This window comes from Phytophthora ramorum (assembly GCF_020800215.1).
Source record: "Phytophthora ramorum isolate Pr-102 chromosome Unknown Phyram_PR-102_s0001, whole genome shotgun sequence".
Taxonomy (NCBI): domain Eukaryota; phylum Oomycota; class Peronosporomycetes; order Peronosporales; family Peronosporaceae; genus Phytophthora; species Phytophthora ramorum.
This window is the reverse complement of record NW_027150647.1, coordinates 4,229,193-4,770,297: the sequence shown is the minus strand read 5'-3', so window position 1 is coordinate 4,770,297 and position 541,105 is coordinate 4,229,193. Positions and strand designations below refer to the sequence as shown.

The window sequence follows — 541,105 nt, the reverse complement described above, 5'->3', positions numbered from 1 at the left end:
GTGCCTCACGGCGTTCTCGTAGAACGGCATGTGTCCTGTCGAGACGCATGTGTCCTGTCGAGACATGCACCGAGTTGTTGATGGCGAACTCCGCCATCGGCAAGCAGTCGATCCATTGATGGAACAAGTGCGCGTAGCTCTTCATGGTGTCAACCAACACGCGGTTGACACGCTCTGTTTGTCCGTCGGGCTGCGGGTGATCCGCAGTCGACATGGATAATTGCGTCCCAAGAAGTGTAAAACTTCTTGTCTGAATCGCGCTGTAAAGCGCGGATCCCGATCCGACACGATGTCGAGTGGCATACCATGGTGTCTAAACACCAGGTCAACAAACAGACATGCCGTCTGTTTGGCTGTCACCTCGGCTGGTACTGCAGCAAGATGCACCATCTTGCTGAAGCGGTCAACAAAGACATCTATACCAGTCCTCCGCTTGTTGTCCTGCGGAAGACCAAAACCAAAGTCCATTGAAATGGACTGGCAGCACTTGTAGCGGGGCTACGCAGTCGGTTCACCTCCTACCTTAGTACAACATGCACTAAGGAATACATTCAGGTGACCACTCCACAGGGTGGTCCACATTCATAGTAAAAGGCATATGACTGGTAGAAAGCAACATCTTTCTACCAATGAGAGTAATTAATTAGATAAGGATTCTGCCAGCCATCCAAGGGCAGAACCTCTCATTAGAAATATCAGTTTTAGGAGGAAACCCCATTTACAATCAATACAGTTCTCATTTGGCACCAAAGCTATCGTTCGGTTCCTTTGTCTTAGTTTAAGTATACTTGTGGATACAAGTATACTGAACTTAAGTAAATTACTCCTACGCTTCCTCATACACGTGCGCACACGTGTAAGCTTAAGTAGTGGGTCTAAGCAGACCCCCGACGGAGTCGGTAGTGATTGAAGCGGAGCCTGCGAGTTGGGCGCAGGCTTTACGCGCTGGCATACCTCGCAAGCACGAACGTACTTGCGTACCCATTTGTACTGGTGACTCCAATAGAAGTCACGCGTGAGAAGCAAGTATGTCTTCTCACGGCCAGGATGTCCCGATGTCGGGGCATCGTGGTACTCGTACGTGATCTCGAGCTTCAACTCATGATCATCTGGCACGACAATGCGATCTGCGTTGTCGTCAACTGCGCTGTAAAGCAGCAGACCATTGTGTACACGGTAACGGTGTACACGAGCACGAAGGTGTTTGACCAGCTTCTGACGAGACTTGTCAGAAGGTGTGGAGAAGTACTCCAACAACTGCTTCGCATTCGCATCATGCGCGTATGCGGCCTTCACGTCATCCAACATGGACGACGAGGGTGTAGTCGTCCTGACGACGCCAACTGCGTTGACGTCGGCCTCTTGCACCGCATAATCTGGTCGACGCGAAAGCGCGTCGGCCACGACATTCAACCTTCCAGGTTTGTACTCAACCTGGAAGTTGTATTCAGCAAAGAATGACAGCCACCGTGCCATTCTTTGGGATATGTGCGGCGACTTGATCGCCGTACGCAACGATGCGTGGTCGGTGTAGACCACGAGTGGTCTACTCCCAAGTAGATACACTCGAAACTTTGCGAGTGCATACTTCATGGCAAGGAGTTCCTTGTCATGTACCGGGTAATTGCGCTCAGCTGGCTTCAGCTGACGCGATTGGTAGTAAACCACATGATCACGACCTTCGTGATCGAGTTGCATCAGTGCGCATCCGATCGCGAAATCGGATGCATCGCACACAACGTGGAATGAGCGATCTTGGTCGGCCACCGCCAAGATCGGCGCCTCAGTCAAGCCCTGCTTGACTGCTTCAAAGGCCTGCTGACAATCAGCAGTCCATTCCCATGCAGCCTCTTTCTTTAAGAGCTGCGACAGCGGGCGAATCTTGCCCGCGTAGTTGCTCACGTACTTGCACAAGTACGTGGCGAGTCCAAGGAACTGCCGCAGTTCCTTTACGTTTGAAGGCGTAGGCCATTCATTGATCACTCTGACCTTTCCTGGGTCAGGGCGTACGCCGTTCTTCCCCACGAGACACCCAAGTACGGGTATCTCGGTGTCCCCGAAGATACACTTCTTCAGGTTTGTATAGAGCTTGTGCTTTCGCATGAGCTCAAGCAACTTGCGGAGATGCTCTGTATGCATCTCCACATCCAACTTCCCATTCACAACCCGGCTGTGAATGAACACATCATCGAAATAGCTCGGTGCGAAGTCGCGCACCGAGCGCAACAACTGCGTGACGCACCTGTTGAACGTCGCTGGGGCGTTCTTCAGCCCCTGCGGCATTACGAGCCGCTCGGAGTGCTTACCGCTGTGAGAGGGATATCGCTCTCACACATGAGGATCTGATAGAACCCGTCTCTCAGATCAAGAGTACTGAAGATAGTACTCGAGGTCATCGAATCGATGATCACATCTTTTCGAGGTATCGGCGTCTGCGCCGGTACCGTCGCATCGTTCAGATTGTTGTACGCATGAACGATGCACCACCCGCCCTGTGGTTTCTTCACACAGAACGTAGGCGCGCTGTGCGGGGACTTCGATTCCCGCACTTGTCCTGCATTGCGACGACTTTCAAAGAAGTCGTCGATGGCTTTGACTTGCTCACGCGGCAGTGGCCACTGCCGCGTGAGGCAGTACTTCGCTCCCGGCACGAAATCAATCTCGTGCTGAACACCCTTGTCCTGCGGTAACTCCGCAGGAATGTCGTCCGGGAGTACATCCTTGTACTCACGCAAGACCTTGTAAAAGGGGCTCGCCTTGAGCGAGTCCCATCCTTGCTCGTCGAAGCGTTCCTTCTTCGACTTCGCGCTGAGGGCGTCCGCGCCCTCAGAGATGAGCTGATTCAGCTCTTCTGCTTCACACGTCATCCTCTCGACGTCCGAGAGGATGCAGATCTGCTCGATGCGTCCATCGTGCAGTTCGCGAGCGAAATGCTTCCAGCTTATGACTGGGAGCGACATCAACTCCGACGCTAACGTCGGAGGATTATCCAGCATCATCTTCTTGTATTGGAGACCAATACTCGTACGCGTCAAGGCACTCAGTGTCTCGGTGGTTGTCTCCAACTCCTGTGTCTGCCCGGCAGACACTGCCTGTAGCATCTCGGTCCTTGACCGAGACTTGTGCAGCTTTGCTCGCTTGCGCCGTTCACTTATCGTGCGGAGCCCGGCTCCGCGAGTTTCTTCTTGTCCAGGCCCGGCCGTGGACAGTTATTCCTTGTATTCACCGACGGGTTCTACCCGCGGGCGCACGCGTTCAAGCCCGGCTTGATCGCGTACCGCTTCGTCGTGCAGCCTGGCTGCACGCGAGCTCGCAAGCATGTCCGGTGCGGGACGTTTGCAACCGTCCGCACTGCTTGCAGCGTCGGCTCCCAGAGCCGACGCGCCTTCTTTACCTGAACGCCTAACGGCGGAGTGTCTCTCGACAAATTGTGTGTCGACATTACCTGTCGACACGACCGCGTCGCCCCGGACGCTTCGAGACCCTCTCGAATCCGATCGAATCAGGCCCTGCTGATTCGTTTCACATCTTCTTCCAACGACTCTCGCAGTCGTTCGCGTTCGCTTGGGGTGACCGGAGACAGCCTCATTTCGCGCTGTCTCTGGTGGAGGGCCGCATGCACCATGTGGTGCATGTGCTGCGCCGACAGGGCCAGCGCTCTCTGTCGCGCTGCTGCTGCTCCCGAAGCGCACGATCGTGCGCTTCGTCCAGTCGATCACCGGATCATGCCGTGTAAGCCACGGCATGCCCAACACCATATCGAACTTATCGTCCAGTTCGAGGACGATAAGCTCGTCGACGAACTCCTTCTCTTGATACGAGAAGCGTACGCGTACGATACGCTTCTCGGTTCTAACAACGACACCCGTTGCTAGCCTCACTTCCAACAGACTTCGAGGTGTTTCCACCTCCTCAAAGTCAAGCCTTGGAAGGCTCTGCAGTCGAACAAAATTGTTCGACGCACCATAGTCCACTAGAGCACGAAGAGACCTCTCTCTCTTCGAGCTTACCTTCAGGATGACAAGATTCGGCTTGTCATCTTGCTTCTTGTAGTGAGATTGACTCTCACTGGGGGCAGTGATCTTCATTGCAGCGTGTCCGATGTCGACACGCTCGACCGCATCACCAGCAGGCGCGGGGCGCTCTGCTGGTCCCTCTGGGTTTTTTATTGCCCGTGACGATACACAGTATCGCCACGACGGCTACTCGCCGCATGCACAGGTGCTGTGCACTCACGAGCGTAGTGACCGATGTTTCCGCAGCGGAAACAACGCACATTCGTTGATCCATGACGCTGCTGGTTCCCAGCAGCGGTCGCACTCGAGAGGTCCATTGGTTCGGGACCTCCCGACGGCCTTATCACCGGTCGTGGCATCAGCCGCGGGATGCTCACATGCAGCTTAGCCTGCCGCAGGCTAAACTCTTCTTGCATTGCGAGCGCAATGGCAGCTTCAAGAGTATTGGGATACTCTCGGAAGAGATAGATCTTCACAGGCCCATCTCTAAGGCTTTTCATGAACGTGACGACCTTTGTCGCCTCGTCGATCGGGTTGGTTACGATGTTCGAGACCAAGTACCGTGCTCTTTGGACGTAAGCATGCACGTCATGCTTGCCCTGTTGCAGATCGAGGAACTCCGCCCTCGATCGGAACTCGTTCTGCGGGGGCTCAAACGCTAGTTTGAGCTCCTCCTTGAAATCCTCGTACGTGCTAAAGCACGTAGGGTCTGTGAGTCGGCGTCCGTACGCCCAACTCCTCGCTCGTCCGCCAAGACATGACATGGCGAACGCAACTTTCGACAACGGGTCGACGATACGTCGTGCCGCAATGGCAGTGTCGACCTCGACAAGCCAACGGAGGAGAGGCTCCCCCTCTCTTCCAACGTAGCTGCTTACGTGGAGTTTCAATGACTCCACGCGCGGTGTGGCCGATGGCGACACCGAAGTTCGAGCAGCGGTTTCACGCTGTTCCTTCACGATGAAACCCAAATCAATACCGTTTTGCTCCGTCGGCGATAGCGTACGCAACATCGTTGCTACCGCTGCTTCCCCAATGACTGTTGACAGTCGTTGGAGGACCTCCCACTCTGGTTCCGACAGGTGGGGGCAGTCTGCACGCGCAACAAGCGTTGCAGACGTGTTTGGGCTACCCACGGACATCTTACTGTCCGAGGGCAGGTTCTCAGCCCCGCGTTCGTATTCCATACGAACGTGTTAGTCGGTCGTTGGACGGACTACAAAGTGCTACCAGGTGTAATGGGTCTGCTTAGACCCACTACTTAAGCTTACACGTGTGCGCACGTGTATGAGGAAGCGTAGGAGTAATTTACTTAAGTTCAGTATACTTGTATCCACAAGTATACTTAAACCTAGATAAAGGAACCGAACGATAGCTTTGGTGCCAAATGAGAACTGTATTGATTGTAAATGGGGTTTCCTCCTAAAACTGATATTTCTAATGAGAGGTTCTGCCCTTGGATGGCTGGCAGAATCCTTATCTAATTAATTACTCTCATTGGTAGAAAGATGTTGCTTTCTACCAGTCATATGCCTTTTACTATGAATGTGGACCACTCTGTGGAGTGGTCAACCTGAATGTATTCCTTGGTGCATGTTGTACTAAGGTAGGAGGTGAACCGACTGCGTAGCCCCGCTACAAGTGCTGCCAGTCCATTTCAATGGACTTTGGTTTTGGTCTTCCGCAAGACAACAAGCGGAGGACTGGTATAGATGTCTTTGTTGACCGCTTCAGCAAGATGGTGCATCTTGCTGCAGTACCAGCCGAGGTGACAGCCAAACAGACGGCATGTCTGTTTGTTGACCTGGTGTTTAGACACCATGGTATGCCACTCGACATCGTGTCGGATCGGGATCCGCGCTTTACAGCGCGATTCAGGCAAGAAGTTTTACACTTCTTGGGACGCAATTATCCATGTCGACTGCGGATCACCCGCAGCCCGACGGACAAACAGAGCGTATTTCCAAATTTGACTTCTCCAGCAAATATTGGAGGGCCTTAAATGGCGTTGCTAATGTGTCGTGTAAAGGGTTTTGGCCTTCATTTTCATTCAGGCTCAGATATAGATGATTTCATTGAAATGCTGCCGGTCAACGTAATGTGCGAAACGTACTCCAAATATTGTTTGAATACAATCAGAGGCAAGGAGTATGAATACTTATGGATGCTGTGGTGGTTTGATACCTGCATGGAGTTGTCAGGGGTAAGTGAAATTGTGTAAATTGATAACGTATAGATTGTAAATGTAATGTGAGACATGGTGTACTGAGATGTATATGTTCCAGATAACAAACGAAATGATCCATGACCAGCGATGGTTCTTGCAGGCTTTTATTTCCCATAGTCAAAAGGAGCACCGCCGTAGGAAGTCAAAGATGAATTATCCCGATCTCAAACGTATTCCGGACGATGTTCACGACGAAGACAAGCTCGGAAGCACGGATCGGCTGTTGTCAAAGATGATTGAGGCCGAAAAGATTGCTGACCTACTGCAATACACCGATCTGTTTGAGGTGTATAAATGTGCTAGGTGTACTTATTATTGTTTATCTGCTTGGTCGCTTGCTTGAAGATCTTGCACCAGCTCATCTGTACCGAAAATACATTTTCACTTGAGCACTATTTTATTATCACAACCGTAACCTAATGAACAACTCGCTACACCGGCCATAATGTGAGCGCGCAACATGACGGACGAGCTCCAGAGCAAGGAGTTGCATCTGTGCGACCCACCCCATCACACAGGTCACGAACACTTACGCGATCATCACACATTTTGGCCTGGACATGGCCTGCCCAATATGGAAGTTCAGCAGGATAAGCCTAAGATCTCCAAGCACGTCATGCGCTTCGTAGCCCTGGCTTCCAGGATCAAAGGGCACCAAGAGCGTAGCGTGGCGCTGGCCAATAATACCGACGATATGACGAACCGCGTTCCAAACTTATCTGGGGATTCGACTCCGTACTTGAGACTTCCGACGACGCGCCATTCATTTGCAACGCACCTTCTCCACCAGCCGTGTGTACTGGTGCGTACGGTGGAGCCCTGATCAGCGCTGTGTCGACCGCCCAAATCTTCACGGGACCCGCCACGTGCGCTCTCTCCACGCCTGCGCGCAACCCTGCGCTCGGAACAGAAGATGCAAACGTGAACCGTGCAAATTAGATGTGTCAGCGAGGACAACGCCCTAAAACCACACAAAATATGCGAATTACACACAATTCACATGATTGGCACAAATATTTGTTGATTATCACTTTCTAATCAGCTCACAACAGATTAACCCCTCCATCAGTCATTCTACTAGCTCCCTTATCGGTGCCAGCTTCCCCCTACCTATTTTTGGCCAATGAAGAAGCGTAAACACGTATTTTCATGCTCGCATATCGCGTATCAAATGTCGTTAGCGCTAGCTCTGGCAGCACTTCATTTTTCCTACCTACCACCAACTTCTAGCTTCATCCGCTACCTCGTCACCGCCATGCCTCGCGCTGAAATCAACTGGACTCTTCTAGCTAGAGACGTTTCTTCCTACGACAGCGATAGGATCCTAGAATTACTCCAGGCCTACAAAGTGGGCAAGAGCGGACTCTCGCCGTGCTCGCTGTGCACTGAACCCACGCCGTATAACATGTGGACCAAGCTGCCGGTGTGCAAGTTCGAGGCTGTCACTCCGTATGCGCGTTGTTCGTGGAGAGGCAAGGTGGAGGTCTGTATTATGGTGGAAGTGGTCAACATATCGGAGGTGGGCCAACACAGGTCCCTCGCTGTACCCAGCGCGTCGAGAGTGGCTGACAGAGGAAATAAAGCATTTATACGCGACATGTGTACCTACAACCACAAGCCCATGAACACTTTCTCTGGACTCGTCAGGCGCTTTCAAGTGGGCGTGGCTGCGATACCTTCCCTTGCAAAGATGCAGCGCTTTGTGCAGCACTACCATCGTGCTCACCTTGGCGGAAGTGATTTCCAGGACGACGTGACGGCGAAGGTACGCAAACACGCGTTTCGAGCCGAGGAGGAGCAGTCGCACCCTTCACCTTCATGTGGCGGTCGAACGCCTAATATGAACCCATTGTAGGTCGTGAGTCGGACACTGACGTGTTCGCGGTGGGTGTGTCATTACTACAGCTCCTTCTGAAACTGGATCACGATCCATCCACGTACGTCCTGCACCTCGATGCGACGTACAAGTTGTGCCAGATGGACAGGGTTCCTCAATATGGCATTGTTCATTATCCATCAGCATATCAACGCAATAATCATAACGTCGTTATTCTTGCAGCTCCCGGCCTGTTCTGTTTAATTGATTGTACACTAGTTGCGTCCCACCAGTCCTTGTTGAAGGAAAGAATCATCAGAAGTTCGAGCGTGTCAGGGTTCATGGTATTCGGCAAGTCTAAGTAAACGAGCTTGGACTGCGAAAAGAAAGCGATCGCACTCATTTGACGTTGGGGGTACTCACACCAGAGCCATGTACACCGCAGCACGAGACTTGCTCGTCTACTAGAACCCGACATCAAAACGATCGGCTTTTCTCCGCTGAGGTGACATCGCCTCCCGAACACTTGAAAGGAGCGCATACCGGCTGCTCACGTGCGCTCAATCTCGAACCCAGAATAATCTTCACGATTCCAGTTTCTAGCTCAGGGTAGTTGACAACAGGTGCGTCGCTTGCCAGTCGCGCTTTCATCCGAGGGTACTTGCGGGCAACGAGGTCAAATCCACGACGGGTGCCACCTAAAGTGAGCGTGGAGTCTTGGAGTGCCTTCGTCACTTCATTCAGTTCCCCCAGCTTCTTCAACAGCTCATGAGCGTGCGTTGCTTCTTCGTTCGTCAGCAAAACATTGCTTGGCCACCATCACATCAAGAGCGAGGAGTACTGGATGCAGCTTGACATAGCACTCTACACTTCCAGATTTATCGGCTAGGGCGCGCGACTCTTCGGACTCGGGGCTAACCGGACAAGAAACACAGACCGGGGGGGGGGGGGTACGTGGAAGGCCTGGCACCCCCGGCCATACAATTTTCAAGTAATTTGAAGAGGCGGCACCAAGAAACGACCATGAAAGGTGCGCAAGGTGCGCAGGCAGCTGAAGCAGGACGAGTGGCGGCGGCTGTTCCTGCGGATGCAGACGCAGCACACAGCGGAGCGAGGGCTGCGAGTGAGCAGACAGAGGGCTGGACTACAGTGTCCAACAAGAAAGCACAAGTGCAAGGTGACCGGAATCACAGCAAACCAGGGAGGGAGGAGCTGCGAATGGGAGTGGGGACAAGCAAGGAGGTGCTAGCAAGACATCACCACGGAAGACGCAAGGGAAGTCGAAGACCAATGGAAGTCCTTCGAACGCGAAGCCGGTGCAAAGAGACGGAGACGACCCCAAAAACGACGGAGCAGCCGCGTTCCAGCAGCTGAGACATTATTTGGTTCAAGGTGCAAAACAAGACTACGTGCTACACACGGTCCTAAGGGTAGGTGAGCTAGCGGCAAACCGGCGCTTCCAAAGCTGGGTGAGCAAGCAAACAAGGGACGACCGAAACGAGCAGCGGCTCCGGGCGGAGTGGGCTGACCAGCCGACAGAGGCGCAAATCGAGAAATACAAGAACCTCCAGAGCTACTGGGACTTAAGTAACTTGGAACACGGCAGAGGGATGTGTAAAGTCATGCACGGATGGGTGATCGAAGAGAATTTGGGTCAAGCAGAGGTGGAGACCCGCTTACTCTTTTGTCATCTTGAAGGAGTGCCAGAAAAGCCCGTGGCTCCCACCGGCGCGGCGATGCCTGGCGGAACGTATCTAGGTGCTGTCAGCAAGGGCCTGTCACCCAGCGGAGGCAATAAAGAGACGGAAGAGCAAAGGCGTATGAAGGAACTGTGTATGCGACCGGCGGAGAGGGTGCTAGAGCTACGACAGAGAACGGAAGACGAGGACAGAGCTCTGGTCATGATCATGACCCACGAGCTGGAGCTCGCCAGACCGCCCGCTTTCCTCATCCAGTCAATGGACGCGGAGGAGCTAGCGGTGGTCACGGACTTCTTCCACGTCATAGAGTACACACCTGGCGCCGGGTCAGCGATTTGGAAACGACATGCAGAGGGAGGCGATATTGCGGGTTGTGTCGGCGGGCAGAGAGGCAGTACCACAGCACAAGCAAGATATAGTCGATTTCAAGGAAAGCATGTCACGGATCACGCTCGACGCAGAGAAGCGACTCATAACGGTCACGTTCAAAGGGAAGCAGTCCGCGTCGAATTGGGCCGGATGGAAGCTGCCATTTGCAAACAAACTCCTCACTCTGGTAGACTATGAGCAGCAGCGTGAGAAAGCGAAGGTAACGCACGCGCTCGTGCAATTGGATTTTTTACGAATTTACAGTGGCAGTCAGGAAAGGGACGATGACATCGCGAGACATGCGCTGGATGCTCACGCACGGCTTGGGCTTACACGTGCAGCATACGAAACATCCGGACGAGCAGGCTAATGGAGTAAACGACAAGGAATAATGTGTGACGGTTGAGGGAACTGCGTGCCCGACAAAGCTGAGGACACCAACTTTCATCTCAGTCGATGATGTAAATGTGGTGGTTCATCATCACAATGTCAACGCAAATTGGCCGTGTCGCACTTGTCACTCACCCGACCATCCGACCAAGACGTGCAGGGTGGAGAAGGAAGCCATCGCAGCACAGCATAGGAAGCACGGGCTGAGCCTGCGCGGGAAGTTGCCTACGAAGGAGATGCCGAGCAGTATGATGGGTGGGGAATTGGAGATGCCGACGACCATAGCGCAGCTACAGATGCTGCTGCAAAAAGGCATCCGCACAGCAGCAAACAAGCAGGAATGGAAGAACAATGCAGGTGCGCCCAACTCCGCCAACCCAAGAGCCACGTCACCAAGTAAACGCAGCCAATTGGACGAGATCGAAAGACCAGCTCTGCCACGTGAATGAGAGATGCATCGTCAACCAATGATACAGCAGACCAACCGGATCCGCGACCCAAGTCAAGCCACGAATGGAGAGGATCAGCTGATACCAGAGGATGAGGAGAAAACTGAGGAGAGCACACCGCCCTACGTTGGTGCTACGACGGCGGGGGATCATGCGCAAGCAGATTCACACAGGGCTACGATGAGACCTGAGACACAAGAGCAGACAGTTCATATCGACTTAGACGGAGATGAAGAAATGGGGGGCGCCGGACAGTGCACAAGAAGGGAAAGATGAACGGCTCACCGAGGTATCAGTGGCAAGTGACTATCCGGAACAACGCGGGCGGTCACCCACGAGAAAGACCTTGAAACGTGGCCAACCAGGGCAAGCAAAAGCCGGTCATGGCCGGGGCGCAATTCCGCGAAGCTCCACCAGTGAAGAAATACAGAAGCATCGAGCGTCAGTGTCGCCTAAACGCACGGTACCGGAAGAGTGGAGCACCGGCGAAGGGGCCCAGAGAGCCCATGGGCTGACGAAGGCGTGGAAAGAGACTACTTGGGAAGGCCACGCGCGGTCAAGGTCTCCGACCAAGCGCGTACCTGCATCTACACGGAAAGGAGACAAATTAACGCAACAGAGGTTCCTGCACCAATATATGGAGACGAAACCCAAGATAGCCGGCCCCTACAACATGAGACTGTAGAGGAGCAGAGCGCACAAGACACGGGCGTTTACAGACAAGAGCAAGTGGGGACGGCGGCAAGGACCACCAGACCCGATCCTGCCAAGACGGACCCAGCAACGGAGGAAGCAGATGTACCAATGAAGGAAGACCCGGATTGCATATTTACTGGCACCAAGGCAGGGGATGACGATGGAGCGCCGCTAGAAACGTGGCTGGACATACTGGGCGGAACGATTATGGATGTGGCGGGAAATGGGCAGTGTGGGTGGCTAGCCGGCTATGCGGCGCTGTACAATGCGTCAACTGGCCTATTGCAACCCGCGGAGGAAGTCGTGGAAGCGGCGAACATGCTCAAGAAGGATGTGCTCAATGGTATGGTGGCAACCTTGGTCGAGGAAGTTCGTCTGCACCCAGAAAATTTAGATGCGGAGCTTAAACAAAGCGGCATCAGGTCACTCCAAGACGTCCCACAAGAGGTGCGGATATGCGCACTAGCAAACCACTACGCTGCGCAGAGGGCCAAATCGGTGAAGTTAGCGGCCTCGACGCATTTCTGGGTCCGCCTGTCGCACATCAAGGGCATGGCCATCCATACGCGGAAGACCATATATGCGCTGGATGTGGATGCGGTTGGAAACGCACGAATGCAGGCTTATGCATACAGCTCAGTGGCGTTACCAGAGGACGATTGCTTCGACACGGGTACAATATGCGCCCTAGAAACCGAGCGGGCCGTGCTCCTGTTGCAGGAGCTGATTGGAGAAGGAATACTACCTCCAGTGCTGGTCTTGAGATGGCAAGCCACGGGCAATCACTTCCAAGCTGTCGTCTACGACGACGAGAGATACGAAGGCTACCTGCGGAACCTAACAGAGCTGGCTAAGAGACGGAACGACATCCTTGCCAAACACGGGTGGGCAAAGATGGACTTTATACAGTACAACTCAGTTAAAACAGCCAAAGCGGCCACCAAGCAGCTTCGGTTACTGCGTAAAGCGAGCAAGGCGAGTGAACGGTTCAACGAACCAAACTCTTTGGATGGGACGCCGTTTGCAATCACCACAGACGCGGAGCCGGAGATGAAACGGGTCGCACAGGTGTCGGAGACACATTACGAGTCGCAATGTCAAGGTAGAGAAGGGGATCGCCAAGAAGGAACTGACAACACGGAGCCGACCAGTGAGGTAGCGACGAAAAATAAACTCGCCAAGGACACAAGGGTGGTAGACAAAAAGACCACAGAGGCAAAGAAGGTAGCAAATGGCATCACCAGGTCAAGAGCGGAGCCGACGCGAGACGGCAGCGACGTCGCCATGGATGATGTGGAGAACCGCGGGACAGCCAGCAGTTCAGTGACCCACCACGAAGTTCGACAGAAGCAGAGAAGCGAACCAGCGCAACCGGGCCTAGTGCGAACTGACGGGGCGAGAGGGTCGTTGATTTATAGCGACGGGACTGACAACAGAGAGGAGACAAACGAGCATTCATCTCGCAGCGAGAAGATGGATGAGAAGCCGGACGAGTCTGATGGGACGCCTCAGTAAGAGGGTAGGAAAGCAGGACGCGGTTGTGGAGAGCAAAACAGCGCAACCCAAGCTAACCAACTTTTACGAGAAGGTCACAGAGGAGGCTTATGCCCGAAATACAGGCAGAGCTTTCAGACGGCAAGGACAATTACTGAAAAAGAAGCAAAGAAGGCAGGTGTGGCGAGATGAACATCGCCAGCAATTGCAGAAGCATGAAAACGACAGAACGATAGGTCTCACAACGGTGACCGTGAGAGGCCTTGCAACACACATGGAAAATCTAGCGGCAAAACTACAGGGGCTCAAGGAGCACCACAAAAGAGGGCAACGCGATATCACCTTTATGCAAGAGACCCATCTAAACGAAGATGAACATGAAGAAGCAGGAGCACAATTCGCTGCTATGTGGGGATTCAAGAGGGCCACGGCTCACAAGTACACATACTGGGCGTCGGGCGTGGACAGGCGAGCGGGAGTCGCAATCCTGCTCAACCCGTATGGAGCAGCGACGAACCCAGAACCGTGGGGATGTGAACACTGGACTGAACACCTAGTGATGATAAAAGCGTTGGTGGGCGGCAAGAAGTTTATATTTGTCAACATATACGCGCCATCGCACCCGGCGGTGCGTGTGCAGTATTACGCGAAGATACGAAACATCAACTTTCCGGAAGATGCGATTGTAGTGTGCGGAGGTGACTTCAACTGTGTAGTGGACAGGCAGCGCGATCGAATTGGCGGGAACAGCAAGAAAGATGTAGGCGCCGGCGAACTGAACAAGTTCGCTGAGCAAAATGGGTTGATGGACACGGGCTACTCGAACTTGCCGAAGCGTGTCAACAGAGAGGAAATACGCAGCTACGCTCACAAACATCACACCCATCGGCACAAGACAGCAGACGGCTCCGTCGGCACCTCAAGGCTGGATCGGTGGTACATAACGGCGTCGGCACAGCAACTCGTGCGTGGACAATTAGCGGAAGAATCTCCGTGTGCAGCAGATCCCAGGGCGGTTCTACTAGAACTTCACTCCCCCCACGGAGCAATCCGAGTAGCAAAGAGACCGAGAATATATCCGGCCCCGGCATACGTGCAGACAGCGACGACGAGCATGGTCAAGGCAAGGCTGGATGAGTTGACTGGAGAGATTGGAAAGCTGGATAACGAGAGCACAGCTGTTGCATGGGATCAGTTTAAGACAAGAATCAAGCAGGAAATGATTACGCTCAAAAAGGAAGCACGCAAAAGGACGAACAGCGGGTGCAGACAGAGAATCAAACGGCTGAACCAACAGCTCGAACGATGTGGGTATGCGGATGTGGACAGCGACACACAAAGAGGGGTTATTTTGAAGAAGATCCTAGATATTCAAGACTCTCGGCGGGCGCTACGCCGACGAGTGACGGTCGCTAGAAATGCGTGGAGTTCAAGAGCGTCAACCAAGCATTTTTCCCGCAGAATCTGTACCAAATATGGAGATAACACGATACCCACGTTAGTGAGCACGGCCCTCCATGTCCAGAGGGGAGCACATGATAAAGCGAACATACTAGCCGATAGGTGGGAGCATATTTTTAACGGGGCAGCAAAACAGCAGGAATCCATACCGGACTACGTGGATCGACTAGCGAGCAACTGGCAGCTAGTAGATCTCAGCGATCTAGGCGACAAGATAACTGAAAAGGAGGTCGCAGATGAAATCAGTAAGTGCAAGAGCGGCAAAGCGTGCGGGCTCGACGAGCTTGGCAACGAATGGTACAAAGACCACAATGAGGAGTTGGTGCCACTGTTGACACGGATTTTCAACGACTGTATGGACCACGGTAGTACGCCGGCGTCATTCTTGGAAGCTTTTATATTCAGCATCAGCAGGGGGGGGGGGGGGGGACGGAGTCACCCGCTCAACTACCGCCCCATTGCCCTGCTCAATACGGACTATAAGATTTTTACGCGAATACTGGCATGGCGAGTCCGGAAATACATAACCAAGTTGGTGCATGAGAAGCAATGCGGCTTTATCCCAGAACGTACCATACATGAAGCGATAGACCTCTTCGAAGCGGCCAAGGAACTATGTCGAACGGGAGGGGACATGAATCACCTCAGTGAAGCACAGGTATTAATACTGGACTTCGCGAAAGCGTACGATTCGCTCGATTGCACCTTCCTCCTTGAAGTACTCAGACGGAAAGGTTTCCCACCGCGGTTTTGTGCGATAGTGGAAGCCATTCACAGAGGAACAACAGTTCGCTTCATGGCCAACGGAGACCTCTCCAGGCCGGTAATGGTAACCAGCGGGATACGGCAAGGGTGCCCGCTGGCACCGTTGCTGTTTATAATTGCTGTGGACCTATTGTATACGGAGATCGAACAAGCACCAGAGCTACAAGGAATACCCATGGGTCAGGACGAGCGAGCGAGCAACCTGATCGTGGCAGGATACGCTGACTATACAGCGGTATACTTACAGCACCGTAAAATGCAAAAGGCCGCCATCCAAGCGGTTGGCAGGTTTTCAGCAGTGTCCGGACTAAAGCTCAACGTTGCAAAGCCATCAGGGATAGCTTTAGGGCCCGGCGGCGAACAACAGCAGGACATCCACACGGAGGCCAACGAGGCGACGGAAGACAAAGAAGAAGAGCTCGGGAGCAAGAAGTGGCAGTAACGGAGGAAGTCAGGTACCTAGGGCACATCGCGGGGCCGAGAGACACCACGGAAGCGGCTTGGAAGAAGGCATACGGAACGTTAACCGTGCGGCTAGCGTTAGCGGAGCTTAAGACCAACACGGTGGCTCAACGGGCACTGATCGCCGCTGCGGTCATCGTGCCAAAGCTACTCTACGTGGCACGACATGCGTGGCCCACGGACGACATCATCAAGGTGGCGGACTTAAGAATACGAAACTTCGTGTGGCACGCATCTTTTGCAGCTCCGGAGAGTGCACCCATAGGGTGGGTCAAGCGAGAGCTAGCCGAACAGCCCACGAGCAATGGAGGAGTGGGTATACCCAGCATTCAGACAGAGTTGTTAGCGATGAGCGTGACGATGGTCGGGAACTGGGGCTTATCGCAGAACCAGCAGATTCAACGAGTGGGGGAGATCTTGCAATCACGAGCAGCAGTAGAGGCAAAGCATCTGGAGGCGTCCACCAACAGACCCACAGTCGAGCTGGGTAACAGGACGGAAATGGGCAGAACTATGGATGGCGCAACAAGCACCGGCAGTGGAGGAGATCAGGCCCGAGGCCAAAAAGATCAGACCGATGATGCGGGCCCGACACGGTTTAACGACAAAGTGGACCAAAACGAGGCTGGAGGTACGCTGCGTAGGCCAGCTGCGGGCCAAGATGTCAGCCATAGCCGCGGAGCGAGCAAAAACACACGGCGACTTCATTCGCGAGGCGGCCGACACGATCCAACTGGCTAAGTTGGGGTTATGGAGTGATGCGGGCGGCCAGACAAAGTGGAGCGACTACAAGGCAGTGGCGAAGGTCACGCAGTGCACAAGGTTACGGGATATAGCACAAGTGCTGAGAACACCAACCGGGGCGACGATAGTTGTCCCGAAGGTGCCGGTCTTGGTGGGGACGGGGAAGGAGGCGGCTTTGTTTCGAGAAGTCGTGCTTAACGTCTTAGCGAGCTATCCTGAAATAGTGACTGGAAGAGACGAAACCGCGAGAGTGAGGGTACATCATTCCCTCGAGGACCCACATCACACTTTTGAGTTGGATTCAGAGCAAGAAAGGCGATTGAGGCATTCATGGGCCTTCACGTCTACGTGTGTGGATCTGAAGGATGGACGCGTGGCAGTGGAGAGAGGGGCAGCGGACATTTTGGCGATCAAGCGCAACGAGGTGTGGGTAGTACCGCACCCATGGATCACGAAGTTTAGGCCACTTTAGGCGGGCAAGAGGCGCTGGACGCAGAAAAGGAAGCATTACAAGCAATTAATCAACGAAGCCAGATATATGAAGGCCGAGACAGCAAAGCAGGCTATATAAGACAAGTGGCGTCGTGGACATCCAAATTTGGCGGCGGCTATACAGGGATTGGAGTGGAAACGAATCGGAAGAATGGAGGGTGTAACTCCATATCAAGCCCAAAACATCAGGCGGCTCAAGGCACACAGGCTGCGCCTATGGACGGGGAACGAGAATGGGTACAAGTGTATGGGGGCCCAGTGTACACGGAGCACGGCGGAAGGTTCAGGGCACCTGGCATGGGAATGTGGAGATGCGCAGGATCACTGGAGACCATGGCTAGATAAGTGGGGCCGAAGTGGGCTGCCAGCAGCGTCCGAGCAGGACATCAGTGAAGAGGAGCGGGGAGACATCTTCGCTTTCCATATACGAAATGTACCGCAATGGCTACGGGATTGGGGGCAGCAAACCAAAGAGGACACATGGGAGTTGCTACATCACGTGGCAGGAGAATTATGGACAATCGGATGTGCAGTGATACTCACTGCCATATGGAGATGGAACGTCGACAGGCTATACGGCTCCGTGAAGCAGACCAAAAAGATAGAAGAGCAGGTGCCACGGGCGCTGAGCATGGTCGCGGACGCTTTCGAGAGGTACAGATTGGGCTTATACCCGGTCCCACAAAGATCGCAACCAAAAATTGAGGTTGCGGCCGCAATTATACAGCGGTGGAAGCGCGTTTTTGACAAACGTATGCCCTGGAGGCAGGATCAGGTGGTGCGGATTGGCTTTTTCGACGGGGGGGCTCACGGCAATCCCGGAGCAGGCGGCAGCGGCAGTGTCATTGTGCAGCTGGGAGAGAATAACGCAAGCCACCTGATCATCTTGGCGGCAGCCACAGCACTCGGAAGACCAGATACAACCAACAACATTGCCGAATTTATCGGACTGCACAGACTCCTGGCCCATGCAGTGGAGAAAGAATGGATGGGTTTGCATGTGGTGGGCGATAGTGCTCTCATCTTGGGAATGATGATGAGACGACAGCCGCCAAAATCGCACAAACTGCAGCACTGGTACAGAGTTACGAGACGGCTGGCAGATTTGTGCGGGGTCCGCAGCTGGAGCCATCACTATCGGAAGCACAACCAGATGTCAGACTGGCTCGCAAATTTTGCTATGGACGGCAAAAGGAGTGCATTGTGGACGGAGCAAGTTAATGGAGAAAGAGAGGTCATGTACGGCGGAGTACGGCAATTCCTGGCGACCGACCTCCAAAGATGGACGGAGGGAGGGGACAGAGATGCCAGCAGCGGGGAGGTAGACATGAGCCTCGAGAAAATGACGAAGGTGGAAACGAAGGTAGAGAACGAGTGAAGACAGCAGGGCAACAGGAGGCTGCCGGCGAAACTTGGTTGGATATGTAAGCCAACCAGGAATGGATATTAGATTTCGGGCCGCCAGATACCAGTAACACAATATACCTTACCATTTATTATTATTGACATAGCACTCGAGCATAGCAAACGTGCCCGACCAACGAGTAGCGTTCCGTATGACCGGCGCCAGCTGTGTCACCTTGCGAAGTGGAGCACAACACTTGATAGTTCTCAGATGTTTCATCAACGCGTGGATTTTAGCAAATAGGGCTTCTTTATCGCCCAATAAGTCGGTGACTAGCGCAGCCAATGAATGGCAGAGCACCCGCGTTTCAGCCAATGGATTGGTTGAGCAATCGTGAGCAGCACAGAACTCCGAGGCTTGTTGGAAGTCGCCAAAGTGTCGGCGATCAGGTCGTACAAGCTCTGTGCTCCCACGTCTTCTTCGTCGGCAAACTGACAGAATGCTAGAAGCACGAAACGGCGCGAGAGGCACTATATACTATCGTCATAGCTGGGGTTCCGTTGGCCGTCGTTGTCGGTGCTAGTAGCGTTGTAGACGGCCATGATCGCGACGAAGTGATGCCCACCACTCGACTATCCGTCAGGGACAATATCGAACAGATCAGGAAGCTTGACAGCGACTACGTCACGGACGTGTCCATAGAGCAGGTTCATGTTATGCTTCAGCGTAGCTGCAGCAATCGAATCCATCTTGGCGTTCTTGCGAACCAGAGGGCGCTCAAAGAAACTCACCGGCATCCATTCTACGATGAATCACTCGATCCAGCGAAATACTTCGCTGGTGCGCTGGTCGGGTAACGAAAGCCCAAGACGGTTTCCCTTAAGAAACGTAGCCTCTACCAACTGCGGGTAGTCAAGTTGATTCTTCAGGTGGTGGTGCATCTGGTTTGTGTAGCCTCGACCTTTCTTATAGACCTTCTTGCACGACCTGCACTTCCACTTGCCGGGAGAGAGCTCACTCAAGAGCAGACAGCACAGATCCGTGTTGAAGAAACTTCATGAGGAGACTTGGGTCAGGGAAGAGGGGGCGACACTTGCTTGCGAAGGTGCGAGTTTTCGAATGAGTGTCTTAGCGCTGTAAAATAGTACAAACGAGCCGCAGTGGTCTCCGTGAACGACAACCAGTCCTTCACCGGAGGTTGGCCGTTTACTCATCATAATCCATAGTATGACAAAAATATGAAAGAACGTAGTTTGAGCCTATAATACATAATGTCATACATAGAATGAGCATATATGATTAATCATAATTTAAAGTGTGGAGCCCTGTAGGTGGAGTACTCGGTCATGGTAGTAGGAATCTCAGAGAGTACGAGTTCTTTCCACCTTGCGATGTTTTGTATTATGTCTAAACAAACGGAATACAAATTTTCCGAGGCGCTCGCGATGCTAAGGCGCACCTACACACTGGTAACGAGCAAGCAGCTCATCGCCCACTACGCCATCGGTGACGCAGACAAAGCCCAACGAAACGCGGTGAACGCAGTGCTCAGCGTCGACAACGAGCTTTTCAATCTCATGTGTTATTTCCACGAGGCTGCCAAAATCTACAAGAAACCTCGCGGTATTCCGATCGAACTAGCTTCTCAAGTCTCTCGGGATGTCGCCAACATACTCTATGCCACTTCTACTTGTGAGTTTGATTGCATTCAAACGCGCTGCTTGGAGGAGGGGCAGAAGCTGCCACAGCTCTGCGCGTATGCCAACTACTTCTCCTCTGTGTGAATGGGCTCTCAATTTCATAACTGGCAAGCGTACCACATGCCACGTGGATTCACCGCAACTAACAGCCCCGTTAGGCAATTCAATCGATCTATCAAGTGCGATTATACTCTTCGTGCACGCCTGAAAATGGGAACCCTGATCGACCAGCTCATTCTGTGCGTACGTACAAAAGGCATCTGAACCATGCCGTTTGCTACAAGCATTGACCACGCGTTGATTTGCTTCGTCGTGTGCGGGAGATGAGCAAAGCGGATTCCATCCGCGAGGTCACCCCAGTGAAGCACTCGATAGACTTCCTGACCAACGCAACCTCGGAATCAACAGCTGGCGATATCGTCAACTTCGTTTCTGACCCACTGTAGCGCATGAATGAGGTGGACGAACGAGGCCCTTCCTGTGATAGCATGCATTTCCGCGCAGAAGGCGATGGTGGAGATTCCTGGCATGCCAGGGTGCGATTGGGATGTCGACGTTCAAGCCAAGACATGCGGCTGCCGTATATTTGTCAAGGCCGGCTGCTACATCCACCTTGTTCATGGCCTTGCAGTGCGGGACAGGCTTGACCTTTCTGGCAGGGAGCGACTTGTATACCGAGGTCACAACAGAACACGCCGTCAGCAGAGCGATGACCAGGGGGCTGGGAGACCTGCAAGCAAAGGCAGCGCACAGTAGTTAGACAAGAGGATAATGAATTAATTTGAGCACTTTGACATCGAAATTATCTTTGTGGTTGGTGCGATCCGCACCCTCCGTCCGCCATCAAGCTTCGGTAGTTGCACGACGCATATGCCGCCAGACCATTCCGCAATATCGTCCCACCACCGCTCCACGGCTTGCCCCGCGTGAAACTCAACGCATGGCAGCGCGTACCACTCACAGCTCATCTATACACCCGACCCCCTGATCACTTCTGTACCTTGACATTCCCTAGATGTAATGCATAGTCGTATGCTAGATGGGTGAATCCCACCTTTATATACACAGCGATCATCCTGTTCGCCCTTTCGGGTTCATCCATACTTCAATTGTCAGAGTTGGTCTGCATAGCGGGCATGTTTTACGCTTTATTGCTTAACGCGAGGCGAGAGAGCGAATGAGGCCCTCGGCGGATCCGAGCGACCCATCTAGCGCTCAGAAGAGCCCTGAGTTCGCCGTCGATGCGTGGTGCTTATGAGGGCAGGATTTCCAAACTGTGCGAAAGTATGGTGCATGTATATGGTGTGGTACACATACACTACAGTGGACACTTCGTTGGTTTGGAGCGGCCATACGACTAGTGTGACGACTCGTGCCACGAGCGCCTGCACATATACCACCAAACATTAGTGGAATTGGACGAATGACGATGCCAAACGGCAAAATCAAAGGTGTTTCTCTTATTTTGTCGTCAGTGAGGGCGGCAACGTACTGCATGAAACACAATAGCAGAGACAAGTGTAAGCTTCATGACAAGTTCGTTCTATTGTAACTATTGACCAAAATTATTATTCGTAGACTAAGACGGTCCGGAGAGGTGGAGTTTGATGTTTTGAAAGACGATGAGTCCTCTTGATTCCAGTATTGTCTGATCTCGCCTTCTACCTTCTTATATAAAAAGCTACTTTATGTATCTTTTTGGCCACGAAAGGCTTAATATTTTAAAATATATGTCCTCTGTCCGGAAATATAAGGCCACTTTTTTCAAAATTCATTATTAAAATGAAAATATCACTTTCAACCGTGTTGATTGGTTTAAGAAATCGACGAATGCAAGCAGAACACCGTGGCCAATTGATTCATCGCAATCGGCTCAGTATTGCCCAAGATATGGCTATCTGAAGCTGTCATTTTGCCTTTAGAACCTCACCAATGGCTTCCAGGTCATTGCCTGACGCCCTCCCCCCCCTCGCCCGTCCACGATATAATGGCTTACGTCACAGTGAGTGGATCGACAATGGTGGTCATCACGAAGTCTGATTGTTATTCACGAGTTATGAGTAATAATTCATGTCAGCCAGACGACATCCGATCGCGATTTGGAGCCCTTATGATGTTATAGCCCTGATATAGGATGCATGTACTTCGACAGAAGCGAGCGCTCTCAGTGTTCTTCTGTCTTCGTCAAAACCCAGCATTCCTCTGACTGCTGTACATCGTGAGCCCAATGTTCCGGACTTCCAAGGAGAAAACAAGATTAAGTCAACTCAAACCACCAACGCGCTACGCTGGCCGCAAGGAACACAAGCGATTGTTGGTGGAGCAAGTCGAGAAGATGCAAAACGAGTTGGATAGACTCAAATTTGTGGTGCTCGTAAATCAAGGTGAAATTCGCAAAGCTACTCAACGCACCCAAGCGGAAAACGCGGTGCTGCTGGAGTTCATCCAGAAACAACATTTGACACTGGCTACGACTCAAGCAGCTCTCGCTGGACACGTGGTACGCTTTTTGTTAGTTCAGCACAATTGCTGTAGAATTTAACGTGAAGTTGTGGTGCATTTGTCGGCAGCAACGAAGCTTGGGAACGCTGCAACCACTTCAAAGCGTGGTCCGGCTGGGTTCGGACCGAACGGAACGCCGTGCAGTCTTGCTGGCTCTCAGAGACAGCATGCTTGACAATGCAACGCGGTATCTAGCTGTCCGATGTCACGGACTTGCTCCTCGGTCGTCGTACAGTCAAGAAGAACGCTTGGACAGTCCTGACGGCGACTACTGTCTGGTGCGATTCGACGTACTGCCGTTATATGGAGAAAGTAGCAAGGCTGTGTTTGATGCTACCGTCGGGGTTGTCCTCAACGCTGAGATGTACCTCTCCGAGCTGTTTGGCAACATCGCGATTCGTGAAGACAACGATTTCGAAAGTACAGAGCTTGCTCAGCTACGGCAGGCTTCGTTTACTTCATCCGGTGCAACTGTGGAGTCCAACACGGTCCTGTTTTCCAAGTTTGTGGATGAATGTGGCAGTCAGCACGGTAATTATGGGGTCATGGCTACAGACTTTGTTGACTACGATGAGCTTTATCCGTACCGAAATGACGAACGTGTACGAAGGGATAGCACCACAGTCGTCATGGTACAAGATGTGTCTAGGACAAATGATCAACCACCTATGGTTGTGCTGACGCGGTGGACGTGGTTGAAGCTTCACAGCAGCAATACGGCCATTTCGAAGAACCCAGAGACCGAGATGAAGGAAAGTTCTATTTGTTGGGGTGACACTGCAGCGAAGGTCATTTCACAACAACTCGCTCATTCCAGTACAGTCGATTCACCGTAGCTTGTCAGCGAAAAGCATACAACCCTCGTTAGTTTACGTGGGTATTTGTGGATCACGTCATGATGTACTGCTCGGCCGAGTCGCCCACCTTAATGTGCTTGAACGAGAGCAGCAGCGTCGTGGCCGTCGTGGCCGTGGCAATCGCCAACACGATCACATACGTCAGAGTCCAGTCGTAGTGGGTCGAGTCATCCATCCACGACCAGAGACGTTATGCAGGACGCGTTCGCCAAAGGCAGCAGGTCGTGTGTCCACTGCAAGGAATGCACACGGACGGCTGGCCAAGCTGTTTAGCGCTGGTTGCCAATCAAGGAATAACGGAGACTTCCCTAAAGTTACACCATCGCCAATTGAGCTCTAGACTGCGTTTGCGCAGCAGGTGGCAAGGACAGAGTCTATCCAGCGTCGAAGTTTCGCCCAGAACAATCCACAGCAACAATCGCTAGCACCTGTCGCCTCCGTATCGTTACTCCGCGGCACCGGATTGCGGCAATCATTGCCCGTCATCCAGCCACGAAACAGAAACAGGCAAATCCTCGTCGCGTTGCAGGCCAAGTCTCTGCGCGGCGTGCAACGAAGGAAGAGTGCAGAGTTGTGCTGTGTCTTCGTCGGCCCTGGGTCAGTCAGGGTCAGTCTTGAGCACGACCCGGCACAGCAACGACGGATCGATTAATGCGTCATTTGCGTGTCGATTCTTGGTGTCCTGATGTCAACACGTGACCCGCTTACGATCTGTCCACACTTCCAACACCAAGGCACCGCTTCAACATGGACGCATTGCGGCGGTCTGACATGAGCCACGCAAAGTCAAAAGCGGGTCCAGTACTTCGAGTCTTCTTCTCCTGCTGCTTGAACTCCTTCTGCTCGGATTGTATGGCGTCCAACAGTTTCTGCCAATCCACCCAGTTGCACTGCTGCTTGCGCTGAGCGTTGGACGTCTTGGCTTGATCTCGCTTGGCTTGGATCATGAGCTGGAAAGCACGGAGACCAATTGTCCAAACCTGCACCAGCGGCACAAACAGACATGTCAGTGGCAAGATGTAGGTGGACAAATTGCTGCACTTCCGCACCTGGTGTTTCTGTGCGTGGTACGACGATAGTGACAGGCCAGACGATGGCTGAGCTGCAAGTTCCAGGCTGCGGTGGATGCCCTTGGTCATCTTCTTCAGGATTCGGTGGATGCATTCGTGAAAGAAGTGCATGTCTCGATTCACGAACGGCAGCATCTCGATGAGAATCGTGAGTCGGTGCGCTGCCACGATCTGCATCTGGAAGAGATTGACGCGGATCGTGTCCTCCGACAACAGCTCGGGGTCAAAGTACAGCGCATGCCAGCGCTGACGAATCGCAGAAACCACCTTGGTAACGAAAAAATCTTGTACCGCTTTCGTTTCGTTGAAAGGGATCGAAGCTTGCAGCAACGAGCTACTCAGTCTACAGATCATAGAGTAAGTTAGCTATTCCATTGGTGTACACCCCAACATGACAGCACTTACTTTTCATAGTTGACGTAGAGCTGAAGATCGGTAGCATCGATCAGCATACCGCACCATGAGATGCACTCAGAACCTGGTGCATTGGTTGGAAGCCCCTGAGTAGCTGCAAAATTCGCTTGGCTCTTGGCAACATTGACAAAACACCCAAATTCCTCGTTGCCCTCGTGCATCACGGCGACGAACCTTCGCGCCCTCTTCAGGTCCGTCGTAATGAACATGAAGTCATCGGTGTACCGAAACAGCCCTTCGTGTTGACAGCAGGATACTGGTACGATGGCTGGGTCGCATACCTCAGGCAATCGTTTGCCGAGTACTCGCCGCTCGAAATGGGCATAGTACATGTTGCACAACGTGGTGGAGAGCACGGAGCCCTGCGGGATGCCGCATCGCTGAACGTAGTCACGGCCATCGACTTGGACGACGTTCGTAGACAAATGCTCCTTCAGCAGCTCGAGCGCTTTAGCTTTGGTCAGGTAGTCGTACAGGACACCGTCCACAAACATTGCGTTCTCTTTCTTGGACTGCGCTGCAAGTTCTTCAAACCCCAACAATTCTCCAGACGGATATGCCGGACGCTCCAGCTTGAAGAAAAACGAAGACGAAGGCAGCAATTCATCGCTATCTGAGATCGGAGCGACTTGGTGGCCAACCCAATGCTTGCGAATGAGATATTCATCCTCTTGTATCGCCTTCTTGAGAACCTGATACAGTTTCCGAGGCCGTATGGTATCAAAACAACGCTCCACATCGACAGTCACGCAGTAAGCCTTTGGGGTGCCCTTTGATGCACGTCGACGCTCTTCGCATCGAGAACATGAAGAGATTTCACGGAATAGAGGCTTGATGCGCTTGTAGATTTCATCCACGTTTCGGACGGAGGCCCCAACAAATCGCTTTGGCTGGCGCTCCATCTCGAACGTCAACACTCGGTGTATGGTTTCCATGGATCTGTTCACTGAGACTTTGCCTTGGTCCACAGCCCTAGATAAATTCATCAGCGGTCGAATTCCACTCGGTTTCGGGAGCAAGCGCAAACGAGAGGTTGCTAGCTGCCGTCTACGGTTGGCTTGCAGGGTTTTGTCGCTTGATGGTTGAAGAATGCCTCCCTGTAGATCGTCTAGAGCAAGTGTGCTGCAACATAACAATTCAGCGCTTAGCACTTGGCAAGTCGCACCCACAGTAGCTAGCTACCCCACCTGATCACATTCCAGACTGGACGCTGATAGAACTCGATCTCATTCGCCACTCCTTCTGCTTCTGTAATGTAAAACAGGTTTCTCAACAATGGGAAGATCAGCGACGATATCACCCACCGCAGCACGTCTTCAAAAAGCTGTTGACGCTTGACTCGTTCATTTGGAGGGCTGAACATACCACAAATGAATTAGTTGTACCATTTTCAGGAATAACGAAAACCCAACACAGTACCAGAACTCCGCATTCGAGTTGGTATTCATCCATTCCACTCTCGTAACTTGAAACTCTTCAGCACACTGCACAACATAGTCAATACAGCTTCTGTCTTGCATGGCTGAATTGCAGTCACGTACCTTCTTCAGCGAAAATATGTCGAACTTTCGGGAAAAAATGAGCTTGCGCAGCATCGACTTGACATACTTCCAGTTCTTCTTTGTGTCGCTGCTGCCCCACAACTCCTTAGGCACAACTCCAGCTAGCAGCTTCCGAACCAGCCGATAAATCTTCTTCTTCGGAGTCACAAATGTCAGCATCGTCTTGATATCCTCTTTGTGCTGTTGCAGCTTTGCCACGTCTGACGTTGAGTGCGTACTGACCCGATCTCCTGGGTTGGCCACTGTCTTCTTAGTCTTCTTCCCCACCGGCGCTGGCATGCCGTTACCAGCTTTCGATGTCCCCACAGAAGCGTGTGACAGCATTTCAATAGCTTCCTCCCTCCGCTTACGTTTCCGATCGCAGCTCGGAGCCACAACCTCGCTTTGGCTCGAATATCCGTCGTCAAGCGCTTTACGAACGATTGGAAGCAGGATAGGTCTCGATGTCGCCTCTGCATCACCATCAGCAGTTTTCTCCGCAAGCATTCGCTTGATGTTTGGATGACCCGCCATGAACTTACGAAACCCAGCGTGCACTGGGATTAACTTCCTTGCGAGCTCTTCAACTTTGAACGCCTTGAACCGTGCCACCATCTCCTGGATCGTTGGAATGAGGTTAATCAGCCGCTTGGGCAAGCGCTTTCCACCTGCAGTGTCTGGGAATATGGATCCGAGGACCCGTGAAGCTTCCGTCCGACTAATCGGCTCGCCTGTCTTGGACGCTTTCACTAGAGCGTGGGAGCTCGCGAACACTCGATCCTTTCGAAAATCCCTCGCATACATCACGTGGTTGATCGACACTTCTCGCTTTAAAGTGGCAGTCGCGTCGCCCAGTCGCTTCTGTTGTCGAAGACTCTTTCCAGTGAGCTAACACACCACAAAGCACCACATTAGCCACCACATCCAACCCCCTTCTCAACCAGACAGCACTCTACCTGCATATACGACAGCGAGGCTTCCTTCAGTTGCACAACAATCGTGTAGTTCAATAGCAAGTGCGTCAGGAGGTCGTCCCCCATGAGCCGATGCAGAGATTCCCACAGCGGCTTCTTCAGAGCAGCCACGAGAGTGTTCGGGTAGTAGCACATGATCCCATTGGACTGCGCCACTCGGTGGCCAGTAGCCCCGGGCGTCACTTCCCGATACCCGAGGGTTAAAACGTTGGCGTCCTCCCAATTGTCCGCCCGTTTCCGAGCCAGAAGCCGCTCGATGACATGATGTACCAATTCTCCCTGTCACCACCACCAACATCAGCAACCTCCACGAATTCTACGTCACTCTACCTTGTTATTCTAGTTCCTACATGTGCAATGGACGTCTCGCAGCTCCACGGACGCCGTGGGAATGGTTCTACCCCTGCCCGGATCACGAACGTGTGGTCCAGAGCGAAGCCCACGTCCTGGCTGGTTGGGAGTGAGAGGTTCCGGTAGAGTGAATCGTCTCCGAGCTCCTGCGCCGCACTACCCATGGACCAATGCACCACCATGTTATTAGCCATTACGATACGCTACGCAGCTACTGTATCCCCCGCTCACCTCTGCAGGAGCGAGCGCAGCGACTGCGCCGTCGCGAGCAGCGCGTCCATGGGACACACTTTTGAAAGAGTGACAGGTACCACTTCAACTTGCACTCGGATAAAGATCAACACGATGCCGAATTTGCCAGACGCCTTCGTGGTTGAGCTTGGATACGGGTTCAACGCCGTCCTTCACTGTGATGTGGTCGATAGCGATGTTGTTGTATTGAATAGCCTGCCGTGGGATTTACACAGCAATCCTGCTCTTCACGCTGTTGCAGGTTTGCCACCCCCTTGCCAAATATCGAGACCGCTGGGTGTGCAGATCAACTCCACGTTCACCCCCTTCATGGCTTCAACCCGAGCTTCCCGCAGACAAGCTCCCGTCCTGTCGAAGGAATGCGCTGGCTGCCCATTTGTTTGCATATCTGTACAAGGACGAGTTGCTACTTGTGGTAAGTATGTTTTTTTTAAATAATGGGTAACGCATATTGTGCTAGGTGTGGTAGGTATGTTGCTGCATACACTTCAAAATGAGGGATGTCCTTGTGTACGACGTTCTTCTAAGCGTACGATGCAAACTATTGAGTGGAGTTTACAATGTTTCGCTGGAAGTAAGTGACAGAGGACGCAACATCGAACTGATTGTTGGCCTTCCACGACTCGTAGGCCCCACATCTCCCCTTGAAGACATGTGAATAAGCCCAAATGTGGTTTACCACGTCAAAAGGACAGTGAATAGGTATGCATGTTTACTGAGTTCGTATTATACATTTAAAATGTGCCTATCAATTTCGTCGCTCTGAGAAACGTTATGGCGTCGCTGCTGCAACCAACAACCAACATTTCGTCGCTCTAAGCCATCACAACTTAATCGTCTCCATCCTTACCAACAGCAGCGACACCAACAAGTTCTCCGGGAAATGGTGGAAACGATCACTCTGGTGTTTGCCCACGGCGGAGGCTTCTGCAAAGAAGTCTGGGAACCCATTATGTGTCGCCTTCGAGAGTCTCCGTTATTGCAGGGTGCAGCCGTGAACACTGAATTCGTGAACTTTGACTTCAAGTATCACGGTAGCAACCGAGACGAGTCCGAGACACCGCGACTGGACCTGAGCGACCCCAAGTCTCCGAGAGTGTACCATTCGTCTGGAGATTTAACCACCTGGACTTCTGCAGTCGCGCTAGAGCGAGTGCATGAACTCCAGAGCAAGAACCCCGACAGACGGATCATTGGAGTTGGTCACTCGATGGGAGCTTGTGCGCTCTGGAACACGGAAGTGAACTATCCAGGCACCTTCGCTGGTCTCATTCTGTTTGAGCCGGTGTATGGCGACATCAAAGTTGATGCAGTCACGGACTTCCTGGTGTCTATCACGCTGCAACGTGAGTCGTCGTGGTAAGAGCGTAGGTAGATTCTGTGAGCTCTGGAGGTGAGTACTGATAGATTGTTCGTTCTGTTCAAACAGGCCATCGCGTGAAGCAGCAGAGGAACATCTTCGCAATTTCAAGAACTTCTCCGCGTGGGACCGCGAGTCGCTGGAGGCGTACATGAAAGGCGGACTCGTAGAAGACAAGTCGACAGGATGGACGAAGCTGGCCTGCAGTCCGTCCATGGAAGCGGCGTTGTACTGCCACAAGCTCATGTTCTGCAGCGATGAGCAGCTCGCACGCGTGAAGGGTAAGGTTTTCTTCCACAGCGGAGGTCGCTCCAAGATGTTCCTGCCGTGGATTTTCCAAGAGATGAACGAGAAGTGGCCCCATATTTACTCGTTGGAGAAGCCCATTCCTCGCTGCTCTCACGTCATGATCATGGAGAATCCTGAAGCAGTGGCTCAAGATATTTTGATGAGCTTGGCCGAACTCGAGCCGTTCCGCGCGTCTCCGAGCCACTCACGCCTGTAAATAGCCATTAGAGACGCAGCTCAAGCCTTAACGTCCCACGGGGCGTTACCGTCGCCCTGAACAATCACAAATTATGTTTATTCTGCTTCGTCGACACTTCCGAAGCTTCGTAAACCTGTCGTGGCTCTCGAAAATGTCAAATACCACAATTAAAGCACCAGCCTCCAGCGCACTTCAACTGATAACCACCTAAAATGTCCACGGCGGCGACGTTATTGTTTGCCCACGGCGGAGGCTTCTGCAAGGAAGTCTGGGAGCCCATTATTCGTCGTTTGAAAGACTCCTCATTGCTGCACGGAGCAGTGAACACTCAGTTCGTGAGCTTCGACTTCAAATATCACGGCAGCAACCGTGACGAATCTGTTGCTCCTCAGCTCGACCTCAGCAACCCTGCAGCGCCGAGAGTTCACCACCCAGCTGCTGACATGACGGCCTGGACGTCCGCGGAAGTGCTGCACCAAGCTCGTGCGCTTAAGAGCAAGAGCCTCAACACGCCATTGATTGGAATCGGTCACTCGATGGGCGCTTCCGCCATGTGGAACACGGAGGTGCAGTACCCAGGCACCTTCGACGGCCTCATCCTGCTCGAACCGGTGTACGGTAACCTGAACTCGGACGTCGTCACCAACTTCTTGGTGTCACTCACCCTCCAGCGTGAATCCTCATGGTAAACTACCATTTCGTCTACATCAAACGTCACAAACTTGACACTTTCCTTCTTGTAGGCCGTCAAGAGCAGCAGCAGAGGACCATCTCCGCAAGTTAAAGAACTTTGCAGCCTGGGACCGTGAGGCCTTGGACGCGTACATGAAGGGGGCACTCGTGGAGGACAAGTCAACGGGTGACACGGTTCTGGCCTGCAGTCCGTCCATCGAGGCGTCACTGTACTGCCACAAGCTGCTGTTCTTCAACGACCAGCAGCTCGCACAACCACAGTGCAAAGTCTTCTTCCACAGCGGAGGTCGCACCAAGATGTTCCTCCCGAAGGTCTTCCAGGAGATCAGCGCCAAGTGGCCGAACATTTACTCGCTGTGGGAGCCCGTTCCCGACACTTCGCACGCGTTCGTAATGGAGAAACCTGATCAAGTGGCGCAGAATGTCATCGACAGCCTCCAGGAGCTCCAACCTTTTCAAACGGCGAGACTCTAGGGGGCCAACAGGTTCTACAGGACAGGTGATGTCCTTGTTGATGTATAGCTAGATATTGATTCTTTATAGTTTCGCCGTGGAAATCTCTTGGCAGACCGTCTTTCGAAATGTCTAGCTCTGTGTGGGCCGTGTCCCGACCACGACCTCTTTGGCTGAAGATATAGGTTTATCAATGCAATAGAGAATACGGAGCTCGTATCAAGGTCTTGGCCCAAACTGTGACGAGCCGTTGCTCTGCGGTTTTTCATCGCCACCAGAGTGTCACGGTGCTCAGCGCGGTCGGTTCCCAGCCTAACGGTTTGTGTCGTCTGAGATGTCGAGTGGCTTTGCTGCTGAAAAGGTGACAAAACGTCAGCTCTATTGCATGAACCACACAGCGCAAGTATTTACCATGCGAGTGACGAGCATGGCTTGCATACCAGCAATCGTCACGTGCTGGTCCTGTACGCATTCTCGCAACACAGAATTGGCAACTTTCGTGCGCTGAATTGTCATGTAGGCTTCGCCCTGTTCGATGAGCACTCGGTGCTTGAGCAAGTTCACTTCTCTCTGCAGCCTCGCCACCTTCGCCACGAGGTCGCTCTTCTGCTGCTTGCGGATATCGTACGTCGTTCGATACTTCTTGGATGGCCCCTGCTGCTTCTTCCTCGTCTCAACCGCCTTCTTCACCCGCTTGAAAGGAGCCTGTTCACTGCTTTGATTGAGTAGCCCTACGCTCGACGTCGCATGTAGAGGCTCACTCGACCGTGTACTTTGAGATGCCGTTGGGTTGGCCATGCTTCTTTGTCAAACCAGATAAAAGTCTAGGATGTCACCCGCGATAACGTGAGGTGACTCGCCTCACCTCAGGTGAGGAAGTCCTTCACGTGGTTACGATACCCTGACGTAGTCAACAGAGACCGTGATTGTTCACCTCGTCCAAAGAAGACCTTTGGTGCAACGATACCCTCAATGCAGCGTGCATTTTATCGGGCTTGCAATCGTGAAGCAATATGAGTCCATTGCCAACTCGGCATCTAAAGTGTTGATCAAATGTCACGATACAAGACCATGTTCATGCCCTGAACTGGCGGAGGTGCCAATCCTGAACGGCAATCCCTATTCTTGCGCCGTCTGCATCTGTTAATTAATTTTAACGTCTCATCGATAGGCCACTGAACACCATGGCCTCCCCTCCTGGTCCTTCGGCGTGGGAGACCAGCGTCCACCGCTTGGAACTGTCCGCAGACACCAATGGAGGTCGACAGGACCAGTCCGAGCCTCAAGAGGCGAGTCGGAAGCGCAACGCTCAGGCGAAACCAACTGCAGAGAAGAAGCGCAAGACCACGTACGATATTCGCAGAGAGCAGAAGGTGGAACTCAAGACTCAAGTGGAGAGACTGCAGAAACAACTCGACGGACTCAAGTACCAGGTGCTGGTGGAGAAGGGGGAAGCGGCCAAGTCCAATGAACGCGCAGCAGCGGGCAACTCGGTGCTGCAAGAGTTTATCCAGGAACAGCACGTAGAGTTCGCCAAGATGCAGGCCATGCTTGCTACCCACTTGGTAAGAAGAGTTTGTTGCTGCTTTTATGATGTGTTAGACTGTTCTAACGCTGGAGTTGTCGCCTTTTGCAGCAACAAAACATTGATACACTGCACCCAGCGCAGACTATCATTCGACTTGGGACCGATCGAGCAGAGCGTCATAACACACTGGTAGCACTGAAAGACCGGGAGTTGCAGGAGGCCAAGCGCTTCATCACTGCTCGGGGCCGAGGACTGGACCCGAGATCTTCCTACTCTCAGGAAGAGCGGAACAACGGTCCAGGAGAAGATTACTGTATCGTACTCTTCGAGAACAGGGCGGTGCATGGCGCCAGAGCTCGAGATGTGTTTGATGCGTTCATTGACATCGCGCAGAACGCTGAGATCATCATTTCAGAGCTCTTTGGCAGCATTACCATCCGCGAAAACAACGATTCCGACCAGAGAGATCTCTCTCAGATGCGTCTGGTGACGTCGACCTCGCTGGGGACGGTGGTGGAGTCGAACACGGTCATGTTCGCCGAGTTCCTCGAGGGTACCGATGATGATGAGGGAAACTGCGGACTAATCGTGTCGGACTTTGTCGATTCGGACGAACTTTATCCCTACAAGCCGGAGGAACGCGTACGGAGAGACACGACGACCGTGTTCATGATCCGCTCGTTCATGCAGCCGATTCCGTCGTCCCAAAGCTCGGGCAGTAACAGTCCTAACAAGTCGAAGGATAGTTCAAACGAGAAAGAGCTCGTGGTCGTGGCCACGCGCTGGACGTGCTCTAAAATTCGACGCAACAAGATGGACCTTTCGGCTGATGCACTGCGCGAGCTACAGGAAAGCACAGTTTCTTTTGGCGATACCATGAAGACGTGCATCCAGCAACGATTGGGCAAGACTGGCATGTACGACCCAAAGCATCCAACGTCGTCGCGAGCTGCAGCAGTAGACAAATAATCTGATGACGATATTCCTCTTGCATAACCATTGATTTTGATTACGACGATTAGCGAAAGGTTTACGTTTGGGGCCCTCACTTTTCATTTCATCTCGTACTGCCCACACGACTGGAATGGCGCAACGCAACAAGACCCGATCGAAGAAAACACAGACGAAGCGGGCAACAACTGCGTACGCGGTTCGCAAAGAGCGCAAGCGAAACTTGGAAGAGCAGGCGGAACAACTGCAAAGCGAACTGGACTCACTCAAGCTCCTAGTGCTAGTGAATGAAGGTGAGATCGACAAAGCCACTCGACGCAGTCAGCTAGAAAGCGTGGTACTGCACGAGTTCGTTCAAGAACAGCATCTGCCTTTCGCCCAAACGCAAGCAGCATTTGCGAGTCACGTGGTAAGATTCATATGTTGGCGTGTATCGATAGCGGGCACTAACTTAACCAGTTTGTTGTTGTTGTTGTAGCAACGAAGTTTAGGCTTTATCCAACCCGGACAAAGTGTGATTCGCCTTGGAATTGACCAAGCAGAGCGCTACAAAACCTTGATAGCACTCAAAGACCGCAAGCTGGACTATGGAGAACGCTATCTCGCAGCAAGAAGTCACGGGCTTGATCTTGCGTCGACATATTGCCAGGAAGAACGCTTCGACGCCCCTGATGGAGACTACTCTGTTGTGAGGTTTGAGATTCTACCCATCCACGGAGTTCGGGTCGTCGAAGTGTTCGACGCTATCCTGAACTCCATCCTGAATGCCGAGATCGTTCTCTCTGAGGTTTTCGGTAGTCTTTCCGTTCGCGAAGACAGCGACTTCGAGAGCTCCGAGTTTGCTCAGATTCGACTTGCTTCGGCTGTCTCCTCTGGATCAATCGTGGAGTCAAATACTGTTCTGTTCCCGAGATTCCACGACGGAGCAGGCAGTGAGCACGATGCCTACGGAATTATAGCTGCTAATTATGTAGACTTTGATGAGTTGCATCCGTACCAAACTGGCAAACGTGTGCGGGGAGACACAACTTCGATTATCACGGCTCGATCTCTTTCCGGTGAGACGAAAGAAGCTGATCGTGATTCCACGAGACGATCTGACGTAGTGGTTACGCGTTGGACGTGCTTGCAAATCCACCGCAGCGACACGAACATACTCCAGAATCCTGAGGTAGAAATGAAAGAGAGCTCTGTGTGCTGGGGCGATACCACAAGGCGGTGCGTGGAGCAGCAACTTGTTCAAGCATCCACAACCAAGGTAGAATGAGCGTACACGTCAACAAAGAAACAGGCGATTTGATAGTTAAACTTATCAACATATCTTTTGCTTCCGTTTTGTAAAAGCCTACTGCTTTCCCAACGTGATTGCTGCTTAGGAGCGATCCCAGGGAGACGTTTGCGTTATTTCCTTGCACTTAGAATTAAAGATAGCGATGGCACGAGCGGAAAAAATCCGATCTGTCTTGCCACGCTCGGAGTTTATATGCCAACCTAGAGCAGCCACCAGGAAGGAAAATAAGTGGATTGACCAGTTAGCGGATTTCTCGTTTCATTATCCACACATTTCCAAAGATAAGTGTGTTTTCTGGTGGGGCAGGTTCAATGCTACAAGCTTGTCAAAACCCAGTCGTTAAAGAACATCAGCCAGCGCTCTGCCGTTAATGCTTGGCTTTGCTACGAACCAGTTGTCAGCTCACACGTAAGGCCGCTATGCCATTTTGTACACTCATTCCGTCGCGACAACAAACCAAAGTTCTGCGTAATCGAAGTTTTGATTATTTCGTAAATAGCACCTGAGTGGATTACTCAGATGTATTTCGAAATAATCAAAACTAGATTACTCCTCCCAAAACTGCAGTACAAACGCGTCATTGGCCACCTTCAGCTGTAACAATCCCGTCATTCGTTTACGCAAATCCTCCAGCGAAACCTGTACAGGCAACACCACGCAAGAAAGGAACCCTCAATGGCATTCAACAATTTTCTTCGTGAGCTCAACATCAACATTCACAAAACAAGTTCTGCATTAGGCTTCCAACATCATGCCGCTGACCGATAAAAAGCCTGGCCTCGAGTCGCCGGATGCTCTCATGGCCCACGGTCCTCAAGCACTCCACGACCACGTCGCAACGAGTTTTGAGGCTGCAATGGGGCGTTCGCTGCCGCAGATGGAAGTGCGCTTCAGCAATTTGTCTGTTTCGGCAGATATCGTCGTGGCGGATGAGGACGAAGACAAACACGAGCTTCCAACGCTGTGGAATTCGGTCAAGAAGATAGTCACGAAATGCTCGTCCAAGGAGAACGTCGTGCGCAAGGAGATTCTCAAGAGTACCAGCGGCGTCTTCAAGCCAGGTACCATCACGCTGGTTCTCGGACAGCCTGGATCGGGCAAGTCATCGTTGATGCAGATCCTTAGCGGCCGCTTCCCCATGGACAAGAACGTCACGGTGGAAGGTGCCGTGACCTACAACGGCGAGGAGCTTGGAGCCGTTTCCAAACGACTGCCCCAATTGGCGTCGTACGTGCCGCAACGCGACAAGCATTTTCCGTTGCTGACGGTCAAGGAGACGCTCGGATTCGCGCACGAGTTTTCGGGCAGGAAGCTGATCCACGAAGGCGAGCAGCGGTTCTCAAAGGGAACCATCGAGCAAAACAAAGCTGCTCTGGACGTGGCAAACGCTTTGTCTGATCACTATCCAGACGTTGTGGTCCGTCAACTCGGTCTCGAAAACTGCCACGACACCATCGTCGGAGATGTGATGCATCGCGGTGTCTCGGGAGGAGAGCGCAAACGAGTCACGACCGGCGAGATGGAGTTCGGTATGAAAACCGTGGCGTTCATGGACGAGATCAGTACTGGCTTGGACAGTGCGGCAACCTTCGACATCATCAGCACCCAGCGCAGTGTGGCCACGAAGATGAAGAAGACCGTCGTGATTGCACTGCTCCAACCGGCCCCGGAAGTGTTCAACCTGTTTGACGATGTCATGATTCTGAACGAGGGCGAGGTGATGTATCACGGCCCGCGTCAGGAGGTGGAAAACTACTTCTCGTCCATGGGATTCGTTCGTCCGCCTGGAAGAGACTTGGCTGACTTCCTGTTGGATCTCGGCACGAAGCAGCAGCGCCAGTACGAGCGTGCGTTGCCCATTGGGATGAACACGTTTCCACGTCTAGCGACTGAGTTCGGAACGATTTTCCGGCAGTCGAGGATCTACCAGAACATGATCCGTACGCTGGAGGAACCTCATGACCAGGAGCTGGTGACCAACAAAGCGGAGGACATAGACACGATGCCGGAATTCCAGCAGTCGTTTTGGGACAGCACTGCGACGCTGATGCGCAGGCAGGCGATGCTAACGATCCGAGAGAAGGAGTTTTTGATCTCTCGCGCTGTCATGATTACCGTAATGGGTCTTCTCAATTCCTCCATGTTCTGGGACATTGATCCAGCCAACGTGCAAGTGATGCTGGGAGTCCTCTTCCAGTGCATTCTCTTCTTGGCGGTCGGACAGACGTCTTTGATCCCCACGTTCATGGCCGCTCGCGATATTTTCTACAAGCAACGCGGTGCCAGCTTCTATCGCACGTCGGCGTACGTGCTGTCGTGTTCTGTCGCCCAGCTCCCGCTAGCAGTCGGCGAGAGTGTGGTGTTTGGCACGTTGATCTATTGGCTCTGCGGCTTCGTGAGCTCTGCCGAAAACTTCCTCATCTTCATGGCTCTGCTGATCCTGACGAACATGGCGTTTGCGGCCTGGTTCTTCTTCATCACAGCGATTGCACCCGACATCCACATCTCCAAGCCGATTGCCATGGTGTCGATCGTCTTCTTCATCCTGTTTGCCGGCTTTGTCGTCTCGAAGGCTCAAATCCCAGACTACTTCATTTGGCTGTACTGGGCCGACCCGATCTCGTGGGCCCTGCGCGCACTCGCAGTGAACCAGTATCGCTCGTCTTCGTTCGACGTGTGCGTGCATGAAGGTGTCGACTACTGCGCGCAGTTTGACATGAACATGGGCGAGTACTCTCTTTCGCTCTATGACGTTCCATCGGAGAAGTACTGGATCGCGACCGGCGCCATCTTCATGGTCGCTGCGTACTTGGTCTTCATGGGTCTCAGCTTCATTGCACTCGAGTACAAGCGGTACGAAAGCCCAGAGCACATCATACGCTCGAGGAAGGGCGCCTTGGATGAAGAAGGCAGCTATGCGCTGCTCGCGACGCCGAAGACTCAACCAGCCGGAGTCGACTTTGTCAACGACACTACCATCCTCAATGTCAAGACGAAAGACAAGAGCTTCGCCCCAGTGACAATCGCCTTCCAGGACTTGTGGTACTCTGTTCGTTCGCCATCCAACCCCAACGAATCGCTCGACTTGCTCAAAGGCATCAGCGGCTTTGCGTTACCAGGGTCGATCACTGCGCTCATGGGTTCCTCTGGTGCTGGAAAGACGACGCTGATGGACGTGATCGCCGGCAGGAAGACGGAAGGCGCCATCAAGGGTAAGATTCTGCTCAACGGATATGAAGCAACAGACCTTGCGATTCGTCGGTGTACGGGGTACTGCGAGCAAATGGACATCCACTCGGAGGCGGCCACGTTCCGAGAAGCTCTGACTTTCAGCTCGTTCCTTCGCCAAGACAGCAGCCTGTCTGCAAGCAAGAAATACGACTCGGTGAGCGAGTGTCTGGACTTGCTGGACATGCACGACATCGCGGACCAGATCATCCGCGGCAGCTCAGTTGAGCAAATGAAGCGCTTGACGATTGGCGTTGAGCTTGCAGCGCAACCGAGCGTGCTGTTCCTGGATGAACCAACGAGTGGGCTGGATGCTCGATCAGCGAAGATGATCATGGATGGCGTTCGCAAAGTGGCTGACAGCGGGCGGACTATTGTGTGTACGATTCACCAACCGTCGACGGAGGTGTTTCTGCTGTTCGACAGTTTGTTGTTGCTGAAGCGTGGCGGCGAGACGGTTTTCTTTGGCGAATTGGGCAACAAGTGTCAGCACTTGATCGACTACTTTGCAGCTATCCCTGGCACGCCGGAGCTTCTGGAGGGCTACAACCCGGCCACTTGGATGCTCGAGTGCATCGGTGCCGGTGTTGGCAATGCCCCAGGCAACAATGTTGACTTCGTGGAGTATTTTATCGAGAGTGAGGAGAAGCGCATGCTGGATACAAACTTGATGAAGGAAGGAGTGTCATTCCCGTCGCCTGATGTCCCCGAGATGAAGTTTGGTCGGAAACGTGCTTCTTCATCGTGGACTCAGGCTCAGTTCCTGGTAATGCGGTTTTTGCGCATGTACTGGCGCACGCCCTCGTACAACATCACTCGGTTTGTGATCGCATCGATCCTGAGTCTCCTGTTCGGACTGGTGTTTGTCGACTCGGAGTACACAAGCTACCAGGGTCTCAACAGCGGCGTGGGTATGGTCTTCACAACGTCCCTCTTTAACGGTCTTGTCTCCTTCAGCAGTGTACTGCCCATTGCTTCAGGCGATAGGGCCTCCTTCTACCGTGAGCGCGCCTCGCAGAGCTACAACGCCTTGTGGTACTTCCTCGGCTCCACTGTCGCTGAAATTCCGTACAGCTTCGTGGGCGGTTTGATCTTCACGGTGGTGTTCTACCCGATGGTGGGCTTCACGGGGTTCGGCACCGCCGTCCTGTACTGGATCAACTTGTCGCTCTTCATGCTCATGCAGACGTACATGGGGCAGCTCTTCGTCTACGCGATGCCGAACCTCGAGGTGGCGGATGTTATCGGTTTGCTCGTCAGTTCCATGTGCATCCTGTTCATGGGCTTCAATCCACCGGCGACCGAGATCCCCAGCGGCTACAAATGGTTGTACAACATCACTCCGCACCGGTACACGATCGGAATCATGGGTGCCTTGGTGTTCGCCGACTGCGACAATATGCCCGTGTGGGACGACGACACGCAGCAGTACACGGGCGTTGGGTCGCAACTTGGCTGTCAGCCTGTGACGAACACGCCAGTGACCATCGACCACATCACCGTGAAGGAGTACGTCGAGACCGTGTTCAACCTGAAGCACGACGATATCTGGCGCAACTTTGGGATCGTTCTGGTCTTCATCGTGGTCTTCCGCGTTTTGGGGCTACTAGCTCTGCGGTTTGTCAACCACCAGAAGCGCTAAATAGCTTGCGTTGATGCACCTTTGCTATACATTTTGCCTTTACTTGGAATACACACACGAATTTCGATTTCGCTAAAACTGACTTGCATTTTTAACATTAGTATTTTAAAATATATTTAAAAAAATATATATATTAGAAACGGACAAAGAGAGGAAGAAATTGTCAGCGAACCGAAAGGAAACGCCGCAGGGGCCCTGCCGGACACGGCTCGGCTATTATTAAGAATACTTAGTGGAGACAGGAGAACAAGTCTTTGGATGGCGTGGATCAACCTGGAAGACTGATCCCCACAGCAACCTCAGCGTGCTGTAAAGCGCATATCGACCCCGCTTTCGACGAAGAGCGTGGGAAACCGGCGTACGTACGTAGCGAGAGCGTTTACCCATTCAAATACAGTACGGCGGCAAGAAACGTTCACTGAAGTGGGTATTATAGCTTATGGTCTCAGTACCGACGTTTCGGCGCCCTTGCGCCATAGTATCGGCCCCATACGTTACAGTACCCCCTAGCCATTTCCTCGTCATCGCGAGGGTGTTTTCCTAGCGCGGACGGCAATTCGCTAACGCGGACAAGTACGTGGACACTTGTTGGTTGGCCCAGGGAAGCGAAATAGCCACCCACTTCGGCGTTGGGAGACAGAGCTGTCAAGCATATGGCGTCGGGTTTTCTGCCGAGCATCAGCGCTTTTACCGCGTCGCCGTCATCATCAAGCCATTCTCCGTTCTGGTGCGCAAGAAATAGCTGCACACGGTCCTGTGGAATCGTCCTCAATGCGCTTGAAGTGTGCTGGATAACCATAACGAGGTAGCGGGTGGATCCACAGACACACGCAACACGAGCTCCTGAGCACCCACGACGATTTGATGAATGCTACTCGATGGTCGATTGAAAGTTATAGACCTGGTGGTATATGCATCGAGAAAGTTTTCTCATTGCGAAATTGTGCTGGTGAGAAGAAAGTGTCATCGTCCACGCGTAGTATGAACGACAAGCGACAGCGACAGCGACGTGAGCATGTCCGCCTCAGACGAGGGAGAGGAGCTGAGTCCTATCAGAGGCAACTGGCCATTTGGTGGAAAAGGCAAGGTGGAAGACGTCCCAACTCCATTAGGGGCTGCGTGTATGCAGATCAACAAGATTCTTGGCAAAGCCGAAGAGGATGCAGGCGAGCTCACCTTTGGAGGGCTGGCAAGCGCCTTGCCTGCCGTGCCAGGTCTAGCTGCCAACACCTTGGGGGAGATTCCAGTCCCATTAACTGAAGAATACGCGATGAAGTAGATCGCAAAGTGCGAGAAATCTCCCTTCGGACACAATCTCGACACCAAGATGGACGAGAAGGTACGCAAGAGTTGGCAACTAAATCCTGATCAAGTGAAGCTCGAGAACCCGACGTGGCACAGCGGCATGAAGTCCCTGACGGATACTATGGCTCATCGACTGGGCTACGAGGGCGTGTCGATGCGATGTGTGTTGTACAAGCTTCTGGTCTACGAAGAAGGAGATCACTTCCTGAAGCGCCAAGACACGGAGAAAGAAGATGGAATGGTGGCAACGTTGGTGGTTCAGTTGCCGAGTCTGCACAAAGGAGGAGATCTGGTTGTGTGAGGTGCAGTACCGCCACGGCTTTGGTAAAGCTGATGGCATGGATGAATATACGCGTCTTTCCGACAGCTAACAAGGCAGGATTGTTACGCATCCTTATTTTGACCAATTACATAACGTTATTCCACTATTTTGTCCAATTAAAAGTATTAGGGTTAGGGTTTCCATTCCGACACTTTCCGACAAATATTTGTCGGAAGTACAGCCAAAATATGAATATCTACATGCGAATACCAAGGTAAAATATATTTTGCAAATATTCTAGCCATTCATACGAATAGGCTTGACCACGTCCAGTTGGCCGTTCTCGGCGGCCAAGTCCATCGCATCAATCGCCCAGTACTTCGAGCAGTTGTTGGCATACAGCCATTTGACCACGTCTAAATGGCCATTATAGGCAGCCTCCTCCAACGCAAGAGTCGTGTGCATGCGGATATTGGCGCGCCGGAAGCACTTCATCATCTCAATGCTCGCACCCACCCAGCATCGGAACGAATAAATGACAGAGCAATTCCGTATCAAGAACCGCGAAGCGATCAACTCAAGCTTGTTCTTGGAGATCTTGTCCAGGTTCAAGTAAGACGGGGTCAGGAACTGGCTCACGAGCATGGCAATCTCGTAGTTGAGCCCCCGTGCATTGGCGACCGTCAGCGCCCAGAGCGTGACAGGGTGGTCCGGGTCGATAACGAGGGGCTCGGGGCGCTTGGTGAGCTTGATGCGCTTGGCGGAGGTAGCCATGGAGATTGACGGAAAGAGAAGCGACTTGCCAACTGTCTGCAAACGAGAAAAAAACACTGCTGGCGACTGAGTCTTTTTTTGCGTATTGTGCATTTCATAAAGCACCTCCCCAAAGAAATCAATCTGGGACGCGGATATCACTTTTCTTGTCCTCCATACCAGGTACGCTTCTCTCCGAGGCTTCATTTTCCTCTCCAACTCTCACGTGCTGACTCATTCTCATGCATGTGGAGATGGCGTGTCGAGCTCCGCCAGCTCACAGCTGACCACCTTGAGGTTGAAGTTGCTTGTGTCCAGTCTTTATAGGCGGTTGACTATTTGTATGCGACAGATAGTTCTCTGCATGTATAACTATCAGAGGAGGTTGTCACCTGCGAGGTTTCCTCCTCAATCCCAATTCTTCTCTGTGGGAACCAAGTGTCTTCCTTTTCGGTCTTCTCCACTCAAAGGTCGCTCGCTCCTATCTGCCTGCATCTTCTCAGGTTCTGAGCCCAAAATTACGTTTGGAGCCTATCGCGACTGCAATGAGTGGAAGACAGCCGCCACCGCCAGGAACGTCGCCGCCGCCGACACCTGCAGCGGGTGGAGCACCGAGAGCGCAACAAGTGACGACTACTGGGACTACGATTCGCGTGCCTTCAGCGACGACGCCTGTTATGGCTACACTAGCTGGTCAAGATGGATCTACCGGAGGTCTTATTGCTGGTGCTGGTGGTCATGTCGCGGGTGTTGGAGATTACGTTGCCGATGATGGTTTGCCTAGAGGTGGACTACCTTTCACTGGGTTTGTACCTGGAAATGGAATGCAGCCTGCTGGTGGAGTGAGCTTGTCTCGTGGTGAGGTAGTGCCGAGCAGTGGTCTCGGTGTGGCTACTGGAGCTCGTCCTATTGGGATGCGAACACCTGGTGGAGCTGCTACTCATGGTGCTGGCGTACTTCCAGTCGAGGCTGGAGTGGCTCAAACTGGTGCTGGAGTGCCTCGAGTTGGTTTGACTTCTGTGAAGCTGGATATTTCGCACAAACCACCAGTGATGAAAGGAAGTTTTGATCTTTATTCAGTACAGCTTCGTGCTTTCTTAACTCGCCTAGGTTGTTGGTGTGTGGTGGATGGATCTTACCGTAGTGATCAGCAGAACTTTACTGACTTAGCAGCACGAGATAATGCAGCTCGTGAGGCCATTTTATATGGCGTGCCAGCAGCTGATGCTGAGATGATCTGCCAAGAGGAGTCTGCGGAGGCTATGTGGAGTCGCTTTGTTGACAGACAAACGAAGCGCGAATACTCCAATTACATCTTCACTAGAGATGAGTTTGTCTCGAATCGGTACACACCTGACAAAACTATGGACCAGTGGCTTCGGGAAATGGAGACACTGCGCCGCCAGCTTTTCCATTACGGCAAGCAGATCACTGACGAAGATTATGCTGAGACTTTGCTGGGTCATGTGTCGAGGACACATCGTGATGTCGTACGTCAGTTCTCGAAACACTACGTGGTTCGTGATGGTGGAGCTGTACGACCTGTACCTACTGCAACGCAGGTGATGAATGCCCTACGTGCTGAGTCTGCTCTTGATGAACGTGTTGCTTGCGAAGCGGACGCGAAGCCTGTGCATGTTTGCTCATGTGGAAAGCAAGCGAAGGATGACTCGGCTACGACAAAGCCGAACGGGAATTCAAGTAGAGGCAAGCAGAACAGAAGGAAAGGTCGTTATAAAGCAAATCAAAGGAACGAGGAAAGGAAGCAGAATTGCAAAAAGAAAGAGACCCGAACCTGCCATGAGTGTGGTGAAGTTGGACATCTTCGAGCCAACTGTCCAAGTCGGAAGTCGGATGAGTCTGACCGTCCTGCCATCTCGGAGTTCAAGCGGTGGGAGAACAAGAGCGGTGGTAACAATACCAAGCGCACTAGCAAGAATTCAAGTGGTCTTTGTTGTCGTGTGCGTGGTGCTTCTGTTATTGCAGCTACGTCGGTCAAGACCTCTGCTGGTACTGAAATGGAGTGGGTCCTTGATTCGGCGAGTGACGTGCACGTATGCAACAACCGCTCAGTTCTGTACAATATCCGGAAGGATCAATTGCACTTCTTCCTGGGGTACGACGGAAATACAAGGGAAGATGAGGACGTTGGTGACGTGACTCTGCGGGTGACGAGCAATAAGTCACCATATAATGAACTGATGTTGCCCTTCACGAATGTGTTGCTCTCACCAGAAGCACCAGACAACTTGCTGAGCCAGGACATGCTGGAGAACGATGGATGGACTGTGAAGTATGGGTTTATCAACTCACAACGTGTGTGTTGGCTACGTAAAGAGCATGTTGAGCTGCTATTGACAAAGACTAACCGTCGATACCGCTTGAAGGCGATGGCAGCAGCTGTGTATAAGGTGCAGAGTGAAGTTCGACAGCAGACAAATGAAAGTGACTCAAGAGTGATTTTGAAGCGTAAGAAGGACAGTGATTCTTTGCTTGAACGCTGGCATTTACGTCTGGGTCATCTCAACCCGCCTGCCCTGCGGCGGATGGTGCGAGACGAGGTCGCTACCGGCATGAAGGTTGATCTGTCTGAGGACATGAGATCGCCGTGTTGGTCGTGTAGAGCGGCAAAAATGATCCGCATGTCGTACAAGAAGACACTGACTCGTCGAGCAACTCGGCCATTCCAGAAGCTGATGAGTGACATGTGCTACGTTAAAGAGGTCACTTACGATGACTATGAGCACTTTCAATTGATACAGGATGAGGCTAGTCGCTATCTCTGGGGCTTTATGTTATATCGAAAGGAGAATTCCTCTGATGTGGTGCTGGCTCACCTGAAATGGGTCATAGCGCAAGGAAATAAGGTGGAGGTGTTCAACTCGGACCAAGGCAAGGAGCTCTTCAACAACAAGTTGAAGACGTTCCTCCAAGGCAACGGGATCGAGTACACCACAACGAACTCATACAGTCCTGAAGAGAACGGGTTGGTGGAGAGAATGAACGGAGTGGTGCTCTCTCGTGTTCGATGCTTGCTGACTGCGGCCAATATGCCGTGGCTACTTTGGGGTGAAGCATTCGGGTTTGCTATCGAAGTGATGAACATCAGCGGAAACAATGCACTTGAAGGTGATACTCCATACTTTCGCCGCTTCGGTGAGCGCCCGGATATGACCTCGTTGCGGACGTGGGGCTGCATAGCTTTCATCTTCACGCCCAAGGTGTTGCGCAAGAGCAAGCTAGAAAACCCTGGGAAGCCGGGATTGTTTGTAGGGTACGCGAAGCATTCAGAGAGCTATCGCATCCTGAACTTGATTACGGGTAACATTGTGGAAGTTCGCTCAGTCGAGTTTGAAGAAGACTGGACTGTGGAGGCTTCGTATGTGATCAAGCTACTCTCAAACCGCTATGGTCGAGGACGGCATGCGTTGCCTCAGATCATACCCTACGTGCGACTACCTGTTATGCATCGAGAGACTGTTGACGTGACGCGCCGCTCTCATGATGATTGCACGGGCCCTTCAAAGCGTCAACGTTGTGAAGTTCACGTTAGCTGTGGTTGTCCTGCTGATGAAAGAAACGAATCTGCTGTTTTGACAACGTCAGGTGCGCCTGGTCGTTGGCTGATAACGGGGCAAGAGGTTCCAACGGAGACTGCTGCGGCAGTTGCTCTGCCGACATCCGAGGGTGTCCTTCAGCGGGGAGCTAACGCTTTTCATCGTGAGGTGTCTGAACATGAAAGTGGTGTTGATAGCGTTGTAGACTTGCTTAATAGCAGTCAGGAGGCAACAGCCAGATCTCTGCCGGATCGACAGACTTCGCCTTCAGTGGGAGACCACGATAGCGGTTATTTCGCAGGAAATGATGTTGATACTGGTAATGGCGATCAATATGAGGGGGATGTTAGTATTGGAAACCCGGCCGATCTATTGGATCGTATCACGTCGTACGAGGGCTTTGTGGATATGAACAGTGAAGACGACGACGAAGCCGATGGGTGGAGAGATGAAGCCTTGCGCGCGGCAACATCGTTTCGCCGTTCTTCACGTGTTCGTCGTCCCAATGTCCGACTGCAGGACTATGAAGTTGAGATTCCCGCGAGTTTAGTGGTACAAGCTGTAAACTTGCTCATGGAGCCACAGAGTATCCAGGAGGCTCTTCAAGCACCTGATGCTGAGAAGTGGAAAGAAGCTTTGGAGAAGGAGTATTCTGACTTGATGCGCAACAACACTTGGGACCTGGTGGAGCGCCCAAAGGGAAAGAAGGTTCTGACTAACAAGTGGATCTTCGTGAGGAAGCGGAACCCAATGGGACAGGTGATCCGCCACCGCACGCGCATTACGATCAAAGGTTGCCAGCAGCAGTACGGGGTAAATTTTTGGGAGACGTACGCTCCGGTGGTCTCGTACGAAGCAGTCAAGTTGGTTTTGTTGTTTGCGTTGCATTACGGTCTGTTGTGCGAGCACATTGACTTTGTCACGGCATTCTTGAACGGCCCGATCGGGGACGACGTAGAGATTTACATGGAAATGCCGGAGTATTTTGACGACGGAAGCGGTCGTGTGTGTAGGCTATTAAGAAGTCTATATGGATTAAAGCAAGCGCCGTTGATCTGGTACAAAATGCTCGACGAGCACCTACGTTCATGCCGCTTTAAGCGATCGAAGATGGACAATGGGGTGTACTGGCGAGTAGTGGGAGGAAGTCCGATATTTCTGACTGTCTACGTGGACGATGTTGTCATCGCTGCCAATGCAAAGAACATCAAGCTTGTCGTGGGCGAGTTGGAACGCAAGTTCAAGATCAAGGATTTAGGGTCTGTGAGCTTGTTGTTGGGCATGGAGATTAACTACATTCTAGGCCAGGCAATGTGGATCTCGCAGCGCGGCTACATCGAGAAGATTCTTAGCCGATTTAACATGGACAAGTGCCGAGCAGTTGCCACGCCGCAACCCGTTGGTGCTCTTCCTTTACCTGCAGCTTCGGATGCAGAGGAAGTAAATGATGAGAATCTACCATATCGTGCTATTGTGGGATGTCTTCAGTACTTGGTACAGTGCTCTCGTCCAGAGCTGGCTAACGCCGTGAGAACGTTGGGCAAGTACTTGAACAAGTACACACACGTGAACTACAGCATGGCCAAGCGGATCCTACGGTACTTGCGAGGTACCTCGGACTACGGTCTTGTGTGGGAGAAGAAGGAGACGCCCGACTTGCACTTTGTGGCGTACGCGGACGCCGATCTTGGAAACGAGAAGGATGACCGCCACTCGATCACGGGGTACGTGTTGCAGCTTAACGGCTGTACGTATGCCTACAAGTCACGCAAACAGCGGATCGTCACAGACGACACGTGCTGCGCCGAGTTCGTCGCCGCGAGCGAGTGCTCAACCATGATCGTATGGACGCACAACTTGTGCAAAGAGCTCAAGCTCAAGCGTCATAAACCTACAGTACTCTACCAAGACAACCAGGCAACGATCACTGTGCTAACGGAGATCAAGGGAAACTACAAGACGAAGAGCGTGGACCTGAAGTACCATAAGGTGCGGGACTTTCATGAGCGTGGCGAGTTCGAAGTGCGCTACTGCCCATCGGCAGAAAACCTCGCCGACATCTTTACGAAGGCGCTCGGTCCTACGTTGTTTCGAAAGTTTCGAGAGCGGTTGAACGTAGTGCCGTTGCCGCTGGCCATTGCGGATGGCAATGCAGAAAGCCGTGACTAGCTTGCGAGCTAGGCGAACGACTGCGAGCAAGGCTGACTCGAAGTGGGAGTGTGGAGATGGCGTGTCGAGCTCCGCCAGCTCACAGCTGACCACCTTGAGGTTGAAGTTGCTTGTGTCCAGTCTTTATAGGCGGTTGACTATTTGTATGCGACAGATAGTTCTCTGCATGTATAACTATCAGAGGAGGTTGTCACCTGCGAGGTTTCCTCCTCAATCCCAATTCTTCTCTGTGGGAACCAAGTGTCTTCCTTTTCGGTCTTCTCCACTCAAAGGTCGCTCGCTCCTATCTGCCTGCATCTTCTCAATGCATCCAGAAGTACATGGTCCGTGTGGCTCCGGAATGGCGTGTACATGTGATAACCTCGCTGTGAGGATGCTGACGCGGACAGCTCCACGGGAACGGTGACGCCCCCATGGGGAACTTAGCACTGTAGTGGGGAAGGCAATCACAGACACGACATCGCCTCATCAGGCTGTCTTGAAGCCATCAGCTTCACGTCGATTTTGTCGAGGCTAAGGCATCTGCGCCTGTGCTGCTGAGGACACGCCCGTCGGCAGCTCTCCGGTGCAGGAGAATGCAGGCTCACCAGACATATCTCCAAGAGCGCCAGTCTGCGGTCGATCCATATTCATAACCAAGGCACCACGTCGATAGCGATCAACCCCAGCGGCATGATGCACGCGGCAGTAAAGACCCGAGCATTAATACCAGGGGGCTGATAGCAGACGTTGATCCCAATAGGGAAGCCGCCTCCCGGTTGGCATGTAGTGTTCACCATATAGCTCCTACTAACTCGCAATTGAACATCAATTCGCACTTACCAACCGTCAGTGCTACATGCTTTCATCAACATCTACCTAGAATAATGGCTTCATGCCGATGTTTACTGTCAAGGAAGCGGGATGGTAGTTCCATCCATTCCCTTGCCGAGCAGAGGTGATGGCGCTGTAGAGTATGGCATGAGCAAGGCTACCCTCTCTAAAAGGAACAGTACTCAGCTGATCATCTTCTTCGCGTGTTAGGACAGTATGTTGGCAGCCAACAGTTCAGGCAGCTTGTCAGGCCCCGCACTTAGGTCCACACACGCAGGCAGTCCAGGCACTAAGATGTCAGGTACTGCCAGACACATAAGGTGACACGTCATGCTTCTTGCGGCGAGCGGTGTGGAGCTCGGCGTTGTGCTTCGCGAATCCTGTACACATCAACAACAGGCTGTCTTCCTCTTCCGCCATGCTCGGAGAGGCTTCGCGTCTGTTGACTGCAAATTTGATAATGAGGTTGAAGATCTCGACGAAGATGGTGTCCACCCTGAAATGTCTTTACAGTATTCATAACTATCACGTTTTGACACTTTGGACCGGACGAGGGTAAGATGACTGTGCTGTTTGTGGTGGAGACTTTTAGCGTTATAGCGGCATATATCTTTTTAAGGCACGGCATATCTGCTGCAGCTATGGCAGGTGCATAGACCATTTTTGGAAGGCGTCCAGTGTCGCAGTTGCCAACTCACGAAGTAAAAAAACAAAGGTCAATAATAAAGCAACACGTCGTTCCCGTTCTCGTGGGATCGAGGTATCCGGGCGAGTGGGCTGTCGCAATCAAGTTTAGCAGTGCTACTGCGGCTCGAGTTGCGATATAATTGTATACGCGATCGTCGGAAATGGACGTTAGGTAGGTCATTGAACACAAGTGCCTATAATTAAGATATTTCATGTGCTTACAGACGCATATAACCTGCTCTTGAGTAGTGCCCATATATAAGCGTCATAAGCTTTTCTTATGACGGTACGATCTCAGAGCTGTAGATAATCTAAACAAATGCCCGTGGATAAGGACTCTGGATGCACACCAATGGGGTGGTGTTGGAGGACGTGCCATCGTTTTCATTTGTTTACTACGTCGTTAGTCTTCATTTTCCTGAATCGACGACAAGCCCCATCACAAGCCCAGACACTCAAGTCGTGCAAATCGAGAAAATCTGTCGGTTCTCATTGTGCCCACCATCGCTTCAACTTCCAACTAACCGTTTATCAAGACTCGAGAGATCACGCCATGCTGTCTTCACCGCTCACCAGATTCTACTTGCTCGCTCTGAGTTTGACTAGCATGCCGCTCGGATCACGGGCTGGCTGGGAGTGGGCGATTCAAACAGTTTACGATTCTCCGACATGCACTGGTGCCGTTGTCCAGAACAACTACTTTATCTCTTATGAAGATTGTGTCGCCAACTCTACCTGCGGGGTGTATTCCGATGACGGGTATGCAGGCTACAGTGCCGTGCTTGGCTGCAGCAAAATGGAGGATGCCAGTACTGCAGCTTACACAGCAGCAACACTAGGGAGCAATGAGGATCATGTGGCGTGGATTCTCTATTACGACAAGGCTTGCGAGAAGATGATCCTTGCTAGTGATTCTCACATGGCAAAGTCTCTCTCTGAGGCACGCTGCAACCCAACGGGTGATGGGATCTCCAAAAAGTATACCTACGATTCGGCGAAGACCATCACAATTTCGCAGTATGCCAACGAAAATTGCTCTGGGACGCCGACCAACGGTGGAACATTGTATTCTAATCAGTTCGGCACGTGCCTTCCGCTTGGAGATATAAGTTTTAAGGCCTACGTGTTCATCGATGGCATATCGTACACCACTCCGTCATCGGCGTCGTCGCTCAATACTCTTGGAGTTGCAGCCCTCTCATGGATGGCTTTAGCTTGGGCGATGATGTGATCACGTAGCCACCCGTCCACTACAGCCTTACGAAATATGAGAGATTGAAACTCGACATCTACTCATTAATGCATACGTTTATAAGAAGAATAATGAATTGACCAGTAGATTTATCGCTCAGTTGGATCTGTACTTGCGCTTTCCGAATCCTGTGATACTAATTCTGCATGTATAGACTTGCGACAGCCACAAAGGATGACGTTCAACAACGGCTTCACTATGGTCAATCGTAGGTTAAATACACAAGTTGATGATGCATTCGCCTGCACGTTACGTGGTTAGGCAATCTGGACAATACGGTCATAAATCGTAGACACTGATAGCAGAATGTAACTAGCAAAACGAAGCTGCCCGTGATGACAAAAGCTCGCACAGAAGTATCTTTTTTTTGAGATCGCATTATTATCGCTTATCTTCGTCAGTAAACTCTCGTCTAACGATACTGATTACACATTGTAATAACGACTAGGATTTGACGCGAGAAAGAGAATTCAGGTGGTTAACTTGTTAGTTTTTACTAGCTAGTCCTACTTCCTAGTTGTTCTGGGCTGGGGCTTATCTGAACTATCTAGTGGATCTTGAATGTGGAAATTCCCCAAAGAGATCTCCTGAAGACCCTAACGAGGCAGTCATTGAACATCACCTCCTATGGTTACCGCAAGTGTAGGCAAAGCAGAATTTGCATGGACAGCGTAGTATAAAACAGATTTCACAAGTGCAGATGCCATGATGGTCTATTGAGCGAGAAATCCACTAACTAGTTAATCAAATCATTCTTACTATTATATTATGGTTATACGATCACGAAAAAACGAAGGTGAGATGCATTGAATTTAAAGTCAGAACGGAAGCAAGAATGTGCGCTGCAGGAAAGGAAGTCCAAAATCTTTTGTGGCAACATTTCTGTTACTCCCAGATGAAAGAGTGATAATTTACTACTACTACTCACCACCTTTCAAATGTGTATTAATGAAGTACACGGCTGCTTACGATGCCTGAACGAGCCCTTTAAGTCCTCCTTCTCCCACGTTCAATAGCACGCTTCCGTGCTGGTTCGCAACCATCATCTCGGCCAGCAAACTATTGGAACTGTTGCCTGTTACGACTGTCTTTGAGTTTTGCGCGAGGGACGACAGCAACTCCAGCCGTTGCATATCCAGCGCGTGCGCACGAGCTTTCTCCAGCTTTTTCGCTGCTGCACCTTCAGCACGAGCAATTATTTCCTTTGCTTTAGCTTCTCCACTACTACTAATTTCCTCGACCTCAGCTTTCAATTGCATCTTGTAAGCCTCCTCTTCGGCTAGTACCAGTCTAATGTCTGTGTCAGAACGGAACACAATTTCGCTCGAAATTCGCTTCGTGTCCGCGTGAATTTGCTCAATCGCCAATGTTGCTTCAGCAGCAATCTTGTTGCATTCCACTCGGGTCTCCTGGGCATTTGATCCTGAATCACTCGAGTGTCTGTGTCAACCATATCAATCTCTTTTTGAATTTCGGCGCACCTTGCTTGTCCTTGCTGCTCTTCCTCCATCAACTTCATTTTGCGAGCTAGCTTTGTCGTGTCAATTTCTTCCTTGTACGATAGCAGTTGCATGTCGTTCAGCTGCTTCATATTTTGTTCTTTGATGGCACTTAAATGCGTTGTGCGACTCTGCATCTGCTCCTGGAACGTTGCAGGGAGTCGAACATTTGTGATTGCAACGCTTGTGATCTGCACTCCATACGTGTTGAATTGTGCGTTGAGGTTCTTCTTGATGTCTTCAGTCACGTAGTAAGGAGTTTTTTGTCCAGGTGGGGGTGGTGGAGGTGCATCAGCATTTACGGCTTGATTAGCACTACCGTTTACATTGTTTAGTGCTGGTCCGGATTCGGAACCTTCGCGCCTCAGTTTTGCAAGTGCACCGGTGTTAAAACTATCTTGCATTGTGCCGTCACGAAGCCTGTACACTTCAGAATGTTGAACGCTTCGAGCTAAAGCACGAACAGCCTCATCTTGAGCCGCACGAAGCTGTACTTCCAGTCCATTGGGACCTAATTCGTAGACAAACCTTCCAACGAGTTCCGGGTCCTCACCTTTAGATGCGTCGCCCATGATCCTCAGAATGAGGCACATGTCGATGTTAACTGTGACGTTGTCGGCAGTCTTGCATCCCTTGATAGGTGTCTCGAATACAATGTATTGCTTTGTCACAAGGTGAGAAACTTGTGTCCATGGACCTGCCCAGTGGAAACCAGCGGGCCACACGAGACTTTTGACGCCATCCTTAGCGTATTTCAAGTCACGGCCTTGGAATTGAACGAGAGCGTACATCCCTTCCGGAATGCGAATGTATGGCCTGAACATGCTCGGTCGAGGATTGATTATAATCACCGTGTTGCCATTGTAGCATGCGCCAAACAAGCGATTAGCCTTGTCGATGCTGCTCGCCTCGGTGTACAGCAAACGCGTTTGATGACCGTCGCCGATCAGAATACTTTGCTCGTCGGCCATGGTGCTTGATCGAGAAGTACGAGGCGATGGATGATTTGAAAGTGCGTTAAGGGAGTAGCAAGCTAGGTGGACTCCCAACATGCTTCTGGGATCACGCTGCTGTTGCTTGATCGCACATGAGCATTCAGCTTGGTCGCATGTGAACTATCCCAAGGTTGACCTTGAATGGCAGTCAACACGTATGAAAAATCAATGCACGCTGTTTGACACGTCGATTGAACTGTAATGACCAGAAAGTATAATTGACTGCGAGCAATCGCATGGGACTGAATGTGGCCATTCTCGGATGCTTCTTGGGACTGGTCTTCAAAGCCGTTGTGAATTGCAAACACAAAACAATCGGAAGCTGAGGGATCTCATAGAGCTGTCAGCGATTATAGTTTGCTGGGATAACCACTCCAGTCGAGTCCGGCACTACATCCCACAACCGAATTCTTCGCAAACAAGGTGCATCCAACTAGAAATGGTGGAAGATAAACCCACTAGATACCATCGACTTGTGCAGGTCGACATTCGCCAGCCCATGGATGCTATGGGCCACTTTAACGCCAAAGTGACCGATGGGCGCATTCCTCTTGTACTAGTTCCATCCTATCCAATTTTCTTCACGTTCATGCAGCAAATTCCGTCAGGTGTTTGGGTACTGCAGCAGACGTGGAATGCACACTCTGGCGTCATGAACCCTGGGATGACATTGTTTTCGCCGGCATGGAATCGCGTCTCGCACATCGTGACCAAGCAAGCGGTGGCATATTCAGATCCAGTGCGAGGATGCCCCACCTCGGACAACGTGATGATTGATATCGATATCTCCATCAGCTTTCAGATAGGGCCAACGGAAGATGATGCGGTGAAGTTTGTCTATTCGCTCGGAGCTCATCGTTTGGATGAACTATTATACAGTCTGACTGAAGAAGCGATCCGTGGACTCGTGAATTCTGTGCGCTACGACCAGGTGCACGATCTCCGCGAAGACTTTGCTACGGGCATGAAGAGGGATTTAAACGAAAAGCTTGTGCACTTCGGAGTTTTCATTCACAACGTCAAAGTCACCGACGTGGAATTACCAGCGTCATTATCGTCCACCTTGGAGGGGACGACTGCTTTCAAGACGCGTATGGGCGAACAAGAGAAGAATCACGAGAACCAACTTCGCATCTTGTTAAATGAGGAGACTCAGAAGCTCACAGCAGTGCAAAAAGAGAATGAGAGAGAGGTACAAGACCTGTTAGCGGCTAAATCACGTGCAAATATCATCCGAAATGAAATGCGGACAACTGCCGAAGCCAAAGCCCAAGTGACAATTGCACAGCACAAAGCCGAATATGCTAATAAGATCAAAGAAGCCGAAGGAAACAAAATCGATGCCGTGGCCACAGCAACTGCTGCCGCAGTGCGTGCACAGACTCAGCCAGCAGTGAGTCTCGCGAATATGAAGCAAAACTATGCGCAATATATTGCGGCGGCCAAGATTAAAAGTGATGCAATTGTTAAGTCTGCTGAAAGAGAAGCTGCAAAGATTCAAGCTGACGCCGAAGCAGAAGGGGTTGCTGCCACGTTTCTGACGGAGAAACGATCGTTCGACTACCAGCGAAAGAAAATTCAACTCGAAACGGGTCTAGCACAAGTTGTGCCGATGGTCATCAGTGGCACGAACGGCGACGATTTGATTCGCCAGACCATGCTGCAGACACTTGACAACAGGAAGTAAGTGCAGGCCACATCCTTTTTATTCACTGATACAAACACGATAGACTGGGACTCGTAGTGGTCAGCTTGAAAATTGCGCCACATTAGACGTGTCATGATATGAATTATCAGCTTGCAGCACAATTGCTGCTGTCGTAAATCCTGGTGAGTGTCGTTTGATTTGAGCGGATACCCCACTGGTTTGAGATCTGCTGCACTACCAGGACGATTGCCAATATATAACCAGTGCATTGACAAACAATTCAGAAAAACAACAGTCAGCATTGTCACCGAGCTGCGGAATAAGGCAAAACAAGTCTAGGATTTGCAGGTGTCTCGGGTTTTCCGGGACTCCTAAAGTTTTGCTCTGTTTGCAATGCACCCACTCCAAGTTAATAACCATACATGTTGTCTTGCCCGCCAATGTATTATGGATAACGACTATTTTGCTAACCTTGGCGAAGGCAGAATAGTGCTTGATATTGTATCAGGCAAGTTTTTTATGATCAGAATTGCACAACAAAGTTGCCGCGCGGTAATCCTAAGGAAGGCTCTGGCAGAGTATAGACACAAAGCTAGTTTGTACTTGACTGACAAATGATTGATTGAATGAATTTGCGCGGTCGCGTATTGTATTATCCCTTTAATCCAAGCAAAGCGGTTAGTGCTGGTATGGTGGAAGCGCCGACGGTCCCCGGAAGGAGCAATCACCCGGACTGTAGCTTCGGGTATGGGAAGCCATCTGCGCAATGGCGCAGCAATTCCAAGTCGACGCCACATACCAATCCTCGCAGCAACTGCCTCCAATTTAAAGCGACCGCGAACTTGCATGCGGAGATACCAAACGAGTGGGGTGAGCATGGCATCCCCAAAGAGAAATGCCAGGACAAGGCCACCTCCAGCCTCCCCATTAGCGGCACAGATTACCACACAAACAATGACTACAACGATTGCTGTCCCCATGGCGACTCCGTACGAAATGATGCCCATGCGAGCGTAAATTTGAGCGACTGAGATGCACGGACAGAAGGTTGACATTAGGCAGTTTGGCACACACGAGCTGCAGCAGTCAGACAGGGAGTTGGACCACGTTCCAGTTTGAATATTATCCCGCGAAGCTTGACCATTTTGGTTCTGGGCTTGCACAGCGGGCTTATCAACTTCCACGACACCATCGTCCACAGGAATCACTCTGCTCATCGCCGTGATCCAAGTCGTCTACCTTGATAACAAATTGAAGAATGTGCTCGAATGCAGTTGACAACAACTTCTTCTAGCGTCTTCATCTGTGCACTCATAAGATCATGAAGCATCGCGTGCTCCATCCCATTTTCACTACATGGGGGATGTAATCCGTTTATCAATATGTGATCTAAAAGCAGTCGCATCGAAGTTAGTTGATTCGCACCACGTAAAAATGTCATTAAAAAATCGTACTGCTAAAATATTACTGCAATCGTCAATGTCAAAGGAAACATCCCCAAGTAGACTTGCGCTTGCCTACCCTGGATGCTTTATTCCAATTGGTATGAAGATTTGATTTCGCGTCCGAGCAGGCAGAGTAGTTGTCATCCTATATGCACAAGTTCTGATCACGTTGAAACTCACAATTAGACATTTATGCCATCAAGCATTGGTCGGATCAGAAACTGTCAAATCCTGAGCGGTCGTGATGAGCCAAACAGATGACCGTGAAGACACGTCATTCATCTCTTACAAAAAACTCGCGGAAACAGCCAAGCCATCCAACAGAAATACACTCCAACCCTTCATCGCGTATAGTATGAAGTACATTGACGTTGATTTTGAGTGTTATTTCTGCCGACCGTGCTCAACAGTCGATCACGAGACACCGCACGACATCAAAGTGACCTCCTCCAGCGGCTAACAACAGAGCTATCTGTCTATATTCGTCCTTCGTGTTAACATCAGCGCCACATTCAATCACCAGGAACCTCCTTCAGCGGCTAACAACCAAACCTGCATCTCCCCACAGGACAACGCCCTAGCAGCAAGCTTTTAACCACTGCTTTTTTTCTGCCGAGTAACATGGAAAACACACACACTGCACATGACGCAAAAACTCCCGACGCAAGCAATCCTGGTGCACGCACCGCCAAAGTCTTCCCGGTGACTGCATCCGGCCCATCTGGTGCTTCGAACTCACCCAACGGGGTCCATGTCGGGAACTGGTCAGTCGGTCTCCACGACTGCAGCGACTGCGTTCCAAACTGCTTGATGTCGACGCTCTGCCCGTGCATCGCGCTGGCGCAGATCTACGCACGCTTGGGGGTCCTGTCGTACCGGGTATCTGTAGTGCTCATCGTCGTTGGTTTCGTTGGAGGCACGATATATTGCACCAAGGACGAGGCATCCAAAGGGAAGGACACCATTCCAGCTCTTCTGGCAGGGTTTCGCGATACGGTCATTTTGGCAGAATTCTTGATTGTCTCCCCTTTGGTGGTGTTTATCCGAATGCACGTGCGTGATCGCTTTACGATTCCCGGGAGTTGCCGAGAAGACTGCAAGGTCGCGTCGTCGTGCATGTGGTGTGCGATTGCACAGATCGCCTCCCACACTCGTAGTTACAAGCCTGGGGATTGCTCCTTCAAAGGACCGGACGTTCTGCCTGCGTACAATGGATGAATCATGGGTGCCTGCATTGCGAGAATGATAGGATTCCTGTTGTCAATAGCAGAAGGCGTGCAGGATGGTAGTAACAATAACAATGAGGATTGATACGAATGAGGATGTATACGAAGAAAGATGCAATATCATACCGTAAACACCCACTTTCGATAGTTAGCTTTCTTCTAGCTAGAAATCGCAGGGCCGACGCAATGGTGAACGCACGAGGGAATGCTACCTGCTGGGATTGATTTTCGATCATTCCCGGCTAGCTTTGCTTAACTGATGCGAATGGAATAGAAAGCAATAGATATGTCAAATGGGCCTCAACTGCTAGCACCAACGTCAAACTCACGCTGCCACTCACCTGCAACCCAGCCAAGTCTCGACTGAGGGATCGCAGGGCTCTCCAACGCCACGCAGGATTTGCAGTTTCCGCATCTCAATGTATTTTGAATTAGTCGCACAGTTGATAATCATCATCCGCGTATTGTAGCAGATGCCTTGAACTCCATTGAGAGAGCATTCCTTGTATTTGACACCGCTGCAGAGTTGGTCGGTAGAATAATTGCTGGGTGCAGTAGCTTCGGGATCCACCGGCTGTGAGTCCGGGCAGATTGCATCTCCAAACGAAGTAAATACGGCTATGTCCTCGACAGAAGCTCGTTTGTCCGTACAACTGAGAGGATACTTTTCACCAGCAAGTGGCAGGCATTGGGTCTCGGTCAGGTCGCAGACACCTCTGACGTATCCACTGCAACATACGGCACTTCTGGGTTGAATAACTAACGACGTAAGGCTAGCCAACGGTGCCAAAGATGGCAACGCAGCTGGGCGTGGTGCATGGACAATGTTCAAACTTGTCAACTTTGAAAGTCCATCGAAACTTGGTATTTCTCCGAGAGAGCTAGCGATCGCCAATGTCAAATAGCGTAAATTGCTTAGGCCAGATAGTGACGGCAGCTCTTCCACATCAGAAATTACACCCATGTGAAGAAACATGAGGTTCGGCATGTTTTCAAAAGAACCGGCGGGCACCATTTGAAGTCTCCTAGTTGTAAAATCGCCTTCAATATGACTGGCATTGATTAATACATACAACCAAGTATTCATCATTGTTAGCATGACGTTGACCTCTGGAGAAGGGTTAAAGCATGATACGTACAAGTATTGCAGATCCGAGAACTCGGAAAGCCATTCCGGTAGCTTCTCAGGCTTCGTATACATCAAAATGAGTTGCTGCAAGTGGTGGCAACCTCGTAGTTGCTCCGGCAGCTCAGGAACAGCACGATTGATAATTTGCACGATACGCAGCTCCTCTGCAGTTGCAAGTTCTGCGAGATTTTCCGTTGTGTCCACCGGATTAATCCATTCGGCATACATTTTGGGAACAGTTTGTCGATCAATGAACGCGAGGCACGTGCAGCGATCGTGGCCAAAGTTCCACTGATAGCTCACAACAGCACATCTGTAGTACCTACTGCACAAGTTCGCGCTGGATCGCACTGATCCTATGGAGTACACGAATATGCCGATTCCAGCAGCTGCAAATATAATGGATATGAAGAATTTTGCAACAGCATGTCTCCCAACGTTTGGCTTCAACGTAACTTCAGCATCAGTCTTTCTTGAAATTATGTCCGTCATGCTGAATGACTGATGTGGTTTGTCCGTGTCAGGCATAATTGAATCTTTACCCTTGCGCTCGGGGCGATTTTGAATCAACGTCGGTGTGATTTGACACCAGTTATAGAGTACGAAAGCATGAAGAGCAGATTTGAAGAAGAGGGCTTCACCAGATGAGAACCTAACGTAGTGAATGGCGTTGCGGAAGCTTGAGGTCTCCACCGGATCACTGAATACTCGGGCCACCGTATCAAGCGTTCCAGGCCTGATCGTCTCTAATTTTGTCATAAATCCGGCATGGTCAAAGTGAAAATTGTCGGTGAAGTACAGAAGCACCACCAGCGGCTCAAAGACTGCAAAAAACATGTCAAAACTACAAGCAAGATGGAAATGCTCAGCAACATGACATAAAACAGCATATGACAATACCCTGTCCAACCCACATGCAGCAGAGTCGAGCAACGAGCAAGTCCGGGTCAGCAACACGACGTAGACAACGATAACAAGCAATGAGCCAGTTACAGAGTAGCAGCACAGCATAATAGTAAATGAGTGTTGGCGAAAATCCTTCTCGGAGGTACGTAAAGAGTGCGATCGACTGGGACGTCCAACATTGCAGTCTACAAAACATATCAGCGTTAGCAAAACAGCAGAAATAATCCCCACCTTCTACAAGATCGTGCGCGATGACCAGTTGCTTACGAAGTAGTATTGGCGAATAGCACTCGATACACCACACTTCTCCCGGATCCAGGCGCCAAAGGTTTGAAGTACGTTGAAGGGCGTCAATCCATGTTCTGCTGAGTTTGAAGCAGCGATTGTTGTTCTGGCACCGGCACGATAAAAGCACAGCATCCACACTGCTACTCCCGTGTAACCAATTCCAAAGATCGAAAGCAAGACCGCAGAAGAACCCACAAGCGCTTTATCTCTATGAGGAAGCAACCAGAAGTCTCCATTGTCAAGCTCAGTGGTTTTCATCATGCGGTTTGCCATCGCATCCGCGTGCACCTGAATAACAACTAGTGCGAAGGTCCAACCCGCGGACAGCACCAAGATGGCCACCGTTGGAATTCCAAGTAGACCAAAGACGTCGTGGAAAGTTGCCACTTCAGCAGCTAGGCTCGCCAGAGACCTAGACGACTTGGATGACTCTCCACTTCGCGCTTCAGTCAACCTCGGCAAATTGTGAGAAGCTCGCGGTACTACCTCGTTCGTAGTTTCGTTCGTAGTTTCTTGAACATTTTTATCTTGGTCAGGTTTAAGAGCATCTTCAGTCTGTAGTATCAGGTCGGACGTATGTGCAGCAGCAGTCTTCTCAGCAGAGCTCACATGGCGTTGCCTAGCACCTCCATCTTTGTCATCACTTGGTAGCATTTCTTCGCTTCTTGATTCTGGCGACCAACTGACGTTTTAATGAGAAGGTGATAAATCTCTTTGACGTTCAAACTCTGAGTGAGAACGACAACCTGGTGTCTTTCAAAGCACGAGCGGCCTTTGAGGGCTCCTAGAATCTTTCAGCGGTTAACATGGAAAGCGTATTATCGTTTGATTCCAAGCCGGCGCGATTCGGAGGGGCGTCTGAAGTTGCCAAATAAAGGACATCGAGGTCATGCGTGACAGAAGAACACCCTTGGATTATCGAGTTGCGATGCATTTATATTTTGAAAAGTGAAAAAAATGGAATCTATCTAAGAGTGCTCTTGGTGTTTACAGCATGCTACCAACTTGAATCACAGAGGCAGCATGAACTATCCCCGACGACATTTTGCCGATGGTTGATCCGAAACGCTTTCACTCCCACGCTTTTTTCTGTTTCGGTGAGTGAAAATACCTCCAGCACAAAGGCGACTACGAGATAAAGCAAGGCGTACGTCACGAGTAGTGTGAACGAGCAGAAAAAGATGTACGCAATCGAGTTTCCACAGCCATTCAGAGGCACACACCCTTCGACGTCACTGAAGCCGCACATGCGAGGATCGAATGGAGGATCAACAACACAATCTTGGCTCGATGCCAGATCGTGCATGCAGCGATTCCAAGCCTCGCCAGTAGCGGTTCGAAACAGCAGAAGGAACCCATTGCCGAAGCTCTGAAAGTTAGCGTGGCCATCGACATTGGCTGACAGCGCTACCTTGGCAAACAGTTGAACTCCCATGGCCGAGTAAGTGAACAGGAGCAGGAATAAGAGAGATGCAATGTTGACGACCCCCGGGAGGGCGAGATGCACCGCCAGCAACATCTGTCGAATACTTTTTGACGCTTTCACCAACCGAAAGACGCGCGTCACTCGTAAAACGCGAACCAGCATAGCAAGCGACGCCTGAAAAGTAATTGACTCGATGACAACGCCTGAAATCGAACAAGCCACGACGAAGAAGTCAAATTGATTCCACTGGTCACGAAAGTATCCCCATCCACAGGCTGCAAGCTTCAAGACTGCCTCCAGAATGATAACAAGGGTAACAAATGAGTTAACGGCATTGACGATGCTGTTCCACATCACCGATTCTCCGAAATGCTGCGTTGCCATCATTAGTGTGTTGATGACGATGAAAATGATGACGAACCGCTCAAACCACTTTCTGCTTACGATGAAGAACAGCATGCGCCGAAACGGGTGGCTCGGTGGGTTGACGACCAGCACTGGACCAATTCGTGCCGCTGCATTCCGTGCTTTCCACTTTTTCTGGCTCGGAGTAAGCATGAAGTCGCTGCCAAGTGCGGCGTTCATGCGGCTGAAGTTTTCGATGACAACGCCAACCAAGAGCCATACAACACCGAAACTGCCGATCACGATGAAAATCACGAAGAAAAGAGCCCAGCCCATATTGTTGTCTCGGATAGGCTGCATCCCGATACCGTTCGTGTCAATCGCAGCCATCATCACGTCGGCCCACCCCTCCGTGGTTGATATTTCGAAGAAGGTCAGCATAGCAGAACCAACATTGTCAAAGTTCTGAGGTAGCACCGCTCCCCAGTCTGCCCCCCAGCAATCGCAAATGTATTGTGACGTCAATTGGTCTGTTGGAAACCCTTCGCACGTCGAGTTGGCAAACCAAGACTGCTGGCGATCTGTCAGTGATCCCCAGATCATCGGCGATACAAGCAAATTCACTTGGTCGTTGGAGAGGCCATCAAAAACAATCCCGCCGCATGCATTGAAGCCCCCTTTCAGGTAATTCACTGCCACGATGCTGAAGACCAGGAACAAGAACATGCATACGAAGAACACGCTCACTAGCTCGGGGACAGCTTCAAACATGGCGTTCACGACTAGTTTCAGACCTGGGCAGCGGCTGATCAACCGCAAAGGACGAAAGGTTCGTACACCACGAAGTGCCCGTAGAGACGATAGGTTATTACTCAGTCCTGGTGCCAGCACGATGACAGACGAAATCACGACGACACCGTCGATAACGTTCCAAACGCTTCGCAAGTAGGATCCCTTGTTCAGAACAAGACCCATCGCAATGACTTTGATTCCAACTTCGATCATGAATGCCACGCCCAGAGCTGCATCCAGTCCTCCCAAGAAGTAGGAAAGTCCCGAGTTGGGATTTGCCAGCGGATTGTCTAGAGCGAGAGTGATGCAAGATACGATAATTAGCCCGAAGATTATTGGATTGAGCCATGGAAGGGTCGACACAACGGTGGTCCATCGCCGCATCGACGATGAACTCGAGAAGAGAAACAGCGATCGGGCTGCGAACCTCTCTCGAGATGGATCAGCAGCTGCCTGAGCACCTTCTGCATGCCCAGCAACAGCCGTCGTGGTGTGCTCGGTTTTGGCACAGCTCAACTTTGTTCCCCTCTCGGACAGCAATTCACGCAGATTTCTTCTTCGCTTTTTATCCATGCCACCAGAACTGATGTTTTGGCGCTCTCCTGCTTGGGTCTGTTCAGCATACACTGTCTTGGCGAGAGGTACGCTAGAACCAGATTTACTGACGACCCTCTCTTTATCGCCAATCCTGATATCCTCTCCAACTTCATCGCCCGCACTGCTCACAGCAAGTGCACTTGGCTTGGAAGAAGTCTGCTCAACGTTTGTCTCCGGAGCCACTTTCGAGCTCGTGGCAGACAACATCTTCTGAACCCACTGGAGCGTATTTTCTTGCCTTCGCAGAAGTTGTTCCTCATCGTCGGCTTCGAACGTAACCAGAAGTAGTGCCACGAACAGATTCATCAGTAAGAATTTGCCGATGATCACCTGTTCGAATGGAATGTTCAATCGGTTATTCGGGTCGACCTCCAAACGTATCCTATGGCAGAAGACTTACGAGAGAGATGAAGTAGATGCACGCCAGCATGTCATTGCCCCTGATGACGTCAAACATGATAGCATTCCAATTTTCGCCGGTGAGGACCTGAAAAACGGTGACAGCCGCCCAAAGTATCGTGTCGAAGTTGTTTCGGGGAACCTGCACAGACGAGCAGTGAGTAGCCCTGCACGCTTAGATATGGCATAAATGTGCATGATAAATCATTAAGCAACCAACAGTGCTTACCGATCCATTCCAGAACGCATTCAGTGTGAATGGGGTCGGATATCCTTCTGCATCGAAGCGCATCGTGTTGCCAAATAACTATAAGGATGAAGCAAAGCTAATTAGTAAGCTTTATAAATCTCAACAGAAAAAAAAACTTACCTGTACACCGACAAGCGCGTAAGCGTAAATGAAGAGGAGGAATAGCGCACCAAAGTTGCAGGTACGTGCCACAACATGTGCGATCGTTTTCAAAATCCGTCGGAGAGATCCCCACCCTCGAGCAAGTTTGAACACACGAAGGATGCGGAGTGCCCGTAACACTGATACGGCTCCTTGCTTGGGGGGATTCTCTGACATGAAAGACGGAGGCGAAGCAACACCTTCCAGGATCCCCACTATCACAATAAATGCATCCAACCGGTTGAGGTTATCTCGAGCATACAGCCGCAATCCTAAACCCGACAGCTTCATTCCCATCTCCACCACAAAGATGACAAGCAGAGCTAAGTTCGCCAGTTCGAGATTTGAATCCATCGTTCCAGGCATCGGGTAGTGATCGAGCGCCAGCACCATCGTATTGACGAGAGCAATGACCATGACGAATCCGGTAAATCGTCTGTGTGTCACAACCCCGTTGAGCCTTCGACGTCGGGCTCTCAACCCCTCTGCCTTTTGCTGCTTTGCGAGGAGCTCTTTATCCTGTTTTTCTGTCTCCGCCGTGGCAATTTGACTCTGGTCGAGCTTGAACTCCTCAGCAAGGATTGCTACTGTCAGGGTCATCACGACAAATGAGCAGAGGACGATGAGGACTACGAAGAAAATCGCGCCCGCAACGGGCTGTGATGAGTCCATCACCATGTACATGATGCCGGTCCACCCTTCTTGTGTGATCACCTGAAAAATGGTGAAGAATGCACCTCCGATATTGTCGAAAGTGGTCAATCCCCAATTGAAGCTCGGTCGATGCAGCGTATATCCCATTGCTTTGCCATTACGAAACCTAGGGTTCCCAAAAGCATCGTAGTCGGAGCCACAAGTCATTCCTCTGGAGCAGTGGTGCTCTCCCGATTGCTCGGGCTCGCTGCAGAGCATTTCGTCATTGTCATCAACCGGCCAGTAGCAATCTTGGGGGGTATTCCACGGGGATACCTCTTTTGTATATCCGCCCGCATCATTATTGGCGTCCAAACATTTAAATGATTCGGAGTCATTGAAGACCTGCTGGAGATAGGCATTGGGAACAGGCCAAATCGTTTGCGTACTGCTGTTGTCAAGCGGCAGTCGGACAGGGAACTCTGTTAATCTGCATCGATGATTCATGGAGCCCCCGAAGAGCTGGATACCCAGAATGCCGAAAACGAAAAACACGAAAACCTGAACGACCACCACATTTCCAAGTGCAGATAAAACTTTGATCAGAGCAGAGCAAAGAAGTCTCGTTCCTCGAATAGCTAGCAGCCATCGTAGTAGCCACAGAAGTCGAATAAGTCGGATGGCAGACACGTTCGGTGTCCCTGGAAGGTTCCCAAGTATACTAGAGGTGTTACACAAATGACATGGTTAGAACTTGTGCGCACAAACCTCACCGCATTTGTGGTATACCTTGCGGCCAGAATGAACAAGTCGGCGAGGTTCTTTCCATCCCGCGTGTAGGATCCTTTGCCCTGAAGCCCCATCGCCAGCATTGTCAGGATACAGTGCACAAATAAGAGCAGCGTAAAAGGTGCCCGCGAAAGCTCCACAACACGGTTCTGCCCCGAGGATGCTTGGACAAGGTGGCCGTCTTGGTACTTGTATCCCATACCGACTGGATTCAAACTGCCATCAACCACGGAGAAGTCTGACAGCCCGAGAATGAGCACGTAGGTCGTGATCACGCCGACAGCAAGTCGATCGAAGTATCTGTGGGTAACGATGCGAATACATCCCTGTCGTAGCCAGCAGTGCCTCGGCAGGACATGCAGCACGAAATAGTCTGCACCGAACCCCTGCAGTCACAGTATCACATCGGGTTGGTTAGTGCAAACTGCCAAATGTCAAAACGTTTTCCGCCTAGTTGTAGTGCTCGCCTGTGGTCCGTCAGACATGGTCGTGTCGTGTCTACTATGGCCGAGAGCTCTTCACACAAGACTGTGCGACAATGGACTGAAGAAGGTAGTCGCTGGGCCCGGCGGACGCACCGGAGTTGTCAAGAAACGAAAGTGTCGCTGATCCTGGGGATGACTCGCCCTTTTGAGAAGGTACGTTTCGTCCTCGCTATCTTTGCGGACTGGAAGAGCACCTTGAAACGCCGAGTGGTGTTTTCTTATCGCATGCGGCCGTGACACTATTTTCCAACTAATATGGTCGTGCAACCTCCTTTGCTTCTGGTGGAAACGGTAATTGATAGGACTGGCCAAAACCCTTTGGAGCATTTTGTGACCGACATACACTGTAGTTTTCTGTGAACACGGTGCTTTCAAATCAGGAACAGCTGCTCCAAATTGCTGAATTTCCTAAACAGACGAGCAGCTGTCAAAGTCGAGCTTAGCAATGGTAGGTAGGACGAAGTGGGTTGCATACATGGTGCATTCTACACGACGGCCGTGGCAAAATAATCCATTCCGAGTCGGCAAGGTACTCGCTGGTCGCCGACATCGCGTTCTCGCTCGCGTACTTTCTGCCCAGGTCGGGGCGAAGGCCACACGGTGCAGCGACATACTCGACGATACCGCCGCCGATAGACCCCGTGCGCGAGCAAATGGTTCTCCAGACGCGCGCGGATCTGGTGCTGGACGCGTTCTCGTCGCAGCGGATTCAGAAGATTCTGGGGTCGATTGGTGCGGTCGGAATCGAGCCCAGCTCCGAGAACCAACCCGCACTGTCCAGCACGACCAAGGTGTGCGGGGAGTTTGGCGACGTGGTCGACAAGGTGTTCGCCGAGCTCCCATTGCTGCTGAGCGTTCGCGGGCGCAACCCTTCCCAGGTCGGCCATCTCGAGCAACTGGACAGGTCCGATACTCCGACCATTCCGGCCGCGCGGACGACCACGTATTGGTGTCGGCGCTTGTGGTCGACATTCTGTCTCTGGTGTACGCTGAGCTGCGGTATCGACATCTACGGAGTGCACCGTTGGCGCTACTGCTGAGCAGGCGCAGCACGCTGGAGGTGTCTGTGCAGCAGCTTTTCCTGGCATTCGTGGCTCAGAAGCAGCGGGGTGCAACGCGTTGGGAATTAGGAGAGCCTTTGCCAGCCCCTGCAGCTCACGTTGCAGATCCTTTTCTAGTAAGATTCATGTGCAGAGCTCAAGAAACGTCTTCGCCGGATCATCTTGGCTTCATAACCTAACATTGCCAACACTGAAAATAGTTAAGACACCATCGCATCTTGCACTTCGGTCCAGCGGGGAAACAGCCCCCCCCCCCCCCCCCCCCCCCCCCCCCCCCCGCAAAAATGCGATGAAAGTATCCTTCATCGCATTTTTCAATGTTACTACTACCAGTTGTTTTTGCAACATTTTTGATCAGGTCAAAAGGATTTATGTGGTTGGGAAGCATGACAAAAATCGCTATTTCATTATAACTCATCCGCTTAGTGGAATGAGTGTGCACGAGCCTATTAGCTGGGGTATCTTCTCCTACCTACACCGGTCCCACTGGTACCACTAGGTGACGTTTGCCTATCATATAGCAAAAAAATTGGATGCAATCACCGCACTAAACAATGTTGGCAATATTGCAGTACTGCATTCTGAGTACACGTCCATGACGACCACAAACAACCAAGAGCGTGAATTGATGGCGATGCGCTCGTACTGCGCTCGTACCATAGCCTGGGACAACTTCCAACTTGCATTGATCTGCCTGCTCATCCCCGTGATCATTTTTACAAGATCGTAGTGATGTGGAGCTGCCTCGGGTTGCTGTACATAGTTTACGTGACCAATGTGAAGAGACCGCTGCAGCGCCTACGGATAGCGAGGGCCCAAATCCCGGCGGAAATCAGTTTTTTTGTCAACGCTGCGATAAACATGCTGGAACTGCTCAAGAGCGGGCTGAATGGAAAGAGGACCGAGAAGACTGAGAGCGTTCCGACGAGGACAGTAGCTGTCGTAGACTGAAAAAAAGGTGACGGGGAAGACTGCTTCGTACACGTTGCATGATACGTAGCCCGCCACACAAAAATATTCGTAGCATAGAGACCAGTACTAAAAAAACGGTGCTAAATCCCTCCGTCGATGGAGGGTCTACCCTATTAGCAAGCCTGCAGCTCAGTTTGAGCAGGTTTCTACTCTTCGTAGTCGGACGAGTCGTAGTAACCATCGTCGGATTCGGAGTTGGATTCGACAAAGGCCATGCGCACCCACGTTTCGCCCACCTCATCGTCTGACTCGTCATCATCATCGTCCGAGTCGTAGCCATATCGCGTGTCATGTGCATACTGTGCTTCAAACCGTTCCTCCAGTATCTCGGCGTACTCGTCCACATATTCGTCCTCGTTGTCGTCTGAATCCGAGTCCTCACCGCCGTCCGTGATGTAGTCTTGATTGCACTGGTATGCATCCCACACTTCCAGCACTGCCTGATCCCTCAGATACCATTCGTACTCTTCCTTGCAGCTGAAGCCCAGGGCTTCCCACTCGGGGGTGATTTCGGAGATGGTCGTCGACACTGAGGGTCACTGTAAAGCTGTGTTTTGTTCTCAAGGAAAAGCCAGATCAATTTTGTGCTCATGCCATGAAAAAAAAAAATTTCACTTGACATTCGTGGAGCCAAAGCCACCGCAGCCACGCCGAGTCGTGATGTGCTTTTTGTCCATGACGTAGGCCTCTGTCACCACGTACGGCTTGATAATGAGCTGCACCACACTCGCGGGCAGTGTGAGGTCAGGCATGCTCTCGTCCACCTTGATCAGAGCCACCTTCAGCGTGCCCGTGAAGCTCGGGTCGATGATGCCGACGTTGTTAGCCAGCATGTAGCCCGTCTTGCAGATGCTGCTACGTGAGACGATCTCTGCGTAGAAGCCCAGCGGTATTTCAACAGAGACGAAGGTCTCGAACATCGTGGTCAGCTTCGTGGGGCGCTTATAGACTCCCACCACCGTCAGGTCGTACCCGACATCAATGATGCGCTTGGAGGGCACCACGGCGCTCTCGTGTTCCAGATGGAACCCCTCCTGCGGCAGCGCGGTGTACTGGTACTGGCTGACGGCCTGCAGGAAGAGCGCGTTCATTTCCGGGTTATCATCACGGAGCTTGTAGAGCTCTTCCACGATGTTAATACCCTCGAGCGTCTCACCGTACCAGTTGAGGCTTTGGAATAAAGGTGATGGATCGCATGCTTGCTTTATATTTCAATTTGATGGTATTAATCAATTTGATCATTGGGACATGTTTGCGGTTTGCTTGCAGCGACAAAAAGGGTTACCCGTTACGTAAACGTTACGTAACCATCTCCTTCCCACCACTTTTCAATTTTCAAAAGTAAGTGATGGACGAGTTGAGGCGCCAAATCGCCCGCCTTGAAAGGCAGCTACAGGACTCGGAGCAGAGGGCCGCAAGTGCAACAGAGAGAGCTGTTAGGTTCGAGGAGCAGCTACGAAGCGCAGAGGTGAGGGAGGGCGTCGCGAGAGGCCAGCTGAGGGAAGTGAGAGATCAGCTGAGGGAAACGGAGGGCCGGCTAAGGGAGGCGGCACAGTTGTTGGAAACGCTTCCGGAGGCAAGAGGCCAGCTGAGGATGGCAAGAGATCAGCTGAGGGAAACGGAGGGCCGGCTAAGGGAGGCGACACAGTTGTTGGAAAAGAGGCTGCCACTGTAACAGTCTTGCGCCGAGGAAGGTCTTGCTTGGCGTGTCCGGCGTGCGGTCCTTGGGTAGGCAGGTGACGAGGTTGGTGGAGGGGTTGTTGCTATTGAAAGCAAATTGAGAAGTGATTGAGATTGAGCTGTTTGCTTTTACGGATGTCCTTGAGACCACTAGTGTACTACCCTAAAGCCTATCCTTCTCTAATCTCAGCTGCTATCTGTTCTACCAATGATCTTGTCTAAAATATCCACGTAGTTGTAGTTTCATCAAAAATCCAGTTCCCATACTGGATATTATCAAATCTTGATGATTTAGACCAATCAAATTAATGATTATCGGACGTATCAGATTCTTGTTCTTATCCTTGAATATCTTGCGCCATTCAGATATTGGTAGACATGCATACGAAAATTTATTGTTCAACCAGATTGGTTGTAGTTGCGGCAATACCTGCCGCTGACGGCAACTGCGTCACATGACCTCCCTTCAAGAAGACGCCTATTTTGAAAATGGCTTCGGTCGCTTCTTGGATTTCCAATAGAGGTCGATGAGCCCAGGAATCTGCTTTAGATTCTCAATGGGTTCCCAGGTTGCATCAGCTCTGAATTCACCTAGCCACCAAATCTTGTACTGCGGTTTTCCCTTGTACATGCGGTGATCAATCACCGCTTCAACGAGTTGTCCTTCGGTTCCATCGGCTAACACGACTTTGTTCACCTGCTGCCTTCGCTTTGGGTCCTTGCGATACGGTTTCAGCAATGATGTGTGGAACACAGGATGCAACTTTAATCCCTTCGATAATCCCAACTCATAGGAATCTTTTGAGATCTTCTTTATCACTGGAAAAGGTCCAATGTATCGTGGAGCGAGTTTCTTCGACTGGGCATACCCCTTGTGACGGATATCCAAATTCTTTCCGTCTAAAAGCACCATGTCGTTGACTTCGAAGTTCTGGACAAGTCTATTCTTGTCGTAATAATACTTCATACGCTCCTGCGCCTCGCTCATACGGTCTTGTGCGACCTTGAGTAGAGTCTCTTGCTGAAGTAAAAACTCTTGCGCTGTTTTCTCCAATTTCTTAAACTCCGGATCTGATGCCACATCGTCTGGCATGTAGGGGACATATCCTAGATCCGCTTCGAACGGCGACATTCGAATCGTGGAGTGTACACGTCGGTTGTAGGCAATTTCTGCCAAATGGAGATATTCATCCCAGTCATTTTGAGCTGGGTTGACGACACCTCGAAGATAATCTCCGATAAATCGATTTGTCCGTTCCGTTTGTCCATCTGTTTGGGGTCGGAAAGCCGATGACAAGTTGTGCTGCGTACCAAGCGCACTCACAATACTCTGCCAAAGTTTGGACGTAAACTTGGTGTCTCGATCGGATATAATGGTTTTGGGTAAACCGTGATCCTTTACATAATTCTTCATGAACACGTTAGCGATATCTGTGGTGTTGTCCGTTGTCTTCGTCGCAACGAACTTCGCTCGCTTTGTCAGCCGGTCAACGATTACCATAATCGCATCGCAACCTTTGGTGCTGACAGGCAGTGACACTACAAAATCCATTGAGATGTCTGTCCACCTACCCGAAGGTATGTCTAGTGGTTGAAGTAGTCCCGGCGGCTTGGTTTGTCTCGCCTTGTTGCGCTGACACATTTCACATGTGTTGACATAGCGCTGGATGTACTTCATCATCTTCGGCCAGTAGTATTTCTCGCGTACTGCCAAATAGGTCTTATAAAACCCTGGGTGTCCTGCTGCTACTGCATCGTGATTCTCGCAAATGACTCGATTCTTCAGATCTTCGTCATCAGGGATGTACAATCGTGGAGTCTGGTCTTCCGCAGTTTGATAGAAAAGAATGTCATCCTGTAAGGAGTATTTAGGCAATTCATCCCCTTGCTTCAGCTTCTTGATGATCCACTGTAGATCCTTGTTCCACGAATACATCGACTTCGCCGTTTGGGCCACTGTCACCTTGTTTGGTACAATCGTTGCCACAATTTCACGATTCTTGGCTGCTTCCAGTAGCTCTTGTAAGCTTACTTGAGCAGCTTTCAGTTCAAACTCTGGATTTCGTGACAATGCATCAGCCACGGTATTCGTTTCTCCGGGAATCCACTTGAACAAAGGCTGGAATTCAGCAAGCTCATTGAACCATCGTGCAACGCGTCGGTTTGTAGTCTTCTGAGTCAGAATCATCTCAATACTTTTGTGATCCGTTTCGACCGTAAACGGTCGGTCAAGAAGATACACACGCCATACTCGAAGAGCATGCATGATCGCGAGCAACTCCTGTTCTCGAACAGGGTAGTTTAGTTCTGCTGGCTTCATCTTCCGGCCAGTATACGCGATTGGATGCTCTAGCCCTCCCTCCTTTTGAAACAAGACTCCCCCGATTGCAAAATTCGAGGCGTCCATGCGAATACCAAAAGGTTTTGTGAAGTCAGGAAGGCCGAGAACTGGTGGTGAGGCTAACCGGCGTTTAAGCTCTTTGAAGCACTTGAGTTGATCGTCCGAGAGTTCAATAGTCTCTCGTGGACGCTTTCCCTTGATGCTGTCATGAAGTGGTCCTGCAAATTGTGCAAAGTCCTTACAGAATCTGGACACATAGACCGTAGTTCCTAAGAAGCTCTCCATTTGCTTCTTGGTCTTGGGAACAGGCCATTCTGCGATGATGCGAACCTTGTCTGGATCCATTCGGACTCCTTTTCGTCCGACGAAATCTCCTAGGCATGGAATCTCGTCCACACAGAACTGACACTTGGATAATTTGATGTAAAGTTGCTGTTCTTCACATCGCTTGAGCACACGATCTAAAGCTTCAAGGTGCTCTGCGACATCTTCGCTCGGGGTGAATACGTAGATGTCGTCAAAATAGATCCTCATCACGTCTCTTAAGTCCCTAAAGACTTTCTGTAAAAGACGGTTAAATGTTCCGGGACTACCACTGAGTCCCATTGGAGTAACGAGGTATTCAAATAGACCATCAGGGGTCGAAAAAGCTGTAAACGGTATGTCCGATTCACGTAGCTTAACTTGGTAGTAACCCCACAGTAGGTCCATGCACGAAAACCAATGACTGCCCGCCATGGCATCAAAGGTATCCTCCTTGCGCGGCATTGGTATAGCCGGCAAAATTGTCGCTAGATTTAGCTGACGATAGTCGTGCACAATGCGCCATCCAACAGGCTTCTTGACACAGAACGTCGGCGCGGAAAATGCAGACGTGCTTGGTCGAATAATGCCCGCTTGAACCATCTCTTTGGTCCAATCTTGAATTGTGATGCGCTGATCAGGGCTCTGGCGCCATTGTTTCACCGAAATAGGCGTGGTACCAGGCTGGAGAAGGATTTCGTGTTCGATCCCTTCTCGTACAGGAGGCGTCTCGTTTGGAAGTTCCGTGCGAAAAACAGTATCCGCATACTTGCGTAGTATATCATACGCTGGATTATCCTTAAGTGCCTCCCATCCTTGACTCTTAAAGCGTTCTGCCTTCTCAGAGTCATGCGGATTGATGACAAAGATTGCTTCAATGTCCTTGTCATGACGCAACATTCTTAGAAATTGTTGAGCTGAAATAAGTCGCGTCTTGCCATATTGGCCTTTGTGGCCATGCTGCCGATAGTGGTTGAAAATCTCGCGACTTTGGTCGATACGAGATCTGCGTTGTCCAGCGACTCTTCTAGCTGGGCGTTGCTTAGGCAGTCTTAGTTGAGCATCTTGCTCATCCTCCATCTTGATGCGTGGTGTGACCTGCCCTGTACTCCAGTCGATATCCGGGTTTTGCTCTCGCAGCCACATCATGCCCAGAATAACATCCTTGTTTTCTGGAACGGGCATGACTTGGAAGGTTCCCGACGTCAATGGGAAACCTGGTAGCTGCAGATTCATCTCCACGGTTCGACGCGGACGGTGTACCACTTGGTCATAACCAAGGTCGACCTGCATCAACTCGCCTTCGGTTACATCCAGCCCAAGCGTTTTCACCAATTCCTCAGATACGCCATTTAAGCTGCATCCATTATCAATGAAAATGGTGACGGATCTCTCTTGACCCGTTTCTTTGTACGCATGAGCCTCGGCTTCCAAGATAGCATACAGTGCGCCGCTGATGTACCTATTTGCTTCCTTACGTTTTGGAGCGGTACATTGCGGGGAAATGTGGCCAACTTTGCCACAGTTATTGCATGTAGCTGTTTTCGTCCAGTCATCATTCTTGTTCTTCTTCTTCTCGAATCGCTTTGGTTTCTGCGATGTCGGCTTGATTGAACGTTTACCGGATTCGGCCGGTGACTGCGATGACTTGGACGGAATGCGAGGTGGTTTACCCGAGTAATGTGCAAACTCGAAGTTAGAGGCAATCTCCATAGCGTCTTGAAGCGTACTCGGACTTTCTTCTTTGATTTTCTTCGCGGTTTCTTCCCGTAGTCCATTCTGGAAAAAGAAACGCTTCTCTAGTTCACTTATCTCTAATTCAGTTTGAGACAACAAGTCTTGGAACTTAGAGACATATTCGTGGATTGTTTCCTTTTGTTTTAAGTGAAACATCCGCTCGCGAAGATCATACTCGAAGTCCTTGGGTCGGAAACGTGTACGCAGTTGACGCTTGAACAGAGACCATGTTTGGTGAACGCTCATGCGCTCACAATCCGTGATAAAGGCACGGTACCAATTCAACACGGACTTGCCCAAGTTACTGGAGATTAGCGTCACAAAGTCTGACGAATCAGCTTCCATTATGTGACGCTTGTTGGCATAGTACTGTTCAGTAGCGAAGATCCATAGCTCAATGTCTTCGCCGTACTTTCCTTCATACACAGGAGGGTCCTTCTTCTTGTGTTCGCCTCTTGATGCAACGAGGAATTCAAAACGCTCGTTAGCCTGCTGCATTTGGGCTTGCATTTGGGCTTGCACCTGGGCTTGATATTGTTGTTGCTGCTGTGTAAGATACACTAGTAACTGCTGCATGGACATCGTATCGGGTCCATGACTTGATTGCGCAGCTGCTGCAGCGGGGGCGGCCGAATTTGCCTCATTATCGGCACTAGCCCCATTCGGTTGTGCTTGCGTGCGTGTTCTGGAACGTGTTGTCGGGCGTGTGGCTTCATTGTCACTCGGAGAGCTCATTCTGCTCTGTTGACGAGGTCTAGGGTTCGGGGACGGGCGCTCAGTTGCACGACCTCTTCTTTGGGTCATATCAACCGGACTTCTCAGCGCCGTCACTATATATACTACCGAAACCCTAAACTAAAGCCTTTGAAAATAAAACGGAACTGTCTAAATTCTTATTTACAGTCTACGTTTCTTGTAAAGTTGGACGGAGTGGTCGAATGTTCCTTCCAAAACCGTTTGGGTACGCTCGATAAGCTGTTTCAGCTGTTCCGAAAATTCGTGAACGACGTTCCTCGCACTTGAATTTTTACAATCCGGAATTTCGTTTCGGATGAGTTTGACAACCTTAAGTTGCTTTACCGTCGTTAACCACAGGTCCTTTCGAAGCTTATCAAGCTCCTTATGGCGATCGGTTAAGACCTTAGTGGTGTTGACGAACGGTTCTTCGGGCTCGCGAGTTTTTCGTTTACCCATGCAACAATGCACACTGAAACAGTTGCAGTAGCAATGGATGTAGATCAAGTAAGACCAAGTAGGTATACCGAAAGGAAGTTATTCTCCGTGTTTTCTGAGGCGGGACAGGGATTCACAAAGTGAAAGCACTAAACCGCGGACCCACAGAAGGAGTACCAATCGAGTAACCACACTGGTTCACAACCACACCGACTAGCCACTGAACGTAACGTTCGTGCTAAAAGACAACCCTTTCGCAACCTAGTGCTCCCCACGATGTGGCTCGCACTAATAGTCACAGGATACTCGCTTCCCACTATGTGGCCACAAGTACCCTAGCCTTGAACTCTTGAACTTGAACCGAAGCTTGAATCGAAGCTTGACACGGCAAGTGCTACTATGTAACAGTCTTGCGCCGAGGAAGGTCTTGCTTGGCGTGTCCGGCGTGCGGTCCTTGGGTAGGCAGGTGACGAGGTTGGTGGAGGGGTTGTTGCTATTGAAAGCAAATTGAGAAGTGATTGAGATTGAGCTGTTTGCTTTTACGGATGTCCTTGAGACCACTAGTGTACTACCCTAAAGCCTATCCTTCTCTAATCTCAGCTGCTATCTGTTCTACCAATGATCTTGTCTAAAATATCCACGTAGTTGTAGTTTCATCAAAAATCCAGTTCCCATACTGGATATTATCAAATCTTGATGATTTAGACCAATCAAATTAATGATTATCGGACGTATCAGATTCTTGTTCTTATCCTTGAATATCTTGCGCCATTCAGATATTGGTAGACATGCATACGAAAATTTATTGTTCAACCAGATTGGTTGTAGTTGCGGCAATACCTGCCGCTGACGGCAACTGCGTCACAGCCACCGCCCGCGAAGCTGCTGCCAACGCACGCGAAGCTGTTACGCACCAAGACGCCCGCTACTTTGCCCAGTATGGAATTCAAGCAAATGCGAAGTTGCTTGAGATGCATGAACGTTGGAACAGCAGTCACGGCCGGTCCATTGAGAACCCTCAATTCGCCAGCAAACGGCCGGTTGCTGCATTGCTCGACGCTTCGCGCTCAGGACTGGTGCGCAGACGCCACAAGCTCCCATCGACTGAGTACCCAAGGGTTTTTAAAATTGTCGAGGGTCAAGAGCACAACCACGTACGAAATGAATTGAAGAAGCTGCGCAAGGAGAACTGTGAAGTGCTGGTTCCTTCGACGTACTACCCGAACGGAATCACATTGCGCGACAGCGTCCGCAAACGGCTCGGCGACTGGACTCAACAACAACTGGATGTACGTATCAGCTATTGCTGTTTTGAGTCTGTCTCCGTTTGCTAATTGAATCACCGTCAGTGCAGCAAATTGAAATCGTTGAAGAAGAAGTCAGCGAGTATGTCCGCTACGGAGTCTTCGCATTTCGCGTCGAGCGGCGCGAGCTCCGCAACCGCAGCATCGTCGTCTTCTTGCGCGAGATTGTCGAAGACCTCCTCAAAACGCCCGACAACGACCTCCGGCCTCTCACAGAAGAAGCGTTCGTCCCGCGCGCGGAGCCCTATGCAGCCTCGCCTTGAAGCGCCCAAGAGGAAGAAGACGCGAGTGATCGATTTGACATCAACAATGTGAATTGCTGCCCAAGAATGATCAGTGGGCGGGTGCAGCCGCATAATAGCTGTCGAGTTTCGCGTCGAACAGCGGCGAATACGAAACCGTGATTCCGCAGTACGGCGTATGAACTTTGGAGTTATCTGTGACCTTATACGCGCCCAGTTCTACCGCTTCGTGCAGGAGGAAACCGAAGTTGTTCCAAAAGAGCGTGTCGTGGCCGAACGAGGTTGTGAAGATATGCGCCAGCTCATGGATCATCACGAACTTCAGTGTGTTGAAGTCTCGGTCAATCTGGTTATTCTGGGTCGGGTCACGTACGCATACGGCGAAGATGTCACCCTTGTCGATCACGTAGGAGGTGTCCCCGCCCGACCGCGAAGGGATGTTCTCCTCGAGGCTGGCCGTGCGGAAGTTCCTCTTCAGCGACATGATTCCGTTCCGCACCAGCTTGCGCTTGTCCGGGCGGATGCGCTCCAGGCCCTGAGGGTCTTCGATGTACTTCTGATGCAGCCGAGCGATCAGAGAGAGCGCAAGTGTATTTAGCTCGTCCAGCGTTTCCGCCGCAACCGTCGGCTGCTTCAGGTCCTCATGCACTTTGTACCAATTACTCCCTCCACGCATGCGCTCAAACGCCTCCTTCTCCTGCGGGGGCGTTACACACTTCCACGGCGGCGCCAGTAACAGAACCAATACGCCTAAGACCAGTAGCCAAAGCGGTTCGAGCGTAAGTCCGTACAGAGCGAGCGCGCCGCCCAGCGAAACTGCGCGATGCATGACTGGTGAGGTGAGCTGGTAGACTAATACAGCTAGGTGGGGGTATACTGGGATAAAGATTAGCTGACTGGTGTGCATTTGGTGTGGCACACTAAGTGATGTTACCCCAGCTGACTGGTGTGCACTTGGTGTGGCACACTAGGTGATGTTGCCCCTAGCTTATTTTTTTATCGATTCAAAATTGATCACCCGCTTCGAAAAGCCTCTCGTGAGCACGCCCTGCGACCACGAACTGTGTAGAGAGTGCCTCCTCAAGTTGGAGATCTGTCCGCTCTGCCGCGCGGACCTGTAAACGTGCCACGACCCTCCTGGCCTAGGAACAAAGAGGATATGGTGTAATGGTTAGCACTCTGGACTCTGAATCCAGCGATCCGGGTTCAAATCCCGGTAGGACCTCGTTTTGCACCGCTCCCGACGCCACAGCGTCTCTGCAGACACTCTGCTGCTGCGCACGCTTGTTGCCGTTCATGCAGCTTGTCGTGCGGGCGCGCTGCCGCTCCTCACGCCTCGTCAGGTCTCGCGCCGTCGGACACGCTGTCCGCAAGTGGTCGACGTCGTCGGACTCGAGGCAGCCGAAGCGGGTGACAGCCTGCTCACGCCAGCTGCTTGCAGCGCCGTCGATGGCGTCCACGCGCGGTATGCGTCCGCCAGGCGAGTAGCGAGCTCGCCGGCGTCGTTGTGGTCGCTGGAAACGACAAGGGCGAGCGCGACGATGGATATGCGGCGAGAGGTTCGTAGCGGAGATCGAGGCCGCCAGTGCAGCTGGGGGTATGGCTTGTGGCGGGACGGGATGGTGAGGGTGTGCGGTGGTGAGTGGGCGAGCGTTTGGCAGCGTGGAGGGCGTGTAGGAGCGGCAATTGTCGGTCCAAGGGGAGGGTCCGGGACGGTGTTTTGTGAGCTTTGTTGGACGCTCTTATGGTGTAATGGTTAGCACTCTGGACTTTGAATCCAGCGATCCGGGTTCAAATCCCGGTAGGAGCTTGTTTTTGTGCGCGTTGTGGTGCTTGCTGGCGTGGTTTTGCGTGCGTGCGGAGGTTGTGGGCGTTTTGCTGGTGCATGCGACGATGTGACGACGGAGCGGGTAAGAGTTGGAAGTGCTGGTCTTATAGCTGCATATTTCCCCCACAACGCTGTTCATTATGCTGATGCTGAACATTCGTTCGACAAAGATGCCGCCTACGCACTCAGGAATAATCCCAAAATGAACTCTGGGGGAGAGCATGGTATTGAGCGGCGGTAGTCTTGGAGGCTGAGAAAATTCTGAGCTCCCGAAACCATTATCTGCGCGAATCGTTGTGCACTTGAGTTCATCCACTTCCTATTGTTTTCCCCAATAGCGCTCATTTGTGCAATTTGCGAGTTTTGTACGCTGTTCTCTTAGGAATTATCTGTTATCCTTGTCATTCAAGCTGTGTCCCCATTATATCTTTCACTCGTACTTGTGCTTTCGTGTTTTGTGGGTGTAGCTAGTTGGGGCGGCAAGTGAAGTCAACGAGTGAAATGCGCCTGCCAAGCACCAGCTATTCAGTCATCGAACAAGTAAGCAGGGCTATAATGAAACAACTCCAAACTGAAAGGGAACACAACTAAGCCTGCACGTTGGTATCCGATGATGCCGTGTTTTGCCAGATTAGTGCCGTCTCATTTCGACTTTCGGCCAATCGTTTTCACCATTCGGTGTTCCAAGTCCACAATCATGGACGTGATCGTGCTGAGCGACAGCAGCGACGCGTCGTCGGAGAGCGAGACGTCTGCGTCGACGACCCCCGCGCAGTCCGTCGGCTACGCGGACGCAGTGGAGGCAGCGTTGGCGATGGCCGCCGCCTTAGGGTCCACAGAGAGCAGGAAAAAGAGCGAACCCAAGAAGAAGACGCCAGCGCCTCCGCTGCTGCCCAAATCCAAGATCAGGAGGCGGCCACGGCCAGCAGAGAAGACTCGAATGACGCCCAGTGCTCACAGGCGCCAGGACAGGGAGGTACATCGCTTTATCGAGACTCCTCGGTCATCCGGTAGGCCCAGCTCCAGTTCGAGCTCCGATTCCAGTTCAAGTTCGAGCTCAAGTTTGTCTCGAACGCAGGCGACTCGACGCCCTGCTAACGTCACTGCAGATAGGCTGGCTTGGCGCAATGGAGTGAACAGGCAGCGGGACTTGGAGACACAACGTACGAAGAGCCGACAACCGGTGGACGTGGTGGACTTGATGTCTTCCTCCTCCAGCTCGTCCGATTCTTCTGACAGCGGCTGCTCGCAATCGTCGTCCGAGTCTTCGGTGGCGTCGTCTGACGGTGGGTCGCGGACACTGACGCCCGCGAAGGACGGAAAGAAGCGGCTGGTGCTGAATGATCGTGCGTTGGGGAAGAGTGCGCCACGTCCACTTTCGTTTTCGGACCAACATGCTAAACGCACCGAGGCGTCAGGTCGTGTGCAGTGGGCATCGCACGCAGACAATCGAGCGAGCAAGGCGGGAGTGCCAGCGCATGGAGGCAAACGCAAACGGGTGGTGCCTCAAATGCGCCGAGAGTCTAATAGCGGGATCAAGCAAGCGCGAGCACCGGTGAAGGCAAAGAACACGAAATCTGCGTCGAACGGCAAACGGCCTCGAAACTCCGCGTCGACGGCTTCAGCTACGGCGACGAAGGATGCGCCATTATCGATTTCGTCGTCTTCAGCGTCGTCCTCACCTGCCTCATCACCGAGAACAGTGCCAGCACGAAAATCCGCGACGACACCGTCTGCTGCATCGCAGACAGCGAGTCGTGCCCGCGAAGGAGAGACCGACGCGTTTGGGCGTTATCGTTGCCGCAAAACAGTTTCCGCCAGCGCCAAGCCATCGGGCAAACGCAGGACCACCTCGCCGTCTCCGGCGTCTGCAGTTTCCCCGCCACCGTCGCCATCACCGAGAAAGAAGCGCCGAGTGTTGACTTATTTTAACACGGATAGTGTGGCGCTCAACGACATACAAGCTCAGGAGCGGGAGCTAGCTTGGATCCGATGGCAGCGCAAGCAGACGCAAACCCCATCTCGTCCCCCGAGAGTTGCTGATCAGAAACAGAAGACATGTCGTGATGTGATTGACGTAGACGACCACTCCGACGTGAACAGCGTTGGTCACTCCGAAGATGCAGAGGAGAATGGCGACCCCCATGATCAAATCATGACCAGAGTAAAATGTCCGGTCGCTGTCGAGGGGACCCGCAGCGCCGTGTCCAGTGATATGCTGTTTCACCCCACGTCGTATCGCGGCATTTATATCGATGAGGCTCCGTTGAACATTCTCTCGTTGCGCGGGTGCAGTGTGCCGTTTGAGTCAGATTGTAATCACCCGCTCACGTTCTATGGTATGGCAGAGCTGCCACTCGATGCAGTCACTTATTCAGTGGGGGTCTGTGCAGCCTTTTATACTGTCTTGGTGATTCACTAACTGGGTGTACTGTTGCGATTGTCGGTACAGATGATTCGGATACACTGGCACGTCAGTGCTCGATCCTGGAAAACTTCGGCAAGCCGACCAAGTGTATCTCGTCTATGTTTCCGAGCGAGGCTGCCAAGCCGCAGATTGAGGTTACTCGCGCAGTGAGCGTTCTAGTGACAGAGCAGCTCCCCATTATTCGTCGCTGCCATCGAAGAAAGGTGCGAGCGATATTGGCAGAGGCTCGCCAGAAGATCTCGAAATACCAAGCAGCGTTGAGAGACCAGAGGAGCTGCGGCCAGAAGGGTACGGATATGTGAAGACGCTGACTGCTTCTCCCTCAAGAGCTAGCTTGTTAACTTTGATATGTACTTGCTTCGATCCTGTTGTAGTGGTGTCACATCGACTGCCTCGCTCCGCCGTGGAGAAGCACGTCGTGCGGCAGCTCAAGACCGTACAGCACCTGAGTGCCGGAACCGTCTCATTTCAGATTGGTCGTGGCGACGGGTTTGTGCGAGAGAAATCTGTGTCGTCGCTGATACAGGTCAATCGCGTCGAGGAGATCCGGCCACTGCGAAAGTACACAACTAGCATCGGGTTGCGTGCCAACTATCGCGTCGAAGACGATCCGATCCTACGATACACGGCCACTACAAGGCCGAACGGGACGAGTGGTGTGGGCGAAGTGGCAAAGAAGTACGGGCTGCGGATGGGCGATGTGGCCGACGAAGAGGTGGTGGAGTGCGTGCTACGGCTGGTGGTTGGCTCACTTGGTGACTCGGAGCAGGTATTTCATGCGCTGAAGAGTGAACTCGAATTCTCTCAGGCGTACACGGCGTACAGTGAACTAAAGAAGTTGCATGACTCACGTCAACGTGCGGGGGACCGACTCGAGCGGGTGGAGGAGCTGAGCCTGGATGAAGAAAGCGAGGCTGGATCGGACGTGGCGACCATCATCAAGTTGATGGGGCAGTCGTCGTTGTCGAATGCCAGTCGCGCGAGATCCCTGCGCCAGCGTTTGCAACCGCCAATCCGCAACCTCGAGTCAAGCCTTGTGGACAACCTCGTGGACGGCGCGACGGCTGGAATGGCGGTGCTGGGTTTGCGCGCGACAAGCAGCTATGCTGAGCTGGCAGACGTGTACTGCGGCTCCTTCTGTCGGATGTGCTACAGATACGCTTGCCACGAGCACGGTGGTGACCATCCTTTGCCGACCAGGCGCGTGGATCCGGTGTACCCTCACAGCCAATTACCACTGCGTGTTGCTCCTGGTGACGTTTTCGCCGAAGATGCTGATATGTCGGATTCGTCGGACGACGACGTGTTTCACTTGCGCGGCGAAGAGAGTGGGGGCCTGGGACTTGCGCATGCTGCAGCAAGTGCGCGAAGCAGTGCGGGACGTGAAACAGGCGCATCGACACAAGCGGCAAGCGGCATAATGGGCGACGATGGCAGCGCGTCCCACCAGCAACGGCGGCAGCGGAAGCTGCTCGCTGATCCATCAGAATATATCGATGCATCGCACCTATCGCTGATGGCGGCGAAGATGCACTCGTTCCTATCGACGGATAGTGCGTGCAGCGAGCATTGCTGGAAGCGTGGCGAGGATGTTGGCAGCTCGAAGCAGCGCATGCCAGTATCAGCAGCCGAGTTGGGTGTGACCCGGAAGCTGCGGGAGACGATGGGCGACAACTCGTGCTTGCTGGCAGCCGTCGTCGGCTCGGTTTCCTGTATTGAGCTGCACGAACTGATTCGTGAGCAGACCAACGATGAGCATGGAGCGGCGGACGGTGCTGCAAGGTCGGGGCGCCGGATGCGCAACTGGAAGCACGGGCGGCGGTCTGGAGGGAGCAACCACGAGTTGCTGCAGAGGACTCGCAACCAGCGACTACAGGATCGAGGTACCGAGAACCACGAGTACAAGCCGTGCATGCATGAGGGCATGTGCGACTCGACGGGATGCTCCTGCATGAAGCGCGACCACATGTGCGAGAAGGCGTGCGCTTGCTCTCGAGACTGCCCGAATAGGTGCGTGCAGCAATCGGTGGCATCGTGGTCGTCTAGTTGGAAACCAATTACAGTGGGGATGCTCCCACCAAACCACTGGATGGTCCTGTCCTTGACGAATGGATTGGTTGGCTGACTTTGTGTATTCTGTGCTTTTCTATGACGATGCAGGTTTGAAGGATGTACGTGTCGCCGTGGCGAATGCCGGACCAATAATTGCCCGTGCTTCGCAGCGTTGCGCGAGTGTGACCCGGATGTGTGCTCATCGTGCGGGGCTAGCGAGGTGGCTGTAGTTGCGGCCGTTACCGACGGCAGGTGCGCGAAGTCGCCTTGTGGCAATGTGAATGTGATCCGTAGCAAACACGTTCGACTCGCCAGGAGCTTTTCGTCGATCCACGGCTACGGCATGTACGCACGCGAAGCGATTTCGGCGAATGAGTTTGTGTACGAGTACACAGGTGCCATGCTGTCTCAGGACGAGGCTGAGCGTCGTGGTCTGATTTATGACCATGCAGAAATGAGCTACTTGTTCGATTTGAACGAGGATGCGGTGCTGGACGCGCTGCGCAGCGGCAACAAGAGCAAGTTTATCAACCACGACAGCGAGTCTCCAAATTGCACGGCCAAGGTGGTTAGTGTATGTGGTGTACACCACATCACCATTTGGACACTCCGCGATATTGCGGTGGGCGAGGAGCTTGTCTTCAATTACGGGTACAAGAGAAGTGTTGGTCCTGACTGGAGTCAGCGTCGAGCGAATACGAAGGAGACGAGTTAAGGTACGTGTGATTGAATTCATGTCCAGATACATGACTCAGTCAAACTGTCTATAGATAGCTTATTCATTTGGTACGTGGTTACATGCTTACTATAGATATGTATGTCAACCTACTGTATCAGTGGTACTACTGACTGATGTTATGGTGTGATTATTATGGGGCAGGTAAATCTGGAAGGAATTTACACACAAACGCAAGCATTCAGTCCTTTCAGTTTGCGACTCCTTGAGCGGATTTGGTCGTATATACAGATCCACGTCCCGCAACTGGTCCACGCTAGATAACCAAGAGATTGTGTCTGACTGGGGCAGTACAATACAAACGCCCATGGTCTATACCGAGCGTGTCATCGGAGCGCGCTAGCAACCGTCCTAGTGACGAATGCAAGATTTATCAGCTGAAGGATGAGCGGATCTATGAAGATCAACATGACGATGATGAGGAACGTACCGTATCCCAGGCGCCATGAGCTGGATAGAACCAGGTTGATCGGCGACCTTAGCCATATGCGAGGAGTCGATCATGGCGATGAGCGTTCTGTGACAAGCGTACAAAAGTCGACGCAGAAGAAGTGCGTCGTGAGTGCATACGATCGTTAAACAACTAGTGTGCACATCGCAACTAATAGAAACGGCCAATACCTAGGATATAGGTACAAAACAGTATAGTATATAAGATAATAGAAAGTACGTGGAAACGTTTGCTTGAAACCATAGTTTAGCACCCAAACCCGCTCCCCACACAATTATTGGCTATATTTGGGTGACAGTGTCAAACCCTGGTTGGCTCTCCGCGAATAGTCACAACCGGGCAGATTTGGTTTTCTAAAAAACTGTAGAAGTCACCCAAGATGTATTTCCGGCTTCTAGACCCGAACGGATAGTCTTGGCCCTTGCTCCAGCTAGAGCGTGTGTTGTCAGCAAACAAACTGTAGTTTTGGTCGGTAAGATGAAGGTCCCGGGACGATGATCTCGAATCCCAGATACCCATTTTTTGTCACTGAATGATAATCGAAAAGAGTCACACTAAAGAGTCGTCTAATGAGGATATCTCAGCTGAAATGTGCTTAAAAATATTTGAATGCCTTATGCCGTGCATTTAATTGCGGATCCCATGTGATGTATCCGATCCGAATAGTTTTTATTAAAGCTCAAATTACTCCATTAATCACAACCGACAAGCGTGTATCTATATGATGGCACCGTTATTCCGTATTTCCCATTTTACACTCTCTTCAAGCATTGCTCCGAAACTGTTTTCGGTATGCGTTTATTACCCCACAACGGCATCAGTGTGGACACCAGTGCAAATCTTTTCCCATCGACCTTACTCGCCTCCTTTCACACGATGTAAATTTCTGGCCGGCAATCACACGGCTTGGATGCGGATAGATACCCGTCTTCGCTATAGTTGCCTGGTACAGCCACACCTAACCAATTCTGTCAGTGCGTGCATCAAGACTCGGCCGATTTGATTGATTGGGTACTGAGCAATGTTGTTTTAGGCCGCTCGTGGTGTTGCATTCCGCGATCAAGACACCACAGATAATAAAACTGGGCTCGACTCAAACGTTTGCGCACTCGAAGGATTTCGCAACTGTCAGTTGTTATGTCAACCACCTACAGATCCGGCCCAAACGGATTGATGACCTTATCGGCCAGTTGCGGACGCCTATCCTGCGGACTCATCAACAGGCAACCTAAATCCTGGCTCGCAAACGTTATTTAAATCGTATGCACCGAAATCGAAATAATAACCATGAAGACGTACAATACGCCTCTAGTAGTCTTTGGCATGGTCAAGAAGGCATGGACGAGCTGGCGAAAAGCTCTGACACAACATACGAACCGTTAACTAAACATAAAAGAATTATAGCATGTACGCTAACAAAGTGAACCATATCACTATTGAGATCCCGTATTGCATGGTTCAGCAACTGCTTTTCTATACCAAACTAGCATTTGAAAGACTAAACATAGGATCCTGCATTCGTCACTAGGACGGTTGCTAGCGCGCCCCGATGACACGCTCGGTATAGACCATGGGCGTTTGTATTGTACTGCCCCAGTCAGACACAATCTCTTGGTTATCTAGCGTGGACCAGTTGCGGGACGTGGATCTGTATATACGACCAAATCCGCTCAAGGAGTCGCAAACTGAAAGGACTGAATGCTTGCGTTTGTGTGTAAATTCCTTCCAGATTTACCTGCCCCATAATAATCACACCATAACATCAGTCAGTAGTACCACTGATACAGTAGGTTGACATACATATCTATAGTAAGCATGTAACCACGTACCAAATGAATAAGCTATCTATAGACAGTTTGACTGAGTCATGTATCTGGACATGAATTCAATCACACGTACCTTAACTCGTCTCCTTCGTATTCGCTCGACGCTGACTCCAGTCAGGACCAACACTTCTCTTGTACCCGTAATTGAAGACAAGCTCCTCGCCCACCGCAATATCGCGGAGTGTCCAAATGGTGATGTGGTGTACACCACATACACTAACCACCTTGGCCGTGCAATTTGGAGACTCGCTGTCGTGGTTGATAAACTTGCTCTTGTTGCCGCTGCGCAGCGCGTCCAGCACCGCATCCTCGTTCAAATCGAACAAGTAGCTCATTTCTGCATGGTCATAAATCAGACCACGACGCTCAGCCTCGTCCTGAGACAGCATGGCACCTGTGTACTCGTACACAAACTCATTCGCCGAAATCGCTTCGCGTGCGTACATGCCGTAGCCGTGGATCGACGAAAAGCTCCTGGCGAGTCGAACGTGTTTGCTACGGATCACATTCACATTGCCACAAGGCGACTTCGCGCACCTGCCGTCGGTAACGGCCGCAACTACAGCCACCTCGCTAGCCCCGCACGATGAGCACACATCCGGGTCACACTCGCGCAACGCCGCGAAGCACGGGCAATTATTGGTCCGGCATTCGCCACGGCGACACGTACATCCTTCAAACCTGCATCGTCATAGAAAAGCACAGAATACACAAAGTCAGCCAACCAATCCATTCGTCAAGGACAGGACCATCCAGTGGTTTGGTGGGAGCATCCCCACTGTAATTGGTTTCCAACTAGATGACCACGATGCCACCGATTGCTGCACGCACCTATTCGGGCAGTCTCGAGAGCAAGCGCACGCCTTCTCGCACATGTGGTCGCGCTTCATGCAGGAGCATCCCGTCGAGTCGCACATGCCCTCATGCATGCACGGCTTGTACTCGTGGTTCTCGGTACCTCGATCCTGTAGTCGCTGGTTGCGAGTCCTCTGCAGCAACTCGTGGTTGCTCCCTCCAGACCGCCGCCCGTGCTTCCAGTTGCGCATCCGGCGCCCCGACCTTGCAGCACCGTCCGCCGCTCCATGCTCATCGTTGGTCTGCTCACGAATCAGTTCGTGCAGCTCAATACAGGAAACCGAGCCGACGACGGCTGCCAGCAAGCACGAGTTGTCGCCCATCGTCTCCCGCAGCTTCCGGGTCACACCCAACTCGGCTGCTGATACTGGCATGCGCTGCTTCGAGCTGCCAACATCCTCGCCACGCTTCCAGCAATGCTCGCTGCACGCACTATCCGTCGATAGGAACGAGTGCATCTTCGCCGCCATCAGCGATAGGTGCGATGCATCGATATATTCTGATGGATCAGCGAGCAGCTTCCGCTGCCGCCGTTGCTGGTGGGACGCGCTGCCATCGTCGCCCATTATGCCGCTTGCCGCTTGTGTCGATGCGCCTGTTTCACGTCCCGCACTGCTTCGCGCACTTGCTGCAGCATGCGCAAGTCCCAGGCCCCCACTCTCTTCGCCGCGCAAGTGAAACACGTCGTCGTCCGACGAATCCGACATATCAGCATCTTCGGCGAAAACGTCACCAGGAGCAACACGCAGTGGTAATTGGCTGTGAGGGTACACCGGATCCACGCGCCTGGTCGGCAAAGGATGGTCACCACCGTGCTCGTGGCAAGCGTATCTGTAGCACATCCGACAGAAGGAGCCGCAGTACACGTCTGCCAGCTCAGCATAGCTGCTTGTCGCGCGCAAACCCAGCACCGCCATTCCAGCCGTCGCGCCGTCCACGAGGTTGTCCACAAGGCTTGACTCGAGGTTGCGGATTGGCGGTTGCAAACGCTGGCGCAGGGATCTCGCGCGACTGGCATTCGACAACGACGACTGCCCCATCAACTTGATGATGGTCGCCACGTCCGATCCAGCCTCGCTTTCTTCATCCAGGCTCAGCTCCTCCACCCGCTCGAGTCGGTCCCCCGCACGTTGACGTGAGTCATGCAACTTCTTTAGTTCACTGTACGCCGTGTACGCCTGAGAGAATTCGAGTTCACTCTTCAGCGCATGAAATACCTGCTCCGAGTCACCAAGTGAGCCAACCACCAGCCGTAGCACGCACTCCACCACCTCTTCGTCGGCCACATCGCCCATCCGCAGCCCGTACTTCTTTGCCACTTCGCCCACACCACTCGTCCCGTTCGGCCTTGTAGTGGCCGTGTATCGTAGGATCGGATCGTCTTCGACGCGATAGTTGGCACGCAACCCGATGCTAGTTGTGTACTTTCGCAGTGGCCGGATCTCCTCGACGCGATTGACCTGTATCAGCGACGACACAGATTTCTCTCGCACAAACCCGTCGCCACGACCAATCTGAAATGAGACGGTTCCGGCACTCAGGTGCTGTACGGTCTTGAGCTGCCGCACGACGTGCTTCTCCACGGCGGAGCGAGGCAGTCGATGTGACACCACTACAACAGGATCGGAGCAAGTACATATCAAAGTTAACAAGCTAGCTCTTGAGGGAGAAGCAGTCAGCGTCTTCACATATCCGTACCCTTCTGGCCGCAGCTCCTCTGGTCTCTCAACGCTGCTTGGTATTTCGAGATCTTCTGGCGAGCCTCTGCCAATATCGCTCGCACCTTTCTTCGATGGCAGCGACGAATAATGGGGAGTTGCTCTGTCACTAGAACGCTCACTGCGCGAGTAACCTCAATCTGCGGCTTGGCAGCCTCGCTCGGAAACATGGACGAGATACACGTGGTCGGCTTGCCGAAGTTTTCCAGGATCGAGCACTGACGTGCCAGTGTATCCGAATCATCTGTACCGACAATCGCAACAGTACACCCAGTTAGTGAATCACCAAGACAGTATAAAAGGCTGCACAGACCCCCACTGAATAAGTGACTGCATCGAGTGGCAGCTCTGCCATACCATAGAACGTGAGCGGGTGATTACAATCTGACTCAAACGGCACACTGCACCCGCGCAACGAGAGAATGTTCAACGGAGCCTCATCGATATAAATGCCGCGATACGACGTGGGGTGAAACAGCATATCACTGGACACGGCGCTGCGGGTCCCCTCGACAGCGACCGGACATTTTACTCTGGTCATGATTTGATCATGGGGGTCGCCATTCTCCTCTGCATCTTCGGAGTGACCAACGCTGTTCACGTCGGAGTGGTCGTCTACGTCAATCACATCACGACATGTCTTCTGTTTCTGATCAGCAACTCTCGGGGGACGAGATGGGGTTTGCGTCTGCTTGCGCTGCCATCGGATCCAAGCTAGCTCCCGCTCCTGAGCTTGTATGTCGTTGAGCGCCACACTATCCGTGTTAAAATAAGTCAACACTCGGCGCTTCTTTCTCGGTGATGGCGACGGTGGCGGGGAAACTGCAGACGCCGGAGACGGCGAGGTGGTCCTGCGTTTGCCCGATGGCTTGGCGCTGGCGGAAACTGTTTTGCGGCAACGATAACGCCCAAACGCGTCGGTCTCTCCTTCGCGGGCACGACTCGCTGTCTGCGATGCAGCAGACGGTGTCGTCGCGGATTTTCGTGCTGGCACTGTTCTCGGTGATGAGGCAGGTGAGGACGACGCTGAAGACGACGAAATCGATAATGGCGCATCCTTCGTCGCCGTAGCTGAAGCCGTCGACGCGGAGTTTCGAGGCCGTTTGCCGTTCGACGCAGATTTCGTGTTCTTTGCCTTCACCGGTGCTCGCGCTTGCTTGATCCCGCCATTAGACTCTCGGCGCATTTGAGGCACCACCCGTTTGCGTTTGCCTCCATGCGCTGGCACTCCCGCCTTGCTCGCTCGATTGTCTGCGTGCGATGCCCACTGCACACGACCTGACGCCTCGGTGCGTTTAGCATGTTGGTCCGAAAACGAAAGTGGACGTGGCGCACTCTTCCCCAACGCACGATCATTCAGCACCAGCCGCTTCTTTCCGTCCTTCGCGGGCGTCAGTGTCCGCGACCCACCGTCAGACGACGCCACCGAAGACTCGGACGACGATTGCGAGCAGCCGCTGTCAGAAGAATCGGACGAGCTGGAGGAGGAAGACATCAAGTCCACCACGTCCACCGGTTGTCGGCTCTTCGTACGTTGTGTCTCCAAGTCCCGCTGCCTGTTCACTCCATTGCGCCAAGCCAGCCTATCTGCAGTGACGTTAGCAGGGCGTCGAGTCGCCTGCGTTCGAGACAAACTTGAGCTCGAACTTGAACTGGAATCGGAGCTCGAACTGGAGCTGGGCCTACCGGATGACCGAGGAGTCTCGATAAAGCGATGTACCTCCCTGTCCTGGCGCCTGTGAGCACTGGGCGTCATTCGAGTCTTCTCTGCTGGCCGTGGCCGCCTCCTGATCTTGGATTTGGGCAGCAGCGGAGGCGCTGGCGTCTTCTTCTTGGGTTCGCTCTTTTTCCTGCTCTCTGTGGACCCTAAGGCGGCGGCCATCGCCAACGCTGCCTCCACTGCGTCCGCGTAGCCGACGGACTGCGCGGGGGTCGTCGACGCAGACGTCTCGCTCTCCGACGACGCGTCGCTGCTGTCGCTCAGCACGATCACGTCCATGATTGTGGACTTGGAACACCGAATGGTGAAAACGATTGGCCGAAAGTCAAGATGAGACGGCACTAATCTGGCAAAACACGGCATCATCTGATACCAACGTGCAGGCTTAGTTGTGTTCCCTTTCAGTTTGGAGTTGTTTCATTATAGCCCTGCTTACTTGTTCGATGACTGAATAGCTGGTGCTTGGCAGGCGCATTTCACTCGTTGACTTCACTTGCCGCCCCAACTAGCTACACCCACAAAACACGAAAGCACAAGTACGAGTGAAAGATATAATGGGGACACAGCTTGAATGACAAGGATAACAGATAATTCCTAAGAGAACAGCGTACAAAACTCGCAAATTGCACAAATGAGCGCTATTGGGGAAAACAATAGGAAGTGGATGAACTCAAGTGCACAACGATTCGCGCAGATAATGGTTTCGGGAGCTCAGAATTTTCTCAGCCTCCAAGACTACCGCCGCTCAATACCATGCTCTCCCCCAGAGTTCATTTTGGGATTATTCCTGAGTGCGTAGGCGGCATCTTTGTCGAACGAATGTTCAGCATCAGCATAATGAACAGCGTTGTGGGGGAAATATGCAGCCATGCCATCAGCTTTACCAAAGCCGTGGCGGTACTGCACCTCACCACCTCGGTACACAACCAGATCTCCTCCTTTGTGCAGACTCGGCAACTGAACCACCAACGTTGCCACCATTCCATCTTCTTTCTCCGTGTCTTGGTGCTTCAGGAAGTGACCTCCTTCTTCGTAGACCAGAAGCTTGTACAACACACATCGCATCGACACGCCCTCGTAGCCCAGTCGATGAGCCATAGTATCTGTCAGGGACTTCATGCCGCTGTGCCACGTCGGGTTCTCGAGCTTCACTTGATCAGGATTTAGTTGCCAACTCTTGCGTACCTTCTCGTCCATCTTGGTGTCGAGATTGTGTCCGAAGAGAGATTTCTCGCACTTTGCGATCTACTTCATCGCGTATTCTTCAGTTAATGGGACTGGAATCTCCCCCAAGGTGTTGGCAGCTAGACCTGGCACGGCAGGCAAGGCGCTTGCCAGCCCTCCAAAGGTGAGCTCGCCTGCATCATCTTCGGCTTTGCCAAGAATCTTGTTGATCTGCATACACGCAGCCCCTAATGGAGTTGGGACGTCTTCCACCTTGCCTTTTCCACCAAATGGCCAGTTGCCTCTGATAGGACTCAGCTCCTCTCCCTCGTCTGAGGCGGACATGCTCACGTCGCTGTCGCTGTCGCTTGTCGTTCATACTACGCGTGGACGATGACACTTTCTTCTCACCAGCACAATTTCGCAATGAGAAAACTTTCTCGATGCATATACCACCAGGTCTATAACTTTCAATCGACCATCGAGTAGCATTCATCAAGAGTGGACGTGTGTGTCTTCGTCGTGGGTGCTCAGGAGCTCGTGTTGCGTGTGTCTGTGGATCCACCCGCGCTTGTGGAGTACCTCGTTATGGTTATCCAGCACACTTCAAGCGCATTGAGGACGATTCCACAGGACCGTGTGCAGCTATTTCTTGCGCACCAGAACGGAGAATGGTTTGATGCCTACTCCGACGCGGTAAAAGCGCTGATGCTCGGCAGAAAACCCGACGCCATATGCTTGACAGCTCTGTCTCCCAACGCCGAAGTGGGTGGCTATTTCGCTTCCCTGGGCCAACCAACAAGTGTCCACGTACTTGTCCGCGTTAGCGAATTGCCGTCCGCGCTAGGAAAACACCCTCGCGATGACGAGGAAATGGCTAGGGGGTACTGTAACGTATGGGGCCGATACTATGGCGTAAGGGCGCCGAAACGTAGGTACTGAGACCATAAGCTATAATACCCACTTCAGTGAACGTTTCTTGCCGCCGTACTGTATTTGAATGGGTAAACGCTCTCGCTACGTACGTACGCCGGTTTCCCACGCTCTTCGTCGAAAGCGGGGTCGATATGCGCTTTACAGCACGCTGAGGTTGCTGTGGGGATCAGTCTTCCAGGTTGATCCACGCCATCCAAAGACTTGTTCTCCTGTCTCCACTAAGTATTCTTAATAATAGCCGAGCCGTGTCCGGCAGGGCCCCTGCGGCGTTTCCTTTCGGTTCGCTGACAATTTCTTCCTCTCTTTGTCCGTTTCTAATATATATATATTTTTAAATATATTAATATTTTAAAATACTAATGTTAAAAATGCAAGTCAGTTTTAGCGAAATCGAAATTCGTGTGTGTATTCCAAGTAAAGGCAACATGTATAGCAAAGGTGCATCAACGCAAGCTATTTAGCGCTTCTGGTGGTTGACAAACCGCAGAGCTAGAAGCCCCAAAACGCGGAAGACCACGATGAAGACCAGAACGATCCCAAAGTTGCGCCAGATATCGTCGTGCTTCAGGTTGAACACGGTCTCGACGTACTCCTTCACGGTGATGTGGTCGATGGTCACTGGCGTGTTCGTCACAGGCTGACAGCCAAGTTGCGACCCAACGCCCGTGTACTGCTGCGTGTCGTCGTCCCACACGGGCATATTGTCGCAGTCGGCGAACACCAAGGCACCCATGATTCCGATCGTGTACCGGTGCGGAGTGATGTTGTACAACCATTTGTAGCCGCTGGGGATCTCGGTCGCCGGTGGATTGAAGCCCATGAACAGGATGCACATGGAACTGACGAGCAAACCGATAACATCCGCCACCTCGAGGTTCGGCATCGCGTAGACGAAGAGCTGCCCCATGTACGTCTGCATGAGCATGAAGAGCGACAAGTTGATCCAGTACAGGACGGCGGTGCCGAACCCCGTGAAGCCCACCATCGGGTAGAACACCACCGTGAAGATCAAACCGCCCACGAAGCTGTACGGAATTTCAGCGACAGTGGAGCCGAGGAAGTACCACAAGGCGTTGTAGCTCTGCGAGGCGCGCTCACGGTAGAAGGAGGCCCTATCGCCCGAAGCAATGGGCAGTACACTGCTGAAGGAGACAAGACCGTTGAAGAGGGACGTTGTGAAGACCATACCCACGCCGCTGTTGAGACCCTGGTAGCTTGTGTACTCCGAGTCGACAAACACCAGTCCGAACAGGAGACTCAGGATCGATGCGATCACAAACCGAGTGATGTTGTACGAGGGCGTGCGCCAGTACATGCGCAAAAACCGCATTACCAGGAACTGAGCCTGAGTCCACGATGAAGAAGCACGTTTCCGACCAAACTTCATCTCGGGGACATCAGGCGACGGGAATGACACTCCTTCCTTCATCAAGTTTGTATCCAGCATGCGCTTCTCCTCACTCTCGATAAAATACTCCACGAAGTCAACATTGTTGCCCGAGGCATTGCCAACACCGGCACCGATGCACTCGAGCATCCAAGTGGCCGGGTTGTAGCCCTCCAGAAGCTCCGGCGTGCCAGGGATAGCTGCAAAGTAGTCGATCAAGTGCTGACACTTGTTGCCCAATTCGCCAAAGAAAACCGTCTCGCCGCCACGCTTCAGCAACAACAAACTGTCGAACAGCAGAAACACCTCCGTCGACGGCTGGTGAATCGTACACACAATAGTCCGCCCGCTGTCAGCCACTTTGCGAACGCCATCCATGATCATCTTCGCTGATCGAGCATCCAGCCCACTCGTTGGTTCATCCAGAAACAGCACGCTCGGTTGCGCTGCAAGCTCAACGCCAATCGTCAAGCGCTTCATTTGCTCTACTGAGCTGCCGCGGATGATCTGGTCCGCGATGTCGTGCATGTCCAGCAAGTCCAGACACTCGCTCACCGAGTCGTATTTCTTGCTTGCAGACAGGCTGCTGTCTTGGCGAAGGAACGAGCTGAAAGTCAGAGCTTCTCGGAACGTGGCCGCCTCCGAGTGGATGTCCATTTGCTCGCAGTACCCCGTACACCGACGAATTGCAAGGTCTGTTGCTTCATATCCGTTGAGCAGAATCTTGCCCTTGATGGCGCCTTCCGTCTTCCTGCCGGCGATCACGTCCATCAGCGTCGTCTTTCCAGCACCAGAGGAACCCATGAGCGCAGTGATCGACCCTGGTAACGCAAAGCCGCTGATGCCTTTGAGCAAGTCGAGCGATTCGTTGGGGTTGGATGGCGAACGAAAAGAGTACCACAAGTCCTGGAAGGCGATTGTCACTGGGGCGAAGCTCTTGTCTTTCGTCTTGACATTGAGGATGGTCGTGTCGTTGACAAAGTCGACTCCGGCTGGTTGAGTCTTCGGCGTCGCGAGCAGCGCATAGCTGCCTTCTTCATCCAAGGCGCCCTTCCTCGAGCGTATGATGTGCTCTGGACTTTCGTACCGCTTGTACTCGAGTGCAACGAAGCTGAGACCCATGAAGACCAAGTACGCAGCGACCATGAATATGGCGCCGGTCGCGATCCAGTACTTCTCCGATGGAACGTCATAGAGCGAAAGGGAGTACTCGCCCATGTTCATGCCAAACTGCGCGCAGTAGTCGACACCTTCATGGACGCACACGTCGAACGAAGACGAGCGATACTGGTTCACTGCGAGTGCGCGCAGGGCCCACGAGATCGGGTCGGCCCAGTACAGCCAAATGAAGTAGTCCGGGATTTGAGCCTTCGAGACGACAAAGCCGGCAAACAGGATGAAGAAGACGATCGACACCATGGCAGTCGGCTTGGAGATGTGGATGTCGGGTGCAATCGCTGTGATGAAGAAGAACCAGGCCGCAAACGCCATGTTCGTCAGGATCAGCAGAGCCATGAAGATGAGGAAGTTTTCGGCAGAGCTCACGAAGCCGCAGAGCCAATAGATCAACGTGCCAAACACCACACTCTCGCCGACTGCTAGCGGGAGCTGGGCGACCGAACACGACAGCACGTACGCCGACGTGCGATAGAAGCTGGCACCGCGTTGCTTGTAGAAAATATCGCGAGCGGCCATGAACGTGGGGATCAAAGACGTCTGTCCGACCGCCAAGAAGAGAATGCACTGGAAGAGGACTCCCAGCATCACTTGCGCGTTGGTTGGATCAATGTCCCAGAACATGGAGGAATTGAGAAGACCCATTACGGTAATCATGACAGCGCGAGAGATCAAAAACTCCTTCTCTCGGATCGTTAGCATCGCCTGCCTGCGCATCAGCGTCGCAGTGCTGTCCCAAAACGACTGCTGGAATTCCGGCATCGTGTCTATGTCCTCCGCTTTGTTGGTCACCAGCTCCTGGTCATGAGGTTCCTCCAGCGTACGGATCATGTTCTGGTAGATCCTCGACTGCCGGAAAATCGTTCCGAACTCAGTCGCTAGACGTGGAAACGTGTTCATCCCAATGGGCAACCCACGCTCGTACTGGCGCTGCTGCTTCGTGCCGAGGTCCAGCAGGAAGTCAGCCAAGTCTCTTCCAGGCGGACGAACGAATCCCATGGACGAGAAGTAGTTTTCCACCTCCTGACGCGGGCCGTGGTACATCACCTCGCCCTCGTTCAGAATCATGACATCGTCAAACAGGTTGAACACTTCCGGGGCCGGTTGGAGCAGTGCAATCACGACGGTCTTCTTCATCTTCGTGGCCACACTGCGCTGGGTGCTGATGATGTCGAAGGTTGCCGCACTGTCCAAGCCAGTACTGATCTCGTCCATGAACGCCACGGTTTTCATACCGAACTCCATCTCGCCGGTCGTGACTCGTTTGCGCTCTCCTCCCGAGACACCGCGATGCATCACATCTCCGACGATGGTGTCGTGGCAGTTTTCGAGACCGAGTTGACGGACCACAACGTCTGGATAGTGATCAGACAAAGCGTTTGCCACGTCCAGAGCAGCTTTGTTTTGCTCGATGGTTCCCTTTGAGAACCGCTGCTCGCCTTCGTGGATCAGCTTCCTGCCCGAAAACTCGTGCGCGAATCCGAGCGTCTCCTTGACCGTCAGCAACGGAAAATGCTTGTCGCGTTGCGGCACGTACGACGCCAATTGAGGCAGTCGTTTGGAAACGGCTCCAAGCTCCTCGCCGTTGTAGGTCACGGCACCTTCCACCGTGACGTTCTTGTCCATGGGGAAGCGGCCGCTAAGGATCTGCATCAACGATGACTTGCCCGATCCAGGCTGTCCGAGAACCAGCGTGATGGTACCTGGCTTGAAGACGCCGCTGGTACTCTTGAGAATCTCCTTGCGCACGACGTTCTCCTTGGACGAGCATTTCGTGACTATCTTCTTGACCGAATTCCACAGCGTTGGAAGCTCGTGTTTGTCTTCGTCCTCATCCGCCACGACGATATCTGCCGAAACAGACAAATTGCTGAAGCGCACTTCCATCTGCGGCAGCGAACGCCCCATTGCAGCCTCAAAACTCGTTGCGACGTGGTCGTGGAGTGCTTGAGGACCGTGGGCCATGAGAGCATCCGGCGACTCGAGGCCAGGCTTTTTATCGGTCAGCGGCATGATGTTGGGAGCCTAATGCAGAACTTGTTTTGTGAATGTTGATGTTGAGCTCACGAAGAAAATTGTTGAATGCCATAGAGGGTTCCTTTCTTGCGTGGTGTTGCCTGTACAGGTTTCGCTGGAGGATTTGCGTAAACGACTGATGGGATTGTTACAGCTGAAGGTGGCCAATGACGCGTTTGTACTGCAGTTTTGTGGTCGTTTTGATTACAGACAATCCTCTCGGTCGTGATATCCTGAGTAGTGATACCCTCCACGGAGAGATATGGGGAGGGCTCCCGATGACCGTCACCATACAAGCACGAGTCAAATATACCTCTACCCTCTAGTTACTGGTTTGTGATACAAAACACGTCATTATCACTATTCAAAGGTGCTTAACTATTGCTAAGGTCCATTTGGTGCAGGACGTCCGAAGAAGTCGAGCATCGACTTTTGCTGCTTGTGGCCTTGTCTACACGCAAGCTCCTCTCTAAATACTCGCTGCATCGTTCGAAGCCCGATAACGTCCCTTGAACGGACCCCCATCGCACCGGCGGTAACGAAAAGTTGTGCTATCCATTGAAGACGCTCCTTCAGCTCCTCTGTGGACAGGTTTTCGGGCGTTGGATAGGTTGAAGAAGTGCTTTCTTCTTCTTCGTCCTCGATACCGCCATCACCGACATCTTGACCGCACCCATTCTCGCGCTCTGAAGACTCGACCCGGCAGAAATCTTCGTCCGTTGGTTCATCCGCGAGGATGTTCTCGTCCGGTGGGTTCAGCAGCTCTTCAACCGACATCGGATTCGAGGGGTGGAGACGCGTCAGCATCTCTGCCAGCTCGTTCACGATGTCATCCTCCACGCCCGGCTCGGCGTACTCGCACGTGTAGTAGTCAAGCAAGCCAGTCTTCTTCCAGCAGTTACTGAAGACGCTGGGAAGCAGGGCGTTCCAGCTCTCGATGCTCCACAGTACTGCCTGCTGTACGTCGACGCTGTAGAGCTGTTAAGTTCAAATGTACCAATTTTACGGCACATTTCTGCCTTGTAATAACTCCAGCGAGTGATAATGTGGTGGTTCCCGACGCTATCACAAAGGAGAGGATTGTCTGTATTTCGAAATACATCTGAGTAATCCACTCAGGTGCTTGTTACGAAATAATCAAAACTACGATTACGCAAAACTTGGTTTGTTGTCGCGACGGAATGAGTGTACAAAATGGCACAGAGGCCTTTACGTGTGAGCTGACAACTGGTTCGTAGCAAAGCCAAGCATTAACGGCAGAGCGCTGGCTGATGTTCTTTAACGACTGGGTTTTGACAAGCTTGTAGCATTGAACCTGTCCCACCAGAAAACACACTTATCTTTGGAAATGTGTGGATAATGAAACGAGAAATCCGCTAACTGGTCAATCCACTTATTTTCCTTGCTGGTGGCTGCTCTAGGTTGGCATATAAACTCCGAGCGTGGCAAGACAGATCGGATTTTTTCCGCTCGTGCCATCGCTATCTTTAATTCTAAGTGCAAGGAAATAACGCAAACGTCTCCCTGGGATCGCTCGTGAGCAGCAATCACTTTGGGAAAGCAGTAGGCTTTTACTAAACGGAAGCAAAAGATATGTTGATAAGTTTAACTATCAAATCGCCTGTTTCTTTGTTGACGTGTACGCTCATTCTACCTCGGTCGTGGATGCTTGAACAAGTTGCTGCTCCACGCACCGCCTTGTGGTATCGCCCCAGCACACAGAGCTCTCTTTCATTTCTAGCTCAGGATTCTGGAGTATGTTCGTGTCGCTGCGGTGGATTTGCAAGCACGTCCAACGCGTAACCACTACGTCAGATCGTCTCGTGGAATCACGATCAGCTTCTTTCGTCTCACCGGAAAGAGATCGAGCCGTGATAATCGAAGTTGTGTCTCCCCGCACACGTTTGCCAGTTTGGTACGGATGCAACTCATCAAAGTCTACATAATTAGCAGCTATAATTCCGTAGGCATCGTGCTCACTGCCTGCTCCGTCGTGGAATCTCGGGAACACAACAGTATTTGACTCCACGATTGATCCAGAGGAGACAGCCGAAGCAAGTCGAATCTGAGCAAACTCGGAGCTCTCGAAGTCGCTGTCTTCGCGAACGGAAAGACTACCGAAAACCTCAGAGAGAACGATCTCGGCATTCAGGATGGAGTTCAGGATAGCGTCGAACACTTCGACGACCCGAACTCCGTGGATGGGTAGAATCTCAAACCTCACAACGGAGTAGTCTCCATCAGGGGCGTCGAAGCGTTCTTCCTGGCAATATGTCGACGCAAGATCAAGCCCGTGACTTCTTGCTGCGAGATAGCGTTCTCCATAGTCCAGCTTGCGGTCTTTGAGTGCTATCAAGGTTTTGTAGCGCTCTGCTTGGTCAATTCCAAGGCGAATCACACTTTGTCCGGGTTGGATAAAGCCTAAACTTCGTTGCTACAACAACAACAACAAACTGGTTAAGTTAGTGCCCGCTATCGATACACGCCAACATATGAATCTTACCACGTGACTCGCAAATGCTGCTTGCGTTTGGGCGAAAGGCAGATGCTGTTCTTGAACGAACTCGTGCAGTACCACGTTTTCTAGCTGACTGCGTCGAGTGGCTTTGTCGATCTCACCTTCATTCACTAGCACTAGGAGCTTGAGTGAGTCCAGTTCGCTTTGCAGTTGTTCCGCCTGCTCTTCCAAGTTTCGCTTGCGCTCTTTGCGAACCGCGTACGCAGTTGTTGCCCGCTTCGTCTGTGTTTTCTTCGATCGGGTCTTGTTGCGTTGCGCCATTCCAGTCGTGTGGGCAGTACGAGATGAAATGAAAAGTGAGGGCCCCAAACGTAAACCTTTCGCTAATCGTCGTAATCAAAATCAATGGTTATGCAAGAGGAATATCGTCATCAGATTATTTGTCTACTGCTGCAGCTCGCGACGACGTTGGATGCTTTGGGTCGTACATGCCAGTCTTGCCCAATCGTTGCTGGATGCACGTCTTCATGGTATCGCCGAAAGAAACTGTGCTTTCCTGTAGCTCGCGCAGTGCATCAGCCGAAAGGTCCATCTTGTTGCGTCGAATTTTAGAGCACGTCCAGCGCGTGGCCACGACCACGAGCTCTTTCTCGTTTGAATTATCCTTCGACTTGTTAGGACTGTTACTGCCCGAGCTTTGGGACGACGGAATCGGCTGCATGAACGAGCGGATCATGAACACGGTCGTCGTGTCTCTCCGTACGCGTTCTTCCGGCTTGTAGGGATAAAGTTCGTCCGAATCGACAAAGTCCGACACGATTAGTCCGCAGTTCCCCTCACCATCATCGGTACCCTCGAGGAACTCGGCGAACATGACCGTGTTCGACTCCACCACCGTCCCCAGCGAGGTCGACGTCACCAGACGCATCTGAGAGAGATCTCTCTGGTCGGAATCGTTGTTTTCGCGGATGGTAATGCTGCCAAAGAGCTCTGAAATGATGATCTCAGCGTTCTGCGCGATGTCAATGAACGCATCAAACACATCTCGAGCTCTGGCGCCATGCACTGCCCTGTTCTCGAAGAGTACGATACAGTAATCTTCTCCTGGACCGTTGTTCCGCTCTTCCTGAGAGTAGGAAGATCTCGGGTCCAGTCCTCGGCCCCGAGCAGTGATGAAGCGCTTGGCCTCCTGCAACTTCCGGTCTTTCAGTGCTACCAGTGTGTTATGACGCTCTGCTCGGTCGGTCCCAAGTCGAATGATAGTCTGCGCTGGGTGCAGTGTATCAATGTTTTGTTGCTGCAAAAGGCGACAACTCCAGCGTTAGAACAGTCTAAAACATCATAAAAGCAGCAACAAACTCTTCTTACCAAGTGGGTAGCAAGCATGGCCTGCATCTTGGCGAACTCTACGTGCTGTTCCTGGATAAACTCTTGCAGCACCGAGTTGCCCGCTGCTGCGCGTTCATTGGACTTGGCCGCTTCCCCCTTCTCCACCAGCACCTGGTACTTGAGTCCGTCGAGTTGTTTCTGCAGTCTCTCCACTTGAGTCTTGAGTTCCACCTTCTGTTCTCTGCGAATATCGTACGTGGTCTTGCGCTTCTTCTCTGCAGTTGGTTTCGCCTGAGCGTTGCGCTTCCGACTCGCCTCTTGAGGCTCGGACTGGTCCTGTCGACCTCCACTGGTGTCTGCGGACAGTTCCAAGCGGTGGACGCTGGTCTCCCACGCCGAAGGACCAGGAGGGGAGGCCATGATGTTCAGTGGCCTATCGATGAGACGTTAAAATTAATTAACAGATGCAGACGGCGCAAGAATAGGGATTGCGTTCAGGATTGGCACCTCCGCCAGTTCAGGGAATGAACATGGTCTGGTATCGTGACATTTGATGAGCACTTTAGATGCCGAGTTGGCAATGGACTCACATTGCTTCACGATTGCAAGCCCGAAAAAATACACACTGCATTGAGGGCATCGCTGCACCAAAGGTCTTCTTTGGACGAGGTGAACAATCAGATCTCTGTTGACCACGTCAGGGTATCGTAACCACGTGAAGGACTTCCTCACCTGAGGTGAGGCGAGTCACTTCACGTTATCGCGGATGACATCCTAGACTTTTATCTGGTTTGACAAAGAAGCATGGCCAACCCAACGGCATCTCAAAGTACACGGTCGAGTGAGCCTCTACATGCGACGTCGAGCGTAGAGCTACTCAATCAAAGCAGTGAACAGGCTCCTTTCAAGCGGGTGAAGAAGTCGGTTGAGACGAGGAAGAAGCAGCAGGGGCCATCCAAGAAGTATCGAACGACGTACGATATCCGCAAGCAGCAGAAGAGCGACCTCGTGGCGAAGGTGGCGAGGCTGCAGAGAGAAGTGAACTTGCTCAAGCACCGACTGCTCATCGAACAGGGCGAAGCCTACATGACAATTCAGCGCACGGAAGTTGCCAATTCTGTGTTGCGAGAATGCATACAGGACCAGCACGTGACGATTGCTGGTATGCAAGCCATGCTCGTCACTCACATGGTAAATACTTGCGCTGTGTGGTTCATGCAATAGAGCTGACGTTTTGTCACCTTTTCAGCAGCAAAGCCACTCGACATCTCAGACGACACAAACCGTTAGGCTGGGAACCGACCGCGCTGAGCACCGTGACACTCTGGTGGCGATGAAAAACCGCAGAGCAACGGCTCGTCACAGTTTGGGGCCAAGACTTTGATACGAGCTCCGTATTCTCTATTGCATTGATAAACCTATATCTTCAGCCAAAGAGGTCGTGGTCGGGACACGGCCCACAGAGAGCTCGACATTTCGAAAGACGGTCTGCGTGAACTCCAAGAGATTTCCACGGCGAAACTATAAAGAATCAATATCTAGTTATACATCAACAAGGACATCATCTGTCCTGTAGAACCTGTTGGCCCCCTAGAGTCTCGCCGTTTGAAAAGGTTGGAGCTCCTGGAGGCTGTCGATGACATTCTGCGCCACTTGATCAGGTTTCTCCATCACGAACGCATGCGAAGTGTCGGGAACGGGCTCCCACAGCGAGTAAATGTGCGGCCACTTGGCGCTGATCTCCTGGAAGACCTTCGGGAGGAACATCTTGGTACGACCTCCACTGTGGAAGAAGACTTTGCACTGTGGTTGTGCGAGCTGCTGGTCGTTGAAGAACAGCAGCTTGTGGCAGTACAGTGACGCCTCGATGGACGGACTGCAGGCCAGAACCGTGTCACCCGTTGACTTGTCCTCCACGAGTGCCCCCTTCATGTACGCGTCCAAGGCCTCACGGTCCCAGGCTGCAAAGTTCTTTAACTTGCGGAGATGGTCCTCTGCTGCTGCTCTTGACGGCCTACAAGAAGGAAAGTGTCAAGTTTGTGACGTTTGATGTAGACGAAATGGTAGTTTACCAGGAAGATTCACGCTGGAGGGTGAGTGACACCAAGAAGTTGGTGACGACGTCCGAGTTCAGGTTACCGTACACCGGTTCGAGCAGGATGAGGCCGTCGAAGGTGCCTGGGTACTGCACCTCCGTGTTCCACATAGCGGAAGCGCCCATCGAGTGACCGATTCCAATCAATGGCGTGTCGAGGCTCTTGATCTTAAGCGCACGAGCTTGGTGCAGCACTTCCGCGGACGTCCAGGCCGTCATGTCAGCAGCTGGGTGGTGAACTCTCGGCGCTGCAGGGTTGCTGAGGTCGAGCTGAGGAACAACAGATTCGTCACGGTTGCTGCCGTGGTACTTGAAGTCGAAGTTCACGAACTGAGTGTTCACTGCTCCGTGCAGCAATGAGGAGTCTTTCAAACGACGAATAATGGGCTCCCAGACTTCCTTGCAGAAGCCTCCGCCGTGGGCAAACAATAACGTCGCCGCCGTGGACATTTTAGGTGGTTATCAGTTGAAGTGCGCTGGAGGCTGGTGCTTTAATTGTGGTATTTGACATTTTCGAGAGCCACGACAGGTTTACGAAGCTTCGGGAGTGTCGACGAAGCAGAATAAACATAATTTGTGATTGTTCAGGGCGACGGTAACGCCCCGTGGGACGTTAAGGCTTGAGCTGCGTCTCTAATGGCTATTTACAGGCGTGAGTGGCTCGGAGACGCGCGGAACGGCTCGAGTTCGGCCAAGCTCATCAAAATATCTTGAGCCACTGCTTCAGGATTCTCCATGATCATGACGTGAGAGCAGCGAGGAATGGGCTTCTCCAACGAGTAAATATGGGGCCACTTCTCGTTCATCTCTTGGAAAATCCACGGCAGGAACATCTTGGAGCGACCTCCGCTGTGGAAGAAAACCTTACCCTTCACGCGTGCGAGCTGCTCATCGCTGCAGAACATGAGCTTGTGGCAGTACAACGCCGCTTCCATGGACGGACTGCAGGCCAGCTTCGTCCATCCTGTCGACTTGTCTTCTACGAGTCCGCCTTTCATGTACGCCTCCAGCGACTCGCGGTCCCACGCGGAGAAGTTCTTGAAATTGCGAAGATGTTCCTCTGCTGCTTCACGCGATGGCCTGTTTGAACAGAACGAACAATCTATCAGTACTCACCTCCAGAGCTCACAGAATCTACCTATGCTCTTACCACGACGACTCACGTTGCAGCGTGATAGACACCAGGAAGTCCGTGACTGCATCAACTTTGATGTCGCCATACACCGGCTCAAACAGAATGAGACCGGCGAAGGTGCCTGGATAGTTCACTTCCGTGTTCCAGAGCGCACAAGCTCCCATCGAGTGACCAACTCCAACGATCCGTCTGTCGGGGTTCTTGCTCTGGAGTTCACGCACTCGCTCTAGCGCGACTGCAGAAGTCCAGGTGGTTAAATCTCCAGACGAATGGTACACTCTCGGAGACTTGGGGTCGCTCAGGTCCAGTCGCGGTGTCTCGGACTCGTCTCGGTTGCTACCGTGATACTTGAAGTCAAAGTTCACGAATTCAGTGTTCACGGCTGCACCCTGCAATAACGGAGACTCTCGAAGGCGACGCATAATGGGTTCCCAGACTTCTTTGCAGAAGCCTCCGCCGTGGGCAAACACCAGAGTGATCGTTTCCACCATTTCCCGGAGAACTTGTTGGTGTCGCTGCTGTTGGTAAGGATGGAGACGATTAAGTTGTGATGGCTTAGAGCGACGAAATGTTGGTTGTTGGTTGCAGCAGCGACGCCATAACGTTTCTCAGAGCGGCGAAATTGATTGGCGTTTGTAGGCACATTTTAAATGTATAATACGAACTCAGTAAACATGCATACCTATTCACTGTCCTTTTGACGTGGTAAACCACATTTGGGCTTATTCACATGCCTTCAAGGGGAGATGTGGGGCCTATGAGTTGTGGAAGGCCAACAATCAGTTCGATGTTGCGTCCTCTGTCACTTACTTCCAGCGAAACATTGTAAACTCCACTCAATAGTTTGCATCGTACGCTTAGAAGAACGTCGTACACAAGGACATCCCTCATTTTGAAGTGTATGCAGCAACATACCTACCACACGTAGCACAATATGCGTTACCCATTATTTAAAAAAAACATACTTACCACAAGTAGCAACTCGTCCTTGTACAGATATGCAAACAAATGGGCAGCCAGCGCATTCCTTCGACAGGACGGGAGCTTGTATGCGGGAAGCTCGGGTTGAAGCCATGAAGGGGGTGAACGTGGAGTTGATCTGCACACCCAGCGGTCTCGATATTTGGCAAGGGGGTGGCAAACCTGCAACAGCGTGAAGAGCAGGATTGCTATGTAAATCCCACGGCAGGCTATTCAATACAACAACATCGCTATCGACCACATCACAGTGAAGGACGGCGTTGAGCCCGTATCCAAGCTCAACCACGAAGGCGTCTGGCAAATTCGGCATCGTGTTGATCTTTATCCGAGTGCAAGTTGAAGTGGTACCTGTCACTCTTTCAAAAGTGTGTCCCATGGACGCGCTGCTCGCGACGGCGCAGTCGCTGCGCTCGCTCCTGCAGAGGTGAGCGGGGGATACAGTAGCTGCGTAGCGTGTCGTAATGGCTAATAACATGGTGGTGCATTGGTCCATGGGCAGTGCGGCGCAGGAGCTCGGAGACGATTCACTCTACCGGAACCTCTCACTCCCAACCAGCCAGGACGTGGGCTTCGCTCTGGACCACACGTTCGTGATCCGGGCAGGGGTAGAGCCATTCCCACGGCGTCCGTGGAGCTGCGAGACGTCCATTGCACATGTAGGAACTAGAATAACGAGGTAGAGTGACGTAGAATTCGTGGAGGTTGCTGATGTTGTTGGTGGTGACAGGGAGAATTGGTACATCATGTCATCGAGCGGCTTCTGGCTCGGAAACGGGTGGAGAATTGGGAGGACGCCAACGTTTTAACCCTCGGGTATCGGGAAGTGACGCCCGGGGCTACTGGCCACCGAGTGGCGCAGTCCAATGGGGTCATGTGCTACTACCCGAACACTCTCGTGGCTGCTCTGAAGAAGCCGCTGTGGGAATCTCTGCATCGGCTCATGGGGGACGACCTCCTGACGCACTTGCTATTGAACTACACGATTGTTGTGCAACTGAAGGAAGCCTCGCTGTCGTATATGCAGGTAGAGTGCTGTCTGGTTGAGAAGGGGGTTGGATGTGGTGGCTAATGTGGTGCTTTGTGGTGTGCTAGCTCACTGGAAAGAGTCTTCGACAACAGAAGCGACTGGGCGACGCGACTGCCACTTTAAAGCGAGAAGTGTCGATCAACCACGTGATGTATGCGAGGCATTTCCGAAAGGATCGAGTGTTCGCGAGCTCCCACGCTCTAGTGAAAGCGTCCAAGACAGGCGAGCCGATTAGTCGGACGGAAGCTTCACGGGTCCTCGGATCCATATTCCCAGACACTGCAGGTGGAAAGCGCTTGCCCAAGCGGCTGATTAACCTCATTCCAACGATCCAGGAGATGGTGGCACGATTCAAGGCGTTCAAAGTTGAGGAACTCGCAAGGAAGTTAATCCCAGTGCACGCTGGGTTTCGTAAGTTCATGGCGGATCATCCAAACATCAAGCGAATGCTTGCGGAGAAAACTGCTGATGCTAATGCAGAGGCGACATCGAGACCTATCCTGCTTCCAATCGTTCGTAAAGCGCTTGACGACGGATATTCGAGCCAAAGCGAGGTTGTGGCTCCGAGCTGCGATCGGAAACGTAAGCGGAGGGAGGAAGCTATTGAAATGCTGTCACACGCTTCTGTGGGGACATCGAAAGCTGGTAACGGCATGTCAGCGCCGGTGGGGAAGAAGACTAAGAAGACAGTGGCCAACCCAGGAGATCGGGTCAGTAGGCACTCAACATCAGACTTGGCAAAGCTGCAACAGCACAAAGAGGATATCAAGACGATGCTGACATTTGTGACTCCGAAGAAGAAGATTTATCGGCTGGTTCGGAAGCTGCTAGCTGGAGTTGTGCCTAAGGAGTTGTGGGGCAGCAGCGACACAAAGAAGAACTGGAAGTATGTCAAGTCGATGCTGCGCAAGCTCATTTTTTCCCGAAAGTTCGACATATTTTCGCTGAAGAAGGTACGTGACTGCAATTCAGCCATGCAAGACAGAAGCTGTATTGACTATGTTGTGCAGTGTGCTGAAGAGTTTCAAGTTACGAGAGTGGAATGGATGAATACCAACTCGAATGCGAAGTTCTGGTACTGTGTTGGGTTTTCATTATTCCTGAAAATGGTACAACTAATTCATTTGTGGTATGTTCAGCCCTCCAAATGAACGAATCAAGCGTCAACAGCTTTTTGAAGACGTGCTGCGGTGGGTGATATCGTCGCTGATCTTCCCATTGTTGAGAAACCTGTTTTACATTACAGAAGCAGAAGGAGTGGCGAATGAGATCGAGTTCTATCAGCGTCCAGTCTGGAGTGTGATCAGGTGGGGTAGCTAGCTACTGTGGGTGCGACTTGCCAAGTGCTATTGCTGAATTGTTATGTTGCAGCACACTTGCTCTAGACGATCTACAGGGAGGCATTCTTCAACCATCAAGCGACAAAACCCTGCAAGCCAACCGTAAGCGGCAGCTAGCAACCTCTCGTTTGCGCTTGCTCCCGAAATCGAGTGGAATTCGACCGCTGATGAATTTATCTAGGGCTGTGGACCAAGGCAAAGTCTCAGTGAACAGATCCATGGAAACCATACACCGAGTGTTGACGTTCGAGATGGAGCGCCAGCCAAAGCGATTTGTTGGGGCCTCCGTCCGAAACGTGGATGAAATCTACAAGCGCATCAAGCCTCTATTCCGTGAAATCTCCTCGTGCTCTCGATGCGAAGAGCGTCGAAGTGCATCAGAGGACACCCCAAAGGCTTACTGCGTGACTGTCGATGTGGAGCGTTGTTTTGATACCATACGGCCTCGGAAACTGTATCAGGTTCTCAAGAAGGCGATACAAGAGGATGAATATCTCATTCGCAAGCATTGGGTTGGCCACCAAGTCGCTCCGATCTCAGATAGCGATGAATCGCTGCCTTCGTCTTCGTTTTTCTTCAAGCTGGAGCGTCCGGCATATCCGTCTGGAGAATTGTTGGGGTTTGAAGAACTTGCAGCGCAGTCCAAGAAAGAGAACGCAATGTTTGTGGACGGTGTCCTGTACGACTACCTGACCAAAGCTAAAGCGCTCGAGCTGCTGAAGGAGCATTTGTCTACGAACGTCGTCCAAGTCGATGGCCGTGACTACGTTCAGCGATGCGGCATCCCGCAGGGCTCCGTGCTCTCCACCACGTTGTGCAACATGTACTATGCCCATTTCGAGCGGCGAGTACTCGGCAAACGATTGCCTGAGGTATGCGACCCAGCCATCGTACCAGTATCTTGCTGTCAACACGAAGGGCTGTTTCGGTACACCGATGACTTCATGTTCATTACGACGGACCTGAAGAGGGCGCGAAGGTTCGTCGCCGTGATGCACGAGGGCAACGAGGAATTTGGGTGTTTTGTCAATGTTGCCAAGAGCCAAGCGAATTTTGCAGCTACTCAGGGGCTTCCAACCAATGCACCAGGTTCTGAGTGCATCTCATGGTGCGGTATGCTGATCGATGCTACCGATCTTCAGCTCTACGTCAACTATGAAAAGTAAGTGCTGTCATGTTGGGGTGTACACCAATGGAATAGCTAACTTACTCTATGATCTGTAGACTGAGTAGCTCGTTGCTGCAAGCTTCGATCCCTTTCAACGAAACGAAAGCGGTACAAGAGTTTTTCGTTACCAAGGTGGTTTCTGCGATTCGTCAGCGCTGGCATGCGCTGTACTTTGACCCCGAGCTGTTGTCGGAGGACACGATCCGCGTCAATCTCTTCCAGATGCAGATCGTGGCAGCGCACCGATTCACGATTCTCATCGAGATGCTGCCGTTCGTGAATCGAGACATGCACTTCTTTCACGAATGCATCCACCGAATCCTGAAGAAGATGACCAAGGGCATCCACCGCAGCCTGGAACTTGCAGCTCAGCCATCGTCTGGCCTGTCACTATCGTCGTATCACGCACAGAAACACCAGGTGCGGAAGTGCAGCAATTTGTCCACCTACATCTTGCCACTGACATGTCTGTTTGTGCCGCTGGTGCAGGTTTGGACAATTGGTCTCCGTGCTTTCCAGCTCATGATCCAAGCCAAGCGAGATCAAGCCAAGACGTCCAACGCTCAGCGCAAGCAGCAGTGCAACTGGGTGGATTGGCAGAAACTGTTGGACGCCATACAATCCGAGCAGAAGGAGTTCAAGCAGCAGGAGAAGAAGACTCGAAGTACTGGACCCGCTTTTGACTTTGCGTGGCTCATGTCAGACCGCCGCAATGCGTCCATGTTGAAGCGGTGCCTTGGTGTTGGAAGTGTGGACAGATCGTAAGCGGGTCACGTGTTGACACCAGGACACCAAGAATCGACACGCAAATGACGCATTAATCGATCCGTCGTTGCTGTGCCGGGTCGTGCTCAAGACTGACCCTGACTGACCCAGGGCCGACGAAGACACAGCACAACTCTGCACTCTTCCTTCGTTGCACGCCGCGCAGAGACTTGGCCTGCAACGCGACGAGGATTTGCCTGTTTCTGTTTCGTGGCTGGATGACGGGCAATGATTGCCGCAATCCGGTGCCGCGGAGTAACGATACGGAGGCGACAGGTGCTAGCGATTGTTGCTGTGGATTGTTCTGGGTGAAACTTCGACGCTGGATAGACTCTGTCCTTGCCACCTGCTGCGCAAACGCAGTCTAGAGCTCAATTGGCGATGGTGTAACTTTAGGGAAGTCTCCGTTATTCCTTGATTGGCAACGAGCGCTAAACAGCTTGGCCAGCCGTCCGTGTGCATTCCTTGCAGTGGACACACGACCTGCTGCCTTTGGCGAACGCGTCCTGCATAACGTCTCTGGTCGTGGATGGATGACTCGACCCACTACGACTGGACTCTGACGTATGTGATCGTGTTGGCGATTGCCACGGCCACGACGGCCACGACGCTGCTGCTCTCGTTCAAGCACATCAAGGTGGGCGACTCGACCGAGCAGTACATCATGACGTGATCCACAAATACCCACGTAAACTAACGAGGGTTGTATGCTTTTCGCTGACAAGGCTACGGTGAATCGACTGTACTGGAATGAGCGAGTTGTTGTGAAATGACCTTCGCTGCAGTGTCACCCCAACAAATAGAACTTTCCTTCATCTCGGTCTCTGGGTTCTTCGAAATGGCCGTATTGCTGCTGTGAAGCTTCAAGCACGTCCACCGCGTCAGCACAACCACAGGTGGTTGATCATTTGTCCTAGACACATCTTGTACCATGACGACTGTGGTGCTATCCCTTCGTACACGTTCGTCACTTCGGTACGGATAAAGCTCATCGTAGTCAACAAAGTCTGTAGCCATGACCCCATAACTACCGTGCTGACTGCCACATTCATCCACAAACTTGGAAAACAGGACCGTGTTGGACTCCACAGTTGCACCGGATGAAGTAAACGAAGCCTGCCGTAGCTGAGCAAGCTCTGTACTTTCGAAATCGTTGTCTTCACGAATCGCGATGTTGCCAAACAGCTCGGAGAGGTACATCTCAGCGTTGAGGACAACCCCGACGGTAGCATCAAACACAGCCTTGCTACTTTTTCCATATAACGGCAGTACGTCGAATCGCACCAGACAGTAGTCGCCGTCAGGACTGTCCAAGCGTTCTTCTTGACTGTACGACGACCGAGGAGCAAGTCCGTGACATCGGACAGCTAGATACCGCGTTGCATTGTCAAGCATGCTGTCTCTGAGAGCCAGCAAGACTGCACGGCGTTCCGTTCGGTCCGAACCCAGCCGGACCACACTTTGAAGTGGTTGCAGCGTTCCCAAGCTTCGTTGCTGCCGATAAATGCACCACAACTTCACGTTAAATTCTACAGCAATTGTGCTGAACTAACAAAAAAGCGTACCACGTGTCCAGCGAGAGCTGCTTGAGTCGTAGCCAGTGTCAAATGTTGTTTCTGGATGAACTCCAGCAGCACCGCGTTTTCCGCTTGGGTGCGTTGAGTAGCTTTGCGAATTTCACCTTGATTTACGAGCACCACAAATTTGAGTCTATCCAACTCGTTTTGCATCTTCTCGACTTGCTCCACCAACAATCGCTTGTGTTCCTTGCGGCCAGCGTAGCGCGTTGGTGGTTTGAGTTTGTTTGGTCTTGGCGTCTTGGAAGTTGGGCGCTTTGCCTTACTTCCTACCGGTAGCATTGGGCTCATCATGTCTTTGATGCTCGTTTCAGATCTTTCCCATATTCTCCGTACTTTACCGATAAACCACGGTACTCGCTCGACCGTGTACTTCATTTATATTCCAATGGAAACAATACTGTGAGATGATCTGACGTATTTCTTACCAGTATAATGTTGAGGCTGGGTTAAGAATGAGCTAGTTAGTGATCAAGACCACATGTCCTCACAGCTAAAAGTCATGCCAACATGTAACAAGGATGAGCTGCTACGCAATCATGAGGCAGTCCTCAACTCCTACTCGAATAGTGCACGCTTATCGGTCATTGCAGAGGTAGTCAAAGCAAAGCGATGCTCTATACGACTTAATGTGTCCTTGCACTTCTTCTGTTGCTTCGCAAACCACTCGTGTGCCTTCGTAATTGTGACAGTGAAGGTTCCTTCCCCTTTGGTCGAATTCACCTGGTAGGAAGCCTCAATCTGGCATCCCGCGCGGTTCTGCGCTGCCTGCAGCTCTCTAAAATGGTAGTCCCGTTTGTTGGTTCAAGCCATCTCGGGGCCTTTGCAGAAACGCTTCAACTTCTTCGTATCAGCAAATTGTGCCTTTGGCATGTACCAGGAAAACCGTTTGTCTGGCGCTTGGTTCTGTTCTTTCAGCCATTGAGCCCCAGCAGTAGCAACTGAAGCAAGAACAGCGAATCGCTCATCTCACGGATTGTCTTCTCCCCATATATCGACAAAGCATTATCGAAACAGCTCCCCTAGCCATTTTATACTTGTCTACAAAACTCTCCAGAATATTTTTGTTGCCCATTTCTAGGCCAAGTAGCACACCTCAGAGACCTTGAAATCGCTAGCAGAAGATTTCGCAGTATTGCTAATGCCACTTTCAACAGTTCTTACTGCGCAGACCCATGATCGAGTCCGCTAAATATCTCAAATGCGAACACCATCTCGTATGGAATATCAAATTCTTCCTCATCAACGTCCCCACGTAGTCAGCTCAAACACGACGAGCTGATTTCACTCCAGTCAAACCTGCGGAAAAGAGGGATTATAAATGTGATGAATGGTGCTGGGTCGTAGAGATTGCGTACAAACTTGTTCACGAACATGTTCACGAGGCCGGAGTCGCCAACATCCACCAATAGTTCGCAAACCTCTCGGCAAAGCCCACGAAGACCGAATTTGGGTCGATTTTTTATCGGACGTCTCCTCTCCAATTTCGTCATAGTTTCTCCTAGAAGTGCTCGTAGGGCTTGAGCACTGTCCGGTTTCTGGCTCTGTAAAGCCTTTGTCGCGGCCTCCACGCCAATATGTTCCAGTGCATTACCCACACCTCGCTCTTCGGACCACGCCACAATTGCATACCTAGCATCCACAGTGTCTTTTGTAGGTCCTGTATTTCCTGTGTAGCAACGAGTCGTACTGCTACCGTGTGGTAGCCACAGCTCTACGTAGGTCTCATACCCTGGATTCAAGAAGTCCAATTTGATAGTCGGCGATCCTTACATCTGGGCTCGGATGGATCACTCTCGTCGGTCTCCATTTTCTTGCCACTCATAGCAAACCAACAGATTGATTCATCACGCTGCCCTTCCTTTTGAAGGACACCAAATGGAGTGGTCAGACCGTAAATGGTTTTTTGGGAGAGTTTTGCGAAGTAAAATCAAAGTTTCTTCTCAGTAGGAGCAAAAATATTCCCTTCCACAAGAGCAAGCACTCAGCGGCAGTCAACACCTTTCAATGCCATTTTGCCAAAATGCTCGATACACTTTTCTGTATACTCGTGAGATAGATAAAGTGCGAAAGATCTGTCTTCGGGTGCCATGTCGGACATGACACCGGCAAGTTCTTCGCTTAAATCGTGACCATGGTCATCCTCAAGTAGAATCGAATGCACAATGAGTATACCGAGACCGAACGGTAGCTCTTGGTCACTGGCTCCACAGCATGCTCTGCGTCAGCATCATTAACAGCATATTAAGGGCAATACGCAGCAGAGCCATCACTTTTGCCGAAATCATGGCGGTACTTGGGCGTGTACACTAGGCAACTGGACCACTAGAGTTGCGACCACCCCTTCCTTCTTCTCTATCTCGCAGCCATCGCCCCAGCGTTCGGAAAATGTTTGAGCTCATTCTTATACACCACGTTCCTCGGTTGCTTCAAAAACCAGATGCGTGTGTTCGCTATCGCCACAAACGCGTCACCATCCTCTGTTGGAATGCATATCTGGGACCTGGCAAGTTGAAAAAGAAAGCTGAGAAGCTGAGAAGAGGCTTAGGAGCTGAGAGATCAGGTCACTGTACGACAACGGGCTTGAACCCGTTGCCCAGTGAATGTTGGTAGGAGCCGATGAGGCAGGACTCTAACGTTCAATGCATTTAGTCTTCATTTTGAATTGCCACGCGTACGAGCGCGCCTGGAACCGGTACAGGTTCCATCATCCTCTTCTGCGGCGTCCATCGCAAACGAAGCACCGATTTGATCCTCGTACATCCATTTTGTAGCATGGTTCGAGCATCTCTTAAATCCTCGAAACGTGGAATCTCCTTCGTGATCTCCTCGCTTTATGGAAAATCCTGGACGCCTTCTCCTCTCATCGAGCACTTCGTACTTATCAGCAACGGTCTCAAGAATTTTGTTGTTACCATCAGATTCCAAACCTGTTACATTGCCTTAGCAGCAGATTATCGTCAAATTCCGTAACCTTCGCCGCGGTAAAACACTCCGAGCAATGCTGAACATAACATCAAAATCGTGAGAACGAACTTATAAACGCTTCACCGATGTCATTCCAGTCTAAAGTTCGTAACATCGTAGCAATGGAAGAAACCAGCTCAGTCTTTTGCTGGAAGAGGTCCCCAAAAACAACTTTACCAGCGCCACGCCTCCAACGTCCACCAATAGGTTGCTTAGTAATTGGCAGAACGTGACAGATACCGACATGGATTCCGAATGCTCACACTTCTTCTCTTTCAGCTTCGTGTTGGCTGCCTCTATATAGGCACTGGGCTGCGTAGCCTCAATGGGGTTCTGGTTTTGCAGAGTCCAAGCCGCAGTCTTCACATTATAATAGCAAACTTTAGTGCTGTTTCAAGATGCTGGCTATGCAAGAATCGCACAGCGGAATACGTCGTACCTACTTTTTGACTGTGTAAGGCTCATCCATACTCTTTCTGTCTGGCGTCTACAGCTGAGAAAACGTCTGGAGTACAGGACTAAAAAAATTGAGTGTCGTCACTTTATCAACGTAGCATCCCGCTTGGTGAGTACCAATCGATATAAGAGTTGTGTGCTTTTTCGTAAAAGCCACCACACGTACCGTAACGAACATGATGGTTCAGCTCTGGAACGAGGAGTCGGGGCTTTTCCTATCCTTCGTGACGGCAGTGTTTGCTTCTTCGAGCGCTTGAAATCAGGTACGATCATTGCCTTTAAATGCGCCGGTGTTAGGCTTTTCTTGACGTACTTGCGCTCCAGTAGCAACCCAAACATGTGTCTTCAGCTTTCATGTCGGACATTGCCCCCGTAACTACCTCAGTGACGTTTGGATCAAAGATACGTCGGAGATGACGCATTGTTGGCGACAGACGCATTGAGAAAACTAGCACCAGACGATTCCCACTCGTCACTTTCTCTAAAGCCTGCTCAACATCAGCGTAGGGAAATCACCTCCTTCATGCAAACTTGGCAACTGAACTACCAGTGTGGCTATCATACCACCCTCCTTCTCCGTGTCCTGGTGTTACAAAGTGCCTTCCACTGCATTGAAATGACTTTGCTGAGCAACAGTGTGGCTCAACTTGTCCATGTCAGATTGCCACTGCGGATTCTTCAGCTGCACTTGGTCTGGCTGTAGCTGCCTGCTTTTCCGGACGTTCTCGTCCAATTTGTGTCCGAATGGAGATCCATTACACTGCGCAAGCAGCTTCTGCGCATACTCCTCCGTCCGAGGAACTGCGGTATTCCCACCGTTTTGACGAAGAGTCCCGACACCGGCAGCATGGCTGCTTGCCCACCGAAGTAGTATTCACTCGCATTTTCGCGCTTGATTAACGAGGAATTTACTGCTCTGCACACCCACAAACTGATCGAACTGGAAATAACTCTCGATTCGCGAGCTGCCATATTCGCTGTCGCTGGTGATTACACTGCGAGTGAGAAGAAAAATACTACTTCGAAGTATCAGGCACAGTGAGTCCATCAGTACTGAGAAGGACGGCGATAGCAAAAGTTTTGGATTGTAGATGTTGACTTCAGTCATGGTTTGACACTTTCTTACTCGTAGCGAGCTCGCTTTCTGGCACCGCTGTCTGTTGCAATAAAGCGCTCGGACAGACGCTTCACTTCAGCCTGGTAGTCCACCAAGTCCTTCTGGTGCTGAGAGAACCAATCGCTAGTCTTCGTGATCGTGACGTACGCATTCCGACCTCGACCACCCGCTGCCATTGTGAACGACGCATTCGTTCGCTTGCAGTTATAGGTGTAGCTTCGTGCGCGATCTAATCTCGAAAACTGGATTATGCCACTGGAGTTCATGGAAGCACGAGGCCCTCGTAGAAATGCTTGCACCTGGGCGTTGTCGGGAAAGGATGCGTCAGGCATTTCCCACGAGAATGGCTTGCCCAGTGCCATGAGTTGATCGTTTAACCATTGAATCCTCGTTTCCACGATCGATTTTAGCGCACTTAACTTCTCACTGGATTCATCGAGATCACCGATATGCTGCGAAAACGCCTCGATTGCTGAATGAAGAAAGTTTGGCTTCATCATCTGAAACCTAGTCGCCACAGTATCAAAAAGGGTCTTCTCACAGCATTTAATTGCCCACTTCCAAAGCAAACCAATGACCACAAACGCAGACAAGTATTTGTCCGGAAGGCTCGCAGTTTTTCTAACTGCTGCTTTCAGTAATGATTGCTGGGCTGGTCCTTCATCCAGAGTATCAGCGACTCGCAATGCGATCTCCATCCCACAAGAACTCACTGCTTCAATATTTGACCACTCTCCGCGATCGTTCTCGTCCATTTTGCTCAATACTTCCACTAGTGCTTGGCCGATATCGCCCCAGTCGAAATTGCGAGTAAGCGCAGCCAATGAATCAACAATACGACTTCTCTGACCTACCAAGCGGCCCAAAAACTTGTGGAAAAACAAATTCACTGGTGCAGGATCCCCGGCCTCTACCAGCAATTCACACAGGATCTTACAGAAACTGATAGAAATGGTGTTCGACTGAGACCGCGAGTAGGAATGCTGTGTTTCCTCCAGTTTTGAGTTCACATCATCCAGAAAATTACGGATATTTGCTGATCCAACAAGTTTCTGCGCTTGCAGGGCTCTGGCAGCGGCATTGACGTTGATGAACTCAAAGGCATTTTTTACACCGTGAACTACGGGCCAGGCAACGATCGCATACCGGGAATATGTCGTCTTCCTGGTTGCTCCCTCGTTCCCAAGGTTTCCCTCAAATGTGCTGGTACCATGGTTTGCCCAGAACGCAGAAAAGGTTTCCTTACCAGGATTCAGTAAATTGAGCTGGAAGTTCGATTCCGGGTAGTCACCAAGTTTCTCTCCACTTGGCGAATACCAAGTAATTGACTCGTCACGTCGGTTCTCTTCCCACGATCCTCCGTCATCCCAATAGTCAATATCGTGTTTCAGCTGTGCGATGAAGAGTTGCAGCTTCTTGTCGGGCGCTGCAAACCTGTTCGCTTCTTCCAGCGTCTGAAACCTCGTACGGTCAATACCTTTGAAAGAGCCTGAGCCAAATTCCTCGATACTCTTTTCTGTATACTCATGCGCCAGTAGCAGTGCAAACGAGTTTTCGTCAGCTTCCATACCACTGATGAAACTTCCCAACTCCTCACCCAACGAGTCATCAGAACTCTTCATCAGATGACGCATAGCAGGCGGCAAGCAGATCGAGTACACAAGCACCAACCGATAGCCCTTCGTCACCTTCTCCAGACCGTGTTCAGCATCAGCATAGTGCACTGCATACTGCGGCAGATATGCCGCCGTACCATCCTTCTTACCAAAATCATGGCGCTGCACCTCCTTCCCACCTCGATACACCACCAAATCTCCTCCTTCGTGTAAACTTGGCAGCTGAACCACCAGAGTCGCCACCATCCCGTCCTCCTTCTCCGTGTCCTGGTGCTTCACAAAGTGTCCTCCTTCCCCATACACCAGCAACTTGTACAGCTTACACTGCAGCGGAACTCCCTTATACCCCAATCTGCCAGCGATCACCTCACTCAACGTGTCCATCCCAGAGTGCCACAAAGGGTTCTTGATGTCCACTTGGTCCGGTGCAAGTTGCCAGCTCTTACGGACATTTTCGTCCATCAAAGTGTCCAGCTTCCGTCCGAACGGGGACTTATCACACTTGGCAATCAACTTGTCCGCTTGTTCTGGACACAACGGGACGGAAATGGGTCCAACATCCCTCACCTCCAGTCCTGGAACTGCAGGTAAAGTGTCCGCAAGCCCCCCAAAGGAATATTCCCCTGCGTTGTTATCAGCTCTTGCCAACACCTCACTGATCTGTTTGCAGACAGATCCTAACGGATTTGGAACGTCACTTGACTTGCCTTTACCTCCAAACGGCCACTTTCCCTTGAACGCCTCCTTCCTGCTCGGTCCCTCCATCGTCGCTCCCCATTGTGTACTCCCCACGGGTTGTGACAGATCTCTTGGCGCTGGTTGATCCTCCTCACCAGGAGACTCATTGTCACTGCTTAAGACGATCAATTCATTGCGTAAAGCCTTGCTGGCTAACTGCACGCGTGGCGCTGAGCTCGTGGACTTCCGCGCTGTCTGCTTGGTTCGAGCCATTATTAAAAAGCCAACTAATGGGAAATGGCTACATTTTGGTGGTGCACCTGATGTTGCAGTGAGATCATTTATTCATGTTACTCGCTCACTGTTTACCTCAGTGCAAATGCACCCACCTAGCTTATCGTTAACTGTGATCCTTAGCCAAGCCTCTCCCAGACTTCGAGTCGAGCACGCTTTGGAGCTGGGCCATCTTCATTTGTGACATTACCAAACCGATCCGTGAGAAGTTTTGTACTCGACCGATTCGCAATGCTGCTTGGTAAACCACTCCCGGGTCTTGGTGATGGTAACGTACGCACCTTTGCCTCTGCCCGCAGGCTCCATCTTGAACGAGGCATTGACTTGTGGCGTCCCAAAGTCTCGATCATACTCTTGTCAACTCGGTGGATCATCCATTTCCAGAGCGGTTCAAGCGCCTTGGATGCACATAATCGCTCGCCACGAATGTTCTCGGCAGTTTACACCGCTGCTTTGATCAGTGCTTGCTGCACAGGGCCTTTGTCGAGTCCTTGGACGACTTGCAGCGTGGTGGCGATGCCAGAGTCGCTAACCTCCGCCACCCGAGCAAACCCGTAGCTGTTGGTTTCGATCTTTTCGTCCAACGAACTCAAGAGCGCCTGACATGATGATAAGAATCAGGTTGTTTTGTTCCGCACACTGCTACAAATCTGGGAGAAGAACAAGTCCGCCAACGACGTATCTCCAGCTTCGACCAAGAGATCACGAAGCGTCTGCGAGAACTCCACCGAGACAGAAACCTTTTTCGGAGAGGACGAGTAAGATTTCGATAGGGACGCCTGAGTCTCCTGCACCTTGTTGCCAACGGCATTCATAAATTTGCGCAGCGTTTCACTGGTCTCTGAGTTTGCAGGGCCTCAATAACAGCACTCGCGTTGATGAAATTTAACGTGTTCTCCACGCCATTTGCCACGGGCCAAGCGACGATTGCATATCGAGAGTACGAGCTTCATTTCCAAGATACCCTTCAAAGGTGCTTTCACCACGTTCGTCCCAAAGCTCAGCCAGCGATTTTTGGTCCGGATTCAGGAAACTGAGGGGAAACGACACTTGGCAATCAACTTGGTCGCGTGTTCCTCTGTCAATGGCAACGGAATGAGCTCCACGTCCTTGACAAACAGTCGTGGGGCCACTGGTAGAGTCTCCGCTTGTCCTCCGAAGGCATATTCGCCTGCGTTGTTGTCTGCGTTTGACAACATCTCACTGATCTGCCCGTGCGCAGCTCCGGATGGCGTCGGGACATCGCTGGGCTGGCCTTCACCTCCAAACGGCCACTTGCCATCGGCAAAAGCTTCTTCGTCGGTAGGCTCTTCTTGGTCAACCTAACTGTCATATTGATTGTAGCGTGCTCCCCAAGCCATGGCAAGTTATCTAGTGTGAATGGTCATGGTAGGTGGAGAACGGAGGTATCCGATACATGGTGCAGGCAAACATATACTTCCGTGTTGCTATCGGTTTATCATTGTCACTACAGAGGTACTAGACTACCACGACTAGTTTAATAGCTGGCCGCGTTGAAGTGGTCGGCCGTCATGACCTTGGCCCAGGCCGAGGCGAAGACCTGCTTGAAGGCGTGGTCGCTCGAGGCGAACAACTCGACCGCCTTCTTGAGCTCGGGGACTTCCAGCAGGGCCAGATCCGTGTCGAGCATGAAGAGGTCCTTGCCCTCGGCCTTGTACTCCTTCGCAGACACGGGCGTCCACGTCTCGTTCAGCAGCACGTTGAAGTAGTCGTTGGTCAGCGCCTCCGAGCAGTTGCTGTACGAGCCGCTGTAGCCCTGAGCCTTCTGCTGCGCCACGCTGCGTGGGCGACCGGCAAGAGCCACAGCCTCCTGTCCGGACACACCCAAGATCTTGATGTTGTCCTGCACAGCGATAGCCGTCGTGTTGTAGTACTCGCGGGGCGCCAGAATGTCGTCGCCCTCGCCGTTCTCGGCGTCCGTGCGGCCACCAAGGAACTTGGTCTTCACGCCAGCCTCTTGCAGGGCCACCTGGCCAGCTAGCACAAGGAGATCCGCGGTCGACAGACTCGGGTACGACTTCTTGATCGGCTCTAGAGCGGTGATGATACTGTCGACGCCAGCGTTCACCGGCCAGTCCTTCTGCGGCGAGAAGCGGATCTTGGCACCGTTGCAGCCGCCGGCGTAGTCCGTGATACGGAACGTCGATGCACACTGGTAGGCAGCGTGCACGAACAGAGCGCCATTGTACGGCGTGCCATCGGCGCTTGAGTCACTGGTGAGACCCTCGACCGATTTCTTCAGGAGCTTGCGGATGTCCGAGCGCACAGAGTCGAAGTTCGGCAGCTTGCCGGGCGTCGGGGGCAGCGGGTTCTGGAATGGCTGGGCAGGAGGGATGTCGTTGCCACGGCAGCGGGCCACGGGCCCCACATCGCGAGACATCAACTTGTACCAGGCGTGCGAGAAGGCGTCGTCGAGAGCGGCCTGGTCCGCTGCGAACTCGAGCGAGATGCTGTGGTAGCTCGGGTCGTGCAGCAGAGCAATGTCGGCCGTCAGCATGCGAACGGGAGGGTTCGTGTCGGGCACGGGGCGCCACTGCACGTGGCCACCGGGACCGTCGAACTTCTCCCAGTCCAGCGTGGTGAGGCCCTTGAAGTAGCCGTTGCCCCACTTGGTGGGTGTGAACGTCCACGAGCCCTCGAAGCCACTCGTGAACGTGTTGTTGCCCTTGCCCTTCATTTCGCCCTCACCACAGGTACCCGGCCACGGGTTTTCAGGGTCCTCCAGCGGACTGGGGCCGGGACCGGTCGGACAAGCACCGTGCGTCTTGCCGAAGGCGTGGCCACCGCCGATCAGAGCAACCGTCTCGCGGTCGTTCATGCCCATGCGCTTGAACGTATCGCGCACGTCAAGCACCGACAGCGCGGGGTCAGGGACGCCCATGGGACCCTCGGGGTTCACGTAGATGAGACCCATGGTGGTGGGGCCCAACGGCTCCTTGCACTGGCCGTCCACGGCACACGGCGCCACAGCCTCCTGCTCGGGCGTCGGGCCAAGCTGCAGGCTGCTGGTACCGTCGGCATCGTCGCGACGTCCACCGCAGAAGCCGAGCACGGGGCCACCCATGCTCTTGATCGCGACGTCACCCGATAGCACAACGAGGTCACCCCACGACAGCGCGTCCCCGTACTTCTCCTTGATAGGGTTCAGCAGCTTCAGCGCCTTGTCCAGGTTGGTATTGTCGGCCCAGCTGTGCTCCGGGTTGAACCGGATGCGGCCACCGTCACAGCCACCGCGGCCATCGGCACGACGGTAGGAGCCGTTGCAGTGCCAAGCCAGACGGATGAAGAGGCCGCCGTAGTGGCCGAAGTCCGCGGGCCAGAAGTCCTGCGAGTTCGTCATGAGCGACTCCAGGTCCTTCTTGACGAGATCGTAGTCGATCACATCGCAGCTCTTGGGGTCGTACAGCTCGGTTGAAATCTGGCGGTCTTGGTTGGCCACGGACGCGACCTTGTCGTAGCCGAACGGGCAGCTGCCGGCGATAGCGCCGCTAGAAAGGCTCGCTAGCGCGGCGACGAATGTGGCGAGACGGACGTTCATCGTTGGGACTTGTTGCCTTCGAGATGAATCGAATTGTGACTGAGTTGATCAACCGGTAGTTGTGCTTTCTTTGGTGGTTAGTCCCGGATGCTAAACGTCTCACTGTTCGCATGGTCCCATAATCTACAGCGGTAGAGGAACAAGTGGATCGTCGTGGTTTGATGAGTCACTTTGGGGGCTTACGTACAACATGGTATCCTTGTTGTTAAACCATCAGCTCGGCAAGAACCATGCGTTGGGATCAAACCAAGATTTGACCTGGACCGACGGAACAAGCGAAGAAGTGTTTAGCTTTGCAAGTTGTAAATTGTGACCTACGGCCCGTAGGCTACGGGAAGAGCTTCAGCGACGGGCCTTTGGCGATTTGCCTCCGCCCATGGCAAGTTGGGAAGTAGAATTTCTGATGTGGTATACAATAAGCACGCAGCGCTTGCGTGAAAGAGAGCGAGTGATTATGTCCAAGCGCCGACTGTCAGATGTTACCGCGATCGGCACAGTTCACTGCTGTAAAGTAGCAAAAGATAAAATGTTTGCTCCCAGACTGTTTGGGCAGTTAAGCACGGATAGCCTACTAAAAAGTCTTCCTGTGCCAACCTTGGATTTGCCATTCTGTGGATTCTGGTCATCAATGCTTCTATTGTACATGTGCGCACTCTACATGTATTAGTAGCCGCGTAAATGACAAATATCCACGTGTGGATCGCTTCTTGTTGAGTTAGAAGCTACACACTGGATTCGTACGATATCAGCAACGATCTGGATTTGGGATCTCTGGTCTAGTATCCGATAAGTTTACCATGATAGAATATCTAATCTATTCGTCCATTTACTCCATTGAGCACTGGTCATACCGGGTCACTGCGATACTACAGGATGTTGAGCCGGAAATGGCATCTGAAGAACTACCGTTCATGTACGTCAATGATTCTACAATACTGCACACGGGACACTTCCTTGCAGTGCATCCCGCAGTGCACTTGCTTATGGTTCGCTATCGCGTAATCTTTGGTCGCAGCACTAATTGCAATGTGCCCGACATCTTGAATGGCAATCGAATCAAATAAAAACGGCTGTAATCCAAACGAGACAAGCGGTTTTTGACCCCATGTGTTCAATGATTGAGTGGTGTTGTAGTACTGGCCGCCGTACGTATTTTTTTACTAAACCATATGAAGTTTACAAAATGCTCTTAAAGCCAAACGCAGGCTTCTGATGTTTTGGAGGAAAAACGTTGGATCTGTTGATGGCCGAAATATTGGCAACAGAGCTGATAACGTTGCCAAGACCATATCAAGTAAAGCATGGTGCAATCGCGCAAACCAAACGAGGCTGGAACGTTGAAAGGGTGTTCTGTCCCAAATGCACATGCCATAGTTTCAAGCTGCAGCTGATGAAAGACGAAGTGCCACTGAAGGATTGCAGCGAATAATGGAGTGGCCGTAGCCCTCTAGAGGATTACCCCCCTCAACAATGCCCCCAAGTGAGCACCACGGGTGGTAGGCCCATCAGGAAGCTGGATCGGACGCTTCAGCTTGGGCGGCAGCTTGAAAACAGTGCCATCGCTCGAGCTCATGGTGAGAGTACAAGATTTATTGCTGCTACAGCGAGCATTCTGCTTCAAAGAACCATGGTCAAAGCCATTTTTGTTCCTGTGCGGCAGTATTTGCTTCTTGCGGTGCACGAAATGTTCGCCTTCGAACCGTAAGCACCTAAATCTTCAGTATTTCTCCTCGGCAAATAGCAGTAAGACACAAGAACAAGACGATATCCATTCGTCACCTGCGCGGAACAAAAGTTAGCACATTATACCATCCTGTAGCTCCCACACAATATTTTACCTCAATGAGCGTGCATATTGCGTTACAGTTGCTTTACCTATGCGCATACGCTTATTGGCGAGTGCCTCGGCGCACATTGAGATCAAGCTTTACTTCCTGAATTTGTGGACGAAACATATTCCACCCAATTTCATAGCGTTGCACGTACGATCAAAATTCCAAATTCGTGCAAACTCGGCAGCTGAACCACCATCCTCCTGCTTCGTATCCTAGTGCTCCACAAAATGGCATTCCTCGCCTATACCAGAATCTTGGACAGCAAGCACTGCGTGGGAACGCCTTATACCCCAATCTCCCAGAGATGATCTCAATCAACTCCTCGATAGCGTTCTGGTTTTTGAACTCCACTTGATCAGGTTGAACCTGCCAGCTCTTTCGGGCGTTTTTATCCATTACCGTGTCGAAGATCTGACCAAATAGAGATTCCTCACACTTGGCAACAAGTTCTTCCGCTTGCACATTACCCAAAGGGACTGAAATCGTCCTCATTCCATCAATAAACAGCTCCTCCGAAGGAGGCGTGTGCCTTTTCCCCTATCTTCTCGATCAACGCGCTCAGCACCGCTAGTTCCATGTCATTCCATTCAAACTTACCCAAAGTCGAAATAATGGATGGAATGGTATCCTCTTCCCTACACAAGCGCGCCCAAAAGTCCTTAAGAACAAATTCACCAATGTTGAATCTGCAACATCCACTAACATTTGGCACAATCTGACACTTTGGAGATTACGTGCGACCACGGATCCCCGGGGCCACACAAGCAGACGCTTGCAGCAGTGTCCATGAGCGTGCCGAGCACAGCAGAATCTACCAATTGCTCAGTTTGTAGTGCAACACGAGCAGCACTGGCGTTGATACACTTTAAAGATTTTTCCACGCACTGAACGACAGGGCACGCAATGGTCGCGTAGTCAACGTATTCGATTAATCTCGTGGCCTCTTCGTTTCCGAGATATCCTTCGAACGAGATATTCTTGTGCCCTTCCCACCATTCAGCAAGAGTGTCACGGCCAAGATTTAAAAAGTTCAGCTCGATTTCGTCCATGCCACTTCCCAAGCTTTCTCCACTCGTTGAGTACCAATTAATCGACTCGTCTCGCTCGCTCTCCTCCCAATCACCGCCAGTATCGTAAAAGTTCGCATCAAGCGTCAGCTCTGCAAGATAGAAATAAAGTTTCTTCTCGTCTGGAAGGATCGCGTTCGCTTCTTCCAATGCTTCAACTCGAGCGCGATCGATCCCCTTGAGCGCACGAGTGCCCAAATCCGTGATACTTTGCTCCGTGTACTCGTGGGAAAACATCAACGCAAACGAATCAGTGTCCGAGTTCAAGCGCCCCATGGCAGCAGCGAGCTCCTCACTCAGCGGTATGTCGTGGTTTCTAATGAGGTGGTGCATGTTCGGCGGTAGACAGATTGAGAACACCAACGCAAGGCGGTAACCCTTCGTCACCTTCTCCAACGCATGTTCAGCATCCGCATAGTGCACCGCGTAATGAGACAAGTACGCCGCGGTGCCATCCTTCTTCCCAAAATCATGACGTTGTACTGCCTTCCCACCACGATACACTACCAGATTCCCTCCTTTATGCTCACTCGGCGGCTGAACCACCAGCGTCGCCACCATGCCGTCCTCCTTCTCTGTATCTTGGTGCTTCACAAAGTGTCCTCCTTCGCCATACAGCAGCAGCTTGTACAGCTTACACTGCATCGAGACACCTTTGTACCCGAGTCGACCAGCGATAATCTCACTCAAGGTATCCATTCCAGCTTTCCACAGTGGATTCTTGATCTGGACTTGATCCGGTGCAAGTTCCCAGCTCTTGCGAACTTTCTCATCCATCTTGGTGCTTAACTTCTGCCCAAAAGGACTCTTCTTACACTTGGTAATTAATTCCTCGGCTTGTGCTTTACACAGAGGGAGAGCGATTGTCCCCACCCCTCTCACAAATAGACCAGGAACTGCTGGCAGAGTCTCTGCTTGCCCTCCAAACGAGAATTCCCCCGCCTGGTCTTCCGCCCGAGCCAAAACACTGCTCAACTGCGCACAAACCGCGTCTTTCGGGAGAGGGATGTCTTCCGCCTCACCCTTCACTCCAAACGGCCACCTTCCCTTCTTGAAAACCTCCTCCTCCGTTGGACTACTAGCTTTACACTCGTCTTCTATACGCTCTTGTTGTTGATGTCTTGTAAGACATTTGGGACCACCAGATTGATCAATGCGAACAAGTAAGTTCAACGTGGCCAAGTTGACCGTCACTCCGACTGCTCTGGTGATACAAATGCCCTCTCCTCTCCGTTCATAAAGATACATCACCTCATCGTGGTCCTCATCGTGGTCCTCATCGTGGTCGCTTTCGTCCCAGTAACCCGCGCCATCTTCGTTACTAATTCAGCTGCACGGACAGCTTTTTCTTGGGTGAGGCGGTGCTTCACTAAATGGCTGTCCACCACCACCAACATACAGTGTGCAGTCAATAACTATCGTTTCACCAACTCATCGATGCCACTGAAGGTTCTTGAACTGCACGTGGTCTGACTGCAACGGACAGCACTTGCGGTATAAGAAAAAGTCGAGATTTCTCATACTTGGCACTTTTGCACTACTCAGGCAAGACACTTGAGACGTTTCTAACGAGAACGTAGCAAGATCAAGTCTCTACCATGTACGCACCACATTGAGTTTCATTTCAATAGCAAAAGTAAAACAATGTACGCTGTGAGGCACATCACCTACGCAGATCACCAAGGCCGTTCTCCATTATTCAAGCCGGGCTCTCTTTTGAGCACCACCGCCGCCCCTCTCACCAAATCGCTTTTCCAAACGCTCGAGTTCATCCTTGTACACCAGCAAGCCATTTTCATACTCGGAAAACCAGTATCGGGTCTTGGTGACGGTCACAAATGAGTCCTTGCCTCTACCTCCGGGTTCCATCGTGAACGAAGCGTTGGCATGATTGCTACGCATGCACTTCGTCGCATACTTTCGAGCATCGGGAAGCCCAGTAAAACTGAGCACGCCATGGGTGGTCATAGACGGCTTAGGACCTCGTAGGAATGCCTGAATCTGGGCGTTCTCAGGGAACGTTGCACTTGGCATTTTCCAGCTGAAAGGCTTCTCCATGGCCAGCAGGTGCTTCTTCAGCCATTCGATACGAACTGCAGCGATAGAAACAAGCAAAATGAACTTCTCGTCCGACGGATCGATACCAGTCAAATGTTGAGAGAATATGTGGATTGAGTGATCTAGCAACGCCGGCTTCATTTGTCTGACTTTGTTTGCCAGAGGCTCGAGAATGCTTTTGGTGCCATGTCGAAGCACTAGTATCCACAGCAGGCCGATTACATGGGATGAGCACAAACGCTCATCGCGGATCATGACAGCTTTCTCGACAGCTACCTTGAGTAGCGTTTGTTGAGCAATCCCGGCATCCAATCTTTCGACCAACCGAAGCGCTATTTTCATGCCCGAGTCATCAGGTTCAGGTACATGCCCCATACCCATAAAGCCAAACCCTGCTCCCTCAATCCTTTCGTCCAACGAGCTCAGCAGTTCATGAGCAATGTCACTCCATTTGAATACTCGTACAATCTTGACAACTGATGGAATGACAGATTCCTTTTCTTCAAGGCGGTTGAAGAACGTACTGAAGAATACGTTCACGAGTTGTGGGTCACGAACACTTGCTAGCAGCTCACATAACGCTCGAGAAAACTCAACTGAGAGAGAATCAGACTTTGGTTTGCGCCAACCGAGAGAGAGAGAATCGTCAGCTCCCACCAAATTCGCATTCGCAGCAGCAGTCATGAACGACCGGAGCGTAGCAACATCAACTGATTTTTGAGCTTTCAAAGCCGCAAGAGCAGCACTGGCATTGATGTACTTCAAACCATTTTCAACGCTCTTCACAGCAGGCCACGCAATGATCACGTATCGAGAGTAAGTAGTGTTCCTCGTCGCCCCCTCATTACCAAGATACCCCTCAAAAGTACTATTCCCACGGTCTTTCCAGAGCTCAGCAAGCGATTCCCGCCCAGGATTTAAAAAGTTCAGCTCGATTTCGTCCATGCCACTTCCCAAGCTTTCTCCACTCGTTGAGTACCAATTAATCGACTCGTCTCGCTCGCTCTCCTCCCAATCACCGCCAGTATCGTAAAAGTTCGCATCAAGCGTCAGCTCTGCAAGATAGAAATAAAGTTTCTTCTCGTCTGGAAGGATCGCGTTCGCTTCCTCCAATGCTTCAACTCGAGCGCGATCGATTCCCTTGAGCGCACGAGTGCCCAAATCCGTGATACTTTGCTCCGTGTACTCGTGGGAAAACATCAACGCAAACGAATCAGTGTCCGAGTTCAAGCGCCCCATGGCAGCAGCGAGCTCCTCACTCAGCGGTATGTCGTGGTTTCTAATGAGGTGGTGCATGTTCGGCGGTAGGCAGATTGAGAACACCAACGCAAGGCGGTAACCCTTCGTCACCTTCTCCAACGCATGTTCAGCATCCGCATAGTGCACCGCGTAATGAGACAAGTACGCCGCGGTGCCATCCTTCTTCCCAAAATCATGACGTTGTACTGCCTTCCCACCACGATACACTACCAGATTCCCTCCTTTATGCTCACTCGGCGGCTGAACCACCAGCGTCGCCACCATGCCGTTCTCCTTCTCTGTATCTTGGTGCTTCACAAAGTGTCCTCCTTCGCCATACAGCAGCAGCTTGTACAGCTTACACTGCATCGAGACACCTTTGTACCCGAGTCGACCAGCGATAATCTCACTCAAGGTATCCATTCCAGCTTTCCACAGTGGATTCTTGATCTGGACTTGATCCGGTGCAAGTTCCCAGCTCTTGCGAACTTTCTCATCCATCTTGGTGCTTAACTTCTGCCCAAAAGGACTCTTCTTACACTTGGTAATTAATTCCCCGGCTTGTGCTTTACACAGAGGGAGAGCGATTGTCCCCACCCCTCTCACAAATAGACCAGGAACTGCTGGTAGAGTCTCTGCTTGCCCTCCAAACGAGAATTCCCCCGCCTGGTCTTCCGCCCGAGCCAAAACATTGCTCAACTGCGCACAAACCGCGTCTTTCGGGAGAGGGATGTCTTCCGCCTCACCCTTCACTCCAAACGGCCACCTTCCCTTCTTGAAAACCTCCTCCTCTGTCGGCTGCGTCGTGTCATACTGCTGCTCTTCCTCGTAGTAGCGGTCGCCCCAACTACCACCGCCCCAACGATTACCCCACGCCATGGTCACGAAGCTTCTCTTTAAGTGTGATCGGATTGGGTTAGATTGGTTTTCGTTATCATATTGGATTGGTAGATAACCTTGTCAACCAATCCGATCGTTTCCCGCCACAAATTGCTTAGTTCAAAGAAACCATTCGAATTATGTTGGAAGACGCGATAAGCGCCGCGGAGGAGCGCAAGGCCAAGGCCAAGATCAGGACCAGGTGGCCGTTCGGCTACAAGGGGGAACCAGACGACGTGCCCATCCCGGAGGGCAAGACTTCGGCTGTGATTAGTAGATTGCTGGAGAGGGCGGAGGTGGATGCGGGTGAGTTCTCGGTCGGAGGCCAAGCCGACGTGCTTCCATCCATTCCCGGACTTTTCATTGGAGGAATCGACGGGTGTGTTCCTGTGCCTTTGACCGAGGAGAGAAAATACCAGATTTTGTCAGTTTGTGAGGCAAATGTCACGAAGAAAACACAAGATGACATTGACATAGATGGAAATTCCAACAATACGTGGACACTATCGCCGGACCAAGTGAAGATGAAAAATCCGGAATGGGAATCTGGGATGCAGAAATTGACGCAGTTGGTGGGGGACCGACTCGGCTTCAAGAGGATGAAACTTACTTGTGAGATGAAGAGCCTGGTGGTTCATGGACCAGGAGCTAAAATGCGCAAGCAGCAGAAGACCAAAGAGGACGGGGTCGTGGCCACGTTAGTGGTGCAATTGCCGTCAGAGCATTCGGGAGGAGATTTGGTTGTCTATCGGGGACGCGATGTGGAGTTTCGACATGATTTCGGTGTGCAGAAGGGAGTTGCAGCTTATTTGCCACACTACGCGGCGTACTTTGCTGATGCCCCATGTGCCAGAGTAGAAGTGACAAGTGGGTTCCAGTTGATGTTGACGTACGCGCTTTCGCTGCCGGTGGAGATGAAATATTTGGAGGGTGTCAAGGGAGATATACCACTGAGTGATGAGCTGGCCGAGGTGCTGAAGGAAGTGGAGCCAGAGGACGAGTGTTTCGGGTTGTTGCTGGAGAGTGAATACTCGGAGATAACAATTTTAAGCAAAGGTGCTGGGGCACTTAGTGAAATGGACAACACCAGGTACAGAGCGCTGCTTGAAGCCAACAGTTTGGTCCCAGAAGACAAGGCGATGGTGTTTTACATCGCGCAGCTTGCCCGCAAAGTCCAGCATTACGACGGTCGCTTAGGTGCACACAGAGATCCCCGCTGGACTGCAGAAAATGCTTTCTGGCAGGAGTTCGACCGAACAGATTGTGTCACCTGGTACTCAATTGACGGAACGATGTATGGCGATAGGAGGAAAACAATGTATTGCAACTTCGTTGATGGGGGCGACACGGATACTATCTTTACGCCAACACTTTTGAACCCCGGTAGGCGAACACTATCCGAGTTGTGGAAGGCGCACGATACAAGCCTCTACGATGGTTCCTCGGGAGATAAAATGAGGGGGGCAACGGCTTATCGATATGCAGTGTTTGCCTGGCCTGCCACGAAAAACCTCGATTACACGTTTAATTTCGTTAACATCGATGCTGCGGCTGCTGCTCTCCAAACGCAAAAGTCTGTGGATGCAGGGACTTTGCGGAAATTCATGGAGAGAGCTAGTGAAAAACCATCCGAGAAAGAAGAAAGTCGAGCGTCTCGAGGTCGCCGCAGTTACAACGACGATTCACAGCCAGATACGCTACCCTTCTGCCAGACGATGATTGAGCTGATAGTGAAGGCTGGTGATGCTACTCTTGTCGACTTCTTGCTCGAAAACTTTTTCGGTGGTGTGAAAAACATGAACCAGTTTACCAATGGATTTTGCTTGATTCTGAATACGTTCAAGTGGGCTGACGTGAAAGATGCTGTCTTAAAAGCGTTAAATCTTACTACTTCAAGTTCATCAAACGACGACTATAGCAGGTACAGATGGGGGGCAGATGAAGAGATGAAGCTGACTCTACGAGTGATTGATATGGCGAGGCGCAAACGGCGCTGTTACGTAGGGTGGTTGAAAAAGCCTCAAGTATTGCCCCAGAAAAGCTCGTGGAGTGTGAATCCCGGAAGCTACTCTGGAAGTGCGCTGTTCGCAGTGAGGATGTCACCGTTCTTGAAATGGTGGTGGGCCATTTCAAGAAGATTAAACCTAATAATTTGGATCGTGTTATCAACGCGGCCTCGGAGTATACGGATGCGTTGGACACGCAAGACAAGAAGTTTACAATCATAGCGTCTCTCGCAGAGCTGCGGATGGAATGGCTGAACAAGAAACTTGATAAATTGGACAAACCCTTTACGTGGGAAATGCCAGATGCTTCGTTTATCGATAATGCTCGAGTTCAAGCCTTCCTCCGAGGTCCTGAAAGTACAATGACCACAAGGGGACTGGTTTACTTCAGGAATCAAAGGCATGCGCAACGGTGGACGCGCCACAAACAAACGAAGGCGTCGTTCGAGTTAACAGCTGAAGGGACTGGCCGAGAAGCGTTCGTTACCATCGCGAAGACACGTCGCCATTACGAAGCGCAGCAAAATCGCGTTGAGAAGTTTATAGGCGAGAAGGAAAAGCTGCTTGTGAAGCGCTTCAAGGACCCTGCAGGCAAGGACTCTGCAAGTTCGACAGGCAAGAAGCGTCCCCGTGAAGAAGAGGAAGATATTGCGATGGAGTAGGGGACGAGCAGTGCACCTGGTGCCATTTTCATTACACCAGTTGAATTCGAGACTGAGAGATGAATTGGTAGGTGTGATAAGCACCATTCTTGAAGAATCCCTTGCGTTCATCCGGTGAGTATCCGAAGGCCTTCGCCTCCTTAACTTCCTTGACTCTGATTATCTTGTCAAGTGACGCATCGTTTCTGACAAGTACGAGGCGATAACCTTTCGTCACTTTCTCCACAGCGTACTCAACATCCGCATAATGCGGGAAATACCCAGCCGTACCATCAGTTTTACCCAAATCAGGGCGGTGCCGCCTCGATAAATGACCAAATCACCTCTTTCGTGTGAACTTTAGCAGTTGAACGACCAATGTTGCGACCATCTTATTTTTCAGAGTCCTGGTGCTTCCTTTCCCAGAAACTAGTATCTTGTACGCACTCCAGTTTAATGCTCTTGTAAGGACTGACACATATTCAAGATGGTTACTCTGCGATTGAGCTTTCTCTGCGAATAGTTGAGGGTCTCGACTCCGGAGCTGCTCAGTAGGCACTGATTCAAATGGTTGTGAAAGAAGCTTTGGCACAAGAGTCGTTCACTTTTAAGTACATCGGATTGCTTTGGAAATGGGTTAATTGCTCTGGAGATGAGAGCAACTTTGACGAGTTGGTGAATGATCAGAAGGAAGCCGATCCGAGTCTACTTGGGCCATCTATCCAATATTTTATCGCAGTTTTTAGACAGTGACCCAAGCAAGGACAAATTGGTTGTGCTTCTCCTCCTTGCTACCAAACGAATCGAGTGGCTCAAGATGAACATTGAGCAGATGGACAAGAAATTCTCGTGGGAGATGCCGGACGCACTCTTCAAAGCCAATGAAGAGGTGCAGGCATTTCTACGAAGCTCTGCACTCTCCATGATAACAACTGGACTGGTTGACTGTAAGACACGCCGAGATGCACAGAGTTGCGTGACTAAATGGATGCATGAGAAGCAGCACAACTGTTCGTTTGAAGCGAACGCGGGCAAGGAGAATGGCGTCGCTTTCGTGTCGATCACGAAAACACGCGATCGGTTTGTGAAGCAGCAGAATGAGCTGGTGCAGTACAAGATGGCGCTTCACCGTTTGATGGATCGCTTTGAAAACACTGACGGTAGTGACAAGAAACGATATCGTCTGGGTAGCGAGGTACCGCAGAGCTGAAATGATCGAGTCTCGTGTTTGCTGGCGAGCCAAGTATTTTGTTGTTGCTCGCACTAGGTAAGTGCTAAAATTGCACTCCCCGGCTTTTAAGTTTGTATCGGCACTCTTACATCCGCTGTTCAGAAAGTCTTGTGATTGATACTAGAATTATTGGATAGTGTAACCAACAAAATTGGGTCTCCAGACCATGCACCGGTACAAATCACTTGGACAGTGCTTTGCCAAAATCGGACGGTTGAAACCCCCTCGTGGTGGATGATGATGATCTCCACAATGAGGCGCTGCACGCCCCGTGTCTTTTCGCTGTTGCTGCTGCTCTCGCTTGGTTTCATCGCCATGTACCTCGACTCGAGACTTGCGTGGGACGCTCTACCATCGCCCACGCACGGGTTCCGCAGTATCGCGCGGATGGTGAGCGGTGACCCCCAGCCAAACACCAAGAAGCTGCAACTGGTCCAGACCCTCCACGACGTCGCGCAGAACACGTCGTTGCCTCGGGGTATCGTGATTCCAGTGTACGAGCCAATTGTGAACCTTGCCGTGTCCTTGATTCTGGAACTACGGACTATGGGCGTCGACGCACCTGTCGAGTTGCCGCATTGCGGAGACGTCAAAATTGAATCACAGGAGCTCTTTTTGCAGAAAACTGCTCTTGGATCTATCAGATTCTACGACGTGTGTGAACTGGCTGCTGCGACGACAGTCCAGGGAAATTTGTCCACAAAAGTATTTTGTGAAGATATCGAGGCATGTCACTCCAAGTTCCGGTCTTTCGACATCAAGGTGATTGCTGTCGTCTTTTCCAAGTTCGAGGAGATCATGATGGTCGACGCTGATACCGCGTTCTTCGTGAGCCCAACTTTGCTCTGGGGGTCCGAGAAGTACAAGGAAACTGGCACGTTGCTTATGAACGACCGCATTGCGCACGAAATCTACTTCATGGCAGAGCGCGTTGGCGGCGATCCTAGCGTTTCTTACCAGCATCGGTACATGTCGAGGTTTGACCCTGCTCCTTTTCGATCTATCCCCACTCTCGAGCGTCCAAAGGCTACGCTGCCAAACCCTGCACCGGTGAAGCTCAAGTTCGAACCCAGTGATTTCTTGCTAAACAGCCATTCGTGGAATCTCCGTACAGGGCATCAGGTGGACTCCTCCCTCATGTTCTGGAACAAGAAGAAGCAGCAGCGAGCGACTGCAATCCTAGCCTCGTTTAAAGCACTCAGCGATGTTGGATCACCTCCGTCTTACGGAGACAAGGAATTGTATTTCTACGCGTCCGAGTTGGCGGAGACGCAATATGCCTTCTCGGATCATGCAATCGGGGCCGTGGGCACAGAGTACCGAGATTATGGTGACCATAACTCGACGCTTTGCGGCGACATGGCTCAGGTCTTCCCAATCAGACAGGCCAGCGAAGACGACGTGCCTCTGTTTTACCTGAACAGTGATCGCGTTTTGCATTTCAAGCCGGAGGTGGAGCCTGTGTACTACATGAAGGCCCGCATGGCAAACGTGTACCCGGGACCATTCGGTGAGCGCAGAATGGAGTGTCCGTTTGGTATTACCGGAGCGATTTTCTCTCCGGCAGAAGCAAACCACTTGGCAGGGCGTCAGCAACTACACAAACTTACTGTGGAGTGGGAACGGTTAACCCACGGGAGTGCGGGCGACCCCGACACTAGAAAAACTTTAGATCGTGCAGCTGATGGTTTGGTTGACGGGTTGATGCACGAAATGAGGGAACAATATCGACAAGTCGTCATTCCTAATGTCTAAAAGTTAAGACTGATCTACTCATTGAAGCTTCGAGACCGACTCGTACCTCACCGAAATTGAAGGCGATGAATCTATCGCCACCTCTGTGTCTCTGCTTTCAACGTCTTGTTTTGCTGACGCAACAGCAAGCTTGACAAAAATCACGAGATGGCGAAAACACCAAATAATAATCACAAGTGCGTTGACGGCAATGAATATGTTGGCGATACGGAAGAGACCAGCCACGGATAATGTCGAGGATGGTAGGAATGCGAAAGCCAACGCTAAGTTGGCGAGCTTGACTGTGGTGACCATGACAGTGGCGCGTTTAACATGCTCCGACTCAACTGAAAATGGCTTCGCCACAAAGATCGATACAAGAAACACGACGTGAAGAACAACAAGCAGTACAAGTATCATCATGCTGTCGTCCAAGATGCCTATGCACAGACCCATGCATATTTGTTGCGCAACCGTCAACAGAAAAAAGAGTCGGCCGCCGTAGGTGCAATTCGAGTAGAACGCCCCCCAAACCGCGCGCGCGCGAAGTTTTTGCAAGTCGTGCTCCGAGCTGTGCAGAATAGTTCGAGCTGCTACAACAATGACACCGAAAATGCCCAGCACGACCACTGCAAAAGCAATCGAAAGTCGCCACAGCTCTAGATCTTGCGCCTTAAATTCCATCGACACCTCGAACGACACCGTCATTGTCAGCGGGAGAAGACAGAAGAACCATACCAGAGCAACTAAGCCCAGACAGCGCCAGACTACACCGCTGTTTCCCGGGCCCCCCTCGCGCTGACGCCACTTGTTGAACAGTCTTGCCCCAAGTACAATTCCGAGGAAGAAGCCAAGCACACACACGAATCCAGTACATGTCTGGTACATTAAATCCATTTCGCTCGTACCGATTCGGTCACCATACCCCACAAGGCCCCCTAGGATAATTGTCGTCAGACGGCGTCCTGATCCTGACGAAGAAGCATCTTGTACACGATATACGAGGAAATTAGTCCACGCGAAAAGATCAGTGAAGTCCCACAGAAAGTAGGGCGTTTTGAGAAGTGTCAGCGCTGAAATGCCGGCAACTTGTTGAATGTACTGTGTGTACAGCACAAACTCCCAGGCATTCGGAGTCCAGAGTGATTCACGAGGAAAATACCGACTGAGGCCGTCATTGAGAACCTCAAAGTGGAATACCGTCATCAAAATCACTGAAACGAGGGCTGTTGCGCACACAGCAAAGCGCAAGGCGTTGTGAAAGCTCGAGCTCGCAGCGTATAATCCAGACTTGGCTTGTGTTTGCCACCCGCGCTTCCGACCCCCGATTACAAGTGGCGAGCTTCCACCACCACCTTCCTCAAAAATGCTGCTACCTCCTCCCTCAATATCACCGACCATCGGATCCCCACGGACGTATTGTCTTGCATCTTGCGTCGCTGCATCCATAGTCTGAATAGCAAAAGCTTCAGTTTTGGCTTTCTGAATTTGGTTTTCATTGCCACTAACGTCGTTGTTGGCCGAGTCGATGTCAGAAGTTTGCTTGGAAGAAGCTGAAGAAGCAACAGCCCGGTTACCCGGAGAAATATTGCTGGTATCCAAGTCAAGTATTTCACTTACAAACGGCTTCTTGCTGCTGGTGAAGCCATCTTCGTTTACGTCGCGCTGGGAGTCAGTTGGTACTGAATAGGGCACATGCGATGTCGATTTTGATCCAGCCTCGGGAAACCTTAACACTGGAGATAAATCGGCGGGAGTTGAAGTTTCGGTTGTCATAAAAGCACCTCGAAGCAGGTGCACATTTTTTTCAGAGCTGGCACTTGCAGCGCCGTTCGACTTGCCAGCACTCGTGTCGCCCTTGGCCTCGGAGTCGGTCGCGGCCTCACTCTTGGTCTTGTTGCCTGGCTCGCCGTCTGCGGCGTGGCCATTGCCCTGGCCATTGCCAGCGCCGTTCGACTTGCCAGCACTCGTGTCGCCCTTGGCCTCGGAGTCGGTCGCGGCCTCACTCTTGGTCTTGTTGCCTGGCTCGCCGTCTGCGGCGTGGCCATTGCCCTGGCCATTGCCAGCGCCGTTCGACTTGCCAGCACTCGTGTCGCCCTTGGCCTCGGAGTCGGTCGCGGCCTCACTCTTGGTCTTGTTGCCTGGCTCGCCGTCTGCGGCGTGGCCATTGCCCTGGCCATTGCCAGCGCCGTTCGACTTGCCAGCACTCGTGTCGCCCTTGGCCTCGGAGTCGGTCGCGGCCTCACTCTTGGTCTTGTTGCCTGGCTCGCCGTCTGCGGCGTGGCCATTGCCCTGGCCATTGCCAGCGCCGTTCGACTTGCCAGCACTCGTGTCGCCCTTGGCCTCGGAGTCGGTCGCGGCCTCACTCTTGGTCTTGTTGCCTGGCTCGCCGTCTGCGGCGTGGCCATTGCCCTGGCCATTGCCAGCGCCGTTCGACTTGCCAGCACTCGTGTCGCCCTTGGCCTCGGAGTCGGTCGCGGCCTCACTCTTGGTCTTGTTGCCTGGCTCGCCGTCTGCGGCGTGGCCATTGCCCTGGCCATTGCCAGCGCCGTTCGACTTGCCAGCACTCGTGTCGCCCTTGGCCTCGGAGTCGGTCGCGGCCTCACTCTTGGTCTTGTTGCCTGGCTCGCCGTCTGCGGCGTGGCCATTGCCCTGGCCATTGCCAGCGCCGTTCGACTTGCCAGCACTCGTGTCGCCCTTGGCCTCGGAGTCGGTCGCGGCCTCACTCTTGGTCTTGTTGCCTGGCTCGCCGTCTGCGGCGTGGCCATTGCCCTGGCCATTGCCAGCGCCGTTCGACTTGCCAGCACTCGTGTCGCCCTTGGCCTCGGAGTCGGTCGCGGCCTCACTCTTGGTCTTGTTGCCTGGCTCGCCGTCTGCGGCGTGGCCATTGCCCTGGCCATTGCCAGCGCCGTTCGACTTGCCAGCACTCGTGTCGCCCTTGGCCTCGGAGTCGGTCGCGGCCTCACTCTTGGTCTTGTTGCCTGGCTCGCCGTCTGCGGCGTGGCCATTGCCCTGGCCATTGCCAGCGCCGTTCGACTTGCCAGCACTCGTATCGCCCTTGGCCTCGGAGTCGGTCGCGGCCTCACTCTTGGTCTTGTTGCCTGGCTCGCCGTCTGCGGCGTGGCCATTGCCCTGGCCATTGCCAGCGCCGTTCGACTTGCCAGCACTCGTGTCGCCCTTGGCCTCGGAGTCGGTCGCGGCCTCACTCTTGGTCTTGTTGCCTGGCTCGCCGTCTGCGGCGTGGCCATTGCCCTGGCCATTGCCAGCGCCGTTCGACTTGCCAGCACTCGTGTCGCCCTTGGCCTCGGAGTCGGTCGCGGCCTCACTCTTGGTCTTGTTGCCTGGCTCGCCGTCTGCGGCGTGGCCATTGCCCTGGCCATTGCCAGCGCCGTTCGACTTGCCAGCACTCGTGTCGCCCTTGGCCTCGGAGTCGGTCGCGGCCTCACTCTTGGTCTTGTTGCCTGGCTCGCCGTCTGCGGCGTGGCCATTGCCCTGGCCATTGCCAGCGCCGTTCGACTTGCCAGCACTCGTGTCGCCCTTGGCCTCGGAGTCGGTCGCGGCCTCACTCTTGGTCTTGTTGCCTGGCTCGCCGTCTGCGGCGTGGCCATTGCCCTGGCCATTGCCAGCGCCGTTCGACTTGCCAGCACTCGTGTCGCCCTTGGCCTCGGAGTCGGTCGCGGCCTCACTCTTGGTCTTGTTGCCTGGCTCGCCGTCTGCGGCGTGGCCATTGCCCTGGCCATTGCCAGCGCCGTTCGACTTGCCAGCACTCGTGTCGCCCTTGGCCTCGGAGTCGGTCGCGGCCTCACTCTTGGTCTTGTTGCCTGGCTCGCCGTCTGCGGCGTGGCCATTGCCCTGGCCATTGCCAGCGCCGTTCGACTTGCCAGCACTCGTGTCGCCCTTGGCCTCGGAGTCGGTCGCGGCCTCACTCTTGGTCTTGTTGCCTGGCTCGCCGTCTGCGGCGTGGCCATTGCCCTGGCCATTGCCAGCGCCGTTCGACTTGCCAGCACTCGTGTCGCCCTTGGCCTCGGAGTCGGTCGCGGCCTCACTCTTGGTCTTGTTGCCTGGCTCGCCGTCTGCGGCGTGGCCATTGCCCTGGCCATTGCCAGCGCCGTTCGACTTGCCAGCACTCGTGTCGCCCTTGGCCTCGGAGTCGGTCGCGGCCTCACTCTTGGTCTTGTTGCCTGGCTCGCCGTCTGCGGCGTGGCCATTGCCCTGGCCATTGCCAGCGCCGTTCGACTTGCCAGCACTCGTGTCGCCCTTGGCCTCGGAGTCGGTCGCGGCCTCACTCTTGGTCTTGTTGCCTGGCTCGCCGTCTGCGGCGTGGCCATTGCCCTGGCCATTGCCAGCGCCGTTCGACTTGCCAGCACTCGTGTCGCCCTTGGCCTCGGAGTCGGTCGCGGCCTCACTCTTGGTCTTGTTGCCTGGCTCGCCGTCTGCGGCGTGGCCATTGCCCTGGCCATTGCCAGCGCCGTTCGACTTGCCAGCACTCGTGTCGCCCTTGGCCTCGGAGTCGGTCGCGGCCTCACTCTTGGTCTTGTTGCCTGGCTCGCCGTCTGCGGCGTGGCCATTGCCCTGGCCATTGCCAGCGCCGTTCGACTTGCCAGCACTCGTGTCGCCCTTGGCCTCGGAGTCGGTCGCGGCCTCACTCTTGGTCTTGTTGCCTGGCTCGCCGTCTGCGGCGTGGCCATTGCCCTGGCCATTGCCAGCGCCGTTCGACTTGCCAGCACTCGTGTCGCCCTTGGCCTCGGAGTCGGTCGCGGCCTCACTCTTGGTCTTGTTGCCTGGCTCGCCGTCTGCGGCGTGGCCATTGCCCTGGCCATTGCCAGCGCCGTTCGACTTGCCAGCACTCGTGTCGCCCTTGGCCTCGGAGTCGGTCGCGGCCTCACTCTTGGTCTTGTTGCCTGGCTCGCCGTCTGCGGCGTGGCCATTGCCCTGGCCATTGCCAGCGCCGTTCGACTTGCCAGCACTCGTGTCGCCCTTGGCCTCGGAGTCGGTCGCGGCCTCACTCTTGGTCTTGTTGCCTGGCTCGCCGTCTGCGGCGTGGCCATTGCCCTGGCCATTGCCAGCGCCGTTCGACTTGCCAGCACTCGTGTCGCCCTTGGCCTCGGAGTCGGTCGCGGCCTCACTCTTGGTCTTGTTGCCTGGCTCGCCGTCTGCGGCGTGGCCATTGCCCTGGCCATTGCCAGCGCCGTTCGACTTGCCAGCACTCGTGTCGCCCTTGGCCTCGGAGTCGGTCGCGGCCTCACTCTTGGTCTTGTTGCCTGGCTCGCCGTCTGCGGCGTGGCCATTGCCCTGGCCATTGCCAGCGCCGTTCGACTTGCCAGCACTCGTGTCGCCCTTGGCCTCGGAGTCGGTCGCGGCCTCACTCTTGGTCTTGTTGCCTGGCTCGCCGTCTGCGGCGTGGCCATTGCCCTGGCCATTGCCAGCGCCGTTCGACTTGCCAGCACTCGTATCGCCCTTGGCCTCGGAGTCGGTCGCGGCCTCACTCTTGGTCTTGTTGCCTGGCTCGCCGTCTGCGGCGTGGCCATTGCCCTGGCCATTGCCAGCGCCGTTCGACTTGCCAGCACTCGTGTCGCCCTTGGCCTCGGAGTCGGTCGCGGCCTCACTCTTGGTCTTGTTGCCTGGCTCGCCGTCTGCGGCGTGGCCATTGCCCTGGCCATTGCCAGCGCCGTTCGACTTGCCAGCACTCGTGTCGCCCTTGGCCTCGGAGTCGGTCGCGGCCTCACTCTTGGTCTTGTTGCCTGGCTCGCCGTCTGCGGCGTGGCCATTGCCCTGGCCATTGCCAGCGCCGTTCGACTTGCCAGCACTCGTGTCGCCCTTGGCCTCGGAGTCGGTCGCGGCCTCACTCTTGGTCTTGTTGCCTGGCTCGCCGTCTGCGGCGTGGCCATTGCCCTGGCCATTGCCAGCGCCGTTCGACTTGCCAGCACTCGTGTCGCCCTTGGCCTCGGAGTCGGTCGCGGCCTCACTCTTGGTCTTGTTGCCTGGCTCGCCGTCTGCGGCGTGGCCATTGCCCTGGCCATTGCCAGCGCCGTTCGACTTGCCAGCACTCGTGTCGCCCTTGGCCTCGGAGTCGGTCGCGGCCTCACTCTTGGTCTTGTTGCCTGGCTCGCCGTCTGCGGCGTGGCCATTGCCCTGGCCATTGCCAGCGCCGTTCGACTTGCCAGCACTCGTGTCGCCCTTGGCCTCGGAGTCGGTCGCGGCCTCACTCTTGGTCTTGTTGCCTGGCTCGCCGTCTGCGGCGTGGCCATTGCCCTGGCCATTGCCAGCGCCGTTCGACTTGCCAGCACTCGTGTCGCCCTTGGCCTCGGAGTCGGTCGCGGCCTCACTCTTGGTCTTGTTGCCTGGCTCGCCGTCTGCGGCGTGGCCATTGCCCTGGCCATTGCCAGCGCCGTTCGACTTGCCAGCACTCGTGTCGCCCTTGGCCTCGGAGTCGGTCGCGGCCTCACTCTTGGTCTTGTTGCCTGGCTCGCCGTCTGCGGCGTGGCCATTGCCCTGGCCATTGCCAGCGCCGTTCGACTTGCCAGCACTCGTGTCGCCCTTGGCCTCGGAGTCGGTCGCGGCCTCACTCTTGGTCTTGTTGCCTGGCTCGCCGTCTGCGGCGTGGCCATTGCCCTGGCCATTGCCAGCGCCGTTCGACTTGCCAGCACTCGTATCGCCCTTGGCCTCGGAGTCGGTCGCGGCCTCACTCTTGGTCTTGTTGCCTGGCTCGCCGTCTGCGGCGTGGCCATTGCCCTGGCCATTGCCAGCGCCGTTCGACTTGCCAGCACTCGTGTCGCCCTTGGCCTCGGAGTCGGTCGCGGCCTCACTCTTGGTCTTGTTGCCTGGCTCGCCGTCTGCGGCGTGGCCATTGCCCTCGCCATTGCTTGTGATATCCTGATTGCCCTGTTCGCGGTTGCTATCGTTGCTTTGGTCGGTTTGTGTGTTTGGAGGCGATGTTGTCTGCTTCTCAATGGTGGTGCTGTCAAGCTCCGTATTAGTTGATGTATTCTCGTGAGCTCGGTTATTGTTGTCCAATCTGGCGACGTTGGCCTTGCTGCTCTGCTCCACGTCATCATCGGACCGCGTTTTGGTTGTTTGCGCGTCGTGATCTTTAAACTCCGAATTACTGACAGTCTGTTGTGTGAGTTTCAGTGCGCCACTGCTTGGAGCCACGGACATTTCTTGGGTAGATGAATCGCCAAGTTTTGATTTGCTCTTCTTTGAACCAGCGCTGGAGCTCGCTTCTAACTCACTGGTCAACGCAGTTGCTGAGTTTGAAGCCTTGTCAGTAACTGCAACAGGTTCTGTGGTGTCAGATAACGCGCTAGATGTTGCTGCTGCTTGTCCAGTTGTGGTCGCAGGATCTTCCTTGATTGCCAAATTTTCTTTATCAAATACCTCATTTGACGCTGGAGTGCTTGTGGTTGCAAATGGGTCCGATGATTCTTGATCCAACTGCGTATTGGGCGGCGAGGTCGCAGCTGGTATACTCGTAGTCGGAGTTACTGTCTCTGAAGCTGCTACGGGTTCCTCGCTGTCACTGGTCGGTGGAGCCGCAAGCGATGACGAAGCCTCGCCAGTAGACTGCTGGTCCTTAGCTCCCGCATTTTTATTTGAGCCACTCGCTTCCTTGTTGGAAGAGGATGAACCTTTCACCTTGCGACTTGAACTTGATAATTCACGAGTTCCCGCCACCGTTCTTGTGGTTGATACGCTAGTCTCCGATCCCTCCACGACGTACTGCATCTCAGCTCTTGAGGTATCACTCGAGGTATACTCGCCGGTTTGCACCAACAAATCCTTCTTGTAGTTGGCTGTCGCCTGCATATTGATGCAAACGCTCGCTGTTATCAACAGCCATTTCAACCAAACGCGGCGTATCAACATCTCGGATGTCAACGTCTCGTCCTGCTCCACTGGTACAAGAACGGCAGAATCGAAAGTGAAGGCTTTTGCTGTCCGTGGTTGTCAGCAATGAACTCGGTGTGTGTCAGCAATTGTGCACCCGCGTTGCATCACCACGACTCCATTAGGCCACGGCCACAGGGCTATATAGAGACGCCATGGAACACCAAGCGAAGCAAGTTTCTTCTACCGATTCTTCCACGGTGTATGTTCTGGATGCAAATCAAGCTGTGGTGTCAGTTCGTAGTCGAGCACGTAACCCAAGAATTCAAGTCCAGACGCAGCGACAAAAGCGGCGGGATGGAGGGGTTCAACAAGCTCGATCGGTTGTTTATAGGAGAAAAAAATCTTTTCCGCTCACTCCCAAAATATGACATTAGTCATCTGTAAGGAAACCTTACTTGTTGGTATTAAGAGCAAGGTCAACATAACTAGCCATCGCCGACCGCGAAGCCTGGAAATTGTGGAGATGCTGCGACAGTTGGAGTATTTTGTGCGGATTGATAGATGGTGACATCGTCGCCGTCTTCTGGCGAAGCTGCCCGCCATTTTTGAATTTGCAGCAAGTAAACTGGGCTGGTATGGCTTCTGACTCGGACTTTGAGGAGCATGAGTGGCCTTTTGGTGACGAAGGCAGCTACAATGACGTGCCAATTCCGATAGGTGACAGCGGCGTCGAGATAAGTAAGCTACTTGCTTAGGCAGACAAACAAGCAGGAGAATTTTCGTTTGGAGGACCTGCCAGCATGTTATCTGTTGCACCCGGACTGTACATGGCTGATGTGGGGCCCATTCTCACCCCACTCTCAGCCGAGCAAGCTGCGAAATTGATCTCTTGTGTGCGAGAAGTCTCCCTTTGGCCATAACCATGACACCAAAATGGACGAGAACGTCCGAAAGAGCTGGCTAGTGCGACCGAGTTTGATCCAATTCCAGAATTCTCTGTGGCAACCTGGGATGGAGAAATTGAACAAGATTGTTGTGGAACGTTTGGGCTACGAGGGAGTTCCACTGCAGTGCATTCTGTACAAGCTGCTGGTGTACGGGGAAGGAGGCCATTTTGTGAAACATTAAGACACAGAGAAGGAGGACGGAATGATCGCGACGTTGGTGGTTCAACCGCCTAGCACGCACGAAGCCGGTGATCTGGTGGTTTATCGAGACGGAGAGGTGACGTATCGCCACGATTTTGGAAAAGCCGATGGTACGGCTGCCTATGTTCCACACTACGCAGTGCACTATGCAGATTCAGAGCATGCGCTGGAAAAAGTGACCAAGGGTTATCGTCTGGTGCTGGTTTATTCAATTTGTCTACCAGCAACGATGCGCCACTTGGAAAGACGCCTTGACAAGCCTCTGAGTGAATCTTTGGCGAAGGCGATTGGTACCATGGACGATGAGAACGATTCGTTCGCGTTGCTGTTTAACCATGAGTATACAGAGAAAAGTATCCGAGATCTGGGCTCTGGGGCGTTGAAAGGTGTCGACAGCGCAAGATTTCACGCCCTGGAGGGGGCGAATGCATTGATTCCAGTTGAGAAGAAGCTGCAGTTTTTTATTGCACAACTGGCGCATGATATTACGTAGAATGACGATGGTTCTGAGCGCCAGCTGGAAGGCCATAAGGAGTCGATCACGTGGTTCTCCACTACGGGAGAAGAGCTTGGACCAGTAAAGAAAATAACAACCAAGCTCAATTTCCTTAATCCTGAGCAAGCAACAGTTTCAGACCTCTGGATTCCTTTTGGAGCTTGCACTAAAGAAGGTGGATTCATGGGGAACGAAAGCTCCTCTGCGGTTACGACATACTCAAGATTCGCCATTGTTGCCTGGTTAGCAACAAAACATCCAGAAATTACGTTGACGTTTATGCCTCTTGAAGTCGCCGCTGAAGCACATCGTACTGGAAAACGGCATAACGCAGTAGCGCTTCTCAAGTTTTTGGATGCCGTGAGTGCCAGACTTGAAGCAGAAAACAGCACGAAATCAACCCGGGAACGCAAAGAGGTTGACTCGCTAACGTTTTGCCGTACGTTGTGTGAAGTGCTGCTGGACACTCGTGGTTCGAAATTGGTGGCCATGTTTCTCAAAACATTGAGTGATAAAGTTGATAGTACGATCGGTAATGGAGCACTTGTCCAACCTATCACAAATTTGGTACGCGTGTTCGACTGGAGCGATATCGGTGAGGCGGTTTTGTATACACTGGGCGGCCACGGTGGCAGAGAAACTGCTGATGAAGACGTAGATACAGGTGAAGATGTCGACTATTTTGCCGCGATTGAGATGACACTGCGCGCTGCTGATGGCGTTGATGCCGGAGCTGCACTGGATTCACTGGTCAAAATGGCTGTTGAACATGCTGAGAAGATAAAATATAAGGCGTTGCTCTCTTCTAATTACATTGGCTTGCTCTGGAAGACAACTATCCGTTGTCGTACCAGCCCCCCGTTCCTTGCTATGGTAAACAAACTGAAAACAGCTGAGCCAGGTCTGCTGGGTCCATCTATTCAATATATAACCCAGTACGTGGACAATTCTGACGAAAAGGACGAAAAGTTTGCTGTGGCGTCTATTGTCAGCAATCGGATTGACTGGCTAAAGACGCAAATTGAAAAACTGGATAAACCTTTTACTTGGGAATGCCTGACATGAAGCTTCCGAACGAGGAGAAGGTGCAAGCTTTTCTGCGAGGGCCCGAGGTTTCCATGCAGCTACAAGAAGAGAAAAAGTTCAATGGCCTTCAAGAAGCACGAAATTATGCGGCAAAATGGATGCGAGAGGGACAAGTTAACGGCTCGTTTGAGATGGAAGCCATCACATTTGGAGGCAGGGCTTCTATTACAATTACGAAAACTCGCGAGTGGTTCTTGAAGCAACAGAATGCGCTGATGCAGTTCAAGTCTGAGCTTCGTGATCTGAAGGCTCGCATACTGACGGTAGTGAAGCTAGACGATCTCGTCTCGACTAACGCACTATTGGGAACGTGTTGGCGACCCGAGTAGGTTCTCAATAAGTAATGCTTGTTTTGCTTTTAGCTGTATTTGTGCTATAATAATGAAGAGCTTTGCTTTGGTGACCAAACCTGTTGCATCACTAGCTAACGATGAGCCCAGGTGCACAGAAAATAGCACTATCTTGCCATAACCCTGGGTGTTGCCGAGCGCAATATTCCTCGTGCTTTTCTAGAAACGTATTGGCCATTCCAGCGCGTTGTGACAGACGCATCCTGACCTCCATTCGTTTCGTTTTCGTTTCCAGTATCCTGACCTCCATTGAATAGATTAATTGACATTCTCGGGGTAAAGTCAAATTGCTGCAAAATCCGGAGCTTTGAATATGGTGTGAACTTCACCAGCCTGGCAATAAGCTTTGTGTGCGAGTAAGCCTTGTAACTTGCAGAAGAAACCGCGGAGGCCAAGATGATTCAGTTAGATTCTTCGGATAGCCATTTCAATCAATCTTAAGGTGATTGATGGACACCGCCCGTCCCAGATACAACACTTACCCAGTTTTCTCGGCACAACTACTTTGGCAAGATGGCATCGGTGGAAGAGGATTTTGAAGAAGGCATTTGGCCTTTTGGTGGCGAAGGCGACTTCGACGAAGTGCTTCTCCCAAAAGGAGCAGCATGCCTCAAGATTAGCGAGATGTTAGCCTCAGCCGACCAAAAGGCAGGCGAATACTCGTTTGGTGGAGTGGTGGACACGTTGCCCGTCGCACCAGGACTATTCGTCGAGGAAGTGGGCGCAATTTCCGTACCACTAACTTCCGAACAAGCTGAAAAGGTGATTGTAAAGTGTGAAAAATCTCCCTTTGGACACAATCTCGACACCAAGATGGATGAAAACGTGCGCAAGAGCTGGCAGCTGGCTCCGGATCAAGTGAAGATCAATAATACGCAGTGGGAATCTGGTATGGACAAACTGGTGACGACTATCGCGCAGCGTCTAGGCTACGAGAACGTCCCATTACAGTGCTCGTTGTACAAGTTGCTAGTGTATGGAGAAGGCGGTCATTTCCTTAAGCACCAGGACACCGAGAAGGAGGACGGTATGATTGCGACGCTGGTGATCCAGCCGCCGAGCACCCATGAAGGAGGAGATTTGGTCGTGTACCGAGGTGGTAAGGCGCGATATCGTCACGATTTTGGCAAGGCGGATGGCTCAGCTCCATATCTACCGCACTACGCTGTGCATTATGCCGATGCAGAGCACTCGTTGGAGAAAGTGACAAAGGGATATCGCTTTGCTCTAGTGTACGCCATTTGTCTACCAGCTACGATGCGCCACCTGAAGCGCAACCCCAATTCTCCTATGGCCGACGACCTGGCTGATGAAATCAGTAACATGGCTGCTGGAGATGAGTCTTTCGCACTGCTGCTATTTCACGAATACACCAAAAAGAGCATCCAGGGCTTGGGCGCTGGAGCACTGAAAGGCGTCGATAGTGCGAGATTTCGCACGCTTGTGGAAGCAAATGCTGTTGTACCCGCTGAGAAGAAACTCAAGTTCTTTATTGCCAAGCTGTCCCACAAGATTATCTCGTGCCCTCCAAGCGCCATCTCATGCGATTGGCGAGAAGAAGACCGCAAGCAAGCTATTCACTGGTACTCCACGACTGGAAAAGACCTAGGGCGTAGCAGAGATGCCAAGCTGAGAGACAAACTCAACTTTTTGAATCCTGGCCAAGAAACCTTCACGCAACTCTGGGAACCGCACCAAAGCAGCCATGAAGAAGCATATACCGGCAACGAAGGACCGACAAAAACCACTACATATTCGACATACGCGATTGTTGCGTGGCCTGCCGCTCATCACGCACAAAAAGCGGCGGAAGTCATGTCAGTCGAGCATGCCGTAGAGGCCCTCCTGGAACAAAAACCAGTTAATGCTGCAGCGCTGCGCACATGTCTGGATATTGCAAGTACGAAGCTTGGCTCAGGAAAAAAATCTTGGAGAGGTGACGATAAAGCGTCTGTCAGATTTTGTCGGTCGTTTTGCGAGCTTCTGGTGGATGCTGGTGATTCTGCATTGGCAAAGTTGTTCTTCAGTAATTATTGCCCTCGGCTAGGCGAGCTGTACGAAAACACTACGCTCATTCCTGGTATCATCGAGATCACTCGCACGTTCGACTGGAATGACATCGGTGAAGAACTGCTGGACGTCCTGTGCAATGAAACCCACGAATACGATGACGAAGGCAATTGTGGAGAAACAGACGTGGAAATGACGCTACAAGTAGTCGATGGGTTGGACGATGGGGCTGCTCAGCAAGCTCTGCTGAAGAAGGCCGTTGAAAGGGCGATTGCATCCGACTCCAAGGAATTTGAGACTAATGCAGGGCACGAGGATTTGAGCTCCTCGAAGGTGTTTGGGATTCTCTGGAAGCATGCTATCCGCTCTGGTGACAAGCAACCTTTTGAGGCCGTGATGAATCACTTCAATCAGAAGGATCCGAGTGAATTAGGCCCAGCCATCGAAGCCTTTTCCCCATATTTTGACGACCTTGAAGAAACGGACGAGAAGGTGGCAGCGCTGGTGGTGCTTGCTGCCAAGCGTGTGAAGTGGTTGGAGGACGAGATTCACGAGCTCGACACGCCATTCTCGTGGAAAATGCCGAACGCAACGTTTCCTGATAATTCGCGGCTGGAGGGATTTTTGAGAGGAGGTAAGACCTCCATGAACACTAAAGGATTGTTGACTTTCAAGGGGCTGCCGGAAGCACGGAAATATGCCGCGACATGCGTGCGTGAGCACCAAGATGGGGCGTCGTTCAGAATGGCAGCGGCGGGCAGAGGCAAAGAGGCGTTCGTAACGATCACCAAGACGCGTAAATGGTTCGACGACAACCAAAAAGCGATCGTCCAGTACAAGGACGAATTGATGAGCTTGAAAACACGCTATGAAGGAGCAACCGGAGAGCGTTCTCCCAAGAAACCTCGTAGCACGTAAGATCTTCAGGAGCATCTTGTTGGCTAGAGATAACCAAGCATCGCTAAGCTGGCCCAAGCATATCACGTCGAGTTGCTAATCAAATTGAAGTCAAGTTACCTCTTCGAACCAACCGTGCTTCTACATTATAGTTCAGATCTGCTAGCGATGAGAGTTTTGTGAGTTGGGTTCATCATCTGAAGCCGAACGGTTCCATCGCACGAGTAAAATCTGGGAAGCCTTCGATGTTGTATGGAAAAGCTATCTTGCACTTGCCTATACAATCATGGTCCGGCGTCGAGTTCATGTTCGATGTTGCTTCCTCGAGCTCAAGTGGCCTAAGTTTCAACAGCCAAGCATGTCGGACGATGGCAACGGTGAATACCTGAGGGACCAAGAGCCAGACCTGGACGAAGACTTCAACGACAAGGAGTGGCCATTCAGCGACAAGGGCTACCCAGGAGAGGTCCCAGAGCCTGCCTGTATCAAGATCAGTGACGTATTGGGAGGGGCCAGTGAACACTCTGGGGGCTTTTCCTTTGGAGGACACGCAGATCAACTGCCTCCCATCCCAGGCCTTTTTGTCGATGAAGTGGGCCCCATTCCGGTTCTTCTATGGGAAGAGAGTGCTCAAAAGTTGATTGAGAAATGTGAAAAGTCCCCTTTTGGTCACAACTTCGACACTAAGCTGGACGAGAACGTCCGCAAGAGCTGGCAAGTCTCACCAGACCAGGTGCAGTTTAAGAACCCAATGTGGGAGGCTGGCATCAAAAAAATGGCAGTGACTATTGCTGACCGCCTGGGATCCCACTGCACTGCGTGCTGTACAAACTGCTGGTGTATGGAGAAGGAGGCCACTTTGTGAAGCACCAGGACACGGAGAAAGAGGACGGAATGATTGCGACGTTGGTGGTGCAGCCCCCAAGTTTGCATGAAGGAGGCGACTTGGTCGTGTACCGAGACGGGGAGGTGAAGCACCGCCACGACTTTGGCAAGGCAGAAGGGAGAGCGACGTACCTTCCGCACTATGCGGTGCGTTATGCCGATGCAGAGCATTCAGTGGAGAAGGTGACCAAGGGCTACCGTCTTGCTCTGGTGTATTCCGTATGTCTGCCAGCAACGATGCTCCATCGGGAACGAAACCCGAACAAACCCATGAGTGGAGAGCTGGCGGATGCTATCGCGAGCATGGGACCTGACGATGACACGTTTGCATTGCTACTCGACCATGAGTGCACTGAGAGAAGTATTAAACGATTGGATGTAGGGGCGCTGAAAGGGGTCGACCGTGCGAGATTCCAAGCGCTGCAGGAAGCGAACGGCATCGTTGCTGATGACAAGAGGCTTGATTTCTACATTGCGAAACTCGCCCACGAAGTTCACTTCCACGGCATCTACGGCGACATTGGCGATTGGGAGGAAGCACGTCGCGATGAGAGCATGACGGCGTACTCAACAGATGGAGGTAGCATTGACTCTGGAGGTTCAGCGAAGCTGAACTTTCTCAATCCAGGCCAAGAAACGCGCGCTCAGCTATGGACGAAGCCATTCGGAAGTAGTGATATGCACGGCTACTTGGGCAATGAGGGCCCGGCGAAAGACAGTGTTTACTCTCGATTCACGATCATTGCCACGACTGAGGTGGAGTATTAGGGAAACTTTCGTGCGAGGCTGGGGTATCACTGTTCGCAACCGACCACACAAAATGCATTTGCACTTTGAAGGGAGTCAATCACAGCACGCTGTTGAGTGGAGTCGTAAGAATCGACTAAATGCTTAACTAAGGGAAGGTCTGCCTGAAGTGATGGAGGTGATCTTTTCAACAATTTAACTTTCGTCACTTTCCATCAACTCGGTTTGCTATGATTAAAGTTTTACGACTCATGACTACATGTGGATTGAAAACCCTCGTCCACTTCATTTTGTTCTATCTCCACGGCACGAACGTAATGGACGGTGGTGACGAACTCGACTTTGAAGACGGCAAGTGGCCTTTTGGAGGCAATGGTACGGCAGATGATGTTCCAATCCCATCGGGGCTGGATGCATTCAAATCAGAAAGGTTTAGCTCGTGCCGATGAGAACGCGGGCGAATTATCTTTTGGAGGGATAGCTACAACGTTGTCACCAATGTCTGGGCTGTTTGTCGATGGAGTGCGATCTATTCCACTTCCTATGTGCCACGAGATAGCAGAGAAGCTGATCGCTCGATGTGCGGAATCTCCATTCGGGGATATTTGTGACACCAAGTTGGACGAGAATGCGCGGAAGAGCTGGCAGCTACAGCCAGACCAAGTACAATTCAAGAACCCCTTGTGGGGGAGCGGTATCAAGGAACTGACCACGAGGATCGCGAACCGTCTAGGCTACGAAGAAATTCCGTTGTAGTGTGTGCTTTATAAGCTGCTCATGTACAGCGACGGTGGTCATTTCTTGAAACACCAACACACAGAGAAGGAAGACTGTATGATTGCGACACTTACCAAGTTTACATGAAGGAGGTGATTTGGTAGTGTATCGAGGTGGCAAAAGAGCAGTATCGTCATGGTTTCGGTAAAGCAGACGGCACGGCGGCATTTTTACCTCATAATGCTGTTCTCTATGCAGATGCACAGCATGCTGTGGAGAAGGTGACAAAGGGATACCGACTAGTCCTGGTATATTCGATATGTCTGCCATCGACCTTGCGCCACCTAAACAATGATCGCAGCGATACCATCAGTGAAGATCTGGCGACTGCTATTGCAAGTATGGACCCTGAAGACGGTTCGTCGTTTGCATTGCTATTGGCACATCAATACACCGAGCAAAGTATTACGAATATGGGGTCTGGAGCACTCAAACGTATCGACCGCACAAGATTTGCTGTTCTTGAGATGTCCAACGCTACCGTTCCGGTTGACAAGAAGCTGGAGTCCTTTTTTACAAAGCTTTCTCATGATATTTCCTATAGCGATACCTACAGCAGTTGTCTGTCTGCAGCCACATGGATTCGATGATCTGGTACATTTCAGCTGGAGAACCCATTGAGCGTATAAGAAACCCGCCAACTACGCTCAACTTGCTGAACCCTGGCCAGCAAACTCTCTGGGACTTGTGGATGCCACGGTAACACCAAGACTGGAGGTTACACAGGGAATGAGGGGCCTACAAAAAGCACAATGTATGCCAGATACGCAATTATCGGATGGCCTGCTGTTTTACACACGGAATATGCTATGAAAATGATGCCTGAAGGTGTTGCGATTGACGTTTTGCACACTCAGAAACCGGTTAATGCTGGTGCTGTCCTCTTTATGGAAGATCTGAACGGCAGACTTGAAGGACAAAAGACATTTTTTCTGGTCAAGTAGGCGTGATGCTGTCTCGGTCAGGTTTTGCAGAACTATGTATGACGATGCAGGTGATCCAGAGCTGGTGACTTTTTCTTCACGAAACTATGTCCAAATTTGAACGGCCTGGAAGATAATGGCAGTCTGATCTCTGGTCTGATTGCGATCGCACGAATATTTAGCTGTGATGACGTTGGCAAAGCTCTTCTGAACAAGTTAGAGGATTATGATCACTATCCAGTTTGAGAAATGCTCGGCGCCTCAAACCTAGAGATAACGCTAGAAATGGTTTGCGGATTGGGTAATGGATCTGCTCGGCAAGAATTGCTGAAATTCGCTGTCAAAAAGATTGCGAGTGTCCCGAACATTGATCAATTGTGTGATTCCGTGGAGGGTGAACTGATCTTTGAACAGGTTATTCGCTTTGATGACAACGAAGGTTTCGGTACTGTGACGAGCATATATAAAGAAACAGACCCAAGTCTACTTGGGGGGCTCGTCAAGGTAATCGCGAAATCTCTAACTGAAATCAGCTCAACGGATGAAAGATATCCTGTGCTCGCAGCTATTGATTCCTAGCGGACCAATTGGCTCAAGAAAAAATTTGAAGCGTTCGATAAACCATTTTCTTGGCAAATGCTCGACGCAGAATTCCTAGACAATGTCAAGGTGCAAACATTTCTTCGAGGTTCAAAAGTCAATAGGAAGATGACGAAAAGCGTTCGCAAGTTTAAAGGGTTCAAAGATGCGAGGAACTACGCAGCCCAATCGATGCGTGAGAAGCAAATAAAGGCTTCGTTCGAGATGAAGGCGAGTTCAAGCAACGGCAACGCGATCGTTACAATTACGAAAACGCGCAAGTGGTTTGCAGAGAGTCAACAGAGGCTGCAGCGATACAAATCGGAGCTCAGTCGTTCGATGAGGCACAAAAATGGAAAACCTGGCGGTGATCACAGCGACAAGAAGCGCGCTCAAGTGGAGAAGGGCGGGGTAGACTGAATATGCATCGCTACTCCCCGCGCTTATCGAGTGCTAATGGAGCGAGATATACACCGACGTTTTGGCTGTCTTAGCCAGCAATGCATGCCCAAGCGGTCTCACTAAGGTTCAGGGTGAGTCAGTGATGGACCGCACAAGATGCAGTGCTCAACATGGCTATGGAAAAGGCAGCCGATCTCAGTGCTGCGTGTTTGTGTACGTCCACGGAACCTGGACTACTTCTCAAGTGGGTTATCAGTAGCAATAATAACAGCGATGAAATTTTTGACAAGTGGCGAAATTGTTCAATGGCGCTGATGCGAGTCTTCTAGGTCCAACAATCGAGAAGTTACTTCCGGTTTTCGGCAGGGTCGAGCATGTGTCCAACTCTCCTCTCCAGATCGCGTGGCTAAACACGATAATTGAGTCGCTGGATAAACCATTTTCGTGAGATATGCCCACGCAGACTTTCCTGACAATGCCGAAGAGCAAGCGTTTCTTCGAGGTCCTGAGGTTATCATGAAGACACCGAGAAGGGTCCGCAAGTTCAAGGGCTTTCACGATGCGAATAACTATACGGTCAAGTCGGTGCAGGAGAAGCAAGTGAATGCGTCTTTCAAAATGGAAGTTCAATTGATGTCGATGCAGTGGTAACGATTACCAAGACGCGTAAGTGGTTTGTAGAGTGTAAGCAGACACCGCAGCAATAGAAGGAGGAGCTGGATCGTTTGAAAAAGCACTGCAGCGAAGATGACGCCAGCAGCGACAAGAAATCTTCCCGTCTGGGGTACCTGAGATCATTTGGTGTGGCTATTCAACCACAGCAAGCAGCACAACAGCGAATTGGTTGTTCGTGCGTTGACCGCAACTTCCGATTTTCACTATGAAAGAAACGTAAACAGCAGCAAGAATCGTGCGATTTCAGCGTATTAACAGGAGTGGTGTTTCGTAAGGCACTCATCATTCGCTCTCTTCCAACTTAGAACTCCTCGTTCTGGAAAAACTTGTTGATCATATCAAACGAGACGGCGGGCTGGTCCATCGGTACCATGTGGCCAGAGTTGAAAACACGAATGAACGCCAAGTTCTCGAACGAACGCACGCGACCAGCATCAAGCTCCTCGGAAGTGACGAAGGGGCGATTCAATGCGCTGTTGAACTCCGTCTTACCACTCCAATCCAAAGCCATGACCCACGCCTGGTTTCCCAACCAATTGCACATTAGATCCGCATCACCTGCGTAAATCAACACGCGCACGCCCGCGCCCAGTAGAAGTTTGACATCGTCGGCGGAGGATAACATTTCATCGTAGACGAATCCAGCGCCCACCATGGCATCGCACTCTCGCCACGGCTTGGACTTGTGAACATCAACGCCCAGCTCAGCCAGTACAGTGGGTGAGTTCAAGTACTCGTCAATGTGCTCGAAGTGGAAGCACTTCATGACATTCTCCTCGGCACACGGCTCACGGATATCGTACGGGTTCCGTCCGGACTGGTAGTACGGTCCTTCCAGCGTTCCGAAGCAAAATTCCATGGCCTCAAAGCACGTTAATCTCTCCTTCTGGCACTGCAGGATCAGTTCATGGCACACCGGCTGAGCCTTGCGCATGTCTTCAATGGCCTGGTCGTCCAGCAACGACACGTTGTACGAGTTGAAGGCCATGTCCACACTGTGCTGGTACTGCACTGCCGGGTCTGTCAGACCATTTCCAACTGCGATACCTGCCAAATTGATATGAACCGCGTCCAGATTCAGCTGGCGGAGCATATTGGCTTTCAGAATGTGACTGGCTGCAGCAGGCACATAGTGTCCTCCATAGCTCTCCCCCGTCACAAAAAATTCCCTGTCCGCCAGATCCGGGTGTTTCTTCAGAAACTCCTGTAGGAACCAGTAGATGTTCTCACCCACATTGAGTTCACCTGAGTCGTAGTCCACCTGAGGACCATAGGAGTAGCCCACGCCCGTGGGTTGGTCCAACCAAATTACATTGGCCTGGCGGTTCCACGAGTACGGGTTGGTCTTGGTGGACAGATCCGGTTGGACGTGGCATGGACCATTTTCAGCCAAGAGCGCCATCATACTGGAACAGCCGGGGCCTCCCGTCAACCAGAGCACCAAAGGGTCCTTCTCCGGCTCACTGCGAGACTCGACGAACCAATAGAAATAGTGGTCGTCATCCTTGTTGGGTAATTTTATGTAGCCCGTCTCGTGGCCCGAAATCCCGCAGAAAAAGTCGTCTCTCTGAGTTGATACGGAGTCATCAAAGTTGTTACTGGCGCCTTTGAGGCGCTTCAAGCTTGATATTGTCGCATCTTGGTGCCACACAAAAGCGAACGTGAGTAGCAACGCGACGCCAACCGCGACCAACAGAACGGGGCGGGTGGAGGTGCGGCGGGGCCAGTGGACGGGGCCTGACGAGCGAGCGTCGCCCGCTACGAGCGGCGTCAGCTCCGATGTGCGCCGCATCTTAGAGATCAATAAGTGGATAGGATACACTCATATACATAGGATTCTCAGATCTGATTCGTGGAAGAGGTGCTGTGATTGGATGAAATGTGGTTAGTTGAAGTGGACGCTGGAGGACAAATACAGAATAAAATAAAAAAATAATGGTCTTCTCTTCACCACCAAACTGTCGAGCTTCCCGCTTTCCATGCCGAAGATTCTGGTACCCTCTTTTTGAAGCCAACTAATTAAGTTGGTTGCTGAGCTCACCGTTTCTGCTTTCAGCGCTTACTTACTCAACGCGAGCTTTCTTCATAGGGCTCCGGTAGAGTTTCGTAGAGCGCTCCAATTCGACTTTATATTCGGCCAACTTCTTAACGCGCGAATTGTCATACCACGCCCGAGTTTTCGTGATCTTCACGAGCGCCTTCCTCCCGTCATCGACCGGTTCCATCGTGTACGAAGACTCAGTTTGACTGCCACGCATATTCGTAGTAACAAACTTGCGTGCCTCGGTGAAGCTGCTCCTTCCGGTGGCCATTGAGCGTCCTGGTCCTGTTAAAAAGTCATCAATATCGTGGCAACCAACCTTGGGAAACTGCACATCCGGCATTTCCCACGAGAATGGTCCGTCCAATTGCTGAATCTTTTCCTTCAGCCACACAATCCTCTTTTCGGCGAGAGATGCAAGCAGGGAAGTTGTTTCGTCCTTTGCTTCCACCTCATGGAGCCGATCATAGAACACCATAAAAAACGGCCTCAGTGTCTCCAGGTTCTGTTGCGTGAGCTTACTTACTACGTTTTTGAAAGTTTCATTTCCGCCTGGACGGATAATACACTTCCAAAAAAGCTCCACCGCGCCTGGACTTGTGAAGTCCAAATCGTTTGCCTCCATCGCCATTTTGAGTAGATCTTGCTGGATGGCTTCATCTTCTAGCCCGTCCACAACTTGCAGCACCATTTCCATCACCGATTCACCATGTGCCTCCGGGAGATAATCTGCGTATATTTTGTTCCCCAAGACAGCCACAACGTCTTTGTTTATCTCGTTCCACTCGCACATGCGTATACATTTAATTATCGCGGGAAGTAGGGTCGCATTTTCAGTCAGACAACCGAGCTAAGGGCAAAACTTGGAGAAGAACATTTTTGCCAATTCAGGATCATCAGCATCAATAAGAAGCTCACATAGTGAACGACAAAACCGCACAGAGCCTTTGCCACTACCCCCCCCCCCCCCCCCCCACACACACACACACAACAATGTCCTCCCAGATCAAGCCTGGCACTTGCCGTACCGAGAAACGGGCGAAGAGTACAAGCATCGGTTGGTCTTTGACTCGATAAGAGCTCGACAGCGAACTCCAAAGACATGAACTTCGACGCGTACTCTGCATGCTTGGTGGTTGGCCACGCCACAATTGCGAATTTGGAATATGTGGTGCTTCACCGGCCCCTCATTGCCAGTGTAGATATCGTTGGCACTTCCGTGCCGCTCCCAGCGCTGCGAAAAGGTTTCTTTACCGGGATTCAGAAAATTGAGCCTCGTCTTCAACGCAGCATCTTTGTTGTGCCCTACGTCCTCTCTATTCAATGAGTGCCAGTGCGTACCTTGCTTACACTCCCAAGTACCCCAGCCTTCCTCGTCTAGTTGAAGATAAACCTTGTGAGACAGCTTCGACCACGAACTGAAGCTGTTTGTCACTCTGCACTGCCGCGTTTGTTAACTTGCTCAACTCGGTGATACCGTTCTCCCACTGCGGGTTCTTGAACTGCACTTGATCTGGATGTAACTGCCAACTCTTACGGATACTTTCGTCCGTCTTGGTCTCCACATTGTGTCCGAAAGGAGACATCTCACACTTTTCAATCAACTTCTCGGCTTGCTCTTGTACTAGTGGAAGCGCGATCACCCCCAGACCATCGATACAAAGCCCCGGATTGCTGGGCAGCATGTCACCTTGATCACCAAACGAGTATTCACCTGCGTGCTCGTCAGCCAAAGCCAGAATTTCACTGATCTTCGCACATGCAGCTCCTGTGGGGACAGGGACGTCGTTGGGATCGCCTTCACTGCCAAATGGCCACTTGCCGTCGGAAAAGTCCCTCTCGATAAACACCATCGTACAAGTGAGCTTCAATCCCGTTAAAAGTGAGTGAGTGCCTCGTAGACGAAAGATTGCTTCCATCGATGTCCATCTAGAACTTTTCAAGAAATTCGCGCATGGATCGTGGTTGCTACAGTGATTGTGAATTTACGAATAGGGTCACTTAAGCGTTTACATTCTTGCTTCCGGTCTTGCATTGTTGTTGCTGACCGCATTTGAATCAACGCACTCTGAAAAAATTAAATGAAGTTGACTGGCATTAACGGTGTTTGGGACTGTTCCCTGGTCTACAAGCTTTGCTTTTTGAGGAATCGGTTGATCATCTCGAGTGCAACGGCGGGTTGGTCTTTGGGTACCATATGTCCGGACTTGGAGACGCGTACGAAGATGAACTGATTCTCATACGAGCGGACGGAGCCTGCCTCGATGGTGTCGATGTCCCCGGCGACTAGGAAGTCGTGCTCTTTTGCGTCGTTGAACTCTTTCTGGTGCTTCCACTTGAGCTGCTTCGTCCACGCTTGACTACCGTACCAGTTGCACACCAAGTCGGCGTCGCCATTGTAGATCAACACACGGATAGAGCCGTCATTTAGCAGATCGGAGACATATCCGTTGACATTCTTCATCAGGTCGGCTGAGAAGCGCTTGCGTGTAGAAGGTGGGCACACTTGCCACGTCGGTGCTTGGTCCGAGATATTCAAGTACGCGCGTACAGATTTGGAGCTGAGGTACTCGGAGACTGCCGACATATTATAGCATCCGGCTGGATCGCTGGCGTCGCACTTCTTTCGGATGTCGTACATATTCCTGTGAGACTCGCTCATGACATCGAGCAGTGAGCTTGAGCAGTAGCGTGCAGAGCCTAGACAAGCACTGCTGTTGGTTTGGCAAACGTTAACAAGTTGCTCGCACGCTGGCACGGCTTCTTTCGCAGTGGCCAGGTCTTTGGGGCTTAGCAAGCTGATGTTGTACGGGTTCTCGATTGCCATTTCCAGCGCACGCGGCATTTGGACAATGGGGTTCACGAGTCCATTGCCAATAGCAATGCCCTGGAGGTTGATGCGAATTGTAGCGTTCGCTTTCTCCACGACGTGGTTCTCGCTCCAGATGTAGTGTGCTGCTGCAGGAATGTAGTGACCTTCGTACCCCTCACCCGCCAGGAACAGAGCTCTTCCTTCGAACTCCGGGTGCTTGTCCAAGAACCCCTGCAGAAACCAGTAGACACTCTCCTGCACGCTCTTCTCGTTGTAGTCCGCGTCAGGCTTGTTGCTACTATAGGAGAAGCCGACGTTCACAGGCTGGTCCAGCCAGATCACGTTCGCCTCGGCCGTCCACGAGTTCGGGTTCAATGCCGTCGTCGCGTCCGCGTTGATTCGGCAGGGTCCGTTCTCCGTCAGCAATGCAGCGAGACTGGAGCAGCCCGGGCCGCCTCCCGTCATCCACAGTATCAACGGATCCGTGTCGGGCGCCTTGCGGGACTCGAAGAACCAGTAGAAGAGGTGGTCGTCCACGTTGTTGGGCAAGGTGATGTAGCCGGACTCGCTGTCCTCGGTACCGCACCGGAACCAGTTCTCAGACAACGGAGCGGGCGTCGGATGGTGTTTCGTGGCATTCAACGGCGTCATGTCGGTGTGTGGTTGCGGTACAGTGATCGGGTGCTCCGGAATCGCCTGCGATTTCCTACCGACGCTCGTGGTGGTCAGGACGGCGATGGCCATCATGACGAACGCAAAGACCGCCAAACCAGCGAAGCGTTCCTTGTTGTCGGCGTGCGGAGTCGCTCGGCGCTCGCCATTGCGCAGTGGCGTCGACTCGGTCGCCATGTTCTCGTTGCCAACGAAAGCGAATCCACTCCGTGGATTCAATTCAGGAATGGCAGGTGCTAACGGTCCGTCAGCACCAGTTCGGCTGGCTTCCGATGCGATCGCGATGGGGTGCAAGCTATCGGATACCACCGAGTCGAGATTCCCCTTCCGCCCATTTCCGTGACGAGATCACCAATCTTCAGTTTGGTGCTTGGGTTGGCCACGCACGTGGCTTGTCGCATGCGATCTTGCACAGCACAGCGTCTAAAAGTCTCGCGGACAAGCAGGACGATGAAGGAAGGCCCGGTAGACGTGGCGATGGAGAAGAAGAGATCGAACGGCATAAGCAAAAATGGCATTATAGATGAGGACGGGGAAATGAAGATCACCGCAGCGCTACTCAGGATGCCTTGAAGGCGGCAACACCTTCGAGGCTCGGAGCTGCCAACGATCTAGTGACGTTTATTGGGACGGCTGCTCCTGAGGGGCAGCGTCCTGAGCAGGCTGCTCCTGAGGTGCGGCGTCCTGGGGATCAGCGTCCTGGGGGGCGGCGTCCTGGGGTTCATCGTCCTGGGGAGCGGTGTCCTGAGCCGGCTGAGGCTCAGCCGCGTCCGAGTCTTCAGCCTCCGGAGCAGGAGCTTTAGTCTTAGGAGCTTTAGTCTCCGGGGCTTCAGTCTCCGGGGCTTCAGTCTCCGGGGCTTCAGTCTCCGGGGCTTCCGTGGTTGGAGCCTCGGTGGGTGACTCGGTGGGCAGCTCAGTGGGGGCCTCCGTCCTGAGGACGGGCGTGGGCTCGGGCGTGGTCTGCGTCGTCACCTCGGTGGACTTATGGCTGTGGCCACTGAGCGTGAGCCACAGCACGACGACAATGGCCGCGAGCACCACGACGGCGCCCGTGATGCCGACGATGCGCTTGCGCTTCTGGGCGTCCGAAGCGTATTGCTCACCGCGCAGCGGAGTGGTTTCAGTGGCCATGACAACGACTGGGGCTGCAAACAAGAAGAAGTGCTCTGCGCGCTGGCAATCGGGGAATGAGAGAGAACGCAGAGAAGGCCTCGGGAGAGGATCCTTCGAGACAGCGCGGCGGTCCAGTAGAATATCGAAGCCTGCGGACATGGATGGCTTGGATACTATGCTATGCTCCGACGTCTGCGTGGCCTCTGCGCAGGCAAATTGCCATCGCGTGCGAAAGCCGAAGCCACTTGTGGCCATGGCCGCGGCGCTGCCATCGCCGTTGGCCGAGCAGCCGCTGACGCAGCGGCAGTGAATCAGCCTGGGGCCTGCAGCGCAGCCTGCGAGCCCAGCAACAGCGAGAGCACTGTGTGCTGTATCAAGTTGGTTTACAGCACGTTCTTGGAAGGTGAACGTGTCATCAGCATGCGATACGTCTGGCTGGCTGGCAGCCAGTGGTGCAGGCGCTAGATCTGCTCTGCCTCCGAGTTGCCACTGCGAGAGCGAACGAGGCGTCGCACCGGAACTTTGGCTTTGCCGCCGCGACAGAGCTGCTCCGCTGCAGCAGAACACGCGCGAATGAAGCCTCCACGCAGGGCAAGTCCTTGGCAAAATGGTCGTGGCTGCCATGCCCGACGCTCGCCATCCTGCTCGTCTTGCACCTGATTCGCCACGTCAGTGGTTCAGAAACGAGCCAAAGTATCCGTTTGTAATCAGGTCGCTCATTGGCAAGACCACTTCAACATCAGCAGCTTTTAGTGTGAGTCATATGCGAGTTTAGCCATCGCCTAGAGCGCCTCGTTGCGCAGGAACCGGTTGATCATCTCGAGCGCGACTTCTGGCTGGTCCATGGGCGCCAAATGGCCGGCGTTGAACACGCGGAGGAACGTGAGCAAGCCCGCGTACGTCCAGACACTCCCGGCGTCTCTCGCGTCCACCTCGAAGGCGTGCTCTTCGGCGCTCTGGAATTCGCGCTGGTGTGGCCATTGCAACGCCCTCGTCCAAGCCAGGCCCCCATACCAATTGCACACCAGGTCGGCGTCGCCGTGGTAGATCAGCACGCGGACAGAGCTCTCTTGTAGCAGCGCGGCCACGTCCTGCTCGAACGTCTTCATCATGTCGAACGCGAACGCCGCCTCCACATCCGCCTCCACTGACTGCCACGGCGCCGGGTGCACGTCCAAGACGTTCAGATACGAACGCACGTCGTCCGAGTTCAAGTAGCTCGTGATCCGCTGGATCAAGTCGCCGTAGCAATTGATCGGGTCCAGCTCCGTGCACTCTTGACGAATGTCCATCATGTTGCGGCCCGCGGGGACATAAGAGCCCATGACGTTGAACTGACAGAACTCTGCGGCGTCGATGCACGCGCTGGAGTTCGTCTGGCACGCAGTCACGAGTGCAGTGCACTGGGTGGCTGCAATCTTCGCCTTGGCCAGCGTCTCGTCGTCCATCAGCTTGATGTTGTACGAGTTGTTGACCATGTCGAGTCCGTGCTCGCTCTGAAAAGCATTCAAGTGAGATCCAGACGCTTACACTCAGCCAGCAATGTGTTCCTTACCTGCACGACCGTGTTCGTCAAACCGTTGCCAATGGCGATACCTTTAAGGTTAAGACGTCTCGATGTCTTCGCCTTGTTCTCGCGGTGGATCTTGTGCGCTGCTGCAGGGATGTAGTGGCCAGCATAGCTCTCGCCAGTCAAGAACAGCGGTCGGTCTTCGAACTCTGGATGCTTGTCCAAGAAACCCTGCAAGAACCAGAAGATATTCTCCTGGACGTCTTTCTCGTCATGGTCTGCATCGGCCACACTCCCATACGAGTAGCCGACGTTCGAGGGCTGGTCGAGCCAAATCACGTTGGCCTCGGAGTTCCACGAGTTCGGGTTGAGCTCCGTCGACAAGTCCTCGTTGACGAAGCAGGGACCGTTCTCGCTCAAGAGCGTCATGAGGCTGGACACCCCAGGGCCCCCACTCAACCAGAGCACAAGCGGGTCCGTCGTCGGGCGATTGCGTGACTCGAAGAACCAGTAGAACAAGTGGTCGTCCTGCTTGTTGGGTAGCTTGATGTAGCCGGCTTCGTTGGCTGCGCTCCCGCATGTCGTAGAGTCACTACCAGCATCGGGGATTGCACACAGTGTTGGCGAATTGTTCTCGATCGCCGCGCAGCCTAACACCACGACAACTACCAGTGTCAACGTTCCGAGCGCCACCATTGTGGCAATGCGCTTCTGGCGGTGGATCTCAGCCGCACGCACATTCCAGCGCAGCGGGGTCGTTTCACTAGCCATCGTGGCGATTGAGTTGTGCGATCTTTGGTGTATTTGAAAACGAATAGTGCTATGGTATGCCCTTAGAAAGCCTCGTTGGCGAAGAACCGATTGATGAGGTCAAGCGAGACCGCAGGCTGGTTCATCGGCACCATGTGACCAGCGTCGTACACGCGGACGAAGGCAAAGTTCTCAAACGAGCGAACTACCCCCGCCACAACAGCCTGGTCTTGGTCGGGTAGCAACGGATCGTGGGAGATGAAGGATCGATCTGCAGCCGCGTTGTAGTCCTCCTTGCCCTCCCACTCGAGATCCAACGTCCAGGCTCGGTTTCCGATCCAGTTGCACATGAGGTCGGCGTCCCCAGCGTAAATGAGGACGCGGAGGCCGTCGTCCAGCATGTCGGCGACATATTCGTGGAATGGCATGGACCAGTCCCCAGCCGTGAAGGTCTCCTCCACCTCAGCACTGTCTCGATGCCATGCTGGGGCCCGCTCATCGACGCTCAAATACTTACGCACCGCAGCGGAATTGAGGTACTCTGCGATGATAGGGTGGTCATCGCACGCTGAATTGGGGTCGCTGTTGTTGCAGGGTTGGCGGATGTCGTAGCCATCGCGGTTCGCGCTGCTGAAAGGAGCAACGAGCTTTTCAGACCAGCAAGCTTGCGCTACCTTGCAAATGGTTCCGTTGCGAGGCCCCAACTGACACTCGCGAGTCAACTGAATGCACTCCACGCTGTCCGTCTTCATCTGCTGCTCTGCGGCGTCTGTGAGTAGCGTGATGTTGTATCGATTGTGGTTCATGTCTTGGTAGTACGCGTACTGTGTCGTAAGAATGAAAAAGGTCAGCAACTACAAAGGAATGGCACTGCATAGCTACTTACGCACCTGAACCACTGGGTTTGTGAGGCCATTACCGATTGCGAAGCCTTGCAAATTGATCGTCGACACCTCGCTGTCCAACTTGCCAGCCTTGTTCACAGACCAAATGTAGTGCGCAGCAGCAGGAACGTAGTGACCGCCATAGCTCTCACCCGTCACGAAGAACTCGCGGCCTTGGAGCTGCGGGTGCTGCTCCAAAAACCCTTGCAGGAACCAGAAGATGTTCTCGCCCACGTTGGTTTCGTTGTAGTCCTTGTCTGCTGGCGAGCCGAAGGAAAAGCCCACTCCCGTAGGCTGGTCGAGCCAAATCACGTTGGCGTTGCTGTTCCACGCGTACGGATTGAGCTTGGTGCTCAAATCTGGCTGGATCGTGCACGGTCCATTCTCGGTCAGCAGTGCGAACATGCTGGACGAACCGGGTCCTCCTGTCAACCACAGCACCAGCGGATCCGTCTCGGGACTGCTGCGCGACTCGTAGAACCAGTAGAAATAATAGTCGTCCTTCTTGTTGGCCAGTTTGATGTGTCCTGCTGAGCTGTTGGCCACCCCACAGACGAACGAGCCTTCGGTCGTTGACGTCTCGGAGTGCCCATGGTCTTGCACCAACCACAACGCCAACGCCAGCAAAGCTCCACCAAGGACGACCTTTAGCACCAATGCCTTCTTGCTGCTGTCACGGATCCGCTCAGGATCGCGACCCACCAACGGCGACAGTTCACCACTCGCCATCTTGTACACTGACACTGCGAGCTGAGACGCAAGTCGACGAATGAGGCGGACATCTGTGCAAATCTGGTCGGAGGAAGTGTGATTGGCAATCAAGATGGACCAGCGCGAAGCACAATCCTTGTCGTTGCGTGTTATCTACGCTAGTGGCTCGTTCTTGAAGAACCTGCTGATGAGGTCCAACGAGGCTGCAGGTTGATGAGTGGGCACCATGTGACCGGCATTGAAAACGCGCACCAGCGCTAAGTTGTCGAAGGACCTCGCGATACCCGCGGTCGTCAGCGCAGCAGTCTTGTTGAGCAGGTCTTGGGCTAGGAAGGGCTTCTCTTTTGCAGCATTGAAAGCTTCTTTGCCATCCCACTCGAGTGCGTCGATCCACGCCTTGTTGCCCGCCCAGTTGCACATGGTGTCGGCATCGCCGACGTAGAGAAGCACACGAATGCCGCCGTTTAACAGATCCGCGACGTAGCCATCAAACGACTGCAAGTAGTCGACGACGAAGTTGTCACTTACTTCGTCGCTTCCACCAACCCAGTCGCGGTCAACGTTAAGATACTTGTGCACTTTGTCTTGAGCGAGGAACTCTTCGATTAGCGGGACGCCGTGGCAAAAGCCGAAGTCCACCCAGTCGCAGCTCTCCCTGATGTCGTACGGGTTGCGGCCGGTCGAATTGGCAGACAGAGGAGAAAGCACGTTCTCAATGCAGAACGAATACGGCTCTCTGCAAGACGTGGAAGTCCGAGTCTGTTGGCATTGAGCAGTTAACTCGGAGCATTTAGCAGCATCCATCCTCAGCTGCTGAGCAGCCGATTCATCCAGCAGCGTGACGTTGTACGAGTTGTCAAGCATGTCCGAGGTGTGCAGGTGCTGTCAAAGAAAAGAAAGCAAGCGGTTATGGTTATCCCAACCTACATCACAATAGGGACAAGTACATACCTGCACAACAGAGTCCGTCCACCCATTGCCGATCGCGATTCCTTGTAGGTTGATGCTCTTTACCTCTGACAGAGAGTCGTCCTTCTTGTTCTGCTCCCAGATGTAGTGCGCTGCGCCAGGAACGTAGTGTCCCGCGTAGCTCTCCCCCGTCAAGAAGAACTCTCGACCCTCAAACTCCGGGTGCTTCTCCATGAACCCTTGCAGGAACCAGTACAGGTTCTCGCCCACGTCTGCTTCATTGTAGTCGTGGTCACCTCCAGAACTGTACGAGAAGCCCACACTAGTCGGCTGATCCAGCCAAATCATGTTGGCCTCGTGCGTCCACGCGTATGGATGCACTTTCGTCGTCAGGTCCGGTTGGATCCGGCACGGTCCGTTCTCTTTGAAGAGCGCGAGCATACTCGACCCTCCAGGGCCGCCCGTCAACCAGATCACCAATGGAGCTGTGCTCGCATTGTGCTTCGCCTCGAAGAACCAGTAGAAGTAGTGGTCGTCCACCTTGTTGGACAGTTTGATGTATCCGGCCTCGTTCTTCGTGTCGCCACAGATGGAATCGGCCGCAGCCTCATGGGCATCGAAAAACAGCCACCAAACACTCAATCCAGACAGTATCACGGCCGCCACAACGCTCAAGATGATCAGGCAGCGTTTGATCTTGAGTTTGTTGCTGGTGGAGCCATAGATGGCTTGCACGGCTGGCAGCAGCAGCGTCTTCTCATTCAACCGTGCCATCGTGGAGCCGATTCGGAAATGTATCATGCTTACGAACCATTTGGAAATTTCGAGATAAATCGCCTTTAAAGCTGGCATTTTGAATTTCGTATCTAAACAAAATTCTAAAATACTCAAGTATCTTTTACGCGGTAGAAGATGAAATAACACTCTTATTTGCCTGCTTTTTACAAGAGCTATCCATAATATACGAATTGAAAAATTGAGGCAATATTGCCACCAAAATGTACCCCGATTTTGAGAGCTTGGAAATAGAGATCCTTTTTTTCAGCTGGCCATCATGCATCGAGCGAGTATTGCACGTTTCGAAGCAACCAGCACAAGCCACACGTCGTTCCGTAGGTGTGCTTCAATCGCGATTCGTATCTAGGTTCGTAAGCATCTTTTCGTTTGGCGCCGTCTCAAATGTCCACGCCAATATTTGGCTCGCTTAGAAAAACTTAGCTCTGGATTCATGTAAGACGGAGCGGCGTTGCTACGCCCCCGCTCCACTTGGTCGCTCAGGCAGGACCCAAAACTGGCAGATGATACCCAGTGTCCTCGGTGTTCTGCTGTCGATGTCGGGAGATGACTCGAAAATACTATCGTAGCCACAGTAAAACAACCGATGCGAGTCCGTTTCGATTGGAGAGTATGGTGCGTCGACGCTAACAAGCGGCGTCGATTCCTGCATGCTTTTCAGAAGTCAGTACAGGACCACTACATAGTGCTTCAAGCGAACTGATACGACATCCCATGTTACTCTCCACAACACACTCATACAACGGTCGGGAGGATCAAAGCCTGATCCTGGTAGAACTTATTGATCATCTCGAGCGCAACGGCGGGCTGGTCTTGCGGCACCATGTGTCCCGCGTTGAACACGCGAATGAATGTGAGCTGTCCTGATGAAATCACCGACCCCGCAGCCTCGCCGTCCACGACCATGTCATGCGCCTTTGCAGCGTTGAAGCTCGAGGTACCGCTCCATTCCAGAGCCTGGAGCCACGCCAGATTGCCAGACCAATTGCACTCGAGGTCGGCATCGCCTGCGTAGATCAACACACGTACTCCGTCGTCTAGGAGTTCGGCTACGAACGAACTGGTCGACATCATCACGTCGAACGAGTCAGCGAAGGCATAATTTACTTCGACGTTGCACATTTGCCAGTCGCCGACATGCTTGTCCACGTGAAGAAACCTCCGCAGGTTTGGCGAGTTGAGGTACGGCGCAATAAAGTCGTTGGCGATGCACTGGATGATGTCGGTGTCACTTGTTTCGCACGGCTGACGGATGTCGTACGGGTTGCGCTTGGCAGTCATGAAGACACTGTTGACATTTTCTTCGCAGAACAAGTCGGCATCAGGGCACAGCGACGGCTGTATCTGACACGCCTCCATCTTCTGACCGCAAAGTAGTGCGTTTTCTTTGAGAGCAGCTAGCTCGTCTGATCCAACCAGCGAGATGTTGTACGCGTTCGTGGCCATGTCGATAAAGTGTGGGTTCTGGATCACGGGGTTTGTACAGCCGTTTCCAATTGAAATGCCTTGGAGATTGATATGCATCACCTCCTGAAGTCTGCGGCGATTTTGCTGCGCGATAAACTGTGCAGCTGCAGGGACATAGTGTCCACCGTAGCTCTCGCCGGAGATGAAGAACTCGCGGCCTTGCAATTCTGGATGACGCTCAAGGAACCCTTGCAGAAACCAGTACAGATTTTCAGCGACGTTGTCTTCATTGTTGTCAGCATCCTTCGGATCGGGACCGTACGAGAAGCCTACATTCGTGGGCTGGTCTACCCACACGACGTTCGCCTCATTGGTCCACGAATACGGGTTGTTCTCGGTCGACAAATCTGGTCGAACGTGACAAGGTCCGTTCTCCGTCAGCAGTGCCAGCATACTCGATCCTCCAGGTCCACCAGTCAACCATAGCACCAATGGGGCTGTCTCTGGACTGCTGCGAGCCTCAAAGTACCAAAAGAAATAGTGGTCGTCCACCTTGTTGGGCAGCTTGATATATCCCGAGTCCTGTTTCGTGCTTCCGCAGAAATGGTCTTCTTGGACTCCGTTGAATGTGGTGACTCGAATAGGCTTTGCTTGCATCTTGCCAAGTGGTGCGTTAGGCACCGCTCCACGCCACAGACTCACGCCGAGCAGCAGACAAACGGCCCCGATCAGCGCGAACGGCGGAACTGGCAGCTTATGGACCCGAGCGTAGCTCCTGACGGACGAGTCCGACTCGAAACTATCTCGCTGTGGGCCAATCGGTTGGCCATTCAGTAGCGGCGTGATTTCCGACGTCATGGTAAAGTTGATGGTGCGTTCGAGGGCGCAAATGCAGGAATGAGGCTGCGATAGGACTGCGGTACGGACCGTCACGAACTCGGTGGTGCTTCAGATCGCGAACGTTGCCTTTTACCATCATTCTTGGCTCGCAATGTCATTCTTGGCTCGTCCTGGATAAAAGGTCCAGAACAGCTTCAACAACGACGCGATTAAAGCAGTCCCGCGTCGTCGGAATCCGACTTGGATTGGCAGCAGCGGTGAGGCATGTGCATTCATTCAGATGAGGCTGTCAGCTCCGTCCATTGAGTCTTCGTGGTGCTGTCCGGGCTGTAAACAATTGGGCCTTCCTGGGCCTCGTAGGCCTGTGTCATCACCAGTGCACAGAGCTTGAAGATAGAAAGGTGAGGTCGAGCAACTGAGTACAGGCGATCTTTCTGCAGCGAGCTCCATCACAGTCTCGACGCAGTGCTGCAAAAAGACCATGGCAGCTATTATACTAGCCGGTCATGGAATCCACCAAATCGCAGGTGCCTTCGTGCTGTGCGTTCGATCTTCGCGCGAGACGGAGAGATCTGCACTGCCGCTCGACAGCCAGTCGCTGCAGTTCAACGTGTTGAACCTGTCGACTCCGTATCCATGTCCTGGACTATGTATCCACCTGCTATCTCGTATATATGCAGTTTAAGTGCACACACCAAACCTCTTTCACTACCACAATTGACTTCTATAATTCGATAACCTATCCAACCGCCTTGAACCTCTGCATTGCGCAATCGGTTAAAACTGGCGTGGGTAATCCCATTCTGCATCCAATCAGGCATCGAGTGGAGGGGCAACGCCTCCTCAGTACAGTATCGGAGCTCCTCGCCGCACGTCGCCGCCTTCTGCCATGTCTTCCAACCTCGTGAACCTGGACGCGCCCCGCTGGGACCAGAGCACGTACGCGGGCCGCGCGAGGCACTTCCTGGCCACCACGAACCCGCTCAATGTGCTGGCCAGCGACGCCGAGCTGGATGCCGCCAAGCAGCTCGTGGAGGAGTACAAGGCCGGTCAACACCCGAGCATGGGCGAGGACGATATCTGGCGCGCCAAGCAGCTCGTGGACAGCGCCTTCCACCCGGACACGGGCGAGAAGAACTTCCTGGCCGGGCGCATGGCCTTCCAGGTGCCCGGCAATATGGTCATCACCGGCTGCATGATGACCTTCTACCGCTCCACGCCCGCCGTCGTCTTCTGGCAGTTCATGAACCAGACCTTCAACTCCATCGTCAACTACACCAACCGCAACGCCAGCACGGGCGTGAGCCAGGAGCAGCTGCTGCAGGCCTACGCGGCGGCCACCACGGCCTCCGTGGCCACGGCGCTGGGGCTCAACCGGTGGGTGTCCAAGCGCCCCAAGCTCAGCAACGGAATCGTGGGCCGCCTCGTGCCCCTCGTGGCTGTAGCCGCTGCCAACTGCGTCAACATCCCGCTCATGCGCCAGCGCGAGCTGCTCGGCGGCATTGAAGTGGAGACTGATGACGGACAGAAGGTCGGCAAGAGCAAGCGCGCCGCCGTGGAGGCCGTGGCGCAGGTGGTGCCCTCGCGCGTCCTCATGGCTGCGCCCGCCATGTTCATCCCGCCCGTCATCATGAACAGCCTCGAGAAGCGCCCGCTTTTCCGCAACAACAAGGCGGTGAACGCCCTCACCATGGTGGGCCTCACCGGTGTGTGCTTGAGCGTCTCGACGCCGCTGTGCTGCGCGCTCTTCCCGCAGCGCAGCTCCATGGCTGTGTCGTCGCTCGAACCTGAGCTGCAGGAGACTGTCCGTCAGCGCACGTTCAAGCAGCACTCGGCCAACGCGGACCCGATCACGCACGTCTTTTACAACAAGGGTCTCTAAAAGCAGGGCCAGAATTTTAAAAGCAGCGCAGGTGCTGGAGTCTATCTCACGGGCCACGTATCGTGCCCCTAGAGCGTATATTCGAGGACCAGCATCCGCCTACGCAGAATACAATACGTAGTATACCAATACAACCGCTCGATAGCATACTCTCCACCTCTTGGTCTCTTCTTGAATCGACATTCGGCTAAAACTGAGCGCGTAAAGTATTGAACGGGCCATATCAATCTCCTTGCGTCCTCCTCACAGGCAACTAAAAGCGTTCTGAGGCATTCAGCACGCGCTGCAGCCTCCAACGCGGTCTCGCGGGATCAGACGCAGCTCCGAGCCGTGCTTCAGGAACACGTTGCCAGCGCTCTGCGACGGGTTGATGCCGATGCCATCTGCACAAAATTCAGCAGCACACGAGGATTATCATCAAAGTGTCAGTCATTTCAAAGCAGCTTCTAAGCTCTCTGCAGTACTGTACCGTTGGTGATAATGGCGCTGGTGGCCGCCGGCACGTGGAACTGCAGCAAAGACGCCAAAATAGTCATAACTTCGTCAATATTGCGCCATTTCACGTCGCTTTTGAGCAATTTTGCAGTGCATTTACCTCCTCAGCGACATACTTGAGCACCGCCGTGAACGGGGCTTGCTCCGGGACGTTCACACTGATGAAAGCAATAGAAATAGAGTGAGAACTGAAGAGTGGGGACGAAAAGAGCAGGTTGGAGACGCTAAACGCACACGCGGTACGGCAGCTTGGGGTCCGACGTGAGCGTGACCTTGAACGTGACTTTAGCGGCCCTGTACTCGCGCAACAACCAGCATCAGACGAGAACGACAGCTGCAAAGAGCGACTCGATGCCACGTACATTATCAATTGAGTTTCTTCGCAGGAACGGAATGGTAGGGGGAACAGGCTATTCGAAAGGAACTATGACACAGCATAAAAAGCACCAAGTGCCTGGCACTTCAAGATGGACTAACTTTGGTTCCTGGATAATGGCCTGCCGCTCGTACTGCACAACATGTGTGACTTTAGCTACGTGTGATAGTGTGTTGTTCTTGATCACGATATCTGCAACATCATTCTCGTCGTCGAGACTCTATGTCTCCGCAACCCGAGCTCGACTGGACTTGAAGCCTTCGTAGTTCTACGCCGTGCATGGTAGAAATGGTGTCTCGAATTGCTTCCACTGCTCTTGTACAAGTAGTATCAATTTGAAGGTTGAGCACCCCGCAGTCGCCACACAGCTGGAGTTCGCATGACGTGGATGATAATCGCCAGCATCAGAGCTCCTCCCAGCCAGAGCATGAATCTGCGCGTCCACCGCCCTTCCGATTGCGTCTTGCGGTTGTGCCGGTGCAGGTGGCGGTCATGTGACCTCAGTGGTGTGCTTTCATTCACGGCTGCCATGCTTGCTTGGCGGCGTTTCCAGAAATGGCCCTCGCACAATCCCCACCCCCCCCACACACAAGCCTAAACAAAAAATTCGGCGGGGCCTTCAACCTGAGACTGTATCCGTTGAATGACCAGTTCCGCAGCGTTGTAGTTTCTGAACCGAGATGAATGAGGACATGCATCAGATACAGCGTGGTTGAGAGACAAAAAAGTTGACTTTGGCTCCTATTTGGTTGACGTTTGTCTCTACGGGGAGCAGTTCAGTGTCATCTTCAGAACGCTTGGTTGTTGAGGAACTTGTTGAGCATGTCGAGTGCCACGGCCGGCTGGTCCTGCGGCACCATGTGACCCGAGTTGAACACGCGAAGGAACGTGAACTGGTTGTTGAACGACCGCGCAACACCTCCATTCGTGCCGTCCGCTGTGACGAACGCATTTTCGGGCGCCGAATTGAATCCGTCCTTGCCCTTCCAGTCAAGAGCCAACGTCCACGCCTGGTTGCCGTACCAGTTGCACATGAGGTCGGCGTCACCCGCGTAAATCAGCACACGGATGTCGTCGTTCAGCAAGTCAGCCACGTACGTGTTGAACGGCTTGGCCATGTCAGCCGTCATATAGAAATCCACGTTCACCTGCATGTTGCACTCTTGCCAGGCACCCACACGCTTCGAGTCCACGCCGAGCGACTCACGGACGTTCGGGGCGTCAAGGTACTTCGAGACGTACGACATGTCGTAGCACTTGGTTGGGTCATCCATTCTGTCACACGGCATGCGGATGTCGTACGGGTTGCGATTGGCAGACAGGAGCGGCATGAACAGCTTCTCGGTGCAAAACTCGGTGCCGTCAAAGCACGCTGTAATGTTCTGCGGGCAGTGCTCGAGGATCTTGCCACATACGGGAGCCTCTGCTTTCATCTCTTCCAGCTGAGCTTCGTCCACGAGTCGGATATCGTACGCGTTCTTCTCCGCCATGTCGATGTAGTGAGGTAGCTGGATAGCAGCTTGGGTAATGCCATTGCCAATAGCAATGCCCTTCAAGTTGATGAAGGCCGACGTGCCAACATTCACTTTGTTCTTCCTCCACACATAGTGCGCCGCCACAGGCACGTAGTGTCCCCCGTAACTCTCACCCGTGATGTAGAAGTCACGGCCCGTCAGCTCCGGGTGCTTCTCGAAGAAACCTTGCAGGAAGTAATAGATGTTCTCGCCCACGTTGTCCTCACCGCTGTCCGCGTCCTGCTCGTCTCCATACGTGAAGCCCACCGTCGTGGGCTGGTCCAGCCACACGACGTTGCTCTCGTTCGTCCACGAGTACGGGTTGAGTTTCGTGGACAGGTCGGGCTGCACGTGGCACGGTCCGTTCTCGGTGAGCAGCGCCATCATACTGGAGCATCCTGGCCCTCCCGTGAGCCAAAGCACGAGTGGGTCGGTGCTGGGCTGGCTGCGGGACTCGAAGTACCAGTAGAAGTAGTGGTCGTCGACCTTGTTGGGCAGTTTGACGTACCCGGAGTCCTGCGTGGTGAGACCGCAGAAAACCTCGTCATCTCCAGTCCCCGCAGCGACCGGAATACCTTCCGCAACAGCATCCTGCTTCTTGAAGAAAAGCGGCTCCCCGACGTATACCACGAGGAGGCAGGCGCCAATAAGCGACAGCACAACAATCAGAGCACGACGGACGTTGCGATTGCGCGTCTCCTGTCGCTCATAGTACTGGAGACTGGGGTCCAGCGTCAACGGGGTCGTCTCGGATGCCATCGTGTGCTCTCGACGGCCGCAAACTCGAAGTGATGAGTGTGTCAAAGGCCACGACCAAAGGATACCGAAAAACCAGCCCGTAACGGTTTTCATATCATAGTAAACCCAAGTACGGCGTCTCGAATTGATTGCAGACTCAGCTGCGCGCTTGCCAATCAAAAGCACCAGCCGTTGCACAAATGCGTCCACCTGAAGAGGACGGTCTCCCCAGCAATGCCTCCCCATTTCTCTTGCACATTACTCCGGCGCTTGTGGCCTGTTCCCGACGATGGGACGAACTTTCCAACTCATTTTACGCACTGCACGCAGACTGTGAAGTCCCGAGGTCATGGCGTCCGAGACGACCCCGTTGCGACTGCGCTCCACGTCGCTGCAGTACAACCTGCGCATCTGGAGGCGTGAGGAAGCGCGCAAGAGAGACCTCAAACGTGGCGGCGTCTTCATCCTCGCGCTATGCACCATCAGTCTTATGGTCATGTACGTGGCTGGACCGCTGGTGGAGAGCGGGGAGAGCGACGGTGCTGAACCTCAAGTGCAGACGCATGCAGCGACCGAAGGCATTCCGGTCGCTGCGGGAACTGGAGATGGCGAGGTCTTCTGCGGTCTCACCGCGCAGGACTCCGGGTACGTCAAACTGCCCAACAAGGTCGACGACCACTACTTCTACTGGTACTTCGAGTCCCGCAGCCAGCCCAGCACCGACCCACTCGTGCTTTGGCTCACGGGAGGGCCAGGATGCTCCAGTATGATGGCGCTGCTCACCGAGAACGGACCGTGCCACGTGCAGCCCGACCTGTCCACGAAACTCAACCCGTACTCGTGGACGAACGAGAGCAACGTCGTGTGGCTGGACCAGCCCACGACGGTGGGCTTCACGTATGGAGACGAGCAGGACGCGGACAGCGGTGAGGACAACGTGGGCGAGAACATCTATTACTTCCTGCAAGGTTTCTTCGAGAAGCACCCGGAACTGGCGGGCCGTGACTTCTACATCACGGGTGAGAGCTACGGCGGACACTACGTGCCTGTGGCGGCGCACTATGTGTGGAAGAAAAACAAAGTGAATGTTGGCACGTCAGCCTTCATCAACCTGAAGGGCATCGCTATCGGAAACGGACTTACCCAGGCTGCTATTCAGATGCCTCACTACATCGACATGGCGATTGAGAACGCGTACAACATTTCGCTCGTCGGCATGAAGCAGCTGGACGACATGAAGACGGCAGTGCCAACGTGCATTTCTCTATTGGAGCAGTGCCCGCAGAACGTCACGGCATGCGTGGATGGTGAGAGCTTTTGCATGGAGAAACTTTTCGAGCCGCTGTTGTCGAGTGGCCGTAACCCGTACGACATTCGTCTGTCTTGCAAAGACCCGAACGACGACACGAGTTGCTATGACATGTCGTACGTTTCCAAGTACTTGGATGCTCCGAATGTGCGCGCAGTGCTGGGAGTGGACTCGAAGCGTGTGGGCGCCTGGCAGGAGTGCAACTCGCAGGTGTACGAAGCATTCGACAAGACTGCTGACCCGGCCAAACCATACAACTCGTATGTGGCTGAGCTGCTGAATAGCGGTGTGCGCGTGCTTATCTACGCGGGTGATGCCGATCTCGTGTGCAACTGGTACGGCAACGAGGCTTGGACCCGCGCACTGCAGTGGAAGGACCGGGACGGGTTTAACGCGGCGCCCGAGACAGCTTTCTTCACGACTAACGGCACCAACGCGGGTGTGGTGCGGTCGTTCAACAACCAGTTCACATTTCTGCGCGTGTTCAACTCGGGTCACATGGTTCCGCAAGACCAGCCAGCGGTGGCGCTCGAGATGCTCAACAAGTTCCTGAAGAACGAGGCCTTCTGATAACTTTGTAGAGCACATTAAAGAGAGCATCTGCTTGTGTAGATAGACGCCGCATTGTCAAATAGTGCTTCCACCTTGTAACTCTCGTGTTGGCTTCGCTTAAGCTTCAAGCAGTTCCAGCTCTCAGCAACTCGTCCTACACTCTTAGATCGCCAGCAACCTCTTGGCGTTATCACGTAGCATAGCGCTTTGCACTTCGGTGCTCATGTTGGCCATGATCTCGTAGTTGGACAGCGTAGACCGCCAGTCAAGAGCACTCAAGTCCTCAGGCTCCACTCCTTCGACCGTCTTGTCCTTCGCAGGCGGGAAGAACGGATGATCCGTGCCGAAGACGATTTTGTCCGACCCGACAAAGTCGATCAGGCACTGCAGCGCTGGCTCATGATATGCCACAGCATCGTAGTAGAACCTCTTGAGGTAGACACTCGGTGCATGCTGCAGATTCTGCGCGACGGCAGCATCGTGGTCCACGCAGCTATCCAATCTCCCCGCTAGAAACGGTAGCGCACCTCCGGAATGAGCAAGTAGAAGTCTCAGCGTGTCCGGCACTTGGTCCAAAAGCCCCGACAGCACCAGTTGCGACACCGCCACAGTCGTCTCGAACGTGAAGCCCAACGCCAAGAACAGCGCGTGGCCGTACTTGCCATAGTGTTCATTCCCCACTCCGTAGTGCGGATGCAGGAAGATGGTCAAGCCTGCCCGATCCATCTCCCTGTAAAACTCGAGCATGTCCGGGTCGTCCAGTCCCTTCCCATTGAGCCCCGCCGTGCTGAGAATCACTCCTCGGACATGGGGCAGCTCACTCGCCACGCGCTGTATTTCCTGCACTGCTGTCGTGGCATCTTGCGGCACGACGCCAAAGGCCAGGAACCGCCCGCCCGAGCCTTGACACAGCGTCTCCATGTCGTCGTTCAGTAGCGTGGCCTGTCGGGTCTGCTCTTCCAGTGGCAGGAAGTCCAGCCACGGATTGGCCAGACTCAGCACGGACGTGCGGATCCCGTGGCGATCCATGTACCGGATCTTGGCGGTCGCGTCCCAGTACTCGCCGCCAATGGGGCGACCGGCGCTGATGCCTGCAGCGTTGGAACCGGTTGACTGCTGCTGCTGTGCCTCCAATTGCAGTTGCTCCGCGGGGAGGATGATGAGTCGCTCACCGCCGATCCCGGGACGCACGAAAGGGACGTCCTTTCGACTGCGGAGGATTTCCATGTAGCGAGGCAGATACACATGCGTGTGCAGGTCCACGGCGTCCAGATCGCGGACGCTGGCTTTGCCCTGACTGGCGACGAGTTTGCTGAGAGCTCGGGACATGGTGTTGGACGTGGGACGGAAACAGGAATGAGGACGGAAGAGCTTTTGAGAGTGGTGTTCGGGCAAGTATCCGCTGGAATGCACCAATCACTGTCCATCACGACCGAAGTTGAAGTGGACCATGTGCACCGAGGGGTGTGAAGAAGGTCACGTGTTGGAGCACGCTGGGTGTGTCCGTGGAAGTGGTGGCATGGGTTTTGTATTAGTTGGGGATGTGGGTAAGACGATGACTCAAGACTCGGGTCTCAAGTGCATGGCCACACTGTCGTGCGTGGGAGTTCCCGAGTGGAATCACAACTGGGGTTTCCTTGTTGCAGCGCCGTGGATGGACTCGTACATTGTAGCGAAGATGAAGGATTCGTCTACTGTCGTTAAACGACTTACTTCGGCGGCATCGAAGTTGCCCACGCACTTCAACTTCGGGTCCTCGCATGGGCAAGATCATGACGAGGCTTTGGCGCAGATTGACGACTGTATGTGCTGTATTTGGGGTAGTGCACTCCAAGCTCCAGTAAACGCAAGCTGCCATAGACAAGCTCGCGTGCGCCAAAGTGGCCAAGATGCTCATTCGCTGAACGCGCGGCGTGCCTATTAACTTGACCGCCGCCAGATTGCCGAAGCTGACAGCGTCCCCCGCTGCGGAGGAGCTGCAGCTGCGAGTGACTTGAGCGTGTCATTTTTGCGTCTACGCCTTGGTACGCACGCCTCCCACTTCGAGTTGGTCCCCGGGGGCGAGTCTCGATCACTCTGCGATTTGCAGCGTCGCGCCGATCTCTCAACTTTCGCGCTTCACGACACCGACATGGCACCTCGGGCCTCCGCTGATATGTTCACTGCAACTCGAGAGCCTGCTATGGGACAGCACCACCTGCACGGAATGCTGCTCACATGGGACTCCAATCTGCTTGCAGCATTCATCGACGCAGCCAACACCGAAGTTCCAGTCGAGTTTCCCAATCTGGATCAACCAACCTGGCTGACTGAGCAACGGGGACGTCTCACCGCACAAGGCTTCGTCGAGGACACCATGACGTACCTCGCACAGTCAGCAGGGGGCTACCACGACACGACCTTGTCCCCGTTGACTCCAATGCAGTCGAGCCACCTGTCCAGAACCATGGGGCAGATTGAAATGCACCCGTTCATCCAAGCTTGCGCCAGAAAGCTGCCCGAAGGCAGGTGTCTTATCTCGGGGACGATCTTCTTCCAAGACCCCGTCACGGACGGCGTCCCAACGAACCTTCCCAGCCCACCGTCACCACACCGACAGATCTTCATCTAGCTGGCAAGAGATTCCGACCAAGACAAGCGATCAATTCACGTAGTCGAAGTAGTATAGTCAGCCAACTGCATGCCTTGAGAACTGAAAAACTGTCAGCAAAATAGCTGCATTTCTTGAGAACCGAAAAATACGCATAGGAACAACGGAGCTCTCTCGAATAAAAACGTAATGCTTACATGTATGTAGAACACGGTTCCCAATCGAGTGGCACTTTTACACTTCAGTGTGGACGTGTGCTGCCGTTGAGCTACTCCCCAGCAATGGTTCGGCAAGGAAGTTTTCGTCGTCCAGCGTTCCAGTAGCATACACCACATCCTTGTATCCATCACCGTCCTCCGTTTCATCGTCGTCGTCATCGGTCTCAAAGTACATGGAAGTCGGTGATTCGCCGTACGTGGGTGAAAGCAGCGGAGCCGGAGCAGCGACGCTTTTGGTCGGTGGGGAAGTCCTACCGACTGGTAGCGACAGCGCCACACCAATTCCAACGAAAAAAACGAGCGAAGCTACCACGTATGGAAACGCTTGCGACCAGACAGACTGCCGCCTCATGGAAGCATACAAGGAAGCGAAGATAAGAGGACCGATCGCTTCAAATACCGATCGAGCTCCATAAATCGCGCCTTGCAGACGCCCTTGCTCCTGTTGGAAACATCTCTAATGAGTGATCGCCTTCGTACAAATTCAGCACAGAAGTTTTACCTTGTCGGAGGCGTTGATAGACTTGAGCGCCGAGATGGCTGGGAAGGACAGATCGCTAATGCAGCCAGGTATGCTCATCGCGTAGATCAGCCATTTGTGCGGGTAATAAGCTGAGGCGGCGAACCCACCCATACCCATCATGCTGGCAGTCAAGGCGATAACAATCACGCCTTTCTCCTTAAAGCATCGCACCAGCGGCTTGAGCAGCAAAGCCTGTCCTAAGACAGCCAAGATACCTCCGAGCAGCATCAGGTTGCCGAAGTCTTTCACATTGAACCCCACAATAGTCTACACGGTAGCAAGGCACGAGTGTAAGTAGTTTGGCAAATGGCCACCAAACTGCTAGAGACTTACATTGAGGTAAAACGATTGGATCTGGAAAATGCCGTTCATGACGAAACTTGTCAGCGCGATCAAGCACGTAAGCCGCATAAATAACTGGTTACGGAAGAGAATCGCCATCGAGCTGATGGGGTTCTCCACTACCCATCTCGCCTTGCTCATGCGCGTTCGCGGGGGGAGCGTCTCGGGCAAAATGAAGCTTGCCCACAGCACGCGAGTAACGAACAGGCCCGCAGCAATTTGAAGAATGTGCTCCTGAACAGAAATCACGTGTGAGAAGCTGAGAAAACGCTTGTGCAACAACTTATGACGAACCCGCGAGAAGAATGGTGCAACGAAAGCACTTGTGCAATAGCCAACGGAGAGGCTAGCAAAGAGAAGGCCGAAGGCAGCAGCCCGATCCTCAGGAGCAACGACATCAGCCACCGCGGCACTCATAACGCCCGCCGTCCTAAACCAAAGCTAGCCTTCAGGAACACAACAATACTTCCTGAAGAGACTACATTTTCTACGTACCCAAAGCCTGAGTCAACCAGCCTCAGCGCAAAGTACGGAGTGATGGATCCTTGTGGTTGCATGAAGTACATGACCGAGAACGGGACACCGACCCTCATGACTTGGCTCATCACTAGAAAAGGCTACAATCATCGAGCAAGGACAGGATCAGATCATCTTGCGTCACTTTTCAGTCTCTCCTTCACGACGAACCTTGCGTCCATACACGTCAGAAGCTTGTCCAAGCATTGGCGACAAGACGAGGTTGCCCACACACCCTCCAGCCGAGAAAATGCTGCCAAGTATTGTCAGAAATTGAGGTCAAGTTGCACTTTGCATTGGCACTCCATACCTGGAGACCCATGCAGCCTGCCTCGATCCAGCAGTGCAGGCCTGGCGCGTAATATACCAACGTCAGTATATCCCACCCCGACCTGAATCTATTGCGATTGTTGCAGTACCTCGTCGTGCGGATTGGCCCCGCAGTCAATAGGCGAGCCATCTCGCTGTAATCTGGCAAAATACTGGCAAGTAGAACATTTCAAGTGGTTATTTTGCTGTACGAGGATAATTTACGGACTGCGAACTGCGGACCTCCGTCATGACGATGGACAGGATGGGGCTCATGATGCCGAACGCCCCGGCGGTTAGTAGCTGGAGCCCTACAATTGCACCCACTGAATACGAATCGCTTCGCTGTCGCTGCGACTTGCGGGGCGCTGGGGAGGTGTCGATCTCCATTTCGCTGGACGGATACTCAGCTGAGAAAATGAAATTCCGTCAAACATAATCTTTACGACCAGCGGAATACTTACAAAAAGCAAGTGAATTGAAAAGGGGTACATCAGCCAAGTGACAATCTATTTGGATGCAAATGCTGCACAATTACACGTCGGCGTGGACGTGAGTTGGTGATGAATTGCTTCCCAGCAAAGGTTCGGCTAGGAATTGATCATCGTCGAGCACTGAGCTGCTAGCGTAGATCATTCCATCGTCTGCTTCTATGTCTTCTTTGTCGTCGTCATCGGTCTCAAAGTACATGGAGGATGAGGATGGCGATTCACCACACTTCGGTGACGGCAATGGAGCTGGGACGGCAGCGATTTTACTTGGTGATGAAATTCCCATGACTGGTAGTGATAGACCCACTGCGACCCCAACAAAGTAGATGCAAGCAGCGACGATGAAGGGGAGAGCTTGAGACCAAACTGATTGTCGCGTCATGGAAGCATACAGCGAAGAGAAGACGACGGGGCCCAATGCGTCGAAAACGGATCGAGCACCATAAATGGCACCTTGCAGGCGCCCTTGTTCCTGCGATAATCAAGTTCAGCGTTACAATTGTTCACAGAGTTAGAGAGGAGAATACTGACGCACCTTTTCCGACACGTTGATAGACTTGAGAGCTGAAATTGCGGGGAAAGATAGATCACAAAAGGTTCCAGGTAGATTGGCAGCGTAGGCTACCCATTTGTGTGGGTAGAATGCAGTTCCAGCAAGGCCGCACATTTTCACGAAGCAGGCGAGCAATGCTATGATGATCACGCCCTTCTCCTTGAAGCAGCCCACCAGTGGTTTGAGCAGTAGTCCTTGTCCTAGCAACGATAGGACACCTCCAAGCAGCATCAGGTTGCCAAAATCTTTCACGTCGAAGCCCACAATAGTCTACAAGGCATTGCAACGTGCATACAAGCCGTTTACGTTAGTCCAGAACACGACTCGGCGTACCATGCATGGTACTTACATTCAAGTAAAACGCTTGGATTTGGAAAACTCCGGTCTTGGCGAAACTTGTCAGCGCAATTATGCACGTCAACCGCATGAACAACTTGTTGCGAAAGAGGATTGACATAGCACTAACAGGGGTCTCCACTACCCATCGAGTTTTGTTCGCATGCTCTCGAATAGGCAGTGTTTCAGGCAAGACAAACATTGCCCACAGAACTCGTGCCACGAAGAGAACTGCAGTGATTTGCAAGATATGCTCCTAACGCATGAATGCAGAGCAAATAGCGTTAGAGGATATTGTGGTGTTCTTGACGTGGCACCGACACAGCAGCAAATACTAACTCGAGAAAAGAATGGTGCGATGAATGCACTCATACAATACCCAACAGAGATGCTAGCAAAAAGAATCCCAAATGCTGCTGCTCGATTCCCTGGAGAGACAATATCAGCGACAGCAGCACTCATGACTCCAGCAGTCCTATAGCCAAACCAATGATCATTAGTTGCCAACAACAGTGTGTTTGCTTGGCCAGTGACAAGCTGCAAACGCAGCAACTTACCCAAACCCATAGTCAATCATTCTCAGCACTAAGTAAGGAATAATCGATCCTCCTGGTTGCATGAAGTACATTATGGAGAATGGCGTGCCAACCCTCGCCAGCTGGCTAAGCACAAGAAATGGCTAGAAATAACAGCGTAAGCCCTTCAGACCATGCCAGCTCCTTTTCGTCACCAACTAACCTTGCGTCCATAGACATCAGAAGCTTGGCCGAGCATCGGGGCCAGGATGAAGTTGAATACGGACCCCAACGACGCGAAAAGGCTGTCACAAGAAATTCGCAAGTTAGGGCAGTTTCTCATCTGTTTTCAAGGCAATAGTGTTCGGTACCTGTACAACCACGCAGCCTCCCTCGATCCTTGAGTGCATGCCTAGCAGCAACAAGCAAAAATGCATATAAATGCTTCATCCGACAACAATTGCAAAGTACGTAGAGACGTAGCAATACCTCGTCATGTGGATGCGCCCCACAGTCAATGGGCAAGCCATCTCGATGCAGCCTGGCAAAGTACTAATTCAATACGCTCAAGATAAGTTGATAATCTCACTAGGCAATTGACACATGAGTGTATCAGCACCTCTGTCATGACGATGGAGATGATGGGACTCATGAAGCCGAACGCCGCCTCCGTGAGGAACTGGAGCCCGACGATTGTGCCGAATCTGCATGAGAGGCCTCCCTTCCGCTGCGGCTTGCAGGGCGACGTGCTGGAGCTGTCCATTGCCTGCAGATATTGAGGGTCGCGGGAAATGAGACCAATCCCGTCGAATCTGATCCGAAAGTATACAAATCTCAAGTGACTTAGCATTTGATGGGGATGTCGAACACTACGGGCGCGTGGCGAGGTTTTGCCAGTAAAGTGTTGCTGGCGGCGTTGACGAAGACGGTTTTGCCCACGCGAGAGGTTCCATAGGCTTCGTGGATGTGGCCGAAGACGTGGAAACGGGGTCGGATGCGAGACATGGTCTCCTTCAGCAGCGCCTCGCTGCCCACGTGCAGTCCCGTGAACGTGGCGTCCAGGATACCGTGAGGAGGACCATGCGTCACCAAGACGTCCACGTCGGCTGGAACTTTACTCCAGTGCTGCAGATCGGCAAAGCCTCGAGCCACATTGAACGCCCCCGCTCGTCCCGGGATGGGGGGCGTCATGGGCGACCCGTAGATCTTGACGCCGTCAATCACGACCGAGCGGTTCTCCAAATACGTGCAGTTGGTGAGCAGCGCTCTGGAAGCGCTGGGGTCGTTGTACTCTGTGTGGCGGAACGCCTTGTCCCAGTGCTGGTCGTACTCCACCGCGTCCATACAGACGTCGTGGTTGCCTGCAATCACGACCTTGTGCTTGTGCGGCAGCGCGCCCAGCCAGTTGTTGAAGTCGCGGACCTCGTTGTGCGTCCCTCGGTTCGTAAAGTCTCCGCAGTGCAGCAGCACGTCGCCCTCGGGGACGTTCCGGAGGTTCCGGTGCTTGGCGTGCGTGTCGGAGATGCACACGACTCGCAGTGTCCCCTTCTGCTGCGGTTCAGTGGACAGAGAGGCCATTACACCGTCCGAATTGCGCAGGTAGACGCTGCTCCAGCCCAAGACACCCACGCCGTTCCGGTGCAGCCAACGGAGTCCCAAAACCAGCAGCAGAACACTCACGACACCGACGACGAATGCGCCATAGAGGTGATAGAGCAGCACCAGTCCTAGCACAAGCAACGCAACGAAAGCAGCGGCCACAACCACCACGATCTGCTCGGGTGACGCGTCGTGGGGAATGCGCTTGAGCACGTGGTTGGTGATGGACATCGCTGCAGGTTTGTAGCTTGGGATTCTAGGATGGAGAGACTTGATGTCACTCATTCCGAAACAGTGACTGCAACTTGCAGTCCGAAACGGACAGTTCTTGTTGTCTTTATGGCGTCGAGTGACTCGAGTTCGCTGCCGCCCATTGCGGCGCCTCCGCCGCGTCTGCCCTCGGCCTAAAAAGCATCGACCAACCAGCAAACAGATTCTGCGGGGTGCCAGCTCGACTTCAGGCAGTCCACCAGCTTCCACTGAGGACGACCAACTGCCAGAGAGCGATGCAATCCAGGCACAGGCAATAGCGGAGTCCTGCCAACAGCGGAGACGCGCTGTCGGTCTTGCAACAGGAGAAAATGGAGATTTTCGTCGCGTCTCCGGACCTTGAGCTGCTGTGCAGGGAAAACGGGCTCTCGGCAGCGCAATTTGCTCGAAATAGTGAGACCGTGACATCCCTGGACTTGTTTCTGGGGTTTTGGGCGTCCATGAAGAGCGTTATGCACTTTCCGGCGTTGAAAGAGCTCTCAATTATCAATCAGCCAACGATCTGTGAGCTTGAAGGACTTAACAAGTGCGTCAATCTGGAGAAGCTGTGTATTACGGAGTGTGGACTGACGCGGATTGCTAACTTGGGGGAGTGTACGAAGTTGAAGCAACTGAATCTGAGCTCAAACAAGATCCGACGGCTTGAAAACTTGGATGCGCTCGTGAATTTGGAGAAACTGTGGGTGAACCAGAACCAGTTGGAGAGACTCGACGGGCTTTGGAGGCTGACGAGCTTGACGCAGCTGTGGGCTTGCAGAAATCGAATCGAGCGCATTGACACAGCACTCAACTGCTGTGTAAATCTTGTCGAATTGAACCTCGCAGACAATCGACTGTCGAATTTCAAAGGGTTGCTATCACTTACGAATTTGGATCAACTTTCGATTCTTGTGCTGAGCGACCCCCATTTTGGTGACAATCCTGTGTGTAGGCTGTGTAATTACCAAACGTATTTGATGTGCCAGCTTCCTCGTTTGAGTTTTCTGGATGCTGTGGAGCTTTCGGCCCGTAACAAGCAAATAGCTGAGGCGACGATGATCAAGAAGAAAATGTACTATAACATGCGAATTAAGACAATTAAGCGTGACGTACATGGCCGAGTCCGGCACGCCGATACCATCCGCAACCATGCTGAGCATCATATGGAAATGAGCGTGTCCGCTTTGGTGCGTCATAAGAAAGAGATCGAGCGCTTTTTGATCGAGAGTAGTTCTGAAAAGAAAGAAATTGTGGAGTCGTCTTCAAAAGTATCGCAAGATATGCTGGACAGGACTAGAGAAGAAGCTGGAGTGCGTAAAAGCTTGTTTGCGAGATCGCTACTCTGCAGTATACCGTATGAACCAAGACTTTGACCGACTAAGAACAAGTTTGAGGTGCACGTCTGAAATGAATATTGCACGTCTGATGCTAGAACTGGAGACTGGTGGTAACATTCGGCTTGAGGACGGCAAGCCGACGGATGCATGGTTTGGTTCCTGTGTGGAGCTTGTGCGCTCACGATTATTTCTGCCTGAATTACAAAAGTTTGGCATCACTGACATTCGAATCAACCGCGTTACAAGAATAAACAACAGGTATTTGCGAAATCGTTTCCAGGCTCGGATGGAAGAAGTACTCATAGCTCCCGATAGAAAGGTGAAAGACAACGTGTCGAAGAAAGGAGTGACAGTCCCCAGCGATGATAATGATAGGAGACCGAGAAGTTGAAAAGGTACGCGAACGGAATTCTGGTGCTCAGCAAGAGAAGGATAATCAGCCTCGCCCTGGGTCAACTCTCGAGACTTCGATGGAGTATCTATTCTATACTCAATCAGCACTGCTCGAAGATCAACAGCTGCGTAGTCCTGCAGACACTGAGCAATTATTTATCGCGGAAAACGGCTTTCGTGGATTCTCGGGCCTTGGAACGACTGACTTTGGCGCTGCCATTAAACTCTCCAATTCTATCGCACTACTAGATGTTTCACGTGTCACCGCAACGCTTGCTGCTAAGGGTCAACAAGTTCAATGCAATGCAAAGGCCCAGCCACCTCAGAAGCAAACGACGCAGCAGGGGTTGACTCAAGACATGAAGAGAGCATTGGAACTTGCGTCATCTGGTGACTGGGATCTACCCTGTGGCTTGCTTCTTGTGGCAAAGGTGTTCCCAGGATACACAAAATGCATCAGCAACGCAGACGTTGCTCTTGCAAAAGCAACATCCAGCTCGGCTCTTGGGAAAGCTCAAGATTTCACGGGGGTTCAAAGTCTGCAAGTGATGCATGGAGGTGCTGCAGCTATAACTGCAGGTGGGGAAGCAGCAGCAAACAAGCAAAAACTCTATTATGTGTTTGATAGTGCTTTGGTTCTTCCTGAGTACTTTGTGGAGTATCAGTACACAATGGATAGTGCTGTCCTTAGTTCGTCGCGTGTGAGTAGTCCTTCGTCAGTCTCGATTCGCTCAGCAATATCACCTCGTTCGGTGCATTGTAACGACGAAGATGCAATCAATCTTGGTATCGCCGCTAAGCAAGTGGATGACTTCGAGCGCAAGTATCGTATTCGCCGCTCCCAAAGTCCACAGCCCCCTGAAAGCAGCATACATTCGAGTGATGAAGGCATCGTGCGCTTACTTCAAATGGAGCCTCTTTTGCCTGGATCTATCGCCTTAAGCGAGTCAGCTACCATGCCGCATGTACGTCTGCAGATGGCCGCTGCAAGTCGCATTAAATACTTAAGCTTGCTTGGGTGTGAGTTAGAGGCGATACCGGACGTGTCGCCCTTGAAAGATCATCTCGAAGTGCTAATTCTAAGCTACAACAAGATTCAAGGACTCTGCAGCAACCTGGATAGTCTTTCTAACCTGCATGCCCTGGACTTGTCCTATAACCATATTTCACGTTTGGGACACCTCGAGCATCTTTACAGCTTGGAGACACTGGAAATTACACACAACTTGATTCGGTCGTTTGATGATGTGGAGTTCATTGGACAAGCACTGGGGAAACGTGCATTAAAGCAGCTTGATCTTCGGAAAAACGGTATTTGCGATTCTAAGCGTTACAGATTCCATGTGCTTCAATATTTACCGGACCTTGCACAGCTCGATCAACAAACTGTATCGCAAGAAGAAATAATCGCGGCTCAACGGCTAATTACTCAGCTATCACCATCAAAAATATGGGCGGCTCATTGCCAAAAGACTCGATGCACTCTTTCACTATCTGCACGTGAAGCCGAAAAGTCTCAGTCGAACGACCACCATCCAGAGTCCGATGATGAGGGAGATAGTAGCTTATCCTCGCCTAAAGCTGAATGGGGTGCAGTTGAAGAACTCGTTCTGAATCATGAATTGCTTGGATCAATCGAGGGCTTGGGCAAGGCTGTGAACCTGCGTGTAGTTTCCTTTTCAGACAACGCCATCAAGAGGATTGATGGTTTGCAAGCATGCACAAGGCTTGAAGAGCTGTGTTTGGATGGTAACGAAATCACTCGTATCGAAAATTTGGAGCAGCTTTGTTTTTTAAAGAAGCTCCATCTTGGTCGCAATCGGCTGACTTCTATTCAACATCTTGACTCTCTTGAAAATCTCATTCAGCTGTCGTTAGAAGAGAATCAGATCTCAAGCTTAAGAGGTATCGGGTCCGCGCTCAAACTGATGGAGCTCTACTTGGGTAACAACCAGATCGAAAGCTTAAAAGAGATCCAGCACTTGAAATCGCTACCAAAGCTTACCATCCTCGATTTGTCAGGCAACGAAATCACACGACAGCCTGACTATCGCCTCTACAGTGTGTATTACCTGCGCCGTGTCAAAGTCCTAGACGGTGTAAGCGTTTCTACTCAAGATCAAAGCAACGCGAAGCAAAAGTACAGCGGAAAGTTAACGTATGAGCTCATTCTGGAAAAGTGTGGAGGTGGCGGAAGCGACACACTGAGCGGGTCTGGAGGGGAATCCCATCTCAGTCGCATTCTCGATATGGACATATCTTCGTGCCGAATTCGTGAAATCGGGCGAATTCCTGGTGATGTATTCTCAAATGTTCGAGAGATCAACCTCGAAAACAACCAGATCAGTGATATATCGGGCTTGGAAGCACTACCCAGACTGAAGATCCTAAACCTCAACCGCAATCGAATTGAGAGGCTTATGCCTTCGAACGCGTCAGCAGATTATACTCTGCCGGACTCCTGCGACGATGGAGGCAAGGGAATTCTGGCCTGCCTAAATCTCGAGCAATTGCATTTGGCATATAACCAAATCACGGACATGACGACACTGGGGCTACAGTTCTTAGATTCACTGAAGGTATTTGATTCAGACTGCGGCTTGTAGTTATTAGAACCTAACGTTGTGTTACTGGATGCGTGCCCAAGGTCCTTCATTTGCAAGGCAATGCGATTGTGTATCTCGCTGGATTAGAATGCAACACTGAGCTTGTGGACGTCCGTCTGGACAAGAATCGCATTCGACAGCTAGAGCCACACTCAACTGTGGCGTTGCGACAGCTCAAGCTCCTCAACCTTGAAGACAATGGACTCAAGTCTCTGTCCAATTTCAACAATATGCTTAGCCTAGAGGTCAACTTTCTCTGATGTATTGGCTCTAAGTTCTAGGTATAACTAACCACCAGTTTTTGCTGCTGTTTGTAGACTCTTGAGCTATCCAACAACCGTCTCACTGATGTAGAGGAGGTGGAGAAGCTGGCTGCACTACCATCGATGATAGACTTGCGGATGAACAACAACCCTCTGACGAAGAAGCATCTTTATCGACAGCATCTGTTGTACAAACTCAATTCACTGAAGGTTTTAGACGGCAAAGATGTTTACAGTGACGAAAAAGAACGCATCGACATTCTATTTCTTCATGAGCGTGTTGCCGCTGCTGCATCTGGAGGATCCCTGGTCGTTCCAGAGCGGGTAATGGAAAATCGTACAGTATACCCCACTCAACTCGTCTTGACACCTTCGAGTATTCCAACCAAAGGCGTATCGTCCGTGGCAATTCCTCAAGCTCTAGGACTCCCGTACACGGAGGTGCTGACTGGTTCACTGCTTCGAAAGACTCCCACCACTCCACTATCTCACGGACCAGTACCGACACCACCGTCTGCACCATCGTTTCCACTACCGGAGCATGAAGTGGATATTTCAATCGCGATCGCTCCGTCCAACACGACCACACGCTCCTTGTTGGCACCTGCACAAAACTCTTATCGAAACCTAACGTCTTTGGGAAGTCAGTCCAGTTGGCAAGTTGGAACGTCCAGCCCAAGCGGAAATGTTTCGGGTTTGCTCCCTTCATCTATGACCACCGTTGCGTCAGCTCTCGGTGCGAATCTAGCCAAAAATGCCAATGAACAGCATTACGTTGGAAGCAGTTTGCGAAGGCGAATATCAAGCGTGCACTATGACCAACAACAGCAAACTGGTGAGTGCACGCGTTCTTTGCTAAGTTTTACCGTGATTGACGAAACTCTTTAGCCTCTCCTTCGTTCCAGGTAAACGGTCATTTCGGCGGGACTCCCGATACTAAACTTCCAGTTGGCATCGTGTCATCTCAAGCAGTTGTTCGAGGTCCCGCTGCAGCGATAAGAAGAGGTACGTGCGAGAATTGCTTGTGCGTCGAGAACTGCGCCTCTTCTAACAAGTCGGCCGTGAATTCTCTAGCTGGCTTCAACATGCAGCCTACATCAACCGAAACACAGCCTAGGTCAACTCGACCAGTGTCAAACCACGGACTCCCGGCTAGCAGTATTCCTACCAGCGACGCTGGCAGGAGCTTTTCCGGGTATGTGGTAACGTTCGGCAATCAAAAACGATACACCAGCTACCCAGTTTCGCAGCAAGAGGCAACAATCCCCTACCTCTCGACAAAACTCCAACAAACACGGAGAAGCAGCGAAAGGCGATAACGCACACTGCAAACATAGCAAAAATGTATACTATCAACAGTGTATTATTGATTCACAGATCTACTCAGCATGTATTTACTCTTGTTTGTTTGCCTCAGAAGGATCAATTGGAATTATAAAAAGTTTTCATCAATCTTGATCAGGAGAGAACTGATCATCATCGGCAAACAAACAAGAAATACACAACATCCACTATACTCACAAAACTACCTGCAAGCTGGACTCGAGGCGCGGGTGCAGCTGGGAATGGATGGAGTGCCTCAGACTGACGTGCAAATTATCAGAAAGAATATTTATCCACCATTGAATCGTTGGACTTTGCGAGTTTGCTTCACTGGCAACTCCATCCCCCATGTGCGCCCGTCGTCTTCCGTCCAGCTTGGTCTACAAGGGCAGAAGACAAAGGTAAACTCACATCACCACCATCAGTTCTTCCAAGTTAGAAGAGTGTATTACAATGGCTCAACCCCAAAGGGAGCAGCAGCAAGACACCAAAAGAGGCGTCCTTCCGCATGCAGTGCGACTCGCTTCACACGCTCTACTTGAGCGGGATGAAACGGGCAGCGCTCGTGGCACCGATACCGGGGCGACCGTGGGTCACCGGCTTGTACGTGATGGCGAACTCACCAAGGTAGTGGCCAATCATCTCCGGCTGTCATAAACGAACACGATCATACGTTAGCCGTCACACCACCACCGCTTATTCTCATATCGGTCATAATAAAATATGAAAATCTCTCTGGGTCGCCCCATACACAGAACGTCGTCAAGGGGATGGCAGCCGGGTGTGCCAATGTCATACCAAGTATGACAAGTAGCACACCGCTCTTCGAGTTGTAAGCCGCAGTCATCCCCCGAGAGCCGCGATTGGTTCTGGAAACATACCTTGATTTCAATGCCGTTGAACTCCTTGCCGTTGTACACGCCGACCACCGAGCCGATCATCTCGGGCACGATGATCATGTTACGCAGGTGGGTCTTGATTCCCTCGGGGCGCTCCATGGGCTTGGCAGCAGCCTTGGCCTTACGCAGGCGCTTGATGAGGGCCATCGGCTTGCGCTTGAGGCCGCGCGAGAAGCGACGGCGGGCGCGGGCGTTCACCAGGTCCATGAGCTCCTCATGGTTCAGGTCCAGGAGCTTGTCCAGGTCCACGCCACGGTAGCTGAACTTGCGGAACGCACGCTTCTTGCGCAGGGCAGCGAGCTCCAGGTTCTTCTCTTCCACGGATAGGTCAGCCATTGTTTCCAGTAATACGACTCTAGAATGCCCAAGGCCCAAGAGCTCCCAGCCAAGAGTTCGCTACAGCCACTCGGGGCTATCGATTGGCCGCGGCGGGCCGGACCCTTTTTTACGAACTACGGATGAGTAATTACGGAGGTTTTTACAAATAGCGTATCGTGATATAATTGCAGATACATGTTGAATAGATTAAGCTGCGGTTTTTGGCTCGACAGAAGGTGATGGTTTACGTCGATTTGAATGTGCGCGCGACGGCGCGGGTGTCGGCGGGTGAGCTGCAACGACGTAAGCCGTGCTCTGGCGATGTGTGTATTGGATACTGCTAAACTGAAGACGGAATGTGCTATTTTATTGCTGTTGTCAGTGGGATACGCGATCGTGTGCGTGAATGTGGACTGTGAGGGCAACGAAAAGCCCAAACCGGCGACTGAGCTGCAGAATCTGCCGCAGTCGGCGCAGAAGGACAAGAGTAGCAAGGCCGTGAAGAAAGCCAAGCTGTACACTGCTGCTCTCGGCAACGGACTGCAGCTGAAGGAGGCGGCAGGTAAGAAGGATCTGCCGAGACAACGCAAGCGCATCACACTCAAGCTGGAGGAAGTGGCGGACGCACAGAAGCTGGTGAGTTATTTAGCAATGGTGAGACGGCTACGTGTCACTAGCTCACTCTGTATGTTTGTGTATCTTGAGCAGACGGCATTGGATGCAGTGAAGAGCTACGATATCGTGGCAGCCGAGGCTGCGACGACCAAGGTGTTCCAGTACCTGTGCGAGCAGGCCGACATTGATCTCATCACGTTCGATGTGACCAACCGACTACCATTCCAGCTCAAGCGGCCATGGGTACGACGCGTAAATTGTGCTGTGGAAGACTAAATTTGCACCCTAGCTGACGTTGATATCGTGCATGCTTGCTTTCGCTGTGTTATGGTGCAGATTACTGCTGCCATCAAGCGCGATGTCCACTTTGAAATCACCTATACGCCGTGTCTCGGAGATACAGCAGGGCGGCGGTACTTCTTCTCGAATGCGAGCAACTTGGTCCGCCTGACGGGCGGAAAAAACCTGGTCTTCTCGAGCGGTGCCACGCGCGACATCCTGCTGCGCTCGCCCTACGACGTCATCAACATCGGGCTCCTGTCCGGTCTCAAGTATGGTCAAGCCCTCGACGCCATCTCAACTTCGTGCTTGGCTGTCCTAGAGCACGCAGACAAGCGTAGAGGACTTATAGGGGGCGTGCAGGTGGAAGCCACCAAGGACGTAGCCATGGAATAAACTTATTTTGCTTGGCCTGGAGTGAAGTGCGTCGGCATCTATGATCTATGAGGCAGTCTCTTCCATTGCCTCGTCCGAGTCGTTATCCTCCGTCTTCTGTTCCCGGTTGTCAGGCTCCCGTTCCGTCTTGGCGTCATCCTGCATTTTAGCCTCAGCAAACTCCTTCTCTTCTGCATTCTCGTTCTCATCGCCTTCGTCCGACATGGCTTCGTCCTCCTCAGCGTCCTCCTCGTTCGTGTCAATAGCCACCTCGTCCAGCCGCTCTTCAACTTCCGTTGTCGTAGCGGTGCCCTCCTCCTCCTCAGCCGCCACTTTCTGACTCTTCTTGTGGCTCGCGCTAGCTTTAGCCTCTGCATCAACAGCAACCAGGTAATTTGTAAGTGCACAGCTCAGAGTTTCCGTGTAGGGCGTAGCTGACCCTGTAAGCAGGCCTCAATTGGCTCGATAAAGTGCTCGAAATCGGCGTCACGCAGCGTCTGCAGCACGTCCTTCAGCGTTATTGTGCTGCGCTTGTTGGCCACCGATGTCTCGTGCGCACTGCAGAATCAATTGGTGAACTCAACAGGTTGCGATGTCCTATTCCATCCAGAAAGCCCACGTACATGGACGCCAGATACAGCGTGAACACGCTGGTTGCAGAGTTCAGCGTCTGCCGTGCATCCTTCGTCAGAATCGCCCGCTCCGGCAGCGCCTTCTTCACGGCGCGCGCTGTCAAACTCGCTGCGTGCTCGTGCTCCATTTCGACACAAATGACTAAAAGACCAAATCCCAAAGGGCTACACCAAGTACTCAAAAGACTATTTTGTGTAGCCATTTCAATATTGCTGGCGAGAGATGAGCGACGTTGCGGACGTGACGGACGCGGAGCTAGCGGCATGCGTAGCGACGCTGCAGAAGCTGCACGGAGAGGAGGCGCACGAGCTGTTCCAGTCATCACCGCGCTTCAAGCCGCTCCGGACGGCGCTGCTACCGCTGATCTCGGACCTGCGCGCCAAGTTCTTCCACGGGAACTCGACGGCCAGCGACAACTCGCGCCAGGAGCGCAAAAGAGCGAGGAAAGTGGAGCGAGCAAGGCAGAAGGCTCTGGACCAGCAGTACGTGAACAACACCAAGCTGCGCGCCGAGCGACTCGCGCGATTGGCGGCGCTGCAGACGCAGAACCCGCTGCTGGCCAACGTCCCTGACGGAGTCGCGGCGGCGGATGAACCGATGCTGATCAAAGAGAACGGAGAGGCCGAGAAAAAGGAGAAAGAGGAAGAGAAGGAGACGGGGCAATTGCACTACCACCGGGCGTGCTACACGTGCAAGGTCAAGTTCCGGAAGCTACACCACTTCTACGACCGCATGTGTCTGTCGTGCGCCGAGCTCAACTACAAGAAGCGTCTGCAGAATGCAGATCTGCGCGGACATATTGCTGTTGTCACAGGGGCGAGAGTTAAGATTGGCTACGAGATCACGCTCAAGCTACTTCGCAGTGGAGCGATGGTGGTGGCTACCACGAGGTTCCCGAAGGATGCAGCGTTCCGCTACGCCAAGGAGAAGGACTTTGAGGTCTGGAAGGACAAATTGCAAATCTACGGCATGGACTTTCGTGATCTCGGTGTGATCGACAAGTTTATGGATCATATCGAGGAAACCTTCGGGAGCTTGGACATTTTGATTAATAACGCGACGCAGACGATTCGCCGCCCGGTGCACTACTACAAGCACCTGATCGAGTGCGAGGTGGCGCCGGTGCCAGACCACATGGCTCAAGTCAACCAAATTTTGCGGGGCAATGCCAACCTCCTGGGTAGCGCTGCTGCAGCGGCCAACGTAGGGAGTGAAAATGTCTCTGTCAATGGTGTCATCATTAGCACCGACGAGGGTACTTCAACAGCAATCGCCACCGCTGCTGCGTCCGCGCCTGCGTCGGTGCACCTTTCGCAGATGCCTCTTGTTGTGGAGGACCAGCATTCCAAGGAGACCGAGGCCTTGTTCCCTAAGGGCCAAATCGACAACAACAACCAGCAGGTGGATCTACGTACATCGAATTCGTGGGTACAGAAGATCGACCACATCGAGACCATGGGTACGTTTGCATGCACTACATCTTATCCTTGCTCTTGTGTGCTGACTATGCGCTTCTTCTTTATTGCAGAGCTGGTGGAGGTGTTTGCGATCAACACGATGGCACCGTTCATCCTCAACAAGCGTGCCATCCCTTTGCTTGAAAAGGTAGGAATGAAGACGCCTGAAGTGATGTGGAATTGATTCTCATAATCTCGCGTGTATGACTGCTTCTGTGGCAGAGCTCGAACGCTAGACGCTTCATCATCAACGTCAGCGCTATGGAGGGTAAATTCTACCGTACCAAAACGCCGAACCACCCGCACACCAACATGGCCAAGGCAGCCGCAAACATGATGACCCGGACGTGCGCCGAAGATCTCGCGCGCAAGGGTATCTACATGAACTCAGTTGATACGGTAAGAGTGCCTTCATTTATGAGACTCTAGGGTGATGAAGTTAGGTTCTCACGCTGCTCTGCGTATGACAGGGCTGGATTAACGACGAGAACCCTCGCGACGTGGCCGTTCGCATTGCTGATGCGCACAACTTCCAGACGCCGCTGGATGAAATCGACGCCGCTGCGCGTGTGCTGGACCCGATTTTTGCGCTCTTCCAAGAGGGCAACACGGACAAGCCCCTCTTCGGTCAGTTCCTCAAGGACTACACCGTCTCGGAGTGGTAAACTGTTTGTCCAACCTGCATCCTCATGTAGAGCGAGAGGAATAGAGTTGATACGAAAGTTATGTGCATTGTGGACAACTTATCTGCGTTCCTACGTTGTTATTATCACAGATGCAACAAGGCTCAATAGAAAACCTGTCGCCACGGTAGTGGCGGAGGGTTGAAGCACGCTGGCTGGATTGCAAACCCAGGACACTCGCAGCGCACGAGAACGGAAGCAAGGAAAGTATTAGGCTCGAGTTTCGCCATACAGGCCTGCACGAAAGCGTCGTTCTCGACGTAGGCCAGCTGCTTGATGATGTGCATCTTTTGCTGCATCGTGTTGGGCGCCAAGTCGTTCTCTCTGGCCAGTCCGCCTGCGACCAGCGCCAAATAGGCCATCACGTCTCTTTTGAGCGCTTGCACTGTGAGGTGGCCGCGTGGCTCGGACATCCACACAGGGATCGGTGCGGCGACGTCCTTCGAATTGGCCACTTGGACAAACTCGTGGACGCTGGTGGTGCTCCAGAGCAACGTCACTCCGAACACGATCGAGTCGATCGTCAGCCCCTGCAAACGATGGTCAGCTCCCGCGTGGATTAGGCAGCATTTCGACGCAACGTACCGAGAGCAGCCTGGAGTTCTTGATGGTGCCGCTTTCGTAGCCGGTGGGCGCGTCGCCGGGTCTTCTCATCGGCTCCATTGTGTCTGTCGTTCGAGGAGCAGCAAGCAAGTTTGAAAGTGAGAGAGCGCACACAACTCAGCGAGCGTTAGCCCAATACCTCCTCGTGGAACTACACCTTGAAGCCACGGTGTCGGAGGGATGAACACAAGCAGTCATCCCGTAAAGGCAGTCAGACACCGTGTGAGCTTCTTTGACGCAGATCGTGTACTAAGGCTCGGCTTGCTTACGTCGGTATGAATCGCTGCATTGAGCGCAAGAAAAGTTGAGTGAATTTATGATTTGAATCGAGACCACTGTGAGCGGCGCCACCCGACACGATAGGCTCCGTAGTTATATGTTAGCGCTAGCGACGGGTGGGCCGGGCTGTACAGGCGCCGAGCTTTCTCGCACTTCGTCGTCGGCCTTCCCAGACTTCTGTGGCGTGAGAGCTTCCTCCTCTACTACTGCATTTGCCACCGCTTTCTCCCCAGTTGTCGTGGGCGACCTACTTGTTTCTGCTGCCTCCGATTCCTGCGCTTCACGGGGAACGGTCGCGGCGGTGCGAGGGGATGCCGAACGTGCAGCTGGGTTCTCGACCACCTCGCCCGTGACAGCAGCCTCTTCCTCCATCACAATCTCTTCCTCCAACGTGGCATCTTCCTGGCCCCCTTCCACCTCCTGGATTCGTACGATTTTGTCCAGGACGACGGAGCGGCCGCTCCAGACCCACGATTCCCTCAGTTTCAGAGTCCCCCCGCCCTCCTCCAGCATAGCGCGAGAAAGCACCTGTCGGTCTCGGAGCCACCACTTGCCTCGTCTTGTCCCTACAGCGGCGTGCTGCACGTAGATGCGTGGCTCTTTCGGTGCTGCTGAAGTCTTCGCGTCGCCACCTCGTCGCTTCGGCTTGGGGCTCTCATCACGGGGAGGCCCCGCCAGCTGCTTTGGGCTGTCGGTGTCGCCCTGGACGGCGGCACTTGTCTTGCGCTCCTTCTCGAGCTGCAGCTTCAGTGCCTCGAGCTCGCGCTTGAGCGCCTCCACCTCGTCCGCCATTTGGGGAAGCGTAGGAATGTAGCCATGCGTGAAACGACGTAGAAGGACCATCACTCCGTAGTACTTCAACTTCAAGTGATTTGATCGAGCTGCTCGACATGCAGCTTGCGGCACATGACAAGTATCTTTCACTTCGGCACACCTTTCCCACGAACCCAATGGCGTCGCGGCGCAGCAGTATCGGGCCGTGGAATGCAGAGCTGGATTCCTCTAACATGTTGTGCGTAAGAAGGAATGACTTGGCCTTACCTTGCCATTTTCGCCTGAAACTGTAACACTATTCCCTCACGTCGGGATGCCTGACGTGAGGCCAACAGAGATGCTGATTGCAGGCTGTGACCGCCGCGTCGCACGCGTTCAATCGGCGAATTCGTGTCTTCAAGACAGCCAGTCAGCCAACCGTCAATCCACGATAGCCTGCAGCAAATAAGGCGTTTGTGATGTCCAAGCCTCGGTGGACAGAGAGCTGGCGAATCCACAAGATATGGAGCACACTACGAAGCACGAAAAGTGTTCGGCGTATGTCATCTGCAACACGAAAGCAGGTCCGATAGGAACGACCCTAATAACACTGCATCATCGAGATCTCAAATTATCAGTCAAGTTAAGTACTAAAACGGCTGTGGTGCAATTGAACAGAGTATCTACAGCTCCACTGCGACTTCATGGGGTTCTAGCGTGCCGGGGAGCGAGGTAAACGGGACGTAAAATGAAGCTCAAACGCATTGATGGAAATGTCATAGCATGGGTAACGAAGCATCTACGTCGTCGTACGCTGGCGGTCTCCTATAAGTGCCGAGCAGGAGTGCGAATGTCTTCTGAAGAGAGGAATTGTGTAGCATGTCGTGCGCAAATTCAGTACCGGTAGGCTTTTTGCTTGCCGTACATGTTCACCGTCCACCCTTATTAGTCGTGCCCCTATTAATGAAGTCACTCCTTTTAACGACTCCGGACCAGCGTTTCGAAAAAGGTTGCGCGAAGGTACCATCTCGCTTCAAGGGGATCCAGGCAGATCAGTCGCCGCCGGCATAACGGAATCTGCCAAAACGTGTTTCATTTGACGTGTGCTCGTTCGGAACAAGATTCGGAATGGGCGCGGCGCAGTCCTGGTGCTGCGGGGCGAAGGGCCGAGACGACAACCTGCTGCAGCCCGGCAAGCGACGGACCAACGGCTTCACGCACGACCGAGAGGTGCTTGTCGTGGGCTCGCGGCCCGTGACATCAGCGCCGCAGGTAACACGCGCCTTGCTGCATAATATCGTAACCGGCATCACTGACAAGACGCTTTGATGCTGGAATTCACCAGCCGATCAAGCTTCAGGGCCCGGCGTACAGCAGCGGCAAGATGGAGCCCAAGTACGAGATGCTTGACGAGATTGGTGCGTTGGCTGCTGCTGTTGAAAGAGAACGCAAGGCTTCTAATGTTGTTGTGGACTGCAGGACATGGAGGCACGTCGGTGGTGTACAAGTGCCGCGAACGACGCTCGGGAACTGTACGCGCTTGCAAGATTATTGATCGACGCGCCGTCGAGCGAGAGCACAACGTGGTGATGGAGCAATTTCAAGTGAGTTATGCGTGGAATGTGGTGTTAATGTTGGGTACTGCTGGTTGATCCTGGATCGTTGACAATGTTTTGTTGTTGATGGTGCAGGTTGAGATTCAAGTGCTGCAGTCGTTGAAGCACCCGAACATCATCCACATTGAAGACGTGTTCCTGTCTGAGTCGAAGATCTGCATGGTACGTAGCGAAAGCTAAGTGCGCGCATTTTCATCGTTTCGCACCTCTCTAATTGACATTGGACGCAGATCACGGAGTACATGGGTGGCGGCGAGCTGTTTGATTATGTAGTCAACAAGGGAACGTTGTCCGAGGTCGAAGCGAGCACGATCGTTCGTCAGATCACGTCGGCTGTTGCCTACTTGCACGCACGAGGAATCATTCACCGCGATCTTAAGCCAGGTGCGCCTACGGAATGCCCGTATTGTTCAAAACTGCTCGCATGCTAACGTTTCATGGCCTGGCGATGACAACAGAAAATCTCATGCTGACGAGCAAGTCGCGGGGAGCAAACGTAAAGATCATCGACTTTGGGCTAGCAAAGATGCTGGACGCGGATGATAAAACCGCCTCGTTCCTGGGAACAAGAGGTTATCTAGCGCCTGAAATGCTGCAGCGCCAGGGATACTCCATGTCCGTGGACATGTGGGCACTGGGTATCATTGTCTACGTCTTGCTTTGCGGTTGTCTGCCCTTCGACGACGATGGAGGCAAGATCGCCAACGAGAAGGCTGCTCGGGTACGTAACGTCACGACATCTATGCATATACAATTGGTGGCTAACTGTGTCGATGATTGTTTACCTACGTTGGTGTCTGTCTAGGCGAAGTTCGGTCTCCGCTTCCCGCGCTGGGCAAGTGGCTTGTCCGAGAGCGCGAAGGATCTACTCCGACATTTGCTAGGTGAGAGTGCCAACTCAATTGTCCTTAAATCTGTCATGACGCTCACATCTTCTGCTTGTGTTTCTGACAGAGGTGGACTCGTCCGACCGGTTCACTGCCGATCAGGCACTGGCCCACCCTTGGGTCACGGGCGCGCGTACGCCCAACAAGTTCCTCAAGTCGCCGAACTACCTTCGGTCCATCAAGCAGGAACAAGTAAGCCAGAAGATGAACGGACGCGTGAACAAGATTCAGCTCGCGAATGGCAACGGCGTCGAGGTCTACAGCGACAATGGACTCGCGATCAGTGTCCGGAGACAGTCGCGCTGAAGGCTCTGCAACTGCCAATGTAGAGCTTGTAATTGAAGTTTGCATCGATTTTGCTAATGTTACTCGAAAGTGTACCCAACATGAATGTGACGCGAAGCTTAGGAGATCAGGTCCGCCCGCACGCACGGGCGCCGCAACATTCATTTGCTCATTTGCGTCGTCGCGTCCAAGAAGAAGCAGCCCGCCTCCGTCCTCAGAGAGCACCGCGACGGGAAGAGGAGATCCGCGTGCTCCATATCGCGCTGGTTCGGTGTCCATCGGCGCTCTGTGGGACGCAGGAGAGTAAGAGGTTTCGACCGTAGACTGTCCCTAGCTTTATTCCGCACGCAACTCGGCGTCTGATGCGACGTTCGACACGTCTCGGAGCCGCCACGGGTGGCCGCGGTCGGATGTCCAAATTGATCGCACAACACGCGCAGCGTGTGCGTCAGGTTAGAGCACCTCGAGGGCCTGTTAAACTTGATAGGAAGCATAGATGGAGATCTCTGACCTTTTGGCCTGCTTCTTTTTATCTTTTTACTGCTGCCCGTAGGGCGCAGACTCTGAGGAGGAGTGGAAACCTGGCGGGGATGAGGAGGCAGCCTCTGCTAGTGAAGAGGAAGGAGAGTTCTCGGATTCGGCCTCCTCCGAGGAGGAGATGGCCAAGCGCCGAACCACAGGCAACAAGCGGAAGGTCATTGACAGTGACAGCTCCGACCAGGACAAGGCGCCTAGAGGACCTCGGGCCAAGATGAAGATGAAGAAGGTCAAGCGTACAACCAAAATGCTGCCGACGCCGCCCCCGATGAAGGCGACGCAGACGGCGGCAGCGGCTGCTAAACGTGTTGCAGCTGCAGTGAAGATGGAAGCGAAGCGAATTGGAGCCAATGGGGCACATGCGGTCAAGGACGAAGTAACAGATGCTCACCGACGACCTGTGAAGCAGCAGAAAAAGCGTGCCACTATACAGGATCGCAAGCCGGTGCAGACTTCAGTCTCGTACGGAGCACCGTCAACCCACACGTTGGACAACTTTTTTGATGACATTCTGGAGTGGAAGTTCTACGAGGCGTTGAGGCGAGAGACGCAGAGTAAGCACTCGTACGCTACTGCGAACGATGGGTCTGAGGAAGGTGAGGTCGAGCTTGAGATCGAAAAAGTGCCGAGCAAGTTTCGCTCGTATGAACATTACTTCTCAGTGTGGAAACCGCTGGCGGTGGAGGAAGTACAAGCGCAAACAATCAATGCGGTGACGACAGACCACCCCAACCCAATCCCAATCACTGCGAAAGGGTTCGGAGCAACGTTCATATCAAAAAGCTGTAAAATCCGCGTTGACCCAAAGAAGCAAAACAATTCTGGAATGAGGCGCAAGGGCGACTGGGGTCGCCTCTCCGATCTGTTCGTCAACGACTTAGTGCTTGTTACTTCCGATCAAGATTACTTCCGCAAGGGTCTGTCAGCCAAATCTACCCATGGTGTAAAAAACGAAGGAAGCGGGGAGTCATTGGACACAACCCCGGTCGGGTTTTTGGCTATCGTGGCCAGCCAGAAAGGATCAAAAGAGGGACTGACCATGTCCATATTGAGGTCTGGATGGGGTGCTTTAGAGAAGGAGGAAAGCGTTTACCTTTTCAAGCTGAACAATCTCGTGACAAGTGTCCGCGAGTTTCGTGCTCTGTGCGACTGCAGCCACTACAAATTGATGCCTCTGCTTCTGTCGGGTGAGCACAAGCAAGGGACCATGCAACTTGATTCACTGGGACTTAAGTACGTTCAGTGGCTTTCGAGAACTTTCAACGACTCACAACGTGAAGCAATCACAGCCGCGGCTACTTCAGAAGGTTTCACATTGATCAAGGGCCCCCCAGGCACAGGCAAGACCACCACCCTGAAGGGATTGCTCAACTCATTGCACTTGCGCGAGTACAACCGCTACTACAATGCTGTTTTGGATGTGGCGCGTCGGCCAGACAACGAGACAGCCAAAGCGTGGTCTCAGGTGGGAAATGAAAAACCCCACATCTTGGTCACAGCACCGTCAAATGCAGCTGTCGACAATATCGTGAGCAAGGTGATCGAAGAAGGATTCTGCGATGGAGAGGGGCGACGATACTTTCCCAAGATTGTTCGTGTTGGCCGAGGACTGGTACGTTTGTTTTGGAGGTTATGGGCACTTGTGGCTTTCAAACTAATAAGGACTAATGCTTTATTTCAGAGTGCAAACGTTCAAAGCGTTGGCCTGGAAAACCAAGTAGACCAAATCTGCAGCCAGCCGCTCGACATTCTTGAGGGACATATAGGACGTCTGCGGCACGAGCTGATGGTGGTACGTACACGTGGAATTCTGTTCATGCCTACGTTCTGTGCTTACCGAACGTGCCCTTATGTCTTGTCAATTGTACAGGTGGAGCGCGATTCACAAATTTTGCGAGATCAGTTGCGGAATATTGTGGCGTGGATTGAGCAAGATCCAGCTAAAGCATTGGAAGAGCTTGCCCGAGCGGAAGCACAACAGAATCAACCTGCAGTCCCAGGTCCTCCAGCGGTGAAATCACCATCGTCCTCTGCACCTCCGCCGCCGCTAGAATTGCCTCCGTCATCTTCGACTGGAATTTTACCACCCTCGCCCCCCCCACCAGCATATCCTGAATCTCCCCCACCTCCCCCTTCGCCTCCTACTCCTGGGTTTCCTGCTGATATCCCGTCACCAGGAAATGCTTCGTACACTTACAACAACGACGCATCTGAAGGTGGCGAAGAAGTTGCTGACATGCCTGAGGAGGACGAAGAAGACGAGGAGTTTCCAGCTTCGTTTGGGGCTCCGCCTCCAGCTTGGGATGAGCAGGAGGAATCGTTTAATGCCGAAGCAAGTGGGAAAGCTTTGGACGCATTTTTGGACGATGGGAGCAACTCTGAAGAAGACGAGCCTCTCCCTGTTGGAGTTATCTCTATCAAAAGTGAAGATTTGGAGGAACACGACGAGCCGTTTCCTGTTTCATCCCACCCGCAGACAACTTCTGGTGCGAAAGGTGAGGAAGAAATCAGTAACATCGGCGAGGCAAATCTTGCCGATAACGGTGACGATACACCTGAGCAGGACGAACCACTACCTGGCCAAGTATCAAACAGCACGGTTCATCAACAGGTTGAGAGCCTGTCGTTGGCACCGGTGCATTCGGGTCAGAATTTACCCTATGATGGTAGTGCGACTAGTTCGCCTCATGGCTCTTACCCGTCATCACCCCCGCCTCCGCCCCCTCCGCTATCACCTCCTCCTCCACCTCCATTATCGCCTCTGCCGAATGAAACTCCCGACGACCAGCATCGACCGTCATCTCCGACAATTATTATACCGCAATCTCCACGTTTGCCCCCACCGGTTGCACTTGATGCGACAAAAGAAACGAAAGACTGGGGGCCCATTGACTATTCACGGTATCATCCATATGTGACCATGGCCCAACGGATCAATGGCTGCTTGGAAAAACTTGCGGAGGTACGATATAGTGATCTCTGAACTACCGTATTTCGTGATCGTCTAACAGTTTGTGTTGTGCTTAGGTGAAACTGGAGCTACAACGATACGAATTCGCTCGAAAAGCTGTCAGTGAGATGGGTGGACAACGCTCCCAATCCACGCGACAATCTCTTGAAGTATCGTTCCTAGATACAGCACATATTGTGTTCACAACGTTAAGCAGTGCAGGTGTCGCGTCACTCGATGCCAGTGCTCGGTACGACGTGCTGGTAGTGGATGAAGCTGCTCAAGCCGTGGAACTATCCACCATTATCCCCATGAAGTACGTGGAGCAACGCAGGTACTTTAGTGCCTTACCTGTCTGGCTAACAGGTGTGCCATTGTGATACTAGGTTTGGGAGCAAACAGTGCGTACTCGTTGGCGACCCGCAGCAACTTTCAGCTACAGTCTTCTCCCGTAACAGCGGCCAGTCATTGTACGAACGAAGTTTATTCGAGCGATTGGAAAGCTGTGAGCATCCTGTGCATATGCTGCGAACGCAATACCGAAGGTACGATTTTGTTATTATGCGTACACTCCGAGTGTATATGATCTCCTAACATGTGTTTGATGCACACCTCATAGTCACCCGAAGATTTCAGATTTCCCAAGAAACTACTTTTATGATGGCAAGCTCCAAGATGGGGACAATGTGAAGGGCGATGACTACACAAAGCCGTACCACAGTTTAGGGCCCGCATTCATGCCGTTGGTGTTTTGGGACCTGCTCAGCAGTCGTGAAAAGGCAACCAAATCAGTGTCGCGCATGAACGTCGGCGAAGCGGAGCTAGCGGTGAATTTATACCTCACCCTGAAGAACTCATGCCCCCCTGACGCTATTGCTGGGAAGGTTGGTATGATTACGCCGTACAGTCAGCAAATGGAAGAGTTGAGAAATCGTTTCCGACGTGCCCTGGGTGAGCGCTACGAACAAGAAGTCGAGATCAACACTGTGGACGGCTTTCAGGGACGCGAGAAGGATATCATTATTCGTAAGTTGACGGTGTACTCGAGGCTTTACAAGGGTTTCTAACGATGTGGTCACGTGTTTGATTCAACAGTATCCACCGTCCGAGCTGACCCAAAAGCTGGTGTTGGTTTCTTGAACGATATCAGACGCATGAACGTGGCACTAACGCGAGCCAAGTTCGCGTGCTATGTCATCGGCAAGGAGAACACACTGCGCTCCTCGAAGCCTTGGTCCGCTCTTTTGGACCACTCGTATAACCGGCACTGTATAGTACATGTAGAGAACCCACAGTGCAACCTGCTGACGTTGAAGCCGATGGAGCGACCACCTGAAAGGAACCATCCAAGGAATTCTCACTATCAAAATCAAGGACCACCACAGCCCCAGTATCCTGTTGAGCCGACAATGATGTCTGGCCCTCAGTCATCATACCCGCCTCGACCAAGCCAAATGAATGGGAACGGTTGGAGGGGTAAAGGGCGAGGGAATGATGGCACCCGCGGCGGACGGCGCAATGGTGCTCAACGTGGAGGCCGCGGGGGTCGTGGAAGAGGACGGGGACGAGGAGCGCCTGTGCAGCAATATGCACCTCAGCAGCAATTTCCACCCGGGCCGGGACTGCAGTATCCTAGTGGATACGGACAGCCTCCCGGTATGCCAATGCAGCGTGGTGAAAGACCTGCTGTGCGGAATGTTCCACCCCAGTCTGCTCCAGGGTATTTTGCTCCCCGCGGACCAGCCGCGGCCTTCCGACCCCCTCCAATGCATCAAGCACCGCAAGCTGCTGGGCCGTACGCTGGAAACGCCCCTCCTGCATTTCCTCAGCCAATGAATGGTGCACCAGGACGTGGGAATCCTCGAGATCCTCGCCAACGTGGAAGAGGAGCTGGACCTTGAGGCTACGGCGGCTGCTTATGGTATCGTTATGATAGTGATAGTTCACCGTGGTTGCCACATTCGCTAATTGTGATCATGTGATGATCATTGTTCAGGGCCGCATGATCCTCGACTCTGGTCCGCCTGCTGTAAATAGATGCCGATTCCGTGGCTGCGCGCTCGATAGACTTGGATAAAATATTGTGCTGAGTGTCGTGACTGATTTCCGGATAGTTTGCCCAGGCTTCAGGTGCCGAACTAAGACATCGAAGTGCTATCATGCCGATCATGCAGAAGTTTGTGTTTCCCATGCGGGAGACCATGCCATTCTTCGTGAGCTCATTGCGTGCTGTGGACGACTGGAAGCGAATCCATGCTAAGCGTGCAGATGCCATTACTCAGGCGGAGCTCGAGGCAAACGTCAACTTTGTTAAAAGCCCTTTCGCTCGCTCTATGAATGTTGAGGACTTGCTGCGCTTTTTGGACGATACTGTACTGGATATCAACTTCATGGTTCAGCTACCTTCCATCGAGAAATGCCTTGAGAGATGGTGGAGGCTCTACGGCCGCGACAAACAAGTGATCGATCAAGATATCGTAAGCCTCCTGTACCTACGATCCCAGGAATTGAGTGTTACTTATTGCATTGCTCCGTGCGTGTACATGTAGCTGCGCAACGTGTACTACGACCTGGCCTTTGTGCTTGTGGAAGCAAAGACAGAAACGATTCACAAGAACTCGGTGTCCATGATTTTGCGATCCAGTTGGACAAAGTGGAGCGCAAAGGAGCCACCACTTGGCAAAAGCGAATTCTTCCGCTTACTCTTTATCCTCGCGCACTTGGTACGATAATGTGACGTGATGATCAACATTGCGGTAGTAACTTCTCAATTACTTTGTACCAGATGACAGCAACGGACCGGTTAGGTGACTACGTTGTCTTCTTTCACGAAACCATGGGCAAGATATCGCGTAACTACCGCCAGAAGCAGATACGAACAGAGCAGCATAGTCGTAGACCGAGGATGCGACGGAAGTCAACTTTGGAGGAAGTATTCCAGAATGGGAACTCGCCCTCATCAAAGTTGGTCTTCGAGAGGGACCGAACACACCTTGCTACCCTGTCGCATTCGAGTGCTTCTCCCAACCAAGTACTGAATGTTCAAATGGGTCGAGTGCCAATGCAAACTGAAGGTAAGTGACTTGCGGTAGAAATTCACAAATCGGCGCCTCACTGTTTTCTGTTGTGTGATACAGGAACTCTATCCGAGGATGAGGATCAAGCAGGAGATTGCTTTGTGGAGCTTCTGGAACGCAACTCGCGCTATCAGCGCGTTGTGGTTGATCCTTTACTGAATGACCGACGATTTCAAGAAAAGTTCCGACACCCTGGTGGAGGGGTGAATACTAACACGACCTCGATGAACAACATGATGGTGGCTTTGAACCCGATAAGCAACAAGTACTGCCCACCTTTAGTGACATCCCAATTGAGGACAAAGACATCTCCGAGCTCATCACACACAAGTCACCAGTCCCCGAATACCGCAGGCCCCCAAGGACTGAACATCGTTTCAACAGCATCTTCAAGTAACCAAGCATCAAGTTCTTCAACGAGCACAGGTGGCCAAAGGCACAGTCTGATCAAGAGTTCTGTGGTTACGAAGGAATTGCTCCATTCTTCGAAAAGCACTCCAGTTATTGTGGACAAACACGGAGCAAACACATTCGATGCAACTTGGAACACCTCGATGTCGAACGACGTATCACTTGCACCTCGTGAAGAAGAGCTCTTGCGACGAAGCTTATCGCGAGTTACGCTGAAAACTCGCGTCGATCGAAACAAATTCGCCGGAGAAGAAAGGCTCAAGAACAGAGGACATGAAGTTCTGGACTACTCTCCTAGGAGAAAACAAACAAAGAAGAAAGAAATTTACCTGGCCATATCAACGTGAAATATACCTGAGAGAAGCATTCATTATAGCTTGAAGAGCTGGGCGAGGTGGCGAATGACAGCTGCACGGCCTTGTTTGGTGGATCGGTAAACGATGCGAGCACCGGCAACGTCCACGATGCATTCGTTCATTGACGGGCGATTTTGCAGTCGATATGTCGTTGTGGGCAGCATCACGCTTACGTCTTCTCGGTTTTCTGGTGATTTGGATGCCTCAATGCTCTTCGGACCTTGAGTACGAAGGGCTTTCTCGATGTGATTGGTATATGCCGACAGATTAAGCTCCAGCGTTCCCACTTGCACTTCGAATGTCGATGAGCGTAGTAGCAGCGCATGTAGCATCCGGGTCCTTTTAGCACTTTTTTCAAGTTTTTGTTGGTCAGCTGGCGTGGACTGAACCTGTGCAGCTACATTAGAAGCACTGGGTCTCTTTGTAGCGCGTGGACTAGACGCATGTCCGTTTCGGGATCCCTTTCGTTTCGGGAGATGAGCAACCAGGCCAACAAAACTGTGGTAAGCGTCTTGTAACACTGAAAAGTGCGTTGACGTCGAGACATCCGTACCTGGCGCAAGTTAGCGTATGCAACAAGAGCGTTGTTATTGCACAGAAACAAATACTACAGAATGGCAATACAAACGGCACTTACCTGCTCGCAGCTCATCAGCAACATTCTGACCCATTGCTGTTCGCATCGCTGCTTCGTTGCAGTCGATCTTGATCGGTCCAATGCACATTCTCCCCTTCAACCCCAAATCCTCTTCAAGGTTACCGGCGAACTGCACTCTTCCAGTTGGTTTTGCTACCTCCTGCGCGGAATACTTCAGACCGATGTAGAAGAATCCGTCTTCTGGTGAGCGGATGTAGTCGCTTGAGATCCATTTGTATTCCGTGACCACGTTTCCAGAGTTCAAATCACTTGTGCCATTGTGAAAATGGGGTTGTCGTACTAGCGTCACGTGGAACAACCCGACTCGCATTTCCACGAGAATGCGCATGAAGGGCGTCCGGGTGAGCAGAACTGCACCGCTACAACTCTGGATGCCGACCTCGATTCCAATGCCGCGCTTGGTTGTCTGCACATGATCAGAAGTGCCCTCCGACAAGCGCATTGTCACGGGGCCGATTTGCCAATTCAGTAGAGGGACGACCTTGGATGGATTGAGAAGTAAGGCAGGAAAGAACTGCTTCTCAAACCAAGACGTTGTGTGAAGACCAAATTTCCGTTGCTTGTAGATCCATGCACGAAGTGGCTCCAAGTCCAACGCGTTTTCCCGCTTGGTTGGGCTGGGCAGAACGCTGGTCGAGGCTGCATGAGGTCGTGACATGAGATGAGACGCATGGCGAGTTGCTAGCTCAGCGGCCCCAAAGGCGATTGTTGATCCACGCATGAGATGGCGCTCGTTTGCCGTTAAGTCTGCTGCTGGAGTGGCCGGTTGGCTATCAACTGAATGGCTTCTGCTATGGCGGGATAGTGATTCTGTGGGCGCTACAGAAAACTCCATAGCTGACGAAATCTTTCGTGTCGGTGAAGGAGGTGCAACCGTAAAATCTGCACGGAGCTCTCTTTCAGCGAGAGCTCGGCATACGCGTTGTTCATACACTGACATCGTTGCAACGAAATCGGAGAGTTCCCATAGCTCTTCTTGGGTAAGCAGGTCGAACTCTGGCAGAGGGCGCCGACGCGGTGACGAAGACGGAGAGTGGCCTTTGTTGGCATCGGAAAGGACACTAACCTGAGATTTTAAAGCCAAAAGAGCTTTCCCTCTTCCGTACAAAGCGATTTCCATGGCAGCTGGGCTCAGATTGCGCACGTACAAATGCATGTACCGTTGACGTCGTATTTCTTGCAGCTCTTTGTCATCAAATTCGTTATATTGCCACCAGCATCTTGGATCGAGTTCCAGACCAGTGCGCTGCTCTTCTCGTGTTTCATTCCTCAATCGTTGCAGCTGATCTATAATGCAACGGAAGGCATATCTCCACATTGCGCGGAACCATTGCTTCGACTTGCGCTGTTTGTCCATTGAGAAAGTCGCCGAAGAACGATCCTCATCGCTATCGGGTGGCAAAGGAAGCAAATAACCGGGCAATATCTTGACACTCGGCGGTGCGTGGTGTTCCCGATCAATGCAGGAAGGACGCCACTGCCACGTGCGAGAGCGTTTACAGTAATCGACCACGTGCTCAAGCTCTTCCAGTATCACGGCAATTTGGTCAAAATCAAGATGCAGCTCGATTTCTTCCGTTGCAATGTCGATTGCTGCTAGCACTGGCTTCGCCAGCCCCCCGTTCTCGTTTTCGTGTTGTTGTCCACGACCGAAGTCGAGCTTGACCCAGATAACGCGAATAAACACTAACTCACGCCTCTTGTCTCGAGCAAATGGCTTCATAGCGCATTCCTTAAAGCGTTGAAGTGCGTCTTCATGTGTGAATCGGCGCGGAGACGTATCTGCCTCGGGGGATGTGATTAAAGCAGCCGCAACTGGGTGTTCGGGCATTGAAGTAGACATCTCGGAATCGGTGGGCACAGTCCAGTACGCTTCGGCGTCGAGATCAGCGTAGAATGAAACGTTTTCAATGGTGAGTAGCTTGGACATGAGTGTCTCCGATGTTTTGGGGTACGTGACACCAGGTTGCTGACGCCTGTATAAAATCTGCTCCTCTATTTCTCGAGAGGCAAATCGAATCAACTACAAGACTCAAAATTAACAACGGAATTTCCATAACGATAAACCATCAACAAGACTGCACGCACCGGCATGTAAAGACCGTATGCCACAAGGTTGTCGCTGCGTTCGCTCTGCCGACCGAATACATCAACATGCAATAGATCAGAATCCCTGCTCTTGCAAACACTGACTCTTTGGAGAAGTTACCTCAACGCGAATGTGAACGTGTTCCAGCTGCACAATCATGTCTGCCCCCATCGCTTGTACTCGATTCTGCCTCCAAACCAAAGTCAGCGCAAAAAGCTCATCGCTTTCTAAGGGCAGCACGCAACGTACCGCAAACCATTTTGCAGGAGAAATGAACGACGCGTCGCCCTTCTTGGCTTCCGACGGCACCCCAAAGGTTTGGCAGATGGCGATGATGAGCTCTTTGGCGTAGCGAATAAGCAGTTCATTCTCCCACGGCACTTTGTTGGGTCGAAGCACCAGGCAGACATCACTAATGCTAACTTCGAGCGGCCAGCCTGCCACCGCTCCCAGGAGCCCCTCGACCTTGACGTTGCCAATGTACCCAGCAGACAACTCGAACGGCAGCTGCAGGGAGTTGATAAGCTGCAACAACGATTACATAAAATAAGGATTGTTATGCTACAAACACTTGAATAAGAATGCAAAAACGCACGGAAGTCTTCAAGAAGACGTTACTGAGCTTAAAGTGACTGGGCTCTGCGCAAAACAAAAGAAAAGGAGACGATCAGACTTTGTATTAAATAACAAGAACTGCAACTTCAGCACCGACCGAAGAGGTCGCCAGTGTATAAGGACACATTCTCCTCCTGGATGTCCACGAAGAACTCGCCCAGGAGCTGCTGCAGCACCTCGAAGATCATTGCCAATGGACGCTTCAAGTTGCAGAAACGATCATTGTGTGGTGCACATCGAAAATATAGCTGATGTACACCACACACGAATATGTGTGTGCACCACACACACAAGCCACGTTGCTAGCTAGCGTCGCATCGAGCAGCTCCAGAGAAGACTTGACCTCCCTCCCCAGACAAGATGATCAAGTTCGTGCTTATGGTGAACAAGCAGGGCCAGACGCGGCTGGCGCAGTACTACGACTTCCTGTCCATCCAGGAGCGCGTGGCGCTGGAGGCTGAGATCATCCGCAAGTGTCTGGGCCGCAACGAGACGCAGGTGCGCCATTCCCCTCTGTGCTTTTTGGAGAATAATGGCTCATTTGTGTGTGGTTTGGTGTGCGATGCAGTGCTCGTTCGTGGAGTACCGCGGCTACAAGGTCATCTACAGAAGATACGCGTCGCTTTTCTTCATCGTCGGCGTCAAGGACGACGACTCGGAGGTGCGTGGACGCAAGTGGGAGCGATGGGGAGGCGTGTGTTGATTTAAAGTGTTTTTGTACTTGTTATAGAACGAACTGGGTATTCTGGAGTTCATCCACGCGCTGGTGGAGACGATGGACAAGTACTTTGAGAGTGTGGTACGTTGATGCAGAGGTTGTATGCTGGTGGTGGAGCTGGACTGATTCGTTGTGCTACTGCTGTGCTGTTTGGTGACTTTTTGGTGGCTGTTTTAGTGCGAGCTGGACGTGAGTGGATGGCTTTCAGTGTATTTTGCAGAGGATTCGGTTGTATTGACTGTACTCCTTGTTGCTATGTGTGTCATCTACAGATCATGTTCAACCTGGAGAAGGCGCACTTTATCCTGGACGAGATGGTCATGAACGGCTACATCGTGGAGACAAACAAGATCTCCATCCTGAAGCCCATCCATTTGATGGAGAAGGCTTCGTAGACTCGGACGGTCTTTCGAGAAGATACGGTCGACCGTAGGAATCGTCTTCGCCAAGGCATCATCACGAATGGTGCTGTGGAATCCCTTTCAGACTTGTCATCTCCGACGTTATCCGTACGAACCTCACAGAGAGATTAACAAAGTGTAGCTACCAAATAGTTGTGAGAGGATGGCCGTATCATTTTGCCAGCTATGTTGTCCTGGTGAAGTTGAAGTGGTCTTGTGTGTGCCACATCTCGTCGTGGGTGGGCCGGGAGCCAGTCGAACCCGTTTACCCTCGATCATACAAAACGCGAGTGATTTATTTCGTCCAATGGGCTCGTTCGACCCGTCAGGGAGGCGCCCTTGAGTTGCAAACCTGTTGGCTCACTGGTGAATTGCTCGCTTGGTCGTGCCCAAGTGTCGTGTGCGTCGCTGCCTTTGTGTGCTTGTGCAATGGATGTTCCCTCGACTAATTGTGAAATTCCTCTCCGCGGCTCACTGGCCGTTCCGAATATGTGATTTTCACCTTGAAATGCAGCGAATTCGAGTCGGGAGCAAGCGCGGCGTCCAGAGGCCAAGACGGCGGCGCCAGGACCACGGTGGAGCACAGTTGGGCGAACGTCGAGATCGGCAAGATCGAGCCCTTCACGCAACTGCCGGTGGTGAAGCGTGCGGACGCCATGCCGTTCGAGGAGGAGCCGGCGCGCAAGAAGAAGCTCACGAGCGTCGTGTGGGAGACCTTCACACCACTCTCCAGCAGCGGCTCGCGCGACGGACTCATCGACTCGGCACGGTGCTCGATCTGCAACAAGATCTTCAGCACGAGACACGGCACGTCGTCCATGATGCGGCACGCCAAGAGGCACAACGAGTTCCCGAACGGCTCGCCACCGAGCAAGAAGGGGAGAAAAGCTACCAATGGAGCGGCGGCCAATGGTGCAGGTGTAGGGACAGCAGTGGGTGCCGCCGGGAAGAAGGCGGCGGCTAAGAAGGAGACGGTGGTCGTACAGATGGACGAGCATGCAACAGGTAAATGGGTGGCGTGCATTGGCTTTCGAAGCGACGACAAGGTGTGATTTTTTTCTCTCTCTGACGTGGAGATACTTGATGTGGATTGTAGCAGGCATGAAGCGCCAGCGGTTGCGGAATTTAAGTAGCGCGTTGATTGAGTGGATCGTAGAAGACCAGCAGGATCTTGGGGTCGTGCAGGATGAAAAGTTTTTGGACGTGCTGGCTGCGGCGGGCATTAAGCCAGTGATCCCGCCGGTGGATGCGCTACAGAAGGCGATGGAGCGGAAATATTACGCGTTGTTCACGCGCGTGGGGGAGTACATTAATCGGTCGGCGGTGGGCCGCATCGCGTTTTCGTGCGATACGTGGTCGGGCTCGGTGCACAAAGGGTATATGGCGATTCATCTGCACTGGATCAATGCCGAGTGGGAGTATAAAACTATCCAAGTTGGCCTGGAAGGTTGCCCACCGGAGTTCAACGCATATTTCATGTCGGACTTACTGTTCAATGTGCTGCAGAACAACTGGGGCCTCGGCAACAGGTTGCTCTGCGGCGTGACACCTCTGGGTAACGAGTCCGCTGTGGGAATGGGCTTCCTCCGCGAAAAGGTCAAGGGTATTATAGGATTAGAAAACATTCCCCCAGACTGGAATGTGACGTGTTTGGGCCATCTCATTCATGTGGGCGTGCTCGCGGCACTCAAGGAAATTCGCCAGGAAACCGTGAAGCTGCGCTCGCTGTTGTCGCTGCTCAAGTCCACAACCGAGAGTCAAGAGCACTTTGCACTGCGGACCACCGAGATGGGGCTGCAGTTCCCGGACCAGCTGCCCAATATGGACTCACCCAAGAACTGGAGGACAACTATCACGATGATTTTGGAGAGCGCGAAGATCAAGGATACCATCAACTCCCTGTACGGCGATGCCTCGAATGGCATGAGCGGTTTGCTGCTCGAGGAGACCGAGTGGGATCTACTGGTGTGGGTCGCTACCTTTCTGCAGAAGTGCATGCAGATGGCAACGTGTCAGAGCGACCAGAAGCACATTTCGCTGAGCACCTCCATCAACGTCTGCAAGGCGATCGTGGGGCTTTGCGAGAGCACCGCTGCGTCGGCATCAGACTTTCCTGCGAGTACCTTCACCAAGGTTCAGACCGTATGCTTAAAGGTGAAAGCTAGCCTGGAGTCGTATCACACGGAGCACTCGTCTCCGTACTTCCGGCTGGCAAAGATTTTGGACCCGCGATTTTCCAACGAGTCCGTGGACAAGGCTGCCAAGAAGACTTTCCTGCGTGAAATGCTGCGCACGAACGTCTACGACGCCCTGTCAGACGCCCCACGGCTGGACGACGAGCAGGCTCGACATGATGCCTCGGCCGCGTACACAACCTTCGAGAAGCTGCTGGATATCGGCGAGGGTATGCCCGACTACGCTATCGACGGGGACGAAGTAGATCGGTTTTTCGACGCGACACTCATTCGTGACAAGCGGTCAGACCCGTTCCTGTGGTGGAAGTCGAACGAAACGCGCTTCCCTTCACTAGCGAAGCTCGCACGGGATATCTTGTCGATCCCTGCCACAGCCGTGCCCAGCGGCGCCGTGTTCACTCAGGCCATCTACGCTCGTGCCCTGAACGCAGACGTCATGGAGACCAACAAGCTCTTCAAGTTCAACGAGCTCGCACGCGCATGGCAGATCGAGCGCCAGAACTTCGGACGCAAGCGGCGTCGGGACTCTTTTGACTACTTGGATCCCCCGCTGGAGCCCCCAGCCAAATTGGCGTCATATGAAGAAAGTATTTAGGTAAACGACGACAACAAGCATCAAAACTCAAGTGCCATCCGTCAGAGATCGTATTTGCCTCTAGATTAGAGCTCGTTCACAGCACTCAGGCGCGAGATAGTCGCCGGACAAACGATCTGAAGTCGCTTGCTGCAAATGCGAATAAGATCAACAAAGCTCCTCTTATTGCGAAAACGTCTGTACTTCACGTCAGCATCTCGGCGATCCCGGTTGAAGTTGCCCCCGCATACAAACACCAAGTAAAATAAACGGATACGTCAGCGGGTTCCTCCCATTTCCCAATCTTCCGCCCAAGTGTCATCTCTGCGTCTTTAGAATGGTGCTCAAGAACGTGTACATCGTGGCCGCCAAGCGCACGCCCTTCGGCAACTTCGGGGGCAAGCTCAAGGACATCACAGCCACGGATCTGTGCGCGCACGCGGCCAAGGCGACGCTCGCGGCCGCGAAGCTGGACCCGGCGCTCGTGGACATGGTGCAGGTGGGCAACGTGGCGCCCACGTCGCCCGACGGGGCCTACATCGCGCGCCACGTGCAACTCAAGGCTGGCATTCCGCAGGACAAGCCCGCGCTCACCATCAACCGGCTGTGCGGCAGCGGTTTCCAGTCGGTCGTGGGCGGCGTGCACGAGATCCTGCTGGGCGACGCGGCCATCGCGCTCTGCGGCGGCGCCGAGAACATGTCGCAGTCCCCGCTGGCTGTGTACGGCCACCAGGCGCGGTTCGGCGTGGGTCTGGGCGCCGGCCTGAACCTGCAGGACACGCTGTGGTCGGCGCTCACAGACTCGTACGCTAAGACGCCCATGGGCATGACAGCCGAGAACCTGGCGGAGAAGCACAATATCACGCGTGAGCAGTGCGACGCCTTCGGGCTCCGCAGTCAGACCCGCTGGGCGGAGGCCCAAGCGGCGGGGTGGTTCGATGCCGAGTTGGCGCCACTGGAAGTCAAGGCTGGACGCAAGACGGAGCAGTTCGCGGTGGACGAGTCCCCCCGCGTGGTGGACATGGCCAAGCTGGCCAAGCTCAAGCCAGTGTTCAAGAAGGATGGCGTCGTGACGGCGGGTAACGCGTCCGGCATCTCGGACGGCGCCGGCGCAGTGCTACTGGCGAGTGAAGACGCCGTGAAAAAGCACAACCTGACGCCATTGGCGCGTGTGGTGAGCTACCAGGTGTCGGGTGTGGACCCGACCATCATGGGTATTGGCCCGGTGCCTGCTATCAAGGGGGCACTGAAACGTGCGGGGCTGAAGAAATCGGACATTGACATCTACGACATTAACGAGGCCTTCGCGGCCCAGTGGCTGGCGTGTGTGAAGGAGCTGGAGATCGACCCCGAAATTGCCAACCAGTGCGGCGGTGCGATCGCACTTGGACACCCGCTTGGTGCGTCGGGTAGTCGAATCACGGCGCACCTGACGCACGCTCTCCAGCGCACGGGAAAGAAGTACGCGGTGGGGTCGGCTTGCATCGGTGGCGGACAGGGTATTGCGCTGGTGCTGGAGAACATGGCGTAAGTGCCGATGAACCAGGGAAAAGAACTTGACTGTGAAGAACACGCACCAACAAGTAACAGCACAATAAACAAGTGGATTTAATCAGCAGTTAGCGTTGCTTCACTTGGTGACCCGTGTGGACAGCAGGAACATTTGTAGGCCATCATTATCAAGTTCCTCTGGTGGGGGATCAACCTACAAGCCCGTGTTGAAAAGATCCACGTCGGCATTGTTGCCGAAAGTGTAATCGGACGCTGGCGCTGGCGCTGGTGCATTCGGAACAACAGTCGGACTGCCGAAAATCCATTTAAACAGACCCAATTGACGTACAGCGCCTTGAGCTCCTTGCGCATAGGGAGACGGCACCGCGTTGGTCTCCTCACGCAGCTTCGTCGGAGGGGCCGGAGTTGTTGCTTCATTCTGCATTTCTGCGGCTGAAATCACGCTGATCAGGGCAAGCGATCCGCATAGAAGAGCAGAAACGACACGCATTCTTGAGGTTTCGAGGAGAGCTGTTCACTGGATTGCGTGTTGGAGTGCAGTAATTGCAAAGTGAATCGCCCCCCGTGGAATGGCTTGTCAGACTTGCCATGTCCTGCGCTGTTGGTTACGATGCAGCGATGCAACTGCTGGGGTTTCCCGATTGGTTTGCTGTTCGTGTACTAATAGCACCATAATTTCAGCGGATGGGTGTTTGAGCTTAGAGACAGCTTGCAGTTCGTGACATCCATCCTCTATCCTATGCTGGGATCCCATCTATTACGCGCGTCGGTTCTTGCTGTGCAAGTTGCCCTCCCGTCCGCTGCCTCACACAGTGTCTGCTCGTGCAGAAACACCTGTCTTCCAGATAGCTCTGAAGATAAGGTTTTGGCTTTGCTTTAAGCCACGGGGGTGGCCCAGACTGACAGTCGGAAGAAGCGGTCTCGAACACTCCATCAACCAGGCATTCCAGGCTAATTTGTAGCCCGTGCGTGTCTTAGGCTGGCTGCACCCATGTTTCGCCACTGCAGCCAATTGACGGAGCAAAAATGACCACATGAACTCCGACTGCTGTGGAGCTGTCCACGCCTTACCTTCGTGTACTACATGTATTAAAATACTTGGTTTAGAAGCTGCCATAGCAATGCGAAGCCTATGCTGCACGTCTCCCACCATGGGCGCTTCATCACTTCTGCATGTTCGTCGTTCCAGTTACAATAATATTATTATGGATAATGCATGCACAGGCATAGATGTCCCCGGCAAATTTGCAAAGGTCGGACCTGCGAGGTTGCAAGATTCGCTCAGGTGTCGTATAGATGCATAAGTACTGAGTTACTCTGAATTGATTGCTTGCAGTGCAGGAAGCTTCCCGTAGCGCGACATTTTCCAACCGAGTTGCATCTACCTCAGTACTTCCCGACGGCCAGTTTCCAATACCATGCACATCTGTACTACCTGTGCGAGGTGAATAGCTGCTTGCAGTTGCAAATTTGCTGGGGACATCTGTACGTATCTTACATGACACGTTACTAAACATTGTTTACAACACTGTAGTACTTGCTGACATTGTTTTTACGTGTGAGTATCATTGGATTTGCTCAGGATCATCTAAATGGAGGAGGGAGTCAGATTATACAGATTGTGGGGCGAAATATACAATCATGGGGTCTCGCCATTCAATTCGTGTATCGGTTATAATAAGTGGTGTTTCCGTGTACTGCTGGTCGGCTGAATTGTGCTGAGCTACGTATTTATACTCAAAGCCTTCATAACCTAGAACTCCCATGGATATACTTGTAGAAGCAGTTCGCAATTAGCGCTCTCCGAATGGCCGGCGCAACAGGGTCTTTCCTTGTCTTGGACCCCCCCCCCCCCAAATAGTAGGCTACTTAACCATGGATATATGTTTGTACACCTTGTCGAGAGAGGCAACGCACGTCAAAGGGGAGGATCTCGTCCAGAAAAGAGTGCAAACATAGAGCGAGACTATCAGGCGTAAGCTGCATGTATTGGACTAGTCTGGTTAGTGCTGAGCAACTCATTGATCATCAGGATCCCGAAAATAGATATCTCGAGAAATATATTTGCATTTTACGTAACAATAATATATTTTGGGAATTTTCTTAATTCAGTTAGTAATGTATGTTTTATAACCTTAATTATCGGTAACTTATTTCTCAATTTCTCCCCTCCATCCAAACTGACAGGCCCATTGCGGCCACCAATTTAGTTTGGTCCTCAGACTCTCATTTCCAAACAAGAAACCTACTCCCAAAGTCCTACTGCACGCTCCTCGACCCACGATGGCCGACAATCTACTCACAGCTGTCGCTCCGGCGCCTACCTTCAGGCTCCGGCAGATTGCCTTCTTCTTCTTCAAGCCCTGTCTTGATGAAGAAGGCGACGCCACCGACTTCTACGTGTGCAAGGCGTGTGGGAAGTGCCGCAAGTACACGCCCAGGGCCGACTATATGAATTTTTGTGGCGCATGTTTGGAATGCTCACCCGAACTACGAGAGCGACATGCGTGCCGTTAGCGTCTCCGTGTCAAGAACGCTGTTGCCCTGGGTCAGCCAGATGGCATCCAACCGCTATGTTTGGATGCGGTGGATTATCAGTGGTAATCTGCCGTTTTCCTTTTGCGTGTCGAAGGAAACCCGCGAGTACGTATACAACTGTTTAACATTGTGTAATATATCAATATTATATCACTAATAAAGCACTAACATATTCTGTTTGATAGATACACGAAACTCAACCCAATTTCTGCAGAAACCTTCACTGCTTTCATGGAGGCGGTGACGAAGGCTGTGAAGAAATCAATCGGTGGTGAATTGCCCGAGTCGTTTGGCCTCATCATCGATGGCTGGACTCATGGTACTGAGCACTACCTGACTGTCTATGTGTGCTACGAGACATACGCCGGGCCTTGATACCCGCTTCTGTCTCTGGCACCCGTGATGGATGAGCCTGATGACCAGCTAAATGCGGAGGGTCACCTTACGGCTATGAAGCGGTTCTTCTCTTTTTTCGGTAAGTCTATTTTCTGGATGTCTGGTTTAGTTGGGGACAACTGCGCAGTCAACAAGCGGCTTGCCAAACTGCTTGGTGTGCCTCTCGTTGGCTGTGCAAGTCACCGGCTAAAACTGGCAGTGTGTGATTACTTGGGACCACACGGCAACATTCTCGAGGAAGTGCAACAATTGATGCGCAACCTGCGAACGCTGATGCAAGCGTCGAAACTACGGTACTTATTATTCTCGTATTCTACTATTTTGTCTGTGATACAGGTGTATTAATATTTTGTAATGTTATATGACTATTTTAAAATAGTACCAAGACGTCTCTTGCTGCGGTACACACGCTGGTCGTCGACTTTCTCGATGCTCAAGCATTACTTTCGTCTCCGCGAGTTTATTTCGGCCGACGATGAGGAGCTGGAGGATTACAGACAACGACTAATAAAGCCGGCAACGCAAAACTCGGCATGCAACAGTGGCACGTCTTCATCTTCTATACTAAACTGTTATTATTTTAGCCAATAGATTCCAGGAATTTACTTTTTTAAATACCAATCACAAAACTTCCGCTAATGAGTGGCTCAGACAAAACGATCGTAAAGCTGCATTAAAACACTGCATTTCAAAACATGCCTCGACGCAAGCAAAATATCTACACAGTGAAGGAGAAGCAGGTCGGCGTCCTGCTTGCACGGGATGTAGGGGTTGAGGAGGCGGCACGCGTCCTCGGATATCCCCGAGGCTCCGTTTTCACCTGGAACAAGCAAGCTGAGAGCCTTCTGGACTTCCGTGGCCCAAAGACCTCGAAGACGCTCAAGGGCCAGGGACACAAGGAGATGTTTCCTAGCGTCTCTGCCGTTGTCACCTTCATGAAGGACGTAAGGCGCGACGAAAAGGTAATATTTATTAGTTTTATTCTGGCAATTCTTCCACTTTGACGTTTGTGTTTATATTTGGTTTTACAATATTGTTTTATAAGTTCTATCAACAAATGCTATTATAGACCGGATGTGCGCAGAGGATCCCGAATGGGTTATGGAGTACATTGCTAGCAGGAAATGTGGTGTCCTTGCGCTAGAGCGCCTCTGCCAGCGCCTCGCAAATCAGTAAGCCATTTGGTTTTATTATTATCCGTAAAGAATTGATTTTTAGTGTTGTTTATATAATTTATAGACACGGGTTTTCATCACAGAAGCCCCAAGGCGCCAAGAAGTCGCTGGAGGAGCTCCAGATGGTTCGGGCCTTTCGTTTTGGTCACGGTACACTGAGTATCCGAGTGGTGGTATACTCAATGTTGATGAGACCGGCATCAACTTTGATATGCCACCACTCCGCGCCTGGGCTTTGAATGGCCGTAAAGATCCCGCTAACATCATCGGGCTCAAGAAGCACACGGGAAGGATGACTGCAGTACTCACGACTCGCGCAGACGGTAAGCTTTGTTTTTTAAAACTGCTGATATGTTTTATTTTGTTTCGTAATATTCGTTTTTATTAATTTAACTTGTTGATTGTAGGTGCAAAACTCCCTATTCTCTTCATTGTGCGCGGTAAACCCGGGGGTCGTATTGAGAAGAAGGAGATCTCAAAGTACCCAGATGGCCACTTCTACATCGTGCAGGAGAACGCATGCATGGATGATTTAGGCTGGAAATTTTATGTAGAAAAGCTTTTAAAATATGAAATTACAGAGCCTTCCGTCCTCCTCCTGGACAACTTTGAGTCCCACGTTTCGGAGGAGGGACAACGACTTGTCGCTGAGGTTGTTAGCGCTACAACGGTCCCATTACCGCCCAACAGTACGTCGGTATGCCAACCACTTGATGTTGGCGTAATGGGACCGCTGCAGGCGGCCATTCGTGGTGGCTTCCGAGGCATCAATAAAGGCAAGCCGGAAGAGAGGCGTATGCGTGTGATTAAGGCAACAATTGCTGCCTGGGAGAAGTTAGATAAGGAGGTGGTAAAACGTAGCTTCGAGAAGGCTATTCCTCGCCACCCAGAGATAATGATCTACCAAGTCAGCCTTTTCTTTGAATTCTTGGACTTTTTATTGTATTTTTTCACAAGCATGTACTTTTTTATCCAATCAAAGCACTTAAATTTTTGTGCCGAGTTTTCAGTCGGATGCAGTATTTGTACGATTTTATGGCGGAAGGCGTTCAGCAGCGCCGGCTTTTTTCGTCGTTGTCTGTATCTTCCGTCTCGTACGATACACCGCAAGCTCGAGGCCCTGCTAACCAGCCTACGTGACGTTGAGTCCGTCTCCAAGCGCCTACAAGCCACGGGGCTAACTTTGCTGGATGCGCGTGATCTGTTCGATGACCTGCTGGAAATTCGACCGTCGTTTGCAAAATATCTCGGTAAGAATGCTTGGTTTTGTGTGTATTGTTATTGACACTGATATTTTTTGTATTATAATACCTACCTATGTATTAGCATCCAATACCGACATCGTGCACTCCATCCTGTTTGAGGAGGCAGTGGCTCGTTAATCGCCGCTACTTACGGAGGATGAAGTGGCGGCTTTAGAGCCCTTCAAGCGGCAGCGCAGCAGCATTTTGGTCTCAGGTGTACCCCCATCGACCAAGGAAGGGTTCGCTGAGTGGATCCTCAAGCGCCGCAAGGTGGCTGCCAAGCCGTCCACCTACATGCTGCTGGGGGAGATACCACCAACCTCCAATATGGTGGAGCGCCTCTTTAGCGTGGCTCGTGCCGTTTTGCGCCTCAAACGTCATCGCTTATCTCCCTTGATGCTGGAGATGATTCTCTTTTTGAAGAATTGTCTATGGGATGTGGCGACTGTCGAGCAGTGCATGTAGGAGATGAACTTGACAAATACTATTGCAGTAAGTTACTGTTCTAACTCTTGGATTGCAGTTATTTATTTCCATCCTCTTGTCCTAAAAAAACAGATACACATTTCCTTCCTCATATTGCAATAAATATTTATCGAATTTTCGGGATGCCTGTTGATCATTGCATGCAGTGCTTGTTCCTCTTGTAAACGCTGTTGGGCTTGATTAATCAGAAGCTACTCTTTCAGGACATCAACCTAGTAGCTCAACGACTTGGATAACTTTCTTGAGCCTTTACGGTACAGTACTTGCAGCGGGGCTGCTGTAGCTTGTGTCAGAGGAAGACGTAGACTCTCAGAGTCTTAGTTCGGTTGTAAACCTAGGTTCTATACAATAACCAAGTACAGTCTGTAGATATGCGATCTACATACTCCTAGAGTTATTAATACCTTAAATAAGGCTAATAGACACTAGACTTCAAAACGTGAACTGATTTTTATTATTGTTATTCGCGGCAAGACCGCCAGTGGGGTAAATGTATAACACTCACTATCTACCTTAGTAGAGCCTAGTAATATGCATGACGGGTGGCTGTGAGGCCACCAACCTAAGTCTCGTGTACACACACCAATTTGGGTGTGCACACCATTTGTGTGAAACACACTATTCGTGTACGATACACAAACGGGTACGTGTAACCCCGTTACAGTACTGCATATGCAGCTCCTCTTTATCCCGCTTTGTTGCTCTCACATCTGTGGACGGTCGCTCCGCTGTCGTGATGCTAGTTGGCGAAGACGTAATCGAGTCATATTCCCGCTGGACGGCTCTGGCTGTGGCTCTATCTCCGAGGATTTACGTTTGCCTGACCGCGGGCGCTCAACGAGCTAATCAAGCGCCTGCTTGACTTTAGGGCACTTCAACAGCACATCATAACAGGCGATGTACGCGAAATGATGCTTGTTGCGCTCGTAATACAGCGCCAACGTCTTCTTCATGGTGTCCCGCTCTGTCGATACTGTCGCAATGATTCGACGCGCTTCGAACAGCTTATATTCTTCGCAATAGACCTTTACATCTGGCCGTAATGCGCCTGAAGGCTTGATCAGGACCGATGTTTCAAGGTCTTCACTGCTAGAGCAGCGGCAATGTGCTCCGATCTCTCCATTATCCCCCGCACCCGCTCCCATAGTTGCTTGGCTGTCTGGTTTTCCGCCACGGATTCATCAGTCAATACGAGTACCACGCTCGAACTAGCTCAAGATTTCCCACTGGGTCGTAGTTCCGTCCCCGTGCTACCTTCTCTCGTTCTGCCATCTCGTCTCGCCAACCAAGCGATGATCGCCAAACACACGGATGGGCACCCACTCATTTGACCAGGTTCAATATACGGGACTGTCAGCTTGACACTCCCTTATATGCAAACTGCCCTGTTTATGACTGTTTGTTTTGGAGCCGTCGTCGGTATACTCTCTTCCAATTTCTGTATAGTCGGGACCTTTCGTCATCTAAATGCCGTTGAACCCAGAGCCCTCTTCTATTACACATACGAAGCAGTATCACATTTATTAATAGTACTGTATACTGAAGTACTATAGTATTCATACGATACACTTCCAAATCCGCTGACTAGAGCTCACTACTCTTCGTGGGACCAAGACCGGAGCCTATACAACGACCGGGGGGAGGCGAGGAAGGGCGCCTAAACCCCCGGTGCATAAAATCTTTCAGATAAATGAAGGGTCGTCAAAAGAAACCAAAGCGCGGAGCACGTCCAGCGGCGAACCAAGCGACGACAGCTCTACAGCCGGTCGAGGTGGGACGAGCAGCGCTGGTCTAAGGAGACTACAAGTGATGGAGAACAAGAATGAAGAAACAAGCGAATGGCGAGCGGTAAGAGGAGCCAAGAGGCGTCAAGTGCAAGAGAGCAAGGAAAATGGCGCATCACACCAGCGCCTAATGAAGAACAAGCAGAGTGGACGAAAGCTGTCGCCCACAAACGGTTGGAGGATCCAAAGATAGGTCTGGAAAAGGTCAAGGCCCCAAACCCGGCAGCATGGATATGGGCGATGGTAAAATCGTCTTTAAGCAACTCAGGAACTACCTAATCAACAAGGCTTCCAAGAAATACGTTTATGACACAGAACTAAGGCTGACGGAGATGCGAGTGAGCGGCGGTTCCAGGAGCACTGGAGGGCGACAATGGGGAAAGGACCGGAACAGAAGCTCGAAACTGATGCGAGGCTGCAATGGGGGGATGTGATTCCGGAAATGTTGGAAAATAAGTACAACCGATTGAGGCGCTACTGGAACAGGCAGCAGGCGGAACATGTACAACGACTCCGACAATTGATGCAGACATGGATCGTTGAAGAGCACTGTACTCAACGAGAACTAGATGAGCAGTTGCAGTTTTTCAAGTTCGTAGACAAGACAACGCAGGCTGCAACTGATGAAAGAAAAGAGATAGAGGAAACACCTATTTCCTATGTAGGGGCGGTGGACAAGGGCTTGGATTGCAAGGGGGGCGGAGAATCGGAAGAGGCACAACGGTTGCACAAACTGTGGATGACACCAATGGACACTCTTGCGGTGCCCAGGAAGCGTACCCAGGACGAAGACAGAGCTCTGCTCATGATACTCAGCCACGAGTTAGAGGTGCTCCAGCCGCCGAAATTTGTAGCGCAGACGATGACAGACTGCGAAATGGCACGGCTTATGGATATTGCCAAAGCGATCGAGTATCCGATATATGCTCACTTGAAGCCGGGTCAGCGCTTTGGCGAAAATCTGCCCAAACATGTTCTGTTAGAACAGATTCGCATGGGAGCGGAAGCGGCCGCGTCACAGAAGCAAGAGTTAGAGGACTTGAAAGCAGACCTCTCACGGAGCTCGTTCGATATGGCTACACGAGTATTGACAGTGTATTTCAAGGGCAAAAGACCGCCCAAAAGTGGTGTGGATGTCAATTACCTCTAGGCATGAAAATGCTACAGCTCATCGACTACGATAATCAACGGGAGACGGCAAAGACTACGAATGTTAGCATTAAGCTGGATTACTACAGGTTGACAGCGGTGTTGAGGGAAGGTACCATGATGTCGACGGACTTGTACTGGATCCTGACAGCTAAGATGGGACTACTGGTGCATACTATGGCTCACCCGAAAACCAAAGATGCAGGAATGAATGGGTGGTGGACATGAAGGCCCCCGCCTGCCAAGCACAATTGCGACAGATTGGATTTGTCACTGTCGATAATGTGGAGATACCTATACACCATCAAGATGTGCACATCAACTGGCCGTGCTCGATGTGCGGTTTCCCAGAACAAAACTACAAGGTAGTACTGGAGAGTATAGCTGAGGGCAAAGCGAAACACACGTTCCAGTTGACGGGGCAAATACCATCTGTACACAGGACGAAGGAAGGGGTCGTGCACAAGATGGCGGTTCCCACAACCATAGAAGAACTCAACCAAATGCTTCGAGGAGGCAGCGCTTTAAAGGAGGAGCTACGGAGGCAGAGGCAGCAGTCCCCAAGCAACGGAAGGGGATCTGCGGATCAGGCAACGCAACTGAATGAGGCAGAATGAACAAGCATACCCCAGGAGTGGGGTGGTAGTACCGATCACCAGTAGACGAAGGGTGCAACAGCACCCACGCAGCACCAGTGACGGAAGCGGAGGAGCAATATGATATGGAAATGACATGTTCTGCCCGGCTGTATGGAGCCAGCGGCAGAGGTGCGGCGAACGTCAGCAGGACCTTGCAGTTGTGATGAAACAGGGCCTAGGACTGTCAACCAAGCTCACACGGGAGATGTGACCATGGAAGACGCAGAGGAGAGCAAGACTGAGGAGACGAACGGCCCGAGTTAGTCTGTTGAAACGCAGGAATGTGACAAACCTGACGAGGCGGACGAGCGAAGGCGATCACCAACACGAAAACGGTTCACGACGAAGTGAGGCGAAGCCATCGAAACTGGAACGGTCACTCCATTGCCGACTGAGGAAGCGGTAAAGAGACTCACTGCGCTGGTGGACGTCGGAAACCATCCGGTCATATTAGTGCTGCGATGGAAAACCCCCGGGAACCATTATCAGGCACGAAGAGCGTCACAAAGCATATCGTGAGCAGCAGCCAATGATGGACGAAATAGTGAATGATGTCCTTGGACGGACTGGGGGCTGCCCACTGGACCGTGAAACAGATGACAGCCACAAGATGCAAAAAAGGATCTGTCAGCAATAACTAAGATTGCAAAGCGCGAGAGAGGGGCGAGGGATGCGTCGGCAACGCCATCCAACTGCACAGACGGCAGCGAGGAGGGAGGCGACAAGAACACTGATACGCAGGAAGAGACCGCAGAGGGTCTAACACAGGGGCCCAACGCTGCAACAGCAATAGCAGAAAGAGACCAGAGTGGACGGCAAGTCCCAGGTGAGACGTGATCCACCGCCGTCATGCTGACTACACCGATCACAGCACCTACGATCAGCCGATTGGCGCATATCAAAAAAGAGCCAGCACAGTGTCGAATCAAAACAGGCAGTGATTAGAGTAAGCGCGGAGGTGGCTGAGTCTGACTCACGGAAACAAGAAAAGGTCGAGGGTCGAGGAGACTGCACAAACATCTAATATGGGAAGAGGGACCGACCAAAACGCCCGAGGCGGCAAAGCTCGAGTACGCGACGCAGTCAGTGAGCAGGCAAGGATAACTAGGTTCTATCCCGCCATTACGAGAAAGGAGTAGCAAACTACGGACAGATCAAACTTCAAACGACAGGGTAGCAGGATTAGAAGGGAGAGGAAGGAACAAGGGCGCGACAAGCACATTCAAACTCAACAACAAAGCAAAACACGATCGAACGATCGGAATTGCAACTTACAATATCAGAGGATTAGCGACACATCTACACGAGCTGGGTGGGTACCTGAGAGCAGTCCGAGAGAACACGGAGCGAGGGCACAGAGATTTAATTTTCCTACAGGAAATCCACCTTCATGACAAAGAGCATAGCGCGGTGATTGCGCAGGATGCGGCATTATGAGGATTTAAGTAAACGGTGGCGCACACCATGTCATTCTGGTCGTCGGGACAGAAGAACAGAAGTGCGGAGGTCGCCACCTTGCTCAACCTGTATGGAGCAGCCTCACATGTGAATCCATGGAAGCAGGACCTGTGGACAGCGAACACGATGATGGTGACGGGAGATATCGGAGGCAAGGGGTTCCTTTTCATCAACAGATACGCGCCATCGGCAGGGCCAGCGCACATAGCTCTTTACCATCAACTCAAGCTGGTAGTGCTACCGAAGGATAGGACGGTGAATTTTGGAGGAGATATGAACTGTGTCACACACAGCAGACTTGATCGCTTTGGAGGAACACCAAGAGAGGATGTAGGAGCTAAGGGCCTATTGCAATTTGTGGAGAGGAATGGACTAGTGACCACAACATGCCCACCAACTACAACAATCAGGGTAGAAGGGAGTATGGAGATCAGCACCACACTTACAAACACACAGGAGCAGACGGCAGAATATCAACGTCGTGAATTGATCGAATCTACATGACGGCGGAGGCCAGAAAGCTAATCTGCTACACACAGTATAATAGTAGAGCGGATTGACCAACTGAGACGGCAGTACAGTCAAACTGAACAGGATGAGCTCGTAGTGGTGTGGGATACTTTCAAGACTAAGTTAACAGGCGAAATGATACAATTCAGGATCGCAGCACGACGTCGAATGACTGGGGGTTACCGGAAACGCATCCGGAGACTCAAGAGAAACGTTAACCGCTATGGTTACACCGCAGAAGATGCAGGCGAGGAGAGGGGGGGGGGGCTACTCTGGCGGAACTGAAGAGATTACAACAAAATCGAGGGAACCTGCGCATGAGAGTGCACATAAACAACAAAGCATGGAGCACCGGGGCCTCCATCTAGCGCTTTTTTCGCAGGATCTGCACAAAATATGAGGACAATACAATACCGGCACTCAATTCTAGGATTCTAGAGGGCCTCATGACAAAGCCGATATTCTAGCCGCAAAATGGGCACCGATCTTCAATGGTGCAGTAGAGGAGAAGGAGAGCACTGAACAGTACTTGGATCAACTAAAGGGCACCGGTGTTGGAGGATATCGACAATGACGTCACAGAGGGCGAAGTGACAGCTGCAATTAAAAAAATGTAAGAGAGGTAAGGCGTGTGGACCTGATAATCTCAACAACGATTAGCACCAGGATTACGGAGAGAAGGTCGTGCCACTACTCACGTAACTTTACAACTCCTGTATAAATAATGGCACTACGCCGCGGTCTTTTGTGGAAGCGTTCATTTTCAGCATCAGTAAAGGAGGAGATACCAGTGATCCTCCTTATTATCGACCTATCGCACTACTCAATATGGACTACAAGATATTCACACGTATAATGACGTGGAGTGTAACGATCTGCAAGTACAACAGCAGAGCGACACGCCATCATCAGGAGAGTCCGCACAGAAAGCCGAGATCGATGCCTGCATACTCACGAAGGTTGCGCAAGCACGCGCCACGGCGAACCATAGCCAACCACTGCATGTTCAAGAGCGCGCTCCCAGCGCGCTCGTAGATAGACAGATAGCACACACACACACACACATAAGATCAATTCAGTTTTCAATCTGCCTTCAAAGACAAACGCCCCAGCCAAACCTTACACTTGGTAGCACTTACGGCCCAGCGCACGCTTCTTCCCGTCCGGTTCCAGTCGCTCCGTCCGTCCGATCTTCAGCTCGCGTCGCCTAGGCACGCCTCCGTTCCTGCCAGGCCGTACACCACGCTTGTACGCCCTCGCCTTCCTCGTCCGTTCAGCCGCGCGTGTGCCCGCTCATCCGACCGCTCCGCTCTCTGTCGGCTTCCGCCACGCCGCCGTTTTCTTTTCTGGGGGAGAGAATCCATCTGCGGAGACCCGCCTTGTCACACGCATTTTTCGTGTCGACCGCTAATTGGCCCGTAGCGACCAATCGCCATCAGCATCGCCGGTGCTCCGCTTCTCCGAGGTTCTTCGTCGACCTCACTCAGTTGGCGTTTCCTCTCACCAGAAGTACCAGGTACCTCGCACCCGGCCTTCCTAGTTGGCGTCGCCAGGGGCGTTTAAGAGAGGACTGGGGTTTCGGGGGGTGTACCAGAAAAAGGGTAAAGCGTCGGCTTTGGGTTCCTCATGCTTTGCCGGAAGCAGCGCTCCAGGGAGTGTCTGTGACTTCGCTCCAACTTTGATTGATTTGGCTGAGGAGCTTACGCGCCCCAGTCATCTAAGGGACGACGTGCTAGCGTAGGCACAATCATGGACGAACAACCCATGCAGCACGGTGACAGCATGCAGCAATGATGCACGAGCGGCAGCAACAGTTTATAACGCAGACCGCCGAGCTTCAGCGTCAGATGGCAGCAACCTTGGAGCAGCAATAGGCGCCACCTTAGCAGCAACAACAGCAGCAGAGTGAGTCTCCTGCCGTCAACACGCAATAATACCGAGCTGAGGGCATTACCATGCCCAAGTTTTCGGGAACCAAAGAAGACGACGTCGGTGACTACATGTTCAGCGCCAAGCTCTACTTCGAGTCGAAGAACATCAAGTATGGGTCAGAGGCGCCTCAACAGCGACCGCTGTCTCTTTTGGTAGCAAACCTGAAAGGGCCTGCTGCGGCGTGATATCGTGAGTACGTCTCCCACGATGAACACTTCTTGCACTCTGTTACGCAGTTTGAAGAACTTCTGACGAGCGAGTTCACAGCGCCGGATCGCCAAGAACACTTGCGCGACCAGCTGCTTTGCCTGTGCCAGAGGAACTTCTCGTGTCTCGAAGACTACGTCGCCGCTTTCCGAGGCATCATCTGCAATGTCTGACATCAACAAGGTGATGCACTTCCAGAAGGGTCTGTTGACTGACATCAAACAAGAGGTGAAGTTGAGGCAGTTCAGGACCACCACAGAAGCAATCTCGTTCGCGCTGATGTACGACCACACCCACTTCGTCTCTTCACGACACCAGTCGTCGCAAAGTCGCTCGTCTCCGCAACTCAGACAGCGCATAGAGGAGCAACCAACTTCAATGGAGATCGGCAACGCTCGCATCATCTCCCGTGAAGAGTGTATGCGGCGAAACCTGTGTCTCTACTGCAAGGAGCCTGGTCACCGTCTAGCTGACTGCCGCAAGCGTCAGGCTCGCAACAGCCCTCGTGGTCCTTCCCGGCCACCACACGGACGCAGCTCGTTCAGAGCGAACCAGAACTCGTTCCGCCGCGTGGTCGAGGCCGAAGACGACCCCGACGGCGAAGAGGACTTTGTTGACGACAACGACAACCTTGTTGAAGTCACTGACAGCTTACAACTCAACATGGTGTCCGTTGACAGCGGAGCTCCGTCCAAACGCGAGCTACGGCGCTTTGAAGGGATGATGAACGACCAAGTGGTGCGTGTCTTGATCGACAGTGGAGCAGAACGCAACATCGTGCGCCCTGGCCTCGCTCAACACTTCGTGGATGCGGCCAAAGTGACTGCGGAGCACCTCGACGGTACTACGACTCCTGCCCGCACGGCACACCGCTGCTGCGAGACACTGAGCTTTGATGGCAGAGACTTCGCTGATGTTTCGCTCTTCGAGTGGGAGGTATCGTCGAATCAAGACGTGATTCTCGGCCATCCGTGGCTAGTGCAGTTCAACCCGATCATCAGCTGGCAAACCGGTGTGATGCGAATCCCACGACCGCGTCTCGTGCTGGATGCCCGCTCGATAAACGACAGCCTCGACGTAGCCCCTCCAGCATTGGCTGCGGTGGAGGTGACGTCAAAGTTTCTTCAGCATCCACTGCCCTCGAACTTGCGCCAGCAGCTCGATGACCACGTCAAGGCAGGGTATTTTCATATGTCATTGGGTCCAAGCTCCATTGCGTCACTTGGTTGTCGGCCGTCGCCTCACGGCTCGGGCAAGGACGGAGAATGAAGCAGCCACCTCGCTGTGTGTCATTTCAGCCGCTCAATTCGCGACGAAGGTCAAGGCTGAGAAATACGTCGAGCTGTATCATGTCACGGTCAAGGAACCGCCCAACGTGAAAACCGTTCCGCCGCAGCTTCAAGCAGTGGTAGAGGAATTCGCGGATGTTTTTCCAGCAGAGCTTCCACCAGGTTTACCACCACAGCGATCGATCGAGCACGAAGTCATCGTGAAGCCAGGCGCGAAGCCTAGTAACCGAGCGCCATTTCGTCTGTCGAAGGTCGAGCAGGAAGCGCTGGACATCTTTGTGGCAGAGCTCCTGAAGAAGAACTGGATCGAGGTGTCAGATTCTCCATGGATGTCCAACATCTTCGGGGTGCCCAAGAAGGATCCGACTATCGGCAAGTTCCCATCGCGACTGGAGTGGCTGCATTCAAACAACCCGCACATGGCGATTCGATGGGTCATTGACTATCGACTGGTGAACGCTGCCTCGGAAGTTGCCAAAATACCGCTGCCCCACATCGAACAGCTCTTCGATCGCATGGTAGGAGCGGTGGCGTTTACGATTCTCGACCTCGCCAGCGGCTACCATCAGATGCGCATGGCCCCTACGTCGAAGTAGTACACGGCGTTCAGGACGAACCAAGAAATCTATCACTGGAACGTCGCTCCCATGGGTCTGGCCGGGATGCCGGCCACGTGGACGCGTCTGATGCACAATGTGTTGAGTCACTTAGCGTTCGTTGTCGTTTACCTCGATGACATCTGCATCTTCTCGCGCTCGATGGCGGATCATGTTGAGCATCTCCAGCGGGTGTGTGAAGTGCTTCGTCAGCACCAGCTGTACGCATGTCCCGACAAGTGTGATTTCGGCCAGTGCTCTGTTGATTTTCTTGGCCACACGATCTCGGTCGACGGTTTACACGTGGACCCGTGCGATCGCCGAGTGGATGGAGCCTAGCAATATCAAGGATCTCCAGCGGTTCTTAGGGCTTGTTGGCTACTACCATCGGTTCATTCACCGCTTTGCGACGCTCGTACTACCGCTGAGCGCACTGGTCAAGATGGACGTGCCGTGGGCATGGGATGACACGCTGCGCCTGTCCTTCAATGCCATCAAGCTAACGCTCCAGCACCCCCCGGTACTTCGCCTCCCTGACTTTGACAGGCCGTTTATCGTGACAACGGACGCAGGCCATGCTTGCACTGGTGGAGTACTGTCCCAGCTGCACGATGGCAGTGATATTCCGGTGGCGTTCTTCAGCAAGAAGCTCGGCCCTCATGAGCTGAACTGGCCGGTCCACGAGAAGGAACTGTTTGCCATTAAGCAAGCCCTCACCCGTTGGCGTCACTACCTCCATGGAGTTTCGTTTGAAGTGTACACCGATAACTCGGCGTGCAAGTGGTTTCTGCAACATCCGCGCCTGTTCGGTCGACTCGCACGTTGGCTCGACTTCTTTGCGTCCTTCCAGTTCACGCTGCACCATCGCCCAGGCGCTATGAACGTCATCGCTGATGCCTTGTCGCGCCCACCTGGGCCTTCATCAAGTCTGGGGGAGGGCCAAGATGATAACGAGTCTAAACCAGTGACGGTTTCGCTCTGTGCAGCGTGTCGTTCGTCTCCGACGTGTACGGACATTCGGCAAGCGGCCTCGCGCCGAACGAAGACGACGGAGAAAATCCGAAGCATACCTACGCGTGATCAAGACGTGATCCTTGCCGTCAAGCAGCCGGTAGCGGAATTGCACGATGTTGGCACGGCTCAGCTGCGTATGAGAGTGCACGCATTCTCGACGGCGGGTAGCACGGTGATAAGCTCACTGCAACTGGATACCCAGACGAAGAAGGCGTTCCAGAAGGCGTACGACCGGGACCCAGAGTTCAAACACCTGTGGAAGTATGGCAGAACGTCGGAAGAGTACGAAGTCGTCCACGGGTTGGTCTACTTGAAGAGTAACGACAACTTACGTCGGCTTTGTGTCCCCACCAACCGGAAGCTACGCGTCGATGTTATTCACACCACGCATGACGCTGCTATCATGGCGCATCCAGGCATCCGTCGCACGCAACTTGCTGCGGCTCAGTGGTACTTCTGGCCGAGCATGGACCTAGACATCAAATCCGACGTGCAGAGTTGCGAGTCGTGCATGAGGTACAAGGGGCGCAAAACTGGAAAGCTCCAGCCGATCCCATTGCCAGCGGCTTGCTGGGAGGTCGCCTCGACCGACTTCATCACCCATTTGCCCGTGTCTGACGGTTTCGACGCGATCATGGTTGTGGTCGACAAGTTGTCAAAACGACCAGTCTACATCCCGACGCACACTATGGCAACCGCAGAGGATACCGCCAAGCTGTTCTTCAACAACGTCATTCGGTACTACGGCATCCCATCGACCATCACCTCGGACCGAGACCCAAAGTTCACGTCGAGATTCTGGACAGCACTGGTGAACCTGATGATGATCAAAGCGGCGATGACAAGTGCCCACCGAGCTCAAGCCGACGGTCAAACCGAACGTCAGAACCGGACCCTCGAAGACTCGCTGCGGTGCTCTATCTCGTACCATGGAAACGATTGGAACGAGCACTTACCGATGATTGAGTACGCGCATGCAACCTTGGTGTCGAGCTCCTCAACGCTGTCGCCATTCTTCGTCGACACGGGTAGGAAGCCCACGAATCCGCTGGATACTGGTGCGGACGCGGCGTCGGTGCCTCGCTCTCGTGTGGAGCATGCGTCACGTTTTGTGCAGCATCGCCAAGAAGTGATTGAGCGTGCGCGGAAGAATCTTTTGGACGCTCAAGCAGCACAGAAGAAGTTCTACGACAAGCGCCGCGCGGAGAATCCGTTCAAGGTAGGAGACCACGCGTTACTCTCCACCCAGGACCTGAACATCTCCCATGCGACTGCGGAGACGACGCTACGCTCTCGCAAGTTCATACCGTGCTTCATCGGACCGTACACCATCCTGGAAATTCGAGGCAACGTCGCGCTGCTGGATCTGCCTGCCAATCTCAAAAGCTTGAGTCCACGCTTCAATATCGACAAGGTCAAGGTGTGCACCAGCAACCCGGACCGCTTCGACGGTCGTGTGATCCCCAAGTCGATTCCGGTGATCTTCGACGACGACGGTGAGCCGCTACATGTTGTCGAAGCCTTGATCAAACGGCGTACATTCAACCGTCAACCCGAGTACCTGGTCAGGTGGCACGGTCTTCCTCACCATAGGAACACGACCGTGACATCAAGCATGTCAGTCACTGGCAAGCGCTGCTCAAAGATCTACGCCGCCGCTCTCAAGCACGGGCCTAGTGTAATTTTCTTCATGCGAGGTTTCCCGGTAATGTTCCTTACAACAAGGGACTACGGTACCATCAACTTCAACTTTGACGACTTCATTTTCAAGGTGCTAGGACTCGCTCAACTCGGGGGGAGTGTAACGATCTGCAAGTACAAAAGCAGAGCTACACGCCATCATCAGGAGAGTCCGCACAGAGAGCCGAGATCGATGCCTGCATACTCACGAAGGTTGCGCAAGCACGCGCCACGGCGAACCATAGCCAACCACTGCATGTTCAAGAGCGCGCTCCCAGCGCGCTCGTAGATAGACAGATAGCACACACACACACACACACACACACACACACAAATAAGATCAATTCAGTTTTCAATCTGCCTTCAAAGGCAAACGCCCCAGCCAAACCATACATGGAGAGTACGGCGCTATATTGATCGACTCGTACACAATACACAATTCGGGTTCGTCCCAGGACGAACAATACACGAAGCTATCGACTTATTGGAAGCGGCTAAAATCTACTGTCAAGGAAGACCCCATCTGAGTAGAGCGCAGGCTTTGCTGATGGACTTTGCCAAAGCACATGACTCACTCGGTAGGGATTTCCTCCTGACAGTACTCAAAGCGAAGGGATTTCCGCCAAAATTCTGTGCGATGGTGAGGGCAATACATACTGGAACGCGAGTGCAGTTCATGGCGAACGGGAGTCTATCGCAAGCAACTACGGTGACCAGCGGAATTAGATAAGGGTGCCCGCTAGCATCATCATACCTGTCGACTTACTTTATGACGAAATTGAAAATGATCCCATGCTGAGGGGGATTGGACAACAAACGACAGATGATCCTGCAGGTGGCAGGATATGCTGATGATACTACCGTTTACATGACGGACAAGGTGCAGCAAGCAGACATAATAGTAGCGGTGGCTCGATTCACAACAGTGTCGGGGCCCAAAGTGAATGTGACCAAATCAGCGGCGATTGCATTAAGTCAGGAGCCCGACGGAGGGCAAACAACCATAACAGAACTGGGGACATCGGCGAGGAAAACTGGGCAGATCGTGAAGGAAGTGAGCAGTATCCGGTATCTGGGTGTTCTGCGTCCTCGGCGTTCGCGGTCGAGGAGTGCCTTGTTCAAGGTAAAGTGCAAAGTTAATTGACAGTAAGATAGAGTTCGTCGCTCTCTACGGCTCCCTACTGCTCGCCTAGCTACCTAGCTTGCACAGCGTCCTTGGTCGCGTCCCTGGCTACAGCGAAGTGAGAGCGGCGGCTGATGCACCACATCTGACATCTGGAATCTCACACAGATGCTCATCATCTAGGGGGGGGGTAAGCTTTTGGTCTGCGACCCAGAACACTGGACCACATAACAAGAGCGGACAAGACGACAGATGAAGCTTGGATCAAGGCTTTTGCTGCGCTGACAGTACGACTAGCATTGGCGGCTGGGAAAACTAATACCGTACAGCAAAGGGTGATGGTAGTTTCAGCAATTGTCATCCCAAAGCTACTAGATGTAGCGACATGCCTGGCCTTCTGCAGCCAACATCAAAAACACCGACAGACGCATAAGGAATTTCGTACGGAAATCAACCTTAGCTCTCCCAGATCGCACTCCAACTAGATGGATCAGAGCAGAAGTGGCAGAAACGGTACTACAGGTAGGAGGCATCGGACTCCCGAATTTTCGTGCAGAATTAGCAGCTCTCGCCGCAGCGACGGTAGGAAACTGGGCCATGACGGAGCGAAGGTCAGTGCAGATTATAGGTGATACATTGCAACAAACAAGGACTAGAGTGGTGCGACCCATTACTCCAGTTCAGATGGAACCTCATGCACCCACCCCGGCAGATATGTGGAAAGCAGGACGGTCTTGGGCCACCTATGCTCTAGTCGACTATGAAGAGGATCAGCAGCGGGTGCATGAAGCTGGGGTGGAACTGAGGAAGCGGTTAAGACACCGCAACGGACTCGTCACACGGTGGATCACGAGCGGACTGCACTGTGCATTCCAGGAGCTAGCAAAATCACCCATGGCTCTCATGACGAAGAGGCGGCGAAGTAGTCGAGGAGAGTTCATACACGCCAACTTTGGGAACTTGCCACTCCAGGCGGTGGAATTATGGACTTCCGACGGCAAGACGAGAAAGTGGTCGCAGTACAGGAACCTGGTCCAGGGGGTCACGAACAAGACCATCGAAGAAGTGGTAGAAGTGGAGTGGAATGCAGTGGGGGATGTCATGATTGTACCGATGCAGTATCATCTACCGCTGACAAGCACTATCGCACACGAATTTAGGGAACTGTGGTCGGAACTTGCCTTCAATCCACAGAAAGCAGAGGTGCTCCAGATGCATCGTGGATTAGACGATCCCCATCATGTTTTCACTGTGCATGGCGACAGCGGCGTAGTGCGGCACTCCTGGAGTACGCTAAACGAGGACGTCAACACGACAGCATCCAACATGACGGTGGCAGAGGCAGTTGCACGAGGACTGTGTGGGTCACGCCGCATCACGTACTACCGCACATACGCCCAAGTGGGCTGGGCAACGAAGGTGGAAATTAACACGGAGGCAACTGAAGGTCAGCTATCTAAGACGAAGGGAGAGGTTACACAATGGGTAGCAACAAAGACAACAACTCACTGGACGGACCAGAACACCAATATCGCTAAAGCAATTGGTAACTTAACGTGGGAAACGCTGAAGAAAGTGGAAGGGATATCACCACATCGCGTACAAAACCTATGGAGACAGAAACACGATCGTTTGCGGTTGTGGAATAAAGAGACGAATAGCTACAGCTTGCGCTGACCGTGGAGATAAAGATGACTGGGGCACGGCACATTCAGCGTGGAACTGCTCTGTTGCAGCATCTTTCTGGGACTTCTATCTACGATGCTGGGATGCGACGTCCAGATCATAGAATGACGAGGACCGCAGACGCGCAGACGCACTAGAAAGCATATACAGTCTGAAACTGCGTAAAATACCGGATTGGATCGTAGCATGGGAGGAAGACTCAGACGGAGGAAGTGTGGGAACAAGGACAAGAAATCCTGCAAAAGCTATGAATCATAGGATGTGCAGCGACAATAACGAGAATTTGGCGATGGAATGTGGATATCCTGTATCTGGATGGACAAAAACACATCGCAGCCGAGGAAACAGCGAAGAAGCATGAGGCAGAGATCAGGGAGGGGGTAAAGCGTTTTCGGAGCTCACTATACAGCAGTCCAAGCCCAAAATGGATGTGGTGGATTTTATCCTCGGAAGGAAGGACGCCAGCAGGGAGAGGATCGACGACAGTCACAGCTCGGACAATGTGGAACGTTTGAACTTCTTTGACGGTGGGTCCAGAGGGAACCCGGGACTTGGTGGTAGTGGCAGTGTGATTGGGGCAGTCAGTGGGCCCCGACGACAAACAGTGACGTCATTATGGGCGGCAACAACAGCACTTGGCAACAGCACAGTCACCAATAACGTTGCAGAATTCGTGGAACTGCATCGTCTGCTGCTAAGGGCGGTGAAATGCGGGTGGCTGGGGATGCACGTCATTGGGGACAGTGCAATGATCATCAAATTGATGTGAGAGCGTCAACCACCAAAGGGCAAGAAAATACAGCACTGGTGTAGGATATCAAGGAAATTGGCGGACGAGTGTAAAGTGGCGAGCTGGAGTCACCACTACAGAGCGGACAATAAAACAGCAGATTGGCTGCCAAACTTGGCAATGGACACCAAGGCAAGCCACATGATCTCAATGGACGATGTGGGGGCAGAGCACCCGGTGCGGGTGGCAGTGGAGGCGAGAATCAGGGCCGATTGTGCTAGGTGGGTGGAAGTCGAGGAAACAAGCGAATAAGGCTTTTGTAAACAAAAGCAAGTGAAGATGCAGCTGAGGTAAAGAGGAGGCTGGGAGACTCGACAGGATGCAATCACCTATCGAGGATGGTTATTAGAGTCCAACTTGACAGAGTAAGTGATACAATATACCTAAACGTTATTATAGTATTCATATGATACGTAAATTCCAGAAATTCATCGAGGAATGGGCAAATAGACTCTTTGACCCGTTTTCAGACGGGGTTAGCCAACATCATGCTTGGTATGCACTCATCAATTGCAACCGCAGAAAAACAAGATTCGCAATCGATTTTTCACTTGAAGGAGCGTCACGCGTCTCAGTACTTTGACGAGGTCCATCTAGCATTGATTTTGATTTGCATTGATTCCAATTGCAAATCAGACGGCAACGAGGAGGGAATCGTGAGAGCTGCTAACCCTTTTACTACCAGACATTTTTTGTAGGCCCGCAGCGGCCCTGTAATCCCGCCAATCAGCTGACGCAAAATCCAAAACTCCACCAATGACTGTGCAGCGTGTTTTCTCTCCCTGCTTGGTACGGTACTACCAAATTTGAAATTCAAGCTCAGACCTATGGCCGCCAGCAAGACGACGCCGCGGACGTGCAGCTACTGCGGCGATGAACCGTGTGAGTGGACCCTGTACGGCGAGGCCATCATCGGCAGCAGGCTCCGGATGCTGACGCAGGAGCGGCGTAGACGGCGGCTCTCATCCCGCCACGTGCAGAGGGCGCTGTGGCAGCTCTTTTACTACAAGAAGCACGGTCGTCTCTGCAGGACGAAGCGCGTCGACTTCTCGCTCTGCGTGGACAAGGAGGTCGCTCGACTCAACGCCATCGTCAGGTATCATTTGCTTACTCCCTCCTTGCCTCTATGGAAGCTCTAACTGATCTAAGTATGTGATGGTTTTGTTCTTCTTCAGCCGTGTATGTACTGCAGAGTCTCCCGTTGCAGCGTCGCACACAGCATCCAGTGCTGAACGGACCGTAAGCGATATGGACGATAGCGCATCTCTGTAATGGAAAGCGCTGAAGCAGGTCACGTGAAAGCCACGGTGGCACCCCGTGCAGCCAAAGCGTGCCTTTTTGGCGAAGCCACGCAGCGAGCAAAGATAACATGTAAGCTTACCTGCTGAATGCTGAGTTGAGTTCGGTGTAATTGCGTGGGAGCTGTCATCGGCGCCCACAACGTCTGCAATTGGTTCGTTGGGGACAGGTTGGCGACGGCGCTGCTTTGCCACTCGAACACGCTGCAGTGCTGTCAATTTTTCCGCCACTCGCTGCTTGAAGTCGCGTAAGGTGACGCGCGTAGCATCTTCGCCGGCAACCTTCTTGAAGAGCGTGAACGCATTGATCAACGCAAGATCCAGCGCCCAAGTCAGGATACTCATCGACAGCCTTTTCTCCTTTCGACGAATTGGATTCGTGCTCCTTAGTTGATCAACGCGGTCAACGCCATTCATGAAGAGGTTGTAGGCGACTACCATTGACGGCACTCGGAAGGTTTGCCGGTGCATGACTCGGTCTGCTGTCCAGCGACGAAGCGGCGCGAGGCCTCGACAAAGCCAGATTGCCTCCGGTGAATTGCCAGGTAGCACCCGCTGCGATGGCGTCCCCGCCAGATCGTTCGTATAAAAGATCACCGTTAGTTTGTCTCGGAAGACGATGTATCCTGCACCGACCGCCACCGTCATCGACGCAACGTACTCCGTTTGGAGGTGTGGCGGCAGCTTCTTCTGTGCCCGCTTGTGCTTCTCTTGCAGCTTCTCCCAGCCTGGAGCTACATCTACCGCGGCAACGAGCTCCCAACTACCCCTTTCTGCAACATCAACTCGCGCCTTCGCCGCCTCCAATGCTGCAGCGTTCCACTTGCCCTGCAACGAAATTCTGACCGTTCCCAACATCCTCATTTCACCATCGGTGAACGCCATAAGAGTCTTTGCAAGATTGTGCCACGTGTAGAAGTTGTCACAGACAAGCAGTCTGTGGCCATCCTGCGCTGGATATTGCTTTGTCAAGTGGCCGCACATCGTGACCCACAGCGCGCTCGGATCTTTGCGGCTTATTGGAATATATCCTCGGTCGAGCGTTCTGAACAAAGGCGTCCGAAGCGCCGGAAAGACGCCCACGTAGCGTTCTGCTGGCGTAGTCCTCGTTCGATTACCAGATCCGTTGTCCCATACAGAGTAGGCATACAAGCTCTCCCACCCCACCACCGCGTAGAAGCGCACTCCGTATTTGTCCGGCTTGGACGGCAAACATGGCTTGGCCGAAGAGCGAGCCTTTGTCCGCACTGTGTTCTCGTCTAAACTAACAGCACCAACTGGGACAGCAATTGTGGCAAACTTCTCCTGAATCTGGGCCATCAGTCGCCGGCTATGCCACAACGGATCCAGCTCACGCCTCTCGACGGGGACGCTCTCTGGCGCATGAACTTGGAAGCGAGCGCGAATGCTCTCAAACCGGTTTCTTGCCAATGTCAAGGCGAAATCCGATTGGCCCATGAAGAGCTTCTGCGATCACAGCTCTTTGATTTCCGTAACGGGGTTGAAGCTCATAGCGATCTCTAAGCCAATATAAGCATCAATTTCAAACTCCGTAGCCTCGAGCCTCCCCTTGGTTTTGAGCATTTCGTTGGTCCGCGTCTGTAACGACGTCCACAACTCCCGGGTGAAGAACAGCGAGAAGAGACCCAACTCGCCGCGGTCTTTGTAAGCAGTGCGGACCTCTCTGTCACGGACAATATGCAGTCCGCTCGCCTGGATGAGGTGGTCGACGTACGCGTTGCCGGTCCGACGTTGTGCCGACGGACTTGTAGAAACTGGCGGCGCTTCCTCGCCATCGGACTCGGCAGCAGCGCCCCCCTCGTCATCTGCTTCATCCTCTGGGCTCTCGTCTGCCTCTTCTGCTTCTGACGCCTCGAACTCCCAGTCCGCGCCGTCGCTGTCGTTGTTCAGGAGCTGTGAGATGTCCATCGTCAAGCTGCTGCTGGACAAGTGCAATGTTTGCAGTAGAAAAAAGTCGAGTGGTTACGAAGGCAGCATCAAACTTTTGTGGCCGCTACGGTACTACAAATCGTAGGGGACCGTTGCGGTCCTTTTAGGCTTGTGCAGTGCAGCCTGCACCTGCAACCTCAGAATTTTAGCCTATCAAACGGCGGCCACCTACTTATTACGGGACCACAGTGGACCTGTAAGCCTTGTCAAATCAACCGGTAGTGAAAGGGTTAAGCTATTAAAAAAGAGAGTGAGTAAAATGCCCGATTGGAACTCCTCTCCTGGAAACCTAACCCTTTCTTATTTTCTTTGCTGCTGATTTTGCATATCCGTACAAGGTATAACGTATACGAGGTGTATACATCCACATCACAACCTCAAATCCCCCCTCACTCAGCAAGCGGATGGCTCCGGTGGAAGGAATATGACGCCGGCGCCGCGAACCCAAAAGGGCAGTGCGCAGAAGCGCCCCCTTCCTGTTGACCAAGACGACGACAGCGAGGAGGAAGTATCAGACGTGTCCGAGAGCTCATCCATGGCTGCGTATGTCTCATCACCGAGTCTCAATGGTGCCGAGTCGGCTGAGCCAACAATCAGTACCAGTGATCAAGGCGAGGAGCGGATTTTGAACGCTCCACCGCCTCAAGAGGTGCAGTTCTCATCGTGGGAGGCCTTCGAGGCCTATCTGGCCGTGTACTAAGCGCAGTCGTTCCAGGTAGCTCTTCGTTTGTGTCTCCTGCATTACCTGGGCTATTTCACCGTCTTATCATCAATATTTTGTAGGTCTTCCGTGCAAGAACAAATACTACTGTGGTAGAGCGTAACGGAATTATCGACCGGAATAAGTCAAAGGCGCCCAAAATTCCTGATGAGTGGGAGCAGTACGCAAGGACGTTCGTATGCACTCACTACGGGAAGTTCAAGTCGAAGGCGAGCCCGAAACGTCCACGTCAGGAGAGCCGAGCCAACGACTGCAACGCGCAGGTATATACATTCTCATTTAATGTCGTTACTGGGCTTACTCGGGCTTACTCGGGTTAGCTCGGGCTCAATCGGGCTTACTCGGGCTCAATTGGATCTGATTGGGTTCAGTTGGATCTGGTCCGGTTTACTCGGTTGTACATGGTTTGAATTGGGTACATGTCGTTCATAATACTGACGTGTTGCGGTACTGATTTTGTTGAGTAAGAAGGAGCTGCAGTACTTACGCTATCGATACCTATACATGTGCATTTAAGTACAACCTAATAATTTCGTTTTCCGCATCAGAGAACGCCACGTCTTCCGCTGCCTAGTATATCGGAGTGGCGATTCTTGGCTGAAAAATGCAAGTCGACGCTCCAAGCCAATGTCCGGCTATACGTATACAGTGAAGGACTCATCGCGCGATGCTTCTCCGACTCTTTCCTAGTCGGGCACATTCGGGCACCAGGATCGGGCATGAATGGACAGTCTCGTGTTACCCAATCGGGCTATATAACGAGTGCCATTAAAAAAAGCATTGCTTCAAGTATAGTTTATGGCCAACCCAACGTCACGGTACTAGAGAATTGGGCTGATACCAGCAGTGCCTTTTGAAATAGTACTATTTCTTGCAATTGTTTGACATAGTACTATTTTAATATTATTGGCACTGTCGGGCTTCGCATTTTCTCACTTCACATCATAGGGACTACGCATTTTGCTGCTCAGAACACTTTCAGCTTCCTGGTCGCCGCGGCAGCCACCCGCCTGTACTTCGCTGCCGTGGCGCCATGGAAGCTGCGTTCTTCACATCAACAAACAACGAATCTGATTTTGATGTACCTATCTACCTGTGTAACGTATATTATCATTCAAGCGTTAGAATCTGCCAATCTTCCGCCCAAGTGTCATCTCTGCGTCTTTAGAATGGTGCTCAAGAACGTGTACATCGTGGCCGCCAAGCGCACGCCCTTCGGCAACTTCGGGGGCAAGCTCCAGGACATCACAGCCACGGATCTGTGCGCGCACGCGGCCAAGGCGACGCTCGCGGCCGCGAAGCTGGACCCGGCGCTCGTGGACATGGTGCAGGTGGGCAACGTGGCGCCCACGTCGCCCGACGGGGCCTACATCGCGCGCCACGTGCAACTCAAGGCTGGCATTCCGCAGGACAAGCCCGCGCTCACCATCAACCGGCTGTGCGGCAGCGGTTTCCAGTCGGTCGTGGGCGGCGTGCACGAGATCCTGCTGGGCGACGCGGCCATCGCGCTCTGCGGCGGCGCCGAGAACATGTCGCAGTCCCCGCTGGCTGTGTACGGCCACCAGGCGCGGTTCGGCGTGGGTCTGGGCGCCGGCCTGAACCTGCAGGACACGCTGTGGTCGGCGCTCACAGACTCGTACGCTAAGACGCCCATGGGCATGACAGCCGAGAACCTGGCGGAGAAGCACAATATCACGCGTGAGCAGTGCGACGCCTTCGGGCTCCGCAGTCAGACCCGCTGGGCGGAGGCCCAAGCGGCGGGGTGGTTCGATGCCGAGTTGGCGCCACTGGAAGTCAAGGCTGGACGCAAGACGGAGCAGTTCGCGGTGGACGAGTCCCCCCGCGTGGTGGACATGGCCAAGCTGGCCAAGCTCAAGCCAGTGTTCAAGAAGGATGGCGTCGTGACGGCGGGTAACGCGTCCGGCATCTCGGACGGCGCCGGCGCAGTGCTACTGGCGAGTGAAGACGCCGTGAAAAAGCACAACCTGACGCCATTGGCGCGTGTGGTGAGCTACCAGGTGTCGGGTGTGGACCCGACCATCATGGGTATTGGCCCGGTGCCCGCTATCAAGGGGGCACTGAAGCGTGCGGGGCTGAAGAAATCGGACATTGACATCTACGACATTAACGAGGCCTTCGCGGCCCAGTGGCTGGCGTGTGTGAAGGAGCTGGAGATCGACCCCGAAATTGCCAACCAGTGCGGCGGTGCGATCGCACTTGGACACCCGCTTGGTGCGTCGGGTAGTCGAATCACGGCGCACCTGACGCACGCTCTCCAGCGCACGGGAAAGAAGTACGCGGTGGGGTCGGCTTGCATCGGTGGCGGACAGGGTATTGCGCTGGTGCTGGAGAACATGGCATAAGTGCCGATGAACCAGGGAAAAGAACTTGACTGTGAAGAACACGCACCAACAAGTAACAGCACAATAAACAAGTGGATTTAATCAGCAGTTAGCGTTGCTTCACTTGGTGACCCGTGTGGACAGCAGGAACATTTGTAGGTCATATCCAACTTTCTCCGGTGGGGGAACCTACAACCCCGTTGTTGAAAAGATCCACGTCGCCAGTGTTGCCGAAATTGTAATCGGACGCTGGTGGAGGCGGGTCCGCACTCGGCCCGAACATCCAGCTAAACAGACCCAATTGACGTACAGCGTCTTGAGCTCCTTGCGCATAGGGAGACGGCACCGCGTTGGTCTCCTCACGCAGCTTCGTCGGAGGGACCGGAGTTGTTGCTTCATTCTGCATTTCTGCGGCTGAAATCACGCTGATCAGGGCAAGCGATCCGCATAGAAGAGCAGAAACGACACGCATTCTTGAGGTTTCGAGGAGAGCTGTTCACTGGATTGCGTGTTGGAGTGCAGTAATTGCAAAGTGAGTCGTCCCCGTGGAATGGCTTGGTCAGACTTGCCATGTCCTGCGCTGTTGGTTACGATGCAGCGATGCAACTGCTGGGGTTTCCCGATTGGTTTGCTGTTCGTGTACTAATAGCACCATAATTTCAGCGGATGGGTGTCTGAGCTTAGAGACAGCTTGCAGTTCGTGACATCCATCCTCTATCCTATGCTGGGATCCCATCTATTACGCGCGTCGGTTCTTGCTGTGCAAGTTGCCCTCCCGTCCGCTGCCTCACACAGTGTCTGCTCCTGCAGAAACACCTGTCTTCCAGATAGCTCTGAAGATAAGGTTTTGGCTTTGCTTTAAGCCACGGGGGTGGCCCAGACTGACAGTCGGAAGAAGCGGTCTCGACCACTCCATCAACCAGGCATTCCAGGCTAATTTGTAGCAGGAGGCCGTCCGTGCGTGTCTTAGGCTGGCTGCACCCATGTTTCGCCACTGCAGCCAATTGACGGAGCAAAAATGACCACATGAACTCCGACTGCTGTGGAGCTGTCCACGCCTTACCTTCGTGTACTACATGTATTAAAATACTTGGTTTAGAAGCTGCCATAGCAATGCGAAGCCTATGCTGCACGTCTCCCACCATAGGCGCCTCATCACTTCTGCATGGTCGTCGTTCCAGTTACAATATTATTATGGATAATGCATGCACAGGTACATGTCTTACATGACACGTTAGTAAACATTGTTTACAACACTGTAGTACCTGCTGACATTGTTTTTACGTGTGCGTAACATTGGATTTGCTCAGGATCATCTTAATACCTGAACCCAGAGCCGTCTTTTATTACACCTACGAAGCACTATTACATACATTAACAGTACATGTACTGTATACTGAAGTACTGTAGCATCCATACGATACGTAAATTCCAGAAATTCATCGAGGAATGGGCAAATAGACTCTTTGGCCCGTTTTCAGACGGGGTTAGCCAACATCATGCTTGGTATGCACTCATCAATTGCAACCGCAGAAAAACAAGATTCGCAATCGATTTTTCACTTGAAGGAGCGTCACGCGTCTCAGTACTTTGACGAGGTCCATCTAGCATTGATTTTGATTTGCATTGATTCCAATTGCAAATCAGACGGCAACGAGGAGGGAATCATGAGAGCTGTTAACCTATTAAGCATTGCTTCAAGTATACTACTCCGATCTACAACAACTGTCACGTATCAACTCTTTAAGCCAAATCCACAACTATTGTCAGGTAAAGTGACTTGCTTTTATTATTAAGTTCCATGGGCAAGCCAGCCGCGGTGACAACGGACTGGACAACATCACGAGAGTAGAAAAGGCTCACGGGAAGTCTTCCCTCCCGAGCAAGCTTGCATTTTGACATATGCGCAGGGCGGAAGTTGTTGCCGCCGCCATCTTTCATGCATGCCTCCATCGTTGCTTGGGGTGAGAGAAAGGTGTTGTTTAGCATTGAGCTTGGCAGCTCCCGAAACGCTTCTGTCACCGCCATCACCAGTTCGTCTAGCGTTCTGGTTGTATTCTTTATCTGCCGTGCTTAAATTGCATTGAACACTCCCATGTCACAGACATTCAAAAGGATGGGCGACATCTGAAGTGTGTTCCCAGTTTTGGAGCTCGATCGGCTGTCGACCATTCATCGACGGCAACGCGCACAGCATTCCAATCGCCTTGCTCACGAGTTTCGTTTCAGCCCAATCAGAGCCTTCGAACGCATATATTGACCAATAGAAACCAATGTATGCGGTTTCCTGACAGCAGTTGTGGATCGGAGTAGTAGTTTATGGCCAACCTAACGCCATTGTACTAGAGAATTGGGCTGATACCAGCAGTGCCTTTTGAAATAGTACTATTTCTTGCAATTGTTTGACATAGTACTATTTTAATATTATTGACACTGTCGGGCTTCGCATTTTCTCACTTCACACCATAGGGACTACGCATTTTGCTGCTCAGAACACTTTCAGCTTCCTGGTCGCCGCGGCAGCCACCCGCCTGTACTTCGCTGCCGTGGCGCCATGGAAGCTGCGTTCTTCACATCAACAAACAACGAATCTGATTTTGATGTACCTATCTACCAGTGTAACGTATATTATCATTCAAGCGTTAGAATCTGCCACAAAAACGGTAGATTTAAGCTTTACTTGAAGTTTGTAGACGACATGATACCTACTAATGGAGTGATCGCACATTAATGAGGGTTGTACGTAGTATCACTAAGCTTACCAAGATAATACATGTATGAATGAATTTTAAGGACATTCAATCCGCCCAAGTCATCAATTCTTCGCACTATTATTATTCGTACTCGGAACATCCCAAACTCTTTCACACAACAATGGTACATATGGCAGGCTTTCCGGTAAAAATAAATTAAGTCATTTGTCTCAACCGGAACAATTCCTGAAACTAAGATTTATTCCACATTGGATTTTTGTTGAAATACTGGTTCCACGTGGTCTGTTTACTGAGAGAAACGTTTACGGATCAAAACACAGTCGGACGAAACACTACAAAGTATTCAAAGTACACCGTTGCCGGTCCAAAGTGGTGCTAGTCCAGAGCAATGATATTTTTTAAGGAAATATGACTAACTAGGGGTAAAAACATTTGGAATTTCATTTCTAATCACAGAGCAATGTGGAGAGGAGAGACTTAAATCCCGTACTGCATGTCCTCCATGCGCTCTGCAGCTGCAACGCCATGCTGACAGTGCAAGGCCATCTTGCTCACGTGCCGGAAGTTCATGCATCGAATTTGCGCTTGGCTTCGCGCTCCAGAATCGTCACGCGCCCCTCCGCAATCTGGCCGCGCGGACGACTCACCACCAGCTCCTCACGCGCCAAAGCAAGACTCGCCTTGATGCGTGCCTTGAGCACACTGAAGCAACCCTCTATGGGGTCGCACATGGGCGAATAGGGCGCCAGACGGAGCAGTTCAAGGTCATTGTGCTCGACAACACGGTCCTCCTTTTGGCTGTGAGCCGAGGCGTTGTCGAGCACGACAACCACCTTTTGGCCCCGGAAGTGTTCTTGGTACGTATGAGAGGCCCTCACTTTGTCGTAAATAGCGTCAACGAACGCGGCGCTGACATCCATCCGTATGCTGCCGCGTTCGAGTCGGTGGTGGAATAACCCAAGCTCTGTCGAGACTGCACACTGTATTTGGAGGTAGGTTCCTTTAGACGGTGGCAGCACAACGGTCACTCGCTTGCCAATCTTTGCGCAGCCTTGGGTGCGCTTGCAATACACATTGAAGTTAGTTTCGTCATAGTAAACGATAAAGTCACCAGCAGCGTAGTTTCTTGGCTAACTCCATGCGATTTGTCTTATTATGTTCCTTGTTATACGTCATTGATTCAACTCGAACCTACATCTCAAATAATGTGAGCGATCAGTGCCTTTACATCTATGTGTAGGTGGATATGTGCATGTTCCTGTACCTGTTTCACCGTGTATAGCATACGGATGAACTTGTCCGAAATGGTTGACGTGCTGATATCCACGCCGAAGTCGAACGCCACCATTTCCTTTATCGCCTGTAGTGTGTATGTGGAGTTGTCGTCCAAGTATACCTTGAGGGCAGCAACAATCTCAGGCGTGCACTTCATGCACGCACCCCGTAAACCGCCACGGGGCAGCGGTTCCTCACGACTACTGGTCACTATCCGACGGGTCGAAGTCGACGAGATGCCGTTGTGTGCCGCAACGAGCATTCAGTCCCATCTCACTCGGTAGCTGTCGAGGACATGTGCTCGAGCTACTGGTGAGTGGGATGGCGTAGGCATGGTGGGCAGGAGATAAGAGGTTTGGGAAGGGCGAGAGGCCGATTTCACATGAGCGACAAAGTCAGACAGTGAGAGCAGTGAGAGCAATGCGCAGGCAGCGCACTTCGTGCCCACTGGTTTGGTCTCCGCAAACGCCGGTTTGGTCTCTATTTGAAGTTTCGTACACAAATTGGTTAAGTAACATGAAATTTTATTGTGATTTTTGTTTTACTTCACCGCGGACTACCGTCTTACCCCGCACACTGCGCATAGGCGCTATACGGCGGATTCCAATACGCATTAGAAATATTAAAATAATGCGTCTAGGCGTTATGTATCGAATAGTTATACAATGGTTGAAGAATTCCAAATCGGGTACTAAACTCTGGCTCAGTTGTGAAGGCCTGACCCTCCTGCGCGGCTGGCTGGAGCTCAAGCCCGCCTGCGTGCAGTTCACAACGAGTGTGTAATGTAAGGGTCGTTTCTTTTCTCGAGGTGGCTGTGTTGGATATAGAGGTTTTTGCAGAATTTGCCATATTGCTTTTTATAATTGCGAAGATAACCATAATAATTTCTTTTTTAAGCACAAAATGTATGTAAGTATTGCGTAATTTACGTAATATCTAAAGCAGGTAGCCATCTACCTTGATAGCGAAGAATAGACCTCTGCGCACAAGCGCCACCACTTTTTCAGGGTCTTGAACAACAGCTACATACGATCTTGTAGTCGTATGTAGCTGTCCTTCACCCGTAGCCCCTTGGCATTTCTGTCGAGCACCCAAGTGTGGAGTCGCTCCTCCACTTCACTGTACTTAGGGCCCCGGCATCCACCTCCTAAACGCCGCACCGACCGTGTTGGGACCTGTCGATCTTGGAGGCCTCCAGTAGCTTTTGGAGATAGTTCCACCATCCTCGCAGCGTTTCAGGAGCGACATCGTGCTTGATGCCGAGGGCGTGGAAGCCACTACCGGTGATACCCTCTTCGTACTCGGCAATGATGGCGAGTTTGTCCTTGATGGTGTAGCTACGGCGTTTCATCTTAGGTTTTGCTGTAGCCATCACTGTAGAAATGAAAATGAGAGCTATAGCAGCGGGACAGCCTGCTTTGGTTCGATGGGTGACGATGGCGTGGGCATTGCAAGCTCGATTGGTGCAAGCCAAAGCACTCGTTGCCATTACCACAAGAAACAAACTTAAGATGAATAGTTCAAAGCGTTATATTTCGACGAGCGCTATAATCGAACTTTTTTCTTTGATTCTCGAAACTCGAATATTCGAATAGAGCGCCTAGGCGCAGTGTGCGGGGTCAGACGGTAGCATCACTTTGGATCGGCAAAGATGCAGTACTTCAAGTACACATTTATAAGAATAATAAACACAATAACTTGACGCGAGAGAAAGTTGTGGTCATGCACACTATTTGACTTCGATAAATGTGGGCATATCTCAGGATCCCAGCGGATCAAGGTGCAACCTGCAGCCTGAGATCTCATGGACCAGGTGTTGGCAGTGAACCGTGTCGTTGCCACAAGTCTGCGTGGCACTGTGCATCGCCCTGACGTTGCTACAAATCTACGTTGGACACAGCCCAAGAGGTCACACTGGACAATGACCAAGAGCATCTCCTCTGGGCAAGGTAGTGTAGCTGCAGTCAGTTTGATTCCCAGCTTTTCATTTCTGTCAATCAATCACTCTACAATTTGCTCTCAAGGTGCGAAGTGTCATAAAGAATTCTTTGGCTACGATGCCCGGCTTCGGTGTGGACAGTGACGGCGATGTGGTGATGACGACTCCGCAACCCATCTTCGAGTTCATCCGAGCCCCACGGCTGACTGCGTGGAGTCAAGCTGCGTTGATCCAGTTCAAGCGCGAGCGTGCTCAGTATGAGAAGAAGATCGAGGAGCGCTGCACGGTGACGAACGAGAACAAGGCGAATTTGCTGGTCAGCATCAAGATGTCGGTGGAGACACGAGTCCTGGACCATTTGGCGCGTTTCATCCTGCGGAAGACTCTGGAGGCTGTGACGGATGCTGACATTGTGGCGGAGATCGAGCGGAAGTGCGGTACGATCCTGAATGCTCATGTGCCAGATGTCATGGGTATGTTCAAGGAGTGGCTCAACATGGATCTGCAAGAGCAGGACATTGAAGCCCGTATCAGCAAGTATTTCGTCGACTTTGGCCGCCTCGTGGAGGAGAAGGGCTTCATTGGGGTGCTAGGCAGCAATACGGGAGGGCAAGTGCTTGACCGACAGAAGATGAAGCTGCGTTGCCGCATCCTGGTTGAGAACCTCGCCCCAACGGTGTTGCAGGTGGATGTGAAGCGTCTCGTCGAGATGACGCATCGGGATGCTCGTACTGATGATGTGCGTCTATACCAGCTGATTGTGGAACGTGCGACCATGCAACACCATTTCCATCTTATGCAGAAGGAAACCAAGGAGCCGCGAACAGCGTCGAAGACGCGAGTGACGTCAACAACAACGGCGGCAAAGACAACTGCTACTAAGGCTGAGGGCGTTGGTGCCGTTAAGCCTAAGTCGAATGTGAAGGCTTCGGTAGGAGGGAAGGTGCAGTGCTGGGTCTGCAAGGGTGGACACAAAATGCGCGATTGCCCCACCGCTACTGACGCCGAGAAGGATGCAGCGCTGGCTGCATGGCGTGAACAGCGCAAATCTCAGCCCGAACGTGCCAAGCACGTTGCTGAGGGCAGTAGCAAGAAGGTGGTGCTAGTCAACAGCATTCTGGAAATCCCGCTATGTCCGGATACGGGATCCGACCGCAATATCATCTCTCGCGACTACTTGAATGAGCAGAGGGAGTTGGGTGCGGAGGTGACTACTGCGCCGCTGGCCGAGGTAATTACTGTGAAGGTGACGGGAGGAGCAGAGTTTGTGTGCAGGGAAGGCACAACGCTCGACCTGAAACTCACCACGGCTGCGGGACCGTTACATCTTCCTAGGGTTCGGGTGGTTGTGTTGGAAGGACCCAAAGACAAGTTTCTTTTGGGCCGCGTCACACTTAAGGAGATTGGTATCGACATCGACCATCTCTTGGAGAAGCTGGCGAGTGGCGGCAGGGAAGGTGAGATTGGTGCTGCGGATGAGGATGATCTTCCCCGGAAGAGGAGCTAAGATTTGAAGCGGAGGATGGAGATGTCGCAGCTGCAATGGGCAATTTGGTGGACGATGCAGTCGCCAACGGTTTCGCTGCTGAGCATGTGAATGGTCTTCGTGGTTTGGTCCACGAGTTCCCTGACGTCTTTCGCCTGCATGTCGGGAGCGACCCCTGGAGCCTTTCGAAGTGCAGGTGGTTCCAGGGACCACGCCGTTCCGGTGCAAGTTGCGCAAGTACCCTGAGCGGCAGCGGGCATTTCTGCGCGAGTATGTCCAGCAACTTGTGGATGCTGGTCTAGTGATGCGCAACAACGATAGTCGCTGGGCATGTGCTGCCCTGCCTGTCAAGAAGTCCAGTGGTGAGTACCGTATGACTGTCGACTGTCGCCCGGTTAACCGGCTTACAGTCCCACTTGCAGTAGCAACTCCGAATTTGGCGGTGGTCACGCAGAGTGTGAAGGGCGCCTCTGATTCGGCTCTACATTTTCAGGCGCAGATGCAGGAATGTTTTCGGTCCCTGCTGTATAACGCCGCGCTGGTATGGATCGAAGATATCCTGTTGTTCGCCCGCAGTCCTGGAGAGGTTTTAGATAAGCTCCGTGCGTTCTTCATCATTCTCCGCCAGCGCAACCTCAAGCTTAACGGAGTGAAGTGCAAGTTGTTTTCGAAGAAGGTCGTCTGGTGCGGCAAAGTCATCAACGGTACGGGTATTGAACACGATCCGACTCGCCTGCAGGCACTCCGAAACATGCCTCTACCACTGACGGCTGCTGCTTTGCAGCATTTTCTGTGCGCAATTAACTGGCTATGAGAGTCCATGGTGGACTACGCGCGAACGGTGGCGCCATTGCAGCACAAGTTGGAAGAGGTTATGGTGGCACGCGGACGACGTAAGTCACACCTTGCTGGAGTAGACCTCACGTGGACCAAGGATGATGAGTCTGCTTTTCGTGTGGTGCTCAAGTTGCTTTCCAACTCAAGCAAAATGTTCTTTCCTGACCGCGATGCTCATGTTTGTCTGTTCTCGGATGCGTCGGCGTCCGGATGGGCCGTGGTTCTCACCCAAGTGCGCGAGTGGCCGACAGATACTCCGGTTGAGGAGCAGCACCATGAAATGCTGGTATGCCGCGGTTGAACATTTACCAAGTCGCAAGTCAACTGGTCTGTTGTCGAGAAAGAAGGATACCCTATCGCTCGAGCTTGTGGTGATCTTGAGTATCTACTCGACCGAGAGAAAGGTTTTCACATTTACTGTGATCATTCTAATCTCATTCAGATTTTTGCGCCGGGAAGAGAAGTAAAGCAGCATGTGAAGGGCAAGCTCCAGCGCTGGGCTCTGCGGATTACTGGGTGTCGCTACACTATCGAGCACATCCCCGGTGAACACAACCTGTGGGCCGACATTGTTTCGCGCTGGGGGCAGATCCAGCAACGGCCAGCATTGCAAGAGTGCATCACGTGACTACGCGCAGCGAGAGTGCAGTCTCGCGCCTCAGGCCGCTAGAAGACGCCTCGTTTAACTGGCCTACCGCCGCCGAAGTCAAGGTTGTCCTAGGGCGGTGCAAGAAGGACATGCCACCCGCTGCAAATATTGTCGAAGGGCTGGCCACTATTGATGGGAAAATTTGGATCCCTTCGACATCGCACTCACTGTTGGTTCGGCTTTTTATTGTTGCCCACTGCGGTGTTCAAGGCCATCGAGGCGAGCATGTGATGTTAAGTGCGCGTTTCTCTACCAAGAATCTGGCTGCGAAGGTGGCCAAGTTTGTACGTGAGTGTCTCCTGTGCAAGCATGTGAAAGGCGGGAAAATCATCCAGCGAGCGTGGAATACGGACCGAGAAGTCTCGATGCGCAACGAGCGCCTTCACATGGACTACCTGTTCCTGGAAGACACGTATGGCTCGACTAAGTACGTGCTGGTGCTTAAGGACGAGCTGACGCACTTTTGTGAGTTGGTTCCAGCGGATTCGGCGGGAAGCGAGGTCGTGGTGGCTTCTATCCTGGACTGGTTCAAGCGCTTCGGCCTTCCAGAGTCCTGGGAGAGCGATAATGGCTCTCATTTCAAGGCGGAAGTGATGGCGCGTCTGTGCGAGCGGCTGAAGGCAAACCAGTCTTTCGTTCCAGTGTACACGCCTTGGATCAATGGAACGGTCGAGCGCATCAACCGGGACATTCTCCAAGTCCTACGAGCGATGATACTTGAGTTCCAGTTGGATACTCGCAACTGGCTTTACTTGCTGCCACTGATCCAAGCCAATCTGAACCATTCGCCCGTTGCATCACTCGGAAACCATGCTCCGATTGAAGTTTTCACGGGTCTTCCTGCCCCGTCGGCGCTGGATACGATAGCTGTTCCGTCCGACAAAGGCACACGTCTCGTACCTGTTGACCCGAAACGTGTGAGCGCACACATGGAGAAGCTACGCAACAGTTTGCACGCTATGCACAAGGAAGCCACTACTTAGAAGGAGAAAAAGCGTCTCTATGAAATGGCTCGCGCCAAAGGCAGTATATGCAACTTTGCGGTAGGAGATTTCGTTCTCTGGTCGCGAGTGGACTCGCGCCTTCAAGGAAGCAAACTCCTTGTGCGCTGGGTCGGCCCATTTCGCGTGGTTGAAGCTCGCCAGCACTCATTCATCGTCGAGCACCTGATCACCAAGGACAAGGTCGAAGTTCACGGGTCCCGTCTCAAGTTTTACTGCGATTCCTCGCTGAACGTGACGGCTGAGCTCAAAGAGCATGTTGCGAAGCAAGGAATAGTGCTGGGGGTACGAGCAATTGTCAATCACAGGAAGAACCCGGTCAGCAACGAGTGGGAAGTGCAGGTCGCTTGAATCGGCCTGGAGGACGTCGAAAACTCGTGGGAGCCGCTGCGGAGCATCTATGCTGACGTTCCGACAAAGGTGCAGGAGTATGTCGACTCCAACGCGAACCGACCTCGATTGGCTCCAGTCTACGCCTGTCTCCGAGGATTAGTTCGACTTCCGCTGTTCGAAGTGATGACTCAGCGCTGCAGGTTTCGGGGGCAGTGTGGGCATATCTCAGGATCCCAGCGGATCAAGGTGCAACCTGCAGCCTGAGATCTCATGGACCAGGTGTTGGCAGTGAACCGTGTCGTTGCCACAAGTCTGCGTGGCGCTGTGCATCGCCCTGACGCTGCTACAAATCTACGTTGGACACAGCCCAAGAGGTCACACTGGACAATGACCAAGAGCATCTCCTCTGGGCAAGGTAGTGTAGCTGCAGTCAGTTTGATTCCCAGCTTTTCATTTCTGTCAATCAATCACTCTACAATTTGCTCTCAAGGTGCAAAGTGTCATAATAAAGTAACATTTTCACCAAGTCCACGATTTTTAAGTCTGCTTGCAAAATTGTGTTTAAACAAATTTGCAAGCTCAATTTATTAATCGAAGCAACACAAGAAGGAGAAATTCTTCTCTATATCTACACCTACGACGTGAACCGATTTGATTTTTATAAAACGATCGAAGTGCTGTGACGGGGCACACAGCACCTTGCACAGAGGAAGTGCTAGGGAGCGTAAGCTCTCGGTGAACAACAAGTTCACGGTTCCCGGTCTAAGGGAACCGACTACGACTTAGACGGTAGGTTTAAAGACTGAATATATTTATAGGTGAGTCAAGCTTGATCCTTACAAACTCTAAGTCAACTATAGTAAAAGCTAAACAAATGCCTAATGGTTGGCTCACCGCCAACTGGTACCACGTACCATGGGCACAAAAGAGAGACATCCCGTCACTCTTTATGTAACATGGGTACACGTCGGTGTACCCCATTACAAGTGCCATCAAGGGATTGGTGTTGTTGTCGTTGTCGTTGAGTGTCGGTGTGGCGGATGCCGCCGTTGGGCTCTCAAACAGCCAGTCAAAAAGAGCCAATCGGCGTTCTTCGCCCTGCTTCTGTGGGGGTGGCGCGCCGAACGTGCCAACACGTAGCTTAGTCACTGGTACCAGTGTCGTCTGGATCTCAGTCTGGAAGTGGCCTGGACGAAGTTGATCGAAGCTGCGTTGCATGTGATGTCGTACTTAAGTAGGCCTCATCAGAATGGACACGAGAGTCTTACCAGGAAACATCTTGACGCCATTCTTGTAGCTAGCTCCCACCAAGTCCCCAACCTTCAGCTTACCTTCAATGGTTGGGAACCCCTGTCATCGTCCTCCATCAGAAATAGCATCATTTGGTGAAGATTGATTAAAATAATCACTGAAAAGCCATCAAGGAAAATTATAAACGTAAGCTTACATGCGTCAACTCTCATGGGACCGAAAAAAAGAGTGGACACAAGTACTTATCGTTGTCCGAACCTCACAGTTCTTCTGGTAACGAACCGTCTCGCATGGTTGCTCAACGAAGAAATGTGGGGGAACGTGTGGCAAAATACTACCGACTGTAAACTATCGTGGGAGAACGAATTTTCTCATTTAATAAGTGCCACCGACGAATTACTACACGTAGATCGTTGGCAACGCTGAGTTGACCTGGTGCCCCAACCGTATCCATCTGTGAACAAGATAATGTGATCAACAACGCCGCATCCCTATTTTTGCCAGAAGATCTGCATCACTGGAGCAGATCGAAGACCAGGCGGCAGGTTTAGCGCCAAAAGGGCCCACCAAAGCGGCGCCGGTGCCTCCACGGTCCATCGTCATCGTCACTCCAGAAGTTGTCACAAGAGTCATCATCATCGTCATCATCATCGCTTAAGAAGCGCTCCGGCGGCGGAGCTAGTCCCAATTCCGGTTTTTCAGCGAGAGGGATTGGTTCTTCCAATACGTGGATCGTAGTTGTAGGAGTAGTTGGCCCGCTTTGAATCTCAGTCGCATCAATTGCCCCAATCAGGGCCAATACCAATAAACCAAGCGCCAACTCCGCCATTTCTTCTTCTTTTTTTCAAGGTAGAGCAGCAATTAGAAAATGATACTACAACACTAGGGTGCTTTGCCATTCTTAGTAAAAGAAAGATGCCGAGTTTTCTGCGAAAGAACGAAGCTAAAGTGGTGCACGAACCCATATTTTTTTATTGATGTTAGCAGCTCGAGTCGTCATTGTCGTCATTCGAGTCGTCGTTGTCGTCACCCGAGTCGTCGTTTGAGTCATCATCCGAGTCGTCGTTTGAGTCATCATCCGAGTCGTCGTTTGAGTCATCATCATCGTCGGGGTCGCTTTGAATTTTCAATGACCTCCCGCCGGGTTCCCTATTACCTTGAAAAATAGCATTTGGCTTGACTTTTAGCCCCTCTTCAAAGACGACAATTCCCGTCCTAGACACCGACTCGATCATATTTACTGGAGGCCATGCGCTCTTCGGTGCTTCCGCCGCGCCAACAACAGTCAACAGACACAACAGTAATATCACTTTCTGTACGCGCATTGCTGAGATTTTGCGAATTGGGGAATGAGAGCTCGTATCCAAGCTCGCTCTTGATTGAGAGCAAACATTAGATTTAGACCTCAGCTCGCGCTTGTTTTCAATCAAATCAACCTCCCTCACCTCTTGCTATCAAATCTAAATCCGAGGCAGGCAACTTACATTGATTCGAAAAGAAACGCAAGCGGCGTAGTTTATGCTGTTTATCGACGTGCTCGGCACAAACAAGTCTCATCCCCAAGCAGATATAGCAGAGATTCCTTACCTCGGCAGCTTGTGCGCTAATACAATGTACCTTATCTCTCGAAGCTTCAACACCCCCCACAAGCCTCTCACCTCGCCACTCCAGCACAAGCTATCACGCCGAGGTGAGTTAATATCTACGCGAGTAGTCGCGGGAGTCCCTGCGGCTCCGGCGATCCTGGTCACGGTTGCGGTCTCGACTGCGGTCCCTACTGCGGTCGCCTCCGCGCTCACGACGGCGGTCCCGCGACCTCGATCTCGATCGGCGTCGTTCCCGACGATCGCCACCGCGTCCTCGGCTCCTACTGCGATCCCGGGGAGGTTCACGGGCCCCATATCGATCTGGCCTTGGCCCTTCTCCTTCATCACGCTGCGCACCCACCTGGAAATGTCCGATCGCTTCGCGTCCCGAGTACTTGACGTTGACATCCGCACCGCCCTTGCGCGTCTCGCCGATGCCACCTCCAAACTTTCGTGGCAACCAGTCACGTACAGTGCGCCCACGCTCGACATCCACCACCACTCGACGGCCGTCGATCTTCTTGCCGTCTGCGTACTTGTAAGCCGATTTCATGTCCGCCTCCTTCTCGTACTCAACGAACCCGTAGCCGCGAGACTTGCCTTCTGGGTCCTCCACCAGCCGCACACTCTTCACAGGTCCGTACTGCTCGAACTCGTGCCGTAGCTGCTGCTCCGTGGTCTCGTAGCTGATGCGGCCCACGAAGAGTGTCTTGTACGCGTCCTCGGTCTTCCGCGGGTCTTCAACGTTCGGGTCCCACTTGGCTCGGTCCTCGAGCACCTTGGCATCATTGGTCGCCATCTTCTCCTTGCGTTGGCGCTCGCGTCGTTCCTTGGGCGTCTCTTGCACCTCCCGCGGCGGGGGGTTCTCCGTCTCGAAGGCGCCAAGGAAGCTCGCGAGTCCCGAGTACGGCGGCATCTTGCGCTTCACGAGACGCGGCAGATGGTCCAGTGGCGCATTAGGCTCGAACAGGACCTTGAGGTGTGCGGGCAGGTGCATAATGGCGGGACCCATGCCGCTGGAGCTCATTTGCCCCTTGGGCGTCATCTTGCGGTGCGCGTTCGGGTTGCTCATGGCGGCTGTGGAAGCTCACAGAGGAGACGAAGAGTATGTGCAGAGAGAGGAGACGCAGACTAACGCGGTGCAGTCCTCGCGAGGTCTTGAAGGCGTCTGTAGCGAGCGGGAGGGCGCGTGCACGACAAGGCAACAGCCGATCTCACGTTCTACCCCGCGGCGAGTGGAGTGGCCCGCAAAATGGAGAGTTATGCGGATAGAGAGGTTGCAAATATGCAGGATGAGAGTGCGACAGAATGCAAGGCCCACTTCCACGTGGATACTTCTGAACAGAGTCAAATTAAGCGAAGGATGCGGCTGAACACGCTGAGCGCCGGCTTGGCCGCGCTGCTGGCGGCCGCGCAGCCCTCGGCGACGTCCGCACGAGGCGTGCACGTAAACTTGACGGCCAGTTGGCCCAGCTCCCCGTTCTTCCCGCTGTTGGAGACTAGGTACGAACAGATCAGTTTGACTATTTATTCCCGAATCTATTTTTTTTTTCTTATTTGTATTGCTTGTTTGATGCGTTAGTGAGTTTCTAGCGGAAGAAAACCCGCTGTACTTCTGGCAGTTCCTGGAGGAGTTGGAGACGCGCACGTCGTATGTGCAGTTCATGGGAGACGACGTGGACGCGCTGGGGACGCTCGCAGTGACGGTGGCCGAGAGCATCGCGCCCGAGTCCAAGAACGTGCGTTGAAGATTGCTTTTGTATTATTATATGTTATTTTAAGTTTATATGTGCCTATGGTGCAGATTTTGGAGCTGATGCTGGCCACTCGCACGTACTCGGTGAAGGTGGAGACGTTCCGTCAGCTAGCGCTGGACTCGGGCGTTCGTCCGTGCGGTGCAGATGCTGACACGTGGGCAGTGTTCTACCGCGAGCCGCACTGTGTGGAGTCGGTGGCCTGCTCGGTGGACGAGCTGGAGGCTATTTTGAAAGACAAAAAGCAACAGAACAGTGAACAGGCATGTGTGGCTGCAGGCGTGAACGACGTTGAGCTGCAGGTGGACCACAAGTATCCGCACTTGGCGTCGGACTCAGAGGAGACGGTGATGTCGGCGATTCTGTATGGTCTTGTGGGCACCGAGAAGTTCCATGCTTTCCACACGAAGCTTGTGAAACAAGCGCAGAAGAACAAGATCCAGTACATGGTGCGTCACTATCCGCATGACTCGCCGTTGGACACGTTGCTACAAGGATATGGTGTGGCCCTGGATATTAAGAACATGGAGTACAAGACCATTGACGACTCGAAAAAGACAGGAGAGGATCCAGCTGCTGTCGATGAAGAGGGTGATGAAGAAGAGGACGAAGAGGATGAGGAGATCGATGACGAGGAGGTTGAAGGGCTTCTATTCAATCCTCTGATGGCTCGTCACGGTGCCATTGCTGATGATTTGAAACAGTTCTACGACGTTTTGGTCAAAAAGGCGGATAGCGAGCAGGACCAGGAGCTCAAGGCCTGGCATCTGAAGGATTTGGGGCCAAGTGCTGTTCGTGCCGTGGTAGACGCCAAAAATCCGCTGAAGAGACTGGAAACACTGTCGCAGGACTTCCCGGTGCAGGCGAAGAAGCTGGCGTTTTCGCGGAAATCAATTTCGACTGAACTCCGTGAAGAAATCACCTCCTCGCGCATGCACGTTGCCAACCGGAGACTTAAGAACAAGTTCATCCTGAATGGTATCGCTGTCGACCCGTTGGAGCGCTCGTTCAACGTTTTCGACTTCATGAAAACTCTGAAAGAAGAATGGTCCGTGGCGAAGCAGCTAGGAGGTTTGCCCTTAAACCAGTCGGAGTTGGAAGACATGTTGACGCATGTGCGCGAAACGAACCAGGAGCAGCCGGCAGTACGTATCAACATGCGTGGCTCGTTTGGTGGTTCGACCCCGTTGTACCTGAACAACATTGAAACAGACCCGAACTCCGCCAACTGGTCTCCTGATGTGAACACTCTTAGGCGACCAGCCTGGAACCTCATTTTTGTACGCAAGAACATGTATGAATGTGTACTTGTTCTTGATCCATTGTCGGGTACCGGGCGCGCAGCACTATCCCACATTGGTTTCATGCGTATGCGTGGTGCCCCTGTTCAGTGGGCACTTCTCGTATCTTCGAAGGAGCTTATGGCGAGCAAAACGCCTGATGGTCGTCGGGTGCTGCTGGAGACGTACAAGGCGTACGAGGTTACCGATAAGGCAACTCCGTGGCACTTCGCTAAATTATTGATGTTGGCACAATCAAAGGATGTTGCTGAAGCAGGAATCGCCGATGAGGAAAACAAAGGCTCTCAGAGTGATAGCGAGGAGCCCAACGAAGCTGAAGAAGAAACAGACCGGATCATTCCAACGAAAATTGCCTCGGCATTTCTTCAGCGTATCGGAGAAGACGGAAGCTCAGACGTTCTTGTTGGAACCTTGCTCGAAGCTTACTCCGATGCTGCAGAAAATATTGGCTCAATTCCAGAAAATGGCAAGGAGGCATTGGCGTGCCTAAGAAGCGACCAGTTTGACGCAGAAGTGTTGGCCATGACAGATTTCATTCATTTGAAGCACGTGCCGCTAGGCTCGTTTGTCTTCAATGGTGTAGTTCAAAAGAACCTGGACATTCAACGGTCTATGATGGCCAACTTTGGACGGGATCAACCCCTATACGTCAGCATGGCTCACCAAGGCAAGCTGAACGACGACACGGATCTGGTGGAAGAACTCATGACGGCGCAGGATGCATACCCAGCCTATTTGTCGATTTTTGATAGCTCGGAAAGCAAGATCCCGGGAGACATCGAAGTGGATTCGCCAAAGCACCTCTTTGCGGATGATGTGGACGGTCGCCTCGAAGCTGCAGCAAAGCCTGCAATTTCATACTTGCATGCTCCTGGCTCTAGAGCTTTGGCCAAGAAGCAGACCGTGATTTTCCCAGTGGACCTCAATGACCCTCGGGATGCTGGTCATGCCTACCATGTTGTGAAGGCCGTGCTAGAAGACTCGGAGCAATCCTTACGCGTTGGAATTGTTCCTCAGTTGGCTAGTGGCACCGCAAGCAAGAAGAGTATTGGGGAGCTTGCAGCCGCGATTTTTGCCTCTGTGGGCGATTCAGACAATGAGACCCATCTGAAGTTTTTGTTGGAAACACTGAGCTGCGTTGTGAAGGGAAAAACCGTCGACGCAACCAAGGATAAGCTTACTGGGATCTGGAAAAAGACGAAAATCGAAGAGGATCACAAGGATCCCGCATTTGAAAAGATCCTAGCGCTTCTGAAGAGGAAGCCAGGCAAATGGCTGACCCCCAAACAGCGCAAGGTGCTCACGCAATTCAACACGCTCCTCCGCTCACGATTCCCACCTGCATTTGCTGAGGAAACAGAGGATGATTCCGCCAAGATAGCTTTACCGCACCTGTTCATCAACGGACGGCAAGTGAGCCTCCCGTACCAGTCCCTGTCGGACGAAGATGTGGCAACGATCGTGAGCTTTGACCTCAAATTCCGAAGTCAGCCCGTGGCCAAGGCACTCATCAAGCGCAGTGCCGCTCTGAGCGTCAAGGAGGCCGACAACTTGAGTTTTGGTATCATGAAGACTACTGGAATCGTTGACAAATATGTGAAGACTGATCGTACATCTCACTTGGATGTGGATGAGAACTCCCTAAACACTGTTCGCCTGGCGGGTGACCCGTCTCTTCGTGTTGCTGCCTATGTTGATCCATTGTCGGAGGCAGCACAAGTGATCAGTTCTATGCTTCGAATGCTACACTCTCAGCTCAATGCTACCGTCGAGTTGGTGCTGATCCCAGCGGACGAATACACGGAATTCCCGCTGCAGCGTTTCTACCGATACCTCTTCGAGAAGAAGCCGTCTCTTGCTGCTACAAGTGTCGAGTTCCGTAAATTACCTGTGCAACCAATTTTAACTATGAAAATCGAGACGCCCGAAGCCTGGAATGTACAAACCCTCCACGCCGGAGATGACCTGGACAACTTGAGGGTGGACCCTGATAGTCCCACGGAGGTGAAGTCTACAACCAGTGCTGTGTTCAGATTGGAGAGTTTGCTCGTGTACGGCCAATGCCGCGATACGACCTTCAACATGTACTCGCCACCTAACGGCCTGCAGCTGGTGCTTGAGCGTGAAGTTGGTGCTCAGTTGCTACACCGTGACACTCTTGTGATGAAAAACCTTGGCTACTTCCAACTCCAGGCTACACCTGGTGTTTGGTCTCTGCACCTAGCAAGGGGGCGAGCCGCTGACCTTTTTAACATCGTTGACCCAGACACAGAGCTACCGTTGGAGAACAACCCCGTGGTCGTCTACGACTTTGGCTCTCACATTTCTCAGCTGTTTGTCCGTAAGAAAGATGGGATGGAGTACGAAGAGCTGGTGCAGTCGGTTGAGGATGCGGCATCGACAGACAAGCCAAAGACATCGACCGAAGGGAAATCGACTATCAAAGATGACGGTGCTCTCCGCTCTTACTGGAGCTCGATGCTTAACATGATGGGTAAACACGACGATGAGGCTGAAAAGAAGCCTCACGATGCGATTGCCGAATCTAACCAGAACGATTCTGCCGATGAGGATAGCGCGCTTGCACATCAGAAGGTTCGTACTGGGGAAACTATTCACGTGTTCTCTGTGGCATCTGGTTATCTGTACGAGCGTTTCATCAAGATCATGATGTCGAGCGTTCTCAAGCGCACGGACAACCCGGTGACGTTCTGGTTGCTGGAGAACTTTTTGTCACCGGACTTTAAGAGATCCATTCCGGTGCTGCGCGAACAGTTTGGCATGGATATTCGTCTCGTTACGTACAAGTGGCCCAACTGGCTGCGTCAGCAGACTGAGAAACAGCGCATTATCTGGGGTTACAAGATCCTTTTCCTGGACGTGCTGTTCCCGCTGGGTGTGCAAAAGATCATTTACGTGGATGCGGATCAAGTTGTGCGTGCAGACCTGAAGGAGCTCTGGGAGCTCGACATGGAAGGGAAGCCGTACGGCTACACGCCGTTCTGCGACTCTCGTAACGTGGGCTTCCAGTTCTGGCGCCAGGGCTACTGGAAGGACCACCTGCGTGGAAAGCCATACCACATCAGTGCCCTGTACGTGGTTGACTTGGCGCTCTTCCGTCAGATGGCAGCGGGTGACATGCTGCGAGCGGTGTACAGCCAGCTGAGCGCTGATCCCAACTCGTTGGCGAACCTGGACCAGGATCTGCCCAACTACGCGCAGCACCAGATCCCAATCTTCTCGTTGCCGCAGGAGTGGCTCTGGTGTGAATCGTGGTGCAGTGATGAAACCAAGGCCACAGCTAAGACCATTGACCTGTGCAACAACCCCAAGCACAAGGAACCCAAGCTGGATATGGCCAAGCGCGTCATCGCTGGCGAGCTGTTCAACGAGTCGTGGATCGAGCTTGACCAAGAGATCAAGGATGTCGAGGCAAGTTACACCGCGCAGGCTGCGGCCTAGATGTGGCGTCTATCGTGTGCACCCCCGATCAGCTTCAACAGAAAGGGGAATTCAAAACTAGCAATCAAGTCGTTTGCTAAATTCTGTTGTTTGTACTATTCCTCCCCCAGTTGTTGTTTCAAAAGGACCTGACGCAGCAACAGGCGCGATCGGTCGTGCGGTGTAGTGAATCGTGTGCAGCTCAGCACGCGGATGCACTCTTCCAGCGTCGTGAACTCGATCTGCACGTTGTCAAAGCGGCACTGGAACTGCTGGGTCTCCGCCGCTTGTCCGCGCCCCTGGTGCACACTGCGGATATCCAGCACCAGCATCTGCTCAATAGCAGTCTTCAAGTCGTCCACATTGGAGTAGAACGACGACAACTTGGCGTCCACCAGGTCCGTCAACGACGTCAAAGCTTCCGGCGTGAAGTCGACCGGTCTAGTAACTACATCGGTCTCAGCAGCGACCCAGTCCGGGACAACGTACCCGGGCACATAGTCCGCAGGTACGTAGGGCTTGACATCCAGCACAGGCGTGCCGTTCACGAGGTCGTGGCCGCTGATCTCAATGCACCGGTCGTGAATAGCCTCGATCTTCACAACCGACAGACCAACCGAGTTGGGTCGGTGCGGCGTCCGTGTGGAGAAGAGTCCGACCTTCTTGCCCCCGAGCCTCGGAGGCGCGATCTTGGCCGGGAACGTGGTCTTAGGAGCGCCCTTGGCCAGGTTGGTGTTCTCGTGGAAGACGAAGAGCACCCACAAGTGGCTGAACTGCTCCAGACACTCGAGCGACGCCGGCGGGACGCTCGTCTTGAACGTGATGCGCGCCCGCGAGTTCTCCACGAGTCCTCCTTGCCTCGGAGTCCCGCGACGGTCGGCGAAGCATGACTGCACGTGGGCCACGGCCTCGAAATTGTACCCGGCCGCCTCCTGTTGCCTCTGCAGAGCCTCACGCGCCTCTCGCTCGGCGTTCGTGCGGCCGGCGCGCTCCTGGGCCCGCAGCTGCTTCTGGCGCTCGATCTCCTGCTCCAGCTCCTTCACCAGCGGGTCGTCGCTGTGCAGACGCCCTTGCCAGCCTCTGTACAGCAAGTAGCGCCCCAGCCACGCGCCCAGCATCGCGCATGTCGCCCCCGACGCCACCAAGGACGCCGCCGTCCACCGGGTCAACATTGCGCGTCTGTGCAGCAGTGGAATTGGACAACCGGAATTGCGTACCTCTTGAAAGGCATACGAATGATGCGATTGAATGGGTTTGAAAAAAAAACTTCTCGGTCGCTTGATCTAGGCCACATTAGCCATCGAGCCGTATCCCTGGATGTTCGTCGTGTGCGTGCTCTTTCTCGCAGAGATCTTAGCATGTACTGGGTCTTGGATCAGCGAAGTGAACTCGTTGATCTCGGGCAGCATGTGTTCCTGCACCGTAGTGGTGTTAGAGCGAGATAGGCGGCCTTGGTGGAAGGAAAACGACTTGGTGATCTCTGGCTTTGACTCCACTGGCAACTGGCACCAGTACCCGCCAGTGAAACAGAGACTGGCGCCGCCCGTGATGAAGTAATATTGACTGCGAATCAGCACCGTGAGCTCTTCCTCAATCTGCAACAGTCTCTCCTCCAAGTCGATGTCGTTGGCGTCCAGACCAAAGGGGCATTCGATCTCCATGGCGATTTCTTCGGCCATGAAGAGGAAGGTCCCCCACAGAAACACCCAAATCGGCGTGTACAGCCCCGAGTTCGGCACAATGACAAAGGTGTAGAGCAACATGTACGCACCGAGGAGGAACTGCAGGTACTGCATGTAGTTGAACGGGATCGGGACATTGGCGATGTGGAACACCGTTGTGTACAGATTGGGCAGCCGGGAAATCTTGCTTTGCAAGCTGCTGGCATTACCCGGCGTTAGATGGCCGCAGTTGGTAGCAACCTGCACCAATCGCTTCAGCCAGAGTTCGGTGATCGTCGCACGCAGCTTGTGAGGAGTGCGGCGCACTAGATCACAAAACGAGTTCATGTCCTCTCTCGGCTTCTTGTGCTCGGATCCGCACGCGTACAGCTCGTCGTACTCGGCATCAGTTAAGACTCCAGTGTCCTTGAGCTTGTCGATTCCATCGCGGCCGCGACAGTCGTGGAACACGATGGCAATGTACAGAAACACCAGCCGCCGCAGCTCCGTGAAGAACGTGCACTTCTCCAGTGTATCTCGCGAAATGGGCTGGAGCCCCTTGAGGGCGAGATGTTTGGACTCGTCTTCATCCTTCAATGGTTCTTCAACGTGCGTGTTATCGTGTACGTCTTCGGCATCGAGCTCCGTCGTTTCCTCTTTGATGGTTGTGCTCACGTAGGCGCAACCAGAGCCGACGATGTCCCGAGCCACTTCGGACAGCGCCCCAATTGTCACCATCCCCGCTCGCCACTGCGTGAAAGCGGAGTTCAAGCGGAAGGAGATGATGAGACCCAGGAACGTGTTGAACACCGTCAGCGAGTCCGTGAACGCAATAGATTTACTGGCCGACACTACGAACGGGTGGAAGTGGTCCACGACCGCGACGGCGAGTGCGATTAGGGCCATGCACAGCGCTCGCAACGGGGCCTGGCCGCTCAGCGCAGATCCGTGCCAGCGCAGCAGGATTTTCCGCAAACTTGACGCTTCGTAGTAGATCATCGAGACTTGGCGCTTGGACGGCGAATTGGAGAGTGGCCGAAGATCTTACGGCCTCCGACGTCGTTCGGTTCGGGCACTCAGAAAAAAGTAGTTCAAGTACGCGTTCTACAGAACGTTTTTGCTGCGAGCGAAGAGCAACGTAATACAGCAACAATGGGCATGGCGCCAATAAGTACTAGTGTGCGTTCATTGCTAGCACCTTAGAGAACGCGTGGCACCATTCACATGGGGCAAACGCTGGTGTCGCGGATTATTGAGACCATCAAAGCTTTGGAGACCAGCTTCAACTTGACCGCTGAGTCTTCCCAGTCGACACTTCAACTTGACCTCTGGCGGGAGGAAGGTATGCAAAATCTATTGATGCGTCTTGTTGTCTATCTCTTATCTAACGAAAGCGGCCTCGACCTGCAGGGTTCGACAGCTTCAGGTCACCCACACCACGCTTTTTCCGCCGCTTGCCGTTGCCAAACGCCGAGTCTCCGTCGTCAGCTTCGCCGCTCTCGCGCTCACGCTCGCGAGCGCGCTGCTGCTTCCGCAAGTCAGCCTGGGGGACGAATGACATCTCGCGGACGTAGCCTCCTCCAGTCGTCTCCTCCTTCTTGAATGCACTGCGCTCCTTCTCGGTGACGCGCTGCATTTTCAACCGCTCCGAAAGCGGCAGCTTGGCCAATTGCTTCTTCTCACGCTGGGCAGCACGGTCACCCGACGACCCAAACGCCATGAGGTCGCCCACCTTCTCGCCCTCTGCAATCTCGTAGAACTTGGGGGCTGGTTTCCGCTTGCCCTTCGGCGCAGTTTCGCGTTGAGGCTCTTCCTCCTCCTCGTCCGAAGACTCATCGCTCGGTCTGCCTTCGATCTCTTCCTCCTCCTCCTCGTCCACGCGAGCGAAGCGATCGCCCACCTCGTCGTCCTCATTCTCGTCATCGTCGGTGCCAGCATCGCTGTCCATGTCCTCCTGTTGCTTACGCTGCTGCTTCGCGTTGACGGCGTTCGGGTGCAACATCCGGTACGTGTCACTCTCCTCATCCACCTGGAAGTCCGTGGACGTGAACATGCGCGAGAAACGATCGTCGCCCAACGGGTTGGAGAAGGACTTGTCGGCATCGTCGTCCTCGCCATCGGCCTCTTTGCTGTTCTTTTTCCGCTTTTGGCTTCGTTCTCCAACAAACGCTCGGCAGTAGCGCGGTTGACCTTGGGCAGGCGGCGCTGAATGCATGTCACGTACATGTAGCTGCCTTTTGTAGATGGTGTATCAAACGATTCGTAGCGTTAAATGCACACAGTAAAACCATTTCAGACCGAATTTTAGAGGAGATGGCATTGCTGTTGCCTGGTGACCAATTTGAAGTCAAGACCAAGGCCATCTTCGATCAAGAAGGTGGGCATTCCAGCGCTGTCAGTTGCTCTTCTTTTACTGAAAACTTTTAGTAAGCTTAACTCAAGCTGAGAGGGCCCAACACTTACGGTAACGAAAGCGGAGCCCCTCTGCACGACTGCACAATTGAACAATTGATTGCTCGCCGGCTCCAGCTCGTTGCTGCGACTCGACAAGTTCATTCACGGCCAATCATCCAACCACTCAACAGAAGAACCAGCGCGTCCTGGGAGGCAAGAGGCTGGTCGGCAATCTGAGTAAATGTATATGTACTGGTCGACGACCAGTGGTCGTCCGAACCCGACTTTCGTGTGTTGATTCACATGTCAGCTCATGCAACGTCCTCGGCACTTTTGAAGACGCTGCACGTGCTGCTGCTGTACATGGCTAGATAGTGCCACCATTGGTGCGAGTTCCGATCCATCTCGACGCGTCGAGCGAGAGAGCTGGAGATTGCTTACATTTTTTCGCGAGTCTTTCGATGCACGAGTATCCGGTTGCTACGTGGCCCTAGCAGATCGCAGTGCTTTCCTGGGGAAGTTTCCTGAGTGTCACCGCGGGGATGGCACTGAACTATAGGTAGCTGCTGGCGGAGCTCCTGTCAAGAGCTCCGCAGTAAAATCTACAAGAAATTTCTCAGCATGGCAATCGCTGTGAACTTGCGCGTCTGCTGACGGATCCCCACACTGCCATTTCCACCACGGTCGCTGGTCGTTCCGCCCTACAAATCGATTCGTCATTTTCGCGTCGCCAGCCAAAAAATGTAAAATCATTCCAGCACAAAACGCCCACAAAACTGCCTGTCCACTTCCACCACTTACAAATTCCAAGTACAAGATACCGGTATATCTCATGTACCCTACCAAATCCTGCATTCCAGCACTTTTCAAAGCGGAGAGAGAAGCATGGGGCCTTGCCGTCGCTGCTCCGCGGTCGCCGCGCTGCTGATGCTGCAGACGCTGCCGGCGCTCGCCAGCGAGCGCTTCGTGCTCTCGCGCACCGGCAACTCGAGCGTCTCCTCCTCCGGTGAGACGCTCGTGCCCGTGGAGTTCTCGTCCGCAGCGCTGACGGACCTGCTGACCACGCCGCGGGACCTCTCGCCCGTGGCCTTCGACTCGTTCGTGGCCGGTGCCGAGTGGACGCTGAGCAACTGGAGCGCGCCGCTCAAGGAGATGCTAACACAGACCAGCGCCAGTGACCAGACGGTGCTGGTGGACGTGCAGTTCCAAGACGAGGTGGACGTGACGATCTCCCAGCTGTTGGTGCAGGCGGACGCTACACCGCTGGCGGACGTGGACCTCACGCTGGTGTTCAGTACCGACGCACTGGCGGGACTCACGGGGCTCGTGCAGATCCATGTGGACGGCATGAAGACGACGTTCGAGGACCAGTGGCTGCCGTATGGAGTGAACCTGAATCAGTTGTAAGAGAGGAACGGGGCGAAAAGGAAGAGGGTTTTTATTGATCGTTGCTTTGTGGTGGATGCAGGATTTTTGATACTGCGACGGTGGAAAACTTGGAGCTGGAGACGACGGCGACGATCGAGCAGGTGGTGGTTCGCAAGAGCAACTTGTCGTTCCCGACGGCGGTGCTGGGGCTGGAGACGGCTGTTAAGACACTGTAAGTTGTTGGTTTTGGAGGTGTTATTGAGGAGAGCTGCTGACGGGGCTTTGATGGTGTTATTGTAGTATCCTGGAGTACAACACGATTTCGGGGCCGATTGAGTTGACGGAGGATGAATACGCGCAGCTGTCAAACATTTCAGATTTTAGAGCAACGGGGAATACTGTTGATAACTCGGGCAGTGGGTTGTCGTCGTGCATCAAGGAAGAAACTATTGGTGAGCTGGCTATCTGCATCGTGACGGACGTGCAGAGCAGCGCAACGTCGTTCAAGGACACGGGAAGCAGCGGTAGCGACAGCATGCAAACTAGCGGTTCTCTCGAGACCCAGTCCGCTAACAACAGCTCGAACTCGCGTGGGGCTACGCCAATAACCGCTATTGTGCTGGCAAGTGCCTGCACGGTGGTGCTGGTAGTGGTGCTTTCCTTCTTCCGTCGGTTTAAGAGAAAGGCAAGCAAATTCGTTGACGAACGGCTGACATTCACTCCCAATCGTGAAGACGAGTTACTTCCTGGCCGCGGGAGTGAAACGGAGTCACAACGACCGACTGGCGATGACAGGATATTGGCAGACATGGATCTCGGCAAGGACCAAGTGATAATTCACAAAAAGCTTGGGGTTCAAGGCTTGTGGCTTGGAGGGTACAATGACACGAAGGTTGTCGCACTAAAGTTTTCGCCACGGGAGTTGAAGATATCCGTCAACGCCTTGAACGCAATTCGACTGTCATATGCCCCACTTCGACACGACAATATCGTGCATTTCCTGGGTTCTACCTGGACAGATCGCGAGGAGGTGCTCCTTGTGGTGGAGCACATGTCCAAGGGCAGCCTGATATCGGTTCTGGCAGACGAGAAGGTTGAGCTTGACTGGCCTCAGCGGCTTCAAATGAGCAGAGATATTTGCATCGGGCTGGATTTCCTGCGCTCGATTGACGGGATGAAGCTGTCGCAAAATCTGACAGCTAAGAGCGTGCTTGTTGACGCTCAGCTCACATGTAAACTCGACATCTTCGACTATGCCTCGAGTCTTCGAACAGATTTGATGCCTGTGCGTTCTTATGGGCACGGAGATATTGCAGCACGTGCTCCGGAACTGCTCAAGGGCGACGAAGTTACGGCAGCTGCTGAGGTGTATGCGCTTGGTGTTATATTATGCGAGATCTCGCTGCGGAGCAAGCTCTTCAAGGATATATCGGAGGAGCGCGGACACACCATGGCAGACATTTTTATTGCGACGGAAGTAGTCGCGCAGAGACTGAAGCCATCCCCAGCGGAGGACGCTCCTGCTGATTTCCGGGAGTTGGCATTGAGGTGCCTGGCTTACCAGCCCTCAGACCGTCCAAACGTGAGTGAAATTCTTAGCATGATTTCCAAGTAAATTTAGAAGAACATGCTACATGTACTCCCTCTTCACAAGACACTGCAGCGGTTCATTTGAAGATGGAGTCCACGGGATCTGATGAAGGCGCTCGGCCAACTGTTGGTAAGGCAGCGTGCGCTGCGCCGTTGTCATGGCGGCTCGGCCGCTGGAACTTGGTAGCACCCAAACTTCTGTATCTGCTCGAAGCTCGTGCGGCCATCCTGGAGGAAGTCTTGTTTGCTTGCCGTAGTTCTCGATCTTGGACAGAGGTGGCGAGAACAGCCAGCTGAACTGCCGCTTGCCGGAAAACGCGACGAGCATCGGGGCGTGAGCAAGCTTGCACGGTGTCTTGAGGACCTTTTCGTCGCAGTCAGCATCGTGGCTGTGGTCGGCGAGGCAGACTTGAGCTGCGTGACGACGCAGCCGGCGGAAGAAGCTGTCCCGCCAGGCCTCCACTGACAAACACACACCAATATGAGAACCACATATCAACCTCAATGAAAATATAGTTCCTACTTGTCGTCTTGCCGTATTTTGAAGCATCATTCCCTGGCTGGTGCAGCAACGAGAGCTGTTAGCTTAGGAACCACAGCACCGGTACCTACTGTAGTATTAGCCAACCTCCAAGCCGATGGACGTGAGCCCAACACCATGGACATGCGGCATGATGTTTTGCTCCTTGATACTCGCCGTAGCAGGCACAACGCCCTCCCACAAATGAGGCGACAGAGTTCCCGTCAGCAACATCCACATGCGATTCGTCGGGTTGCTGCAGACAATCACCACTCGGCCATTAGTTGCTTCTACAGTGTTACTACTATGGAGAGCTAGCAACAGCGCTGACCTGTACGAATAGCCCGTCTTCCACGCGTGGTCCGATGGATTGTGGCCGACAATAAGCAGGCGGAGGCGGTGCTCCGGGTAGTGCATACAAGGATGAACCTGCTCAAAACACTCGTCGCAAATGGCATGCCAGCGTTCCTGCCATTTGGCTTTCTCTAAAGTGTCTTTCTCCCTCTCAGGCTCCTTTTGGTCGCGCCTGCTCCTCTTAGTAGTGGCGTCCTTCTTCTCTGCCGTGTCCTCAACGCTCGGGAGAAGTTGTGCTGCGTCTTCATCGCGCTCGCGCTTGACACCGAAGCGAAACTTGTCAAAGATTCCTGCCATTTTAGCGCTTGATCAGTAAAAATGGGACACTTTTGGATAGTGCCCCATTTTGAGCACAAAGCTTTGTTGAGGACAGCAGCTTCAGAATACCCACTAAGTTACCGTTGTATATGATTCGGTTAGTTGTATATCTGCTGCGCTACGCTCTCACACATTTATTGGTATAATCCCTCGCCATTCATTTCTTCATCAGCTTGGCTCGCCTAGAAAAGTGGGAAATTACGGTATCTACGACGTCAGCTGGCCGGTTGTCGTCAATCTGCCCTGTGAATTGAATGTAGCTCTTGGAGCCGCCGTATCTATCGCAAAGTGCTTTGGCGTGCTCTGGCGTGAAAAAATCCTTCTTTGAGGCGCTGACGAAGAGACATGGAAGCGTGAAATGCGGAGCTGCGTCGATCAATCGCACATCGCGGAAATTGAATCCTCCAGCTCTGCCAATGGAGTTCGCCAGAATCTTCTCCACCGCTGTAACCATCGCTGACGGGAAGAACAAACTGCGTCGCTCAGCACTCTTGATGATCATCTGCAGCATATCCCAAATCACCTGCTCCATGTCTCCGTAGGCACTGTCCGCTGTCAGCGCAAATATGAATCGATCGTTTCCATTGCTGCCTGAAGAGCGTTTGAATCCCTGTAGCCGCGCTTTGCCACCATTGGTCTTGCAACTGCGCTGAATAAGCCGATAGCACGCTGCCGCACTCAATCCTTGAATTGGGACATTGTCGATAGCAAGCAGGACAAAGTCGCCGTGTGCTGCGCTGTACTTACTGAACCGGAAGTGCAACCCTGCCAGCGGAGCAATGCACAGAATATGACGGGCTTCTTTATCCTCCACGACCTCCAACTTCCTTGCATCTCTTCTTGATACCGTCATGGTTTCATAACAATATGGCATCCGTTCCTTCACGTGCAGTAGCGCGGCCGCTGAACCAATATCCCGGCCCCAGACGCCCACACCCGACGCGCGGCCTGTAGCGTACAAATAATCCACTATTGTACGCACATCTTCATGTTCAAAGTATCCAAACGACACGCGATCGCCACCTGACAGTCCTGACCCTGACATGTCCACTGCAAACAACGAGTACCCTGCCTCCAGCACTCTGCGGTGCAAGTAGACGCACTCTTTGCGCGAACTGGACATGCCGTGCAGGTAGATGATGCACGGGTCCACTCCCGAACGTGGAATTGTCTGCTCACTGCTCCAACTGGAATTGCTGCTGTCCGTGCTGGCATTGTCCGCCATCAGTTCTTCCACGGCGCACACCACCGAAGTCACGTCCTCCTCATTAGACAGCGACGAAGAGGACGAGGAGCTTACCAACTCTGCGATGGGGTCTGCATCTCGCAGCGCTCTACGGCGCCAAAAGCTGCAAGCCAAGAGCTCTCCTCGCGGATTCTGCAGATGGAAGTCCTCGCGCACAAACTCCTCGCTCGTCGTGGACAGGGAGAACTGTCGATCGCCCAGTTCCCGAACGGAATACTCGGCACGCACGGGGCTGGCGATGGACTGCACCAGCTCCTCGTATGTCTCGGAGAAGAGCTGCCACCAGCTCCCCAAGCTGTTGGCGTGCAGCTCGCGCTTGTGCATCTGTTATCAGATGGACGTTGGTCAGACAACCTGGGCCGTAGAGAGATCTACTGTACCGGTAGACTACAGGATGCACACGCGGTGGACTCACCTCGGCCTCGAGCTCTCCGTCCTGGAAGATCTCCATGGCGCCGGGTGGGTAGCCTTTCGGTGTGCCGCGTATTGAGACGAACTGAACATTGCCCGCTTATTGAGACGAACTGAACATAAACAACACTAGAGATAAAGTGAAAAAAAGCACGAGCGATTAAAAACACAAAAGTGAAATAAAAGTTGCGCGCACTTTTATTTCGGTAGCTTTAACTTTTTGGGAAACCGCTACTGAAAAGGGCCCTTTTCAGTCTTTCGTCGAAGAAATCGCGAGGATGATGTTCCTTCAGTGCTGTTTTTCCTAATGCCAGGACTTGGTCGGAGAGGCTTGGTCGCCTTTCTCTTCTAGGGAAGTAAACTCGTGCTGCTCAAGAAAGTCAGCGCGGTGAAGTGGTGCCTCCACCCAAACTCCAGCTCGCGCTCGCTACTGGGACTATCCGGTAAGAATGGTCCCGAACTATGAATTGCCACTCATCGTTGGCGTTGCAGCCTCGAAACGCTCGCCTCTTTCCAGGAATCTCGCCCCGTCCCTCTGGTAGCCATTGTCATTGTTCAATTCGACACTAAGCGCACCACTCAACGGACCTGGTATTTCTGCTGTCATGGTGGATGAGACGGCTTTGGCCTCAGCTGTGGAACGTCTTCTTGACTCAGTTGCGAACATGACCGCGTCGGCATCCGGAGATCAAGAATCGCTGGAGGAGGGAGCTCAGAACATGCGCGTAACGCTGGTGTTCATCTTGGCCGGCTTTGTGACCATTTGGTTGTTGTGCGTCGGGTTGATTTGGCATATGAGGGTGAATCGAGCAGGGGCTTTGAAAGGAGACGCTGCAGCAGCAAGGAAAGTGATTTTACCGGCCTTTGAGCCCGTCTTGCACGTGCTGAGTGTGATAAATGGCATCTACATCGTCTTCCTGTTGGTGGCGCTGGCAACGGACTTCTTTGACGCGTTTGTTTCTCCTCTCGTCCTCGAAGCGTTTTACTCCGGGAACCAGTTCATGTTCGTAATCGTGCTCGTGCTGATGTTTCAGAAAAGTTTATCGCTCCCCGCTGTCAAGCGATCCGTGGCGATTTCGCTGGTTCTGTCGTATTACACGCTGTTGTACGTCTGGGTGGTGACGACGTACGGTAGGCCAAACCAGCAGAAAGAGCTTGCGATTGGCCTTCAGTTTGTTCGCAGCCTGCTCATGCTTCCGTTTGTCTACGCGTTTGTGAACCCTCCGAGTAGAGCTACGAAGCGCATCATTCGGGAGTTGTGTTTTGCCACCATCGTGTTCTTCCTGCTTACTGTGCTGCTTATGATTTTCATCATGAACCCGAAGACGGTTGCTGTCGGCCACTACGTTGTGTATATGATACTCACATGGGTCGCATTCTGCCCACTGGTTGTCTGGCGAGTGTTGAAGGCGGACACGGAGTACTGGCGAGGTATTGGACAGCGAGCATGCGCTCTGCAGGATTTGTTCCAGCGAGAAAATGGTCTCAGTGAACGCGTCTCGTCTGAGGGTCTGCACTTGCTGATTGAAATGAATCGAAAGTGTGTGATCGATTTCGCCTACTTAGAACTCGTTCGCCAGATTGGGGTAGGCTCTACGTCGACTGTGTTTCAAGGAACTCTAAAGACGAAAACTCACGTTGCTGTCAAGGCGTACTCGCCAACAAGCTGTTCTGACGCCGTCGTAGCGGCATTTTCGCATGAAGCAGCGATGTGCAGTGTATTGAACCATCCCAACATCGTCAAATTTCATGGAATGTGCGTCGCTCCGCCTACGATCTGCCTTGTATTTCAGCTCTGCCAGAGAAGTTTGGCGGACACACTGATCGACCAAGCTCGTCGCCTGAATGCTCACCCCGCTCGCCAGCAAATGCTGATAAGTGTCGGGTACATGCTCGATGCGGCTCGTGCAGTAGCCTATCTCCACAGCTTTTCACCTCCGTTCGTCCACCGCGACATTCAGCCATCAAGCTTCCTCGTAGACGCTCAGTGTAATGTGCAGCTGTCCGACTTTGGTGAATCCAGGTGTGTGGCCAAGCTAGAAGCAAAGATGTTGGCACCACAAACAAAGGTTGCTGTTCTGGAAGATAAGCGGCTTGCCGTCACGGCTGAAATCGATTCTCCGTTGGGTAGAACGCTATCTCACGTTGATTCACCATGGGGTCCCCATTTTCACACGCCACCAAGCGCTTATGCGGCCCCTGAGATCATTGACGGAGAGGCATTCTACGGTGAAGCCGCTGATGTCTATTCGCTTGCGCTTACAATGTGGGATATCCTCCACCCCACCGGCGAGAAATTCCCACAAGCACATGGAGAGCATACCCACGTTCTTGACTTGGTCTTGCATGGGGTTCGCCCCAAGATGGACAGCAGTACGCCTCCAAGGCTGCACGGTATCATTGAGCGTTCCTGGCAACGTGGCCCTGGTCTCCGCCCTTCAGCGCAGCAAATTGTCGCTGTTCTTGAAGAAGTCCAGGAGGAGCTTAGTGCTCGGTTAGTTCTCGACCTGATGAGCGATCTATGTGAGCACCCACCAGCAGTGAGTGGATCGAGCGCTAGATCAGCTGAGCGCCATCGTGTGCGCACCTTTCCTGGAGCCTTTATTGTTGATCGAATGATTGATCGCCGATTTGTCAGATGTCCAGCAGAGGCAATCCGCATGGGCAACGCGTTGATGGATGCTTGTGTTGTTCACCACGTCAACCATTCCCGGAGTTTCGAAAACAATGCTACCGCTCTGTATTACATCGATCTCGACGAAGTTCAGCTTTATCGACCGAGCAGTGTCGAAAGATCCCTCCATCGCGGCAGTTCGGTGAGCCAGAACGAATCCAGCATCCCGATGTTAATGCGTGGGTCGAATGGTGATCGGCCCCGCACCTCCTTCAGCTTCGCGCGAACTCGAAGTAACGCCCCATGTCAGTGTCGACAGCTAGGCCAACGTCTCCTGACTGAGAAGGCTTCGCGGTTCAGTCGACGGAGGCAGTTCAAGGCAGCACCCGAGGCTACTGTCGAAAGCAGCATACTCACGGCTGCGTTGCTCATGGAAGACGATGACGCTCAAGTCGACATAATATCCGGTACTGCTGCCTCCGTGGCCTGATGCCGAAGCACAGCAATTTCTACGTTGCGTACGATACAACCGTTATTGCTATGGGGTATAAGGCGGCAATGTAAAATGTGTAATGGTGCGGATCGATCCTTGTTTTCAGACGTGCCTCGAAGTATGGATAGGATGTCGTATGACAACCGAAGCGACGTGAAATTCGGCTTCGCCTTAAGTGCATGCCGCAAACCGGCTTGGTTGTGTCAAGAACGCACTCGGAAGAGCTGCAACTTCCCTGGTGTTGTTCGTTCGGAAGCAGAATGTGATGTTGTCAAGCACGCTGAAGGGAACCGGCGCCTTTGCTGACTCTCACTGGCGGCTCAAAACGGAAAACGGGCGAAACGGGGCACTTGGAAATGCATACTGTGAACCAACTTTGGAGAAACCCGTTTTCCAGGGAAACCATTTTCCATCACTCTTTTCTTCTACATTACTTGCAAAGCAACCGTCTCTTGCTACGGGAGGGGTTCATGTTCGTTCTGCGACTCCATGCTCTTGCTAGCACGGTTTGTTGTCGCCCCTGACAAACGAGAGCACTCCAAAGCCGGAGTCCCCACAACCAGTTTTTCCTGCCGGAGGGAAGATCGTAAAAAGAGTGCAACGACCCACACTTGATGGCGACTTTTCTGGCTCAAGCGACGCCACGCTTGCGTGAGGCGGTTCCCCGCATTCTCGTCGCTCTAGCGGGGTCGAGCACGGCAGCGGACTCAGAATCGAGTACTACAGCGCCAATGGCTATCGATTCCACTGATGATGAACTCTCGGACTACGCAAAACGGCAGGTGGTGGTACTCATGATTGTGTTGTTGGTGAGCTACGGCAGCATGTGCGTGTTGTCGGCTGCGCTAATCATCTACATGCGTCACAACCGCCACGTCGCGCTCAAGGGTGATACGGAAGCTTCGCGAAAGACGCTGCTGCCTGCGTTTGAGCCTCTGCTGTGGATTTTGAGCACTGCGACGGGATCTTACGCCATGTACTTCATGATTGCACTGATTGCGAAGTTCTACGCCCCAAGCACTGGCAGCGTCGCCACGGAGGCACAAAGTGCAGGACGCCATTTTGTGCTGGAGCTGGCGCTGATCTTCATGCTGCAGAAGAGCGTATCCATGCCTGCTTTGCTGCGATCGATTGCTATCACTGCCGTTCTCGCGTCCTACGCCCTCCCCTTTGTGTGGTTCACGACTATCAATGGGCAGGATCAAAACTCGAGTACAAACTACTGGCTTGTGGCTATCGTTCGACTGCTAATCTTCTCGCTGTATATTTACGTGATTGTACGCCCACCCGCCCGTGCCAGCAAACGTACGTTGCGTGAGTACTCCGCGTTCGGGATCGTGTACTTGATGCTTGAGTTCGTGTACCACACCGCATTCAACAGCCACAAGGTGCATCTCGGGTTTGTGCTGATCTACGTGCACGTGTTATGGGGATCACTCTGTCCATTTTTCGTGTGGCGCTTGTTAAAGGCTGACACTGAACATTGGCGTGGCCTCGGACAGCGTGCAGTGGGCTTGCAGGCACTCTTCCGGAAGGGAAATATCCACGAACGTGTGTCTTCGCAAGGACTTCATGTGCTGATCGAAATGCACCGGAAGTACATCATTGACTTCTCAGTTCTCGATATCAAGCAGCGTATTGGCGTGGGTTCTACTGCCGTGGTGTACAATGGCCTTTTGCATTCCAAGACACCGGTTGCCATCAAGGTGTACACGCCTAGTAGCGTGACTGAGGACACGGTTGCGGAATTTTCTCACGAAGCCGCACTTTGCGGTGCACTCAACCACCCGAACATTGTCAAGTTCTTTGGCATGTGCGTCTCCCCTCCGACAATCTGTCTGGTCTCCGAGCTTTGCGTGGGAAGCCTCGATGTGGTTGCACTCGCGTTGGCGCGACGGCAACAACAGGCTCGACGCCAACAATTCTTACTGAATGTGGGCTACATGATCGATGCTGCGCGCGCGGTGGCTTATCTGCACAGTTTTTCTCCAGCGTTTGTGCACCGTGACATCAAACCAAGCAACTTCCTTGTGGATGTTGAAGGGAACGTCAAGCTTACAGACTTCGGCGAGTCGCGCAGCCTGCCCAAAGCCAACATCACGTGGGAGGTGAGCAGCCTGAACGATGCCAAGCACGCTGCCATCGTGACTTCCTCTGTGTCAGCAGTCGGAGCTACTGGTGGCACTTCAAGCAGCTCGTCAACTGATCACGAGCAGTACCACGAGTACCCGGAGTCCACTCCAAACGCTAATCCCAGCATCCACGGTGGAAACGGCCTCCCGTTGACCCCACCCCATACTCCTAATGGAGGTACCAGAACTGCGCCCATGCTGCCACCTCCGGTCTCTCGCAAGACAACACCCGACATGACTGTCAAAGGAACTGTTGACTACATGGCACCGGAGATCATCAATGGTCGTGCGGGCCTCGCCTCGTACGGTGAGTCTGCAGACGTCTACTCGCTTGCAATCACGATGTGGGACATCCTGAACCCTGGAGGCGAAAAATACCCGGGCACGAACAACAACCACTTGCGGGTGCTCGAGTCCGTCATTGCTGGAACTCGACCGGAGCTGGACACTCAAATGCATGCCGGTCTATCCGAGCTCATCACGAGCTCCTGGCACGTGGACGCTCGCATGCGTCCGTCGGCACAGAAAATCGTGCTAGCTCTCGAGCGCATCCAGGAAGAAGTGTGCTCGGTCTTCGCACTCGAACTCTGCGAGGAGATGGAGCACGACTCCACCATGCTCAAGAGCGGTGGGAACGGGAGCAACACCAAGAGCTTCTCAGGCGAGCAAGCGGCTCGGAAGATGCAGGACATTGAGGCTGTTGCGTCTGTCGGCGAAGGCATCCGGTTGGGCAACATGTTCATGAACGCTGGGTTCCTGCACCACCTCAAGCACTCGCAGGCGTTCAAGAGCAGCGACGACATGTTCTACTTCGACGAGGACAACATCAACTTCTGCCAACCTTTCGTGGTTCTCGATGGCCACACAAACAGAAGCGGTGTTGGCAGCAACAGTGCCGCTCGACGCCCCGGGTCTACGTTGGGGGCTCCACTTCCGTCTCAACTCGTGCAGTCCCCGGGTTGGTTCAAGAGCTTGCAACGTCAACACCAACCGTCCGACCCGACACCTCCACTGATGACGGCTTCGGCTTCAACCTCCGTCAAAGACCCCAAGAGTTCTGAATGGGACGCCAACACTTCGTCCGAGTCGCCTCAGAATGACAGCGATACTGCGTTCGTGGACGTTGCGAGCAACGGAACCACCGAGACGGAGGAATGCGCCTGCAGGAAGCTCGGAGAGCGTCCGAACGTCCGCAAACCGACTCGTCACCGGTTCCGGCGCAAGTACCGCGCCATCCCGGAAGACAACATCCTGACTGCCAATCTCTTGCAGGAGGAGGACATGACTTCAACGCAGGACCGCCACCTCCTGGACGAATTCGACGACGCAGGACCGGCAAGCATTCTGCTGCACAAAAATTGAGTCGTTTTGTATTTTGTGGCAATTAGTCTTGTCCGCCACTGCATGTGATTGGTTCAAAACACGTACAAATTCCTCCATTGGCTGGTTTGAGTTCATTTTGCGATCGGAGACCATGGCATCGACCGCGTGCCCGATCTGCTCGCGTCACGTGCGTCCTGAGAATCTCATGCTGCATGTGGAGGCCTGTCTTACCAAGCAGGAGAAACCCAAGCCTGTTTTCCGCTCCCCATCGCCAGCGCCCAAGGCTAAGTCACCTAGAGCGCCCAGTAGCAGCCAGTCAAGCCCGAGTCCGAGCCTAAATCCCGTTTCGCCGTCGCCTTCTACCCTCAAGAAGCGCAAACGCACAGCTATTGACGACGTTTCTGCTGTGCCATTGGCCGAGCGGATGAGACCCAAAGATCTGGACGACCTCGTGGGCCAAGAGGAGCTTTTAGGTCCCGGGAAGCTGCTAGCCACGTTGATTCAGGCCGATCGAGTGCCGAATATGATTCTGTGGGGGTACGAGTGCAGGTTGTAGGGGTGTAGATGATAATATTGATGTTTTGGAGTGTGTTTTGTGGTTGTAGACCGCCGGGGTGCGGGAAAACGACGTTGGCTCATGTCATTTCCAAGAAGACGGGGTGCAAGTTCATCAATTTGTCGGGAGCCACGTCGAAGGCGGGGGACATGAAGGACGCCGTGGACAGAGCGAGAGGTGAACGAAAGATGTTCCGTCGACGGACCATCGTGTTTGTTGACGAGATTCATCGCTTCAACAAGAGCCAGCAGGTGTGTTCATGGATTCGTTGGTTGTTGAAGGGGAATTGGTGCTTACAGTTGAGTGTGATGAATGATAGGATTTCTTCTTGCCGCCTGTGGAAGATGGCACCATCACTCTGATTGGCGCTACCACTGAGAACCCGTCGTTTGAGGTGAACAACGCACTGTTGAGCCGATGCAGGGTGTACACACTCAAGAAACATACAACTGAGTCTATTGAAAAGATCCTCCGGCGCGCTCTGCGGGATCATGCTGCTGGAGGCGTACGATCGCTATCGCAAACGCAGGAGGTTGATTCACAGTCCAATCATGATGCTGCGAGCGAGGGAGATAATGCTGGGGAAGTTACCATCGAAGCTGAGGACACGGCCATTGAATACCTGGCAAAGCAGTGTGCTGGAGACGCGCGAGTCGCTTTGAACTGTCTGGAGATGGCGCTTCAAACTGCCCCAAGGGATACAGAGAAGAATGTGTTACGGGTATCGGCCACTCACGTTCAGCATTGCTTCGCGCACCGGCAAACACTTTTCTACGATCGAAATGCCGATATGCACTACGATTGCATCAGTGCTCTTCACAAGTCCGTCCGTGGTAGCGACGAAAATGCAACACTCTACTGGTTGGCTCGCATGCTCGAGGGTGGAGAGAATCCACTCTACGTGGCCCGACGGCTCATTCGAATTGCAAGTGAAGATGTCGGTCTCGCAGCACCAGAACTGCTCCCCATGGCAGTGTCAGCTTACCAGGCGGCTCATTTCGTAGGGATGCCCGAGTGTGATGTCGTGCTTGCACATGTCGCTACGATGCTGGCACGCGCACCCAAGTCCATTGAAGTGTATGGTGCGTACAACCGCGCCAAACAATCGATCAAGGAGTGGAATTCTGGTGCGTTGCCGGACGTCCCGCTTCACTTGCGTAACGCTCCAACTAAACTAATGAAAGAGCTGGGCTATGGGAAGGAATACAAATACAATCCTCACTACTCTGCGGAAGAGCTCAAGGATCAGACATATCTACCGGACGAGTTGGTTGGCACCGACTTCTTCAAAGAAGCGGAAACAGACCGAGATGCAGGCTGCTGAGGAGTAATCGCACAACTTTATGGTGGCCAACATGTTTCGGGCATGCTCCACGCATTTGAAAACTGTAGAAACCGAATGTGGCTTTTCGTCAAGCTACCTTCTAGGAACTGGAATCCGTTTTTCTTTTGTCGCTGGAAGGTGTTTCCCTGAACTCACAATGATGGTATGGCCGCGTGCCTTCAGTTTGAAATCTACCAGAACGAGCTGGCTAATATTGACACAAGCAACAGGATCCAGTCTCTCGGTTGGTCGGTTCTATGGTGTTGGCGAAGGCCGTACTGACAACGGTTCCCACGTTGGGGGACGAGGAAGAGCGGGAAAAGGCGCAGTGGTTCATCAACAAGTTTGAGATCGTGCAGATTTTGATCTTGGTCGAGTATCTCTTCATGTTCGTCATGTGTTTCGCGTTGGCGTTGTATCTGCGGCGGAACCGCCACATTGCGCTTACGGGGAATTCCAGAGCTGCTAGAAAAATCCTGCTACCGGCATTTGCACCACTCTTGTGGCTGCTAGGGTGCACTGTTGGACTATACTCGGTCGTCATGTTGCTTTTGGTGAGTCTCAAATGGCGTGGAAGGTACTCGAACGTGCTGCTGGAGATTTTTTACTGCATGAGATTGTTCGTGTTCGGTCTTGTCATGGTGTTCTTGCTGCAAAAGAGCGTGTCCGTTCCAGCACTTCGACGGTCTGTCATGATCACACTCATTTTAGCTCTGTACACGCTGCCAGTAGAAATACTTCTGTCTGCGTACGTGGAGTCAAGCTCTCCAAACCTTGCGTTCGTTATGATGTCCAGTGTGCGCGCGCTGATGTTGGTCTTTTTCGCGTACGTTTTCGTGAGACCTCCGGCTCGAGCTAGCAAGGGTACCTTGCGAGAGTACTGCTTTTTCATTTTCACCTACTCGGCTTTATACTTTAGCACCGAGTTTTCCTTCCATCTTGGTGAGAGCAGAGTTGGCTTTGCTCTGATGTACGCTACGGTCTTATGGACTATCATGTCTCCCGTAATCATTTGGCGCGTACTAAAAGCTGACACTGAGTTTTGGCGCGGCTTGGGACAGCGTGCAGTGGAGTTACAGACGCTCTTCCGACACAGGCACAGCATTGACGAACGGATATCTTCTCAGGGCTTGCACGTGCTAATTGAAATGCACCGCAAGTTGATTATCGACTTCGCGCAACTACAACTCGAGAAAAAAATCGGCACTGGGGCTAGTGGTGTCGTTTTCAGCGGGCTATTAGATGCAGTCACGCCTGTTGCCGTCAAAGTTTACACGCCGACACTCTTCAGCGAAGAAACTGTGGCCGAATTCTCACAAGAAGCTGCTCTATGTGGTGCCTTAAAACACCCGAACATAGTCAGGTTCCACGGTATGTGTGTGTATCCCCCCACAATTTGCTTGGTGTCAGAGCTGTGCCAAGGTACCCTCGCGGAAGTCACATGCGCTGCACGAGATCGGTTTGCAACTACTGGTATGCGACCCCACAACCGACAGCAGATGCTGTTGAACGTGTGCTACATGCTGGATGCTGCTCGTGCTGTAGCCTATTTGCACAGCTTTACGCCTCCGTTCCTTCACCGAGATATTAAACCAGACAACTTTCTCGTTGACGTGCATGGATCTGTCAAGCTCACCGACTTCGGCGAGTCTCGCAGTCTTGCCAAATCCCGTACGACCGTTTCCGTGGCCACCTCGCGAGACTCAGCCGTGCCTGACGTTTTGACCGACTACGCACCATTTGCAAGCTCTACGATGGCAACAGAGATTCAATCGACAATGATGTCATTTCCGAAGATGACTGTGAAAGGTACAGTGGATTACATGGCTCCAGAGATTATCAACGGGAAGGCAGGCCTCGCAGCCTATGGCGAGGCCGCTGACGTTTACTCGCTCGCCATGACGATGTGGGATGTACTTCACCCTGGTAGCGAGAAGTTCCCAGAACTCAGGAACAACCACTTGCAGGTTTTTGCTTGTGTCGTGGAGGGCAGACGGCCAGAATTGGAATTGGAGACTGGTAGTGAACTGCACTCGAGTCTTCGGGAGATCATTGAAGCTGCTTGGCAGCCAGATGCTCGGCTACGACCAAACGCTCAGGATATCGTGAAAGCCCTCGAAGGTGTCCAGGAAGAATTACTCGCCGTCTTCGCGACCGAATTCCTCCCAGAACTGTCCAACGACATTAGCTCGTCTGCTTGCAAGACAAATCTAGGAACTGCCGACGTTTTTACTGGCGAACTGATCGTTGCGCGTCTGCAGGACATGAAGTTCTTACACAGTCCTTGTGAAGCCGTAAGGTTGGGGAATGCTTTCATGGATGCTGGACTCTTGCATCACAAGAAGCATGCGTACTGCTTTGAGAATACCTCAGTGAAATACTTCTTCGATGAAGAAAATATTCGTTTGTGCCAGCCGCTAGAAAAGGGCAAGCAATCAGTGGCAATTCAAGTGATCGATGCTCTTAATGACGACCTCGAGCAGCAGCAGGAACAATTTGGCTCATCATCGAGTAGCTCTCGTCGGGGATCTTCGACGTGCTCCTTTTCCGAAGATCACAGCAGTGTTCAGAATAACCCTACAGAACCAAAGCCGTTCAGCATTTCTGAAGTGTTCATGCGTCCCAATTCCGGTGGTGGGACTAGCGCTAGCGGTGGGAATGGCTGCCGTTGTCGAAAACTTGGACGAAGGCTTGAGCCATCTCGGACAGCTCGCAAACAAAGGCTACGGCGCAAGTTCAAAGCTGCTATCGCCGATGATTTCCTCCTCACAACAAAGCTACTAGAGGGTGATGATGCCGCCGGGACACCAACAGAGTTTGAGATGGGCAACACCATGGATGGGTTTGACTTTGTAGTCCTGGCAGCATAGTGCAAGAGCTAATATTCCATTTCCAAGACAAATCTCTAACTGTCTGCATTATTTGACTTGAAGGAAGCCCCGCACCTCAGCCACGAACGCGTATAGGCTCGTTTTAAACCGCATGCGCATCTTGCGGGTCGTTGCTGCGCCCATGGCGATATCCGCAGGTGACAAAAAGCTGATTAGCTCTGCAAACGCTGCAGCCAACCGCTGTTGAGTAGGAGCATCCAGACTCGCCTGTTCTTGACTGATTTCCTCGGCCAATGCTGAGTATCGCGCTTGCTCGATCAAAATAAGCGGGTAGAGAGTGCCCGCGCACGCATCCAGGATCACTGGGTTGAAGTCCTCAAAAAGCGCCATGCGGAAGATAATGCGCAGGAAAGCTATACACATATCGGGGTTCTGTTGACGGTGAGACTCGAGTCCTGGCCGGTGGCTCTGCAGTGCCTTCCAGTGATAGCTAGCCAACTCGCCAAGCGCCTGGAAGCTGTTGCGCACCACGTCCACCGAAACGTGACGCATGCCAACCAGCAGAGACTGCAGCAGCATCTGGAAAAGCTCACTTGGCAACGAAACAAGCTTTTCCGCGTAAACTTCGACCATATACGACACCAACGTAAAGTACTGCTTGCTCAAGCTCGGGTAAGCTAACAACTGTTCAGTCATGAGCGGGATCACCTGACGTAGACCCGAAAACACCACATCAGCCACAACACTTGAAGCTCGAGTGGCATCTGCCTGCTCTTGCTCAGTCGTTGCGTCTTCCGAAAAATCAATGAAATCCTTTGACACCAGGTGTGATAGCAGTGTAAGAAGGGCTAATAGATCGACGTAGCTTTCCTCCTCAGAATCACCCAGCATGCTTTTCTTGCCCAAATTGTGGCGGCAGTATGCACGGATGAGGTCGTCGCTTGCGGTGTACACTTGCAGCGCGTCACGAGGAGACAGGTAGCACAGCTGCGCCTCCACCATCAGACAGTAGAAATTGAGGATGAGGTTCACAACCTGCGAGTCGCCTTGGAAGATTTGGAAAATCTTGACAATGACTGGTAAGGCAGGCAGACAGAACGCTGTAATGGAGGTGTGACTGGTCGATTCTGCTGAGCGCGCGATACCCGAGTACATCTCGATAATGAGCTTGAGTTCTTCCTGAACCCGCACATCATTTGCCGTCTGCTTGGCCTCAAAGTTCGGCAGAGCAATGAGTTGCTGCAGTCGCTGTCCAACTGGATGACTGACAGCCTGAAAGTGGGCCGCTCGCATATTTTGCTCCGTTGACGCCATTCCTGCTCGGCATAGTGCCTCGGTAAGCTGGCCTCGGAGATTGGCTGGAATTCTTGCAACAGCAACGTTCAGAGCAGATTCATTCCCAGCCCCAGACACAGTTATGAACGATCCAGCTGACGCATTGGCTTGAACCAGCGATTGCCACATTTGGGAACTCAACACGGGGTTAATGGCTCGCGTGTTGGAGAGTACCAGCAAGAACTCAATGAGATTTTCCATGACCACAGGCTGCGTAGGCCAGTGGAGCAGGTACACAGTGGCCTTCTGGACCAGGAAATTCAATAGCTCACCCGCACGTCCTCCACTTTGAAAGCCAAAAACTTGCAGTAACGCTGGCGCTACCCCACCGGAGTTTACAAGAACATCAGGGGCAAGGTACGTGGCACACAACCGCGTGATTGTCTTCAGCAGTCCTTCGGATACAAAAGGGCTGACACAGTCGCTCGTTGGATTTTGTGCAAGGCGTGACGTCTCGAACTCCAGCACGTGGCTCATGATCAGCATAATAAGGTTTACCACAGACGAAGTCTCTGCCGTGGTAGCGCCATGAAGAGTGGCGTGAATTCGGTTCGGGATACCAGGGCGCTCGCCTTCGAAATCATCCGCAAGGAATAGGCCCACAAACAGAATAACGAAGTGGAGCTTCTCAAAAAGTTGTGAGAGCTGTGGGGTCATCTCATCACGACCTTGTAGTTTGGCCAGTTCCTGCTGCACACTAGTCATCAATGACTGCACGAGTGACACTAGCAAGGATGCTGACGCTGACGAATTCAGCCTAGCAAGTGCAGCAGCCAACTCATACTGCTCGCGCGCGCTACTAGCTGCATTGTCTTCTACGTCCTCATCTTCATCCTGGTCAGCCAGCACCTCCACTGCGCACAACTCGAGCTGGACCTGAAGATAAAGTTCTACAACGGGAGCTGACGCCTTGCTCAGAATCGCCAGTGCGTGTTCTGCTTCTGGCTTAGAGGAACCGAACACACCCGCTTCTAAAAGCTGCGGGTCATTGACAAGCGCTACCCACGCGTCCAAAAGGATGTCGACACCTTCAAGCTCCCAGAGCTCATCAATAGCTTCGTTGGGGTTTTCACGAAGATGACGCTGGATACGCTCAAGTGCCGAATGCAGAAGTTTGCTGGTAAGAGAGGCCAGCTCCTCGACAAACGAAGAGAATAACTGTCCTGTGTTTGCCTGAAGAAGCGCCTCGAGGCCAATATTGCTCACGAGTCGGAAGAGCAACTGGCAGCAGTCTATCAATTCGCGAGTAGCTAACTCGTACCCAGTGATATCACTCTGCGCAAGTTGATCCAAAAACGGGTTGTGCACAACCGTAACGACGCCACGGAAGATTTCACACAAAAACTGCACTTGCTCCGTTTTACGCTCGAAGATCGGTCCTTGCAGCGATGCTAACTGGATGAGGAACTGTCGCGCCAAGTGAAGCAGCGTCTCATTCTTGGCGGTAACGTTACGGAAGAACGCGTACGTATTGAAAGCCGAGTGAATCAAATCCGGTCGCACAAGAATCGGTCTCCAGGACGCCTGTGGTGTCAGCACAGGTCGGTTGCACGCGTCATCATCGTTCGCCGACGCAGTAAGACTCCACGTCAAGTTGCCTGCACGTGGGTCTTCAAAATGCCAGTTCAACAGCTCCACACAAAGCCTGAACGCTGAATCCAGCAGCTCCAATTGTTCCGGTGGTACATCGCCTGGTGCACCTGAATCTCCACACGCCATCGTAGTGCTCCTGATCGAGTCTTCCAGTAGCGGCACCGCAAGTGCAACAATGTCCTTCAGTCCCCCGCTCTTCTCCAACGTACGTCGTGACTTGGTATGAAACTCGACAGGTTGGTTCATGTTGCTGGCTCGCGACGCCGACGAGAACTCCGTGACGAACGCCAACAGCCATTTAGCAGCCAATAGCCGGTGAGCAATAGTGTTGCCAGACTGCAGCATGGCGCCCATCTGTTGCAGCACCGCAGTGCGCTCCAACTCCAGACGGTCAAGCCAGCCGCGCTTGACCAACAAAACCGCCGCCTGCAGCGATGCAGAGGCCACGAAAATCGGCAACGCCGCGCCGCGCTCTAGCAGCAGCTGCATGAGAAAGTCCAGCGCCTGCGACTTGTCCGAGAGCGCCAGCAGCGGCCAACGCTGCAGCGTCACCTCGCGGATGGTGGCGACGCAGTGGAACTGCACGACGGGCGGCGTCTGTGCGTTGCGGAGGAGTGTCATGGCGTCGGATAGTGCACTGGGACTGCGCTTGAAGTGCTCCAGGACGGCTTCGGCCTCACCGCGACGGCGCTCGGCCTCTGGGCCAGTAGGCGGGGCATGCAGCGCCACGCACGCCGCCTCAAGTGCTTCCATTAACTTTTACGATTGGATTATGAGTGGTGGGACGGGGTGAAGTGATGTGATTGGCTGATGTCGGAATTGTTAAATATAGCAGTGGGCTATGGTCAAAATTGTCCTTCTCACAGCGTAAATATGCCACACTCCTAAAACTGAGCATAGCCAACTAGTTTATCATTCATGTTAGAGAAGCAATCCGTTTTTCTTTTTTACAGTTTTCGTTGCCTATTCCTTAACGCCCAGAAGCGGAATCCTTAGAGGATGAGGAAATACGAAAGGAAAAAATCTCTTTTTCCCTAAAGCGTACCTAATTACCTAAAAGTTGCATAGCGTAAATTACCGTTGTTCATTATACATTGACCGTTATTTAACTAAAGTACGTTAGATTGGTGACTCTAACACTATATTGGGAATAGTACCCAAAACCTTAATTCGTCAGTCCTCGGTCAATATTTGTGACCCCATTCAGCCTTCAGAAATAGCATTCTCGTCTTCGCGACCTTGTCTGCGTCGTCCCTGCCCAATTATATAGCCTATCTACGTTGTTGATGCCCTGTTAAAGTGTCTCATGCCTCACCAATCAGCACCGCATTGTCAAATAGTACTACAAGCCCCGCAACTCTCCGCTTACCCTCTCAAGTCTCCGCTCCTCGCCTCTCGTGCTGCTACACATATTGAAGCCGCAACGAGCAATGGAATTCCAAGGCTCCCGATACTACTACAAGAACAAGAGCAGCAACGGAACTCGTTACTACATGTGTAGCAAGAACAGGGTCTGTGGATGCAAGGCGCGGCTGATTGTGCGACCGGGTATATCGGAGCTCGAGACCGGTGAGGTTGTCTCTACGGGCGAGCATACATGTACTCGTGTGACAGCTCGAGAGATCGACGTGCGAGAGGAGATGCGTGAGATGATCGAAGTACATGCACTGGGGCACCGACTCCCACCTTCTCGTATTTGGGCTAACGTCCGTGACGAGATGGTCAGCAAGTATGTAGCGGGGCTACACAGTCGGTTCACCTCCTACCTTAGTGCAACACGCACTAATGCATACATTCAGGTTGACCACTCCACAGGGTGGTCCACATTCATAGCAAAAAAGCATATGACTGGTACAAAGCAACATCTTTCTACCAGTGAGAGTCATTCATTAGATAGGGATTCTGCCAGCCATCCGATGGCAGAAACCCTCATTAGAAATATCATCTTTAGGAGGAAACTCAGTTAGCAATCAATTCAGTTCTCATTTGACACCAAAACTACCATTCAGTCCCTTTATTTAGGTTTAAGTATACTTGTGGATACAAATACACTGAACCTAAGTTAAACACTCCTACGCTTCCTCATACACCTGCGTACACGTGTAAGCTTAAGTAGTGGATCTAAACAGACCCATTACAAAGTACGGCAAGTTGGTCGGCGTACCGTTTTTCGCCAAGACGGAAGCTGTAACCCTGATCAACAGACTATGCAGAGACGCCACGGGAGGTGATGTTTTTCGCGCGATTGAAGAAGACAGGGTGCGTATTGTCTCAGCAACGGACCAGTGAATCTTTCCCCAGTTCAACATGACGTACACGATCCACCAGCAGTACCGGCGAATGCTCGGCTTCGCTCATCCAGACCTCATGCGGTTAATGAGGTACGAAGGTGTCACCCTCTTCGCCGACGGAACTTTCAAGGTCACCCAAGGCCGTTCAAGCAGACGCTCATCGTAATGAAATACGACCGGGCACATGACCTCTACATTCCGGCGTGCTACGTGCTGCTGGATACTAAAGATGAATGGAGTTACTATCATGTTTTTCAGTGGATCCAAGTTCAATGCAACCAGCAGTGCGCGCCGTCGGCTGTTCTGTGTGACTTCGAAGCGGCACTCCAGCAGGGCGTTCGGGACTATTTTCCGTCCGCATTCATTGTTGGATGCCTGTTCCACTGGAAGCAGGCGCTACGACGTAAAATGATTTCGCTTGAGATCCCTGCTGATCAGATTAGCCTCGCAATGAAGCCTGGAAGCCGGGACACACTGACTGTGGTGCCGAAGGACCTCATTCTTTGCAAGGGGGTTCCCTATGTGGTTTAGCGTTTGTACGCCAAAGCTCGACATTCGCGGAGTCAAGACAAAGTGTGACAAGTTCTGAACGTACTTCTTGAATACGTGGACGATTTTGTACAAGCCCAGCTGCTGGAATATCTCCGCTATGACTGAAGGCCATGCTTCACTGATCAACCGAACGAACAATTCACTCGAAGCGTACAACAGCGTATTGGCGACTCGTTTTGGCACGACACACCCGCCGCTACTGTCTTTCATCAACGAGATCGAGGCTGAGTCTGTTCGATTCTTACAGCGTCTGCACGACATCCGCCTAGGTCGAGTTGATTAAGTTCGAGCTGTCCCAAAGTAGAGTACCCTCCAGTTCCGGATTTCGAATGAACACGGGCGTGAAGGACCTCAAACTATCACACCGTAATCTAGGTAGAAATTTGACAACAGTACGCGCACATTTAAAACTGTCAATTCATTAGTTGTGCTGTTACTTCCGATGACTATTTGAGGTGCATACTCATGACAAGATATAACTTCGTTTGTGTTTAAAATAAGAAAAAATATCAATCTGCAAAACGCAATGCCTGAGTCCAGAGCCAAATGCTAAGCCTTCACCCCTGAACGCACAGTAGGTTCCCTACGTTTTGTAGAGTTGATTACATGCCCACTACATCGTAGCGGAGGTAATATCACTCTATGTACTTTGTCTGTAAAAAGTTTGTACCTGGCCGAGACATTGATCACCACAGATGACAAAAAGAGGAATGCCTATATTTACCTAATTCCCTCTTCCTAAATCGCCATCTTTATGTGGCAAGGGAGCGGAAGACTTTATCGCGAAATTTGCTCACGAGTGGATAAGCGGGTGAGGTCTTCAACTTTTCCCAAGCTTGGTCAACTTTTAGTGGGTTCGTCGCTGGGGAATACAAAAAAAAACAATACTCGTTATCGCATTCGCGGAGCAGACGCTGGAGGTGACGAGGACGAACCAGCCTTGTAGTCCCGGTGGACGAGTGATATTCATGTATGAGGAGCCTAAGATGCAACGGAAAGAGCTGTTCGACGCGGTGGTTGCGGCGATGAAAGAGACACCTCATGAACCACCACGGGATGCGTGGGTGCGTACGATAGCCGGACTCTTTCGCAGTCGCTCACGACCTAGGGACTATCAACGAGGGGCTTGTCTCCACCGGAAAGCAACGCTACCCAAAGTTATATGGTGATGAAAAGTATTTGTTGTGCAAGTTTTTTGAGGAGGCTTGCATCGTCAGTGGATGCACTTAAACGAAGTGGGTCAAACATGCAACTGCGGCCACGGAAGACTTGTACAACACCAGCTGGTCATTCAAGCACATCATGCAGAATATGACTAGTAAGGTGGAATGTGCGCAAACGAAACCACTGAATCAATGGGCGGCTAAGGTTAAAGCGGGCACGCCAGTCAGCGAGACCGGAAGGAGCAGCCTCCAGGATACCACGACTTACCAAGCCTTCATGTTCAATCCGGCTGCGTACTCCAAGACGGACATGGAGAGTTTGCGCGCGATATGTACCCAACCGGTGGCAGCTCGGGTCGGGCGGCAGCTACGAGACGGAACGGACGAAGAATGGAAGATCATCAGCGGCATGGCTGAAGGGAGAATTGTCTGCAGAAAAATGCCTGCATTCCTCAAGAGCGTACTGGACTCCAAAGAACGGCTACGGCTCTACGCGACGTTTCAGAAACAAGTGGAAAGGAGCTACAGACAACGACACAAATACCCGGGCAACACAAAACCCGGGAACACGAGAAAATGCATTTATTTTGACCAATCAAATTACTATAAAAAAAAATATTTACCAATCATGAAAAAATAAAAATTGGATGGCCAGCAGCTAAAACGCAGAGGCATCGGTCAGTCCTGCCACTACGACAAATGCCGCGGAAGCAACATAGCTACACCGTGAAGGTGAAGCTGGTGGCGCTGGACTCCATCAAGCGGATCGACTTGACCGCGACGGTCGCCGAGCCCCGGTACCCCCATGGGACCGTGGACGGGTGGTGACGGGCGCGTGACAAGCTCCGAGCGTACGCAGGAAACAAGCTGTCCAAGACGACAAAAGGGCAGGGGCGCAAGGAAAGATTTCCTTTCACCCCAGCCCTCGTCACCTTCATGAAGGACACTCGCCGGGACGAAGAGGTACGTTTTATCATATTTTACAATTTTTGCATTATTTCTAACGTTAAGCGTCATGTAGTGGCTCACTACGTCGATAATGATAGGTTTTAAAGCGAAGAACTATGAAGAATGGCTATAACAATATGAAGAAGGCAAGACGTCGCCTCAGAGCTACCGAAAGGCGCTGGAGAGACTACTGCAGAGAACAGCAAATCGGTAAAAACTTTTGTCTCAGTACATTGAACATTATATTTATACTAAATGTGCCATGTACTGTCGTTATATACTGTTTTTAAATATGGACTTTTGACACAAAAGACTCAAGAAACGAAGTTGCCGTGCTTTGATCTAATGCAGATTAAGCAGGACTTTGCTATTGAGTTTTGGTCTGTCTACAGCTCCTACTCACCATCTGAAATTTACAATATGGACAAAACTGCGATAAATTTCAACATGCCGCCTGCAAGAATTTGGGGCGTCAAGGAGAGAAGCGTGTCGGCAAAGGTCCAGGACCTCACGAAGCACTGCGGACGTATGACAGCAGTCCTGGCAATACGAGCTGATGGTTTGTCTATCTGTTTTTTTGTATATATATTTATTTTTTAATAAAATTTATTGTTTTCAGGAAAAAAACAAAAACTACCTATTCTTTTCATCTTGCGAGGAAAATTGGGCGGTACGATTGAGATCAAGGAGATCCGTACTCTCCCAAAAGGGCACTTCTACACGGTACAAGAGGCTGGGTGGATGGATGCAGAAGGATGGAAATTTTATAATAAAAACCTCCTAAAGTATGAAATTGATGGCCCAGCCGTGCTCCTTGTGGACAACTTTGAGAGCCATGTGTCCGAGCAAGGCGTACGCGTTGTGGCCGAAGAGTCCTGCGCTACTGCGGTCGCGTTACCCCCAAATAGCACCCCCGTCTGTCAGCCGCTAGACGTCGGGGTAATGGGACCACTAAAAGCACGGATTAGAGGTTGCTACACTCCTAAAAAGATCTCTCTGCTCCCGAAAAACGTATTAAAGCTATCAAGTCTACAATCAAGGCGTGGGAAGAGTTTTCAGAGGAGCTAGTAATTCGTAGATTTCAGACAGCAATTCCTAGGATCAAGTCAATGACAGTTTAAGCGATTAATAACATGGCGTTTTTATATTTTCTTTGAAGTTTGTATTTACCAATCAGCGCATTGGTCTGTGGCCTGTTTGGCCCGGGTATTTGTGTCACTGCCTGTAGTTCTACACCTACGCTATCGCACGAGTGTTCGAGTGAGCAGACAGTCCACGAGGGCTCTGAAAAAGGATATCCTGTTAGCAGCAGAAGGCACCAAGGTCAACCAAGCCGAGCTCGTCCGAATGTTCAACCTGGCAAAGATCATTAGCTATAACCACTACCAACGCAGCATCCATTTCTTCTTCTACAGATGAACGTCGCGGAAGTTTGCGCACACGGTAGTTCCGTTTAAAGGGACGGTTTATCGTCTCGCTAACATGCACGGACCAGACACTGGGTCTGTTTGGGAAGGCCAGTTAGATCGAGATGGAGTCAGAACAACGACTCAACGAGAGTATGAAGTCAAAATCTACAACGTCACCAGGTTCATGGATATTGGACGTCTGACGGCGTACAAGGACTAGGGAGCAGAGTAGCAACGGTGCAAGATGTGGCCGGGTTGGAAGATTTGGCAAAACCCTTTGCTAGCATGGAGGAAGTTAAGGAGACAGTGGCCAAGAGGCTCCAGCTTCAGACTGAAACGGAACGTAAGGATCAGGTAGCAGTGACCCCATCGGAAGTAACGACCGACTGTCCACGAGAAACGCACAAAATCGGCCCAGGTAAACACTCGCAGAGGCAGCAAGGCAGAGGCAGATCTCAGCAACCGGCACACGAACCTCCGCTGGTAGAACCGAAACCGAAGCGAGCATGTGTCACAGTACCGCTCCGGGGAGGACGGAAGCTATACGCGCATACGGCAGCTCTAAATCGACGGTCAACCATAGCGTCATCGAGGTTCGCTGAACTAGCGGACGACTCAGATACCGAGGATGAGGTGGAGGAAGCGACAGAGCCTACAGTGGCCCAGCCGGACGTCATTGAAATTCCTTCCAGCGATGAACATGAGCAGAAAGCCAAATCCAAGATCACTAAGCAGGAGCTGGCCAAGCTGCGTCTGGTCAAGGCAAAACCAAAAGCAACGAAATCGACGCCTCAACTAGTGGCGCTTAAGCGACGAGAACGATCGACACTACGCAAGCTGTTGGGATCGACAAACCTACACAAGGGTGGACGGTTGGTAATTACAGGAACGGAGGATGACGTGATCAAGGATTTTCATGATGTGGAACGGGTGCTGGGTATACGACAAGTAACCACACCGTCGTCCGGAAACTGCATGGCAATGGCGTTGACACAGGCTGCAGCGGATCAAGATCTGGCGGCTTATGATGCAACGCTTGAGGAGGTCACTACGAGTATCAGGAGGAGTATTAGGTGGTCAGGATTCCTGAACATGAACGAGCAATTCGATCACTACACACGAACCCAAACGCTGATCAACGTGAAGCGCGGCTGGTATGGCATGTCTGCGCGAGAATCTAAAACGCAGTTCCAATGGTACTTGGAGCAATACGGGGCGACTCCCTCGAGCCGACAGGCTGTAATAGCCAGACACAATTGGGGCAGCAGTGAGTTAATGGCGATGGCAGCCAACTTTCTGCACCAGAAACGTTTTGTGCTATCGTTCAACACGGACGGAAAACAGCAGTGGCACTGGTCTCTGCAGACCTAGCACGACTACGCGTGGGAGAAAGATTTTCGAGACTGGGTAGCAGGTGCCTTTAACGCTGGAAGAATGTCTAGCAGCGATAAAGCTTGAAAAAAAACAGGCGAGACAAATGCCGCTCATCCTGCGTTTCTGGGGAGAACATTACTCAGCATTCGTGCACACACGGCCGAAGGAAGGGGGCAAAGGTGACACCCCAGAACAAGAGGAGAAAAGTGAAGAAAATGTTGAGCTGCACAGAGCCACACTGGATGAACAAGTAGGACAGACCCATTACAGTTCTTGTTCAGAAAAGGGAGCCTCTCTGGAGCCATGGGGCCCCCAAATGTGGAATGGAGACGACAAGGAACTGCGAAGCAGGTTGAAGGGCATGACTATTCCCCATGACTTACAAAGGGAAATTCACCTCATACTTGAGAAAGCCAATCCAAAAAGGTATGCTGAACTACTGGCGTTCCTAGTCAACACGGTGTCCCAGCAGTCGCACCAAGAACACGAACGGACACTACGAATGACTCTTGACTCATAGCGTCAGCAACTGTATTGGTTAGGCCGGAAATGTATCAAAAAAACAAATTAGCAAATCATACCACTGACAAAGTCGTTGATTAATGCTCTTCTGCATCAAAACGCGCTCCAATTAATGATAGTCGGTCTCAACCAGACACCCTCCGTTCAGTTAATATATGCTCTCCAAATGTGTAAGCAGTGTACAATGGCCAGCATTTCTTGTTTATGTGTTGGGTAATTCAATTCCGCCGCTACCATTTTTCTACCACAAATTGAAATAGGCCTTTCTAGTTGTTCGTCGGTATGCTGGAAATGAACACCTACCACGGCAAATCGGGATGCATCCGTTCTTATACAAAAGGTTTCGAGAAATATGGTAAAGCTAGAACTGGTATACTGCTCAATGCTATTTTGAATTCCTCAAACGCCTTGTGGTGTCCTTGGGTCCAGTCCATTGGGAATGGAAAAGTTACCATCGCGGGTACGCAGCCCGATGGGAACTAAACCAGCCTTCACGAAACCTATGCGAATCGTTATGGCTGATATGTTGTCCCATGGCTGCAATACGAACGACGCAATTAGGCTACGTCCTTCTTGAGGGGTTATACTGTGGTCATGAACGCAGTAGTGCTGAGTATATAGCTCGCGGTAGCCACGGTTAAAGCCTGCCATAACAGCGACGTCCATTGGCTGGGCAAGCATCGTAGCACCGGGAGGGGAGAACTCCACGTCAGCCATTGCGTCCTCAAGATGAGCACGCACAATGCTCATCTTGTGCATTTTCAAGCTGTCAAGCACTACCGTGCGACAATAAGAAACTGATGGTGTCCAACCCTACTGTACGAAAAGACGTCATTAATAAAACCAGCAAATCATTACGAACTCATTTCTTACCTCCTTGATCGATTCCAACATGACGCGTTCGTCGCAATATGCATTCTTCAGCACTGCCAGTACGCCCTTCTCCTCCTTGTGCAATCTATTTTGGTGAACTTCAGCTTCGATTTTGCATCCCGTTGCTCCAGCAAACATGATTAATGGGGGCAATTTAACGGCAGTAGCCGACGCACACAAAACGAATTTTCAGACATTCCTGCAAAACCAATTAATTTAAAAGAACAATTTTTAATATCAACAATACACATACCTTGAACCACATAGACACCGCGTTTCCCTTACAGGGTAATTGTCGCCTAGGGGTTCATGTCGATGTAGATAGAAGTTTGGTCCATGCAAAAAAATGCTCGTATTTGTCGCACCACTCTAGGACGGGGGTGGTTTCAATCTTATACTGCATAACGTGTCCAAACTCGTCTGCTACGATCTATAAAAAACACAACGTATAAAAATAAAATACTCATGTGTTAAATAATTATCAATTTTATTATTTACCTGTACTTCCGACCGCTTCCGACGACCCTTGTGCGTGATCCTGGGAATCGAGAGGCGAAAGCGTCGAAGATATTCGACAGAGGCGGTCTCGGAACGCCCCTCAAGAAACTGCGGCTCGGGCTTGATGCTCATCGTGAGCAGGCACCGCGTCGTGACTGGGCGGAACTTATTGCGACGTATATCCTCGACTCATTCAAACAGCCTAGTTTTCCAACCAACAACGCAGATAATTACAATTAATAAATAAAATACACAGCAGCAACAGATAAACTTACCGCTGCTCGAGGGCTGGGAACCTGGCTTTTGGTCCATGGCGGCATGGCTTCAGCACTGTCCTGCTAGAAGCAGCCGCAGCTATCTCGTCACGCCTCTGGTCTGCACTAGAGTGCTGGAAACACCGGCTGCGATGGCGGCGTCGGCTGGCTCCGAGCGGTGACCGTTCGTGTGGAGTGCTTCGCGCATGATTCGCACGACAGTTAGTTGTTAAGTGAACCGGGCATTTGCACGCGCTTGCTGACGGGGTGAACGAGGACGTGGTTGTCAACGCCGAGACGCTCGACATCCTCACGGCCCTGATGTGTTACTTTGGCTACAACATCGCCACGGAACACGCGATGATTATGAAGCTACTGATGGTCCAGCTGACCGACGTCGATCAAGAGATTTAAGAGGTTGTCATCAGTAGTATTGGGAAGATCGTTGCTGTCCTCAGTACGTTATCAACCATTTTACTTGTGAGGCGAAGCGTACCTTGCTAACCTTTTTGCTGGTATAGATGTAGGTGACGAAGTACAGGACTCGGTTCTGGTCGGGAACGGCGACACGGTCATCGTGCACCTCGCGAGCACAGTGGCTTGGTAGGTCACGTACCGACGCACACTGCTCGCCACGGTCTCGACGCTGAGCACATAGCAACATGGAGACGTTCCAGCGGCGTGGGGCTGTACAAGACGTCGAGTCCAAACACGGTGTTGTAGCTTCGGCTGTAGAACATGCAGATGCTAACTTGTCCTTCGGTCATTCGGTTCGATGTGGAAAATACGGGAAATACGTCGGAAAATGGCGACGGTGCACCCGAAGGTGAAGGCAGTGATGGTGTCAAGAACGCAGTCGTGGAGATGCATTTCTCAGTAATGCACAGTCACTGTGCGTCCGTACAGCGTGTTGTTGGCGATCGCTCGCAGGGATTCGGAGCCAAGAGAATTCGTGCTGCCGTAGCTACTCTTTCGCTGACCGCGAAAAATGACGTACGGTGTACAACGTCATAATTCAAGAGTAGTGGCATCTGTAAAAGTATAACAACGTTGAAGAAGTACTGGGACTTTACAAAATGTTCTCTCAAACAGGAAATAAAATCGGAATACTCTCATCTTTCTAGGCCATACCTGTAGGCCTCTTCGTACATGCGTCGTTGCACGACGGCAGCTGCTGGGGATGCACGTATACGTTCTCCGGCTTGTGGCCGCATAAGTCGCGACTGCTATGCTTGTGGTTGGCCACATTGTTGTGCTGATAAAACCCGTGCTGTTGCCGCGCACCACAATCCCCATGGTGTACTTTTTGCAGAACCTCGCGGACGGATGCGCCATGCGCTAGTCGCAGCGCAGCAGCAGGTTAGAAGCGTGACCTCTCTGTCTCATTAGCCTCATTGTAACGCACGCACGACGTGCGGTGGGCAGCAGCGTGTTGCGGCTCCCTGGAAGTGAACCCCCAACTTGTCAACGGTGTCCAGTGTTTTGACGCCATGCCTACGTATGTATTATGTGCCGATTACTTATCCTATCGGATTGCCTTTCCTAAATCATCGACATAAAACTGCAATCCAAACATGTCCACGGCTCCGACAGAAATATGTTTTTGCTTGTCGGCTCCTCCGACATTGGACGCCATCCACAAATAGCATAGGTTGGTGTCATATCTGCAGCAGATAAGACAGGTATAAAAAAAAGATATATGTCGACATATCGGCCAAAGTCGGCACCACAAATGCTGTAAATGCATATAGTGTGCCCAGGGACAAGAGCCCAGGGCCCCGGGACACAACTGCACCTCGACTCTAAACGCGGCACTTGTGTACGGACACCCAGCGGGCAAAATCAATCCTTCTGTGTTCCCCCTCTCGACCTCGCTTTCAAAGTTTTCCGCCTCCCTGCTGCCATGGAAAACGACTACGACATGGACATGATGCTGTGTCTGACCGAAGTGCTCGTGAGGCACGATACCGAATTGCTCAAGGCTCGCGCAGAGGTGCACAAACTGTTGCTTCAGAAGGCCTGGAGGATCGCTGTGCGGAGCAGGCACTACCTGCCTGGACCAGCCGAACGCGTCGGCGTGGATGTCGCTGTACACATCCGCGAGCGACACAAACTTCCTCACCGCCACGAGTTTGACAAGGCAAGCCCATGGTGTATTCCATTTCGATTGTTCGTGCCTAACTTACTCTATGACTGCCTCAGATCCACGTTTCTCCGCTTGTTGCGGAGATTCTCGGGGTTCTTCACTGTTCGGGAGCCTTTAACGCGCGGGCGCCCGCCAAAGTTGCGCTACCTCCATCAAGTATTGGGGTTGGTTCTCTATTTCTACGTGGGGTCAATGGAGAACAGCACCCTTCGTATGCTGTTCGGCTTGCCCCCTGCAACACTTGCTAGGACGCTGCCCAAGGCCGAGAAGGCGCTGCCGCAGGCGCTGGAGGGGTTCGCCCCGGCCCGGATCTCGTTTCCGTCTCCAGCACAGCAAGTCCGGCTGGCAAAGCTAGTGGAAGCACGCGAGCCGCTATTGAAGCACACCTTCGGTTTTATAGACGGCAAAAGTCTACGGGTGAGAATTGAAATGTAGCTATATTAACCTTACTGTTGTAGCTAATGTGTGGCTTTTTGGTGATGCATGTAGGTGATGCAGCCGTCCGACGCTGATCTCCAGAATGCAATGTGCAACGGGTGGTTGCACTCCGTCTTTGTGACGGGCACCATCTGCTTTGCTGCGGACGGCTGCATCATTTGGTGCAAGTACAACTGCCCGGGGTCGTGGAACGACTCGAACACCTCGTTGAGGTTCCGTATGAAGCTCCTCGACCCCGCCGTGTGCCGGACCCGCGCATGGATGTGGTCTCCGACTCCGCGTTTCCTTGCTCGACGGCCATGACGGGTTGAATACTGACCCTTCTAAAGAATGGGGACATTGACCGGATCGTGCCCTCTCTGTGCAGCTCGGCGAGGACACTACACAATGCCATAAAGTCTGTACGCCAGGCTGCGGAGTGGGGCATGGGAAGCATTCAGAAGGTTTACAGCAGGCTCAACCTCCTCCTGCCTTACGACCCTGCCATGCGGGGCCTTCGCCTCAAAAACATATTCCGCCTGGTCAACTACCGGACCCGCACTGTGGAGATCTCCCGGATCCGATCGACGTTCAGCGGTGAGATGGAGCTGTCGGTGTAGGTGCGCTAATGAAAGCTCGTGAAGCTCGCTTCGACCGTGTACACCTCGAATAACATGCACTTCTTCTTGTGTAACTACTTTTGAGATTTCGTTGTTCTTCTTGTTGAGGGGCGGTTGTTTAGCGTTGGTGTCGAACTTGTGTCCCGAAGCTAGAACGTAACTCTTCACCTTCTTCTTCTCTTCGGTCGCCGATGTACATGAGTCGCGTTTGTATTTGGAGTTAACAGGGGTCTTGGCTAGTGAAACGCTACATTCGAACGAACCCCGAGAGTTTAGATCCGTAGTTCGTTAGAGCTCCCATGCACAACTTATAGCCGTGCTGTCTTTGCAGTGATCACGCGCGCGATTCAATTCTGCACGCGTCTCCGGCTACTACTCCTTCTTGAAGATCGCTCCGATCAACATGATCATCTCCTGCGTTCTTGCGCGGGCGTCCTCTTTATCGCGGCGCAGACGCTCGTCGGCCTCCAGCTTGTCTTGCCGGCGTCGCTCCTCCGCCTCCAGCTTCTCGGCCTGCAACCGTGCGTCCTTCGCAGCTGCTTCGTCTCGACGACGCAGTTCCTCCTCGACGCGTCTCGCCTCGGATTTGCGCTCGCTCTCCACACGGAACAGCAGCATCATCTTAAAGGTGCTGGTGCTGGTGCCGATGTTGCTGCTGGCGCTCTTGAGGTCAGTCAGCTTTTTCTTCAACGCCGTGGTCGACTTCAGCACGCGGAGGCGTTTCGCCTTGGCGAAGCTCGCCTCGTCCTCTTCATTGACACCGGCGTCCCTCGATCGCTTGGAGTCGACACTGCCCCGGAACGAGTACAAGTTGCCGCCACCGAGGCGGTTGGGAGCACTTAGAAGGGTTTTGAGGAGGTAGGCTTCCTTCCCCATCGCGGGTTCCGGGTTCGTATCCGCCCGCAGCCGGCAGTTTGTTAGCCTTGAAAGTTGCTGCTGCCACGGCGACGTTGACTCGTGAGTTGGCGGTAGCCCTCGGCTTTTGGAGCCCCGCGGAGCGAAGCTGGCGTGGTGCTGGTGCAGCAGGAAGAGGTGCAGGCTTCGGCGTCGCAAACGCCTCCAGGTCCTCGTCGCCAAGCTGCAAGTCGAAGGCATCCGAAGGTTTGCTCGGAAGCAGAGTGCTGAGCGAAATACCAGCGTTCGAAACTGCGGTTTCAGATCTCTCCCCGGAGCAAGTCTCGTCACTCCCGCTGTTGGTGCTGCCTGCCTGGTCGCTGCCTAGCAGCACTGTATCACTACGATCGTCTTCCTCGTTGAAGTAGAGTTCAAAGCTGAAGTCCGGCTCCACGTAGCGCTCATCTTTTCCTTCGTTGTCGTCTTGGTCCTCGTCGGCGGCGTCGTTCATTTTGACGACGTTCGCCTTGTCGTCAATAGCTTGTTTCGCCCACTTTGCCTTCTCGATATGCGGGGGCATCTCGGCAGCCCCGGTCTGCTTTCGGGTGCTATAGAGTGCCTTGAACTTACGGCGCAGGCTGTCCAGGTCGCGCTCAGCTCACGTTCGGCTGCGACTGGTCTTGTAGGCCACGGAGAGGCGTTCCCACTCGTCTTTTCCAAGCGGCAAATACTCCTCGACGAGCTTCAGGAGGCGGGTGATCTCCGCCATCTTGTAGTTAAGGCCTCCTGTTAGTTTCACCATCTGCGTAAGGCACCACCAACACAGTGAGCAAGTAATCCCCGAAACGATGATTCAGCAGTGCAGCGTGCCGCTCAGAGGTGATGGAGGGTTTGGGGTGGGGAGGTAGGGTGTCAGGTCGTGGAGCTTGCGGGGATCGCGGCAAAACCAAAATTGCGAAACGAGAGACTGCTGCCGCCGCGAACGCGGCTTACACCGCCTCCCCCACGACTACAAACTCCTCGGAAAGCGATGGCTGCAAGCTCGTGGCGCAAAAATCGCGCGCGAAAACGCCAAACTAGTGTACTGCATCGGCTTCCATGCGCCTTGAGCTTCTGTCGTGGAGAGATGGGCTTCCCTCTTTGACGCCAAAACGACGAACGGCCAGCGATTGCAACCTTTCGCTAAGATACTCAATGCAAGAGCGTCAACATCAACAAAGCTTCATTAAGTGTGCATGCAAACAGAGAACGGTTACCTACCCTTTGACGAACCACCAACACGTCGTCCCACTCGCCCTTGCTTCTCACCACCTCTTGCTACGGGTCCTCTTCGTTCTAGATGTTTCGGTGGCAGCACAACTCGTCGCCGCAGCGGCAAACGAACAGATTGTCGTCATAGTCGACCGTGATCTCTCGGCCTTTGCGGATAAAGGCCGTCGTCGCCACCACGACGGTCATGCGTCGACCATTAGAGACTTCTCGGAACTCGGCCACCGGTGGTTGACAAACCTCATCATGCCACCCATGAACTCGGCGTTGATGACCACGCGCACCGGATAGACGGGAGACGCCGGGCGCATCTTCATGACGAGGCGGTAGCCGCGATTGCGAGGCTGGTCACGAACGTAGGGGCGCACGAGATCCATCTCGCCGAGGTACTGGCCCAGGACTTCACCAGCGTCAATGTCCTCCGCCGCCACCACACACAACGAAGACTTGCGCGCGTTGCGCATCATGCACAGCTTGGTGGACTCCACGAGACCGTTTCCACACAGACCGTCGTACGGGCAGCAACTGATATTGCAGTAGACGTTCATCAGTGCATTGCGGCACGTCTCGGTGCGGCACGGGGACACGCACGCACACCAGCCGAAGTGCGCTACGGTCGGGAAGACGATACCCATGGGGTTGTACTGCTCCTGCAGATGAGCAACGCGACACGGCCAACGCGCGAGGCGTCTGGGGCGAGGGACAATGCACATCGCCAGCCACAGACACAGTGCTTGAACGCCCGGCAGGGTTGTCAGCGCGACGCTCTGCTTGCTCGGTCGGCGCTCGGTGTCGGGCGTACGGTGCAGCGTCTTCGCGGCGGGGCTGACGGCGCTCTCGGCGCGTGCGCAGCGATGTCGTCACCGCACCGGCCGCAGTGCTGCTCGTGGTGGCGTATCCAACAGCACAGGCGACGACGTGGTGGAGCTGAGCGAACAACTCGCCGCCTCTGGCGAGCTTGGCCGCGGGTCTGTGGCGCATTTAGGCAGCCCGAGCTTGGAGGTGCCGGGTGGGAGCCAGGGGGAGTCGCGGTCCCGGTTGAAGCAGCGTCGTCGCGGCTGGCCGCGCTGCCGCTTGCCACGTTTGGCGGGATGTTCTCTTCCTCGCTGCAGGAGTCCAAGACGCAGCGAACTCTCCAGTGAATCGCCGAATGTTTCAAGTGCACCATGGTTTCTGTAGAAAGTAGCATTTGGGCACAAATAATAATACAGCAAGTTGTTTGAACCCACTTCAGTCAGTTGCGTCTTCGCGTTTTCACGGCAGATTGAAGAGTGAGCGACTTCTCGGAGTGTCGGAAGATATATGCAGACACTTAAGGCAGCAGAGTGACGGTAGAATGATGATCAGCATAAAGTATACATTTCCGAGACAAATGTTTAAGATGGGCTCACTGCATAAATCGAGGGGTAGGGGAGTCTCGTGGGACCAGATTCTAGGTTCATGAAGCGATATGCCGCGATGTGCCTCGGCCATATCTGCAGCAGATATGACACCAACCTATGCTATTTGTGGAAGGCGTCCATTTGTGAGTGGAGGGTTAATTGACCTTTTCCCTTACTGCATATACACTCCTGGCCAAAATTAATCCGGCCACCCACCTATTTGACCGTAGCTCAGCCAATTCTACAGATATGGCGCTGCGGTTTTGATATGTGTTTTGTATAGTACAGAGAAGCACAGTGTTTGTGTTAACAATTGCGGTTTGCGGTTTGTGCGGTAGCTCCCATACAATACACCGTTTTGGGCATGCGGTCCAAACTTCCGGCCACCCGAGCCCATACTAAAATGAAGATATATGGTACGAAAAGATTAAACATTTGGCTTGATCTGCTGTCCAGCCGTTGAATACTGCGCATGCGCAGGCCTCCACCACAGTTGCTTCATTTCCAGACTCACTGGGCGATGCCGCCTTGACTAAGCGACGAGGAAAGAGGACGCATTCGAGGACTACACGAAGGAGGGTTCTCGGTCCGAGCTATTGCAAGAAGAGTCAAGCGCTCACGCGACGCAATTGAACGAGCCCTTGCTGCGCCACGCCGAAATCGCCTGGAAAGAAGCCCGTTGTGTCAGAGAGGCTTGCCCGTTTTCTGCTTCGCAAGGCGGCCAGCGGCGATTACACGGCTGCGCAGCTGAAAGAAGAGTGCAGCTGCAAGTGCTCACCCCGCACGATACGGCGTCTCCTTGCTGGTGTAGACTGGCTAATCTACACCAAGATGGAGAACACGCTGGCACTGACAGCCGCGCACAAGGCCCACCGTCTTGAGTGGGCTAAACACATAGTTGTTACGTCGAAGAAGGACTGGCTGCGCATCATCTTTTCAGATGAAAAGAAGTTCAACTTGGACGGGCCCGACGGGCTCCAAAGCTACTGGCACGACGTGAGGCGGCCGCCAAGGACAACAGTGAGGCGTCAGAACGGTGGAGGCTCTGTGATGGTGTGGGGCGGCTTCAGCGCCAAGGGCAAGACGGTGCTCATAGGGAGGCAGGCTTCGGCACAGTACATCTACACTGTGTCGGAGTTCTTGCTACCCTATGCTCACCTAAACTACGGGATGGACTTTGTCTATCAACAAGACAACGCCTCCATTCACACGTCGCAGAAGACCAAGGCGTTCTTTGAAGAGCAAGGAGTGAACGTGCTCGATTGGCCTGCCTGTTCACCCGATCTGAACCCCATCGAGAACCTGTGGGCGTTGCTGGATCGCAAAGTCTACCCCAACGGACGCCAGTACGCTAATGTTGGAGACCTGACAGCAGCTATATTGGCGGCGTGGAAAAACATTGATCAAGCTACGCTAACGACGCTCATAGATTCAATGCCTCGACGCTGCATTGAAGTGATTGAGAAGAAGGGTGGTAAAACGCATTACTAATACAATCTTTTCGTACCATATATCTTCATTTTAGTATGGGCTCGGGTGGCCGGAAGTTTGGACCGCATGCCCAAAACGGTGTATTGTATGGGAGCTACCGCACAAACCGCAAACCGCAATTGTTAACACAAACACTGTGCTTCTCTGTACTATACAAAACACATATCAAAACCGCAGCGCCATATCTGTAGAATTGGCTGAGCTACGGTCAAATAGGTGGGTGGCCGGATTAATTTGGCCAGGAGTGTACAAATATTTTAATCAAAATATCGTAAAATTTGCGTTCCGTTTTCATCCAATAAAAACGTCTCTGACGCACTGGAAGAGAAGCGCCAAGCCCAGTCGCGATTCGCGCCCGAATATGGCCGTGAAGAGCTCTATGCCGCAGTTCGTAGCGCGCTGCCTGGAGGAAATCGGCCTCGAGGGGCGCTGCGGGATGCCTTTACGCGAGTTGTTCGACGCTGTGGACCCGGAGGATGACATGGCCTACCGCCGCTATGCCTGGAAAGTGCTGCGGGGAATGGAGACGCAGCTGAGCTTCCACGTCATGCGGCCGCTACAGGACAAGACAGCGGACATGAAGCCGCTGATTGGTGGAAGGGGAGTCTCAACGCCCAGGAGGAAGCGCAAGTGGAAGACCACGCTGCTCAACAGTCCAAGCGGCGACTCGCCAGCGCTGACGACGAGGAGTGACGAGGCAGATAAGACGCCCAAGCGCCAGAAACACAAGCACCAGCACTTGCAGCCGGTGTTACCGTCTATGAGGCGGATTGCAGCGCAGAAGCAACGCAGGAGGTTGTCGGATGTGGATTCTGGCACTCGAGGAGATAAAAGTGATTGCGCTAGTCGAGTGCGGAGGCGGCGGCAAGGCAGCAACGAGGTGAATAAGGAGGTGGAATTGGTGATTGTGGACGAACGAAATGATGTGGTAGTGAAAGAAGATCCAGACAAGTATTCAGAACGACAGCAGCAGCAGCGGGATGAGGAAGTTAAGAAGGAGGTGAAAGATGCTGCAGATGATACGCAATGGGTATTACGAAGTCCACGGGGTTTCCGCCTCGGAGAGGAGGTGGATGTAGGTGGACTGAGCTACGACGAAGCTGTGACGAGTAATCAGGACGGTGTGCTCGGTGTTGTGGCTTGCGAGGATCTACGATTAAAGTACCTGGGTGTGCAGGATTCTAGCTCTATCGATACTATATCACCGCAGTTCGATCTGTTGGAGATTATTGGCCGCGCGAAAGTGCGCGGAGAGAATGCAGCGGTGCTCACGAATTCACGACTATTCGGAGATTCACGGAAGCTCCACTACCTGCTGGACATGTTGATTGGGTCAAACTACGTTGTAAAGAACATTGTCACGGCTGACCAGAGACGATTTAACATGGTCCACTTGCGGCGGTTTGCCTGCAAATTTCACGCATCCATGGTGTCGCCGTCTGCCATAATTTCACAGCAAGTGTTCCCAAAAGAAGTTCTGGCACAGGTCATCGTGGGTATGATGAAGGCACGAGGAGAAAGAACATGTGTGTTCGCTGACATTGGGCGCGAGTTGGGCTACGGCAAACGCCATCAGGAGCAGCTGCGTAACTACTTTATGCAGCAGATGCGCGCAAAACCAAGTTTTCCGTTGCAATTGTTCATGGCACGGTGCAAAACGGGAAATGAATACATCGGTCGGAAACTGTGGTGTGTCCGTCTACGAAATGGCTCAGCTGATTCGTCGGGCTTGTCCGGTCGGCGGCGAGGTACCCCTGTTACATATGAGGAGCTTGGGTCTGATGCAATAACTGCAGGTCGTCCTGTTATCGAGCGCGGGATCATGGAACAAATGTTTGTGGCAATTCAAGACCGAGATGCTGTTGGCGCAACAGTGCCTGAGCTTCGAGATGTGTTGGGTGTCCCAACATTCAAACTGCCATACAAGTTGGCACAGGGATTAATCTCGAACTACAATATTTCTGTGGAGCAAGTAGTGCTAGGCAAGAGCACAATGTATCGGATGTTTGTTCCGGTTGTCGGGAAGCAAAATGAAAGTGACCAGCACGCCCCAATTGATGATAATAGCACGAACTCGACTGATTCCAATGTTGGTGTGCGGGTTACTCGCTCATCTGACAAGTATAGCGCGCCTAAAAGAGAGGACGTCACTGACGATTGTAGTGGACAAGCCCAAGCTGCCTCAATGATCCAGGCTTCAAGAGGGGTAGTGAGGGCATCTACAATTGATAGACGGAGGAATTACATCTTGAAGCGAGTGCAGATGGAGAAGATTGTGTCACTGCATCAATTGCGCAGTGGCCTGGTCGAGATGGAAAGGGTGACAGACGTGAGCACTATGGACATTCGCTCAGTGCAGCGTATTGTTCACGAACTTGTTGAGGAGAAGAAAGTGACAACAATGGATATTACTTTGCCACCAAAGCAAGTTCTTCAGAAAGCGCATCGGAAAGTGAAATGTGCTGTGCTACTTGGATACCAACGCAATCGTGAGGCAATCCGAGAGTTCATGAAAGCGTATGCGGAGGAACAGCAGAGAAAATACCAGGCAACGCTTGTTGACCACGATAACGATGACTATGTTGTGGTTACTAATCGGCAAAAACACCGCGTCGGTACCGTGATGAAGGAAACTCCTGCTCATGAGACTATTGACCAGGAGGTTGTCAAGTATAGCGCGGCGTCTTACAAACTAGCACGACTTGGATTAGTGAAGCTACAGAAACAAAGTCGCAGGCTTGGAATGTACTTCGGCATGCTGTACAAGTGTCGGCAATTTCATCTCTTGATATGGGATCGAGCTGCACATTTAAGAGGTCAAAACTCTGCAGAGGACGACGAGGCTGCTAAGTCTCGTGAGAAATCAAATGGTGCGGAAGGTGACATTCATACTGCTTCGCCGCATGACAGTTCAAAAGAGGTGTTATTCGCGCTGAAGGACGTTCTGGATCTCTTGACTGTGAAGGAATACATCCAGCTCGTTGGCGTACCGGAATTGCTTTCTGACCACGAAGAAGCAACCGTTAGGTTGGCTATTAGCAAGGGTGGAGTGTGGGAATCGTTGCCCGACCCAGTCGTAGAAAAGCTTCGGGGGTGTGAAGCAGACCGGTTTTCAAAGATTGTGCGGGTGTTACTTGAACTGCGACTTCTGCAGGTTGTGCAAGATACTTCTTTGAGTGGTCTCTTCAACGGCACCGACGATTTTGATTCAGTGGTCTCAAGAGTGGCGTTTGCAACACTGTCAGGGGGCTTGTTTAAGGTCAAGCGTCATGTGCACATTAGTGTGAAGCAAGGAACAAGTGTTCTACATCGGCTTCCATCTGAACACTCGTATGCGTATGCGCCGGGATTCTCTTGCAAAAGCAAGAGCGACCACTTCGCCGGACGAGTACCCCTGGAGTTTAATTTCAACGAACCGGATGATGCAAAGGCATATTGGAAGTCCCTACGCTTTTTGAGCGTTGAGGGAGCTCGATTAGGGACCAAATCACGGGAACCCAACAGCGTGAGCATCAATCTTGATGGTGCACTCATTCAGTCGGCACCTCTATCTGATCATAATATCTACACTCTAAAAGCGTGGGTGCCTCACTCGACAACGAATACGAAAAACAGCACTGCGAGAGCTAAAGCGGCTGCGGGGTCTATCCAGGTGCTGAAACGGAAACGCTATGAATCCGAAATGCCGGTTGCTGAACAGTCCTCGCAAAAGAGGTCCAAGGTTGCCAAAACCAGTAATGGCTCGATCTCGGCGTTTATGACCCCGATCGATACCAGTGAAGCCGGTGTCAGCAAGTTCCGCAAGCACGTTGGTGTGAAGAAAACTCGCCGAACTCTGACGTGGACTCTTGATGAGGATCTGAAGTTGCTTGATCTGTACCTTGAACAAATGACTTGCCAGTGGTTTGTGGAAGTGCCACTAGCACTGCAGCGAAGAGAAGAGCGTGTCGCGTTCCGGACTACAAATTTATCCCGTACGCTGATTTCGTGGAAGGAGTTGGGAAAAGTTTTCAAAAAGAAGCCGATCGAGTGTATGCTACGCGTAAGTGATCTGCTGGAAGCACCGGCTATTCAAGCAAGGGTTGAGCGAGCTAAAGTTACAATCACGGGAATGAAGAACCCTGGTGGAAATTTCCATGAGGAGGTTGCAATCATGCAGCAACCACGATTGGCAGCGCTCCTGTGCCGTGCATTGCAAGTGATTCTGCACGAGCGGTCGAGCTATTACCCTGTCCTGGCGGATATGCTGATGAGTAACTGGGGAGAAAGTGAGGTTAAATTGGTGTGGAGGTATTTATGGCTAGCCGGAATCATTATGCGCGCACCTCAGGCGAACGAAGGGAAGGATCAAAAGCAGCGAGGATTTCAAGTTCACTCGAAGGTATACGAAATGAAAAGTTTGAAGATCCCTCACTACTTGGTGGGGACATTTTGCGAGGCTGCTAAGTATTTATCGTTTGTCAACGAAAATGTCGACGAAGCGACAATGGTCGCGGAGGATAATGAACGCTACTTTGAGCACGAAATTGAAGTCAACATGTCACCAGGACAGGCTATTGTGGCTCTATCGTCGATGATTTTAGGATCCTCGCGCCTTGTCCCATCATTTGTAGCACCGGGGAAGCACTCTCCTGGAAAGAACGAGACCCAGCGAGCGATGGCTGTGAGCGGTCTGTCGGGTCATTTATCTCGGCAGTGGGGTGGAGTGTTTCCGGAGGACTTTTTGAAGGAGTACTGGACTGTGAAATCTGTGTTTGGGGTTTCGGAAGGAGTAACCCAAGCACGAAATAGTAAGGCGATGGAGGCTTTTTCTGATAGCGTGCGGATTCACGCAGCCACTCCTTGGAAAATGAGATCCAAACACAGGACACTCCCGTCGCAGCACTCTTTGTCGTCATGGTTGTCTGTTGCGCTAACTGAAGCTACTGGATCAGGCTTGACACTCAACGAACTGTGCGAAGGATACGCCAAGGCTGGAATTGCGAGTAGTGATGGATGCAGCATCACTCCACCTACCGTTTTAATCCAGCTCGAGCTGGGTGATATGATACGAAAAGGAAGTGTACTGGAGGTAAATGGCTATGATCACATCCGCTTTGTACTCCAAGAGTTCGCAGACCTCTGGACACTTCACCCGTATCGAATTTCAAGCGAGTCAACAGAGGGGAAAGTGCATTTTCTTTTTGAAAAGGAAAGCACAATCGTTTCACGCCCGTGGCTTCATTTGGATGGAAGTGTCAACACGAGAACAGCTCTCAAACTGAAACGCAAGGTGGTGAATATCGTCATGTGCCGCCCTGGGATTCAAGATACTGCTCTTCACAAGAAAATGCGCAAAATTGTCAGTCTCCAGGACATGCGCTCGCTTTTGGAAGAACTAATGGCTGACGGGATCATTTATGCTCGAGTGCATCGTGATTCTCAGCCCCCAGCCGCCAACATTTTTGGACTGGCAACCAACCCTGCAAGACGAGAGGCTGAGCTCGTGGCATTATCACCCGGAGAGCTGCGATACGTGGATTTCTCCCGAGATCGCCTTCACTACTTCCCAACGGTTAACTGCATGGAACTTCTTGGTGCTGAGGCATGTGAGGCAGATCTTGGGTGAGCGATATGATCGAGCGAATTGGTAGAAGTATGTTAATCCGATATTTATTTGACTTCGTCTACTACTACCGCACTATTTGGCCTGCTATGTTGTACTCGCGCGGGCGAGTTGGAGCCCCTGCTGCGTCAACTTTTTGTACCCCGAGCGTTGCTAGGGTCTGTCTTTTGTGCTGAATGAGGTTTTGAATCACACTCAACACGTTCCTTTGCTTGTCGTCCAGAGTATGACCAGTGGGTGGGGTCTCAGTTCTGACCGATGGACCTTTGGTTGTTGAATTGGACACACTTGGCTGTGTCCGTCGTTGCCGCTGTTGTGGCTCCTGCCACCGTTCTTGACGAGCAACTGCGCTGCGAGAAGCCGGTGGATGCCTTGGTGTACTTGCACCTGGTAAACATTACAGTTACATCACGGTCAGTACTAGCATGTGCGGCTGACACGAGGACTTTAGAAGCCGCGAAGGTATCATTTCCTACCTCGGGTGCCTTCGTTGGACAGCTTTGCGACTGATTTCTGTGAACGAGGGGTGGTATGCTGGCCTTCGCTCTGTGGCTCCAGCAAACCTGCACCCTCACGCTTGATTGGGGTTGGACTGGAGTTCAAGATTGGTTTTACTGGCGGGGTAATGGGTCTGTTAGCATGAATGCCGTTTGACTGAGCAAGTCGGTCATACATGCTCAAGTAAGGTGCGGCACGATACGTGGGGGGCGACCGGGATTTACACATGACGGGCGTAAACGGCGCTGGTGGCGGCGCTGGTGAGTCTGTGGGTAGCTGGTAGTACTTCTGAACGCCTGCTCGAGCTCGTTCGTGAGTAGGCTCGATCGGGGGTGGTAGGAACATGGTGCCGTCGTATTTTGATGCTGGGTCTCCTGGAAGCAGTGATCGAACGGTGGTGGCAGGACGTGGACGAGTTTGCTTGTGGATCACAAATTGCTTCTTGTCGTCGTAAATCCGCGCTACGCACAATCGACAAGAAATCCCCGGATTCGTTAACAACGCGTGACACAACCAAACATATTGTGCGCTGCAACTTTACAATAAGATAGAGACTTGGTCACCGTGATTTCTTTCGTCTGGTACTTCGTCGAGGTTCGCATCTTCTTATCATCGAGCATGAGTAGACTGGGGATCATATCCAGCATGGGAACATGGAATCCAGGCTTCTGGCTGAGCGGGTTCCCTCTGATCGTAATATGAGTGAGGTTCTGGTTCAGTGAAAGTGGTCGCAGAGCTTCGGGGCTGTTGAAAAACACAATGCCATGGATTGTAAGCAGGGCGGATCAGCTGAGCATCTAAATCGTGGGCGTCTTGTACGTACGATTCAACCAGGTTGTCAGAAATGTCAAGGGTTTCCAAGTATTCGAGCGTCTCGAGTCCTTTTGTATACATGAGCCTGCATGCAACCAACGTTAGAGAAAATATTGTTTTAAAGCTTATCCAGCAAAGTGAACTGAGGTCGTACCTGTTGCCACTGAGATTGACGCGAACCAAGCGTGGGCAGAACTCGAGCGCGCTCACGTCGTTCAGGCGGTTGAACGCAAGGTGCAGTTCCTGCACAAACTTCAAGCGCTCAATACCATGAATGCTCGCAATAACGTTGAACGACATGTCCAGTGTCACGACTTCTGCGGGTATCGACGTCGGGACCTTGTCGATCTCGTTGTTGGACAAATCAATCGTCTCGGCCGTCGCAAATACTCGCAGAGTGCGGTCAATCTGCCCGGATGTCAATCCTCGCCCCTGCAGCACAAACCTGTCAGTTTCATCATTGTAGGGGTCAGAGGTGCAGCAAGTTGGCACATACAGAGAGATCGCAGTATTGTGACTCGGCGCCATCCAACCCAACGCTACCTCGCCGCACGAAAGACGCCATGAAGTCGCGAGCAAGCGCTAACACTGGCCACTCGCGTCAGCAAACGCTGCTTGCTGTACGAAACCCAGAACAACCAGCAGCTCTAATTCCGTCGCCACCAAAGTCAAAGTCAGCAAGCACCATCCAAAACAGTAGCAGCCGATAAATATACATGCGTGCTAACGGTGATAATAAACTCGCCATCTGATGCTGGAGGACGACCCAGAGCTGAGAGGTCGAGATTGCAACTCGGAGCTGGGCCCTTGATCATGGGAATTGATGCTGATCACCACGTTCAAGGCAAATTATGCGCTCGATCTCTTGCAGTGGCAAATAAAAACCAAGCGAAATCTCAAACGCTAATAAAGAAGCCTGCACGTTGAAGTCGTCGACGATGGTCGTTCTTAAATGCGCATTCGTACCTAAGCACCATTTCGACCTCGCAGCCAGCCACAATTACACTCACTCTGCAATTGTGGAAAAACTGCACGGAGAGAAGGGACCGCCGCGCTTCCATGGAGACGAGCGCGCCCAGCCGAGGCGGGCGCAAACGCCGCGGCGGCGGCAAGCGCAAGCGCAGCGCCAGTCGCAACAGCGAGGACGAGGAGCGCAAGACGCAGGACCCGCCAGAGGCCCAAGAAGAAGAAGAGAAAGGAGAAGAAGAAAAAGAAGAGAACACCCCCAAGAACTGGAACTGTCCCGCCTGCACGTTCCTGAACGAGACCCCGCGCTGTTTCTGCGAGATGTGCGAGACTCCCAACCCTTCGCCACCTGTAGTCAGCACCCGAGCGCTCAGTGGAGCTGTCGTCGCCGCTGATTGGAACTGCGCGGCCTGCACGATGGTCAACCCGGCGGCCATGCGCGTGTGCGGCATGTGTGGGACGCTGAACCCGCGGCCTCCTCCGGGTCTTTCTATTGGGAGACTCTCGGGGAGAGACGGAGATGACTCGCTTTCGTCCTCTAGCGACGACAGTTTAGACGACAGTGATGAAGGAGACAGTGACGACGAAGAGGAGGAAGGCGACGCGTGGGTTTGTCAGAGCTGTGACACGCTCGCGGCAGGACTTGCGTGTCCGGAATGCTTCGCCCAGCGCCCGAAGGTTGCGCGCAAAGATGGGAAAGCAGCGGCAGACGAGAAGAAAAGTAAAGAGGAGAAGAAGCAGGCGCTTCTCAAGAAACGGAAGAGACGGAAACGCGAGAAGAAGTTGCAGGAGAGAGCCAAGATGGCCTATGGCGTGTCGATTTACGAGCTGAAGAAGCTGGTTTTGGAACCGACGAGCAGTCGCTTAGTGGATACTCTACAGACATTGACGCACACGTTGGCGATGATGGACGCGTCAGCAGAAAACGAGTGGGCCGATGGTCCGTCGTTTTTAATTCGCGGCTTCGGTGGCGGGATGCCATCGTCCTCAGAGACACCAAAAGACCCAGAGCTACTGACAGTTTTAGCAGACATGTTCCGTGGGCATGAGCGGACGTATCCAGTGGAAGTTCGGCTCTTAGCAGTCCAATCGATTAATTACCTGATGAAGATGGATCGGCACATGTTTGCGCGGTCAAAGATGGTGGAGATTGTTGAACTGTACATCACTGATCTATTAGCTTGGAAGAGCAAGACAAGTACTCCAAACTCTGGAGATGCAAAGAGTGCACAAATGATTGTGGAGGAGTGCTTGAGTGGCTTATCGAGTTTGTGTAGCACCGAGGCGTTTGCTCTGCGAGAGCTGCTGGAGCATGGACGTTTTGTCGGTTATCTGGATTTCTTACTTCGCTTGGTGGATGGAGATGAAGAAAAGGATGGTGGTTTCCATCCAAGCATCGTGATGACAGCGCTTGGTATTTTGCAAAAATGCTGCATGAAGTTGAGATGGAGTGGAAAACCCAGTAAAAGACACCGCCTGTGCGGACAAGCTATTGCTCCGAAAGCGACCATCTCATCGGCATTTTCTAAGAAATCTACACAAGAAGGGCAACTCACGCTTGAACTAGCCACGAAGTTGGTTAACTTCTTGCGCCATGTGCTCCGGCACAAGCACATTCCGTTGCATGTCAAGGCAGCGAAATGTTTGCTTGTTATATTTCATCGGACACCTCATGACCAACCAGAGATGATTGGTAAGCTTGTGACCCCCGAAGTTCTGCACAAGTTTGTTGCAGTTGTGGTGAACGCCAGTGGCGAAGAATCGGAAGATTCACGGCTTTCAATGGTCTCGCTTCTGCTTCATCTATTTGACAATCGCCCTCAGCTTGTCAGCATGTTCGTACAAGAAAAGATTTATACGGAACTGTTCAGTGGTATGCTGCCATTGTTGCAGTCTTCGTCAACAGCTCTTCGAAGCAACGCCCTGAAATTGACGGCAATGCTAACTCGGGTTGTCTGCAGGAAGCATTCGTTGAATTCGCAAAGTTGTTCGGGCCGCAACTCAATGGATGTGTCTGCCTCAAGCGAGCAAGCAGCTTCTGCTTTGAGTAGTTCAACATCGCGCTCCCCTCAAAATCGCCATAATCGTAAACGGGTGAACTCGCTACCGGATCCGGATGTACTGTCAACGCTACTGCTAGACTTTATTCGAGCAGATTCGATTCCTGCAGTGAATGTTCTTTTAAAGGACGGCGCAGACTTGAATTTTCCGAAAATGTTTGACGTTCACGGACAAGAAATCGACAAACCACTCAATGTTGCTGTTGAGTGTGCGTCGCTTGGAATGGTACGGCTCCTTCTGAAGCGAGGTGCTGATATTCACCAGCTAGGAATTGGCGGTACTGCTCTACACGTAGCAGCCAGGGTAGGTCGCTGTGACGTCGCTTCTTTTTTGTTACAATGTGGAGCACGTGTCCAAGCGAAAGATCGAGACAAAAAAACCATCATGGATGTTCTGAACTCAGCCGACAACACTGCGATTGAGGGAAACTCAGTTGTGGCATCTCCGTCGCCTATGAGAAAGTTGCTAGAGCTTCACAATGGAAGTGCTGGGATGCGCGAAAATGATAGTGACTTATCGGAGAGTGACGAGCTGTCCGCGGGTAGGAGTCGGGCGTGGTTTTATCCATCAGACCACGATGAGTACGGGGATGAGGATGATATCGATGAAGATGAACTCGAAGGCGAAGAGGGCTACTACATGGATTATGACGAGGAGGAAGAAAATGAAGGTTTCGATGGCGTGCGTGATGAGGATATGGATGACGAGGAAATCCCTAGTGACGAGGATATGGCCAACTGCGACGATGAAATGCCTAGCGAGGCGACGTCGTCGAGCAAACGCCAACACCGCCTCGATTCAATTGCGTCTGAATCAGAGATTAAGATTGAGGAAGACCGTCAAGATTTTACTGGTAGCGGCAGTTTGTGCTCCACCCGACGCAGTCGTGTATCAAATGGAAGCGATAAAGATTGCATGGAGGAAGGTGTAGTGTTGGAGCAAAAGGGCTTCAGCGCCACAGCTGATGATGTTTATGGGTTCAGTCTCGCCATTACAAAATGTCTGCTAGCAGTACTGCACGACATGGACATCCAAAATGTGGAGCGTTCTGTTATCTCTACTGTGGCATGCGTGTTGGAAATGGCACCGTCACGGCTTATTCGCGCTTTACAAGGAGTGGATGTGGTGCTCATTCTGGATACAGTTCACTACTTGTTGCAAGGCAAAAAGTGTCACCAGGCGATCTCAAACGCAGTGACTGCTCAGCTGAATGCTCCAGCAACATCTGTGTCTTTAGCGGCGGGCAACAGTCAATTTGGAGAGGCAGCAGCGACCGCGCACAATTCTAACTTGGCGTCGTTTATTTTGGCAGTTCGCATCTTGCAAGCGATGGTCAGGAAATCGTCGAAAGAGTCATCGATCTTTCATCAGATCGAGAGAAGAGGTATCAGCGAGCAGATCGAGCAGCTAAATGGTGCATCGGCATGCTGGGTTAACAATGCGTACGATGGAACTTTCCCCCGCAGCCGTCGTGACACAATTTTTGGAAGAGGGCTTGATCTGCTGAAATCGCTTCGCGCCGACATGCTCGAAAGCGGCATGCTTCACCTCCACAAACTCCGAAACCTTGCGAGACGCTTGAAGGAGTTTACTGACGCGCCTGCTCCATGCGACAAAGAGTTGATATTGGTAGATTTGGTTGATCTTTTTGACCAGCCAAACTCCATCACAACGTTCGAGTTCAAGCAATCGGAACTTTTGCAGGCGGTTCTTCAGTATTTATCCCCGCAAGGCGAGCTAAATGAAACCCGAGCAATGGCGCTAATGCACGCTTTTGAGCGCTATCCTTCAGCTCTAAAGCACTTGATTTTTCGGCTGCAAAGCATCATTACGCAAGAAGAGGCTTTCCCATTGGTGTCTTTTAACACTGGTAAGGGAAGGGAGCTTTACCCGCTCACCAAACAGCTGAGAATTGCGTTTATGAGGCCTGGTGACCAAGACTCAGGCGATAAACAGCATGGTGGTACCCCTCGTTCGAAGGGTAAATCGATTCACGCATCACCGTTAACCCACTTCCAGTCGTTTGAGAGGACTGTGTCACGGTGCATGCCCGTCATTGATTCTGACTTGACGCTGCTATACCTCAACTTGGTGGGGCACTCTCTCCAAAAAGTGGTGGAGGGAAAATGGAGAAAATTCTTAGTTGTGGGGTACGATGATACGCGGTCTCACCACCTCGTCAAACCTATTGGTGGAACAGACGATGACCTAACCGAGATGGTGCTTCATGACTCCCAGTGCAAATTAATCGGAAGCGTCGATGTATACGAACACATTGCGTTGGATCTAGCGCTTTTTGGTTCACCTGACGCCTCTAGCAGTGGTGGCAGCACAGATGGGAAAAAGAAGCGCAAAAACAACAAGCGCAAGCGAAAATCATCAGCTCAAAAGCAGTTGCAACAACTTGATAGTGAAGATGCATGCCATGTGGAGGTGAAAAATGAAGGAGTGCTGAAAATGCCAATGTTGCCAGGAGCTTGGTATGCGGCAGTACTTGTGAACGAGTCCGGCGAGGTCCGTAAATTAAGTGAAGGGAAGCGTCAGACAAGCGAAAAAATGCTGGTAGCTCAGGATACGCACTCAGTGAAACTTCTAGCTGACAGCCGCATTGTCCGCAAGGTGCCAGTGAAGTCCTTACGCCTTCGAATGCTGCAGCCCCAAGTCGGGAGTGTAGTTGAGGTTGATGACGCTATGGGAGAAGTTACTCGCGTTTACAATAATTCCTCGAATTCGCCGAAGGCAGGGAACACCGCAAACAAACTGTTGGATGTGAAAATTGGTGCCGGTATCGAGGAAAGTCGGGTAAAAAGGGATCGGGTCCACTTTCCGCCGCATTCAGCAGCTACATCTAAATCTGGGGGCGAAGGTGATCGAATTGAGGCGATGAGTATTCGGCGAATGTTCCCTGCTCGGGACAGTTCATTGCTAGCCGGCAGTGTTGGCGATCGGGTGTGGATTTTACCTCCTTCCGGGTCGCGTGTTAAGGATTTATGCGTGGCAGGAACGATCAAGAGCTTTCCTTCGGGGTTGGATTCCATCCGTAATTCTACCTCTGTTCTTGTTGAAATCTCGTTTGGGTCGACACAATCACCTATCGCAGTGAAGGTTAATCAGGACCGAGTTCTAAACTTCGCTGCTGCTGGTGGTGCCTCGTCAGGTCGCGGCCCCTCGCGTTTACTGGCAGCATTGCAGATGGCATCAGGACGCGGTGGGGCAAGTAGAATTTTTGGTGGTGGACGGAATGGTCAAGACAGCAACAACTCTGCCATTCATCGCGCTTTTGAGAGGGTGGCAGGGTCGTTACAGCAAAGTCGACTTGGAAGCGGACTAGGATCTTCAGGCTCGGCGATGGATCAACTTCGAAACTTGATATCACGTAGCTCTACATTTAATGTCTCTAACGCGCCAAGCGATGTTGACGCAGCTGAACAGCCTTCGACAAACGCCCAAGGCCCCCAATCCAGTTCTTCACCAAACGAGCCGATTGGCAGCGAAATACAAACCGAAGAAGAAACCTCCGCGTCTTCCTCCTCCAGCGCGAGGATATCCAGACAGCAGAAATCTTCATCGAGAGGAAAAACGACCGAAGAAAGCTTGTCAACGCTACAAGAGCTTTTAAAGCCTGAAGGAGCCAAACCAAAAATGACTTGTTCGACGCTACCAAAAGTCAACTTGGTGGTTGGATTTCGAAAATGTGATGCGACTGCTGCAACTCAAGATCGGATTGTCGTGTCATCTGAATTCGGTCTTCATCGTGTCGACAAAAGTACGACAATCAAGGATGCACCTGAAGCCTCACTTTTCATCCAGTTGAACCCATCTTCGCAGCGATTCGAGACAAAATCTGGCGTTCGTAAGGCCTGGCTAGACATCTTCAATTCGTTCAGCGGGACCTCAGTGTCAGGGGCGGCGAAAAAGAAGAAAAGGAGGAAGCTTTCACCAACAGCTCACCAAAAGACTGTGCTCGATGGAGCTCCTTGGGACATTGAAAAGTTTATCGCATTCATGCTGGCAGTACATGGACCTACGAAGTATGCCAACACCGGATCAAACGCTAAGTATTGCGTTCTTTTTTCCAAGTTTGCAGACCCCGACACGAATCGGCGACTGCTGAAACCTGATGGGTTTATTTCACTTCTGGTGCACGAATGTAAAGATGCTTTTAAGTCGAAGCAGCTACTCATGTTCCTGCAGCCGCGAGGATACTCAGAGAAATCGTTGACTGTCAGTGCGTCTCGCAGTAGCAGTGGGGATGATGAAGAGGAAAAGGTTTCACCCACTAGCAGTGGAAGTGCCGGAGATAAGGTTGCTAAAATGGCCAGCAGTAAAGTGCTGCGACAGCCTGTGGTTCTTCGTGGCTTCCCTCCAGACCAGAATATGCTGAAATGTGTCGAGGACCTGCGCCAAGAGTATCAAACTCGAACTGTAAGCAATGGTATTCGCAATGACACAAGTTCATCTTCGGGGGATGCAGCTCTACCACCGTGGAAGCTTACGTACAAACTCTACTGCGATTTCCAAGTCGAGTGGGAGTCTCAATCTTCCTCGAACTGTAATATTGATTCGGGCTCTGGGGCGGAAACATTAGAGCATTTGGCAGCATTGGAGGCGAGATCATCAACGCGGCTATTGTCTCATGGTATTGTCACACTTAATGGTATGGATGCGAACGAGGCAACAGAAGCATCTCGTTGGCTAAGTCGGATCACTGCCTCTCAGGCGGGTAGTGGTACGCGTGACGGGCTTGTTGTTCCTGACTCGGTGGCAAGTGCGGTTCGCTTGCTCCGCTATTTATTCCAATTTCGCGCGGATATGGCATCTCTCGATGAAGCACTATGGACCAGCCCGCGATTGTATAATAAGTTGGAGACACAGTTGCAAGATGTACTCTCCATGTGTAGTGGTATTTATCCTCCTTGGTGCGATGCGCTGGTCACTCACTGCAAGTTCTTCTTCCCGCGAGAGCTTCGCGAAAAACTATTCCGCGCAACATCATTTGGCTGCACGCGGTCACTCCACTGGTTTCGTAATCAGTTGAATATTGAGGAAGGCTCGGCCGATTCATCCTCTTCAGTGGTGGGAGCTGGCATTTACAACCAAGAGATCTCCATTTCACCTATCCCAAAAGAACGTGTCAAGGTTCATCGCGAAAATATCCTGCAATCTGCAGATGCTGTGATGAAAATGCACGCGAAGCGCAAAGCTATCCTGGATGTAGTATTTGTGGGTGAAAAGGGATATGGCTCGGGCGTCACAGCTGCATTTTACTCAACGACGGCGCATGCACTGCAATCAGTGACTGAAAATCAAAAGAACCGATACTGGATACCTGGCGAAGGCGATGACGCAGAAGCTGTGAAAGCAGAAGCTCAACAGGTCGATGGGGATGGTGTTGCTGTTGACATTGCAGACGATGGATCAGTGATCCGCCATTCAAACGGGCTGTTCCCATTCCCCCACCGCACTCCAAGCACAAAGCTTGTTGAGCGTTTCCGCATGATGGGTAGGTTAGCAGGCAAGGCGCTGATGGATGAGCGTTTGCTCCCGTTGCCGCTTTCTCCGCAGTTTATGAAGCTTGTGGTCGGCGAAAGTTTCGGATTGAACGAGCTGGGTGACATCTTCCTGAGCCACGGGCGAATTCTGTATTCAATGTGCAAGGCTTCAAAGAAACTTACGGCGGGAGAACAGGATGTTCAAATCGACCAGATGGATGTCCAAGACTGGTTGGATGCTGTGGGCTTCACGTTCATCGATCCGTTTACGCAGGAGGCTTTGGTTGTTGGCGGGAAGGATATCGCTGTGACCGTAAGCAACTTGACGCTGTACGTACAGGCCGTGCTGGAATTATGGCTTGACTCAGGAATCCACGCGCAGGTGCTGGCGTTCCGCGAAGGCATCAGTGAAGTCCTTCCGTTTGGAAAGTTAAGGCTCCTGTTTGTCCCCGAGCTGCTTGCCTTGCTATGCGGTGAGGATGACATCAAGTGGGATGTGGCGTCGTTGCTGAAGGAGACAAAGCTTGCACACGGATACACAAAGGACAGCCAGCCAGTGCAGTTTTTCCTCGAGGTGTTGGAGGAGATGCCAGGGGTAGAGCGCCGAGCGTTCCTACTATACGCAACGGGCTGTCCGAATCTACCGCCTGGAGGCTTCCAGGCGCTCAAGCCTCCCTTCGAGGTCGTTCGGCGGGTCGTTGATAATCTGGATGTGGATCGTGCTCTGCCGTTCGCTCGTACATGCACAAACACGCTCCATTTGCCAGCCTACTCGAGCAAGGCCGTGCTAGCGAAGCAGGTGGCATTTGCTATTGCCAACAGCCGCGGCGTGATCGATCGTGACTAAGCGGTGCCGGTGAAAGAGTGAGACTCAATGGAAATTAGATTTTGTTCGCAAAGCTTGCAAGTGTCCTACTTCGGTGTTTTTGTTGGGGGCCTTTTAGCTTTAACCGATTTTGTAGTGGAAGTCTTGGATGCATTCGCTGGAGCTGCTGTACTTGCACCCGATTTCTTTGGGCTCTTCCCGGCAGTTTTCTTCGGGCTTGCTTTTCCTGTCTTCGGAGGTGGCTGCTCTGGTGATACGGTTGCTGTTGTGACCAGGGCTACGGCCTGTGGTCGGTGCTCGTTCTCCCAGTCAATCAAAACTTGTCGAATCTGGCAAATTCGAGACACGTTAGCTTGTCACTCTTCTGGCAGAGTAAGTTTGAGCGTCCTTCCTTACCTCTGCTCTGGATTTTACAATGTTGTTTGCAGCATCAAGATCGTCTTTGGCGAAGTAGTATGCGTTCTTGTTGTACTGGTTCTTGAGACTCGGGTCAGCCCCGTTGTCCAGGAGAACTCGAAGACTTTTCTTCGCTTCGTGAAATACTGCGATGGCAACTGGTGTCCATCCTCGACAGTCCCTAGAGTTCACGTTGACTTTCCACACTCGCGCCAGCATTGCTGTTCTTGTTGTTGCTTGCTGCTGTGACGTTGATGCGCTAGCAGCGGCCATCTCACGCGCTTGGACCTCAAAATCTTTCCCCCTCGAGATTAGTACGGCCACCATTTCTACATGATCAAACTGTGCTGCGAGTGAAAGTAGTGTACTGCCTTTTTCGTCACGTATGTCTGCACTCGCTCGGGGACGCTCTCCAGTTTCCAACGCTTCATCCGCGAGTTGTTCCAGCCTCTTCTCAAGTTCCCCTACATTCCCTCCGCGAGCAATTTCTAACAACTCGGAGTGAATTTGCATCAAGGCAAACTGCTCACGCTCCACATGATTCGTGATCCGCTCCTGCCATTTAGCCTCAATCACCTTCCGGCGCTCTTCGACCAGCTTGTCAGTCTTTGAAAGGTCCCATTGCGCCAAGAGCGCTTGCGCCTCGGCATTTTTGGCGACGTCGTAGGCTGTATCTCCTTGCTTCGAGCGCAGGCGCGGGTCTCCGCCGCTATCTAAGAGCAGCTGGATCGTGTCAAGGTGGCCGTTGTATGCCGCGCGATACAATGGCGACCGGCTCTCGTCGTTGCACTTGTTCGGGTCGGCCCCACGCTCGAGCAGGAAGCTCACAATGTCTTTGTGCCCTTGACAGGCAGCTTCAGACAGCGCAGTGTGACCGTGACCATCTTCGCTTTCAATGTCGTAATTCTTGTCGAGGCAGCTCACAACAGTCTCCAGCTCGTTGTCAAACGCAGCCTCCACCAGTTCAGTACTGTTGCGCTTCGTCTCCTTCGCCACACCAAGAAGTTTCGCCAAGTCAGCGGTGTCAGAAACGCCGGCGTCCGACTTGCCTCCTTCCGACGGCAAGTGCACATGGATGACACACATCTCCTTGGCTGTTGCTGGTGGCGGCACCACAGCTTGACAGAGCACCACAAGCTTGAAATGGTCATTGATAACGAACTCTGTAACCTCAGGATCCCCTTCATTCGGTCGTAGCAGCTTACCAAAGACTTCAGGAGAGAGTAGTTGCTGCCGCGAGAAAACTTCACGCGGGAAACAGTCGGGAACGAAGAATTGCTCAAGTTCCAACGCCACCAACGCGTCGAAGTTCACAATAAGTAGCGAGCCGTGCTTCAACGCACCTACGAGATGACGACGCAACGAATCAGGCGCCATGTCAGCCGGGTTGGCAGCCATGAGAATGGTGCCGCGCTGGTACTTGAGGAACCGCGTGGCTTGACCTGTGGGGTCCACCACCAACGGGAACTTCTCGGCCACGTACACGGCCGTGTCCATTGCGTCCGTCAGCTCCTTCAGCGATACGCGCATAGTCAACAGCTCGCCATTCCCTCCATTGCCCTCACCTTGCTGTGTAACCATCTTGGAGCTATTGCTGAACGGGAAGTTGAAGTGAGCAGCAGTAATAGTGACATTGTCGTCTAAAGTCACTGTAACGGGGTACGTCCGATCGGAAAATGCATCAGAATCGAAAAATGTCGTTCTTCGGGTACCGGAGCTCATCCTCGAGCAGGTCGTCGCAGCAGGAGACGCACCTGAGTGAGCTGGAGCGGCTGTGCGTAGCTTCTCCCTCCCTGCCTTCTCCTATATATGCTCCCCGATTCTCACGCACTGAACGCTCTTGTGCATTGCAGGAGGGGGCGCCAGCTCTCGAGTCTCGTGCGCGCAGGAGGCCGAGCCAAGAACCAGCAGCAAACGACTTTCGAGGTGCCAGTAGCTGACACTCCGCGAGGATCTCTGACGCTGCAACTGTAAGTCGATTTTCATACTGTGAAAAACGTGAAAAATGACAAAAAATTCATTGATCTTCTTGTTACAGACAGCTGCCAACGGAGTTCCCTGTGAAGGTGCCAAGGCTCAAGGTGAGAAGACGATATGCAGACCTTCTAGTGCAACTTTTCTTAATTTGTAAGATTTGTGTTGGTTGGAAGGCGTCAATCCCCGTGCAACATCGGTGGCTGGATGCAGCAGGCAATGTGCAAGGCCATCCGGACTTGAACAAGTGGACGGCGCACTCGGACCTCGGACGTATTGTGGCGGAGATTGTCACGGAACTGCGGGTTGTAGCGAGTACTGCGTCGAGCAAGCCTCCGGTGTCTCCAGCACAGAGCAGCTCCCCTGCACCTGTGGCATCGCTGTCGCCGTATCCGGGATCGCGAGCTAGTTATCTTTCGCCGAGCCGCCAGTCCCCACAGGCTCAGATCCAGCAGCCGAAGCAGCAACAAACGCCGGATACTAGCAAAATGCAGCGTACTCAGGTGCCGGTGATCCCTCCGGTTTTCCCGGAGCTGGAAGAACTCTCGTACGTTTGAGAGAAGTGCTTTTTGTTATTTTCAACGATGGACTAACGCGTTGTTTTGAATGTGCGCAGCCTCTCGCAGCTCGAGAAGCTGAATTCGGACAAGCGAGTGCTCAAAACGTTTGTAAAGGAATTGACCTCAGTCAAAGAGTTCACGCAGCTGAGAGATGAGGTCTTGCACAGCAATATGGGTATCGCCAAGACGACTCTCGGCTATGAGGTTGAGCTGCGCGAGCTTCAAGAGGCGGTTGAGACACAGCGGGCAGAGCTGCGAGTTGCTCAGCAGGCCCTGGCGGAGAAACAAGCACGACAACAGCGCATCGTTGCCGTACGTAACCTGTGTAGCTATGTGCAGGTCATTCACTAATCGTCGTGCTTGTTGTTGCAGCGCCATCGGCCAGACGCCCTTCTCGAACAGCTTTCAACAGCCGCAAAAGACGTGGACAACGAGACGGACGAGGTCGCCACGCAGTTCTCGCATGGTGACATGGACGTGGCCCAGTTCATCTCCACCTACCTACCTCGACGTAATTTGTACCACGAACGCACGCTCAAGCTCGCGCGAGTGCACCAGCACTAAGGAATGTGACAAGAGACGAAGGGAAGGTGAAGAATCAATAGATATTTGGTGGATGTTTAGCTTCACGACGCCATTGTCTTCAGTTGCGGAACTTCCAGTCTTGACGGCACATGGGGCAGTGCTGGCGCATGGACTGCAGCGACTCGAGCCATTTCATGAGGCAGTGCATGTGGAAGGCGTGATTGCACGCGCCCCACACGGGCGGGCAGCCGTCGCCTGGCATGGTGCAGTCCGGGCAGCACGCTTCGAATGCGTAGCGGCAGATGCCGCAGCACTCCTCATCCACGCCCCACGTCCACGTCGCCACGCCATGCCACCGCTTGACGGTCACCTTCATCTTCAAATCCAGTATTACCGACCTCATTATGTGTCAAACATCATTCAGTGTTAGTAGACAATTCTGTACCATAATTTGTACTATTGGCACATCCGCCACGTGCTCATTATCCAATTTGCCGTCATGGCTCCTCGACTGCTGCTGCTGCCGTTGCTGGCGCTGCTGAGCGTAGCACTCACGGGCGTCTACGTCGCCGACGTGGTGTCCACTAAGACACACGCGTCTGCTTGCGAGATGACGTGGTCCTGGCCCGTGTACTCGCCCGTAACGTGGCGCTCTTCCCCCTCGCACGCAAAATACCAGCTCTTTCGCGTGGACATGAAGCAGGAGCGCACGTCGCTGGCGGGCGTCCCAGTACTCTTCGTGCCTGGTCACATGGGAAGCTACAAGCAGGCGCGCTCGCTGTCCCGGCACCTATGGGACGCGGACGAGACGCTCTTCGACCTGTTCGCACTGGACTTCCAGGAGGAGCCCACGGGGCTTAACGGAAACTTCATCACACAGCAGGCGACGTTCCTGAATGACGCAGTGCGTGCAATTCTCAAGGAATACAAGAAGCAGAACAAGAAGAAAGTGGAGAGTGTCGTGATTGTGGCACACTCGATGGGGGGAATTGTGGCTCGCACGGCGGAGTTTCTACCGAATTACAAGAAGAGATCTATTCAGCATGTTGTGGCACTGGGTGTACCGTACGAGACCCCGCCGTTTCCGTTTGATGCAGAGGTGAACGCGGTGTATGACAGGATGAAGATGCGCAGGGACGAGCAGGTGGTGTACGTGGCGGTGGCGGGAGGACACAAAGATATGTTGGTGCAAACGCCGTTCACGAGTGTCGATTCGGTGGCAGACCCGTCGAGAGCGTTCGTGACGTTGGCGTCTGCAATCCCGACGGTGGAGACACCCGTGGACCACTTCTGTCTGCTGTGGTGTCATCAGCTATTGAAGGTCGTTGCCGAAAGTTTGTACAAGGCTGTGGATCTAGAGACGAGGGAGTTAGTGAGAAACCCCAATGTGCGACTTGCAATTGCAAAGGAAACGTTGCTTGGTGGAGTGGTTGGTGAGGATGGGGAGATTGAGACCGCGTCGAATGTCTCGCTGCACCGTGCGTACGTCCAGGATGGATACTACCCTGGCGAGTATGCTGGATATACGCTGCTATTGCCGCACTTTTTGACGAATCTGCTTCGCACGAGATTCATGACAATGATCGTCATCATGTACGCTCTGACACTGCAGATTTTTTACGCGCAAGTGGCGCAGTGGCAAACCCGATTCAACCTGCACTCATCGGCATCACCCCAAGATCTCAGTCAGGAGAATTTCCCTTCATTTACGTCGATGCTACACCCTGCGGCTCATGCACCCGTATTCCTGAAGAACATTGTGGCCGTCGTATCAAATGTTTTGCATGGCAGATCGAATCTGGGAACGAGTACGACAACAACTGTGGCGACTGCAGTACTCGCTCTTGTTGCGGCAGCTGTCGCAGGCTACATGGGATATGGCAAGCTGTTGTCCGATGACAAGACAGCTAGCAGTTTGGTCACGATGGTTGCTGAGGTTGCCATTCTCTACGCCTACGCGTTGGGGTTGCTGTACGCCCTCACGCACCTTTTCTCAGTTTTGCAGCGTTTTGTTGTTTCACCGATCGTCTCAATTCTGGACAACGTGACTGATCGTCTCAAGCTGCGTCGCTGGATGGTTATCATCATCATCCATGGAGCTGTACAGCTTCTGGGACACATTAACAGTTCGTCCTCAAGCTCATCAAAAGTATTCGGACTGGTTGTGGTGGCGGCATTCGCAGTTTTTGTTCTGTATTTGTTCGTACTGGGTGGAAGCAATGACGGAACCTCCGACCAACAGCGTATGAAACGCTCGCTTTTTGCCGTACTGTGGTTGTCCGTTTTCCCGTGGGTAGGAAAAATTGCGTTCTTCGCTAGTATCGTGCAGTGGCCGCCGTCAGAGCTTCCGAATGATCTGCTGGTTGAAGGAGGATCCTACATCGCCATTTTGAGCGCGTGCACGTACCTTATCAGTCTGTCGCTTGACTGCATGACTCCACTGCCCCCGACGGCTTTCTTCGGAGCCTCGTCGGGGCAGGATGCGGCTTCAATATACGGAAAGTCTTCTAGTAGCAACGTCAAGATTACGGCGGAAAACTGCCCGAAGTGCATCTTTGAAGATGGCGGCCCAGGGGCCATTCTTGAAGAGTACAGTGACCGCACAACTCGCCGTGTTGTGGCGGGCAAGACTGGTGAGGTGGTCTATGTGGGCCCAACCTTTCGTGTTGTTTCGTGCGACTGTGTGTACCGGTTCAAGAACTCTCGGGACTTTTGTGATTTCTGTATCCGATCGTGTCGTCTGTGCGGAGGTGGAAATGGAAATTTTCAGGAGGCTGCCAAGTACAAGGACTTTCTGGAAGAAAGCAAGGTGGATTTGGCCATGCATGCTCTCGTGCCAATGGCTTTCCAAATGTGCGCCGCGGTTCAGGTCACCTACGGCTTGTACCAAGCGCATCTGTCGTTCTATCTCACGCCGGTATGCGTTCTGGCGCTCGTTATCTACCACACCGTGCTTCGCCATCCGATTGAAGCTCGACGCATTAAGAACAAACAGCGCAAGAAAACATCCAAGAAGAAAAAATCATCAAGCAAGCCTACGTCGGAGCAAAATTCTACGACCACGACCACCAGTGAGACCACCACCTCCCGCAACAAGAAGAAAAAGAAACGCAAATCGGGAACATCATCAACTTCCTCCGCGTCACCGCTGATAGAAAAGGCTTCTACCTCATCCTAGAACGTCTCCTATCTGTTTAGATAGACTTCACCACTACTTTTTCGGTGTACCCATTCGTACACATGTTAGCGCTCCAGCTCACTTTTTCTTCTTGGCCTTGACATCCTTGCCATACGTCACAGCGCAGTACTTCACGTTGATTCCGTACTTGGTGCTCAAGTATTCCAACACCTCGTTAACCATCTGGCCATGGATCTGGATCTCCTCCCCCTTACTCTTGTCTTCGGACGCCTGCACAGCCGCGCTGCAGCCCCATTTCTTTTGCGCCTCCTTGGGAAACACAGCGGCGTCAATGCCAAATTGCTGGTAGAATGCCATGCTTGTGACTGTCGTGTTGTTTCGGCGCTTCAGCTTTTCAGCGTGAATCGCGAGCGGGCGCAAGTTGCCGCCATGGAACTTCGCGGCATGCGTTGGAAAGAGCTTGATTCGGTGGTAGTGCGTGCACTTGGAAAGCAAAAGATTTAGAACTTCCGGGCGTGCGAGCCGGTCGGGGTACCCGCCAGCAGGTATCTTCTTGCCGTAAAGAGCGTCTGTGAAAGGACCATTGAGTCGGATGAACTTTTTGTTTCCCGCGTCCACCAACCCTTGGCTCTCAACGTATTGGTTTACCAAGTCACGAATCTCCGTAGACGACCAGTACTTTTGTAATGGCTGCCCCGCCACAGAGCCCGGCAGAATAGATGGAAGAAGCGTCTTAAGTGCAGGCGAGAGTCCGATACTTTCTTCCACTTCAGGTGCGTATTGGCCAGGAACGAAAGCAGGAAGGCCTGCAGCTTTGTTGGCAGCAGCCAGTTCTTCGTGTTGTGCTTCTTCGGCGGTCTGATAAGCTTCGTGCGACAGTACATCTCTGTTTCCAGCATCCACGACACAAGGAGTCAGCTGTACACCATCCAGTTCCCAACAGAACGAGTCTCTACGTACGGATGGCGTTTGTCCATGGCTGTGATTGACAGCACTCCGTCTTGGTCAGCAACAGCAAGCAGTCCGTAGGCAGCCATACCTTTCAGAAAAACCGACAGTTTCTTGAACGAGCTGTGCTTGATGTTAAGTGACACACCGGCCCGCCGGCACGGCAGCAACACATTCGCATGGAACGAACTCGCCAGCATCGGTAGTTCCTTCTCCCGAATGCGCGAGGTCCTCAACGCTTGCAATAGTGCCGCCACATAGTAGCTGTCCATCTGCTCCTTCGTCACCTCTTCCTTCTCCTTACTCTCCTCGTCTTCCTCTGCCTTCTCCTCCAGCTCCACACCTGCCAAACTCACTCCAGCGTCCTCTTCTTCTCCAACCGGCAGCACCCGATCACCCACAAATCCCTCATTCGGCAGTGTCTGCGGCCCCAACTGCCACAGTGAGTCCCCCACAACATGCCAAAGCTTGAGTGCGCGACCTTTCTTGCCGCTGCGCTCCACCTCAGCTCCATCCACGAGCATTTCGCCCACTGCGATGGCGCAAGGATTACCTCGCGCATAAACTGCTCTCAGCTCGCCTTTGCGCAGCGACTCTAGCTGCTCCACAGACGCGAACACCACGCCCGGCAGCATCACGTCGGCGCCACGCAGCACAAACTCGCTCACAGGAGCGTGCACCTCCAACGGAGGTAACAGCGACGGCGCCCGCCACAGCGCGTACACGGTAAAGCACAAGTCGCCCTTGCCCGACACGTCGAACAGCAGCGGCTCTTTGCTCTCCTCTGCAGCGTACACCACGACGCGGGAAGGTGCCTGGAAGCTCATCTTCTTCACGCCAGCCTGCACATACATAAATTATATAAGTAACCCCATAAATCTCAATATATGATACTTGTTTTCTTATTTGCCTTGGACGCGAGGAGCTCCTTGAGGATGGGGTCGTCGGAGCCGTCGCACGTGGCCTTGAAGCGGTCGGCCACATCGCGCCGCAGCTTCTTGGCGTCTTTGTTCTTCAGCAGCACGTTGCCGCTCACCTTGGCCGGCTTGGCGAACATGATGCTCTTGATATTGTGCGTTGGCTGGCAAAAGAGGAAAATGACGCATTTTCAACCAATTGGAGAATGGGTTCAGGCAAGTTGAAGTGGTCGAGGACAAGTTGCCTTTTTGCTAATTGCTAACTAATTAGGATAGCAAAGCATTTACTTTACTAACAATTGCTTAATTAAATATGCTCTATCTAAATGATGACAACGGATGACCGGGAGGAGCCCCAGCCGCTCTCGAAAGTCACGTTGGGGGTGTCGTTGGGGCCGAGCTCCACGTCCTCGTCGACGCTAACGACGCCCGACTCCATGTCTTCCCAGTTACCACTGGTGGCATAGTCTTCGAATTCGTCTGTCTCGGCTAAGGAAGGTTGCGACGCGGCGTCGTGCGAAAGCAGCTTCCCCGTCGAGATGCTCTCCTCCATAATGGCGAACCACTTCTTGTTCCGTCGGAATCGCCGCTTTTGTCCGCGCTCTTGTCTACCGAATCCGCGACCAAGCATCCGACAACCACAAGCAGGTAATTCGGCGCTTGCACGATGACATGCCGTCGTAGAACTGCGCCTATTCTCGGCAGGTGGGGAGAAGCAACGTGTGATAATGGGCGAGTCTGTTGCACGCCGACCGGGCTTCTTGGAATAGTGGCGATGACGACCGCTGTCGAAAGTGAGCGGCATGCGTTCGTCAATGAAGTCTGCGCTCACCGAGCTCATGGGCGTGTGGAACGCGCTGTCCGGGGTGGCAGGAGCGTACAAATCCAACACATCCGAGTCGAAGTAGAACAGCTCGGACGTTTTGCGGAATGACGCCTGGTGGTGTGCGTGGTGCAGGAACCCAGCACTCATGAGCGAGTTTCCCATCCGATAAGCTTCTGACGCCGAGTCCACGAAGTCGAGTTCAAGCATACGCTGCATCAGAACCTGGCCGTTCACCATGGACGGAGCCTCGGAACGCTCAAGTGCTGTAGCAAGACCCAGCGCAGTTTGCGCGCTAACTTCTTGCTGGAGAGTCTCGAGTGCCGTAAGAATGTACGTTGCGGACGGTCGGCGCTCGGGCTGCTGGTGCCATGCATCTGTAAGCAATCGACACAGTTCTGGGTGTAGCGACGGACTAAGCGGAGGACGCTCACCATTGAGAACACTGTCAAATACCTGGAGGTGGCTTCGTGTTGCCTCCGGATACTTGGAACCAAGAGGATGTGCGATATCCCACAACGTGATAGCGAGCGAATAGATATCCGCGGCCTCGCCATAGACAGCAGTGCCAGCCTTGCCCTCGATCAACTCTGGAGCCATATAGTCTGCCGTACCGCGCACTGTCATCGCGCTTCGACCTCGAACACGCATCGACGGTCTCAGGGAAATAGGTGGTGGCATAAAGTGCGTCGCTGTTGTCGGAGTTGTGACTCCCAGGTACGACTCCCCGAAGAGCATCGTTGCTGATGTTGCTGCCGTCGTCGAACACTCCTCGAGCACACTGTTTAGCTTGTCATTCTTCTGGCCTGTAGGAACGCTGCGTGACTCGCCAAAGTCGGTCAGCTTACAGGTACCATAGTCGTCGACGAGGAAATTCGACGGCTTGAGATCCCGGTGCAGGAACGCTGGTGTGAAACTGTGCATGTACACAACTGCGCGCGTGGCATCAATCATGTAGTTGAGATCAATCAGCAACTGCTGCCGCTTCCGTAGCCGACCTTGAGGGGTTATACCTTGCTCGCAGTCTTCTTCATCGCTTCGTCGATGCAGCAACCGAAGTCTAGCGCTGGTACGCGTGACCTCTTCGAGAGATCCTTGACACAGCTCCGAGACGAGGCAAACGGTCGGTGGACACACACACATCCCGTAAAATCGGACGACGTTCGGATGATGCAGTGCTCCACATAGTGCTGCTTCGTGCGAGAACTCGGCCACGACGTCTTCGGTAAGTACTCGTGGCGTGTACACTTTGACAGCGACTGGAACCCTAGAGTGGAGGGTACCTCGAAACACCACTGCACTAGCACCTGCACCGATCTTCTGGTGCAGTGCCAGGTACGCGAAGTCGATAATCTGTTTCCGGTGCATTTCAATGAGAACATGAAGTCCTCGGGACGACACGCGCTCGTGGAGGTAGTGGTGTTTCTGTCGAAACAGCGATTGGAGGTGCACCGCGCGTCTTCCGAGTCCTCTCCAGTGTGCCGTATCTGCCTTCAGCACTCGCCAAATCACCACCGGCACCAATGACCCCCAGAAAACGCTGGCGAGACACACCGTGAACGATGCATCGATAAAGTCCGTGCCAAGATAAAACAGCTCCGTGTACGTCAACCGCAAGACGTAGTAGATCCCCACAAACACTGCATATTCGCGCAGAGTCTTCCGACTTGACCTATCGGACGGACGCAGACACACCCATCCAAACACCAGCACGGGCAACGCCCCCGTCACCATCGTCACGTAGTGAGCTGCCTCTGAATGCCCCGCAAAACCCACGATAGGGATATTATACGTCGCAAGCAGCAACGACAGCAACGAAGCTCGCACCAACGCCCTCGTCGTCACCGCTCGTTGCTGGAGGTACAGCACCGGCAGAGCAATGACGAACAGCCTTCCGCTGTAGTAAGCCTCGTTCGTCACGCGGCCAGCGTATCCCAGTCCCAGCGTCAGCATGAGCGTCAAGTAGACCGTGTACACTAGAGACACTGCAGTGAGCAGCCACAGCAGCGGCTGGAACGCAGGCAGCAGCACCCTCCGAGCCGCTCTCGTGTCGCCTCGCAACGCTCCTGATCGGTGGTGTCGCATGTAGACGACGAGCCACGCGCAGAGCACGAAGATGGCTCCGTAGCCCAGCGCCATGGCCCCCAGCAGCAGCCGGACCCGCAGCAGCACCGAGTCCATGCGTCCACCGTCCGAACAACTTGTGAGTTTGAGTTGAGCAGGGCGAGAATATCTGCGGCGAGAATATCGGTGCGCTGGCCTGTCCTCTCACCGTTCTCCGGGCTTGGTTCCAGCCTCGCGCTCTCTTGGCCGACGCTTCGTTCCAGAAAGGAACGAGTGCACGCACGCACACGCCTCATATTCAGCTGAACGCAAGAGCCGAAACCTCCAGCGGTAATGATTCTATTCTCCGCTTATCTCATGGGATAACGTTAGCTGTCAAGTTGATTTGCGGTGGCTGAACCCCGTTAACTCACGCGAGCTGTGTGTTGGTCATAGCAATGGCTCGACCCCGTTCCAGTCGACCGTGGCTCGCGGCCACTTGGTGCGGAGGACCAGGTTGAGTGGAGGGATGAGGTCGTCGTGGCTCGCCATCGTATGCTGCTCCACTGCCAAGGTGTCGACGGTGAGCTGGATCTCCTCGTCTTGGTTGGCGAGGCCGTCGTAGTACAGCAAGTCGACACGGGGTCGGGTCTCCCACGCTCGGTCTTCCAGTGACCGGGGGTCTGCTACGAACAGGACCGAGTAGTGCGACTCGCTGCAGACCACCCAGATATTCACGCGGGGCTGTTTGAGGTGCGAGCCCACGATCAGGTTCTGGTACGCCTCGAACAGTGACAGGAACCCGATCTCCGATTGGGACGAGATTCCTCGAAGCACGAGGGCGTCCGGGTCCGTTGCACTCGTGCCTTCCAGTACTTGGTCACCGTCGAACACGTTGCTGCGTGCGTAGCCACAGAGCAGCAGGTTGACGATTTCCTGGGTGCAGTAGTCGTGTGCACCGATGAGTTGGCCACCCGAGTCGCCTGCGAGCTGGTCCACTTCGCTTTTGATGGTATCGGCGCCCTTGGTGAGCAGTACCGACAGCACAAACTGCACGAGACCGGAGCCTTTGGGTTCCATGAACTGCGGCAAGTGCGCGGTGAGTACTTGTCGTGCTTGCTCTTCTGAGGTCGCAACGTGCAGTTTCAGACCAGCCATGAACCTGCGTTGGCCACCTGCGTTGCTATCTTTTACAGCAACGACACACTCGATGGCTGCACTGCCATTTCCTCGAGAAACCCGAGCGGCTTGCCAGAGAATATAGGCCAGCGCCTGCACTAAAGCGCGTTCCTGGCTAGGAACCCCGGCCTGCAAACATCAGAACGAGCCTCAAATTTTAGATTTTTTCGGAAAGATGTTTATGAGATGTACTTACGTTTTTCCAGTCGACAGGAGCATGCTGCAGGAGGAAGCGCAACACGTAGCCCTGCACTACTGCTAAGATACCACACGGCCCACCTTGGTGCTGAACCAAACCATACTGGAGATCGGGCACCCTCGAGAATACGAAACCCTGCGGAATACAATTTCAGCAGCAAACAAGTATTGTGAGCCACAAAGAAGTCATAGCATCGCTGGCATGAACGACATGAGACTCACCTGCTCTTCCCAGTGACTGCTGAACGCTTTCTTGGTTGCGCCAAAAAGTAGTTGCTGCACTGCTGTGACGTCCGTAGCAGTTGGAATTCGCTTCGTGCCAGCGGCAAATATAGGGCCGGTGTTGCTACTGGGTCGACTGGATTGAGCTCTGCTTGTTGGTGGTTGATCAAAAAGCATACCCATATCCTCGCAATCTTCCACTTCCAAGACTTCGAGCGAAATATCAACGCTCTTCGGCTCGGGTGTTGCAGTTCGGTGGGACACAACAAATGCGGTCGTTGGCACCTCTTCCGAGGCTTGCGATGAATTCGATTTGGAGCCCGAATCGTCTGCATCTACCTTGCTATTGTCGGCTGCGTCAATTTTCATATCAAGCTCAGCATCGGGTTTGGAGTCGACAGGTTCAGCCTCACCGGATTCACACTTGCTCTTGTCCTCACTGGAACGCTTCCGCCGCGGCGATGCCTTTTTGACTGCCGCGTTGCTCTGCTCTTGCTTGAGATCTTTGTATTTCAGGTAGCAATGCTTTTTGGTTCTGCCATTTCCCACAAGACCTGCGATCTGCCTCCAGCGTGCGTTCTTGTCTTCTACAGAACTCGTTTTCTTGATCGCTTTCTTCAGAGCACTGACATCTTCTTTCGTCCATTCCAAACCAGCATCAGTTTCGGTATCCTTAGTCGCAGAGCTGGCTCCTCGTCGACTGCTAGGAGTCTCCTTATTCTTACTGGTCAAGTACTCCAGCAGACTGATGCGTTCATCACAAGTTTTCTTCTTCGCCTCCATGTCGTTTAAAAACCGCTCGCTCGCAATTGCGGACACCCGAGAAGCAGAATCTTTCCCCATGAACGCGTCTAACGCACGCGGACAGTTCCAGCTCTTCAGGCAATCGATCACAACCAGTTCAGCCTGGCGAGTGACATCTGTATCTGCATCTTCCATCTCAATAGCACTCTTGGGCATCTTCGAGCCTACAGGGTAAGTTTGACAATGACAGCAGTACCAGTGGACGCCCTCAACACAACCGACAGTTTGATCGCGTCTACAATCGCCCCCACAGAGATCGCTCACAACTATTTTTGAGAGAATAACGTGAAGCATCTGTGCTGGCCCCGAGACCAACCGACAGAGAGCGCGATCCCATGCGAGTTAGAGCAACAACCGCAACAGCTTCCAGGATATACAAGCACACACTTCATTTAAAATATCGCCAGCATCCTTTTCTTCGACCACACTTTCGTCACGCTCATTTGAACCTCGTCTTCTAATATACGAGCCTGTTGCTTCATGTCGTCAAGGGAATCCGTCCACTTTACGCCAGCAATCCAAGCGTAGCTAGCGACATCCAAGCAGACACAGTATATAAGAAAAAAGCTCGAACATGAACGCACATTTCAACACCTCAGTAGCAGGCGAACGTACCTTCCACCTTCTCGCGCCCCCGACAATGAAGTCAAGCATACCACTCTGGAGTCCAGCATAAGCGCACAACCGCGATGCCGAAGAATTGCTTATCGAATGCTCATGACGCTCGACAGCGACGAACTGCTCAGCTCCGCAGCGCTCGAGCCAGCCTTTCGTGCTTTGCGGTTGGGACCGAATACCTTCCAAAATCGTAGTGTTTCATCCGCTGCACCGGAAACAACCGTCTCTCCGTCAGGCGATGCTGCCAAGTGCAACACACGAGACGTGTGACCTGTGAGCTCCTTCACCTTCGTCATGCTCGGGTACTTCCACAGGCACAATTCATTCTGCGAGTATCCATGAGACGACAGCAGCTCCTTCTCTGTAGCAGACCACAGCAATGAGCAAACCTGTGATCCTGTGTCGATGGAGTTCAGCATCGCGCCGTTAGTTGTGTTCCAAAACTTGATCGTACGGTCAGCCGTACCACCGCCAGTGGCAAGCAGGTTACGCTCCCAAGGACACCACGCAATTGCCTTCACTGCGGCTGTGTGTTGCTCTAGTCGGTGCGCGGGTGTCTGCATGCTGCGGCTAGTGCCAATGCTGCCAGCTTTCCACAAGCACAGCGCGTTGTCATTACCACCCGACGCCAGCATCGTACCATCAGGAGACCACTGCAGCCCGCACACTTCTTGCTCGTGGCTCGCCAGCGTTGAGAGCTGATGCTGCCGTGCCCGCACATCGTGATGAATGATCGTACTGTCGCGCGATCCCGATGACAGCACGTAGCTGTTCCAGGCCAGTGCACCCACGCGCGACGAGTGTCCATTCATCGTTCGAACTTGGCGCGAGGCAGCGACATCCCACAGTTGGACCACCGACTCGCTCGTTCCAATCGCCAAATGAGCCGATCCTCCTGCTGCGTCGCTCCACTGCACTGAGCTCACGTACTCGTCTCCCTCGAGCCCCATGAGCTCGTTAATATCACCAGTCACGGCGTTCCAGAGGTAGACACACTGGCCCAGAGCCACCGCCAGGACGTCGTTGGCCCCCCACGAGAGCAAGTTGAGGTAGTAGTCGTTCATCAACTCGGGCGCATCCAGCACCTTGATCGGCGCTGAGGGGACATGGCGGTTCAGCTTCTTCGCCGCCGCCGCGGGCACGGCGCTCATCTTATTGTGGGAAAATCTGGCCTGCAGCGTGGACTTGAACGAGTCTGGCGGGGCGATGGCCGGCTTGGCCTTTGTGAACTTGAGGATCTTGTGGTTGGCGTCGTCCTCCTTGCCCAGCAGCGCGCTGGCTAATCTCTTCTTGTAGATCTGTTTCTCCTCGTCTTCTGCTGCGGTGCTAGAGCTTGTTCCGGTTCCCGAATCTCCAGAACTTCTCTTGTTCCCACTTTTTGTGGCTGCCTCGATGGCTGCCGCGGTGTCGGGCGAGTTGCACTGCACCAGGTCGAGGTTCATGGCGCTCCTCGTGGGGATGAAGCGGTCCGACGCCTAAAAGCCACAAAATAAGAGCATTTAGCCTCACGTTTCTGGTAGAAAAGTGGAGATACGCTAGTATCGCACGTTCTTCTTGTTGCTGTTGCAGCTGGCGCCGCTGGAGGCCTCCGTCCTGCTCTTTTTGGCGCTCGAGATCCCCAACGCCGCGTTCTTCTTGGCGCTCGAGACCTTGCCCTGATCCACCTCCAACGCGTTGTGCGAGCGCTTGCGTGAGACGTTGCGGCTCGGGGGGGGACTTACGAGCAGTGAGGACGGCGGCACGCGCCGCACTTCCGCGCTGGGACTCGCCATGCTGTTGAATAATGTGGACTGGACTGGCTGCAGACAAGGGATATGCGGAAAACACCGGTTTAAGGGCATTGAGGGCAGTATTGGCTAGATTCTACCTTTTCAAAAGAACAATTTAAATTTTTGAAAAAACCGTGTGCTCCACATAGATATCGAGTACAGAGAGGGGATGAGTAAGTCCGACGTATCTGGGATACGCAGCCATTTTGAACCGTCAATTAGCCTGTGAAGCGACTGCTGGCCATGGAGAACACCGCGCAAGCGCCGACGGCCGAGACCTCGGCGCTGCACTCCAACATCAAGAGCAAGGGCACCAACAGCTACTACTACGCGCACAAGAAGCGCCAGGACGTGGAGATCCACGAGTGGGACGGCCAAGCGGCGCCGCGGCTGCTCAAGACGCAGTCGCTGGCCTCGCAGCCCTTGGAGGTGACGGAGGCCATCGCCAACTACGCGTGGGCTGACGGCAAGAAGCGCGTGTCCGTGTACCTCAAACTACCGGGTATCGGCGCTCACAGCGAGGAGGACGAGTGCGTGGACTGGACAGCCACGAGCCTCACGGTCCAGATCAAGAACTACGAGGGCAAGACGCGTCTGCTCTCGGTGCCCAAGCTCTACGACGAGATCTCGGACGTTAAGACCAAGCGCAAGGAGGACCAGCTCGTGCTGCAGCTCATCAAGGCCAAGGAGTTCAGCTGGGCCTCGCTCAAGAAGGACGCTTAAACCGTCGGTGCGATCTCTTCACCCCGCCCGCTGTAGGTAATCCGAGAGCACGAAATGTACTTAGAACAGACGATGAGTGGCGTAGTTAGCGACGGGCGGCACAGCGCACAACACAAAATCTGGAAACCACGTTTTATCTGTCTTGGTGTTTTAGTGTCTTGTATCTAGCTAGCTCTGGGCACTTCATTCGTATCGCACGTCGGTGGCGTACAGGATCTCGCCAGCATCGTCCACAAGTTGAACACGGAAGTATGTCCTCGTCATGTGCACGGACATGAAGCCATGTGTCAAGGCCGCGTGCACGAGGTCCGGATTTGCACGCGCGTTCGGCTTCAACTCGTGGATTCGATAGCCGCCAGCACCCGAGATGAAATAGTTGCGGACCGAGCCGTCGGTGTCCACCTTACGGACATGCTGCATGCTATGATCGTGGCCGTTGAAGTAAGCGTGCACCTTGTACTTCTTCAGCATCGGGTCCAACATGTCGATCAGCTCAGGCGTGTCGGCGTTACCAGCGAAACTGTACACGCCCCAATGGCCCATCACAATCGTCCACATTTGCTCCACGCCTGACGGCTTGCCAGCACTCAACGTCTGCTCGATCCATTCGTACTGCGACTGTCTGGTCTTCACTGAGGACTGTTCGTTCATTCGGTCCGTGCAGCGAAAGTCTCGGGGCTCACGACCGCAGACCAAATCACAAGCGTCAATGACCACAAGTCGCATGATCGTCTTGGGTGCCACCGGACGATCGATCGAGTAGTATCTGCGCGGCATATACCACAACGAGTCCTTCTTCTCAGCGTACTGGAGCATTGCGTCGATTGATCCTTCACAGTCGTGGTTTCCGATTCTGTAGACGAACACGCATAGCACACAGTTTAACACCTCAAAAGTTTAAATTGAGTGAACGGAAACATGAAATGCAGCAAAACGTTGACGTACGTGACATACCACGGCACTTGCAGCTTGGGGTGCGTGTACATCTGCTCAAAGTTCGTCGAGAGCAACGGGTCATCGACAGATTCAATCCTACACACCGCCACCATGAAAAATACAGTCAATATCTCTCATCTCCCAGTAACCCTCACACTCACCCGTGGTCGTAAATCTGGTCTCCCGTCGCCAGCACAAATGCCGGAGCTGGATCCATCGTAGCAGTGAAGTTCTCCAGTGCCGACGCCACTTGGCGTTGGTTCTCGTCGCCCGTGCCAAAGTCCCCGAACGCGATAAAGTTCGTCTCCTCTGGGAATCCATCGAGAATGGAGGGCTGCACATTAAAATCCCTCACTTGGTTCGTCGTCTGTTTGGCAGGAGCTACGGCGCCAGTGTGCCAGAAGAAGAGCACGAAGATCATCCAGACGCCCAGCGACCCCAGCGCGATGAGCTTTACCCAGCGCTCATAGTTGTGCGCGCCATGGAATCCTGTACTCCACCCACCGTTGACGCGACGAACGGCCGAGTTCCGGTCCTTGCCGTCGTCGTGCTCCTCGCGCTTCCGCAGACCTGCCTCGAGCTGCATCATGCAACAAAGCGACGATAGTGAGTAGGTTACGGTTACGTTTTTCATTGATTGTATAATCGTATAGTCATGCACACTTTATTTCGCGAAAACATAAATAGAGACTTAAATACCTCTGTAATGCGATGTATTCGTAAGTAGAATATAAAAGCATAATACCGAAAATTACAGCATAACTGTACGTGGATCCACCACCAGCACCAGTAACTGCAGAGATAATGAAGGCGCTCGGCGTGATCCCGGCGCGATTGGGCTCCACGCGCTTCCCCGGGAAGCCTCTGGCCGAGTTCTTCGGCAAGACCATGATCGAGCACACATACGCGGCTGCGGTTGGCTCCAAGCTGCTATCGAAAGTGGTGGTGGCCAGCGACAGCGAACGCGTCCTGCGGGTTATCGAAGGCGTGGGCGGCGACACGGTGCTCACTGGGGCCTGCAACACGGGGACAGATCGCATCGTGCAGGCGCTGCATCTGATGGACCCCAAGGAGCTGAGCGAGTACGACGTTGTGGTGAATATTCAGGGCGACGAGCCTGGAGTGAACCCGAGACACATCGATTCGTGCATCAAAGCGCTGCGTGGAGCTGGAGCCGACAGCGTCATGAGCACACTGGCGACACCAATCTTCGACGAGCGAGAAGCACGCAGTCGGGATGTCGTCAAGTGCGTGGCTGACCGCACCGGGTACGAACAGCAATTGACAGATGGACATATGAGACTGTCTAACAGATTGTGTGGGATGTCTTCACTTGCAGCAACGCACTCTACTTCTCTCGAGCCATGATCCCGCACTCCAAGAGCGGTGAGTATTCTCCAGAGACGACGACCTATCTTCGCCATGTAGGACTCTACGCCTTCCGCAAGGACTTTTTGCTAGAGTTCCCATCGCTGCCTCCGTCAGACCTGGAGGAGTGCGAAGACCTCGAGCAGCTCCGCGTACTGGCTGCAGGCTACAGGATCCGACTAGTGGAAGTCGACTCGACGCTCCCAGGCGTCGACACTCGCGCTGACCTCGAGCACCTCAAGGCGCGATGGCCTCAGTAGACCTGCTATGACCGTACGTGGGAACGATCTCGCTCACATCGTCGGCAGTAGATAATGTGTTCCAGCCTGCGGCTCGTGCTCTTGTAAAACAGCAAGAGCAGATCACGCAGCATGTGCGGCAGCTTCTGGGCATCACTAGAATCTTTTTGTGCAGCCACTCTCGCAACATACTTTGCCGAGTATCGAGCGAGAGAAGCCATGGTCGTTCGCCCATGTCGGAGCGCGCATGAGCGCCTATGATAACCGAGGGCGCGGTACTAACCAACGGCAGTTCCTCACACAGACTCGAGTTCTTTCTGCCATCTTGATGCAGACAACACCACGTCCGACATGAATATGATGTACCGATAGGATTCCTCGTCTTTGTAGTATCATGGCGTGTTGCGGAGGTCCTTTGTTGCACGGCCCTAGCTCCATGAAGCCCATTTCCATGAGCACTTCGACCAGAGAACCACGGTACTGGTCATGGCACTCAATTTGCCAGCTATCTGCAAACAAAATCCTGTCACAGCACGGTCACCAACACCCGCCTCAAAGATGTCGGTTCACTGCAAAAGAGCCACTTCGATGGAAAATGTATCCATTTCTAAACGATTGCTCTATTTAATACAAACACCGAGTGATACGAATCGCACTTTGTCGTGCTGGGTAAGTGTCCGGTCATTGTGTCCCATACATCACGCCGGTCTGATCCTGCATCCACATTTGCCTATTCGGACGACTAGAGAAGCCATGGGGGACGACTGGGAGCCTGAATTCGCCGGCTCGGCCACGGGCAACGCCGTACTGGACGCGGCGCGCGGGGTTACGGGGTCGGGCGCCGCATCCAAGCAGGAGCAGGGCGGCACCGAGTGGACGCGGATGGAGCTGTGCGTCATCGCCAGTCTGCAGCTCGTGCTGGTGCTCGTGGCCTACCGCTTGGACCGCTCGCAGCACCCCGTGCTCATCTCGGAGTCCGCCGTTGCCATCCTCTTCGGCGTATTGGTGAGATGTACATGCGACAAAAGACAGATTAAAAGGTCCGGACTGACCATTGATGGGGTTTCTGTTGTGTAGTTTGGAGTCGGTGTGCTGGTCTTCTACCCTATGGTATGTCGACGGCGATTCGAAGACTCTGTCCGGTGGGTCGTAGACTAATACGACTATTGCTGTAGGAATCGCTGAACAACGGCATGGACCCCGAAGTGCTCTTCTACGCGTACGTTTCGCAGACTCAATCGGTGAATTTTGGGAAAGCGTCCAAACTGACAGATTTTGATATTCTGCAGACTGCTACCACCGATTATCCTGGAAGCTGGGTTCAACATGAAAAAGAGGGTATGCATGAAGTTAGATAGAGTTTGGTGGAACAGATTGGTAGCTCACCGCGATGTGCGACTTTTGTGTTATTTTGCTGTCTGATAAACGTCAGGGATTCTTCTCCAACTTCAATGCGATTATGCTGCTGGCTATCGTTGGAACGCTGGTTGCGACGTTCATTACGGGCGGTGTGCTGATTTGGCTGGGAGATATGGGGCTGATCACTAAATTGACGGCGGCGGAAGCGTACCTTTATGGAGCTCTGATTTCGGCGGTGGATCCGGTGGCTACGTTATCAGTGTTCAAGAAGAATGGTGTGCCGCCTCTGCTATTTAACCTCGTGTTTGGTGAAAGCATGCTGAACGACGGCGTTGGTAAGATATCACATTTAGGTCTTACTGGAGAACTTGCCTTGTGTTTACTAAATTGTTGCTGGTGTTGTGCTGCAGCCATCGTGTCTTTTACACTGTTCCAGGGCCTTATTCGAAATGGCATTACTGACGTCACGTTGAACGATGCGGGCATTATTATCATCAAGGTGTTTGGCATCGGCTTTGGTTCGGTGGGTCTGGCTGCAGTTGTGTGCTTTACGTCGGCTTTTTTGCTCAAGCAAGCTGACCCAGTCCTTCAACAGTACCCCTCCTACGAGATTTCTATCGTGCTGCTGTCGGCGTACTTGAGTTACGTGATTGCCGATCTCGTTGGAATGAGTGGTATCGTAGCGCTCTTCTTCTCGGGTGTCTTAATGAGCCACTACCACCTGTACAACATCGCTGATGAGAGCGCGACGGCGTTGAGGCATCTTTTGACCACGTCTTCTTTCATGGCAGAGAACTTCGTGTTCATTTACATGGGTATGAGCGTGGTTGCGTACTCAGGATATTTCACGTGGGATTGGGGATTTATTCTCGCGAACATGGTCGCTTGTATTTTGGGGCGCATGCTGAACGTGTTCCCAATGTGCATGCTTGCGAATCTCTGCCGAGCGGAAGACAGCAAGATCCCGTGGAGTCATATGGTGGTTGTCTGGTTTGCTGGGCTTCGTGGTGCGATCGCGTTCGCACTGGCACTCAACGTGTATACGCCCAACCGCATCCACGCAAGTGTGATTCAAAGCACGACACTTTTCACCGTCATGTTCACTACCCTGGTACGTTATTCGATCAAGTGTATCACGAATGAACACTATCTAACGTCTTGCTTGTGCTTGCTAATGTGACCTGTAGGTTTTCGGAATGGGCACAAGTCCAGTGCTGCGCTACTTCGGCTTGACAGCTACGCAGGAACAACAACGAGAGTTCGATGAGTATGTTCGTCCCTGCTTTGATACTGCTAAGTTACTAACACGAGTCTATGTGTATTTTGTTCGGGCAGCGAGGGTGCAAATGAACGCCTGCTTTCTGACGACGACGAGCACGACGCAGACACTTCGTTCCGTCCGATTGACCGTTCGGTTTCGCATCGCAACATCAGCGGCATCCACGGCGTCTGGGAGCGTCTCGATGAGAAGTACTTGAAGCCGATGTTCGGTGGTCGTCCGCGCGAGCAACCACATCAAGCGGAACTGTCTGCAACAGAGCTCAAGCGTGGAGCCGTGGCTTCCAGTCCCAGGAATCGCAGCCAGAATCAAAAAGACCAGCAAAGCTCCACGCTGTCACCACCCAAATCTCCGTCGTCCCCGACGCCGCACATGTCATTAGCTGAGATCGCGGAGAACCACGACGCCGCTGAGAACGTCGTGTAGGTAAAAGTGTAGTGTAGCCATGTCAATCTGGAATTCCAAATTCAAGAACTTCAGTTCGAAATGAAATTCTATCATCAGGCATATTCCTGGCGCAATACTTTCGAAGCGCATACATGAAAATGGAGACGGGCGGTGGCGTGTCTAACGAGATGATGGCGCTGTACGAGGTGCAGCGCCGCGCCCACGAGACCGTGTTGACTCTACAAGCGCAGATCGAGGAGGAGGAGGCTGTGTACCTGGAGGAGACACCGCACGGCAACATCATCCGCGGCTGGGACGGCTTCATCGACTCGAAGCAGTCGCGCAAGGACGCCAACCCCAAGAAGCTCAAGCCGTACGTGGAGTCGGAGCATCTCTTCTCGAACTGCTGCTTCTACGCCAGTATGGCAGGCGAGCCGAGCTTCGACCAGGTGGACATCTACGGCACGACCAAGGACGAGAGCTCCAGTCGACGCAAGCTCACAGTCACGCTGTCCGTGGGGAAGGGGGCGGGAGCCATCAGCGGTGTGGTGGACACCTCCGCTGCACACAGCACACACGCAGCTTATAGAGGAGGGAAGGGGGCCTTGGTGCAGAAGACTGCAAAGACTGCTACACATCCAGCTACAGGAAAAGGAACCGCAGCGACAAGCTCCCAACACAGCTCCAAGCTCAAGAAGCGGAAGAGGGAGGCAGGAGATGTCGCTATTTCTTCTGCGAAGGCACATGAGACCGTGGCAGGAGGTCCGCAGCTTGCTGCAACTGCAGCGACGTCAGCGGCGCAGCCTCCTGCGAGTGACTTTCTTGATGTGCTCTAACCAGATAAGCAACTCGTTTCTTCTACGAAGTATCAAGAAACTGCAGCAGCGAACGCATGGCACAAAGGTCGACTAAAGTGTGCATGAGTCTTCTTCAGTCTTATAATAAACAGCGGAATCGGTGAACAGGTAGGACGTACGACGGACATCACATCGCACCAGCGCTCCCAGGTTGGCCTGTGGCTCGATGCTTTTGAGCTGCGTGTCGCTCTCCAAGAGAATAGATCAGGAGGGGTGGTGTTGCGCTCACTTGGATGCGTCAAAGGAAGCAAGCAACACTTCCAAGTCCTTGGTCGTCTGGCGGAAGAACCCGTCGTAGTTGAACTGTTATCGCAGTAAAGATCATAGTTATGAATCAGCAACCATACCTCAGCAACGTGTCTGGAAGTCACGGAGCGCAGGCTTACCTCAAAAATGTAATCCAGCTGCTGGGGTGGCACGGTGATGTCCGGGAACTTCGTGTAGCCCTGCGTCCCAAAACCAAGCAAACGTCAGTAACACGTCCGCACAAAACGAGCACACAATATACCACTACGCACCCTCAAACGGTCATTGACGGTGGTCACGGCCTCCACGGTGCCTTGAAGGCTCTGAAAGAGGTGCGAGATACTGTTCCAATGCAGATCCAGCTGCGACCTCAACTGCGTCATGTATTCGCCGTGCGAGAGGATGGCCTCTGAGGGCACGGGTGCAGCACCAAAACTGGTGGCAAGCGCATTGATTGAGTTGTACGCGTAGGCACCCATTCCAATAACGTCGTTCGACTCACGTTGCTGCGACAGCGGCAAAGCGAGAATGCCAGCCTTCATCTTGGAGCACTCCACAATTACCTGCTTGAAATTCACAAGCAGTGCGTCCATTTCGCTCTCAAAGTCGGACAGGTTCGCTTTCAAACGACGGTACACCAGAGTCATGCCCGGAATACTCTTCTCCTCATCGACAATACGACGCTGAAGCACCACGACGCAGCTCAGAATCGATCGAATGTGTTTCTTTAGGAGCTGGGATAGACGCGTGCGGTGCAGCCGCACACGAAGTAGCAGGTCACTTGAGCACGACACGCCAGTGATTTCGTAGATGGAGCACAACACGATGAACGCGTCAAAGTCGCCCTCATCGATCGATGAAGTATGGTACGACGTCCGCACACCCCACGAGAGCTGACCAATACGCTGGATCGACTGTCGAACGAGCAGCAGAGTGTCCAGCACACCACCCTGGGCGGCAGCGATATCAGCAGCTTCCCTAGCTGACGAAGATGACGACGGACCCTTCTCGATATCATCGTCTTCGTCTGTTTCAGAGTTCACTGGGCTGTTTTCGCCCTCCTTTGACGTCGGTGGTGTCTTGGCGCCTCCACCCCACGACACAAGACTCGAAAAGAATGACCCACTGTCCGAGCTTGACTGCTTCTTGGGTGCAGGAACGATAGCACGGTTTGCTACCACAAGCTGATTTTCCGCGTTGGCGTCATTCTCTGGGTTACCATCCTCAAGAAGCACGATTCGGTCTTCCTTGTCGCTATTCGAGGATGACACCTGTTTGCTACTACTCCTGTGAGCCGAACTCGATTCTGCCACGACAAGCGCGTTGCTCATGTCAGAAGGAGAGTCATCCTCGAGCAATTCGATCTTCGCTTGACCCTCCGGTTCCTCTTCTCCATTTTCTATCTGCATCTGCTTCCGTCCGTCTTCAATAAAGCCGCCACCTAGCGCAGCTGTGACATACCTGCAAATGGAGTTGTTTTCCTCCACCCACAAACCCGTCGCCTGTTTAAACTGTTTGTACATCTTTTGTACGTGCAGCGGGTCGGCGCTCGCGTACATCCGTTGAATGGGTTCCACACACGCACCAAAATCACGGGCCAGGTAACCTTCGAGTGGCAGTACCTTACTGAAGCTCCAACGCCACGCTTTCTCCTGGTTTGGTTTCAGGCGGTCAAGTTCGCGGACGCCAATACGCGTGAGTTGGCTCACCTCTTTGCTGATTTCAGTTTGCACTGCCTCCAGCGACTGCATCAATCGACGGACCTCCTCTCCTCCAGGCCCATACACAAGCAAATCGCCTCCGGGGCCGGCGAGCTGTCGCGCTTTACGACACGACACCAGTAGATCGGCCAGTAATTTCAGCAAGCCGTGCAGCTTGGTGAACGCATCGAACGTTTCCTCTCGGACCTCTTTGCGCAGAGCGACGACGCCCGCGTTACTCTGTTGCAGGAAATCCGACGGAGTAATCGCCACTTCGTTCGGGTTCGAGTTGCGTCTGAGCTGGCGCGTCAGCACTGTAGGCACCTGGGGGTTTGCTTCGGTATCGCAGAACACCGCTGTATGAGTCATCTCTTCCTCCTCCTCATTCGTCAAGAGCAGCGACGGCAGCGAGTCCTGGGGCGAGATGGCCGACTGGTTCTGCGGGAATAATTCTCTGTCAAGCACACCAAATCAGGATATTAGCATCTAAAATCTCCTTCCCACACCAGCATAGTATACGTACTTGAACGACGGTGTGGTGAGCAGCACCTCCAGCATCTGTCCCGACTTGCTGCCCATGGCGTCCTTCATGCCCGCGTGTTGCTGAGCCTGGAGGTTGCTGATCGTGCAGTCCGCCGGCGTATTGGGCGTGTTGCGCAGCACGTAGAAGAGGAACTGCACGCCATGCATGAGTCCGTCCGTGCCGCGCGCCTCGAGCGTGTGCAGCTGCTCTCTCGCCGACGAGTGGGCGCGCTCCGTCTCGATGGTGGGCAACACGCGCGTCTCGATCACGTTCCGCACGTCCTTGAGTGTGCCCAGCAGCGAGCGCTCGCCCGTCCCCGAGTGGAACAGCCCTTGCTGTCCGTGCTGCAGCCTCAGCACGTAGCTGTGTCGGCGGCGCACCTCGATCAGGATGGCTTCAGTGGTGCACGAGGCCGGCGCGAGCGTGCGCATGGCCCAGTCCTTGAACTCCTCGAGCAGCAGTGTGCGCGGGTCGTTGAGGTACCCGGAGAACGTGAAGGTGCGGTCGTACCGCTCCCGCTGGTACGCGCAGATGCTCGAGATGATGGCCTCCGCGGGGTTGCGCAGCAGCCCCACGACGTCCTGCATCTTGCGTAGGTACGAATTCTCGTCAAAGTCCGAGATGGTGGGGTTGTGCAGCGGGTAAAAGTTGTCGTCCATCTTGAGCGCCGTGGGGAGGTCCTCCTCGCTCACCTCCATGGCCTCGCAGTAGGCCTGGTGCACGTAGCGCATCTGGTCCATCTCGAGCTGCGAGTAGCTCTTGCTGAACGGGTTCAGCCGCAGCCCCCAGTTCGACATGGCAGGTTACGAGGAGAGAAGCGTTGGGCTCTTTAGGGTGCTGTATGCGACTGAGATCGGGTTCACCGTGCTTGCGCTTGCTTGCTGCGTGTAGGCGGCGTCGGCCGTTCCTTCTTCTCGCCTTCTCGGGCACTTCTGAGCAGAAATCTCAGTGTTTGTATGAGTGTCGTGAGAATTGATTATTGGGGAGATTGATAGAGGATAGAAGGGTAGCAAGTTCGAGAAAGGTATAGCTCACACAGTCGGGTTTTGCTTGCTGAACAGGGCAAAGCAAGTGGTGGTGCAGATCGGATGGCGGCTTTGACACGTGGAAGAGGCGGTTATGCGCTGTACTATGGTGGCAAGGGGACGCGGAGAAGGAGCCGATGGCATTGTTTGTGGCCGGAACTTCGTACAAAATCAACTATTTTTCAGTACCACGATGGCAGAGCAATGAAAATATGGCAACATCATCGTACATGTAGTATTAATACGCGCCGCTTCGCCAGTCTAAGACTCGTGAATAAAGTGTGCCAAGCATACCTGGCTCATCGTTTCCGCTGCTGGTCATTACGCAGGTTGAGTCTCTGCATGACCTCATTCACCACGTTACGAACGCCGTTACTCCCGACCTAGACAGGGCGAGTATAACCGTAAAGAGGGTTGAGATGATATGAAACGTATCCGCTCTTGTGGGTTCCGGCGTGGTTCAACGTCGCACAAATTGTCAGCTCGACTCCGCCGCCAATTGAACGCGACATGCTTGCTGCTGCATTGCGCACGATTTGAGGCGATTCCCACCGAACTGATCACCGGACAACGTGTTGTCAACCGCGCGACTGAAATGCCAGCCAAGTTGAATCTGCCCCCAGGACGCAAGATTCCCCATGGAGAAGCGGAATGCCACCAGCGGCAGAGACAGCTGACTGCCATCTCTGCAGTGTAGCCATCTCGGGTGCCGCTTCTCATGTTGAAGCTATCTTTGGCGGCGTCAATGCTGCTGGTGGTGGTGGAGTGATCCAGTGCATCGTCCATGGGCGGCGCTGTGGGGGTGCTACTCCCGCCAGAGCGGGTTGAGACGATTCAGCGCACCTCACATGCGGCCTTCCAGCATGGGCGAGTGGCGGCTGTGGTGGCGCACGTCGGACTCGTTCGTGTCATTCGCGTCGCGGAGAGATGGTACGCTGTCGTAGACCAGCACGTGATCTCGCGCGTGCATCGCGTCGTGGAGAAGCAGGTTGTGCGCCGCATTAACCTGCTGGCGGACCATATTGAGGTGTTGTCCAAGCTGTGGTTCGTCAAGAGCATCTCGACCACGTCCATCGCCGAGGCGTTCGACATCGATACGAAAGAGTGCGATGTATTGTCACTGCAGGACACAAGTTTGCCGATATTGACGTGTTTCACAGTGTTAGACAGGTACAAGTGAGCAAGCGCGACTACGAGGTGCACAACTGCGGACCAGAGCTGCTAGATGTGCCGTCCTGGAACAAAGTTGTCCAGGTGCTGGAGCTGCAGGACCCAGAGGCGATCGACTTCCTGCTGAACAAGTGCCGCTGGACAGTGTGGCAGCCGCCGACGTCCTGGCGCGTGAAGGTGGACCAAGTGTTCAACGTGACTCTCCACATCGCGGTGCGCCAAGAGGGCTTCCTCACGGGCGAAATCCGCGTGGTGCGTCTGCGTCTCGGCCGAAAGTGGGTCGGTGCGCACCACTTGAGCGAGAACATGGCCCACCCGATGAAAAGTCAGTGGCTGCACCGCGTGGACTACGAAGTTGGAGACCAAGCGCACACTGCCGAGAGCGAGTTCTTCCAGACTGTGAAGGATGCTTGGGACGACTATCTCGCGGAATTGGCTAAGCTGCCAAGTGAAGAGAACGACATGGAGGATACTGGAGAACCATTCCCTTACGACGAACAGGAGAAGCGGACATCGCTGCGGATACGGCACTTGCTGGACACGTCACTGGAAAACATTCTGAACGACCACCGAACGATGTTCCGACTACCGCATCAATACGAGCTGTGGCGCATGGAGCAAGAAGATGCACCCGAACACCGACAAGATTGCCTGGAAGACCGTATGGCCGAGCCTCTTCTCCACGGACCTATTGACGAGCTAATCGAACTGTACGAAGAAAAGGGCATGTCGGCTGAAGATGTCGATGTGCAGTGGTCATAGCAAATAGCATGTATTCATTTCTACGTGACGTATCATTGCTGTCTTTTGCCCTTTGGGAACTTGTCCAGCAGTAAAACAATCTGCTTCAACTCATATTTCTCCGCCGCCGCTAGGAACTGAACCTGCCCTACTTCGTGAGGGGTCAATTCACGCGGGGGTCGATCGTTCTTCAACGTCATCCCCTCTTTGATCAGCGTCGCGAGCTCCGCCACACCATAGTTGATGTTGAAGTTGTGCATCAGTCCGTCCTGAACCTGCTTGGCCAGCCCCCACCGCCGCTTCTCTCGTTGCTCCTCTTTAGCGTGAACATTCAACGTAGCAACCTCCTCCTCCGCCTCAATTCGCCATGGTGCGCCTCGTTCTCGACGATGAACATCCCCAGCCGTCGGATTGAACGGGATTTTGAGCTTCGAGGCCTTGCACAGCAACGCCATCGAGTCTCGATGCCCGGGACTCGACGCCAGATCTTCAGACTGCTCCAACTCCATTGCAACGTCCTCTATCAATTCGATACTGCTCGCAGCGGAGACGATGCCGGTATATTTTTATCTGGCACTTCAACACCATTTGAACTATTATCATGCACTAATCTGATACGCTACGGTAAGTTCGAGGAATGTAGTGACGACCATCACTTCGGATAAGAATGGGGCGCAACCGTAAGGGCCGGCAGTGCGGTGGCTTCGGCTCTAAGAAGGAGAGGTGAGCTGCCCCACACAGTGGCGTGTTGTTGACCGCAGCTGACCGGTTTATTACATACCAGGTTTGTGCTGTTCCGCCGGTGGCAGCAGGAAGTGGCCAAGGTCTCCAAGAGGAATGCGCAGAGCAGGCAAGCACAGCGCAAGCTGACGGAGCAGCAGAGACGCGCCGGAACTAACGATGCCGTGCGTCGTAGAGTGCGGGTGGACGTCTTGACGGCGTGGACCAATGCGCGCCTGAAGGACGACCACATCGAGCGCATCAAGCGCGAGGGAGCGCTCTCCATCGCCTCGGAGCTGCAAAAAACGTCGGCGGTGGATGAGTTTTCGTCGCTGCAAGAGCGGTAAAAGCTGTGTTCTGGTATTAAATGACGTGGCTGGCTGTAGCTTACAGTTGTAGGTGGTGATTGTAGGTGTATCTACGAGATCGCGCGGTCATTTGACCTCTACAGCTCGTCGTGCGAGTTTACGCAGGGCTTTTTCGCCTCTTTCGAGCCGTGGATGGTGTCGAGACTTGCAGAGCTGACGACCGCGTTCAAGACTGTGAGTGACGGCAATGTCAAGTTGCTGCTACTGCAGCCCACTGAGCATCTCACGATCGGATTCGTGCGCGACGAGAAGTCGTTGGCGACGTTGTTCGACGAGGCGGAGTCGGACAGACACATGGCCTGGCAGTTCACTTCCGGCCACTTGGTGGAGCGGGAAGCAGAGTCGTGGGAAGATCTGGACGTCGATGACGTCGACATTGTGCAGACTCAGGAAGAAGTGCGGCTGCTCTCTCTGAGTCTGGTCTCGTGCCTCGGTCTGTCAAGTCGCTTCCTGACGCAGTTGGCCACAGCTCACCCGCACCTCGAACACCTCAAGATCGTCGACTGTTTCGATGTTGCAGCTGGTGAACAGGGCGCCGCATTGCTGCAGCACCTGGCCAAGTCGCGTGCACTCAAGACGCTGCATTTTTCCTGGTGCTGCTGGCTCACGACAGAGATCCTCGTGACTTTTGCCTACCAACTACTCGAGCTGCCGCTCTCTCCTCTGCAAGAGCTCCATGTATCCGACTGTTTCGATGTGCTAGGGGACTACGTGCGGTCCGTCTTCAATGAGCTGCTACCAGCTGTGAATGTATCCATCTGATGAACCCTGTCGAGTATCATGCTTTTAAACTATTCCGCACCCAAGGTTTTTCTCTACCAGTATCAGATCCGCCATGAACGTCTCGAGGCCACTGTACCGCCGCACGCCGCGGCTCTTCAACCGCAACAAGCCCGGGGAATGGAGCCTGGTCTGGTGTACGCTGGAGCTAGAGCGTGGGGAGCTGCTCGTGGCGCTGGACCCGGACGGCCGCAGCCGAATCGCCACCATCCCCGTCCAAGCCTGCGAGCTCGCCCACGTGCGCAGCGACGGCCGCGACTGCATGGAATTAACGATAAATCGGGGCAAGAAGGAGACGTTCTCGTCGCACGAGTCCAGCCATGACGTTGATTGGTGGTAGGACCTGGAATTAACGCTACTAACCTCCATTATTGTTGTTTTACTGTATTTTTGTTAACGTTGGTGCAAAATGTTGCAGGATGACGACGTTAATTGCCGTGAAGAGGGACTTACAGCGCGGAGTGAAGCCTCACATTTCACTGGTCACGCCGCCCGTGTCAGGCACCACGACCAGGCCAAAGCACATGCGACGCCCGTCGTCGCAATTGAGTTTGAACCTCAGCTTGGCTGCAAACGCTGGAGCCGGCAATACGCCGAGTGGGTCGGGACTGACACGACCGACGCTGAGACGTCGCAAACCGGCACTGGCCACGTGCGAGACGCTCTTTGAGCGCTTCACGATCTATGAGACGCCCTCGATCTACTACGTGGTGTGCTCGGACCGCCATTATACGCGATTCAGGATGATTGAGCTGGACCGGATGGTGGAACGACCCAACAAGTTGGAGCAAGTGCTGAAGGAGGATAAACGGATCTACGACTGGGAGCAGATGGAAGCCAGACTGCAGGCGCTGTTGGAACTGGCGCGCGTACATGGAACTGGAGACTTGGTGCGTGCGTTCACTGCTGTGGCTATTGTCGGCTGCATCCGCTTCTTGCGCGGCTACTACTTCATCTTTGTCACGCAGAGACGCAAGATTGGAAATATTGGGGGGAACTCGATCTACGGCATTTCGGCCACGCAACAGCTGAATGTAAGCCGTCCAGAGGAAGATCAGACCGCCTGGAGTCGCATTAATCGATGGTTTAACCCCAGTCCGGAGGAGGAAGCAGAGGCTCGCTACCTGGGGCTCTTCCACTTCTTGGATCTGACCAAAGATTTCTACTTCAGCTACTCGTATGACATTACGCATACGCTGCAACACAACATGACAACGGAGCACTCGGACCCGGCGGAAATGTTTACTTGGAACTCGTATCTTACGCGTGAGCTGCGTGTGTGCCTGAGTGGTGGGGCTGCAGCTGATCTAGTCGTGCCGCTCGTTCTGGGTTGCTATGAACAGCGCAAATGCTCAGTGTTTGGCCGTCTCGTGAGTGTCGTGCTGCTTGCTCGTCGCTCTCGTCATTTTGCGGGCACGCGATACTTGAAGCGTGGTGTAGCTGATACTGGCAAAGCTGCGAACGATGTCGAGACGGAGCAGATCATTGAAGATGAAAGCATGGGGCCTGGCAAGTTCAGCTCTTTTGTACAGCATCGTGGTTCGATTCCGGTCTTTTGGTCGCAGGAGACATCAGCAACACTGCCCAAACCACCAATCGTGCTAAATCGCGTTGATCCGACGTACAGCGCTACGCAAAAGCACTTTGCGGACCTCTTCTCGCGCTACGGTTCACCCGTCGTGGCTCTCAATCTTGTAAAACAGTCTGAGAAGAAAGAACGCGAAGTCATTGTGGGCAACGAGTACATGAACGCGGTGGAATATCTGAACAGCTTCATGCCACCAAAGCATCGAGTGCGGTATGTGGCGTTGGATTACTCTCGGTTATCTGGGCCGAAACAGAAAGGACTCAATGTGCTGCACTCGTTGGATAAGGTGGCAGTGTGGGCGCTGACCCAGACAGGCTTCTTTTGCAGTGCACCGAAGCGGCAAATCAACCAAAATGGCAACAGGCGTAATGCCCAAGCATTCTTTCCAACCCCACCATCCGATCCGTGGGATGCATTCGTCACGTCAAGTAACCTTCAATCTAAAGGAGAGGATAGCGAAGAATCAGCTCCGGTGGACCCACCACCATCCCCAACCATTACAAGAAACTCTGGTGATTGGCTTGAGCAGCGAGGCATTCTCCGCACAAACTGCATCGATTGCTTGGACCGCACGAACGTAAGCCAGTTCAGTGTTGGAATGCGCGCGCTGGGCCAACAGCTCTATGTGATGGGGATCAAGAACACACCACTCCTGGAAAGTCGCTCCCAACTGGTTCTGGTACTCATGAAGTTGTATTCTCTGATGGGAGATGCAATCTCGATGCAATACGGTGGATCGGAAGCCCACAAAAATGTGAAGAACAGTGCCGCGCGGGAAAACGTCAAGCACCGCGAACTTCTCACCTCTATTCGGCGGTACTACAGCAACTCATTTACAGATACAGCAAAGCAGGATGCGATCAACATTTTCCTCGGGCACTTTGTTCCAAAAGAAGATTCACCTCCGCTGTGGGAGCTAGACTCGGACTACTATCTGCACAACTTCGAGGTGCGCAATGGAATGACAGCATGTGAAAATGTACGACGCAACCTCGCCTTCCATGCCGAAAACAAGAGAAAGGCATTTGGAGAGCTCTACGTGGCTCGGCCCATGCGGCTTTCGTGCTGCTCATCGTTGGAAGTCCTGGATGATGCCGGCGAAGGTACTGATGAGAGCGACAACGATGAACCTACCCACGAGCGTGCGGTGATCTTGGCTACTCGCGATCAGGCCAAGCGTGATGCGTACATTCGAGAATGTAGAAGAGTATTGGACGATTGGTGGAAGGAACCGTTAGAAGGGTTTGAGCAGCCTAAGTATTGCCTTCCGCCTTCAGAGGACAAAGCTCCATGCGTATGCGACCAAATTGTTCGAAAAGGGAGCAGACGTGAGCTCATCAGTGGTCCCGTCTCGGATGGTAGTAAACAAGCCGGTGCTGGAACTCGGAAAGCGTCACCTTGCTCGGACGATTTCCTGCACATGTATCACCCCGAGGAACTCACAACTTTTGACAAAGTCCTGGGATACAAGTTTATGCTACCAATGGAGATTTCGGATGAGGTGAATGAGAAGGACAAGAGTCGGTCAGAGAGTGCGGTTGTGGCACACCTGACTTCTGCACCGTCCTCCTCGTCCATCTCGGGTCTGGCTCGCGTCGATGAGGAAAACATGTCAGACCTTGAGCAGGCCACTCGTCGAGGACAAACGAAGCAGAGCAATCGATCTTATCGAAGTATGAGTGCTCCCGATATCGGTGAAGAAGTAGGGTACCAACCTCAGTCCAATCGTCGGTCGCGCGATAGTAGCCACGAGCACAAGCACGGTCACCAGGATGATTACACAAGTATTAGCGGCTCCGAGTCTCGTCGTGCATCTCGAGCAGCGTTAGCAGATGCTATCAGCAAGTATGGAGGCCACGGATCTGCCGCGCTCAAGGCCGTTGTGAAGCGCAAAGATGACCAAATCAGCATCGAAGATTACATGCTGAGCAGAGGGTACGTTCGCTTGAATTGCTTTGAAATTCGTCGTGGAAGCTTGCTGCTGACGAGCATTCATTTGTCTTTCGTGTAATTTGTATAGTCACCGCAAGTTCGTTGGCGATTGCTCTACTCCTTCCCCTGATCCAGTTTACCAACAGTATGTTTTCGTTTCTCCAATGTGGCTTTGTGCAGACGCACTAACTTTGCTAACCCGTCCAACCAGGTATGTGATCGGAAAGGATTCCCCTCAAATATGGGAAAACGACAACGAAAGCGTGAAAATGTACTTCGAAGCCTATACGCGAGATAATCGCATTAGTCCTGATGATGCACGGAGTCTTCGCGACGCACAAGCTCGAGGGGGAGCAACTTTCAAGCTTCAAGCTGGCCCATATTCTGGGTTGGAGCAAAGTGTTAAGGCCCGCGTCTTGGTGGCCAAGAAGCTGAAGACGGATCCTGAGGACCGAAAGTGCGTATTGTATAGCGTCAAGTTTCCCATGCGCTAGAACTTACTTTGCGTTGTGGATTTGTTTTAGAATGTTTGAGGAGTCTCTGGATCTCAAGAAGCTCGTGAAGACTGGGGATGGATCGGTACCTACTGAAAGTTTGGAGCTGTACAAGACATTCTTCGATGAAGATTTACCTTCCGTGGAGATCTACCGACCAACGAAGGAAACTGTACCGCCAGAGTCGTCAGTCTCAGATGATTTGACACCACCCGTCACTAAACGGAGCACTTCAGCGACAGCGCTCTCCTCTGAACTCGCGCAGAGCATTCGGCTGCTGTCCTTGAACAAGCGCAATCGCACACGATTTAGCGGAGGGGGTCTGATATCCGTCGGCCCTCTTTTCAAAATGGACGGGGGCAAAGATCGTGACTTTATTGTATTCAACGAAGCTGCAGCGGACAACTCGTTCGGTGAAGTGACTCGAAACGAGACGGAGCTGTCCTTCTACTCCAAATAAGGCCACCTGTACGGCGCTGTCAGATTCAAATTAAATCTACGTCATACTGATACGCTGGATATCTTACATTGTTCAGGCCGCTGGCCGTACGAGTGAAAGTGATTCCATCACTTCTTCGTCCACAACATCGACTGTGTGGTCTTGTGTTTCGTCAAGAAGCTTGTGCGTGAGTGTATCCTCTTGGTTCTTCTTCTTGCGTTTCCACCGCTGTGGGGAAGGCACGTAGCCCATACTGCTATTGCTACAGCAGCTAGTACTACCAGCGGATTCAAGTCGTTGACTTTGTGACGGTGGGTTCCGGCGCCATACCCGATGGCCGTTCTGGCGATCGTTTCCACTGTTCGGGGGTACTTTTTGCCTCTGCCCGCGTAAACGACAGGCACAAGAATACGCATCTGCTTGTCCACCACCGCTAGCACCGGACGAATTTTGACCGCTTGTTGAAAACGTAGACGTCAAGTGTGAAAACAGCCTGGAGCGTCTCGAATTTTTGGTCTTGGAGCTCGATTCGGCTAGTTCCTGCCGGGGTTGCTGAACGTAAGTTTCGTCGTCGGACTCGGTGCCGGTGGCCTCTTCCAGCATAGCCAGCGGCTGGCAGAAATCGATGTTGCTGTCGTCGAAATAATACACAGAGTTACTGTCCTCGAAGCCCCGCGCATGACGAAGGTGATGCAGGAAACCCGCATCCATAAGTGCACGACCAAGTCTCACGCCCTCACCGCGCGAGTCCGTGATCTCTAAATCCGCCATCCGCTCAATTAAAAACTCACCCGTGAAGCACTTTTCCGTCGGGATCACGTGGCATCCAGTACCCGACCTCTCAAAGTCGTCGCTGAGGTCCTGGGCAAGCACTGATAACAGTTCTTCTTGGATGCGCTCGAGCTCACGAACGATTTGTGCCATGGTAGGGCGTACGCTTGGGTTGCTGTGCCAGGCTCTTGTGATGACTTCTCGAAGTTCTGAAGGGAAAACTTCACTGGTATTTGTTGGGTCTGTGTCTTCGAGTGGTGGCCGGCAGCCATTCAACACAGCTTCGAAGATGAGCATCGGATTCGTAGCGGCGTATTTCTCTCGGTCAGGATACAGGATATCCCAGAATGTGATGGCTAGTGAGTACACATCCGCTGCTTCACCGTAGGTCGCTAGTCCTGTGCGACCGCCAATCATTTCTGGAGCCATGTAGCACACTGTTCCTGTGACTGTCATTTTAATCTGTGGAGGCGCTGCCATTCTCACGTTGGGCCCGGGAGAATCAGTAGACCCCACAGTTCCAATTGATGTCTGCGGCTCATCAGTTTTGCTGTCATCGCCGTTCTGAGATAACTCGCGTGGCAGGCGACGGGAATCACCGAAGTCAGTGAGTTTGACGTTGTTGGCCTTGTCCACGAGAAAGTTGGCAGGCTTGATGTCACGGTGGAGGAAGGGTGGAGTAAAGCTGTGGACGTAAGCGACAGCTCGTGCGCAGTCAAGCATGTACGCGACGTTAAGCAGCATCTGCTGTCGGTCCAGGGCTTCAACAGCGATGGCGTCGCCCTCTAGATCGAGGAGGTCCCGAGTCATGCGCCTTTTGCCTCGCATCTTGGCTTGAGTGTATAGTACATCGTCCAGCGAACCTTGGCAAAGCTCGGATACCAAACAGATCGTCGGAGGACATACGCACATGCCGTAGAACTCGACAATGTTTGGATGACGCAGTGACGCGCATAATGCTGCTTCATGCGAGAACTCGGCCACGACCTCTTCTGTGAAACGGTACGGCGTGTAAACTTTCACGGCAACGGGCTTATGCTGTCTCAATCGTCCACTGAACACGGATGCACTTGCGCCGGCGCCAATCTTACGGCGCACCTCTAGATGGGCAAAATCAATCACGAACTCCTTGTGCATCTCGATCAGGAGATGAATTCTGTTGGATGAGATCGCTTCGTCGAGCTGTACATTGAAGTATGGTCCGGATTGGCGACTAGCGTGCTGTAAAGCGCACACGCGCTCGCCCATGCCCCGCCAATACTCAGTATCAGCTCGCAGCAAACCCCAGATGAAAAACGGAGTGACAGAGCCCCAGATCGCGATGAAGTATGATATTGCTGCGTACATGTTGGAATCGGGTTTGTAGTGCTGAAGAAGAGAGTTGGTGATCATGAGAACGTGGTACCCCGTAATGTACGCGCCGTGAACGCGTAGTGCGAATGGATTTGCTCGGCCTGCCGGCGGGTTGATGAAGCACACGTACAGCACGAAAATCAGCAGCAGTGGTCGGATCACGAGCCTCACGAAGAAAAACAGATTTTTCTCCTGCGGTAGGAAGTGGGTGAGTAGCCACACTACAGGAATCGTGTACGAAGCGAGCAGTATGGACTTGGCCACGGCGCGGCGAAGTGCTGGCACCGATACACTTTTCTGGCAGAGGAAGACGAGCGCCAGCACGAAGACGAATTGTCGACCAGAGTAAATGATCTCGCTGTCGAGGTTCGGAACGCTGGTAGCGTACATCTTGGTGTTGACCACGATGCAAAAGTAAACTGCGAAAGCTCCCGTAACCATCGCGAGGATCCAGAGTAGCGGCTCAAATGCCGGCAGAATGACTTTGCGTGCAGCGCTGGCATCGCCTTTGAAGGCAACTCGGCGGTTCACGCGCAGGTAGGCGAGCAGCAGGAGACAGAACGAGCACAAAACGCTGTAGCCGATCAGTATGATGATTTGGCTCCACCGTAGTCGCGTCGAGGCAACCACCATGGGGGCTATTCCCAACTGTGAGAACGGGCCACCCCAACGGTTTGAAGGAGCCGTGATGCCTAGAACGAGGGATGAAGAAGTGTCGAGGTGGAACGGTGCTTGCTCTTGCGGTTTGAATCAAGTTGACGTAACGGGGACTTGAGTGGTGAAGTCAATCGCTGTTTCGAGAGTTCTGGGACGCCTCGGGCAGCGTTGATTGGAATGCAATCCTGTTTCGCGGGAGACTTCAAAACTGGCGAGCTCGAGGTTTCGCCGGGCCGGATGAATAGTGCCAGTAAACTCCACGAGAATAGTTCTTCCATTTTACCAAGCCTGGCGAAAGTCTCAGCTGCGACGTGAGAGGAAGGGCTGGTGTGCAGCTGGACGCCGAAGAACTCGATCGTAGCACATTGGGCATCCACTCAAGGCTGCTATGAAAAGACTGGGAGAGTACAATTGCCGTCAGTGCAAGGCGTTTCAAGGGCCATGAAGCCGCTGGTGACCGGCTTTGAGTCAACAACAAGCTGGCTCTTTCGCTCCACTCAACCATTCCCTTTCCTTCGCGTCGAGCTGGTACTACCGACTACCAATCTGGTACTACGAAGTAGTTGAGGACAGATACCATTTCGTGCGTGCTTCCGATGATAGCAACACTGTGTGTTGGGCGAGCCATTCCTCGGTCAGCTTGAAACCCAAATGTAGCAAAACGGACAGTCGACCGGTAGCACTGCACGTGACGGAATGGGACCTCCGATCTGATGTATAAGATGCGTACGTGTGCAAGCTCTTCAAGATGACACAACTACAAGTTCGGAGCAGTGTGAGCCTGGACGGAAGCGCACAATTCAAGTCGACAGCATCAGCAACGACCGTACACGTGAACGCGGCCAGTGCGTTAGGTCAGAACGCCTTCTTGAGACCGTTTCCCGCTCTGCGCTGGAATTCCTCTGCAATCGTAGTCGTGCACATATTGCATAGCCCGCAGGATCCCACAACTCGACAGGGCGACATCGCTGCAAAGAGCACAAACTGGAAATGACCTGCACCAGGATTGCAAAGCAAACTCAAGAATGGTGGATTACTTCTACATATCTTGGTACGTCCGTCTAGTTGAAGAGCGCAGCAGCGAGGATGGTGACGACGCCCATGGCAGCGTAGCCCAGAGGACGCGAGGCCTGAATCGCGCCGCTGCTACCGGTGGTCGTGTCCGACGTGGAGTCCTTGCTGGAAGCAGCCTTGGACGACTTCTTGACGGCACTCTCCTTCGAGCACTGCAGTCCCTCCCAGCCTTCCTCGCACTCACACACCGAGTCCGAGCACGTGCCCTTGCCGTTGCAAGCCTTGTCCGACGTGGCATCGCACTCGGAGCACTGGTCACCCGTCGTACCCTCGGCGCACTCGCACTCCTGGGTCTCGAGGTTGCACTCGCCAGTGGCGCACTGACCAGGCAGCTGGCACTTGTTCGAGTCGATCACGTCACAGAAGTCACCGCTGTAGCCGACGTTGCAACGGCACGTGTAGTCGAGCGAAGCAATCGCGTCCGGCACGCACGTGCCCTGACCACTGCAGAGCAGAGTGGAGTTGCTGGTGGCGTTCGTGCTGAGGCAGCTCTCCACGAGCGCAGTGGCCGTGCCCAGGTCGTCGGCAAAGTCGGTGGCGTCGTCCTCACCGAAGAGCACCTCGAGTGCGCTCGTGTCGAAGTCCACGCAGCCGTAAATCGCGTCGATCGCTTCGCCGCTGGTATCTTTGGCACCAGACACACAGATGACGCCCTCGCCCGACGACGACGTGCTGCCGGTCACGCACTTCTCCGCGGGCTTGTACGTGCAGACACTGCTGATCTGGTTGTACGGACTCGCCCAGGACGAGAAGGTGGGGCACAGACCCGGGTACTGTCCAGAGCACACGTCCGTGTCCTGCACCTTGGGCAAGCACTGCTTGACTGTGTCGGTGCCCGAACGCGTAGTCTGCAGCGCCACACACTGGTATCCCTCAGCCGTGCAGTCCTTCGTCTCCTCACAGATGCCCGGACGCTCCTTGTCCGACTTGGACTTGGCCGCAACCTGCTGCTGGCTCAGCGCCAAGAGCGCCAAAACGCTCGCGAATTTCCACGCCTGCATTGCTGATCTAAAGCTGAAGAGAGGAGGTGTCCTATGCCTGGAGGAAGCAAAAGGGAGAATGACCGGGCTCCTCTTCGCGCTACGCGAGCTTTGGCTGGCGACAGGACGAGGGCAAAGCCTAGCATTTCAACCGGCTGGATAGTGTCGAGCTCTCTATCAAGCACAACGAAGCCACAAGCGCAAAGCACGACAAGCCTGACGTTGGTGTGAGTGCCAAGCTCCGTCAGATCCAGACGGTATCATCAGCGGCGATACTGAAGTTTTAGTCGACGAACGCACAACAAAATGACGATTAAAAAGTGAAACTCCCGTATAGAATATCATACCTGATCCTATGACAAGACGAAAGCATAGTTAGTGCTACCCACGTTATCGCATGCTACTAACAACAAAAACCAAGAAATGATGGGCGATTCAGATGGGCTTGGGCTCAACTTGTCAAGCATTTCGGTTCACGATCGAACAGCTTTGAGCTCTTCTACGCGGGGAAGCCTCGTCAAATTTGACAATCGCCATGCTTTGCATTGATAGTTCGGGCATCAATCCGCCAGCATGGCAGCCATCGGACTTGCCGCTCTATACAGGCAAGAACGAAGGCTCCGAAGAGAGGGTCATATCCACCACGTGCCGACGCGGGATGTACGTGATCCGATAGACACGACCGTCCTCAGCATGCGCATAGATCCAGTCCAGTAGCGCCTTCGTGAAATTCAAACAAACGACGGGACTCTACGACGCACAAAGCAAACGAGCCGTTAGATGCGGGCATGACCTTCCTGCGCTCGAAAGATCGACTAGTCGCGGCGGTCATAGCAACTCGTTAACGTAGCGCAGCGACGTACCCAATGCTTACGGCAGAAGTTCGGGATCTCCGTGACCCGAAAGCTCTGCAGCTTGCGGACCTCGAACTCGTCGTTGCGAAACGCACAGACGATCTTCGGAGTGCCCACCAAGAACGACTGGATCCAGAACGCCAGCAACTTAAAGCGTTCAAACACGAATTGGTCCTTCTCGCGCTGCAAAAGCCGAAATGTCTTTAGCTCAATGTACTCGCGTCCTCCTTCTCGCGCTGCACCCTTGTCGTCGTAGCAATCGATCTCTGCCGCGACTACCAATCGCTTGTCACCTAGCGTCATCGCAGAAATGCTGCAAAATTCCTCGTCCTCATTCACTTTTCGCTGGTTGTCGCCCTTTCCATCGTCTGTAGATTCGCTTGGCTTTGGATAAGTAGAGTAAATCTCGAACCGGCGACCAGCAAACGCTCCTCGGCGTTGGTTCTCGTGAGGATTGCGATTGCTCTCGATGTCTTGCTGGGTCCTTCGTACGTCCAAATACACGCACCCGCCGCGCTTCTCAACGTCGAAAGTCCAGTCATTCTTGCTGTTGTACGGAGTCTATATTCAAGCCATTCCCAATCAACAACAAAACTTAGAGACTGGCATCGAAGCCTGAAACACACCACTGCACACCAACGCACCCCCATGATTTTGTTTAAGTTGTTCCGGTACGTAACAAAATGAGGCTGTTCCCGGGTCCGCTCCTCTCCTTGAAAATGCTCCAGCGCCGCCAGCAACGGACCGATAGGTGCTGGAGGCGACGGCGGATTCATTTCGTCTTTCGACGTGTACTCCTCGAATCCATCAAGTAACTTCGCCCCAACCTGCAACAATAACACAAAAAGCATCAGGAAAATATTGGGAATCCAGACACTCTTCTGCTTCACCTCTGCCTGTTTGTAGCCCAACTAGAATGCAACAATCCACAATAACACCCCGTCAAGACTAATAGACGTTATAGACAGCAATTAATTCACGACACGACGCACCAGATTCGACCGGTCGAAGCGGACGTCGTCGTCTGCATATTTACTAAAGTACGCGACCTCTTGGGGCTGCAGAAGTCAATTAGAATGGTAAAATATGAAATAGTCGAAGTGGTCGCCGATACCTTTGACAACGATACGCGCTCCTGTCGCGACAGCTCGTGGACGCGAGGCACTGTGAAGGAGCGAGGGTCAGATGCTGTTCTGGGGGCGGAAACCCCGCGGTCGGAGCACCTTGGACGCTGCGTGAGCTGCCGATCTCCGTCGCCATCGCAGCGGCGTCGCTTCTCGGTCATTTTCGGTGTTTTGACAAAATGTGCGTATCTGAAAGTTCGATGAAAAACATAAAATACGGTCATTTATTTTCAAACTGGCCACACCAGGCTCATGCACGGGGCGCCTACAGTTCGAGGTTGCATACGCCCGCTGCAGCTACATATGTGTATGGTCGCAGTAACTGCGACACAAACTTCACGGTGGTACCTTCACGATTGAGCGAAATGAACCACAGAACCCGAGACAACTGGACTAAGCGCAGCACACCTCCGGCAAACATGTTGCCAGCAATTTACTGGCGCATATAACGGTTCTGCTCATCCTGGCGGCTTTGCAGTTTGAGTTGCTTGAACCCCCTCGCGAAACCGCTGCTATGCTTGAGCGATATACATCGAAACCCGTGTACGCTGCATCAACAATGTGCCTGCAACCAAACCGAGTCGGTGTCGCCACAGCCTGTCATTCAGCAGGCCGATGGCTGAGTGAATGCTTCAAGCTTCCGGCGATGTAAGAATATTCAGCTGTGACTTCTTTGTTGCTATTATTGTCAGCTTTCGTCGGAGACGTCCAAGCTGAAACCAAAGTTACCGCTGGAGCTAACGACTGCCAGTCGTCGACGGGTCCACCCTGTCCTTTCTTAGCCTTTGGCACTCTTCATTTTAGAATTGGCTCCACTTCGAGCAGGCCAAGGCACGCCTGACCTCCGCTTAATCAACTTTACGTCTGAACTTTCGACTGTGCTTTGGAAAAATCACTAGCTATCAACAACATGTCGGACACGCTGTGGGTCGAGATTTTAGCTCTCATCGGCTACTCGATCATGTGTCTACTGAGTCTTCTTCTGGTTATCTACCTGCGAGTGAATCGCCGAGAAGCGTTTAAGGGCGACCTACACGCTTCACGCAAAGTCATCCTGCCTGCGTTCGAACCTCTGCTCTGGATCCTCGCTGTTACTACGGGTATCTACGTCGTATTTTTCAGCGTCGCGCTCAAAATCGACCTGTACACGGTTGGGTTCCCGAGTCTAGATCGAGAATTCTTCTACTGCGGACGGATGTTCGTTTTCGTGCTGGTGCTCGTGTTCCTGTGCCAGAAGAGTGTTTCCCTGCCCGCACTTCGGTGCGCAGTCATCAAATCACTTTTCCTGTCATCGTACACACTGCCAATGGTAGCGTTGTTCACCTATTTTGCACCACGACAGCTAAAGCTGCTCTTTTTCGTAAGGGTTGCCGTTCGACCGCTATTGGTGATAGTCGTTGTGTACTTGTGCATGATTCGCCCACCTCCAGGTCGAGCTAATGCTCGCGTATTGCGTACACACGGGTGGTTCATCGTAGTGTATCACGTGTTTTTAGCTGGCTACACCGTCACAGAAAAGTACATGCCAGACTCCGTTATCTACCCCATGTTCACGTTCATGATCCTGGTCTGGAGTTCAATATGCCCCCTAATGATCTGGAAAATACTGCGTGCCGACACGGAGTACTGGCGAGGCATGGGGAAACGAGTGTGTTCGCTTCAACACGTGGTGCATCACTCCCGACCGAGCTCACACTTGCAGGCAGCAACATCAGTGACTGAAGACATCTCGTCGCACGGAATTCACGTCCTCATCGAGACTCACCGCGAGTTCCTGATCGATTTCGCACATCTTGAGCTCAAGCGCAAAATCAGTTCCGGACGGCACGTTGCTATGTTCAGTGGTTCGCTACGCTCAACTAATGCTGTCGCCGTGAAAGTGTACACTCCCCAGAATTTTTCGGAAGAGGTTGTTGGGGAATTCTCGCATGAGGCAGCACTGTGTGCGTCTTTGAGTCACCCCAATGTCGTCGAGTTCTATGGAATGTGTGTATGCCCTCCAACGGTATGTCTGGTCACGGAGCTCTGCCAATATGCACTTGAAGACATGCTGGCAGCGCGAGGAAAGAATCGCGAACATCGACACACTGCTTGGTTCGGTCAACCGGACGAAAATGACCACAACGACCCTCAGCGAATGCAGTTGAATGTAGCTTACATGCTGGATTGTTCGCGTGCTGTGGCTTATGTACACAGCTTTTCGCCCCCGTTCCTGCATCGTGACATCAAGCCCGCCAACTTTCTTTTGGACAACGACAATACCTTGAAGCTTACAAACTTCAGCGATTCACGAAGGTTACCCAGCGAGATCCCAACCAGCATTGCTAATACGCACACAAACTCAACGTTAACGTTTCCGCTGCAACCTAAAATGACAGTGACAGGAACAGTCGATTACATGGCACCCGAGATGATCGGTAGTCGTACTGGTCTTGCAGCCTACGCAGAAGCTGCTGACGTGTATTCGCTGGCCATAACCTTCTGGGATATGCTTTACCCACATCGTGAAAAATACCCGGACACGTTCAACAATCATCTGCTTGTCTTTGAAAGTGTGCTGAGTGGCTCTCGTCCACCGATCGATGAATACGAAGCGATGAACGAAGCTATACCTCCCAGATTGCTAGACCTCATCACCAGTTCCTGGCGAAGTGACCCGAATACGCGCCCCTCGGCCCAACAATTGGTGAGCGAGCTCGAGCAAATTCAGGAAGAGTTACTTGCTGCACTCGCACAGGAACTCCTTAACGACTTTGATCCCGAGAATTCTGGTGTTCTGCAGCCTACGGACAAGATGTTCACTGGTGGATACGCCGTTGACCGCATGGAGGAACTAAAGGTGATTGAATCTAAGAGTGAGGGCATTCGTCTCGGTCGTGCACTCATGGATGCCGGCTTTTTGCATCATGCCGAGCACATCTGCAACTTTCAAGACAACGACACAAACCTTTATTATCTCGACGATGACAACATCAGCTTCTGTCAACCGCTGGCCATCTTGGAGGAATCTGCCAGTGCGTCTCAAGATTCAGACGACAGGCCTCGTCCCTCCCAAAGCTTCCAGCAGATGTCAGCGTCGTCGAAGTCAAAACCGCGCAAGCGTTTACGCCTGCTGTCGCACCTGGCGTCCACCTTTTCGGGCAATGGTCCGACAATTTCGGATAGTGGCTCTCAAAGTGGTGATTGCTCGTGCCGTTTGCTTGGTCAGCTCGGACATATCTCAGTGACTCCTTCAAGTGGTCGATCCCACCGCCAACGCCGCCGACTCACTATGAACCGCAACAGCAGCATTTGCAGTAGCGGCAGTGCATCAACATTGGCACCGACACCAAGACGATGGCATCTTGGGCGAAAAACGAGATCGGAAGACCCGCTTCGCAATAAATTACTGGACGAACAACTGCAACAGCAGTACGTCATCGACATCGTGCGTGATGTGGCAAAACTTTGAGCTCGACCTTTGTAGATTTAGTGTTAGGATAACTATAAATTCTCTTAAACTCCAAATTCTCCAGACGAGAAAGGCAAATCCTTTGTCTACTGCTTCTCTACTGGCATTTAGCAATTTAACGCATTCTACGCAAACGCGGAAGGAACATCATGGCGCTGAACGTTCTGGACGGGAACACACGCGCAGTTGTGGCCGCGTCATACGCCTTGCCGGACCTGGAGACTGCGGTGCAGCAGGGTGGGGGTCATTCTGGTGTATGGGTTTTGTTTTGAATCGGAGGTTTTATCATGAACGTGCTGGACAGTGGTCTACAACTGCATCGACGCTCACGCTAAGCATATCCAGCTGTGGGTGAATGTCCCGAGTGCATCGTTTACGACTGTGGACGACGGTACACACATGGTGAACTGAAATGGTAAGTTTTGATCGCTGACTGACTACGCTTGCTGCTCAGGTGATGGAATTCAGCCGGGTGATCTTTACGAGTATATCGGCAGATGCTACGGTGCGAAGCCTTTGAGCACGTGGTAAAGTGGACTTGTAAATTCACACGCATTGGTGCTGCTTGTAGCTTCATCGAAACTTCCAATTTCGAAGAGCACGGAGGGAGAGCGAAAACAGCACAAGGCGTACGGCTCGCGCGGTGCGTTTCTGTATGAACTGACCTCGCTTGCGGAGACGGTTGAGATCGAAAGCCGCGTCCAAGAGCACTGGACTTCTTATCGGAAAGTCTTCAAGGTCAGCCTTTCCTGATTTGACTTTCCGTGAAACTTGGACTCTAAATTTTATTTACTCAGGAAGGAGAAGTTGTCTTCAATGCTCGCTCTAGAGAGCTTCGCGAAGCACCAGGAACGAAAGTATATGTGTCCAACCTGTTCCGGAAACTTCCTGTCAGGCGTAAAGATCTGTCTCAGAACAACAAGTACCAAAAGCGAGTGATCCAGAATATTCAGGGCTTCTGCGTGAGCATGTCAATGATATGGCCATCATTGTCGTTTGATGTGAGGTTTGAAGGCACGTAGCCAGAATGAAAGCGCTGGTCTCAAACTAACGCTCTTGAGGATACTAACTTCATCACGTATTGCGCTATAGCAGGCGAAAATGTCAGATCAATGACAATTCCTGCGACTAGATCTTGCAGTGAACGGTTCCTTGCACAGTTTGGCCAGGTTCTCGGCCAGGACCTACAAGTAAGTCTTGGTTCCTGCTTGCGTCTTCGTAATAGGGTGCTAATTTCACTGACATTATCCCTGCCTGCAGTATGTGGCCTATTCGTCGAAAACAAGCTCATTCTCAATCCGAGGATACTTTGCTTTCATTCCCAGTGGATGGGAAGGACTGGCGAAAGGGATCAAACAGGCCAAAAGCTACTATCAGTTTGCGTATCTGGAGAACGAGTGGGTGGAAGAGTGTCATCAAGTGTGTTCACGTGTCATTACCGACGCTGCGCTGAAGTGGTTCTCAGGTTGAGCTGTCTTCTTGTGATGAGCATTGGCCTTTCCAGATCTTTCCACTCACTCTTATGACGCTCTTTTGCATCGCAGCCATCCCCATCTTCGTCCTGAAAGTCGCAGTTCCCAGCGACCAGTACGATATGTCTCACATGGGAATGGAGCACCGCGTAGTTTTCACAACCCCAGAGCAGTTCAATCAGTTCCTCATCGAGTTTGTTCAGGTACAGTATTTCTGCAACAAGCACGATGTCTATCATACCGATTCACTAACAGTGCTACAACACTAGCATTTGGCTGCAACAGATGCTCTGCAAGCCAAGGTATCATACAATCTTTTGCTTGGTGCACGTTTCCAATCTTGACGCGTAAATGTTTTTCAGCTCCAGGAATCCGTTCAACAAACATCACGCTGCAGCCAAGGACTATTGCATCCAGTACCCGAGAACCACCCAGGCTGTGACTTAGGAGAACGACCTGCATCCAACGGTTTTCATGACGCTCATGTCATTCACCCTACTCACCCATGTTCCTCCTCTGTAACTTACGAAAGTGCCGGTAGATCGATGCTTCAGAACCGAGGCGAAGGTTTCAATGAGAGTTTACTCGGGGATAATTCGGATGACGAGCTTGTACCTCAGATTGATCTCTTACGGCGTGAAGACAAAAAACATTCGACGTGGTCAAATGAATTCGAAGACTGTGAAAATCTGGCTGAGCAGCATCGTCCGGGAGGATTACTTTCCGATACCGTTGGAATGTGCCTTGCGTGCGGCCACTTCAGCAATGTGAGGTAAGCCACGAATGTTGTGATACCAATGCTTTGCATTACCAGAGAGTGCTCTAGGCGGTGAGTCACCTAATATTTTGAACGTATTTTGATATTTGCAGAAGTGTCGTGGAGGAGGCGGAGTTCGAAGCCAAAGGCGCAGACTTTCAACGTGAACCAAGTGACTTCAGCGTTGACGTCCGCGTGATGTCAGAGGAATCTGACGTGGTGGGTTTTGTCCCTCAACGTGTTGTCCTAGACGGACCTGACAAGACTAAGAGCGATCTCGAAGACATTTTCTTCTCCTCTGACACAAGGCCGTCGTCGGTGATGCATGCCAGATATTCTACCACCACTCAGGTAGTGACATCATCCTAATAGCAAGCTTTGTGGTTCATATTCTAATCGTGCGGTCACTACAGCCAAAGACAGTAACCAGGACGCCGTGGTTGAGTAGCAAACCGGACGCGTCTGACTGGTTGGACCTATTCGAGGATGACAATAGTACTAATCACATCGCGATCACTAACCAGCCTCGTGGCTTTGATCAAGAGATAGAAAAGGGCTTGGAAGTCCACACAACTTCACGGTCCGGCGATGCTGATACGTCAACCAGCACAACAGAATTTGGTGGTATGAAGTCCAGCTATTTTGCTGTGAGTGCGGTTGATCCATCACGGACCCGATTCGCAAGAGAGTGGCTCGACACGAAGGCGATTCCGGTTAAGCACTTAGCTGCAGCACTGCAGGTTGACAACGTCCACGTCCTCAAAGGAGACCGGCCCATCAAGATCAGCAAGGCCACCCTCGCCAATCTGCAGGTTATTCGCCAAGTCGATCGCAAGTTCATTCTCGTTCGTGCAGATACGCCTCGCGGCATGCTGCTGCTTTGTATTGACCAGCACGCAGCTGACGAGCGTGTGCGCCTGGAAAAATTGGAGCTGGACATGTTCGGTCGAGACGGATCTCTGCGTCGCGTCGAAGTCCAAGACCACGAACCACCTCTCAGTCTACAAATGAATTTCAAAGAACGTAAAATGCTGCATCACCACGAAGAACTCGTCAGAAGCTGGGGATTCGACTTCGAGCTCGTAAATTCGGAGCAGATTTCCCTGTACGCGCGTGATACAACAGGAAATCGCGACGAAGGGCGAGTGCTGCTGCACGCAACTCCGAAAGTGGAGAAGCGAGGCACGAACGTGGACGATTTCCGAGACTTTATCCAGCTTCTCTCGAATGCTGGAAAGACTTATCTGCATTCGCAAATTCGTCCTCCAGCGATCACGAGGCTGCTGCATTCGCGTGCGTGTCGCAGTGCCATTATGTTTGGCGACTGGTTGAGTGTCGGGCAGTGCAAGGATCTGATCGAAGAGCTGAAGACGTGCCAGTTGCCGTTCCAATGTGCTCATGGACGCCCGTCAGTTGTTCCGCTCGCAGAAATTCAGAGGTAATCCAGTGGTATATCGTGAGTGGTGAACATGTAGCGCTTGCTTAGACAGCTGGGCATTGCCTTGAATTGAAAATCATACAGTTTTTAGATTGGCATTTGTCGTAAATCGATACCTGGGTAGGCAATTCCTACTTAGCGTTTTGGATTCTCCAGAGCGCTACTTATCCGACGGAGCTGCATATGGTCGGCGAAGTTAGACGTTGACACGGGTAGTGGGTTGTGTCAGCTGCATTTTCGTACCATATCGTTGGAAGATGGAAGCTCATTCCCAAGTATTCTTTGGGGAGATGGCTGGGATTTGCGTCGAAGTATATCGCGCGGGTGGGTATAGCTTGCTGTAAACACACACGGGCATCGTTCTTAGTGCAGTGCGTAGTATATATCATCGACATGCCATCTCACCTCCCATGGATTGCCGCATGTGCGTCGTTGGTGATGCAGCTTCGCCGTACTCTTCACTTTCTTCAAGATCATCTTCGTCGTCTTCATCGTCCTCGTCTTCTTCATCCGAAAATACGTCACTCGTTTTGATTGCCTCGATCGCATTCAGGATACGCTCACGTTGGATCCGGTCTTTGACGCTGAAGTCGTTGATTAAGTCGCTTTCTGTGAGCTCAAGCAGCATCTCACCGTTGCACTGCTTTTGCTGGAAACGATTCTGCACCGCCAACATCGCGTCAGTAGAAGTAGGCGGCTATACTTTTGCGGTTGTACGCACCACAACGTCCGGTACCCCGACATCTTCATGAAGCCATAGACAAACATTTTCAACACTCCACTCCTTCACGACTGACAAGTACACCAACAATACAAAAGTTAGTCCCATCATATAAAAGCAAAGGGTTCTCAGGTGATACCTTGGGCAAGTGTTAGCTGGTCGTCGTCGTCATCTTCATCGTACTCCTCCTCTTCGTCCTCTTCGTCTTCTTCTTCCTCCTCTTCTTCTTCATCCTTCTCCTCATGGTTGTACCCACTAGGTTGCAATCCCGATCTCATCTGTAAGCTAGGAGATAATGTTGAGTGCAGGCTACAGACCGGGTTAGAAATCGTTTAGCAGAGCAATTGCAAGGTCGAACCAACCTCGGTGCACTTGCTCGAGCAGCACTATTGCGGTCGTGCGGCAGCAAATTTCCACCAGCGAGGGGTGTTCCCGGGTTAGTGAGCTGTGAAAGTGCTAGATTTCGGCGTGCCATTCTGTCGGACGCCGTTTCTTCTGCTGGTACTGGTATCGCGAGAAAGTTAGGCTTCACGTGGTTTGAGACTCAAATGGTCCGATAATGCGTACCTGTAGTTTTCGTAGGATCACCGGAGGAAGAAACACTCGTTCGAGGGTCCGCAGAAGCACGTCGAGCGTTTAGTTGTGAGGCTGGCTGAGGTGCTGTTGAAGCAGGTGGTGGTGGAAACGGAGGGGGAGGGGGAATTTTGATAGGCGCTCTCACTGTCGCTTGCTGGGCACCGACTGCAGTTTGAGACTGTGCAGAGGAATTAGTTGGTGCTGAGGTGGTAGCAGGTACAAACTTGCAATTGGTTGAGTGTGCAACGATCGCGTCGGCAGGGAAGAGCTGACAGCACCGAATGCACTTGATCGGACGCTTCGAGCAGCGAGTAGCATGTGTCGTCAAAGTGGACTGTGGCATCTGAAAAATCAAGCCACAACCTGGTTAGCTATCACCAATTATTGTTGCTGATAGTATCGCAGTCTTACATTTTCATTGCAGTGTGGGCACGCCTTTAGATTAGTTTTGCATGATGTTTCATGGCGTAGCAGGTCACGCGAGATCACAACCATATTACAGTGCTGGCAGCGCTTGGGCTTCCAGTCGCAGCTATCGTACAACGAAAACGATGAGTACTCAAGATAATGAGCAAGGTAATGTGCTTATGCTAACGTACTTTTGCTCGTGGTCATCAATCTTATTGGCCTCAATTTCGTCGTCACAGAACTTGCATTCCACCTGCACATAGTCAAGAGTTTCATTGAGTATCATGAGCAGTAGTTTGCATGATTTGTGTCCTTACTTTTCCAGTAGCCGCAGATATCGGAGGGGATTGCATGCCCGACGGGGGAGGCGCAGGTTTATTTGTTTCTGGGTGGGTTGTCCGTGGTGGAGCAGGGGCTGCTGGTGCGCTCGCTCTCACGGCTTTCTTTGGACAGCGGGTAGCTAAGTGGTTTGGAATTCCACGTTGAAGAAACTTGCCACCGCAATCGTTTGGACACGACACCAATCTGCAATCGCAGTTCTCAATATGATCCTGCAACTCGGACATCTACAAAGGTATTGAGATAGGTTAGAAATCACGACCAATTCTTGCGGTGAGGCAGGCTGAGCTCACCTTCTGGCGGCGAAGACAATGAGGGCACTGTTTTAGCACTTTGTCGCAGTTGATCTCGTGCTCCAGCAAATCCAAGCCTGGTACATCTGCTGAGCAATGTCGGCACTTCTTTAGCGATCCCTCTACCTCTGCAACGCTACCTCCACCAGGTAGAGATTTCGTATCAACGGACGATACATCGGTGGCGATGGTCTTTTTGTGCTGGTCATTGTTACACTCGAGCTCGTGCATTTCAAGACTGACCCACTGCATCTTTTGATTGCAGGAGGCACACTCAACCGTGCGCTTGGGGCATTGAGATTTTTCGTGTTCAGCCTTTTGGTCTGAGCGAACAGGCAGTCGACATTGACCACAGAGAACATGAGAAACAGGAGGACCACCAGCACATGCTGCAGGCACTGATCTCGCCACTGTCGTGGATACTGGAATTTGTACTGCCTCACCGATCTCCGGTGAGTTCACTGGTGCTGGAGCGTTTCCACTTTTGGGGAGTACAGTCGAGTTATCGTTAACTTGGGTCGTTTCCACAGCTTTGGTACTGGAGGTACTCGCAAAAATTTTGGCTAGTGGAGAAAGAGGTGGAGGACATTCGGCTTTGCTTGTCGAAGAAACGGAAAGTGTAAGCGGGGCTGGAGTGTTTGACTGACGTGGCGTCGACACAGGATCAACCGATATGGCTTGAGCTGAAGGAGGATGAACAGAGTCTACTTCACGCTTTTGAATAGCTGGAGCACTTGTTTCGCTGGGTATCGACGATGGTTGGTTCAAAGCACTTTTTACCACTCTGTGGCTTGCTAAGATCCGCACTTCCGCTTGCTCTGGCACAGTTTCTTCACTCATTACCGTCCGCTGAGGTGAAAAACTTTGTAATGATGTGTTGGGGATGGCCATACTGACACCACCTATTGGTGCATTGCTCGGAGCGCCTGCACGTGGCAAGGGTTTATCTTCAATAGCAGGCACCGTGCTTCGCCCTGGAATATATTTTCCAGGTAGACCAGATGAGGAAGCTGATCTGGTTAGACCCAGTTCTAAAGGTGAAGCTTGCTCCGTAACCACAGCAGGGACCGAAGAACGACGACTACCAGAATCCATCACATTTGCATCAACTGTCGTAGTTTCCAAGCTTAAGCTTTCTTTTGCATTAGGCGCAGAAGCAGGGATCTGTCGCTGTTGCTGCTGTTTCATCTCCAGTTCCTGTTTACGCCGGCTTTCAACACGGGCTTTTGCTAGTTCGGCTTCCGCTAAAGCACCCTTAGATGTTGTGACCAGTGTATGGTCAAGTTTGCTGGATTGATCCACATCGTCCAGCTGGGTGATATTATCTGCACTTTGCAAAGCACTTTGGCTGGGCAAAGCTTTCAACTCCAGAGGCAAGGCTGCACTTGGAGGTGCTGGCGGGTCTAATGGCGTTGTCGCACTTACGGGTAACGCGCTGCGCAAATGATCAACAGATTTGAGTTCAGGGTTTTCTTTCGATATTGCGCTTGTGCTGTTCACGTGAATGTGGCTCAAGCTTGGGGCAGGAGAAGAGGGTACTGGGGGTTGAGCTGTCGATACAATCACAGACATCGTCGAAGATTCTTTAACAGCACTTGTTGCAGTCGACGGATTCGACGATGGTGGTAGCTGAGGTGTGGGCGGTGGTGCCAGGTTTCCCGCAAACGGCGATGATGGCCAGTATCCAGGATACGGAGATGGCGACATCGCCATTTGAGCTTGCGATTGGGTCTGAAGATGTAGTTGCAGCTGTAGTTTTTGAAGCAAGGATTCCATGGTGGATACGTACGCACGTGTTTGCTTTTCCAGCGCTAAGGTAGCGTCCTGCGCGTCGGAGTCTTTGTTTGATTTCGACGAGCCGGCCGTTGGCAACGAATCCACGGACTTTGACAGCACAGCGACCGCAAGATTTGTGCTCGAGATAGTTTCTTCTAACCGTCTCAGTTTTTGATCCCATTTCACTCCATTGCTATCATCCTGGACCTGCATAGATGTTTTCAACGCTGCCATAGTTGTCTGATTTTCTCTTTGGAGCTCAACGATGGCGTTCTCAACTTGCCTTTCCACTTGCTTTACCCGTTTTTCAAAGTTGCTGTCGTGCTGCGATAACTTTGTGCGACTGTCTTGCGCAAGTGTGTGAATCTGATCTTCTAGCTGGTGGCGACTTTTACGGAGTGTTTCGTTAAGGTCCTCCAAAGCCTGCTTTCGCTCTTTTTGCTCGCTCTCAAGTATTTTGATCAAGTCATGCTGTTTGTTCTGCCACAAACTTGATTGGCCCTCAAGAGCTGTCGTCAACGCACTCCCAGTTTGCTGTATCAATCGTTCGATTCGGTCAGAGGTTTCTCTGACAACCCCATTGCACTCACCTCGAAGCTTTTCCTGAACAGAGTTGACCTGGTTATCAGCCTGCGTTACCGCAGCTGAGCAACGGTTTCGACAGCTCTCTTCGACAGCACTCTGCAGAGTCTCCAGTTCTCGTTTACCGACAAATCTGCATGCATTCTCGTCGGCAATTTTTCGAATTGGTTTAGTTTGGGCATCCACGTAGTCCTTCGCTATCGCCATCACTTCCGTTATGAGAGTTTCCCGCAGTTCATTGTATTGTTTCTCCTGTTGCTGCTGCTCTTCCTTTGATTTAGCTTCCAGCTCTTCTTTAGATAGAGGCAGTGAGCGTAGCCCTTCGTGATGAGCACCGCGACCATTGTCCTGAAAGATATCCATTTTTGCAACATGGTGCTTCAGTGCGTTAAGATCACTGCGCAGCTCGTTAAGCTCGTCTGTAACACCACGATTCACCTTTTGCGTTAATCCATCCAGGAGCAAGCTCGATGAGCTTGTTGTCCGTGTGACATCGGCAATCTGCTGCGCTTGGTGCTGCAGGTTCGCTTGCAGTTGAGCCTTGATCGGTTCCATTGCGGCATTAAATTGTACTAGCAACTCCGACCGCGATAACTTCTCCTGCGCTAAAGATTGCACAGAGTTGCCTTGCTCTCGCAGCGTCGCAACCATTTGACGTAGCTCCAGCATTTGGTTTTCAGTCTGCATTCGCCACGACTCGTCCTTGCCGCACATCGACTGCAGGTGGAAGCCAATATCCTTCTGCGTCGTAAGTTCCTGTCGGATCTTGGCCTGCACTTGGTCTAGCGTATGCAATTGCCGGTCGTTCGCACACACTTCTACTCGAAGTCGGTCCAGCTCCTCCGACGTCGATTTGCACAGCTGCAGCAGCGCGCTCAGTTGTCGCTCAGCAATAGCAGCACGGGCATCCACCTCCAATTTCAAACTTAGTCGCACCTGCTCCATCATCTGAGCCATATCGTACGTCGGCGATGAGTACATCTGCTGGTACACGCCACCTCCTCCTCCTGGTCGAGAACTAGCATAGCGCACTCCGTCCGCCTCGTGGTCCGGTACTTGGTCCACGTCACCCGGCACTTCATACTCACGTCCACGACGATGTGTGCGTTGGTTGTCCATCGCTCTTCCCGCTGCAGTGGCGCCGCGCTTCCGCTCCTGTCGCTGATGGAAATGCTCCGAGAACGCCGTCGCCGCTGGCGCACGCGCGAAGGTTGCGGACACTCGCGAAAAGGACGGTCGAGTCTGCTCCTGTTGCTGCGGCTGGCGGTGGCGATACTCGGCCGCCATCGTCTCTCGCAGGTGCGCGGTGGCCGCATTATCGTTGGGATCGCGTGCTTCGACTGCTGTGAACTCGGCCGTGACGTCTTCGAACTGGCGGAACTGCTGCTCCAGGTTGGCGTCCGTGCACTTGATGATGGCGGCCAGGTTGGCCTCCCAGTCCATGGCCGCTGCAGAGGCTAATGCAGCAGCGCTGCAGTGGCCATTGTCCTTCCAGACGTCGTTTCGCCCGGCCAAGGGACGCGGATCCCGACGGTGATTGGCTCCCGAACAGAAACCAGCCTTGAGATATCGTCCGGTTATGCACTATGTCCTTTCTGCCGCAAAGTGAATGGTGGAGAGCGCAGCAAGAATGGACGGGTGGTGCTGCGCTTTTGGCTGGGAAAGTCATTTGCGCAGAGCCGCGGACGCCTTGCCTGTCACAAAATTCGGGAATGGAGCAGGTCGGGCGGGTCTGGTGGTGCTGCCACCGGGTGCGGCCTTGGTGGAGCTCCATAGTGCTGGGCTCCGATAGCATAGCGTCTGGGCTGGAGTCCAGCGTTTCGCTGGAAGTTCGGCCTCCTTTCCATCATTTCACCAGCTGAAATGATTTGTGTTGCGAGACGCCGGGGACTTCAGGGCCACTGCGAGATGCCTGGCCGCTTTTCAGACTGTGATGCGAGCACTCTGTTGACCGGGAGCTCGATTGATCGATCGCTTGCTTGCCGCCGGTGATTGCGGCGGCAGCGGCCTTGCTGTTCAGCATCAGCTGCAAGGCTTTGTTAAGATGGGTACATGTACGGCGTTGTGTGCTCGGCCAACGGTGGCCACCCAGCAATGCTGCTGGTGACGCAATGTGTACCGATCTCTTTTTCTCGTGGCCGGTGCGGGCCAGAGCGAGTTCCGTCGGCGCGGGCGCTCCAACGGCTCCTTTGCCCGTCGGCACAGCGACCGTCGACACCAGACGAACAGCCTCAGCTTTAGCGAACGTTACATTCGCGAAGCAGGCAACCGGAATCTGCCCTTGGTCGGCACTCCATGTACAGCACTATAATACTCCATGGTCAGGGGCTCCGATGCTGTGGCGGATGGAGTTGGTTGAACTTTTCCGAACTGAACCTGCGCCTGCGCCTGCAAGCACCTTCACTCTCGCGGCATATGGTTGGTTGTCTATAATTAGCGCAAGCCAGCCATCTCGTTCGAGAACAAAGCAAAAAGGGCTCGGGCCTCAAGATCCAAGAGTCAGTGGAAAACTTACATAAGGCCCTTCCAGGAGCTATTCCCCAATTGCTCCGGCAACCCCAAAGACGCCAAAATCTCTCCCGAGCCCATGAACTCGCCCACGACCCACCAGGCCATCATGAAGTGCCCGTGGCAGTGGCGCCAGCCCTTCCTGGACGAGAAGCGCGAGAGCCGCAAGCGCAAGGTCGGCGACGGCTACTTCTACGACCCCGTGGACCCCAACTTCGTGGACCACCTGCTGCCCGGCTACGCCAAGAAGTTCTGCGGCGCCGACGTGCTCGAGTCGGACGAGAAGGAGAACATCCAGCGCGAGATCGAGCGCCTCATGACCAAGAAGAACGACCCGCTCAGTCGCTCCTCGGAGGAGGATGCAAATGACTCGGACGTGAGCCGCGAGAACCAGGCGCTCGTCGACAGCATCCTGCTCATGTCCAAGTCCGTGGAGGCCTCATCGCTCACGCTGCTGGCCTCCCCCAAGAGCGTGGCGTCCTCGTCGCCCTCCTCAGACGAAGGCAGCGACGACGACGAGCTCTCGGCGGACTGCAGCAGCGGCGAAGAGCCATTCGACCTCGCAGAGGACCGACCGGCCAAACTCATCGCACACCGCAGCTCGTCACTCGAGCTCGTGTCCGACAACATGCAGGAGGCCTACTTCGCCCTGGAAGACAGCGAGCTGCTCGACTTCCAGCCAGCGTCCACCGTCGGCACCGCCGAGACGGACTGAGCGGCTTGGGTCAGCAGCGCCAGCGCTGCGGCCACTTTTACCCACCGACTCCTGCTCGTGTGAATTTATTTATTGATCGACCCCAGCTTTGATTGCCCGTTATGTATGATTCGACCGTGGCGAGGTGCCAACACCTTCCGTCATGAGGAAGAGAGCGCTTTCGCCTTGCCAGAAACAAGATAGCCCTAAAAAAAAACACTCGCTAATGAACTTGCTTTTTGCTACCTCGATCGGCGTTGTGCGTCTTCATTATCTCCTCTTCCTGCTCCTTTTGCTGGTCATTCTAGCAAAAGCACAGTTCGGTCACTCATTTCGACTGGCGCTAAATTACTAACCGACCCCCATTACTACTAAAACTATTATACAGGAGCCCATTGCTCTCTGCCAGCATCAGCTTGAGCACCGGCCACCAGGGCACAGATACCTTGTCCGTTTTGATAGCACGGCAAAAGATTTCTCTAGAAAATAGGCTCATGCAGTCCGTTACATTGATCTGGGAAACGGACGTCCTTACCACTGCATGGCAACTCTAATATGATCGTCCTGATCCAAAAACTTATTGTGGTTTCTGCCAAAACATGGAGCCCTCGACCACAAACGGGCGCAGTAGCCGCCTCGAGACCAGCGTGTCCAGCAAGATCTCAATCTTCTCCTTTCCGTAGTCGGGCAGCATTTCCGCAAGCTGATCGACGCTCTGTTGTAAGTAAGAGACGGGTAGCAGCGGTTAGTGAGCAATGCGATACGAAGCTAACGCACGTAACAGAAAAAACAGTACATCAAACAACGTGCAGTACTCACAATCGCAGGTTTGTCGTCGTCTGCCCCCTGAAATTTACTGTACAATGTCGACATCTGCACAGCGCCAACACCTCGCTGCAAGACGGAAACCGAAGAGATAAGAGTTAGCAACAAGCAACCATTTCCAACACTGAAAGGAAAGTCAGCCAGAAAAAATATCGCTGAAGCCGTACCTGAAACACTGCTGGTAGCAGCGAGAGTTCAAACTTGGGCGTGGGTACCCCGGCGTTAAAGGAGTCGTCGTACTCCTGCAACCGGGCCTCCTGGGAAACACTACCAACATCCAGGCTGGCGCCGACGAGACGGTTCGACAACGGGGTGTTTGGTGTCATTGCCTTCAGCTGGGTACGCAGCAACGGCGATGTCAAGTCAAAGTCGGGGGTGCCTGGTGTATCGTCATCTATCAATGCCTCGTTCCGCTGCCGCGGTGGCGTTGATTTTACCGGTGTGTTTCGACTTGGAGATGAGACGTTGCTTCTACTGCTGTACTTCCGACGCAAGCTGGGAGACGTGAATGGAGAAGTAGCCTTCGCGGGGTAATGTGTTTTCGGGTACACCGGCGTCTGTCGCTTCTCGCTTGAATCCGATCGCTTTCGCTTCCGGTGTGAGGTAGTACTTTTTGATACTCGACTTGACCTTGATGAATTACTCTCCCCTGTCGTCGGTTCCTTCTCGGTAATAGTCGACAGTCGAACCGTGGCAAATTCCGGGATATGCAGGGTGGCGATGGAATCGTCGGACTGATCGACCTCCTTCTCCTCGCCACTGGATTTGGCCTTCTTCCCACGCGGTGGAGTGTACTCGAACATCAAATTCCTGCTGATGTCTGGACTGTTCCTATTATACTCCACGCTGCTAATTGCCGACGGAGGCGTCGAGATCTGTCGTGGTCCAGCGTTCGCCGTCTCCTGCAGTACACATCAGTCTATCAGCTCAAGCAAACCACACAACCTCCGCACTTGCACGCACCGATATGACCCCCGTCCGAGGTGGCGACGTCATTCTAGGCGACCAGTGTCCACGGTCGGTGGAGCTTAACGTGGACGTGGATTCCTGCGTCTTGGCACCTGATCCCACCGCTGACTTGGACATGAACGGCGTCCTGGACATTCTCGGCAGGTTGTCACTGTTAAGGCTAAAGTTGAGGCTGTCCTCGTCTGCCGAGTCATTGCGTCGGTCGCTGGTCGGTGGCTGGAGCTCCTTGAGCGTCGTGGTTTTGAACGTCTGCTCCCTGTCCACGAAGGACGCGTCCTCGTCATCCTCACTAGCGAGATTTTCCTCCACCTCCTGCTGCTGACGTTGCTGAGCTGTGGATCTAGTAGATCCAGGCGTAAATGCCCTGGAGAACCGCGACGGTGTGCGCGTAGCTCTCCGAGCCGCCGGCTGCTGCGTGAAGGAGTCAAAGAGCGGCTGCCACACGCGCGAGGCCTCGTGAATATCCCGCAGGATCTGGTGGTGGCGGCGCATCGTGCCGCAGATCTGCGTTGCCGAGCGGTGCGCCGCGCAGATGTTGGCGTCGATCTCCTGCAGCAGGAATGTGATGCGCTGCTGCGCGTCCTCGTCCATTTTGGCGCCTCCTTTCGAATAATTTACCGCCACAACCCCCTTGACCATCACTCTTACGAGTCAAATATGATATATGGTAGTTTTAAATGACCTAGGCTAGGTTCTATTGACGATGTGTCAAAACACGGTAGGATCGCGGCTTCCCTTTGGCGCGCGGACATTTGAATTCTTGCATCCTAGTGCGGAATCGGCTGGGTAGCATCACGTTGCAGTTCGGCATACAAACATGGAGTACCGTGTGCGCAAGCGAGATGTGGGCAACGCCGGCCGCCTGCCGCGCTCACTGGAGGAGGCGCTGCCCGACGCGGTTGTCCGCCGCTTCCTGCTGCGCGCGGGCTTCCGCTCAAGCTCGGCTCGCGCCGCTGCGGAGGTGCGACGCCACATCAGCGAGTTTTTCCATCGTCTCGTGGGCTGCATGGTGATCATGATTCAGCACGACGGGCGCCGTAGCTTCCGCCTCATCGACGTCAAGCGTGCGTGCGAGCACTTCGGCATCCGCCTGTACGGCTACGACGACATGTGCATGCTGGCGGCCGGCAGAGTGTGCGGGCCCGAGACTTACCACGTGACGGAGCTCGTGGAGTGCAACTCGTTCTTCAGTCGCTCAGTGGATGCACCAGAAGAGCCTGACACGGAGCCTGGCGCCCGCTACAAGAAGACGGACTTTGTAGCGAATTACGCGACGTGGAAGGACGACATGGGAGAGCTGGACGATTTGAGCGAGTCCAGCGAGTGGTCATTCTCAGACAGCGATACGGAGTCGGAAGGTGCCCAGGATATGGATGCAGACACTTGGCAACCGGATGAGGAGAAATTCATGGCATCGCTGCGTGACGCGCAGGAGCTGACAGACGAGAAGTTGCTGGATGCAGTGCCGGAAGGCGAGGAAGAGGATCAGCCTGGACAGGGCTACTACTCGGACTTCAACGACAGCTACGAGCCTGAATACATGCAGGAAAAGCAGGCACACGAGGAGGGCGAAGACTCCCAGTGGAACAAGATGGGAGACGTCCACGTTCTGCAGAGCGACGGCCTCTCTGAGCTGCAGAATTTCAACGGCAGCCCCAACCTCTACGTCATCTCGCGCCAGAACTTCCTGCGTGTGTTCCGCACTCTGCTCAACCTCACACTGAGACTGGGCGAGATGGAGATCAGCTCAGTTGCCCTGAGCGCACTGCACAATGTCACGGAGCAGTGCTTGCATCGCTCCCTCACGGAAGGCTCGCTTCACTACCAATTGGCAGCTATCCTGAAGGATCAGGAGCACGTTAACTCCACAACTCAGCTGGAATCGGAGCTGCAGATGCAGTGCAAGAAGGTAAATGAGCTGTGTGAGACCATTGCTGCTAACAAGGCAGCGTTCAAGGCTAAGGAGTTAGCGATGCAGAAACAGATCGAACAGCTCAAGAAGCAGTTGCTGGGCCAGAACGACGTGCAGATGGAGTCGCCTCCCAGTTTGAAGAAGACGGCCGGGAAGCGGAAACCTACCAGTAAGAAACCTCAGAATGTGCGGAAGGGGCTGTCCAAATCCTCAAATGGTTCTACGTCCGTAGTAGGTGCGCTGCGCTCGCGTCAAAACTCCTCGGGTACGAAGAAGATGAAGGTTGGTCTCGTGTAAGCAACGGCGCTCCATCAGGTGACGACGATTGCTACTGGATCAATCTGAATCTGCTCGTCATTTGTTTTCACCTTGGTCAGCTCTTCTTCTGCAGTTTTGGGTCAGTTTACTAGGAGTTGCTGGAGCTCGCGCCGAAAAGCAAACTCGCAGTGATACCGCTGCCATGGTAGCATTTTCGATCAATATTAGGTACTATCCTATTTCGTATTCTATCTGTGTCGTTCGTAGTAAACTCATACGGTTTTACCGCTCAGCATTGCTTTCTGCTCGGCGGCCTCCTCGTTTCGAATTGTTGTTGTCGCGTGACACACCTGCACGAATTCAATTAGGTGCTGAAAGAAGTCGTCGCCAAACGTGCTACAGACACAACAAAATGCCCAGGTCAGTCTTGTTGTGGAGCCGAAAAGTATAGTGAACACTCTTGGTACCTTAGATATGCCTCGATGTTGTTGTGGCCGGCATCGGTGACCCATAACGGCTTGCACCTCCACTCTTGAGGGCACATCTCGAACAACCCTTCACCGTGCCAGAACGGCACGACTTCATCTCTCGTGCCGTGGATAATCGTTAATGGCGACCGCACCTGATCCATGATGTCGATATTGCAGAAGAGATCGCCCGGAAATGTATAGCGGAAGTTGAAAACCACTCGGAACATCGAGAGCACGGGGCTCTGAAGGATGATGCCTGCCACGGGCTGCTCAAGGTGCGACTGCTTTGCTGCAAGGTGCGTTGTTGGCCCAGAACCAAGAGATCTGCCATATCTGCGTCGACGAATACAAAGGAAATTGTCATTAATCGTCACAATGGGCGGAAGCTACTGGGGTAAGCAAGACACGTACAGGATAATTTTGCCCGGGGGGATCTTCTTCACGTTGACGAGATATGCGAACGCAGCTTCAGCGTCAGCGAAGCACGCTTCTTCACTCGGCTCACCCTCGCTGATACCGTAGCCAGAGTAGTCGTACGACATTACATTAGCCTAGTGCAGCAGTGAACATACTACACGTTAGAGACGCAGAGTAGCGATCGCAATTGCTTACGGTGCACCTGCAGTCGTCGGCTCACTTCACGAAACCAGTCGTAGATCATCCCGAGGTCTGTGTGCAGCACAGAATAAGATCACAAAGTTAACTTCAACAAGAGCACGTCACAGTGACAAAACGCTCCTACCTTCTGCGTTGCCATGGGAGAAGAGCACAGTGTATTCAGCCTTACTGCAGGGGGGTCCAATGTTAGGAACCGATCCACCATTGCGCAGACAAAGTATACTGCTAATGGCGCGCAAACCTACTCGTATGGAATAAAGAATGCTGGGATCCTGTGGTGCATGGCCGTCACGAGGAAGAAGTAGCGCCGCGTGTAGCCGTACGTGGCAGGAGGCGGCTGGAATACCAGCGCAGACACCGCGTTGCCCATACTGGCAGAAGCGCTACCAATTCGTCGGCCAGCAAAAACTGCAGCAAATGCAACCAGCGATCCTCCAGCCAGCGACGCCACTGTGCTTCAGTACTGTTTGCTGTGGAGCAGCAGCGCTCGTTACGTGCCCGCGTGCCTGTTGCTTTGCGGTCCCAGCAAATAATAGAACACCACCCTCTCGAAACTGATTGTATGGTCTTTTGTATGGGCAAGAGTGAAGTAACGTCGAGCTGACGCTCCGTTGCATTTTGCATCTACATGTATCGCTCGAGCTCTGGTAAATTCATTTCCAGTGAAACGTGGCTGCAGGGTGGCTGTATTATGAATGGAGAAGGAATATCTATCATGGTTCACATTTGACGGCTCATGCTCACACAGCTCACCGACGCTTACGTTTGGAGCGGTGGTTCACGCCACGCAGGTCCTCGCCAATAGCACGATTCACCTGTCGCTCGTCCTCGTCAACGGGGATTCCCTCTCTCCTCAGCAAGCTGGTGAAGCTCCCTCGACGGGCTGGCGTTAGGTTCGGCAGTGGTGAGCTCTGTACGACATCGAGCGGGTTGCAGCCATCGGAAGAGGTTGAAGAGGTGGCCAGCAACGTCGGATGCGTCGTTATCGAGCTGAGTGCGAGCTGCTGGACGTACTTGTGGTCGGCGTCGTCCAACTCCGTCCACGGGCCACGGAGCAGCCTCCTTGGTCGTCGCTTCGGACGTGTGCGTCGAGGCCACGGCATCGATTTGCGCACCGATTTCACGTAGTCCAGCCAGTCGCTCGCCCACATATCGAGGCGCTTGAGTCCAGGAATGTTGGCCAGCAGTAGCGACTTGACACTATGAGGCCTGCGTCTTGCCGCACTGTATAATGTCTGCATTGTCTGCAGCTCCTGCTTCCGCCTCGACTGCTTCCTACACGTTAAAAGACCGCCAAAACATCAGCTCACACGTCTATTTAACCACATCAACAGCATCAAAACTCACTTTTTCTCGGTCTCCGTGGCGCTCGAGAACGTGAATCCCGACGTCAGCGAGCCCTTAGTCTCCTCTCCATCTGTACATACAAGAACCGCCAACCACAGCGTCAGTAAGTCAGAATTATCCCTCTAAAATGTGCGATTATCTCTGGCTACCGCGTCTACAGCGCTCGTACCGGTGAGCAGAAGTGGTGGTGCATTAGTGGGCGTGCCTTCTCGTAGCTTGGTGAACGGCGAGAACGTCACGCGTCGACTCAGCCCACTGTGTCGTTGGATGACCACGCGCTTGTTCTCCCTCTTCGACGCGCTGTCGGAGGGCCGCATAGGACTTGCGTACGACGACAGCGTCTTCAAGATCGGCCGCGGCATCTCGGGCGCAACTCTCGTACTCAGGAAACGGTTATTGTGCTCAGATAGGAGGGAACGGGTGAGAGAAGCGTACAAATGTAATATTGACCATGACATCCGTTTTATCATTTGTGTGTCGTACACGGAATCCAAGATGGCTACATTTTGTGTCAAAGGTCACATTTGAAGTGTGCTGCGGATATGGGTCTGCTATTGCAGCTCGTAGGCGCGCTTTCGCTGTTTGTAGCGGGGTTTGAGGTGCGCAGTATTTGCAATTAGTGTATTGTCTCCCACTCAGAGCTCACACGTCGCCTGGACTCACCAGCTATGGCGTTTCTTAGTCGGCGCCGTTTTCACGCTCATCCTAAAAGGTAATTGGGGTCGCAACACCCGTTAACTGCAGTTTAGTCCACGCAATTGACCTTGCTGTTGTATGAAGCGGGCTTGCTGTCGAACATCACTGTCGACCCGCACACGAAGCTGTCGGTGACGGCGGCGGTGATCAAGATCTCGTTCTGGACGCAGCTGTGGAAGTTCCTGCGCTCGCCTAGACAAGAGAAACTTATCGTGCTGGAACTGCAGTATGTGCATCTGCAGGTGGTCAAGTCCAGTGCAGAATCGGTGAAGACTCCGTCGCCAAAATCGGCGGACGCGTCTCCTCCGTTCTGGAAGACGCTGGATACAGATTTTGGCCTAATGGACCTTCGACACCCGGTGTGGAAAAGTGCTCGAGCGTGGATACCACGTTTGCTATTCATGTGTCGCTGTGTCCATGCGGTTGAATTGGGTGTTCATTCCATCTCAGTGGATGTTGTTCAGCAAGACAAGGACGCGGCCACACCGGTGCTAAGCATACAGGTATTGTGAGTTCGCATTATTGTTATTCGATTGAAGTATTTGACGTTTGGTATGTGTGTGTGTTAGCATGGGAGTATTTATGTGAGTGCAATGTTTCATACCGAGGAGCTTTCGTTCACAGCAAAACTATCGCAGTCACAACCGATGAAAATTCACATTCAGCAGCTTGATGCGACTGTAGCACTTGGTGGTACAGAAATTAGCGCCCGGGTACCGATTTCCAAAAATCGTGAAGATGTTCGAGCTCCAATCCCGTCGGCATATTCAGTGGTGTGTGATTTGATTCAGGTAAACCTCGACTTCGAGAACCTTGTTCTCTTAGCACTTCATCCAAAGCAGCAGCACGCTGAAGATCCTCGTTTACCGAGTAACTCGGATGAGGTCAAAAATGCTGTTGGCAAAATTGAAGTATTGACAGTGTTACGCCTCGCTGAGATCACCCCATGTAATCTTCGCTGTGAAATCCGTAAAGTTGAGGTGAATGTTGTTGTTAATGGAGCATCACGTGATCCTGGAGCTGTATGCACGCTTAATCTGAATAGATCAAGCGTCGTGCTCTCTGATGGCACAAACCAAGAGCTTAGTACAAAGAGCAGAGTTTCCGAAGACTATCCAGTGATAGTCAGAAAAGCAGATTTCGCCTTTGGACTGATGCTGGTTAGTCTGAATGAAGCGGTTGGTAATAAAGACGCCGTTGTACCAAGACCAATGATGAAGCTAGAAGAACTGAAGGTCAAGGCAGAGGGCACACTTTCTGCTAACGGCGCAAGGCTTAGAAGCTCAGCCAATCTCGACGAGAATGACGTTCAGCTGCCCTCCTTGTGTTTCACTTCTACGGTAAGTGGAGAAAGCCGCGGTCTTGACGTGACGATTTCGAAGAGTATTGAACCGTGGATGGCAGCGTGTTGTTTGCTATATGACCAAGAATCTAAGAAGCTGCAGAGCAGCGATCCGCTGACGTCGTCTTTGATCGATTCCCAAACTAACGAGTGGCCGGCTATGAATTACTGCGAGATTGAATTGGACGCTCAATTTAAAATGCTGAAGACAGAGGTCACGTTGATTTCTCTGGATCGGACGTGCGACGTACTTCCGAAAGGTGTTCCCAGCATGAGTTTGTCCCTGGGAGAGGTCAGTATGTACGGGCACCCATTTCTGAGCGAAGATCATCTGGGGGTTCGAGCAAAGGGAGACATTCAATGTTCTCGTTTGAAAGTATCCTACTTCACGACCAACGACTTGATGAAGAATCCGTTCTTGTCGCTCGATTTTGCGCGAGTGTTTATTTCTCCTGTCGCAACAATGATGCAGGGTGAGATATCTGCAGAGGTTGAGATGGAGGCAGAATGGATGGAAGTGAAATGGGCACCGGAAGTGCTGCATGCAATTGGTGGACTGTTAGAGCTGGGGATATTTACATTGGGACCGTTCCTGCACGAATCAAGACTCCCAGTGGCAGAAATTAACGCCGTGAATTCTGAATGCAGCGGGTGGAAGACAGCATCGTCCTTGAAAATCCCACAAATGCGGCAAATGTCGGATGTCGCACAAGATAGCGTATCTGCAGGCGAGGTGATTGCGTTCCGGTGCGCAGTAAAACGGCTATGTGTTACGTTCCCTTACCTGTACGATGGTCAACGTCATGTAGACTGTATTACAGTCGACACATTTGCTATGAGCTCCGAAGCAACCACTGGGCGACTTCGCATCTCCATAATAGACGCGAGGGCATTTCCTGGTCGGCGATCGTCAAGTGAGGCGCCTATGGCTCTTGCAAAGCCTTCTCATCAGCAAAATCCGTTTCGCCGAAAATCGTTTACATCTCGTGCATCGCGGGGTTATGCAGTGCGCTCAAAAGGCTCGTCCACTGGCGAGGTAGGAGATGATTCCGTCTTTTTTGTCGCTGATTGTTTTTCTCTTGAAGAGAATAAGGTGGCTGGAAGCTCGAAAACGGTTGTTGACCTCTTTGTGAACGGTGCTCGAATGGAATGGGATCTCTCAACGCAACTACGGATCATGGAACTCATCCGACAAATTACAATTTCATCCTGGGAAATGATCTATCGCGCTCGAAGTGCTTACGCCATGTATTGTACTCCGCCTGATGGCATATACAACCGTCTTCATGGTTTAAACCCACCTCTGGATGATCCAGACGAATGCTCGCGCTATGAAAGGCTATTTGCCGATCTGATTAGTGCGTCAGGTGATAAACTACATCGACTACATGCCACAAATATCTTAGTGCACGCAAGAATATGTGCCGAGATCGACGTACAAGTTTCTATTGGGGTTTTCGCCGGTGACGACTTACCCGAAGTGTGGCTTTTTGAGGATATTTTTCTGAAAGTGAACGACCTTGATATGGCTGAGGTAGGTGTTCTTCGAGTTCGACACACTGTAGACAAGCAAAGAGACTACGTGTTTGGTGAGTTTGAAGATATGCTGCGGAAGCGACTTTCGGCTTGCAAACGGTCGGCAGTGACTTTGGATCAGACCCTCATGGATGGCATATTAATTGATATCAGCAAGATACACGTACGCACAAGTCGCGAGTTTCAGCTACAATCTTACGCAGACACTGTTCAGCGCAGCTTTAACCCATTTACGGAAGCACTAGCTTCAGCAATGACATCCTATTGGCGTCCCCAACAAGAGCTATTCTACCAGTTCTTTTTGCGCACCCCCGTTGCTTCCCACCAGAAGGAGTTATGGCTGCGACTAGAAGACGTTGGCTTTGAGTGTCTTGGGAATCCACTGGAGAGCTGGCTTGAACAAATGTATCCCGTGTGGATGGAGGAGTTAGCTGAGCAAGAGCTGCGAGCGCACATGCTAGATGATCACGTTGCTACTCTTAAACTGACGAATGCTGAACTGCTTTGTGACGACTCATACCAAGAGATGAAGACACTACTGATAGAAAAAAATGCAAGGATGTATATTCAAAAAGTGAAGAAGCTGAGATCATTAGCACCCGAATCATCTGATGATTTCAGCGGATCCCTGGTCAGCCTAGGTGTTGGTCAAATCGACGTTGACGTTGCGTTTGAAGAGGATCTAACATCCTCGTGGACTGCTATACAAGAGCTGGATGAAGCCACAGATGCACTGGAAACCGCATTCAGGAAGGCAAACCGCGACTGGAAGTCATTCGCGCCAAATTGCCTTGTGTTCTTGGGTGTTCAAACCAAAATTATTGTTGCCGATTTGACGGTACGAATGAGGCGATTCCCTACGCCGCTAATGAGTTGTGGTTGCTTGAGCGTGGAAGGACAAGTGCTTTTGACAGCATATAGTAGTGGGTGTGGAGCAGTTTGCGGTGATATGCCTTTCAATCTCATGGCCGCTGCACGGTGCTGCATGAACCTCTCGATAGATGTCAGTAGTCCAGTTCTATATTTCAACCCTGGTTATCTGTACGCCCTGGATGAACTCGCAGAATTAGCATTGGGATTACTCCCGCTAGCGGTTCTAGATATCGATAAGCGCCATCGAACCTCTCTCGTAGACATTGTGCGAAGACTCGTTCATGGAAAAATTGTTATCTCGGTGAAGGATGCAGGCGTACGCCTCCTCTGTGCAGCAACATCTTTCGAGGCGGCAGATTACCTGGAAATTGTTGTGAACCGAATCCGTGCTGTGTATACGAACGGCTCGATAGATATTGATGTAACGCGGGTGACAGCCAAAATTGAGCCTGGGTCAGTGTCACACATCGCAGAGCTCAGCCACCTAAAGCTTCAAGTATGGTTTAAGTGGGGCTGTCTGGGTGATCCAACCATGCACTACGTTTACCCTATCGAGTTCATCGGAGCCGAAAACACGAGTGTTGCAGGTGAACGATTTGTGTTGCACCTTCCCAATCCAGTGGACGATTCATTCACAGACTCAAGCGCCAGAAATCCATTCCAAGCCTACCAAGCGACAAAATTATCTGTTTTCGTCAGCGGAAGGATTTGTCCAGTAGACCCAGAGAATGGTGATCCAAGCAACAATGACGGGTGGTCTAAGCGTGATATGGCTGCTCGTACTGCTGTCGTGCTCTACAGCAAGAATGTTGAGTGGCTAATTGCGTTTAGCCGTATGTATCAGAAGGTCCCGCTATACCCGCTACCACGGCGCCGAGATGACACTGGTATCAAACTCCACTTACCATCTTCAGATATGCTAAGCATCCTCGAGGGTGTGACAGTAGAAGACTTTGACTTGATCGGCCTGGACCTGGCACTATATGCAAGTGAAAAGCATCCAATGGGCGTACGTGCCTTTGTTGACGACAAAATCAGCTGTACTGGTGCTTTACTGAAGAGCACGCATGAGTTGTTTGGTGATACTGAAGATAATGGCTCTGAAATAAGTGGCGACAACAAAACAGTACGTCGGCTTTCGTTTGCCGTCGAAGATTCCTTATGGGTTGTTCACGACGTTAATGTGGATGCACAAGAAATCCAAGTGCGGGTATGCACACCAGAATCGGGGAGCAGAGGGGAATCGCTTGTGTCTGTGAAGCACATTTCGCTGATAGTCGGAGGCGGTACGGAGCGAGTCCCAACGCATGACAATGGTCTGATTAAGCCGCACAACCCTCCTCCGATGAAGCGTGCTATCAAGATTCAGCCCTTTTCACAACCCACAGCCGAGGTGAAAGAGCGACCAAAGCAGAGTATACTCGAGTACTTCGATATTCCTCATGAAAACCCTTTTAGCTATCGGGAATCCGACAGTGACGCTGAGACGGACTTTGACGTGTGTGATGCTGGGAGTCCCGTAGAGGAGGCTGAAGAGTGTCAACATGACGTGCTCGATGAATTTAGGCGGCATGGTTTCTTACTTGGGTTATTGTCAAAGGAAGTTCGAGTGACTGTCACAATGGTGGCTTTGGAGTCGCTAGTTGATATCGCGGACACTTGGATACAAGTAGTTGTTGCCAGTTTACCGGAACTGTTTAATGACACTGCAGAGGCTGCGGCATTACTCGAGAGAAAAGAAGATATACCCGTCGAGCCAGATACTATCCTAGAGGAAGCAGATCCTAGTCCAAAGAAGTTCACATCGTTAGCTCAAGACCCGAAGTTCAGTGGGATCAGTCTTCAAGGTGGTGCTGGCGCTCCCGTAAGCCGAGTTGACAGCTTCCGCTTTGAACCAACTCCTTATTCGAATGCAGACACCGTTCGGCCAATTAAAAGAAAATCTAGCATTGTCGCTAGCCTCTTGGAACCGCTTAGACACAAGGAAGAGTCTACGCCTCCCCGTCCTACCAGCTCAAAGTTGACCCACGCGTTTATTATGGTGAAGTTCGAAGACTGCCAGATAAGTATCCAAGACCAGCTACACAAAGGCTCGGTATTACTGGCCTTGAATGCAGGGACGCTGCAACACGCTACTTCATCTGATTCGAGCCATGACCGTATCGACTTGAACGTTGATGGCTTTCAGATTTTTACGGCACCGTTGGATGTTGACGTGAAGTCACATGCTATTTGGCTCAAAACGCTGGCGGATGGATCGTACTGCCCAAGCTCGTACGGTCTGCTCAAGCAGGTGATCGCTCCGATTCCCGCGCAAGTTACTGTTTGGATTGATCGAGAGAAAACGCTCGTGAAAAACCGAGTGAAGTTGGAGATACCATCCATTGAAGTACAGGTCAACCCAGCGTCGAAAGATATCATCGAGAAGCTAACGACTACTGTAACTGAGTTGATCAACGCAAAACTAGCCGCGCGAAAGGGTCTAGACTACTTGCATCTCCTTCACGGCTACTTGAGAGAAGCCAAGTATCAGGAACGTTCACTTCTCCAGCTTATCGCGTTGAAGAAACAGCTCAAATGGAAAATTGCTGCATTGCAGTGGCGACAAATGTGTGGTTGGGATTACCACATGAATGAGCGTGCAATGGCTGCTGTCTCCGCAGCAGAGAGTGCCAGGAATCTTTCGTTTGAGATCGAAACATCACCCCTCTTTCGTAGACGAAAACTATCTTCCGCTTCAATATCTTCAGCCACGACGAGCATCAGTATGATGGGCTCAACAGCTACTAATCGGTACGAGGATGAACAGTTTTCCGACGACTTGCAGCAAATGACACAGCAATACGAGTCGCTCTCGGAGTTAACGCGCTTCATGGCAAGCGAAATTCAAAAGCAGTTGAAACCAAGCCCACTACCCAACGTGGATTTGGAATTTGCCCTTGATCGCGCCTCCTTGACGCTCAGCGGTGAGAACGTTGATATCGTCCGGGCCCAAGTTGGCTCGCTTTGCTTCAAGATGCAGTTGTTTGAAGACCGCTCGGGGAAATTCGCGCTGACCCTGCAGGATCTATCGGCCAATAACCTCAGCCCAGGGACTCCCTATCCAGATCTACTGCTGCCAGCTTATTCTCGATCATGGGAAGGCGATGACATGTTCCTCCGCGTCGATGCTGAAATAGCGAAGCCCGTGGGAGGCATCACTGTCGTACAGCATTTCGAGGTGAACGTACATCCGATACAGGTTTGTATCACGCAGGAAGTGATCATGCAGTTGGTGACATTCTTCTCACCCTCGGACCGGGCAAATAGCACAAAGGAAGAGCAGCGCGAGGAAGTTAGATCTCAGTTCTTGCAGGCTCGAACGACCAATAGCTCCACCAGTGATGGACGTGTCGGCTCGGCCATTATAAAGGCAGTCAAGGTCGCTGGAAAAGCGGCTGCACACCCACTGAGTCTCGGACGCACCCACCGTATTGACAGCGACGAAGAGTTTCTGCCATCCAGTCGCAAAGCAAGAGGAGGAGCTCTCCACAACATACCAGAGGATCCGTCGCAGTGGATGGCGAAACTCGCCAATCTGTCGGAGCAGAACGAGCTGCACTTGTTCGCCTCGGCTAGCGAGGGAGAGCAGCACCAAACCGAGTCCACGGAGCGCGAGCTTAGCGAGATGAAAGACCGCGCCAAGAACAGCATCCTGTTCAAGCGCATTCGTCTGGGAGCTGTCGAGGTGGTGCTCACGTACAAGAACAAGAAGAGCAATGCTGGCAGTAGCAGCACGCCCCACCTGCACCTTCCCCACGCCACGCAGCCCCAAGCTTTGGAAGACATGCGCGGCTTTGAAGTCAAGACTCACGCGCTCGTGTACAGCGACAAAACGTGTTCCCCCATGGATCTGCTGCTGCGAATGCGACGCGACATTCTGCTGGACGTGCTCTCTCAGGTGGGCCGCAACTTCACCAACATCGGCAACTTCCTGCGTGATCAGTTCGATCCTTCGAGGTGGGCAGCGTTCGATGCGCTGGCACCGCTCAAGTCGCTGTCTACGACGGTGTCGTCACTGACTGCCAATTCGGGTGCAGTGGCGCCTCTAGCCGCCCAGTCAGAGCCTTCAACCACTGCAAAGGAGATAGCGACTCCGACCTCATTGCGACCGACGGAGCTGCTGCACGAGTGGCAATCCCACGACCTCCTGTCCGACTACGACGCCGACAGCTCGACGCCCAACACGCCCACATCAGCGGATGCAGTGCACCCCAAGCACGTGAAGACCAAGCGCTCACTGGCCAAGCTCTTCTCCAGGAAGAAATCCTCCAGTTCTCTGCCTCAGTAGCAGCCAAGTAACAAGATTTGGTCTCACTAACTACCATTAACAGCGTGCCAATACGTGGGCCTTGATGTCCGTCACGTAGCTCATACTGTAGCTGCCTCGTCGTCGCAGCTCCCGTCGGAAGGACGTGGCCTCCGGCTGCTTTTGTCTCGCCTTGCGTGCCTCCTGCGTCGCCACGTAGTGCAGCGGCAGCAGAATCCCCAGCACGTAGAGCGCCACCAGCAGCGCCACGAGCGCTGCCATGACCACCTAAAATTTGATCCATCGTCACAAATAAGACCTCACTTTAACACATAATGGACCAAAATTTGCGCGCACCTTGCGAGCAGTGGAGAGCGCACTGAGCTCGTCCAGTATCTGCGCCGCCAGCGGCAGCAGCGGCACGCGGCCCAGCATGAAGCCGCCGCCTAGCAGCGCCGCGTTGAAGAGCAGTGACCCCATTTTCGATCCAACAATTGACGATTTTGTGCACTATTCCGACTCATAGTTTTTATTTTGTGCATCATCCCTTATCGTAGTATTATGTGTATATATAGGTTTTATTTCAGCCAATGAGGGCGTGGCGTCGTCTCGGCCATTCATCCACCCGCCACCTTGTCGTAGCTCCTCACTTTTCAAACCGGAAGTTAAGACTCGCATCATGGCTCCTGCTACCCCGAAAGTGTACGTCGCCGTCTGAAGCTGGCGCTCCTTCCTCTGCTGCATCATGGAATATCTCCTGCGTCTCCGGCTCCTCGTCTGACGAGGGGCGACGCATGGATGGATCGTGAGAGTAAAGCGCTTGCGCTCTTCTCTTGAAATCGATACGGAGAGGTCCCTGCGGCCTCTCCAACGTCTCCCAATGTGCCTGCCAAGGCAGCATTCGTGGAGGATCGTGGTGTGTGTGGCAATCGCGTTTTGAGTCTCTTTAGACGCGTGCCACTCCACTGAAATCGAACTGTGACGGGTGTGTCGGGAGAAGCCTGCGGGTCTTCCCCCTCCCTCTATCAGAGACAGAGGAAGGAGGAGACCCAGCGCAGCCCCACCGATGCGTCATGCATCCCGTCCTAATCCTCTTGTGTCTCTGTATCCATTGCAACTCACAGTCTCGTCCCGGAGTCGATCCTCAAGAAGCGTCGCACGCTCGAGCAGGTGAAGGCCAAGCGCGTGGCTAAGGCCGCCGCTGACAAGGTCCACCGCAAGAAGGTCCGTCAGATCGCCTTCAAGAGCGCCGAGAAGTACGTCAAGGAGTACCGCCAGGTAAGAACCCCATTCGATGTTTTATGCAGATGTACGATCCATTGTATCTAACAATTGTACTATGGTCTTAAACTATCAGCTCGAGAAGCAGAGCGTGACTCTCCGTCGTCAGGCCAAGGCCACGGGCAACTTCTACGTGCCTGCTGAGGCCAAGTTCGCCTTTGTGATCCGTATCCGCGGTATCATTGGCGTGTCTCCCAAGGTCCGCAAGATCTTGCAGCTGCTGCGTCTGCGCCAGATCCAGAACGGCGTGTTCGTCAAGCTCAACAAGGCCACCATCAACATGCTGCGTCTGGTCGAGCCTTTCGTCACGTACGGCTCCCCCAACCTTAAGGTGACGCGCGAGCTCATCTACAAGCGCGGATTCGGCAAGGTCCGTGGCCAGCGCATCCCGCTGACGGACAACGCGGTGATTGAGAAGTCGCTGGGCCACGTGGGCATCATCTGTATCGAGGACCTGATCCACGAGATCTTCACGGTCGGTGAGCACTTCAAGCAGGCTGCCAACTTCCTGTGGCCCTTCCAGCTGTCGTCCCCCAACGGCGGCTACACCAAGAAGCTGCTGCACTTTGCTGAGGGCGGCGACGCTGGCAACCGCGGCGAGGAGATCCACAAGTTCATCAAGCAGTGCCTGTAAGGTGCTGGTTGGATGGTTTGTGAGAGATTTCTCCCAACGATTCGGTGTTTGGGCGTGCTCAGATGCTTTAACAACTCGGTTTGAAAGATAATGAAAAGGTCTTTTTGACTCACCAGCTGTGTAGTTTGTTTTGTGCCGCTAGGTCTGTACGGTGGACTGTGCGTTGCTGTTGCTTGTAGAGTTACTGCGTGGGCTTGGCTTGAGGCACAACGCGTCGCTGTCGAGACGGTGCAGCAAGAGGTGTGCCGAGTGAAAGTCCTAGACGAGGTGCACCCGCAGCTCCTGCGCCAGCCACGCTTTGAGCTCGTCGCGAGACGCACTTTTCGCAGATGCAGTTGCGCTGGTGGATGGCGATCTTCATGCGGCGCTTTGCCTCGGCTAGACTCAAGTAGTTTTCACGCATGTCGCTCAGCTGGTCGGCTGAACGCGCTGTCGCCCAGAGTCGCACCTCCGTCATCTCGTAGTCTTGCATGCGCCACCCGAGCAGCAGTTTGGACGGCTTCGACACGGTTTGGCTGCTGGGCGTCGTCTGGGACTCACCAACGCAGCGAGCATCGATGAAGAGCTTGAGTCCGACGCGCTGAGGTGACGACACATCGACGGTGAAGGCGACGTGGCGCCAGCCCTGGCTGCCTGTGTGCTCCAGTTTTTGCGTAGCTCGGACTTGCTGACTCCCGAACGTGAGCACCAAGAAGTCGTCCTCGTCGATGACCAGTTCCCAGTTCGCTGGACCAGATACGTCTCCGCCTTTGACGCCGTCGTCAAGGCTGTCAACACGCCGACGAGAGATCAACTGCTGACGCACGCCACCTGACAGAGATGCTGGGGCTTCCTCGCCGTTTTCAACTAGCTTTTGGAGCTGTTCGTACAGCTTGTAGTTCCGGATCCACACCTCGAACGTGAACTCGCGGCGATACGGGTCTTCGTCGAAGGTGGTGCCAACGTCAAGAGTGTTGCCTGGCCGAACAGGGCATTGAGCTCCCCATCCGCTTGGTGGCAGTGGCGCTGAAGACGTCTCGGACGAAGGAAAGCGCAGCGCGAACTCTTCAGGGATACGACCCGGTTCCCCACGATCAACCGGAGCAGTAGACTTGACCATATTCACTGCACCACCAAGAAGACGCAAGGTGTTCTCGCGTTTGGACGTGTCTAAGCACTCGATTCCATCAAGTGAGGCGGCTTCACCGCTAGCCTGCTTCTCAGCTGCGGTGGCTCCTTCTTCGAAGCGCCAGTAGGCCACCACGGCATCTTCCTCGTCTTGAAAGGGACCGATGGTCATTTTCGCGGTGGCTGCTGCTTCCGCTGCAGCTGGAACGGCTGCAGGCGTGAGGCCTGCATCAACACCAAGTAGCATTCCACTGACAGCGGACGCCTCCGCAGCAAAGATGGAGTAATTCAGTGGACGAGGCTCAGTCGTAGCTAGTCGTGCTTTGGCTGAGACGCCCAGCCATTCGCTTGCGTCCTCCGGAGCGAGGCGTTTCCAGGACAGCGAACCAGCACGTGTGGTGTCATTTGCACCATCGTCTCGCTTCGGCAGGTCATTGTTTGGAGCGACAGGCAATTTGAGGCGGTCGAGAGGAGCAACGCTGTTGAGCAGACGTCCACGACGCATGGGCTGTGTTAGGGTCTCGCAGCAGAGTATCGAGAACGGATCAGAAGCCTGCAGGTCTTGCTGGGTTTGCCCGATTGCAGCTTTTGCTATAGCACTCAAGGGCGGGTTGAGCTTGATCCAGGACTTCTGCAGCGAATCCAGCACCTCTGAGGATGCGGCGGCATTAAATTTGCGCAACATCGTCAGCAGAGCCTCGTCATCCCCAGACAGATCAAGACAGCGCATGGCCCAGTCGGATTGACCGATGCTTTCAAACACAGCAGCGAGCTGTCGGAAGCGTCGAGCGGTGGGTCCCGTTCTTGAAGGAAGTTTGGCAGCTCCGTCCGAGTCAATGGCAACCACGTACTCTTCCAACGCAGGGTCATGAGCGAGGAATACCCGCAAAAACTCTTCCCACCGATGGGAGTCCAGGAGTATCGAGCTCATAACTGCGCGAGACAGCAGAGACGTTCTGTTGTAATTTGAAGACGGAGCAGCGGGGAGAGCCCCTCCATCTGCAGCTCCTACCGCGGCAGACGATTTCTCGTGGGAGCTGATCAACGCTTTGAGCACCTTGAGCACTTTGTCTTTCCATCCGAACGCGTGGTATGCCGTTTCCAGCACAGCGTCCGAGATGGAGCACACGGGGCGATCGCTGTCGTCATTCATAAACGTAAACGCTACCATTTCACGTTCGAAGACGCGCCGAAGAGTGGCAGTTGGCTCCGCAAAGCCCAGCAAGAGCGGTTCACACAGCGCCACTGAATGTAGCGTTGCTCGGCTACTCAGCGTCAGTGGATTGGAGACGGCATAGCACAAGCGATCTCCACACAGAGACACAAGTTGAATGGTGGGTCGAGTGAAGCCCGGGCGGGTGTCAAGTTCGGTAGCTATGCTGCACAGGAGTCGACTCGTGTCGTTCCGAAGGTGATTCACTACGGGAGTGACGAAGCGCACCTGATTCCCTGTGGTGGCATACAACAACGTCTGGGATACCCACAGCAAGCTCTCAGGACTGCCCATGAGGTCGTTCTTGAAGTCGTAGACACGCAGCGCTCGAAGCTCAGGAGACAGCACTACAACACGCCGAGTTGTTGTGACAGCTAGCAGTAGGCGTTGCTGTGTGTCGTGGGGCCCAATCTGTGGACATGCAGACGAGTTCCATTGCGCGTCGACAATGCGCTCGTTCGATCCACACGTCCAAGACGACGAGTTCTCGACCGGTACAGATAGGTCCTCCGTGCTGAGCACTAGCTGCTCGTGACCTGTCGACCCGAGGAGATAGAGAAGCTTGCAAACGACAAGACTGCGAAAGGGTGAGCTGGTTGGTAGCTCCAGTGGCGTAGCGAAGATGCGCTGGACGGGCAGATTCAGCTTCACTCTTCTGTCAGTGCTGGGATCACGCGTCGTCATGAGATTGAGCACGTCGCCAGCTTTTGAAAGCACCAACAGCAGATATGCCGGAGATTTTAACGCGTCCACATTGGCAGTGGGTGGCATCATGGCAAAACATGCGTCTCGAGCGTCGTGCTGAAGTGCGCCGTCTTTCAACTCAATCGCTGGCAAGGAGGTGTGCGAGACCGCTCCACCTTCATCGTCCGGTTCAATGACGACGTCGCTCATTGCAGCATCCACCATCACATCCAGGTCAAGGACGGCAAATGAAAATGAGGACGGGCGTACACCGTTCGTGGCTGCGTCTTCACCTCTTTCTCGCAGTTTGATACACACGGCGGACTGATGACTATTGCCAAGCACTTGGAATGGCACAAGTGGAACGCCGCGCTCGCTTTTCCAATCGGGGAGTTGGTCACTGGATCCTGTCAATCGACCCGAGAGCTGCGAAAACCGCTGAAGCTTAAGCACTGGGTTGCCCTTGGCGCTGGTCTTGACGGCGATTTGCAGCTGTGACGAAGGTAAACCGGTTGGATAGTCGTGATACTGCGCCAATGTAAGCTGCGTCGTTGTACTCAAGGCAAGGACAGATTTGGGCTCCGATTCAGTAGTACTTGCTGGCGATTGATTCTGCTGAACGTCGATGAGGAAGAGTACGCGACGTTCTGCGGTGCTCGCATAGACCGCTAGTGAGTTTTGCCACAACGTGATATCGGTGGCCAGCACTACCGGAGCTTCGTTATCTTTTGGGCGTGTGTAGCGCCCACGAAGCGCTAACGAATTGGCGACTGGCCACCAATCGGTCATTGCACCTCCTCCGCTGTTGTTCCCTCCGGCGCCACCTCGAGGACTCGTGACCAAATTCCCTCCGTGGACTAGCTCCCACGCCGCGATAACATCAAGCCCATATTCACTTCTGGACGACCGCCAGTATGCCAACAGCACCGGTAGCTGCGCATGAATGGCCAGTGTCAAGGTTCCACTGATTCGAGAGAAGTCCATCGTGTGTGATGAAGCCCTGTGAAAACAAAGTACACGTCCGTTAGCTACATGTTGAGACTTTCCAACCCAACGAGGAGACTCACAGCGTGGTGGAGGCGACGCAAGTGTGAGCTTGGCCATTCATCGCGACTACATCAACACGTCGGTTCTGGTAACCCGCAGCAAGGAACAAGTTGCTGCTGCTCCCATTGGCGCCACACCCAGTGCATATTCCAATGGTAATTTCCACGACTGGAGACTGTACCAACTGCACGGCAAAGAGCGGAGTAGCGAAATCGGTCGTCTCCTGGCCCTTTCGGCCAGTGCTAGCGTCAACCTCATCCGACGAGATGCTCCAGACCTGAATGGTGCCGTCGTTGCATCCTGAACTTAGCAAACGATGCTCCGTCGAGTACGCTAACGAGACGACCGAACCACCGCGAAGAGCGCTCTTACGCAAGATTTCACGAGCAGGTCGTTGCGAGTCGACCCGCGTGACTCGAACGTTGTTGCTTCCTTCGGCATTGAAAAACAACCAACGATCGGCACAGAGCGACGTCGCAAGGGCCGTAACTCGACGGCTGCTGTGCACTTTGTCGACATCGGTAGTGGCTAGCAGCACTGCATCATCGAGGTCCCAAACTACCAGGAACCGCGACTGCAGCAGCCCCACGACGAAGTGAGACCCAGCGGGGAGGATCAGGTCCATGCTGCTCGTAGTCAGCAAGTCGAACGTGATGTGGCACAGAAGTGCTCCAGTGACCACGTCCAGCTCTTCCAACGTGTCCCCCTTGACGCACACGACGCTACCGCGACTCTGAGCAGGAACGGTTAGTGGGGAAGGCGACAACAGCTCAAAGAGGTCGTACCGGGTGAAACACGACGCGCTCAACGAATTGCTCGCCATTGGCGGCACCAGAAGTGGTCGGTCCATCGATCACCGCCAGTGGGTCTTTTCGAGGAGCCAGCACCACCATCGTGAATAAGCTCCAAGTGTGCGAAGCGTCGAGAGACGAGAGAGATCGCTGGCGACTCCTCAAGATTTGAAAAACAAAGCAGATTCATATCGATAGATGCAATTACGACCTCGAGGATTGCACAGTCGACCCTATTTTGCTGGTGCGCCAAGTTCTACCGTCGTCGGAGGTCGAATCCCTTGCTTTTCAAGCACGGATCTCCAGGCAGCAGTGGGCTTGGCGACACTGGCATTCCACTTGTGCAGTATCGCGCCTTGAGTTGGAGTTGTTGCTGCCGAGCGACCTGATGGCGTCGGCTTCGCGGCGTGGAAAGCTGCGCTCCATTCTCCAGCCGAACCATAGGCTTGCACGAGTTGCTGCAGCAAAGAAACCCACCGCCGTTAGACGACTGGAGTCCAGCATCATCAGAGATTGCTACAATGTCGAGGTCTTACCTCTTCGTTCTGCAGCAGAGAGGCAACGAAAATGGCGTCGTTGAAACGTTTACGCGCCAGGAGAGCCGAGCCAAGCTGTTTGAGTGACGCCTCCATGCCGCCGCGATGCAGAGCAATACACGCGCGTTGAAACAGCGACGATCCCTGTCAGTTTTGGCAGTGGCGCATTGTTAGCGACTCCAAATTCTCAACATCGACAGACTGTGAGCTTACCGTGAGGTTGAGCGAGTCGCGTTCCTGCTCGATGAGCTCAGCGAGGAGTTTTGACAACTGCTCCAGTTGTGCGTGCTTGATGCACATGTTGACCTTCAGCGACAACGAGAGGCCGGGTAGAAGTCGCAAGGCCTCTTCAGCATACCCAAACGCCTCAAACACAGCGCCCAGCCACTGCGTAGCAGCTGGGCAAAGCAGTTGAGCTAGTTCGGCAGCTTGGTTGATAGAACCGGCAGTCACGAGCATTGCACACTGGAGAACTCGATTGGACAGATCGAGGATGTGGACAGCGTGCAATGGTCCTCCTAGCACGAGCTTCTGATCTCGCTCGCCCAGAATGGTACTTGCTCCAGCAGGGAAAATCTGAGGCACACAGGCAGTTGAGTTGCGTGGAGGATAAATAATATGGAGAAAATCTCACTTACCTGTGGTCTTGGGAACTGGTTCAGATCGTCATCACTGAGTTGAGTTGCGCATGAGGCTTCGTTCAGTACCCAGCGAGAAGCTAGCGCTAGCGTAAAGCACCGCGTGCGAGAAATCACGCTGCACTTTACTTCGTCTTCGGTGGTGAAGAAGAGCGTGTGGTGCACCCAGTGCAGGGAAAGCGCTGGGGACGGTGTTGGGATTTCGTGCAGACACTCCATGGTTGGAATATCTCCTACCGCCTGGCTGGTTTGGGCGCCCGTGGTGGCAATATTGAAGCGGATGATCTTGATACTCGTTGGATAAACGAGCGCACACATGGTGTGGGTGGTAGTGTCCCATTCGAGGGCTAGCGGGCAGTCGACAGCAAACCCTCCACCGAGTTTGCGTAGTGATGTTTCACCATCACTTGCGCCCACCACGTGACTCCACTCGTAGAACTCGAGGAACGTTTTCGTGAGATCACTAGCAGGATCAGTTGACTCAAAACTGGCTGCTGTTGGCGAGGCTGACGGGGATTGCGACGGCGAGATCATGGTGAGTCGTAAGTCGGCCATCTTAGGAGATGAGATCGCACTAAGACCGAGCATGAATGACTGCGCGCGTTGGATTCGACTCAAGGATGCCGGGCTGTCGCGCGATCTTTTAACAATCGCGCCGCCTCCAACAAATGGTGCTGGATCGGAACTATCTACATCGGAAACGTATTTGACAACACCGAGCAGGGGGCCCGAGAAAACATGGAGCACATGATCGTCGCCACCTGAGAAACTGGTCTCGAGAAACTCGACCTCTGCATCGTCCCCTGAAAGTTTGTAAATTGACAAAGTCAACGCTCTGGCAGCCGCGCGCTGTTGACGAGCGTCAGGCTCGTCACTCGCGTTGGCAGCCGATGCTCTGCTCCCTCCAAAGAAAAATCTTGAACGCTTGTTTTGCACAATCGCCGACGAGGTGCTCGACCGAGTGAGCTTACCAGTCAGCTCCTTGTTTGGCTTCATGAATTCAACATCGATTGTCAATACTCACGCAGTTCACTTTGTTGTTTAGGTGAACGAAAGTTCACGAACTCACCGCGAGAACTGCGAATAGCGGCTGGGATGGATGCCACGCGAAGGCAAATGCGTGTGCTGCAAATATCGTCTGCAGATGGACAGCATTTGGTGGAACAGGTTTCAAGCCTACCTGCAAGATCTACTCGTATCGACAAAAAGTAGGTCACGTTAGTCGAAGTATTGGTTGGCGATCAAACTAGGAGCGTACCTCAAGATGTCCACTAATCGGCAAGAGCGCTGCCAGAAACCCATCCTGCCAGGGACAATAAAGTAACTGAGGAACTCGTGAACGCTCGATTGTGGCGGACGCCTGAGCTTCGGCACCGTTCTGCACAACGTGATGCTGTGGTTTCTCTTGTGGATTCTCCCCAAGAACTCGCACTCCAATGACCATCGAGGAAGGGAATCCTATAGCAGGAGTGTTTGTTTGTCCTCGAGGGATGAAGACGGGCGTTGGAGAAGCTAAGAAGTTTGAACGGAGGACGAGCAAGCCGTAGTTGGTGAGGCAGCACAGCTCGCCCGGGTTCCGAACGCTGCTTGTGAGGGACACCATCTTCAATCTCTTGGGTGGCATCTTTACGATACAAACCATCAACACAGAAGTCAAAATCAGTGAAACTACTAGTCCCTTCAACGGAATGGTACATACCGGAGAGACGAACGCTCGAAGATCTCTGGACTCCTGGGTACTGCTAATTGCAAACTCTGTGAAGATGGTCGGCACGTTGTCCTTCCCGCTATAGCGGCCTTTGACCATGATTTCCGAGACTACCAACTGTACACCACACGTCAATTAGTGCGTTAAATGACAACGAAGCTAAACGCGAAAAAGTGTGGACGTACCGTGGAGTTTAAAGGCGACGTCGAAAGAGCTGTGAAACACCCTTTTTGAGCTCCAGGTAGCACTATGACACTTTGGAGCTTGCTGCTTGGGAGAAGCCCTGTGAGCGTAGCGCTACGCAATGCCATGAGTTAGTCTTGAGTTATGCTGCTAAGAGCAAGCTAGTGGTTTTGCGTACGGCTTGTTGCTGTCTAGCAGCGGCGCCACATCAAAGAAGAAAATGGTACCGTCGCGGCTGGCCGCTGTCATGACGTCATGCTGCGAGTGGAATCTCAGCTCATGCACTCCGTTCACATAGTCAAATTGGCGGAAGACATCTCTAAGCTCAACTTCTGACGTCTTCACACAGTCACAACTAGCAGTAGAAGAGTTAAGAGAAACCCGCCAAGTCACAACATGCCCATCCAGCGTTGCACAGGCGAGATGGTGTAGCTGGGTGCTGAGGCGGGTTTCCGCGCCCGGTAGAGCCCCACTTCCGCTTCTCTTCATCAGGATCGGCGGCGTCGTAAGTAGAACGAGCTGCTGAACATCTGCGAGTATAATACCAAGAACAACGCGTAAGCTACTGTGGTCTCAACAACCAAACTTGCAGGACGGACCTCGCTGTGATCCACTATCGAGCGTGCCAACAGTTTTCGACTGCCACGGACTCCAGATTCGGATCTTTCCGTCTTGGCACCCAATTGCTAACAGTCCAGAAGGAAGAATAGCAACACTACTCGGCAGACCGCGATGCAAATCCTCCGGGTCGAGGTGGTGCACCTACAGCACACAAAACAATCAGTAGGAGGTCACGCAAGACAATTCTTCACACACTCCACCAACCGCTCCATTCTGGTCCAGGTCACATATCACGATATGCGAGCGTGCAACAATGATCAACCACTCATCGAAACATGTTCGCGGAGCTGGCAGTTGCGTCGTGCACGCGATGGCTTCATGGTCGTAGAACAGCATCTGCAGCGTCGTGCGTCGTCGTGGCTTGATAAGCGACGCACCCGTAGGTGACAATAGACCCTGCACCGCTCTGGCCGACGGAGAAGCCGTCGCTCGACTCAGCAGCCCCTTGGGTGCGGCAGCGGGGCTGAAAACCGCAGAACCAGCAGCTCCTTCTGTAGCTCCGTCCACTGCATCTTCACTCGCCTCCGAGCCATGCAACTCGTCGTCGTCCAGTACCTGGGACTCGCCCAAGTCGAACTCTGTTACGACCTCGCTTGTCTCGTAGTCCCACACGACTCCGCAGCCTTTGGGCTCAATGGCCGCCACCCACGGCTTCAAGGGGTGGAATGCGACGTCCACAAAGGCGCTGGGCTTCTTGTCGCTCACTCCGAGAGAACTCAGCTGCGCCAGGAGCTCCACGCAGCCCACGCCTCGCTGTAGGTCATCCACACAGCCTCGTGGCAGATTCACACGCCGCGATTCTGCCCTGTTATCGCTCGTAGGAAGCGGCATATTCACGTCGATCCGATTGATACATTGAGAGGGGGGGGGGGGGGTACGCGTCGTTTCAAGATCACTTATGTACGACACACTACTATTACGTACGTAAACACCACGTAAACCCATGGGGTACAGATTGCGGTTACGCTGCGACAAGAAAGGTGGCACAACTTGTGCAAGACACCAGGACAGCTCGTCCTGCGCGTATTAGACAGTTATGAGCGGCTCGGAAGACCAGTCCGCGGCAGACACTGCCTGCAGTGTGGAGGCAACGCATATTATGCACCTGATGGACCCCGAAAGTCCGTCGTCGCCCAGGGAGATCGCGGAATTCCTGCACGAAATGCCACACTCCGACCCGAGAATGGTATGAATTCTGTTGTGCTGTTGAGTTGTTAGACTTTTAGTGCCTAACATTTGTGGTCAATTGTTGCAGGTCGGACAAGTTTTAGGCGAACCTGATGCCAAGTCGCTGAGCGTGCTTCATGAATACGCCAACGGCTTCGTCTTCCAGGACGTCGCGTTCGACGTCGCTCTACGCGTGTACCTCAGTCGGTTCGAGCTGCCCAGTGAAGCTCAGAAGATCGACCGGATCCTACAGGCGTTTGCCGAGGCCTACTACGCGGCCAACCCGGACAGCCTCGAGTGTCCGTCCGAGGACGCCGTGTACACATTGGCATTTTCGGTGCTGCTGCTGAATACAGACGCTCATAACCCGAGGCTGGCGAAGAAGTTCAAGATGTCTCGAGCCGACTTTATCCGCAACTATCATCGTCTGGGAGGGGAGGCAGGCTCGGCAAGACCAGAGGTGCCGGACATGTACCTGGGACAGTGCTACGACCTGTTCGTCGCGGACGCCATCAAGCGGATCGAACGGAAACCGTCGGAGTTGCTGCCAGATGAAGTGGAGCTCGAGTTTCCGGACGTGGCTTTGGGACTGGAGATTGAGACGTCGTTCGACGGCCACGCTGCGGTGGTCAAGAGGTACGCCAACGACCGCCATTCATACAGCAGTCGCCGACGAAGGCAGTCCAGCGCTGCGTCTGGTACCAGCAGCTTCTTGACGTCTGGCAGCTTCTTGACGTCTGGCAGCTTCCTGGCAACTGGCAGTAGCATTCTCAAGAACATTGTAACGACAATCAACCCCGAGCCGGAAGTGTCGATCGCGGGCTGGGTGATCGTGGCAGTGGGCGACGATAGCACCCGCCAGGTCGGCTACGCGCTGACACGCTACCTGTTGAAGACGGCACCTCGCCCCGTACTCATCCGATTTTGCGAGCCCGGCGTGTACTTTGAGTCCCTAGTATAAACCGTCCCCTTCAATCCCTTGTTACTTTAGAAGTTGCAGTGTCTTTCCGTTCTGGTGCGGCAACAATTTCTGAACCAGCTGTTTAAATGCAGGATGTGAGTGATCCTCTGCCGCATTCGGTTGCCGAGTGTGAACATGGCAAGCAACCACCCTCATGTTGTCTCCATCGTTCCATCTCCAGCGCGCAGGCCATCCGAAACACAACGTGCAGCTTTGCTTTGCCCAGCCTCCGAAGCCAATGTGCCTGCCAGCTAAATGCGAGGGGATCAGATTCCATTTCCCCACATGCGTCATGATCCACCGAAGCCGCGCCTTCTACAAAAAGACAAACGCGTGTAACGTGCGGTTCTTTTTTCGCGTCGTCCACACAAACCGTTGCGCTAACGACTGCCGCCCAACGGCTGCCGTTCACAAGAAACGAAAGCTGCGAGCGGTGCAACGTACAACGGAATAGAGACGACAAGCCGCGTAGAGAGGACAAAACCTCCGACTGAAGCAAATCCTGCTGCGATGTGTTCTGCAAAAAAGTCGTTGTCACAGGAAAAAAAGATCGCGTCCGCTCGAAGATTGGGCTTTCCGTAGTTTGGGCATTTATTTTTACCACTATAAGGTTGCTACAGCCCGTAAAACGTGTAAAACCACCTCAAAGAACTGTTTAAACAAAAACAATTTTTATATAGTCAGGAAACTTAGAAACCTAACCCATACTAAAATCATGTCAACACAGTAGTGGATAATTACTGTTCCGTAAATATCGTTTATACGTCTTAAAAACGTATAAACTGTATTAATGTCTGGTGCGTTTTTAAATTAAAGACTTTAATCAGTCAGTCGCTCTATGTTGGGCGTTCTGCATTTCCTTGTTTTAGGTTACATTGAAGTTGCCTGACTACTGGTGCACCCAGCAGCCGCGCAACGCCCACCTCTCAATCTCGTGTTACTGCCGTATGCTGGCGCGCCTCCTAGTCGTCATTCTCAGAAGCGCTCTCACTACGCAATTGGCAATATGGGCGCAGTACTCGTGTGCTTTGGCGACCATGAGCCAGGTTCGTTCGTCGCACTTGTTCCTTCGTGGTGTGTATTGACACTGACGCATTTGCCTTTGCAGACTTTAGCGAGATAACGCAGCGCAGAGATCGCTCGCCCAGCGAGGACTCGCTGCTCGACCGACTGCAGAAGAACTGGAGCTGCGGACGCCTCGAGGACGAAGACGACGACCCCGTCAAGTACGTGGCTTGGCCTGAAATCAAAAAGTACCCAGAGCTCTAACCATTGCCCTGTGATCACAGCTGGGACTCGTTCCTGCTGCAATCCAACCGGTCCACGGCGTCCTCTGGTAGCCGCATGCTCTCAGCCTTCTACAGCCGCGTGCTGGAGGAGAACGACGACTGCGCCTTCTACTTCAACAGCAGAGGCAAGCGCATCAAAGGCCCGTATCTGGACCGAGTGGAGCTGCTGGACGACTACTTCCTGCCTTCAGGGCGCAGGCGAAGCCTCTCGACGCTCTCGACACCCATCGACTCGCTCGACATCTACAGCTCGAGCGAGGACTGCTTCTCCACCTCTTCCACCATGATGAGCGATGTGGACTACTGGGCCTCGTCAGACCCCTCGTTCGCGTCGGAAGACCGACGCTACCTGCCTCCCCGACCAGCTTTAGGCCGCTGTTCGAGCTTGGGCTCGCCGGTTCACACAGGCCTCAAGATCCATCGAGTGATGACGAGTCCGTACCCGCAGGAAGACGCGTGCACTTTCCGTTCCGAGCCGTCGTGGAGTTCACCCCGTTCCAAGCTGTGCAGTCGTCAGTTTCCGTCACCCAAGCCGTATGTGCCGTCTGCTATGGGACTGGCAGCTTTGACAGCGAGCTGAAGAATTTTAACAACTCTAGTGACGTGTCTGCTTCGTGTAACCTCCCCCCCCTATAAGCATGCTAGCAATCCCTTTTCGAGTCCAACACGCAGCGATCAGTTTATTTTATTGGGGCTCTCTAATACACTGGAAGCACGACCTCCACTCCCCACTCATACACTTCAAGCACTCTGTTCGCTCGAGGAGCTTCTTCGCACCCGCTGCAACTACTTCAATCCATCTCTTCCTTAATCCACGTGCTGATGCCGCGCTTGGGGTTGCTGTAATAGAACTTGCCAGGCACGCTACGCGACTCGCGCTTTACCCAGCCAGGAGGAAGCTTCTCTTGGCTCTCGGGGTTATCGAGCTGCTGCTTGGCACGCTTGACCATCTCCTCCGGGTGGAAGTGGCAGATCTCCTTGAACATGAGCTCCTTGAGGTCCGACTCGTCTAGGTCGTCTAGGTCGAAGCTCTGGAACTTCTCCACGGGCACACTCTCGCGCTCCTCGTCGTAATACATAGCTAGGTACGGATGCCGCAGCGCCTCCTCCACCGTGATTCGCTTCTCCACATCGAACACCAACATCTTCCAGAGCAAGTCCAGCCCCTCAGGGTTCGCGTTCGGGAACATGGTGCTCGTGTCGATGCCAGCCACAGCCTGCGTACGGCTCAGAAGCTGGCGGCCCTTGAGCTTGTTGGCCAGCGGGTTCTCCTTGAACGAATGCTCCTCCGGCACACCCAGCACGTTCATGATGAGCTGGAGTTGATGGACGTACGTCTCACCGGGGAACAGAGGCTTACGGCCCAGCATCTCGGCAAAAATGCATCCTGCTGCCCAGAGGTCCACGCCATCGCCGTAAGCACTACCCAGCAAAAGCTCCGGAGCTCGGTACCAGCGCGTGACCACATACTCCGTCATACCCACGTCCTCGGCTTCCTTTGAACGTGCTAGTCCTAGATCACAAATCTTGAGTTGGCAATCGGAATTGATGAGCAGGTTGCTGGGCTTCAGATCGCGGTGCAACACGCCAGCTTGATGCATGTGGTGCAGACCGCTAAGCATTTGGTACAGGAAATAACGAATGTGGTCGTCGCGCAGCACTTCCTTCGAGTAAATAATTCGGTGGAGATCCATCTCCATGAGGTCCACGGTCATGTACACGTCGCGGAAGTCCGTGTACGATGGCGGCGGAATCAAATCAAGCAGACTCAGCACATTTTCATGAGCCATGTGACGAATCAATCGGCACTCACGCAGGATCTGCTTGAGCTGGTGTGGATGCCAGATGCAGTCAATCACCTTCTTAATAGCTACGTTCCCACCGGTTCGCAAGTTCGTAGCAGCAATCACAATACCGTAAGCACCACGTCCACAGACCTTGATAAGCTGGTAATGCCGCGGAATCGTGAACGGGGCGCCGCAAACCATGAATGTGTGCATATCAGCGTTCTCCTTGCAAACAATGGCATCTGTAGCTGCAGGCAACCCAGCACTATTTCCTTCTCCTGATGGAAAGCGCTTGTGAACCGTTTCATCTTCATTGCCCTTGCTGTGTTCACCGCTAACAATTGCACCAGCCGACTGCGTACGAGCAGTGTCCTCAGGCGAGAGCTTCACGTTAGCCCAGCCATGACGACGCGCATGTTCACTTCCGCCCATCGGGAACTCGTCAAGAGTCATTCCCTTCTTGAGCGCCGGAGTTGCAGCACCCAGCAATGCCTGCGACTGAGCAGCAGGAGTTGCATCCCACTGCAGCATGTGAGAGGACGGCGGATTCTTCCGGTCAATAACGACGCTCTGACTCTTCTTAAGTCGCGGCTGCACTCCATCTCCGTCCTCAGCATGATTTGACCGCCGACAAGTGATACCCAACTGCACCTTACCGCAATACTCGCCCTTGGCATTGCTAATAGAATACCATTTGCTGTCAGCAGCCATAGCAGCCTCTTCCCGCGTTTTCGTGCGTGCATTGCCGTCAGCAGCCATCAGATACTTGGCGACGTTCAACATAGTGAATCCCAACTGGGACTCCACTCCATTCTTGGAGTGGTCTTTTACATCCACTACAAGCGAGCAAGTGCCGATAACATCGCCGAACGGGAGGTCAATTACACGATTCCAAACAGGGTGCGTCGGCAAGTACGATTCATCTTCCGCGTTGCGTGGCGTTCCCGTACTAAACGGGTCCGGCTTTGGTGTTGACCCATTGGATGTAGAGGTATTCCCGACACCCACAGCAGACGACGCTGCAGACGCGGCAGAGCTCGCTACTGAGGTCATGAAGCTAAACTTCCGCGATAGAGATGGCATCGAAATGCCGCCCATAAGCGTCGAGGAGCCCGTCGAAATAGTCGAAGAGGAAGTTGACGTAGATCCATTCACACCTGACTTGGGCTTTGGCTGCTCACGATACTGGAGATGCACTGTAATGCTCGGCTCCTTGACCGTTTTCTTTACCGAAGTACCAGCTTTCAGTCCATGGCCCTGCATAACGCGTACAAGCAGAACGCCTTCGAGGCCATGCTCAGCATCAACCTCGTTGTATTCTTGAGGAAGCTTGAGCGTGGTGGCTGCACCCGGGACCTTAAACACCGCACTCGCTGCAACAACGTCGCCGTTAATTTCAAAGCGTGCAAGGCGCCCATCCGAATAGAACGTGAACTTGTGCACCCAATTCTGAATGAACTTGCGAGCGTCACGACGGTTCTCCAGCTCTTCCTTGCCAGAAGCAACAGCAATAGCACCATCCACCGACATGCCACCGATCTTGAAGTTAGTCCAAAGCGTATGGCGCGCAAAGCCATGCATGAAAGTTACCACACCAGCATGACCACGGAACGAACCGTGAAATGGTACCGATGGTGGGTAGTTTGAGCAAAAAATGACGTCCTTGTCGAGCAGACGGAAGAAGCGCGTGAACACTTGCTCGGATGGCGGAGGAAGAGTTACAGCCATGTCACCTTCCGTACGCCAGTTGCCACTGTGAGCCGTGTACAACACTACCAGCATCGCGTAGAATTCCTCCATGTCCAGCGGGGCGACGGGCAGCGTAGGAAGCGCCACAATAGCCTCGAGTCCAAGACGCATCCAAATAAACTTCTCTACAGCCGTGGGGGCTGTAACCTGCAGCGTCTTCTTGTCTTCCGTAATGAAGGTGAACCCATTAGGTCGGCTGGAAGAGTCTTTAACACCCGCCAACACGTATAAATGACTTACACCGCTGGACGCAGGGCTACTCGAATTGCGCCGGATCATGGTAGCTGCGGGGCTGCCAGGAACAGGCTTGCTGGGATCGCTTGGCGGCTCAATATGGTGAGGTACGAGAGGCTCATCTCGAGACGCTAGATATGTCTCTTTCGAAGCGAATCTTCGCAGGAATTTACCCTCCAAAACGTAGTAGTGTCGCTCCAACCTCCGCAGCCATTCACTCCTCCTGGTTAGGACGCCTTCCCACTTGACCGCTTCATGATATAATGTTGCAGATTGCGGTCGAAAGTTAGTATCACGCTCGTCTACCCCTGACGGCGAGCTTTCGACCCCATGGTCCTTGTCAAGATCTAATGAAGGCCTATCGTCATTCTGATGCGCTGTCACTGTGTTTGGATGCACCGGCATCGTATTCGCGACTTCCGCGTTCTCGTGTACGTTAGCGGTTACTTGCGACGCATTCAAATCATCATCCGCATGCAGTTCAACAGCATGAACACTGCTTGTAGTCGACGAGGGCTCCGTGAGTAGGTTTGCACCACCTACTGCCGTAGTAGACGAAATCCTCTCGCCCAGAGTATTAAGCCGCGGGTCCTGCGCCTCCGACAATCGCTTCGCGGACGAATTATACAGATTCCGCTCCTTCCCATGCAGTGCCAACTTGGCGTCCTCCAAAATCTCCGACGCGCGCTCCGAGATCTGTCCTTGCTGGCGCCACATATTGATCACTCCTTCTCGACTGCCCAGCACCACCGCCGAAGACATGGAGCTGTCATGACTGCGTCGACGGTAGGAGAAATCATTGCCGTTGCCCATGAGCGCAGACATATCCAGCCCGTTGATCATATCCCTCGTAAAATGCGACAGCGCGCTCTCGCTATTGCGCACTTGGTCGTAAGGAGCTTCACCCCCGGGGGTAGCGAGACTATGAGCCCCGTCAAAAGCGGGGGTGGCCGCCATGTCCGCAACTGGTGGCGACGGCCGCATCCTAAGCGAGGCTCTGGTCCACGCCGCGCTCTCGGACTGCGTGCGCAGACGCTCCTTCCTCTTGAGTCTCTTCATCTGTTGCGTGGGTAGGACCGAGTCCACGTCGCTGGCATTGCTGCCGGTGCGCGGCTCTCCGTCCGCGGGGCTCGTGCTCGTGGAGGACGTCAAGCTGGCCGGCTCCTCGTAGGGCAGCGCGTCCTGGAAGCTGTCGAACTCGTCCTCGGCCGGTGATGCGTCGCTGACCTCCATGGCGACTTGCATCTGTGTCTTAAGCCTTTTAGTTGATGCCGCTGCGGGTCCCTCGTAGACACGTAAAGGCGAAGAGTAGCAGGTGGCTTGGGACGCGAGTAGAGGCTGATTACGACGGCTCTGCCGCTCGGATTTCCGCGGGAAAGAGCTGGCTCGAGTCCCCACTCGATGCTACGTCGAGTGCTGGTGCGTGTGGAGCGCGTAGTCACCTGCGAGGCGAGATGCAGCGAGGGGATTCACGCGCCGTCGCTCCGTCGAGGCTAATGCGGTTTTGTCAGGATAGCTTTGGTACGGCGCTTTCTTGCCAAAACAGGGTGCAAAGTGAACTCAGGTGGTCGGTCGTGTTGTTGTGAACACTTGGGAAATGTATGCAACTACGTGTCAAGCATGGTCTGATAGCTGGCTGGGCCAGCCTGATGGATGGGGACGTCACTGCGTCACATCGTTAAATGGGTCGCCCTATTGACATCGCCTGAGCTGGAGCTGCCATGGAGGCTCAGGACAAGATAGGCGGGAAGATCTTCTGCTGCACCATCTCTTCCAGTACGCCACGCACTTCCTTCGTCTCGAGCTACGACCACATGAGTCAAAGCGAGTTCAACTTTGAGTGGCACCACATTTACAGCTACGACAATATTGACACGTACCGTCGGGTACTCGTATCGGAAGCCCGTGGACTCGATCTTGGAGCCGTTCGCATAGAGATGGTTGTGCTGCAGCAGCTCCTTGTCGATGTAGGGCGTCAGCGGCGTGTTGGTAATGCCATGTTCCTGAATACCAGCCCGACGCGTAGCGACGAACAGAGGCAGGCATCATGGAGTTAGTGAACCGGAAGCGCAGCGACTTGGTGTATGGGCAGGACGTACCGAGCACAGATCGGCCCAGGGCTGCATGTGCTTCTCGTTGGCATCGTCCACGACGTCAGCGAGTCGCACGCGCGCCAGGTTGGACACCAACTTGCCGATGAAGCCTGACTTGATGTGGAAAATCTCCTCCAGAACCGCGTTGATCTTCGCTTGGTCTGTTCGTCGCAGTACGATTACACAAGGCTGTAGCAGGCAACTTTACGCGAAATACGTACTCGTGTCATTCTTGTCCACCAAGTTGTACACCTCGCCATCCTTTCCGGCAGCCGTGAGGTGCCACAACGCTTGACATACGTCGAACACGTGCACCTGCAAGCCAAAATGTAAGCAAGAGCTCCGCTTTAGATAATCTGAGCCTCCCCCAAAGTCAGAAAGCAACCTGACGCCGTACCGTGTTGACACGCATCTCCGCGTCCCACAGCAGCTTCATCTTCTCCTCCAGCTTCACGTATCTGGTAGGTGCGGCATCATAACTAAGTGAACCAGGTCGCAACGCACCCAATCTACGAACTTGTCACGACGTACGAGGCCGCGCAGACGATTCTAGGCATGAGCCCCATCGAGTCCGCCGACCCATACACCTACCATACAATCAGCACGGCACATTCACTCACGTCAAAACGACCTGCACACCACCAGGAGGCACCTCTGCGTCATCTTACCGTAGCCGGGCGGAGGAACACGACCTTGAGATCGGGCAGGCGACGGATTTCTTCCTCCGCCTCGAGCTTGTACTTGGCCTGTAGCGTCCACGGCAGCAGTTCCGCCCCCTCTGCGGCCGGCTTCTTGCCCTGCGACTTGTACACGAACGCCGTGGACACTTCAATGTACCGCTTCACACGCACCTCCTGCGCCTTCTTGGCTGCCATCACACCAGCAAAATACCCAATCAGTTGTTGCACACCAATTGCCACCAATTGCCACCAATTGCAGCGCTGGCCTCACCGCATTTCACCGACAGGTCGCGGCACTTGGAGGCGTAAACGGTCTCCGAGAGACCGCACTTGGTCTCGCCCGCCAGGTTGAACACGAAGTCGTAGGGGCCGAATTCCGGGTTGAATGCGCGGTCCACGTGTGCGTCACGGGTCAGATCCGCCTGTACAAAGGTCACGCGCTCGTCCGCGAAGGCCTGCGAGTGCGGGGCGCTGCAGTACAGTCACAACTAAGGAATCGAGGACAAAACTGCGGAATACAGAGGCCCTGCGCACCTGAAGTAGGAGATGGCGGGCATCGTCTTGTCGGCTACACGCACGGCCGACACAAGGTCGCGGTCGACCAGGTACTTGACGAAGTTGCGGCCGATCATGCCGGCGCCACCCAGCACGAGCACGCGCGGCTTCGCTGTCATCTTTGCAGCTCACGTGCTGAAATGAGCAAGAAAAACTTGTGTCCAAAACACTATTTATGTTTTAAACATACATATATGTGACCCACCTAGCTAATAATTAACGTCCGTTTTAGTCCCCTATTCTTCGACACATCCTCAGGTGCATCCATCCCACAATACGCGTACGTGGCTGCTACATTGCGATCGCCGCTGCACCTTCCGCTCCCTCCGCTCCTTGTTCTCTTCCTTTGACCATGCGGAGCTTCCTGGCGCTGCTGAGCTTCGCGCTCACCATCGCGACGCTTTTGTACATGGGGCAGGAGCCCGACCCGCCGGCGCGCGTGGCTGAGCTCATCTCGGGGCTGCCCTCCAAGGACGGCTCCCGCTGCGACGTGGCCAACTTGGACACGCTGCGTCACGCCGCCATTGTCTACACGTGGGTGAACGGCACTGAGAGCTGCTACAACAAGCGCCGCGAGCGCGCGGGGCTGCCGCGCGGCGGCTCGTCCAGAGACAAGGAGATGGGAGAGCTCAAGTACTCGATGCGCTCGCTGCTCAAGTTCGCGCCGTGGCTCGAGGGCCCCATCTACATCGTCACACCAGGGCAGATCCCGGACTGGCTGGACCTGTCGAACCCGCGTGTGCGGGTCGTGGACCAGGACGACCTGCTGCCCAAGGGCAAGGCCACGCTACCCACGTTCGACACGAACGTGATCGAGCAGTACCTGCACAAGATCCCGGGGCTCACGGACGTCTTCATCCACATGAACGACGACTATTTATTCATCAAGCCCGTGACGCCCGACCGCTTCTTCACGTGCGACGGCGGCCTGCAGCTGCTCACGGAGATCAACCACATCCGCCACGTGCCCAGCCAAAAGTCCAACGCGTGGCTCGCAAGTGTGCGCAACACGGTCATGCTCACGGACAGGACGTACGGCGGCGAGCACGTGTACAACTTCCTCAAGCACGCGCCCTTCGTCTACAGCCGCCTGGCCTTCGAAGAGATCCACCACAAGTTCGGCAAGGAGCTGGACGCCATGCTGCCGCACCAGATGCGCCACCCGGACGACCTCAACATGCCGCTGCTGCACCACATTTACATGCAGGAGGAGGGGACCAAGGTGCTGGGGATCCCTGTGGAGCTCAACCCGATCAGCGAGTGTGACGACTGGCTGCTCGTGCGTGTCAAGGACAACGAGCAGGAATCGCTCAGTGCGCAGTTCAAGTTGGCGCTAGAGAACAAGGGACCCGAGATCCTGCTGGCGCTGAACGACGAGTACACGCGTCCCGAGACGGCTGAGCTGGTTGGCCGCTTCTACTCTCAGCTGCTCCCAGAGCCTGCGTTTTTCGAGCTGCCCGAGGGCCAACACGTGAGCGTGGTGAGCAACTGGCACGGTGCAGACTGCGCCTATGACCCGAACGTGATCCCGCTGCCGGAGCCTGACTTCATTTCGCTGCGAGCAATGGAGGAAGGGGCCGACTGGGCGCCGACACCGACATTGACTCGGTTCCGCTCGCCCAACGAGCGCGCGTTCGCCGAGATGACACCGTCGTTCGCGTGGAACTTGGCGCTGAACATTGGCTATGGTTTCGGTCTGGCCACAGCGGCCGTGATCTCTGTCTACATCTTCCGGTTTTCAAGCAAGGGAACCCCTGGGCTGCACGCCACCAAGCAAACCTAAGCGACCGGGTGAAATTGTCTGTAGCTAGAACCCTGTTGTGCTCACGCTCGCTTGAGCAGCTTGCAGTTGAGATCTACGAGTAAATGAATTCATGTTGGATCGCTTACCATAGACTCGTTGCCAAGATGATGGCTACACGATAAGACAGACAAACATTGCTCACATTAGCTGAAACGCAGTGCTGAAAGGATGGTTCAGCATCCGCCACGTCACTCGAGCACAGTAGTTGAACGAAAAAGATATCGCAACGTCTATTCTGCACAGAACGCTAGCGAGTTGTGCACATTTGTCTTCGTGCTGTAGATACACGTACTAAACCTACCAACCACCTCGTCTCCACGGGCATGCGCTTCTTCGTGCAGCCGGCCCTCAGCGTCAATGGTCTTGCCTTCGCTCGTCGAAAACACTTTGCACTCATTTGCACACAGCCGCTTTACACCTTGTCATACGCGCCGTTCGAGCCAACAGGAGCCTTGCTGCGGCGCAGCACAAGCAGATAGAAAATGTACATGATCATCGCACCCAGACCGAAGCCCAGGCCGCGCAGCAGCGAGTTGGTGAATGCCACCCAGCGCAGTTCGCGGTACGCGATCACCTGGTACTTGGGCGCGGCCTCCACCCGTCGCGGGAAGGGCGACAGAATCGTCGGGTCCACTTCGCACGTGCCGGGCTTGCGCACAGTAAGCGCGTGGGGCTCTGAGTCGGGCTTGCGCTCGAAGCTGCTGGGCTCAGGCAGAAACTTGTTGAGGAATTCGAGCGCCGTGTCGGCCACGCGCATGTCCGTGTACTCATCGTTCAGCGCGACAATGCTGTAAGGCGTGGAACCGTCCAGGATCTGGCCGAAGGTCTGCTTGAGCTTGTCAATGTTGTTGTTCTGCATCAGAATGAGCTTGTAGCCGGACATTTCCTCCTCCGGCGGGGAGTTGATCGGGACGCCCAGCTCCTCGCTGCCCTGCGCAACCATGTAGTAGTGGTGCAGCAGCGGCATGTTCATATCCGGTTTGCCGCGGAACTTGCTCTTGAGCGTCATGTACAGCGGTCGGTCGAAGATCTGGTGGACGCGCTCGAACGCACGACGCGAGTACACGAAGGGCGCGTGCTTGATGAAGTGGCGGTCGGTCTTCCCCCAACGGAGATCCATCTCCTGTTGAGTGTTGAGCACGGACGCGATCCAGATCCCCTTCTTGGGGGTGGGCGGCGTGTGGGAGATGAGGCCGGCCTCGTGCAACAACCGGATGCCGCCGTCGCACGTGAAGAACTCGTGGGGCGCAATGGGTTTCGTGAAGAGGTAGTCGTCGTTCACCTGCATGTAGATGTCCGAGAGGCCCGGGATGAGGTACAGGAACTGCTCGATCACGTGTGTGTTGAACGTGGGCAGGAACTGCTTGGCGTAGTCCGGGAACAGGTCGTCCTGGTTGATCACCTTGATCCGCGGGTTGTGCAGGTCCACCCAGTGCGGGATGTGACCTGGGGATACGATGTAGATCTGGCCCGTGTGCCACGGCACGTACTTCTCCAGGGACCGGATGGAGAACATGAGCTCACCGATCTCGCGGTCGCGCGAGCCGCCCACGGCGTGTTTGCCCCCGGCCTTCTCTCGCTGCTCGCGGTAGCAGGGCTGGCTGCCGTTCACCCACGTGTAGACGATGGACATGCGCCGCAGCTGCTCGAAGTTCTTGATGTTGCACTGGCCCGGCCACTGGTCCATGATGGCCTGCGAGTTGTAGCGCTTGTCCTCGTCATCCGAGAGCTTGTCGTACGTGTAGGGCGTGGGCGTCCTGGACAGCAGGTACGTCACCAGCAGCAGCGCACCCACCGCCGTGAGCAGCACGTAGCGGAGGTTGCGCTGGTGGCTGAGTGCCATGCGCATGCGCACGCCGGCCGGAGTCTTCATCGAGATAAGGGAAGAGCTATTGGCGGCTTGCTCGCGAGAACCAAAGTGTCTGGCTTCGCTTTGGCTCGCACGTCGAGAGGGGGGCGAAAGTACGTGGCAGACATTATGAGCTCGCGCTATCCCATCCGGCCGTTTTCTGCACCCTAGGAATTATCCCTCGGTGCAAAACGGAGGATTCTTTCTCGCCAGCCCGATGGCGAAGACGCTGTGGACAAGCAGCAGGTTGCAGCAGGTTGGTTTGCTGCCAGCGTACGAGACTGTGGACTGGCCACCTCTGCCTCTCGCCGCTATCAGCGGCGGAAAGGAACGTGGCTGGCTCCTAACGATTAGAGCTAATTCGTAGTGGTAAATCGGGCGCCGCGATTGGACGAAGATGCAACCGGAGCTCGTCACGTCCAGGCGCGCTGTCCAACGCGCATGGCCGCCATGCGAGTGCCGGCCGTGCTGACCCAGGCCGTTGTGGCGGTGGCAATCTTCATCACTGCGTCGCGACGAAGTTTGGCCTGGGCGGACGCCGTGCATTAGTCGAAAGTGTGCAATGCGGCAGCAGCACAGCTCTGGTAGCAACAAGCTTCCCGGCAGGACTGGCTGAACAGCTTTGGCGTTCATCTCGTCGGTTGAGTCCCGCTCAACTCGCAAAAAACAATGACAAGGTACCATGGCTGCAGTGTCAAAGCTAGGTGCTGCTGCTCTTGCATCACGCTGGCCAAGCAGGCGGTGACACGTGCAGCTGTCTGCAAAAGCGTTCCGGCAGCTTTTGCACGGCAAATGCTTGTCAAGCTTGTCAACCCATCCGGAGCAAAATTTAGCGACGCGCCACTCCTCTATGTGGTCCACGCCTCGATCTGCCTCTCTGTGTGCGCCACACTGAAGCTGTTTGGCGGAGAAAAGCACTGGCACTCAGTATAGGCGCCCGAACCCTCCACTTGTGCTTCGAAACCTCCGCTTTTGCCGCAAGCTGCGCCGCGCTTTGCCCAGGAAAGTATCCACCCGCTCATTTTCTCCACGCCGTGACCAGCATGGCGGACGAGTGGCCCACCGTCGCCTCCGAGTACCAGATCATCGAGCAGATCGGCCAGGTAGAGTCACCCGCTACAGCTTCACGTCCTCCATGAGACGTCTCACGCAGTTGATTTCTGTAGGGCGCCTTCGCGAAAGTATGGAAGGCGTACTGCGCGCCCAAGAAGATCCACGTGGCTATTAAAATCATGGACCTGGAGAAGATCACCACGAGCTTCGAGGACATCCGCGTACGTAGGAGGGAAGCAAGTTGCAAAATGGACATTTGCAGCTAATCCTTTGGGGTGTTGTTGTTGCAGGCGGAGGTGCAGACGATGAAGATGACCAACCACCCGAACGTGCTCAAGTGCTACTGCAGTTTCGTGCACAAGGACCAGCTGTGGCTCGTGACGCAGCTCATGAACAAGGGCTCGTGTCTGCACGTGATGAACTTGCTCAAGAAGAAGGGGCTGGGCGAAGGCCTCAAGGAGGAGTTCGTGGCCGTGATCCTGCACGAGACGCTCAAGGGCCTGCAGTACTTCCACGAGAACGGCCAGATCCATCGCGACATCAAGGCTGGCAACATCCTGCTGGACAGCGAGGGCCACGTCGTGATCGCTGACTTTGGCGTCTCCGGCTGGATGATGGAGGGCGGCGACCGCCGGAAGAACCGCCAGACGTTCGTGGGCACCCCGTGCTGGATGGCCCCCGAGGTCATGGAGCAGGTGCGCGGCTACGACTACAAGGCCGATATTTGGTCGCTGGGCATCACCGCGCTCGAGCTGGCCAAGGGGTACGCGCCCTACGCGCGCTTCCAGCCCATGAAAGTGCTGCTGCTGACGCTGCAGGAGGACCCGCCGTCGCTGCGCACGTATGATGTACGTCGTCCTAGGAAAGCGGTTGTGCTGCTTCGGTTGAGGGAGTGACGTGAATGGGTTGTATGTGCTTTGTGAAAAATTACAGGACGATGGCAGCGGCCACCAGTTCGGACGGCACTTCAAGGATGTTGTCAAGCTCTGTTTGCAGAAGGACCCGTCCAAGCGGTAATGCTATACACTGCTATCCCAGTGTTGTGATTATGTTTGCTGATGCGCTCTCTTTCGTTCGATGTAGTCCTGGCACGTCGGCTCTGCTGAAGCACAGCTTCTTGAAGAAGGCAGGCGATACTGTCTACCTGGCACGAAACCTGCTTAACAACATCGAAGACATTGGTGAGAGCTGCATGACGGCCGGTATAGCAGATGCGCTCCCTGGGTAAGAAAATATGGCGTGCGCATTTTCGCTACTTGTAAAAGGCTAACTGTGCTTTGCGTGGCTGCAGCGCGGGCCCGCTTTACGCGAAGGGCACAAAGGGCCCGCCTGGCTCCGAAGCTGAGGGCTCCAAGTACGTGCCAGGCACAACGTGGGTCTTTGATGACGAGGAGGACGACGGCAGCAAGATGTCGATAGACGATTTCGCCAGCCAGTTTGATATGGTCACGGGCGGTGAGGAGTTCCGTTCCAAGTAAAGGAAGGAGCGAGCACTCGCAAGACCCTCGCAAGACCGGGCAGATTCAATGCGGCGTCCTCAACATGTTTCTCGGGGAGAAAGCACAAGTCTCATTCAACAGACCAGGAGGAAGGCGCACACGGAGTGTCCAAGCTCCTCGTAGCAGAAAACTTTAAATTCAGGTCTGTTTTGTTTTCGTTCATCTCGAACCTTGCGCGGCCGCCTCGAATTTTGCAAGCACGTCATCACATGCTGCTTTCTATCCTGAAGCTTTGCTTTGGCATGCAATGAAACATGTGTGGATGTGCTGAATGAATGAATGAAATGGCAAGTGATAAATTACATAGACCTCAAAACCAAGATTAAGTGGCTGCTTCGTACGCGCCGCCACTATAGCTAGCCACCGCCTGCTCCCCGGTAACAGTACGCTTCAGCCTCACTATCATCCGGACAAAGTTACTCGAGGCAGTTTTACTTTGTTTCTGAATAATGACGTTCCTCCACACAGCTGCATTAGACAAGTCCACCAACGTCGTCGAACTGCGCTCCGCCCGCTAAAGGCTTGCCTGCTGTCCCACGCGTATACTCTCTTGACCAAAGCGCGCAGCTGCAAGCAGCATTCGCGATAGCAGCAGACGCTGGGCGGATCGGATAAAGAAGTCCAGCCACAAGCGCCAGCACGAATGTCGGCATCAGCGATACCATAGAAACCACGAACTTCGCTCCGCTAAAGTAGAAAATCCGACCCCATACCTCGCCCTTGCCGTGATAACGGAACAGGCCTCCCTTCGGTTTTCCAGTGGAATCGACCTTCTCCTCCACAAGACGATTCAAGACAAGGCGTTGGTCCCTGGAAATGCAGCTACTGTTGGCACGAGATAGCTCCATGTCGGAAAGTGAGTCAAGAGCGCTGACAATTCCTGCAGCAGCTGGGGGAAACACCAAGAATCCGAGCAGCAATAGTACGCCAACCGGAATAAAGAGCACAGAGAGCGGCACGCACGCAAACGAGTACCCCAGAAGCTTGGGCAGACTGTATGCTTCCCTCGCCGCTGCTGATGCAGGAATTGCAGCCCAAGCGTCCTTGCTGGGTTTGACAGCGATAGCCGTTGCCACCGGTGAGCCCACTGTTTGCATGTTTCCACTCTTCTGCTTCGGAGAGACGTACGGACGGTAATCGGAGGTAGCTGCCTGCTGCATGTCTTCGCTGTCGCCGTCCACATCCTTCCACACGTTAGACTTGACCTTTGGAAGTTCTGCTGAACCAGCTTCACGATCAAATATCGAGTCCTTCGAATCGGATCTGAAGTAGCCGTCGACATCCATTGGCGTCGTCTTGTCCTCCAGCAAGTCCCGCTTGGACGACGATGAGATACCTTCACCTGTGATGTAACCGCTATACAGCTTACTTCCGACCAATCCACGACCACTGAGCATGCCATCCTCACTCAAGGATGTACCCGACAAGATCTCACGCTGGCCAAGGTATACCTTCACCTTCTTCTTCTCTGGCAGTTCATCAGCATCCACCAGCTTGTCGCTGTCATTCTGCCCCGCGTGTGCTTGCGGTCCGCCACTGCTGTTGAATTCTTCAACCATCTTGTTCCGCTGCCTCAAGAGCGTGCGGGTGTTGCCAATCTGGAAGTTCATCGACTCCGAGTGGCCTAAGCGTTCAAATGTCGTTTCTTCGCGTGAATAAAACACATCGATCTCGAAGAAATACAGGAATTCAGCTGCAAGGGGGTCGGCACCAGCATCACCATCGTGCGATGACACTGCCGGGCTCGAGCTTTGTACATGGCGACGCTTCTTGGGCAGATCAAACTCAAATTTCCACACGTCCGGATGGAAAGTTACGTCAAATTGGACTCCGTTCGCACCGTTGGTAAAGTTATCGATAACACCGACAGAACTCACACCCTGCAGAGACTTCATCTCATTAAGGTTCAATGACTGTTGCTCTGTTAGAGTCATGTTTCGAGAAAATGTGCTGTTGCAGCGCGCCAACACCAACAGACCAGGTTGCGCCACGGACACACCAGCGGGTGCCGGAATCGAAACATGAGCCTTCACAGGAGCACGACAGACGCCCTTGCATCGGTGCTGTAGATTCTCAATGCGAACACGGTAATAGTCCCCATGCTCCGGGCAGAACGGGAAGCATTGGATATTCTTGCGGTCATTGCGCCAATATTTCTCCAGGAATCGCGTCTGAATCTCGATGATCGCTGGCGGTGACGATCCCGAAGGCATGATCATGGACGAGTTTACAGCCGGAGGTGCTACCAAGAATGGGTTCATCATCTCAGTGTCTTCCATTTTCACTTCCCCCATGACGATGCCGCTACGAGAGCTGCTGGTCATTGTTGCATTGTCGGAATCAAAATCGAGGCTGTGGATCTTCTTAAACTGGGGGTTTTGTGCTCCCATCATCTGCTGCTGCATGAAGGCGGGATTCACTTGCATTTCCCGCTGAACAACGACCGCAGCATCGTTCTCTGACAGGAAATATTTGGTCAGCTCGTCGAGCTCATCCACATCAAAGTCCAATGAGTTTGTTGCTGTGGGCTCGACCTGAGCTATGTCAAGATTGTTCACGGCATCCAGTTCGCCCATCTTGCCGCTGCTGCTGCTGCTTCCGGTGGCTGCAAAGCTGCCCATGCTGTCGTTTGGCATCCGTCCCTCCACTGCGTTTCCCTTCAGCAATGAGTGGGATGACGAAGTGCGGTTGATATCCTTGATAATCTGATCCAGGTTGTCTTCTTGCGTGAACGAATCCACAGCTGAGCTGATGACTGCAATGGGTAAGCTATCGCGCTTTTGATCCTGTTGTTGGTCCTGCTGTTGTTGGGCAGATCCAAGAGCGGTGCCACCACGGTCCGACGACATTTTGGCCACATCGTTGAAAGACTCTGCGAAGAACTGTTCCGTGTCCTCTGAAAAACTGAACTTGAGCGATCCTACGGACAAGTTACTCGACCGACGACTGAGGAAAGAAGCGTTCTCCTCGTCAGCAGGATTCGGATCCAAGCTGTGGCTCGACGTCCCCATCATGCTTAGCATATTGTTAGATGGGATCGCCGACGGTCCGCCGGCGGGAGACGGTGCTGTCGGCGGGACCAGCGAAGGCGTAGTTGAAGTAGGGGTCGTGATCTGCTGGCGGTTGAAAATCTCCTTTTTCGGCGATACGGAGGACGGTCCCGGCATGGACAATCCTGTAGGAGAGCTCGCAGAGCACTCGCATTCGCTCTGAAACTGTGGCAGTCCCAGTGGGTTCACGAACTTGCCGCACTCGTCGCAAAAATTGGCAAACTTGGCAAACTTCTGCGGGTAATTTGCCTTCAAGTACTCATCGTAGGCGTGGGCAGCCTCTTCAGGCGTCTTGCATGTGTTGGTAATACGTTTGGCGCTGTACTTGGCGCCCCACGACGTCTTGCTGGTCTGCGTCACACCGCGGTATTTGGACGTCTGCAAGAGCACAGCAAGGCAGGTGTGAATAGCACATCGACAAAGAATGAAAACCTGCACATCAATGGTGCAGGACCCTCGCTAACTACAGAGAACAGTCCGCACCTTCCCCTTGATGACTTTGCCCACGAACTTTTGCTGTTGCTGCTGGGGCGCGACCGTCGTCAAGTCGCCCGCGCTGAGGTCGGCCACGACGTCCACGAGCTCGCTGGTGTTGGCCGTCTGCAGGAACGACATGTCCTGGTAGTTCTGCTCGTCCGAGGGGGTCACCACCGAGTAGTCCGACTCCTCAGACGTGTATCCGTTCGAGTTACTGAGCGGCGTGTCGCTCTGCGTCGGCTGCGGCGCGACGATAAAATCTGAAAGCCCTCACGGTACATCGCACCATAAATAAGAAAATAGAATACCTTATAAAATCAGAGATACCTCTTCTTACCTTGCAGGAAGTTGGTCCCGGGTTCCTCGAGCTCGTCCAGATGCGCGTCCAGCGGGTCGTACTCGTCGCACGTGGGCAGCGTCTGCGTCTGCATCATGCTGACGTTCTGCTACTGCGTTTTGAGGTTTCCTGGCGCCTGTCGAGCGCGAGCGACGGCGCGTTGGGCTGCTCTTGAGGGGGCCGCGTGCACTGAGGCCTCGGGCGGTGGTCGACGCTGTTGCTGCTGCGTGTGGTAAGGCGCGCGTCTCCGTCCTGCCTCGAAAACCGCAATAGCGTGCGGAAGGGGAAGCGGCCGCGGGTTTGGACAAGCTGAATCTCGAGCGTTGGACACCCGGATGGTACGGGTTCGGTGGCCCGAGAGAGAAAAAACGCGTGTCGCGTAGAGTTTGTGTGGCAGTAGCCAGATACGGCCGTCTGATTGGCGCCCAGAAGTCGCTGAGTGTCGATGATGCTGAATATCTGCGCCGGGCTTTCATAGCTTGTGCACAGGACGCTGAGCAGGACTCTGCGGCGCATTGCAGAGGAGCGAGCGTCGTGCGGGGCCATGCTACCGGATTCAAAAGAGTATCCATCCTCGGCGCTCCTGACCGATCCCCGATGCGCTCGTTTCACTCAAGTGCAACTTGACCACAACGCGTGGCCACGGAAAGCCTGTCAGCAGGATCCCCGCTATTTTACATCGACCTGGAGCGCTACGCAGGACTCGAGGAGGCTTTCGCTGATGGCTCTCAAGTGCTGTGGGCCAACTGCTGGTTGGTGCCTTGCATCGCTATGCACCGGTCGTGCGGCAATATGGCTCGCCAAGCTGCTGTTGCCTGACATGCCAGCGTTTGTACTGGGCCTTCCTGTCGTTGGGCTGGCGGAATGCAAACACTAGCGAGAGACCACTCATCTGTCCTCAATCATGGAGCGCGTCGAATGAGCAGCCTGTATCAATGAGACCGATGCATGCAGCAGCGCATTGAACAGAGCGCCTGGTTGATAGCTCGTGTACAAAAATTGAAATTAGGGCATGCACAATTGACCAATTTTGGCGTGCGTCGCCAAAAATGACTGGGAGGCATGAGGCGGGGCTTCACGTCGCGGCGCTGCTGGACCTGCCGTCGATCGAGTGCAACGACGACCTGCCAATGGTCTCAGTGCACGGTCGCTTCGTGCGCAAACGCAACTTGTCGTACGTCGGTACTACCGAGTCGGTAGTACACTCACTGCAAAGAAGGCTCTTGCATTGTCGTGCTCACTTGAGTGACTTCTGGTGATTGCAGCAAAGCCCTCGTGTTCGGCGACATTCAGCTGCTGGATGGAGGTGCAACTACTGCTTTTCAATTGTCCTGGGCATGCCAATGGTGGTTTGACCTTTTCTTCTGCTGTATTAGAGCTGCTGGAGGTCATGATACGCGCGCAGGAAGGGGTACTGGACGTGGCGGCCATCCGCCAGATCAACTGGGACGTGCACCTCGGCGACCTGGTCACGGCGCGCGGTGTGCTGGAACGTAAACGACACGAGCCAGGACACGCCGACGGGTGGTTATTTGTGCTGCACACTATTCAGGTGGAGGAACTCTGGAGCCTTCATCATGAGGGCGCCGTCTTCGGCTACTCGAATTCGTCATCGACCGCTTCAGAAGCAGCAGCAGCAGCGACCGCTGTGAAGGGATCGTATGTCTTGCCACCTTCGTCGAAGGCAGGTACGGCGAACAAGTACACCAACATGGTCGTACTGGACGGGTTCAATGCCTGCAAGTACTATTTTTCGTCCTCGGGCGGCGCCAATTGTCTGCGTGGGGAGCAATGCCACTTCTGGCATGGGCGACCAGAAGATTTCAAAGAGAACAAACGTCGCTGGATGGCAAAGAGACTTGAACAGCGCGCAAAAGTTGCACATTTAGCAGGGGATAGCGCAGACCCGCACTCGAAGCTCGACAAGGCACAGCGTAGCCGCATCTTCTGTGACTGGCTTGTGGAGTCGTTGGGCGAGGAGCGTCTTGCTGGTGGGACGGGTGTCATTGATGTAGCTGGTGGCAAAGGCGATATTCTTATCCAGCTCTGGATCCAACGAGGCATCCCGACGACGCTCATCGATCCGGTAGGTCACGGACGATAAGCTCCGTTTGGCGAACACTTTTCACTTACGTGTTTGTTTCCATCAACTGCAGAGGCCCATGAAGCTAGGTAAATTCAATCGTAAGCTCGTCGCGAAAGCTGAAGCTGTCGAAGGTCGCAAAATGAGCCCCCAGCTGCTCCGCTGCCTAGACGACAAAACTCTGAAGCTGCACACGGAACTATTCGCAGATTGCTCCGTGTTCGTTGGGATGCACCCAGACGAAGCCACCGAGGCGATTGTAGATGCCGCCATTGCACTTGGCAAACCCTTCGCCATTGTGCCTTGCTGCGTAATGAGCCGAGTGTTTCCGGATCGCCAATGTCGTGATGGAACACCCGTTGACACGTACGAGACGTTTGTGACGTACCTGTTGGAGAAACACCCATCTATTCGCAGTGCATTCCTGCCATTTGCAGGTCGGAATCAGGTGCTTTATCTTTTGGACTACGGAAATGAACACAATGCGAACGCTGGAAGCAGCGAAGAAATCAGCTCATAGACACGATATCTGGTACTCGCAAATACACATTTCCCGCTTTGATTGTGCGATTGCTCACTGGTAGTCTGGTCATTCCTGGCTGCCGGTTTGAATCTACGACTTGTTCTGATTCCGTATAGCATTTCGCGCATCTAGCGTGAGCGGAAGCAGCCGAAGCACACGATCGATAGGCCGGTTGCACACCATACAACCCAACTTCAAACGATGCAGGCGCTTCGCACAGGCGTAGCAGCAGTACACATGAAGGTAGAGGCCGTGGACGACACCCGCGTTGCGTGGGCTTGCGTCGCATACCAAACACTTAAGATCGTCAATGTCCTTCTCAGGAGCGGACTCTTTTGTCATCGACTTTTCATCCTTGGCTTGGGGCTCCTCTTTCTTCTCGCTTTCCTCTTTGGTAGGATGGTGGAGCTTCTGCTCCTTTTTGCTTTCCGACAGAGGTGTTCGACGAGACGAGCTCACCTCCACGTCTTTCACTTCCTCCTCATCGTCTGTGGCTTGATTGTCATCATTGCTTCCACTTGCAGCGGCTCGCTTTTCTTTTTCCGTTTTCTCCATCACTGCTTCTTCATCTTCAGTATCCTCCTCTTCGCTGTCACCAACGAACGCATCTAGATTACCCCGTCGAGATTCTGAAGCTGAATAGGATGACACTCGCGACAGAAGCGGGAGAAAATCACTAGTCACTGTGCGCCGTGAAATCCCCTTCCACGAATTTGGCATATAGACAGTGATTCGCTTCGAGTCATCGGCGAACTTTTCCACCAGACCCACCAGCTTCTTGTAGCGCCCAAACTCTTTCTTGAAAAATTCATCCCGATACAATTGAGCAATTCGCCCCGTACTATCCGCGCACTGCTTAATCTTAGCGTCAATCAGGATACACCAGAACTGTTTGGCGTGGAGCAGTTGCCAATAGGCCAACGTGCGCTAAAATAAAAATGGACAACAACGACGGTTAGTTAGCCCCATTACATGTACTGAAACAGCAATGAGGAGACTTACCGCGTGGCATACACTACCCATTTCGAAAGAAACCTGGACGGGATCTGCTTCTTGTGCTGCTTCTTTGAGACTGCAAACCACAAGGCACACGTAAGTTCATGAGAATAATCGCGCGGTCAACAACGACGACGAAATTTTAAACGCACCGATGCATCCAGTTGTGACCATAAAGTTTCGTAGCATCACAAGCAGCACCTGCAAGGTCCACGTGATAGGTGGCAACGTGCTGTCTACGGTTGCAGGCATCACAATCCTGATCCCCAGAGACGTGGCCTGAACGATACTGCGATGCACATTTAAGGGCTTCTACCATTTCATCAGGCCAAGCAACGCCCGAGCGGACAGTGTCACGGCAGGAGCAGATTCGGCGCTCAACCTAAAGCCATAACCCAGACAGCAACGATGTTAATGCATGCTCTGAATTGCGACGCCACAAAAAATACTTACACGGTCGGCTGCCTGCTGGTAGAGCTGGTACTGGGGTTTGGATTGCTTGCGACGCATTTTGGCCTCCAATTCCGGATCGATGATGCACTCCTCCAGATACTCCATATATATTGTGAACCACTCGATCAATTCTCGTGAGCGGCCTACTTCCATCATCGCGGCCAATTCGTGCGGATCATCTCCTCCCATTTCGTCATCCGAAGCTTCTACACTGATCACACCTTCCTCACCGTCTTCCATGTACTCGACTTCATCATCGTCACAGATAAAATCATCCATATCCTCCCCACCATCCGCGTAGACCTTCTCACGGTGGTCCCGCTCCCCCTCTCTCGGAAGCGATCGTCGTTTCTTCTTAAGAGGCGGCGGGGCCTCTTCCGGCTCCGAGTCGTCTTCTACTTGGTAGTCCTCATCATTTTCATCATCCCCGTCACGCCCTTTAAAATGAGGCCCCAAGCTTTGCAAAGTATCCAGACAATTGTCCAGTACGGGGTAGTCCAATTTCCGAGCGATCCCGTGCTGTTTCTCCTTTTCCTGGCGTTTGTGCTGAATCCTCGAGCTGCGCCTCGACGCCGACGACGTCTCGTCATCTCCGTCCTCTTGCACCCGCACCTCCTGTTCTTTCTCCAGTTCCTCGTCGCTGTCCTGGATCGCAGGGCGTCGACTCTTGCGTCCGCTGCTACCACTGCTCCTCACGGAGCCTGCAGATGGCGGTGGGACAATGCGAACATCATCGTCTTCTTCTCCTTCTTCATCTTCTGCATCTTCTTCTCGCTGATGGCGTCCACGGTCACCACGAGCCACAGCCGCTGAGATCGAGAGCTGCTGCAGATTCCGACGCGAGCGACGCGTCGGTGTCGGCGTGCGCAGCATCATGGGCTGCGAAGAGACACCGTCAGATCCGATCGATAGCTGCTGCTGTCGACGTAGGGCGGAGGAAGTCACCGTCTTCACCTGTGGCTCGTTCGTCTCTTCTTCTTCCTCTTCCTCCTCTTCATCGTGGTCAACCAAGATGTTGGAGCGGCGGCGGCGCTTGCGTGACTGCGGCGTGATGATACGCACCTCGTCCTCGTCCGTCGAGTCGCCGTCGATCACCACTTCCTCGCGCACCATGTTCTTCGCGGTTCAACGTGGTTGATTTGGCGCGAAGTTAGCAGCGTGATATCATATCGGTTAACTGGTAAATTGGTGTAGCCATCTTCGGGTTCGCTATTTTGAGTTGAAGTGGTTGGCACTTTTGAACGAGATCAGGACCAAGCAAGCGAGCTATGAAGCGCATCGGCATCGCCGCGGTGTTGCTCGGTTTCCTACGGAGTTACGGGGTTTCTGGCGCCAACGTCGACTGTGTAGTGTCCGACTGGAGCGAGTACTCGAGCTGCGACGAGGACAACATGAGGCAGACACGAACAAGGACGGTGGTGCGTGAGGCGGAAGGTTGGGGACGGACGTGTGCGGGGCTTGTGGATACTACCACGTGCACGCCCGTGAGCTGCCAGGTCAGTGCCTGGGGTAAGTACAGCAGCTGCGACGCTACGGGCTACAAGACACGCACGCGCACTGTCGTGCAAGAGGCCAAGTTCGGTGGAGCCGAATGCAAAGCGCTATCAGAGGACGTAAAGTGCAATTCCATCGACTGCTACGTGTCCCGGTGGGGAGACTGGAGCGCATGCAAGGCTGACGGCAAACGGGTGTCGACCAGAACCATTCTGGTGAACCCGCACGATGGTGGCGCTGACTGTCCTGAGCTCACGAAGACGACATCGTGTTCGTCCAGTGGGTCAGCGTCAGGTTCGGCTGGTGACGACAGTGCGGGAACGCGCTAGTTAAGGCGCTCAAGGTGTTTGCAGATACAAAAGCACCGTCCTACCGTAGCTATTCATATGAAAATACAATTGCCCTCTTTTCGCTCGGATTATGGTTCTTACGAAACTTATCTTCATCCTGGTTGGACCACTAACCGCAGTCTCTGGTCCGTCTCCTCGGCGGTCTTATCGTGTTTTTTGGGCGAGACCTTGTTTGCTTGTCCGTTGCACAGCTTCTTCTCACAAACAATTTCGAGAACTAGAAGAAACATCAACCAAAAGCAGTTCAAGAGGCCTTTAGGCCTAAGGCCCTGTGTCTTCAAGACAACAAACCCAGAAGCGGGATCTAGCGTTTCCAGAACAATGGTGCCCTCGGTGACGAAGAGAAACGGACTTCCTCGATCCCAAGTCGTGGTAGCGTTACTGTGCATGAGCTTCGGTGTGCACGTGCAGTTGGTCGCGGCAGCCAATATTGACTGTGTCGTGAGTGCCTGGGGGCCCTACACAAGTTGTGTCGAAGCTACCATGAAGCAGTCCCGTAATCGCACCGTCATGACCGCTCAATCGGGCTGGGGACGATCGTGCCCTGTTCTGGTCGAATACATTGCCTGCAAGTCTATTGCCTGTGAATTGAACGCGTGGGAAAACTACTCGGCTTGCAGCGGCGGATTCAAGACACGCAAGCGGACGGTCAAGGTGGAGGCCAGCTTCGGGGGCACTCCGTGTGGGACGTTGACTGAGACGATTGCATGCAAACCCGTAGACTGCTACGTATCTCGGTGGTCCGACTGGAGTAATTGCGCAGCACTCGACGGCAAGCAGATCTCAACGCGTGACATTCTTGTGGCTCCGTTCGATGGGGGCGCTGTTTGCCCCGAGCTCCAGCAAGTACAGTATTGCCCCAAGGTGGACTGCGTTGTCAATGAGTGGGAAGCGTGGTCCGATTGTGACACTGGGACTGGTGCCAAGACTCGCACGCGAACGATAAAGACACAGCCTTTGTACGGGGGAGTTGCTTGCCCTCCTCTTTCCGAAATCGCATTTTGCGCTCCGCAAAACTGTGTGCTGACTCAGTGGGGCTCCTGGGACGCCTGCAACGAAGCGATCGGATTGAAAACTCGAATCCGAACCGTGGTGACATCTGCAATCTATGGTGGTGTCCCCTGTGGTGCGTTGACTGACACAAGTTCGTGCGATCCTGTAGATTGCATTGTTGGAAATTGGACTTTGTGGAGTGACTGCAACCTTGAAGACGGAGCCATGAAACGCACTCGTCCTGTCGTCACACCCGCCAAGTACGGGGGCTCTGTGTGCTCGGCACTAACCGAGACACTCTATTGCACCAGACAAGACTGCCAGGTGAACGACTGGAGCAGTTGGTCTTCTTGCAATTTTGCCACAGGCAAGAAGACTCGCAGTCGTACACCCAAGAAGTACGACCTGTACGGTGGAACAGCTTGCCCGTCCCTGAGTGAAGAAGCGTCTTGTGACGCCATCCCATGCCAGCTCAGTGAATGGGGTGTATGGTCAGGCTGTAATCCAACCACTCTGAAGAAAACCCGCACGCGCAGCATCACGAAGTACCCGCTGTACGGTGGCGCTGTCTGCGGAGCCCTCACTGAAGATGCATCATGCATCGTTAACTGCGTGCAGTCGGACTGGAGTGGCTGGTCCTCCTGCAACTTCGACACCGGTATCAAATCTCGCACGCGCGAGATCGTGACATTCCCTCAGACGAACGGTGCCGCTTGTGGAAGCACTTCAGAGACTGCTGCTTGCGACCCCATCGACTGCCAAGTCTCCGCGTGGTCCGACTGGTCCGGATGCAACCAGAAGACCATGCTGCGCACCCACATTCGCCAGGTCATCACGTACCCTGCCTACAACGGCCAAGCCTGCCCCGATTTGAGCGAGTCTGCAGCCTGCACTGGCCAGTAAAAAGCAAATTGGCAAGTAAGTGAAATGCCCGATTCGTCCACATTTGCTGCTTTTGAAGCCATCTAAAAATATGCCAAACTTTTGAAAACTATTCCATGTAGCATATTTTTTCACAGGTGTGGCATATTTTCGCTCTCAATTTGTCGACCCATCAAGTCTCGCAGGCGAACTTATCCATAAAAAACGAACTTATTCATAAAAAACGAACTTATTCATAAAACGATGTGCTGAACAAATAGCGCTGTCAATTGAAGAGAAACTTGCTCGTAGGCCTGGGTCGGCATAGCAAGCCTGAGCCACGCGCAAAAACCCTCGACCATGTTGCCGAGTCCCTGGTCCAGCGATGCCCTTTGATTCGGGCGTCTTCACAGTTCCCGAGCGACACGCCCAGCGTGGGCCCATAGTCTCCGGGTGATGATCATGATAAAGTTGTCCACGAAGCCGAGGCTGATAATCGAAAACATCACCAGTTTGAGCTCCTGCAACGCCGGGGGCATCAAATTAGCACCTGTTGCTGCTGCCTTCTAAGCAATCGCAGCCGCCACTTCCACTGGGGTCTTCGTCGACTGCCGCACCATACTCGGCATCCTGGACAAACTCCGAGTCGTGGGTGGCGACAGCTGCGCGCTGAGACGCTGCGGGTCCGTCTTCAGCGCCGTCTCTAGGTCGTGCAGCAGTGCCGAATTCTCTATGCCGGGTAATTGTCGCCACTCAACTCTAACGGATGCTGCTGTCTTCACTCAGACGTCTACATTGCTGACGTGCTGTCCGCTAAGATGCACGAGTCTGTCGGACTTGATGAGGATCGTGACGTGCACGCCAGCTATGTGAACACGAAGCAAGCGCTGGTGGGTGGTCCATGGTGTGGCGGATATGAAAATACTCAGATTTCTGATTCGCTATGTATCCCAAAAAGAATGGAATAAAACGTGTAATTTATTTCGGGCAAGTAAATTACACGAACAGGTTTTTTATACTGATCCTCCACGTTGCTGTTTAATTGGCTCGGAAATTTTGAAGTGGGCAACTTATCCTACAATGCAGGATAATTTGCCCACTGTGAAACTTTCCGAGCCATTTTAACAGCAACGTGGAGGATCGGAGGTTTGTGAGCCATTGATTGGTTAAATTTCATGAAGTTGCCCACTTTCGAATTTCCGAGCCAATTAATACAGCAAAATCCGAAAGTGGGCAAAAATTCGAATCTGGCTACGTCAACAGCGAAAAGGGGAGGTTAGGTGTACATAACATATGGCGGGAAAATACAAAGCGACACACAGGTAATATGAAACTTGACGGGGTGCTCGTAGGTTGTACATGCGTGGGCAAGCATGTATGCCACCAAGTGCTGCATCGAAGTATAACGCGCCCAGTGCAGGCAAACTACATATAGAAGTACTCAGCTTTACTGACGGTGCTTCGGCTCTTGCACGATGGACCTTCTTCTATTCGACTTCAATTTGCCTTTTTCTAGACTGCCGCATTATGAACGCCTCTTGTACAAACATCTTTTCAAACCTTGTCCAACAGATATCCGGTTGTGTTTGGCTCCTGTCTCGTACACTTCAGACCTGGGGGGATTGAAGCTGTTTTACACTACCCAATGTCTACCCGTTCGCTCGAGCCACGAAACTCAAGTCACTTGCCAAATTTCCAGCTTCTGATCAAGTTCCGAGATCGCGAGCATGTCCCTCATCAATGTTTGGACGGCGTTACTACAACATAATAACGACAGCACGACAGCTTTTGCTGCAACACAACAGGCACACCGTCAAGCAACACAAGGACGGGAGCCGAGGCGACACAGTATTATATTCTATATAAATTACGGTTATTGTTAAAGTTACCGAGAGAGTTTCCCAAAACTCACAGTAGGGGAGAGACTAGAAAGACAGCAGTGAGAATGAACCAAGACGACAGAATCTCTGAATCCAGCACCAGAGACGCGTGCGCGAGGAGCCTTGCATCCTCGGAACTACCACCAGGCGACAGCGTACACTCTCGGAGCCGCAACGAGCGCATCTGCAAGACGCTTTTGCGATCCCGGCTGCAGCAGATTGAGTGCATGGAGGCGAAGTTGGAAAGGGTATCTAAGTATGCGCTAAAACTGCTGGACGCGCAGGACGAGTTGGCCGCCATGTTATCGCACGAGAAAGGAGAGACCCTCCGCCTTGCCGCTGAAGTCGGGGCCTCCACCAGCAATACTGACTACGTAATGTCGTACTCTGTGGCCCTTGAACAATGTTGCAAGACCCTGGTAGACAAGTTTTAACTACAACTTCTGAGATGTGGAACGGAGTAGTTAATGCAAGCCAGACTTTTATTTTTCTACGTGTTAATCGTTGCAAGGAGATCTATGTCGGTGGATTCTACTGCCCGAGCTACTTTATTAGATGTAGTGGTCACATCAGGGTTCATAAGAATCATCCGGAGGATACGTAGTCGCATGACGGCGACATCTTTATGGTTGATTGCAGCCCTGTTGAAACGCGAGCAATTCTTTAGCATGTCATACGCTTGAGCAATACACAATACACCACATGATGATCCATCGGGTTGTTTAGGAGCATTCATCCAAACTCCATATTTTTCAATTGGATAGGCATCGACGCGTTATATAAATGGCGCCACCGTGTTCTCATATGTATGTTCCACATAGAGGCTCGTAGTAGAATGGAGAGATAGAGGAACATCTTGCCGGTACGAGAGGCGAACCGTAATAATTCCCCAATGGTGTCCTCCCAAGTGAATAGGCATCACCACGTAGTGAAACCTCGAAATCCATGTTTCGGGTGAGTTTGGTCACCCCGTCACCGCCGCAAAAGAATCCATAGCGTAACAGTCGCCGAGCGTGCTGCAGATACTCTGAATACTGAAGTTGATCACAAGATCGTTTAGCATTCTGTCCCTGGGAAGAAACCCAACCACGTTCCTAACGTTGATATTCAATCCGCCGCTACTCAGCCGATAGAGAGAGTCAATATGCGCTTCACTGAGAATTGTAGCATCTTCGTTTGCCAACTCGGAGTGCTTTGCACCAGCCGTATCTGAATTAAGTTCGTCTGAATCTGTTTCTTCGTCAAAAAGTTCTGATGTCGTTGATATGCCCCCCCCCAGTCCGTCGCCTTAAGCCACTCCATGTCTGCCAACCAGGCATTACATGACTTGCGGAGGCAGTAGAACTCCTTCATTCTGTAAACGACCGAGCTGAACAAATTACGATACAACATAATGTTAGCAACATAACGAGCAACACACTGCTAGCAACATAACAAGCAACACAAACCTGGTGAACTTTGGCGAGCCCCCAGGGAAGAAAGCCACCACCGCCTCTGTCGTATCGTCAGGATGATCCGAATTGGCATCAACGAGGTGCTGGGGCTTTTGTCGCTTTCGTTTCTCTTCCTCCACAACTGCATCCAACTTTGTAACAAGATGGTTCGGAATCACGAAATTGTAGTCGTAGTCACTTTCGCGGACATATTCGCGCCGACTGCGAGCGGCACGTGCGCCTACAAAGTCATCGTCCATAATAACGGGGTAGCGCTCTAGGATCTCACTGACGTGGAATCTATCACCAGCTTCAGAATCAATCGAGAGAGTGATGGCACACTTTGTTTTGGAAGTGAAATGACCGCCAGCTTTTGCGGCTTCGCTTTAGTCTGCAACTGGGCTTGCTTCGTCTTCTTTCGCTGATTGTACCGAGGATTTGGTCGTGGAAGTTGAAGCACTTCAATCTCACCACGTATACTGGACGACTTACTTGCACCGCTTGAGCAATTCGGTTTAACAGCAGCCTTCGTAAGAAGATTCATTCTTTTAGACAAGAGGGCCTTCGTTGGGGATGGAGTGCGTTCTTGGTCCCATATCTGTGTCAGAGTGTTTCTGTATAATGCCTTTTGCTATCATCCGCATCTGTACTAGCGCCTGGTAAATTAGAAGTGTTGTTGGGAGGATCTGCACATGGAGTTGTCGTATCTTCCACTAGCATAGCTCCGCCCACAGCCGTAGCGTTTTGGTGCAAAGATGAAAAGGATACATCTGCTCTATGTTGCGAATCACACTCATTGTCTCAAACGTTTCGGTGGGGTCAATGTCCGAGGATGAATCGCTCTCGTTTCCGTCATTAGTATCGCATGATGTCTCAGACCCCACGCTTTCGTCGGGGACAGTTGTTGCGTCCGATGAGTATGTTCCAACTTTTTGCATGGCTTTCCGAACTATACTCATCCAGGATTTCAATGCAGCATAGAACGCCGGACTGGACAATCCAGAAAGGTACTCCATTATTGGCTTGAACATTGCTTTTGCATAGCAATACTTCTCTTCTGAAGACAGCACAACTACATTGGCTCTTTCCCGACGCCGCATCTTGACGTAAATTACACGCCGGTTCGGGTGTCTATGCGTTTCCATTTTCAGCAGTGGAATAGAAGGATTTGTGGCAGCTAATGTTCCACCTTGTGTTGAACCTTGTGTTGCTCCTAGGGTTGCTTCGTTATCCGTGTTTTGATCTTGTGTTGCGGCACCGCGACAGCTTGCAGATGCATCTTGCGTCAGTCCATCGTGTGGGAATGCTTAAGCATTGCTCCTCACCACACTTTGCACGGTCCGAAGCGAAGCAACCCCACCTCTAAATTCATCATCCAGTTTTGACATCACCACGATATCCCAGCGGGACGGAATACTCGACGCAGGCAGATATTAAAAATTGTGAACGCGCTCTGCGATTTACATCAGGTGCTGATATGGGAGATAATAACTGCTGCTGAAGAGGCACGTGCACGTCCATGCGAAGTCTACGCAATAGTTTGTATATCCCCGAGTAGTCACTTCCCACTTGGCGGCACATTTACGGCATCTAGTGGCACTCAAAGAGACCATGTAGTAGTCCCATTGGCATCGAACTTTTGCAAGTACGTCATCACTTAAATGCTTCGCCACGAAAGCAAGAAAATGGGGAACCAAAATCGGTTGTCGAGAAGTTGTCATGTGTCTCCGCGTTGCAGTGAGTAGTTGTCTGATGATCGTGGTTTGGTGAGCTAGAAGACCCCCTATCGTTGCATCGAGCCGTGGCCGCTTTCCGAGAAGAAGTTTAAGCTGGTTCCAGTTGGATTCAATTCGATTTGTCGTGATATTTCCAGCAGTGAAGACTTTGCCACGGACATAATTTGCCCACATAGATACACATGTCTGCCAATTCTTCTTGAAGCAGTGCAGCAACTCGGGGGGCTTACATTTTTTGGAAAAGACAGCCAGTTCGGTTTCAAACTTTACCCTCGTGGTACTATACCAAACCATGCCATCAACACAACAAGAGCAAGCAACATACAAAACAACATAAAAAGCAACATACAAAGCAACATACAAAGCAACATACAAAGCAACACACAATGGAACATAATACGAAGAACCGTATCAATAGATTAGTTTCGCGAATGCAGCTTTCATAGCTTCACGTTGAGCTGTTGTCAGGTCGTACTTCGTCCTCCGGCACACCTTGCGCCCGTATGTCAGCGCATGAAACTGACAAAGGATAACCTTCGTCGAGGGAAACGCCTTCTCCAGTACTCGCCACTACACGAAATCTTTGTCAATAACAATGGTTTGAATGGACCTCCACGACGGATTCTTGCGTTTGAAAAACTCTACAATATGCTCCATAGTGTCTGCCTTTTGATCCAGCGCCATAAAATCAATAACTGGGATTCCCCTTCCTGTAGCTGACGTAACAACCAGACTACCTGTAATAAGATATACCAATGTCAGTATAAGTCTCACCAAACTAGCAGCAGCTTTGTATAATAGTACCCAGATGATAGCCCAAGTTATTTTTTCATGGGTCCAATCCATGACCAAATTTCCCCCCCACTCCAAAAAGCATGTCTTCTGTACTGACGTTTGAAAAGCAATAACGCAGCTGATATCCATTTCGTCTTGAACAAGAAGAACGTCGTTACCGCTGTCCACTTCCACAAAAGCATCGAGAATGGTTTTTGTTCTTGCAATTGTGGTACTTTCCAGTACTTGACGAAGAATGTTCCGCGTTTGCTGAGGCGTAAGTACCATATCTGTATTTATGAAATCAGCAAATTAGTTCGATTATTGGAAAATAAAAAAGGAGAGGAAAACAAAACAGCCACAAAGTTCACCAGAAGCACCCACCCAGCTTGTCGGACAAGAAACGATTGATATCAGCTGTGCGCGTATTCAATTCTTTCAGAAGGCCGAGCTCTCGGCGCACCTCAGGATACATCGGTATTGATTTCGAACCTTGGTACGAATCATAGATGAGCTTACTCGTTCTGTGATTGTGCATAGAAATCTATATATAAGCAACAGCACGTCAGTTTATCAGGCATTAAAAAAAAACAAGAACGCCAAAGATTACCTCGGATCCTCCAACGATGCGAACTTCCTATCTTGCCTGCCCACCCTCTGCAATTCGCTCCGAACGCACGAGAAATCCAGCTTCACATCCGGTAAACCGAGACTCATGATCGCGCCGACCTTCCCCACGCGACGCCTGGGTCGCTCCATGCGTGCACCACATCCGTTTGAAGCTGTACGCCAACGTGTTTGGAAGCTGCAGGACTCCTTTTCGACTAATACAGTAACATGTCATCAGCGTTCTTCCTACAGTGAGCAACACAGCCAATTAAGCAACACAAAGCGATATTACCTGTTGTACTTCCCAGCAGTCTCAGAGCTTCGAACGCGATACTTCAAAAAGTATTTGGCCTCGTAGTTTATCAGAGTTGCCTGATATTCATCCCAGTTCTTCAACATCTTCGTCGGCAAACTTGGCACATCGTTGGCGACTGCCTTAAAGGCCTTCTTCATCATCTCGCGGTCACCCCAAGTTTTGGTGCGACGAGTTGGGCGCAAAACTTTCTGCTGCGTCGGATTTGTGACAGGCGTCGTTAAAGTTGATTCGCTTGTGAAGGATTTACGAAATTTCTTTTCCTTTGGGCAATCTGCGTCATACATTATGGACCGTTTGGTTGGTACTGCAGACATAACCGTCAAGCAACACAACCAGCAACATAATCAGCAACATAATCAGCAACACAACCAGAAACACAACAAGCAACATAGTGAGCAACATAAGTAGTGACAAAAGCAGACGTATGTACGTGAAATAGCACGAGTTTCTGCCTCATCGGTACCGCCATCACCCTTGGTATTACCCACGACCTCATCATCATCGTCAGCATCGTCAGCGACCTCGACATTGGGGTCGTCTTCCGGCACAAAATTTTCGTCGCTATCGTGGTCCTTATCGATGCCACGAGCAGCGAACACGTAGTCAATACGCTTGTGTGGTCGAAGGGACTGACGGCGCGCTGCATATACATATCAGTACATTCGGACACATTTGAGCTCATTATACACAAGATCCACTTACTGTTGGCCTCCTCGGAGGAGTCCCGTATACTCTTCACCACCCTCGCCGCCTTAACCGCTCCCTTGGCTACCGTCTTGAGCTTCGAGGGCGTACGCGTGGCGCGCGTCGCCGCCTTCCTCGTCATCCGTGCTGCTTTCTGGCTCCCAAAACACAATGAGAGGCGAGGGGGGTCGTACTTAATTGAGTAAGAAATACCTCGCGAACTTTCAATTTTGACTGCCAATTTTGTCGTAAGTAAAAAGAGAATAAATTACCAAGCAACACAATTGCGGCTTGTGTTGCTCTCAGCCGATTGTCGTGCTGTCGTTCTTATGTTGTAGTACCGACCCCGGCCGAAATTAGCTGTGTTTTTGTTAGTCACCTTGGTTGGCACCTGAACAACCTTTCAACGTAATCGGGTACGACAGCGTTTCGGGGCTTTGTGCCTCGTTGTTAAACGACGGGGTGATGTCGTTGTCATAAAATCAGAGATCGCAGCAGTAGAACGCTTGCCTCCATTGTCACCAGTTATTCAGGAAACGAGCATGAGGAAACGAGTACCGAACCAAAATGATTCAAATTGAAACGCAAACTTAGCGATAAAAAGCGTAGTTAGCGATACAACACGAACTGAACGACGACGCTACAAACGAGTCATTTTTATTACACAATTGTGTACGGTTGTCCATTAATGACCAATCACCGAGATTTAGATATAAATAGCCAATCAGGAACACGATACCAGATATTATCTACAAGTGATTGCTCCTAGGGTTAGGTAGATTCTCTATACCAGGCATTCCGACGTATCGGGTCGAAAAGGCAAGAAAAATATGTGTATCTCCATTCAAAATTCTAGTCTGTAGCGTATCACTTGTAGTCTTTTTTTCCTATTCGACCTCTCCCGTCGAGGAATGGGTTAAGACGAACTCAAGCCTGGCAACACCAAGCGAGCCAAGGCGACAGCCATTAAGGCATTCAATGCCTTTGTCAAAAGCGAAAATGTGGAGTTTGACTATGCTAAACGATGCATTGAGCAGGATAACACATGCAAGTGATTTGTGCCTGTATTAAATATGTTTGGTATGTATCTAGCTATTAACGAGGAAAAGAAGGGTAAGACACTCGCCCGGAAAACCTCTATGCAGTACTACAAACAGAGTAAGATGTGGTTGTTCGAGCTCTTTCCTTCGTAACGACACATTGTCGAAGCAAAGTTGTTTAGCATGGGGAAGACGCTTGACAGCTTCTGCATGAAGCGATATGGAAAGGTGGTCAACAAAGTTCCACCGTGCTCAAAGAGTGCTTTAAACAAATGATACTGTATTTGAATCAGAATGTATGCTCCTCTAGTGACTACCATGATTCGGCTTTGCTGTGTATGCTGTGGTACCTGTTTGGACGAGCTTCAGATCTGTCGCTCATCCGCAAACACAACCTCGCTGTTGACGCGGCAGGGGTGTTCTTCGTGCAGTTCATCCGTATGAAGACGTCCGAAGAACAAGGTCTCTCGCTGTTCCCGGATCCCGATTTCATCACCTGCCCGCTCCATGCTGTTGCTATGGCGCTTGTCACGCAGGCAGCACCGTCCGTCGCCTTGATCGACAACTTGCCAGTGGTCCCATTCCTAGCCGCTGTCAACTTGTTTCCGGCGACGTCGCTGATGGAGGTCTTGAATCATCCTGACGAGTTCACCGGTCTAGATGCTGCAGCCACGCCTGTCGTTGCTGCCCCTGTACCACCCCGACAATCTACTCTCACGTCAATCTGCTGCTTGATCGTTTCGCACGGACGGCTGGTGTTACCGTCGCACTCACGTCGCATTCGTTTCGCCGCGGTGGTGCTCAGCATGTCAAAGGTTGCGACGGACCCACGCACCGCTGAATCATTGACCGTGGTGGTCCACAACAAACAAGAGGCTCAACTACATCTTCAATATAAGCTGGGAGGATCACCTGGTTAGTAAGGCGCTCAGCGGCTACGACACGAAGACCACGGTGAAACTTGCTTCCATTCGATGCTGAGACGCAGGAGAACATCGCAGCCGTCCAACGCGCGCTGTTCTCGACCTGCGACAAGATGAAAAGCTTCAAGTACAATCTCAGCCAGCAAGTTGCAGATGTCCTCACCACTTATCTCATTATGCACTGCCCCTTGATGAAGAAGCTGCACGTCGACGGTCTTGCTGTTAGACGCTTGGAGTCGGCAGCTATCAACGCAGGATCGTCGGTCGCTCAGCTGCTGACATGGTTGTCTCATCTTGCTGCCTGTGGAAACACGAACGCCAAACCAAGCCACGACCAAGCCACCCCACCACACATGGAACCAAGCAACGAGAACAAGATCATCGATCACCAACGCAGTGTGCTGGGCCAGTTAATGGAGCGCATCAAATGCCAAGACGAACGCATGGATAACTTAGAAGCTAAGGTGACGGAACCAGTGCAGAAGCCAAGACAAACAAGCGTCAGCACGAATCAAGCCAAGAACAGGACAAACCCAGGGTTAGTGATTTACATTCACGCGACGTGGTTTGGGTAGTATGCGCACGAGCCGCGTTGGCTGACCGTTGCGCCTAAGCGCCAGCGGTCGAACGCGAAGCAGCTCGTCGCCCTGATCTAGCCGTTCGTCGCCGACGACTTGAAGCTGGACCCAAGCATAACCGACTATTGCGACCGAGTCCTGGCTCTTGGAAAGTAGGCGGAAGCTAAAGTTCTCGCATTCATTAACGCCCACGAGATCAAGTCATGGGGCTCTACCACGGTTCGCAAGCACCACCACGATCTATACTTGAAGGGAGTCCTCAACATCAAGATCGCCCGACACCTGCAGCGACATCGGGCTGCTGTGATTCAAGATCCGGATCGTCAGGATATTCTCGAACCTGTGCCACGATCGTAGACGCGCGTTGCTTCGAAGAGGTTAGTTCGAGAATGAACGTGCTGGCGACACGTGGCTTCAGCGAATGGCTGACACTAGTCGGCGAGTATACCCGGAAACCTTGTCGAGTATAGCCGAAAAACCTAATCGTGTGTCGAATATACCCGAAAATCATTTCCCAGTTCACGAAAGAGGTACAGGTCAGCACACGATAGAGTAGAGGATCGAGATTGTCGTGGCAATGAAGACGCAACGGATGGAGTGTGGGAGAGGCGTCGCGTATACTGGAGATCCCGCGCTCTACGTTGCTGGATTATTTGACATATGGAGATGATTTTTCTCTACAGATGTCGACCCCTCATTGAAGCGGTTGGTGCGTCCTGGTGATTGGACCGACAAACCTGTTAGCCCCCCCCCCCCCCCCCCCCCCCCCCCCCCATCGTCAGTCTCGTCAAAGAAAAATCTGCGTTAGGCGAGGGGATGTCCCGAGAGGACATTCTAGAGGAGTGTGTCCGTGTGATTCCAGAGATTGCAGACAAAAAGAGTGGCGCTAAGAAGTCGTGGCTAATCAGGTTTATTTGCCTATGTTGTGCGATATCCTAAGAAGTCAAAATAATTATGGAAATTAGGGCAGAGGTCAGCTTTTAGATTGTTGTCGTCTTGGCCGTGCGTGTGTACGTACAATTAACCAGACGGAGTGGCTAATTCAAAAGCGAGTGCCGTTCCCAGTTCTTCATTCGGTTGGGTTCTCTTTTCCTTTGTTGGCCGTGGTTATCACTCAATAACATATATTAAGTTCAGTATACTAATGCCAAGTTCTAACCAGTTGACAACTATTTTTACCAAGATTAGAAACCGGATATGCTTACCAAACGTTGATACTTACCCTTACTTACAACACTCTCACAAAAGAGACACTCAACCGATAATTACTTTGATCTCGCGAAAACGGTTTTGTAGGATCTCTTTGCATCCGACTTGTGTAGATGCAATTAGATTAACACCTGCATTATCATACATGGAGAGCAGTGAATACAAAAACCAAATGGCAGTTCTTTTGACCTATTTGAGCCAACCTTACGATACTCTTTTCACCTATAGCTGCGCTGATCACATATTGGCTTGACAATTTTACTAATTGGTCCCTTAAAAAATCCATTCCTAGAAAACTGTTGACGTTTTGGCAAACTGAGAACGGGGGCACAAAGTTAGCTCTTGCCTGACGATCTTACCTAAACGTATGTTATGATTGGTGATTCATACAAGTCACAGAAAAATGTTAAATCAATTTATTAACGCGATTTGCAGTGTCTAGTTATCGACGTGGCCTACGCAGCAGAGGGACTGGGATACTTAGTTTGCCTGCGTATTTGCACTACTGCTATCAGCTTAAGGTTTCTCACACCCATAAGCTCTCGTAGCTTGCAAAATTGTTCTTTCGGTAATGCTTTTATCTTTGGTATTACAGTACGTGATATCCATACGATCTCTTTCGTATGCTTCACGAGCATATAAGTACCTTGTCTCAATATATTCTGTCGACGAATGGCTAGCAGGATTCTTTACTATACCTATTGCTGCTGTATTGTCACACCAACAATAAATTGGCTGTTTTTGTTGCCACCCTAGTTCCTTAGAAGTACCCTTAACTGTAATGGGTCTGCTTAGACCCACTACTTAAGCTTACACGTGTGCGCACGTTTATGAGGAAGCGTAGGAGTAATTTACTTAAGTTCAGTATACTTGTATCCACAAGTATACTTAAACCTAGATAAATGAACCAAACGAAAGCTTTGGTGGTAAATGAGAACTGTATTGATTGTAAATGGGGTTTCCTCCTAAAACTGATATTTCTAATGAGAGGTTCTGCCATTGGATGGCTGGCAGAACCCCTATCTATTGAATGACTCTCATTGGTAGAAAGGTGTTACTTTCTACCAGTCATATGCCTTTTGCTATGAATGTGGACCACCCTGTGGTGGTCACCTGAATGTGTGCCTTAGTGCATGTTGCACTAAGGTAGGAGGTGAACCGAATGTGTAGCCCCGCTACACCATCCCCCCGTTAGGATTTGACGTGCCGGTCTCGACACGTCAATCCGTATTTTCTTCGGGAGAACACGTGCTCATTCCCAATGAGCACGCCAACGACGTCTTCGTCCAAGACGCCGGCCGCTTCGGCAACAGCAAGTGCTGTCGTCGCCTCCAAGGCGACGACGGCCGCTGCCTCAGCCACGACCGCTACTGACATCGCCTCGACGGCGATGTCGACAAGCGCGGCAACAGAGAGTCGCCTCTCTGTCGCTGGATACCACTCGAGATGGCATGAGAAACATGCCATCCGAAACAAGACAGGCAAGATCATTGCTGTCGAAACCGGAGTGGGCATCTACTCTCCGGGTGGAGAGGGAGTTCCCCTCGACTACGGGAGTGAAGTCGAGGAGGGGGAACTCGAAGGAGACAAGGACACCTTGTCTCCGGGCCACACTGACCCCAATGTGGGTCTGCGTCGTCCACGCGAGGACGACCCGAACGCTTCGAGCTCGAAGCGTTCGCGCAGCGGCAGTGGAACACCGCTCGCTGCCGCTGGAGCCTTAACGACTCCGCGGGATGGAGATGACTCTGCTCCATCCGCTGTTGTTGCGGCCTCGCACACTGAGCCAGTGCGCGAGCCGTGGATGCCGTCTCAGTCTGAGATCGGCAGCCGATTCGGTGCGACCGCGCCACCGAATCTGTACGCGCTGTATTCGTGCAACGCCATCGTTGACGATGACGTCGCGAAGCGAGTACACTTTGATCCGTTAACGAATCAAAGGCGCGACTACTACATCGGGCTCTTCCATGAGCTCCGATGGTTTGCGAGTAAGAAGACTTCTCGCAGAAGCAAAGTGCCCGAGTGGCAGGCACTTTGTCAAAGTTGGAGTGCCTTTGTTGAAAACTTCAACAAGAACCCCGCTGGCTATCGCGACCGGATTAGCCAGGCGCGGGAGCGCTACGAGAAGTTCTCGAAGCGTGGTAAACTTGAACGACTGCACCATGGTGCAGTCGGTATCGGACTTCCTTGCGCAGTGCCTTACGACACTGCTTGTGAGTACTGCTACCCCGGAGCAGTACGCATCACTGAGCGGGACGTCAACGGGTACACGTCCATGTGTGTACCTGACGACCTCAAGACCCTGCGCGCCAGTTTTCAGGCGCAGGCGTCTTCTAGTGCTGCGGATAATCGCAGCACTTATCCGAGTGCTGTAGGCGACTACAGCGCTCGCCCAAGTTTTACGCCCTTCGGCGGAGGTGGCGGTGGCGGCCTTCGTACGCCGTCACCATTTCCGGAATGTCCTCCATCAGGACATTCCGTGATTCCCACGTATCGTGTTGGGGAGGAAATCCTCTCCAACGAATACGAAAATGAACCGGACCTTGCGTCTGGTTCCGATGACCAACAATTCGCTGGACGATCCAGCGAGTTGCCCCGCGTGCGTCTCGCAACGGGGGTGGGGGGGGGGCGGGAAGACGCCCCGGGTTTGGTCAACCAAACTTTGAGTCTCGCTTGGAGGCTGTTGAGCGTCTCCAAGCGTCGCAGTTCGCTGCTCTGCGTCAGGAGCTGAGCTTGTTAAAGGCTCAGCTCGCGGTGGTTGCGCAGACGACCTCGAACGTAAAGGTCGAGGTCGGGACGAGACTCTCTGGCGTCTCGAAGCGCGTCGCCGCGCTCGAGAGCGCTTTGGCGAGTCACCAGACGTAGGTGACTCGTGCTGCACGTACGGCTTCAGTCGCCCAACGTAAAACGTTGGGTGCAAGCGCATGCTGGACGGTATGTCCAGTGTGTACGCGTTGCCATGCTTCGCCAACACGGTGAATGGCCCAATGAAGCGCGGAGCAAGCTTGCTTGCTCCGAAATCGGAAACTGCATGTTTAGCTAGGTTCTGAGTAGCTAACAGAACTAATGAACCAACTTTGAATTCATTTGTGTTTCCCCTGCCGATGTTATCGGCATTCAGCTTCTGTCGATCGACAGAAGCTGCTATTGCATCTTGGACAAACCGAATGACGGCTTGTCGACGCTGGACAAAGTCCATTGCATCCGAGCTGAACCCCTGGTTCAGTTCGTGCTCCTTGTTCGCAGCAGGCCCGGCCTGCGCGTGATGTCCGTTGTGGTTTAAAGTGTCTACGCCCGTCGTAGACACTGTGTTGTCGTCGCCATGACTGCGCGCAGTACGTGCGCGAGTCGTCACAGCTGATACATTGCTTGTATCAGCGTGCTTATCCGGTTGTTTTGAATTAACCGGATATCCTCCCCCACTTAAGGAAGGAGCTACCGCACCGAGTATGCTCGGTACGCGTGGGTGCCTCATGGCATTCACGTAGAACGGTGTGTGTCCTGCCGAGACATGCACCGAGTTGTTGATGGCGAACTCCGCCATCGGCAAGCAGTCGCTCCATTGATGGAACGAGTGCGCGTAGCTCTTCATGGTGTCAACCAGCACGCGGTTGACACGCTCTGTTTGTCCGTCGGTCTGCGGGTGATCCGCAGTCGACATGGACAACTGCGTCCCAAGAAGTGTAAACACTTCTTGCCAGAATCGCGCTGTAAAGCGCGGATCCCGATCCGACACGATGTCGAGTGGCATACCATGGTGTCTAAACACCATGTCGACAAACAGACATGCCGTCTGTTTGGCTGTCACCTCGGCTGGTACTGCAGCAAGATGCACCATCTTGCTGAAGCGGTCAACAAAGACCACAATACCAGTCCTCCGCTTGTTGTCTTGCGGAAGACCAAAAACAAAGTCCATTGAAATGGACTGCCAGCACTCCGACGGAGTCGGTAGTGATTGAAGCGGAGCCTGCGAGTTGGGCGCAGGCTTCACGCGCTGGCATACCTCGCAAGCACGAACGTACTTGCGTACCCACTTGTACTGGTGACTCCAATAGAAGTCACGCGTGAGAAGCAAATATGTCTTCTCACGGCCAGGATGTCCCGATGTCGGGGCATCGTGGTACTCGTACGTGATCTTGAGCTTCAGCTCATGATCATCCGGCACGACAATGCGATCTGCGTTGTCGTCAACTGCGCTGTAAAGCAGCAGACCATTGTGTACACGATAACGGTGTACACGGGCACGAAGGTGTTTGGCCAGCTTCTGACGAGACTTGTCAGAAGGTGTGGAGAAGTACTCCAACAACTGCTTCGCATCCGCATCATGTGCGTATGCGGCCTTCACTTCGTCCAGCAAGGACGACGAGGGTGTAGTCGTCCTGACGACGCCAACTGCGTTGGCGTCGGCCTCTTGCACCGCATAATCTGGTCGACGCGAAAGTGCGTCGGCCACGACATTCAACCTTCCAGGTTTGTACTCAACCTGGAAGTTGTATTCAGCAAAGAATGACAGCCACCGTGCCATTCTTTGTGATATGTGCGGCGACTTGATCGCCGTACGCAACGATGCGTGGTCGGTGTAGACCACGAATGGTCTACTCCCAAGTAGATACACTCGAAACTTTGCGAGTGCATACTTCATGGCAAGGAGTTCCTTGTCATGTACCGGGTAATTGCGCTCAGCTGGCTTCAGCTGACGCGATTGGTAGTAAACCACACGATCACGACCTTCGTGATCGAGTTTCATCAGTGCGCATCCGATCGCGAAATCGGATGCATCGCACACAACGTGGAATGGGCGATCTTGGTCAGCCACCGCCAAGATCGGCGCCTCAGTCAAGCCCTGCTTGACTGCTTCGAAGGACTGCTGACAATCAGCAGTCCATTCCCATGCAGCTTCTTTCTTCAAGAGCTGCGACAGCGGGCGAATCTTGCCCGCGTAGTTGCTCACGTACTTGCACAAGTACGTGGCGAGTCCAAGGAACTGCCGCAGTTCCTTTACATTTGAAGGCGTAGGCCATTCATTGATCACTCTGACCTTTCCTGGGTCAGGGCGTACGCCGTTCTTCCCCACGAGACACCCAAGTACGGGTATCTCGGTCGTCCCGAAGATACACTTCTTCAGGTTCGCATAGAGCTTGTGCTTTCGCATGAGCTCAAGCAACTTGCGGAGATGCTCTGTATGCATCTCCACATCCGATTTCCCATTCACAGCCCGGCTGTGAATGAACACGTCGTCGAAATAGCTCGGTGCGAAGTCGCGCACCGAGCGCAACAAGTGCGTGGCGCACCTGTTGAACGTCGCTGGGGCGTTCTTCAGCCCCTGCGGCATCACGAGCCACTCCCAGAGCATGCCGCTCGGAGTGCTTACCGCCGTGAGAGGGATATCACTCTCACGCATGAGGATCTGATAGAACCCGTCTCTCAGATCCAGAGTACTGAAGATAGTACTCGAGGTCATCGAATCGATGATCACATCTTTTCGAGGTATCGGCGTCTGTGCCGGTACCGTCGCATCGTTCAGCTTGTTGTACGCATGAACGATGCGCCACCCGCCCTGTGGTTTCTTCAGGCGCGCTGTGCGGGGACTTCGATTCCCGCACTTGTCCTGCATTGCGACGACTTTCAAAGAAGTCGTCGATTGCCTTGACTTGCTCACGCGGCAGTGGCCACTGTCGCGTGACGCAGTACTTCGTTCCCGGCACGAGATCAATCTCGTGCTGAACACCCTTATCCTGCGGTAACTCCGCAGGAATGTCGTCCGGGAGTACATCCTTGTACTCACGCAAGACCTTGTAAAAGGGGCTCGCCTTGAGCGAGTCCCAGCCTTGCTCGTCGAAGCGTTCCTTCTTCGACTTCGCGCTGAGGGCGTCCGCGCCCTCAGAGATGAGCTGATTCAGCTCTTCTGCTTCACACGTCATCCTCTCGACGTCCGAGAGGATGCAGATCTGCTCGATGCGTCCATCGTGCAGATCGCGAGCGAAACGCTTCCAGCTTGTGACTGGGAGCGACATCAACTCCGACGCTAACGTCGGAGGATTATTCAGCCTCATCTTCTTGTATTGGAGACCAATACTCGTACGCGTCAAGACATTCAATGTCTCGACGGTCGTCTCCAACTCCTGTGTCTGCCCGGCAGACACTGCTTGTAGCGTCTCGGTCCCTGACCGAGACTTGCGCAGCTTTTCTTGCTTGCACCGTTCACTTCTCGTGCGGAGCCCGGCTCCGCGAGTTTCTTCTTGTCCAGGCCCGGCCGTGGACAGTTGTTCCTTGTATTCGCCGGCGGGTTCTACCCGCGGGCGCACGCGTTCAAGCCCGGCTTGATCGCGCACCGCTTCGTCGTGCAGCCCGGCTGCACGCGAGCTCGCAAGCATTTCCGGTGCGGGACGTTTGCAACCGTCCGCACTGCTTGCAGCGTCGGCTCCCAGAGCCGACGCGTCTTCTTTACCTCTACGCCTAACGGCGGAGTGTCTTTCGACCAATTGTGTGTGTCGACACTACCGCGTCGCCCCGGACGCTTCGAGTCCCTCTCGAATCGGATTGAACCAGGCCCTGCTGATTCGGTTGACATCTTCTCCCAACGACTCTCGCAGTCGTTGGCGTTCGCTTGGGGTGACCGGAGACAGCCGCATTCCGCGCTGTCTCTAGTGGAGGGCCGCATGCACCACGCGGTGCATGTGCTGCGCCGACAGGGCCATCGCTCTCTGTCGCGCTGCTGCTGCTCCCGAAGCGCACGATCGTGCGCTTCGTCCAGTCGATCACCGGATCATGCCGTGCAAGCCACGGCATGCCCAACACCATATCGAACTTATCGTCCAGTTCCAGGACGATAAGCTCGTCGACGAACTCCTTCTCTTGATAAGAGAAGCGTACGCGTACGATACGCTTCTCGGTTCTAACAACGACACCCGTTGCTAGCCTCACTTCCAATAGACTTCGAGGTGTTTCCACCTCCTCGAAGTCAAGCGTTGGAAGGCTCTGCAGTCGAACAAAGTTGTTCGACGCACCACAGTCCACTAGAGCACGAAGAGACTTCTCTCTCTTCGAGCTTACCTTCAGGATGACAAGGTTCGGCTTGTCATCTTGTTTCTTGCAGTGAGATTGACTCTCACTGGGGGCAGCGACCTTCATTGCAGCGTGTCCGATGTCGACACGCTCGATCGCATCACCAGCAGGGCGCCCCGCGCCTGCTGGTCCCTTTAGTTTTTTGATTGCCCGTGGCGATACCCAGTATCGCCACGACGGCTCCTCGCCGCGTGCACAGGTGCTGTGCACTCGCGGGCGTAGTGACCGATGTTTCCGCAGCGGAAACAACGCACATTCGTTGATCCACGACGCTGCTGGGAACTAGCAGCGGTCGCACTCGAGAGGTCCATTGGTTCGGGACCTCCCGACGGCCTTGCCACCGGTCGTGGCATCAGCCGTGGGGCGTTCACATGCAGTTTAGCCTGCCGCAGGCTAAACTCTTCTTGCATTGCAAGCGCAATTGCAGCCTCGAGAGTATTTGGATACTCTCGGAAGAGATAGGTCTTCACAGGCCCATCTCTAAGGCCCTTCATGAACGTGACGACCTTTGTCGCCTCGTCAATCGGGTTGGTCACGATGTTCGAGACCAAGTACCGTGCCCTTTGGGCGTAAGCATGCACGTCATGCTTGCCCTGTTGCAGATCGAGGAACTCCGCCCTCGATCGGAACTCGTTTTGCGGGGGCTCAAACGCTAGTTTGAGCTCCTCCTTGAACTCTTCGTACGTGCTAAAGCACGTAGGATCTGTGAGTCGGCGTCCGTACGCCCAACTCCTCGCTCGTCCGCCAAGACATGACATGGCGAACGCAACCTTCGACAACGGGTCGACGATACGTCGAGCCGTAATGGCAGTGTCGACCTCGACAAGCCAACGGAGGAGAGGTTCGCCCTCTCTTCCAACGTAGCTGCTTACGTGGAGTTTTAATGACTCCACGCGCGGTGTGGCCGATGGCGACACCGAAGTTCGAGCAGCGGTTTCACGCTGTTCCTTCACGATGAAACCCAGAGCAACACCGTGTTGCTCCGTCGGTGATAGCGTTCGCAACATCGTTGCTACCGCCGCTTCCCCAATGACTGTTGACAGTCGTTGGAGGGCCTCCCACTCTGGTTCCGACAGGTGGGGGCAGTCTGCACGCGCAACATGCGTTGCAGACGTGTTTGGGCTACCCACGGACATGTTACTGTCCGAGGGCAGGTTCTCAGCCCCGCGTTCGTATTCCATACGAACGTGTTAGTCGGTCGTTGGACGGACTACAAAGTGCTACCAGGTGTAATGGGTCTAAGCAGACCCATTACATTAACCATTTGCTTTCCTTTACGCCTTCACTTACGGCAACTAGTTCAGCCTGAGCTACGTACAAACTGATCATATATTGTCTGCAACTCTTCCAAGAGACACATGCATCAGCGATTATTGACACGTAACCAGTAATCGATTTTCGGTCCTCATTAGCATTTGCAAAGCTCGCACCTGTGTATAATTCGTAAACTACCTCATTATTAGTTCCTTCATAATACGAATTATTATATTTTATTAAATCATACAGCGACGTTCCTTTCTGATCCTTTCCGGTGGCTGTCATCATCCTACTTTCTTCTGCTGCCGTGAGCGCCCGCTCACATCCGGCTGTTACCGTGTGCGGTACAGACCTCAATGCGTAACAATGTCAAGCAAGTCAAGAATGTACTTATGTTACGATAGACTGAGTTGTTTACGTGCTCTATCTCTTCTGATCTCCATTTTCAACATATGATGGACCTCACCAAGGTCCTTCAATTTGAAGCGTTTTGACTATTTTGCCTTAATTTCATTTACCGCTGAAAGCCTCGAGCAAGTACTGGTCAAGACGTCCAAATAGACACATATCAAGACGATGTCAGTTACTCCACAAACCTCCAATTTTCCTTCTACAAGCAGTTTTACTTTTGCACCGAGAAAAACCTTATGAATCTACAAAGATATGCAGCACTGTAGCGGGGCTACACATTCGGTTCACCTCCTACCTTAGTGCAACATGCACTAAGGGATACATTCATCTTGACCACTCCACAAGGTGGTCCACATTCATAGCCCAAAGCATATGACTGGTAGAAAGTAACATCTTTCTACCAATGAGAGTCATTCAATAGATAGGGGTTCTGCCAGCCATCCAATGGCAGAACCTCTCATTAGAAATATCAGTTTTAGGAGGAAACCCCATTTACAATCAATACAGTTCTCATTTGGCACCAAAGCTATCGTTCGGTTCCTTTATCTAGGTTTAAGTATACTTGCGGATACAAGTATACTGAACCTAAGTAAATTACTCCTACGCTTCCTCATACACGTGCGCACACGTGTAAGCTTAAGTAGTGGGTCTAAGCAGACCCATTACAAGCACCCTCTACCAAATTTGGGGCGCCTGCCTCAGTCCATTTTGGCTCTTAAGTAGCTTACAGACTTGCCATTATGGTGTTGCCTAAAATCCTAGGGGTGGAACCGGAGCGATTTTTTTGGGGTCAAATTCGGTCAAGGTCAAATTGGGTCAACATCTTTTCTTGGGTCAACTGGCGGGTCAAATTTGAGATTGGTCAAATTGGATCAAATTTTATCATGATAATATGGGTGGATAGATCATGTTTATAATATATGTTAGAAAATAGCGTGGCCAAAACTCTTTCTAGAACACGCGCAAAACATTTCATTCCGCTGTCACAACATCGCAAAAATGTTGGTCGGTTCCGATTATTTGCTATCACCGCCTTCGAGAAAGACCACACGAAGCTACAAGCAATGCGACAGTTGATGAGAAAGGACACAGGACGTTACGAGCAATATCACAATCAGCGTAGTAGCGAGCGAAGTGACAGTAACGACAGCTTGTAACTACCTCCAAGGAGGAGGGAGCACCTCATACTAGCTCGAGCGCGAATAAACTCACTTTCGAATCACCTTCGTACTTCGCAGACACCAAGTTCAGGGCCTCCAATCCGCTAATCTTCAACTACAATGGCCAGCGACCTACCTCTGGCCGATTGCCACTCCGACCAATTCAGTTACGACGGATCTGATTGTAGTGATGCCTCGGATGAGACGATCATCCTTCAGTTGACACCAGACGAAACGATGCGCTCCACGGGGGGAGAAGAGAATGGAGATCACCATCGTCTGAGAGGAGGAGAGCTTCAACCTCCAGACGTGAACAAGTCCATCGCCTATCAAGGGTATTCCTATGCCTGGTACTACACGGGCGCTTCCTCCACGAACTATCGGTGCAGTGTCTACCGGCGGACGGATTGCAAGGCCAAGCTTTTTGTGAACGATGCTGGGACCAAGGTGTCTGGCGCGCATGAACCAGATTGTGCTTCTGATGTCCGCCGTCCGATAAGTTCAAGGTCGACTGTCGTCAACTGGAAGGAACAAATGATGTTGGCGACTGATGAAATTGGATTGGCTGACGTGACGCTCACGCCTCAGGAAGTTTGGCACATTATTCGCGACAAGTTCTACAACAATGACAATTTGATCGTTCAGGGTGAATTCACGAAGCAAATTTTGGGTCGGCTTTTTCGCACGCGAACAACCCATTTTGGACGTGAAATATACGGCCGTATCGAGAGCGAACCACTTTGCGGCGTTCAAAACAATCCAAGTTTGAAATTCTTTCAGTTCCACTTCACATACTACGAAGATGAGGTTTTGCATCGAGTTATCGGGTGGGCGCATCCTCAGCTTGTCGATCGAATGCGACAGCAGGAAATCTCCCCTTTTTTTCGATGCCACCTACAAATATGTGCCGGTGCAGTTCTACCAGCTTGTGGGTATCATGATGTATGACATCATTTCCGACCTGTACTTGCCCGTGTTTTACGTGCTGACGACGGGCAAGACTACTGACATCTACGAACATTTGCTACACTTCGTGTTCATTGCAACCAAGAGAAAACGCAAGCCAGCTCACGTTGTCTGTGATTTTGAGTATGCAATGATCAAGGCTGTCAAGATTCAGTTTCCTGAAATCCGCATCATTGGCTGCCTTTTTCATTTCAAACAAGCAATTCGCCGAAAAATGCTGAAACGTCACATTGCGGAAGAAGAAGTTAACCTGGTAATGCGGGAGGGATGCTTCGACAGATTGACAGTGATCCGGCGTTCCGATACCACTGGTCAAGGGAAACGTGATGTCCGAGCTCGATTAAAGCGAGACTGCCTGGTAGCTGGCATTTCCTATTCTAAGGAGAGCTGGAAGCGATTTTGGAAATATTTCGAGAGGAAGTGGATCAAGAAGTTCAAGCCGGAATGGTGAAATGTGTCCGGTCTCCGTCAAGATTTAGTGAACCGGACGAACAACCCCCTCGAGCGCTACAACAGATCGCTTAACGAGGCATTTTCCGTCGCACACCCAAATGTCACTCGGTTTATTGGTGGCATTGAAGAGCAAAGTAGCGAAAATGTCAGACTTTTAGCGGACATTTCAAACCGCCGCGCTCGCGCACCAAATCACGCTTCTGCTCACACTCCGTCTCATCTCGAACCCGGCTTGGACTCAGATTCGGATGCAGAGGGTTTTGAAGATTCAGAAGTCGACAACATCTCCTGCACCTCGTCGATAGCGTCCGTCTCCCCGGAGTACTAGCTAAAATACACTAACATCCGTAAATCCATAAATATACTTGAAAAATGTATGAATAGCTAACTTCATACTAAAAGTCAATATCGCACTGCTGCACGGATCAACCGGCAGCCGCATGCTACCTAACCACACACAGTCTGCCAACATTTCGCCGGTTTGCCTGCATGCCCACTTCACAAAGCGGAGGTACTATCACACTAATTTTGTATGCCAAAATAACGTCGACATTATTTTTAAACCTGTTTCTAACCTCTATAAAGTGATAATTTATCTCATATCATATATATTATTGCAGTTATATGAGGAACTATTTTTAGAGCCTTTGTATGGGTCAAATTTAGGGTCAACTTTTACTAAATAAGACTAAGTTTTAGGCTTAAAAGAGTTGACCCAATATGACCTTGACCGAATTTGACCCCAAAAAATGGATATCGTGGAACCATATATATTTCCTCTAATAGTTCCCATTCGGAAACGCTGTTGATACGTTCGTTTGATGTATGTGGAAATCCTGTAATTGCGAGCACTTATCTCAATTACTCATATCGGGCTACAGGTGAGAATATCTCTCCGTAGTCAACACCAAGTCGCTGGGTATTCCCCATAACCACTAGTCGCGCCTTAACCGTTCTATAAAACCATCTGCATGATATGTTACATCCAAAAACCAGTGATAGCCTAATGCCTTGTAGATCAACCATTTTCCAAGTCTTATTTTTAATAGCGCCTGATACCCAACACCTAATGCACCGAACCATGCTCGGTATGGCCCTGCTATGTAGTACTGTCATTAGTGGTTTTGGAAGTGGGATACAAGCTCTGCTAACTTTGATCCCTAATAGTAGTAAACACACACAGCCATCCACACTCCACATACAAATCATCTGTGTGCCATACAGATAAGATCCGTGGACGTGGACGGTCCAGGTGGGAAGACGCGGACCATTCATCCCAGGGCTCGGCCAGTTCACAGGTTCCTCACTTCCCAATCGGCGCCTTCCACGACGAACAGCGACCAGCGCCGCGTGCCACGGTGGACACAGTGTCGGCTTCACGGCGCCTGTTGAAGTGTTTGGGCAAAATGATTGTTGCGTGGCTTGTGCAAGGCGTGTTGAAGGACTCGCTCTGTACCGCCTTAGTTGATGGCTGCGTGCCAATCGCTACAAATCCACTGCATTTCTAGCGACGAAGGGCAGTGTGTTGTAAGTTTAAGAAAATATGTAATTGCTACCATCGCACATTTTTTGTTGTTAGTCCTCAACAGCTTCAGCGTCAATATAGGCGCGCTCCACGTTGCGTCGTTTGCGCTGCCTGTACTTCTTGTTCTCACCTGATGGCAGGTTTGTGGTGCACTGCTACGTTGGCTACCTTGACGTCAGGAACAGCACGTGCCCATTTACCCGCTGGTCATCGAGAATAGCTCGCATCTGGTATGCCAGCCTACCCCGTTGAATGACACCTGTCATTCCTCCTCGCCAACATCATCACCTTTGGTAACTGCCTCAATGAGACGGGCCATGGTGATGCGTGTTAAAGTGAATAAACCTCTTTTGCTTTCTCAATTGACTTTATTAAGAGTTTACCGCTATCCTATTGCTACCTTACAGACGTGCTCAGTCCGAAGCAAAAGCGGAAGTGAGGACAACCGTCCTCGCTTCCTGACCTGCTTCCATTCCTCTTCGCACAGATATTTGTCTCGATCAAAGAGGAGGCAGGAGCCAATCTCCTGTTGGCTCCTTTACCAATCATATGATCGCAGTACTGTAGACTACACTCGACACTTGACTTATAGTATAATAACCAATATTCTCTATTTAATATGTCTCGCGCGGTGCGTCAAAACCCATCCCCGGGATCGTCTGTTCGGTAGCCTTTCCGAACAGACGGCCCCCACGGTGCTAGAGTTCACTCCTGAACTCCATGCACGGCGTCTGGGCTCAACAATGCGTGCATTAGGTACCGCGTCGAGTAGTCGCTTGATAGCGTCGCTGGCTGTTGAGGTGGAATTGCGTGGAATAAGCACCCATGTCCTCAGGTAACGGGCTGCCGCCTCATCTAGGCGGCCCCACCCTCGCTTCTTTAGATGCTGTTTGCACCATTAAAAAAGCGAATATCGCGCCGGATGGGGCCTCGTTAGTAGCTGCTGGGTCTTCGCGGGCTGCCATCTTTGTACGTTGATCAATAATGAGCTCTAGAAATAGAGGGCAGAACGAATTCTGTTGGTTTCGTGTATCTATTTATGATATAACAGCCTCAATCACGATAAAAATGAACAAACTGCGATGCAGTACATGTTACTGTATTTAGAGACGGTTGTACAAATTATTTTCAATCAGTGCTCAGTGCATGTCCACTAACGAGTGGCCTACTCGTACAGTGGTCGTTCTCGACTGTCGGTGCTTCTATGTGGTACCTGGAGAGACTGTGCCTCATCGTGAGCGCAAGAGCAAGAGATTCGCTGGCAAGACAATGTTTCTGGCTGCAATAGCGCGGCCACGGTGAGTACTGCACTGATTACTGTCAATTGTTATGCCCTCTAATACACACGGGATTTTCTGTTTTGTTGTGTCGTCCAAATTATAAACAAACCTGAAAAACCATTTTTATGTGTGTGGATCGATCATAACTGCAATCAAACCCGGAGGAAGTTTTAATTACTGGTGATAACTTTATGTAAATGTTTGTTAGATTGGAAGGTTTAGGTTTTTGTCCTTATTTATTAATTAATTTTTGGTTTACTAGTGTTGACTATAGTTATTGTGGACACCCAATAGAGCTGTAGCTACCTTTGTGTCCATTCATTTACCAATGTCGATTCCTGCCTTGCTAACGCTCTAATATTATCACTTCGTCCTCTTACCTTCAACACAGCGAACCGTAAGCATTTTTTACCAATTAAAATTGTCTAATTGAGCTGCGGGTTTTAAAATGTCACCAAACAATGTTAGTGACCTTTTTTAAATTAAAACTAAATGTTATAAATGTAACCCTTGGTGAAACAAAAGTTTCGCCAAACTAAACAAAACAACAAAATTGGCTTAATTCGTTCATGGCGGGCAAGCGGCGTCTCAGTGAGGAGGAAGAGGATGCGGCCGCGTCGACGGCGCTGACGCCCGCTGGGGAGACACAGCTGGCCAAGCGCTCGCGTGTGACGGAAATCGTGGCGGTGGACCCGGTGGTGGTGGCGCCCAAGCGCGTGGGCGATCGGACGTCGGGGCTTATGGCTCCCACCATGCTGCTCTCGGGTCACAGCGCCGCCGTGTACTCTTTAAAGTTCAGTCCGTCGGGACAGCACCTGGCGTCGTCCTCGTTTGATCGCAGCATTCTCCTTTGGGACGTGTACGGGGAGTGCCGCAACTACAACGTGCTGAGGGGCCACAAGAACGCGGTGCTGGAGGTGCAGTGGACCTATGACAGCGCGCAGGTGGTGTCTGCCTCGGCCGATAAGATGCTGGGCCTATGGGATGTCCAGAGCGGCGGCCGAGTCAAGAAATTCGCAGGCCACACGTCGGTGGTCAACAGCTGCTGTCCCGTGACGAGCGGCCCCACGCTCATTGTGAGCGGCAGTGACGACTGTACCACCAAACTCTGGGACGTGCGCCACAAGCGCGCCGTCAAGTCTTTCGAGAACAACTTCCAGGTCACGGCCGTGTGTTTCTCCGGAGACAACTCGCACGTGATTGCCGGTGGGCTGGATGGCGATATTAAGATGTGGGACCTCCGCAAGGACCAAGTGAGCTCGGTGCTGCAGGGCCACGCGGACATTGTGACGGGTGTGAGTCTCAGTCCCGATGGCAACTACTTGCTGTCCAATGCCATGGACTCGACGGTGAGGAAGTGGGATGTCCGGCCGTTCGTCAAAGGAGACAGGCTCAAGACGACGTTCATGGGCGCCAAGCACAACTTCGACCGCACGCTGATCCGTTGCGGCTGGTCGTCCGACATGCGCTTCGTAGCGAGCGGCTCAGCAGACCGCTACGTGTACGTCTGGGACGCCGAGACGGGGAACCTGCGCTACCATCTGCCAGGACACACAGGAAGCGTGAACGAGGCGGCCTTCCACCCTACAGAACCCATTGTGGGCTCATGCAGCAGTGACAAGAACATTTACCTAGGAGAGCTGGCGGAAATGTAGAAACTGAAGGTTGTCCGCAACGCAGGAATGGGAAAGCGATAAACAAATCATCCTTATTCTACTTAGATGGTGCGCCAAAGTTTAGTTCTATCGTCGGCCTTACAAGTCGACTGCCGGGGCTGCGAAGCTCTCCCAGATGAGGGGGTAGCCGTTCTCCTCGAGGCGCTGCTTGAGCTCAAGGGCGTGCTCGCTCGACTGCGTCTCGACAACGCACTTCACCGCCACGTGCGAAATGCTGGCGTGCACCCAGGCGCGCTCGTGGTAGATGTCCTTCACACTCACACCGAAGTCGCGCAGGAAGCAGGTCAGCTGGGCGATACCACCCGGACGGTCACTCACGGTTGCCACGAAACGAACAAGACGTCCGTCGGCAGCCAAACCACGGTCAATGACGCGGCCTAGGACAGGGGTGTCAATGTTACCGCCCGTAAGGGGGAGCACAACGCGCTTGCCCTTGAGCTCCGGCAGCTTGTTGTCGATCAGAGCGGCCAGTGAAGAAGCACCTCCACCCTCCACTACGACCTTCTCCATTTCGACGAGACGCAGCACACTAAGGGCAATCGAACGCTCCGACACAGTCACCACCTTGTCGACGTAGCGGCGAGCGATCTCGAAAGCGTTATCACCAACGCAAGGCACAGCCAAACCATCGGCGAGGGTGGGCTGCGTCGGCATGTGTACGGGCTTCCCAGCCTCCAGCGCCTTCGTAAAACTCGAGCAGTACTCCGGCTCCACACCCTGAACAAGAAAGTCGTCAGAACATACTCACCCACGCTAGCAAAATGCTGTTCGTCACGGTAACGTACAATTACTTGGACGTTAGGAGCAAGAGTCTTGACAGCAAGTGCGACGCCTGCAATGAGGCCGCCACCGCCCACGGGCACAATGATGGCATCGACGTTCGGCACCTGGTTCAGGATCTCAATACCCATAGTACCAGCGCCCGCAATGATCTCGGGACGGTCGAATCCGTTAATGTACACCATGTTCTGTAGCAGAAGGAGCAAAACACACATGAGCCTTCCCCACAACTTGCTAATTCTCGTCACAGCCATCTCGTCCGTACCTCGTCACGCACAAACTCTTCAGCCTTGTCACGCGCCTCAAGAATGTGCTCACCGTGCAGCACAACACGCGCACCGAGTTCTCTGCAGCGCGCGATCTTGGTCAGCGGCGCGACCTTGGGCATGACACACGTTACTGGGATGCCCAACAGCTGACCATGGTACGCCAGCGCCTGAGCGTGATTGCCAGCCGAGGCCGCCACGACTCCGTTCCTCTTCTCCTCTTCCGTCAGCTGCAGCAGCGCGTTGCGGGCGCCGCGCTCCTTGAAGCTGCCCGTCATCTGGCGGTGGTCCTTCTTCAGGTACAGGTCGTAGCCCATGCGCTGCGACAGCAGCGGCGAGTACTCGCACAGCGTCTGCTGGATGCCGTCGCGGATGCGGTAGGACGCAGTACTCACATCCTCGAAGGTGATCGACTCTGTAGCATTGACACATTAGTTCAACATGGATGATGTAAAGTGTAGCCATCTCAGACGAGCGGTCACGTACCATCGGCAGAGTCGGAGAAGGCACGAGTCCCCAGCGCCAGCGACGAGCGAGAGCGGAGGGCGGCGCGACGGAGAAGCAGCTTCGTCAGCGACATGGCGGATGCAAGAATGAAGCAGCACGTACGTTACTGGCTGGGGGACGCGGCAGTGTCTAATCAGCTGATCCAAGATGGCATCCTATCAGCAATTTGTTTTCGCCCCATCCTTGAACTAACGTCAGCTGGATGACTCGCCTCCTGAATGAACTGAATGAATGGAGCGAGCGTTGACTTTTTGAGTTGCACTCGTTGCATTCCAAGTGCTGGGTCGATTTTTGTATTAGTTCATGGTGTTCACTCACAAGTACTTCTTCACGTGTGCTGCTAGTGCGTGCTCTTCCTCGGAGTCGCCTAGCGCTGCGCCCTCGCCACCAAAGTCTGACGGGATGTTCTCCGAGTCGATTAACGTCTCCAGCTCTTTCAAAATGGCGCTGCCCTTCAGCATGTGGACCTGCGATTGCAAACATACACGTTGAATCAATACTTGCGCCGGGATTCCAAGCAAACAACGGTGAACGCACCTTTTCACGAGTGACGGGGTCGATCAGTGGCTTCACCATGCGCCAGATCATGTTGAACCAGCCGGGGATGTTGATGATGAAAATGTGCGCACTGCGCTCGGGGTAGTGCGCACCGGTAAACGCGGAAGCGCGCTTAATGAAGTCCAGCACTTCTCCGCCCAGGTCGTACATACCGATACCCGTTACATCCAGCACCGTGATCGAGCGGCCCGAGTCGTTGGGCTCCACCACTCTCCATAGGTACTCCGTAATGTACATATAGTGACGCAGCAGGTCGTCGATTGCGAGTCCCTCGCGCTTGAGTGCCGGAAGGTCGATCTTGCCTGGTCGCTCGTAGTATACGGGCAGGCCTTCGCGTGTCTTGCCGTGGAAGTACTGCGGGTAGTACTTCTTGATGATCTCAAAATTAGGGTGCGGCGACACCAAAATATTGTCGATGTCGTTCTCCTTTCGCCACTCTAGCGTATTCAGGTAGCGTGCTCGGCCCTTCTCCACGTCACCCTTTTCACCAGCAACGAATCGTGGTGAAAAGGCAATTGGTCCTCCACTAATTGCTTGGGTTTCAGTAGGTGCGGCCTCTGAAATATCGTCAGTGTGTGCATCCGAAACAGGAGATGTCGTCTCCGTCAGTGCCGGTTCCTGATCCTGATCCGCCTCGATCACTTGGATTTTGTCAACCACAAGATGGAAAAGAAGGTCATTGCCCACTGCTGCCACTGCTTTCTTCGATCCTCCGATTGGTGACATGACGGGGCTCAAACGCTTTTGTCCTTGTGATCCAGATAAGCTGTGATACGAACACGGACAACACGAACGCTGCTTGTCAGTCCTGGCGGTATTAAAGTATCAGCAATTAGAACAAAAGTGCCTACCACATGACGAACTGCGTGATCTGTGAGACGGAAAGGATTAAACCGAGTACAATAGTAATCTGCATAAGGCCTTCAAACGGCGTAGCGCAGTAGAACGAAACCATGCAGCTTATCAAGAACAGGCCGCCCAGCGTCCCTGGGAAGGCTACCGTAAAGGTAGAAGGAAGCGACGATATAACTGGCTGAGGTCCTGAGTCTCGTCGTGTGACTGGTACAGGAGGAGCTCGTACACATCGGAAGGAAACTGCACTCGAGCAAAACAAAATGTTAGCGACGATTGATGTCACGCCCACTCGTCATGAGCATTGTACGCACCGAAAACCTTCGACATCGACACGATGTGTGGTCGCAGAGGCTGACAACGCGCTGGTGTCGTCAGCTCAATCTGCTTGGAATTTGAAAGTAGGCTGTTAACATCATTACCCAGCAGCCGCTGCGGTATATGAAGCTCTTCACCGTCGCTCAGCACAATAACGCACGTGTCCTTTTGTTCGAAAGCACCCACCAAAAGCTCCGTGCTGAGCTCTACGTTGCGCTTGACTAATCTTTCCGTTGTGCTCGGCCCGCTAAGAGGCCCGGACACCATGCTAACAACAAGCACCGTGGGCGTTGGACGCTAAAATCATTCACACACACTCACTGTCAGTTGTAGATATCTTTCACATCCTCTACGCCTCCCAAAAACATACCGTCACGGTCGACTTGAGAGCCATTTCCGTCGGTGATTCAGTCGCTGTTGCCTCTATTTCTTCAAAGTTGCTGCAAAACCACAACCAACGCCTTCATTAATCCACCAAAAAGTAATTTTCACCGTACAACTCCAATAACCTACCCGGACGCAGCCGAAATGAAGGTCTGCATGGTCTCCACCGTCCACCGCGGCACAAAGTCAACACTCGTGGCCGTATGTACAGCGTTATTAACGATGCTGACCCAGCTGCTCGCATACTCGAACGAATCGGCACGCAGAAACATCAGCAGTGTCTTCCGTTTCTGAAAAAGACAAAAAAAACAGTCTTAGCACTACACCACATTGCAACCCCCAGATCAACGCTCGTACCGACAGCACAGCCACAAAGTAGGACGAATGGCCAGGCTCCACGGTGCCCGTGGGGGCGTCCTCGGGCATCACAACCTTGGCGTAGCTGATGTCGGACAGCAGCACCTGACCGCGCTCCTTGCCGAAGAGCTCGGCCTCCTCCACCTTGCGATAGTAGTGCAGGCTGCGCGTGGACAGGATGAAGAGGCGCTTGGCCCAGCCGCCTCGCACGGCGCCGTCGCGGCGTTTGTCCAACTGCCCCGAGGCCAGAATGCCTAGGTGCGTGCCCGGGAAGAGACCGGGAAGCGACACGGTGCGGAAGCCCTGCAACGACTGCGAGGAGAAGGTGCCCGACGAGGAGCTCATGTGGCTCAGGCGCGGAGACACGTTGCCGCCAGAGGACGTGGTGGACGTCGGCGCGGAGGCCATAGCAGGATCCCCGTGTCTCCACGTGACAACTGCAATTGAACGATTCGGAGGCGCGATTGGGCAAAATGTGGGAGGTTGGAGTTGAGGGACGAACCTAATGTAGGGGATAAACTGTGTACAATCATATTCCGATGTGACAGCTGCTTGAGTCCAACGGGAGATACTCTCCCCCATCAGCGGCAATATCCAGCGCCGGCGTACTTGCATTGCATTTGCACAAAGCATGCGTAGCTTTACACGGCAGGCAGTCTTGGCAAGGCTGGTGAGGAGTGAGTGATGTTGACCTCCAGGAAGTTGGGAGTGTCGGAAACGTGAATAATATTGGAAAAAGACAGTTCATTATATTTCAGAGTCAAATTTGACCAAATATGAGTGCTGGCGCTATAAAGTTGTACACTCATATGCGTTTGTGAGACTAGTCCGCCCCCTCGCTTTGCCAGACTGTGATTGGCTGGCTTCCTTCCACAAACAGACGCCATGTTCTCCGTTCCTCATCTTCGCCTTCATTTCCCAACTGTCGCTGCAGAGAACACCCTTCAACGCACACAACATCCAAGTCAAGCCATGGACGCCTCGCAGACCGCACTCAAGATCAGCCACAAGGGCGAGCTGCACCGCCTGCGTGTGGACCTCGCCTCGTTCTCTCTGGAGGCGCTCTCTGCGCTCTTCGCCGAGACGTTCGGCCTCGCGCCCGGCAGCTTCGTGGTGCAGTACACGGACGCCGAGAGCGACTGCCTGAACGTGACGTCGCAGGCCGAGTTCGAGGAGGCCTGCCGCGTGTTCCTGTCGGGCGTGGACGGCGCCAAGTCGCTGCGCTTCGTGGCCGTGAGCCGTTCGCACGTGGCCTTCCAGGAGAACGTGGCCGACCCGATCCTCAAGGCCATCGAGAAACTCGTGGAGACGCTCAACGTGGCCATGGAGAAGGTCAAGCACGAGCAGTGGGCCGAGAAGGCGCAGCAGACGGCGCAGACGGGCCTGAACCAGACCAACGAAGCACTCAAGACCGTGGCCAACGACGCTCGCGAGTCACTCAGCGCCGCCCACCAGCGCATCCAGGAGATCCCATTCGACCAGCTCATGAAGGAGACCACGGAGGGCATCAAGTGCGCTGCTGAGGGTATCAGCGAGTTCGCTAAGGAAGTCGTGCACGAGATCAAGAACATGAAGACGCCCGCGGCCCAGACGGAGGTCGCCCCCGCCCCGGAGGTGCAGCAGCAAGCTGAAGCTGTGGTTGAGGCCTTCGAGGAGCCTGCTGAGGTCCCCGTTGTTGCTACCAGCGACAGCGAGTGGGAGCAGGTGACGGAGCAGACTCCTGTCGCTGTGGAGATCCCCGCAGAGGTGGAGGAGGCCCCCGTCGTCGTGGAGCCTGCCGCCCCCGTTGTAACGGAGGAGGAGCTCAAGTGGTCGGCTGAGCTGTCGATGGTGCGCGACATTTTCCCTGGTGTCGAGGCTGCTATTGTCATTGACCGTCTGGAGCAGTGCAACGGCAACGTGCAGGTGGTGTTGAACGCTCTGATGGAGGAGATGTAAGCGCAACGAAGATGGACGTAACTCTTTCGACGTAGGAAGAGGAGAGCGAACTTGAACGTGCTTCAGTGCCAGCGATACCAAGAGCCAGGATTATCCCAAGGACATAATTCTACTTGACGTGAGGTTTCAAATCGCCAATATATTTACCATTTTCCAGACGCTTTGCTTGAACTTCGATACGGGTACAGATTTGTAGCGTCTCCCGACTTTACGGGTACACATGTCGTGTTGGACTTCATCAATCGCTTCCAGTCGTGATGCATGCGTCGTAGTCCATCGTTGTCTGGTCATTGATGTTTCCTTACCAATAGCACAGTTTAGCCAGATGCAAAAACGCTGTGGAGGCGTGGTCACGACGAGAGTCAAGGAGAACTCCACCTTGCGACGAGCTTTCATCGACGAAATCAACAAAGACGATTTGAATAAGCGAATGCAGACCTCATGAAGCTGTATCTGGCCCAACTCGATGGTTCGTGGCTCGAGACTCATGATCCTCGCATGAAGCAGTTGTGCGGTAGAGAGATCCCTGGCGACATTTGTGCGATTGTATTGGGAATCAATGGTTCGTGGCTCAATGCTGTGCAGGAACTGTTCAACGAGTCGCTCTTGCGTGCAGCAGTCAGGGCTTGCTCCCGTTGTTGCGCTGCTGCGCAGAAGCTCAAACCCGGTCACACCGACTGCATCTTCACTTCGAAAGCACGTGGTCAGGGCCCTGAGCAATGACACAGCTGACTCCTGTGAACAAGAAGCGGAAAACGTCAGAGCACTGATCAAGGGCTGTACATGAACATACATGTGCACGATCTACGTTGGTTGGAAGAAGGGCAACGAACGAAGGCACACGCTTGGATATTATCAATACACTGTGCTACGTCGAACCCACCAACCTGGTAGCAAAAACCACGAACTTCTGCAGCCTTAGCACTGTTGCTTTCTTTATTCTTGTCCAGAAGCGACCTGCACACACCGGAGGACGACTGCCACCGACTGCAATGTCGCGCTGGTACTCACTCACCTATGGCTGCGATTACTTATTTCTTCAATCTGCACGCGTCTGCCAGCCCCAGGTCTTATTGCACCCGGATTGGCACGCTTCCCGATTATCCAAACGCGTGGGCAATGTTGTGCAAGTAGTTATCAAAACGCTTGAACCGACTGTCCAGACAGAAGTGGATTGTCTGCTCAAACGATTCGCGGGCGCGTTCATCTGACACCTCAGGCGCCAGCGTCGTCACGATGTGGTTGATGTCATCACGCCCTGTCAGTTCCGGCATATCCGCTGGCACCATCAACAGCAGTAGAGACACAAGAAGATGCATGTGCCTTCGCAGCACGCAGTACGCCGTGCAGGCTGTGTCGACAAACTTCCCGAAGTCCTTTCCTTCCACTCCGCCCAGCACATACGCCATTTCGTTTGTGAACACAAAAGGTGTCCGCTCACGACGAATTCCCAACTACAGCAGATACAACAATCACAAGTTAGAACGAAAACAAGCTGACTAAGTTGCAAGCGCAACATTTTACCTTGTAGTACTTGAGGTGACCAAGGAAGTGACCAAAGTCGATGTGGAAGTAGCGACCTGACGACGCAATCTAAACAACACAATATAGTTGGCAAAATGCACGAAGGAACAGTGCCATCACACTCAGTACACACGTACCATGATGTTGTCGTTATGGCGATCGCCGATACCAAGGACACACGTTGCCACACAGTAACCAGCGGAAGAGCGACCGAAAAGGTCGACGGCAGCCTTGTGACTTCTACCGTCAGGGTTGTTGGCACGAATCCAGTCGGAGAAACTGGGATCCTTAAACGTGCCCATCATACCATCACGCCTGTGCACCTCAGCAGTCGTGACAGAGTTCGGCACCATCTGAAGGATACCCGTCATCGGAGATGTAGCCACACACTTGTATGGCTCCATTGCCAGATCCAGACCCTCATCACGCCACATTTCATCCATCAAACGGATCAACTGCAGCGTCAAACAATCTTGCCGTACGTCATCGCCGGCCTTGAACATCACCGTCACCGGATCACCGCCTTCCTCAGCATTCTCAAACACCAACCACAGCGGCTTCTTCGCCGAATCCATCACGCGGCACTTGCTCACGATGATCTTTCCCACTTCAATACGCGGATCAAGAGGCAACTGGAACGAGCCCGGCAGAAGCTCGTTTAATGCCTCCAAACCCTGCTGCATCGCGCGCTTCATTTCTGCCGCGCCGTCTTTTTTCTTCGCCTTTACACTCTGGCAAATGCGCTCCAGCATCCCTCCCTCCGAGAAAAGCTTGTCCTGCAACTTCAGAATCGCACGCATTTTCGAGCTACACACGTCCAAGTACGCGTTCAAGATCGTGCCGTACCGCTCGCGGTACTGGTCGTTGTGCGCCTCCACCTTCATGCTCCAGAAAAGGTCGAAACCGATCTGGTTTGGATTCTTGATGGCTCGCTCGATCAGCATCATGGCCAATGGGGAAACATGGTGGTTCTCAAACTTGATTGCCTGTACAAGCTGAGGCAGAAAGTAGCTGAAAGTCGTATCGGCCATCTGGCTTAGCTTCTGCACCGCGAACGAACGCACGCCTTCGTGCGCAAATTCTCCATTCAAGAACTCGATGTAAGCCGCTTGGTGGTCAGGTACAGACCAGCGAGGAAGCAGCTTCAAAGCCTCTTCACACTCATCTCGATCATCCCAGTGAACGCAGGAGAGGATCCGCGGAAGGGCTGCGGGGATATCGATGAATTCTTCACGGTGCATCCACAGCTGCTCCTTCTGGTACGGGCTGAATCGATACAGCGGGTCCAACAAAATAAGCTTGCGCAGCTCGTTCAGCTCGGATTCACGCTGAGTAGAGCTGTGCCCACTACAACGAGAAGTTGAATCACGTCGATCTTGAGCAACACTCTCCAAAATGTTTCTGCCATCGAGTTGATCGTTACTCTCCTCTGCACGAGGGCTTTCCGCAGGGATCGAAAGGCTGGCGCTTGATTCCTCGAAGCTTCCATTGCTGCTACCAAAATCGTTGAAGCTAGAGTCGCCCTTCGCAACCGTCGAAATTGCTAGCATCCATTCTTCACGGTCTTGCTTTGTTTCAGCTGAAATAATGTAATCACGAGATGAACCCATCGGTCGTACTTTGAAACACCAAGTCTGGCGAAGCTTGCGTGTGCCCTTATTCACAGGAGCTGTCGTAAACTTTTGGTTCATGTCGTCTGCAGTGGTCACCGAGCAGTTACGCAGAGTAATCAGCTTACGAGGAGCAGTCTCATCGTCAGCGTAACTAAGTGTGCAAGTGCTCTGGTCTACAACAAACCAACGACGGCGCCAACGTGTCAATGAAGAGAAGTTGCCCACTTTCTGAAGCCAACCTTCCTTGCGAAGCATCACGGATCGACTGCTCGTAATAATGCTGCGTCGATGAGAACGATCACTTGCTACTGATTCATCGTCGTCGCTCCAGTCGAACTTGATCGGTGAATCAAACTTGGACAACTCAACCTGGATCATGGGCTCATTAGGAAGCGTCACATGAGGCACTGGTCCCTGGACGCAGGAGTGCAAGTTGTTGTACATGTGTACATACTGCTGGCCCTGCGTGAGCGTATCATCCACGTCAAATGCGTTCACACCTGTTACCAGCATTTTCTCCTCAGTAGCATCCATATTCGCGGCTGAATTACCAACAACCTTCTTCACCCCCAGAACCGTCAGCTGGACGCGCATGGTGCGCGTCACGTTGCAAATGTCAATATTAAACTTGTGCCACAAGGAATCTTCCCACTCAGCGTAGAGTAAATCGTTCCGTTGCGCCTTTAATCGAACATCACTGGTGTCGATCACGGCATTTTCGAGCAGTTGGCCACCATCGAACAGCTCAATGCGAACGATCACACTGGAGCTTGTCAGCGGGATCCGGCTCACAACGGCTTCTTCACTTGATCTCTTCCTCACGCACGTAGTACGGGGAATGTTCAAGACACGGCGAATACGGATAGCAAACGGCTGCTGAACAATCCCGGAAGGCAACGACGGATTGCGGTCCACTGATTGTCGTTCCCATTCATCACCCAGCGTCGTCATCTGCAACGAAGTCGATCGTTCACCATCAAACATATCGGCAAATTGGTTCACGATATTGTTCATCGACCCAGTGCTAACGGGAAGGTCCCTGCCGATGGTCAGATTCATCATAGCCGTTTCTTGGATCACTGACTCGTGGATCACCGTTAACCGAATCGTCTTCTTTGTCAGCAAACACTCACGCACGTGAACGTACTCGTTCAGCACACGGAATCGGTCAATCATGTAGTCACGGTATCCTGTAATTTTCAATCGGTACTCTGCGGGGTTGTAGGGCCTCAACGGCGCAGCATCCAGAGCCTGCTCGTAGCAATTAAAAATGTGCTCCACAATCTGTCCAACCGTGTCACCTGTCGTAACAACCATTCGCACATCGGTAATGGCCTTCGCACTCACTTCCTGCAACTGGAACATGCGTTTGTACGTGACGTGAACTGCGCTAAACTTCACCACGTCACAAAGTCCCTTCAACCACCGCTGGTACTCGGGTTCCGAATCCGCACAAATCGCCCACGTCCGCGCAGTAGTAACCAAAAGAATGCCGTACGGCTCCGATTTGGACTCCATCGGCTGCAACGAGGACACTCTGTCCAAATCAATGCGCCCACGCTCCAGCGTCTTCTTCTCGTCACGACTCAGCGGAATGCCGTTCTTTTCCGGCTTCTTCTTGAAGTACGCCAACACGCTGCCATTGAGCTCCATGTACCGCTTCTTGAACGCCTTGTTCTTCTCTCCTTTCTTGCGGAGATAGCCTCCCATGTGGTTGCTCAAGTGCTGCGTCAACGAGATGGGTTCGTCCGAAATGATCAAGTTGGCCGGAATCCTCGCCACCGTCTTGAGCGGCGTGATCAGAGCGAACTGGTTCTTCTGGTTGGAGTTGTGGGCAATCCAGTCGCCCTCCTCCACCTTAAACTCGGGTGTATTGGCTCGCACCTCGAGCTCTGCCGGAGAGATCTCTTCGTGGGCGATTTTCAGCACTTTACCAACCGCCGAGCGGAAGTACAGCGACTCCTTCGAGTGGTACAGGTCCGGCACGGGCTGCCAGCGCTTGTCGTCGCCCATCATGCTGCGGCCGACCTTGGCGTACGGGTTCAGCGCCTCGAACGAGGGCACGAGCGACACGTCCACGTTGCGGAAGCTCGCGCCGCTCTCGTAGCTGTTGTACGCGGCCGAGATGAAGGACGACGCCGTGCTGCTGCGCATGGAGCTGGCGGAGCTGCCGCCCCCGTTCAGCACCGACTGCATCGACTGCCGCGGGTTCAGACTGAACATCTACTCACACCGAAAAAGAAGTTAGTATTGCTGCATACCTAACGGTTAATAGCAACTTCTTGACGTACTGTGGTCTTTTACGCCGATAATCCCAAGCGGCTTTGCGTTGGGCGTCTGTGGGTCGGAGGAAGCGCCGAGAAGCAGGCAGGTGCACGCCGTGTCCTCCTCAGACACAAGACTGAGCTCTGTAGGTGAGCTCCTCCAGACGGGGGCTCTCTTCCGCGCTGTGTGGCTGGGCCGGTTGTTGGCCTTGGCGTCAAATTTCCTTCTTCCCCTCGCCCGCCTTCCTTCCCGCAACCTATCCCTTTATGCTAATTATTACCAAAACACCTACCCTGTGGCTTAAATCGGAGACAGAACCTGCGACAATGGATATCGACGCTAAAACGAGCATCGAAAATGACGGGGGAACCCTGGCGTGTCACTCTTCATACCGGTGCTTCGAGCTTGAAAGGAAACGTGGGTTCACTTTCGTAAACCTGCCGATATTGCATAGTGAAGCTTTGCGCGTACCTTTCATCTCGTAGGGATTTTTCGTGCGCGATCGGGACGATCAATCTCTCAGCGGTGATGCCCATGGCTCGCCGTCGATGGTGTGCACAGGATTGCTCGAATCTGAAGGCGCACGATCCAGCTGCAAACATGGCCGCCAGCTGCGTGGCAGTGATTGTGTGGCGCACCGAATACGTCACTAAAATGGGGCGTAGTGACATTTTATATACACTTTTGTCGAAGCGTCGCGTGCATGGCCTCGGCGTCGAGCGCTCGCTGTCCGCCGCTGTGTCGGCGCAACGCGCTGTGGTGGAGCCAAACGTACGGCCACAATGAGGATGCTAGGCAGCGACCTGAAGCTGCTGCAGTCGCACCATCTGGCCGCGATGGCTTCTACCGCGCTATCCGCGACAACTGCGTAGATCAAGTGCAGCGCTTCGTAGCTGAAAACCCCGCGGCTGTGTTCACTAAGGTGGGTGCGCTTCGCGTGAGATTGAACGAACTTGGACTCACATCTGCTCGTGTTTGTGGTGCTCCTTTGCTGGCAGGATAGATTTTCGTAAGTGCCGTGCAAGAGAAATGAACAGGGCAATGGCTTACTGGGGTGCTATGCAGGGCAACAATCAACGGACGGCTTTGTATGTCGCCAGCTTCTTCGGGCGGCACCAAATCGTTCGAGTCTTGCTGCGTCACGGCGCTGACAAGTACGTCGCTTTCCTTGCGCTGTGAATTGTACAGTTCGGCGTTGCCAACTAGCACCGTGGTATCCTGCTGTAGGAACGTGCAATGCGATGGCATGCGCCCCGTCGACGTGGCCGGCTTTGGATCGACCAACTCCGTCGACCGCATGAAGGTTCGCGCACTCCTGCAAGGTGCCAAATCGCTGCAATGCCCTGCATCGTGCATTCTGTCCTAACGCTGCTCGTCGTGCGTGGCGTAGGCGATGCCTGTCCTCGAGTTGTCATTCGTCTCGACGACAGCAAGGGCTCTTCTACTGCTGGCAGCAAAACTCGCCGGCTGCAAATCCACTTCAGTGAGGCCGTAGATGATTTCACCCTTGAGGACATTGAGGCGAGCGACGGCTGCGAGGTCGTGGCCTTCTCCATGCTGCGTCAAGATCTGTTCCTCGTCACGGTACAGCTCGTCAGAGGCAACAGCGCCAGCGTGGAGGTTCCTGCAGGCGCAGCGCGATCAGCAGGCGGCCGTTGCAACGCGGGATCTGGACCGTTCCAACTGCAGGTTTCCTCGCCACAATAGCACGCTCCCAGCTGGCCCCATCGCAAATAAAGCAACGTTGGCAGAAAGCGACTCGGCCGCATTTCGACGAATGGCGTTGGTTTTTGCCCTATACCTCCAGCTTCGCGGTCTGGGGGCTGTATCCGCTCAGTAGGCGGGGCGACATCTGCCTCCTCTCCACTCAACGATCCGTTGTCACTCCTGGCGGGCGGGTAAGCCCTCCCGCCCGTTGCGGGCATACTCAACTCCATAGATTTCGCCGGATGGGTGGTCAAGCAGGGTTTCTGTTAATGCGTCTTTCGCGCGCTTCCTCCCGCGCAATGTGTTGCCGACTGATCGCCTCGTGAAAGAAAGGAGGCCCCAGCCGCCACCGTTCATTCGCGAAAGCCAGCAGCAGAAGCCCAGCACCAAATCACCAATATGAAGAAGTGCGTACGCTGGTCCACCGTCACCGTGTACGAGTTCGGCGTAGGCCTGGGTGGTAGCGCGGTGCCCAAGCACGGCGGGCCCTCCATCGGCCTGGCACGCGAGCCGCGCTGCGTGTGGAGCACGCCCCTGGACGACGCCGCCATGACGGAGCATGACGACGTGGAGGACGAGACGGCGCCGTCGCCCCCCAGAGCCTGTAAGGGCAAGAAGAAGGACGCATCCAAGCGCGCGCAGCGACGCCGCAAGGTGCGCTGGCTCAAGCCCCTGGAGCGCGTGACCATGCTCACCAAGGCCGGCTGCAGCGAGAAGCGCATCTACCGCATGATGATGGAGTCGTCCGAGATCGCCATGTCCCGCCGTCTCACACTGAGGGTGCTGGAGATTTAAGGCGTTTGGACTGCTGTTTGGTGTCTTCTGTCCTCGCGGACATGAGCGGATCATAGAGTTTGGAACGAGGAAGGGCATGAAGCGGCCACGGGTGGCAAGGTGTAACATACCAATAATTTACGAGGAGGAAGAGGAGTTTATTCAACACATTTCGCTGGTGGGTTTTGGAGAGGCCTGAACGTCTACCGTCAGCTTCTCGCCTGAAGGTTTGGGCAACGATATTTTGCGGCACTTATGGACTTTACCTTCTAAGAATAGGGCCTGGCTAATCGTGTCGCTACGGTCTGGGCAGGTTAAAGTTGAAGCATGACACGATTGCTTCGGCTTCGAGCCGCTGTTTCTCAATCTGCCCCTGAGGCTTAAGTGTCGACATGTCGTTGTACACGCTCAAGCACTTGCTGAATGACTGCAGCACTCGGTTGTCGCGCACGAAATGCGCTTCCGAGAGGAAGCGAGAGACGCTCGAAGATGTCTGGCGAGCGTTCAACGACTGGATCGAGTCCCGCTTCAGCCAGGGCAAGGTACGGCTCAACAGTGCTAGCTGGCTGCCCAAACCTTGCTCGTATTGACCGTGTCCACTGCAGGGTGTGCATATCGCGACGTTCGCGACAATCACGTGGGAGACCTTCACTAACGCGCGTAACCAGCCCAAACTGAGACCCACTTTCTTCCTGTCCGACACCTTTATCAAAACGTACGGGGTCTCGCAGAAGCGGCCACCGCTGCCCAACGCCAACTTAGCGTCGCTCGAGGACATCAATTTCACCAAGATCGCCATCAGGTTCTCGCACAACCTCACCAAGGACCTCGTCTTCTGTGCGATTCGCGACATGGTGCAAAAGATTGGCATGGTAGCGAGCACGGGAGTGCCAATGTCGATAGCCTTCAATTTTGGTCGACTGATTGCCAAGAACCGATGCGTCTCAGTGCTCTTTGACCCTCTCAAATTCCCACAAGCGCTCGAAGATCAAATCACTCGCTCCATGATCAGCAGCCCGCCGTCGACATTAGGCAATCTGGATGAATTCGACATCTCACCAGAAAACATGGTCGACTATAATGAAGGCCCGAAGCAAGCTGCTACCATGAGCATTGTATTTCCTGACAACGATCAGGAAGCGCTGCCCACCAACCGCAGCGACCCTGAAAATGTCATTGGCACGGACGTTAGTATTGAGGAAGAGCTGGAAATGTACGACGCGTTGCTCTCACCAGGTTCTTGTGCGGGCGAAAGCGCGTCAAAGCACCGCGTAATGGAGTCCGCGTTCAAGCGGCACATTTCCAAGCTGGCAAACGACGTGGATCTCGAGGCGAAGTACGCGTTCGACTCGCAGCTACAGCAAAGACGCGACCTGGATACGATGGCGTTGGAGAATAAGATGCGACGCATGTCCGCAGAGGACTTACAGCGCCACCTGCGCCTGCAAATGCAGCAGCATGAGGACGTGCTTGCCAGCGAGAAATACGATCGAAGGTCGACAGACCCGAAGGCCAGCACGTTCTTCTCCGAAAGCGAGCGCGCGCGGCAAGGTTTTGACGACCAGCGCTATCAGAAGCGCGTGAAAGAGCAGCTCAAGCATCAGCTGCAGGACCAGATCTCCAGCAAGCAGCATGAACGCGTCAATATGAAGCAGAAGCTGCTGCAGGATGATCAAGTGTTTTTGCAGCGAGTCCGCAACGAGCTGGACGCAATCGAGAAGAAGCAGGTGCACGACCGCGAGGAGCTCCGAAAGGTCCTCACAGGCTCGTGGAACCGCGACAGCGGCATGAAGAAACTCGTGGAGACGCGCAAGAAGCAGAAAGCGGCCGAGCGGATCCACCGCGAAGGTGTCTCCATCCTGGCGACCACGCACGACCACATCCCGAAACTCCAGAAGCCCATGACGCCGAGACCCTGCGCCGCGAGGCAAGACGACGACTACTCTGTGGGCTTCGACATCCGGTCGGTCTGCGGGGACTGATTGAGCACAGTAAATAATACACACATGCGTTGCCTCCATCGGAGCCCATTGTCAATGCATTACTTGAGCCACTTGGGACGCGTCAACTGGGGTAACATCACGGATTTGCAACAACTTCAACTTGGACAATGCGCCGCGCACCATCGCGCATGCCATGCATCAAAACTGCGCGTAAAAAGAAAATATCCTCACTCTGTGAAGTCCATTGTTCAGCGTCGGAAGCAGAGCTTCCTGAATGCTGCCAACAAGCAGTGCAGCAAGCTCGATCGCTTTGCACGGGTTTTCACCCAACAGCCCCTCGTTGGCTACATATTTTTTGCTGTTTGGCCACCTCATTCCGCGACTTGCCACCCACCGTAGAAGAAGCGAGAGAATCCTCCCCGTAAGCACGTCATTACGCGCGTCATGCACGGCCGGGCGTCGGACGCGTCCCTCACGGCCTCGTACGCCTGCTACGAGGCCAGCAAGAGCTTCGACAACGTCGACACGTCGCTCGTGCCGAGCTTCGGCGTCATGAACCCATTCGCGCAGGCGGGTCGGACCGCGGCGGGCCAGCGCTGGCAGCCCGTGCCCGGGCTCTTCCACTCCAAGGAGTCTCTGTACTTCCGCGCGGCCGTGGGGCAGCTGCTGCAGCAGGCGCACGCCGAGATCTCCCCCACGGACCTCGAGGTGCGCGCCAACACGCCCGAGTTCCGCGTCGAGGACGGCGACTGGGTGGCCCACAAGAAGCAGCGCAAGTTCGCGCTGGACACGCCGCAATTCCTCAACTGCGTGGCGCGCATCCCGGCCGCGCTCATCATCTCGCAGCATCAGGTGTCCCACGCCGTCCCCACGAAGCTCGTGAGCGGGGTACTCAGGAAGAGAGGCGAGGGCTTCAAAGCCTTCAAGAAGAGGTACATGGAGCTGGACGGCAGCACGCTGGCCTACTACAGGAAGAAGCCCGAGAAACACGGCATCCCGCTGAGTCGGGATGAGAAGAAAGGCTGCGAGAAAGGAAATATTGACTTGGAAAAGGTGTCGTCCCTTCAGCCCATGGACAATAAGTCGGAGCCCTTCGGTTTCCTGCTGGTCACCACGGCCAGGACGTGGGTGCTGGCGGCCGAGTCGGAGGTGGAGTATCATCGCTGGATCAAGGCCCTGTGTGGAGTGGTCAAATTCAATGCGATCCACGTCATGTACAAGAGGCAGTTCCAACTACGGGAGGTGAACGCCCAGGCTATTACGGACGTCAGGATGGCTGTGACGACTAGTGATACGGTGGGAGAGATCGTGGAGCACATTTTCAACTGCTACAAGCAGGCGCTGGACGCAGCTCCGCTGAAGCCATATGACCCCACTGAGTACCTGCTGAAGATCACGGGATATCGCGACTACATGATTGACCGCTACAGGATGCTGAACGAGTACGTTCACGTGCGAGAATGTCTGCTGACCAAAAAGACAATCCGACTTACAGTGGTGCACAAGTCGATCATTCGGGAGACAGCCATGATAAATCTCAGTATTCGCAACAATTTGCAGCTGGCAGGCGATCCAAGGGCGAGCAAGAGTTCGAACCAACTGGATGAAATGTTGGAGACCGAACGTTCCACGTCACTACAAATGACAACGCTCGGGGAGACTGAATGGGACCAGAATCAACCAAGCCGAATTGCACCTGTTCCAAGTGTAATGGTTCAGGAACCTTTCGCGATTCGGATCCACCGCGTCCTCAACATCCCACGGACCACGTGCGTATTAAAACGAACGAGTGAAGCGGCTACTGTTACCCGGGTTGATCTCGCCAGCGCTAGCGTTGTGGTTCGCATCGCGCTGTTTGATGGTGGCCAGTTGCTCGAAAATGGTGTCGTGGATACGATCGACGTCCGTCTCAAGGCCCAACGCAACGACTTGCTGTTTGTCGAATGGAGCAACCCTGTCTGGCACAAATTCAACATCGATATTTGCGAGGTGACGCGGACAATGCGCGTGGAATTGACAGTGATTGGTATTAAGAAAGTCATTGGAGGCTCCAGATCGAACGGCCAAGAAGAAAAGATGCTTGTGACTGGGATCAATGCGTTCGAAGTAGATGGCATGCTAACACAAGGTCCGATTTACGCCCGCATGCATAATAACTTGCATTCCTGCGTACAAGGACCAATACCGCACGTGGTGCTGCCGAACGAATCATTGATCCATGTCGAGTTCAGCAAGTTTAGCGCCCCAGTCAAATTTGACTGGAGTGACACAGATATGCTTTCATCGAGCATTCGCCCTCATCGAGCTAGTATCGTCCAGAGCAGTCGGTCAAGCATGCTGCATAAAGAAGGCTGGCTTCGGAAGGTGGGGAACTATAAAAGCTTGACGCGTTGGCGGCGGCGCTGGTTCATCGTGGACCAGGGCACTTGCTCGCTGAGCTATGCCGATGACCAAACCGCGGCACGTAAACAGATCTCGTTGAAAAGTTGCTCCGTCAGTACGGCCGACGATATGAACCAGACATTTACAACAGCACCCGTGAATAGCGGTACACGACGAGTACGTCAAACGTGGTGCTTTAAGGTGCGACCTATGAATTCTTCTCGAGAATATATCATGTCGGCGGACACAAAACAGTCTCGTGAGGCGTGGATGCTTGCGATTCAAACTGTTGGAGCCAATGGAACCATTTTCAGCGAAACTATCACTCTAAGTGAGACAAACAACGGCGAGGTGTTATTTTTCGAGGAAAGCCCACGCTCAAGCTATAGCAATGAACAACTCAACAGCCTGAGTGTTTCGTCGTCTTCGTCGTTAAAACATGCGCGTCGTCACTCGGACTCGTGCAGCAGTGACAGCTCCAATCAGCGCGACTCGTGTCTAAGAGATCTACGCAAATTGATTTTGTTGGACCCGCTGTACCCGTTTAGCCCGTACCAAAAGTCCCAGCTGTGGATGTATCGCGAGGAATTGACCGACATTTTTCCAGCATTGCCGCGAGTGCTGTCCTGTGTCCACTGGGACGACCTTGGAGAAACTGACGAGGCATTGGCATTGTTACCGCGTTGGGCCGAGCCTGACCATCAAGCAGCCTACATCGAACTTCTGAATGGCGAGTTTGCGCACGAAGGCGTTCGCACGTTCGCGATGCAGAAGCTAAGTCAGATGGCTGATACGACTTTCAGCTACTTCTTACCACAGCTTGTACAAGCCATTAAGTATGAAAACCACCACGCATCTCCTCTGGTAATGATGCTGATCGAGCGAGCCATCAAGAATCCAAACCAGATCGGTTTCGACCTTTTCTGGAGCATGAAGGTGGAGGCGCACAACGACCAGTACCGCGAGCGGTACGGCACGATCTTGAACGCGTACTTGGACGTGTGTAGCTCGAAGATGCGTGCGATTCTGAAGTTGCAGGACAAGCTTTTCTCGGAGGGAGGGATGCTGGAGCGCATTTGCCAGAGTGTAAAGGCGAAGAAAAAGGACGGCGCGGCAGAAATGAAGCGCGCGATGCAGCAGGGTTTGGAGGCATTAAACGAGCTTCTGCCGGGCTCGTTCCAGTTGCCTCTTGATCCGCGTATTGAAGTGGGAAAGATCATCGTGAGCAAGTGCCGCGTGATGGATTCGGCGAAGAAGCCGCTGTGGTTGGTGTTTGAGAATGCTGAGGAAGGCGGTGATCCTGTGACGGTGATGTTCAAGGCTGGCGATGACGTACGGCAAGATTGTTTGACGCTGCAGTTGATCCGTTTGATGGATGAAATGTGGCGTGAGGAAGGTCTGGATCTGGCAATGGAGCCATACAAGTGTGTGGCTACATCTCCGATGACGGGTATCCTCCAGATTGTGCCAAACTCAGTCACAACAGCTGATGTTCACAAGCGCGGAGGAATCATGGGGTCTTTCAAGGATCCGATTTTCGCAGAGTGGATTCAAGCTAATAATCCCGATGGAAAAAGTCACAGGGCCGCCATCGACTTGTTCGGCCGCTCCTGTGCTGGCTACTGTGTTGCAACCTACGTTCTTGGTATCGGCGACCGTCACAACGACAACATCATGGTACGTTATCATAGATGGTTTGATTGAGTTGGGTTGATCTACGAACTCGTTACTGACCTGGTTACTCCATTTGTGCAACAGATCTCTTCTGCTGGTCGGTATTTCCACATTGATTTTGGCCATTTCCTGGGGCACCTCAAGTACAGCGTATGTCAACTGCATTTTATTTAGTCTGTTGGTTTATCCTCATGGAGTTGTGTGTCCTGTTTGTAGATGGGAATGGCGCGTGAACGCACTCCATTCGTGTTCACGAAAGAAATGGCCTACGTCTTGGGTGGCACTGAAGGGAAGGCCTTTGGCAAGTTTTTAGAAACCGGCTGCATCGCGTACAACGTACTCCGGCGACACATGCACCTGCTAGTATCGCTTCTACTTGTCATGGTGCCGGCTGATATGCCTGAGCTTACAGGCCGCGACGACATCAACTACATCGTGTCAACCCTGAAGCCAGAGCAGTCGGAGGAGCAGGCATCCGAGTCGCTCCAGCGTACTATCGCTGATTGCCTCGGAAGTTGGTCCAGACGGTTTGACAACACCATTCACAATCTTGTTCACTGATAAAGAGGCTAGCGAATGGGGGGGGGGGGGGGCAGGATTCGATCAATGAAGTAAAAAAACTGGTTGGTGAGTAGCTGCACCCACACCTTGTTGTTTCGAAAGCTTCGTAGCCTATGCCACCGCGTCGGTCGAGCCGTACTCCCCACCCTTCGCTGACTGCGTCTTCTTCTTGGCCGCCGGGTCTTCGATCAGAGCAGTGAACTCGTTGATTTGCGGTAGTGAGTCTTGCTGCACCATCGCCATGTTAGATGGAGACAGTCGGCCTTGGTGGAACGAGAACGCCTCGGTGATTTCTGGCTTCGACTGCAACTTTGCGTACGGCACCTGACGCCAAGACCCATCGTCAGAGCTCTCCGGGATGTGCGAGAGGCTTGCTCCTCCCGTGATGAAGTAGTATTGGCTACGGATCAGCACCGTGAGCTCTTCCTCAATCTGCAGCAGCCGCGACTCTAAGTCGATGTCGTTCGCATCCAAGCCAAACGGACATTCAATCTCCATCGCGACTTCATCGGCCATGAAGAGGAAGGTCCCCCACAAAAACACCCAAATCGGCGTGTAAAGACCCGAGTTCGGCACAATGACGAAGGTGTAGAGCAGCATGTAGGCAGAAAGCAGGTACTGCAGGTACTGCATGTAGTTGAACGGGATCGGGACGTTGGCGATGTTGAACACCGTCGTGTACAGGTTCGGGAGTTGGGCGATCTTGATCTGCAAGTTATTCGCGTTGGGCAGCGTCAGATGGCCACGCCGAGTGGCAACCTGCACAAGTCGCTTCAGCCAGAGCTCTGTGATCGTAGCACGCAGCTTGTGAGGGGTACGGCGCACCAGAGCACGGTATGACTCCTTGTCCTTGACCACCTTCTTGTGCTCCGAGCCGCACGCATACAGCTCGTCGTACTCTGCCTCGGTCAGTACGCCCGAGTCCTTCAGCTTGTCGATACCGTCACGGCCACGGCAGTCGTGAAACACGATGGCAATGTACAGGAACACTAGACGACGTAGCTCTGTGAAGAACGTGCACTTCTCCAGCACATCGCGCGGAATCGACTGCTGCTTGTGTCGAGCACCTCCAAGCTGCTTTCGCTTCTTGTCCAGTTCGATCTCTTCATCCAGAGTCCTTCCTGCTCGCTTTGCTGCCTCTGCAATAGCCTCGTCGTTCGTGTCCTCCACGCCACGTTCCTTCAGCTCCTCCTTAATGGTGGTGCTCACGTATGCACAACCAGAGCCGACAATCTCCCGAGCCACTTCGGACAGCGACCCCACAGCCACCATCCCCGCTCTCCATTGTGTGAAAGCCGAATTCAATCGGAACGAGACGATGAGCCCCAGGAACGTGTTGAACACCGTCAACGAGTCTGTGAACGCCGTCGAGTTGCGGGTGGCCACCACGAACGGGTGGTAGTGGTTGGCGACTGCAACGACCATGGCGACGGACGCCATGATCAGCGCTCGCACGGGGGCTTGGCCATTCAAGGCGGAGCCGTGCCATCGCAGCAGCACCCCCCAGAGCCGCGACGTATTGTAGTAAATCATCGACTTGGCACTTGGACGCTCTTTCCACAATGGAGTCTTTTACAGATGGGGTGGCGCAAACCTCACACGCATCAATTGCAAGCCACAGGCATTGCACCACGCCCCCATCTTGTATTTCAGTGCTCAGAAGAGTGTACAGCATGCCCCCAAACCCATCAGCAAACAAATCCACGCGATGGTGAACGCTGAGAGCGCACCTCGGATTTTGATCGGCGGTCAGTGCCTGCCACTGGCAAGATGCCAGACACACCGAGCCACTGACCACTCTACCATTCATTTCGTACACCGTTGCCAAACTCCGTTTCCTGCTGTGTTTTCCATGAATACCGGCATGCTATGCGGTGCTCCAGCTGGGGGTGCGTCCTTATTCCGGCAGATGGTCGTTGACTATATCGCGTCGCACTGAGCCCCATTGACCTGTGGAGTTCTGTGATCTGCCACTCCGGAAATCCCCCTCAAGGCTCAAGTCAGTTAGGATGATCTACTACGATGCATCGCACCTCTGGGGCGTGCTGATGCGCTGGCAAGGTTCCGCGCTGAATGGCCAGGCCCCGATACGAGCTTTCATCATGGCGATGATCGCTCTGGCTGTTGCCTTGGTGAACCAGTACCACCCGTTCGTGGTAGCCACCCGCAACTCGACGGCGTTCACAGACTCGTTGACGGTGTTCAACACGTTCCTGGGGCTCATCGTCTCGTTTCGCATGAACTCGGCGTTCGCACAGTGGCGAGCCGGCGTGGTCGCTGTCGGTACACTGTCTGAAGCAGCACGGGACATTGTGGGCTCAGGTTGCGCGTACGTGAGCACCACAATGAAGAACGAGTTGACGGAAGCGTCCGATGCAACGGAGGCTGAAGCCTCGAAGCGTGAAGACACCACCAACAATGAAACACGTCCACGAGTACGTCGACCGTCGGTGGATTTCAAGGCGCTGAATATCCCACAAGACATCCTGGAAAAATGTACGTTCTTCACGGAACTGCGTCGCCTGGTGTTCCTGTACATCGCGATTGTATTCCACGACTGCCGTGGACTGGATGGAATCGATAAGCTGAAGGAAGCCGGTGTCCTAACCGACGCTGAATACGACGAACTATACGCGTGCGGAACAGAGCACGAAATGCCAGTCGACGACAAGGAATCCTATAGGGCCATTGTTCGCCGTACGCCGCACAAACTACGTGCTACGATCACAGAGCTCTGGTTGAAGCGATTGGTGCAGGTCGCCACGAACCGCGGACACTTGACGTTGCCTAACGCCAACGCCCTCCAGCTGAAACTCGCTCGGCTTCCCAACCTGTACACCACTGTGTTCAATATCGCAAATGTCCCGATCCCATTCAACTACATGCAATACCTGCAATTCCTGCTCACCGCGTACATGTTGCTGTACACGTTCGTCATCGTGCCCAGGTCCGGATTGTACACTCCGCTCTGGGTATTCATGTGGGGCACTTTCCTTTTCATGGCGGACGAAGTTGCGATGGAGATCGAATGCCCGTTTGGTCTGGATGCGAACGACATTGACTTGGAGGCACGCCTTTTGCAGATCGAGGAAGAACTCACGGTGCTGATTCGCAGTCAGTATTATTTTGTCTCGGGGGGCACTAGTCTTACGCGCATTCCGGAGATCTCCGTTCCAGAGCGGAAGCCATCTCTAGACCAGCCCAAGCCTGCACCGCTCCAAAGTGATTTCTCGTTCCACCAAGGCCGTATCTCGGCATCGCACGGTGCCATGCTACAGCAAGGATCGCTACCCGAGATCAACGAGTTTACAAAGCTCATTCGAGATACAAATTTGACCAGCAGCAGTAATAGCAAAAGTAGCGGCTACGGCTCGGACTCTGCGGCGTAAACTTTCTCGGCCGCCTGAATGGGTATTGATCTAGCCAAGAACGAAACAGCGGTGGCGACGCTGCTGCCAAGGTGTTCTCTCCTTTAATCCAAATAGCGTTTGCGTTGGCAAGATGTTTGATGCCTTTCATTCTGCTAAGTAGTGGTATGTCCCAACAGAAGCTACTCAATATTCCGTGTGCCCAACTGGAAGCAGTTCCTGCAGGAGGACTATGCTCGTATTTTTGTCTGTCGTCTACAACACCGTAAGCATCGAGAGACCGCGGTACACCATCCTGTTTGACGATGTTCACTACAACAATCAAATGCACAGACACAGGTATTATGAGTTCGTCGAATCGAGAGCACTGGATGACGGCATTTACCTGCTTCCCAAAGAGTCTTCGGGGTCGACAATCTGTCGCTGGATGTGCTCGACATCAAACCTGGTCTTGTCCCCCAGAGTGTAAGTTTCAACCAGGCTGAAACCATCATCGCGAGCGGCAGCGTCGAGCGCACTGCACGCCTCGATAAAAGTCATAGCCTCGAACTTGGCGTACGGGAGTTTTGTTGCCTCCACGAACTTCTGTAGGCGGAACTCCCGAGCAAGCTTGTTGACAGTGACGCCGTCTGGCGATTGCACGTGTTCTGTGTCGACAACGTTAATGCCAAGCTCTGTGTCGCTCGTCATGCTACGACGATTCCAATTAGCCGAACCGAGCGAGACGTACACGTCGTCGACGATCACTACCTTGCTGTGGATGTACAAGCCGCGTGACTCCTTTGTTGTGTAGAGCTGAAACTTGTCTGGAAAATGAAGCAGAAGAGGGGACACCATGTCGTATAGGTACTTGTCATAGCCTGTGTAACTCGCCTCGACAGTTCTCTGAACAATAACAACGAGGCGCGTGATGCTGGGCATGACTTCAAGAAGGACATCCAGAAGCTCTGGTACGAGAATGAAGTATTGGTCCTGGATGAAAATGTAGTTGCGCGCGTTTCGAATAGCTTTGATACGGGCATGCAAGATCGACTGCTCTCCCATCGGTGCAAAGTCAGTGTAGCCGTCATAGTCTGGGCTGTACGTGCAAACAAACTGTACGGCGTGCGATCCATCTTCGGGGACCACGAGCAAGGGAATAACATCTTCAACGGAAGGAAGCGCGGAGAAGTCTGGGTTCTCAAAGTCAAGTAGGTCGTCTATCAAATCCTGCGACGGCTTTGGCTCTGAGTTCCATCGTGCAAGGAAGTTCGTTGCTACATCCTTGGTTGCAGGCCCAATAATCCGAGCATGAGCATCCAACCACCCTTTGCGATTCTTTCTCTCGATGCCGGCGCGCTGCCGCAGTTCGTGCTGGTCGTGCTCTAGTGTATCCCAGCGGTTCGAAGTGAGGTCGACCCCTCCTACGTAAGCTACGAGCTCACGGCCCTTACGTATCACCACAGACTTCTGGTGATGTGACGACGTCGAGTGTGGCAAACGATCGTCGAACACGAAACGAGCAGGGCCGCTCGCTTCCGGCGGTGACAAGGCGTTGACAAAGCCTCGGACCTCCAAAACCTGCTTTCTCTCCGTCAAATTTGACCACATTAGCATGCGTACGTCAGCTCCACGCGTCACTGCACCCTTCACTAATTCGTGCAAAGTCGTTTTCTCTTCCAGGGGCTTGAACGGCACGTTGCACACCGACCAACCTGTCATATACACGAGGTCGCGTTCACGGACCTGTGCGATGTCATCCGCCACGTCGCTGAAGTAACCGGCTGATGCCGCATAGATCTTCACATGGTTCCCCGTCGTAAAGAGCGCGTGGCTCGGTCGCTCGAATCCATCTCTCGCCGTCCGCATCTCCTTCGCCGTGAGGAACCACTTGTCTGGCTCCAGAACAGGCTGCTCGAATGACGCGCGCTCATTTTTATCCGACACATTGGCTCGCTGCTGCGGGTCCGGGAAGAAAGGGATCGAGCGACTCAAGTCCTCTGTCGCCATGGTGTATCGAGAAGGAACGCAATGCAGCAACACCTTGCTCGTTTTGCTCGCGTCCTTTCACGGAACATGGCTGCTTTTCCCACTTTTGTATGATGGCTACATTTTGTTCGCATTTACCTGGACAAAAACTCGATACTAAAGAAAGCAGCTTGCATAAACAAGTAGGAATTGTGAGGCTGTGCTCTAGAGATACCAAGGCACCATGGTCAAGGCCAGCGACCACAGCGCCGCGGAGGTGAAGCGCGTGAACCAGCAGCTGGAGGAGCGCCACTACGAGTTCCGCTCCAATTGCAACGATGGCGAGGGCGATGCCAGCGCGTGTCACAGTTGGGGAGAGTGGCTGGCGGTCGTGGACAAGAACTACAAGGATGCAGGTGGGCGGTGGCAATGATCTAGGGCTATTGCTTGCTCGAAGGGTTTGTTGTGTCGGATGCTAATTGAGGCCGTTGCAAAATGTGTGTGTTATTGCAGCTAAAATGTACGAACTCAACTGCTCCAAGAATGGATACCCGGCCTCCTGCTTCAACCTCGGACGGCTAAAACGTACGCTTGGTACACGATGGGCGGTGGATAAGGTTGTATTGACGTCGTGTATTTGATCTTCAGTTGCCGGCAAGGGTGCGGAGCAGAACGATCCAGAAGCGTTCAAGCTCTTCGGTGAGTTGTGTCACATGGTGATGACAGTACCTTGGTTGGACTAACATTTCGGCTGGGTGTGGATTGGTAGAGAAATCGTGTGCTGGAGAACACGCTGCTGGTTGCCACCACGTGGGCTTCATGCGTACCCAGGGCATTGGTTGCGAGAAGGTTGGTGTCGTTTGATGTATTCTATGAAAGTACATTTTCTTCATGGTCATCGTTGTTTTGCTTGTTTTGCTTGTGTAGGATTTCGCTAAGGGTCTCACAGCTTTCAAGGAAGCGTGCGAGCGCGACGATGCGAACAGCTGCAATCGCGTAGCGACCATGTATCTGTCGGGTAGCTCCATTAAGCGCAATGTGCTGGAGGCGAAGACGTATCTGGAGAAGGCCTGCGACGCCAACTTCGCACCTGCGTGCCACAACCTGGCCGTGATGTACAAGAAGGGCGACGAAAGTATCCCCAAGGACGAGGCCAAGTATCAAGAGTACCGCACCAAGACGGAGACGCTCATTGAGCAGGCGGGTGGCATGTCCTCCATCAAGTCGGCCTGAGTTAGCCCGTATCACTCGCTGCATTGGTGTGAAGACAAAAGAAGAGTCGAGAGCTCCTAGCATGATAGTGCAAACACAGCAGCTCGTTATGCTCACAGCAAATAAATTCACTTTAGAGCCATTTGCCTTTATGTCAGCACTACTTCTTCGATGTCGGAGTCGTCGAAGCTCATCACACTGTCGTTTTGATCATCGTTAGCGACAACACGGACTGGTGTATGAAGTGCTGACGGTGAAGAGTCCTCGTGGTTTCCTGCTTCAGCACTTCTGTCGACTAAATCGACAAGTCCCATTACAACCGCGCTGGTAGACGCTTCCACCGATTCACTTTCCACTCCCAAGCTGGGAATGTTGGCGTCGAAGAACATTTTCGATGATGCCACGATAGACTGCGTGCGGTCTAGCCTTGCCACCGGTTGGATGAGTTCAAACTCGCTGGCTATTGAGAGTTGGTCTGATTCCAGAGAGTTTGTACGCTGAGGTGAGTTCGCCGCTTCAAACCGGTCGGATCCTGTGCGTGACAGTGCAGGGTGAACTGATGAACGCGCCTGAGGTGGCCCTAGATCCGTTGAAGAGCCCACGCGTGGAAGATGCCATCGCGAGTCTTCTTCTGGTGCTTCATCCTGCCACTCTGCTTGGCGACTGTCCTCGGTATGTTCCAGACCAGCACCAACCCGTTGAACTTCGATTGAAGTGGGTTCTAGGCCAGAGTGGTCTCCAGAACGGCTTCTTGACAAAGGCTCCGTCTCCCACGATGACCTTCTCCTGTCGTCCGTGACCGCGTCAACTCTTATTGATCTGATCGAGTTTGCTGACGACTCCCGTGGAAGCCTGGTCTGCGGGTCTTCGGAATGCTCCGCACTAGTATTAGCGGCGACTGGTTTTGATTCTCCAAGTGGAGGTTGTCGAGTAACAGGGATATCGCGGCTTGCTTGCAGATTACTAACATTGTTAGCAATTGTAGTCACGTCTGGACGGTGCTCTTCCAGTTTTGATGTCTCATCGTCACGATGGGGACTCTCCACTAGATAATCAAGAGCTTCTTGCGCTTCAGACGAGCTTGCTCCCTGTATATCGGCAGTATTACTTTCCGCGAAGTCTTCAGCGAGGTAAGCAGTGCCTTCTCTCAGATTCTCCCCCTCCACAACCACCGTAAGCGTGTTCTTTGCTGAATATCGCCGAGTTGGTGCCATCAAAGACACCCCTGGATTATCTTCGTTGTCCATTGGCAATTCCTGGTTTTCGTTTTCGTTATATCTGTTGTCACGATTTGTTGAGATTTCGCCAGGGCTGGCAGATCTACCAGTATTTGTTGCTACCACGCCGTCACTGTTCGAAGCCCCACTCGGTTGATTGGGCTTCATCGAAGCTCCAAAAGCTGCCATTGCTTGCCGAACTAGCCCTTGGCTAACCTCAGATTTGGCGCGAGCTTCCATTTTGAATCGTTCAAGCGCTTGTTGCCTTGTTTTCTCCATTGGCATCCACTCCTTCTCTATAATCGCATTTACAGCATTTTCACTGCCTACCATTTTTGCCAAAACCTCGGTAGGCAGCACTTCTAAATGCCCGTGCAGAGCCTGCTGTATGATCTGTAAATTCTCATCCGATAACCACGCGCTTTTCGCTGGAACACCAAACCGCCGTGAAAACTGTTCTAGTTGCGAAAGGCAACTAGAAACACGTTCCTTCACCACATCTTCGTCATGATGGAAACGACTTCGAACGTATTTGTGGCGAGGAATCGAGCTGTAGTCTCTTGCTATCGGATTTTGCTGTGCTTCCGTCGTAACTGCTTTGCTTGCCGCACTAAAAACACAAAATTTTGAGACAAATGAATCAAAGTGCTTCACGCGTGTTTGCTCCTATGTGTGCTTACCTTTGGGCACGTTCGGCGAGAGTGTCGAGGAGGTCTTGACTGTGGATTTGCTGGATGTAGTCTGAAATCTGATCATCCTTCTTTTGCGCAGTCGGGTGAGGGGGTACAATCTCTTCCATTAGACTGCCGGTATCATTGAGAGGTTCCTGCGATGTTAAATCCGGCCCTTCATGGCGAACTGCCGCGATTGTCGTTGGAATTGGGTCATCCTCAATGACTGCCTGTACTTCTGCATCGAATAAAGCAGGTGCTTGCAAAAGCTCCACTGTTTGAATGCCCATATCTTCGTAACTCAAAACCAAAGCATCTGTACCCACATCTGCCCAGGCCGGAGTGTATGGTTCAGTTAGCGTCTCGTTCTCAATTAGAGATGAACTGATCTGATCATAGTCTGTCTGCACACCTCCATCAACCGTAGCGCGTTGCTCAGTCTGGGTACTGTTTTCACGTAACACAACACTTGAGTCCTCTCGAGACGAAGCCAACTTATCCACCAGCTCCTTCTTTTTTCTTAAGGCTGACAAATGCAAAGCTTGGACCTTTGCCAGCTCCTCTCGAGAGGCCGCCAGCTCTCTGTTTACCACTTCGAGAGTCTGTTGCAGATTCCTGATCTCTGTCTCAGCAGCAACCAATGCATTATCATCTCTTGAAGGTGAACTAGCAGGCAATCCCGCAGATCTCATCATGTTCCCTTTCAAAGTGAGAAATTGAATCTGCTGCTTTAGGTCCTCCAATTCGTCCTCGGCCTTTTGCTTCTGTTGGCAAACTTCATCCAATTGTCGCTGTGATACTTTGTGTTCATCTTCTGTCTTCTTCCGACTCAGTTTTAGCTCCCCAGCTAGCTTCGTCTCAGCGTGCAGTCGCTCGTACATTTGCTGCACCTTGGTGGCTTCTTCTTCCGCGAGCGACCGCAGCTTCTCTTCATGGTCATGCAGCGCCCGCTCCACCTGCTGCACCATCTTCTGCATGGCTACTTCCGACGCCGCTGCATCCTCATTCTTCATTTTATTCTCCTTATCTTCACCTTCCCGTTCAAAATCTCGTTTCATATTGTGCTTTACCAGCGTCTCCACCTCCAAACTCTCTCCTGCATGTCGTCGCACCAAATGTTTCTCCAAATACTCCGCCGACGAGAACAGTTTGCCACAAAACCCACACGCCCGCGCTTCCTGCACTTCGTCCATCTCCTCATCTCCCTTCTCCATCAACGTCTTCTTCCGTTGCCTCGCTCGTCTGCCCGATATCAACTCCGTCAGCAACGTCTCAATCGTCGCCACCGCCGACGGTGACGCCCTGCCCAACAACAGCAAAAATCACATTAGTCACGCAATTGTCACGAACTTCAACATAATATCACTGTACCCGTGGATCTGCAGTAGTTTGGCGATATTCTGCAGAACCTGGTGGAGCTTCTCCACCTGCTTCTCGCCGCTGCGCGTCCTCGCCTTCCACTTGTGCTCGCACAGCAGCAGCTCATCCCGCGCAGTCTCCAGTTGCCGCATTTCCTGACTCAGTGAATCCAACACGTCGCCGTCTCGCGCCCGCATGTAGAGCAAATATTCCATCGACAGCTGCAACACGCGCAGAAGGAACCACGCGTCGCGCGTCGTCGGGTCTTTCGGCGCGTTGGGCAGCCGCGCAAACGTGACGTGCAGCGCGTATGGTTCTAGCAGCGCCGGGTCCCCGCGACGTACCGCATCGTCCACGTCCAGCGCGCCCAGTAGCCGCCAATTGAGCTGCTCGCTGCGCTCACGCCAACAGAACCGCCGCATCTTATTTTCTGATAATGTCGGATGTTCATGTATCCACTTCAACATGATGTCCACCACATCATTAATTCAACACCTCTTTAAACAGATCAGTAACTTGGTATTTGCTTTCGCATTCAAACTGGTCAATTGGCTGGTGTCGGGTCATTCGCCTATCTGCTCGTGCATCATGGCGGCGCTGGCGGCTTCGTCGCTCAATGGGGTCAAGATCTACAACTTGTCGTCAGGCAAGACTCTGCCGCAATGGCTGGCCGAGAAAGGCGGCAGTCGCAAGGCGCTGGCCAAGGACGAGGACTACCGCCGGCGCATGGAGCTGCTGCAGGACTTCCACTTCCGCGCCGGCTCCCAGCGTGTACGCATGAGCGCGGACGGCAACTTCGTGGTCGCCACGGGCGGGTACCCACCACTCGTCAAGGTGTTCGATGTGCGCGACCTAAGTCTCAAGTTCGAGCGCGGACTGGACGCCGAGGTGGTGCAGTTCGAGGTGCTGTCCGCGGACTTTGGCAAGCTCGCGTTCCTGCAGGCGGACCGCTCCGTGGCCTTCCACGCGCCTTATGGCTCGCACTACAACATGCGCATCCCCAAGTTTGGCAGGGACATGTGCTATCACCGAGAGAACTGTGAGCTGTACGTGGCTGCGTCCGGCTCGGACGTGTACCGCCTCAACCTGGACCAGGGCCGCTTTGGGGCCCCGCTGGAGCTGCAGTCGCAGGCGTCCGCGGCCAATGTGGTCAAGATGAACCCTATCCATCAGCTGCTGGGCGTCGGCTGTGACGACGGAATCGTCGAGATGTTCGACACGAGGAGTCAACAACGGGTGGGCAGCTTGGACGTCGCGGCGTACTGTGCGTCGAGTTCTGACAAGCAGCTGGAGGTGACAGCGCTGAGGTTCGATGACGACGGACTGACGTTTGGTGTCGGCACGTCCGAGGGACAGTGTTTGCTGTACGACCTGCGGTCGTCGCGGCCGCTGCTGGAGAAGAACCACCAGTACGGCCTGCCCATTGTCGACCTGCAGTTCCACGACTACGCTCGCAAGGTTATCTCGTCGGATGCCAAGGTGATCAAGATTTGGGACCGTCGGGATGGCGCCGTGTTCACGAATGTGGAGACGCCGGCTGAGGTGAAGGACGTGTGCGTTGTGGAGGGAGCGCAGGGCAAGTCGGGCGTGCTGCTCGTGGCCGGCGAACAGGAACGTGTGATGAGCTACTACATCCCAGAGCTGGGTATCGCCCCCAAGTGGTGCTCGTTCTTGGACTCACTTACCGAGGAGCTCGAGGAGGAGGCACAGGCCACAGTCTACGACGACTACCGTTTCGTCACGCGCGCGGAGATTGCCTCGTTTGGACTGGACCATCTCGTGGGTACGCCGCTGCTCAAGGCGTACATGCACGGTTTCTTCATGGATGCTCGCCTGTACAACAAGGTGAAGGCTGTGGCAGAGCCGTTCGCCTACGACGAGTGGCGCAAGAAGAAGCTGAAAGAGAAGGTCGAGGCGAAGCAGTCCAACCGTATTACCATTCAGCGCCGCCTGCCCAAGGTCAACCGCGCTACTGCCGAGCGTATGTTGGAGAACGAAGCCAAGCGGAAAAAGAACAGCAAAGAGGCCGATGGCGAGGACGACGATGCCGACAAGTCCTTCTCCAACCCGTTGGGCGACGATCGTTTCTCGCGCATGTTCACGTCCACGGACTTCCAGGTGGATGAGGAGAGTGACACGTACCGGATGCTGCACCCGAACGCCGTCAACGCGAAGCAGCAGCGTAAGCAACAGGAGGACATGGACAGCGATGCTGGCACTGACGATGACGAGAATGAGGACGACGAGGTGGGCGATCGCTTCGCTCGCGTGGACGACGAGGAGGAGGAAGAGATCGAAGGCAGACCGAGCGATGAGTCTTCGGACGAGGAGGAGGAAGAGCCTCAACGCGAAACTGCGCCGAAGGGCAAGCGGAAACCAGCCCCCAAGTTCTACGAGATTGCAGAGGGCGAGAAGGTGGGCGACCTCATGGCGTTTGGGTCGTCGGGTAACCGTGCTGCCCAGCGTGAGAAGAAGCAGTTGGCCAAGCTGCCGCTTTCGGAGCGGTTGAAAATGCAGCGCGTCACCGAGAAGGAGCGCAGTGCATTCAAGAAGGAGGAGACGACTGGAGGAGGCTACGTCCGCGAGATGTCATTCGTCCCCCAGGCTGACTTGCGGAAGCAGCAGCGCGCTCGCGAGCGTGAGCGCGAGAGCGGCGAAGCTGACGACGGAGACTCGGCGTTTGGCAACGGCAAGCGGCGGAAGAAGCGTGGTGTGGGCGACCTGAAGCTGTCGAACCCTGCAGGTCGAGGCCGCTTTCGTAGATAAGAGATAGACAACAAGACGCATCAATAGATTTTGCATACCTTCCTCCCGCCAGAGAGCCGTTGAAGTGTCGACTGGGAAGACTCAGCGGTCAAGTTGAAGCTGGTCTCCAAAGCTTTGATGGTCTCAATAATCCTCGACACCAGCGTTTGCCCCATGTGAATGGTGCCACGCGTTCTCTAAGGTGCTAGCAATGAACGCACACTAGTACTTATTGGCGCCATGCCCATTGCTGCTGTATTACGTTGCTCTTCGCTCGCAGCAAAAACGTTCTGTAGAACACGTACTTGAACTACTTTTTTCTGAGTCAATGCCGGTGCCCGAACCCAACGACTTCGGAGGCCGTAAGATCTTCGGCCACTCTCCAATTCGCCGTCCAAGCGCCAAGTCTCGATGATCTACTACGAAGCGTCAAGTTTGCGGAAAATCCTGCTGCGCTGGCACGGATCTGCGCTGAGCGGCCAGGCCCCGTTGCGAGCGCTGTGCATGGCCCTAATCGCACTCGCCGTCGCGGTCGTGGACCACTTCCACCCGTTCGTGGTGTCGGCCAGTAAATCCATTGCATTCACGGACTCGCTGACGGTGTTCAACACGTTCCTGGGTCTCATCATCTCCTTCCGCTTGAACTCCGCTTTCACGCAGTGGCGAGCGGGGATGGTGACAATTGGGGCGCTGTCCGAAGTGGCTCGGGACATCGTCGGCTCTGGTTGCGCCTACGTGAGCACAACCATCAAAGAGGAAACGACGGAGCTCGATGCCGAAGACGTACACGATAACACGCACGTTGAAGAACCATTGAAGGATGAAGACGAGTCCAAACATCTCGTCCTCAAGGGGCTCCAGCCCATTTCGCGAGATATACTGGAGAAGTGCACGTTCTTCACGGAGCTGCGGCGGCTGGTGTTTCTGTACATTGCCATCGTGTTCCACGACTGTCGCGGTCGCGATGGAATCGACAAGCTCAAGGACACTGGAGTCTTAACTGATGCCGAGTACGACGAGCTGTACGCGTGTGGATCCGAGCACAAGAAGCCGAGCGAGGACATGAACTCGTTTTGTGATCTAGTGCGCCGCACTCCTCACAAGCTGCGTGCGACCATCACCGAACTCTGGTTGAAGCGATTGGTGCAGGTTGCTACCAACTGCGGTCATCTAACGCCGGGTAATGCCAGCAGCTTGCAAAGCAAGATTTCCCAGTTGCCCAATCTGTACACAACAGTGTTCCACATCGCCAACGTCCCGATCCCGTTCAACTACATGCAGTACCTGCAGTTCCTCCTCGGTGCGTACATGTTGCTCTACACCTTTGTCATTGTGCCGAACTCGGGGCTGTACACGCCGATTTGGGTGTTTCTGTGGGGGACCTTCCTCTTCATGGCTGAAGAAATCGCCATGGAGATCGAATGCCCCTTTGGTCTGGACGCCAACGACATCGACTTGGAGGAGAGACTGTTGCAGATTGAGGAAGAGCTTACGGTGCTGATTCGCAGTCAATATTACTTCATCACGGGCGGCGCAAGTCTCTGTTTCACTGGCGGGTACTGGTGCCAGTTGCCAGTGGAGTCAAAGCCAGAGATCACCAAGTCGTTTTCCTTCCACCAAGGCCGCCTATCTCGCTCTAACACCACTACGGTGCAGGAGCACATGCTGCCCGAGATCAACGAGTTCACTTCGCTGATCCAAGATCCAGCACATGCTAAGATCTCTGCGAGAAAGAGCACGCACACGACGAACATCCAGGGATACGGCTCAATGGCTAATGTGGCCTAGATCAAGCGACCGAGAAGCTAAAGGCTTCCATTCGATGCCTTGCAAGCTTTACGTTGCCTATAACTTCAACATGTCCTTCTCCGAGTATTGTGCCAAGATGTGTACATTATGTACCGTTCAAGTGTTAGTAGTCAGTAATAAATGCTGCAGCGGGTGTTGGCTCGGGAGAAAGTGGACGAGCGTCGGCGGGCGCTGTTTCGCGCTAGCGGCATCATCACGCAGCGCCACTTGCTGCAGCGCCCTCTGTGGGATGTCGCCCATGCTGTGGACTTGTCGGTTCGAGAGACGGAGGTCTGGTTACCAAGTAATTCGCCACCTCGTGAATGTATCATTCTCACGGATTGCGACTTTTACTTGTGCAGGAATTGATCGCAAAACTTTCGATTCGACTGGCGCCAGCATGTCGTTCGGTAGCGTCAAGTCCCAATTTCAACTGCAAAACAAATGATACTGCAACGGTTTGCTGCTAACCAACTCTGGGTCAGGCCTTCGACCTCTTTCTGGAAAGTGCCAACCACCCGATGTTCCTGCGGACAGGACTGACGAGCATCGACCAGGCTCTGAATGGGGGACTCCACTGCCGAGCCCTGTCGGAGGTGCAAAGCTACAGTTGTAGATTGAGGTGGATGTACTTGTAGCTGACGAGATGCTGTTGTGAATAGTTTGTGGGCACGGCTGGAATCGGCAAGAGTCAAGTCGCTATGACACTTGCAGTGATGTGCGCAATGGACTACCCAGACAACAGCGTCATGTTTTTCGACGTTGAGCACAACTTTAGTGCCAAACGGTTGGTTCACATGTTGCAAGACGATTCGTTGGAGCTTTTGTTGCTGCCGCTAATGTTTGTTGTTGATAGTTTGCTGCAAATTACCGTTGCACGGATACGACTGATAAATGCTGGAAAGGATACAGATATCAATGAGTTGGCTGCTGCTGTCATCAAGCGTATTCGTGTTGTGAGGGTCAACTCGATAGCATCGTGTATTGCCAAGTACGATGATGAGAAAATTATTTACCGACTTGGTCCACTTAATGCTATGTGTTTGGTGGTTGTTCACAGACTGAAGCAAATGGAGGACGCTATGTACTCGCTCAAGGTGAAGCTTCTCATTATTGACTGTGTCACCACACTCTTCCAGAAGGTGAGCCCAGCAGAGCAATCTTGAGGGGTATCTTATGTACCGGCGCTTAAATCGAATTGGAATGGTTTGATTGTCGTGCTAGCCCAACGATTTAACGCAGGCACAGCGCCAGCATCACATGCTTCGGATGGCGAGAGACTTGAAGTGCGTAAAGCGAATCATTTCATTGCTGTTTTACTTGAGAATAATTGGTCTCTGCTGCCGTCAGACTGTTCGCCGACACATACCAGGCATTTGTTGTCGTCACGAATCGGGCGTCCACTGTTGAAGGAGGGAGTAAGACTGCTGCATTTCTATCGGTTGACAAGCTGGCTTTGACGTGCTTTTCTTGCATTGAAGGTGGACTCTACACAAAGCCGCTGCTTGGCGATAGTTGGGCTCACTGCGTTACCACAAGGGTCGATGAATGCGATGGCTTTGTCATTTTTACTTCAACATCTCTGACATTTCCATGTGTGTATTACAGTTCATAATGGAGCGCCACGCCTCGCATCGTGCGATCACAATCGTGAAGTCATCCGTTGCAGGCTTTGTGGTTCAACCGTTTACTGTCAAGGTTCGAACTCTGTAGTAGTTTGCATAGTGCACGCGGATTTAACGAAACATTCATTGCATGCACTGCAGGAAGGTGGCGTGGAAGCTGTCGAAGACTCGCGAGATGCAGCATCAGACGACTTTGCCATCCACGACGAGTTGTTTAGTGATCTTGCACTCGCAGCAGTACCAGCAGTGGACCCGGCGTGTACTCTGCGCTCAACCCAGCAGAGCACCGCTGAAGACCCCGACGCAACGCAGCTGGTCGGGCAAAGCGACGACGAATCTCCGCCACACCGAGAAAGCGCAGAGGACCAAGTGCAAGATGGCGTCGACGAGACCGAGAACAGCAGCTTCGACATTGTCTCGGACTCCAACTCGGAAGAGGGCGATGAGTCGTTCAACTGGGACGTCACTGAAGAGTAACAGTGCAAGAAAATCACATACAAAAGCACAAACCCACAGTTGATCAACGCCGTGTCGAAACATGGCGGGAAGCTTAGGAGGGTGTATTTAGTCCGACGCACGCCCAGCAACTAGCAGCTTACGCCTTAAGAGCGTAGCGACGCTTGGGGAAGTAAGACTCCTTCTTCTGCTGCTTGAGGGTCTTGAGCGACTTCTCGTGCGTGGAGAGCTGACGACGGATGGCGCGCGTCTGCTTGCGGCGCAGGTCCAGGGGCACGTGCTTCTTGCTGCCCAGGGCGGCGCGGAGCTTGGCCTTCTGGTTCTGGTTGTACACCGTCAGCACGCGGGCGATCGACTTGCGCACCACGCGGATCTTGCTCAGCTTGGAGGCGGCGCCGCCGATGACCTTGGCCACGCGGAGCTGGGCCAGCTCCTGCTGGTAGTCGTCCAGCTGACGGAGCAGCTCAGTCTTGCTCTTGGTGCGGAGCTCGTGCGCCTTGATCTGGACTGCAAGTCACACAACAAACATCCAAAGTCAGCCTTTGTATATTGGATCTCGACGTCTGCAGAGCTGGCAACAGGACAGGAAGCAGGCGGCAATTGGTCCATCGCTTTAGTCGTCCTGTAGAGCGGCACCTGGACCCTATTAACACTCAGGTTGCTGTGCCTGCCACGTCGTTTCTAAGCGCGTCCTGCCGTCCCTGCCTGCCTGCGTCTCTCTGCCCGGTTGCCATCCGCCCTAGATGCAAGGCGTGGAGCATAAGGCTTACCCATTGTTTCCTAGTTGATGCGTTAGAACGAACTTCCCTTTTGTTGCGTGGGCAAGGCAAATGGAGGCGGCTCGGCGGACCACTGGTTGGCTGGCTGGGCACGACCCAGGTGGAGCCGCCTGCTGCGACCTTCGGTTAACATTGCCAAGAACCATCGCGCTTAAATTACAGGGACGATCCCGTACGCCGTCTGTTTGAGTATTTAAGCGCGCTTGGAAATGAACCGGGTTCGCACCAATCAATCGCGTTAGCCTTGGAGCAACATACGTCTGAGGAGGGCTGGGGCTGTCTGAGACCGCCAAGTGGAAGTTGCCCTGGTGTCAAGGCGCTTGCCGAGCTTCTACCTCCTCGACGTCGCGCTGGTCCTTGGTCATGAGCAGCTGCAGCGTAGCGTCCTTGAGGTCCATCAGCCGCAGCAGCTTGTCCCGCGCCAGTTTCACGTCCCCGGAGCTCTCGAAGCGGTCGCTCACCTCCCGCACCACGTACCGCTGCAGCTCCTCGCTCAGATTCAGCAGCTTCTTGGCGTGGGGCTCAAACCCGCCGTCCTCGTGCAGGTCCATCCAATTGAACAGCTTCACCAGTAACCAGCATGCATTGGAGGGCGATGCAGCGAGGAAATCCCGCGCCTTCTTGCCACCAAACTGTCGGTTCGGGACCACCTTGTCGTGCCAGAACCGAGCACCATCGATAGCCTCCATTTCGTGCTTCAAGGACGCAAGTGCAGAGCTGCTGTCGTCTGCAATCGCCCCATTGGGGACAAATACAATGCCGTTTCTTCGGAGCGCTAGTTTGGGCTTGTCTCTAGGCTGGAACGGGTTGAGCAGTGCAACGAGTTTGCTTCTGGCCAATTCCACGCGCTTCTCCAATTTCTCCCGGTCCTCTGGTTCCATGCGCTCGATCAACTGCATCACCTTGGGCGGTGTTGCAACGCGCCTGTTGAGCACCACGTTCCAGTACTCCACCTTTTGCTCCCGTTTGTCGTAGTCGATGACCCAGGCATACTGCGTGATACGGTTGAACTCGATCGTTTGCAAGTACAGCAAGCGTGCCTTCCGGACAGCATTCTGCAAGATCTGCCTGAGTTTCACTTGTAAATCTTGCGTGATATTCAGTGCTACTCGTCCAGGTGGCTCGTATGGCTGTCGTAAAGCTTCGTCGTAGGGCTCGATATCCTCCCAACGAACCACTGCAGACCGATTGGCGAGAGGGACGAAGACCAACACGCTCCCAGTAAGCATCAGGTTCTGTGTCGACACGATCGATCCCACGCAGTTCTTCCACTCGCCCTTCAGGATCTTCACCTGGGCGTCGTAGTCACACCAGGTTCTAACAGACTCTAGCACCCGAGCCTTTTGTCTCTTGCTCCAGCGCTTTTTCTGGTTAGCCTTGTCTGTTGGTCGTCGTTGAAAGAACAGGGTGCGTTTAATGTCGTCAATCCGCTCCTGTCGTGCTGCCATCTCTCGCTTTGTGTCTGACTTCAACGCTGGCGATACCCCAAATGCAGCTTTCGCTTTGTACACGATGGATGCACGCACCCTGTCGTCTTTCTTCCGTTGTGCTCGCGCAGCTTGTGTTTGCCTCACTAGCTTCATGTATGCCTTTCCAGACTGACGCGCAACAAATGACCGAATAAGTGCCTGCATTGTCGTGGCAGCAAGGTGTTGCCGCTGTAGCTCTGCTTCTTGCTGCCTCCTCTCCTTCTCACGCTCTTTCTTTCGCCTCTCTCGCTCTTTCTCGGCGTCGACATCCCGTTTAAGCTCTGCTTTCTGCCGTAAGATGGAGAAATAGTTCAGCCGGCGACAATGGTGATATTGCCTCTGTCCTTTGGCATGGTATGAGCTCATACAACGCTTGCAAAAGACGTCCAAGCATGTTTCGCAAGCCCATTGAGCAACCCGGTCGGAGCACTCAGCGCACATGACCACCAATGTTTGAAACTTGTGTTGACTTTCCACTGGTTGATCTGTAAGCGATTTGCCTTCCTCCTTGGTGAGTGATCCCTGGACTTCTCGTTTCGGTTGTTTAGATGGTTGCTTGTGCACATGTGGAAAACATGAATCACAGAACGGGGCTTTTCCATTGCCGCATTGAAGGCACTCCCTCGTCGCTGTCTCCAATCGACAGTAGTTACACTTTTGAATTTGTCGTCGCTGGTGACGTTGAAAAGCTTGTCGTGCTGTATGATCCCTATCAAAGCAGACTTGGCACATAGCATCTTCACACTCCACGCAATACACTTCGGCAGGAACGTTTGAGGCGCTTGGATTCGTGCTGTCTTCGTGACGTTCACAAAACGCGTGAAATTCTTCTCCGGGGAATGGCAACGGGACGATCTTGCCGCATTTAACTCCCTTCAAGAAAAGCGGGCGCTTCGTGAGGATTTTTCCGCTACCAATGTGTTGGAACCTAACTGTGCGGCCGGTGTGATCAACGAACTCAATAAACATACTCGCGAGCATCTCCTTCAACTGCAAGCAAAACTTGTAGCAGCGATACGCTAGCTGAATCGTAGAGGCACATTTGCTACGATGCTTGTGCATTTGTTCCTCGCGGAAAAGGATTACGAATTTGTCGTGCCTGTTCTTGGTTGCAATTCTTACCGCAAACCGCCGTAATACTGTAACAGACCACAGCAACCGCTTAGTGCAGTGTGCCTCTAACATTTTCCTGTATTTTCCGTTCTGAATGGTTGACGGAAGTACAAAGCGGTTCATGAACCGGAGAAATCGCTCGAGTTCACTACCAGTATCGACGGGTTCTGAGCCTTTTTTGGCTTCCTTCTGGTTGGTGTCCACAAACCTTTCTTTCAGCAACATCAAAATTGCCTGGTTAAATCTCTGGAATGAGATGGTCTTTGCTTTTGGTTCCTTCATCTTCGCGAAAATCACATCAGCGTTCTGCATTGGAAACTGGGTCCTGTGAATAAAGGCGTGGGGTAGTGACTTGAGAAATCTCGCAAAATGAGAATTATCCATCTCCGACGAGTTCCCAGAGGCATTTCGAAAGATTTCCTGCCAAATTCCATCATAGCCTTTTCGTTTCCACTCTCTTTTCGCAAAGTTCACAACGTACAATGACCGATCAACACGAATTTCCTCCAGTGCATCCCTCTCTTTCTCATCTGCCACCTTCAGCGCTTTGAAGCAAAAACTTTGCAGCAATAACTCATCCTTAACTCGACTGCGAGTCTTCTCCTCAAGGACCTTGCCTACTGCACCCTCCTCCGCCAGAAACTGTCGCCGGCGAACTACTGTAGACAGCATCCTTCTTCCGATGAACTTCCTCGCTGCTCGTTGTAAAATAGCTGCATTGAGTGCACGGAACCGCTGGTTCTCTAGGTTTCGTCTAGCTTTCCAGCGTGCTTGAATCCTGTTGATCATTTTGAGGGCATATCTCATTTTCAAGAGCTGTATTCGAGTTTTGTATCCTCTCCACACGCGTTGGATTCGCTCAGCACTTCTTTCCTCTATCAGTTCCCACGCATAGGCACGTCCTCTTATTCCTCGAACACGCTTCTGAATACAAACCGCCGCAAGTCTTCGCTTGCGATTGACCTGACGTCTTGATCTCTCTATTTCCTTAGCTTTTTCGTAACGAAGACGCTTGCGGATTTGTTTTCCTCTCCACCGGGCCTGCAATTTCCTAGCAGCCTGGACTTCTCGCGAGTTGGATGGATCACCAGGCTGAAGCACAGTAGCTGCTTTCAACAGCGAAAATTGATTCCACTTCTTCTGTAAATGTATCGGAACGAGGGCATTAGATTTCCTGTTTCGACGATCTTCTTCGATTTCATTCAAAAGATGATTACGTTGAGCAAGAGCTTGCTTCTTTCGCCGCCAGAGCTCACATCTAGCAAGAAAGCACCTCCATGAGCACTGAAGAGTAGCAATTGCTTTACTAATGTCGCGTTTGTGCTTGGTTACCCATCTGCGTCCTTGTTGGCCTCGATAATGAGCTTGAACCGTAAGTATTTTTTTCTTGTCGCGCTCAAAGGCAGCGCGTCGGCGACGAAGTATTAAAACTTTCTTTTGTTGCCAATTGCGAAATGCACGCTGAATAAAAATTGCCGCTCCAACCATTTTTGTGTTTTTTGCCCAACCTGCAACTGTAACAGCTTTTTGGCGACGACGCTTTTCGATGCAATCAATCTTACTCAGTAGAACTCGTCTGCGCTGAGCTAATATCCGCCTCACATACTTCTGAATGACGACAGCAGCGTTAGTTTGTCGTTGCCTGTGTAGCTCCCGACGTAGTGCTGCCCACTGAGTGCATAATTTTCTCCAGAAACTTTGAATACAGACAGCAGCTTTTTCTCGTGTTGCTGCTCGCTCACGCGAATGCCGGAAAACATAATTTCGTACGCAACGCGTTATCCTGCAAGCCGCTTGCTGCTCCTTGCTTGCAAGTAGGGCAAGAAAGGCTTCTTGTCTACGTTGCAATTCATTTCGGATTCTTCTTCGTGTAGAAACTTCACGCTTAGCACATATTTGCCGCCACCAGCATTGTAAGCGGATGCTGGGATACTCCCACTCCTGTTCTTGCATTGAAAGGACAAACCCTTTCCAATGACGCATTCCTAGGAAGAGTAGTTGATTTTGTAGGCGGACTCCAACACGAAATAAAACTTCAGTAGCTCGTTGTTGGGCTGGCGACGAGAACTTCCCGAACCCAAGCGCGTAAATAACATCAAGAGGAATCCACTGTTTTATCTCGTCGATGGTTTCCTTCACCTGAAATTCAGCTGCCCCATGCTGCAACTCGGCATGGTGCTGCTCCTGGATTAATCTGCTATAGCTGCGGCTTCCTTTTGGTTTAAGGGTCCTGCTAGGTGCATGGAGTTGATTCGATACCTTCACTTTCAATATATTTGTCAAGCAAGATCCTCTTGTATCTTCTTTCTCCATAGACTTCTGTTCGTTCACTTCCCGTGCGCGTTCTTTCTCGTCTGCTGACGTTACTGCAAGAGTAGCAGCTCGAGCAACAATCTCTTTTCTTTTCCTGAGCGGTTTAATGGTGCCGCACGGCCTCTTCGTTTTCCGTAGTGCAATTGATCGTGGCAAGGTCATACTCTTGCCAGGCAGTATGATTTGCCGTCGAGCCTGCTGCATTCTCTTCCTTTTCAGTTCTCGATAAAAATCTTCAAAAAACTCTGGATGATCTACAGAGCGTTCAAAACTATCGATTCCACGCATCTCCGCCTCGCTTGGAGGAGGCAGGTGTGCCAGACCTCGTCTCGTTCTAGGCGACACGGTCCTCAACAAAGGCAGCACCACCAACGCAGCTTCCTTTGCCTCTCGATCAGTAACTACCTCATCATTTTCGTCCACACCTTCCCCGGTATCATCTTCGTTCTCCTGGTCGCCAATCTGCAGCTCTGGATCCATCACAAGATCATCCTCCTCCTGATCATAAGCTCCCTCTGCCTCTTTCAAAAGGTCCCGCACCATCTCTGGCTGGTTCAAATACTGCGAGACGGAGAGCGTGGGCAACGCTCGGCTACTTTCTACGGGCGTTCGAGCGTCCTCCTCTCGAGATAAGGGCGTCCTCTTCCTGTCTTCGCGGTTTAAGTTGCCGGGGGCATCGCTTTTTCTGCGGTGCAACACGGTCGAGGACTTGTCCAGTACTTGTCGCCATCGCTTTGGGTTGAACGCAACGCAGCCGTCGAGCGCCACTGCCAACCGCACACACTCGTCCACGCCATCTCCACGGGCACCTAACGCCCGTCTCTCGCTCGGCTGGCGGCGTGCAAGCGCCTCCTTCTTCATGTTGCGCTTTTAAAATGGTAACTTCAACCGAGCCGTCGGTACCTTAAATAGGGTACACCTATGCGCAACTCAACTAATCTTACCGCAACAAAAGCCTAACTGCATTTTGCAGCCTCTCTTTTCATCAAAGCCACCCACCGCCAGACCGACATGCTGTGCTCGCGCCTGCTCTCCGCCGTGGCCAAGAGCGCGCTGGCGCCGGCCTCGCTCTTCCCCTCCATCGCCGGTGCGTGTCCATACAGCGCTCCACCGTCTTTTCCGCCTTCTCTTGGTCTCAGTATCGCTGACTCGGTGTTTCTCTTGTTTTCTTGCAGCCCGTCAGCCGGTTGTAGCCATCGCCGGCGTGCGTAATGCGCCTTTCAACTTGTTCGCTGCGGAGGAGACTCCCGCAGCCATGGAGCTGCTGAACCGGAACGCTCGTCGCCCCAAGAAGGTGCGGGACGTGAGGGATTTTAGTACTGTTGTCAATATATGCTCATGTGCATTTGTTCTACTTTGTGGCAGGCCAACCACGGAAAGCGTCCGTGCTCGCACCACCGTCGCCGCCAGAAACGGCTCGGCGTCAAGAAGGCATAGAAATGGAGCCACTAGACGCTGCGTCCAAGCTAGACACCTCCCCTTGAGCAGTTAATAGTATGCGCGGGCTTGATCCACGTCTGTCAGGTTCTGGGGGTGCTTTGCAAACGCAGACAACGTTGACACACATCTACATTTAGTATGGTTTGCCCTATCCTATTGCTACACTCGACATTTTGGGTCCTCAAAGCTCGATCCAAGCCGGCCGGGATATCTGTCGATCATGCCTGCTGCATGGGCTCGTCGCCTTGAGCTCGACTCTGCTGCTCCTGCTGGCGTTCACTCTGCATTTGGCGGTACTGCTGTGTGACTGCTGCGCGTCGCCGGTCGTCCATGAGCTGCTGCTGCAGCTGCAGCTTGCGGACGTGCTCGCGCAGGTCGTGGCAGCGCGGCACCTTGCACTCATACTGGCGACACTGGCGAGCGTGCAGCTGGAGCAGTGCCCACACGCGCCGACAGATCGTGCACCCGCCGTAAGCACGCTGCTTGCACTGGGCTCCATGGCGCATCAGCTCCTTCATCTTCTCGCAGTTCGACGACCCACAGTTGCCGTCAGCACACGAGCTCGAGTGGACAAGCAACTGCATGTGCAAACGAACGTTTTTGGCGCGCTGTTCGCGAAGTCGTCGCTGCTCTGCCGTCAACGCGCCAGTGCCGGGTGCTCCAGGACCAGTGGAGCCACCTGGACCACTTCCTGCAGTTCCGACACCACTCGTAGGCACCATCTCCAGCGGGTGCTCGTGCTTCTCCTTTGCGTAGCAAGCGTCGCACACGTCGAAGTCCGGGCACGTGTGGCAATGCCAGCGATTGCCTGATACAATATCGCGCGTGCACGCGTTGCACTCGTACACGTAGGCGTTTGGGTTCGGGTTGCCCAAGTGGTACAAAGCCATCATGGACGAGTGTTTGGCGCGCCGCAGCTCGTCGAACTGGTAATGGTTGCCCTGGCACAGACTCAAGAACGCCTGTCGTGTGTCAAAAAACTCGCTATCATTGATCTCGTCCGGATCAGTGCATCGCTCGGGAAGCGCCACCGTTTCCTTGATGAGAACATTCAATCGAGTCTGCAGTCTGTGATGGGCGGCCGACGACCCTGCGACCGACACGACCTTCAGCTTCTGATAGCATCCATCGCACAGCGCAGTTTGCACCACCTTTGGGTTCAGTCCATGCTCCGTTTTCACGCTAGGGTCAAGCCACAGAGTTCCCTGCACCACGGATGTGTTGCACACGCGACAGCATGGCACCAGCTTCACTACCAAGAAATCGTCCTTCATGGGCTCAATTACCTCGCCCAGCTTGTGCATTAGCGGGTCTGTCAGCTTCCAGTCCGGAGTGTCTAGCGACTTGACAGTAAGCGTACGATTCGATCCTGCAGTCTCCTCGTGTCCATCGCCCTCGTCATCATCCTCATCGCCCGACCCCTCTCCGCCGGACGCAGTTTTTCGGCGCTTCGGCTTCTTCGACTTGGATTTCTTGTTTGCCGCCTTCTTCGTGTCCGAGTTCTTTCGCTTATGCGACTTCGAGCCACGCTTGTTAACAATCTTTTTGGGCTTTTCGGCGTCCAACTTCTCGATCAAGTCTTCAACCAGGCCGACCCAGTAGTCGCCCTCACAGTATGGCAGCGCACAAGGGGTGTTGTGGTCCCGCCAGTAGTCGTCGTACATGTTCGTAATTTGCCAAACCACACCTTCCTCCTCGGCCTTGACTAGCATATCCACATACCAAGCACGTAGACGATCAGACTTCGGTGTTTTCTGCGCCTCAGGGTGGCAGTACAAGATATAGTCGTCACCCTTCAGAGGCGGGCATGCCCACAAATGCGCCGTGTGGAAGCCTCGCTGCTTCACGAAGTCGAAATATGCGATCAACATCTCATGATACACCTTTGTGCGAAGGTGGGCCGGCTTGAAGTAGTTCACTGAGTCTAGATACGAGATGTACACACGACGCGAGTTGCAATCCGCTTCTTGCTCGTCGAACTCGTGGACGTACATTCCGAACAGCAAAACAGACACGCCGTCCAGCTCTTGGAACATACAGATGCACTTGGACTTGAAACGGTGCTCAGACGTGTACTTGTGAGAGTCCTTGTACCGCTGAAACATTTTATCCCGAACCATCAGTTGCTTCTCAATGTTTGACACCAATCGCACAGTAAGCCCTTCAGCCGTCTCCACATCGTTCACATCGCGCTGCGTCCATTTTGCCTCGTCCTCACGCTCAGCTTTCAATGACTGGATGATTCGGCGCTCCAAAAAATCTGAAAGCTTCGTGCGCGGCAAGTCTTTCGCACTGAAAGCGTGCCGCCCGACCTTATACTTTTCCGGTTCGCTCTTCCGATGCTCCAGCAGACATTCTGGACACAAAAACTCACTACCTGGTGAAGTCGTGATAGAGTGAACCGTTCCCTTTGACCCCGACGATGCAGAACTCTTGACAACAGTTGTAGTAGTGACAGTGGTGGTGGGGTTTGATCCAGACGAAGAAGCCGATGCATCGCCGCTATCTGTTGATTGGCCGCTCTCGGTCTTGACCAGCTGCGGCTTTTTCTCGCTATCGATCTTGCCATTGAAAAGAGCGCAGATTTGGTGAACCCAGCGTTCGCATTTGTCACACTGCACCCAAGGCTCTTCATGCACTTCATCATTTTTTTTGCGCGTGAGCTCACTCTTGTGATACTGGCGACCCTCGTTGTGTTTGATAGTATCAGGCAAGCTACCGTGGCACTGGTGGCAACAGTGATACTTGTTGTCTGCTGAAGTGTAGTAGTAGCAGTTCCGCCGGATGCGGCTGTTGCACTCGCCATTGCAATACAGCACTGCTGGCTCGAACACCATGCGCTCGATGCCGCACAACCGACACGAGCTCTCTTTTGCACGAGCAGCCTTTTCATCGACGTCAATTTCAGCTGCCAGTTTGCGCATTTCCCCGTTAAAATCAGACAGCATGTCCTTTGCAAGACTGAAGACATCCTGGTCCTCACTGTTGTACTGCATCGCGTTCTGGAATGTAGTGCGCACGTCGTGAGCGAACTCTTCCATGTGATTATAGATGCCGAGCTCCAATTTCTTTTTTACTGTTCCCAGGTCCATCGGCTTGCGAATAATCTTGAAGTAATTGGGAATATTCAGTGCAACTGGATCCACAGGCGTATTAAACACCCATCCGAACTTGTGCTCCATCATACCTTTCAACAGCGCTTCGAGTTTTTTCTTCAAATTCAACGGAGAAACCGTGGCGTTGTAATATGTCACCAACGAGTCGACGTGCGAAGCAAGGTCCTCATTGCTCAATTCGCTCAGCACTGACATCGGCACTTCTGAGGAAGCAGGCGGTGCTGGTGGTGTCGCAACCGCGGAGCATGAGTTCGCATCGCTCGCCATCATCGCTGTGGACGTAGCTACTGCACCTGCTGGCAGCTGCAAGTCCTTGCTGGCATCCATTCGTCGATGTTCAACCATCATTGCATTCAGCTTCGAGTTGTTCATCGTCAGCGGATTTATTGCCACTTCCTCCTTCTTTACAAAAGTCTGGGTTGGAGCCGACCCAGCAGACGACGATGACTGCAGCGATGCACCATGCACCTCCTCCTTCACTGTGACACCACCCGATGCTGCTGATGACAAATTGCTCATCACATATCCCTGCATTTGGCCATGGGCTGTACCTTGGCTCTGAGAATGATTCACTGAAGGGCCATTCATCGGAGCCGAGCCAGCCAGCGTATTCAACGGTGCAGCTACTGAAACAGGGGTTGCAGTAGATTCTTGAAGATCCATAGGCATTTCCAGTGGCTTTCCCGCGACTGCAAGGCTGCTATCAACCTTGGAGGGGACATCCATATCTTCTTCACCCAGCAGATCATCAGGCGACGGCTTCATTTGCATCGATGAAACAGTTGACCCCTGCTGCAATTGGTGAGGATTCTGTTGTTGTATTTGAGTCGGCATCGGTATCGGCTGCATCGCGTTCGTTGTGCTGTTCATGCCTGGATGTGACTGTGCACCCCCATTCTGGGTAAGCATAGCTCCACTGGCATTACGTTCGTCAATTACATGCTTCACGATGTTCCGCTGGCTTCGGCACTGCTTGAACTTTACATCAAGTTGCTTGAGCATCACTCGTTTTTCTTGTACTTGTGCTTCGTATTGAGTCTTCTGCATCGGGTCTTGCGTCGAGTTTGACAGATGCAATAGCTGTCGACACTCGTTCATAATAGCATTCATGCGTGCACGAATTTCTTCCACCCACTTTTCTAGCTTAAGACAATGCGCCGTCAGCTGTTCCAAAGATCGGCTGCTTAACTTCTGTTTTATGAGCTGAAGCTGTCGCTGATCATCCGGGACAAGGTTTGTAGGAGCTCCAGGATTTTCTGCTTTCACAGGGACCTGCTGGCCCACCACACCATTTGCACCAGTAGTAGTGCCATTGGCCTGCACTGTCGGCATTGGAACAGAGCGATTGTCTACGTTCGGCATCGCCATTCCCATCGCGTTCGCATTTGCACCAACTGGGCCGGCATTGTGCTGCTGCTGCTGCTGCTGGAATCCCATGGCCACATTGCCATTATTCTGCGGCTGTTGTAAGTGAGCAGGCATAGCTAGAGGCATGGGTTGTTGGGACTGCTGCGGCTGCTGTAACTGCTGCTGTTGCTGCTGCATTTCTTGTTGCTTCTTGATCGCAATCATTCGCTGCCGACGTTGACTGGCTGCAATAATTTGCTGCAATGCACGATCTGCATCCAGCATCAGCGCACCATTTTTCTCCTTCACCTCCACGGGATACCGAACCACCTGACACACAAGACACTTGGCATTTGTGCATTGCTGGAAATGCGACAGCACGTACTTCGACGAAATACAATGACTGTAAGAGCACGCATTCGTCTGTCGACAAGCTCCCATGTGAGCCCAGAGCCGCTTCATTTCACCGCAGCTCGGGGTAGTCGTGCACGAGCCCTCCGGCGACTTACACCACATGGCATGCCGCAGCAATAAAAGTCGCTGCTGCTGGCGCTGCAATACTTCCTTGGACCCAGCGGTCTTCACGTCTTCACGAACCATGAGTCGCAACTTGTTGTGGTACTCCGTTGTCTGGTTCTTGTCCAGGGCTGACGTCACTTGCTGAGCTTTGGCTTTAAACTGCCAAATGATCTGGGCCGACTTGTTTCGTGCAGCAGTCGCTGAACCCGGAGAGTTTGCTGATGTTGATCCAGAGCCAGGTGTTGTTCCCATTCCCGACGCATTCCCACTTGCATTGGGACTACTTCCGGGGGTTGTTTGAACTCCATTCTGTCCAGCAAGGGGCGAGATCCCCGGGCCACTCATGGATGAACGATTCGACATGACCGAGTCGATCAGTGAAGACGACGACTGCATACGTGACACTTCTGTTTTAACTGGAGTACTCACCTGGGACGGGGGGTCTTGTAGCTCTGGCGGCATCTGAATAGCCTGAGCAGCAAGATTGTTCACATCCGCGTTTGCTCGGTTGGTAGTAGGACCCACTGCGTTGGCACCAGGAAACGGAATTGGCGCTCCAGTAGGTACAGTAGATGCTGATCGAATGTCCCCAGGGGAAGCCTGGTTTGGTGCACCAGGCTGGCGCATTGCATTACCTCCGACGCTGCGCTGGTGAGTCTGCGCGCTTCGCACAATGCTACGCAATCGCGACTGCAATGTGCTAGTGTTTGCATACTCTTCACGCGAGGCAGCGATACGGTAGCACTCATCTTCCAGTCGATGCGCCATTTCAGGAAGCTTCTGAAGCCAATTAGCTGGTGCATTTGACCGTTGGTTCTGAAGTACCCGCATAATGTGATTCAGCATCTCCTTACGGAGCGCCTGGTCGGCCGAAGATTGCCATGTCGGTCGTGTTGCACCTGAAACAGATCCAGCAACTTGGCTTGACGCTTGAGGCTGCGATCGCGCAGCATTCACGTTAGAATTAACGCTCGGATTGCCGCCACTCAGTTGCCTCTGCGCAGACATTTGAGGAGGAACTTGGCCTGATGCGAGCATCTGTTGCTGCTTCTGCTGCGCTGCCTGTTGTTGTTGAGTTTGCTGATTGTTGTTGTTTTTCTGCGCTTGTTGTTGTGCCAGTCGCTGGCGCTCGAGCAGCGCTTTCTGTTGTTGCTGCTGCTGTTGCTGACGCTGCAAGTTTAACTGACGCTGCTGTTGCATCATCTGCATGTAGTGCTGCTGCTGCATTTGCTGCTGAGGCACGTAGTAGGATCCCTGCGGGTTCATCATGTTCATATGCTGCATGTTGTTGAACATCATCTGGTTCGCGTCGTTCATCCCGAAGCCGTTGCTGCCGCTCATATCCATCCCCATGTTGTTTACCCCCATGCCCATATTCATATTCATGCCCATGTTCATGTCGAGACCCATTCCATTGCCATTGTTGCCCATCCCACTGCTGGTCGTGGTGGTGTTCATAAAATTCATCACGTCCAAACTTCCCGACGAAGAGGCCGACGTGCCACCGCTCGTCAGCGACTCTGCAGCCAGCGACGCCGGGAACGGGATCGCATCCGCTGTGGACGTCATCGGCGCGGACGCCGCCGTCATCATCGAGCCTGAAGAGCCCACCATGCTTCTGCTGCTCGGGCCGCTGTTCGCCGTCGTCGTGGGCGAGTTCAGCTCATCAGGAAAGTCGATCAGTCCTGCAGTCGACGAGGACGAGCCGCCTCCGAGCATCATGGACGAGTCCGTCATGAGGTTCATACCGCTGCTAAAGTCCAGACCACCGGACAGATCCATGCCGCCGCTGCTGACATTCCCGTTGCCGCCCAAGTTGAACTGATTCATGAAGCGGTTGTCGCCGTTCAAGTTCATGCCAAAGTCCCCCACGAACGCGTGTGAGTTGTCCATAATACCCTGGAAAAAGTCCGCCACACATTATTAGTGTCTCTTTGTGAGGGTCATTACTCAACGAATACACGCGCGATTCGCGTCGAAGAGGCGCGTACATCGTAGCACAGAGCCATACCTGATTAAACGTGTCTGTAGACGAGCTCTTATAACCCTGGGAGCTCTCCTAGTCGCCGCGGTCGAAGCGCCTTCACTGAGCCTCGAGACGGCGCACTGGAACGAGCGGCGCGCGGGCTGTAGGGACACTCTGGGGACGCGAACACCGCGATACGAGAGAGAAGCGAGTCGCCGAGCAGATGGTTGCGCGGGGACTCGGAAGAGGGGGCGTGCGGATGCGTGTCGGGGCCGGGCGTGCGGGCCTTCCTCGCTCTGCACTGGAGCTTTTCTTTTTCTCACTGTGTAGACAGCGAGAGGGTTTCAGACAGGAGTTAAAGTATTTGCAGATATAGGCGGTATAAATAGGTATAATTACACAGATGGGTAAAGTTGTCGCCCCAAAATGGTATTTTGGTCATTTTGGTACACAATTTGTACATGCACCACTCGCTCAAAAGTGGAGGTAGCCGATTGCGTTTAACAAGCCGCTCGCTGCACCCAAACAGCACCGACGAACAGCAGTGTGTATGTGTATGCCTACCGCTGGGTGTGACAATTGACCACGTGATCGCGGTGCTACTGCGATCACCGGATGGACCATGTTTACCATCGTCAATTCACGGCAGCGCCGATGATCAACGAGGTCAACGAGGGGGGAGGCGGCAGTGGGAAATCGAAGTGGTCTCCCCGACGATCGCACAACATTAACGGCGGTGGTGGATGCGGTACATGTACATATAGCTGATGGGCATACCATACCGCCGCTCTAAGCTGGCTGCAATCAGATTGACTGATGGCGCGAGCACTCCGTCGATGATGCAGGACATGTAAGTTTAGCTGCGTCTGGCATACAGTCATTTTGATGATGTCCGTGTAGAAATCAGCCGACTGGGTGCTGCACATGTTACTAATCGGCGAGGCCGAGGCTACATACTTGTGCACATTTCAAGGCGATGCCCGCCGCAGCGGCTGTGCTGCATCGCTTTCGTGTGAGGTCGGTGGACTGACTCGTTGCACCTTGTCACATTTTTGTCGGCGGACTGACTCGTTGCACTTTGTTTTAGAGAACCTTTGGAGATCTTTTGCTGCCTGCGTCGTAGCGAAACCAAGTCCCAGGGAGGCACTCACTGCTGTGTATTAATAGTCGCGCAGCGCGGAGACGTCGGCTTGTCTAGCGTGCGTCAGCAGGATGGTCCGGATCGTTAAGTCGTTGCTATTGACGTTTACCTGTAGCCATGCATTCCTGAAGTATGACCGTACGGCAGTCACGCATTGCGCCTTTAGCTGGTCGTGCGGCGGACGGGCACCACAGTGCCTACCAGCTACGTCGGACGCTAAAAAAAAAAAGCTTGGTCTCCGAAAAAGTTGTTTACAAGTGTTGATTTCAGTGCGGCCCACTATCTCGCCTCATCCCCATTTGGACCCAATTGTTTCATTTTATTTCTAAAATGACCCAGCCTCGCCCATTTGCAACCCGCTGAGTGGTAATCATCGACTCATTTCGGCTACATGTTGGCAGCAGCGTGGAAAACACTACTCAAGTGGTACCAGACATATATTCGTTCGACCCATGAATGACTCAAGAGCTGCATTAGTTGTTTTTCTACCGTGTGTGGCCTATTTCAGCTGAGCCGAGCGGGCACCAGAGCTGTTTGAAGCAGTGCCCTTGGCACTCTTAAGCCAGCAGGTGCCCCCATTGTAGTTCGTCCACGTGTACGCGTGGCAGGCGTTGGTGGCCTGGCAGATCGAGCAGCAGTCCTCGGCGTTGCTGCTCTTGGCGCTGCCGACGTCACTACCGGCGTAGTCCACGTTCTCCTCAATAGCGGAGCACGTCGCGCCCTGTGACGGCTTCTGTATCGCCCACGCACTGCCAGCGCCGCCAGCAGCAATGTAACTGGAAGCCTGACCCGCAGCCTCGCGTCCGATGTACATGATGAAGCCGTACGGGTTGACGGTTCCGTCTCGCATCGCACTGGCGTCCGCGACGAAAATGTTGCTGGTGCCCAGTACGCGCAGCTTATCATCGGCGCAGCGCTGGGACCCCGAGTCGCTCGACGCGTAGCAGCTGCCGCCAAAGTGGTGCGCAATGAGGCCCCGGTTGGCAGCCACCCACTTGGCCACACTGTCGGCATCCGATCCGGAGCCCGACAAGAACGTGGCGCCCTGGGCGACCATGGCACTCACCACATGCGACGCGTACTGCTGCATCGCGACCAAGTCGCGGTTCGTGCCAAAGTACGCGTTGCCCGCCTTGAATGCGTGCCAGGCACCGTTGCTGTCGAAGCCAGAGGTAGCGCGGGCCTCCGGGTTGTTTACGTACAGCGACGTCGTCAGCGCGTCGTCGCGCTTGACGAACTCGCCAAAACCATGAGTGAGAACGGTGGTCTGGAACTCGTACTGCCGGCCCTGCACCTCGAAGTTCTCGTAGCCGATGAGAACGGGACCAGAGCTGCTCCATGGTCCAGAAGCGTTCTTGTTCATGTACTGGTCAATGGCTGACGACGGGTGGTCGCCGTACCGGAATGTCTTCATGTTCGGGTGCGAGAAAGAGGGGAACACGACGTTCGTGTCGAACAAATTGTGACCAACGTAAGGGTTCGTGATCGAGTCGCCCTGCGAGACGCCAGGGAAGTTGCTGTTCCCCTTGAGCATGTTGAGCTGGTCAGCGGGGCCAATGCCACTCTGGATGAGCACCTTCGGCGTGCTCAACGCACCAGCAGCCATGATGACAGTACCACGTGATGAGAGCTGAGCCTTGTTGCCACCGTACATGACACCTGTCGCTTTGCCAGCCGAGTGCAGGACATAGTCGACCTTGGTGTCGGTCACGAGATGCACGTTGCTGCGCTTACTCATCGGGCCCCAGAACGCGTTGGCGGGGGAGTCACGCCGTCCGTTCTTGAAGGTGAAAGGGGCGTGGCCGAAAGTCTTGTGCTTGCTATTACGTGCAGCAGCATCATTGATCGTTTTCTCCGAGTACCCTTGGGCCAAGAATGCCTTAGCCACAACGTTGTAGCCCTCCTGCGTGTACCACATGCCATCCGTGGAGGGCTTGTCCGTGGCGCCGTGCATCTTCTCATTTTCATCCATTTTGGTGACCATGGATTCGGCAGAGAATGGCCACTGCATGTTCATCACGTAGCCGTTCGGGGGACGGAAGTAGAGTGCGGCGTTGATCGACGAGCAACCACCGACCAGCTTGCCGAGCCACGTGTACGTATCGGAGATCCAGTCGACGCGGAACTGCGAGTAGTTGGGGTTGTAGATGGTGCCTTCATACTCGCCGGGGATGTCGAACGTCGCGAGCCCACGGTTCTTGGCGTAGTCCGGGCTCACAGTTCCACCGCTCGCAGCGAGAGATTTGGGCCCGGCTTCGATGATCAGCACGGAAACACTCGGGTCACGAGAGAGGTACTCGGCTGCAACAAGTCCGCCTGGTCCGCTACCAACGACAATGGCGTCGTACGTCGACTGGGCCTCAATCTCGAAACTGGAAACGGCAAGTGCGAGCAGCGCGCAGGCCCACAGGTAAGCCTTTCCACCAAGCATGACTCTCAACGGGTTAGAGTGGGCGTTGTACGCGACGGAGGGCGTGTCGTCTTGCTTGCCGGTGGCAAAAGGAGTAATGAACGACCTATTTCACGCATCCTAGGATTGAACCCGCCGCTCGGTCATCGCACCGGCTTCCATGTGGTCGTCGAGGGAGAGCACTAAGCAGTCTGTAAGCTATAACTTGTCGCAATTGGAACGGCTGGCACAAGAGCCCCATCCGAAAGATTCGGGCAACGTTTGTCCGAGTTCTTGTCTGCCACGACTCGACGCTTCAAGTGCCGGACAGAACGGCAATGCTGCGTTGGCACTGTAAGCGTGACTTCAATTGTCCGACTGGAATTGCTGACTCGTTCAACTTATAGCGAAAAGACGCAATAATGTACTGAGTTACCCCTGGTTTTGTCACTGCTCAGGCTTAGCTGGTGCCACCACGAGTGCTCCCCACTCCCATTCAGTCTCCCAATGCCAGTTGCTCCACTCCCACACACGCCGAGACCGTGGAAGCTCCGCTACGTAGGCAGCGTAAAGCTGCTGAAGTTGTGTCATAGGTCTGCGAGGCACCAGCGCGGTAGCACGAATCTGCACCTTGGCGCTCGCCCAAGACACAGGAGCGTTCCAGTACTCATCGATGAGCTGGTCAAAGAACTTACGCTCCTCGTCCGTTGTAGGGCAGTGCTGCATACGCGAGTCCTGTGTTACTTGCCGTGCACGGAGCAACTCGATGCCTGCGCTCTCCTCGTGGTCCGTAGCAGTTTCAAGTTGTGCATGAAGCTGCTTAGCATGAGTTGTCCACGCGTCGAGGAGAAGCTCCAGAAAAGCATCGCCGTCAATTTTCCGGTGACTATTTAGCAACGTGTTTCGTGATGCTGTAGCTAGAGTCAACGCGCGCTCCTGTAGCTCCCCGCAAACACCAGGCGGCCACGAGCTGTCCACACTCAGCTCCGCGCATGGAACCAGCCAGAAGCGGAAGTTCCAGTAGAAGTTGTCTCGGAAGAGATCACTGATAACCTGTTGCGCCACGTTTAGCGCAATACCAACATTGTGGAAAACAACATCAGCCAGCGGGACGGAAGTAGCGATTTCCTCGATACGAGCGGTGTTTGCACCAGATGCACCGACACTGGCCGCCACTTTGCTTCGATACAGATTTTCCAGGATATGCAAAAACACCTTGATCTTCTCTGGGGGATTAAACTTGTCATCGATGCCACAAAGAGACCCAAACACCCGAACGCGCGCATGATTGGAAGCAGAGTGCAGCACGGTCGATACAGTGCTGTGCAGCTGATCAACCGCAAGACGTCGATTTGACGAACGCTGCGACAGAAAGCGCACTACGAACTCTGGGAAGCTCTCCTGAAAGCTAGTCCCGCTTGAAGAGCACCCACCTGTCGTCCCGTCAATCGAGGCGTCTACAGGGGCAGCACCTTCTACCTCGCTGAAAATCCGTTGCTCGTACATATCCACAATCATGGCCATCATCAGTGTCGCGTGCATGCGCCGTTCGGGCTTTTTGGAGTTGCCAATGCCACCTGAGCCACCTCCAGCGCCACCCTTCCCACCCACGAGCTGCTGCTGCTTGTATTGCAATAGCGGATTTGTGACCTGTCGCCGCCAGATCCGCACACGCTTGCAGCACAGGTTTAGTCGCTCGAGACGTACAATGTCCTCCTCATGCACAGAAGGCACAACCGGAGCCGCTACAAATTTCGGTGAGTTTTTGTTTGGGGTTCCAAGCCGAGTTGTCGTATGTGCGCCGACAATCCCAACATCGGGTGGAGGAACTGTACGAAAGAGCTCCTGCTCAGCCCGAAAGTGCTCGCGGAATGTCTGTGACGACTGGACGAGCGAGTTCTTGAGTCGAACGTGACTTACTTCAGCCTGAACGCGCGTCAGCGTGTCCAGCGTCATGATTTACGCGCGCAAAGCAGTTCAGTCAATAGGGGGGCTGATGAAGCATGCACCGAAATGGCTGACATGTATTTGTTGATCCAGACGCTATTTTTGCGCAATTACACCTTCTTATGGAGCTCACTCAATCCTTCAGCCCGATTTCTCGCAGCTGAGCCGCTGTGCGATCGTGGTAAGTGTACGAGTAGCCATTCTCCACGCGGAAAACGAGATACGACACTTCATCATCGTTTGTCGCTTCATTGGCAATTCGAGCCTTCACCATGGTTCCATCTTGAAGCCATCGGCCCACCCACAGATCCTCGTCTGGATCATACTTGATCTGCCGGCCATCCTCAAGTATGCCCTTCACACGCACATGACCTGAGGGCTCCACCGTTAGTTCGGATGCAGCGCTGCCCCGATTATCTGGCGCTCGAGCGTCGCTGTAACTTGTATCGCACATAATAACACCTTCAAATACCACGGCATCGCTACTGCGGTCTGCTGCACAGGTGTCCAGTTGTTGTTGAGGCTGTTTGATGACCGTCGGGCAGTTGCCGTGAGGCGTGTGCCCAATGATCACTCGTCGTATACCACTTTCTGAGAGCAATGACGCGGCCTCTTCAGGAAGCGGGGTTGGCATACCTGATGAAAGAAGATGGCGTCCCATAACAACACTACCAGCGTAATCCGGCAACACGTACTTGAGCAGGTTGTTTCCACCACGTGAAGCATGGTCAATACTCCATGTTGGGCGTTCGATCCACTCCTGAACTTGACCCCTGTACCAAGTATTCAGTTTGTCAACCCACTCCGATACCGACTCGAAGCGCTTGGAAGGTTCATCAGGCACACGACCAAGCGCCGATAAATCTGCTTCGCTGTCGCCGTTTATGATGCCTCCATGCACAAACAGTGTCTGGTGTGTGATAAATGCTAGACTGCCGTGCAGCAGGAACTCGCGCAGCACGCCTCCATCCTCGACACTGTTCACGTACGACTTTACAACGTCCTCCTCCGAAACCTCGTTTTTCCCATCAACCTCTTGACGCGAGCTCAGCTCCGCCCGTCGACGCTCGAAGTCACCCTGCGCGCCCATGGTATGCTCCAGCATCCACTTCAGCCGGTTCACCTTAGTATTAGCTGCTTGCAAAGCCTCGTCCACATCACCTCCATCTTCACCTTCCTGTTGATCAGCCAAGAACTTCTTTAACGTCGTCCGCTTATCCTTGGACACCCAAGTCGGACCTTCCAAGATCTCTTCTCAGCAGTCAACAACAAAAAGTCAGCGACTTACACCTCACCAATTAGCCCCCTTAAAGCACCAACCTTTGGCCATTGAGTGCAGATCCATCTCGGCATCATGTAGCTCCGACGTGAGCCGCATTTTGTTCACGTCGCGGTTCCCCACGAGCAGCACGACGCGGTCCGGGTGGCGCTTCTTGAGGTCCACGAGCTGTTCGTAGCACCTGAAACCCCACCCATTTTCAGTAATAACGCCTTTCTTAGCAACATAATTAATCTCTCACTTGAGCGTGTGCTCTCCCTTGTCCCCCGCGTCGCCTCCGAACACCAACATGCAGCCGTCTCGAAGCTCCAGCTGCTCCTTTCCAGCCTTGACGTTCAGCTTGAGACACGCGGACTGACGCACCACATTGCGGACGTACTCCCAGTTGCCTTCTACGTCCGTGAGCAGCGCCACGCGCAAACCAGAAGCCATGCGCATCCACGCCAACAATAAGATGACAATCAGATTCTGCCGCATTTTGGTTGACCAACATCTTTTTGACCAATGACCGATTTGTTTTTATAGCTACATGTACCAGAACTCCATTTCAGCATATTATTTAATAATATTTATGTAATAATAATACTTAAAATAATAATGAATCGCGACGAGAAGCGTCGGCGCAGAAGCCGCAGTCGCGACAGGAGGGACTGTAAACGCTCGGACACGGGCGGCTGGTTCGCAGAAGAGTACGACCCCATTCAGATCGGCAGTATCGATGGCACAGACACTTCCCCCCACGATAAGGGGTTGGTGCGGGCTCTGAACGCTCGCTTTGACGCCGCCAAGGACCCGCAGATCCAGGGCGACCCGTACTCGACGTTGTTCGTGGGTCGCCTGCACTTTGATACGACGGAGGAGACGCTGCGAGGCTTTTTTGAGGCCTATGGGCCCATTCGACGGCTGCGACTTGTCCGCGATAAAAGCGACAAGTCCAAGGGCTACGCGTTCGTGGAGTTCGAGCACGAAAGGCACTTTGAACGCGCCTACAGACACGCTCATGGACGGGTGATCGACGGCGCCACTATCTTGGTGGACTTTGAACGGGGTCGGGTCATGAAAGGGTGGAAGCCCCGACGACTGGGCGGAGGTTTGGGCGGCCGGAAAGAGTCGGGCCAACTTCGCTTTGGAGGAAGGGATCGACCCTTTAAGCCGCCGGTGGGTCAGCGTTGAACGTGGCTGAAAGGTGGGCGGATATTACTTTTGTTACTTTATGGTGGTTTAGTCCACTGCTACGAGCTGCGACCGAGGAAGGATTTCGGACGCCTCAGCGATGAGAGCCTGGGATGGAATAAGCTGGCGGGTTTGTCGGACGCTCTGCCAGAATAGGGAGAGATATCCCGGATCTTGCTGGAGTGAGGCACTGCGGTACTCGACGACGATGGCATGGAGACGTCCGCCGACTAGCATCACGTGTCCCGCGGTCGCACCAGTATTCAAGCCATCGATTACGGCCTGGCTATCAATGTAGACACCAGCAGCACTCCCAACGTCACTTTGCACTTTCACCCACAGCGTGTACTCTTCTGTAAATTGAGGGCGAAGGAACCCTCGCCAAACAACACGCGGGTAACCACGCATGCTGACGTTTTTGCTCCAGTCGAAGTCAATCACAGCGTCTACGGTACGCACCGCACTGGGTAAGTTTCGCTGGACAGACCCCGTGTCGACGTAGTAATATCCCGTCAGCCCCCGGCTCGGTTCAGCGACTTGTGTCTCGATCTCGTATGTTCCGGGAAGCACAACGCGGTAGGTCACAACGTAATCACCATTCTTTAGATCTGTGACGTTGCCCGCTGAGCTGTCAGGCCCATGCACACGTGCAACAAGTAGATCACCGCCACTGTTCCGAACGTTGCTAAATGCATCCTGGACTGTGACATGGTACGTGTAGTCCTGCTTCGTGGAAATCTGTGGACCCAAGCCTGCTCCAGCTGTCGTGGCGTCTGCACCGCTGGGGGAGACGAAGGAAGTGACCGCTGTGGCAACGTTGGGGGATACGCGCAACGTCGACGTCTTCTGTGTGAATGAAGCGCCTTCGTCCACGCTCAACAGCACAGCGTACAGTCCAGTGAGGGTGGCAATATACTCCACGTGCGTGTCTTGGTCCGATTGATCACCATTGACCATTTGTGCTAGCTTTGTGAGCACTTCGATTCCGGTGCTCATATTTTTCAGCTTTACACGAATTTTACCGATGTTTGCAGCCACCATAGACGATGTTAGGCGGTTGGCACTGCCATCACGAAGCTCTAAAATGAAGGATGTGAAAACTCCAGCGGTAGTAGTCACAAATCCTCCGCCAACCAGGGTGGACATAGCTGCACTTGGCGATCCAGGGTCGACTTGGAATTTGAATGGACTGCCCTTAATGTTGTACGGAGCTAAGAAAGCCACCAGAGCATCGCCACCGGGAGGAGAACTGGACTTCTTTGCATCTGGGAGTGCAGCAACATATAACGAGAAGATTCCGGTCAGATGAGGGACAAGATTGATTTTGTATGAGCCGTCACGTAAATCGGTGATAGACAGATCAGGCTGCGCGCCCCCACTTGGCACCTGTGGAAGTAATACGTAAAGTGTGCAGTCATCCTCGCCACTCATTTTGTTGCCGAAGGTGTCTCGTGACACGACAACAAAAATGAATGGTTCATCGACTACTGCCCGAACTGCAGCCAAACCGTGCATTAACGTAAATTCTGGAGTGAAGGCTGTAGGATCTGCCGCAGCAGGCTTTATATCCAGTGGTGGTACGTTGTTCACAATTCCCCAGGACGTAAAGAGCCGAGACGATGGAATTATTTCACGAGCTTGTGAGAGACTGCTCCACCACAGATAAACAGTGGCGTTAGGTATCTCCAACGGTTTTGAAAAGTTGAGTTCGAGATCCAGGAAAGTTTGCGATGTAAGTGGCACCTTCATCAACGCATTGGTATCACCTTTGCTGCTTATTGCTGAAGTTCGGCCGATGCGTAGACTAGCGAGGCCCAACACATCCACTTCGAAGGTGTAAATCTCAGTGAAGAGAGGAAGCAGGAATCCATTCCAGCGCACACTAAAAGTCTCTGCAGAGTAAGTCTGGACGGGTGGATACTCACCGAAGTCAAAATTAATGGAAGCATCACGCCGGTTTAACACCATCAGTGAATGATCGGAAGCCGATCCAGCAGTAGCAGCCCCAACAGGCACACTCGCCGAATAGTACGAACCATTCAATCCCCCTGGCATCATCAATTTGGGCGTAAAGGGAAACATCACAGCACGTGTCGGTCGTAACGTGAGCAAGTAACTCCCATTTTTTTCGTCAGCAATTGGCACATTTTGGAAAGCGCGCACAGCTTCATCTAGCTGGAAAAAATTACCGCCACTCTCAAGTACATTTCCGATGACATCACGCGTCGTAAGCCTGGTTACAAGAAGTGCACCAGCTCGGAAGACAACCGGTGGATCGACTTGCGTCTTAGGAAGCGCCGGTGAGAGCAAATCCAACGAGGTGGTGGCGGGCGACGCACCGGCTGGATACGTGTACATCGTGAAGGGACTTGAGGTGACTGCCACGTTATCCACAGATACGCTTATTTTGTAAGTACCCTTGAGACCTAACGTATACGCCACGATGAAGATGCCTTTACCGGCATAGGTTACAGCAACTGCTGCGTTGATTGCGGATGTAAGTATCCCCGGGCCTGTGAAAACTGTACTAATAGTTTCACTACCAGCATTGGCCTTCGCATTCCCAAAAGCATCATAAATGCTGATAGTGAAATTTGTTCGCTCACCAGCCACAGCCGAAACGAGCGCGTTCCCAAACGCCACGCACCGTGATCCCAGAGCGGGTCCAGCAGCAACATCCACCCGGAACGGACTCCCGATAATCGCTTGCTGGGAAAGCTTTACATGCAACCACGTAATTCCAACGTAGTGCGCTGTGTATGTGCACGTGTAGTGTCCGTTAAGAAGGTCTGTACATGGATTTCCGTTCACATTTCCCTTTTCAGGGTGTTTTAGTACCACCGTCAGCGCCGACGCGACTCCACCAATTGGCACAGAGTTTCCAGAGAAATCACGAGTTGTCACCTCGAAAGTAGTTTGCACGTTGGTCCGCGCAGAAGTAATGCCTGGACCTAGGGCGCTGCTTGTAGGCCCTACGGGAGTGCTGGGTATGACGGTGATCACATATGGACTGTTGTGTAAGTGCACTCCATTCCATGTCACTGCAATGCTGTAGCTACCAACCACACGAGGTGTGTATGTGAATTTGTAGGTTCCGTCTGCATTGTCGACAACTTGGCCTCTTGCTACAGTTGGAAGAGCACTGGACGCCAGGACAGCCTGCAACTTCAGATTAACTACCCCTCCGGTGTAAATGCGATTAGCGTACAAATCTCGCGTTTCAAGCGCCACATTAACAGCCTGTCCGGCAACACGACCAGCGAGTAGACCCGAACCAGATAGGATGCACCTTGCAGGATTGAGTTGAGCGGGTACCACGACCACGGCTAAGGGACTTGCTGTCAACGCCATGCTGTTGGCGCTGACACTCATAGAATAATCACCACTGCTCTGAGGTCTTGCTACGACACGAAATGCATCCAGCTCTGGGCTCCACGAAACGAGTGCGTCTTCTGTTTTGGTGCCCATACCACCTAGACTTCGATCGGTTGTCTGTGTTAAAGTTGCAGCAATAGTGTCTCGCTGCGTACCATGTTGGTCTTTGGTACGTCGCCGGTTCCCGTATACGTCACGGGGTAAGACACTGAAAATAAATGCCTCACCTGCAATTACCTGCATTGCTGGAGATGCAGATGGTCTGCCATTCCGCAGAGTAGAACTCGATAATGCTGCACCTGCTGTCAATGCTGGTGTCACTTTCACGTTGGTAAAGGGAGAACTCTGAATATGACTGCCTGAAAAAAGTTGCTGGGCAGGAATGACATCCAACTTTGCACTTCCGACATTTCCCCACAACAACCGCACGTAGATATCTCCCTGTCTTGGAGCTCGGTACTCGAACACCAATGAATAATAGCGTGAAGTATCCAAAGCCACACCAGCTCCTGCTCTGATGACAGGCAAATTATCGCTCGTTTCACCCCCAGAACCCCATCGATCGATGACCAACACATCATCAACCCATACACGTGCGTATCCAACGATAGAAACTGCGATCATGGTTGTTTCAGTCGTAAGTGGCTTAAGCCAGCCGCTCCAGCGTACTGATAAATGACTCTGGGCACCAGGGAACGCTGGTCCAACCCCCCACGTGAAATTCACACGACGATCAATTCGTGATAATATTGGGGGAGCGGTTGATCCCGACGAGTAGGATTCCCCAAACCATGCATCGCCGAAGTACTCACCGCGCAACCCACCGGGATACAATAATTGAACAGCAACTGTGTAATTGCCTGCGTGCTTGCGTAGCCACGTGCAACTGAGCAACGATATCCCGCTTTGCGTCACCGTCCCGAGTCGAAGTGTGCGGAACGCGGCAACCTCAGTGCTTGAATCATCTTCGAGATATGAAGTCATGAGAAAGACAGCTTCGCTATTAGGGTCTATACCAGGAACTCCATTCCCTAAGACACTCTGAATCTGAAAAGTGAGCTGGTCACCAGCAGCACCCCCAAGTAGCAATGTCGTCTGAGGACTAACCACGTACGATAAACCGGCAACAGGCCGAAGTCTATCGTCATCCATAATGGTCACGAATGTACGCCGTTGGTTCCCCAAAGTTGCTGGCGCTACACCAAATAAATCTGTAGGAGCGAATGGTTCGCGTAGCCGAAGTCTGAAATTTTTGTCGCTCTCCAAAATATGGTCATCATGAATCTGCAGCTTAAAAGCCATCGAGACTACCCCAGGAGCAAACTCCAGCTTTTGTGAGCTCGTATAGAACACAGTGGGCGACACATCTCCAGGCGTCGTGGTTACATGTTCCAGATCGTACAGCAATGAAGCATGCCCGAGCCCGCCTCCAGATCGCTGCACCGTTATCGTGATGTCGCCTGCAGCTTCAGCAATTGCGTAAAGCGGCGAAACGAACGAGAAGACGCCTCGATGTCCACACACACGATGCGACTCAGAATACGAAGAGCATGTCCACCCAGCATCATCATTACCACCCTGCGTGCAAGTAACGCTTTTCTCGTTCAGCGGTGTCGAGGATAAAGTGGCTGGGACCAGCATGAAGAACTCAGCTTCGTCAAAAACCCGCGGATCTTGACTGCCGTAGACAAAAGCTTGAGAAAACTCGCGGACCTGTTCATCAGCAGGTAATGGTTGATCAATTCTGCGCGCACCACTGCGGCGCACCGAGTTTAGTAGCAGGTCTGCGCACGTAAGACAGCCAGAAGAATTACAAGACAAGCACCGCGGATCGTAGCGCGCACAAGAGGCTAATATGGAAAACAAAGCATACTTGTGAAAATCATTCTCAACGGATAGTTCAAATTGGCATGTAACGTACCGCATGTTTGAGTGCCTGGATCCACATAAAATCCTTCGACACAGCGCAGACAGACAGTAGTCGTGCAGCTCACACACAGTTCATCGAAGGCGCAGAACCTTTGCGAGCAGTCCACCCCACGTCGTGTACGGTCACAAGTGCACGTCCCGGTAGCATAGTCACATTTGCCGCCCCGCGAACAATCGTTCGGACAGCTCTCTACATGTACAGACAAGAGCGTTTCCGTCAGCAGCTATCCCAAACCAAAAGAGCGACTCAGTGACACTCAACTCTTTGCAAAACACAATCCGCCTCGCTTAAAGTACCCTGGCTGACAAGCTGTGCAGTCCAGTCCAGTGTAGCCCTGATTGCACACGCACAAACCGCTGCGTCGATCGCAGTAGCCGTATTCTCGACTGAAGCAGTAGTACTCGCCGTTGCGTCCCGGCCCCACCATACCCGGGCACATTTCTGTCTCAAGACACACAACGCCCTCAATCAATACCGCTCCTCCTCCAATCTCCCTTATTATACCAATCAGATAAACATACGCTGCAGTGGAGCGCTGAAGAAGATCCGCGGCGTGTCTGGCGAGTACGGGGATCCCTCGTTCAGGCGCTCTTCCGCCGGGTTGCTGGGGTCGCCGTAGTAGCCCACAGATCCCGCCGCGTACGGCTCAAAGACCGCGTGTGTGCCCACGAGAGGGTCATCCGACGTCGACAGCACGCGGAACGTGCTCACGCTCGGCAACAGTAGCAGGGTCACGGCCAGCACGGACACCATGAGCTCTGGATCGTGATTGGCGTCGCTTCGACAGCACTTCAACCTGTCTATAATTGGCTGAAAGTAGAATCATGGTCGTTGATTGGTTGAAAACGCTTCGTACCTAACCGTGGTCGTTGGTTGGCTGGCAGCGCATCAGCCGGACGTGGCCATTCATTCGGACCCATTTGCTCGGCAATAGCTCAATTCAATTCCGGAAAAGCCAGCGAACTCTCTCGTCTCTCTCTCTTCTCCCCAAGAATCTCAAGTATGTCTGGACGTGGTTTCGGTCGTGGTGGTGCTCGCGGTGGCCGTGGCGGTGGTCGCGGCGGTGGTCGTGGATTCGGCGGCGGTCGCGGTGGTGGTCGTGGCGGCGGTCGTGGCGCTCCTGGTGGCCGCGGCGGCTTTGGTGGCCGTGGCGGTCGTGGCGGTGACCGCGGTGGCCGTGGCGCTGGCCGTGGCCGTGGAGGTGGTGGTCGCGGCGGTGGCCGTGGCGGCATGGCCGGCGGCGCCAAGGTGGTTGTGGAGCCTCACCGTCACGCCGGCATCTTCATTGCTCGCGGCAAGGAAGACGCTCTCGTGACGCTCAACTCGACGCCCGGCAAGTCCGTGTACGGCGAGAAGCGCATCTCGGTGGACGTGCCAGCCGCCTCGGGCGAGGGTACCGAGAAGGTCGAGTACCGTGTGTGGAACCCGTTCCGTTCGAAGATCGCCGCCGCCATTCTGGGCGGTGTGGACAACATCTGGATCCAGCCTGGCGCCAAGGTGCTGTACCTCGGTGGTGCCTCTGGCACGACCGTGTCGCATGTGTCCGACATTGTGGGACCCACTGGCGCCGTGTACGCCGTCGAGTTCTCTCACCGTGTGGGCCGCGACCTCATTAACATGGCCAAGTCGCGCACCAACGTGGTGCCCATTATCGAGGATGCGCGTCACCCGCTCAAGTATCGTATGCTCGTCCCCATGGTCGACGTTGTGTTCGCCGATGTTGCCCAGCCTGACCAGGCTCGTATCGTGGCCATCAACGCCTCGCACTACCTCAAGAACGGCGGTCACTTCGTGATCTCCATCAAGGCTAGCTGCATCGACTCGACGGCCCCGCCTGAGGCTGTCTTCGCACGTGAGGTCAAGAAGCTGCAGCAGGAGCAGTTCAAGCCGGCAGAGCAGCTGACGCTGGAGCCGTACGAGCGTGATCACGCCGTGGTTGTGGGCTCGTACCGTGCCCCCAAGAAGGAGAAGAAGTAGCTTCGCTCAGGAACAAGCCTCATGGTTTACACTCTCTAACTATGCAAACTGTTTTTCTACATGCTTTTGTCTTGTAGGTCTCCGCCTGGACATGTGAAGCCCTCCTCTTCTTTTCGAGTCTCCTACCACGATTCCAAGCTGCGCTCTTCCTCGAGAGATGTCGTCGTGGGATACCATTGATCTGAGTGCGTTTTGCATTTTTGCATATGAGTGGGGCGATTCCAACGAGGCCTGTTGCAAGGCGGCCTCCGACTTTCTCGATGATTAGAAGTATTGCGTCGGGCGGACTGAACAAAACGGGGCTTGTTGCCGTTCCTCACCCGCTGAAAAGTGGTCACTGGGGTCGGCGGTGGGTCCTATCCGTGATCGAAAGACGTCATCAAAACCTCCAAGTGGGGTCGATGAGAGAAAAGAAGGGCAAATGTTTGTATATCTGCATGTGTAGTCTTAGCTAGTAGTCCTGAGGAAGAGTGCAGCGAGAAGAGGGGTGGCCAACACACCAAGGGTGGAGACCTGTCCGTCTTTCTTCCTGATCAGTTCGCACTGGCGTCTACTAACATGTCGTACATGCAGCCTAAACAAGCAATACACGATAGTTTCACCGGACTTCCTCTTCATCTATTGTTGGTGCCCTGTCGGAACCAAAGTCGCAGGGTTGCATTTGAGCTCGTTTTACCTTCCTCCTAGCCCGCTATGCACCGAGTCAGCGACCAGCTTCGAGACCGCCACCCGTACGCGGACCAACCTTTTGAGGAGTCCTTCAACCCGAAGGAGGTGGGTAGTCGGAGATAGTAAAATGCTCTTCGAGAGACATGTGTTGGCTCAGTCGCTCATGTACTCAGGTGACGCGTGCGTTCGGCGCTAGAGCAATTCCGAAATATGCCGAGTTGCTGGCGACGGAAGATCTCCCCGACGAAGACCGCTGCCGAGCACTTTATGACTTGCGCGAGCTGCTTAGCAGTCCAAACTTCAAGTACACGGCTGTGATGCGGGAGCTCATGTTCACGTGTGCAGACCTAACGCAGTCGATCTCTCCTGAGGTTCGCGCGGACGCTGCGCTGGTGGTTGCATCACTGGTACTGTTCGAAATGGTAAGCTTGCGTTGCATTTTTCATTCGTGGCAAAACCACACATGGAGTAGTCACTGAGCTGTTGCCACACGAGCAGGACGCGCCAAACGACTTGAGCGACGAAGTTGTGCTGACCACGGCGACTCGATTGCTAAGCGATGACGAAGAAGCGGTTGTCGCTGCTGGATGCCGCATTTTCATCAACTTGACGGTTTCTAACGAAGGGTGTCTCCTGCTCGCCAACAAAATTGAGGCCGTCGCCACTTTAGCAAAGATGCTATCTAGCCAGCCGCTGTCGAAGCTCCCACCACAAATTGTCGAGTTGCTCGTGGAGGTGCTGGCCAAACTCACACGGGTCTACGAGGGTGCTCGTACCTGCGCACAATTCACCATTGTAGCGCCGGTGCTGTCGCTGCTTAAAAAACCGCGGCTGTGCCGAGCTGATACGCTATTGCACTCGGCGATGGTGATCACGAATGTGGCTGCATACGACCAAGCCAAGCGAGAAGCCATTCAGCTCAACGCCGTGGAGTTGTGCCTCAAAGCGCTCTCGAAGGTCCTTCTAGGACAAGTGCGTTGTGAGCCGGCTGAAAAGCGAGATGAGCTCACTCGATGCCTCACTGCAGCGGTGATGGCGTTGTCAACATCCGAGGACGCCAAACCACGCGTGATTGAATTCGGTATCGAGCCGTTGGTACAGTGCTTGGCTCACACGAGCGCATCTGTGCGACAGAATGCCAGCATTACCATCAACTCGGCTTGTGATCTGCCTCGTGGCGTAGTTCCGTTCACCCAAAGACTTCTCCACGCACCAGACCTGTTGGTTGATGTTATGGGCATCAAGTCCGTGTCGGCTCTGAACAAGAGCGTGAATAGCTTCAATGACGAGGATACGCCTGCCGCACTAATGGCGTTAGCTGCACTGCAGAAGAAAGACGTGTTTGGAACTGCAGACCGCGTGGTTCAGACCCTGGGCATGCTGGACAATCTCGTCAAGCTCCTCAACGAAAGCGAGGTGCCCGCCGAAACCCAGCTTGGTGTCGCCGATGTACTGAGACGAATGGGCCAGACCGACTCCAGCTATCGACGGCGCGTGGGCAAGTGCATGATAAAGCACAGTGTCTCCGTATCGCAGTTCGTGCAGATCGTAGGCCTTCCCCCGGCAGCATTTCTCGAGCAAGTTGCGTAGCCAGCAGCTTTACTTTGGGACGTGCTTTTTTTTTCATTGCACTTGGATACACTTATGATATGTATTCAGAGAGGGTATATATTGATAGAGGTGAAGAATAGCGACGGCAGGACGTCCTTATAAAAAACAAGATGTCGTGTCCAAGGTGGTTTTGGAGGTGGCGACCAAGCCAAGCACTAATACACATTGCGATTGCAAATCTGCTCTTGTGTTCGTTGAGCCGAGAGAAGGTTAGCATCTCCCTCGACAAGGACGGGATTGCGCGTATGCGTATCCAACCACTGGATGGTTTAAGCTCTGTCCTCCTTCGTGAAGACATCTACCAGTTTTTTTCTTGAGTGTGGATGGCGACGAAGCGGCCACTTGCCAACGCCCCCGGCGACAACCGCAAGAGGCAGCGACGCTCGAGCGACGCCTTTCTCGCAGAAAGCGATGACAGCTCCACCAGACTTGCTGGAGCACTGGAAAAGACGGAGACGCCACCAGCGCCAGACAAAAGCAGCGCCGCCGCAATGCAGGACACGACGCGGGTGGCGGTGCTGGTGCCATTCCGCGACAACCACCCAGCGCAGAAGCGGCGAGCGCACTTAGACGAGTTCGTGCCGTACATGACGGAGTTCCTGCAGCGACATTGTGCACCGAAGAGGTATGCCACTTCTTGCAGTGGGAACGTGGTGTTGACTTTTTCTGACGGTGGTTGCTTGCGGTGGCTAGTGCCTCGTTCCATATCTTCATCCTGGAGCAGTCGCCGGACGGGCGCAAGTTCAATCGAGGCAAACTGCTGAATGCAGGCTTCGACTTGGCACGCAGCGACTACGACGTCTACATTTTCCACGACGTGGACCTGCTGCCTGGAGTATGTGGAAGGTGCTGCAAGGGTGAACATGTGCGAATTGGAAGCTGATTTGAGTGCTTTGTTGTTCATTGCACAGGACGATCTGGGCGAGTTCTACGCGACGGTGCCTCTTCTTGGACCAATGCACGTTGCACGAGTGTGGGAGCGCTACAACGACAGCTCCAACTATTTCGGTGGCATCGTGGCGTTCACGCGGCAGCAGTTCATCAAGGTCAACGGATTCCCGAACAACTTTTGGGGCTGGGGCGGAGAGGACAATGAGCTCTACAGTCGGGTGGTGCGCAAGAAACTCGCCATCCAAACACCGCCCAGGTTAGTTGTTAGTTGGTTCGAGTTGGTCGTGCTCTCTGACTTTACTGTTGTGTTCGTATCCATTGCAGTGGCACCATTCGTGACCTAGAGGAGCTCACTTTGAAGGAGAAGCTGACGGTGCTACGCAGAAGCAAGTGGAAGTGCACCGTGAAGCACGAGTTGCTGAAGGAGCACCACCGCACGTGGAAGAAGAACGGACTGAAGAGCCTTCGTTACGAGTACGTTGACGCCGAAGCGATCAACAAGCACTGCACCAAAGTCACCGTCAAACTTGGCCCAAACGGCCACTGGTCCGACTCGAGATCTTCCTTGGAGCAGCCCACAACCCCCGACCAGCTCCCAGCCTCATTCTTGGTCCTCACCGTCCCAAAGACTGCAAACGAAGATAACGAAACCGCTGAAGCTGTCACAAACGGTGAAGAAACAAATCAAAAGTTGTGACCTAGAACAACATTGATGCAGAGACCTCGCTGGCGAGGACGCATCGATAGCAAAGCAGGTTGCCGCATGAAGTAGTGGCCCATAATATGCTGTGCTTATAGCAGTTAATACGGATCAACGGTTTTTGATTGGTCCAAAACTTGTGCTCGTTTTGTTGGTCATTTTGGCTGGACGCAAAGACCAAGACTGACGATGTCCAGCACCTTCTTCGGAGCGCTCACGCAGGGCGCAAAGTTCGGCGGCGTCAAGTTCCAGAAGGACAAGAAGCAGTTCAAGAACATTAGCAACTGTACGCTCTTTCTCTTCATGGAATTTGCACTCTCTAGCTCGCTCTGCGGCTGTAGCACTACACCTTCCAGCTCGCCAACAGCTTTCTAACCACACACTTTCAATTGTTTTGTGCATGCCACAATGAAATTCAGCCAAAAGAGCTAGCAAGGACACGCAGAAAACTGCGACGGTGGACGAGCTGGACTTTTTCGGATTCGATGCCGCACAGAAACCCAAGGAGAAGGCGCCCAAGCCGCGCAAGATCAGCGTCGACATGGTGCCGGAGTGGGCGGGTAACGATACGACCAGCAAGCCCCGCAAGGTCAAAGGCAGCAAGCCTCGACGCAAGCGCAAGCTGAGCGAAGGCGCACTGGAAGAGCAGCGTCTGGAGGACGAGGCTCGCCTGCAAGCGTCGCAGTTATTGGCTCCTCTCAAGACCAAGGCTGTCAAGCGCAAGGAAAAGCGTGCCCGTCGTCGCTCCCGTACAGAGTCGATGGGAAGCGAGGCTGTGTCGCAGCCATCGGATGAGGAAGCCGCGGAGACTAGTGAAAGTGAAGACGATGAGGATGAGGAAGAAGCTGTGAGTCTGTTCAAGTCGAATGATGAGGATGTGGACGCGGAAAAGATGTTTGGCGATGCTAAGAAGAAGGCGAAGAAAGAAGCGAAGAAGGCCGCCAAGAAGAACACTGTTACTGTTGAGCAGTACGTGGACTGCTGCGTGGCTTAGGACCGTCTCGGCATGATTCTCACGTATGATTTCGCATTACTTTTTTGCTACAGGGAAGGGGTGCTGCTGCTTCGACGTCAGCTTGGTATTCGCGTGAGTGGTGTGAGTGTGCCTGCGCCTATTACTTCGTTTGCGGATATGCGCTTGGACTCGAGTTCGAGTGCGCAGCAGATGAAGCGCGTGCTGCTGCAGAACATTGAACGCTCGGAGTACAAGGAGCCTACGTCGGTGCAGATGCAGGCGATCCCGAGTTTGTTGCTTAGGCGTGATGTACTGGCGACTGCACCTACTGGTTCCGGTAAAACTGCAGCCTTCGCCATCCCAATTCTTGGAAACTTGGCAGCCGGTAGCGGATCTAGCAGTGGTATCCGCTCGATTGTGTTGGCACCTACTCGCGACTTGGCGGTGCAGATTCGTGCTGAGTTTACGCGCCTTGCGGTGGGCAAGAAGCTACACATCACATTGCTGTCTAAGGCTACTGCTGCTACCATCGCCTCCCAGACCAAAAGCAAGCTGGCTGTGAACCATGATGTCTTGATTGCGACACCTCTGCGACTTGTGCATCTGATCCAAGAAGCGAAGGTCGATCTTTCGACCGTGGAGATTGTGTGCCTAGATGAGGCTGATAGACTGCTGGAGCTGGGCTTCGTAGAGCAGGTTGATGAGATTTTTGCTGCGTGCACTCACGCTAAAGTTCAGCGTGCCATGTTTAGCGCTACGATGTTGGAGGGAGTCGAGGAGTTAGCTCAAAGTGTGCTGCGTGACCCTGTCAAGGTGGCTGTGGGAACGAAAAATGCAGGCGCTAGCACGATCGACCAGAAACTCGTGTTTGTGGGCAAGGAGGAAGGAAAGCTTGTTGCCATGAAGCAACTGCTACACGACGGCCTTCAGCTCCCCGCGCTGCTTTTCGTGCAAAACAAGGAGCGTGCCAACGAATTGTACCACGAGTTGCTGTATGATGGAGTCAACATCGGTGCAGTCCACGCCGATCGAACCAAGGAACAGCGCGACGACGTGATTCGCCGTTTCCGCACCGGAGAAGTCTGGGTGCTTATCTGTACAGACTTGATGAGCCGTGGTATGGACTTCAAGGCCGTCAACATGGTGATCAATTACGATTTCCCTCAGGTGGGAAGGAGTTATCTGGTACGCGCTTGATTATCCAGACATGGGGTCTAATGGTTGTGTGTTTGCTTTTGTTCGCTTTGACAGAGCGCTGTTAGCTACATTCACCGCATCGGTCGTACGGGCCGAAATGGACGCAAGGGCAAGGCTGTCACATTCTTCACGGAGGATGATATGGTCTACTTGCGTACAATTGCGAACGTCATGAAAATCTCAGGTTGCGAAGTCCCTGCCTGGATGCTCTCGCTTAAGAAGACTAGTGCATCAAAGAAGAAGGAGCTTCTAAAGGCACCGCCTATGCGGCACCGCATTAACACGGTCTCCGGATATGACCTGCACAAGGCGAACCGACTGAAGCAGATGAAGCAAGGGAAACACAAGAAGGATGATGAATCCACCAATCAGTCCGAATCGCAACCTGCGGGCGATGAGAAGAAGCAGGTGACTTCATCGAAGGCAAGCGACGACAAGAAAAAGCGGAAAAAGCTCAAGAAGAGCCCCAAGAGTGAGTGAATTCGACACTTACTCACGGTAGAAACACTTAAGTGATGGCCATCGTTGGGGCTATTCACGAGCTCAGACTACACGGCATAATGCATATTCTACTTTGCTGTTGTGCTTTTTGTTGATTTGAGTTGGTTAGGATAGGATAGATACATATAGCAATGCACGCTCGTACAGCTTCTTTGGTCTTAGACGTTAGCCCCTGTCTCCAGACGGTCAAGGTCCTCACTATCCTCATAACCATGTTTCCCTGTCATCAGTGACGGTGGTGCCGTCATCTTGCGGTACTGCAATAGCACTGGATACATCTTGTCGATAGCCTGGTGAAGGTGGTTCGAGTCTCTTGCACCGCAAAGCACGATCTTGCCAGACACGAAAATCAGCAGCGTCAGTTTAGGCTCGACAAGTTTGTAAATGAGTCCCGGGAACAGCTCCGGCTCGTACTGTATCAGCAACAACAGTCAGTGAGAATTCCATGCCTGCACCAACAGCACGCAACTGGAAGCAGCACGACGTACACTAGAGAAGCGCGCGTGGTCGTTCAGCAGTCCTTCCAACCGAATCGGGAAGCGGATATCGCACGTGCCCATGACATTGCGCACCTTGAACTCGGTAAACTTGGCCGGAAAGTTGAGTTTCTAAGCAGCCAAAGCACACGTTAGCTCCAACATTAGGCAATTTTCACCGTTACAGCACTCTTCCACCCCACTGACCTGTATTACGCGCGTGAACTTGCGCGCCGCTAACCGGCAGCTGTCCTCACTGGTACCACCCGTAATGACAATCTGGAACAATGTCAACACAACCTCAGAACCTCCCAGAACCTCATCACACAACCAGTTGCCGCACCTTTCCAGAGCCGAAGATCAGCGCCGTCGTCTTGGGGTCTCGTAGCCGCATGATCACCGCCGAGAAGCGCTGCAGTATAACGGCTAACATGTTAGTTAACCGAACAATACCCGCTAGAAAACCACCAGCTTACACACCTTGGGGTTGTACTCAGCGTTGCGCGCGTGCAGCGCGATGGTCTTGAGGTCCAACGGCGTCTTGAGGTCCACTGTGCCCACCACGTTCCTGCAGAATGCGTCAGCAATAGGCAAAAACTCGTGCAATTCCGTCGCACGCACATGATCTTCACGTCCAGGTTCAAACGCTCCTCCCAGTCGTCATCCACCTGCAGCTCGCGCGCGCCTACGCTCTGCAAGCCACGGCCCGGGTCCTCCACGAGTGCCAGTTGGCGCTCCTTGACGGCGCGAGTGCTGCTGCGCGTCGTCGCAGCCGGCGCCTTCCCTATCGCCATCCGTAGCTTGTTGAGTTAAGTTCGTTGGTAGAGAGTCGAGTCTGAAACATAAATTTCAACTACATGTTGATTTTCTATTGTTATATTTAGAAATGTGATTGTTGAAAAAAACTGTAATGTTATAAACATTATAAATTAAACAGAATAAAAAACGACACCAGTTCCCAGCATCCTCACGTAGGTACGCTCCGGTTGCTAGGGGGCGTTGCTGATAGAAGTATGCAATATTGTAGTTTTCAGCACCGCCCCCCCCCCCCCCCCCCCCCCCCTTAACGCGATATTGACGACCTTTCGAAATTCTCTTTTATCCCAGTCACGCACCCGCTTCAAATCCGCCAGGGAGAGATGGAGGGAGGTACGCCGCTATGTGTGAGATGCTGGCGCGCTAGGTGGCTGGTGCCAAGCTCCTACTGCTTTGCTTACGCTGTGTTGCGCGCGTTCGCGCTCGCGTTGACGCGCCTGCGTGCTACAGGACCCGCCTTCGACTCGATCCAAGATTTCTTGGGCTCGTCGGACTGCGCCGAGACTCCACTCATCGTGACACGTGGCAGAGTTGGCACAGCGCACGAAGAGGAGGAAGAGGAGGAAGAGCGCGAACATGATAATAAGTGGCACGCGCGTCAGCCGAACTCTTTGGAATGCATGTACGTCGGTGGCTGCAGACTGGAGAGATCTTTCAAGCCCAATGGCGAGAGGTATACGCTGTGTGAGAAGCATCGTATACGACAGAACACGCTGGCGCGCGCGCGTTACAAGCGGGTCTTCGCAAAAAAGAAGGTGACCTAAGGTCGCCGAGCTCGCTCGGTTGAAGACGCCGCACTGGACGTTGCACCTTTCAGCGAGTGCAACAGCAAGGCACCACAGAGCGAGGTGAGCTCCGTGACGACCGAGAATGAAAAGACGAAGAGAAAAATAACTTTAAGGACGAAGGCTGAAGCTGGACGGAATACCTCCATGCGTCTAAGGCCACTTCGGGATCTAGAATTGGTCGGGTCACCAAGACAACCCAAGATAAAGATGTACTGTTGGCAAATTCACCGCAGCAGCATCCCCAAGTTTTTCTAGCTCGTCGAGCGTCCAGCAAAACCCGCCACAACACCACAACGAAGACACGTGGTCGTACTCGGACTACAGCCCAAGTACTGCCTCAGGAACAGAATTCATCCTCGCCGTGCACTTCTGAGACGCAAGCTGCCGAGGTCACAGACCGAGCTAACAACATCCCGGTGCAAGATCAACCCCCTGTTCGAGAAGTGGCGCTGTTCGAGAGCGCACATCAAACATACTACATGTTGGTCCCTGTTGCTCTTCGCCCATCATGCCAGCGTGCAGCGATTCGGCAAGTGGAAACTCCTGTCGTTGCTGTTCCTACAGTACTCACTGAGCCGATGCAAGACTACGAAGCTCTACGAACGTCGCAGATGCTCCAGAAGAATCGCGTTGACGATTCTACTCAGCAGCTTAGTGTCAGCGCTACGGCACGACGTGAAGCTACACCTCAGCCACGTGTCCAGCCAACATTGCCAACGGAGACGTACGTGGGAGTAATAGCTGAGAGCTCCAATTACTACCACGAAGTTCATGAGTCGAGATGCAGAATGTGCCACCGAGTCACCGACGAAGAGCGTGAGCACATCCTTCAACGGATAGTGGAAGACGATGCCTTCATGCGAATGTGCGCCGACATGCTGAAGAAGCAGTTCGGCACGATGTCGTGAGTCAACAGCTCTTTTCATGTGCGTATTTGTTTCAGTGGTTACAGTTTAGTCACGATGACTAACGAATCCATATATGTACGCGGTTGATACCACAGGGTTCAATGGTATCATATTCCGATCGTAAGTCTAGCGATGCGTGTGTCGCTCTGCAATCTGTCGTCTACAAAAGCAAATGCAGTATGATTAGTAAGTGCATTAGTTATGAGCAACACGTATGACTTAGTATTGTGCATCATGGCGTACCTGGTTTCCTCGAGCTCTTACTCACCGTTTGGCCGAGAGTGCCTGGGTGCAAGACACGAGACTCCAATATCCGCCGGCAGCTTGGCGATGTCTCCGCGGCCCTAAGCGGTTTACTCGTAGCTGGATCGACGCCCCACAACGGTTTGCGTGAATCCATCGGTGATACTCTTTTTAATTCGAGTGCTAGGTCTGGTTGGAGCTGCGTGGGTACAAATGGCATGCTACCATCGTATGCAAAGATCCACACGCTTCATCGCGGCGAAATACATTTGCTGTGGGCTAATGCTACCTCTTTCATATCACGAACTATCGTAATAGCGGCGTCCGTCGTTTTCGCAACTGCACTCAAAACACACGCATTCTCGTCCGCAAAAGTAGCAATTTTGTCAGGCGACGATATCAACTTTTCAAGTGTTAGACGGTGTGTTATGACAATTGAGTTCCGATTCCTAATTGTTGACAAAGCAACGTACGCGAAAGCAACGTTTGGGATCGAGTTAGAATGAAATACAACGTAGCAGCATGTTAGTCCTTGCACTTTGTGCACTGTCATAGCATATGCCATTCATCCGTTTCCACTTCAGGAGGTCTCATTGCAAGAATATCTATTTCACCTGCACGGTGAGTGCTGCACGTTGCGCATGGTCATACCTCGAGGTCAGTGAGAGCTTTGAAAGCACAGGAATACTCTTATCAACGTATGCAGCAAGTTCAGCACGTCCTTCTTCCGTTTCTGATAACTTCACAACATCAGGAGCATCTTTAATCCACAACAAACAGTGGATATGCGGAGATCCGCGTTGCTAAAATTCTACACGCCAAAAATGGTCTATTATTTCCCCGAGTGACTTTTCTCGACCATTGTCGAAATAAGACTGGAGTCGTCTATTAAAGTACCTGGCGCTAATGTCAGGGTTTTCGTTTAAGTACCGTCGTCTCTCCTCAAATGACAAACGCCTGCATTCCTCTAATGTTAATGACGGGTTTGACACGTGGCGACTGGACGTAAAATGTCCGAGCGTCGTTTCCCATTTCCCATGGAAGCACTCGCGGTGATGATTGGTCCAGAAGTGCGCGCGACAGGGAAGAACGAGGACGAACGGAGAACTGGTACAAGTTCCCACAGCATACTGAGACCAAGTGACTTCCAGAAGTCCTCCCAATGTCGAGTTACTTCCGGAAGTCACGTGTGCCTTCCGAAAGTTCCTTCCTGATGTGACTCGCAGATGACCCAGACGTTGTGGGTGCGGAGGCTGACCAGACGCCCCTGATTTATACCCACCAAGACCTTTCCGATTTTCCAGTATACAAAGCCCAAGATATTAGCGACCGACCAAGACGACCAGCCGGATATGTTATGCACGAAGAGCCGGCTTGCGACCAGGATGTGTCAGCCTCCCGGATGCTGATTACGCCAAAGGAACCCTATAGTGAAACCAAGACAAATGTGCATGTGGAAGACTTCCAGCAGAGACCTTTACAGAAGACTTCTAGCAGAGACTAAAAATAACAGAGAGTTCGTTTTGCCACCAAGGGCGCAAGTGTTTTCCAGGGCCCTTATCAGTTGGCCTGGAAGCACGCTGGGATAACGCCGGACAAGCCGCCGTGTATTTCCGGGGACCCGGGTTCACCCAGCCTGCGTTTGGACGCGTCGTGATCGCGAAGACCGCCGTGGAACTCTCCGAAAGGCTCAAGACCAAATTAGGCGGTGACCGAGTGACGCGCATTCGTACGTGATCTGTCCTATTTCATATTTCAGTTGGGAGTGTGTCCTCTAGACCCCCCATTTCATAGTAATTGCCGTTTCAGGAGGTTGTTAGTAGTCACCCCCCGGAATTTGATCGAATAGACTGCTGTGTGATAGGACTGTATATTGAGTGATCCGGAAGTGGTTTTCCTTTTGGATATATCTGAAAGTTATCTTCTGGAAGGAGTTATAAATCCTCCTTACTGGAAGTGGTGCGCAACAAGGGTGCATCTGGAAGTGACCAGTCTTCCAGGTGAAACACAAGTAGACTGGTGTACGGACCCACTGCTCAAGGGTCCAAAAGAATAAGTAGCAGCTGTATATTGTGTATAACTCTCTGTATTATTTGGTCATCTGGGAAGGCTTTGCTAGTGGTCTAACCCCAGCTGTACTAATTGCGTCGAGAAGTGAACGTACGCACTCTGTATTCTTGTATTCATTTTGATTGTGTAGGAACAACTCATCAGGTGGAGTCCGGTCTTCCGAAGACAAACGACACCTATAGGGATTACACAAGGTCACACGCCAAGCTACTTCCGGAGGTCCCGTACTTTTGGAGGTAGTCTGACCCCATTGGGCTTTCCGAAAGGCGAAGTTTAAGCTTCCTGATCGGCCGAGTCTTCTGGCGCGCGTGCGCTATACACCCTGGACGATAAAGGCGTTCACCCGCCTCGCCTCAGCTGGTGCGCGTGCCCGGATTTGGACGTCTAGTGATTTCACCGAGTTGTTCTTATATTATTGATTGAGTTCTAGGGGACTGGGTGCTAACTAATCTTCTAACCGTGGTTATTATGGCTGGAAGTGAAAGCACATGCGAAGGTGGACGTGAGGGATCCGAACGCGGCGATGCGTCCCGGTCATCACGTCGAGTACAAGGGCTGCCTCCGGAGGAGCAGGCGACTTTGGATGAGGTCGTCAGGAATGCTCGGAAGGTGAACGCTGCGAAGCGCAAGGCTACCCAAGAAGCGAAGGAGTCGACGGCCCAAGAAGAAGACACTTCTGGATCCGCCGTTCAGGAGGCGCACCAAGCGAATCAGGACGGTGATGTGGAGGTGTTTTCGGATGGGGAAGAAGACTCCGAGTGGTCTGGATCGGAATCCGGTTCAGATGACGAAAATGATTCCAGCTCGCAAGAGTCTGATGAGGCGTCTGAGGGAGACGTCGTGAAGGTTGAGCCCCCGGCAGAAGATCGAGTTTCGGACTCTCTTCAGCCGGAAGAAGAAGTTGAAATTCTGGATGACATCAAGACATCCGAACGAGCGCAAACGATCAAAGATGAGCGGCCACTATCGACCGTTCAAGAAGATGCTGTGCTAGAAGATGTGGAGATGTCTTTGCCTGTGCGACCGAATGTCCCATTGCAGATGGAGCTTCCAGATGTCGTGTTGATGCAGCCCCCTCCAACCGCTATGCAGAAGGATTACCATCCTGAGGTTCAAGAAGTGGAGACTGGGACGGCCGACGTTCAAATGACGGAGGCCCAGGCAAAAGCGTATGTGGCAGATCAAGTTCGACGTTGGGAACGTGATGTTTCTGAAAAGAATGTTCCTCCGGATGTCAAGTATGATTGGCCGCAAGTGCGTTTGGATTCCGAATCGTTTATGGTTGCTAGTCTGACTACTTCGGATTACCTGAGACGACGGATGTCGATGCCGACTCAAGCGGACGCCTGGATTGCGGAGATGCAGTTGCGACGTCGCACGTTTGGAATGGCCCGAGATCTGACCGCCGCTCTGATTCCTCCTGGAATGTTCACACCCCGGGATTGCGTTGCTGTCTTGCAGACCATCCTTTTCGAGGCTGGTTTCGAGTTTGTCAATTTGGTGCCTGGATGGTTCCGGACGCGAGTCTACAAAGTGCATCCGGATCTTGTCCGACGAGTGGTAGGCGAAATGCTGCAACTACTTGTGGTGGAGTTGATTGAGTGGAGACAGGTGGTGAATCAGGCTCAAGAGTTTCTAAAAGTGCTGAGTCAAGCTGCCCCTGGAGATGCTGATCGACTGCGTCTTGAAGTTGCCGCTCATTTTCCGCCTGGAATAGTAGTCGCGACGGATCACGAGATCAATCTGTTGGGATCGGAGTATGTGTGGCATTTGAAAGCTGCCGGTTTCCGGAAGGTGCGAAGTCCACGAGGGGTTGCGGACGAAGAAGCTGCGTCTAAACGTGTTCAACGTGTGGCTGCCCGACCGCCTCCTTCATCGATCCCGTCGCCGTCATCGCTCCAGTCGGTGCCATCTTCGGTTGTCCAGAACCTGGAAGTATTGTCCTCTAGAAGCAGTTTGTCCTCTGCCCAGAATGTATCCGAACGAATTGGCTCAGATTCTACGCCGAGTATGTTTGAAACTTCCGGAGGGTCAAGCGAGTCGATGGCTAGTGCTACATCCAGTTCACGGACTTCCAGAGATAGTTCGTCTGGATCTTCTGGATGGAGTGTTGGCCAAGGTGCAGGAGTACATATGCCGTTCTCAGTGTTTGAACCACGGGCAATGACAGCTCAGAGTCTGGGAGGAGCCGTTGCGGCGGAGACTGGTGTAGGTATGTATGTCACTCACGAAGTGATTCCACGGAACCCAGTACCAGTGATTCAGGAAGACATCGTCATGTCAAAAGACAAAGCAAAGGGTTCTCGAAGGCAGAAGTCCAAGGTTTCCTCTCGAAGGACCTCCCGATACCGAGACGAGTCGTCGTCAGAAGACTCTGATGCAGATGCCCGTCGTCGGCGTGGACGTTCCAACAGCAGACATTCGACACGATCCAAACGTCGGTCACCCTCGGAAAGATCCTCTCGTTCGAGTCATTCCGGAAGATCACGTCAGTCGGTAACCTCCGGATCTACACAAGTCGCGCTTAACACAATGAACCAAGTTCAGGAAGCGATGGCGCGAATGGAACTTCAGCAGGGGTCTCTCTACGAGAAGATGTCTGCCGGTCTGGAAGCCAAGTTGGATCACATTGTCGAACAGAAGTTCAGGGACGTCATTCCGAAACAGGAACCGGTTCAACCTCCGGTGGAAGTTCGTCGAAGTCACGACGCCGAAGATGATCCTGATGCGGTACATTTGGAAGCAGTACGTCTGGAACGCGAACGTGCGGAAGCACGGTTTACGCAATATCAGACTCAAGCGGAAGCATATCAGACGGATGAAGCACAGAGGACTGCAGCCATGGTTGCCACGCTCCAGCAGGAACTCCAAGCTCTACGGGTTGACCGGGAGCAAGAGCGAGAAACTGCGAAGAACCTGCAGAAGTTTCTAGCAGGCCAAGTGCGGGAACTCCGAACGGCATCTGCCCAGCAGCCTTCTGGAAGTGCTTCGGCTCGAGAAGTTGGTTCGGCTCCGATGGTACGCCCGGATGCCGGTCGTACAGCCGCCCATTCAGATCGCAATAGTGCTTCCGGAACTGCCGCTGACACGATACATCAAAAGCCGGATGTGAGAAGCTCTGACGAGATCTTCGCGGCACAGTTGCAAGCTACGTTGCAGGCATTTGCTGGTGACAGAGTTTCGAAGAACCCGATGGGAAAAGCCGTGAAGATTTCTGAGCCTGTTGTGAACGTGAAAGCGGAACCCATGTCTGGAAGTAGAGCGTCTGCAACTGGAAGGGCCGAGTCGTCCTCTGGAACCAAGTCAACTGCACCTGGAAAGTCCGTCAAACGGCACATGTCCGAAAAATCTGGTTCATCCAAGAAAAGTTCGACATCTGGAAAAGGAAAGAGGACGAAGAAGTCATCTGGAAAGTCAAGTGATCCTTCGGATTCTGACCCAAGTTCTGACTCCAGTAAGAGTGACTCGGACTCGGACAGTTCAAATAGCAGCTCTTTCGAAGATGTCGTTCCGAATGTCCATACGACACCAGGTCCAGGCGGATCTCTGTTCACGTTCAGACCGTATGTGAACGCCAGCACGTTGGAAGACTTCAATGAGAAAGCGTCACTAGCTACCCGTATCCGGTGGTTGGAACGATTCCAGAGTTTTGCTGTTCAAGGCGGTTGGTCGGATAAGGTCAAGATCTATGAGATGAAGCTGAAGTTACCTGCTGCCGTTCGGAACTGGCGTTCGAACTTGAATCCCAACGTGCGCCGGAAATGGAAGAAGTTCCTGAAGGAGTTCCGAGATATGTATTGCAAGGCCAAGACCTCGGATTCAGAACGTTATTACACGATGATCCAAAAGAAGGCAGAAACTCCGCTGGAATTTTACTACCGCCTGAACAAGGTGGCCGACAAAGCGGGGATCGAGTTCGACGCATCGAGTAAGCAACGTGAGCGTCATCTGAAAGTGTTTACGAAAAAGCTTCTGGACTCTCGCCTCCGAACGACTTTGCAAGGACAACGTCTGCGTCGTCTGAAGGACCTGGAGTATGTCCTGAAACAGCATGAAGAAATGAATCAAGACGACGACTATGATACTCCACCTCCGAAGAGAGACTTCCGAGCGGACAATGTCCCTCGTGATCGATTCAGACCGAAACGTTCTGGAAGGGCCTATGTCCTTCACGATGACGATAACCGGGATGGCGAACACGGCAGACAAGTCCATTTTTTGGAAGATGTGGAAGAAGTGCCAAGTCGAGAACATGTTCCTAGTGTGCTGCCTACTCCAACTGCGGATGCCACGAACGTGTCCGGTTCGAGCATGGATGACCTTTCCGAAGCAGTATTTCGCGCGATGGAGAATCCTGGATGGCGGCCACCGACTTCTGATTTCCGTTCGGATCGCCGGCAGCAACGTTTTGGAAGTCCGAACGCGTCCAAGTTCTGTGACAAGTGCAAAGAGTTTGGACATCTGACGGAGAATTGTTGGTCGGACATTGAATGTGATCGATGCCGTCGGATGGGACATCCGACACACCTCTGCAGGACTCGTCCGTGTGCGATTTGTAACCAGTTTCACGAAGGCAAGTGTGAAGAATGGAAGGCTTTTCAAGCGATCAAGAATCTTGCACGTCAAGGAGCACTGAAAGATCTGCCGTCTCCTATCCGGAAGCAACTTCTGGAAGGGAAAGTGGATCCAGGGGAACAGCCGTTAAACTAGTAAGCCCGCTATATGGGGATCCAGAACGCGACGGGCTGAAGAAACCCCCCGATATGTGTCTTCTAGTGTATGTTGGTCCGGAGTTGAGACGCCAAAAACAGGATAAACATCAATGCATGACAGTGACTCCGGAAAGTGGTGACCCTCTTTCAGATGAACTTCGTCCTGAACGAGTTCTGTCGGAAGGTGTACGGCCGGAAATACAAGATCCGGATGTACCTGTTGAATTCCGACTGGGACCAGGCGAACGATATGGCTGGTGGGAAGATCACTGTTCGGATGACACGAAACGGATTGCGATGGTTCACGGAGCGGTGAACAATTGTCGGACAGACATCCTTTTGGATTCTGGAGCGTCAGTAAGCATGGTGAGTTTGGATCTTGCGCGTAGACTCAAACTCAAGTTAAGCTTCTGCAAACAGCTCCGGGTATCTGGACTGGGTGGCATTCCGACCATCATCACCGCGAGTGCTGAAGTGAAAATCACTTTGGGTCCGAGAATTGTGTATGTCTTGGAACTTTGGGTCGCGAACATTGGTGAAGGTGTCGACGTGTTGCTTGGAATGAATTTCATGTATTCCGCTGGAGTGCGACTGTGCGCACGAGAAGGATTGGTGCAACTTCCAGATGAAGAAACTGTGTTGCTATCAGGACGTGGTGCGGATCATTATCACAGAGGTTTGGACCTTCCGGTGAGACCGCGTGAAGAGCTTTTCCTGCGTCCAGGTGAACATGCTATCGTCCGGATACATTACGGACAGAGCAATCCACAACGTGATGTAGTATGGGCTGGTCGGGGAGACCGATGGGTAACCCAGATCATCTATGCTGCTAGATCATGGGCTGTGGCCATCAAAGTGGTGAACATTTCCGGAAGGTGTCTTAGCATTGACACTCGGACGCCGGTTGCTCGGATCATCGAGTTTGGCTTCTTCCCG

The 541,105-nt window shown here is 52.9% G+C and overlaps 158 protein-coding genes across 158 annotated transcripts; 77 read left to right on the top strand and 81 right to left on the bottom strand.

The window, feature by feature from the left end:
* Positions 1–12,713: 12,713 nt before the first annotated feature.
* KRP23_1209 (uncharacterized protein) lies at positions 12,714–13,178 on the top strand (the record flags this gene model as incomplete). Its single annotated transcript, XM_067882531.1, has 1 exon — positions 12,714–13,178. One exon carries the CDS (start codon positions 12,714–12,716, stop codon positions 13,176–13,178), a length of 465 nt encoding a protein of 154 aa, XP_067751777.1.
* A 9,175-nt stretch (positions 13,179–22,353) lies between these two features.
* KRP23_1208 (uncharacterized protein) lies at positions 22,354–23,464 on the top strand (the record flags this gene model as incomplete). The annotated part of the gene is made up of 2 exons (XM_067882520.1): positions 22,354–22,626; positions 22,697–23,464. The coding sequence occupies 2 exons, from the start codon at positions 22,354–22,356 to the stop codon at positions 23,462–23,464; spliced, it is 1,041 nt and encodes a 346-aa protein (XP_067751776.1).
* A 725-nt stretch (positions 23,465–24,189) lies between these two features.
* On the bottom strand, positions 24,190–28,116 carry KRP23_1207 (Telomerase reverse transcriptase; the record flags this gene model as incomplete). The annotated part of the gene is made up of 9 exons (XM_067882509.1): positions 24,190–24,465; positions 24,535–24,898; positions 24,961–26,091; positions 26,157–26,324; positions 26,389–26,453; positions 26,511–27,398; positions 27,467–27,763; positions 27,835–27,991; positions 28,067–28,116. The coding sequence occupies 9 exons, from the start codon at positions 28,114–28,116 to the stop codon at positions 24,190–24,192; spliced, it is 3,396 nt and encodes a 1,131-aa protein (XP_067751775.1).
* An 854-nt stretch (positions 28,117–28,970) lies between these two features.
* KRP23_1206 (Abhydrolase domain-containing protein AFT2-1) lies at positions 28,971–29,952 on the top strand (the record flags this gene model as incomplete). Its single annotated transcript, XM_067882498.1, has 2 exons — positions 28,971–29,446; positions 29,517–29,952. The coding sequence occupies 2 exons, from the start codon at positions 28,971–28,973 to the stop codon at positions 29,950–29,952; spliced, it is 912 nt and encodes a 303-aa protein (XP_067751774.1).
* Positions 29,953–30,146: 194 nt separating this feature from the next.
* On the top strand, positions 30,147–31,101 carry KRP23_1205 (Abhydrolase domain-containing protein AFT2-1; the record flags this gene model as incomplete). Its single annotated transcript, XM_067882487.1, has 2 exons — positions 30,147–30,619; positions 30,678–31,101. 2 exons carry the CDS (start codon positions 30,147–30,149, stop codon positions 31,099–31,101), a joined length of 897 nt encoding a protein of 298 aa, XP_067751773.1.
* A 291-nt stretch (positions 31,102–31,392) lies between these two features.
* Positions 31,393–31,878, bottom strand: KRP23_1204 (uncharacterized protein; the record flags this gene model as incomplete). The annotated part of the gene is made up of 2 exons (XM_067882476.1): positions 31,393–31,433; positions 31,521–31,878. 2 exons carry the CDS (start codon positions 31,876–31,878, stop codon positions 31,393–31,395), a joined length of 399 nt encoding a protein of 132 aa, XP_067751772.1.
* Positions 31,879–32,264: 386 nt separating this feature from the next.
* Positions 32,265–33,577, top strand: KRP23_1203 (uncharacterized protein; the record flags this gene model as incomplete). The annotated part of the gene is made up of 2 exons (XM_067882465.1): positions 32,265–32,645; positions 32,717–33,577. 2 exons carry the CDS (start codon positions 32,265–32,267, stop codon positions 33,575–33,577), a joined length of 1,242 nt encoding a protein of 413 aa, XP_067751771.1.
* Positions 33,578–33,692: 115 nt separating this feature from the next.
* On the top strand, positions 33,693–34,826 carry KRP23_1202 (uncharacterized protein; the record flags this gene model as incomplete). The annotated part of the gene is made up of 2 exons (XM_067882454.1): positions 33,693–33,968; positions 34,038–34,826. 2 exons carry the CDS (start codon positions 33,693–33,695, stop codon positions 34,824–34,826), a joined length of 1,065 nt encoding a protein of 354 aa, XP_067751770.1.
* Positions 34,827–41,584: 6,758 nt separating this feature from the next.
* KRP23_1201 (uncharacterized protein) lies at positions 41,585–42,061 on the bottom strand (the record flags this gene model as incomplete). The annotated part of the gene is made up of 1 exon (XM_067882442.1): positions 41,585–42,061. One exon carries the CDS (start codon positions 42,059–42,061, stop codon positions 41,585–41,587), a length of 477 nt encoding a protein of 158 aa, XP_067751769.1.
* A 9,422-nt stretch (positions 42,062–51,483) lies between these two features.
* KRP23_1200 (uncharacterized protein) lies at positions 51,484–52,988 on the bottom strand (the record flags this gene model as incomplete). The annotated part of the gene is made up of 2 exons (XM_067882431.1): positions 51,484–51,958; positions 52,033–52,988. 2 exons carry the CDS (start codon positions 52,986–52,988, stop codon positions 51,484–51,486), a joined length of 1,431 nt encoding a protein of 476 aa, XP_067751768.1.
* A 463-nt stretch (positions 52,989–53,451) lies between these two features.
* KRP23_1199 (uncharacterized protein) lies at positions 53,452–54,699 on the top strand (the record flags this gene model as incomplete). Its single annotated transcript, XM_067882420.1, has 1 exon — positions 53,452–54,699. One exon carries the CDS (start codon positions 53,452–53,454, stop codon positions 54,697–54,699), a length of 1,248 nt encoding a protein of 415 aa, XP_067751767.1.
* A 5,952-nt stretch (positions 54,700–60,651) lies between these two features.
* On the bottom strand, positions 60,652–65,226 carry KRP23_1198 (Voltage-dependent L-type calcium channel subunit alpha-1S; the record flags this gene model as incomplete). The annotated part of the gene is made up of 5 exons (XM_067882409.1): positions 60,652–63,144; positions 63,215–63,355; positions 63,443–63,520; positions 63,584–64,040; positions 65,027–65,226. 5 exons carry the CDS (start codon positions 65,224–65,226, stop codon positions 60,652–60,654), a joined length of 3,369 nt encoding a protein of 1,122 aa, XP_067751766.1.
* A 2,464-nt stretch (positions 65,227–67,690) lies between these two features.
* Positions 67,691–68,635, bottom strand: KRP23_1197 (Deoxyuridine 5'-triphosphate nucleotidohydrolase; the record flags this gene model as incomplete). The annotated part of the gene is made up of 2 exons (XM_067882398.1): positions 67,691–68,073; positions 68,185–68,635. The coding sequence occupies 2 exons, from the start codon at positions 68,633–68,635 to the stop codon at positions 67,691–67,693; spliced, it is 834 nt and encodes a 277-aa protein (XP_067751765.1).
* A 7,114-nt stretch (positions 68,636–75,749) lies between these two features.
* Positions 75,750–76,345, top strand: KRP23_1196 (uncharacterized protein; the record flags this gene model as incomplete). The annotated part of the gene is made up of 2 exons (XM_067882387.1): positions 75,750–76,067; positions 76,133–76,345. The coding sequence occupies 2 exons, from the start codon at positions 75,750–75,752 to the stop codon at positions 76,343–76,345; spliced, it is 531 nt and encodes a 176-aa protein (XP_067751764.1).
* Positions 76,346–76,415: 70 nt separating this feature from the next.
* KRP23_1195 (uncharacterized protein) lies at positions 76,416–77,153 on the bottom strand (the record flags this gene model as incomplete). The annotated part of the gene is made up of 1 exon (XM_067882377.1): positions 76,416–77,153. The coding sequence occupies one exon, from the start codon at positions 77,151–77,153 to the stop codon at positions 76,416–76,418; it is 738 nt and encodes a 245-aa protein (XP_067751763.1).
* Positions 77,154–78,849: 1,696 nt separating this feature from the next.
* On the top strand, positions 78,850–83,347 carry KRP23_1194 (Histone-lysine N-methyltransferase EZH1; the record flags this gene model as incomplete). Its single annotated transcript, XM_067882366.1, has 5 exons — positions 78,850–79,162; positions 79,262–80,491; positions 80,605–80,868; positions 80,955–82,590; positions 82,741–83,347. 5 exons carry the CDS (start codon positions 78,850–78,852, stop codon positions 83,345–83,347), a joined length of 4,050 nt encoding a protein of 1,349 aa, XP_067751762.1.
* A 2,372-nt stretch (positions 83,348–85,719) lies between these two features.
* Positions 85,720–90,217, bottom strand: KRP23_1193 (Histone-lysine N-methyltransferase EZH1; the record flags this gene model as incomplete). Its single annotated transcript, XM_067882355.1, has 5 exons — positions 85,720–86,326; positions 86,477–88,112; positions 88,199–88,462; positions 88,576–89,805; positions 89,905–90,217. The coding sequence occupies 5 exons, from the start codon at positions 90,215–90,217 to the stop codon at positions 85,720–85,722; spliced, it is 4,050 nt and encodes a 1,349-aa protein (XP_067751761.1).
* Positions 90,218–98,262: 8,045 nt separating this feature from the next.
* On the bottom strand, positions 98,263–99,396 carry KRP23_1192 (uncharacterized protein; the record flags this gene model as incomplete). Its single annotated transcript, XM_067882344.1, has 2 exons — positions 98,263–99,051; positions 99,121–99,396. 2 exons carry the CDS (start codon positions 99,394–99,396, stop codon positions 98,263–98,265), a joined length of 1,065 nt encoding a protein of 354 aa, XP_067751760.1.
* Positions 99,397–99,511: 115 nt separating this feature from the next.
* On the bottom strand, positions 99,512–100,824 carry KRP23_1191 (uncharacterized protein; the record flags this gene model as incomplete). Its single annotated transcript, XM_067882332.1, has 2 exons — positions 99,512–100,372; positions 100,444–100,824. The coding sequence occupies 2 exons, from the start codon at positions 100,822–100,824 to the stop codon at positions 99,512–99,514; spliced, it is 1,242 nt and encodes a 413-aa protein (XP_067751759.1).
* A 384-nt stretch (positions 100,825–101,208) lies between these two features.
* KRP23_1190 (uncharacterized protein) lies at positions 101,209–101,694 on the top strand (the record flags this gene model as incomplete). Its single annotated transcript, XM_067882321.1, has 2 exons — positions 101,209–101,566; positions 101,654–101,694. The coding sequence occupies 2 exons, from the start codon at positions 101,209–101,211 to the stop codon at positions 101,692–101,694; spliced, it is 399 nt and encodes a 132-aa protein (XP_067751758.1).
* A 300-nt stretch (positions 101,695–101,994) lies between these two features.
* Positions 101,995–102,949, bottom strand: KRP23_1189 (Abhydrolase domain-containing protein AFT2-1; the record flags this gene model as incomplete). The annotated part of the gene is made up of 2 exons (XM_067882310.1): positions 101,995–102,418; positions 102,477–102,949. The coding sequence occupies 2 exons, from the start codon at positions 102,947–102,949 to the stop codon at positions 101,995–101,997; spliced, it is 897 nt and encodes a 298-aa protein (XP_067751757.1).
* A 194-nt stretch (positions 102,950–103,143) lies between these two features.
* Positions 103,144–104,125, bottom strand: KRP23_1188 (Abhydrolase domain-containing protein AFT2-1; the record flags this gene model as incomplete). Its single annotated transcript, XM_067882299.1, has 2 exons — positions 103,144–103,579; positions 103,650–104,125. The coding sequence occupies 2 exons, from the start codon at positions 104,123–104,125 to the stop codon at positions 103,144–103,146; spliced, it is 912 nt and encodes a 303-aa protein (XP_067751756.1).
* An 864-nt stretch (positions 104,126–104,989) lies between these two features.
* KRP23_1187 (Telomerase reverse transcriptase) lies at positions 104,990–108,915 on the top strand (the record flags this gene model as incomplete). Its single annotated transcript, XM_067882288.1, has 9 exons — positions 104,990–105,039; positions 105,115–105,271; positions 105,343–105,639; positions 105,708–106,595; positions 106,653–106,717; positions 106,782–106,949; positions 107,014–108,144; positions 108,207–108,570; positions 108,640–108,915. The coding sequence occupies 9 exons, from the start codon at positions 104,990–104,992 to the stop codon at positions 108,913–108,915; spliced, it is 3,396 nt and encodes a 1,131-aa protein (XP_067751755.1).
* Positions 108,916–109,702: 787 nt separating this feature from the next.
* KRP23_1186 (uncharacterized protein) lies at positions 109,703–110,786 on the bottom strand (the record flags this gene model as incomplete). The annotated part of the gene is made up of 3 exons (XM_067882277.1): positions 109,703–109,768; positions 109,846–110,409; positions 110,481–110,786. The coding sequence occupies 3 exons, from the start codon at positions 110,784–110,786 to the stop codon at positions 109,703–109,705; spliced, it is 936 nt and encodes a 311-aa protein (XP_067751754.1).
* An 8,332-nt stretch (positions 110,787–119,118) lies between these two features.
* KRP23_1185 (Catalase-peroxidase 2) lies at positions 119,119–121,179 on the bottom strand (the record flags this gene model as incomplete). The annotated part of the gene is made up of 1 exon (XM_067882266.1): positions 119,119–121,179. The coding sequence occupies one exon, from the start codon at positions 121,177–121,179 to the stop codon at positions 119,119–119,121; it is 2,061 nt and encodes a 686-aa protein (XP_067751753.1).
* An 11,271-nt stretch (positions 121,180–132,450) lies between these two features.
* Positions 132,451–133,890, top strand: KRP23_1184 (putative alpha-1,3-mannosyltransferase MNN13; the record flags this gene model as incomplete). The annotated part of the gene is made up of 1 exon (XM_067882255.1): positions 132,451–133,890. One exon carries the CDS (start codon positions 132,451–132,453, stop codon positions 133,888–133,890), a length of 1,440 nt encoding a protein of 479 aa, XP_067751752.1.
* An 18-nt stretch (positions 133,891–133,908) lies between these two features.
* KRP23_1183 (uncharacterized protein) lies at positions 133,909–141,675 on the bottom strand (the record flags this gene model as incomplete). The annotated part of the gene is made up of 1 exon (XM_067882244.1): positions 133,909–141,675. One exon carries the CDS (start codon positions 141,673–141,675, stop codon positions 133,909–133,911), a length of 7,767 nt encoding a protein of 2,588 aa, XP_067751751.1.
* An 11,300-nt stretch (positions 141,676–152,975) lies between these two features.
* Positions 152,976–154,466, bottom strand: KRP23_1182 (Serine carboxypeptidase-like; the record flags this gene model as incomplete). Its single annotated transcript, XM_067882233.1, has 1 exon — positions 152,976–154,466. One exon carries the CDS (start codon positions 154,464–154,466, stop codon positions 152,976–152,978), a length of 1,491 nt encoding a protein of 496 aa, XP_067751750.1.
* A 2,374-nt stretch (positions 154,467–156,840) lies between these two features.
* On the bottom strand, positions 156,841–158,376 carry KRP23_1181 (Serine carboxypeptidase-like 49; the record flags this gene model as incomplete). Its single annotated transcript, XM_067882221.1, has 1 exon — positions 156,841–158,376. One exon carries the CDS (start codon positions 158,374–158,376, stop codon positions 156,841–156,843), a length of 1,536 nt encoding a protein of 511 aa, XP_067751749.1.
* A 444-nt stretch (positions 158,377–158,820) lies between these two features.
* Positions 158,821–159,471, bottom strand: KRP23_1180 (uncharacterized protein; the record flags this gene model as incomplete). Its single annotated transcript, XM_067882210.1, has 1 exon — positions 158,821–159,471. The coding sequence occupies one exon, from the start codon at positions 159,469–159,471 to the stop codon at positions 158,821–158,823; it is 651 nt and encodes a 216-aa protein (XP_067751748.1).
* Positions 159,472–160,094: 623 nt separating this feature from the next.
* On the bottom strand, positions 160,095–161,593 carry KRP23_1179 (Serine carboxypeptidase 3; the record flags this gene model as incomplete). Its single annotated transcript, XM_067882199.1, has 2 exons — positions 160,095–160,808; positions 160,868–161,593. 2 exons carry the CDS (start codon positions 161,591–161,593, stop codon positions 160,095–160,097), a joined length of 1,440 nt encoding a protein of 479 aa, XP_067751747.1.
* A 62-nt stretch (positions 161,594–161,655) lies between these two features.
* On the bottom strand, positions 161,656–163,185 carry KRP23_1178 (Serine carboxypeptidase-like 47; the record flags this gene model as incomplete). Its single annotated transcript, XM_067882188.1, has 2 exons — positions 161,656–162,396; positions 162,463–163,185. 2 exons carry the CDS (start codon positions 163,183–163,185, stop codon positions 161,656–161,658), a joined length of 1,464 nt encoding a protein of 487 aa, XP_067751746.1.
* A 135-nt stretch (positions 163,186–163,320) lies between these two features.
* On the bottom strand, positions 163,321–164,850 carry KRP23_1177 (Serine carboxypeptidase-like; the record flags this gene model as incomplete). The annotated part of the gene is made up of 2 exons (XM_067882177.1): positions 163,321–164,049; positions 164,119–164,850. The coding sequence occupies 2 exons, from the start codon at positions 164,848–164,850 to the stop codon at positions 163,321–163,323; spliced, it is 1,461 nt and encodes a 486-aa protein (XP_067751745.1).
* A 756-nt stretch (positions 164,851–165,606) lies between these two features.
* Positions 165,607–167,136, bottom strand: KRP23_1176 (Serine carboxypeptidase-like; the record flags this gene model as incomplete). The annotated part of the gene is made up of 1 exon (XM_067882166.1): positions 165,607–167,136. The coding sequence occupies one exon, from the start codon at positions 167,134–167,136 to the stop codon at positions 165,607–165,609; it is 1,530 nt and encodes a 509-aa protein (XP_067751744.1).
* Positions 167,137–168,007: 871 nt separating this feature from the next.
* On the top strand, positions 168,008–169,000 carry KRP23_1175 (Sideroflexin-1; the record flags this gene model as incomplete). Its single annotated transcript, XM_067882155.1, has 1 exon — positions 168,008–169,000. One exon carries the CDS (start codon positions 168,008–168,010, stop codon positions 168,998–169,000), a length of 993 nt encoding a protein of 330 aa, XP_067751743.1.
* A 273-nt stretch (positions 169,001–169,273) lies between these two features.
* Positions 169,274–170,402, bottom strand: KRP23_1174 (Ubiquitin-fold modifier 1; the record flags this gene model as incomplete). Its single annotated transcript, XM_067882144.1, has 7 exons — positions 169,274–169,383; positions 169,470–169,509; positions 169,596–169,653; positions 169,730–169,789; positions 169,858–169,905; positions 169,973–170,063; positions 170,222–170,402. 7 exons carry the CDS (start codon positions 170,400–170,402, stop codon positions 169,274–169,276), a joined length of 588 nt encoding a protein of 195 aa, XP_067751742.1.
* A 257-nt stretch (positions 170,403–170,659) lies between these two features.
* Positions 170,660–172,144, bottom strand: KRP23_1173 (Carboxypeptidase Y-like protein A; the record flags this gene model as incomplete). The annotated part of the gene is made up of 1 exon (XM_067882133.1): positions 170,660–172,144. One exon carries the CDS (start codon positions 172,142–172,144, stop codon positions 170,660–170,662), a length of 1,485 nt encoding a protein of 494 aa, XP_067751741.1.
* A 328-nt stretch (positions 172,145–172,472) lies between these two features.
* Positions 172,473–174,002, top strand: KRP23_1172 (putative serine carboxypeptidase; the record flags this gene model as incomplete). The annotated part of the gene is made up of 1 exon (XM_067882122.1): positions 172,473–174,002. One exon carries the CDS (start codon positions 172,473–172,475, stop codon positions 174,000–174,002), a length of 1,530 nt encoding a protein of 509 aa, XP_067751740.1.
* A 144-nt stretch (positions 174,003–174,146) lies between these two features.
* On the bottom strand, positions 174,147–175,313 carry KRP23_1171 (2-amino-3-carboxymuconate-6-semialdehyde decarboxylase; the record flags this gene model as incomplete). Its single annotated transcript, XM_067882110.1, has 1 exon — positions 174,147–175,313. The coding sequence occupies one exon, from the start codon at positions 175,311–175,313 to the stop codon at positions 174,147–174,149; it is 1,167 nt and encodes a 388-aa protein (XP_067751739.1).
* An 802-nt stretch (positions 175,314–176,115) lies between these two features.
* Positions 176,116–176,595, top strand: KRP23_1170 (uncharacterized protein; the record flags this gene model as incomplete). Its single annotated transcript, XM_067882099.1, has 1 exon — positions 176,116–176,595. The coding sequence occupies one exon, from the start codon at positions 176,116–176,118 to the stop codon at positions 176,593–176,595; it is 480 nt and encodes a 159-aa protein (XP_067751738.1).
* A 213-nt stretch (positions 176,596–176,808) lies between these two features.
* Positions 176,809–178,872, bottom strand: KRP23_1169 (Hippocampus abundant transcript-like protein 1; the record flags this gene model as incomplete). Its single annotated transcript, XM_067882088.1, has 9 exons — positions 176,809–177,234; positions 177,295–177,582; positions 177,649–177,891; positions 177,952–178,087; positions 178,153–178,274; positions 178,345–178,426; positions 178,484–178,524; positions 178,593–178,655; positions 178,726–178,872. The coding sequence occupies 9 exons, from the start codon at positions 178,870–178,872 to the stop codon at positions 176,809–176,811; spliced, it is 1,548 nt and encodes a 515-aa protein (XP_067751737.1).
* A 144-nt stretch (positions 178,873–179,016) lies between these two features.
* Positions 179,017–181,140, bottom strand: KRP23_1168 (Hippocampus abundant transcript-like protein 1; the record flags this gene model as incomplete). Its single annotated transcript, XM_067882077.1, has 9 exons — positions 179,017–179,445; positions 179,509–179,796; positions 179,876–180,118; positions 180,202–180,337; positions 180,420–180,541; positions 180,601–180,682; positions 180,749–180,789; positions 180,867–180,929; positions 180,997–181,140. The coding sequence occupies 9 exons, from the start codon at positions 181,138–181,140 to the stop codon at positions 179,017–179,019; spliced, it is 1,548 nt and encodes a 515-aa protein (XP_067751736.1).
* An 80-nt stretch (positions 181,141–181,220) lies between these two features.
* On the bottom strand, positions 181,221–182,207 carry KRP23_1167 (Metallophosphoesterase domain-containing protein 1; the record flags this gene model as incomplete). The annotated part of the gene is made up of 1 exon (XM_067882066.1): positions 181,221–182,207. The coding sequence occupies one exon, from the start codon at positions 182,205–182,207 to the stop codon at positions 181,221–181,223; it is 987 nt and encodes a 328-aa protein (XP_067751735.1).
* Positions 182,208–185,883: 3,676 nt separating this feature from the next.
* Positions 185,884–187,248, top strand: KRP23_1166 (Leucine-rich repeat-containing protein 9; the record flags this gene model as incomplete). Its single annotated transcript, XM_067882055.1, has 4 exons — positions 185,884–186,534; positions 186,603–186,806; positions 186,879–187,148; positions 187,216–187,248. 4 exons carry the CDS (start codon positions 185,884–185,886, stop codon positions 187,246–187,248), a joined length of 1,158 nt encoding a protein of 385 aa, XP_067751734.1.
* A 1,433-nt stretch (positions 187,249–188,681) lies between these two features.
* On the bottom strand, positions 188,682–189,382 carry KRP23_1165 (40S ribosomal protein S15; the record flags this gene model as incomplete). Its single annotated transcript, XM_067882044.1, has 2 exons — positions 188,682–188,795; positions 189,029–189,382. 2 exons carry the CDS (start codon positions 189,380–189,382, stop codon positions 188,682–188,684), a joined length of 468 nt encoding a protein of 155 aa, XP_067751733.1.
* A 221-nt stretch (positions 189,383–189,603) lies between these two features.
* Positions 189,604–190,654, top strand: KRP23_1164 (Ribonuclease P protein subunit p30; the record flags this gene model as incomplete). Its single annotated transcript, XM_067882033.1, has 4 exons — positions 189,604–189,667; positions 189,747–190,000; positions 190,073–190,222; positions 190,316–190,654. 4 exons carry the CDS (start codon positions 189,604–189,606, stop codon positions 190,652–190,654), a joined length of 807 nt encoding a protein of 268 aa, XP_067751732.1.
* Positions 190,655–190,699: 45 nt separating this feature from the next.
* KRP23_1163 (DNA polymerase epsilon subunit 3) lies at positions 190,700–191,393 on the bottom strand (the record flags this gene model as incomplete). The annotated part of the gene is made up of 3 exons (XM_067882022.1): positions 190,700–191,004; positions 191,073–191,191; positions 191,257–191,393. The coding sequence occupies 3 exons, from the start codon at positions 191,391–191,393 to the stop codon at positions 190,700–190,702; spliced, it is 561 nt and encodes a 186-aa protein (XP_067751731.1).
* A 95-nt stretch (positions 191,394–191,488) lies between these two features.
* On the top strand, positions 191,489–193,388 carry KRP23_1162 (uncharacterized protein; the record flags this gene model as incomplete). The annotated part of the gene is made up of 4 exons (XM_067882013.1): positions 191,489–192,725; positions 192,795–192,871; positions 192,946–193,122; positions 193,194–193,388. The coding sequence occupies 4 exons, from the start codon at positions 191,489–191,491 to the stop codon at positions 193,386–193,388; spliced, it is 1,686 nt and encodes a 561-aa protein (XP_067751730.1).
* A 122-nt stretch (positions 193,389–193,510) lies between these two features.
* KRP23_1161 (uncharacterized protein) lies at positions 193,511–195,080 on the bottom strand (the record flags this gene model as incomplete). Its single annotated transcript, XM_067882001.1, has 4 exons — positions 193,511–193,936; positions 193,992–194,074; positions 194,149–194,166; positions 194,540–195,080. 4 exons carry the CDS (start codon positions 195,078–195,080, stop codon positions 193,511–193,513), a joined length of 1,068 nt encoding a protein of 355 aa, XP_067751729.1.
* A 1,089-nt stretch (positions 195,081–196,169) lies between these two features.
* KRP23_1160 (Calcium/calmodulin-dependent protein kinase type 1) lies at positions 196,170–197,850 on the top strand (the record flags this gene model as incomplete). Its single annotated transcript, XM_067881990.1, has 8 exons — positions 196,170–196,313; positions 196,387–196,459; positions 196,521–196,645; positions 196,733–196,819; positions 196,888–197,041; positions 197,116–197,378; positions 197,463–197,541; positions 197,612–197,850. 8 exons carry the CDS (start codon positions 196,170–196,172, stop codon positions 197,848–197,850), a joined length of 1,164 nt encoding a protein of 387 aa, XP_067751728.1.
* A 341-nt stretch (positions 197,851–198,191) lies between these two features.
* Positions 198,192–202,729, top strand: KRP23_1159 (putative helicase MAGATAMA 3; the record flags this gene model as incomplete). The annotated part of the gene is made up of 9 exons (XM_067881979.1): positions 198,192–198,281; positions 198,383–199,978; positions 200,048–200,158; positions 200,237–201,328; positions 201,394–201,632; positions 201,703–201,861; positions 201,936–202,342; positions 202,412–202,550; positions 202,633–202,729. 9 exons carry the CDS (start codon positions 198,192–198,194, stop codon positions 202,727–202,729), a joined length of 3,930 nt encoding a protein of 1,309 aa, XP_067751727.1.
* Positions 202,730–202,807: 78 nt separating this feature from the next.
* On the top strand, positions 202,808–203,152 carry KRP23_1158 (uncharacterized protein; the record flags this gene model as incomplete). Its single annotated transcript, XM_067881968.1, has 1 exon — positions 202,808–203,152. One exon carries the CDS (start codon positions 202,808–202,810, stop codon positions 203,150–203,152), a length of 345 nt encoding a protein of 114 aa, XP_067751726.1.
* An 82-nt stretch (positions 203,153–203,234) lies between these two features.
* KRP23_1157 (uncharacterized protein) lies at positions 203,235–204,790 on the top strand (the record flags this gene model as incomplete). Its single annotated transcript, XM_067881957.1, has 7 exons — positions 203,235–203,237; positions 203,313–203,345; positions 203,431–203,793; positions 203,866–204,039; positions 204,102–204,390; positions 204,454–204,658; positions 204,748–204,790. 7 exons carry the CDS (start codon positions 203,235–203,237, stop codon positions 204,788–204,790), a joined length of 1,110 nt encoding a protein of 369 aa, XP_067751725.1.
* A 384-nt stretch (positions 204,791–205,174) lies between these two features.
* Positions 205,175–208,710, bottom strand: KRP23_1156 (uncharacterized protein; the record flags this gene model as incomplete). The annotated part of the gene is made up of 8 exons (XM_067881946.1): positions 205,175–205,713; positions 205,798–206,332; positions 207,329–207,841; positions 207,907–207,951; positions 208,028–208,093; positions 208,157–208,432; positions 208,503–208,546; positions 208,620–208,710. 8 exons carry the CDS (start codon positions 208,708–208,710, stop codon positions 205,175–205,177), a joined length of 2,109 nt encoding a protein of 702 aa, XP_067751724.1.
* Positions 208,711–208,882: 172 nt separating this feature from the next.
* On the top strand, positions 208,883–209,635 carry KRP23_1155 (AP-4 complex subunit sigma; the record flags this gene model as incomplete). The annotated part of the gene is made up of 5 exons (XM_067881934.1): positions 208,883–209,020; positions 209,091–209,183; positions 209,253–209,321; positions 209,418–209,429; positions 209,513–209,635. 5 exons carry the CDS (start codon positions 208,883–208,885, stop codon positions 209,633–209,635), a joined length of 435 nt encoding a protein of 144 aa, XP_067751723.1.
* Positions 209,636–209,948: 313 nt separating this feature from the next.
* KRP23_1154 (Zinc finger BED domain-containing protein RICESLEEPER 1) lies at positions 209,949–212,431 on the top strand (the record flags this gene model as incomplete). The annotated part of the gene is made up of 4 exons (XM_067881923.1): positions 209,949–209,965; positions 210,036–210,041; positions 210,156–210,646; positions 210,738–212,431. 4 exons carry the CDS (start codon positions 209,949–209,951, stop codon positions 212,429–212,431), a joined length of 2,208 nt encoding a protein of 735 aa, XP_067751722.1.
* A 316-nt stretch (positions 212,432–212,747) lies between these two features.
* Positions 212,748–213,941, top strand: KRP23_1153 (3-ketoacyl-CoA thiolase, mitochondrial; the record flags this gene model as incomplete). The annotated part of the gene is made up of 1 exon (XM_067881911.1): positions 212,748–213,941. The coding sequence occupies one exon, from the start codon at positions 212,748–212,750 to the stop codon at positions 213,939–213,941; it is 1,194 nt and encodes a 397-aa protein (XP_067751721.1).
* A 19,884-nt stretch (positions 213,942–233,825) lies between these two features.
* KRP23_1152 (uncharacterized protein) lies at positions 233,826–239,689 on the top strand (the record flags this gene model as incomplete). The annotated part of the gene is made up of 3 exons (XM_067881900.1): positions 233,826–234,588; positions 239,572–239,580; positions 239,649–239,689. The coding sequence occupies 3 exons, from the start codon at positions 233,826–233,828 to the stop codon at positions 239,687–239,689; spliced, it is 813 nt and encodes a 270-aa protein (XP_067751720.1).
* A 1,066-nt stretch (positions 239,690–240,755) lies between these two features.
* KRP23_1151 (3-ketoacyl-CoA thiolase, mitochondrial) lies at positions 240,756–241,949 on the top strand (the record flags this gene model as incomplete). Its single annotated transcript, XM_067881888.1, has 1 exon — positions 240,756–241,949. One exon carries the CDS (start codon positions 240,756–240,758, stop codon positions 241,947–241,949), a length of 1,194 nt encoding a protein of 397 aa, XP_067751719.1.
* A 13,159-nt stretch (positions 241,950–255,108) lies between these two features.
* Positions 255,109–256,071, bottom strand: KRP23_1150 (U1 small nuclear ribonucleoprotein 70 kDa; the record flags this gene model as incomplete). Its single annotated transcript, XM_067881877.1, has 1 exon — positions 255,109–256,071. The coding sequence occupies one exon, from the start codon at positions 256,069–256,071 to the stop codon at positions 255,109–255,111; it is 963 nt and encodes a 320-aa protein (XP_067751718.1).
* A 180-nt stretch (positions 256,072–256,251) lies between these two features.
* On the top strand, positions 256,252–261,516 carry KRP23_1149 (UDP-glucose:glycoprotein glucosyltransferase; the record flags this gene model as incomplete). Its single annotated transcript, XM_067881864.1, has 3 exons — positions 256,252–256,502; positions 256,582–256,738; positions 256,804–261,516. 3 exons carry the CDS (start codon positions 256,252–256,254, stop codon positions 261,514–261,516), a joined length of 5,121 nt encoding a protein of 1,706 aa, XP_067751717.1.
* Positions 261,517–261,611: 95 nt separating this feature from the next.
* Positions 261,612–262,667, bottom strand: KRP23_1148 (tRNA (adenine(37)-N6)-methyltransferase; the record flags this gene model as incomplete). Its single annotated transcript, XM_067881853.1, has 1 exon — positions 261,612–262,667. One exon carries the CDS (start codon positions 262,665–262,667, stop codon positions 261,612–261,614), a length of 1,056 nt encoding a protein of 351 aa, XP_067751716.1.
* A 111-nt stretch (positions 262,668–262,778) lies between these two features.
* Positions 262,779–264,155, bottom strand: KRP23_1147 (uncharacterized protein; the record flags this gene model as incomplete). Its single annotated transcript, XM_067881842.1, has 1 exon — positions 262,779–264,155. The coding sequence occupies one exon, from the start codon at positions 264,153–264,155 to the stop codon at positions 262,779–262,781; it is 1,377 nt and encodes a 458-aa protein (XP_067751715.1).
* Positions 264,156–264,540: 385 nt separating this feature from the next.
* Positions 264,541–265,371, bottom strand: KRP23_1146 (uncharacterized protein; the record flags this gene model as incomplete). Its single annotated transcript, XM_067881831.1, has 1 exon — positions 264,541–265,371. One exon carries the CDS (start codon positions 265,369–265,371, stop codon positions 264,541–264,543), a length of 831 nt encoding a protein of 276 aa, XP_067751714.1.
* Positions 265,372–266,435: 1,064 nt separating this feature from the next.
* On the top strand, positions 266,436–268,533 carry KRP23_1145 (putative serine/threonine-protein kinase drkC; the record flags this gene model as incomplete). The annotated part of the gene is made up of 3 exons (XM_067881820.1): positions 266,436–266,953; positions 267,019–267,150; positions 267,219–268,533. 3 exons carry the CDS (start codon positions 266,436–266,438, stop codon positions 268,531–268,533), a joined length of 1,965 nt encoding a protein of 654 aa, XP_067751713.1.
* Positions 268,534–268,548: 15 nt separating this feature from the next.
* On the bottom strand, positions 268,549–269,679 carry KRP23_1144 (uncharacterized protein; the record flags this gene model as incomplete). The annotated part of the gene is made up of 4 exons (XM_067881809.1): positions 268,549–268,970; positions 269,032–269,068; positions 269,137–269,284; positions 269,360–269,679. The coding sequence occupies 4 exons, from the start codon at positions 269,677–269,679 to the stop codon at positions 268,549–268,551; spliced, it is 927 nt and encodes a 308-aa protein (XP_067751712.1).
* A 178-nt stretch (positions 269,680–269,857) lies between these two features.
* Positions 269,858–271,397, bottom strand: KRP23_1143 (uncharacterized protein; the record flags this gene model as incomplete). The annotated part of the gene is made up of 2 exons (XM_067881798.1): positions 269,858–271,270; positions 271,362–271,397. The coding sequence occupies 2 exons, from the start codon at positions 271,395–271,397 to the stop codon at positions 269,858–269,860; spliced, it is 1,449 nt and encodes a 482-aa protein (XP_067751711.1).
* A 565-nt stretch (positions 271,398–271,962) lies between these two features.
* On the top strand, positions 271,963–274,461 carry KRP23_1142 (putative serine/threonine-protein kinase/receptor R826; the record flags this gene model as incomplete). Its single annotated transcript, XM_067881787.1, has 2 exons — positions 271,963–273,380; positions 274,332–274,461. 2 exons carry the CDS (start codon positions 271,963–271,965, stop codon positions 274,459–274,461), a joined length of 1,548 nt encoding a protein of 515 aa, XP_067751710.1.
* A 734-nt stretch (positions 274,462–275,195) lies between these two features.
* Positions 275,196–277,958, top strand: KRP23_1141 (putative serine/threonine-protein kinase/receptor R831; the record flags this gene model as incomplete). The annotated part of the gene is made up of 1 exon (XM_067881775.1): positions 275,196–277,958. One exon carries the CDS (start codon positions 275,196–275,198, stop codon positions 277,956–277,958), a length of 2,763 nt encoding a protein of 920 aa, XP_067751709.1.
* Positions 277,959–278,070: 112 nt separating this feature from the next.
* Positions 278,071–279,799, top strand: KRP23_1140 (ATPase WRNIP1; the record flags this gene model as incomplete). Its single annotated transcript, XM_067881764.1, has 3 exons — positions 278,071–278,456; positions 278,525–278,726; positions 278,795–279,799. 3 exons carry the CDS (start codon positions 278,071–278,073, stop codon positions 279,797–279,799), a joined length of 1,593 nt encoding a protein of 530 aa, XP_067751708.1.
* Positions 279,800–280,056: 257 nt separating this feature from the next.
* On the top strand, positions 280,057–282,669 carry KRP23_1139 (putative serine/threonine-protein kinase/receptor R831; the record flags this gene model as incomplete). Its single annotated transcript, XM_067881753.1, has 1 exon — positions 280,057–282,669. The coding sequence occupies one exon, from the start codon at positions 280,057–280,059 to the stop codon at positions 282,667–282,669; it is 2,613 nt and encodes an 870-aa protein (XP_067751707.1).
* A 48-nt stretch (positions 282,670–282,717) lies between these two features.
* Positions 282,718–286,311, bottom strand: KRP23_1138 (Exportin-4; the record flags this gene model as incomplete). Its single annotated transcript, XM_067881742.1, has 1 exon — positions 282,718–286,311. One exon carries the CDS (start codon positions 286,309–286,311, stop codon positions 282,718–282,720), a length of 3,594 nt encoding a protein of 1,197 aa, XP_067751706.1.
* A 17,651-nt stretch (positions 286,312–303,962) lies between these two features.
* Positions 303,963–309,209, top strand: KRP23_1137 (uncharacterized protein; the record flags this gene model as incomplete). Its single annotated transcript, XM_067881731.1, has 1 exon — positions 303,963–309,209. One exon carries the CDS (start codon positions 303,963–303,965, stop codon positions 309,207–309,209), a length of 5,247 nt encoding a protein of 1,748 aa, XP_067751705.1.
* A 242-nt stretch (positions 309,210–309,451) lies between these two features.
* On the bottom strand, positions 309,452–311,082 carry KRP23_1136 (Nischarin; the record flags this gene model as incomplete). Its single annotated transcript, XM_067881720.1, has 7 exons — positions 309,452–309,593; positions 309,683–309,769; positions 309,880–310,165; positions 310,246–310,448; positions 310,528–310,602; positions 310,672–310,949; positions 311,014–311,082. The coding sequence occupies 7 exons, from the start codon at positions 311,080–311,082 to the stop codon at positions 309,452–309,454; spliced, it is 1,140 nt and encodes a 379-aa protein (XP_067751704.1).
* A 494-nt stretch (positions 311,083–311,576) lies between these two features.
* Positions 311,577–313,534, top strand: KRP23_1135 (uncharacterized protein; the record flags this gene model as incomplete). The annotated part of the gene is made up of 2 exons (XM_067881709.1): positions 311,577–312,423; positions 313,377–313,534. The coding sequence occupies 2 exons, from the start codon at positions 311,577–311,579 to the stop codon at positions 313,532–313,534; spliced, it is 1,005 nt and encodes a 334-aa protein (XP_067751703.1).
* Positions 313,535–313,928: 394 nt separating this feature from the next.
* Positions 313,929–315,051, top strand: KRP23_1134 (uncharacterized protein; the record flags this gene model as incomplete). Its single annotated transcript, XM_067881698.1, has 2 exons — positions 313,929–314,928; positions 315,011–315,051. 2 exons carry the CDS (start codon positions 313,929–313,931, stop codon positions 315,049–315,051), a joined length of 1,041 nt encoding a protein of 346 aa, XP_067751702.1.
* A 2,675-nt stretch (positions 315,052–317,726) lies between these two features.
* KRP23_1133 (E3 ubiquitin-protein ligase UPL3) lies at positions 317,727–319,883 on the top strand (the record flags this gene model as incomplete). Its single annotated transcript, XM_067881687.1, has 1 exon — positions 317,727–319,883. The coding sequence occupies one exon, from the start codon at positions 317,727–317,729 to the stop codon at positions 319,881–319,883; it is 2,157 nt and encodes a 718-aa protein (XP_067751701.1).
* A 65-nt stretch (positions 319,884–319,948) lies between these two features.
* Positions 319,949–321,839, bottom strand: KRP23_1132 (IQ motif and ankyrin repeat domain-containing protein 1; the record flags this gene model as incomplete). Its single annotated transcript, XM_067881676.1, has 2 exons — positions 319,949–320,191; positions 320,259–321,839. The coding sequence occupies 2 exons, from the start codon at positions 321,837–321,839 to the stop codon at positions 319,949–319,951; spliced, it is 1,824 nt and encodes a 607-aa protein (XP_067751700.1).
* Positions 321,840–321,952: 113 nt separating this feature from the next.
* KRP23_1131 (Vacuolar protein sorting-associated protein 37A) lies at positions 321,953–323,356 on the top strand (the record flags this gene model as incomplete). The annotated part of the gene is made up of 6 exons (XM_067881663.1): positions 321,953–322,032; positions 322,112–322,228; positions 322,297–322,339; positions 322,409–322,779; positions 322,849–323,104; positions 323,165–323,356. The coding sequence occupies 6 exons, from the start codon at positions 321,953–321,955 to the stop codon at positions 323,354–323,356; spliced, it is 1,059 nt and encodes a 352-aa protein (XP_067751699.1).
* A 79-nt stretch (positions 323,357–323,435) lies between these two features.
* KRP23_1130 (Anaphase-promoting complex subunit 11) lies at positions 323,436–323,693 on the bottom strand (the record flags this gene model as incomplete). The annotated part of the gene is made up of 1 exon (XM_067881652.1): positions 323,436–323,693. One exon carries the CDS (start codon positions 323,691–323,693, stop codon positions 323,436–323,438), a length of 258 nt encoding a protein of 85 aa, XP_067751698.1.
* Positions 323,694–323,816: 123 nt separating this feature from the next.
* Positions 323,817–326,495, top strand: KRP23_1129 (putative GPI inositol-deacylase C; the record flags this gene model as incomplete). The annotated part of the gene is made up of 1 exon (XM_067881641.1): positions 323,817–326,495. The coding sequence occupies one exon, from the start codon at positions 323,817–323,819 to the stop codon at positions 326,493–326,495; it is 2,679 nt and encodes an 892-aa protein (XP_067751697.1).
* A 78-nt stretch (positions 326,496–326,573) lies between these two features.
* Positions 326,574–328,461, bottom strand: KRP23_1128 (Eukaryotic translation initiation factor 2D; the record flags this gene model as incomplete). The annotated part of the gene is made up of 3 exons (XM_067881630.1): positions 326,574–327,342; positions 327,417–328,246; positions 328,315–328,461. The coding sequence occupies 3 exons, from the start codon at positions 328,459–328,461 to the stop codon at positions 326,574–326,576; spliced, it is 1,746 nt and encodes a 581-aa protein (XP_067751696.1).
* Positions 328,462–328,643: 182 nt separating this feature from the next.
* On the bottom strand, positions 328,644–331,325 carry KRP23_1127 (Serine/threonine-protein kinase STY8; the record flags this gene model as incomplete). The annotated part of the gene is made up of 1 exon (XM_067881618.1): positions 328,644–331,325. The coding sequence occupies one exon, from the start codon at positions 331,323–331,325 to the stop codon at positions 328,644–328,646; it is 2,682 nt and encodes an 893-aa protein (XP_067751695.1).
* A 312-nt stretch (positions 331,326–331,637) lies between these two features.
* KRP23_1126 (putative ubiquitin carboxyl-terminal hydrolase MINDY-4) lies at positions 331,638–333,746 on the bottom strand (the record flags this gene model as incomplete). The annotated part of the gene is made up of 3 exons (XM_067881607.1): positions 331,638–332,495; positions 332,563–332,700; positions 332,787–333,746. The coding sequence occupies 3 exons, from the start codon at positions 333,744–333,746 to the stop codon at positions 331,638–331,640; spliced, it is 1,956 nt and encodes a 651-aa protein (XP_067751694.1).
* A 548-nt stretch (positions 333,747–334,294) lies between these two features.
* KRP23_1125 (Anaphase-promoting complex subunit cdc20) lies at positions 334,295–335,980 on the bottom strand (the record flags this gene model as incomplete). The annotated part of the gene is made up of 2 exons (XM_067881596.1): positions 334,295–335,683; positions 335,756–335,980. The coding sequence occupies 2 exons, from the start codon at positions 335,978–335,980 to the stop codon at positions 334,295–334,297; spliced, it is 1,614 nt and encodes a 537-aa protein (XP_067751693.1).
* A 240-nt stretch (positions 335,981–336,220) lies between these two features.
* KRP23_1124 (uncharacterized protein) lies at positions 336,221–336,700 on the top strand (the record flags this gene model as incomplete). Its single annotated transcript, XM_067881585.1, has 1 exon — positions 336,221–336,700. One exon carries the CDS (start codon positions 336,221–336,223, stop codon positions 336,698–336,700), a length of 480 nt encoding a protein of 159 aa, XP_067751692.1.
* Positions 336,701–336,883: 183 nt separating this feature from the next.
* Positions 336,884–338,225, bottom strand: KRP23_1123 (Purple acid phosphatase 4; the record flags this gene model as incomplete). The annotated part of the gene is made up of 3 exons (XM_067881574.1): positions 336,884–337,553; positions 337,646–337,732; positions 337,798–338,225. 3 exons carry the CDS (start codon positions 338,223–338,225, stop codon positions 336,884–336,886), a joined length of 1,185 nt encoding a protein of 394 aa, XP_067751691.1.
* A 215-nt stretch (positions 338,226–338,440) lies between these two features.
* KRP23_1122 (3-deoxy-manno-octulosonate cytidylyltransferase) lies at positions 338,441–339,264 on the top strand (the record flags this gene model as incomplete). Its single annotated transcript, XM_067881563.1, has 2 exons — positions 338,441–338,904; positions 338,976–339,264. The coding sequence occupies 2 exons, from the start codon at positions 338,441–338,443 to the stop codon at positions 339,262–339,264; spliced, it is 753 nt and encodes a 250-aa protein (XP_067751690.1).
* A 732-nt stretch (positions 339,265–339,996) lies between these two features.
* On the top strand, positions 339,997–342,307 carry KRP23_1121 (Sodium/hydrogen exchanger 8; the record flags this gene model as incomplete). The annotated part of the gene is made up of 8 exons (XM_067881550.1): positions 339,997–340,248; positions 340,321–340,353; positions 340,419–340,462; positions 340,533–340,581; positions 340,676–340,937; positions 341,013–341,713; positions 341,790–341,869; positions 341,938–342,307. 8 exons carry the CDS (start codon positions 339,997–339,999, stop codon positions 342,305–342,307), a joined length of 1,791 nt encoding a protein of 596 aa, XP_067751689.1.
* Positions 342,308–342,420: 113 nt separating this feature from the next.
* Positions 342,421–343,104, top strand: KRP23_1120 (Chromatin modification-related protein MEAF6; the record flags this gene model as incomplete). The annotated part of the gene is made up of 1 exon (XM_067881539.1): positions 342,421–343,104. The coding sequence occupies one exon, from the start codon at positions 342,421–342,423 to the stop codon at positions 343,102–343,104; it is 684 nt and encodes a 227-aa protein (XP_067751688.1).
* Positions 343,105–343,350: 246 nt separating this feature from the next.
* KRP23_1119 (uncharacterized protein) lies at positions 343,351–346,391 on the bottom strand (the record flags this gene model as incomplete). The annotated part of the gene is made up of 4 exons (XM_067881528.1): positions 343,351–343,428; positions 343,512–343,571; positions 343,644–345,525; positions 345,595–346,391. 4 exons carry the CDS (start codon positions 346,389–346,391, stop codon positions 343,351–343,353), a joined length of 2,817 nt encoding a protein of 938 aa, XP_067751687.1.
* A 1,012-nt stretch (positions 346,392–347,403) lies between these two features.
* Positions 347,404–348,551, top strand: KRP23_1118 (uncharacterized protein; the record flags this gene model as incomplete). Its single annotated transcript, XM_067881517.1, has 2 exons — positions 347,404–347,723; positions 347,780–348,551. The coding sequence occupies 2 exons, from the start codon at positions 347,404–347,406 to the stop codon at positions 348,549–348,551; spliced, it is 1,092 nt and encodes a 363-aa protein (XP_067751686.1).
* Positions 348,552–348,583: 32 nt separating this feature from the next.
* KRP23_1117 (uncharacterized protein) lies at positions 348,584–349,039 on the bottom strand (the record flags this gene model as incomplete). The annotated part of the gene is made up of 1 exon (XM_067881506.1): positions 348,584–349,039. The coding sequence occupies one exon, from the start codon at positions 349,037–349,039 to the stop codon at positions 348,584–348,586; it is 456 nt and encodes a 151-aa protein (XP_067751685.1).
* Positions 349,040–349,197: 158 nt separating this feature from the next.
* KRP23_1116 (uncharacterized protein) lies at positions 349,198–350,380 on the top strand (the record flags this gene model as incomplete). Its single annotated transcript, XM_067881495.1, has 4 exons — positions 349,198–349,253; positions 349,315–349,380; positions 349,447–349,593; positions 349,663–350,380. 4 exons carry the CDS (start codon positions 349,198–349,200, stop codon positions 350,378–350,380), a joined length of 987 nt encoding a protein of 328 aa, XP_067751684.1.
* A 73-nt stretch (positions 350,381–350,453) lies between these two features.
* Positions 350,454–354,872, top strand: KRP23_1115 (Phosphatidylinositol-3-phosphatase SAC1; the record flags this gene model as incomplete). Its single annotated transcript, XM_067881483.1, has 5 exons — positions 350,454–350,734; positions 350,817–353,921; positions 354,007–354,063; positions 354,130–354,375; positions 354,443–354,872. The coding sequence occupies 5 exons, from the start codon at positions 350,454–350,456 to the stop codon at positions 354,870–354,872; spliced, it is 4,119 nt and encodes a 1,372-aa protein (XP_067751683.1).
* A 72-nt stretch (positions 354,873–354,944) lies between these two features.
* KRP23_1114 (putative serine/threonine-protein kinase/receptor R831) lies at positions 354,945–357,608 on the bottom strand (the record flags this gene model as incomplete). Its single annotated transcript, XM_067881471.1, has 1 exon — positions 354,945–357,608. One exon carries the CDS (start codon positions 357,606–357,608, stop codon positions 354,945–354,947), a length of 2,664 nt encoding a protein of 887 aa, XP_067751682.1.
* A 1,085-nt stretch (positions 357,609–358,693) lies between these two features.
* KRP23_1113 (Teneurin-a) lies at positions 358,694–359,707 on the bottom strand (the record flags this gene model as incomplete). Its single annotated transcript, XM_067881460.1, has 1 exon — positions 358,694–359,707. The coding sequence occupies one exon, from the start codon at positions 359,705–359,707 to the stop codon at positions 358,694–358,696; it is 1,014 nt and encodes a 337-aa protein (XP_067751681.1).
* Positions 359,708–360,283: 576 nt separating this feature from the next.
* KRP23_1112 (NAD-capped RNA hydrolase DXO1) lies at positions 360,284–361,800 on the bottom strand (the record flags this gene model as incomplete). Its single annotated transcript, XM_067881449.1, has 7 exons — positions 360,284–360,436; positions 360,550–361,101; positions 361,185–361,367; positions 361,431–361,451; positions 361,533–361,598; positions 361,655–361,704; positions 361,764–361,800. The coding sequence occupies 7 exons, from the start codon at positions 361,798–361,800 to the stop codon at positions 360,284–360,286; spliced, it is 1,062 nt and encodes a 353-aa protein (XP_067751680.1).
* Positions 361,801–362,574: 774 nt separating this feature from the next.
* On the top strand, positions 362,575–365,115 carry KRP23_1111 (Serine/threonine-protein kinase STY17; the record flags this gene model as incomplete). Its single annotated transcript, XM_067881437.1, has 1 exon — positions 362,575–365,115. One exon carries the CDS (start codon positions 362,575–362,577, stop codon positions 365,113–365,115), a length of 2,541 nt encoding a protein of 846 aa, XP_067751679.1.
* A 149-nt stretch (positions 365,116–365,264) lies between these two features.
* Positions 365,265–368,786, top strand: KRP23_1110 (DNA mismatch repair protein MLH3; the record flags this gene model as incomplete). Its single annotated transcript, XM_067881426.1, has 9 exons — positions 365,265–365,352; positions 365,420–365,506; positions 365,570–365,620; positions 365,687–365,853; positions 365,913–366,121; positions 366,257–366,305; positions 366,376–366,580; positions 366,660–366,790; positions 367,758–368,786. 9 exons carry the CDS (start codon positions 365,265–365,267, stop codon positions 368,784–368,786), a joined length of 2,016 nt encoding a protein of 671 aa, XP_067751678.1.
* Positions 368,787–369,167: 381 nt separating this feature from the next.
* KRP23_1109 (uncharacterized protein) lies at positions 369,168–369,781 on the bottom strand (the record flags this gene model as incomplete). Its single annotated transcript, XM_067881415.1, has 3 exons — positions 369,168–369,443; positions 369,504–369,574; positions 369,643–369,781. The coding sequence occupies 3 exons, from the start codon at positions 369,779–369,781 to the stop codon at positions 369,168–369,170; spliced, it is 486 nt and encodes a 161-aa protein (XP_067751677.1).
* Positions 369,782–373,397: 3,616 nt separating this feature from the next.
* On the bottom strand, positions 373,398–374,920 carry KRP23_1108 (uncharacterized protein; the record flags this gene model as incomplete). The annotated part of the gene is made up of 2 exons (XM_067881404.1): positions 373,398–373,429; positions 373,486–374,920. The coding sequence occupies 2 exons, from the start codon at positions 374,918–374,920 to the stop codon at positions 373,398–373,400; spliced, it is 1,467 nt and encodes a 488-aa protein (XP_067751676.1).
* A 1,144-nt stretch (positions 374,921–376,064) lies between these two features.
* On the top strand, positions 376,065–376,700 carry KRP23_1107 (uncharacterized protein; the record flags this gene model as incomplete). The annotated part of the gene is made up of 1 exon (XM_067881393.1): positions 376,065–376,700. The coding sequence occupies one exon, from the start codon at positions 376,065–376,067 to the stop codon at positions 376,698–376,700; it is 636 nt and encodes a 211-aa protein (XP_067751675.1).
* A 556-nt stretch (positions 376,701–377,256) lies between these two features.
* KRP23_1106 (uncharacterized protein) lies at positions 377,257–379,064 on the bottom strand (the record flags this gene model as incomplete). Its single annotated transcript, XM_067881382.1, has 4 exons — positions 377,257–377,394; positions 377,499–377,573; positions 377,672–378,406; positions 378,468–379,064. The coding sequence occupies 4 exons, from the start codon at positions 379,062–379,064 to the stop codon at positions 377,257–377,259; spliced, it is 1,545 nt and encodes a 514-aa protein (XP_067751674.1).
* A 226-nt stretch (positions 379,065–379,290) lies between these two features.
* Positions 379,291–380,682, top strand: KRP23_1105 (uncharacterized protein; the record flags this gene model as incomplete). The annotated part of the gene is made up of 2 exons (XM_067881371.1): positions 379,291–380,554; positions 380,618–380,682. 2 exons carry the CDS (start codon positions 379,291–379,293, stop codon positions 380,680–380,682), a joined length of 1,329 nt encoding a protein of 442 aa, XP_067751673.1.
* A 233-nt stretch (positions 380,683–380,915) lies between these two features.
* Positions 380,916–382,101, bottom strand: KRP23_1104 (Alpha/beta hydrolase domain-containing protein 17C; the record flags this gene model as incomplete). Its single annotated transcript, XM_067881360.1, has 6 exons — positions 380,916–381,039; positions 381,111–381,446; positions 381,525–381,664; positions 381,733–381,782; positions 381,856–381,899; positions 381,977–382,101. 6 exons carry the CDS (start codon positions 382,099–382,101, stop codon positions 380,916–380,918), a joined length of 819 nt encoding a protein of 272 aa, XP_067751672.1.
* Positions 382,102–382,480: 379 nt separating this feature from the next.
* On the bottom strand, positions 382,481–383,440 carry KRP23_1103 (uncharacterized protein; the record flags this gene model as incomplete). Its single annotated transcript, XM_067881349.1, has 3 exons — positions 382,481–383,006; positions 383,079–383,148; positions 383,248–383,440. 3 exons carry the CDS (start codon positions 383,438–383,440, stop codon positions 382,481–382,483), a joined length of 789 nt encoding a protein of 262 aa, XP_067751671.1.
* A 180-nt stretch (positions 383,441–383,620) lies between these two features.
* KRP23_1102 (uncharacterized protein) lies at positions 383,621–384,840 on the top strand (the record flags this gene model as incomplete). The annotated part of the gene is made up of 6 exons (XM_067881338.1): positions 383,621–383,677; positions 383,745–383,790; positions 383,859–384,277; positions 384,344–384,487; positions 384,566–384,754; positions 384,820–384,840. The coding sequence occupies 6 exons, from the start codon at positions 383,621–383,623 to the stop codon at positions 384,838–384,840; spliced, it is 876 nt and encodes a 291-aa protein (XP_067751670.1).
* A 4,030-nt stretch (positions 384,841–388,870) lies between these two features.
* On the top strand, positions 388,871–391,855 carry KRP23_1101 (UPF0648 protein C3H5.09c; the record flags this gene model as incomplete). Its single annotated transcript, XM_067881326.1, has 1 exon — positions 388,871–391,855. One exon carries the CDS (start codon positions 388,871–388,873, stop codon positions 391,853–391,855), a length of 2,985 nt encoding a protein of 994 aa, XP_067751669.1.
* A 36-nt stretch (positions 391,856–391,891) lies between these two features.
* Positions 391,892–392,293, bottom strand: KRP23_1100 (uncharacterized protein; the record flags this gene model as incomplete). Its single annotated transcript, XM_067881315.1, has 2 exons — positions 391,892–392,101; positions 392,171–392,293. The coding sequence occupies 2 exons, from the start codon at positions 392,291–392,293 to the stop codon at positions 391,892–391,894; spliced, it is 333 nt and encodes a 110-aa protein (XP_067751668.1).
* Positions 392,294–392,492: 199 nt separating this feature from the next.
* KRP23_1099 (60S ribosomal protein L7) lies at positions 392,493–393,728 on the top strand (the record flags this gene model as incomplete). The annotated part of the gene is made up of 3 exons (XM_067881304.1): positions 392,493–392,515; positions 392,938–393,091; positions 393,171–393,728. 3 exons carry the CDS (start codon positions 392,493–392,495, stop codon positions 393,726–393,728), a joined length of 735 nt encoding a protein of 244 aa, XP_067751667.1.
* Positions 393,729–393,909: 181 nt separating this feature from the next.
* KRP23_1098 (uncharacterized protein) lies at positions 393,910–398,672 on the bottom strand (the record flags this gene model as incomplete). Its single annotated transcript, XM_067881293.1, has 3 exons — positions 393,910–397,732; positions 397,800–398,512; positions 398,565–398,672. The coding sequence occupies 3 exons, from the start codon at positions 398,670–398,672 to the stop codon at positions 393,910–393,912; spliced, it is 4,644 nt and encodes a 1,547-aa protein (XP_067751666.1).
* A 131-nt stretch (positions 398,673–398,803) lies between these two features.
* On the bottom strand, positions 398,804–403,087 carry KRP23_1097 (uncharacterized protein; the record flags this gene model as incomplete). Its single annotated transcript, XM_067881282.1, has 11 exons — positions 398,804–399,028; positions 399,107–399,250; positions 399,320–399,682; positions 399,745–400,734; positions 400,814–400,933; positions 401,003–401,368; positions 401,444–401,569; positions 401,638–401,749; positions 401,814–402,165; positions 402,235–402,397; positions 402,461–403,087. 11 exons carry the CDS (start codon positions 403,085–403,087, stop codon positions 398,804–398,806), a joined length of 3,588 nt encoding a protein of 1,195 aa, XP_067751665.1.
* A 205-nt stretch (positions 403,088–403,292) lies between these two features.
* KRP23_1096 (Ankyrin repeat, PH and SEC7 domain containing protein secG) lies at positions 403,293–404,384 on the top strand (the record flags this gene model as incomplete). Its single annotated transcript, XM_067881270.1, has 2 exons — positions 403,293–403,442; positions 403,512–404,384. The coding sequence occupies 2 exons, from the start codon at positions 403,293–403,295 to the stop codon at positions 404,382–404,384; spliced, it is 1,023 nt and encodes a 340-aa protein (XP_067751664.1).
* Positions 404,385–405,390: 1,006 nt separating this feature from the next.
* On the top strand, positions 405,391–406,253 carry KRP23_1095 (uncharacterized protein; the record flags this gene model as incomplete). Its single annotated transcript, XM_067881259.1, has 3 exons — positions 405,391–405,430; positions 405,493–405,610; positions 405,674–406,253. The coding sequence occupies 3 exons, from the start codon at positions 405,391–405,393 to the stop codon at positions 406,251–406,253; spliced, it is 738 nt and encodes a 245-aa protein (XP_067751663.1).
* Positions 406,254–406,464: 211 nt separating this feature from the next.
* On the bottom strand, positions 406,465–410,676 carry KRP23_1094 (Extracellular signal-regulated kinase 1; the record flags this gene model as incomplete). Its single annotated transcript, XM_067881248.1, has 1 exon — positions 406,465–410,676. The coding sequence occupies one exon, from the start codon at positions 410,674–410,676 to the stop codon at positions 406,465–406,467; it is 4,212 nt and encodes a 1,403-aa protein (XP_067751662.1).
* A 496-nt stretch (positions 410,677–411,172) lies between these two features.
* On the bottom strand, positions 411,173–412,890 carry KRP23_1093 (uncharacterized protein; the record flags this gene model as incomplete). The annotated part of the gene is made up of 9 exons (XM_067881237.1): positions 411,173–411,247; positions 411,324–411,446; positions 411,543–411,697; positions 411,758–411,851; positions 411,934–411,994; positions 412,068–412,123; positions 412,205–412,404; positions 412,488–412,687; positions 412,751–412,890. The coding sequence occupies 9 exons, from the start codon at positions 412,888–412,890 to the stop codon at positions 411,173–411,175; spliced, it is 1,104 nt and encodes a 367-aa protein (XP_067751661.1).
* A 233-nt stretch (positions 412,891–413,123) lies between these two features.
* Positions 413,124–414,554, top strand: KRP23_1092 (Exopolysaccharide phosphotransferase; the record flags this gene model as incomplete). Its single annotated transcript, XM_067881226.1, has 1 exon — positions 413,124–414,554. The coding sequence occupies one exon, from the start codon at positions 413,124–413,126 to the stop codon at positions 414,552–414,554; it is 1,431 nt and encodes a 476-aa protein (XP_067751660.1).
* A 433-nt stretch (positions 414,555–414,987) lies between these two features.
* On the bottom strand, positions 414,988–416,448 carry KRP23_1091 (Exopolysaccharide phosphotransferase; the record flags this gene model as incomplete). Its single annotated transcript, XM_067881214.1, has 1 exon — positions 414,988–416,448. One exon carries the CDS (start codon positions 416,446–416,448, stop codon positions 414,988–414,990), a length of 1,461 nt encoding a protein of 486 aa, XP_067751659.1.
* Positions 416,449–417,467: 1,019 nt separating this feature from the next.
* Positions 417,468–418,955, top strand: KRP23_1090 (Germinal center kinase 3; the record flags this gene model as incomplete). The annotated part of the gene is made up of 6 exons (XM_067881200.1): positions 417,468–417,527; positions 417,591–417,698; positions 417,768–418,325; positions 418,411–418,490; positions 418,561–418,701; positions 418,769–418,955. 6 exons carry the CDS (start codon positions 417,468–417,470, stop codon positions 418,953–418,955), a joined length of 1,134 nt encoding a protein of 377 aa, XP_067751658.1.
* Positions 418,956–419,449: 494 nt separating this feature from the next.
* KRP23_1089 (uncharacterized protein) lies at positions 419,450–422,937 on the bottom strand (the record flags this gene model as incomplete). The annotated part of the gene is made up of 3 exons (XM_067881189.1): positions 419,450–422,404; positions 422,510–422,763; positions 422,841–422,937. The coding sequence occupies 3 exons, from the start codon at positions 422,935–422,937 to the stop codon at positions 419,450–419,452; spliced, it is 3,306 nt and encodes a 1,101-aa protein (XP_067751657.1).
* Positions 422,938–423,889: 952 nt separating this feature from the next.
* On the top strand, positions 423,890–425,443 carry KRP23_1088 (uncharacterized protein; the record flags this gene model as incomplete). The annotated part of the gene is made up of 4 exons (XM_067881178.1): positions 423,890–424,014; positions 424,106–424,146; positions 424,217–424,926; positions 424,997–425,443. The coding sequence occupies 4 exons, from the start codon at positions 423,890–423,892 to the stop codon at positions 425,441–425,443; spliced, it is 1,323 nt and encodes a 440-aa protein (XP_067751656.1).
* A 93-nt stretch (positions 425,444–425,536) lies between these two features.
* Positions 425,537–428,008, bottom strand: KRP23_1087 (E3 ubiquitin-protein ligase Mdm2; the record flags this gene model as incomplete). Its single annotated transcript, XM_067881167.1, has 4 exons — positions 425,537–426,373; positions 426,449–426,518; positions 426,595–426,824; positions 426,896–428,008. The coding sequence occupies 4 exons, from the start codon at positions 428,006–428,008 to the stop codon at positions 425,537–425,539; spliced, it is 2,250 nt and encodes a 749-aa protein (XP_067751655.1).
* Positions 428,009–428,163: 155 nt separating this feature from the next.
* KRP23_1086 (Spondin-1) lies at positions 428,164–428,718 on the top strand (the record flags this gene model as incomplete). The annotated part of the gene is made up of 1 exon (XM_067881156.1): positions 428,164–428,718. The coding sequence occupies one exon, from the start codon at positions 428,164–428,166 to the stop codon at positions 428,716–428,718; it is 555 nt and encodes a 184-aa protein (XP_067751654.1).
* Positions 428,719–429,957: 1,239 nt separating this feature from the next.
* Positions 429,958–430,635, top strand: KRP23_1085 (Spondin-1; the record flags this gene model as incomplete). Its single annotated transcript, XM_067881145.1, has 1 exon — positions 429,958–430,635. The coding sequence occupies one exon, from the start codon at positions 429,958–429,960 to the stop codon at positions 430,633–430,635; it is 678 nt and encodes a 225-aa protein (XP_067751653.1).
* Positions 430,636–456,461: 25,826 nt separating this feature from the next.
* KRP23_1084 (U5 small nuclear ribonucleoprotein 40 kDa protein) lies at positions 456,462–457,547 on the top strand (the record flags this gene model as incomplete). Its single annotated transcript, XM_067881134.1, has 1 exon — positions 456,462–457,547. One exon carries the CDS (start codon positions 456,462–456,464, stop codon positions 457,545–457,547), a length of 1,086 nt encoding a protein of 361 aa, XP_067751652.1.
* A 99-nt stretch (positions 457,548–457,646) lies between these two features.
* Positions 457,647–459,194, bottom strand: KRP23_1083 (L-threonine ammonia-lyase; the record flags this gene model as incomplete). Its single annotated transcript, XM_067881123.1, has 4 exons — positions 457,647–458,285; positions 458,354–458,536; positions 458,614–459,029; positions 459,101–459,194. The coding sequence occupies 4 exons, from the start codon at positions 459,192–459,194 to the stop codon at positions 457,647–457,649; spliced, it is 1,332 nt and encodes a 443-aa protein (XP_067751651.1).
* Positions 459,195–459,435: 241 nt separating this feature from the next.
* KRP23_1082 (SEC14 cytosolic factor) lies at positions 459,436–461,998 on the bottom strand (the record flags this gene model as incomplete). Its single annotated transcript, XM_067881112.1, has 7 exons — positions 459,436–459,588; positions 459,659–460,445; positions 460,531–460,774; positions 460,846–461,146; positions 461,220–461,289; positions 461,363–461,523; positions 461,591–461,998. 7 exons carry the CDS (start codon positions 461,996–461,998, stop codon positions 459,436–459,438), a joined length of 2,124 nt encoding a protein of 707 aa, XP_067751650.1.
* Positions 461,999–462,562: 564 nt separating this feature from the next.
* KRP23_1081 (uncharacterized protein) lies at positions 462,563–463,528 on the top strand (the record flags this gene model as incomplete). Its single annotated transcript, XM_067881100.1, has 1 exon — positions 462,563–463,528. One exon carries the CDS (start codon positions 462,563–462,565, stop codon positions 463,526–463,528), a length of 966 nt encoding a protein of 321 aa, XP_067751649.1.
* Positions 463,529–464,628: 1,100 nt separating this feature from the next.
* Positions 464,629–469,466, bottom strand: KRP23_1080 (Phosphatidylinositol 3-kinase 2; the record flags this gene model as incomplete). The annotated part of the gene is made up of 5 exons (XM_067881089.1): positions 464,629–464,982; positions 465,053–465,121; positions 465,190–468,888; positions 468,957–468,962; positions 469,323–469,466. The coding sequence occupies 5 exons, from the start codon at positions 469,464–469,466 to the stop codon at positions 464,629–464,631; spliced, it is 4,272 nt and encodes a 1,423-aa protein (XP_067751648.1).
* A 167-nt stretch (positions 469,467–469,633) lies between these two features.
* KRP23_1079 (uncharacterized protein) lies at positions 469,634–470,637 on the top strand (the record flags this gene model as incomplete). Its single annotated transcript, XM_067881077.1, has 5 exons — positions 469,634–469,852; positions 469,934–469,939; positions 469,996–470,084; positions 470,158–470,252; positions 470,321–470,637. 5 exons carry the CDS (start codon positions 469,634–469,636, stop codon positions 470,635–470,637), a joined length of 726 nt encoding a protein of 241 aa, XP_067751647.1.
* Positions 470,638–471,036: 399 nt separating this feature from the next.
* On the top strand, positions 471,037–471,432 carry KRP23_1078 (uncharacterized protein; the record flags this gene model as incomplete). Its single annotated transcript, XM_067881066.1, has 1 exon — positions 471,037–471,432. One exon carries the CDS (start codon positions 471,037–471,039, stop codon positions 471,430–471,432), a length of 396 nt encoding a protein of 131 aa, XP_067751646.1.
* Positions 471,433–471,803: 371 nt separating this feature from the next.
* Positions 471,804–473,393, top strand: KRP23_1077 (uncharacterized protein; the record flags this gene model as incomplete). Its single annotated transcript, XM_067881055.1, has 2 exons — positions 471,804–471,953; positions 472,017–473,393. 2 exons carry the CDS (start codon positions 471,804–471,806, stop codon positions 473,391–473,393), a joined length of 1,527 nt encoding a protein of 508 aa, XP_067751645.1.
* A 405-nt stretch (positions 473,394–473,798) lies between these two features.
* On the top strand, positions 473,799–477,971 carry KRP23_1076 (Phosphatidylinositol 3-kinase 2; the record flags this gene model as incomplete). The annotated part of the gene is made up of 3 exons (XM_067881044.1): positions 473,799–477,413; positions 477,495–477,560; positions 477,627–477,971. The coding sequence occupies 3 exons, from the start codon at positions 473,799–473,801 to the stop codon at positions 477,969–477,971; spliced, it is 4,026 nt and encodes a 1,341-aa protein (XP_067751644.1).
* Positions 477,972–478,082: 111 nt separating this feature from the next.
* Positions 478,083–479,504, bottom strand: KRP23_1075 (uncharacterized protein; the record flags this gene model as incomplete). The annotated part of the gene is made up of 1 exon (XM_067881033.1): positions 478,083–479,504. The coding sequence occupies one exon, from the start codon at positions 479,502–479,504 to the stop codon at positions 478,083–478,085; it is 1,422 nt and encodes a 473-aa protein (XP_067751643.1).
* A 476-nt stretch (positions 479,505–479,980) lies between these two features.
* On the top strand, positions 479,981–481,360 carry KRP23_1074 (uncharacterized protein; the record flags this gene model as incomplete). The annotated part of the gene is made up of 1 exon (XM_067881022.1): positions 479,981–481,360. One exon carries the CDS (start codon positions 479,981–479,983, stop codon positions 481,358–481,360), a length of 1,380 nt encoding a protein of 459 aa, XP_067751642.1.
* Positions 481,361–481,720: 360 nt separating this feature from the next.
* KRP23_1073 (Phospholipase D beta 1) lies at positions 481,721–483,328 on the bottom strand (the record flags this gene model as incomplete). The annotated part of the gene is made up of 1 exon (XM_067881011.1): positions 481,721–483,328. The coding sequence occupies one exon, from the start codon at positions 483,326–483,328 to the stop codon at positions 481,721–481,723; it is 1,608 nt and encodes a 535-aa protein (XP_067751641.1).
* Positions 483,329–483,530: 202 nt separating this feature from the next.
* KRP23_1072 (putative beta-lactamase HcpD) lies at positions 483,531–484,519 on the top strand (the record flags this gene model as incomplete). Its single annotated transcript, XM_067881000.1, has 5 exons — positions 483,531–483,702; positions 483,800–483,871; positions 483,935–483,985; positions 484,056–484,135; positions 484,214–484,519. 5 exons carry the CDS (start codon positions 483,531–483,533, stop codon positions 484,517–484,519), a joined length of 681 nt encoding a protein of 226 aa, XP_067751640.1.
* A 128-nt stretch (positions 484,520–484,647) lies between these two features.
* Positions 484,648–488,167, bottom strand: KRP23_1071 (Zinc finger protein DZIP1L; the record flags this gene model as incomplete). The annotated part of the gene is made up of 4 exons (XM_067880988.1): positions 484,648–485,219; positions 486,201–486,325; positions 486,396–487,688; positions 487,758–488,167. 4 exons carry the CDS (start codon positions 488,165–488,167, stop codon positions 484,648–484,650), a joined length of 2,400 nt encoding a protein of 799 aa, XP_067751639.1.
* Positions 488,168–488,333: 166 nt separating this feature from the next.
* Positions 488,334–490,511, top strand: KRP23_1070 (Nucleolar protein 10; the record flags this gene model as incomplete). Its single annotated transcript, XM_067880977.1, has 1 exon — positions 488,334–490,511. The coding sequence occupies one exon, from the start codon at positions 488,334–488,336 to the stop codon at positions 490,509–490,511; it is 2,178 nt and encodes a 725-aa protein (XP_067751638.1).
* A 390-nt stretch (positions 490,512–490,901) lies between these two features.
* On the top strand, positions 490,902–492,278 carry KRP23_1069 (uncharacterized protein; the record flags this gene model as incomplete). Its single annotated transcript, XM_067880965.1, has 1 exon — positions 490,902–492,278. The coding sequence occupies one exon, from the start codon at positions 490,902–490,904 to the stop codon at positions 492,276–492,278; it is 1,377 nt and encodes a 458-aa protein (XP_067751637.1).
* A 141-nt stretch (positions 492,279–492,419) lies between these two features.
* KRP23_1068 (DNA repair protein RAD51-like protein 2) lies at positions 492,420–494,380 on the top strand (the record flags this gene model as incomplete). Its single annotated transcript, XM_067880954.1, has 11 exons — positions 492,420–492,569; positions 492,641–492,688; positions 492,764–492,874; positions 492,941–493,065; positions 493,135–493,269; positions 493,339–493,420; positions 493,503–493,564; positions 493,629–493,696; positions 493,760–493,818; positions 493,887–493,976; positions 494,045–494,380. 11 exons carry the CDS (start codon positions 492,420–492,422, stop codon positions 494,378–494,380), a joined length of 1,266 nt encoding a protein of 421 aa, XP_067751636.1.
* Positions 494,381–494,498: 118 nt separating this feature from the next.
* On the bottom strand, positions 494,499–495,133 carry KRP23_1067 (60S ribosomal protein L35; the record flags this gene model as incomplete). Its single annotated transcript, XM_067880943.1, has 2 exons — positions 494,499–494,866; positions 495,130–495,133. 2 exons carry the CDS (start codon positions 495,131–495,133, stop codon positions 494,499–494,501), a joined length of 372 nt encoding a protein of 123 aa, XP_067751635.1.
* Positions 495,134–495,449: 316 nt separating this feature from the next.
* Positions 495,450–496,586, bottom strand: KRP23_1066 (uncharacterized protein; the record flags this gene model as incomplete). The annotated part of the gene is made up of 1 exon (XM_067880932.1): positions 495,450–496,586. The coding sequence occupies one exon, from the start codon at positions 496,584–496,586 to the stop codon at positions 495,450–495,452; it is 1,137 nt and encodes a 378-aa protein (XP_067751634.1).
* A 3,718-nt stretch (positions 496,587–500,304) lies between these two features.
* KRP23_1065 (uncharacterized protein) lies at positions 500,305–500,894 on the bottom strand (the record flags this gene model as incomplete). Its single annotated transcript, XM_067880921.1, has 2 exons — positions 500,305–500,367; positions 500,439–500,894. 2 exons carry the CDS (start codon positions 500,892–500,894, stop codon positions 500,305–500,307), a joined length of 519 nt encoding a protein of 172 aa, XP_067751633.1.
* A 150-nt stretch (positions 500,895–501,044) lies between these two features.
* On the top strand, positions 501,045–501,470 carry KRP23_1064 (uncharacterized protein; the record flags this gene model as incomplete). The annotated part of the gene is made up of 3 exons (XM_067880910.1): positions 501,045–501,120; positions 501,209–501,327; positions 501,399–501,470. 3 exons carry the CDS (start codon positions 501,045–501,047, stop codon positions 501,468–501,470), a joined length of 267 nt encoding a protein of 88 aa, XP_067751632.1.
* Positions 501,471–501,691: 221 nt separating this feature from the next.
* On the bottom strand, positions 501,692–508,348 carry KRP23_1063 (Histone acetyltransferase HAC1; the record flags this gene model as incomplete). Its single annotated transcript, XM_067880899.1, has 1 exon — positions 501,692–508,348. The coding sequence occupies one exon, from the start codon at positions 508,346–508,348 to the stop codon at positions 501,692–501,694; it is 6,657 nt and encodes a 2,218-aa protein (XP_067751631.1).
* Positions 508,349–510,061: 1,713 nt separating this feature from the next.
* Positions 510,062–511,993, bottom strand: KRP23_1062 (Cellobiose dehydrogenase; the record flags this gene model as incomplete). The annotated part of the gene is made up of 1 exon (XM_067880888.1): positions 510,062–511,993. The coding sequence occupies one exon, from the start codon at positions 511,991–511,993 to the stop codon at positions 510,062–510,064; it is 1,932 nt and encodes a 643-aa protein (XP_067751630.1).
* A 405-nt stretch (positions 511,994–512,398) lies between these two features.
* Positions 512,399–513,907, bottom strand: KRP23_1061 (uncharacterized protein; the record flags this gene model as incomplete). The annotated part of the gene is made up of 1 exon (XM_067880875.1): positions 512,399–513,907. The coding sequence occupies one exon, from the start codon at positions 513,905–513,907 to the stop codon at positions 512,399–512,401; it is 1,509 nt and encodes a 502-aa protein (XP_067751629.1).
* A 124-nt stretch (positions 513,908–514,031) lies between these two features.
* Positions 514,032–515,615, bottom strand: KRP23_1060 (uncharacterized protein; the record flags this gene model as incomplete). Its single annotated transcript, XM_067880864.1, has 3 exons — positions 514,032–515,149; positions 515,219–515,358; positions 515,419–515,615. 3 exons carry the CDS (start codon positions 515,613–515,615, stop codon positions 514,032–514,034), a joined length of 1,455 nt encoding a protein of 484 aa, XP_067751628.1.
* A 159-nt stretch (positions 515,616–515,774) lies between these two features.
* On the top strand, positions 515,775–516,350 carry KRP23_1059 (U11/U12 small nuclear ribonucleoprotein 35 kDa protein; the record flags this gene model as incomplete). The annotated part of the gene is made up of 1 exon (XM_067880852.1): positions 515,775–516,350. The coding sequence occupies one exon, from the start codon at positions 515,775–515,777 to the stop codon at positions 516,348–516,350; it is 576 nt and encodes a 191-aa protein (XP_067751627.1).
* A 48-nt stretch (positions 516,351–516,398) lies between these two features.
* On the bottom strand, positions 516,399–517,496 carry KRP23_1058 (Anti-sigma-I factor RsgI3; the record flags this gene model as incomplete). Its single annotated transcript, XM_067880841.1, has 1 exon — positions 516,399–517,496. The coding sequence occupies one exon, from the start codon at positions 517,494–517,496 to the stop codon at positions 516,399–516,401; it is 1,098 nt and encodes a 365-aa protein (XP_067751626.1).
* Positions 517,497–521,911: 4,415 nt separating this feature from the next.
* On the bottom strand, positions 521,912–522,408 carry KRP23_1057 (uncharacterized protein; the record flags this gene model as incomplete). Its single annotated transcript, XM_067880830.1, has 2 exons — positions 521,912–522,096; positions 522,177–522,408. The coding sequence occupies 2 exons, from the start codon at positions 522,406–522,408 to the stop codon at positions 521,912–521,914; spliced, it is 417 nt and encodes a 138-aa protein (XP_067751625.1).
* A 249-nt stretch (positions 522,409–522,657) lies between these two features.
* On the top strand, positions 522,658–523,632 carry KRP23_1056 (rRNA 2'-O-methyltransferase fibrillarin 1; the record flags this gene model as incomplete). Its single annotated transcript, XM_067880819.1, has 1 exon — positions 522,658–523,632. One exon carries the CDS (start codon positions 522,658–522,660, stop codon positions 523,630–523,632), a length of 975 nt encoding a protein of 324 aa, XP_067751624.1.
* A 693-nt stretch (positions 523,633–524,325) lies between these two features.
* KRP23_1055 (uncharacterized protein) lies at positions 524,326–525,891 on the top strand (the record flags this gene model as incomplete). The annotated part of the gene is made up of 3 exons (XM_067880807.1): positions 524,326–524,406; positions 524,475–524,723; positions 524,800–525,891. The coding sequence occupies 3 exons, from the start codon at positions 524,326–524,328 to the stop codon at positions 525,889–525,891; spliced, it is 1,422 nt and encodes a 473-aa protein (XP_067751623.1).
* A 344-nt stretch (positions 525,892–526,235) lies between these two features.
* On the top strand, positions 526,236–527,500 carry KRP23_1054 (Beta-1,4-galactosyltransferase 1; the record flags this gene model as incomplete). The annotated part of the gene is made up of 4 exons (XM_067880796.1): positions 526,236–526,537; positions 526,606–526,747; positions 526,824–527,059; positions 527,128–527,500. 4 exons carry the CDS (start codon positions 526,236–526,238, stop codon positions 527,498–527,500), a joined length of 1,053 nt encoding a protein of 350 aa, XP_067751622.1.
* Positions 527,501–527,692: 192 nt separating this feature from the next.
* KRP23_1053 (putative ATP-dependent RNA helicase ddx52) lies at positions 527,693–530,135 on the top strand (the record flags this gene model as incomplete). Its single annotated transcript, XM_067880784.1, has 4 exons — positions 527,693–527,789; positions 527,923–528,472; positions 528,551–529,625; positions 529,710–530,135. The coding sequence occupies 4 exons, from the start codon at positions 527,693–527,695 to the stop codon at positions 530,133–530,135; spliced, it is 2,148 nt and encodes a 715-aa protein (XP_067751621.1).
* Positions 530,136–530,314: 179 nt separating this feature from the next.
* Positions 530,315–531,426, bottom strand: KRP23_1052 (TATA-box-binding protein; the record flags this gene model as incomplete). Its single annotated transcript, XM_067880773.1, has 6 exons — positions 530,315–530,569; positions 530,645–530,764; positions 530,840–530,911; positions 530,976–531,044; positions 531,113–531,200; positions 531,254–531,426. The coding sequence occupies 6 exons, from the start codon at positions 531,424–531,426 to the stop codon at positions 530,315–530,317; spliced, it is 777 nt and encodes a 258-aa protein (XP_067751620.1).
* Between the last annotated feature and the right edge of the window lie 9,679 nt (positions 531,427–541,105).